Here is a 410,583-nt window from a genome sequence, read left to right as displayed (position 1 = left end):
CGCCGGGCGGGCTCTGCAGGTGCGACAGCGCGGCGGGCGGCACCTGCGGCTCCTCGGCGTCGCTGAAGTGCTTGACGCTGGCGAGGCTCAGCCCCAGCGAGTCGGCGAACTGCACCCGCTTCTTGCACTTGCCGCAACAATCTTCGCCCGCCGCCGCCTCCCCCTCCTCTTCCTCCTCCTCCCCCTCCTCCTGTCGCTCGCCGGGGCCGGGGGCGTCGTCGTTTTCGTCGTCCTCCTCCTCCTCCTCCTCCTCCTCCTCTTTTTCCCCCGCTGCCCCCCGCTACTGACGGCGCCGGGCGAGCGGAGCCGAGGGGAGCCGGCCCGGCTGGGGCAGGCGGCCGCAACCCCGCGCCCGGAGTGAGGCCCGGCTCGGGAGGGAGACAGCCAGCGCGCCGAGGGCCCCGTCCCGGAGACTGCCCCAAGTCTGGTGGTTTTTAAGCAGGAGCTTCAGTTTCTGCCAGTGAAAGATGGATGTGCGTAGGCTCGCATTGCTGTGGCTTGTGGAATTGTTCTCCTTTTTGGCTTTTCGTCCTTTTTTTCTTTTTTTTTTTTTTTTTTTTTTTTTTTTTTTTTTTTTTTTTTTTTGAGAGAGAGAAAGAGACAGCAAGGAGACTGAGTAGCGTGGGCTTTGCTTTTCCCCTCTTGAAGTGAATTTTTGAGGTCTTGATTTGGGCTTGACTCCACTTACCCGATTAGTCAAGAGCACTCGTGTGAAAACTTGGTGGCATGTTCGCTACAGATTTAACTTGGGATCCCAGTTGTCCTGTTCTCAGATCCATTTGAAAGACACAGTAATGCGACAGCAATGGTGTGCTTTGTCCTTTTTTTTGTTATTTTCTTTTAGCTCAATGGACTCTGTAACAATACGATTCACTGTTTGCGAGCACCTGTCAAACCCGTGACAGGCTTGCGTGCTCGTCCCACCTTTGCCATGGCTGCGGCAGCTTGAACAGCTTTGTTTTGGGGATGGATCTGAGGCTGGAATGGGAAGCCCTGGTTTTTGTCACTCAACACACTTTGATACCGCTCCCCAAGCTCGCATGTAGATCCCGTCTGGCTAATAGCAGCCAACAGGGACTTCTGCAGAAATGTTTTTGCTTAAAATAGACTGGTGACTTCTTTTCACACAACTGACAAGTCTAAAACCGGGACGAAGGAGGAGTTAAAATACTTGCTGATGCTGTGTTTATCAGGAGAACTTTGGTAACACCTTTGAGTCGTGCATTGTGAAGTGAAAGATGTTGTCCGTCTCGTACACGGTTCTGTATTTTCAGATTTGGGTCTGGTTTGGATGACCCTTCTCACTGAGGAGTGACCCTGTAAAACAGAGAGGGTGTCCTCAGTAACAAATGGAAATGAGTGCCTTAGTTCAGCTCTCCTTACATTACATTTTGCACCACATTTCTCAAGTATTTATAATTTATTCAGCTTTTTTGCTACATATTTTTTCTGTATTTGTATGTTGCTGGGAAAGGACTTTGTTGTGCACACAGCTGGACATTTTTGGCGCTGGACACTTGAATTGATTTTATAGTCTTCACTCTTGCACTGCAAGCCTAGAGGTTGACTACTTCTTGTGTCCCAACTCTTGAAATTAAGCAAAAACTACCAATGCAAATGGGTTTGTAAGAATAAAAAAAAGTTTCAAAAAAAAAGCCATAAAGCTGACCATTACACATATTTTCTTTTTTTTTTCTTTTTTTTCTTTTTTTTCTTTTTTTTTCTTTTTTTAGCAAAACGTACCTGGAAGCTTCTCCGGTTTGCAACCTGGTTGTGTCCCCACCCTGTCGTGTGCATGTCCTGACCTGGGACAATCCTGTCTGTAAGCAGCGTTTAGGGCTGTAGCTGAAAATGAGTGTTGTCCTGCCAGAGTCATGAGGCGAGTCACCCTCTAAGTCCCTGACAGCTCCTGTGACAGGGGTGTTGAGCAGAGCTGTGGTGTGAGGAAGCTTTGCTAGCATGGGTGGAAAGTAGACAGGTTTTGCTCAAGTTTTGTCCCGGCTCTTCTGCAACTTTGTCTCTTCTTGTTTTCTTTTGATACAGTATCTCAAAATATGGGTTATTTTTCATTGATGAAGAATAGATAAGACATTGCCAGAATGCAGAGAGTGCCCTGACATGGATGTATGGTCTTCAGTAAGACCATGGAATGTCATTTTCCTTTTTTGAAACAGAGCATACTGCAAGATTTCTCAGGTCCTCTTTCCTCTGGAGATGTAAAACATCTTAAAGGCTATTACGAGAATATATTAAAAAAATAGCTTTGTTATAAAATTCCCTATATTTGCGAATAACTTCAAGCCTGCAGGTAACCTGCCTTTTGAGATGGCTGGAACACACGAAGAGCTAAAAGCAGGGAGTCTCTTGGGGGAAAGATGCGAAACAGAGGGAGCTTCAGACCAAGGGTCCTGCAGTTCTGCTGTCATGTGCACTGCTGCTGAAACACAGCGTGTCCTCCCTCCTTCCAAGAAATCCTGCACGTACACCACAGTGCAAGAATACAGCGGGAGAGAAGGAGGTGTTTAATTCCTTCAGAAACCATTCTGCTGTTAGACTGTCTCAGTTGCTCTGACAAGGCACAGAGGGAAAGCTCTCTGCAGGCAAACAGAAATTTGTACTGTTGTCCTTCAAGTTACATGTCAGCTCTCACCAGAAAGGTTTTAGGGGAAAACAGTGAACTCTACTACTTCCCTACACAAGTTTGTTTTAAGTCTATCATGCACTACAGAATTACAGGATGTTATATGGAATAACCTGGTATGAATTAGCCTTTCTTCAGATCGCTGCATCAGTGAAATAGTGCACTCTTAAGCTGATGTGTAGTGCAGTGTTATGATTGATCCTTCATTTAAATACAATGCAATATTTGGGGTTTCTGGAACCCATTCCTCATTCTGTACTTTGTTTAGTAGTTGCTTCAGAGAAGAAGGAAACATTGCCAGAAAAAGGAGGGGAGGGATCACTCCTTAACAGAATTTAAAGGAGCAGCCAAATTCTGATGGCTGTGTCTGGGCAGTGGTACCATGAAGAATCGTGGATGGTTGTGTGTAGTGATAGAGGCCTGAAATGTTCTCTGGTCCACTGTAAACATCAACACCCAGAACATGTAACATTTCTGTGTGCTTTTCAGATGTGTGACCTGAAATTCGAAATGCAAGGAAGCACTTACTGAGGCTAGACAGAAAAGTCCCTGAGTGCTTCAGAAAATCAGTGCCCATTAAAAATCCTGCCAATTGTGTTAATTAAAGCACAACATTTTTGTGCTTTGATACTTGGTGAAGTGCTTTTATTTGTTATTAAGAATTACTTTTTGTGAAAGGAAGGAGAAAACCTCCAGATGGGAGTCAGACAAACTTTTTGATAGACAGTTCACTTCTGCACTCTTAAGATTTTACAGAAGCATAGATTTCCAAAGCAGAGTTCAAAGACAGCCTACTCACAGTTGTCTGTATTTTCACTGCTGAGGTTACTGAGGGCTATGGAAATGCAAGGCTTTATCACAGATTACACTGGGCAGCAGTTGTAAAAATCCAACTGGACCATGTGTGTACCAAAGGCTTTCAAGCCCACATCAGCAAAACCCAGCGCTCCGGCTCCTGGTCATAGGTTGAGACATGTGGCATAATTGCAACATTATTCTCAAAGGAATAGAATCAAAATGAAGCAGTTTTAATTCCATTAAAATCCTGGCCAGTAGAGTAAAATGTTAAGTGAAGCACTCTTTCTGTTTGGTTGGATTACTATTAATGTATTCCATAAGGATTCAAAGCATAACTTTTGGAGGATATTCTCATAAACATGCTCCCTCCCCTAACCTAAATAAGAAATTTAAGATTTATTCCACTTTTGGAAAAACTCCAGCTCCAAAAATTTTTATTTAATCCAGATTTCTGTTCCCCTACCATGGATTAAGAACTTAGGGTAGGAATAGCCACCAAATGGTTTTATAGGTGTATATAAATGAAGAAAGTTTAATATAGTTGAAATTCTGTAGGGGTAACTGTGAAGGACAGAAAAGTTAAATATTTCTTAAGCAATTTTTTGCCATGTACACTTATTTTTAAGTTCAGATTTAAATGATTCAGAAAAGGGCTGCAAAGCTAAATTTACTTTAGTGTCCTGAAGATCTGTAAGCTTGCATGAAACCTACTTCTGTTTTATTTAAAATTGGAGCTTTCAGTCAGTACTTGGAAAGTCTGGCTTCTACTCCCATTGGCTTCCCTGGGATTTGGATCGAGCCCAAAGTTCTGCAGGAAGGTAATGGAAAGGATCTAGGTTTAATTGTCCATTCTTTTCAGAGTCTTGTGTTACAGGGTTAGGATAACATGGCACTGTGATCAATGTTCATCTGTCAAGAGTTCAAAATCTGCTGTCTGCGCATGGCAGTAATTAAATCACCTTAATTGTTTTTTCATGATTCTTTCTGAGAGAGGGAAAATTACTTGCCTTGGATTAGCATATTGCCAAAGACTGTTATAAATATTTATGGGGTGTACTCTTTCAATAGAAAGCCTGTACATTCTTCACAGGTCTCCACAGTTCTTTTTCTTGAACACAGAAGAGTAGTTACTTCAACGCACTAATTACCATCATTTCCCCCTCTTGCAAAGCTTCAGTAGATACTGGTTTAACAGTGAAAAAGGTAAGTAGTTTAGAAAGAAGCATCTCTTACAAAACATATTTAATGACTTCTGTAAGCTGTAGAATCTTTTTGAAGGTGCATATGTTTGTGAAACAGGTTTGAGAGTTCCAAATTTTTTCCATTTACAGAAAATACACAGTTTTGGAAGAATTACTGGCTTCTCTCTTTGTTTTTCTTCCTGCTTTCACATTAAGGTCTCATGCACTATTCTTATATTCTAGACTAGTAAAAAAAGAAAAAGTAGGCACGTAAATGCTCAGTTAAAGAGCTACACAGCTTAGTTCTTTTTTTTATAAAGATCATCAGGCAAAATATTCCCAAGAGTATGAAATAATTATGCCTGTGTTAAGAATGGTGGAACAAAGCGAACAGTATAGCCCTGACTTGAATAATGCCAGGATTTCACTGTAGATCATTATGGAAAACTCAGGAAAACAGTCAGTGCACAGCTCTTTCATGGCTCTGTTTACGCGTATGTATGGTCTGTGCTGGGTATTGGGAGAGGTGCATTTATGTTGCATTACAGGAAGTAAAGTTGAGGGGCTGGTGCTTCTCCATAAAGTTATTCTGTCTGCTGGTGTTAGAAGGTAAAAGTTTTGCTTTTAATGCCTGGAAACTTGGAAGGTTTTGTTTTGTTTTTTTTAAATAGAAATACCTTCTGAGAAAAGTGAGTAGAAAGTTACACTCCTTCTTAGCCTATTTCAGCACTGTATGTTAAGTGCTCACATGCTCCTCGCTTGGGTTGCTCTTCTCCTGAAAATCTGTGCCTCTGATATATCTGGGTATTTTGAAGCCATGCTTTCAATTGCAGAAAAATTTCTCGAGAGGTTGTAACACACAACAGAAGTGCCTGTCTTTTGAACAGTTACTAGTATTAATCAAATGGTCCCTTTTTTTCTTTTCAGAGTGCTGTTTCCAAGGTTATCCTGTAAAAGTAAGGATGAATTTCAGTATAGGGAAACACTCAAATTTTGGTTCATACTGCTGAGGCCAGTAGTTTGCTAAAGTGTCAAGATCAGGAAAAAAACATTTTTAATATAATACAAAAGCAGAATTGTTTTGCTAAGACATTGCAGCTTTAGTAAAGATATTTATTGAGCTCTGTTCTAAGGAAAAAATAAATACTTTTTGTAATAGGGGACATTGTACATAAGTCATGGGATCATTCCTTTGTGTTTTAACTATTCCTGTTGTTTACAGTGCTTTGACAAAACGCAACAAAGCTTCTGACAGAGTGCCAAGAGAGATTTAATGAGTATTGCAACGTAAACGGAACTGGTGAAGCACAGAAGGTGCAGCTGTAAGAGCGCAGCAGCTCCGAGGCTGGACCACAGTGCCAGCCCCAGGCTGCTCTCTCCATTGGCAGTGATAAGCACATCCCTAGCCAAGAGTAAGGACAGGGCAAGTGGACACCAATACAACACTAAAGTCATCCCAGCCTACACCTGGGCTCCACTTCCTAAGCCAGGTGTGCTTAGCAAGTATTTTCCTTCCATAGCTTATAGAGTTTCAATGATAAAGCATTTGTCAAACTATGTTTTTATACAGAACTGGGTATGTTTTGGCAAAATGCCTTTGAATGGACATCGTGCAAGGAAAGAATATATTTGTAGGTATCTGTCAATCGCGTACATCCGATATGCACATAATTAACACTAAGTGACCATGCACTTAGATTATTTGTTACAAGCAAAAGAAACATGCAGGCCTGTCCAAAGCAGGGAACAGGCATCTAAAATGCTGTTGGGTTTGATGAGTAAGTGTTAATACCTTTGCTAGCTTTGCACTCCAGTTAAGAATCTAGATAGTGTTAACGCAGACTTTTGGACTGTAGCAGCAGAGGTGTTCTTACCTTGCTTCTAATAAGTAATGTATAAATACTGTATAAGTACAGTATAAATACTGCATGATAAGCTGATCATTAATTTCAAGTAAGAACTGATTTATCCTTTACTGAGAAGGTCAGCTGTCTTACCCTCTGCAGGATGGATTGGGGACAGAGAGAAATTACAGAACCCCATTACTTCCCCCCGCCCCCCCTTGGTCCTCTCTGTACCTGAAGGTTACTACTGTTCCCCTGAAGATAGAAATAAGTAAGGGAGAGAGAATCTGAGGGGTAGCCTTGAGAAAGAAGGTTGGAGCAGATGGCATGAACTGGGACTGCAGAAGTGTTCTACGTACCACAAAAACTTAAGAACAGAGTTTTTGGGCATTAATGGAGAAGTAATCTCCTTTATAATTTGGAGGGAATTAATAAGAAATTTCACGTTCCCATGACTGCCTGCCTGTATGACAGCACGTACCATCTACAGCTGTATTCTTTTTGGAAACAATACTAAAGAACTTCACTGGAAAGGTATTTTGGAAGAACTGATTATGCATTGAAAGAGTTCCCTTATTTTTTCATAAATCTGGTGAAAACAGATTTAACTAGTAAAAATGTTACCGATGGAGTTGTCCCTCTTTATAAATTAGGGCTATGCTATTTATAGATATGTTTATTTTGCTTCCTAGCATACATTCTCAGATCTTGAAATGGTATGCAGTGCTTGTTCCAGTAATTAAGCTATTTTAGACAGGGATTTTATGTGTACTGTTTTAGTGACCAAGTTTCTTATAGTATAAAACTGGCAGCGCTTACAAGCCTGTGTCATCCAAGAGTGTAAGATGTAACTGCATTTCTCTGAGCTTACTGGAAGCTTAAAGAGCAGTCAAACCCTTCTTCCCCTGCACTTTGACCATGAACTTAAGTTGTGAATGTGGAGATTTCAAATACAGGATCTAATGTATATTACCTATTAGAAGAATTAAATTTCATTTGAATAAAATGTTCACTAAAAGCAATTTACACTGCAATACTTATACACCTAATAAGGGGAGAATTATTACTGTATTTGCTTTTTATCTAAAATTGAGAAGGGGCTACATTTACAGTCTCAGGTACACGCTACTTTATTCTGTACACTGTATTGTCCATATAAAATCCATTACTATACATCTCAATCTAACGGTACAAAATAGTACAAAATGCACTTTAAGTGGCAGTGAGGAATGAGAGTTCGTTCTAAATTAGACACTTTAATTAGACACTCTGCTTTAATAAAATTTTCACAGAGCATGAACAACACAGAAGAACATAAAGATGAATTTTGGGAAGCAAGAAAAATAAGGGGTGGATTTCAAAGGCTACAGTACCATGGAACTAGTTTTGAGCTTTTGTCTCTCTACTTAAAAAACCCCACAATAATTCACTGAAATAAAAGGAAACTTTCCCCCCCCAACCCTGTATGCTAGCTTTGCACTGCTTAAATTTCTAATAGAAAACAAATTCAAGCACAGCAATGACTTGAGCAGAACCTGATCAAAATTTTTGCTTGCTTTATTATTAATCTGTGGTCTTAAAAGTGTTGAGCATTCTACGGATTTAAGAATAACCAATAAAATGCTATGCTTAGTGTTCCACTTTTTCTAGGCAAAGCTTGTTGCCACTTCATGACTTACAGCACTTGAGTTACTGTTCCAGTAAGGTTCTTTTTCTTCTGCCAAAATTCATGATGTTTGTGAAAAAGGGAAATCTTTCATAAAGTGATGTGGAGCTTTCTGCTAATAGCTGCACCTCAACAAATTAAAGGACCTGGTGGTGAAGAAACATTTGAAAGCTCCCAAGCCTCATAATTAAAGTCTTACATTCTGCTATTCTGATCAGTTAATTGTTAAAACTAGGACAGGACTGTTTATTAACTCTTGGAAACCAAAGAAAGAACTAGTGAAATTTTTATATCACTTCCTGAAATGCCAAGGGATGCTCTTCAAGGAAACCAAACAATGCAGCCTATGATACTTGTATGTAGCGAAGTCCAGGAGATGAAAATTCTGACCACCACTGGTTTTAAAACTTTAAATAAAACATGTACTTATTTAATTCAGATGCTGGATATATTTAAATGCAACAGGATCAATACAACTTACTAATTGGGTGAGGGGTTTTAAATCTTGAGGGGTTTTAAATCTAACATGTTTTTTGTGGTCAGTGAGAGACAAGGTCAGCATCAGAATAACGTGTTGAGTTAAAGGTAGTTTAATGAAGTTTTATTGTCAAAACTGGGCAGGAACTGTTCCATCACATGGGACATACAAGCAAACAGATTTCAAGACTACCTTACATACTATTAAAAATCATAGCCATTTATCTTAGAACACATAACCCATTAGAAAATAATACTTTGGTTGCAAAAAACTGAGTCTCTCAAGCATTTCTTCTGCTGAACAGACAAGCTCAGATATGTGCAGTGAGTTTATGCTTCTGTATGTGGCACTGTAGGATGCTGAAGATGGTCCAGTGTTGCTTCAGGATCAGAGACTTTTCTTGGCTATGTGTTTCCTGGACTCTCAATGACCAATTTTTCCGTGGAGTACAGCTGGTCAATGGTAACCTGAATACCAAAAGAGCAGAAAACAGGTTATGAGTTAGGCTGCACAAAACATCCCAAGAATTGAATAGTCCAGATAGTAAGCTTTTTCATAATTACATTTTTCTTTCTATAAACATTTCTTTTTGTAAACAATACATTTGTCTAGACCTTAAGAAAAATAACCAATACATAAAATACCTGCACATATACAATCTTGAAATAATGACATTGAGGAATACCATTTAAAGTCTCAAAAATTAACATTAAAAGTTACTACAGAGAAAAAGCAAGCAGGTTCTATGTTTAGAAAAATAAAAAAACTAATATAATGAAAAATATAAATATGGATGTAGTCAGCAGATATTTCTTATGCTTTTTGGGTGGAGAGCCTAGATATAAATTGCATGGCATGGTATTATTTTCCAATTCCTTTGGAATCCTAATTTAATTTGCCTTATGAATGGTGAAAGCTATTCAAGAGTTAGTTCAGCATTAGCATTTTACACACACTGGAACTACTACTTGTTCATGAGATGGTATTCAGAGCTCCTATATTTGTGCTTTCTAGTGCAATGAGGAAATGAAATATGACAAAAATGCAGCATTGCTGCTTTGACTCCTCTTGTTCTTTGGCACTTTCTAGTCTGCCCCATAACATCGGTAAATTGTGGTTGGGTGAGCAGCTGGCAGTTGTTACACACAGCTCTTGGCTTAGCAGATGAGATGGAGAAGGAAGAAGTTTCATGCAAGTAGGGTAATGAAAGCAGGAGACAGTATTTATTTTTAAAAGTATGGATTTTGGAGTCTACTATTTAATATCTTAAAGTTATGCCTTTTCTTGCCCCTTCTTTCTCCTTCAGGCTTGGGTACACAGTAGCTCTGTGTCCTTTTCACAAAAAAAAAAAAGGTTCATACATTTAAGGGTTGAATTAGGACAAAAAAGGCTAGATGCTGAATCACACCAAGCACAGTATATTTAGTAGAATTTAATACTTTGCAAATTAAGCCAAACAGCAAGTCAGGCTCTGAAAGTAGTAAAAAATCAGGGAAAGAATGTTTTTAGCATTTTCCGTTTACCATTTTTTTGTGGGGAAAAAGTTCTGGCCGCTCTTGAATTAAAATTTCTCATCTACGCTCATACTCAAATAAAATGTGAATAATATTGCCTTTTAGGAAATGAACTATATAATCTTGATAAACAGCCTTGTCTGAAACTTGTAACACATTGATTTTAACCTTGAAACATTTATTACAAGGGAGCATTTATGAAGGTGTTTGTAAAGGAACAGCTTCATAAGAAATTTTCCTTGCCAGCAAATATTTCCTTCTTTTGGCATTCTGAGCTAAGTTACTAACAGCATATGAACAACTCTGATTATTTTTGAAGTTACTTATGAAATATGTTGCATACAGAATATTTAAAACAAAGGCCATACACAACTGTGGCATGTGTTACCAACAGAAATTTTAAGCTGTCAACAAGTGTTACTTGTCAAAGAGAACTCGCTGCTCTGGGTTATGTGGCAGGCTATACACTCTAGTTGCTGCCTTACCACAAACCATGCTGAAGTACTTAATTTTTGTATACTGTGTTTTGGAGCCCAAAGAATCTTTAATCCTTTCCCACACAGTAGAGCAAATTTAATGGGAGGCTCAGAGGGATTACAAAAATGCTGAAACCTGAATTGCATTTTTTTTTCTCCCCCAACTGGGGAGATAGATGAGACTGAGTACGTGACTTCTCAGTCAATCATATTCAGCTGGGGCAGATGGCTTTGTAGGAGAAAGGTTCGAGCTGCTGTTTGCTGTCCCTGTGCCAACAGGTGATGTTATCTACTGCTGCGCCTCTTGACTCGAATGCAATAAAAGCACAGATTTACATGTGAGCTGCTTCCTTAGCAAACCACAGGCGTGCAGGCATTTCAGCAAGTGCAGAGCTGCCAGTGCTGAGCTGTCAGCCTTTGCTGGGCTGCTGCAGCTTGCCTGCCCTGCTGCCTCCCTTCCAGAACCTCTGCCATGGCACTGTAAGCTGAACTTTGAAACCTAAGGATTTTTTATTAAAGCTGTTAGCACTGAATTTTTAAAGTTATGATCAAGCCTTTCCCATGTGCCTTAGACAAAACAAACAAAACTTCCATTTATAGCTGCTGAAAAATTCCCATCTATAAACATCTCCTGCCTCAGCAGAAGGATTGCCCCAGTATTTACACACTGACACTTATTAACCCTCCGAACCACAACAGCCTTCTTACAGTTCCTCAGCACCCTGAGTCTGAAGAAAGCACTTCAGCAGCAGGCACTCACTGTGCATCATTCTCACAAATTAGAGACTTAAGTGGCTACCTATTTGTGCTCTTTTTTCATTGTGCATGTTTGTAGCTTGTACACTGCATTTACTTTTCTGGTACGTGGCTGGAAGCCGGTGCATAGGTCAGTGCCAGGGGAGTTTCATTGACCACGGGAAACTTTTGGGAAAAAGGCTCTATGATTTGCTCAGCAACTTGGTTACCCAAAAGTTTATTTATCTCTTTAGGTAACATATTACAATTAAATTCCCCAGGAGAAAATGTGCAATAAAGAACTACTTTGTCATCAGGAGAAGACAATAAATAGAAATATAAAAGTTGTTTCTCAGCTTCTTTTGAATTATTTGATGTTTAAATTCTGCCTGCAAAACTATGTACTTTGGTTCTGACAGATCCAGCCCTCAAAACCTGACGATTTGTCTTTGTTCAAAGATTTAGTACAAATCTATATGGCCAGCTGTTTCTTGTGAACAAGAAGACTTATTCTTGAAAACCTTACTATTGCCTTCTGTCTGAATCCAGGAGAAGGCTTAGGGCTTCAGAATGGGATTTATCAGCAGACATGAGACAACAACTGGGGAAAAAGAAATCACTGAAGAGTAAGCTCTAGCCCATCTTGTAAGCCAACCATCCTCTGGATATTAGGTATTTGTGTGTTCATATGGAAACAAGTACTAGTCCTTTGTCATAGCTGGCAGTAAGCAACCATGGGAATTAGCCACCTCATAGAATCTTTCATTGCTGTTGGGAAAAAAAAAGCATGTAAGAAGGGTTTTCCCTATATAACAGAGCATCAGAGATGTGTATGGCGAGGTACAATAAGAATTAAATTGTAGAATTAAGAAGAATTATAGAAGCAAAATCTGTATGTCTTGCAGACACTGAAAGAACATGATAATACCCTAAAAATCCAACAAATCCTGTCAAATTGACAACTCTGAACTCTGTCCCCTCCAAAGGTGTCTGGCTGCCAGTGTCTGTCTCTCAGGGACACCTGTGGTTGGTAAGCATGTTATGTGTGGTTTCCATGCCAAGCCACATGACAGATTTAATTGCAATGGGACGGTGCTGGCCTGGGAGGCAGCCTGAGTCCCAGGGGCCAACCTGAGTCCCAGGGGCTAACCCGAGTCCCAGGGGCTAACCTGAATTCTTAGGGGCTAACCTGAGTCCTAGGGGCTGCCTTCCCATCTTGACACAGCTGGTGGAGTAGATCCTGCAGACTCGTTGCTACTACTTGCAAAATACTACTAGATTATCATCTTCAGTTTCTGAAGGTTTGTGGCATGTCTTGTGCATTTTATCCACACGAAGATTTTACTTTGCAGCTCAGAGTTGAGGTAGAAGTGACTGCTCACATTTCTGCAGGGCTGAAAATAAGGTGACTGTGTTTTAAATTTTATTTTTTGAATGAGAGAGTGAACTCACTCAGAGTGCATTGTTCTGCTCTGAAAACGATGATGGCATCTTTCCTTGACAGCTCTGTATAAATGTCTGTCTACTTCAATAATCACCACATTTTTCCTCCTTCCTTAGGCTCTGCAGAACAAAGGTGGCCAGACATCTTTTTCCCACGTAGTTTACAGAACTGTAATTATGCGGTGTACAACCCATGAGATCTAACAAATCCTGCTGAGCCCTGATGAAGGTACTTTTTCTCACTGTCACTGAATTACTCATCCTTATCATCCTGCCAAACTTGCCAATCTCCAAACAACTAGCTACCTGCTTGTGTGAGGTCTCACTGATAAATTTCAGGGTGAGTGCCCTAAAATGACTCAGGTAAGTAGCTAGGCAGCAGCCTTTCTGCCCTCTAAAGCAAACTAACTTTTTTTTTTTGTCATGCCACTGTTTATTTTTGATGGCAAACAAAAGCAGGAGAAGCCTTACAGGAGAGGGTGCAACACTCTCACCTTATGTAGAATCAACTTCCTGGACAGTGCAAGGCCTAAACACATAAAAGTGCCACCACAGCACAGTAATATAAAAACACTGCAAGACAGCAATTTATTTAGGTGTCAGTTTTTATAAATTGATCTCCTAAGAGGGTCATCACAAAGTAACAATGGTTTCCTGTTTTTCTTGAAGAAATGGTGTTCATAAGTAAAGCTGATGTACAACAGTTAGGTTTACATATTAAACACATTTACATATCAAATAGATATATAGGTTGTTACATACATGCATAAAGATATGAAAAATACCAATCTCTAGGTGATAAACATAGCCATCTTCTCTCTTTTGTTACAAATTTACAGGCAAGAAATGGTTACCTTATTACAGCCAGAGATCCCATATAAACATATATATTTTCATGGTTCTTTATTATGGAGAAAAAGGAAAAAGTCCTGTGTATTCATATATTTATACTGTACACAAACACACACATATGTATGTATGTATGTATGTATGTATGTATGTATGTATAAAATCAGGGTTTTTTCCCTGTTGCACCTAGGAAATTGAGAGGTGTATCTCATGGGCACAATGCTGAATCTTAACAAGGAAGAAAAACCCCTGATGACACCACAGTCATACTGCATTTATGGCTGCTAATCTGGGCCTCTAACACTACATGAAGAAGTTCCACATTCATATTTTCTGGCATGGTGACTATAAAATGCATCTCAAGTGAATGCTGACAAGAACAGAAATGTACAAGTATAAAGGTTATTTTAAGAGCTGGCAACAGTCTTGTAAGTTGTTTACCTAGAGTCTTTCCTATTAGATGATGCCAACCAATTTGCAATCCTATGGCAAATTTAAGTGAAGTGGTTATTGTTCTTAAGAAGCATTACCTTTTCTCCCCCATGCCCAAATTGGATATGCTATACACAGCACACTTTATAATAAGGTCAATTTAATGGTTTTTTTGTTTATTTTTAAATGAATAATTTATTTAAATGAGCCGTTTTTTAAATTCTCTTTTACTGCAATAATAAACACACCAGTGTGATACACAGTAATTAATGCAACTCAAATGGAACCAAAACCTCCTCAGTAACTTTAGTTCCTTGCCACATCTTTGTGTTTGTATTAAATGCTGCAGCAGCAGCCTTATTTATTTTTACTCAGGAAAGAATGTTGAAAAAATGCATTTGTCTTCTTAAACACATAGGTTATTCCAGCACTTCCGAGCTGGAATCAATGTGGAAAAAAATTATTTTGGAGACATTTCCCTTATTTTAATTTATTGCATTTGTCTACACAGAATGGGAAAGGAAATGAAGGAAAGCACAGAGCTGAGAAGTTACAACTAATTGTGTATTTTACTTCTGTAAGCCTGTGCTTTGCAAATGCTGTTGTCTTTGTTTCTTTGTGCCATAACACATCCTACAACCACCGCTACATGAAGCTTTTGAAAAAGGCAGGAAATATTAATTTATTGCTACCATTTGTTTGGCTTTCACAAATGTGAAAATGTGAAGTAAAGTAAGACAGGTTACAGGTGAAAATGTATCTCAAAGTTACTTCTCTTAATAATGATAAATTATGTAATTTTGTTAGAACCATATGCACTTTATCTTGAACACCTTAATTTGGCCTATCAGAAACAGGATAATGTGTTTATTTATTCCCACCAATTTATTCTGTGGCCTCCCTGAAGAGATACTCTTCAGTGAAAAGAGCAGAGAATCTTATCTATTCCAGCAATGATTTACACATAAAATACTGTAAGCATATACATCAATGTGTGTTTTGTACATGGTGATCTAAAATAGGAAGGGATTTATTTCTCAGTCAAGAGAGCCCCTTTTTCTTAAAATTACACAAACATGTTACTGTCCTTATAGACAACATGGGCATGACAGACAAGGTCTTTGCTCCAAATAGCTACACTTGATGTAGCTTGAAGTAACAAGCACCCTCAACAGAGAAAGCAAAATGGGAATCTTTCAAGCCCCTTCCAGCCTGGGTTGTTCTATGATTCTATGAAAGCCAAGTGGACTTAGGTGGTCCTTCAGTAAACTCACAGTTTCACTTCTCTTGTTTCCTGCAATCCACCCAGCCTGCAGATAAAAAGGAGTGTGACAAGAAAAATGCCATCTCGAAAGCATGCAGGGCCCAACAGCAGATGGCAAAGGGGAAGAATCAACCCTCTGCTATTGCAAAGGTTACCTTACAAAGATGTCAGAGAGTGAGCCACAGGAAATCAAGCAATGACTGATTTTGGGCTTAAACAGCCAGGTGAAAGTTTGATACAACACACATCCAAGGAAGAAACAGACCTGCAGTTGTAATGCTCTGACTGAACGTGAGCTTTTCATGCTTTCAGCATCCTGGCAATCTCCAGGCTCCCACCTCTCCTCCCTCCCTATTTGTTACATGCTAATGTTATTTCAGCATCTTGCTTTTTCTCTCCCATTTGCATAGAAAGTCTCGACCTTCGCAGAGCAGCTCAAACTCTTCAAAAAGCCAAACACAGAAGAAGCAGGTCTTCTAAAGAGTCAGTCCCATTTGGGTAAAGGGGAAAAAGTTAATATAGCCTGATCTTTTCTCAATATAGCATGAAGATGAGAAAAATCACTCAGTTAAGATGCTGAGTGTGGCAAGGAACAGAATATAAAACATTAATACTTGAAAATACAGAGACAAAGACCTGGATAACATTGTGCTGAGTGTGGTATAACAGGTAGTCTAGTAATGCTGAGACATTTGGTATGTAAATACCCAGACCATTCACAGAGGACCCTATGTTTTGCAGCAACTACATAAGCAGAATTCATCAATGCCAATGTGAGTGCCTGCCTTACTTTTGTCAGTAGTATAATACAACAGCCACTGTCACAAAACACACATTCTGCACTAGGTCCACGAAAGTGCTGTAATGTTTCTGTATTGCAGATACACCAACTCCGCAATACATACAAAAACTAAATTGTCATTATTAAAGGAAAATATTTTACTCTTCAGTATTTTCTTGGATCACTGCTTCTAAGAGACTTTTAGAATGGAACAGTGAAGAAAAAGTAGTCTTTACAGACAGGTATAAGCAGATATTAAATATGCTTATGGCATAGTGTGATAAGTAACTCTGTAGCCCTAATAAACTTTCATACTGTGAACTACTGTGGTACTAAAATGAGCTGCCCACACACATTATGACAACAATCATAATTTCAATACCACCTTTTACAATATTTAATGTCAGATGCTAGAAATGCAATGTACTGAAAGAAACATATTTAGTCTTATTTCTCATGTAAACTGGGGAACTTGCCTGCTGGGGAGAGCTGCTAAACAGTTACACAAAGATGTATATGGCATGTTTTAGGTTAATGTCTTTCAGAAAATTACTTATCCACCTGTACCTCCCTGTCTTTTTAAAAAGTAATACTCATCACATTCTACATTTATTCTCCCATTTCCTGAAAATACATGATTTTGTGCCAAACCACTTAAAGAAAGCTCCAGAGCATCAAAAGGTACATGGACTTTTTCTGTTTTTAACCGAGATCTGCTTGTCTAAATGATAATTGCTTAAAGCCTTGAAAAGCTTTGTTCTCACCACATTTTAAAGTGAAAAGTATATAAAGTACATGCAAGGGTAAAAGTACATAAAGTATATTCCTTGGAAAATGCTGAACTTCAGGAGATAAGACATTTTAAGACAGCAGGTACCAAGATACCAAGGACTGAAAAGCAGGACTGGCTTGAAAAGCAGGATGTAGTTCTGGCAAGATGCATACAAGAAACATGGCAGAGAATACGTTGTAGCTCACAGAGATCAAAAGCAGCCCAGAAGTGAGCAAGCCCAGAGTGGTGGAATAGCTAAAGCCACTGTTCAGTGAAGAAAATGCTGTGGTACATGGCAATGCTGATGGCTCCAGAAAATGCATTTGGTTTGGTAGCATGGAAAACCTTGGTCACCCCTGCTTTTGAAGCCAGCCCCTGTTGTGATCCCTGGGCCGGTGCTCATGCCCATCCCTGTAGTATCTTACACAGCACAGCAGTCCCCCATACACATTTGCTGCACTTTCACTTTGATTTTTTCAAACAAGAACCTGTCTCAGTATCTGCAGTACCAAAGCATAAGGCTTCACGTGAACACCTGCAGTAATAACTCCATGAGACAAATGGATAACAAGTACACAACATGTATTATGCTTGAGGATTCTCCTGTGGGAGCTACCTCTCTCTGCAGCATCCTGCCCAATATTTTATAGAAAGTATATATAGATAGCAGAAGTACAGGTATGTATAATTACTCTCACAGCTCAGATCATTGATTACTCACTTAAACAAAAGAATTATCTGCAGCTAGCAGGAAAACTGCATCAATTAAGACATGTTGCCACTATCACCTATTACAGAAACATAAATCAAGTATTTTTCCTATAAAGTGTAATACACTGTGTACATTTGGTATGGGAATATCATATTAACTAAATGAACTTGGATTTGTTTATTTATTCTGATCTTATCCAAAACACCAAATGTATAGGGGGAAAGTTCAGGTGATTTAGAACTGTATTATTGTTTAACCTAGCAATTTAAATTTTCTGTTTTGTTAATGTCCTTTGAGCCAGAAGAATGTTTTAAAAATGCCTTTTAATCTGCAACTGAAGCTTTGGGGACGTGAAAGACATAGTGACTGCTGAATTTTGGATTTGAATGGATGTCAGCCATCGTTTAATTATTTGGTGGTGATGTGTCTTCCTCAGGATTCCAAAACATCCTTACCAAATTCCTGGTGCTGGTTACAGCATGGCACCAGGTACATTGCATTTTGTAAAACTGACAGGTGCTTTATTAGCATTTTGAAATAACAAGGCCTTTTGTGTTTCAGGAAAAAAAAAAGTCAATTCTGTAACATATACAATTTTGTGAGACATAAGAGACTGAGAAAATTCATTTTCCCCTGTCCTCCAAGAAGGTTATAACCAAGGATTAAACTTAATTTTATAGGAGGAACAATTTACTTTAAGGTTCCAATATGTCTCTTTCTCTGCACTTATGTTACCTTACATACACCTCAGATGTGATTACAGATTTTCTCTATGTCCATTCAAATTACAAAATTAAATTTGAAAGAGCAGAAATAACAAATTGCATTTCTTTTTAGAAAATACAGCTGTATTTACAAAGATAAATTTTGTATTGGATATTTTTGATTCAATCTGCATCTTTGCCCAGAAAGGAGCACCACATTGAGGCAAATACTTACATGTCAAGTCCCTACTGCAGTGTTTAGGAGATCTCTAAGTGTATCAGGACAGGAATAAATTTTTATTTTTCTGCATTAAAAAGACCTCCCTTTTTTGGCAAAATTCTTACCAATTACTAAACTACAGTCATCTGTTCTTGACAAAATCATAATTTCCTTATTTATCTTACTTTCTGCGATGGAAGATATCCAAGGATTTATTTTTTCTTGCTCAGACATCCTTCTTGCTTTACTATCTCCAAACCTCCAAGCTTCAAAGACCATTTTTCTTTTCCTCCCCTCTTTTGGAAGAGTTCCAGTGAAAGCCATGCAAAAAACCTCATTGCCTGGACTGTCTACACTCTTTAAAAACCTGAGTAGGAAGCCAATAAGAAGAAAGGACATGAATGTTTTAGGACTGAGGATGGATTTGTTGAATTTCAGTCAGTGTTTGGGCCTGCGAGTTCCCACTTGCTATCCATTGTGCTAGGGTCACCTTGAAATCACTTCTCAGATCCAGCTCAGTTTCTAAACCAACACCCCAGTCAAGAAACATGACTTCGATCTACTGGATTAAGCGACCTCTGCGGAGCCATAACCACAAACACAGTGAACCACTCTGCTCCTCTTGAAGTTACTCCAGGTGAGGGCAGGTAGGCTTCTGACTTCCTACAGCCTCTCCCCTGGGGCAGGATTTGCTCCCCTTGCCTGTCAATGCCACGGAAAACATCCCCTGCAGCACCACACCAAGCCAAAGCCAAGTCCTCGTGCTCCAACCTGGCCACGTTGAGGCGGGTGTCCGGCCATCACACTGCTCTTCAGGGGTACAGCGCACACTCGGCCAGTTCCAAACACAAATGGGTTACCTTCCCAGTGCTCCTCTGCCCAGCCCTTTTTACAAACAGTAAGAAGAATTAATGAGGGAGAAAGTAATTATTTGCAAACCCTGCAGCTTTTGAGCAGGAGATAGCTGTGTTTCTGTGGATATAGGGTATAGCTTACATTAACTTGTTTAATTGGACTAAACTAAGCAGCATTTTTTTCTTTTTTTTGGCAAAGATAAATTACTGGATTTAGCACAGCTGGTAAGAGCTAATTCTGTACAAAGAGTTCTTTTCAGTAGTGTGGGTGGCAAAATACTTTCAGCAACTGGACTAATTAGTCCTTCCTCCTTTGCAATAGCACAGGACAGTTCAAAGAAGAAAAAAAAAAGAGATTGTAATGGAAGATGTGGTATAAAATCACCCTATTTGCTCTTCTGGTTTTGCCAGTCCTTCCTTATTTAATGTCACAGTAAGCAGAGGCTTGCCCTAGTATTTTGCAGTACAGATAATAATTAGGAGTGGGAGGTTAGCACTTATTCCAAACACAGGCAGGGAGCAACGTCTGTTCCTCTGCACATGTCAGAGTAGAGCATTCCTCGCCCAAAACACGCCAGCCAAACCCAAGCAGCAGAGTGACGGATGCACCGCTGAGGGCTTTCTCCTCAGCAGAGTAGGATCATTTCAGCTTCACTGCTCTCGATGTAGAGCCCACCAGCTGCAGGGCAACAACCCACTGCCCCAAACAAGCACTGATTTGAGCATACAGACACCTTCCTTTCCGTAAGAGCTGGCCAAAAGTGCTCCAGCTCTTCCACCAGCACACACAATGATGTGCAAACGCTCTGCAGCTGTCAGCAAGACACAAATCCTACCAGATAAAAACTGGGCTTGGCAAGATCCACTTGACCTTCTGAATAGCAGTGAGATAAAGGGTAAAAGGCCAGGAAGGGCACAGATGTTTGAATTTACCTTCATTAGGCCATTTAGGAAACTGCTGGAAATTTTTTTTCTTGCTCTATTGTTTTGAAAAATGATTCTGGAGCTGTGCTTGAGTGTGTTACAAATCTACTGAAAACCAATTCAAATTGTTACAAGCCATTACCAATGTTTCTTTTTCTCTTAACTAGTCTGAATAAAGGCAGGGTTATGAAAAATGTCTGTTAGGAAAAACTGAATGTGAAGGGGAAAAACAAATTAAAAGTGAAGAGTATTTTATGAAAACAAACAAAATGACCAATTAATAAGGAAACTCTCCAGACAACTTAAAGAAAAACCCAGCAATGAAACTACAAAAGAACAGTGTTTACCTACCTGTACCTACAGTTCCTGTCTTGTTTTTTTTAAATTTTTTTTTTAATTTGCCCATTTGTTTCTGTTGGCAGCAAATAAATGGAAGACAGAAGGCTTCCTACAGGTAATATTAATCAGTCCGATGAAAAACAAGAATTAATAAAACTACTTAGAATTGCCTGCTGCTCATTTACAGTTTGAACAATCTGATAATGAGAATAATATTTTCCAATACACACTCCTCCATAGCAGTTGTTAGAAAGTCTATGGAATTTTTGGTCAATGGAAGGTTGTTGATTAATCTTAAAAATACTGTTTAAACACATGTTGGGGGGAAGACAGAGACAGGAGGTACTTCTGGGGAATAGACTGAATCTAGGAATTTGTCAGTGAGGAATCCTGTCTGAAATAATTTCTAATACAGCACTTTCCTATTTCTGTGGCTTGACACCTTAAGTATTTCTTAATTTTCTTTCCATTTTTCTGTATAAAAACATTGGGGAAAAAATGGAAAACTGACTCACTCTAAGCAGAAAACAGTGAAGCTGCTACACACCAGCTATTATGTAAAGCAGAGATCTGTCCTTTATCTTTCAGTATTAATCATCTAAGAGTTTTAACAAAAGGAGAGCAAGACTAACTGATAAGAGATTAAAAATTATTCTTTAATGTACATAATGTATTATGCCCTTTAACATATGCATCCAAAAATTATTTTGCTCATTCTATCTCAGCTTGTTTATTTTGCTATTCAAAAAGACTGTGTAAAAACCTTACATATAAGCCTGTGTACAAAAGAAACCCCCTTCTGGGAAAAAACACAGAAAAGTGAACCAGTAGATGGCATTGTGGCACTTCAAAAGACATTCCAGAAAATTCCACTTAAAAAACATGCAAGCCTAAGTGCTGTGTTTAACCACTTACTGCTTAACCAATGCAGTATTTTACTCCTGCTCAGTGCTCCTGAATGCACAACTGAATAAACAAAACTGCATGATGTAACTCTACTGTCACACTAGCCCTGAAACAAATCTTGTCTGCTCTGGTTCCCAAATCCAATTAGCTCCATATGCTAGATTTACAATCCCAGTCTTGAAAAGATGATCCTTATTTGATGATTAATGTCCCATGAGCCATGCCCATCATAGACATACAAGAATAGATGTGATAGTGGAAAAAATATTTACTAAAATGGAATCATATACAAGGATTTACAATCAATGCAGATAATACTATTTCCTGACATGCAGCAATTTCTGTGTATTAGATACCCATTAACAGTAAATTTCTTAAGTATTTTCTGAATATTCCCACTTTGTTTCAATTAAGCTGCTGATACGCCCTCACAGCTAGAGATGAGAAGACTGTAGCAACCCACCAGTTTCTTGTGCAACACAGCAGTTCTCTACTGCTCAAACCACACAAATTTGAAATAATTTTGCAGAACTCAACATACAGAAGACCTTGTGAGTTTAAGAATTATATTCCATACACAGGCATTATTATTTAAACTAATTTAACTTACTTAAACTAAAGCTAGACTTGCAATTATCAGTACTTTATCTGCAGGCTACTTTATAGATAAACCTTCTTTACCTTGATCATATCTGAACAGGGGGTTGGAGCAGAGATTTCTGGAGGTCTCTTCCAGTCTCAGGTATTCTGTGAGGCTTATATATCAATGCCCTTCATTAGATTAGTCTTTATGAAAAGGTCTAGTTTCACTATGGTATTCATTTACTCACTTTCTTTATTCAAGTTCTAAAACTCCTCATATTAGAAGGAAAAATTTTCAGGATAGTGTAAATCAATCTGACTACCTTAAGGACCCTAATTAAATTCAATAGCACACTCTAAGCGTCCAGTTGTATACAGTCCTTTTTTTTTTTTTTTTTTCATGCCACTTCTAGAGTAAACTAAAGCAGTTTAGTTTTCCTGACGGAAAAAAATTGAACTTTAGGTCTCCACTGCTTGATAGCATAGTACTTGGATTAAGAAACAAAGAAGCAACTAAAACTTCATCCACAAATTAATAGCTCAAATATTTTTGCAAATTTAATATCTACAAAATATTGTCCTCACTTGAGGAATGCTGGGGTTTATATGTGAAAATTCCCTTTTCCAATTATAAATTAAAAATAGAAGGATACAAGAAAAATGTTTCTTTTATCTCCTGTGAAGTTACAAGCATTACTGTGAATGTTTAGGTATTAAAAATGGATGTCTCTTTTTTGGTGGTCAGGTTGGGCTGGAGCACCCAGGAGAAGAGTGAAAACAGTTCCTTCCTCTTATTGTCACTTCTTTAAACATGATCCCATCCTTAGAGGTAGATGACAAGCGTCACAAGCCCAAAACCATTCCAAAGAGAATAGAATGGTGTAGCAGGGAGAACATAAGCACTGATAACTTAAGGATCAATTTAAGGATCCACCTTTTTGATTATTTTGCGCCCACCATAATCCAGAAGAAGTTCTTCAGGGAAAGGGAGCATGAATATGACACACATACATACATATATCTCTGCTGAAATGCCTCCTCTGCTTCCAGTGACAACAACTTTTTGGCAACTTCATGGCCATAACACCATTTTAACAGATGTGATTAATTTTGTCTAATCCCCATTTGAGCTCATTCACCTGCTGGCCTCCCCAGCATGCTGGGGCATGTGGAAATGAGCTCTGCTTTTCAACTCTCAAGCTTCATCGCTGATCATTTTGCTTTGACCTTCTAAAATGTTCAAAAGAGTAAAGAAAATGTCACTCCTATTTTCCTCAGAAATGTTTTTCTTCTGTGGGAGTTTTCAAGTGGTATATTCCTTATGCTAAGGTACCAGGAAGGAGGGTAACTCAGAGAAAGTACTCAGCCAGCTAACATCCATGTGGTCAGGAGCCGATGAAACAGGACAATAACAGAGATACCATTTCTGAACAGACTGGAAGCACACCATAACATCCTGCAATCCATTTGTCAGCAGAAGAAGAATAAGGAGACCTGACTGAAAGCTCCTACTACTGTTGAAGCAGAGTCATTCAGAGTGCCCAACTGACCACACTCTGGGTCACAAAGTCCACTATACTGGAGTGGACCATTGGAGTAAATACAGTGTAACCTTGTGTGGAGACCTCCAAAGTGTGGTGGCTTACAGGCAAAGAAAGGATCCTTCATCGTCTTATTTATGATGTGTATTTGGTCTTGTATCTTGTGAGCCTCAGTGGTGGGGACTGACACAGAACCAGGAAGAGGAGGATATGGGGTCATCCCATAGTTTTGCCTTCTGGGAAACCTACCTTCAACTTAAAATTGTTACAGGCCTCTCTTGTCTGCATTGAACTGTGATTTTCAGGGGACACCACTTACATGTCAGAGAGAAAAACAACTTGGTCATTTTCTTGTGTTCATCAGCTACCCTCTGCTATCATGAGAATCCCTGATGAGGAAAGCAGCCTGACCAAGGCTTCCACTTTTTGTGGAAAGATTTCCTTGTAGCTGAATGCACAGAATCCAGTTTCCTTCCAAACCCATCCAAGTGTTTGAACTTTTTGTCCTCTGACATAAATATTGGTTCCTCTCATGCAGCCAGTGCTTCAACATAATCAGAGCTGGAGAATTTATGCAAAAGGATTCATAATCTCATCATGCCAGGTGGTATTTTCTGAACCCATTCAGTGACTTCTGATGCTGTGCTCAGCCACATCTAAACAAATCATGCTGTATCCTGTACCTGTTTATTTTGGAGAATGGCAAATACAGCTAATCCCAAAAACAAGACATTTTTTGAAGATGACTGTTGTTTCAAAAGTCCACATTATAAACAAGTGGTACAAATTTTGAAGCTTTAAAATGAGCTTGGTGCTGATTCACCAGAGCAGAGGCCACTGTTTAACCCAGCAGGAGTTAATGGGAATTTTCTCAGATACTAAAGAAATAGTGACAACTGTGGTTGTGTCACAGGCTTTCATTGCTCTTCCAGACCAAAATTATAGTTAGAAAAAAACTCAAGCAAGCCTGCTCTTACTTGCATAAGGAAGATCTGTGCTAGACCTCCTGCTAACATAATCTCTGACGTGTTTCACTGCTTGTAGGACTGGTAACTATTTGTGAAAGAGCAACTTTCTAAACCATGCAAACACATACAGCCATGGAGCATCTGGACCAGGCAGGGAACTCAGGCTTACCATTCCCTCAGGCTGGAGGCATCCCAATTACAACATCTGTCCAGAAGGAGAAACAGATGGCCAACTTCTCCACACTTTTCTGCCTGCCTGACCTGATGTCCTTTATACCAGGCACTTGGGCAGATAAATAATAATAAATAAAACTAATAAGGCTAATTAAACCCCCTGGGTAAATTAAAGAGTTAATGATGTGACAGTACTTCTCAGTCCTAAATTTTGGGCTAAATCACTGGGGCTCTCTATGCATTCACTAAAAAAATCAGACTGACAGAAAAAGTATCATCCTCAAGATACTACATTTGCTAATTTGCTGTACAATTGCAGGGTTAATTGACAACGTCTTGCCATTTCCGAAACCAGTTTGACAGATTTTTCCAGGAACTCCAACACTGCCTACAGCAAGTCTATGTGATGTACATTAATACCTACTGCTCACAAGTAAAAGCAAAAGCTCTCAACTCAGCAAGAATTGTGTTTCGTAAAAAAAAAAAATTAAAACATCTTACTAACTGGTGCTTAGATTTTTCTGTACAAATCAGCATTTACAGACTAGTATTTCTCACTTTGTTTCAAGCTCACAATCCAATCAATAATTACATTAAAATACACCAGCAAGGAAAAAATACAAATTAGAGGTAGCCAATTAGAATTTCTTTAAGCTGCAAGCATGCGAATCATATTGAACTAATAAATTAAAATTTTAAATCTTGATTTTTGAGCTTTCTTCCCTCCATAAACTCAGTCTTTAACTGCACTGTTAGTTATAGAGAAATTCTTCTAACTGACATTTAAACCATTTTTCTAAACCTGGTAGGATTTTATGGTTATATTGTCTGCATTTGTGCTGGTAGTAACTCCAGAAGCTGCCACCTCACTTTTACAGCAGAATAAAGATATTATGTTCTCACAAGTTCCTACGGACACCTGGCAACCACGTACAAAGAAACACCCAATTAATGGCTTCTCTGGAAGAAAAGCTACAGCTTGAGTGCAAATCTTTCTGTTTACTCACCAGAGAATCAATTCAGGAGAGGGGAGTTGTAAATGTTTCAACTACAGGGTAAGCATACACAAGATATTTTAAGTGATGAGGGAACCACAGTGATCAAGCCATGGGGCTCAGCAATGTAGAAAAGGCAGTTTCCTAAATTCACATGTCCACAAACTGTCATTTCAAAGTTCAGACAGGACAGACCAGCAAGCTACCATGAAATAAGGAAAGGGATATTCAGTCTCTGACAACTCCCTGGTGCTCCTTGCCCTTGCTTTAGCTACAGACCTCACCACCCACCATTCTTTACTGGCCCTCACTTCCAGTCTCAGTTTAAACTACTTTTTAATGAACACAGAGAAGAAGTTACTCAACATGATGGCTGCAAACTGAGGTCACTTCTTCCCTGCAAACTCACACTGGAGCTTGCCCCAGGGAGAGACAGATACCTGCCCATCTCTCTCTAGTTTAGATACAAACCCTCTAGCACCTGCCACAGGAGCTTGTATCTCACACTGTTACTTTGTGCCAGTTGATGTTAAGGGACACAAATTCAATTTCTTTCAGTCACAGAGGGAAATGTTGAATTGTTAAACAATATTGTAAGGGAAGGACTAAAACTTGCCCTAATTACTACAGCCTGCTTGAGTCAATATACAAGCATTACAAAGCTTCCCATGCAAACTAAAGAAGTTAATTTTAGAAGTAAGAATGATATAAGCACTGTGCTTTCATAAAAAAAAAAACCCTTATCCTCTGAACTTTTAATTACACAAATGCTTATGTATTAAGCATTTTAGGGAGGAAGTTTCTCAGGGAATACAGTGATAACACATGTATAATTTTCTGTGGCTCAAATGATAACATAATTTCTTCTTAGGACCCTCCTTCCCTCCAGCCAGCTGAACTCTCATGCCTTAATTTCACAGTGATTCCAGGTTTCCTTTAATTTAGGAAGGTTATGAAGAACCACAGAATAACTCCTTAAGTTGTGATCTAGTTGAAATGAGCACAGAGAAGAGGTAAGCATAGTCAGGTCACTCTGAGTCAGACTGCAGACCTGAGGTTTTTGAGAATGTGCTTGTATGGTGAAAGTCAGTCAAATGCCACAGAATAAAATGATGTCACTCAACAGCATCCAGTGTCCCACTGGCAGCCACTAATTCTGGTAATGGAACTAGAGGAAGGGAAGCTATTTCCTGATGTGCCAGCAAATGCTCACTTACTGGTCTGTTCAGAAACATCCTCTGAGAAGACCAAATGCAAACATGAGTAAGGCCACACCTAATGTGAAGAAACAAATCAAAACCAAAACCAACACTAGCCAATGTCAGACAAGAAAAATACATCATTGGGAGGGTAAAAAGGTACAGGCAAAATTTTGCAATAATTAGAAATTATCCATTATGTTCATAAGAGGCATGAACATAGCTTTCCACCTTATTCCAAACACAGTAAAGCTCTTTGAAGGCAGACACCAATTACTGCTAAGTTAAATTATGGGAAAGAAAATACTACATGTGAGTGCCCAGAATTTTAACACATTGCTTTTACATCCAAAAAGGGCCACCTCTACACTATTAAATGCTGAGAACATCAATTTTTACTGAACGTGTTTTGCTTCTGCTTTAAAAATGTAAGAAAGAAAGAAATGCCTGGCATAGAGAATTGGTCTCCTTTTGCCAATAATGCTAGTCAATATTAGCATGTAAGTTTTTAATGATTCACTACACTGTTTGATTATCCACTCCCAAAACCCACCTTAATTAGCGGAAATATTGATTTTACAATGTTCGGTCCTACAAGCTTAAGAAATATGAGCTGATAAACCTAGTCCTGAATAACAAAAAATTAAACTGATAAAGTAATAAAATTGCAACAAAGGGAAAATGTCCTCCTGGACCTAAACTGAGTTACAGTAGATAACATTTTAAAATTTTAGTCTGAATACTACTGAGGCAATAATTTATGGAATGCTGCCTTGCCAAGATAGTCACCAAGAGCTCCTTGAGAGGATGTGATTGTACTGTTGCCACAACGCACTGTCTGGTTCAAAATATTCTCCCCAAAGTATAATAGAGTCATAGCACAAAGCAAATGGTGCCAAAGGTCTAGCTGACAAGTTTTCCTATCAAGGAGAAAAACAAGCTGGTCCAAATTTATTTTTTTTTAAAAGAATGGCAGAAAGTTAGTGATTTTTCATTCAGTGTACAAAAAAATGTTTCCAGACTTCTATCTCATAAAAATTAAAATTCTCCTTTTCTTTTGTAAGAATAGGAAATTCTGAGCATCTTTTCTGTCTTAGAAACCATAGTACAGCTACAGTCAATGGACATATGTTTAACATTAACAGATATGCTCTTAAGTCTGAAGGGACAAGCGTAATATGTCAACGTTACCGTCTGTTTTAAAGCAGACATAACATTGCCAGTAATACCTCAGATCAAGCTATAACTATTTAAGCTGTAGAGCCTTCACTTCTTTTAAATTCTGTATTTGCACAAGCCTTTTTGAAATAAAATGTTACCAGCCTTCTATGATAACAGACTAAGCATTCTCATTAAGTGCCCCAAATGATCACTTAGGGGAAGACCCTTTTCCCTGCTTAAGTTCTAGTAAAAAGAGGACACACATTCAACACTATCCCTTTTCCTCATTTCTAAAAAGGACCAGCCTACATCACCAGCACTCATAGAAAAGGAAAGAGCAAACAGTTTTAGGTAAAAAAAAATACATTTTAATCCATTTTTCTTTGAGAGCAAGTGTATCTTTCAGAAATGGTAAAAAGCATGTCTTAGCTGTAAGTCAGTCCTTATGTAAAGAACTAATGCAAATAACTAAATCCTGGCTAATATTTAACAGTTGCTGCCTTATGGAAACAGTGAGGTCTGCAAGGACGGTGGCAGAATGATTAAATGGTAAACCACTATGTCAGCTGTTGAAGAGATTAAAAACCAACAGCCTGTGTAACAGTAACAACAAAAAAGATCAACAGGACAACAGCAAGCGGTGGCATCAGCATTACCAGAAACGTGTGTAAAAGAGACTTCAGTTACTATTTCAGCATCAAAGCCAGTACCTTAAATTCTCAAGTGACTCAAGACATGGAAGGCAGTGAGACCTACTGAATTGCAGCCCATTTGACAAACCATTCTTGTCTAAACATCAGTTTGGGAACTATTTTTTCCCCCTCTTTTCCTTTCAGGGAGATTTCTGGAACTGCAGGCGTTAGCGGCTGAGGATTGCCAGAGCACAACCCCTCCCTGCTGCTGGAGAGGAGCAGCCCTGGGACCTGAGCACCTGCAGGGAGGGAGCCCTGCAGAGCAGCTCCACACCTGCTGCTCCTGAAAATAAGGGTTATCAGGTGGTGCTGCGGGGGCACTGACATGTCCATAAGGTTTGCTATGAGTCATATACACAGTGCAACACAGCCAGGGCTCTGAAATGCTACCTCAGGCAGAGCGAACACTGACACATTTCCTTCCCACTTGCAAGAACCAAGACTTCAGCCCATGATTCCTTCTCCAGAAAAATGCATCCTAAGCACTGTCAAAAAACAGACAGTGGGGCAAGCTGTGGAAAGAATTAAAACCCTCCTATAACGGTGTATATGCAAGAGATGGCCAAAGGAAGTTTTCCTGTGGCTGCCCACTCCCTTTCAGTTACATCAGAAAAACTGTTCCTAGTTCAATGCAAAAGGTAAACTGGGGGCACTGTCAATGTAAGCACAATCCTAAAAGACATTTAAAGTAGAGATGTATGGACTGTCAGCATCAGTAATGAGCTGACACATGGTGCCTCTCCCTGTTGTCAACAACAGACTAACTGTGAGAAAGGCAGCCGGAGGGCAGCCAGTTTTGGGAGCTTCTGAGTGATGGCTCTAGGCTGGACCAAGTACACAACTACAGTCACCGCCAGCTTCCAACAGTTGAGAAGTTTTCCTTCTGTTTTAGCTTTAGGTGTGCTTTTGTTTTCCTTACATTGATTTTATTGAGAAGATTACTGATGAAAACTAGATCTATCAGAACTTCCTTCTGCATATAAATGGTACCTTCAAAAGTCATCTAGGACCCAGCAAATGAGTCCTTAAGGCTCCTAATAAAAGTCATAAATGCAGCATGCTGCTTGTACTGATCTTTAGCTCCTTAACAGAAAAAACTTATGTTCCTTAATTAGTAGAATTTATTGAGAATTTAATGCACAGGACAGGCAGATGCATGGACTTAATTAATAAGCAACGCATGCAAACAGAAATAAAATATTATCTAATTAAAAATAATTAGGTAAATAGATTCCTATAGAGAAAGCAGTTTCCAGGTCATAATCCATACAATTGCAACAACTGAAATAGAACAGGTACTGATTTATACCTGTTACTACAGCTCTCAATTCTGACTTTTTTTTTAGTGTTTTGTACTAGACATTTAATAGTGTTTTCAGCACTGCAAACTTCTTTGTTAAATCAGTAATTTGGAAAACATACATTCAGTTCTGTGACACCACATTTCATCACAGGTAGTTCAAAACATTTTTCTGGATCTGTTTAACTTCACAAGTTTGATGTGATGCAATGCAACGAGACCAAATTTTTAAACCCCTATCTGGTTAAACTTTCTGGTAGAGGATTTGCGTACTTGCATGTAAACAAAAAACGGGCTTTCGGCCATTAGACCCACTTGGAATTGAGAAGAATGTTGTCAGCACTCACAAGGTACTTTTAGTTCTGGCCAGTAAGATCCATGCTGCTGTCTCTGAGTCAGGATATGCAAAGTAAACCCATAAAATTTTAGAAAGTAAATCAGAGGACCAAGCAGTGCATAAATGAAGGTGAAATGTTACTATTTTGTCTAAAATATTCTTCACCAATTATAACTTCTGTCTTTTTTTTCTGTTGACACAAGTTCCTGATCCAAAAAGAACAAGGTTGGTAATTGATTTTTGACTGAACAACTGAAGACTTCCCTAATTTTTAAAACTTCCAGTAATTGTAGAAGATGAGGTTGTGGATGAATAATGCCAGAGGCTGTGCCTGTGTGAGGTAACTATACACTTCACCAATTTCTCCAAATTGATGAAACTCTTAAGGATGATATATTGTGGAAAGGAAATAAGGAAATGACTGCATTTTTTCCTAGAAATCCATTGCCTCTCCAAGCAGGCATTGTTCCATATGGTATTATTAAAGGTGAGCAGGTAGGTATCTAATGACTAGATTTTCTTGCAAGCTTAAGGTCTTAAGCATGAGACTGACGGTTCCAAATCACAACTACAAACCAAGTGGAACTACTGCCATCATTTGTTATAAAAAAAAAAAAAAAAAAAAATTCTCTCAGTTGTAATGCACTTATACAAGCTTACAGCAGTTCCTCAGGTTACGTGAGACAAAAAAAGTGAATACATTTTCACAGTGTTACTTTTCCCACAGTCTTTGATACATGGATCCATGTCAGGAATGTAAGCAACAGGAGGCAGAAGAAACTGCTGCCTTGGCTAGTTCTTGTTCTTTTGCAGTGAGTGCCAATTCACTGCATGGCTCAAGCAGCTCAAATGGATTCCCTGTTGTTATTCTTTGTATGTCATGAAAAATATGCTAGAGGACAAGGATGTCTGAAGTGTTCTATTGCTCCTGGTCTACAAATTCACTTTATGCTTTGCTGTTATCCAGCACGAATTCAAATTACAATAAAGTAGACATAAGTTACTCATTCATAAAATTCAAAACTGACAAATTCAAACATTTATTAAAGGTGTGGAAATTAAAGAAAAAACACAGGTATACAAGAATCTCCATGGAGATATGTTACATCAAGGATACCTCACCTTCTCCTTTCCTGACAAGGCAGGTTTCCAGCTTTTGTCCATGTCCTCCCTTCCTGACAAACTACTTTAATTTTCACAGGTTCATGACTGGGAACACATCCACTCATTCCACCTCTGTGCAATGAATGGCATCCAATCTGTCTCTCTCCAGCAAAGCATAACTTAATATATTAACTTGTAACTTCTACATTGTGTGTCAAATGCATGATAAATTTTGGTGCCCTGAAACCTAGGAGTATTTTATTATGCAAAACTAAAAAAAAAATCGCCCAGTAAAATACTAGTGTCTCATGCCAAATACATTAAGAATAATGACATACTGATAAATATCAGTATGTCATTAAATATATAAATATAACTCATCTTTTCACCTTTGTAAAGGAAATGCAGGGGTTCTGACTCCAGGAGGTTCCCTCACCTTACTGACCTTCAATGGTCATGATGCTGTGGCAGTAGAGTGCAAATATTTGTACAGGCTCTTTTCTCCCCTCATTAACTAAGACACAAAGTACAATCACCAAACTATTTCTTGTATATGTTCATTAATTGAGTAACTTATACCAGGTTACATTTAATAGATGACTTTTAACACATAGCTCAATAAGTTGTTTTCCTGCTGTGTTTTCTGAGACAGCATAAAGTGGCCTTGAGATAAATAAAAAAAATCCCACCAACACAGCAAAGCAGTATGATACAGAGTCATGCAGCATATCTGATACAAAAATTCCATATGGAAGAAAGATCAAGGACAACCAAGCAACTTTATTTTATTATATAAAAATAAAATTCACAAGTTAGAGCAGAACTTGGGCAGTTCTAAATTGACGCTTTCTGCAGCAAAAACATTGCCTAAGCTTTTTTAGAACTTGCTTGCATGCCAGAGCAAATATTTGCATTCCACTGACCTTGCTAGGCAACTCCCCAACATTAAGTGTACGGTAAAACAACTCTACAGTAATATCAAGCCTGGAATATTTATTAAAAATATTTGCAACCCATGAAAACAAACTCTTAATTCCACACATATTCAAACCATGAACTCCATTCTGTGTATTAAACAGCACAACAGAATCTAATGTAAAACAGGTTTTCATGTAGGAGAAGAGGAGGTGGTGGTGAGTGGGTGATCTTCTCTACATTATTACTAAGCTTTGACCCTTTGAGCCATCACTGACTAAAATTAGCACACTTGATTTCCAACTTTTTGGATGCACACTGTACTATGTTTCACTGCTCTACAGTAGAATTAGCAACAGGATTTACAAGCATTGTAAAGTATTTTCTTATAAGGACAAAAAGGGCATATTAGGACATAAGTTGTAATTCTGTCTGTACTTTTCTCTCTGATATACCTAACACTGTGCAGGCCTAAATGACTGCATCTTTCCATGTGTACCATCTAAAATCAGGATATATGTCTACCTACCACTGTAGCCTCTAAATAATAGAAATGCTAGTGTGCTAGTGTGGAAGAAGATCTGTTGTTTTGGTCATATGCAGGACAGCTTATATAATAATACCTTTATATTCCCAGGTCTCACTACTTTGGAATAACTACTCAACAACAGCAAGTATCCTTGCCTAAGTTACAATTCTTTCAGATCCATGGAGAACACATCCCCTTCTTCTCTGACTCTCTGGCTGACCCTGTTCTGTTAAGTAAAAGGAATTGGGAACTTTTTGTATGACTGAATCAAGAATAATTATCATCCAGTTTCACAAGATAGATGAATATGCTAAATGGTATTTATTTAAGCAAGAAATACCTTTCTGAAATGAACTGCATTTATAATGACTGCTGTTGCCTTAGTTTTTTGGCAATGAATTTCACCCCTTCTAGAGAGGTATGTAGATGAAATAGGAGGATTTCTACCATATACAAACCTAGAAGCAACATTTATTAGCATGACAATGGAAGACAGAGTAAAGCATGTCCTTTTGGATGTCAATTTGTATGATTTTTGGTGCTGAGCCTTTCTTTCATACACAACATTAATAGCAAAATGGCTATTACTATCTTCAAGTTTAAAACCTGGTTCTTACAAACACAGGAAGTTTGTTTATGTGGATTGTTATTTACTGAGCTCTGATCCACAGTCTCAGTTGCCATCTCGGCAAAATTGCTGTGAATTTCATTCTTGTTCTTGAAAGAATCACACAAGAAACACATGCAGACAGACCAGCCTCTGAACACTTGATACCTCTGACCAAGAAGTATACATAATGTCTTAAAACTTCAAAAGAAGAAATGTTGAAGTCAGAAAGACCAAGTATTTACCCTTTAAAAAATGATCCAGTGGAGTTTGTAGTCACCTTATCGTTTGACAAGCTTTTCCAAAAACCTCTAAAACTACTAACCAAGCAACCAGTCCCCACAGATGCCCATTCCCTGCTTTGTTTTTCACCTTCTTTTATGACAGGATCCAACTATCAGTTCATAAATCCTGTAAATGCTTTTCATAGTGGTTTTTACTGCCCTTTGAACTGAAACTGTCTGGGAGGAGAAGGGAATTCACTACTGTACTTTCCTATCAGCCATTTTTTGCACACATCTGTATGTAAAGCACAGAGATATCTTGTCCATTTTTGTGTTTCACAGCAGAAATTAGAAACTGAGTAATAGCTTGGAATTGATCAGGTGAGCTTTGGAAAATGAGGACTCAGTGATACAGGTTGAATCAGATGTAGAATATGCAGACCTTCATATTAGATTGTATTCACAGCTGTAAGCTAGGAGAAGGTATTTAAAAAGATGAAATTAGAATAATGGGAGTAGAAAAATGTACTGATAAAATATCTTTATCATTACCAGAAGGAAATACTGTGAGCTGTGATATTGTATCTGGTCCATCTGATGATACTGACTACTTCATCTTTAAGAAGCAATTTTCTGGGGTGAATGGGGAAAGAAATAAGTTGGTTGGCTTTTTTTTTTCACCATTTCTATGTCACTTGAAATATTATGCAAATACTCACTGGAAATTTCCCCCTTAATTATGTAACTATCCACTTGTGAACTGTGAAAAATAAACATGCATAGAAAAACTGGAAAAGATGTTACTGAAAGTGGTACAGAGAATCACAGATTACCTAAAAGCAGGATGTTATCAGCTATCATTGCTTATGTTCTTGCTTATACATCTCTCCAGCTGTGATGAAGACACTAAGTTTTCTAGAATCCAACCAGCTTCAGAAAGCTAGATAATTGCTACAGGCATGGTAACCAGTGTGCTCAGTCCTTTAAAACTCCAGCTAAAGAGCTGATAGATGCATACACTACATACTGAACAGAGAGTGACATTCACAGAGCTGGGAGTTCAACCCTATCCCTGAAGAAGGTTCACAAGTCCTGGGAGTTTACTGACCCACTCAGCATCCTTAGTTTTGACAATATGTGCTGCTGAGTGTATGAGATGAGTCATGCCTGAACCCCTTGGAAGTGCTATGGACTTCAAAAAGATGAGTTCTCCAAATCTGCTCCTCCACAGCTTAGTCTAGAGTGTTTACAGTGGGAGTTGGGTGTAGAATTGGCTGCTTTTCTCATTTTGAGAAACCATAAAATGTATACACTACTAGAGAAAAGAAATTATAAACTATTGATTTACAAGTGGACCAACATCTAAAACTTTCACTTGTGAACAGTGAAAAGCAGATCCTGAGGAGGAGGTAGTAGAGAGGCAGATACTTGGCAAATTGACAACTGAATCAATATAAAAATACAAGTACCATTTTAAACTCTTCACTTACAATGTGAATCTCTTATCCACAACAAATCTAAGTGAAAAAGAGGTGCTTGGCAATAAAGCACAGAATTCTGCTGGAATTTGACATTCCCAGAACAGCAACATTGCAGATACGGATTGCCAGTGCATACCTGTAAAGCATCGGCTTTAATATTTCACAAAAGGCAGCAACTTAAACAAAACATTGAAGCATCTCTCATGGATCTGTTCTTCAAAAAGATTTTAAGCCACTGATTTGCAAAAGCAACACAGTTGTTTTAACTGTGAAGAAAGTTAAGTCTTGTTTGAAGTTTGTACTCATTAGCAAAGAGAAATCTAAACCCCCAGGATGATTAGAATATATATATTTTTTTCAAGGGCAGCATTAACTGTAGTTGAAAATTACTTCACCCCAGAGGATTAACATACACATTTCTGAAGAATGAGAAACTGTAAAGCAATCTTGTTTTAAGAAAGTGCACTTCTCAGCAGTGATACTGATGCTTTCCAAAGTGTGTGTAAGTCATCCAGGACAAAGCAGCGAGAATACTTTTCAAAACATCTAAAAATGTTAAGATTGCCACTTGCTGAGATAAATGACAATAACTGAAAGAAATTACATAGTTTCAAGGTAAAATAATTTTGAAATTCAGATGTTCTTCTATCAATACACTGCTTATTTAGAATTCCTAAGACTGAACATGTAAGTCCCTAGACCAATGCAAAAATTAAAAAAATTAATTTCAGGTGCAGTCTGTCTTTAATACTGTAAATACCACTCTGAAACTCCTGAGACTGCTCCAGAAAACCACCTACTCACATCTGCATCCATTAGAAACAGACTGAAAATTCACACCCAATCCAAGTGAGCCACTGACCGAAACTCAGGACCTCTGCACAGAGACACTAACATACAATCCTTCCAGGAGCTTGTTTTACTCAGCACACTCTTCATAAAACAAGAAACACACAATGCATTCATTCAAACTGGGCAAACCATGGCATTTCTGTCTTGGGAGGTACAAGGCACAGCATCAGCTCAGTCTGTTTCTAGTTACCAAAGCCTCATCACAGCCTTTGGCACTGAAACCTGCCAGATATAATATATAAATGGAGCTGCAGCTGCACGGCCAAACTTCCACCTCGCTCATCATGGGCAAAAGTAACACCAGTGCAGCAAAGCAGGAAAAGCACAAGGGGAGACAACATTTCATAGGACAAATAAGAAGTTAATGGTGGTGGTTTAGCCCTACAAAACTCTGAATTCATGATCAGTTTATTTGTTATTATAAAGGGTGTACTTTTTAGGAAAAGCCGCCTTCTACAGACTTAGTGGAGGAAATGGTGGAATCTAAATGTTGTTCTTGCTGAATCCATTTGCTTTAGGTGGGATAAAATGTTGTTTAGGAGATAATATTTTTAATTTGTTTTTATGACTTTTTAGTTAAACCTGAGACATTAAAGAATTTTAAAGCTGTTCTGTCTTAGATTTTCTAAAAACAGAGAGGCTGCTTCAGGCTCAAGACAAACTGGTTGCCTTAGTAAGCTCAAAAATATCCATGTATAGAAAAAATAAATTTGCTTGGAGAGAGTGAATTCTCTTGGAAAGATTCAGATTTATAAGATTACCTATTCACATCTGTTTATCTCTCTGCCACTGAAAAACGAGAAAATACACCTATAAACCAAACAGAAACTACCAAATTGTACCAATAAAGAAAGGTTTTAAGACCAAGATAGAGACTTGTAAAAGGTAGATGAATCAATAAAACTGTGGTTCCTTCATGGAGAATAAAGATCAATAAATGACCCTGTAATAGCCTAGTGATGCCTGTAAAGAATTCTGCTAGCATTCCAGAGCAAATGTGATTACAGTGCTGATTGGTGCTGTGGAACTTTGTCACACACCATGATAAAGCAGTGCTTTTTAAATCTGCAGCCAAAAAAAAAGTTGAGATTTTTGCCTCATTTCTTGCAGTAATGTGTGTTCAGCATCCATGATGAAACACTGGCTAATCACATGTACTGTGCTCTAAAGCACAGTCTTGATCAGAGTTGTACAGCTCAGTGCCCTCCTAAGCTCTGCAAAAAGTTTCAAAGGTTCACTTATTACAAAGTGCTGCATTTAAGCTGCTTGTGTGTTGCAATGTGTCATAGGTCATATTTTGATCTTCTGATTTACCATATAAAAATTTGTCATGTTTGTTTACTGCCAGCATGAAACCAACATTCTACATTTGTGATAACTCCCTAAAACTGATAAGGCTGAATTTTGGCAATGATGGACAGCAAACGACAGCCATACTGCTGTTTGCTTACTGTGCTGAGCTGGCAGAAGGGAAACAGAAGCCACTAAGAGAATCTACAGCTTTACTGTTGACAAATCCATTTCATGACTGCACAAAACTACATCTGCACTTGGCACAGGCTCCACTTAAAAACAGAAGAATCATTGTTTTAGTGGACATTACAGAAACACAACTCCCCAGCTGAATCTGATGCACTAGTAACAACCCTTTAACTGCTGTCTAATGATTTCTGCAGACATTAAATGGAGTATTTTGTTACTATTTTCAGCCATCTGTGCTGCTCTTCCTTTCAGCTCAGGTTTGCCAAAACTGTAATGCAAGTCCATATCCTTTACACCACCACATACTTCTTGGTATCAATACACCAATTAAACATATCACTGGTGTCACAGGTAGGAGCTGCTGAACTCTCACACTGGCAGAAGCACAACTCAGCGTGTATACAGCTAGAGCCTGATAATTATTAAGCCATCCTCCTGTTCTAATTGAAGGTTTCTCTTAGCCTTACAGAGGGAATCAAGAAGGAAGCTTGCCTGGAATCTGTAACATGCTGATAGGACTAGAAAGGCCATTGCTAAGCTGTTGTTTAACCACACACTTTTGTCACTATGGACAAGTCAAGCACCTACACTAAGGTTTTACTTTTTACATGGAATGCACTTGCAAAGCGAACTTCTTCACTCCCCATACTTCGTTTCACATCGTGGCCCAGCATCTTGGGGCACATGGGCTGGATTCTGCTCTAAGCTGCCTGGGAGACCTCCAGAACCATGCTGACTATGCTCAAGCAGTAACTGAGCATTAAGCCATCAAGACTAGACAAGAGGTAATCCTAATCCACAGTATAAAACCAAAACACAAAGCATATACAATGCAGACATCAGATTCTTGACACAAAGTATTTTGCTTTCCTGATATGTTTGTAGGGGTCTGCTCAATGATTAATGTGGACATTACTTCAACTTTTCCAGCTCCTGAGAAGGACTGTATCTTTTGGGGGTGGTGTTTGAGCGCACACCTATTTGGTGGTGCTCCTTGTACCAGCTCCAGCAGTTCTTTCTCTAATCACCTTTATTCCTTGATTATTACAGTGTATACATCCATTGCCATGAGGTGAGGAGGTGAAAGACACCTCTTATCTTCTGCAAGGATAAAATGTGGTAGCAGCTGGAGCAGCTTTGTTGATCTAGATCACTGTTTTGGCTTCACAAGTTGAGACAGTGTCACAAAAAAAAAGGGAGGAGATGCTTTTTTTGACTGAAAGCATCTTAACCAAACAACAACCTGAAACACACACATGAAAATGCCACAAAACCCTCCAGAATAAATAGGAAATTTACATTTATAATATTTACTATATTTAATCTATTCACAGTAGAGACTACTTTAATTACTAGGATAAAAAGCGAGGGCACAATATGCAATCTGCAAGTTCAGAATGGAGAGCAACAGTTCCACAGCAATGATTTTAAAAAGATTTGCAAAATCTTGCAGAGGTTTCTCTTTGGAATCTTGTGGTTGAAATTTATTTTTCTCTATTAATACATAACCTCCTGTCCACTCTTGTTTAACTTAGTGATATACTACTCTTTTCCCTCCTTTCACTGCATTCTTCCTCAGCTGAGCAAAATGAATAACACATAAAATAAATAAGGGAAAACTTAGAAAGCAAACATCTTTATGCAGATAAGGAGGATTACCCGAAGTAGTGAACACAGATTTATTTGCATACATCATTAGAGAAATGCTGCTGCAAACTGACAAGTCAAAAGAAGGCTAAAACTCCCAGGTAGAAGCAATGAGACTGACAAATCATTCACTGAAGTAGAGAAGGATTATGCAGAAGGAAAAGACTCATATATGTAAAATAAAGTGATTTGTTCCTCCCTTTTATGCTGTTCCTTTAAAGAATGGCAGCTAAAAACAAAACTAATATATATATTACACAAAGTTGAAGGGCAATTCTGAACCATGCAACCATCACACAGAAATGGTGTATTTCATTGCTTTAGTCGGGTTGCATTTGTGAGCTGCAGTGGTGTTGAACAAGCCTGCCGTTTTCCTCACTATCCCCTGCATAAGTCTATTTTTTTTCCCCTGTCTTATGACAATCAGTTTCACCACACAACCTTTGTCACTGAGGGCTTTTCCCAAAGCTAATTTACAATCTGCTTTTTCACACAGCCAATTTCAAGAACCGCTTCCAGCATGACACATGGCCTGACAACTGTAAGTACACGTCAAAGTGGCGTAAAAGTTCTAATCTTTCAGCTGACGTACAGCAACCAACTGCAGCTGCGCTCCCAGTCTACCATGATGCAAAATGAAGTAAGCTTACTTAGGAAGCTTACTTCATTTTAGCAGTTTTTATTTGCACTGCAGCAAGATGGTGATGTCCCTGCAGCTGGTTGATGCACCTCAGCCAAAGCAGCAGCAACTTTCCACCAGAAGGCTCTGTTTTATCAGTCTTAGCTCAGCAGCTCTCCTTGGCCTATGCTCCCAAAGCTCTATCCAGTCCCATCTTTGTATAGCAATGAAGTTTAAACAGAGTGAGTTCTGTAACTAATTAAGCAAATATGATCCAACAGGAAGTAATAAACAATTTATAGTAAGTGAAATGATGACACTGGAGAAGGAAGAAGGCTGGGGAGGAAGGTATGTGCCAAAAAGGAGGTAGACAACTGGGTTCAAAAATTTTCAAGTAAGTCAGGAAAGCATGTATGTCTATTAAGTGACATGGTCAAAATTTGTAGGGAAATCAAATATTACTCCAGGAAATCAAGATAAAGATCCATGCCTTGTAGAAATTTTTACTCAATATGAAAATGTCAGACTAAAGCAATAATTTTAGGTTCAAACAGACTGTGATCTACGTAACACTCAGCTGTCAGCTTGTAGGGGCACATTAAAAAGTAATTTCACACAGTATTCCAATACCTATGCTAGTATCATTGACAAAAAAGACATTTTGGGGCACCTAGCACGAAATAAATTGAAATGCCGACACATATTTAATAGCCAATGTCAACTCCTCTCAAGCTATGGTCCAGCTGAGACTGATCAGCATGGGAGGAAAATCTGAGTGCTGCAAAAAAGTTCTAATGATTTAATATGTGGCTTCACTTACTTCAAGTTAGCCCTGGCAGAATTCTTACTCAGAAGTACTGGGAACCACTTCCCTGCTGTTATCTTTATATCCTGAGAAGTCATGGCCCTGAGGATGTCCCCACCCATCTGCTCTGGCTGAGGTTTCTCTCCATAGCAGTGCAGCCAACCAGGGACTCTCCCTCTGCCATGAGCTCCTTGTAAAGGACTGCTCTTCTGGTCTGGGGGCTGCCTAGATGTCTACATTGGGAAACCAACCCCATGTTGGAACTGCTCTTTGGAAACCTTTGACTAAGGTTCAGTTGCATGTTTTAGAAGCTGAGGGATGATATTTCACAGCTTTAAAAATCAGCTGCTTTCATTTGATGCACATTTTATCCTGTTACTGACTATGCCTGTCATTCAAAAAAAGCAGTCATGCCTCTTCCTGCATTTTCTCTTCCCCTCTCTGCTCCTGCTGACATCAAAATCTCTACACCTTTTTGGTGAAGTAACTTGGAAAGTGGCCAAGCTTTGCACCATCACTCTGGTACCTGCCTGGAAAAAAACTGCTTCCTAGCCAGCCTGATTCCCTTTCCCAAGTACCACACCAATTACTTACACATACATAAGGGACCAGGCAGCACTGTCATTTCCTCGAGGCAGTGCCAACTTCAGTTTTTTCTTCAATGACAGACCGATGGTTGCAGTCTATACCCATTAAATTCTTCTTTGGCTTGAAACAGATATGCTGCATTTTCTCCCCTGAACCGTTGAGTGACTTGGCTTAATCCGACATCACAGGCGTGTCTCAGTGAGGCGCCTAATTGATGTCCCTGAAGTGCTTGAGTTTGTGCTCAAGAGCCAACAAAATTCTTCGTAATACCCCAGTATCAAACACACTAAACAAGATCTCAATTTTAATTGTGTTCAAACTGCAAGAAAAAAAGGAGTGTGCCAAAGTAACAGTTCTAAGCTATTGAGAAAGCAATTAAAGCAACAGGCACACTACAAAATAAGTTACTTCTACTACACCAAAGATGCTTCTCCAGGAAATGTTCAGCAGTTCTATACAAAGCATAACCAGCATGTTTTGCAAACCTCAGTAAAGAAATCAAAATTTGTGCCCCTGGTGACAGCTGTCTGTTCGACAGTGGCAAGAATCTTTCCATTTTCCAGTTTACTGGGTACATCTTTTCATGAAGTATATTTATTAGAACAGCAAGCGCTATCTTCTGTGTCTGCCTTACCTGAGGAACAGTACATGGAAAGCACTAGTGTACAACATTAGATCCTTGCTGTGCATTTTTGTAGGAGTTTCTTCAGATTGCTACAGGCCATTAACTTTTCACTTCAGGTAAGGAATGAACGACTTTTCCAACAAAGGAAATCAGCTGTGTTACCAGTGGCAACTCCACTTTTTAATACATGTACCAACCCCCTGTGCATGCACTTGTTATTTATTCTTTTTAAAAAATCAATTCTGGTATGAAATAAGAAAGGTTCCCTTTGGCTTCACCTTGAGCTGATAATGAACAAACCCTCAGTGAAGCCTGCTCCCAAGGAAGTCTTCCTTAATAGCACTGATTAAAAATAAAATGAAGTTTCTTCCTAGGAAGCAAGATGTATTGCTTCCTGCTTTCCTGTACCAGGGTATCTTGTAATTGGACTGGTGCTAATTGGACACTTCAGCCAAACAATTTAATTTATAAAAAAAAAGTAATTTCAATTTCCCTTGGTTTCTGAGAGAGCTACTGTCATTGACCAACACCAATATACGGAACTGTGAAAACAACACAAGACCTTAATTACACAAGGGGAAAAGCACACAAAAACCCTGGTGGAGTCTTTCTTTCTCATTTCATTTATGTACCAAATCAACATATATCTTTCAAGCAGAGACACAAAACTGATTCTAAAGAACCTGCTCTGATTTAACAAGTCTTGTCCAAATGGTAGGATGGGTAGAATAGGTACAACTACCACAGGTTGAAAACTGTCTCTGCAACACTGATGTGATTTTGTATCTATGTCAAATCATCAACTATAAAACTGGGTACATTTTTTTGCCTGACATCAGGGCATATAATTTACAAAGGAGATGGTAAAAGCTGACATTTTCAGTACAGGAGCCTAGAGGAAATAGAAACAGAATTAAAAAGTAGGTTACTTCTTAGGCAGGCACTAATTGGCAAAGACTTGCACCTCTCTGTTTTTTCTTTCTACATAATGTTGGTCAAATGCCCATAAATAATACCAGGGAGCTGAAAATCTTGAAAAATTGAGGGAATACCACAGCAACTATTTTTCCTTTCCCATCCTGCTTCATTCGATCCATTAATTCATCCTTTACCCTTGTGCCCTTAAGTCTTCCCTTCCTTTCATCATTTCTCCTATTAACAGAGCTTCCTTCTCTCCAAAAGCAGCAGCTGTGAACTACTTCCTTTTAATGTCTCATTTCCAAAATGAACTTCCTCCATGAAGCAGGCACATACCAGTCTGTCTCAGCAGAATATGTAAGAGCCTTGGAGAGGTGCTGGAGAACAAAGGAGAGCCAGGGGAGACTCTGCCTTGCATCTTCTAATGCCGCCTCTCCCTTTGTACTTTCTGTATGGCAAAATCACTAAAAAGGATACACTGAAAAACTGCATCCTACTACTTCCTTTCCTTAATTTCAGATATTGGCATTCATAATTATATTTGGTTTATGTATTTTAGGACAGATTTTATTTCATGTTAATAGGATGACAGCCTTTTATTTTCTACAAAATACTTCTAATATTTTTGCAGCAGCAATATATAGCTGCAGAATGCCTCAATGTATTTTACTAAACTTCATTCATACTTCCTTAATATTCTGCAGGCAGAAACTCAAATTCAGCAAACTGCTGATGGGTTGCATTTCTGAATTCTCTCTTGCCTCAAATACTAGCTCAGTAAACTTTAAAAAAATCGTAATTGGAAGCCCCAAGAGATCAGAGAGACCGCTATTCTAATCTGTTATGGAAGTCAGATTCAGGAGAGATTTCTAATTCTAGCAGTATATAATTCACAAGACCAGAAAGTGCCTCTTTTCTCCTTTTCCCCCTATAGAATAAAATACAGAACTGCTAACATTTTAAAGCAATGTTAAAAATGCAAAACCAAAGCCACAAAAGATGACTTGACATTGATATGCTGAATTACACAGGGTTTACAGCACATTTTGTATTTTTAGACTTTCTGTCATATAAATACAGTTTAGTTCCAATCAATCTTGTCTGTATAAATGTGAAAGAAGCAGTTCCCACAGTGAACCTCTGCATTCCACATTAATCATTGCTCTGACCCTTTAATTACAGCAAGAATGAAATATACCAGATTATTTCTCCAAAATTGTACTGCACTCTATGCAGGATTTTCTGCTATGTTCTGTCTTTGTATGAGACCCCTTGTTCCATTTAGGGAAGCTCTGCCAGCAAAACAAGATACAAATGCAGATTTCTGCTATTCATACTGGCTACATTCTATTCTCAACTCCATCAAAATGGTTTGCAGGAGAAAACGACAGAAATGTGATAATGTTCAAATATTTGCACAAGAAAGAATTTTAAGATTTCCTCCATTTTCCTTCCTCTGTATGTTCAATTCATTATCTTACAACCCAGGATGAAAAAGCCAACTGGGCTACCCTCAGCTATGACTGAAGCTTGAACACATCATAGTTTCCCCAAAAAGTTTAATCAGTGAGTGATACCAGACCTGCAGGCACTGCTGAAAAGTTTACACAACAATGGATCAAGGGAGAACTAGACACAAAGGACTAGCTTCAGCAATATACTTGGAGTGGAATAAAGGAAAATAATCCACTGCAACAGGTATATTAGTTATTTCTGTTGTTCACCTTTGTATTTGGAAAATACCTTGCCCAGCCTTTTTTTATTGCTTAATTAAAAAGAAAGCCATAAGTCATCTAAAAATATAGAAAGTATTAATTAGGGCAACTATGAACTTATACTTAATTAAATAATTTTGTAGTAACTTTACCATTATGAGTAATGTGTAGCACCAAACTTACAGGTGGTACCTCTTTTAATTCTAATATTCAAGCTATTATTTTTGCTAGCATAAATGTAACATCAACTACTACAAAAAATGTCATACTAAAACCAGAGTAAGTCAAGTTCTTATAAATCAACTGTTCTTTGAGTGAACTTTTCTCTAGCAGCAAACATACACTATCAAAGAAAGAAATATTTTTATACACTGGTCTTTTTAGGAAGAGAAATTGCTGTGCTTAGGAATTTTTTTGAAAGTACAGATAATTACTGAATACTGAATAGTTAGTATCGGTATAATCCCATTAAATGAAACTTTACTGGTTTCCCACTTTACCTAAACAGACATGTCCAATTAATTTGTTGTCATGCAGAAAACAAAACAAAAAAAAATCTGTATCAGGTTGAGTTTTACTTCACCCACATAGTCCAGTAAATGTCAGACTGAGTCTTCCTCTCATGCTCCTTCTCTGCCTAATACCTCAGTCCTCACAGATGCCTTTGTGGACTGAAATGTGAAGGAGTTATACAGCCCTGATTGGCAGCATGCTGTTAAACAAGCAGCTTCATTTGTTCAGAGCATTTGGGTTGGATTGCTCAGCTGTAATGATGCCCTTGATGTAACAATGTGGTTCTTAAAAATCACAATTCACTGCCAGAGCAGTTCTGCGATACCAACACAATGATGACTACTGTGAAGAGTTCTCCATCAATTTACAATCAGAAATGATCACAGGTTTCACTGTAGGCAACTTAAAATGCCACACCAGATCTCTGAACTTGTTTCCAGTTAATTCTGAAGCATATTTTGCTTCACATTATAGCTCTATTATTAGGAGTTTTCTCAGATATCAAGGGTTACTATAACTCTATTGCTGAAACAGCATGTGTGTATTAATTTGGCTATGATGCATTCTAATTTTATTCATCATAGTAAAAAGAATGGGGTAAACCAGATGGCTTCACTGAAAACTCCTGTTTATTTCTGGGCATACTCTACGTAGCAGAACACCACTGTTACTACCTGTAGAGCGAAACTGAGATCCAGACATAGTAGATATAGACCTAACAATCTATGAAGTGAAGCACAAAAGATCTTGCAGTAATCCAAAACCAAATGCACACACAAACAATAACCAACTGCAAAAGATTTAAGTATTTTTGTGGAGAAACTGACCCTCCTTCACTGGGCATATATGAGATGGTAGCAGGTAATGCAACATCAATATCTGTGGTGATATAACTGTAGGCGGCTTGAACACCTATTAAAAACCTATTAAAAACTTCACCAGCTACAGCTCAGTACTGGTAATGGTTTTGATGGATGCCAGATAACATCAAGGAACAAGAGGCTGGTGGAGGAAAACAGAGTTCTCCCCATTCTTCAATGCATTTGGCACCCAAAAAGTGATGCAGTGATGCAACAGTCTGGGCATCAACAGGAGTATCTGCCTGTGTGGATGTTACCTGTGTGACAGCACAGGAGACAATATATACAAAAAAAATCTCTTTTACATGCATTATCCCAAAGCCAGCAATCATTTGTCAGTATTCTCATAAAGAACTATATATAACTTGTGCCATCTTCCTTATTCTACATCAAAGCTTTCTGAAGAAGTAGCTAACCTTGTGTACTGGAACAAACAGTTATATATGAGGAACAATATTTTTCTTCATCCTAGACAGGCAAAAATAGACTGAAAAGGATCATTCAGGGAACTGCCTAATGTGGAAGAGGCACCCTTCAACCTTCACCATTTTTAGAAAACAAAAGCATTGCTGTGATTACTTTCCTCTCATGGTAAGAATGACACACACTTTTCTTCACTTTTCCCTCTATGTATTTATTTTGGAAGTTGACTTTTCATTCTCAGTTTAGCCTACAACTGCTTCCTAAGTGATAAATTATGTGCTACAGGGAAAGGAGCTTTATGTTAAGACCAAAATTCTCAGCCAGCTTTGCCCTTCCCTGCTGGGCTGTATTTACAGCCACACCTTACATTACTGAGTCTTGAGCAAGCACAAAGTGCTGATTCAGAGCTCCTCACCTGCAGTGAGACAGCCTGCTACACCCACGTTAAACAGGGGGAGGTGGCCATGTGAGATAGAGCAGGGTAGCAGCAAACCTCTGTTGCAATTCTTGTTATGGCTTCAGCAATTAACTTTTGCTTTAATTTAAAAGACGAGACATTAAAAAGCAGAAAGCTCTTCCCTAACCTGCAAGAAAAGACATTCAAATCATATGGAGTTTTATCACTCACTTGAATCAACCATAATGCTCCAACATGTCCTTCCCTAACTGAAATATCATTTATGCTACACACTTTATAACTAAGTGCTAACAATTATACAGCTTTAAGGAAAATGTAAGCAAGGTTAAAAAAGAAGAGATGAAATTCTGACACCACTTCCTGGTAATATTGATAAAATGCTGCAACTTCCAGGGACATCAGACTTCCATTTCAACACCAAATTGTAAAGGAATGACTGATGATTCCTGCTTCTTCATCAGCTTAAAAGATTCTGGAACATGCATGGAGGATGCAATCAGGGGTTTCTGTGATGGAGTAAGTGAAAATGACATAAAATGTTATAAGTCCCTCTGGAAAAAAGACAGGAAACAGCCACATGTATCCTCTGGAGGTAGGCATGGCAGTACAAGTGATATTGAAACAGATTTATTTTCTTAGTTGAGAGAACTATCTGAAATAACTGGAAAGTTTAGTCCTTTAAGAGACAACTTGTTTAAAGATGACTGAAATGTATGCTACAGATTCCCTAATGAATAGAGGAATGATGGTGGGCTATGGGTTTTTTAATGACTATCACATCTCTTTAAACATCAAAGACTGATAAATGATCTTTCTCTTTTAATAAATGATCTTTCTCTTTTAATACCTTGCCATACATGCATTTGCAGCGGGCAGCCTGAGGAAGGAGCTTATGTGGAGGGGGGATCTTGGAGCTTCCAGGCAATCAGCACCTCTAGAAGTTGGCTAAATATGGCATCACCCACAGACAGCTCTGTGAAGTGCTTTGATGCCCAGGATCTCTGGACAAGGAGCCAACATGTCCTGTGCATGCTTGGGATATTCCCAGCAGCAGCCAGGTGACCTTGCCTTTTGCAAGCAGCAGAGGAAAGACTCACACTGAGCCCCAGGGAGGAAGGGAAAAAGGGAAGAAGCCACTGTAGGCCACAAGTCACAACACCAAACAAGGAACATTTTTTGAGCATGGATAGAGAAGCAAAATGAAAAAAGAAAAAAAAGAGCAAACTGCTTCAGCAATTGAGCAGAGTCCAAATGTCAGACACTCAGCAGGAGTGAGCAGGAGAGAATTGTTCCTCAACTACAATAAATGGCTAAAACTGAATAAAAATGGAAATATCACAGGACAAAAATGAAAGCAGAATGAAAAGAGGAGCTCTCCTGTGCCTGAATCCTAGCTCCAGGTCAAGGCATGTAAGAGGAACTCTGATGCCCATCACAAAGGTTTTATTTTGTATAAACTAGAGCTATTTATTATTTTAGTTACCAACAGAACATTTTTGAGGAATATTTCCCACGGTTGATTGCACTTTTAATGTGCATATAAAAGCCTCTCTAGAATGCCAAGTTTTGCAATGACCAAACCAAACCTTTTATGTAAAAAAATAGTCATCTAAAATACTCACTGCTCTGCTAACATCCTCCTACGAATACCCACACGCCCCATACAACATATTGATGAAAAAGCCTCAAGTTTGGAATGAAACAACATTGATGGGAGAAGATAAATGGAGAAAGACGTCCTCTTCCTTTTTCCCTTCACCACTTTGAATGTACACACTTCAGCCTTTTGGCTTTGTTTTATTATATTGTGCAGGGGATTGGAATCCTTTAAGTATCTGTATGTGCATGTGAGAGTGTAAACTCACGATAAAATTTAGCAGCTACACAAAAAAGTTGATAGGAATTTTTTTAAACTACTGAACTATTCCTCAGCTTCTACTGTTTCCGTTTGTCATTCCTTAAAGTTCAATAAATCCAATAGCAAACCATTAAGCAATCCTGTATCGGCTTCAATAACCAACATTTGATTAATGATAAGAAGAATGACATGGGGTAGTATTACCAAGATGCATGCAGTGCGATGTATTTTCTTCATTGTACTGGAAAAAAATATTGCCTTACTGAGAGCAGTACTGTCTGGCAATGGCAGATCCTGCAGTGGAAATTCGAGAATGCCATAACTGCATTTGTGACCTGCATGAAGGCTGCTTGGATCTGCTGTTTTTTATCTCCCCCATGTGGTTAAGCAAGTTAGTAAGTCCACCTTACAGAAGCGGCTTCCTTCTTCTCCAGAACTTCTTCCAGTCAGCTGAAAAAGCCAGTGGTGGTCTATGAAAACTTGAAGGCTGAACAAAAATTCCTTATGGCAGTAGAAAGAACAGAAAATCCTCAGTCTCAACAGTAACTAGTTATTCCAAGTATTCCCATATAACCCCTAAATTTACCTCTTAACTCCCTTTCCAGTATACAAATGTCAGAGTTACAACTTGAAATAGTACCCGTGTTTGACAGTTTATAAGTTGGCTTAATCACCTCAGTACGGATTTACTAATAATTTATAATCCAATTTGTCTTTGAAATAACTAATATTTCAAGCACCTGACATCAGAGGTATCTCAATTAGTATAATCTCATTGCAATTAATAGCCTCAAACTATTCAATTGCCATCTATCACTACTTCTCAAACAGCACTGATTACAGACAGTTACCTTGCATTTTTCTTTAATGAGTCCTGTAAATAAGCAGATAGCCTTCACCCTTTTAGTTATATGTATTTTTAAATAGTGTTGGAAAAGGTATGGAAAAAGAGGAGGAAATCCTTACTGTTATTTTAGCTATGCTCTAAATCCGTTATAAACATTAATGTGGCTGTAGAGCAGTTTAGACAGGGTATAAATGACTGTCCTCCACTTTGCTCTTTTCTTCAATCATTAAAGTTTACTTAATATTCATGAAAAACACTTTGTATCCCTGGAAGCTAAAAGCTTCTCTTTATTCACAGAACAATTACACCTCTGGCTGTATCATAAATTACCTACATTGTCAGGACAACATACTTATAACCTTATCTGGAGGACCAATCCTAGATATGAGAAAAAAGATTTGTTTTCAAGCCTAATAATTAATAAAAATGCTGTGCTGTTTATTTAAGTCATAAAGAGTGCTCTTTATTTATGGCTGTTAAATATTACCATGATGACTAGAAAATCTTTCAAAGTCAGTGAAAAATTTGAAATAGGGAATTCTCACTGATGTTTGTGCTTACTGCTCACACACACTGAATTTCCCAAGAGATATATATGCAATTTGGTGATTGATCTTCCCAAAGAAAGGTCTAGCTGGAGGCAGCTGGCTTGAGCTGGGAAAAAGCAGTCACCAAACAGGCATCTTTCTCATTATGACAGGCAAGGGTGGCATTGAAGGTAATATTAAAACACTTTTCTTGCTTTGTCAAAGCTTCTCTGCAACTGCGATGAAACATGCACAGCTTTCCACAAACTGAAGTTCAAGAGAACACCTTAACTTCTACTTCCATTGCGGGGGGGAATAAAAAAAAAAAAAAAGAAAAAAAAAAGGCAGAATTTTTTAGACACAACTTAGGAACTACAACCTCTGCCTCTGGTGCAACCTTATGGATACACTGCTGTTTTATGCCCACAATTTTATTTTTCATTTCTTATAGCAAGTGATGATGCTACAACAGCTAAGACTAAGGAGTTGTTTTAGTCAAATTTCTGTTCTTACTCTGCAAAGGTTTTCAGTAAAAATCATGATGTTGGGATGTTGATTGAAATGCTAGTGTTTATCTGTTCACAAAGCTGTAATTTCTCCCATGAAGCATGTGAAAGATTCTTCCTATATCCAGTAGGGCATACAGTGGACACCCATAAATTAAAACACCTTTCATTTTAAAAAAAGATTTGAAATAAAAACAAAATGCTTAAAACAAATTTCTTAAATTAGATTAATTTTAATATAAATTCTATTAGTTTAAAATTTTAATTTTCTTAAAAACTAATGCTAGAACAAATACACCTAACATCTGAAAGCTGCTAGGGATAGAAATCTATCCTAAGTTCTAGTTATATGTCACTGTCTTCATGAAAAATAAACTGTAGCATATATACCACAGAGCAGTCACATGATTACTTTAAAAACAGAAGAAATGAAATTACAGGTTTGACATACGCTGATCAAATTAAACACTGCTTTTCTGCATCATTTACAGACACAGAATCTGCTTTTTAAACAATACTGATATTTAGGAATTGCTTATAGAACAATAAAACTATGTAACATTATTTCTGCTGCAGCTCCCTAGCTCCATGTGTAGCTATATAATTATGTTATCCTTCGTTTGTCGCAGCCCTTGTAAAGTTTCTTTGTTACTGGAACACAGGTATAGAACAAAACCAAAAATAAAGTCCTGAAGATACCACTGTTAAGAGCAGCTTTTAGTTCTGTAAGCTGAATGAGTCAGTGATGATGCTTGTTGATACGGTAGTGGAAAGGGGCACTGGCACTAGCAAACCAGGATAGCTTTGCAGTGATTTCCAGCCTATGTCACCGGGTCTTCAGCCTTAAGGAAACCTGAGTTTGAACATCAGTGGTCAAGCAGCACCAAAGCAAACAACCTCAGGAGTGCTCTCAGTGCTCAGAAGCTGAGTTACAGCTGCCCTTTTGTTTGTCCTTCTGTGCCTCAGATACACACAGGAAAGACTGACCCAGTTCTCAACCAGATGTGTGTCCCACTTGTCCTGGTTTAGGGGACTTTTTCTTTCCTCCCTTCATTTTCAAAACCAGTTTTAAAGGTGCAGAACTTAATATCCAGCACAAACAGAAGAGATGATTTGGGATACAAGCATAAAGTTACACTAGGACACCACTGAACTTGGGCTTCATGTCCCCTACACCATGCATGGAATGTGCCATGCACAAACAGGGAGGTGGGTAAGTCGCTTTTTAATATTATTATATTGTGCTTTTCTCCTACATAAGTTTTACAGTTTATCTCTAGAGCTAGAGCTAGAGTTTTAAGTGCATAACTTAAAAGCTGTGCAATATAATAAAAATGCCACTTACCTGACTTTCCATAATTGGGTCTACAAGAATTCAGAGTCTGACTAGTATGCTAAATATCAGGATGACATAGGACAGCAAAGAGTCAGTCTTTACAAAACAAAGAATGTCATGTGGCCTAAAAAAGATTACTGAAGGTTTTTGCTTCTCTAAAGGAAAAAAACCAGACTATAATAATTTTTCTGTTAAGCCGATCATTTAGGTTTGCGTTCCAATGAAACAGAAAATGTTACTGCCACTTTCTGTCACCCTATATACTATTTCTATATTCCTTCTAAAAAGATCGACTAATTTTCCTAAATGCTTTTTTCAAAATGTGATTTCTCTGTTGATAAATAAAAATACCTCCAATACATGCACCACTTTGTAAATCTATTTAAACCATGTTAGGGGCAGAAACTTGGAGGAATTTCATAGCCAGATACAGAAAATTACTGTAAACAACCAAACAAATTTTTTCTAAAACTACAGAAAATTTGCTGCAGCTTTAAAACACCATTTAAGTGTCCAACGAAGCTCAAATAACAAGAAAAAACAGCCCCTGGATTTAAAGAATTCTCCAGTCCTGAATGTGCCTTGACACAGCATGGTAAGTAAAATTAATGAGAGCCTGACTTATAAAGGGCAGCACAGAATGAAACCCCCAAAAACCTAAACTACAACAAAACCCACAAATAACCCAACTCTAGCAAAAGCAGAAAAACCAGAAAAAATCTGTCAAATTCCAGAAGAATTAGTTGCAATGTGCCAAATTTAAACATAAAATTTTGTTTACAAAGTATCACTTGCCCCTTACTTACACACAGTACAAAGAGATATACTGACAAATTGATATATGAAATAACAGCACACACTTTAAGATCCTCTCAGTGCAATGAAAGCTAAACTGGTGGGGAAAAAAGGTAGGTTCAATTTTCTGCAGAGGCATAATATACTTGCAATAATCAGTCTAGACAGATACCTAATGCTCAATCATACATCCTTTGATATGGAATACAGAAACCTCAGGGACAGAACATTGTATGGAGGCAAAATTCAGGCCCCTTTTGACTAAGGTCAACCGAAAACCATCTTTACATGTGAGATCAATTGGAGAATGAATAACATTTCCAGCCTGACACTATCTGTGCAGTGGTAATTGTAAGATACTGTTCATTCATTCATTCTTCTAACAGTACGGTTTACAGTGCTTTAATTTCCTTATTCACTATATCTCAAATGAACTTTGAGTCCAAATGACTGGAAACTCTCTAATGCAAAGCTGAAAATCTAAAAGGCATTTCCTAACTGAAAAATATATTCATGGCGCCCCACACCAAAAAGCATTTTCATATTAAGTGAGCAGTAAATAAATTTTGTTATATGTACAACTAAAGAATTACCCATTTAAAGAAAAGGGAGAATCCAAGACAACAGGTAAAGACAAAAAGCAAAAATTATATTCAACATGACTGAAGGATGTTGCAGAACCAGAGTCAAGAGGCCATTTTCCAAAATTTTTCTCTAGACTATCTTATAACCTTTGCAAGTTTCTTGGATATCCAAAACAGAATAAGCATAAATACACACTGCTTTCTCAGTTACAGGGCAAAGGGACTGCCCTATTTTACCCTTGCTGAGTTTCTTTAGTGCTACTAAAATGTTTTCTTCAATCTCAGGACAGACTTTTTTTCTGGTGTCATGTTCTTCTAGCCATAACATTTCTCTCCATGCCTCCTCTTTTTTCACTAAATGGTGACTACCATTTAGTGTAAGTTACTGCAAAAATACAGTAAAAATACCTCCTGATACACATACAGATCAACCTATAGTTGATCTGAAGCTGTGCCATAGAAGCACTGTCCTTACATGTGGGTTTCAATCTTCCAAATGAAAAGACTATGCCAACAAGTATTTGTACTACAGGTAAAAAAATCCTCACATTGGTTATTAAGAAGAATGTTACAATAACACCTCTTTGTGCCTTCTAGTTAAGAGATCAAAGACAGCTTTGAAAGAAATTTGTTCCCATGAGAAAGGCTAACGCAGCAAACATGTAACTCTCTCTTAAAATGCTTTTGAAAATTCTGGGGAGAAGAATGCATGACATGCCTTAGCCAATGTCTTCTAAAAGACTTCTGATGAAAAGAAAGTCTGAGTTTAGCTGATGGTTAATGCAATCAAATAGTAGCACTAATAATTCGTAAAGATACCAAGCCCACAAAATACTGAAAACAATCAAAACTCCCTAATACATGTTTTAGATAGAAAAAACACCTGAATCTTCCATAGCATCCCTAAATATATATAAATAAATCATGAAATCACTAAGCACAGTAGGATTATTACACAGTTTGGACTTGTGGTTCTAGGTCTCAAGGAGGCTGCAAGAAAGAACTGCCATGAGGGGGAATTTCATTTATTCCTCTGGGGTGGTCCCTGTGGGAACAAGTTCATCACACAGGGAGTCAAGAAACGGCACTGCACATGCAAAATACAATGTGGTTCTCTTCATCCTTCCCACCTGTGCATGGTACAGGTCCTCAGCATCCCATGCCTGAGCCTTGGGATACAGAGACACTCATTGGCTCTTACTATGGAGTAACAACTTGCTCCCTATTCCCTCAGGTGAAGTGCTGGAGAGAGCAGGAGTGGGACCACGTGAGGAATGCAACCTTCTGCAGGGTGGGGAAGCAGGAAAACTGTCAAGGTGGGGGGAGCAGTCCCCTGAATCGTGTAGTCACTGCTTTGTACTTTTGGTATCATTCACTGTCACATGCAGTTGGAATTCCTTTGCTGCCTATCTTGTGCCTCCTGATACATAACTGGAAGTGTCTAGCATTTTATTTCAGTTAGTAACAAATGCTAGAAACCAGCCAAAATACATGTGTTGATATCTACAGCATGAGAGGACAGTCTGCTAACAAGCACAGACTAAATATTCCTAGAAACCACAAGTTTAGAGGAAATGCTTATTCTAAACATATAGTATCACAATCCAAACAAATCTTTGAAAAGTGGTATTTCCATTCCTGCCTCCCAATATTTCCTGTTGCTTCCACAATCAGATGAACAACAATAGTGACTTTTAAAACACGCTAATAGCTCAAAAGTCTGAATCACACATAAAGCTCATCTAAAAATAAAAAACCCCCATGTTTCTACAAGTGGCCTAGTATATCAACACAGTACAGCACAGATTCTTATTAAGGTGTGATTTTTATCTCAATGGGATATTGGAAGCAGCATTTCAACATCATTTGAGTCACAGTGCCCTGATTGTGATAACAGAGAGCAGGAAAACGAATGCAAGAAATGTCATCAGCTCCTTCTCTTCTTCTTGGGTTTTTTGGCTCTTGTTATGTTACTTGATCCAAAACCAATACAAATGTGACCCAGAGACATAGACTGGCAGAACAACTACTTGGATGAGAGCAGACGTGGTTTCCTATTTCAGAACTTAAAGTCCTGCCTCTTACAGAAATTTCCTTTTGACCCTAAGTTGCTCTTCTGGCTTTTTTTTTTTTTTTTAACACTTCTTCTATTAAAACATAGATTCAAGAAACATTAAGGTTCAAAATTAAGATTTAAAATCATCTGGAAGTGGATGAGCACATACAGAGAGCACCTAAAAGAAATGAGAGCACAGCACCCAAATAAGGACAGACTACTCATTGCAAGAGCAACTCCAGTGGAAATAAAATCTCTGTATGCAGTCTTCTTCATTATGAGGATTGAGTACGCAAAAAATATGTGAATGTTTACAGCTTTATTTGCTTTTCACCTTCCATTGATCACAGGATTAACAGTCATGCCATGAAACCAAATGCAAAAGTCTGGTGGACCGTATGCTGCAGTACTTGATAGCTTGCCTTGTCTGTTCAAACCCATAGCATCTCCAAATCAGAAATACATGCAATTGATTCTTTTAATATAGAAATATTTCCAGAAAAGATACTGCTTAAATGGACCTCAGTAACACAGAATTTCCATTTCCCCCCTCAACATAATTTCTCCCACTTGCCTTGCTTATCCAACACTACAAAAAAAAGAAAACAAATAGAAATCTGAAATGCCCCTATTTTTAATTCAATCAAATGGCACTGAAAGATTCATTGTGTTGAATAATGATATAAAGTTGTCAATTCTTTGAAAAATTTTAGATAGAACTGGGAAGTATTTAATGGTTTTTACTACAAAAGTCTTCTGACCTAATGGGTTCACATTAGTAAGCTGTGAACACTACTCTTTAGAGACTGAGAGTAGTAAAGAGAGGAACATTTATCAATAATGTAATAATATCACAGGTTAAAATTCAGGACAAAATATCACAGTCAGATTTACACAAGTCTTACTTTCTGTGCCAGGGAGATGAAACTTTCTATTATTTACCACAATAAGGAACATTCTGCCTAGAAATTTTTAAAAACACTGACTTAAAAAATCACAGATGTTGGCTGCAGTGAGTTTTCTTTACCATGGAATTCATATCCTGCACTGGGATATCCCATATCCACACTGTGCAGTTTGAGGTATGACTGTAATACCAGGGTAAAATTGGTATATGGAATTGGAATTTTTTGCAGGCGTGGCAGGATTTTAAAATGTTGTATCTAGGCTAATAAAATAAATACATGCCATTTGACATCTGAAAGCAGGCTCATTCACAAATGCTATTACAATTCATACAGCACTTCAGAAGTCCTGGGGCAATGGCAACTCATATATGTAAATTGCCAAGAATTGGGAAGGATGATAGGTTTTACTTTTGCTGCTTTATCAAAGTCTTTCAAAGAAACTTACCACTTCTTCAGACTTAACATCTATGGGAAAACTAAGGGAAAGTCTCTCTTAACCACAGGAGCTTTTATCTAAATAACTCAAGCCTGATTATTAATTTAGTTGAAAAAAATCATGCTACCCAAAGGGATATTTGATTATTCTCTCCTGTTGCTACAGTTAATACAAGTATTATAAATCAAACCTGGACTTTGGAAGACTTCATGTCTCTGTGACTAAAAGTCAAGTTTGCAAAACAAATTCCAGATCCTACCATCATGTGATGTAGACTCTGATCTTTTCAAAGCACAGTCTAACTACCAATTACAGTAGAAACTCTCGCACATAAACGCTTCATTATTTAATTTACAAAGCAACAGTCTGATCATGTCTCACAATGATTCACAGCAGTGTTAACCTGTCTCAGAAACTGCAAGCTCAAACCACAGCAGGCTTCAGAATCAAGCTTTTTGAAGTATTTCAGGTCACTAACATCATTCCACCTCAGGACCATTCTGCTTTAAAGTAGCTGTGTTGCATCTCTGGTGCTGGAAATTAGTCTCCTCTGGCAGCAGCAGGATATATAAATTAAAATGTGTTTGTCTTAAGTAAAAAGCAATGGGAAGTTATTGATCAGGAATGATCTCCTATCACATGCTTGCAGGTAAGAAACTCCACACACTTCAGAAGTGGTGTGATGTGATGTCTTTTCTCAATTAAGTTCATCTAACAGAAGTGATGGCTTTTCTCAATTAAGTTCATCTAACATACTGGCACTGTGGTATACACCATACCAGCACCCTACAATCCATGGCTGAGAGCAGACATCGAGAGCATTAAAAAAAAAAGTAGAAACTATGGGCAATAACCAAGCAGGTGAAATGTTATAGCTGAAGATCATCATCTGTTGTTTTTAATTACTGAAGCAGACTCAGCACAGGTATGCAGCATTATGTAATATCAAAACTATCCACACATTGTGATCAATTCTGCTTGCCAAGGGGTTTGAAGGTCAGCAGAATACAGCCACATGCATTTCAGAGCTAGAACTAGTTTTGTAAAACATCTTTTGCTGCTCCTAATTGCCAATCAATCACATGTGGGCAAGAGGACATATCCCACTGAACACATGTTAGCTGACTATGCTCATAAGCAGTGGAATATCAATGCCAGTAATTTTGTTCTCAACTGAGACTGGTTTCTTTAGCAGCAATGAATGCCACGGGCACTGAACAGGAAATGCCTGCATGTACCTGGAGACATGCACACATGTCTGTGCATGACACTTTAGGTAAGAAATTCTGGGCCTCAGAGGAAGACAGTGCAAGAAGAAGATGGACCAGGAGGGTGGAGATGAGGAACTCTGAAGTCAGTTAAGGTGTTGGAAACCAAACAAGAATGCTTGGTCCAGGTTGGGCCTTTGAAACAGCAAAGGTCTGAGCTACCAGTTATGCCAAGCAACATTAACTATTTGTCAACAGTCAAGAAAAGCATATCTAGCCCCACACCTAAAAGACTGACCCAACATGGCCCCATCATGTGATCCAGTTACTGAGTTTTAAGATACCTCTTCATTTGTTAAAAAAGGAGTAGCTACAGACAGAAAGCTGACATTTTAGACAGACTGTCTGATTTTGAAAAGGAGGATGTTGTATCTGGAAACTCATGCAGAATTGCCCTGAGTCTCTCACAGTCACATTTCAGGGAGAACCATGATCACAGCACTCTGCAGGGCATTACTTACCTCCAATACAGCAGTAAGAGATCTACCATGCGAAGCATACGTTTGCACACATAGAAGATACATAAACAACACGCTTCTGAAAGCTGCAAAAGATGTGGTCTAGGACCCAAACTACAACTGCTTCACTGTGGTGAGCTGTGATTTGTCATTTTTAAACAAAATACAGTACTGAGGGTATTCAGTGTTTCTCCCTATATGTCTAAGAAAACCCATTTAGCTGTACATCTATTCCACCACCCTAAAACCACTAAGCTAAAATGAACTAAGCATTGCATGTTTAAAACCACCAGTTTTTAAGAAGTGAAGAGGCTAATTTAAAGTATGTTTGGATGAAAATTAAGGAAAGGAAATACAAGCCTCTAATAATTCTGCAGTAAGACAGGTTATAATTTTATTCCCTTCATTGAAGAGACTCAGGAAAGCATCACTATAAAATGTGTTAAAATGAGAAGGAAATGGCATTTCAAAGAGTTTCCCTTCCTACTTAGGGCAGACCTGAGAGCACGAGGAGCAAGCATGAAGGAAGGAGAGTGCTTGAAGAATAAAAGCACAGTAGCTGGTACTTCTCTGCTGTAACATTATCAGCCTGCTGAGAGCAATTACAATAGCACAGACAGCACTTGCTTTATTGTGACCTTACTGAATTAAATCTGAGGAAAAAAACCTCTGAGATTCAGCAGGGAATTTATTAGAAAATTTTAATGCCAACTTAAATTTGATCCTAAGGCCTCAATATTAAAGGTCATATCCATTACTATACTGTGGGAAACCTTGGATCTCTCTGTTCCTATGTTCCACCCTTTCTCAATTTTGTTTTCTTTCATTAAGAGTAGGTCAGGCTCTCCTCTCAGCTTCACAGCACTCTGTATAGAGGTACAAGACTGCTATTTACATTTTTAAAAGCCTTAGCCAGCAAGTCAAATAAAGAACTTTTTTTTTTTCAAAAAAAGGTTAAAAAACCCAAAACAAAACAAAAAACAAAATCAAGCAGCACTGATGAAACTAATGCAGCTGGATTCAATTTCCTTACATGGATATAAAAAATATGTGACCTGATCTAGACCAAATTATCTGTTGCTACTTCCAGATCAACTGTCCTGTCAGAGAACCAGGTATGAACTGACTACTGACTTGCACACAATAGCATAAGCTGTATCGTGTTTTTAAAAAATAAATTGTTTACTGTACACAGTTACAAATATGTGAAATTAAAAGTACCATCACTGAATTCTGATCAGCTGAGCTTCACTGCTCTAGTCGAAGGTGTCCCTGACCATGGCAGGGGGCTTGGATTAGAACTAGATGGTCTTTAAGGTTCCTTCAAACCCAAACCATTCTGTTGTTCTATGAAAGGCTCCTTGTGTGTCTGTGGTGATGGTTGCTGGGTGCTTCTTAAGCCCCATCACTGCTCTACCCAAAGCTTTCAGCTTTACCACAGGAGGCACATACGCTAAGCACCTGTGAAAAATATAAAGTGCACTGTGAAGCTCCACAATGCTCTTCCACTTCCCTGAAGGAAGTATTCTCCAGATTTGCAGCATAAAGTTACTCTCCTTTTAGTTGGAGATGTAGGAAAGAATAGAATCACAGGTGGCCTGTACCATCTTTACCAAAAGATTGAAAACACCACAAATTCTACTTTTACACTGTATTGATCTTATTAAAATATGAAACTGTAGTAGAGGGAAAAAGCTCCTTAAATAATTTTGTAGCTTACATTCTTGTGACTTCCAGAGTATCTTGGAGTATCTCAAGCACCCATATTAGTCAGCATAAATGTGTGAACACAAGTCCAGATACTTGCTTTTAATCTGCTCAGCTACTCTCTGAACAAAAGAGTCATCTTCTCTTTTCGGCCTATGAGAATATACATTATGGATATTAATTACACTCCTTACGTTCTCAGTAGTCCCAGTATGCACTCAATGTAGGATGTCTGAGAAATGGAAGAAGGTTAAAACACAAGTTTCCTGTACCAGGATGTGTTTATATTTGAAAACACATCCCACCTGATGACCTGGCAGCAGCTATTTCAGTCTTCCTCCAAAGCACCAGAAAACCTGACAACTGAACCAGTTTTACTCACACTTCAGGCTGTGATGGCATTAAATATATTTGTGGAGAACAGTGAATAAAAACCTTTTTTTTCTGAACTCAATTCATACAAGATTTTATGTTCTTCATGCTAACAGCCTGTGGCAAGGTTTTGGTAGAGGAGAGACTACAGAAGTAGCTTCTTTAAGAAGGTGCCAGAAGCTTTCTGAAGTGTCTGAGGGAGCCAATGCCAGCTGGCTCCAAGAAAGACCTACCACTGGTCAAGGTCAGCAGCAGTGGTAGTGCCTCTGGGATATTTAAGCAAGAGGAGAAAAAAAAAGAAAACCTTCACAATTACATCCAGGAGAGAGGAATGAGAGTATGTGAGATGAACAGCTCTGCAGACACCCAGGTCAGTGTAGAAGGAGGGACAGGAGGTGCTACAGGCACCATAGCTGAGACTCCCTTGCAGCCTGGGGTGCAGACCATGGTGATGCAGCTGTGCCCCTGCAGCCCAAGGAGGTCCATGGTGGAGCAGAGATCCACCAACAGCCTGTGGAGGACCCCACACTGGTGCAGGTGGATACCCGAAGGAGCCTGGGACCTCATGGGAAGCAGGCTCCGGTCAGGACCTCTGGAGCAGTGGAGAGGAGCAGGTTTGCTGGCAGGATCTGTCACCTTGTGAGGAACACAAGCTGGAGCAGTCTGTTCCTGATGGACTGCACCCCACAGGAATGACTCACACTAGAGAAGTTCAGACAAAGACAGTCTCCTGCAGGAGGGACCTCATGGTGAAGGGGAAGAGTGTGAGGAGTCATCTTGGAGGAGAAGGGAGCAGCAGAGATGATGTATGATGGACTGACCACAGCCTGCATTTCCCAGCCTCTGCACAGAGAAGGTAGAGAAAATTGGGAGTAATTTTAACCCTGGGAAGAAGGGAGGAGTGGAAGTAATCTGTTTTTAAGATTTAATTTTATTTTTCATTACCCTTCTCTGATTTGATTGGCAATAAACTATACTAATTTCTCCAATATGGGTTTGGTTTGCCCATGAGGGTAATTGGCGAGTGATCTCTCCCTAACTTATGTTAACCCATGAGCCTTGCATTGTGAGGAGGTAACAGCAGCTTTGGTGAGCACCTGGTGTCCAGTCAGGGTCAACCAACCAAACAGCCACACTAAATTTACTTTCATACACATCTCAAGTACCTTAGTAGGTCTGAAACCAAAAGAACAAATAAAATTTGAATGCTGCTGAAAGGTCACCACTACTTAAAGACTTGTGTTCATTCATGCATTTATATGCTGACCTAAATTCACCTTTCTAGACATGGATGTGAATGACCTATAGCTCAGAACCTGTGCAGCAGTGTCTGGGCTGATGTGGCAGACCAGCTGCACTCCAGATGTCTGCTCTGGAACCTAAATATCACTTATTCACACAAGCAACCTACTGCAAAGCCCTCTACATACAACACGAAGGTGTTTAATCTGCCAAGCTAAAGAAAGTGCCAATGGATTTGTCTCGTGAATTGCTTTACCCTTCAAAAGAGATTGATTACACACACTTGCTTTAAATGCAATTGGATTTGGTAACTACTGTAATTTTGTTTAATATCTGTTTTTTGTCAGTCTTGTCTCATTCAAAAAAGGAGGGAGAGGTTTAAGTTATGATTTAGGACATTTACAAGAAGTCAACAAAATGGCTGCTAGACTAAACTGGAATATTTAATATTTAAGTCTTTTCAAGTAAAAACCAGCCTTGATGTTCCTGGTGTTCACACTGGTTTTCACTTACCTAGAAAACAGCATCATCTTCTAAGTCATTCTTCACTGCTCATTAGGCATGGTTTTTAGTTCTTATACTTTTAGTTCTTTGATGTAGCCTATAAAACTATACAGTAAGACTGACACAATGTGGTCAGCATCCTGCCAACTTCTGTCTGTGCAGATTTCCTTCTTCAGAATACTGCTCCTTGGGTTTAAAGGAGACAGAGAAGAGAGCAAGGTGGATGATGAAAGTATACCCTCTGAGGTAGACAGTATTGTAAGACTTGGACTATCATGCCTTAATTCCTGCTGTAAGCATATTTTGTGAACTTGGGCAAATAACTTGCTTCCCTGTGCACCCAAGTCTTTAAATATATGCTTATATTTAAACAGAGGTAGCCTCCTTCCACCTCATTATCTTAAGGACATTGGTGAAATGCACCATCAAAATCAGGATGCCTTGAAGTCCCCACAGCTCACTGCTATTTCTGCAGAGGAGCAGTAGAACTGGTAATTCGCTCTGTCCTCTGTCTTGCCTCTACAGCTGAGAGAATGGAAGAAGTCCCAGCCTTAAAAATTCCCTGGAGATGACACAACAAATGAGTACTGTCATAGTCACAAAATTATTAGTAATAAAACAAGCAGTTTGAAAAGACTTACTCCACTTTTTTTTCCCCATAAAGCATATTCTACATGTGGTAAAGGTATGTTACTGTCAATGGGCCAGTTCAGTATTATTTGACAGCATGACTTTGCATACCAATTTTTTTCTCCTCTTCCCTCAAGAGTATACATACATCATTTTAAAAGCAATTTACAACATGTCAAAGTGCTTAAGGAGACTCTTAAAAAAATCTAATGTATGAAGTTAACTATTGGCGTGATTTATTATTGAAGTTCCACAGTTATAATTTGACAATTAAGAAATATTGATAAATGTAAACACATTATTGATGTCAATTAAAAAGCACAAGATTGATTAACCTCCCAGAGGTATACTGGCACGAGCAGTTAGAGAGTAATCACTCCCACTAAGTATTCACTACTGACAAATGTGCATAAAAATTAGACTTCTGTGAGACAAGAAATATTTTCATTTAAAATTAAGATAATTTGAACACAGAACCAAAGTACTGGGTCAACAACAAAATCAAGACAATTGTAAACAAGATCTGTATTAATGTGAAAGGCTAAGTGATTAGGTCACATAATGCTCTCATTAACCACACACTTGGGTGAAAATATGGTTAAGAATTATCAAACCAACTGTTCAGCCAGTCTCTTATGCTCACAGAAGAAAAACCATGAACGTTGCACTACACTGCAATATTCATAACAGCCTTGATGAGGGACAGGACCTTATTTTTAGAGCATAAACAGCAGATCTTTGTTTTAAACAATGCATTTATGCATTTTCTACTGGTGACAAAATTATAAAGGTGAGTTCAAAACTCTGCTTAGTAATGCTTCACTTCATGCCAAGCAAACAGCCAAGGAAGGACATTCATGGTAGCACGTATCTCAGAGGGGAAACATGTATCTGACATACCCCAGAAAGCGTAACAGGAATCAGTCAAATTGTGATTTAAATGCGACTGGAAGAGTTTGGGATCCTTCTTTCTGCTTCTTTTTAGTTGCTTTCAGAATTAATGTACTGGCATAATGCCTGTCACAAAGATGAAGGGCACTGCAGCTGTAGCTCTCATAATGGCCAAAAAAAACCCAGGCTCACCTCAGAAAGCACAAAGCTAAAGACAGCAGCAATGCACCAAGCACCAAGGAGACTGCGTAAACACTAATTAAACTTCACTCTACACTTTTGTCTAGAAAACAGCTTTCCCTGCCTAAACTTCCGAGGGCCTGATCAGACATGCTGCTATTAGAGTCTAGCAACTTTCTTCCCTAAGCCTGGCCTTCATCACAACTTCATGGAGCAAACACATTTCCCTCAAATACAAGCAACTTACTACAGAGACACTAGATAGAATCTGAATTACTGCAAAAAATATAAAATTGTAAAATAACACATCAATGATAAAGCTTCCTTGCTTGAAAGAGCTTTTATGTGAAGGCCACATATATATTTATTGTCAAAATAAAAGAAGGTCACTGTGAATTTTTACTTGGTTGCAAATGCAGTCAAATGGTATTAGTGACAGAGACCATGTCTGGTGCTGTGATAACCCACAGAGGTATTCAGTGGATGCCCAGAAGATTACAATATATGCAAACATACTAGACACAAAGAACATGAAGAGGGTTGTTTCTTTTCTAAGTAACTGTTTTTTTCAGAGTTTTGTAAAATGCCAGTTAATGTTGGTGGACTGTATAAACAGCTTCATTCTGACAAGCAATTTTAAAATAAGAAAGCAAGTGTCACCTTTGAAACTGGAAAAATTGAAAAGTTTTAGTGACGACCAAGAAGCATGAAGATAATAAGATGGGCAAATATGAAGCAGCCATGAAACCAGATTCTTGGAGCAAATAAGGCAAATGGAGGTTTTTGCAGACTGCCCTTGAGAATGAAGAAAACAGTAAATTCTTTAGACTTGAAAGACCATCTGTGGAAGAAAGAAAAAAAAAAGCATCTGATTTAGAGTGGCAAGGGAAAATTTTAAATCATATCTTCAGTGTGCTGTGGGGAGAAGTGATGTTCATCTGAAAGGCCAGAAAACAATGCAAGTAGCTTCATGAGGAGCTAAAATGTCTCCTCTTCCCTCTGTTAGCTGTAAATGGAAAAACTGAAATTGTAATACGCTGAGAGATTGATGATTGAGCATGGTGTTGGGGGGGAAATGTCATTAGAAAAACCCACTTTGCCACCAGCTACAGGACCAGGTGACTTGTCAGACAGTGAGAGTGCCAACACCAACCTTGTCATCCTGAATTACAGACTGCAGTTCAAGGGCAACAGAACACAGTCCTGGGGATCAGAGACACCAGACAAATGTGCCAAAGCTCCTCCTGGAGGGAAGCGTGCCTGTTCAGTTGCAGTGGCAATGAATCTGACAGTGTCTCCTTCCAATGAACAATACAGAATCAGGATGGAAAGTTTTGACACGAAGAAAAAAAGAAATAAAACTACAACAGATTAAAAAGCAACCAACAAACAATGAGAGATCAAGAGATCACTGTTTCAATAACACCACTTTTGTCTCCCTCCCTTTTTTAGAAGTCCTCAAAACAGCAATTCCTCTAACTTCCTCAAGGTCTAGCTGTACTTAGAACTGGTCTAGCCAAGAGAAGGGACTCTCACGAGAGATCAATATTCTAATATGAATGTAAGTCACAATACATACACAAGGCTTTTACAAGGTTATACGTTTCATAAATAACACAAAGGTTGCCATACTTCTTCTTTTCTTATTCAGTAAAAAAGAGAACCTCTACAAATGTTCTCTGCAGCAGACAGCACACAGCAAGAAAGACAAGAAGTTGCTCAAAGGTTAATACACTTTAATGCGAGAAACTCAATCTTCAAACCCTCCCTCAATGGGCACCACTGCAAACCAGACTGACAGGCATCAAAGCAAGATCACACAGTTGGATTAGAAATACAGTAGAAGTCATTTGCTCTGTGATCAAAACTACAGCACTTATTTCTACTTTCTCTCTCTTGACAGTACTTTTTATCTGTACTAAGACACACACACACTTGCTGTTACCTCATTTGGAAAAGCCTCCTTGAAGTTTTGCTGCAACAGCCACCCCTAAGAGCCACATTCATTTACACCCTGGGCTGAAACCTTTGGGACACCAAACACAGCAAAGCAGAAAGCACAAAGGGACAAATGGCAGAGGTACACATCTGCCTGAAAATGTGATCTTCCCTTGCTTCTTGAGCTTTCTTCAGCACAGAATGGTTAATGCTCCTAAGTGTTTCAAGGAGCTACTGACCATCCAGGCTGATAAAACTTAGGCTTTTCCACATGGAAGTTTACACCCAGCATTTACTTTATTGGATGTGACACACTGCCACGCCAAGTTGCTCACTAGAAAGTAAGTCCTTCTCCTGTCCTTCAGACAGCCCTCATCTGTGCAGAACCTCAGATGCTCACAGCTCTGGATGTATTACATAATTACTGTTACTATTTATGATATGGCTCCAACCTCACTGGATTAGTCATTAAATACATGCAACAAAAATAATGACAGTTCTTTATGACAGATAATTACAGTATTTAAAATGCATTGACCAACACTCAGCAGTCTTTATTTTTAGGAAAGGTTACTGCATGCATCAAATGCTGCGTTTTACCCTAAGCTCTTACATCAGAAAGACAAAGCCTCATTCCACCTCTGAATCGCCGCTGCTGGTAGCCTAAAGCTTATTTTCAATGTACAGTCTAGTTTGGAATTTAATACTGCACACAGAACCTGCCACTTGTAGTTTAGTCAGTGGAATGAATAGCAGCAAATCACTTGTGAAAATACAATCTTGCTCTCCATCAGGAGAGTTAAATGAAAGCCTAAGGAGTAACACTGCTCTGGAGACTCACACAGGTGTAACCTGGAGAGCCACGCCACCTGAAGATGACTAAAATGTCTATTACACTTCCTGTACCCTCAGGCACCAGAAATTAAGCTGATATGACAGCTCTGGGCTTTTGGCATCTGTTCCAGTGTTGCACATCTCCAAAGCTAGTCTACATGCCAAGATGAAAAAGGTATCTGGAAAATTTGGAAAATCAGACCTCACTGATAACAAGTTCTGTGAAAGGGCAAGTTCTGATTCAGCTGGGTTTCTGTTTAAATTTACCAAAACTTTTTCAAAGTCACTCCTACGACACCTTTTGCTTTGTTCCTCCTCCTTTTCAACCCCCAAAACCTTAAGGATATTTACTGTACATAAAATAGATTTACTCTCCTAACTGAAATACAAAACTATATAACTCTGAATTTACTGTTTCCCAATTTCCATTTGAAAATTTCTTTTGTTTACTGAAAGACAAGTTTTATCCATCCTGCTTTGCATTCCTTCCCCTGCATCTGTGTCTCTTTCTAAGTCAGGAGCTCTGAATTTTAATATATGTTAAGGATTTCCATTGCTTTCTTAATCATATTCTTCCTGGTAGATTACTGTTATTAAGTATTGGAAGTTTTCAAAACACATGTTAAGTAAATGCAACATGAACATAACAAAAGGATTTAAACTACCTCAAGGAAAAGAAAATACATAAAAATATCACCCCAAAGAGCTTTGAAATTTTAAAAAAATTAAAATTAAAACCACCAACAAACGCAGGAAAATGCCCCCAGTGGCTTCTAAACACTAAGTCAGCTGATTTGAATTTAGTTTGTGGCTTTGCCACAGGCTTCTGAATTATTTTGATAATTGCACGTAAGGAACCAAACAAGTGAGAACTCATGATGTGGTAAAGCAATTAAAAACTGACTACCAGTACTGCAATAGTCTAGAAGCAAGAGAAATGCAAGAAAATGCCAAACATTTTCTATATTCTAGCTGCCAATCCAAGGATTTGGAAGTGTGTAGGTAGCTAATGGATACCGTGCAGCTACTTGATAAAACTGTTTCTTCAGGATATTCATCCATTGTTTGATTATGCCACTCACTCCTGCTCTTCTACTGTGAATGAAGCATTTTAAAACTTTACTGTGTCTACACTTGCTTTAAGTACAGCTTAACGGCCAGAGAGATAAGAAAAATTCTCTGGGTGTAATGTCAGCTCAATCCCAGCTGGAAAATGATGTCCAACCGTAATAAATAAAAATACACTGCACAAATAAAAGCCAAAACTCCTAAGGCAAATCCTCTTATCCAAGAACTGTAAGTTTACAATTTTGTGATAGAAAAATATGCATTTTTGTAGAGAAATGGGTATTTGCCATTGTGAAACTGGAAAAAAAAAAAAGAGATAAAAGTCAAAGAGCTTCTCAGGAAAAGCAGTAAAATAATCTGTGATTTTAAAGCTTCCTTGCATGTGACAAGCTTGATAAGAATAAGCCATATTAGAACTCCAACAGAATTGTCTGCCAGCAGGAAGACATGACTTGCCAACACCACACACATTCCTGAGCAGTAGCGTGGTGCTGCCCCTTGTGTTCTAAGAACTTTCACAGCTATTCTTTTCTCTTGGTCTCAAAACTGCTGCCAACATAATGAAATACATTACCTATTTTGCAACTTTCTTACATATTCATAAAAATTAGACATAAATATGACCTGTAGCCTGAAACTAATACTAATGAGTTTTCAAAATTAATCTTCTCTTGCAAAGGGCATCCAGCCTACAATGCTCTGCGCTATAAACACAACTTGTTCGGATACCCAGAACATTTCTTAAAGTTTGGTAAGTTCTTTCTAACAGTAAATTCCAATGTAACAAACAACTGTGTAAATTGGTACCAGTCCTCCAAATACTCAACAAAAATGCTTTCAGTCCAGAAGTACATACACCGTGACAATTACTAATATAGGAATATTTGCTGCTCAAAGGATGAGCAGTCAATTCAAACCAGGTGAAGTAAAATAGGGTTGTATTTCTACCTTTCATTTTTTATAGCAACTATAATTGAAGTTGCTTGTCTTGCTAATATTTATTAAACATGCTTTAATATTTATGTTATTTTGACTAAGAAAAAGTTTCCTCATGGCTATATTGTCATCAATTCATAATAATAAGAGTGTTGTATTAGTACATTGACTCAGTTTAATTTCCACTTCCATTCAAGTGTTACTCAAATTTACAATATTGCCAAGATAAGATACTGCTAATGAGTGCCTCAGGAGGGCACAATACTTGGCCTCACACAGCTGCACTGGCAACTTGGCTTGCTGAAAAATAAAAGATCCAGAAAAATTGTTCTTATTTTGCACAGGTTTCAGCACAAGACCATACTAATAATTTTGACTATGAAGAAACGTAAGAATATGTGATCAAAATCTCACACTAAGTATGATGTGGGCTTTTATCAAGGTGTAGTCATGAAGTATTTCATTAAGAGAAATGGAGCTAAAGTTACTACAAGCAATGGATATTTCCAGGATTAGAATGTACTTTACAACATGCTGCAAACATGAAAAATGCTGCAAGTACTCAGAACTTATCATAACAATGGAACCTTTCTAACCAAGGTTTCATGCTTCAACACCACATTCTTTCATTCTACACATCTGAAGGGAACAGTAAGAGAGGTTAAGCCTAAGGAAAAACAACGCAGACTAAAAAGAAAAGTTTATCTGTTCTCAGCTGTAAAGGAGGTAGATCCACAAGTCCTGACTGTCTGAGTGCTCACAGTGCATCTTTTGTCTCCTTGACCAAGGTTTGTGCAAACCAGGATTCTCATCAGTTTGGACTTCTTAAAGAGACAAACAAAAGCTGTGAAATATTAAAACCCTTTTATTGAAGAGTACTGTAGTTGTGTGATGTTAAAACCAGTAAAATTGATCACAGAGGCTCAGAGCTGCCAAGAAAAACAAAATAATCCTTAGCTGGACAACAAGATGACTGGCAGTTTCTAACTACAATATAAAACTGAGGAGAAAGCACTGCAGAGGAATATGGGAGAATGAGACATCCTATAAATGAAAACAAGGCTTTAATCAGAGCACACAGGTCTACTAGAGCTTTTGAACTTCACTGTTATGTTTTCAGTTCAAAACCCGAGAGACAGAATATCATAAAGAAAACTTCAAAACACTCAATATTAGCCAGTCTTCAAAGTGGCTTTTATAAATCTCAAATTTCAGCAGCAGCAATGCAAATTCAGTGCTAATTCTCCTACCACTAACAAACTAACATTACTAATGTTAGTTACTAATAGAAACTCACAAATGAAATCGTGTTAGCACAGGTGGGAAATGGCTGTTATGACAATTGTCAAACAACTTCAAGACTTCACCTCAAATTTAAAATTTTCTATTTCACACTTATTTGTAACACTGTATTTCCCCCAACACCCTTCTCCACAGGAAAGACATCACAAAATTTTGTAGTTTACACAGTAAACACATACGCACAAAAGTCTTTGCCAACAGTGTTGGCAAAGGAACATGAGTTGTTCCTTCCTTATAGCCAGGCTATTATTAAATTGAAACCAATAATAAGCAGAGGAGGACTAAGCTAGAGATTAATGTTCTTCCATGCTTTTCAGCATTATAAAGCTACTTTTATAACACTCAAGCAAATTGTACAGTGACTGACATGAACAAAATGACAGTAATCTGTCACTACTTCACATTTCCCACTAGGCTGATTCAAATAGTTATTTATGAACCTTACACTTCAGTGGTCACTTTGATGACTAAACCATAAATTAGAATGTAAAGTGAATATAAATTTGATTTCAGAGTAACAACAAATTGTCAGCAAGGAGGGAAATTATTTAATTTCTACTGACATACTAGAAAAAGTCAGCAATACCAAGATGAACCACATCATAATAAGCCCCAAACTTAGCAAAAAAATGTATGCTACATCTCATGTTTGCTTCAGTGCTTCTGCATTTAAAAATAAAAGCACTTTATATTATGCTTGGTTAGTTTTAAATATAAAGTTTTAATAATGTCAGATGACTTCATTACTTAGATCTTCAATTAAACAGTGAGGAAGAATGAACTTTTTCTACAGAGCATGATGAAATTTGACAGCAAGTAAATATTAATATGAACTTAGATGCTCAGGTTTTTAATACTCTCAATGAAAATATTTTAATTTTTACAACATTTATCTCTTGCTTTACAGATGGGAGTGAGACGACACCGAAACATAACGGAAGTTCTGCAAAGCATAACAGTTTGTAATTTTTTAGGGAAAAAAAAAAATTAACCAAATAATCAACTTTTGCAGGGATGCATGTCAAAAAATTATCTTGATAAAATAATTTTCTTCTGATTATTTTCTGTTAAAAAGTTCCATTGCCTATTATATTGCTGTATAATAACATTTATTATCAATAACTCTTGAAAACATGTAAGATAAACTCTTCCAAAGGTGAATGAAGCGTGATTGTACTTTGGAAAATGTCTAGAAGTGCAACATTAAAGAGATACTTCAACCTAAGTTTCACTGTGTTAGCAGTGTTAAAAATGGGAAGTTGTGTCAGTGGCTTTAATATTCCTTGATTTTCAAGTATATTTTCCCTGAAATTCTTACATGGAATGATAGTGATCCAATTTAAAACCAACTTTAGCAATGTGGTTTTTCATGTTGGAGAAACACTTTAAATAGCAGATGTTTGAAACAAACATGCAAAACCCTGCAGGCTTAGCAATAACTGAGGCCATTCTGAATTATTCTGGTATGTCCCAGTGACACAGTAACAAATGCATAACAGAAGGATGCTGACTGATGCTGAGGGACAATCTTTATGCTAAAGGAGAACTTCAAAAAAGGTGCAAGGCAAGACCTCCACCCTAGACAAGAGTCTAGCCTGTCAAGAGTCTCTTTAAGAGAAATAATATATTTATCTAAGGTCTACAGAAACAAGGTAATCTGGGTTTACACAGGACTTAGAGAGGAAAGAGGAGTTTTATTTTGAAATCTGTCCCAGATGTATTAGAACTCAGATCAGTAGAATCATGTTTTGCTGAGAAAAAGAGTTGGAAAGTTTTTATTTAGCAAGACTTTACCTTAAGCAAGAATTAGAAGAGCTGAAAATGTCAATTATCACCTACAGATCTGAGAAAAAACACGCCAGCATTCAAATATAACTGCATTGGAAAAATCCAATCCAAATTGCTTCTTTGAGAAACACTTAAATTAAAAAAAAATAAAAAATAGCAGTGTTTGGGTTAAACAAAAAGATATCTAAACTATGGTAGCACAAAACAACACCCGATCCTGGGAGAAGAAAATAAAAAAAAAAATTAACTTGCACCTAAGTATCCATACTTAATTGTCAAATCAAAGGGCCCAGCTCCCTACTAAAATAAGAATCCATCTAACTGACCTGCTGGTTGTTTAAAGAGCCTTATTAAACCATTGAGGAGCAGGTGCACATAGTCGTTCAGTGTTTAATAAAAGTACTACTGAGCTCTGACTGGTGTCAGCAAGTGCAGATTTTGCAAGGAGGAGCAGCTTAAGCACTGCAAGTGCCCATAGAGAGTTCAGGCATAGAAACCTACTTTTTTCCAGTCTTTTCCAAACTTTAAATCTACAGCGGCTATAAATGAGAAATTAAAAAGTATCTCAAGTTCAACCAAGTCTACTTCATTTCTTAGTAACATGGTACCTCTTGGAAGGAACAGAGATGCTATAAATGCTACTTAGACAAGGTTGAAGAAAAATATTGCCAGTGATGTAAATTTTCCAAAGAAAAACCTATTGCCATTTAGCCAGCATTTACTTAATTCACTTCAGGATTTTTTTGTTCTGTTACTATTCCAACACTGTGTCTGGAGATGGGAAAAATGAACACTGAAGAAAGTGAGGCTATTTGGAGTGAGTGTCAGTGTCACCCTTCTGAACCTATGATGGAAGGACAAATAAAGTCAGACAAAAACTGATATTCACCTAGAGATGTTTTAAGCAAGGGTCTCTTTTATTTCCATCTCTAGTGGCATAAAATACTTAAATAAGCAATGGACAACTCTGATAAAAATGAGAAAAACATACCTGCCGTTGAATAATCTCGAGGTTTGCTTTGGCTTTATTCAGTAGTTCTTCTATTTTTTCAGAATCCGCAATGTTCTTGTTTTCTCTAAAGGCATCTCTTATCCTTCTGATGGCGTATGTTCTAAATGCAAACAATAAGAGGACATATATTCATGGATGTGCCATGATTTATGTCATTTCAACATTCTTTAAAACATACTGATATAAAAAATAAAATGCACACTCCCCATATATATGTATTTTTTCTCAGTTTTAGACATATAACTCTTTATTCAGGGTTTTCTCTTGCCCAAGTTGAAGTAGTGACCAGATCCTGAAATTTAAAAAAAAAAGTGGTTCTATTGGAGGTTACTGTAGAAAAATGTCATATTTCAAGTATCAATCTAATTGATAACAATCAAGTATCAATCTAACTCCTTGTTTGTGCTGAAGCCATACTACTGGATGCCCAGCATGGAATACCACAAAACTCAAGAACATTACAAAAAGGCTAAGGACCTTATGTCATTAATGTCAGAAAATCATTCCCCAGCCTATTTTGAAGCAGTATGACTGTTCTTAACCTGCATATTCAAAAGGTCATTGAGCTAGACACTAAATACAATATGCACTTCTGCTAGATGCAATGTTGTAATCTCGCAGTCAACAAAAGTAGATTGATGGACCAATTAACAAAAAAAGGGCTCTTTCCTTGTCACCCTCTTCCTCTCTTGACAGAGTGAATTTCACCCCTCAGTCCAACACCTCCTCATCCATATCCCCATTAAGAAGCAGTAACAGGACATGAATTTTGCAAGCTGGAAGAGGTTATGATCTCTGCTTCCAGAGAGGAAGGTCCAAAACTGCAGCTTTCCCCAAATCCTGCCCTTTTTTCCAAAACGGTTAATTACTTTTACATACTCTATAGTGTACTGTCATCCTCCCTTCCCTCCCCTGCCAAATAGGGCCAATTTACATATGACAATAAAATTTTCAAACAGAGCAGTGGATACTTCCATTACATGGATCCTTGGGAGGGACTGGAGAAATGCTGTAAACTGATCTTGCTCATCTATCTTCCTTGTGTTCCAATTCTGTACCAACACATCACATCAGTACCACTTTTGCTAAAGAAAGTAAAACGCTATGTGTGTCACTGGAAGGAAACAAAAGGCTAGAAAATACCCCACAATTAGTTTAATATTTCAACAACCCTTTCCAATTTTGTATAAAAATGGAACACCAGAGATAGAATTGCCTGAAACTCTGTCACAGAATATCCAAGCACAAGACTGAAAATTATTGGGGGAGGAGACTGAGAAGAGAGGAAGAGGAAAGATGAATAGCCAGTGGCACTCCATTCCATTAGATGGTGCTATCCAGCTCCTAATGCAGCTTTCACCAGCCAAGCAGCGTATTTTGTCTTTGAGCTCATAAATAATACATTTCAATCACAGGAATCAGGATGGTTGTGGAGTGCCACTCTGACGCGGCGCTCCGGCAGATGGTGTGTGCTTTTAATTAGGGCCTGTTCACCTATAATGTGACACTGGGGTGCGTGAGGGAGTGAGCGAGTGTGTGTTTGGATGTGTGAAGTTAATAGAATGTATTAAATATGGAAGCTCAATCTCATCTGCAGCTGTTGTCCTAGCAAGACATGAAGGGGAAGCTGATTATTTCTTCTAGAAAAGAAACAACCCCACATCATTAATATATAGTGTAATTCTGTTGCTTGATAATGGTGAGATTTCAAATCACCCCATAGACATATGTAAGGTTAAACTGTGCAAAACATATAATATTTTCTGGAAGAAAGGACAGGTTTCCAAGAGATACAACAACAAACATATACATATCTTTAACCTAAAAGAAAAAACAACAACAGCAAGTATTTATTAGTGGGTACAAGTCTTTCAAAATGCAATACAAATGAGTAAGTGCTATCTACATAAAAAAGATAGATGGGACAAACCAAATTCTTGTTCAGTATAACACCTACAGACTGGATTTTTTTTTGTTTTGTTTTGTACATATGGTGTGTTAATTGTTCCATTTTCTCTCTCTTCCTCTAATTACACTCAACAATTGTTGAGAAAGAAATGTACATGGAAAACAGACCAATTTTTATCTAAAATCACAAAGTTGCACTGTTTTTACTTCTATTTTTTATCTTTAATTTTTTAAACCTTTATGAGTTTTAACACCCAAAGGAAGTTATTTTATATAGGCTTTAACACAATCTTAATTCTATGGCTAAATCCATGTATCTCTAAACACACTTCAAAGACTAACTCTGTAGACTGGCACTACTCTTTACAAGTTACACTGAGTTTTAATGTGTCACTTAAAATAAGGATGAGCTCAATTCAAAGCTCAAACCCAAAACTACAGTGACTGTAAAAAATCCTTTCTTCACCATTCAGGGGAGCCAGGGAAATATTTTACCGACATTCAAATTCTCTAAAATTATGTAAAAAGTGTTAAGTCAAGATATAAACAAACTGGAAGGCTTTATTTTTTTTTTTTTTTTGTGTGTGTGTATGTGTGGTTTTTTTCTTTTAAACAACAGCTTTTTATATACAACAGCAGTTGTGAGCAGCTTCAATTCAGCACCTTGACACTCTATATTTCAACAGTTTCTGAACGAAGAATGCATTAGAAGCTAGAACTACCATAAGAAATGCAATATTGCTCCAAGTCAATGAAAAACAAAGCCCTTCTGAAAGCACAGTAGTGTGTGTAAGCAACACGTAGTAAAGACACACATGTATAAGAATAACCTATTCATTCAGATATGTATCTGTTGGGCTATTTTTTTACAGAGCACACTGCTCCAGAGATCTCCTGGCTGATGAACAGACTGGTCTGTTGGAGAGCTGCTCTAATGGAGTGTATTTTCAGTTCAGTGAGCATAACACACCAAACCCAAACCTGTGACATTTGAAGGCACACCTAGAAAGTATGTGAATACATGGTTGTCTTCATAAAACTTTACGTTATCCTAAAAGAAACACTATCTGAAGACAGTGTGAGAGCTGAAAAGAAGACTGGCAAGTGAGGTGATGGCTGTACCTTACAGATGATTATTTACCCAAAGGGGTGCAAAGGAACTGCAACAAGTTTAAGCCAATGTGAAGAGGAGCAATTGCAATTTTGCCACCCTGGCAAGCACAAACCCTCCCCCTGCCTCCTTTAGACCAGCACAGTCAGTCTGATATTTGGCCTCAGCTGAGCCAGTCCAACCTGGGAAATTGATAGATGACCAACCTATTACAAGATGTAATAACTTCACTTTTTGTTGTTTTGGGATTTTTTTACAGATTAGTGGGCTTTATCAGCTCTCCATGGAACTGGATGAGCAACATCACTGAGAAGGAGGGAATACAGGAGTACTGATTTTGATGGATAGAGCTTGCAATTGATCCCATTAAAAAGGCCAAGAAAGTCACACAAACAATGGGGACCTTTCAGTGAGAAAGGACCAAACTAACTCTCCAGAGAAACAGAATAGGAAAGCAATTTTGGATGCAGTACATTCAAAGAGCTCCTACAGACCTGTGGGAAAAGCCTAGTTCCTAATGCATTCAATTTCCTAATGTATTCATTAGGAAATATCATTTAAATTAAGTCTTAAACTACATTTCTACATTTCACAATTCATTATTTTTCCCACCTATTTGAAAACAGGTACTGCAAAATGTCTGAAAGATGCAAGAAGGTATTTTGCAAGTGCATTGAAATTTGAATAGAGAACACCTTTGATTTTATCTTTTGCAAAGACTTCTCCAGTGACCTAATGACAGCAGGACCCAAGCAAGAGTGTACAGTTGAATATATTCACTCAGTGCTCTCATACATATGCACACGCAAAACACCTCTTGTGATCCCTACTCATGTGCATCTGTCACACAATTAATTCCCAATTAAATCAAAATAAGGCCCTTGATGGGCAGTAGACTCGGTGTGAAGGCTTCAGAGCAAAGCCAGCGCAGGTGGATGGCTACACAAGGCAACAGATGCCCATCAGCAGAAAGCAGGACTGGCTGGGGGTTAATACGAGAACAAGCGCAGGGCCAAAACATTACCACAGACTCTCTGGCAATGGGGACTGCCTGCTAATGTTATGAGACTACAGTGCTGCCAAATAACTGTAAAAACTAAAGAGAAAGCAGTCTTTGGTCCAATACTCTACCTTCAAAGAGCTCCTCTCTTTTCTTCCCTGAAGCACAATCAAAAGCCTAATGTGTCCCCATAAAAATGAAGTCTACAAGAAGCAAAGTCTGAAACAACGACGATAAATGAAAAATGAAATCACAATCCAGGTACTTCAGAAAATAATAACTGCTGGGGGACTTATATATTTTATTTCAAAATATTTACTTATATCATGCCTGACCAAAAAAAAATAAAAATCTTTGTGCTCTGCTAAATGAAAAGAAGCTAAAACATCACACTTGCCTAAGTACAGAGTTCCAAACTTTCAAAATAAACCTGGCCAAGCAATGTTTTTCTCAACACCACTTTGCATTCACCAGTATTACAACATGCTAAAGGTTTAAGTCATCTTTCCAAGACATCTTTACAAACATGTTGACATCTTGGCTTTGTGCCTGTCAACAAATGCAACATACCAGTAGGTTATATCAGAGTCACAGGCATCACACTGCGGAACACAATGGCTATTACAAGTTGTTGGCCATTGAGCACGCACATCAAGATAGAAGAGGACAGTTGTGGTACACAATCTGTGCAAGCAAAACAGATCACAAGGGAAGGGGCCACCAGGTTAGAATATTCATATTCAAGATGACTGAAAAAGGTCTAGAGTAAAATGAATTTCTCCCTGAGTTGTATTCAATAAATTAATGCAAGCGAGCAGTAGCCAAGCTCTAGGAAGCTCACTGGAGTTAACACCTCTGGAAAGAAGTATATGATGTTTTTATTTAAAGACAACAATGTGTAAAACTGAGATACTCGTTTACAATAGAGTAGCATTACATCAAGTGAGGGACCCCTTTCATAAAAGGTCAGTTTGCTTTTACTAAACTATATTTTCCTATCACTGCTGCCTTCCAACTAACATCTATTAACTTATGGTCCAACAGGATGAATTTTCAGAATTTCCCATTATTACTAGCAAAATGAGCACTAGATAAAATTTGCCCAACTAAATTTCCAGAATTATGTATCATTTAAAAAGGTAAAGCTTTTATAACAAAAAACCACCTGCAGAAAATTAGTTTTAGCTCACAGTAAAGTTTTATTAGCATTAGTGAAGATGTCTTCATGTACAGAATTGCTTCTGAGAGAATGCTTATTTAGATGCATATATGAGTACACGTCTATTTCCATATATATGTGTATGTATGTATTACAATATTTTTTCCTATATTAGAAGACACCAATTAAGGTGAGGCAAAAGCTGCATGTAATTACCATCTAATACTAAAAAAAGAAACACTTGACAACAGATGTGTGTTTGAGACTCAGAGGCAAGTATCTCACGGGGAAGTAGTTGTGACTGGTCTAATTAAACCCAAGCCCAACAGAGGAGTGTGGACACAACACTTCAGCAACAAGTTGCTCCTCAAACTCCATCACTAGACACACTTTCAGCACTGCCACCTCAAGTTACAGCACAACAACAACCTACATGTGCCTGCTTTCTGAAAATCAAAGCAAAGACTGTTCTTGCAACCAGGATTTCTTTGGGGGAGTCAGGGTGGTGGCTGGATCCTGGGAAAGGAGGAAAGAAGAATAAAGAAGAAGGAAGTTTAGACTGCTGGTAAACTCAGCATTATTTCCTTGAATTTTTTAACAAAGCAGTCACTAGACAGTCTTCACAAAAAGCCTACAGAAAGAAACCAACCAGCCACTACTTGGTTTCTGTGCTAACATACAAAACATGAATTCCAATGCAATTGCTAAGAAATATGTCTGGAATTGAACTGCATTGGGGATAACTTATGAGAAAGGATTAATCCAAAAGAGCAGAGAATAGGAATAAAGATTGATGAACATTAGAAAATATGTTTGAGAGAGGGTGACTGTAACTCAGTGCATATAATACATGCTGCATGATCAGATACAAGGATCTGTTGCTTACTTCTAAAGCAAATATTGCTATTTTGCATCCCAGATCTCAAAACATCTAACAAAAACTTGAACCCTTTCCGTAAGTTTCCTTTCATTTTCTTTTTTCATTCTAAACCAAATAAAGCATCCCTAGATTTTTAGAGAGCAAGATTTGTGGATGGTTTTAGAAAAGGAGAACTTCTTTTTTCTGGCTATATATTTTCATCAGTTTGTGTCTGTACCCATTTCAAAGCAGAGAGCATGGATGACCACCTGATCAACAGGAACACAGAATTATTCACATTGGAAATGTATCTAGGAGGTCTGTAGTCCCACCTCCTGCTGAAAGCCATCAGTGATGGCATCAGATCAGATTAATCACAGCTTTGTCCAGCCAAGTCTTGAAAAACAGGATGTTGACCCAGACCACTTTGCTTGGAAAACAAGCTCAATTGCTTGTCTGCCCTTGTGGACAAAAAGCTTTTCCTTAAAGCCAGTCTGAAAAGCCTCTCTTCCTGCACTTTACATCTGCTGTCATTTTTTCTCCTATCAGTCCCCTCTGGATACTTTGAGGTACTGGCTGCTTTCAGGTTCCCTCAATGTTGCTTCTTCTGAAGGCTGAACCAGCTCCCTCAGCCTTTGCTCACATGACAAGTGCTTCAGCTCCCTTGGTAGCTCCTGCAGAGCTGCTTACAGGTTGTCTGAGCCTTTCCTGATGGGGGGCTGTGGAGGACAAGACTGGATGCAGAACGCCAGATGTGATCTTCCTCCCATCAATCTGCTGGCTGAGCAACTCTTGATACATCTCAGGATGCTCTTGGCCTTCCTTGCTGCCAGGGCACACAGTTCAGTTCCCAGAGACTTTCTTCTTCCCAGAATACTATCGGTCCTATTCTTAGTTAACTATGATTATTTTTGCAATTCATTGAAACATAAATTTTTGTTGCTGTATTTCTAAAACAAAAACAGTTATTGGCTTAATTCTAAGTGTAAGGAATCTTTGCAGAAAGGAGTGCTTTTCAGGAGGTCAGGGTTAAGAGAAAAAAGTAAAGATGTCCAAATGAAAGCATTCTTTTAATCTTAATTGGAGTTGCAATTTCAATGTTATTTTGCAGAAGAGGCTAAAAAAGAGCATTATCAGTGAAGGACCCAACTGCACAAGTTGTTCAGTTAACGAGGCACCAGGCAAGGATGTGCTGCAGGAACTGTAACCTGAATTTGCTACAGATGAAAAGTGTCCTGATGGCCTGAAATAAGTAATAGCTCTCTGCTGAGTTTTCACTGCCAAGCCCCTGCCAACTGCTCTACAACCAGGACACTGGGGTAGCTTAGTAGGCCAATTACCAGGCAGGGAACGCCTTGAAATGACACGTTCAAAACCTGACAAGGCTGATTTCTCTCTTCTCCCTTTTGAGACAGATATATACCACTCCATTTGCTGTGCTGCTGTTTCTGAACAGTTCATAAAAAAGGCCTGGCCTGCTGTGTATAGCCACTACAATATTGTTCTGGAAAGATTCGTTTTAGTCCAGCGCTGTGGCCAACATTTCTCTTTTCAGCTTGGCTAGAGGTGCTCCCTGTGCTGGTATGGCCTCACCTTGAATACTGCGTGCAGTTTTAGTCACAAGATAAGAAAGATATTAAGCTATTAGAGAGATCAAAAGGAGGCCAATAAAGATGGTGAAGGGCCTTGAGGGGAAGCCCTATGAGGAGTCAGAGGTTACTTGGTCTGTTCAGGCTGGAAAAGAGGAGACTGAGGAGACCTCATTGCAGTTACAACTTCCTTGTGAGGGGAAGAGGAGGGGCAGACACTGAAATCTTCCCTTTGGTGACCAGTGATAGGTCCCAAGTGCGTGGACTGGAGTTGTCAGGGAAGAATTAGGTTGGATATCAGAAAAACGTTTTTCACCCAGAGGGTGGTTGGGCACTAGAACACGTTCCCCAGGGACATGGTCACAAAACCAAGCCTGCCAGAGTTCAGGAAGTGTTTGGACAATGCTCTTCAGCACATGGTGTGACTCATGGGAACAGTCCTGTGCAGAGCCAGAAGATGGACTCAATAATCCTTGTGGGTCCATGCCAACTCTCCAGACTCTGTGATTCTGTGGTTTGGGTACCCTGAAGAGGCCTAAAGATATTGCACCTCTTGGTGATTTCATTTGGGGAAGCACTGGGTGCTAATCAGCCTTTCTGGATGCAAGTATTTCACACTTGACAGTGGAAAATTATTTGCCTTTGATGAAGCAATACTTGTTAAGGTTATTTTAATTAAGCAGCAGGACATAAAATGTTGAGATATTCTAACTTCTTGGGCTGCAGTATTGTTGGTCTGGATGATGATAAGATTTCCACAGGATATTTCTAAAATGCAGTGTTACTTCTGAAAGTAAAGATACAGTAAATATCTACTTACAGGACATAGATTCTTATTTTAATATAGAAATTATGCCAGTTCCTTAGAAGAGAAAAGGGATCAAGTATCAGAAATATGTTAACAGTATATAGTTTTAAAATAAATGAGATATTTTGACTACCAAAAGACTTAGAGAAAACAGTTCTCTGACAGTCATCTGACGTGAAGCTTTGTTGGCCATCTTGACAGACTAGTAATTTTCAGTATACTAAACAGACTCCTAACAAAGTTTTACCTTGCAAAAATGATCCTTGGATTCTAGCAATAGAGAGAGTTAATTCTGCCCTTTGATTTTTGCTCAAGTAGACCTGAGATTTCTGAGACAGAAGGATGTAAACATCATAGGTCCAAATGGAAGAAATTGCATTAAAACTAGATAAGGCCCAGTTGTCTAATGACAAAGGCAACAATAAATACAACCAAAAATACAATTTATTAAACAACCCACATGAAGCAACATGCCACCTGCTCTGTTTATATGTAGCATACTAGAAGTTACAGGATTTAAATTGTTGAAATTACTATCCAAAATGTATTCTCTCATCCATTACTATCAGTTTTACAGCTTATCCAAAAATTCTTATACCTCAGTCAGTAATGACAAATATCCGCACCGGACTTCCTACCACCATTTGGCTCAATGACCTTCCCACATTTATAGCAAAGCACCGCATGTTTAGTTTAGCAAATTTACAGCATCAATTTTGACAACAATGATGGATATTTGAAATTACTTAGCAGCACATAAAATTCCAATATATGTAATGTCTATTAGTCAAATCTAGAGTCCAAAAAAAAAAATTTGAAATTTGTAATAAAATCAGCATCCTACTTTGTGCATATAACAGAGTGCTGAATATTCTTTTCAGACATTTGAAATTGTAAATATATGGCTTTGGACAATGCATGTAGTGTTTTAGGAAGCTCAGACCCAGACTACTCTAATTATTACCAAAGGCTCAGAAAAAAATAAATGCGGGTTATTTTGTACACTGTGAACACTACTTAAGGCAGAGAGCAAGTGAACTGGATATTTCCTTCTGTATTCTTTCTATTTAATTAGTTACAGGATATGGAAGTCTTCACAGACTTTAGAGATGATTACACCAGGACTAAAGAAAAAGAGGCTAAAATTCCCATCCTGAGGTGAACAGTAACCCAGAAATGCAAAGGGTACAAACTCTGGGTGTCACTTCATCCCCCACAAGAAATTAGATGCAGCCCCTTACATGAAGAAACAGCAGGAGGACCCATGGTGAACAGAGGCAAGGACTGATGGAAAAAGAATATTGTGCTCAGTAAAGCTGCTGATGCACCATGCAGTGAGGCAGACTTGAGGTTTTCAGATAGGCACAGCTGATCTTCATCCCCATAAATAATGCAGCACCTCTGTGCACCAGCTATAATGTGCCAGAACTGCCCACCCCAACTTTCCGCACTCCACAGCTCTCACATCCCAGATGCTGCCAGCACAAGCAAGCACTTAAAAAAGTCAAACCCTTTGCAGGCAAGTTATGGAACAATATATCCCCAGCTTTTTATCTTTGGGGCATGATGGTGACCAGCTAAGCTATACCCAAGACCTCCACTAGCTCCAGTAAAATAAATTCAGCTTCTCAGGACCTATAAATCTTATGCATTTCTCTGAAGTTCTGAAGTAAAACAAGGAACCAAAGCAAAACTAAAACCTAAGTGAAGTAACACAACACAACATTCTTCAAAGCTACTTCACATTAAAGAAAGAAAAAAACCCAACTTTTTCCTACTATTTTTCCTACAGTTATTTTAAAAAAAGAAGTAGAATATATTATCTATCTGTCAAACATGAAGCAAAGAGCAACTACTAGCCAAAATGTTTCTTTGGGGCCATGTATGAGCTCCACCTCTAAAATTGTGGTGCATAAGCTCCTACTCTCCAAACTGTAAATCCCAGCATACAATGCAATCCTTTGATCTTTGATTATATACTTTAATATCAGACAGGAAAATGAGATTAAACTTAAAACTCAAGGTATTCTAGTCCAATGAATAGAAGTCATTCAATAAACCTGCTGATAGCTCTTCTGTGCAGAAGAAGAAGTACAGCTCTTCTGTAGCTCTTTTAAGAAAAGGTGATCAGAAATATTCAGGAAGACAAAGAGAGCAGTCAATTTTCCTTTTTAAAGAAGAGAAGCATTGACAAACATCTTTTAATCTATGCAAGCTCAAGTACATTAAATATGGATCTTAAAATTTAGATGTGAATCTACACTAAGGTCAGTAATTTTTAAAGAGTCTTCCAGTCTTAACACTCTCTCAAGAGTCTTACACTATGAATGAAAAAAGATCACCATATTATATATCTCTGTACATTCTATTTAATAAGGCTAGGTTCAGATTGGTACATCTATATATAAAAAAAGATTCTGCACTTCAAGCCAAAAATGGGCTACAAAACCCTCCAGATAATACTTAATAGCTAATTAAAAGTTACAGAAAAGTAGCCACTCACATGAGTGACGGTAGCACTTTCTGTCCTTTGTCTTCAAGCAAGGAAAAAGAAAACAGACTGTAAACACCAGCTCCATTTCCTCCCACAAGCTCATGGCTGCTAGCTGCAAGAATTTCTTCTCAGATAACATTTACTCTAAATGTAGAATTAACATCTGACTTAAAACTCAGTAACTCAGACAAGTACTGGCTGAGGTTACTGCAAGAGAGATTAGGAGAGGAAAAGCGGTATTAGGAGAGATCTACTTATCCTAAGGCTTTCAGCATAACATTTTATGACTGGTCCAGATTACCTTCCTTTTCACATGAGACCTGACCTTCCACTCCCTGGAGTAGCAGAAAAAGTTTCCAATTTAGGAACAAATTACCAATACAAGCTGCAGAAGTGGGAGGCTCCAGCAAATGGCAGCAATACCTTGCACTGATAGAGAACTTCTCCTTCAAGAGTTTCAACAAATTGTTGAATTGTTTTATTTGTTGGGAAATAAAAGCCCAGGACTAAGCCTCAGTCCATGCAGATTAGTAAGCATTGCCACTAGTTCACAGAACAAGAAGTTTTGTATAGATATATGTACAGTATGCTTTTTTTGTCCAACCCTGTACTGCTGCAGCTCATAGGACTACATTCATGCCATGCTGCCTTTGCTTTTGGAAGCAACTGTGATAGTTCCACCAGCAGCTTAATAAATATTCATATTTCCATGCAAAATCTGCAAATAATGGGCAGCAATTTTGGGTATAAATTATGAACTGAAAATAATAAATTAAATTTAGTAAAAAATGTGCTCAGTAGCTCTGAAAATCAAGAAACCTATTTAGTGTTCTACATGAAATGCATTGCTTATTATTGTTGTGTAAACAAAACACTTGAACATTTATTTTCATACTGTAAATTAGTCAGATCAGGGAAAAAACATGATGAGTGAGACATCTAATTTATTTTGGCCAGTGATAAAACTACTTAGATCAATCAATCAATGTTCCTCCCTTCAAAACTAGTTTACATGCGAAGACCATTAATTTGAAAACCTATTTGCTAACATTGTACTAGAAAAATGCTGTCATATTTTAGATGAGCCAAAGATGTTTTCTGGAACTTAGCAGCAGGTTAGTTTCATGGCAACACAATACAGTTCAATTTGACATTGTCAGTATAATTCAAGCTATGAGCTTCAAGGACTGTCTTACACATTTATTTGAGCTGCATTGATTTTAAAACATTTTTCTGAGAAGGAGGCAGTCTGATGTTATTTAAATAAATAAAACACTGAATATATTTGGATGGATGGATGGATGGATGGATTATTGTTTCACAAAGAATTCTATTAGTGATTCAATCCAAAACTTTATGAGATGTGATGGTTTGTACCTGGCCCCTTCCACTTATAGTTGCCTTTTTTTAACTGTGACTAGCAATGCAAATGAATAATGACTCTGAACCACACCCCCAAACAACCACCTGGGGCCACATTTGGCTCTTTCATTGCTATTCTAACATAGTCTGCAGAAATTTAACATTCACACAATGTGTAACCCACACTAGATAAACCAATTTTTTCCAACACCAAGGCTCTGTGGAAATCTGCACATACATTCCCCCCTCCTGCTTAGGCAAACAATAAATGGACATTTGCATCTGCGTGTGACTGAAACTGAGTACTGTGGTAATCTGCATGTTTGTTGGGGAAATATATAATGCCTGTAAATAAACACTACCAAGCAACAATACTGTGTGCATCCTGCAAGCAAATCCTAGTTAGCAGAAATTACACCCAATGCAAGACAGAGATGGAGACAACTCTGTAAAGACTGAACTTCCAGGACACAATGAATTATTTTCATAGGAACCTAAAATCACAGAAGTTTAATTATAAAAGCTTCGATATCATAGAGGATTAGTGATTATTAACAATACACTACTAAAATGAATTATAGTCTCAGGGAAATATTTTAACTTTTTTTTTTTCAGACATACACTTTCTCAGGCAGTAAAAACAAGACAACATTACTTTTAAACAAGCTAATTATTTAGAAACAGGTCTTTAATGGTTCCAGCCCAGGATAGGCCAGACAAGCAGACTTGGAAAGATTGTCAAGACCTGATGATGGACATTATTTTCTAATCAAATTAATACATCTATCATACGCTCTCTAGTCTCCACAGTGGATTCACAGCTTGCTTTAAACAGGGATTTTGTGAAATGGTTACTGGGAATGAGCAGAAGTGAATTCTAAATTTCTTGATACCAATACATTCATACATGAATAAACACACATAACATTTACTTTGTGCATGTACTTATTTAGAAACTATAATGAGATTTAACCTATTCCTATTTATTTAAAGAGTTAAAAAAATAAAAAAAGTAGTGCCTAAGAACAGCTTTTCCCAAGACTTTGTAACAAACACGATGCTGAAGAAAGTGTAGTTCTATGTACTGGACTGAATCCTGTGTCTCTGAATACTATTCCCAGCACAGGACCTTTACATTTTCCAGAATAATTTTTAAGGACTTTGTTTCAGACATATTCTGTTCAGGAAGAAAGCATCTGAACTCAACTGAATTCTTCTATCATATTAAATATTCAGTTGTATTGTATCCTAAGAAGAATGTTAGAATTTTATATGGAGAGTAGGTAAAAAGGAATAAACTAGAATAGAACAGAATGTAGGAAAAAATGTAAGGGAAAAAGGCCATAGTCCATAATGCCACCCTAGCCAGAATGCTGTGTGGATGATTAGTGGCATCTTCATTCTTGAGAAAAAATGTATCAAGAATCCCCAGAGAATATTTCCCACTAAGGACACTTTGGTACTGAGTTCTGTGCAAAACAGTCTTGGAAGAGCTGGCTCAAGTATTCACAAACACAAGAAAACACCCAAGAAAATCGCCTTTGATCCACACTTTTTTTTTTTTTTTTTTGAAAAGCAGAGAGTTATGTATAATCTAGGACTATTTTATTGGTCAGTGAACCCAAAAACACATGGAAAGAGCTTTATTGAAGAGGTAGTTCAGAGAGCACCCTTGCCATCCATTACTGCAGCAAGTGGTTTTAACATTGCCTCGTCAACTGCGGCTTCCTTTTTTCTTTTTTAAATTACTAAGATTTTTTTTTAAATCCAGAATGCTAATCTGCTAAAGAACACTTGAAATTATAATAGCCTGTGTCTACTGCATCTTGAATCACCTGGATGTTAGGAGGTCAGCATCTTTTCATCATGGGCAGCATAGAGATGAAGACAGAGGTACTAAGTGTTAAAGCCACATCCAAGAGTAAGGAAAGGAGGAGGTTAGCTGGAACAGCATTTTAATCCATTTTAATGCTACAGCTACATTACCAAGTGCTTTTCATTTACAAGAAATCATAAGCATATGTGTATGGGTATGAGTCACTGCCAGAGGCAGTATTTTTTCAATTACTCTCATTAGTTCTCAAACACTCACTACTGGTAATTAAATCTTACGTAAAAAGAAATATGTTCCTGGTTTTCTGTGCTATACAAAGAATAACAAACATTTACATTTATGAGATTTACTCATTTTATATGCCTTTACTATAATAAAATCAGTAGGTCACTCTTTTGAGGAAGCTCCCATCCATTTGTCATCCAAATATTAAATTCCCATTTTTCAAGACTTCTGTATGTTCTGTTTGTGCTCCAAACTCTCCCTTCAAGATACTACTATTTAAAATTCTCCTCTGCAAAAATAAAAAAAGAAACCAAGAAAATGACATCAGACCTGATGCACAGATATCACTAATTGTTTAGGAAGAATGTAACTTCACAAGGGTAAAGTGAATGTATTTGGAAAATGACAAACACTACTGAACCTTTAAACCAAAGATAACTCCTAATGAACAAGATCAACAGAATTTTGATGCGAAGATTTTTTTTGGGTAATGTCATTAATAAGAAATCAAAGTATTTGATAAAAATGTTTTCATTCATTTTAAAATTTCAGAGAAATATGTTCTGAGGGTAACTAATGGTTGTTCTGACATTTTTGAAATAGAGTGCTTTGGTTGTCTTTCCAAAATATTTTATACATATACAATACTGAAGTCAGATGGAAATACTTCAATACCAGAAAACCACATTCCAAAACCATGTTCTTATACCTCTATATTTTCCAAAAAAACTGCATATATTTCCATAAAAATACTCATACTCTTAAAATACTCTTAAAATACTGACACCTCTATTCAAGTATACATAATTCTGGCAGAATAAGGCAATATATATAAAAAAGCTTAAAATAATGGCAAAATGGTATGTGGTCAGTAAAATAGCCAAAATTTAACTCACCCCAAAAAGATGTATTAGTAAGGTCAACCACAAATCTGTGTGACTGTTCCTCAAACTGATCTGAAAAGGTGCAGTGGCTGTTTGCCTGTGACTCTGGGCTGTGCAGCTCCAGGCCAAAACAAGTGTCTGCACCAGTCTATGATGGAAACCACCCTGGACTCTGGAATACCACAGCTGCTGGCAGCCCTGACTTCTTTATACTTTTCAAGTAGATGACAGAGAACACCACACACTCAGTAAAAGGGAAATTAACTGAAAAAATCCTTAAGTTTATTATCACTCAGCATATGGTCAGGAATGACATACAGAGAAGAAAAAATAAGTTATCTGCCTTCTTTGCACAGCTGAGGAAAAACAGATACTGTAAACTGTAATTCTGTCACCATACACCTACAAATAAGTAAGACATCTCTCCTGGACAGAACTTACGATTTTATTTTTTTCTTGCATTTCTTATCTCACCTGCATACTACCACTTTGCTCTGAAAATCATGCCTTTCTTTTCTTGTTATTGTCTTGAATTTTTGTTTAATCACCATTTAGACTTTTACTCCTCCCTAACACAAAGAAACAAACAATCTGCTGGCAGACCTTGTCAATCACAAACTTCATTAGGATATCCAGTGAGAAAAAGGCTTATTCAGCTTGGATAACTGTCACATATAAAATTTTAACACAGCTGTTTACCTAAGTGATGAAAGTGCAAAAAGGAACACTGACAGGATTCTATAAACCAGGGACTAAAAGCAAAGTAAGATTTTTCCATTAAAGTGACCAAATAAGTTATGCTGGGAGTAAGAGAAAGAAATTAATTTTTATAAAAGAGTGGTTTTAAAAAAAATTTTACTTGGTGTGAATTATGCTCTCAAAAGAGTTCTTAGCAGAATCTTAACAGCTTTATGTCCCTTTGAAGAATAGATTATCATGCAAGTACAGGTCAGCTTAACCTATACTTAAGAAAAATACAGGTGCTCTCATGAAAGGAACTGGGTACAGAAAACTTTCTACTCTGGAACAGGGTATCCAGAGAAGTCTCACTATTAAGATTGAGGCAAAAGGAGTAGTAAGTACCTTGGCCTTTCCCTCATCTTTTGTTACTATGTTTACTTCGGCAACCAACAAAGGATGAAGATTCTCCTTAGCCCTTCCTCTGTTACTGATGTATATATAGCAACATTTTTTATATAGCAACATTTTTCTTTTATGACAGTAGCCAGATAAAGTTCCAGCTAGGGGTTTGGCTCTTCTAATTTTCTCTCTGCCTAACCTCACGACATCCACTGAGGTCTCTGGTGTAGTCTGCCCTTTCCTCTACAGGTCAAAAACACTGTAAACTGCCTTTTTTTTTTTTATTTTTTTTTAATCTTTTCCTCCTGAGTTCCCTCCAAAGCTCTCTGTTCAGCCAGGCTGGTTTTCTTCCCTGCTGGCTTATCTTCCAGCACATGAGGACAGCCTGCTCCTGTGCCTTGAAGATTTCTGTTTTGAAGAATGTCCAGCCTTTCTGGACACCACTGTCCTCCAGGACTGTCTCCCAAGTGACTCTCTCAATAGGTCTCCTAAACAGGCCCAAATCTGCCCTCTGGAAGTCCAAGGTGGCAGTTCTGCTGATTCCCCTCTTTACTTCTGTGAGATTTGATAACTCTTATCATTTCAAGATTGCTGTGCCCAAGGTGTCCTCCAATCTTCCCATCCCACAACAGTCCTTTTCTCTTGGCAAACAACAGGTCCAGTGGGGCGCCTTCTCTATTTGGTTCCCTCACCAGCTGCATTAGAAATTTATCTTCCACACACTCTGGGAACCTCCTGGACTCCTTCCTCTCTGTGATATTATATTTCCAGCAGACATCTGGTAAATTGAAGTCCCCACAAGAAAAAGGGGTAGCAATCTTGAGACTGTTTTATGGCTCTGTGTTCCATGGCTCCCTAAAATCAGATCAACAACTGTGTCAGTCAAAGTGGGAAAGAGCAACTGGCACTGAAAAAAACAGTGCAAATTATTTTGCTCTGTTTTGTTGCTAGGTTAGCAGTCATTTGCAAAAATCAGATTTACTGGTTTTAAAATATTGAAGGAGATGTCTCAGATGAAACTGCATGCATTGAATTAATGTGTTTCCAATGCAAAACTTGTTTTGATGAATTTTCTTCCCTGAGTCTTCTATATTCTGGGTAGCTTTATTAGTCAAATAATATTGCACATTCTAAAAGAAAAATCAAATTCCATTAAAATGCAACTTAGACAAGAAAAAAATTATTTAAAAATAAAAGAACAACTTCTACCAGTTAAAAGAGAACATAATGGATAACTGAAATAAATTTGCAATAAATCAAGAAAGACCTTAAAAAACATAAAAAAATTATTTGCAGAAAAATTCCATCCGAGGGGCTCAAAGCTTCTGACATTGCTCATGACTACAAGAAATTAAAGAAATAGAAAGCAGATGAGCTGGAAGCATGTCATATGATGTCACCCTGAACTTACTACCCATTGTTAGTATCTTTATAGGGCCAGAAAGACTAGGGATCTAAAAATTATAGTAAGCTGGTTAGCTAGACTCTCTGGAGCTTTTCCAGGTCAATGTCACACTTGAAATAGGCCTGCATGCAACAAGGTGAGGTGAGCCATGGTGCTCTTTGGCTAAACCTATTATGAAAACCCTCAAAAACAGAGATGACAAACTCTCTCAGGGAAGACCTGCTCCAGTCCTGCACTACCCTGAAGAGAACTCCCTCCCACTAGATTCCCATCTGTTAAGATCACTGATCTTCAGTCACATTAAACAATCAATAAATTTTAAAGTTTTGTTTATCTTCATTTACAACCAGATGTATTTTAATGGCTTTCATGAAGTTTATAAATTCTTTTGTTTTCTGTACCCAAACCACTCACATCATGCCATTATTTAAATCACTAATGATATTTAGAAATATCCCTTAAATGCATTTAGTTGAGACTATAATCCAACATATTATAAACCATCAGTGGTTCTACTTTTTGTCAACCAAGCAGAAGAAAATAGAACACTTGTTAAAAACCACCTTTTTGACTCAAAACCTAACATCTTGACTCTCTGCATATTGATTTTCCTCTAGTACAAATCACTCTCCCACACTCAGACTGTCTGCTTGGTAATAGGGCAGAAGGGCAGACATGATATTACTTACAGTCTACTAAATTCCCTCTCCTGCTGTTAAAACCTGGCCTAAACTTCTGGGTCTTCAAACACTCTGACATTTACTTCAGGACACTGGAGATGCTCCTGTGTTATTCTGAAGGCTGCCAGTGGTGACCTCAGGTACTTTAAGACATGAATGATACTCTTTACAGTTACCACACAAATTCTGCTGGGTGGCAGAAGAAAATCTGGGGCTACAAGATGACATACAGAATATATTTACTCAGAGAGACATAAAACAAAACAGGTGAATTTTCCACCACAGTCTAAATGTACATGTGTCCTAATTTTGTCTGGAAAGTCAAATTAAAGTTAATTTTCTTTGTAACAGACAGTACAGTGCTGTGTTTTGGATTTAGGATGAGAGTGATGCTGACAATATGCTGATCTCTTAGCTCTTGGCAAACAGGGCTTACACAAAGTCAGGAAGTTCTCAGCTTCTCCCACCAACCCTACTTGCAGGTGCAAGTAGGCTGGGGGGCACAGGAAGCTGGCAGGATGATCCAAATTGGCTAAAGGGATATTCCATACCATGTGGTGTCATGCTCAGTACATACACTCAGGAGAAAGCGGGTTGGGGGCTGCTGCTCAGGAACTGGCTGGGTGTCAGTTGGCAGCAACTGTACTGTGCACCACTTCTTTTGCAAATTCTAATTATTATTATTCTAATTGTTATTATTATTATCCATTCCTTTTCTGTTCTACTAAAAAGTCGTAATCTCAACCCACAAATTTTACTTTTTTTTCTCCCTAATTCTCTTCCCCATCCCTTTGGGTGGGGGGAGCAAGCGAGCACTTGTGTGGTGTTCAGCTGCCTGCTAAATTAAACCAGACCAACCAAATTAGGAGAAAAAGCACAGTAAGCAAATAAAGAGACAATAAGTAGCTAATCATACTCCAGACGTGCTCTTACGAACATGCAATTTGCAGTAATAAAGTATTCTGTCTGGCTGAAGTCATGAATCAATAATATTGATCTGTAATACCTTCTACTTTGCTGCAAGTCGGCTCTTTACACAAAGTCCTTGGGTTAGTACCCGTGCACTGCCATATCACATTACAGCAGCCCTGAGGACACAGCAGGGCTGTTTATCTTGGAATGCAAGAAGCCAGTGGGGTGTCCCTTTTACCCATGGGTGCGGTGTAAACACCGAGGCAGAACTGTTGTTGTGGTCACAGCAGACCTCTGAGTGTAACAGCTGCTGACCATTTCTTGCTGGAAACTGCTATGGCTTTTCGTGCTTACAAATATGTATACGCCACAAGGTTTTAGACGGTTTCTGATTTTATAATGCCTAAGGACAGGTCCATCAAAACCAGAGATCTTTCCTTTAAGTAAAGGCACAACCTGCACTGTGATATGGTGTCAAAAAATCAGATCTGCATGGATCTGCATCTCCATTACGTACAATCCTGTCTTTGTTAGCCAGAACAAGGGTAACCAGGGACACTCAGAACAGCAAAGAGCAGGAGAAAGCCTTGATAGCAACAGAATGTGATGCAAACACATATTGCTGCGTGGAATCAGCAATGAAGGTTAACTAGTGCCAGTTCATTTTCAGCCCCACAGTCCTTCTTCATGGGGCATTCCCTCACACCTGAGGTTTGTGGAATACTTGTGCCTTGCAGAGCACAGAGCTCTCCACAATTATGCAAGTTTAAAGGCTTCTGTTTTCAGTTCTTGCCTGAGAGATGATTCACAGCACAGGTAGCTCACATGTCTCTTCCTGTGGTCCAACTGAGTGGTAAAGTAAATGTACTACTGGGCAATGCAATTTTGCCAGCGTGGGTGAGCAGCACCCCCAGTGAACACTGCAGATAGCTAAAGGAGACCAGGCCTACACCTAACTTTTGCCCAAAAAACAGTGTGTGCCTTTCACCGACAGGCAGAGAAGACAGGCAGCCTAGTACCCTGTGTGGCAGGAAGAGTGAATCCGGATGCCTCATTGCACCCTGAGCGTGGACACAGCACATGGTGCCAGGCTTTGCCTGCAGCCTGACCCCAGCTCTCCTCTGCCAGGAAACAGGCAGCACACAGACCAGACATGAGCTGTATCAGTTTCAAAAAATCATTAGGGCTGGAACGGATCTCTGGAGATCATCTAATCCAACCCCCTGACAAGGGAGGGTCACCTTGAGCAGGTGACACAGGAACACATCCAGTGGGTTTTCAATGTCTCCAGGGAGGGAGACTCCACGACCTCCATGGGCAACCTGTTCCAGTACTCTGCCATCCACATGGTAAAGGAGTTCTTCACATGTTGAAGTGAGGCTTCCTTTGCTATGGCCTTTGCTTCTCATCCTCTTGTCGGGCACCACCCTATTGACACCCACTCCCTAGATATTTATCTGCATGAATGAGCTCCCCTCTTAGTCTTCCCTTCTCCTGACTAAACAGGCCAAGCTCCCACAGTCTCTCCTCAGGAGAGAGATGCTCCAGACCCTTCCTTATCTTTGTAGCCTCTCCATCAGGTCCCTGTCCTTGTACTGAGCAGCCCAGACCCACCACAAGTACTTCAGACTTCAGGTTGGGACAATCTCTGTCCTGTCCCTTCTTCCTAATAGCCCATACCCTGGTGTTTTTGCGGCAGTGCGGGGCCCAGCGAAGGGTCCGGAGGCTGCGCATTCCCTGCGCTCCGAGCCGGGCCCAGGCACGGTGCCCGTCCCGCTGTCGCTCCAGGGCACGGCTCGGCTCCTCCCGAGGCCGCAGCTCCCCCGCGCCCCTGCCCCAAGCACCGCCGGGACCCCAGGCCAAGGCGGGGAGCCCCGCGTCCGCCGCCCCCCGGAGCCGCTCCCCGCACCTGTAGTTGTAGCCGCTGAAGCGCTGGCTCTCCCGCAGCAGGGCGCGGTACAGCCGCAGCACCTGGGCACGGCTGGACGCTGCCATGTTGCCGACACCGAGCGGCTCCTCCCGCGGCGAGGCCCCTTTTCCCCGCCCTCCCTCCGTCCGCCGGGCGCAGCCGCGGCGGAGCGGAGCCGCAGGGCCGGCGGTGAGTGGCGGCGCGGAGCGGCAGCGGCCACGGCAACGGCTCGGCCCGGGCCCAGCGCAAGGCGCGGGCGGGGCGGGGAAAAGCGGGTCCCCGGCCGGGGCAGCCCCGGGCGCGGTGGGCTCGGGGGACTCGGGGTCGGTTCTCGGGTCCCGCCGGGTCGGGCCTGCCCGGCAGCTCCGGCGGGAATCCCAAGGCACGACTGCCCCTGGGTGCCTGTCGGTCTCGGCTGTGCGGCTGTGAAGGGCAGGGAGGGAAGGCCTGAGCGACAGGGAAAGCGAAACCTCTGCTCGGCGAGGGTAGCAGCGCCGTTCTTGGTGTGCCCCACGGGGAGGTGGATCCTGGCGGGGGGAGATGGATATCGGGGCTGGAAAGGAGCAACAGCGTGTGCAAGGGGTTGTCTCGGAATCGCTGTGTACATTTGAAGTCAGTTCATGTACTGGAGAGGATCTAGCAGAGGCCACAAGATAGTTTGGAGTCTGGAGCATCTGGCTTCATGAGGATGCTGGGCCTGTTTAGTCTGGAGAACAGAGGACTGAGAGGGGATCTCATTAATGCATATAAGTATGTCGGAGGTGGATTGCAAGATGGGTGATGGCTCTTCAGTGATGCCCAGCAAAAGAATGAGGAGCAGTGGCCACAAACTAGAACTCAAAAGTTTCACCTCAATGTGAGAATCAACTTTGCATTAAGGATAGCAGAACATGCTCAGGGAAACGTGCTGTGCTGGGAGCTTGTGGAGTCTGACTCTCTGGAGACATTAAAAACCCTCCTGGATACATTCCTGTGTCACCTGCTCAAGGTGACCATCACTCATCAGGGGGGTTCTACTAGATGATCTTCAGAGGTCCCTTCCAACCCCAACATTCTGTGATTCTCTGGAATCACTATAGACAGTTGAAGTCATTGTACATCTGTACCAGGACCTGTTGTGTTACAGTGATGTTTGAGTTGTTCCTCTCTCAAATCTGTTTTTAAGATGAATTCTACTATTTAAATCATACATCCTCCTTTGCTGAAAGTTTTGCCACTGCAGAATAAACTTAACTTTGTAACCTACAAGTGTTATGCTGCAGCTGTATTTAATACTGATTTTTATCAGCAATACAATTTATTTAGAGTCATAGAATCCTCAAGTTTGGAAGAGACCTTTAGTCTCCAGTGCAATTGTCCATCCAGCACTGCTACTGTAACCTGTAAACTACATCACCCAGCATCACATCCAGGAGTCTCCTGCACACCTCCAGGGATGGTAACTCCACCATCTCTCTGGGTAACCTTTTCCAGTGCTTCACCACCTGAACAATGTGGTTTTTTTCCGTAATACCTAATCTGAATCTTCCCTGTCTCAGTTTAAGACCATTTCCTCTGGTCCTCTCACTGCAAGCACAGCAGAAGAAATCGGTCCCCACTTCACTAGAACCTTCTTTCAGGTACCATGACAGGGTTCCTACTTCCTTCAGTTTGCTATTTATATAGGAGATATTTAAAACAACTACCATGTAGATACTCCACATTTCTCTGGCAAAAGTGCTTCAACTGCTGCTTCCAATTTAACTTGTGTTTTATTGCATATGCATTTGAGTGTTACTGTCAGTTGTACATCTGATGGAATTTACAGTTTGTTGCAAAGAACTAAAATAGTTCTGTGCTTTTGGATTTAATTAGTATAGACACATGAATTTATTTCAAATTTACCTTTACAGGTATGCTGTGTTTTAGCAGCCCTTTTAGGTTTCTGGAAATGGAGATTTTCTGCCCAAGCTAGAAATATTACAGTAAATGCAGAAAAATATGTGCAGCTGCAGTACTGGGAAAAGCCTTCCCTCTTTGTAAGTTACAAACCAATTTGTTATGGGTTAGGTGTTGGCAGTCAGGACACGAAATACTAATCAAAAAAATACTAATCAAGCATGACCTTCATTTGCCAGTGGGACCAACCAAACTCTCCTTGTAGCCCAAGCCATGTTGTTGGTACAGATTGTCATGCAAGAAGCAGAGCCCATCTGGGGTGCTGGTACTCCCCATCTTTGCAGCTGTTGGTGGCTGCTTAATACATGTTATAGCAGAACTCTGGCTTTGTGTCTACAGACTTATCATCTTCCCTGAAAGCAGCAGTGGCCACCCTGCCCTTTGTTATCGAGGGTGGGCTTCAGACAGCTTAACAAGATGCAGTTCTGTCACATACAGAGCCAAACTTAAGTTTGAGAGTTTAGCAAAGTTATGTGATACCATTCTGTGGATGTGTGGATGTAATTTTACAACAGCCCTCAGGTATTGCTGGAAATAAAATTTTTGTGGTACAGTCCTCAGCTCTAAAAGATGAAGGACTAAGTGGGATGAAAGCATTCACCAAACTTTGTTTACAAGAGCAGTATTAATTTAATATTTGAAAAGTAATTATTTTTAGTTTGCCTCAGATGCTAATCCTGTTTCTGAAACTTCCTGACAGTTTTTGTGTTTTATTTTTTAAATTTTTTTAGGTAACCATGTTTTTCTCTTGAAAAAGCCTAGAAACTACCCTTGAATAAGCACTAAGCACATACAATGCATGATCAGATGCAAAATAAATCTATCAAAGAAAAAAAGTCCTGTCTCCCTTTTCTAGCTTTACTCAAGGAGGGAAAGTCAATTTTTGGCAGAAACTAGTCACCTTTGTGCAGCTGGGTTGGCACTGTTAGCAGGAAAAATTAATTATTTTCTTATTCATTTGTCATTGTGTTTTCTTGGAAGTGATGGGTTATGGTCCCAGAAGTTGTCACATTCTGCAGGAAGTGGTCATTGCTCTGACTGGGATACTTGTGTTTCTCCTGGCCTTTCTTTATGTGCGCCATTGCAAGCCTGGAGGGAATTCAAAGGACAGACAGCCCAAATGACCACTGTGTGTCCTCTGACACTGGAGCCTGTGTATGGGGAAGCAGAAATAACCACTTCATTAACTTCCTTCTCATTCCTAAGGGGAAAACTACACCTGAATTTAGGGTTGGTGGGTGTTCATTTGTACAGAGGTCTTTGCTTTCAGCCTTTGGTCTGGGAAGGAAGGTGACATGTGCCTTGCCTCTCTGTGTCTCTCAGCATAAACAAGCACTTTGAGAGGTTATAATGGTATCAGTACCTGGAATATTTAAGTTTGTAGTTGCTAAAAGAGGGGAGGGAAGGGAAGGAATTTGGATGAAGTACATGCAGCGGCTGTGATCTGGAGTGGAAAGAAACAGCTGTTCTATTCTCTGGGACATATTTGATGTCGTCTGTTGCTGAATTGTTCCTTGTGGTGCACTATTTCAGCTTTATGACATGGCACTGAACACTTTCATAGAGTGTGTGCTTTCCTGGTATACTGCTGTTGGTTTTCACTATTTTTCTTTGGCGGTCAGAATGATAATTGATTGTTGAAATATTACACTCTTTTTCAGTTTGTGAAAACATGCAAATTTTTCTGTGCTGGTGTGGTGTCTCCTTTCTTTGTCTTAGTTCTTGATTGATAGGGTCATGCACAGTGAGATCCTACGCAGTGTACAGTAGGACCTTTAAAAGAAGGATCATAAATCACAAGAATTTCAGGTTTTTAGTGGCAAATGTAACAAACTATAATTTAACTGTCTGTATGGTGAATTAAGATTTCCACAGTATCAACAGGAGGCCTTGACTGACTCTGCTATTTAAAAAACATAGTATTTAGTTGATTGCCCTGTAGAAAAGCACATTTTTATTTAGGAGGAGAAACATCCAGATTTCAAATTCAGCTATAATCCTGATTTCTTTGTGCATTTAAAAAAAACTACGTGGAAGATCAGCGGGAAGAATAAAATGGTAACAAAGCTCTTCTCTTGGTCAGCTTTTTGTGAGTTACCCCATCTCTTTCTAAATTGAATTGCAGACTGTTGTGTATTGTTTAAAGTAAGATTGTAAGAACAGTAATAATAGGAAAACCAAAATGCAACCAGTAGTGCATTTCCTGTTGTAATACTTGGTCTTTTAAGGGAACACTGGTTTTACCACTGCTCCTAAACCTGTCCTGGTTCATGATCTCTTGTGCTGCAGGCATCAGACTAAAAGAATGAATTTTGTTTTCCTTTTTGGCAGTAGTTTTAACTAATTTCCTGTGGCTTAAGTCCTCCAGAGGACATGGGCATTGTGTTACCTGACAATTAAGGAACTGGACAGTCACAGGATGACTTCTGGATCAATGAAAGGCAGTGTTCTACACTGTATTGATTTTGAAAGATGTTCTTAGTAGACATATGTTGGTGAAGTCCTGTGAAATGCTTGAAGTAAAATACTATAAAAGTCCAGAATTAAAAGGATAATTTTGAATTATAGGCAAAAGAATAACTAATAGGGGATTAAAATTACCAGTAATGCTTAAATAGTTCAGCATGTAATGGTTGCATCAAATGCAAATGACACTTCTAAACACTTCTAACCTTAATGCTGATGAAGACAAGAACCTAACAAAAAATTTACGTATTTTTGCTGTGTGGTTTTTTATTATACTGAAATCTTGCTCAGAAATCTAATCTTAAGAAGCATAAAGGACAGGATTAATGAAGTGTTCTCTTCCATGCCCTCATCAATTTCTTTGCAGTGCTTTCCAGTGTTTTATCAAATTTAGCCTCAAATGACTTCCCTTTCTGTGAGAAAACATATTCTATTTTATAATGTATTGCTGTTAAGAAATGTTTTCTCATGCTCATCCAATGCCACCCTCTTCCCTGAGTTCATCCCACTTTTTCATTTATGCCCCTTTAGATTCATGCTGTGTAATTCCTCTCTCTCCTCTGTGATTTACACCATCATTGTATTTCTCAGTAGCTGTCAGCCAGACAGGCTAAATTATGTATTTATTTTGATATTTTTTCTGCCCTCTTTCAGAGTATATTGAAAATTTTAGCTTAGGAAGCAAACTTAGCTGTAAAACAAGGACTCATACTTTTTTAAGAGCAACTAAAATTCTCTTTGTAGCCGCCCCTGTACATTTTTTGCTGACTTGTGATTTCCAGTTTAGGAAGTTAGTTACAAATGGTACTGCCAATCTATTGAGTTAAAGATCATGATTGCACCTAAGATATTTTGCTGGAGCTAAATTCTTTCTTCTCTTGAGTTTATTTTTTGTCATATATATATGTGTATGTGAGTGTGCAGAAAAACGTGTAAATATGTATTCAGGCATGCACATGGTCATTCTGTGATGGTAAAGGTCATGGCCTTCATCTCTAATTCTCCATGTTTCAGCCTTCAGGATCGGTGCACAGCTAACACAGTGCTGTGGGGTTTTTTATTTCTTACCTAGTCCCATGTCTCAAGTGTGTGAAACCAAAGACATCCTGCTGCTTGCGTGCATCCCAGTTCTGCTGCTGCTTGGATTGTGGACATGGCCTTTCTTGTCAGAAGCTAGCTCCACTCAAGGACTACTGCTTAAGTCCTTCTCTGAAAATCCACTTCAAGTAGCCATTTTCTTAAAAATCCTTCTTTTCTGATTATTTGTTGGAAACAATTCCTAGATCAAAGTATCAATAGGTGTAGAAGTATCATGTTGCTATAAGGTAGTGTGGATCTGATGTAAGAAAGCATGTTATCCAAGGTAAAGTAAAGGTTGAAAGTTCTTCTATAATGTGTTGGAAAGGTGTGATCTCTGATAATGGGACATGTGTAAGGAGCTAATATTATTTTTTTTTTTTAATGAAAGAAAAGTTAAGCAAAATTGTTGTTTACAGTGGATGGGTAAATCATCAAGGATTGAATGGATTGTAAGCAGGCTGTTTAGTTTTCTGACTGTGGGATGAGGGGAGGAGGAATATGATTTTCCACTTGTAACACATTTTCATTTTATATGGTGCTGTGCATCCATGTATGACTTTTTGTTCTAGTAGCTTGGACTTTTGATCCAGGAAAAAAAAGTCAACGGTTTGAATAGGATGCTGAAGCAAATTGTTTCTGAAGATGGAAGAAGACTATGGAGCAGTGCTTTAATTGAAATGAGGAAAACAATATAGCCATTTTAGTCATTGTAATGGTATAGTTTAAGATACTTTTGCATGATCCTTGACAGTCTTTCATCTTGTGTCACTATTGGTTTTATATCTTCAGAGCTCTGACAATGAGTGACAATGCATTAGGGACATGTTCCTGTGTATGTCATGCTTCTGATGCATTTGTAAGACCAGCTGAATTGTCAGTACTTCCTTACATTCCTTCACAGTTCTGGATAGAACTCTTATTATTTTATTTCTTTTTCTGTTTTTTATATCTGGAATGACTGTCAAAATTTTCCTTTCAGCCTGAGAAGGAACAAGGCACTGACTAAAGGCAAAAGAAGCAGAGCTGAAGAAAGATTATCTCTGCTTGCAGGTAAATAATTAAAAATAAATTTAGCTCTCTGAATCTTTGACACCAGCACTGCCAGCCTTTTTAGTTAGTAACCAGTTTTCAGTCCCTCTCCATTTTAATCAATAATAAAATTTTAATTTATTTAGTAATTAAAAAATCTTCATCTTCACCAACTGCTAAGGACATCTATGATAACTAAATTTGCTTTCCCTATAGAATTCATGCATTTCCTGACTCCTAATACAAAGAAAATGATGAGATTTGAGACATAAAGATAGGTGTGCAACAATAAGAGAAAGAGGGAGAGGTAGAAGATAATAATCTTCTGAAGAAGAAATTCAGAAGGACAAATTTTATCATCTTTGTATTGGAGTATGTCCAGATCCTTCAATAATCCCTTTGAAATCTGCCTGACCACCTAGGCGGTAAGTTGCTGTACAGTGCGAGAAGAGGTTCTCATTTTACACCCCAGTTATAATGGAGGTGGGATAGGACAGGATAGGACAGGATGTGATGCTCTCATGAATGGAGAATGAACTCAGAGCTACAGAGAGGCAATAGTTAGGACTTTACAAACCCCACCATTAACCTTCCAGTCTCTTACTTACGTGAGCCCATGGCAGCATCAGCGAAAGGCAGTGGGTGTCAGTGGGCTCCTAGTAAGGTTTGTGCCTTCCCTGCAACTGGGAGTGAGTGTTGATGGAGATGGGGTGCATACCTGTGAAGTGGGGTTGCCAGCTTCCCTATAGGGATGGGCTTATTCTGCTGAGAGGTAGGAAAGAGGAATTGGGGAAGAAATAGTTTGAAGTGTTGTTCTGGGAACATTAGTGAGTGTTCATCTATCTGGAGACCCAAATTAAGTATCTCCTTGTTCTGCAATTTCTGTTCTGTGATTAGATTTTCAGGTATGTTTTGTAGCCTAGTATTGGTTTTGACCAAGGTCAGGTTCTGGGGATTTTTGTTGTTGTTGTTGCTGTTGTTTTATTTAGTTTGTTTGCGTGTTTGTTTTAGCCTGGCAGTACATGTGCTTTGTTTCCTTTAATTCATATTTATGCACTTGATTTTCATTATTGTTTACCTTTTTCCTTTTTTGGAAATGATTCATGGTGAAGTAGATGTGCTGCATCTAAAACAGAGGAAACAGATAAACAGAGCATATTATCAGAGTCTTACACAGATTTAATAGTACTTTTATTTTTTTGTGTGTATGTAGGATTTCAAAATTGGTTTGACTTTCAAGAAAGTTTTCAAGACCTTCATTGAAAATGTTCTTTCGAAAGAATTTGCATAATTTTTAAAATTGCTTTCTTACCTACCTTGCTTTCTTATTTTTAACTAGGAACATAGCTTTTTTTTCAACATTTGTTTTAACTTTGATTTTATTATACTGATTACTTGCAGTGTGAAAATTGCATAGTGCATCACAGCAGCTCCTCCCATGGGAAGGTAATATTGTAAAATGGACAGATACAGTATTGTACATGTAAAATTATCACATACTGAAGAGATAATTAAATATTGGCTCTATATAGGTTTGTTTAACTTAGACTAGCTGGTTGCTTTTTATATTGGCACACTAACTTTGTCAAGTTTTATGAAAGAATGATTTTATTCTAAGCAGATAGATATTGCTTGATAGAGGTTAAGTTTTTCTGTTTCACTTCTGTCCCTCTTCCTTCCTGAACAGATTGTGGTTCTTATTCCACCCTCCACTTCCACTCACCATGTATCTTATTTTTATGCTGCCATTATATCGCTGTTCTGTTGTGGTAGGTTATATTCTTAATATAGCATTCATTCTACAAACAGAAACTCTGTGGAATAGACTTGACCTAAGTACGTGGGAACACCATGTTTATTCTAGTTACTTTGTCAGACTTCCTGAGTTGTTATTTAAATGATTCCTTTTAAAATGAACTAAGTTTAAGAGATACTGCAGATTCTATGAAATCCTATTTTGTCACCTGATATTTGGAGTTCGTTTGACCTCACTGTCCCCTGGGGTCTCAGTCCTCACCCTGAATGGCAGACCCTGCTGGGCCTGTGTGGAACACAGTCTTTCAGCATGTGACAAATTGCAATTCTACAGATGGTTTTAAAGAAAACAAACCAAAACCATTATTAAGTTTTAATTTTGATTCTCTCGGTATGTAACAGACGTGGCATTAACTGAAGATTGTTTTGTTGTATGTGACCTTGAGCTATAATAACATCTTATTCTTCATTAATAATAAAAACTTGATTCTTTCATGTTGTTACTTACTTTACTTCCCTGACTTTCATATCTTCTTTCATCTAGTCAATGTGTATGTCTTGGCTCAGAATGCAAGATGAGAGGATGTTGCCTTTGGTATCTGAAGACTGGATGGAGAAACACTTCTATGTTATAGTCTTAAATATATATATATGTGTATACACACTTGTGTGCCATAGTCTGACGTGTGCATTCTGAGTTCTGTCTCCGGTTTTCTTCCACTGAGGTTTGTTCTGGAGGGAAGTGCAACTTGCAAGTGTCTGGTGTCACAGAAGGGTTCTCTGACATAATTAAAATATGTGGCTTTCTCAAGGGCTTTCAAACAAAGATTTTCTTTTGTTATTTGAGCTGGGCTTTGTCTAGAGTAACTATATCAACATAGTAAGCCTCACAGGAGATGTTGCCCTAGAACATTACAGATGCTAAAACATGAAGCTGCTTGGGAGCCCATTATCCTAGGGAGCTGTGAGTCATGGACTTAAGTTTTTCCTATTTTCTAGCATTAATGACAAAAAAAAGAAGTTAGCAATACTAGTTTTGTACTTTTTAGTGTGATATTTTAAAACCTTTTTTTTTATCTGGTGGTAGTGGGACTGCATGAAGACACCATTTAAATCTGTGTTTTAAGTCATACTTGCCTTGCTTTGCTTGCTACAGAATATTTTGGAAGTAGTTCTTTAACAAGTTATTGGAGATGTCAGCTGATGATCTCTGAAATGCTGTAAAGGCAGTTGTGTTCAGATGTAATCAAATACCGTGTTACAAGGTAGGTCTGCCTGAATACATTCAAATTGCTGTAAGCTTCTAACAAAAGTTGTGTCAGGAAATTATAACAGAATTGAGCAAATAAATTTTAAAATTTGACTTATATTTATTTGAATAGGCAGAATTTTAAATTGAGGTGCCTTATATTTATCATGAATATTTATCAGCTGCATTGTTTATGCTACAGTGTCAGTTGTTGGAGTTGAAGTATTTGTGAGGAAAAGACTTGTTTTTTTACCCTTAGGCTTTAAACATAATTAATCTATTTATTTAGCTGTAGTTACAGAAAATGTTTCATAATATAAATAGGATTTTACAAATCAGGTTTTCTGCCTTTTGGTAACCCATATACATTCATAACCGTAGAATATGCAAGTTAAAATTTTTAGGCTGGTTGATGGAGGTTGGCTAGGTACTTAGTTCTTGAGCATCTTCTTGGGTGTACTTGTCCTTAAAAGAGTAAAATAAGTCTTCCATCTTGTAGCTGAGCAGTGTATAGGGAGACTGAAGAGGCAGTACACAGGCTTGATAGTCATGGGGGATTTAGGAGAGGTACATTATCCATTCACCTGTGGCAAATTTTAGTGCTGGAATCAAGGAAATATAACAGCAAAATAGTTAAAAAATACGTAAACAGAGTAAATAAGTTTGCTAAAAAGAGCAGGGCAAAGGAGAGCAAACTGAAAATGTTTAGCAGTGCAGTCTTACTTCGTTTTTGTTTTACCTTCTGAAATTCATATTGCTGCAAGACCAGCTGTATTGAGACAGATACTGTGATTGTGTGAGACTTGCTGGCAGAGCTGTCTGTATTGTTTTCAAATTTTGCTGTTCATGAGAGTCCAGCATTTTGTGTAGGTTAAATGGGTTGGAATGAACTATGTCACTTAGAAACTGATGAGGTGAGTTCTGTTTTTTTTTCCTTTTACAACATGCAAGTCAATACTGCACTCTGTGTAAGCTAGCTGCTTTTCCCTATACTTTTGTTTTATTTATTTTTTCCATGCTTTGTTCGTGTTTGCAGCCCATTTGATTTGGGATCAAATGCAAATGATGAGAGTTTCTGAACAAATTTTGTTTGCTGTAACATAGTATATATTTGTAATTCTAGCTTAAGACTTTAGGTTAATAGTTCTTGAGAGATGAAGGGGTCTTCTGCTTCTAGACTACAGTAACAGTAAAGGAAAACAAGAGCCTAAGTCACTAGCACATAAATGGGAAAATAAAAAAAATCTGGTTGTTGATTCGTTTCATCACTCAACAGAAAAGAGCTTCAGTGATTGGGAATTCTACAAAAACAGTAAAGGTTTTCACATTATCTAAGAAAAAGTGTTGTAGTAAATAGAATTTACTTCTTAGTAGGTCCCATTTAACATTTCAAAGATAGTGGGTTTATATTAAGGAAAATAAGCTGATGTTTTAAAGTATAAGAAAGTATCTTTTTCCCTCAAGAGCAGTATTAGCACGTGGGTAAATTTATAGGATTCAATTTTTACGCATTGTACCTTAAACTATACATCTGTTATCCTGTAACTATGCTGTACTGAGGCAAGGGCTGAGTTTAAGAACCATTTCTTACATGTCTGGACCCAGTAAAAAAGCCCTGCTAACGTTGTTTTTAATTGGAGGCCTAAAGTGACTCTGCAGAAAACTTCCCTGTCAAAGTGAAACAGAAGAAAGATGGCAGGGATTTCAGTCATCATTTGCTGACATCTCTCTCTTTACATCTCTTTCATCTCACACAGTAGTTGAGAGAGAAGAGGCAATGCTGGGAGATCATTTCCCATTCAGATTCAGGATTTTAGGGCTCCATGAGAGATCATTTTGTGTTCCACGGGAATAAAATCCTGCAGCTCTGACTTCCTGGTCATGAAGTTCCCAGTGGCACAGCAGAATTGTCCAGGGATTCTGAGTAGGCACAGCAAAGGAGACATGAGGTGCAGTAATAAAAGTTGTCATAGCACCATTCCCTTCCTATTGCTTTTTGTGTGTTTCTCCAACATGAAGTAGAAGGAGCTGATGAGTAAAAAAAAAGCCTTTTCCAACAGGAAATGCTTGAAATCTGTCTTAGAATAGGAAAGATGTGAGGTGGACATCTTTCAGCGTTGCATACATAAATGTTATTGAAACTGTGTCAAAACACCATTTTTCTTTTAAGCTTGTGTCCCTGTATAGATGGAAGGTGAAGTTTCAGGCATAGACACTGTTCTTCCTGCTGAAAGCTGACAATTTCAGTTTTCATTTAACTGACTGTTGATTCTTGAAAAGGAATGATTATTTTTTAAAATTTAATTTCCTGTGTGATACTTACTGCATTTGAGACATTATGCAGTGGCTATTAAAAGTGATTCATATATTGAATTCCCAAATAAAGATTTTAGAGCAACTCCTGCCCAGCTCTGTTTTAAAGAAATGAGAGCCTTAAGGCTGATCTGAAAGGACATTTGTTGAAACCATGGCTACAAAGCACCTGGACAGCACTAGGAGATGAGTTTTGAGATGCTAATATTAAATTATAATTTTTAATACAAATATTTAGTGAAAAAGAGAATGTGAAAAAAACATCGTTAATAAGAATTGAAGCAAAAGCTATTCAGATAAGTTTCATAAATGTTATTTCCAGTTTACTGAAGTTGTTTGGCAGTTGTGACATTGCATTTCAGATGTAACTAGAAATAGCTATTTGATCTGAGCACTAATTCTTTTTTATTTTCTTTAGATGACACTAATTTGTCTTTCTGTTAATCTTAGAAAGCCTTATAAATTTAGTGCCCTATTTCCATTACATTGGGCTGACATTTTACATGCTCAGGTATGGCAATATAGTTACAGAGGTGAACAGTGGGACACATAAATAAATTTATAATTAACATATGTATAAGAAAGACACAGTTGAAATCTTTTAAAGCTATTGATGTAACAGTAATATTAGTAGTCAGTTTTCCTTCCAAACCTGGAGTAACCTCTAATCCACCTTCATGGAAAAGATTACTTAATTTTATGCAATGTAGTCAACTAATTTAAAATTCAGATCTGAGGGGAAATACAAAATCACAAAATCTGTAGACTCATATGGAGTCCTCTTCACTTTCACACTGTTGGAGTGCTTTTTGATAAAGAAGAAAGAGGACGGAGTAGCAGCTAGATGTCTGGAACTGCTCCACAGTTCATTGAATTAAATTGAAATTTTTTTCCATTAACTTTGATCATCCTTGGATTGAACTGGTATGCATATGATTTAATTAGTAGCAAGCTTGGGAAATGCTGGGATGTTGGCTTTTCTAGTTTCTTACCTACTGAGGTGGTAATTACGTAAACCAATATGTTTGTGTGTCTATGATATGGCAAGTGCAGAAGTACTCTAAACTGGCTTTCCTAATGGTGGACCTCCATTTTAAAGAGACATTTTATACTAAACCTCCTTTTCTTTCTTTCTAATGATGAGATCAAATCTGTTCATCCTTCATTCATTACACATAAAACAGATCTATTTTTATGTTGTTGAAAATATTTTTATGCTGAAAAAGGGAGCAAAGTGTAGCTTTATTCTTTGTCTACCCCTTCTCTCCCCCAGATGTTATACTTAACATTAAGGGTTAAAAATGCAGTTTTGATATGTTCTTTTTGCCTCAGAGCAATGAGATTCTCTAATATCAAATGTTTAATTATCCAATAGAGCATTTTTTTTCATGGATCACGTTGAAGGTATCTCTATTAATGCTGTCATGTTTTTATCTTTTTTAAATTATGTAATACAGTTCAGCTTCACGTTGGGATCTCTTTATGTTTATGCAAGTTTGAGAAGCAGCCAGAGAAAACTCCTCTGCTAAGGGCAAGTTTGTAGGCAAAGCTGTTTGACAGTAATAGTTCAGAATGGCTGAATTTTTTATCTGAAGCATTTGAAATGTTTTTACCCTGAAACAGATTTCTATCACCTAGTTCCTTCCTGTATTGCTCATTCTTAGGTGAACTGCCCCAGTGCCTTACCTGGGGCAGTTAGTGAAGCTAAGGTCCTGCTTGGGGCAAGGGAGGAAGGATGGTGAGAGCTGGCTGTGGGTGGGTATTGACACTGGACACAGAGATTCCATGTGGATGTGTCATGCTTGCTTTGGCAGACGCTGCTGTGAGTCTGAATGATTTGCAGTCTAAAAGTTTATGAATGCTACCAGGCTTCTTATGGATTAGTAACATAAATAGGAGTAGTAGGTATAAGAATCAAGGGAGAAAGGCTTGTAAGCTACCACCACGCTTTCTCAGTTTAGCAGTTGTGTAACTAGCCATAAATCTGTCACTTGGGTTTGCTTATGCTTTTGGTAGTTTGCACTCAGTTTTTAGCAGAATAAATAAGAATTCTCTAAGGTGTCAGTTACATACCTGTCAATAAAAACTAACTTGAAAAAATTAGGTCTGTGTCAAAAAATATTTATATATATATATATATTTATATATATATATATATATACAAAAAGAGCCTTGATTTTTTGTTTTTCCTCAAAGTAATTTACTGAAGCAACATTAAATATTATACCAACAAGACACTAAGGTTTTAGGTGGTATTTTCTCTACTGCTTTACAGGAAAACATTTTGTAGCAACTGCAGCATAACACAGATCATAGATTTTGAGTCTGACATTACCTTCTCATACAAGCATGACATATGCTTAGGCCATGCTGATGTGTTATTGTTTATAATCTACAATGATTTTGAAGTGTATGACAAAATTATTTGTATGCTTGAGGGAGTGATCCAGAACACAGAAAAATAATTAAGTAGGTGATCTAAGTATTTATTTGTTTTATATGTTTCTAGCTGCTGATTGATGAGCTTATATTGCTACTTTTGCATTTGCAGTTAACAGGAATGTCAGTAAGCAAATGTTTTTTCTCATTTGCCTTTGTTTCACTAGAAGTTAGTAACTTCATTTAGAAGGAGAGCAATATTTTTAAGGTACAAATCTGAGAAACAGGCAAATAAAAGTGTATACACAGTCTACATCTTGGTGTCAGAATTAAAAGCAGAAAATTACTGTTTAATGTATTACTTAATGTACTACTTAATGTATTGTGAAGCTAGATACCCTATCTTGCTTGTTATATGTTTTGAGACAGCATAGTTAAAAAATCAGGGTATTATTGTACAAGTTGGGAAAAATTTTCTTACTTTGTCACAAACCTTCTGTTTGATGACTGCCACAAGAATTTCTAGGATATAATTGAAAAATAGTTGTCTGACCTCTACTGATTAGGAGTTGAGATTTGGTTTCTTATGCTTGAATGTGTCAGTTCATCAACTTCTCTGGGTCTGAAATAGTTTATTGTTTCTGTGTATTTTTCTGTGTGTCTCTACTGTTTCAAAAAAAGTCGTCATTGCTGTCATACCTCCCAATACTTTTGAAAAAGCAAACCCTTAAAAAGCAATGACTCCTTGTCATCTGCCGAGGATCACCCATATTGAAATGTGCAGTTTGTGTTGCACAGCGCTCCTGTGCACGTATGGTTTGACTCTACAAAGTGTCTCCAGCAATTCCTGCTCATCTACAGTGAAATGCAGTGGCAGCTTGTTTCAGATTTCTGGTTGTTAATCAATCTGTTCACACTTAAATGTGTTGCAGCCTCGTGAAAGCAGGGAATGTCCTGGATGAATGATAGGAAAGAAGTGGATGTATGTAAGTGTAATCTGCCCCCAGAGTGGCAGATTGCTTTAGCTATGACCTTTATCCGTGAGAATAGACTGACGTTGTATCATTTTGAGAACCAGAGTGCTACTTCCACTTAAGTTGTTGCTGGGTGAGATGTTTTACCATCACTTTTTGAAGACACTGTTAGGTTGAGTTTAATACTTTTCTTAAAAATCCCAGGTTTTAAGCATAAAGGCCTAAAGAAATTATGTCTGCAAAATGGTATTTGTTCCTCTTCTGTCAGCCCTCTTCCTTCCACTTCAGTTAAATTTCACACAGAATGTCTGGGTCCCAGATTCAGCAAGGCACAAGTGGTGTGTGAGAATAAAGGATTGAATGAATGTGAGAATGAAGGAGATAAACCCTATAAACTGCACAGCCAAAGCAGAGGTAGCAGGATGATTTTGTCCATTACCACTGAATCTGCAATCTAACTTTGCCTCCAAACACAGAGGAAATAAACTTTTGCTGGTTCTGCTGCTTGCAAAAGAAAGCTTACTGTAAACCTGAGAATGAATTATGTTCTGTTGGCTGACACATCTTACAAAAGAGGAAAATAGAAGAGTGCTGTCTGAAGTATTTTTAAAGAACTGAGAATGGATGCTGTAAGAGAAAACATTGCATGTATTGTCTTTCAGACTTAGAATACTGTGTCTAGAGAAGAGAGCTTGAGACAAATGATGCTATTTTTCACAGTCTCTGAGATGATTAGCAAATATTGGAACATAATAGAAGTTATAATCAACTGTAAATGTAAACTGTTAGATTGCTGCATTGGGAGGAGGCTGCTTAGACAATAAAACTCACAGTAACACAGTAACAGTTCTTTAAAGCTGTCAGCATGTTGCCATCATCTGGAAAAGTATACACAATAGCTCTCCATAAACCTATACATTTTCTTGCATTAATTAACATCTCCATTTGTGATATGTGGCATCTGAAATGAATTATTTTAAAATGAAAAATCTCACAATTTTGTGGTATAACACCCTCTTTTCCACAACTAAATTCTGAATTACAGATATTCCAGATGTTTGGAATGTAAATCCATAACTGTGAAAAATAATTTAAAAGAAGAGTTTAAAAAATGAGTTAGTATTTAACTTTTGAAGTGTTGGTAGCCAAATACAAAAAGAAAAGGTAGGACATTTATGGTGCATCATGTACTAAAGGTCAGGCATAGACAAAGTAGATAGAAGTAAATAGTAAATGCAGTTTCTAAGACTTGAGAAGTGGATGTACAAGTGTGAGATTTCTTTTTGTGTGACTTAGGAACCTTTAATCTTTCCCAAGTTTTGCACATATGTTATCTGCCCTTTTTCCCTTTCTGAGAACATCAGTTAGGCCAACTCTAGGTTTGCTTTTCTGTGTTTGCAAGCAGTTGTTTTATGTGGATCTCTCTGCATGAAGAGCTCATGGTGGGGAGAGCACTAAATCCAAATGAGCCATAATTAGGTTGCCCAGAGAAGTTGTGGAAACTCTTGTGCTGGAGGCTTTCAAACCCAAACTCAGGCAAGTCTCTGAGTGACCTGCTTTGGACAGGGTTTTGAACTAGGCCACCTCTAGTGGTCTCTTTGAACCATAGGAAATTATTCTATGATCCTGTAGTTCTGTGAAGTACAGAAGTAAAGCTTGAATTAATTTCTAAAGGAGATTGTTCTGGGGGTTATCTTCAAAAGTCATCCCTAAGCTTATTTCTGGGACTGTCCATTTCTTACTGTCATTATGCTTTCCTTGTGGGCAGTTTTGCTCCTTAGTACATTGTGTTTGCCATGGTAAGTTAGAAAATGGGCCATAGACCTTCACCATAACTGATGCATTAATTCTTTGCAGGACTTGTAACTGAGATTTTAGGCAAGGTTGTGTATGTGGGTGTCTTTGATGGGGAAGAGAATTCTAGTTGTTAAGCCACTGAGTTCTTTGTATCAGGATCGTACTTCTTTCTGAGATGACTAAGTTGGAATTTCTGAACCAAAAGAGAGCACTTATACGTTCTGAAAGCAGGGTTCATCATAAACTCTTTTCCTTGTACTGTTCATTTGTTTAGCCTTGCAATTTTGCAAGGGTGTTTAAAATTCAATTTCTCTAATCTTCCATTAGTACTGATAAAGTTGCTCCTTTGTGGTAACTGTCACCAGCAAGAGGTAAGCAGTAATTAATTAACCAGTTTGAGAATCAGGTATCTGCTTTTCCCATTTCAGGGGAAATTTCTGCAGTTCCAAAGTGTGCTGGAGAAATGTAGCTCTCACTATATTTTCTGTATCTGTCAAAGTTTCTTTGAGCTGTGGAAATATTCCAATCTATGCTTCAAAAATTAGTAGAGTGGGCCATCTGATGCAGATTTGATTGCTTGAGCATTGCAGCACATGGAAAAATGCTTTATGCAACTTGAAGTGGTTTCACAGAGTAGGATATATTTCTGCAGTCCATATTCCCCATGTGCACACCTGCAGAAAACACACAAACACACACAAACACATGGCCTCCCCACCCCACCAGTGCTGCCAAACCATCTGCCTTTTGGAGTTCCTGCCTCAGGTGTGGATGGTCAAGCCAGAATATGCACTTAGATGAGCTTACTCTGTTCCTGAAAGTATTCAAAGTACTTTGATTTTAAAAAGAACGCTCATGATTTCATATTGAATTGTTTTCCATTCCTTGAAATATGAGGTGCTGTATGAAAAATAAAATAAAAAGCTAGTAGAATTTTTTGAGGTAAAACATATAGGCAATATATTTACATTGTGAAACTGTCTTACTATCCATCACTCTTAAAATATAGTATCGCTAGAACCAAAGATATGCATCAGTCAAACTGTACCCGTTCAGAGCATCACTGATGATACTATATAAAGATGTCATCACCAGATGTAAATACAAAATTTTTAGCAAACTGTGGTTATACTTCCTACTGATGGTTGCTATTAGAGGTTCCCTTCTGATGACACATCTAGCACCTTCTGATATTTACAATCTGTGACTTGCATTTGGAACTAAGCTTTTACCCTCATAGCAGGACAGAGCATATGTGAAGCAGCGTTCCTGTTGAAATTTTTGTGGTAATTCTTGAGAGTTCTCTGATGATCCCAAAAGAAATTCCTAGATACAAATATACCACAGCCTGGGGGATGAATGTGCAGCAGGCATTGATGACTGCTGTGTAACTCAAGTAGCCTTGTGTCTTACAGTCATCATAATCCCTTCTTATATAAGGTAATAAATAAACATAAGTACTTTAAAAAAGGTGATTCTTGAATATTCAGGGCTAAAGGGTCTTGGCTGACCAAGGATCTGCTGCTTCTTGCAATAAGAGAGCTCTCTGCCATAGCTTAGTAGAAACAGAGTATCCTACAAGTAGCATGAAAAGCTCCTATTATTGCCTTCTCTAGGTGCTACAGAAAAATATGCTGTTGGGTTCTCTTTATGACTTCACATTCTTTTTACTAGTTGCAAGAAAAAAATGCTCTATTTATATTGTCAATGAATCACCAAGTGCTCTGTTGAGATTACCTCAACAGAGGAATGCACAACCTTTACTACAACAAACAGCTTTACCCAGATGACTTATTTGCTGAAAATAATTAAAGATGTTTAGGTAGCTGAAAAGTCTCATCTACTGTGCACTAAGAGCATCTGGATTGCTTTGTGCATTTGTTTGCTTTGCTCACACAAGTTTCTTAATTTTCCAAGCCAGTCAGGAAAACAAGCAGAATTCTTTAAGCAAAACTCCCCCTAGCATACTACAATAAGGCCAAATAATTAGATTCACACACTTAGAGTAGACACAACTTTGATTCAGTTGACACAAGCTGATTTCTGGTATGACAAAGAACAATCTGGTTTGCCTGTCTGATAGCAGGCTGATTGGATTTTGCCAGCATTAGGACTGTTGTCTTAGAAAAACTGATGTTCCTGACCTAGAGTGGGAGCTGAAGTAACCTCGTGCCAGCATCCACAAGGATTTCATGCATTTAATTTGTTCTTCCAGTGTGGCTAAAATAATTCCACTTCATAGGTCCACTTCCTTAGGGAGGAATCTTTTTAAACAGTTAGGTATCATACTTTTACAGCCATTTTTCCCCAAATACCTGTATTTGTCAGTGGAAAGAAGCCAAGATGAGTTTATTAAAAAGATTTAGTGGTACATGACAAAACTGAGATTTTATACTTACTGTGTTGTTTATTACCCATGATTGTTCTGTTTCTATGAAATTAAGACCATTTTCTAACTACTGACCCTTCAGGCTCTGATTCAGGTATTTAAATTGGAATGTATCTGTCTGCTGCTTGTAAATTGCAGTTTCCAGAAGTGTCATTTTTATGGGTGGGCAAGTTAGCGAGTTTTATTTTCGGTGACCATTACTCATTCTGGTAACCTGGGTGGAGAGGCAAGGGAAGAAAAACTCTGCTTTAGCAACGCAATGAGCAGATACCAAGTAATTCTGGATATGTTCAAGAAAAGAAGGTTGGTTAAACAAAGCTGGAACTATTTAAGGTCCCATGTGTGATAAAACTTCATGTTGAGGAGGAGTCATAAAAAAGCTGAACCTGCTTCCTCTGAGACAAATAGAAATGTTTGTTCCTAGGGAGATTTTTGAGCCTAAAATCCACAATCCTGAAATATTTTCAAGTGTGGTTAGAATTATCCTTACTAACTAGCCAGTTTAAAAGAAAATTATTAAACTTTGTGTTTTGTTTATTATTTTTTTTTGGTTGGTTTGTTTGTTTTTTTAATGCAGGGTTTTAACAAAGTTAAAGTTTTCAAAGGTTAAAGTTTAGGAATATGTCTGGTTAGGTGATGACAATTTCTTCTAAAGTCTATTTCAGTGTTGTACATGCTAGAGGCAGGATGCCCTGCTCTGGTAGGTCCACAGAAGACCATTATAAAAAGGATATGGAATGGTGTCAGTGGAGTGATAACTCTTACGGGCATGCTTTTTTCTTATCCCAATGAGAACAGTTTGATGCTTGATAAAATGAGAATATATGTTGTATGTGTAAAGAATTTTTTTTGGTACCATTCTCGAAGATGTCAGGAGAAGGCTGTGGCACCAGCTGCTGCTGTTCATTCCTGTAGCATGGGCAAAATCTGGCAGCAATGGCAATGGACCTTACTTGTATTGAAACACAGATATTTAAATTTAAGATGTAAATAATAATGACAAATATAAAGATGTAAATAAGATGCAGTCAACAGAAGAAAGGAATAGAAGGAATATTTTGCTACTAATATTGAATGATTAACATTATAAAAGCTTTAAGTTTTATCCTGACTAATTTTTATAACAGAAATTAAAAGTTAAGGATGTTCATTTTGCACTTTCAGTGATGCAGGCTTTGCTGCAAGTGTTTCATAAAAATACTTATTTAAAAAACCCAAACCAGCTGTTTTAGTTGGACTAGAAAAGGAATGTCATGTGGAAATGCTACAGTTAAAACCTTGTAACTTGACCTTGAAAGTTTGTTTTCTTTGGTGGAAGTTTTTGTTTGTTTGTATTTAAAGTGAGCCTTCTGTTTGGTTTTGTATCAGACAATTCCTGCTCTTATTTCAAAAAGTGTGGGCCAGTTCACAGGTGAAAAAAATCACATTGATGGGTTTTTATTACTTTACTGTGTGTTCATGGTAAGGCAGGGAATACAAAGCAGCAGAAATTATGTACATGGTTACGTATGTAATGTTGTGTTTTGTGATTCAGCTGTAAGAGCCAGCTGGTATTTGGTAAAGGCTCTCGAGTCTGTAGGAACCAGTTCAGTATCTGCTGGCTTTGTTTTAGTGAAGTGCTGTTTGGGAGTTTTTAAAAATCTGTTGGAGGAACTATGAAGGGGGTTTGACCCCATGTCTGTGTCCAGACATTTGCAGAACTGTAGTCTCTGTGGATAAATGTTTGCTCACATTTTGTGCTTTCTGTCTCCTCAGAAGTGCTTTCTGTTGTGTTCTTCTTTCCCTTTATACATGTTTGTATATGCATATTTTAAATTTAATTCTGTCATATTTTTGACATATGAAAGCCAAAATTTAATGCAAAAACATTTATGCAAAACATTTGCAAAGATGGGGTAGCTGTATACAGGCTGTGTACAGTGGCCTGTCCTGTTCTGGGTAATTCTGTGTGAATCCAGACTTACATTGCTTATATGGAGGTGGTAGAATTTAGGGTATTAAACAGACCAGGGTATTTTCCAGCTGTTTATGTCACCTAAGAAAAATAAATACACCACTGAATCAAAAGTCCAGCTTGCAAGAGTCTCAGTTTCAGCAAGTTCGAATTTCTGTTCCATACTCCTACGCCTTCATTACATAAGCAGTGGTTGGAGTTGATAAAGGTTAGTGCTGAAGAAGAGGCATTTTACTTTCAAACTCATGAAGGTAGACCCATCTGCCTGCTTTAGTCTTCTCTTCCATGCCATTTCTTTTTGTAACAGTACTCCAGGAGACCTGAGCGTTTCTCATTTTACCTCTAGCCACATCTGACCTCCTTTCTCAAGGCACACTTAGAATCAGCAGAAAGGTTACTTTTTGCCATTTGGGGCAGACAGTAGATGAGGTAAACTGGTCTTGTACCATGGTTCTTGAAGTTCTTTTTGAATAAAGATACTTTCTGCTGCTGTTACCTCCAGGGAAGTACTAACTTTCCAGACTCTGAAGTGCCTCTCATTCATGTTTTTTTTATCAGTCCATTCAGTTGGTCAGAAATATCTTTCTAAAGACATTTTGAAAGCAGTGGTAATCGCAGAGCTTTTGCTTGTTTAAAATGGAGTTATTGTAACTTTCTGTTTTCATGAATTCTTAAAGCTACTGACTTGCTCCATGCTTCCAAGAGTCATCTTAAAGCATTATTGTGTTCTCAGCAAACAGTTGTTAAGCCATGTAAGACCCACATAAATATTTTAAACAAACACATCTGCCAAGGGAATTATATTCTTTTGTATTTTTTCTAGTAAGGGTTATTTATTAGGGTTAGCAGATGGGTACTACTCATTTTTGGCATTCATTGATAAGCCTGCTACCTATCCAGGTGGCTCTACAAAAATGATAACACTGTGGCACTGCTCCCATTTTATTTTTATTTCTCTCAGGCTAGTCAGTCACCTGTCACTGTTCTCCTCATTTAGAGCCATCTGCTGGCTTTTTTTGATTCTGTTTTTTTGATTGTTCTCTATTCTAAAGTCACCAAAGGATCTCCAGTAGGGGCTGATGCAAAGTCTTTGTATGCTTGCTGAGTGTTGGACTCACAGATATCTTCTTTTTGTCATCTTCTCTGTAGCCAGCTTGCAAGTTTTATTTCCCTTATCAACAAGATGAAGTAATCCATACAACACTGAGTTATTACTGGACTGCTTTACCCCTTTGATGATTAATATAGGGGTTCTCTTACTTTTTTCTGTTTAAATATTAAAAGAATGACTAACTATTGCAAATCTGTCCTCTGTTGCATTTGTTATCATGAAAGAGCACAAGAATGTAAATCTGGCACACAGAAGTTGGACTAAATGGTCCTGATGGGTCCCCTCAAACTCAGCTGACTCTGATTTGAAATTATTAAAACAAAAGCTTTATCATCATAAAACTACATTTAAAAAAGTTTAATCAAGAATTTATTTCCTTTCTGAAGAGGCAAGATAGGGAATGTGCTTCTAAAATAGAAAACCTTTATTTGTGAGTATGGCAGGTAGTCTAGACTGTGTTTGGATCTAACTGTGTGGGACTAACCCACACCTATCATCAGCATGTGTTTAAAATGTATCACCTGGCTGGATTTGAGAATGGATGAACAAAAGCCTGTGCTTGATACCACATGAAACATGTGTGGCTGAAGGGCCAGGTCACAGTTTCACAGCTCTGTTTTCCTGTGCTTTCCTACTCTTCTTTCCATCTTCCTTGCAACCTCATCCTTACTTCCAAGAGATCTCAGCTTTCCCATCCCTTTGGAGAGCCAGTGCCATGCTATTGGACTGTGTTGTTACCAGGTTTCTAGTTGTGGTCATGAATTTTATTGTCTAATATTAAAATATTAGATATTAAAAGTGATCCAGGCACTACTGGAAGAAGGATGAACACAGATGAACATATACCTAAGCCTTAAATGTTTAAGCACATATTGTTTCTGGCCACAGATACAGGAAAAGCTGAGAAATGTGATCATCTTGAACTCAGAATGACTTATTTGTTACTTGCTAATTATTAAGATTATTGTGTTACGTTGCTCTTAAATTGCACCAATATAGTAGTATATATACTATATGTTATTTAGTGTATAGATTTGAGTTTCAGTTCCAATTCTGCTTTCTTGAATATTTTTACTAGAAAACAATAGAAATGCTTTTCCTTGCAGGCATCTGGGATGCCCTCCTCTTTTCCCCTCCAGGTATTGTACTGCAAGCACATCCTTTTGCAGCTCTTGCTCTCAGCTGAATGTTATACTGAATGTTGAATTTTATATTGAATATTGAATTTTACACTGAATGCTATCAGATCTTTCCCTTCACTTGCCTCTACTCTTTATCCTCCTCCTATTAGTTGTAATGCAGTTTGTTCTGTGTAGCTGTTGAAAGAGTTTATTTTGCCACCAGCCATTTAATTAAGGAAATACTTGAACACCCCATTATCCTCATTATGGTTACTTCATTCTTTTTCATTACCTATCCTTATATCCATTCTTGCTCTCCTGTTTTAAAAAATAACCATTGTCACTCATATAGAAAGAACAGAGCTAAATGACAGATGATAGATTTGAGGAGCTAAAGAGCTAAGTTCTACATATTAGTTTCTTTGGTGTTGGTGGTGATGGTGTGAAGTTTTATAGTTTATTTTTTCTGAGTGGTAGTGTAATATCTATTCTGGGCTTTATTCTAGTAATAGATTATAGTAATCTGTTCAATCAGCAGTGATTTGAGGTCCCTGAGAACAGATGTAATCCACAGGGATAAAGCTTCTGGATACTCAAGAGTGAAATATATAATATTTAGGTAATATTTTTATAGAGTATTACTGGGTTTTTGCAACTTTTCTGCATCCCACTTTGCCTCTGGGGAATTGCATATTTTGTCCATGGCTTTGAACTGTTGGTAACTGTCCTTTTTCTGTACATGATTATTCTGGTTGATGACTTGGCAGTTCTGTAATATTGAGCTTTAAACTACAGTAAACAGACTTGAGGTGATGATAGCAGTAGTTTGTCATTTGGGATGGAGAACCATGTCAGCATAATTGAATTTAGTGTGACCTCAGTGATTTCCCTCCCCACTTTAAATGTCAGTCCAAAAAAATTATGTTTTCAGGAAGAATTTCTGTACACAAGGGAATCATCCCAAGTTTGTGGATTTTGGCACTGATGATCTGGACCAGTGAACAGAGATATGTATTCCACTTGTGTCAGCCAGATGTGCTTGAGGAGGAATTTATATATATTTTCATCACATACTGGTTTTATTTCAGTGTAAGTCACCCGCCACAATTTTGAGGTATGATATGGAAAGGTTTGGAGCCACTTTCTGTGGCTCTCCACTAGCCTCTGAACTGAGTCCCAGAGTGTCTTGGTAATGAACAATTTGGTTTTAATGCAAAAAACCTCTAAATGAATGTGACAACTGAGGACCTCGTGTCTTTCTTTCCACTTTATCTCTCTCAATTCTTTTGCTATTCCAATTTTACAGAAACCTGTCTGGTGGGTATAAAAAGGCCATATTTTGGAAGAAGATCAAAGGTGTAAACCACAAAGCAATCATTGGTAACAAGTATGGCCCTTCCACTTTAAATCACAGTACAAATGGGATGTTATCTAAAGCAAGGTGTATATAATGAATTACTTCCCTGAATCAAGCTGACATATGTAGCTAATTACACTGAGGCATTCCTACATTTGTTTATTTAATAGTGTAAAAATAAAATGTTTTAAGACAGTAATAAAAAGATATAGTCAAAGTGAAGATATTGACCCAGTGCACATTTTAAATAGCTTTTGTGATGAAACTTGCTCGTGTGCCTTGTTTGAGGCAAAGGACCTTGTCAAATTGAGGAAAACTTGAGAGATTGTCTGTTGTAGATTTCCCTCACTGATAATGCATCTCTTTATTTATGTATAAAGTATTCTCCTTTACTGCAGATCTTGTACTTTGTGCTTTTTTAAGCATCTTACTGTTAGTTAGACCAGTGCAGCTACATGGAGCTTCTGACCCACTGGTCACTGCTCTGTCTCACAAAGAACTCAGATACCATCATCTCATGAAGAACTTCAGCGTGGTGGAGGGGGGATGGCATGCTAGCATACAAAATCTTTGCATCAGACTCACGTCTTTTTGAAAAGGAAAGATGAAAACATTAAATAAATAAACAAATATATAACTACTAAATATTTTAGAACTTCACCCTGCTTGGGGCTTCACCTTGAAGAAGGTCATTTAGAGATGAGGTAAGTAGAGGGAAAATGTATGTAAACCTTTAGTTCTACAGGTCCTTAAAATACATGTTTTTCTTCTCCTTATTGTTTTTAATGTGAAATAACAAAGTTCAACTGTTACTGATGGGAAAGTAGGAGGGAGCTTTATATTATCTAGATTGACAGAGTGAGTGGGATGATCAGAGGGATTTCATCTATTCTTTCCAGTAACTTCTGTCTAGGGCAGGACATGACTTGCAGAGATGTGTTCAGTCTGTGTGTAAATACTTCAATTGGTGGAAATCATATCATATGTGCTTGCAGGTAATTTTACAGAAAAAGAGAGATTGGAGAGTAGTGTTCCTCAGCTAGAGAAAAGCATAAATAAGCAACAGCTTGTAATCAAATATATATACATATATATGTATTTTTCAGTGTGTGTGTGTGCACATGTGTACATATATGTAAATAGCATGACATGAATGATTATGAGGTGCAGAAAATGTGTTACCAGCGTCAAGGCCTGTTGATAGGGGAAAAATTCTATTTCAACCCTATTTTCTACCCCAACTTCACCCAAATAAGTGATTTTCTTTTCCAGACATGTACCTTTCCACTGTAGGTGTGCTTTGGGTTTTTCTCCCCTTCTTTCCTCACAGATGTTGAAAGGGATCAGAGTGTTCTCATATATTCAAACCAAGATTACAAACTATATATTCTTTATTTGCAAGAAACAAACAGAATTCAATTGTTTTTCCTATTGTCAGAGCTTGCTCTTTAATTCCTGTGTGGTAAAGCCAATAAAATGATTTATTTTTCTATGTGTTTATAAACAAAGTGTTTTTGTTGGTGGCTGTATTTGCCAGCCACCATTGTTGTTCTACGCTTGAAAAATTATGAAATCACATTTCTAAGCTTAATTCCATATGGAATGTATGTTTATAAAATGAAAGCTTGGTTTCTGCTGTAATCTCCTATTCCAGAAGTTGGAGGTGTTAAGTACAATACCCAGTGATATGAGATGCTCTATAAAAATGTGATAATTGAAGGACAAGCATAGATGGAGAGCTTTGCTTTATTTTTTGACTTTGTTTCCAGAATTGGGAAGAGGGCCTTTAGAGCTGAGCAGTTTTACTATATGTGCTTCACTAAAATAGTGTCAAATAACAGGAAAAGACAAACTTAGTTTTACATGCCTGTTTTCTAACCATTTTTGGGGTTTTAGGGGTGACCAGAAAAAAAAATCTCTGATGAAGAAAATGTGATTTTTTTTTCTCCTCCAAATATCCCAAACAAGTAACCTTCCTTCCCCAAGTGTGAAAAAACAAATCAAGAGCAAAAATTTTGCTGAGTTTCTCTCTCTCCTGTCTTTTTTATCTCTACAATTATTCCAGTTTATGATAGTGCATTACCAGTGTTTGTTCCTTCTAAAAATTTTAGACTCTTTGAAGTAATCAGTATGAGATTAGGGGTCACATGCATAGCCACTAAAACCTGTGTATTATGATGGGAGAAATGTCTATTAAACTTTACGGTGGGTAGATGAAGGCTTGTAAGATTTTTCAATTAACCTGAAGGATTAAAGCATTACAGCTATTGTTCCTGCTTTGTGAAAGGTGAAGATATGGTAAACTGTTCATTAGATATGGGTAGTGTTTAAGCAGGAAAATAATTCTGTTTTCTCACTACTTTGGGAATGAAATTACTAGTTACCTGTGAGGTTTTGATAGACTCCAAAATAAAGGAAAGAACGATACTTAGCCGGGACCTGCATGAAGGCTATTGGAATGAATAAATCTAATGACAATGGAAATGAGATGTACCAAAATAATATTTATTCTGGTTGACCATGCATGTGGTATGCATAACAGGTTAATCTGAGGCAAAAACCCAGAAGGATTGAAAATTTTTTTGCTATGGGGATGACAGGGCAAGAACAGCCCTGTGGTTTTGTTCTGGAAGCTTCTGTAGGAAGTGATTCAGAGGTCATGCCACAAAGTAAAAAAAATAAGTCTTCTCATCAGTTGATAGAAGGAAAACTTTGGTTCTTCAGGACACCCTGAGTGTTTTGTTCCAATCTGCTAAAGCCATTAAGGAGACATTTAAAGTATTACAAAGATATTGCACAGTATAAATGCTGTGCTGGGTTGATGTCAGGTCACACAGCAACTTCAGTGGGAAACTAGGACTAGAGGAAAATTAGAGGATTGAAAAATATTTATTGTAAATAAATGATGAAAGGCTGTGGCCAGAGATGCTTATAAACAGTAGAAAGATGTGGTTATGTAGGAGAGTGTGCTCACTCATTCCTATGCTGGTGTATGAGTTTCTTGTATTGGGAGAGAAGAAAATATAATATAAAGCATAACTCAACTAGATTAGAAAATTGAAAAGAAATAACACACGAGAACAGTGTGTCATTAATGCTATTGTGTTTTTTAATATTGGCAAAATGCTCTAGGGGAGAATAATATGAAAACCAAACAGAGTTAAATAGGGCATTGATGATGTATAATAAATATATAAGGGAGATGGAGTGGGTTAGAAAGAAGGTAAACCAGAAATTGTTTTATATTATTCTATGAATTCTGGAAGGAGGAAGTGAATCTCATTTTCAAATGATTTTGTCTCTGTCCCTTCCTATTTGCACCTCACTGCGCTGTCTGATAACACCCTCTAGATGGTGATGGGGGATTCCAGCATGTTGAATTTCTCCTGACTCTGTGACTTAGAATAGATGTCTGGTGTGGGTTTGGGTTTGTTGGTTTTTTTTAAAAATATATATAAAGTTATTTTTGACAAAGTGTTGGCATCATTGTAGGTGGTGTTTGAGCCACCTCAATCTACAGTGTAGATTTAAACACTTAGATGATAAAATCAAATGCAGTCATGAAAAAAATGGCCTGTTACCCTTTACTTAAAACACTGCATGGATACTGTAGCCTTTATTTCATAAGGAGTTATGAGCATACAGCAGAATATTTCTGGGGAACTCATTTCTGGTAGGGATTATATAAGTTTTGACTTGGCTTTTCTTTGGGTTGCATGCCTGTGTTTTTCAACAGCAGGACATTGCTTCAGAGCTTTGCAGTTTCCTTTTCTTAGCACAGCTAAGAGCTACTACTTGAGCTCTCTGGTAAAGTGAAAAAAATGCAGTCCTGACACCAGAGAGTGTTAGAATTTCTTTGATTTCCAAGTAGTTGCAGCTGCTCTGTTTGGAAAAAACTAAACAACCCCCACATACCTGCTAGAAAAAATAGATTGCCGTTTTAAGAGTATTTTTGGCTTGTCATATGTAAGAATGGAAGTCATCATCTTACTGTTTGCTTGGGTGTTTGTTTGTTTTTTTTCCTTTTTGAAAACTGAAATCTTGATTATTTTTAAAAATACTGAAAGAAGTTGAGTAGTCATCCTTCCTCTTGAAAATACCAAGGTATTTTAAAACATTCTGCTGGACACCAAGCATACAGGATATCTCTTTAATCTTTTTTTTTTTTTTTTTTTTTTGTGGTGGGGACATGTTGCTTTGCTTTTTGCAGAGTATGTTCAAGATGGTATTGTTGCTCAGGCTTAATGGAAAGAGTGGCCAATGAAAAGAGATGGAAACCTGATTAGTGCATTATTATTCCAGTGTTTTCCTGATGCTATGATCCCTTTACATCTCTGTGGCCCTTCCCTGGGCTTCGGTGGGAAGCCCAAAGCTGGAGACAGCAATCCAGGTGTGGCCTTACTGGAACTGAGCAGAGGGGAAGGACCAGCTTCCTTGGCCTTCTGGCAGCAGTCTTCCTAATGCAGCTCAGGTTGCTCTAGGCCTTTCTTTGTGTGACTGGCTCACAGTCAGCTTGTTATCCATCTGAACCTTCAGGTCTTTTCCTGCAAAACTGCTGCCCTGCTAGCCAGACCCCAGCATATAAGTGCTTGAGGTTAACCCTCCACAGGAGCAGGATTTTGCTCCTCTTTTTGGTGAACTTGCTGATGTTCCTGTTGGCCCATTTTCTCAGTCTGTAGTGGTCCCTCTGAATGGCACCACGTTCATCTGGTTTATCAACAGTGCTTCCCAATTTTGTATCATCTGTAGATTTCTCCTCGGTCACTCACCAGAATGGAGGTATTAAAGTGGTATTAGGGCCCATATGGCCCCTGGGGCACATTGCTGGTGATCAGCCTCTAGATGGACTGTTTGCAGCTGATAACCATTTCCCAAGGCTGGCAGTTCAGTCTACCTCACCACTCAGTGCCCACTTTTCTGGTCTGTACTTTGTGAGTTTCTTTATGAATATGTCCTGGGAGACACTGTAAAAGCCTTACTAAGGTCAGGACCAACATGTCCACTTCTCTCATTTGCCAAGACAAAAATCTCTTTATGGAAAGCTAGCAGGTATATCAGACATGATTTCCCCTTCATAAATTCAGGCTGAAGGCTCCTGATCACCTTCACGTGTTTTGGAAGTTATTTCCAAGATTAGTTGCTCAGACACCTTCTCAGGGATTGAGGTGAGCCTGACTTGTTCCCCAGGTCCTTCTTGATCTTCTTGAAAATGGGACTGACATGTTTTCTCCCATCTCTGTTTTCAGCTAACCTTACTTAGGGAAGACCTTTAGAGCGCAGTTTTCTTTTTATGATGTACCTTGCTCGTTTTTTGTAAAAACACTTAATTTAGACACTGCAAATAAAATAATATTTTTTGCTGATTTTTATTACATGTTGATCAAATCTTCATTTTAGAACTTAAAGGAGCTCTAAATATAAATAAGGCAATATGCTAAAAGTAGTGTACTATATCTTGTTAATTTTTTCCTCACTTCCACTTCATTAGCTGAAAGCAGCCCAGGTTAATTGAGACTGGGAACTCTATTCCAGACTACCATCTTTAGAGAGTAATCAGTTTTCCTGAGAGAATCACTTGAAGATTGTTAGGGAGTACCCTTGCAAAGGCCTTCCTTTGATGCATGCTAGAAATGATTTATGCGAGCTAGCAGCTCCCTACTACCCATCTGTATGAAACTCAGCAGCCTTCATTCTGGTCATGGGAGGGGGATCTTGAAGATTGGTGTGAGCAAACCAGGACATCAGTCCAGCTGAATTGATTTAAATCATAATAAAAAATGAATTCTTTAAAGGAATAGAGAAGCTTTTGTGCATTATGTGTTGTTTTCCTTGAAAATACTTGGTTTTCGCCTGCTGGAAAAAAGTGAAATTAATTGCTTGGTAAGTAATGTTAGAACTTTATGCTAAAGTAAGCACTTTTATTTTTCACTTTTAAGCAATTATACAATCTAACAGAAATATAGCTGGTTACTTAATATCTACACATTCTAATTTTGTAAGATAAGGACTGATGCATTTCCTGCTTACCAGCAAATAATTAATCTTAATTTGGGATATTTTGATGGAAATTTCAATTAATTTAAAAACACAGAAACTAAACAGTATACACTTTTTCCCCAAACCTAATTCACATGGAAAACTAGTGAACAGGCTGAGCAAAGATGGTATCTTTATTGAATGAAGCAGAATGTTTCTGGGTATTGTGTTCTAGTTTTTATAATTAATGGATATAATCTTGAACAGGAAAGGTGCAGGTGTTTTCAGTCTTACAAGACAGTTATGTTTTTTCTTCTGGAAAAGTTATGCATAAAATATGAACTACGAAGTGGCAAAAAGGTGTTTTTGTTATCGTTCATGTTTTTTAAAGTCACTTTGATCTATGGTTTATTGCAATCATCAGGTATTTCCAGATACAAGCAGGTGCTTATTTTACTATGCAGGAAATTAGTGTCCCCCAGCTTTGTTCTTTATACACCTCTGTTTTATTGATGGATTTAAGTATTGAGGATATAATTATTTCTTTTTTTAAATCTAACTTATTTTGACAAAAGAAAAAATTCAAAGAAACTTCATAAGGACTGTATTGGTGTTGCTTCTTTTTTGGGGGGTGTAGAAGGACTGTTGTGTGTATGTGCAGAACTTAGAATATAGTTCAGATTTCAACACAGAATTTGATTTGGGCTTCCTTCATTCCAGTAATAATAATAATTTGCTCTAAGTGAAGGGAGGAACAGATTCTTAGCCTGCCTCAGGCAGATACAGACAATTTTTTATATAAGTTCCACCTTGTCTGCTGTTTGCAAGAAAGGAGACACCTTTTCATTGTTTGGGTCTCTGATGCCTGGGCCAGCAGGTCTGTCCTTTCACATCTGAGGTGCCCATGCCCCAACCTACCTGGACAGATGGCAGGAAAGAGGCTGCAGATCATCTCTTTTAATTACATCCGGAGAAAACACAGGCTACCTCAGACTTCATGCCATCTGAAATTCAGACCAGTGCAGTAGATCTGTTTCCTGGGACACACTGTGTGCAGTCAAACCTCAAGATGATCCAGCTGTCAGGAGGAATCAATAATGACTGAAGCAATTGGTTGCTATGACTGTGGTAATATGATTGCTTTCAGTGCTGTTTTACTGCCTTACTCTGATGATGAATTAGGCCTAAGATGCTTAGGGGTAGATAAAGAATAGTGGAGTAAAGTATAAATGTGTGGTTCTGTAAATCTACCTCAGAATGTGCAGTGTCTGAAAGGTTAATATAATATGTAATAGTTGATGGAAGTGCTGACAACTCACACAGTAAAATAGCTTCTAAGAGCTATCTGCAAACTTACTTATGTTGCAAACCAATTTCTTTATTTTCATGAATATAATGTGCAATTAAAATAATATTATTTGAAGAGTAAGATCTGTGATATTTGGGGTTTGTTATGGAAGCCCTGTAACCTTTAAATCAATTTAATAGTGATATCCAGTATTGTTTGCTAAAGCAGGTATATTGCATGTTTAGGTTTAGGGAGTCTGATTCATGAGGGATACCTTATATCACAGGGTTTCCCTTTTTTTTTTTTTTTTTTTTTTAAGTCTTTTGCCATGGTGGTAGTACCTTCAGCATCTTCCAACTATTGGCAAAGCTTTTATACATGTGCAGGTGGAATGTTTTTGTTACCTTGGCAGTATTTCTTGTCTGCTTTGAAGTAATTTGCTGTAGTTTTAAAATCGGGTAATATGTGCTCTGAACATTTCAACTTCAATGTTAGAAGAAAAAAAACATGTTTTGCACCTTTGATATTTAATACTTTTATTCACAGTGAAATGAAACAGCCAGTGTGGGTTTAGTTTCTAGAGAAGGCAAGATGATTTTGCAGTCACTAAGTTTTCTACTTCTGTCTGAAGACACATCCTTTACCCAAAGCTGTGAAGCCTGTAATTTTCTTTGAACTGTAGTTTTTTGTTAAAGTTTTTTTTTGACAGAACAAACATAAATTGTTATTCTGCAAACCAGTAACATGGTTATCCTTTCAAGATGACTTCTGAATGACTCTGCCAAAATATGTGTTCCAATACACACATTCATGCCTTCATGCATTTCAATGATGGAGATACTGAAGGGGGCATAAGGACTTAATTTGAGAAGTGATTCATAGAAATTTCTGGACACGTGGCTTACAGCTTTATGTAGGACCTGATTATCTAGGTTCCTCTACAAACAGAAGGCCTTTGGCTTTGCTGACTACTTCTAATAAGCCATTAACTGATATGCTTTTAAACAGATACATTTTTTACAAATGTGTTCAATACTGATGCAGCCAAATCTGACATGCAGGAAGAAGCTGATTAAATTAACAGATGCTATTCAGATGGTGAAAGACTGTTCTAAACTCTTCTCTGGCACTTTTCAACAAGTGCATGATAAAAGAAATGAACATTTTTATTGAACAAGTAGATCCTCAGCTTTTAATGTAAATTGTTTTTATTGTGCAATGCTAATGCTGCTTCATCATCTGTCAGTAGGTCTTCTGGGGGCTAGACCTCTTCAAAAGCAGTAGTTCTGCTAAAATCAGGGTGGCTGCTCTGTGCAGTTCATTCACACAAATAAATGAGAAGATGCAAGAGGGGGAGAAGGTGTCTATGACAGTTTAGTAAAATGAAGGCAGATCCCCTTCCTTTATTTCTCTCCAGATTCTTGTCCTTACTATACTAAAATTTACTTAAGGAATTGGCAAAAGAAGGTTTTGCATAAAACTTTGAACTGTTGAATCGTTATGTAATTTTTACATGAATCCACCAGGCAGAGACCAAAAAAATCTGAAATTATCTGTACATCACTTAAGGCAAAAAGTTGTAGGAAGATTTCTCCTTTCAAAAGAGAAGATCTCTGTGCAATAGTAGAATCATTCCATGAAGTGGCAGGTTTCATCTGGGAGTATCCATTGTTCCATGGAGTCCACCATTGAAAGGGAAAATGCAGTAGGAGATCTGTTAAAAGTCTTTTTCAGTTTATATTACTGTATTCATGGACTGGTATTCAAAGTGGAAAAAACCTTTCCCATTTTCTGCAAACTCTACTGTAGGTGCTTCAAGCAGGGACAATTATTTTGCAAGCTGATGTCATCTTAACATGCAGAGGAAATGGTTTCAGTTATATTTAAAATTGTAAGAAAAAAAAAATCTATTTTAGGTTAAAATCTGTGGATTGTTCCCCCTCACCTTTTGCTATTGACATGAAACTCTTCCTTTGCAAATCATATGATTTAAGTTGTGCACCATAGAATATAAGGATCTGAGATCTTACTAACTTTTTTCCTGGGTTATGCACATGCCTACAGCACCAGAAAAGGGCATGATGAAGTGTGGTGGATCAAACAGCACTTGGCCAGTTTGAGTATTGTCCTTGAGCTTGTATTCCAGTAGAATCAAGCATGAGTCTAATTGAAACTCCAGTAATTTCAATACCGTCAAAAGATTGATACGACAAGACTTTAGGGTGAAAAGTTCTTAAGTTCTTTGGGGTTTCAGAAGGTTTACAAATTGTATTGTTCAGAGTTTCATTTTTCTTGAGCATAAAATCAGCTTCATTTTTACCCTATGTTGGTAGCCCCTGGAAGCCTTGTGTATTGGCATACTGAACAGACCTGAGAAGGTTATGAATTTAATGGAAAGAGTGAAAAACAAGCAGAGTCCAGGCAGATGCCAAGACAGAAGAAGAAGTGGATTCTTCCCCTTGGCAGGGGAAGAAGCGAATGGTTGATTATCAAATGGAATTTCAGGGAGATGTGAGACCCTGCATAACCTGTGAACAAGTGCCTCCAGCATAGCACACATAATTAAGATTTTAGTCAGCAGAGTGGTGATGGCTTATGTCACAAAGTCTGAAAGTTTTACTGTCACTTCTGTACAGTCCTTTGTATGGTGACTGTTGTTGCTTGTGAGTCATAAGTAGTAATCCTAAGATTATATCAGTAAAGTTTTATGCTGTACACTCACCATTGAGTTTGATATATAGTACACCAAAAATGTTCTACAGAAAAGTTTATTTACTAACAGTTCAGAGGTTTTACATTTTTATTGTGGGTAGTTTTCATTTTCTGCATCTGTAAATCTACTCTTTAGTTACTTCATTGCTGTATATAGTCAAGAAAGGAAGATATTTTAATACACATATAAAAAGCCTCTGAGAATTACTTGTAGGAAAATTCAGTATCTAAAAAAAGTGCACCTAAGATTTAGTGCCTTGAAACTTTACAGTTTATAGGAAACTTTACAGGAAATAAAAAATGAGCTCTGCAGTGGATGAAAGCTGATAATCCAACTTTTCCCATATGAAAAATATGGGATTTTAAAAACAGATTCATGATTTAAAACATTGTAAGTGTGATTATAATGTTATGTTGCTTGTCCTGCTCCAAAAGTTTGAATAATTCTGGAAGAGGAAAGCATTAACCTTAGTGGTTATAAATAATAATAATAAAAAAAACCAAACCCAAAACATTCCTGGAGTTTGCTTCAGCAGTCAAGAAATACCAAAACGCTTGCCAAGTGACTGCTTTTCTATCACTGGTATTTGCAATTTAAAAGAGGACTATTCTACTTCATAGAACTGATAGAGTGGAGGAGAGAAAGGGATTGCTTTCTCTTCTGGATATGTTTGCGATGGATACCCTTTATGTTCGGTTTGTGTTTCTGATAGAAAGATCTACCTGGAGAAGAGACAAAAACGTGTTGGAGAGCATATTGGAAATGCTTTTGATGCTGTTGATTGCATTTAGTTTGCACTCAAGGAAGGGTTATGTTTGCTAACATACATATTTTGTCATTAAGTCTGTTGTGGACCTCTCTGTCCTGCAAAATGCATTAAATAGTTGTGTGGGATTTTTCATGCTTGGTGTTTTAAAAACTTTTTCTGTACCTGGTTTCTTTACTAAAAAAAAGGAAAGTTGATTCCAAGCTGCTTTATAAGAGGGCCTATTGTCCTATTCTTGATCCTGCCTTGACCTTCTTTACTGTTACTGGTAAGATGCTGTATTATTAGTAATTCTGCTCCTAGTGTAGTAGATTCTGTGATTGTATCAAAGTGTACCCTGAAATGTCTTCCTCACTGGGAGGAGCAGCCTGTGACGTGCAGTGCAGTAAGAATTCCACCTTAGGAACTGCATTTTTAGATTTTTCAGTTGTTCCTAAAATTTGTCTTCAGATGACTTTATAGGTACTTGAAACACATGAAAATACTAAAAGCATTGCCTATACCATGTATCTGACATCTTGCATGACTTTTCCATGGTTTTGAGCATGTTTAAATATGAAATAGCTGCTCCTCAAGTGACATATTGTTAAAAAAAGGTTTTTGCCTAATGACACAGAATACATAAAGGAAAAGCAACTTTTTTTTCTCAGCTTCTGCCAGTGTTTACCTTCTTTTTTTGCCCTGAAATAAAATGGTATTGACCATTAGTGAAGCATAATTTCTGAATCGCTTGGGCATGAACATCAGCTGTAGTTAGGAGACATTGCTGTTCATATCATATAGTGATGGACAAAAGTGAAAGCATTGTGAGTAAAATTCAGATATGTTCCTTGCACTTTTATGTAAATCTTCTTAGAGGTGTTAGAGTAACAAATTGCAGATTAAAAAACTTGTTGCTTTAAGAAAAGGAGAAATTTTTTATTTTCACGTCCTTCAAGCAGTAAAGTCACAGGCATCATACAGATTTGTGTTGTGCTTAATGTTTAATCTCACTGTAGTGAGGAGTGCAGCCAAGATGAAACCTAAATAAAGAAAAGCACTGGGATAGGAGGAGGAGATGACCTTCCCAAAGTTATTTTATGTTTCAGTAATATCAGTTGAAATATTGACTCTTGAGTATTGTATTCAGTTTCTCTCTGAAACAAGATTGAAGATAAATTAATAGAAGTTTTTCAAGAACCCAGGTAGTGGAAATTATGACTTCTGTATGAAGGAATACTAAAAAAGGAAGTTAAAATACCACAATACGTATGACTGCAGTTTGAAAAATGGAGTAAAAATAGTATCTTGTTAGCTCAGTAAGATTTCCAGAGATGTTTCTGGTGTAATCCATTAATTTCAGTGGAAGATTTTACCTAGACCACCTAGAAATCCTACAAGAGTAGCATGAAATTATGAATGGAAAAGCCTAATCCATATAGATTTTCCTGCCTATCCAAAACAAGATGAACGGACTAATACTGCTATAATACATTTTAAGTAAAACAGGCAGAATTGTTCCAACACACTATTAGCAGGAGTGTCCAAATGGCCCCTGCAGTTTGTCCACCATCATATTTCCATCCATTCAAAGAACTGCTGAGAAATTTGCTGAGAATTTTGTTGTAATAGTGAAGGAACAGTGTTGTGTTGTGCTTTGTTTACTGATAGTACACAGCTAACTGTGGTGTTAGTGAGCATTCAGACTTCCTCTTTTAAAATTGCTGTATTTGTATTTTTGCCAGTTAATCTGAGGGTAGGAATGCCAATGAGGGGAATAAAATATGGAAAATAATGCTGTGTTTTATATAGCACTGCCATACACTAGAATGTTAAAGCAGTTACTAAATAGATGCTGAGATGGATAAAATATGACAGTGCCTATAAGCAAATACATCACCTGCTAAGTTTTCAGCAATATAACTGGCATAAAGCCATGAGCACCATTAACACTGCCACTGAAAGAAAGACTTGGATAGACCTCTGAGGAATAATTGCTTAATATGTGTTTCATTAAAAAAAAAATTGTGATAATGATCACAGAAATAACAAACCTCAGTAAGACTGGAAAGACCTTGAGATACTGACTAGTCTGGCCCCCAAAGCAGGTTGAATTTTACACCTGTTCCTTTTTAGCACAGCTGTTTAGAAATCTGCATGAAATAATAAAACTACAATAGGGTCTGTGCAAGCCCTCTCTTACAACATGTCACTATATTTGTAGAAAGATTTCTCCTTATAACTTCAACAAATTTTTATAACTTTGGTGTTGGTAGGTGAATTGCTGCATATCCTAGCCAGGGTGCAGTGGAGACAAGGTTATTCCAAAGAGTATGCTATTTCTTTCAGATCTGATGATGATGGTGAAAGTGCCTTTAATTTGTTTCCTCTCTGGCTATATAGTCCTAGTATATTCAGTCTTTCTACATTCTGCTACATTTCTGCTACTGTCTTTGGACAGTTCAAATTGTTTTGAATTATTTTATAAAAGTTATGCCAAAAATTTGACTTATTTATTCCTTCCTGCTAAAGAGGACAGGAATGCTTCCTATTTTATGAGATATATATTCCTGTTTATATACCCATATGATGGCTCTTTCTTTTTTTTTAAATCCCATTTCGAACTTTTATTGAGCTCATGGTCTATTACAAGCCCTGATTCCCCTCTGGGGAAGTTGTTGTCTAGAAGTTTATTCACTCTGCTGCTGGCATGCATCTGGATTTGACAAAGTACAGAACGTTGCAGTTGTCCCTGAAAAATTGTTATTTTTCTGACCACTTCCCTAGTTTGACAGAATGGTTTTGGGTTCCAGCCCTGTTATCCAGTATACCTGCAGTGTTGGCTCTTGATCATCATCTTGATTATTTAAGGGTGTCCTCTGTTCAATTCTGTAGGTTGCTAATGGAAACGCTCCCTGAAACTGGACCAAGTTCAGATCCTTATAAAAACCCACTCAGCAAACCATCTTGTGTTTGACAGAGAGCTAGTAATAATTTCTTTGGGTCATAAAATCAGCAAATTTTGCCTTCATTCACTAGTAGTTTCCTGTAGAAAACACCTGCTTATGAGAAAGCACATGTGAGGGATTCAGCTGCCTTTTCTTTGGTAATACAAGCTGGAAAGCATAGAAGGGAAGTTAGGAATCTTGTGGTTTCTGGGTACCTTTTCCCCACTGTTTCTCAGTGGGATAGAATAAAAGCTGAAATTTTTAATGATCTGATGATGCATAAGGAACCAATAGGAGTAGTTATTTGTAAAGGCAAAATAGAACTTAATTTTTGCTAAATGATCTCATAGCACAAAAAGAAAAAAAAAAATTGGAGGTCCTTATTTGCACGTTAGTAGCTACATATTTGCCAATAGTTGGATGGTCAGATAAGTGACTGTGACTGTTTTAGTGGCTTTAATAGTCAGGCTTCTGTTGGACTGCTGTAGTTTCTGGAAGTTTATAACAGTGCAGATCACAGTTGCTATAGAAGAGACAAATATGAAAGTATCCTTTCAAATATCGAAGAATATTCTTTTGTTTCAGATTACTTCCTCACTGGTGGTGTGTATTTTGTGTCATTTGTATCTGTAGGAAGAAGTATGTCATGAGCTAAATTGCCTGTTATGAAGACATTATGTTACACAGAAAAATACACAGGATTCAATGTAAAATTGCTTTTTCTTCTTTTATTTTTTTTTTTTTGCCAGACAGAGGGCCAAACACAGCAGCATGACTACAGCTAGATATAAAGTCATTTGTACTCTCAATGCAGTGTTTTACTGATGATTTCTTGTTTCCCCGTGGAATTGAAACAAACAGTAATTAAGATAAATCCAAGTCTGCTGATATTTATACTAATTGTCCACAGACTGCTAATAATAAACTTGTGATTTTTGACTGAAATAATAGAAGTTAGCATGACAGTTGTACTGACTGCACTAAATTTGATGCACTTAAGCTGAATAAAGTGTGGATACCTCCAGGATGGAGAGATTTGAACAGTTGAATGCAGGACCTTTTTACGGAAATGTAATTTTACTTACACAAGATATGTTTGACTATACCTGGTATGTCAAAAGGCTGTGTTCTGAAGTTCTCAGTAAACAGATTTGAGTTCAGGCTTCAAGCTGCAAATTCCTCCTGTGTGAGATACATCTAGTGCAGGATTCAGGCATCAGAACTGTGCATGACTTTGTAGTTACCTTTATAAGGCCTAACCTGGCAATGAGTTGTGTGCAAAGTGGTGAATTTCAGCATTAAGTGTGAATATATGTCATCACTGGACACACCAGAAGATATATTTCTATTATTTATTTTGAAATTTACAACAGACTTGTAAAAAGTGCTACAAAAAGCACATCAGGTTAAATGACCACTGAAAGTTACCTCTTCTTTTTCTGATGAAACATTATGCTTTACCCACTTTATATGATATGCAATTAATCATAATAGCAGAGAAGTAATTTGAAAGTATAAAAGAGACATTAGGAGAGCTTTCCCTAGTTTGCTACTCTGCTGTGAGAAGAATATGGCTTTAAGAGTTTAAGGAAAAAAAGTCTTATTGAGTGCTTTATAGTTATTTTATCTTAAATTCATGTAGTGCTAAAGAAGACTGAATGCCTACAACAGGTCTGTGACAGCAATGATAATGCAGGAAACTACCTTTCCTCTATTTCTACCTTAATTAAATAGCATCATCATGGAAGCAAGAGGTTGTATGCTTTTTAATTATTTTTTTTCTGCCTGCCTATACACAGTATTTGATCTCCTCCTGTAATTATGAACAGAGGCATTGATTGTAATGGTGTATTTTATGTAAGATTTTGCAACAGTTTGTAATTGAAGATCTCTCCACTGGATGTAATTCTTCTTTAACTGATGTTGAAATGTTAACATCATGCCTTGATTGCTTTCCGTTCCTTTGAGCTGTGTTTCTAGTAAGAAGTAAATAAGAACTGAAAAGACTGACTTCAATTTCATTTTGTTTAAATTCTAGTCTTCACAGCTCTTTGGTAAACTTTGCTATGCAGTAAACTCACTCAACTTTTTTTCCCCAAATAACTTGCCTTAAAAAAAACCTTCATTTTTTTGTGGCATTGCTCTTCAGCTTTGAGGAAAATGAAAACATTCCTATCCAGTCTATTGATCCTTATTTATCACAGCTCCTCTCTGTGGTGTCAAGAAGTGAACCACACACTGAAAGCAATCAGAACTGCTTGAGTCAATCTAATTATTCTGCTCTGTTTTCCAGTAGATGACAGCGAGAAGAAGTGGAAAAGGAGAGTTTCTAGCCCAGGTGCCAATGAGTGCATTGGAATGGCAGAAAATTAAATGCCACAAAGGTCCAGGATAGCAGCTTTTACTTTCAGAATTAAAAAAAAAACCTTAATCCTGAGACTTTTCATCCTTGGCTGGTGGGGTAGGAACACGTAAACAACTGGAAGTGTTTAGTTGTAATTTACAAATATGAAAGTGCCACATGCAAATTTAGTTCAGAGGCACTGAAGTTAGGTATTTGTGCAACTATGCATAGAAATCTTTGCAGTTTTGCTTACATGTTTTTGAATAAATTGCAAGTTCACACTTGGGCATTCAGTAGATTTGTAAATGAATCAGGTTCATCAGATGTGATGAATATGATCTTGTCTACTCAGGCTTAAAAGCAGTGTTGAATATTCATATTTTAATATTGCAAAGAAAATGAGATGGTGTGCTATGCTAGGCCAGATTTCGTTATAGCATACTGTAAGCTGGACAAACTTCCTGTAAATCTTTTGATTCTTTAAGTATACATAGAGTAGTAGTATGAAAATGACATTAATATTTTTTTCAGACCAAATTAAATAATAGCTACAGAGAAAAAAATTTCCCAAAATAAAACCGAAGTCAATCCCTATGTTGCTTACATGATAGCCTGTACTTGAGAAATTGTACCTTTGAACTAGCAGGTACAGAGAATAAACCAATTCTGAACCATCATTTTTTAGTTAATAGCTCTGGGCAGTGGTCCCTGGAATTCCAGGATTGTAATATAAAAGTTTTGTAGTGAAAAAATACTGGCACACGTCATAAATCTGTGGCCGAGTTAGGTGTTGTGTAGATGCTAGTTTTGTTTTTCTTTGCTAAATGAGACTGATTTTCTTTACCTGCAGCTTATTGTAGCAGTAGTCTTTTGGTTTTTATGTATGTGGGGGAGAGGGGTTGTGGCCATACCTTTTTGCCATAAAGCTAATTCATGGGGCCTTCTCAGGTCCCGTGTAGTTGATTCTGGTCTCAGCAAGTCACTGTTTCCTACTTTACTACACTTTGAGACCTCTGTCTGTTCAATAGTGATTTGGTTTCTAAGCATGTTATAATGCTTTGAAATTACACTGTGGATTTGCTTTTTCTCTACCCACTAGTCATCTAGTAAAGATTATAAAATAGAATTATTTAGTACTAATATGTGGTGTCTGTCACTACTGACCTCACATTTCTCTTTGATTGCCTGTGCTGGCACCACTGGGCATGGCAATTTTCTTTTCATGTGCTGTATGTTCATATTTAGTCATTAGTCTTCCTGGATTCAAGGGCTACTATAGTGGTAACAATGTGTGGTGTAGTAGACATCCTCTTGCTGTTTTGTGACATTGGTGAGATTTGATCTCTTTTTTCTTTACTCTGAATTATGGGCTTTGTGTGAGCTCTGCTGAGCCAGTTCTGCAAAACTCTTCAGCAAATGCTGGCTGTTGTGCCAGGCCATCACCGAGTGTTTTGGCCCCTGCAGAACCAAATCATAAGGCTGATGGTTTGGCTTTGGCCAGGTTTTCACTGGTAAATATGACTAAAAGACTCTTAATTGCTTACCTTGGATCTTGTTATATGTTGTGTTTGAATCTTAGATGACTGTTAGTTCTCACAACTGATACAAGAGAGACAGCCCCTCATGTAATTAATATTCTTTTCCCTGGCTGCACTGGGAGACTGACATGATTCATTACTCCGCAAAATCTGAGGCAGGAGCAGCAGCAGGGTTAGGTACAGTGTGAAACTTCCTCAAAAGAGGTCACCAACAAACAGAGTTTGGTAGATGACAAGTTGACCATGAGGCAACAGTGCCCTTACAGCCAGGAGGGGCAATGGCATCCTGGGATGCACTGGGAAAAATGTAGCCAGCAGGTGGAGGGAGGTGATCCTGCCCCTCTGTTTGGCCCTGGTGGGGCCACATCCCGAGTGCTGTGTCCACTTCTGGGCTCCTCAGTACAAGAAAGACAAGGAGCTCCTGGGGAGGTTCCAGTGGAGTGCCACAAAGATGATTTGGGGTCTGGAGCACCTCTTAGGAGGAAAGACTGCAGGAGCTAGGCCTGTTCAGTCTTGAGAAGACTGAGAGGGAATCTCATTAATGCATATAAATATCAAAAAGGCAAGTGCCAAGAGGATGGTGCCAGACTCTTTACAGTGTTGCCCAATGACAGGATGAGGAGCAGTGGCCATAAAATAAAATACAAGACATTCCATCTCAACATGAGGAAGAACTTTACATTTTGGGTGGCAGAGCACTGGAACAGGCTGCCAACCTTAACAATTCTGTGTTTCTGTGATATAATTTCCTCATTGAAGTAAATGATGTCCTTTGTTTTGGTAAAAATGGTGAGCAGAGATGAAATCCTGTCTAGAAGATGACAATTTGTGAATGCCATGCTTGGTTTCAGGCCAATCATGCAAGGGAACAGGTACAGCAGCAATGGTCAGTCCACCCAGTTTTGCATTTCCCTATTTGCCTCAATAAAGCTTCATTTATGTACCTTCCCATCTTCCCTAAAAAACTTCTTCTTCTAATCTCTCCTGATCAGATAAATACATAATTGTAATTACAATGACATTGAAGTTTGAGCTACAATGCAAGCAGAGCAATGGCTCTATAATTCTTGCTCAAGGAATGTAGGTTTGAGCCTTAAAAATCTGCATGTTGAATGAGAAGATTGTTTCAATGGGAATATCTTAGTATTTCTGAACTGTTCAGTGTGGTTCCTAATGGGCAGTTCTGGCAAGCTGCTTTCAAAACATTTTGATTCTGTTCACAGTAGCAGTTATACTTGTTAAACTGTTGATAAAATGATATTGCAAACAACAAAAAAATTCTGAACACGGAGAAAAATGGCAATACAGTCAAAACAATTTGGAAAAAAAAGGTGAAAGCCAAGATGTTGAAATACAGTGCTTTTGACTTGGGAGCTGCTGCACTAATGGGTATAAATAATGCAGTACTTTTCCCATGGGCATATTGTAGAGCTTAACTGGTTAACAGCTGAAAAGCAGTTTGAGATTGTATGTAGAGATATGCTTTGGAAAAGCAGAGTGCTGCTTAATGAAAGTCTGAATGCTGCTGCATCACTCTGGGTATGTCAATGAGTCCAATTGATATCAAAAGTGATTAAATCTATAGATCACATTGTTGGACATGTTTAACATTTGGCAAGGGGACTATGGCTATGTTTTGGTAAACCAAAATAAAGTATTAAATTGCTTTATTTGACAATCATCTTATTTAATGCAAATTTTAGATTACTTTTTAATGTACCATGATGCTTTGGATGCTTTTCAGGTTTGCTTACAGTAAAAATAGCATTGTCTACTTAAAAACTAGGCTTCAAATTTATTATATAAAGAGTACTATATAAAATAATAGTATGCCTGGCCCTGAAACAAACTTACATTATAATTATATAAGAATTAAAAAGAAATATAAAACATGGAGTCTGACTGAAGTGTTGTAAATCTTTTTCTTTTGCAAGTTCCTCTTAAGGAGAAATGACACTTGGAAACTCCTAGAAGTGATTTAGATCTTCAGTCTGTTTAGAGAGTATAGATTTTAACATCTCATTTGACAGAGTGGTTGCAATTTTGTCTTTGCTTTTCTTCCCTATGATTTGTGAGGAACCTCAAGAAGAGTGTCCTTTTTTTGTTTTTTGTATCTTTCCCTTGTGGGAATTGCTTTTTCCCATTTACTTATGTGAATTTTCAATAATTAAGTGTCTTGTGTCATGACAATTCCTTTTAGCTCACATGCTACCTGGTAAGTTTATTTGCAAAGAATGTCACTAGGAGAAATGTCTTGAAGGAATCAATATGTGAAAATATGAATTCTAGACCGAGACCCTTTTAGAAGTTAGTACCTGTTATTACTGAGTGTGATGTTTTACTCATTAATTTACTGTTTTCTTCCAAAGCCTATGAATGTGGACAGGCAAATTAAAGTGATTTAAAAGTTTTTTTCCTTCCTGTTTTCTCTTTCAAGTGCTTAGTGTGCACTGCCCTAGCTTGGTATCTTATTGCTAACCCCTTTGTATGGCTGCCAAATTTTCTTGCATAATTTTCTTGACAAATGGCTTACTCATTAATATTTCAGGCCTATTCCTACCAACCTCAGACAAGTGGTATGCCCCAGGCACGGAAATGTAGTTTCTTCCTTAGGAGCCTCCTATTCTTTTACTTAAATGCTTTGTCAGAGCCCATGACAGATAAACGAGGATGATGCAGTTCAAACTAGAGATGACTTGTTTGTACGCATGTGACCACACATTTTCCAACTGGGAGGTGTTGTACTGCAGTGGAGTTTCCACTGCAAACATCCACATGTTCTCTTCTTTATCCATCCTGAAGTCTGTGAGACTTATTGATTCTGAAGGAAAATCCGTAGAGATATTTTGTCTCTTTCTTTTTTTGATTGGCTGTTGAAATATACATAATCCTGATAAAAGCTCTGTCTGTTCACACTTTCATTATTTCTACAACAGAGACAGACCAAGGAATGATACCACAGCTGAGTTAGAGCTTCAGTTGAGATTTCGTCTCTCATAGTTCATATCACAGCTAGGTCTGGGGTGTGGATCTCTGGTGATACTTTGGCTTAAGATGAAAGCAGATTTGTGAAACTGATCTCTTTAAAGCTTGATGTGACAGAAAATTGATATGACACAAACCTTGCAATATTCCTGCTGCTATTTAGGGTTGAAACATCCTAAGAAAGGCTTATTTGATTTAAATAGAGTTGATTTCATACATATTACAACCATGAAATAACTCCTGGGTCTAAAATACTAATTATGTTTGTTATTTTATAATAATACTTAAATTATTCTAACCTACACCATGTTGGCTAGAGTATTACTAAGGAGGGCATCTGGAGATCTATGGTAAATCATAGATTTCCCCACTACTCCTGAAGAATGGAATCAGTACTGTGGGGATGCAGCAGATAAAGCTGAAGACTTTCTCGCTGGTAGATGAACTTAGTGATTCATGTTAGCTGCCCTCTCTGGCATGTCCCATCTAAATCATTTAGTTTCCCCTGCTGTCTTTTACACTTGTTACCAAGTCTGCATATGTCCCATTCTTGGTATTTAATAACTTTTGAAAAAAAGGTATTACTCCTGTAACTTTTCTCTAAAAAACCCTTTTTTTCCTTTCTCTGATTCTGCTGCATTTCTTCTGTATTTTTCTTTGTCGTCTTGGATTTCTCAGCTACTTTTGGACTGAATTCTTTTGGGATTCTCCCTCATGGGGAGCTCTGCTTATCTCACTTTTTATGATTTGAAGAAAACTCCAAGCTTGTTAGAATCTTGTTTCTCATGTTTATTAGAAGGTCATCACAAAACTTGACAGGTCTCTCCAGACTGACTGCACAGGTCCAGATCACTGCAATCTGGTACATTCCTTTCTTCTGATGGTACAACAAGGCCTTGTGGCTCACTTCGTGTCTGATGCAGAAAACGGCACTAAACTATGCAGTTCTTTTATCTTTATACCTATTTTTACCCAATTAACAATAGACACGTATATTATTTTTCTTAATGACTTAATGACTCTTCACCTATGTGCTGCACTGCGGCATTCTCTGTTCAATCACTTACTATTACCTAAAAACTTCTAGGAGAAGAACATGAAGAAGGAAGACAAGAGACAACACCCTAAATCTTGCATCTTGTCTCCTGTTCTCTAAACCAACTTTTTCACCCAGTGATTTAAGAAAACTTTCTAATTTACACACACTTTTAGCTTTTTCTATCTAACTTTAACAGTTGTTTTCATGTATCACCATGAAAACATGCTCATGAATTTCATATTATATGAAATTCAGTGTTTTTCTGGATCTTAAAACTAAGTATCAGAAAGAACAGCACACACCTCTGTATCCCAGACTCCAACAACTTCCTCTTCCTGTTAAGGCAGGATGAGGTCTCTGAAGTTTTATTATGCTCAAATGGTGTAGCTAATTGGTGAGAACTAGGAAAGTCCCCCACTACACAAAAATACTGCTAATATTTAATTTCTTAACAAGTTTATTTTTACTCATATGAAACTCTATAGGAATAAAATTCTTGGTGGTGTATGCCCCTCTAAAAAGATAGATAATGAGTTGCAGATATTGAAGGAAAAAAGAAGACAGAAGAGATAATGGTAATCGTAACTGCAGTGAGAATTTTATAGGTATTTAAGTGTCTCTGTCCCTTTCATCTGACAGTTATTTACAAATGCAGAAAGCTGTTTGGCAATATTTTCAAGGCATTGGAAAAAGAATATTCCCTCAGCAGCCAAAGGTAGTGTTTTTTCAGATTGCATTCCTTGAGAAATGGATATTTTAAAAGCAGTAGACACATTTGAGAATATTTAGGAATAATTTCTGCATTGCCTTTTCACAGTATGTAATTTGTAATGTAATGTATTCAAAATATGTTTGTGTAATGAGGATTTTCCCTTAAAATATGGAATTGACTGTTAGCTGTTTTGTCTCATTGTGTAGGTAAGGAAAAACACAGGAATGTCGACAGGAGATCAGCATACAGCTGTCTAATTTTTAGTAGTTCTGTGTGCCTTAGTCATCATGCACTATTGAATGTTATCACTAAAGGGTCTTATTGACATTTCTTCAGTAAATAACAAACTGTTTTAATTTGTGAAAAAAACCCAAAAAATAATTAATGTATAAATGAAAGAAAAACAGATATTGTTTCTGAGCAGGAGTGATTTTTCTTAGTTTACTCTTCTGTCATGCGTATATATAATTTCTTTTTCCAACAATATTTTCTTTTTCTGAATGTGCTTATTTTGTTTTTCTTCATCTATTTTTTTAAGTCCAAAAAAAAAAATAGTGTGGTCAGGCTTTTCATCTTATACTTCTGAATTTTACATGTTAGAGAGTTTGGTGCCTTTCCAGCCACCCAGAAGTCTGAATTTGTTTGCCTTTTGTCTTTAACTCCTAATGTCATTTATGCTGTATACATTTATGTTTTGAAAAATTAAATACTGCCTCAATAATTCAGCAGTTTGATGCACTTGATTAGCTTGCTGATCACAAATTCCAGTGCATGGATAGTCTACTTCTGAATTGCTTAAAACAAATTCACTACAACTTGTCTTGAAATCTGATTGTATCAGTTTTTGAAATGGTCTCATACCAGTTGACAACACAGCTAGAGTTTGCAAATGTTTTGGTACTGAAATGCATTTTACTTGCATTGAATCATATGTCTGGAAGCATTATCCTTTTAGTAAGTGGGAAACTTACAGATAAACCTGAACAATCCTGGAATGATAGTGTTTAGCAGGGAAACCAGAGCCTGCAGCAGCCTTTGGAAGTCTGCATTGGGAACAGAAATGTGTTGCAGTGGGATGGCATTTTGTCATAATTTGCACTATCCAGCCTGCAGCTGAATGGTGAGTGGACTCAAGAGGTGATGCAAGACGTTTTGAATTGGTTGCTTGCCCAGAGGTATGTTCCCTTCTCCAAAGACTTGCTGTTAATTATGGTTATCTTGGTCCATCTTGCAGTCCTGAAGGAGTGGTGCAGGTGTTTGAAGGTGCCTCGGCAATGAGGACCATATTTTCTGTGCTTGCCTCCAGGTGCTCATGTGTGTAAGACAGACCATGTGATGCTGGCCTTTGTTTAGACAATCAGCATCTTCTGCATTAGTGGAAAAGGAGCATGGTTGTTAATACCTTTCATATTTAAAAAGGTATTATATGTAGCACTGAGAGAAAGCAGGATCATGCCTTGTGCCAGAACAGTTTTTTAGTTTTCTTTCTCAATCTTGCAAGCCTCAGAATGTTGCTGAAGGTGGCATCATGATTAATGTATCACTATTACAGAGCAGCCAGCCAGCCAGCTTATGACATATTTTTGCTTCAGTCAAGAAAAATAACAAAATAATAATAAAAAGTTATTCTCTGTGTTTCTGGAACTCACTGACAGATTATTAACTAGATGAACTCCAAGTACATGAAAAAATTAAGAGCCAAATATTTGAAAGCTGTATTGTCTTGCCAGTGCCTTGTTGTTCATGAAGTACTTTAATGGTGTCTAGGCATCATCAGGGATATCTGATAATATTATCCCCTTGCAAGGTCAGGTTCTAAAATGGATCCATTCTGAGTTATCTGTACGGCTATTTGAGAAGCCTGTGTGTGTTATATAAATTCAGCATGCTGGGTAGAAGTATGTTCTGGTGTGCAACAATGTATCATCATTTTAAAATGAGCACTAAAAATCCGAGCTTGGTATTAGTTTTGCATGCAAAATAATTTATGTTATATCCTATGCAATGCAGATATGGTCATGGCAATACAATGATATTTGCTGCTGTATGCCCACATAGTTTTCAAAACTAAAATTCAATGCTTAGCTAAATTGCTAAGCAGACTGGTAAATGTCCAATTTTAGCAGCCTAACATATGTTTATAATTTTTGTTTTAACATATGCTATGTTGGTTGAACTCCCCTCCCCACACATACGGTAGATAAAAGCTGTCACATCACAAAATGGTGGCAGCCCAACTTTTCTAACATTTTCCATGGCACTTCAGAGTCTTGCATTAATTAACTATTCTTGGATAGGAGACAGACTCTCATCTTTGTAGAATTTTGGTTTCAAACCCGTCATGTACTCGGGTTTATGTATGCAGTAGCCCATCTGTGTTTCTGCAGCCATAAGCTGCAAAAAGCACAGGGCAGAGAGAAAAGCGGTCAGCAGGAGTGAGGGTGCCCTTGGCTCACAGATGGAAATACTGACCAAATGGCCCCAAAAGTTGGCCTGTTTGGGTTCTAGTTTTCTCTAACAGGAACATTCTCCCTCTTCCACTTTTACAGGAGAGGGGAGTGAATAGAGCAAAGTTGGTGCACAGCACTGTTTCTTTTCATTGAGAGCTGCTAAACTACCCCTCTTTTCTCCTCCTGTTTCAAAGCAGGTGTAAGGAGGAATTTCACTGAGTCTACAATTCTTTCCAAACCTCAGCTGGGTAGTGGAGAATTATGACAAATACCACTGCAGCTGTGGTAATGCTGTCTTAATCCTTGCTGCACTATGACATGGAAACTTGGATTTAGACATGAAAGGACATTCCTTAACAGTACAGCAGTGTGATCCCTCATCAAATCAAACTCCCTTTTGCATGTGCTCCAAAACCATGGTATTTTTTGTCTGATGTATTCTGTCTGCTGTTTCCCTGTTGTCAGGCTTCTGACTGTGGTGTACTTCAGCACGTGTAAAGTCTGCTGGGCTGCATGGAGAATAGTTGGTTTTCCATGGGGGTGGAAGGAGCCTTGCCCATCAATTGAAACTGCTGTAGAAACGTCACAGGGTCTGTGGTACAGGACTGATGTTGGCAAGTGCGGTCCTATCAGCGCCTGGTCTGTGCACAGCACAGACAGGGTTGTTCTTAAGCCTTCACCCCTGGCTGGCATGGATGCCACCTCCTGCCCTCTGATCTGTCCTGGAACTGCTCAAAAGCTCATGTCTAGATGCAAGCATAGTTCCAAGCATATTGGCACAACATAATGTATGATGTCATTCCTATCCAAGACTAAAGTAGTAGACATCTCAAGATGGAGATTGAGGTGCAGCAACCTGAGGTGCAGCAGCCTGAGCCCATAGAGCTTCAGGAGAGCTGCTGATGTCCCCTGGAATGTGTCAGTGGTGGTGTCTGGCTGAGGACATGTGTTGTAGGTGGTGTTGGGCCTGGTGCTTGCATGTCCACCTGCAGAGCTTTGAGAACCCCCATGGAGAGCTGCCAGCAGAACAGCCTGCTTCCAAAGCCTTGTGTCTGCATCCGGAGCCGGCTGTGTGCCACAGCCACTGTGAAACACAGAGTGCAGGACTCGCTGGTGATGCTGGTGGAGGGATTTGTCATCTTTGGATCGTAGATGCCAGTGGTGGTTGTTCAATGTCTATTTCCCGTTTGTGTATTTGTTTTCAGCTACAGGACCTGCAGCTGCTGTTTGGCTCACAGTTCTTGTTAGCTGGCTGGCAGGCCTTGCTGTGGGATTCAGGTTTTTTCAGTGTGCACAGAAAGCAGTTTTGTTTCCCTGCCAAATGAAAAGTATGGTGGAAATAAAGGAGGAAAATGATAAACTGCTTTTCCAGACACTTAGATAAACACAGACAGAAATAAATAGATATAAATGCATAAATGTCTGTTTATTATAAGTGAACATAAGTAATTAGTGTATTCTTAACACCAGGTATTTATTGGTAGAGGAAAGATAAAGAGATGTCTTTATTTTCTAGTGTTGCTCTCTGCCTTGGTAAACATTACTTTGATTTGAAGATTTTGTGTACAGTTTACACAGTGTAAACATATTTTACTTTCTTTCTTCTCTGTGGTTTCTCTACCCAAATGTAACTTATCACCAGTTGAGTTGAACTAAGTCCAATACCATTTTTCTGTAACGATTCTGAAAGAGAAGTACGTGATTCTGTGGTGAGAGAGAGAAGCAACAGAGTGTTGGTGAAGGACTTCAGTGTTTCTGGAACTTTGTATGATACCATGTTAGGGACACATTTAGTGCTTGCTTGCTGTTGTTTGCAGTTCTTGGACATTGAATAACTCATAAAAAAACCTATAACTCTTCTTACTGCTCACATTACTTACTGCTCAGATTTTGCTTTGGATTAAAATAATAATGCAGGTAATAATGCTCTTCAACTATTTAAGACACAGGCATAATATTAGGATGAAAACTCTGATACAAGTTCATCTGTAGGTTTTTGTCCTGTACAAGTTTTTAAGGAGTATATATCGCTTGCTCAGAAAAAATATTATTTCATTACAAATAATGAAATCAGTTATGCCCTTGAAGATCTATATACTAGAGTCTCCCTTAAAAATAATGAGTCTTAAACAAACAAACGGGAGTGCCCCCCAATACTCGTGGTGTATGTTCTTATTTCTTTTTCCATAAATTTATAATCATCGAAACTGTTTATGTGGAAGCTAAGCTTCTCATATGGTTGTCTGATTCTCAGAGGAATGATATTCAAGAAAGCAGCCAACATCACAAGAATCATGATAAAGTTATGAGAGTTTTTTGGTACATTACAGTTATGTGTAAGTTTTGAATTGAAGTTTTTAGAAAAATAAATGTATGGGCAGATGGTGATATTTACTTAAGGGAAGCTGAATTCATTATCTGACTAGGACTGGGTATTTGAAGCAGCTGTTTGAAAATGAGAACTCACTTTCCATGAAGGAGAACGTATGTTTCAGGAAAATAGAGTCCCTGTTCAGAATGTAAGACTGTCCCTTGCTTAGCCTCTATCAGAGTGGTTTCTGGTGTGTGTATGAATTCATTTATTGAAGAACATTCTCAGTAACGATCAAGAGCTAATTTGGTGAAATAGTTTTGTAAACTCCTTGCTGCTCCCCTGCCAAAGGCAGTCATTCTTAAAAGTTTCAAAACTAGATAAAATTTGTAGCTGTTCTTTATTTCTAAAGATATTCTACAAGAAAAAAATATTAAACCTAATATTCAATCTTACACTTCTCACCAGGTTTAATTTCTGTCTACCCAACTTGACTGTATTTTGATTTATTGAGATACAATTACTTGAGGAAATAGACCTATGGAAAACTTCTAGGTATAAGCCGGAAGAAAGCAAGCCAAATGTGACCATACACTTCACCTTTTGCAGATTTGTTTTTTTCTGGAACTCTCTATTCTAGTATGCATGTTCTATTTGCATACATATTTTTGAACCATGAGAGTATGAAAAATATTCTCACCTTGTTTATTTTGTTACTTACACTTCTTGTCCTTATGTTCCTGTAGAAAGCTAGACAGATACTGTAATCCTAAAGATTGAAAGGTATCCCTTGAAGACTGTGGTGCATTTGTTATTGCTTATGTCCTTCTTTCCCCCAGCTCTTTAAGATGACTTTCACAGAAAATTCTTTCACTCAGAAAAACTGTGGCCCTGTAGTTTTTGGTTCACAGAAAAATACAAGCCAGTTTGTTTGTAGTAGATGCCTTTCCCTGGTCACTTAACTTCTGATGCCTCTGTTTTCCCATTTCATAATAAGCAAATTTTAATACTTAATTATTTTAGTGGAATCTTTGCTAATATTTCTGAAGCCAAACTATAGATTTTCAGATATTTTTTCATCTCAGAGTGGGCTTATGCATATGGAGTGACTGAAAGGTTCATCACTCTCAAATCTCTTTGGTTTTGGAATTATCTTTAAACTCCACAGAGAATACAGCTGTGTACACATGAAGCACAAAGCCTGTCTGTGAACAGGGAGGATGTGTAAAGATGGCCCTTTGATGGGAAATGAGTTCTTCACTTTAGACTACTTGAAGAATCTCATCACTTTGCTTACCTGGTATCTGACAAGCCTGCCTCCCCTGTACAGCAGTGGAAGCTGTGGAAATAACCATCCTGGGGAACATATGATAAAAGGGGTTTTGTGCTCACTGCAGAATCCTAACATTGGTTCTGACTATATGAAGGCTTTATTGTGAATCTTGTGCAATACTCATATTTGAATTTAATAAGCTGTTTGTATATAAATATATGACTTGTCTGGCCATCTGTTTTTTCACAGTGGTTCAGTAGTTTGAAAGGTTAAACTGGTTTTGTCTGGCATTAAGTAAGAGTTAGTAATATTGCACAGTGTGTGCCACATGCATCAGGTAGATGTGGAACATGTTCTGCAGCTTCTGCTAATGGGAGAGATGATATAGCAATAAGTTAATTGCTTATTATAAGCAAGTTCTGGCTGCTGAAGGGCACTGTTAAATTTCCAAGTTTCTCTTAAGTATTATTTGGTTATTGCTGCATGTTTTAATTAGATGAAAAATATTGTTCCACATAAGGCCTGATATTTATTCATCTTTAAAGAGCATCATCTGGAATGAGGTTCAGGCTAGGTCTAGAGTCATTAATACTGGTACAGCCATGCAGAAGCCTGATAACTGAATAAAATATCCTAGCTGAAATTTGACCACAAAGGTATATTCTGTCCTCTGGAGTCAAAAGAGTGGTTTATAATGGAACTTTGTCATACTAATCAAGCAGACATTTGGATTTATTTATCCCTAACATAATAGTAATTCCTGCAGCAATATTGCAGATCCTAACTTAAATATTTTAAATTCCTTTTCTTTCTCTAGATCATAAAAAAGTTTACAATGGCAATGCTCTGGAAATTCATGAGAGTAGCTAAGTACTCTAAAACAGCTTTATCACCAAAAGTAAAGGTAAGAGGAATTCCCACCCATTCAAGGCATTCTTCATCCAAGTCTGCACCTTCAGATTTTGCTGCCAGTGCACCCTGCTCAAATACTGTGGAACTGCTCGGTAAATCTTATCCTCAAGATGACTACAGCAACGTCACAGAGAAGATTCTTTCCAAGGTGGGGAAGAACTTGCACAACAGAAAGCATCACCCTTTGTGGCTAATCAAGGAGCAGGTGAAGGAGCACTTCTACAAACACTATCTAGGACGCCGTGGGACTCCGCTCTTTTCTGTGTATGACGGTCTTTCTCCAGTGGTTACAGTCCAGCAGAATTTTGATAGTTTACTTATTCCACAAAACCATGCCAGCAGAAGGAAAGAGGATAACTATTACTTGAATCGTGACCACATGCTAAGAGCTCATACATCAGCTCATCAGTGGGACTTGATACACTCTGGCCTAGACGCCTTTCTGGCAGTGGGAGATGTCTACCGCCGAGACACGATTGATAACACCCACTACCCAGTCTTCCATCAGATGGAGGGAGTGCGCCTCTTCTCCTGCCACGAGGTATGAATTCTCTAGTTGGGGTGAAGGACATTTTGGGTAAGTTGCTTGGTCTTGCATTTGCTGCAAGCAGACTTCATTCACATACAGAAGGTTCATGCATGTAAGCATGTTACAGCAACAGTGTTATGCTGCACATTGATAAAGATCAAATGGTTTATCATGAAGCAGTATTTTTAATTTGCAAAAAAACATGTAGATGGAAAGTGTTGAATTTGAAAACAACTATAAAATTCCCTAGGAAAATGTGAAAAAATGGAAAGACAATATTATTGAAAATAGCAAAGTGCAACATAATCTGAAATGAAACAACTTGTTCAGTTAATGATCAGTTGCACAACTCAATTCTATTTCTGTCACAACTCTCTTCTGGTGAGATCACTTTACCAAAAACTCTATCAGATTATTTCTTGAAGGACTCGTTGGATGGGAGTTGTTGCAGCTACTTCCAAAGCACAGTTTTCACTGTCATCTTTTTTTTTTTTCTTTTAATAGTGCCAGCCTGCTGTAAATTAATGTCATTTTCCAGGGAATTGTTGCATTCTTCATCTCATCCTAAAGCTGCATTGAGGGATTCATCTGTTGCAGCGAATAGTTGTGTGTGTTATATGTGTGCATACACAGTAAACCCATCAGAGTTCCAGAGGCGTTAGCTAAAGAGCTCTAGGTTGATGTCCCAGGCTCTTAAGCTTATATGTTTTGTTGGCACAGCTTGCATGTTCTGCAAATGCCTGGGTGTCATTAAGTACTCTGCTGCATCATTGATCAGTGGTAAATATAAGCCAGTTTGTTTTCCAAATAGTAATTGATTTGTATAATTTGTGTATGCTTGTAGCAGTACTGCCAAATTCACAGTTCTATAACTAAAACTAGCTTATTCTAATAATACTGAGATGTAGACCGTTCTTAATGTGCTTGCCAACGGGTGACAGGAGCTTGGCAGAGAAGCTTGATGCCTTTGGATGCCTGAGGGAAAAACGAAGGTAATCATAGAGCACTGCTTTTCCCCATGATGGAAGGGGCTCATGCTGCCTGTGCTGCACTTTCCTACCCTGTGTGGCTGCTGCTTGTTCCACTGCGAGCACACACCTGCCTCTGCAGGTGTCCTGAGAGCTGTGAGGTGTTGAGTCCAACCTGCTGCTGCTTCTTTGGTTGCCACAAAATGGAAATATTGGAGACTTAGCCAGCTTCATTGTTTACTGTTCTTTTCACATAGGCCTATTTATTAATACAATCAGGGTATATGGTATACAGAACTATATTAAGAAAATACCATTTCTGAACTGTTTTTGTTCATCACAACTTCTTTTTTTTTTTTTTTTTACTTCAGTCATTTGGATGGAAATATTTTATCTGCCACAAAATTATAACATCAATATTCTTTCATGGAGAAATTTCTGCAACGTCGGGTGTGATTGATCTAATCATTGAAATACTTGTTAATGAATATACCCTTCAAGAAATGTTGGTCCTAATGATAGACTATTTCTTTCTAGCCTACAAATTTAATAATGGGAATAACAGGATTTGAATAACTGAGAACAGAGTTACAGGAATATTTTCACTGACATGTTCTATCCAGAAATATACAATTCTTAGCAATCTAATTCATTGCATTGGGGATTGTTTTTTTTTTTTTCTTTATTTTTCCCCAAGAAAATAATTGAGATGTTATTGGGGAGCTTTCTATACCGATGAAGAAAGAATAGTGGTGTGGTGTACCATGTATAAAGTGTTGTTTATTGGACAATATGCAAAAATTATAAACCTGAGCATGATCTGATGCATCCTTTTTTGCTTCAGTTCATGTTTCAATACATATCGCTTTTTACAGTCATAATCACAAGAGCCTTGTGGAAAAAATGAATGTGTAGTTCTGAAATTTCACTGGGAACTGTTTCTGTGTTTTGTATTCTGGTTGCCTGTTCAGAATAATCCACATTTAAATAATTCCAGAAGGAACTGTCTGAGTGGAACAAAGACTAAATAGAGGTAATACTACATGAGAGAAATACTCTGATATTCATTTATTTATACTCAAGTTTAAGCTGTAACCCACTGAGCAGAAACGTGTGACTGTCAGGGCCTGTTACCCTTGTCTCAGACTTTTCCTTCCTACCCAGGCTACAGTCTCCGGTGAAAGGAAATTTGCACAAGTACCAAGGATCAGAATCTTTGGAACCAAGGGAAAAACTATTAGCTCTTAGCTACAAGCCCTGAGTACATTTAATTTTATGGCAAATACAGTAATTTTCCATGCTGTTGTCACTTTGCTGCTCTAATTTGTTCTTTTGATTTTTACATTCGTCATTCACTGTCTTCTCAGTGTAAGTGACCACAAACCTAAGAAGATGTAAGAAGAAAAACAAAAGCTTAGAGTGATTTTATAAGAACTTGAATTTCGAGGAATTTCATGTTTGATCTCAGTTTAGGAGGTGTGGGGGAAAAGTCAGTTTATCCTCAGCTGAAATTTTAGGTGGGATACAAAAGATGTAGATGTAGAAGAGCATGTCTCCTTTACAATTACCAAATTCTGTAGTCATGACTAGGTTAAAACTCCTGCCTCATGATGGAAAACTTCAGCATAATTCCTTATATCAAAGTTAAAATTAGTACATTCAAGTAAGAGCTGGAAAAACAAACCAAGTTTGGCAATTTTACAGTATTTATTTTGAGATAATTGTAAGCTATTTGCTTTTTTGGCTCTATGTTTTTTTGTGATGGTTGGTTGATTACATTTTAGAGAGAAGTAATCTATAGATCAAAGATGGGCAGGTAACTGATCCATTTCTGCAGCTTTGATTGAGTGTAAATACTGAAGTACTAAAGAAATTCTCAAACTAACTCATTGGTAAAAATTAGAATAATTTGTGCTTAAATTTCTCATAAACTTGTAAAAAATGTCCTTGGACTGCTATCAAAGAACATCTGAAAATACACTTAGACATGTTTTCAATATATTTTAAAGTATCTTAGGTGATTATTATCTGAGTGTAATACGTAGAACAGTTAGCAATTGACTAGTATAAATAGTTAAAACCAGAAACAAAAAGAGTTTCCCAAACCTACTTCCAGATTGTGAACATAAAATGAACTGCTCTTCTTAAACAGTACCCCCAAATGATATCCTTTTCTATTCACTTCCTCCTACATTCCTGTTTTTCTTCCAATTGGTGTTTGAATTTTTTTCTTTCCTTCTATGGTGTATGGCTTTTTTTCTTTTGATTTGTGCTTTGGATTGGCAGTTTTTCATACTGCTGTAGTCAGATTTGAACTGGCCAGTTTTCCTGGGTGGATTATAAGAGAAATTATTTCCATGCTATGTGGTTGCCTTTGGTGCAGTTCCATAATTTATGGAAAACAGAAAAAAAATCTCAACTCAATTGCACTTTGTACATGTCAGCCAGAAGAGGGAGCCAGTATAAACCCAATGGCAGCTTTCAGTTGATAACAAAAAAACAACAAAAAAACTTTTGAAGGAGACTTCATACAGTGTTTTATAGTCTGTACTGAATTGTACATAAATTTTAAGGGGAACCGACACTAAAACATATGAATTGCCCCTCTAATATAGTAACCTTGTTCTAGTGGAGGCAAATACAAGATTGTTTAGATGAAAAAATAATGCTCTCATCAGGCTTGTTTGTGCTAGAAGTAGTAGGGATACATCTTTATTCTCCATGGAAATGCTTATGGTAGAAATGGAAACTTTTTTGTTAGGATGCAGTAGAAAAAGGGTAATTATTCTAGTTACGAATAAAGGATTGCTCCTCCAAAGCACTATTTATAATTTAAAAAATAAGTCAATATTGTAGCTTCTAGTGTTTATATCCTGAAATGTAAAGACTCTTGTTCTAGGTAATAGAAGATTAGTAGATTTTTCTCTTTTTCATCTAAATACACACTCCTTTCCTCATCCTCCCATACTTGAGTACCTTGGCAATATACCTGGTGTATTGTTAAAAAAAAAAAAGATGTTGTTTTTATCCTTTTCCTTGTGGTTTGGGATGATCTGAACTCCTGATTGACCACTCATCTGCAGTTTTGGGGTTTTTTTTGAAACAAGTACCGTGCTGGTTTTCCCCTTGGAAAACTGGCGGCTTTAGGTTTGACTTCTCCAAAATCCTATATGTTACTGCAGCTTTGGATACTGTGCTTTTGCTCTGATACCGTATCACAGAAAAGCTCCTTCCTGTCTTCTGTCCCTTTTTTAAAAAATTCTCATATGTAAAGGTATTTAAATCAGTTTATAGTGTTCCAGGGATCAACCTATTTTATGGGGTGGTTTGGAGCTTTTACAGTATGTCTGAGAGTGTTTGTGAGTGGGAGTGGGAGTCATAATAGCATTGCTTAGCTGGGCACCAGGGAACAAATATTTTAAAAGACTTAAATGACCAAGGAGAGGTACCCTTCTTAACCCTCTAGAAATTAGGAATGGGATTGTGAGCAAAGCATCGGTCCCAAGGAGCCTGGGAGAGAGCTCTCCTTCTCACAGGGAGCAGCAAGGGTGGTAAAGGAGCAGAGACACTTGAACTAGATACACCTTGGTAACAAAAAGGAGCAGCAGCATTGCTTTGCTAGAATATTCTGAGGTGAATTTATTCCTGAGGCTGCAGTTGAACTGAGTGGTCGCAATGAAGAGCCTGGCTAGTTTATATGGAACTGATTTCACTTTCTCAGTTTTAATTCAAATTGTGAACATTGTATTATTCAGTTTTCCAAGTTGTGGCATATAAATCATGCTGTAATAAATAGATCTTCACTGATCCGAGGATCCAAATTATATTCTTTGTTGTTTTTAGTCAAAAAATTGACAGCGAAGGGCATCTGAAGGTCTGTTAGATTCTCATAGTGATCCATTGTGTAGAAAGTTTGAAAACTGATGGTGCATCTTTTACTGCAAAGGCTTCATTGCAAATCCTTATTGATATGCAATGAAGAGCCTTCTGTCATGTGGATCATGGGCTGTGTATCTCTTTGGTACCTGAAGCTGGCTGCATCAGGGTGTATGCTTACACCTTAGAGCCTCACTGAGACTGAAATTAGATTTTCTCTTTGAGTCATCTATTGGTGGCATCATCTTCATCATTCTCAATCCTTTGGTTGAGTCTTGAGTTTTTCATAGCACATTTGAAATGTGGGAAGGGTTTGCTATTTTTAAGTGGATTCAGATTGCAGCTGTTGGTTCATTTTTTGAGATATTTATTAGGGCCAGTGAGACAAAATGTATTTGTTGTAGCAAGGTTGGGTGTAGTCACATGCAGATCTTCATATAGAGATAATCTTAAATGCTGGTTTCCCTTTGAGTGTAAGAACATGAGCATGATTTATTCATTATCTTAATCGCTGGTGTATGCATGAGTGGCAGGAGGAATACACAACTGCATTGTGGAAAGACAGGATACAGTTACAGATCTCTCTGGTCTGAAACCTACTGTGAATGCCATCCTGCAAAGAGGCACTTAATTTTGAATACTAAACATATGGATTCTGAAGGGATGTGAGACTAAAAAGTCTGTCAAGTGACTGAGGAAGTTTTGGGGTCTTTGTTTAAATCACAAATGTGACTTCTGCCCTTCATGCCAGGCTGAGAAGTACTGGAATGTGCTTTTGAAGGACTATTGCTCTATTTGTACATGTCCAGTTAAAACTCTATGTCTTCTTGCCATTACATGTTATCAAATTTCAATTTATTTTTGTTATGAGCTAAACTGTGAGTAAACATCATGTCACATGGTTAGGTCACTTCAATTCCTTTCTGCTTTCTCCTTTGTAATGCAGCATCAGTCAGATATGATGATAAATTCTGGTAAGTGTTAATTTTTTTGACTCTTCATGGTGATACAATATTCAATGTTTTGCACACCTTCACTCAAAGAAAAATCTTCTTGTCCTTACACTAGACAGACACATAGGTACTTGATTTATGGCTACAGGAAATTTCTTTCCTGCTTGTAGTAGTGACTGATTGTATTCAATACAATAAGATAGTGCATGCTGTTTTAGTCTGCTCTGAAGGAATGAATGTAAGTAAAAATGTCGTCTTGGATGTGTCAGCATTTTATGCAAGACATTAGGTATTTTTTTTCTCCGTTTGCTCAGATATGTGCTTGAGAAAAATTGACATCAAAAAGGAGCGACTGTCGGTGATTCTTCATTTTATTCAAGCTTTGACTTTCCTGGCTTTATGTATACAGAAATGTTGAAGTGTTTCTAATCCAAGACATGTACTTAGCACAGTTCAATCGTTGTAATAGTGATATTGGTGTATCTGTTTAGAGCTGCTCATATTGACATAGCAATGTCAGTGAATGGAAAGTCAGGAATAAATATTAATACAACTGTAAGGTACCTCTTTTATTTTCTCAGTATAATCCCATCTGCAGCTGATGGAGACTCTATGGAGAATCCAAAGTACCTCTTGATGCCTGACTGTGAAGGGGGGCTGTTGTCTTGCCTATTCCAGGGACTTCTCTATGGCTGTGTTTTCATAGCCTGTCTGAACTGGACTAGAGTCACACCTGTGCCCAAAGTGACCCAGCCCTGTTCCATGTGCCAGCTCATCTCTTGATGCTGCTAGCACGCTGGTATTTGATTACTAAGCTGAATTTGACTGTTTTCACATCCCTCAGTTTTTTCCCTTCTCCTGGGTTACTGCCCATGCAGCTCAGTACACTACTGCATGGACACTTGTCCTGGCTTGGAGAAGGAGATGGTGCATATGTCTGGTTTAGGGCTTAGGCAGGTGACAGGGCTGTATTATGATTCAGTGTCTTTAATGTTCTTGCATGTATTTTGTTTCCATATCTGATATAAACCATTGAAATAGAATTTTGCTTAAGACTGTCTTAAGATACCAACATTTCAGAAGTAATACAACAGTAAGGAAAACTATTTCTATGTACTTTTTGATACATCTGTGTCTTAAATGCTAGTGTCCAGACTGTCTGTTCTTTGCAGAGGTCTGAGGAGTCAGTCCTAAGCTGAAGGGAGGAGTGAAAGGGAAAAGGAGGAAGAGAGTTTCATATCCTAAAATGCTGCTTATAGGTAAAATAACATACATACCTTCTAATGTGAAAATACAGCGTTCTGGTCCAAAGAGGGAACACCTCTGTTGCCTAAAGGTGTTTCTGGCTTAGTGAGTGAGTCAGTCACTAGAAAAAATAGCTACCTGTATAGGGTAGCTCAGAGCAGGAACCTAATTTAGCCACTCTGTGTTGCTCTGTGAGGGAGCGTGTGTCTATCCACTGGCTACCTGGTGAGTGAGTAAGACAATTTTCCTCCCTAGGCTAATGCTGGCCTCTCTGAATTCCCCCTGGTTTTCAAAACCACGTGCTGGATGACCAATTTGCCCTGCTGACAGCAAATTAGTTGTAGGGAGGGTATTATCTGCTTTTTCCAGTCAAGGTAGGAATAACATTAGTAAGAAAAAAGGGGCTTAATCTTTCAGATGAGCACTTGAATAAAGAATCTGTTATTTAAAAGTGTGATACTTCGTTTGTCAAGCTGCTGCCTTTTGGTTAGTGAAGGTATTTTTGTTAGACTGGTGGAGAATCATTTTGTTTGGTATTTATACTTTACCTTTTTAATTTAGTATTTTCTGCAGCACACTTAAGAGCTCAACTGAAGTGTTTTCTCAATCTGCCAGCAATCTCCTTGTGGCTAGCAATAAAAAGTTAAATGCTACTGATTTTTTTTTTTTTGTATTCCTTCAATCCACTGTGGTGCAAGTCTGCCAGCTATTTAAACTCAGACTCTTCATTCATTGTGTCTGTAGGAAAAGTGCTAGAAACTAGTCCTAATTAATTGTATCTAGCATTTGTGGACTACCAGAGAACTGAACTTTTTGTTTAGAGCATTTAGTGCTCTGAAGGCGTCAAACTGCAGTTAAAACAACTTCTGTGGGCATCCATGAGTTGTTAAGGTTACACGCTATTCGTGGCATCTCTTGAGTAAGAGCTAATTATGCTGGGAGACTTAATGGGAAGAAAATCTCAGTGCCTGTTTATTTCCCTCTGTGTGTGCTTGATTGACTAGGGGAAGGTAGAGGAGGAGATGTAGGAAAGGGCACTAGAAACACTTTCACAACTGGCTCTGCCTACCCTCCAGACTTCACCCCAGATATGGGGGTTTTGTACAGCTGTAAGGATTTCCAACAAAATTACTCTTTAAAGTGTAAAACTGCCTGCTTGTCTCCTTAAGACACAAACACTCCAACAATGTTGTTTAATGAATGTGTTTTATTGGTCTCTCTGAGAGGATATAGATTTGCTGGTACGTATCTGGCCAGGATCACCTGGCCAGAAACATATGGGGATATGCAGAAAAAAGAACTCTTCAACTTGAAGCTGATGTGCAGTGTCTGAATGAAGAGCAAGTCTGCCACACCCCAAAAGAGCTGTCCTTGTGCTTCGTAACTTATCTCATGAATCCTTGAATTCCCCATAGACAAAACTCCTGTTCACAAAAAGTATGTTCGGTGTGGGAATATACAGGAAAATGGTAGTCCTTAAATGAATATAAACTGTACACAGGATGAATCAACTGTAAGCATCTTAAGTCTCATTAAACTGCCAGGGTTTGTTTTGGGGTTTTTTTTTTGTTTGTTGGTTTGGGGGAATTTTTGGTTTATTTATGTTTTCTGTTTGGGGTTGGTTTGGTTGGTTGGTTAGGTGTTTTGTTGGGTTGTTTTGTTTCGATTTGTTTTTTTTTTTTTTTAAATTTGGTTTTTGTTTGGTTTTGTAAGTTTTTTGTTTGGTTTTTTTTTATTGTTCTGGTATTTCTTTTACATCATTCAGGTACTAAAGGAGTTGAAGTTCTGATAAATGCCATTGTGTTCATTGTATTTTGTAATTTTTTGGGGTGTAATTTACATACGCTGTACAGATTATTTGTCCTACATGATAATTTTCAAAGTAACTGAGTCAGAAAATGAGAAATGCTTATTTTGTAAATTATTTTTTTCCTGTAGCTAATCATATTATTTAATGATATAGTACAGAAAGAAACCATATTTAATTATTTGAGTGTTTTTGTTCTTACAATGATTCATCTCTGCATTTAGTGAACAGAATTTGTGTAAAGTCACAGCTTTTATGTTTGTTTTTCACAGTTCAGACTTAGCAGGTAAGATTCCCACTTAAATCAATGAAACCTCATTCTTTATTTTCATTCAGGAGGTCACTGATGCAAAACACGGTGTTTTTGTGGTTTTGTTCTAGCTGTTCTCCAGCATTAAAGATGGTGAAGGTTTACAGCTGTTTGAGCAAGGCCATCGCACTGCACACAAGCAGGAGTGTCACACCATGGAAGCAGTGAGGCTGGTGGAGTTCAACCTGAAGCAGGTGCTCACGAAGCTCATGACTCACATCTTTGGTGATGGTAGGTTCTTGCACCTTTTCTCCCAGATTGCTCATGGCTGTAGTCATTTGTCTTGTTGAGAAACATTTTGCTGTGTAACACAGACAGGAAGCTTAGGGTTGTTGAAGCTGTGTTGGCAGCTGGTAGTACAGAAACAGCCAGGTGGGTTTTTCCAAGAGTGCGCACATTCCTCTGTGGGTTTTCCTAAATACTGGTGCACACAATACTGTGCCGACTCAGCAGGTTTTTGTGACAAAGTTTTGGTGTGCAGCATGTCAGAATAACGTAGTGGGCATGACTACAGTGGGAACATGTGGATACCCAACTGCAAGCCGTGGTCTGGCAGAAGCTGTGTGCTAAAGGGCTGCACTGTGAGCCCTGCAAGGAGAGGCAGCTCCAGCTCCAGCACAGAGCTGTGCAGGACCCCCTCTGCTTCATTCTCATGGGCCTCCCGTGTCCCTGGAGGGATGGAGCATGGGGGCAGCATCGCATCTGGGGTGCATTAGAGCTTGGGTGCAGCTCGGCAGCGTTCAGATCCCACACCAGCAGCATGGGGATGGGCGGGAGCAGGGAAAGGGTGCGAGTGTCCATGTGCTGCTCCGCTACGTGCGCACACGAAGCGCCGTGAGCGGTTCCCTTGTGCACATAAATTAAACCTTCCAGCTGAGGGCAGACCGTGTTTGCTAAGTTCACATCAAGCTGAAAAGTAATTGTTTTTTGGTACTTACAGTAGAATGAAGAAGGGTAATGAATGTGTATATGAATGAAGTATTCTCTCCTTAGAAATACCTGCTTTCAGTTTCAGGAGCTGAATTTATAAATGACCCGAGTCAAAATTGCTGCATTAATGCTATTTCCTGGCAAGGATGCTGCTCTTCTGAGTTGATTCATTTTTCTGTTGAGGAAATACTGGATGGTATTAGAATGCATGAGGTGTCTTTCTTACTTTCTAAGGTCTTTTAAGATGTCTACTGCACTTAGAGCAGTAGTTCCAAAAATGGATTGATAATGATACCAAGTTCTATATATGACTGCTTGAATATTTTTCTGAATTTCTAAAGTTGATTTATAGCATGCAAAACTTTTACCAGTTATTGTTGTAAACCACCTGGACAAAAATTTTTAAGTTCCTCAGCTCAGAGTTTCTTGTAGGTGTATTTTACTTAATAGTGATCTTTTGAAACATACAAAATTGGGATGAAAGTGAATAACAGTAAGAATGATACATTTAGGTCAACCTCAGATGCTGAGGATGTCTAAAGTGAGCAATTTCTTGGAGTTATTAGTGGTATCTCAGACTGCAGTGACATCCTTCTCTAACTGCTGACAGATGCTGCACTTTAAGCCTCAGCATGTTGGCTATTACTAGTTCTTATACAGTCCACACAGTAGCTAAGAAGACATTAAATATATTCATAAATTATTTTAAATATGCAAACTAAAAGTAGATGCCACCTTCTTACTGTTGGGATTTTCTATTTCTATACCCCCAATATTTTTCCTGGAATACAAACACAAGATATAGTTATTGAACTAATTTTAATTATACATATGCATGTGTGTATATATGTGTATTTCCCCCCCTGCCTCATTCATGTAAATACTGGAATTCAAAGCATTCAAGTTCATGTTAGGCACAAGGTATATGGGATTGGTGCACTGGAACTGTCTTGGGGCACATGTAAATAAATTTGTATTTTGATAGCTGTCATCTTTTAACTAGAATTTTATGCTTTACTTTACACAATACTCTTGATTACTTTTTACGTCTGTAAATTTTAGCTTAAAATTTAAAATATGTTTAAATGTGTTGCTCTTGGAAAATTTTTATGTTTTTCCCATACGTGGATATTTCATAAGGCCTCATGTTCTGTTAAAAGCAAAAATTTCATTCCTTTGTACTTGACATCAGTTGTATTCTTTATAACCTGTGCTGTCAGCAGAATATAGTAGTGAAGTTGCACATCTTTTCTAGCAGGATAGCATGACCATAGCTGTAGTGAGTGACTGAAATGTTGCATTGTTGTACAGCCAACTGTTTTTTATAGGCACATTTTTTGGATTGTAGATTAAGTCTGATGTACATGTTAGTTTTGCATAAACTAGATTGTACCTGAAGTCCTGGACTTGGAAGCTGTGCTTCTGCAGTGCTTCTCTGGGAATTTACTAGCTCAGGTTGATGATAGATTAAGGATCTCTGCAGGATCTCTGCAGAAAGGTCATATCACTGACTTCCCTTTTCTTCCCATTTTTTTTTCTTTTTTTCATTGTTCTAGGTTAGTTTTCATAATATTTGATGAGACAATTGGGCTCTACCTGATTCCTATCGCACTGTTTGGACAATCCAGTGTTGACAAAACAAAGTTGCTGAAATAGGTGCTTAAATAGTTGCAAAGTTTCTGTGTTGTCCTGAGGAAGGTCAAAGAGTTCATAGAATCTGCACTTACCCTTATTACAAAAGTCATAGTTTTGTAATAAGTATTTTTTTTTTCTTTTTTCTTTTTATGTCTTTTTGGCCTTGCCAACAGCAAAGGAATGACATTAGAGTAAGGAGAAAGTTCTGGAACATCCAATCAGTTGTCTTAAAAACTTGACAGTGTAAAGTAGTTCTTTTTAGGGCGTTTTCTGGTGGTATGATATACCTGATTTTGCCTTCTACAAGTATATGTCTTTCAGTTTCTTCCCTTTTTTCTGTCTGGAAGCTATTTCAAATACTACACCTAGACATCACCTTTCTTAGTTTTCCTCTGTTACCTCCATAAGGTGCACACTTAAAATCATCTAATTTGAGTTACACCTCCATCTCTCCATATAGTTCTGCCAGTGTAGGTAGTCTGATAGTTCTCATTTTAGTTACCTAGAAACAAGGCTGTTCAAGATTTTCCCCTAAAGTTAGCCAGTCTTTCTCAACTATGGTTCTTTCTCTAACCCCTCTTTAGTTTGCCAAAAGCTTTCTGCACCCTGAGAGATTCAGAAGTAATCTTACTATAGCCAATAGAAAATAATGACTGTGTCCTGGTTCTGTGATTTGTTGCTTTACATGAAATGGCTCAAAATTCACTGCTGTCCCTTATTTATCTACCTACCTCCTAGGCACTGGTAAGGGAAAAGCAGGAGAGTGAGTAATGTAGTGCTTTGACTGATGGCTTTGCTACTGCTGGTTCTCACTGAACCACCACTGGATATCTTTTAAATCAAACACTTTCTGCTCATTCTGCTTCTTAATCTGTGGTACTGATACCTTCTTTGAGTGCATGGAGATCTATGAGTGTAACAAGTTAAAAAAAAAAAAAAATCATTTATCAAGGACACAATGGTCTGGCTAATAACTTCTAAAAAACATGAGCTAATGCAGGTTTATGTGGGCAGCCAGCTCCTGCCTGCTGCAAGTATGATGAAATATCTGAAACAATGAGGTGCAGAGTGCTTAAAAATTGACACACACCTTAAGAGGGCACAGTTCAATACCTTCCGTGCTTCCCAGCACGCTCCCTGCACCCCTCTCCTTTTTCTTCCACAACCTCATCTCTAAAAATAATCCTCACAGCAACAAAGAGAATTTCTGGTCAGTGAAGACCATCTGGGTCTCAGGCTTTGTTGCTTCTGTGCTGTAGTGTAGCAATAGGCTGCTTTAATGTGTTTGGCTTGTTCTTTTTTGCCTTTTCTTTCTTTTTCAGTGTTTTTGGTCAAGCCTATTCCATTATGAGACTCAATTAGGCTGGCACTTGTTTAGCTTAATATCTGATAGTGCATTACTTTTGAGTGCAATCTACGATCAATTCCTTACCTGGATTCAGTGTTCAGAAATAACAGTGATTATTCACTTATTTCCATACTGATCTGACATATAAGTTACTGTATTGGGTTTGCGTGGCAAGGTTTTGATAGCAGGGAGATGGCAGGGGTGGCTTCTGTGAGGAGCTGCCAGATGTTTGCTCCATGTCTGACAGAGCCAGTGCCAGCCAGCTCCAAGATGGACCCACTGCTGGCCAAAGCTGAGCCCATCAGTGATGGTAGCACCTCTGGGACAGTGCACTGTAAAAGGGAGAAAAAAACATCCTGCACAATTTGCAGCCAGGAAGAGGAATGAGAAGATGTGTGAGAAGCAGCCCTTCAGATACCTTTGTTGAGACACAAGGTCAGTGGAGAAGGAGGGAGAGGAGGTGCTCCAGGTGCCTGAGGTGAGATTCCCCAGAAGCCCAGGATGCAGACCATGGTAAAGCAGCTGTGCCCCTCCAGCCCATGGAGGTCCCTGGGGATACAGAGATCCACCTGCAGCCTATGGAGGACCCCATGCTGGAGCAGGTGAACTCCCAAAGAAGGGTGGGACCCTGTTGGAAACTTGTGCTGCAGCAGGCTTCTGGCAGGCCCTGTGGAGAGACCCATGCTGGAGCAGGTTCCTGAAGAGCTGCATGCTATTGAAGAGGCTCATGCTGGTGCAATTAATGAAGGACTTTCTTTGGTCGGCATGACTCCACCCTGGAGCAGGGGAAGACTCCCAGAGAAAATGAGGGATGAACTGTCCATAGCCCCTGTTTCCCATCCCCACTGCTGGTGAGGAGGAGGTAGAGATTTTGGGAGTGGAGTTGAGCCTGGAAGAAGGGAGGGATGGGGGAAGTTGTTTTCAAGAGTTAGTTTTTACTTCCCATTATCCAATATTATTATTATTCTATTTGACTGGTAATAAATACAACGAATTTTCCCAAGTCAAGTCTGTTTTGCCCATGACTGTAATTGGTGAGTGATCTCTTCCTGCCCTTATCTCGACCCATGTGCCTTTCATTGTACTTCCTATCCCTGGTCCAGTTGAGTAGGGGAGTGGTAGAGCAGCTTTGCTGGGAACATGGTGTTCAGCCAGAATCAGCACAATTATGAATGGACCTCTACCCACTGGAAGGACTCCCATGAACACTGTGAGGCTCTGAGCAGGTGTGTTTGTGTCTGTTAACACAAATAATTTCTCTGAATTGGAAAAGTTACGGAGTTTGTGTCTAGTGTTCTGGCCTCAATTAGATTCAGCATTGTGGTCTTGTAAGTGCCTGTTTTAAGACAAATATATGTCTCTTGGCCTCCTAAAATTTCTAGAAAAGATAAATTTTGCCAGTATTTCATAGGCTGTATGTGAAAAAATAAATTAAGCCAAATCAGGAAAATTACATAGTACTAGAGGAAGCCTAATCATCATAATCCTAAGTCCTGAGTGGTTTAATTTGCTGAGCGTAAGCAATGCTCTTTACTCCTTGGGAATATATTGAGCACAAAGACAATATTTTGTATCTAAATAATAAATGTACCCATTTATTCTGTGACACTCTATAGAAATACAGTTAATGTTGCCAAAGGCTGAGCACCCTCTGCTTTTCAGTAAAGTCTTCTAGAGCCAAAAGTCTGAAAGAACACTTGAATATAAACTACAGAGATATTCCCAAATGGCCTGGATACTGTATGAATAAAATTATTGTGGTATGTGGGATTAACTATTAATTTAGAGAACAGAATGAAGGTGAGAGTTGTTTTTTCATTGTGAATTTGTTTTGGTTCAGAATATTGTTTGTTTGCTTATTTGCATTTGAAACAGAAGTCTCTTAAGTACTGGTATGCATTAAAATGCAAAAATAAAAAGAGCTTTAAATTATTTTTTTTACCTCTTAAAATTTATTTTAATTAAGAACAAACAGCTGAGGAATCTTTTTTTTTCCCCAGAGCTTCACTTTTAAGTAATCAGAGGATTAATAAGAAATCATTATCTGAATGTTGTTACTGAACACAAGCTAGTTGAACAGTCAGTGTAGTTGCTACAGTTGCAAATTTTGCTAGCTAAATGAGAATATTTTATATGTGCATAGCCCAAGGATTAAAATGCCAAGATCAGGAAATTAAAAAAATGTTTTCTGCACACCATACTATTGTACACATGACTCTTTTCATCTCTGTATTTTTTATTGTCATGCAGACAAAAGAGAGTAATAAAGTAATTGCTGTAAGTCACCATACAATTGTGAATGAAACTATTGCAAATACCTCCAGTTTTCTGAGTTCCGTATATGCAATTAACAAAAGGCTTTTTCATTTCTCATATACTTTCCTGAGGTTGGTTTTTAGGAAAACAGACAAAATCTAGAAGTACCAGTCTGTTTGTTTTGAAACCTGCCTTGCCATTTGAAATTTCATAGCATCTAGAAAAGTTCCCTCTAACTATTACAAGGTATTTAATGTTTTGGCCATGCATGTACACCTTTCTTGTAATTTATTGTTTCAGTTTCTGTAGCCACATTTCATGTTTCAGAAGTAATCAATGAAGATCTAATTCTTGAGGCTACATAAAATATTTTTATTAGAAAAATTTCTAGTATGAATCATGCAATTTAATGTTTTACATTCCTTTTATGAAACAACCCCAAAAAAACTTGAAGATCAAACCAGGAATGCTAACAGTTACTGTCACCCACACTACCTTTGTAGTGATCCTTATTTTTGAAGCTGGACCCGTCTGGTTCTTAATGATCCTAACTCTGATTAGCATTTGGCTTAACTGAAGAGATGTATTTGGGGTTAAGGCATTAGCTTAGCTTACAGAATTTGCATTTCGCTTTTTAGTTTTTACTGTTCATGTTTCTGAGACTTCTTTCCTGACACCTGATGGTTAGGAAAAATTGTTTAGTGAAACAAAGCATCTGTAAATCATTAGAAGAACTAAAACTCATCAAATATAATGAGGGCTTTGACAGCAACTCTGCTTTTGGTAGCACTGACAACCTTGCCCTGTTCTGGCTGCGCTGCTCTGAGATACCCAGACTTCCCTTGCTCTGCACAATGGTATCTGCAGAGGTCCTGAGCTGGGGAGGATGGTGGGAATTACCAAGTGGGGCTTTTCCCTTACACATATCTACCGGGTCCAGAATGCTCTGTGTGTGTGTTGCATATCTTAATAATGTGCAATTCTGCGAAAATATATTTCTATTTGTGTATATTAATCTCTATTTTTAACTTTCATTTTTAAACATATACAGAGAGACTAGCTCTGTATTTTAATTAAGTTTTGATGAAAAAAAATTACTTGCCTAGACTATCTATAAAATACTAAGTAAAAATTAAAGACTTTGCTAGCTTTTCCTGTGAGAAGCAGTTAGTCATTTCCTGGTGCAAAGAATAACGAAATTACTGACTTTCCCATTATCTTGGCTCATTTTTGTTCGATGCCAGGTGGTTGCTAGAGTTTGACAAATGATTGATTTGGTTTCAAAGGGTGCTTGAATTGCACAAAGCATTTTTCATATTAGAAAAGACATGGCCATTTTTTTCCACAGGTTTTTAGATTTATCACCTCGCACAAGTGTTGTAAATTAGTTTGTTTGCTATTTATTTTCCTGGATTGCTGTAATTCATGTCATTAGTTGAAGGGCAAGTTTTACAGATGGTTGGAGGGATGGCCTTCTACGCATACACCCTTTCATATTTATTTGTTTTTTAAACACTACTACAGGACTGCAAGTCAGATGGGTAGATTGCTACTTCCCATTTACTCACCCTTCCTTTGAGATGGAGATCAACTTCCAAGGAGAATGGATGGAGGTCCTGGGCTGCGGGGTGATGGAGCAGCAGCTTGTTAACTCAGGTACTGAAACTCCTTTACTTCATTGACATCTCTGTTAGCGAACACTTCCAGCGCAATCAGCTTCACAGCCTGGAATGCCCCCTTCTACCCTGGTGAGCACAGACATCCCTGCGTGGCAGCTGCCACAAATACTCCTCAGGTGGAATGCAGCCCTTGCATGCTGTGATTTGAGAGTAGCAACTGAGCAAGTGACCTGAAGCCTGCAAACAGAAGGCTTGCCTTTTATTTTGTGCAGTAAGGAGACAGACAGATGTCAGCTTTAAAAGAAAGCCTGCAAGTTAAGGTGTGCGTTGTTTTTTTTTCTTTCCCAAGAGATGTCAAGTGCATTCTTAGTAAGGACTTAAAAGTATCAATAGCAAATAACATCCCTTGATATTTGGAATATCAAAATACTCCTCTGTATCTAAAGCATGGAAAGAGGCATGTGATATCTTTCATATTGCAATTCGGTTGCTGGGCAAATGGTGGGTAGCTTTTTTTCTTTTGTTTTGTCTCTTTTCTCCTCAGGCTGGTTATTTATGAGGCTGTAAATTGCATTAAAAGCAACATCATTTACTTTAATTGAAATTATTACAGAGCAATGTCACCTGACCATTTTGCTTTCTAAAACTGACACAGAAGTATTAAAGAAGGAGAGGAGAATTTGTTGGATTTTTTTCTAATTATTTTTTATATGGAGAATTTTGCATGCTTGCTTTTTCATTTATTGAGGATAGGCAATTTTTAGTAAGCACAGGAAGGTCTACATGTGCTCAGTCTTGTGTTGTTCAGTGTCTTCCTAATACTGTTTATTAAGTACATGAGCCTTTTGGAATACGATCTGTTTAATTCCAGCAAGTGGGCTTTCAGATAGCCAATGTAACAGTTTATTTTTTCCCATTGGTTTGCTAAGCTGTTGTTGTATTTTCATGTGCTCTGAAATCTTCCTCTTGAAGACCAAGTATGATAACTACAAATTACTTAATTTTGGCACCATTTACTTGGCACAGCTTGTTTTCCTTAAAGTTTGCTTGCATTTTAATGTGATAATTTTCCTTTTGGAAAGATATCCTCTTCCAGAGTTTCCCCCACAATGAATTAATGATTTATGCTAATGTTCTCTCAGGTTATTATCTTCATAGTGTGGTAAATACAATACAGCTTCTAATCAGTTTCGGAAGTGAAAGACTGCTGTGTAATATTGTTTCCATTAGATATAACACATCAGTGTCCAGGCTTTATGCTTCAAAAGCTTTTATGTTGCTCAGCTCTTATGATTAGGATCCTCTAATGGGTGTGAAAAGAGCTAAACTGTGTCTCAGAACAATTACTGTATACATTTTTGAGTGTGTGAATGGAGGTACATGAAACACCAGAGGTTTCTACAGCACTTTTTGGTTTTTTTAGCTTTCTCATGCGTGGGCTTCCATAGCACTTTCTCACCCTTGAAATTTCACATTTTTTAAATGTTAGACCAGATCAGGATTTTCCAAGGGAGAACAACCAGCCATATTCTTAGTCATTCTCTGGGTAATGGATCCAGTCTTCTGGACCATTCAGATTTTCCATGTTAGCAGCAAGCAAGGTTTCTGTTGTCTTGGTGTGTAGGTAAGCAAGTATAATTCAGTAAAGTCTGCAAGTACCTTCTTCATTAAATCAAATCTAGCTATTGTTTATTTTTTAAGAGTTGTTTGCATTCAGGAAAATCTAGAACAACAAAAAAAGAAAAATATGGTGTTATTTACAATTTTCTAACAGTGATAGTATTTCTAACTGATATTATTTTAAAAGAAAAACAAAAATCCCATTACGGTGCTTTTATGTAATCATTAAAAAAAATATGCAGAACTCCAAAGATGCAATGAATTGTAAGGGATGATGTTACATGTTCCCCTAAGGCTGATGGTGTTTAACTTCCTGGTTTTGTGTGCTATCTTTTTCATCTTTATACCTAAATATATAACTTTAATAGGAGTGCTGTGTATGAATTTCAATAGAAAGAAAAGGGGTTTTGTTCTGGTTAATCCTGGGAAAAATACAGAAACTCTGCAATATATTAGAAAGTACTCTCAGTTTCAGGTTCATGATGAGTATACAAGGAAATTTTGTGGTTCAGTAGAGCTAATTTCAATTAACAGCAGCCATGGTATGTATTTCTGTACTTCAAGAGTTTGTTATCAAAGACTTGCAAAGCTGGTGTTCATTGGTAGGTGCCCAAGTTCCAAGTCTTTATGGAGTTGTACAATTCAAACCTTTGAATACAGGACGTTGCTTGCTCAGAGGCTGTGATCACTTAGTGTTGCTTAGTAACTGTGAAATTGGAAGCAGTTAGGGTGTGATCCTTTGCTGATGGAAATCAATGGCAATGTTCTCAGTGCTCACTGTTGCAGAATATGTTAACTGAGGACGGAAGCAAGTATATTGAACTAAAGTTTACCTCAAAACCATGAGGTTATAAGCCAAATAATTTAAAAATAAAATCAAACCCAAACACTTTCCTCCCTACCCCAAAACAAGCCCAAACCCATAAACAAACAACAAAAAGAAGATAATTCCGTAATTTTTTGGTAAGACTTCTCATGGTATACGATATAACTCTCCTGAGGTATGCAATAAAATTATGTAAGGGTGACACACCATATCCAACCTCAAATCCAAGGCAATTGCTATATCATGGTGACTTCCCAAGCCAGTGCCTACAGGTAAGTAGAACAGACATGGTTATACTGATCCTTCCCTGATACGCTCCCGCAGCTGTGTGTTTCCTGAGCTGAAAACGGTACATTTGCTTTCAGTAGTCACTATGGAATTTTCTTCCATTCATTTGTTGAAATATTTGAGACCAGTACTCTCTGTAATGTCTTAAATTGACCAACTTGAATGAGGAATCACTGCTTTCTTGTTCGGACCAACAACTTAGAGATACAGTTAGAGCTCTTCTGTCATGCCAGAAGAGTTAGTGAGTGTCTCTTTCTTCTTCCTTGTTTAAGCCACTCAGTATTTGTTTAGATTTCAGTTGTGGGTCTTGTCACTGACTTTTTTCCAAGCCAAAGATTACTGGTCAGACAGTCCCTCCCTACATGAGAACCTTGAATCATGATCACTCCTGTGTGCATCTTCTCCAGGCTTCTTTTTTTCCTTTTCTTATAATTCTTAATATTAATTTTGCTGTGTTGACCTTTAATGAGCCTTGAGTTGAAAAAGAAGGGGAGGTTTTGGGATGATGACTGCTGCAGATGATGGCTTTTGATTGTTCACTGATGGTTGAAGCATCCTGGCATACAGCCAGACATTTAGCTCTGGGGAGCAGCTCAGGTTTAGGTCTCATTTCCTAAAATCATGAATTATGAAGGCTGTATTTAGGGTACCAGTAAGAGGAATTGGTAGAACTTGGCTGCTGTATGCAGATTTTTCTACCTTTTACCTCAGAAATTAACAGTGATACTTACAGGCTTACAAAACTGATTTTATTTATTTATGGGTTTTTAAAAATGTTATTTTTTATTGTAAGCTTAAAATGAGTAGGGAATGGTGTAGGGGTTTGGAAGAGGAGATGTCAGCTGAATTTTTAGCAAGGGTAGTTGTCCTAGTTTCTTGTTAATTTTGTGAGTATTTCTAATAGAGGAAATATTGCTAACCCTGTCTAAACATCTTCATGAATACTTTTGAACATGACAAAAGGAGTTTGTCATAAGTTCTTCAAATCATTGGTTTTGTTTTAAAAGGTGGAAGGTTGTTTGCCACGTAACCTGATTCTTGAAGTGTAAGTCTTTGCCATTTGGAAACCCTTTTACTGATCAATTGCAGGATTTATTCCCAAAATTCAAATAGTACTAGGCCCAGGGCTGCCACCTTCAGCCAAATGCAAATCTTAACATGTAGAACTTCTTTGACTTCAATACTGCAGTAAATAAATCTTTCTATTTCTTTATTCATCTATTGAAGTTCATCAAAATTGCTCTTTGAGTGGAAGTAACAACTTTAAAGTTCTTAACTAGTCCACTTTTTTGTTGTGGCAATAGGATTATCAGTCTGGACAGTTCTCAATGGGTAGCAGGTTAAAAGAAGAATTATGTCAATGTTACCTTCCATGTAGGCACAGGACTTTTTTAAAATTTTTGAATATGTTCTTAAATGAAATATTAGTTATGTGTGAGTTAGGTTCATATATCAAGCAGCAGGAGGTATTTTGGAGAAGGGAAAATCTAATCTCTTTCTTCTATCAGTTTTTTTTTTCCTGCTCAGCTCTTGTCTGGTAAATTACATTAAAATGTTTGAGCAGATGGTGCATGTGGCTTCAGTCGTGTGCTGGCCCATGTTCTGTCTTTGCTAACAGCTCTCCATGGGGACCTTGAAATAGTTAATGCTGTATGTGTTTGTATGGATGTAGTGTAGAAGGGTAAATATAATACATTTAAAATTCATGCCTGAAACCCTTCAAGGTGAAATTAAAGTTACAGAGGTATTGGTGTATCGAGCATCTGGAGCCTCCCAAGGACATGAGGTAAAACTGTTGGATGGACTGGTTCTTCCCACAGGAGCATCCAAAAGTGATTTTAATCTGCTGCATAAGCTTCCCAGCTCCTCATCCCAAATCTCTCAGATCACTGTCTGTCTCCTGTACAACCACACTACTGCAGTATCTTGGCTCTCCCAACCCTTCTTCCTGTGCTAGCTCCCCTGAGAGCACTCTGAGATTGCGGTGTCGTCATTCCTCGCTTTGGGCTGGAACTGAAGCACACCAGAGACTGACATGCATGCACACTGCAGACAAAGAGTGCAGCTGCCTTAGTTAAAGTGAGCTTTCCTACTGTCCTTATAAACACAATAGAGAATGAGAGTCTTCCAGTCAGATGGAAGCTTCCTTTTGAATGTGTGGAGCTTTTTGGATCAATTTGCTGGGTGGCCTCTTTCTATGTCTGACTTCAGGGGAAGCAGAGTCTCCCAATTTAGGCAGGTACCTGAAGGTAAAGTGAGTATCTCATGAAGATACAGTGTCTTAGATGAAATAAAATTAATGGGAAATTAGGAAGCATTTGAGTTTTATTGACTTCAAAAGGGTTGTCTGTTGAAGAAAGTGAGATTGAATCCAAGTTTTGTATCTCAGCTCCTGGGTCAACTTTGTCTCCCTCAATCCTAGTGATTTACATTTGCACATATATACGTTCATATATGTGTGAATATGTATAAAAGCAAATAAATACAGAATGAGACAAATCAAATTGATGACTAATTGAACACAGAGTGGGGCACATTTGGCCTGTTTTAATTTTGGTGTGTGGTTTTCTACACACGCACAGACGCACACACAGTGTAAATCAGAAAAACTGATTGTCACATCTGACTAAGTTGAGAGACCTTCCACTGAGCTGGCAGCCACTGAAATTTTGCGTTGCTCAAACACGGTGCTGGTGTGGAGTTGTGGGCTTTTAGAGAAAAATGTGATTGAATTTTTATCTCTGTTCTTCAGATGTCACACAGACACCCACAAATGTATGGATGTGGCACATCCAGAGATGCGTGTACCTAAGACTCTGCTGATCAGTTTATAAGGGAATAAGTAATAGAGCAGAAGACCTGATTTTCTCTGAAAATCTATGGTGTTCCACCCTGTCTGTGTGAGGAGAGAAGCTGTGATTGTAGTCACCTGGCTGACTACCCACAAAACATGTACTTGACTTTTAAATATTTTGTATACAAAGACCCAGTCATGTAAGTTGAGGAGCGTGGAGTGGCAATTAGGTGTTCTTAGTTGACTACCACATCTCTTGACTGTAAAGGAGTCATCTATAGCAAGTGACAGCAGAATTATTGGCCACTTCCTTAGCAACTTCAGATTAACAATTAGTGCCTCCCTCCTTTGTGACTGCAAACGTAACTGGTGGTTCGCTAAGCATCCCTGTCCTGCAAAGGGGGTGGATACAGTGCTACTACATATTTACACATAAGCTGAGCTGTAGCTTGGGATTTAAATTCTGGCAGGATTAGATCTGGACTCTTAGGACTTTAGAGATTCAAGTTTCTAAATAGCATGTATTTTAAGATTGGGATGGCACTTATATAGAAAAGTTATTTCTAGTAACTTCTTTCTACTCAAAGAAGAAAGTGATGGAGAGTTTATTTCTTGTGTTAGTATGGAGATTGCTTTTTGGGGTTGAGTTTATTTAGGTTTCTTTTGAACTGACTGGAAGGAAGTCCAAGTCTTGCCTCGATAAGTAATCCAAAACACAGAAATGAGTTATACAGAGGTGATGCTCATGTCAATCAAAGGGTGCATTATTTTATTTGTTATTTGTTTCCCTGGTTCTGTTATCTCTTGACTACACCATCAGGTCTGATGTGTGTATTGTGTTATAAAGTTAAATCTTGCCTCTGCCCTTCCCTTTTCCTTGTCGAGATAATTTGCCTGTTGTCTTCTGCTTCATTTACATCTCTATTTTTAAAGCTGTTTTTTCATCAAGTTTTTCATACAGAAGGAATACATAAAATTTTTGAAATGTTGCTTTCTCTGATTTTATTACCTTTGACAGATTCATTATCTGTGTTAAAGCTGGGATTCTTCAAAAGAATTAATGTAAGCTTGCTTCCAATCTGTAGTGTTTGTGTATATTGAAGAAATACAGTATTCCATTTTATGACAATTCTATTATACCTATTCCTGGGAAATGTGTTATTTGTTTACAGGGATATCTCGTGGAAGAAAAAGTATAGGATTGATTCTTGGAAGTAAGTAGTTATTATAAAACTTGGATGGCCATTTGAGTTTGTGGTTTTATATGATTTTACTATCTTAGTGTTAAGAGTAGTAATGCCAGTAGATTCAGAGGGTAATTTCCCTTTTGAGGTGCAAGATTACATTTTTAGTTGGAATAGAAGTTCCTTATCTTCATAATTTAATAAACTATGTTGTCTTAATGCTTCATTTTCTCCTGCACACAAATGCGTGTGACAAAGGGTTAACTCAGTCTAACACAAACTTTGAAATCAACAGGAATGTTTATTTGACTGAGCGGCACATCTTTCCATTAAGTGGATAAGAGTTCCCCTCAACATATGTGAGGCCTGTTTTAGTGCATCTGAAATCTAGGAAAGAAAAAAAGAGATAAAAGCAGTTGCACCTTCCAAAGTTTCTGTTGCCTTTGAAGCAGTTTGCCCATGTGTATGTATTGCTTCTCCTTCCCTTAAGTTTTTTAATCAAAGGTAAATTAAAGGTTTAGTAATTCACCCTGATTTGTCTCCTTGGGATTCTGCAGGAGGACTAGAGCACCACACACAAGAGAAGGCTAAATAATGATGAATATAGTTTATTAAACAGTTCCCAAGTACAAGAAAGTGGTACTCTGAGAAACCTTGAAGAGCAACAATTTATGGCACAGAAATGGTGTTTCTCTTGATTTTATTTATGCAAATGAAAATACATCTAAATAGTAGTATTGAATTACTACGCTGTTATATGGTGAATGCTGAATGTTTTTAATCAGACAGGAGTTGGTTCAGTGAGCCTAATATAATTCCTCATCAGGCTAGGATACCCTCTGGGTGTTTTTGTTGCATTGCAATATTCATTTCTGCTGTTCCCAGGACATTTCCCAGGACTACCCAGAGAAGGCTGGAGAAGAGATTTTACAGGCATGTTTCTAACAGTTTCTGACTCTGATGAAGCTCAGTTGAGAAAGATTCAGTTCGGCTGATATTAGATCAAGCATTTTAGGAAGTATTTTTCTTCTCTAGATTGCAATTTCAATCTTGATTTCTCCTTTTTGGAGGGAGGAGCTTTTGTTAGGATACTTCTGTTGTGTCTCATTTCTTGTCTTCGAGGTTGGTAGTTGATGAAAGGAATGAGTGAACACCGGTCTCCTGCTGAAGCTGAACATACACCTCTTCCCCCTCTCTGCTCTGCAGGTGTACTAAGAGTATAGCAAACCAGTGGCAATGTGTGTGGGTGGTCAGCCTTTGGAATTCCATGCCATTTAGCAGAGAGATGAGTGAGGCTCATGTCTTTAGAGGACAAGGGGCGGAGAAGGGAAAACCCAAGCATGTCATGTAGTTGAGAGAGAGAGAGTGGCTGCTTTCTAATGCTGGCAGCCTGGCGGTGGCAGCAGTCCAGGCTGAGCCAGTGGTACCAGCCTCTCATGGCTCATTCCGGCTGGAGTCTGAGAAGATTGGATTGCCCAGCTGTCCATGTGCCAGTGCATACTGATCCACTGCTGACCACGTGGGTGAGCCTTGGCTGGGGACCACTGTTTGAATTGCATGTGAGCAAACAGAACAGCTCAAGAGCCAGGGTTGAGCCACTGCTCCTCTGCCATAACTGCCTGCCAACAGAAGAACCTTGCGTGGTGTTATAAACTCTAGCTTTGTAGAAATACATGTCAGCACCACTGGTGCCATTTCTGCTTGTATTACAAAGACTACCTTAGCTTCAGTTTTTCTTGGGCTTCATGTTCAGACACCCAGATTTACTTTCCTGGTCAGCATTCATAAACAGGAAGTGTCTACAAGCAGTTGAGAGGATAAAATCTACAACACATGAATAAAAAGGTGTTCAGAAAGTGATAATGCTGTGATGGATAAACATTTTTCCAGAAGGAAGAAAAGAATCTAGATGAGATTTGACACTTCCATGCTGCTGGAAGGCAACTGCAGCACAGCTACAGAGAGGAGACAGCCCATTCCAGGCAGTACATCAGCTAATTTGGGGCGGGATTTGCTGATGTACCTGAAACAAATCAGGTAAAAATGTCAGCCTTTATTAACACTTTTCCCCCATGTAAATAACTTCACAGATTTCTAATAGATATTAAAGCAATATCTTTTCCCAGAGCAGAATGGATGTCATAAATTATGTATTCTGATTACTATGAAATGAGCATGAGTAATAAGTTTGATCCTAAATACCACAGCAGAGTTTGAGGAAACTTTTGTATGTAGCAACAAATGGAATTTAATAGGTAATCATGGAAGTCACCTTGTGCCTATTTTCTTTTTTGGCCAGATGGAGAGTGGAGGGAGGAAAGTGCTTGTTTATTTCCTTGCTTTTGAGATCATTTGGATTAGTTAAAAACTTTATCTGAATATTTTAAAATCTAGGCAACTTCTGTATTCTCTGGGTGAAAATGTTTGCTTTGTAAAAAAAGAGTAGGAAAAAAAAAAATCCTGATAAAAAGCCCATAAACTGGTGGCTGCAGTTTTATAGCTGTTCAACTCCTCACCCTGAAATGCCTTTTATTTCTACTTGATCTTAAAATTGTGGAGAGACAGAGAAAAGTAACAAAACAATGTTTTCCAGTCCTGAAGTTGCTCATTCAAAAGTTCTTCTTTATTCTAATGACAGAGATTCTCACCAACATAGTAATTCAGAGCTTTTTCTGGGTTTTTTTGGTTTTTTGGGGTTTTTTTTGGTTTTTTTAATAAAAGTAGATTTACTGGGTTTCTTTTAGAGCAGTGATTGATGTGAAATAGCAAGTGGGGATTATAAGAGAAGAAATGTTAGTAGGATCTGTTTAAATAAAGCAAGAGACTCCAGCTAGGGCTTTCACTGTACTGGCTGAAAAGTATTTAGATAATGAATTATTCCAAAAGAAGAAGTACAATGAGGAGAATCCTTTTCTCATATTAGTTCAGACTTGCTTAGCATGTTTCAAAAGTGATGGTCAAAGATAAACTCCTGACTGGGACTCCTTTTTTCATCTAGGGGAAATATAGTCTTAATGCAATACTATTGCATTGTGCACAGCAAAAACTGTAATTTCCAGGATATCTCTGCTATTGTATTTGAACTCATCATATGACAAGAAAGACAGGAGCAGAATTACTCACTTTTCCAAGTTCTAATTTGCTTTATAGTCTTATTGAATAAAAGCTGGTGATCTTACAAAGAAAACTGTACATTACCTGTATTGCCACTTGCTGCTGCTATCTTTATTCATAAGTGGTGACAGTTCATGTTATACAGGAGAGTTCATTTTCTTTAGGGTTCTTTGTTTGCAAGATTGTTCTGTGCCTCTCTCATAGTTATTTATTTGTCTGGTTCCTCATGCAGTATGAAGTTCTGGCCATGTTCAGAGGAGGTATAATAACTGAATTGCAGGTTTTGCATATCATGGGCACATGAGCAATAGGAACAAAGAAAATGAAAATTTGCTAGAGCCACTCCAGAGCAGGAAGCTGGAGCTCACTTAAGCCATATGAAGATACACTTGTGCACTAGTTTTAAACAAAAGGTGCTGTGGCTACATTACTCTCAGCTTTCACACATCACTAGTGAAGTGGAGCAGACTGTGCATAAGTAGTTGCTATATTCTGCATATGGCTGATTGGAGGAGCTGTTAGCAAACATTAGAAAAATGTTGTAGCATCCTAAGTGGATACCCAAGGTTGTTCTGTGCCATATATGTGGTTTTATAATCGTACCCAGGTGATGAGAGTGATGCCCTGTTGACAATCTGCATTGCTTTAAATGTGACCCTATGAGCCGCTGTCCTAGTGGGACAAGGAGCAAACTGCTTTTTTGTTTTGGCAGCATGTGATGCTGAGCAGACTGGTTTCTAGCTCAAAAAAAGTATAATTTGTGCTGTTTCTGTTTCTATGCAGTTAGTCAATACAAAATGATCTCAGTAGATGGAAGCCTGTATATCCTGGGGTGGAGCGAAAGAAGCACTCGATATGTGTGACTGTAATTCAGTGAACAGAAAATACAGTGAGTTTTGTGGTGCCCCGTCAGTAGTTCTGTATGTCATCTTTGTGGCTGTCACAGGAACACTAAGTCTTAAAAACAGGAGAGGGGAGAGTAGGAAAGTGTGCAAGATCATCAGTGGGCATTAACATGACTGATGGCTGATTTTATTTTTTTTTTAGTAATTGTTATGTTATACAACTTTCATAAACACTTGTGCTGCCCTGGAATTTTGACCATATACTTTGAAGGAAATGTTATTTAAAAACAAGAGGGAGTGCAATTAGAAGATGAGATATATAGAAATTTGGGTCCTCTTACACCAAGCATAAGAGCACTTGCAATAGTAGTACAACCAGTCATTTCCTCTGTGGCTGCTTTGATGTTGAACAGAAAATGTTCTCCCGTTCTTTCCTCTTCTTCATGGATCAATAATTAAATTAAAAAAATTTTAACAACCCTCAGAGCCCTGTCTCATTCTGGTGTTCTTCATTAAATTGACCATTGGGTTTTTCAGAGGAAGGGAAAGAACAGCAGCCACTTAGAGCAGGCATTCCCAGAGCTTGAGATCATGATGGCTTTGTTTTTGTAGATTAAATTAATATGACAATTCTTAGAGGTAGAAACTCAGTTGCAATAATAAAAAAAATGTGCACCCTTCACTTATTTTCAACAGACAGTCTCCTGTCGTCTTTCTATGATACCTGCAGGTGTGATACTCAGCAGTAAGAGAAGATCATTAATTCTTTCCTTGAAAGGCTCAATTTTAAAAAAGCTAGTGTCCCCCTACAATGACCTTCTTGCTGCCTTATGATACTCTGCAGGAAGAGAAAATCAGCAACTTTTTCCTTGAAAGGCTCAATTTGAAAAGCTAGAGTTCTCCTACAGCGACCTTTTTGCTGCTTTACTCCCATCTCCCTTTCATTATTTCTGTTCTCCTGGGGCTTGAAGAAAAATGCATACACCTTAAGTTAGGGAAAAGCTCTGTGATGGTATAGTTCACAGGTGGAGTTTAAGGAAGGTGAACTAAGGGACACTGAATCTGTAATTTCTTTTATGCGTTCCACACATTTGTGCAATACAGAGCTGGAAGGGCCTTCCCAGGCTCCCTGGAGACACCCAAAAGGCTTCATAGCAGAAGAGAGTAATTGCAGCAAGTATGCTGCCATCTGAAGGACAGCCCCAAGAAGATCTTCAAACCACAGCTGAGGAAACTGTGTCAAGGAAGTTTGACAGCAGGGAAGATGCCTGCATGAGCTCATCAGCTCTCTTCTCCAGTCCTTGTGGAAGTCTTGTGCAAGACAGTGAGTTTTGAGGGCTAGGATTTGTTTCAGGCATTGCTTTACTTCTGGTTCTGGCCTTATGGCTTGAACCTTAAAGGTGTTTGACAGGTGATTGAAGGCCTCTGTTGACAATCTGTGGCCTGATCCACTGACTTTGATTTTCTTGCTCAACTGTTCTTGTAGAATGACAGTTTTGTTTTGGGTAATCCAGTGTATAGACATGCTTTCCATGTCTGCAGAGGTGTGAGATGATGCTGAGGCCTTGCTATAGGACAGGCAAAAAGCATGAGGAAGAGTCAGTCTGAGGGTAAGGGTGGGATTAGAGTAAAATGCTATGTTAGGAATAAGTATGAGAAACAGCACTGGTGAAAATGGGTAATAAGAAAGATGCAGTAGCTGTTTCTTGGCAGCTGAAGTTTAAGACACAGTAGCAACCAGAACTGAGAAAATGTTTGAGGAATCACAGTCTCTCTGTTTGGGTGGTTTTTTTCTAAATGAAATTTTGGGGGTTTTGGTTTTGTTCTGATACAGATGTCATCTGAAAAACCTCAAGCTAAAGCTGTAAAGTTTAATGGCTTAGAAGGGATATATTTTCCCAAGACCTTGCATGCCTCTTCCACAACCCTTTAATTTTATTAGACTGCAGTCTTCCTGCAGTGGAGTCCTACCTTATTGAAAACTTCTCAAACCTACTGTTGGTCATCATGCAAATCCCCTTACAACACGATACTTCAGACCCAAGCCAGATTTGGAATACCTGTAGGTGCCATAGATTTGAGAAAGCAGTAACATATAGACCTGCTAGCAGTGTGTCTTCCTCAGCTGCTGAAGTGCATCCATCTGAAACCTCTGTTTGATGAACTGATTGGAGTTTTCTTTGGTTGGGTGTTTTGTTGGGGTTTTGTTTGCTTTTTAAGGCATGTGGGGAAAACATAATGGAGAGGAACACCGCTTCTGACTATTCTCAGTGACAGAGATGTGGCCAGTCTTTGTTCTCCTGCTTAGATGCCCTCTGTTGGACAATAATAAAATTGGTGCTCCTGTGTAGCAATTCTCAGCAGCATGCCTTTTTATAAAAGCTATATTATCAGGCACATTTTACAGAAAGTGAAATTGTGACGCTACTCAATTTAGTGACTTGTCCCAGGTCACCTTGCAACACACTCAGAGAGAGGCTGGCCCTCCTCAGTTGTTGTCGTCAGTAAGGGCAACATTACTGCTACCTTGTCATGTTCCACTTGAAAGGTAACTCTGCATCATGTTTGTTTGGGTTTTTTTGGTGCTTTTTCATTACAGCTTCCTTTTCTGAACATTTCAATTAATTCTGAACATTTATTTCTGGATCAGAAAGTTTGCTAGTGCTTGGTTTTTTCTTTGGGGGGAGTTTTTTTTTTTTTTTTACTTGAGAAGCTGTGAGCTGGGGGAAGCAAAACAAACATCAGTAAAGTATGTCTCAATGTAATGTGAAAGCTCCCTGAGATTCATAAGACTTTTTTTTTAATATGGCAACATATAGGGCTTGTTTTCCTTTATTGTAGCCTGTGACTGGCTTGGTGCACTTGCACTGATGCATTAGGAAAGGTTTGGAAAATCCTCCAAAATTGTATGTTAACAATTTATCTGGAATTCAGTGGCAGTCAATTTCCATGTGTTACATTATAGTTCATATGATTAAGTGCTGTCAAACTAGAGAAGATTAAGATCTACATGGGGTATCATTCCTTGTTCATCGAGATGATCATTGACTCGATATACCTGAATTATAGCTGCTGAATCACCTATTGTGATATTACTGCATAATTACAGCTTCTGGTCTCAGTGGCTGGCAAAATGACTAAACCACCAGATCCTTAGGTCTCTTCCTGTTGTAGAAAGTTGTAATTACCTTTTGATTATCTGATTTAATTCTAAAATTACAAGGTTTTCAGATCGATTCTCACGCATTCTAAATATATTTGTAGTCTTGGTTCCATCTGCAGAATGGTATGCAATTTCATATAGTGATGTACAATTTGTCTCTGTTCTGGTGATTAGTAATCATGTACATGAAGTATGTAGTACTTTTTCTGCACTGAATAAGATTAGATCCCAGGCATGCTTACAGCTGAAAATTGATTTATTTGATTTGGTGTTTGCTTTCTTTACAAAACTTGCATAGTTTACTGCATGGAAGGCATAATATCTGTGTTAAAACTATTCAGTAGCATTTTCTTGAACTTAACATCTCTGTTGCAGTCACGGTCTTTTTCAATTTACTTGTGTATGAAATGGAGATAATAACCTATTGACTTTTCACTGTTGCTTCAGGCTTGGTCAGGAGTTGCAAAATGCTGTCATACCTAGGAATGGAAGTCAGTCAGCAATTGCAAAGTAGCCTGGGAAGTCAGCAAGTGTATTCAGTAAATCTCTAGCTGATAGAAGTAGAATGGCCCAGCCTCGGATTTTAGTGAGGAGTGGGAAACCCATAGCATGGACTAGCTTGTAAGCAGGTGCTGAATGGTGTGCTGTAGTCCTGGCACAATGTTGGAAACACAGGCTTTGGAAAGTAGACATAGCCTCTGGCTCCTGGGAAATGCAAAACTGAGCACATCATAGGAAGAACTGTCTGATGTGGAAGCAAGATGTTGATGTAAGTTTTACTTGCCAGCATCTTGTCTCTTTGCAAAGGACCATCATCCAGCCTCTTCTGAATCCCTACCAGCATGCCCAGTTTGGGATGGAAAAATACAGGCTGGTATGCTGCCCTTCTTAAGTGGATAACCTTGCTTAGTCCAGGTATCAATGATGGCTGGTAGAGCTTTTCCTCCAGCAAAAAGGGTTACTTAGATGCTATTCTTCCAGAGGCAGAGCACCTGTGCTGTGGGGCTGGAGGGTTTTTTTAATGCTATTAATTGTATCAGGGCAAGGAGCCCCCCAAAGGGATTACTGTTCCAGAGCATGCGCACTGAGCATGCAAGTAAAAAGTACAGAAAGAATCCCCACTGCAGAGCTCACAAAAGCTAGTACTGATCTGGCAGCTAATGAGCAAACAAACTAAAAAATGTTAGGAAAACTAATGTAAGTTGTCACCTTGGGTTTTTAAGGTAGTAGCCTTCTGAGTGTTACTGCTCACAGTGCTGCCAGTCAGACTGCTCAGAATAATGTCCCTGCTTCAGTGTTATCCAAGGTCTGCACTGCAGCCATACAGAGGAGACCTTTACTGGGCATTATTTTATTAGAACATTTTTATATTATTCCTTTTACTGACTTGAAGATAAAGATATATGCTGACTAGGCTCATACTGAAGGGCTCTGCATTAGCTTTCTGATCAAAATTTAGTACCACTGTCTACCGTAAAAATTCATTTTGAGCGGTATCCAACTTGAACAGTTCCAGAATACATTTGTCATTGTAGCTTAGAAGCAAGCATTCGATGTTTTTGATACATTTTCAATCACTGTTTACTGTTTTCACAGCACTTGGCTTGGTGGCTGTGGTCCTTTGCTGCATAGGTGGGTATTTTGTGGTTTTGGTGTTTTGTTGTTTTGTTGGTTTTTTTTACTCTGCCTAAAACACTCTGCTTTGCAGCAGCTGTGACTTGATCTCATCAAGGTAAAAAGACAGCATTTTTACTGCTGCTGCAAATCTTCCTGCACTGGGTACTTATAAGTGCCTAGCAATACAGCAGCCTCAAACCCAGCAAGAATGGTTGCAAAGACTCTGTGGGGGCAAAGTGAGACTAATGCCTATTTCCATCCCCTCTGGTGAGAACTGCTAGGAGCAGAGAAAACCCCCTCTGTCCTCCCCAGCACGTCAAAATCCGTCAGCTAGCTGCTAATTGCCTGTGCAGTGATTCACATGCCATCTGCCATTGCTGGGATCTTTTGTCATCTCTGGTAGGCTATAGGCGGTTCCATAAACTTCATGTGGTTCTTCTGTCAGTGACACCGACTCAATGCAGTGTGGCAATAGCAGCAACACTGCTACGTGCAGAAATTAATTAAGAAACTATTAGCATGTTGTCACCCTTTCCTTTGGTTTGAGAGGGCAGTATTCTTTGGGATAACGAGAGGGGAGAAAAAAAGCAAGAAAGGTTATTCCAGTTGTATGCCACTAAGTGCTCCCCCACTCTTGGAGAAAGCAACTCATGGATGGTGGGAGAAAGATGTCAAAAAGCATAAAAAGTGTAGAGGATTAATCTGTATTTGTGTATCACGCCGCATCTGCGGCCCCGGGGCGAGCAGAGCAGAGCGTGATGCAGTGGTGGGGAGGCGGGGGTACCCTGCCTGCCCTGCGCCTGGGCAGGGAGTGGGGAAGGCGCCGGTCCTGTCACAACTTATGTAACGATTGCATAAGAGTGCCAGTGCTGTGACTGCCAGAAACTTGTGGGAAGGACGGGATTTTTCCCTCCCTTCTTTATGGCTTGAATCAGAAGCCAGGTCTAGGATGATGTTGTTTACTCCCCTGTGTAGCTGGGGATTCTCTCTCCCCCACTCCGAGGGAGCAAAGAGGGTCCTGCCTTTGTTTAACCCTGCCTTGTTTTGCTCTTAATTCCTATTTTTCTCCTTTTTCTTTTTTTTTTTTTCTTTTTTTTTTCTTTTTTTAATTTTCTCCTTTGTCTGCATTTATATTTCGTTAGTCACTATTGCTGCTACCACAGCTTTCAATAATTAAATGTTCTGTCAGCGTTTTCTAAAGCCACCTGGCTGATTGCTGAAATGCCACCTTGTTTTAAAGTGGTCTCTTCAAGCCAGAGGTGCTGCAGTATCTCATCTGATTTTTTTTCCTTCCCCCATTCAAGCCTTCTTTGAGGCTGCTGATATGCATCATCTGTAAGTGTGATGTCCCAGGCGCATGAAACAGCTTAATATGTTAATGCGTTTGGAAACGGGGTGGTGAGCGAGAGGAGAACATGACATTGTCCAATCGGTCCATTCCAGCCGCAAACCCAATACTGGTTTTTGCAGGGACCCAGGCGTGCACCATTGGAGGGTTTCGTCCACCTCCGTCAGTGAATAAATTGCTCCGGGAACAAGAAGTCAGAAGGTGACTGGGAATGCCGTCTGCCTCACTCCCCAGACGAGCTCTTTGCCAGCTGAGCTGGGGTCATTTGGTTCACGTAGTTTGGACAGGCAGTGGCGCTTACACAGGGAATGGAAGTTACATTCTCTGCCTCCGACGCGCCGTGGCACTGATCCTTCCCGCTGCTGCAGGGCTGCTGGTGCAGCGATTTGTTACGTTCTGGTTCTTACTTGGCTTTGAAGCAGGAGAGGAGTTTTTGGCTCGCCTTTTTGTGCTTTATGAAACGCGTGTAATTACCGCAGAGGGGAAAGGCGAGTGGCTTCGCCGGGCTGACAAGGTGATTAGAGCCGTGCCTCCATCCGCCCGAGGGCTCCCCCGGGGCCGCTCCCGTCCCACGGGCTCTCCGGAGGAGCGGGGCGGCAGCTGCGGGCGCGGGGCGGACAGCGAGAGAACCCGACAGCCCTCCCAGATGGAGTTTTAATGTCCTTCCTCGGCCCTCCACCCCTCCCCTCCCTCCCTCCTTTTGGCAGCGCTGCCTCCTTAAAGGCAGCAGTACCAGCGCCGAGCTCGCCCCCGAGGGCGGGATGCAGCCGGCCATGGGCGGGGGGGCGGCGGCCGGGACTCGGGGCTTTGATGGAGGCGTGTGCGCCGCTGGCCGCCGGGGCTTTAGTGGGTGCCGTGGGATTTGTCCGCAACATATGCGGTGCTGTTAATGATTGAAAAATTACCACAACAATTAGTCATGGATCGCTGAAGGCAAGGCCCCCAAACAGTGTGGACAATGTGATTAAATCCATGTATGTGACAATTAACTCTCCTGCAGGTTTATCCACCAAGGAAATGGGAAGAAGATGGACATAAAAAAAAATGACAGGCGAGAATAATGTGGCAGAATGGACCCGATACAGCTGGCACTATCAATTTTAATCTGACACTGAATTAATCACACTTGGATTAATCCTGTTCTTATTGCACCATTCTGGTTGCCTGTTTATTTATATTCTTCCACCATTGTGTGCTACACAGAGGCATGACGGATTTAATTCCTGTCCATTCCATGTTCTTAAATTTAAAAGGCAAATCCTTCAGTCATGCCGTGTTTGAGGTAGTCCGTGGTGCAATTATCTCATAAAAAATGAGCAGAGTCCAGATGCACCATGCCATGAATCCCCTTCTGTATCACAGCTGAGTAATTCTCAATAAATATTTGTTCACCCAGTATTCTCACTGGGTAGATCTGATCCTGCTTGTCTGTCCAGCCAGCCAGACATGCAGACACACAAGTAATGTTTTGCTTGTGTCTTTATGTTGCCAATAGGTAAAATTTGGTGCACATTCATTGTGGTCATGATTTTATTTTGAGGCAGCAAAAGCAATGCTTTTGTAGTGTTTCAGTGTTATGTTACTTTCTGGACTGGAAATGGAAGAAGACCTGGTACACAAACCAGAGAGGGCAGCTATAGAAGATCTGGCATAGAATTTTTGAAAGATCTAGGCTTCTAAAGAAAAAGAAGAACCAGTGTTTGCCATACACTGCTGAAGCCTTGAAGGAGAAACAGTGTGTATCAGTAGACAGTCTGGAGATTAGCCACCTGTGTGCCCCTCCTAGCACAGGAAAGGTAGTTTGCTGACCGCACTGTAGCTTCCTCACAAGTCTCTTGTTCACAAAATGGCAAATGTCACTCAATGGATTGAACTAGCCACACCTTAATATTGCCTATGGCTGCTGCAGACCTCTCTTCTTTCTTCTCTTATCATCAGTCATTTCTTGCTTTTATTTTGTAATCTCTAAAGAATTCATTGTAACTTCGAATTCAAGTTGACTGGCGATGTATCTAGTCATGCTGTAAAGATTCATTTTCACTGCCAAGCATTGATACTGTGGTCTGCAACGCTTAACATTATTTTAAGCATTCAGATTGCTACTCTTAAGTGTTGGACCTTTCCTGACTTTTAAAATCCTAGTGAAAATATGGCATACATAACTGTATTCTTAAACACAGTTAAAAGGCGACTTAAAGGCATAAGTGTTTCCATTGAAAATAAATAAAATCCCTGCTCGTTTATACTGTCAAGGTTTTTATCCAGACTCCTCTATTATCAGTAGCAGGAAAACACAAAATAAAGTATAGCTGAACCATCTTTTAGAGTAATGGTTCTTATCCTGTTGTCGCCACAGAACACAACCTGTACTCCTGTTCTGACCTGTGGGCTTAGCCACAAAGAAACAAGCAGGTCCAGTGAAGTCAGTGGGCAGTAAAGGTATTGGTAGCCTTGATACGTAATTCACTGCCCTGGGGAGCCTTGTATTTCTGCTGACAATGTAGCTTTCAAAAGATTGTTCAGGGGTAGGTGCATGAAACTGTTGGATGTGAATTTTGCTTCCTGCATCTGTTTCTGTGCAAAGGTAGTGCTGTGTCCACTGTGATGTGGGCAGAATAGATGTCCTATTCACTGATAGAAACATATTAAATGAAGGTCAGAAGAGACTAGGTATTGTACCTCTAGCACACCAGCAGATTTGCAGTACATTCTAGTCAGAGTCCTAGCCTCATCCTCAGTAGTAGTATTGGAAATCATAGCTGAAATAAAGCCAAATATGATATTTCAGTCAGAACTGCTTCTTTCTGTGTGTCTTTCAGTCTTCCAGTCATTTCTTCCACTTTATATCCTTCTGCATATGGGGTCTGTGTCTGGATTTGGTTGCAGTTACTTTTTTTTTTGGTCATCTGTTTAAAATTTCCTGGGAAATAACAACCAAAAGTATTTTGAATAGGGAGGGTTTGAAATAATTTATCACCAAATGCTGGTGCTGGAAAGATGTGTAGTAAGTAGTGGACATTAGGTCTTGTCTGGCAATAGTTTTATTGTCCAAAACAATGGGGAAAGGGTTTCTGTCAGGGTTTGTTTTAGTGATGGTGATATGGGGTTTTTTAAATTTATTTTGTCACGTGGTAAGATCAGTTTTAGGTTCTGATCTGCTCATATCTTCTGGCATCTCAGAGATGGAGCTAAGTGTATTACAAACTTGTAGCAGGGGATTGCTCTGCTACAGCTCTGCTGGACAGCAGAAATAAAACTGACTTTACATCAATATCAAAATACTGTCTGTACAGGTGACATGAAATGTTAACAATATTAATTTAATTTCTTCTCTTGTCTTCTCCCTGCTCCCCCATTCCCCTGGTACAGTCTGGTGTTTTGCAGTTGAATTTGCTGCTGCTGTTTGATGGATAGCAAATACTTGGTGATTATGTAACTAACTGACAACTATGGAAGTTATTTCTTTATTAAGCAATTTATCAAGTGATTAGAAGACCATTTATGTAGACTCTATTAACATAACAGCAATAGTTGAGTACATTGGTAGGAGGAAAGTATGAGGTGATTTGAGTGCACTTTTGAAGCAAACTTTGTTTTGTTTACTCTAAGACTTCAAGTCATAGGGGTATGATTCATAAAAACATTACTGCTTCAGGCTTCTTACACTAGGTGGTCCATTGGCCAAATGCACATTGCATTTTACATCAATCAAAATTTATTTAAATTTAATTAAGATTCATCAGACTGATTTGCTGCTCCTGCTTTATTAATAGAGTGAGACTGGCTTAAGTTTAGTTAACAAGAATTGAGCTGCCTTGTGCAGTTACATCCTCAGTAAGTGCTGTTGGCACACTTGAAGTCATGAGTGAACACTCCACAAGTGGCAGTGCTTGTGATCCATGTCAGAGGCCTGGGCGAGAGCATCGTTAAGCATTTTGTGCATGTGGGTGTGGGGTCAAGGAGCGTGGTGGGGTGTGTGCATGTGGTGATTGCTTGGATCAATGTACAAATCAAACCCATGTTTGCTCAGTGGCAGAAGAGATGAGTTTGGAATGGAAATGAGGATATGAGGCTTGCCAAAAGAAGAGAGTGTTCTGAGTGCATGGAACTAGAGGGTGAGATGGTGAACTCCCTGGCACCCAAACCTGAAGCATTGTGAGGATTTTTCTGACCTTTTCAATGAGAGTATTTCCTCCCTAGGTGCTTTTCAAGTCATTCTCTGCAAAGAGGAATTTATTTTTTTTTTCATCATCTTCCCCTCCCTCCCCAATGTGTGTTTTTCCTTTTCCTTTGCATACATGAGACTGGATAGGAACAGTGCGATACCCCAAGTACTGAAAAGTATCTCATTGTAGTTGTGAGAATACAATTACTTAAGGTCATTCAGTGTCAAAAAATATAATAATCCAAGCATCCTTCTGAGTCAGCTCAAAGGGAAGCAGTGCATGAGGAAAAGGCCCCAAAACTTAGGAATTAAAACAGCTGATAAAGTGTTCACATTCTTCTTTCCCCTCTCCTCTCCTAATTGAACCAATTTTTTTTTTTTTAATTTTTTTATTTTTGAGTTTTGCAAAATGCTTTTTGGGTCCTCACCTGAATGTTACATATTCTTCTCAGAGGGAAAAACGACAGTAAAGTGACAAGAATAAGTGTTGGATTGAATGTGTGGAGAAAACACCATGCTTCTGTGGGTACGGTGTTACTAGTTCTTTCATGAAATATATGCATGCGGATTCCAAAGGCTTGTGGCATTGTTAATGTACCTGTAGCTTGGCCATCTTATGAAGAGCAGTGGAGAGGAGAATATTTGTTGAATCAAATATGAGTGTCTGTATTTAACTGTGGTGTGCTACCTTAGGCTGTGCACTCATGCGTAGTTGCAAGCCAGCTCCAGTCTGTAAGCCAATAAAGACATAACAGCATTGGCCAGTGCCTTTGCCAGTAAGTTCTGTCTTTCTGGACTTCGGGTTGCTGGACTATTACTATTAATTCAAGGAGAACTTGAGCTGGGTAGGAAGTAAGGAGACATAGAGTCACAGAATCAAAAAATGGTCTGGGTTAGAAGAGACCTTAAAGATCATCCAGTTCCAACCCTCCTGCCATGGGCAGGGACACCTTCCACTAGACCAGGTTGCTCAAAAAGCCCCATTCAGCCTGGCTGTAAACACTTCCAGAAATAGGGCTTCCACAGCTTCTCTGATCAACCTGTTCCAGTGTCTCTCCACCCTCACAGTAAAGATTTTCTTCTTTATAGCTAATCTAAACCTACTCTCTTTTAGTTTGAATCCACTCCCCCTTGTTCTGTCACTATAGCTCCTTGTAAAAAGCCTCTCTCCATCTTTCCTGTAGGCTCCCTTCATGGACTGGAAGGCTGCAATTAGGTCACCCCAAAGCCTACTCCTTCCCAGGCTGAACAATCCAAATTCTCTCAGCCTTTCCTCATAGTAGAGGTGCTCTATCCCTCTAATCATATTTGTGGCCTCCTCTGGATTCGCCTCAACAGGTCCATGTCCTTCCTGTGATGGGCACCCCATAGTGGGATACAACACTCCAGGTGGGATCTCACTGGAGCAGAGTAGAGGGGCAGGATCACTTCTCTCAATCTGCCACCTTGAGGTTTCTCTATTTGGAGAAAATGGTTTTCTTATCTTCATTTGGGCATCAAGTTGATGGTAATTAAAGCAATTTTTTGTCATGTGAAACAAAGGCTAAAGGACGACACAGCTATTCCATGTGGTAGTGAAGAACAGTTCCATGTGGTCCATTAAACAGTTATACTTGTAAGAGTTTAGATTATCCCTTGAATAGATTTCATTATCTACAAGTATAGAATATGATCTACAAGGGTGGAAATGGGGTGAATGAAAAGGCAGAGATCATATTTTAGTCAAGGGTTGGATGGTGCACTTATGATACTTTTGGGATATAGTAAGCCAGTGTAAAGACCAGGTTCCCAGCTATTGACTTTCATAAAGTTCTCTTTTTCTTTAGCCAACAGAGAAAGAGAGCAGATTGTAGACAAAACAGCCAGAATCTGGTCTTTTTTCGGTAATGTTTCTATTCTAAGGGAAACTGAGAACAAAGTTATCATTTTTATTTGAAACAAAAAACCAGACAATATATAGAAAATATGTCAATATATGTTTACATGTCTATATGTGTTTATATATTTAAGTGCATGCACACACAAATTCTTCCTATTTTTTTTTTAAGTGCCAAAAATGTTTTCTACAGATAACTTCCAACTAAAGACTGTGGGTGTTAGTATTAGCCTTTCTTAAAATGTGTATGTACGATTGGATGACTAAAGAAGTGGAAAGATAAATGACTTGTTGTAAGCTGTCTATTTGTTTTTGCTTATGTTAATGGGCATAACTAATTCATGTATTTGACTGAAAAGCCTGGCTTATTCATATCTGGTTTTGTTACAGAAAAACTGCTGCTATTAAACTTGCAAGGACTTTTTAATATAAAAGTCAGTATATACTTTCGATTCTCAAGATACATATGATACAACTTTCTGAAGACATTGATAAGTAGGATGCAGATTTTCAGGTGATACTCTCTTTGATAGACACCCTCTTTGTGCATTCTGTCACACCATGACAAGCTAGTCAGTTTTGCATGGGTATGAATTCGTTATTACAGGCAAATAAAGCATTTATCTTGTACTTGTTCATATAGTGCCTAGCAGGAATCTTAGAAGAAACAGATCTGCCTGTACAGATTTTCCTGGTAGCAGCAGTATCATGTGGTACTAGTGAACACTAGGCAATTCACTTGCATGCTTTTGTTTTAGCTGTACACTTCCATAGTTACTCCAAGAAGAAAGAACCCAAACACTACAGCCTTGGAAAAGGTTTTTGGCATGTATATTTGAAAGACAAAGAATTGCAGTTGCTAATGCAGTTAAGGGGCTTGTATAGACCAATGCTTATATACCTGGTCCCTGTATAGCTTGATACACAGAGTGCCTTCAGTACCTTCGATATTTTAATATTCCCTCACAGTGCATTGTGCTGGGCATGGAATTGTTTAGCTCTCAGGAAATGCAAGTATATTAAAAATACTTTTAACATTTGCCCTTTGCTACTCATAGCTGCCTTACAAATATCCACCCTTCCTAAGCAGAAGTAAATTCTTTGTCTGGCTGATTAACTAGGAAAAAAATATCTCTTGGAGACCTTTGCGAGGTCATTAGTGAAGCTTTCTCTTCAGAACATGAATAAGCCACCTGCCTTTCATAGCCCAAGGGAGCCTAAAGGCAGTGTGTGTCTTGGAGCACACAACAGAACAGCATCTGCATACTGCCAGACTGATCTGCTAATAGCCAAGGGAGAGAGAGAATTGATGCCAGGGGTGAAGAGAAATGCTGAAACCTTGCAAAGTGTTAAGCAGTGCTCACCTATTTATTAGACAGCTAATGCTGCCTGTAGCGTTACCAGTGGAGGATAAAAGAAGTGGGGCATGTTGCAGATTGTTAATTGGTCTTGGAGCTGCATGTTGTAATTACTAGCTTACTTTTTTCTCTACAAAGGAAAAAAATATCCCAGAAGGGACCAAAGCAGAGGCTGTTTTTATCTGCTAAAAAATCATGTTATGTTTTAAATATTTCTATTACTTTTTGTTTAAGAAAGAGAAAAATAATTTCATTGTCAGACTGATAACCTGCAAGAAAGCCCCTATCTGATTTTGACACTTTTAATGGTCAAATGTTTGTCAGGAAACACAAGTTCTTTGTAAGTAACATGTTAGTGTTTTAAAAATATTTCCACAACAAAGTTCTTTAAAGTCAACTTCCTGGAAATACTCAAGGTAATTAGTGTTTGTGACTTTTATTGAGGATGGGTAATTTTCAGTTGACTGGTAATTGACTTCTATAATCTTAATCTTATTAAACTCTTTCTTTTTTCTCTGAGAGCTTCCATTTTAGCATTATGGTCTTGCAGTTTGGTCCTCTCCAGTTATCCAGCTTTTTCAAACTCTGGATTTTTTGTCCAGACACTTTCTCAGTTGTGCTCCCATTTTCTCTGTGCCTTACAGATTAAGGGTGAAGACAACATTAAACAGGAGATTAAATTGATAACTTTTTTATTTGACCACTTATTCTTTGAAAATGTCCTCTCAAATAAATCAGTTCAGAATAGTAAGGTCAGTGTCTGGTGTTTCTTCTATCCAACAGTCAATGCAATTTTTTACCAGGAATTATTCAGGTAAAGATTCTGCTCTTAATTTAAATGAGTATGTAGTTTATTTCCTTTCCAGTCCTGTCTGCTTGTGCAGTTTGGTTGTAATGGGTTAGCAAACAGTTGCTCTTTTAAAACTAGAATCCTTGTTGCTGATGGACAGACTCACGGGTAGCTGGGGGAGATAAGAAGGGGATGAATATCTCATCCTCATTACTACCAGTAAGTGCAGTATGTGCTCTGATCACATGCAGGGAGTTTGCAGCCCTCTCTCCTCATCACGATTGTTTTCTCCGGTCCTGATTTGTGCATTCAACATAGGAAAGAGAAATCTAGCCTTCACTTCAGCTTTTCCCCTTCTATCCCTCCATGCTCCTCAGCAGGCACAAGGACCTCCTCTACCAGCCTCAGCTCTGCTTTCCCCCTGCTGCTGCAGCAGATTCACCTCCCACACAAGCAGCAACTTTGGCTTCCCCTCCAGCTTTGTTGGCATTTCGGGTAGAGACAGGTAGAACATATTGAAATAAACTTTTGGCTCAGTTTAGTGGTAATGTCACACTACAGCCCCTGTATCATATGGCCTAAGAGCTGCTTCAGGTGGAAGACATTCTTTCCATTATGCATTTTTTCGGTTTCTTTTCATATCTAGAAATAAATGAAGCTTTATGTTGGCGTGAGTTCTTCCTTCATAAGAAGGCTTGTCTGTAGCTAAGGACTCACTGCATAAATACTTCTTCCTTGCTTAAAATAAAGACAGTGCCTTGAAAATAATTTATTTGGAATTTCCTTCCTAGCTTATCTGACAACTTTGCATGGTAGTGTTTGGTTGCTAGAGATCACGCTTTGCTAGGAGACAGGACAAGCTTCCAACTGTGTATGCAGAAAGCATTTGAATTTGAATTTCAATTAATTCACGTACAGCATGAAATAAAAATGTCATGTTTGGAGGATGGGTATTGTTTATACAGTTTTGCCAGAAGACTCATAGAATAAATGTTTGGCTTGTGCTACAGTGTGTCATGAGTGGCCTGGATGCTTTCGTTTGTTCCCATGTAAAACTGCTTTGAAGATTACAGGTCTGTCTGTTATGTCTCTCATCCTTTTTAACATCATATTCTGGTAGCTGTTACAACATTACTTGCCCTGTGATAATTCATTGAGCTATCAGCTATAAATATTTGTTCATCCTAAGGAGTCCAGGCAGGTGTAAGAGCAAAAAGTTCGGATCATGAGGGAGAATATTCTGCACCCTGAGTTCTTGAGTAAATTAGTATTTTACTTTTGTTTATAAAGGAATTACAGTCAGAACTGTATTGATTAGTCTGTGTCTGTGTGCATGTGCTCTTGATTGCTTGGCAGCCAGGCTTGGCTTGGATTTTTGGATTGACAGATGTAATGATGCTGGAAGGCCCACAGACAGGAGAATAAGTGGCCCCCAAAGGGCTTTGCTGCTACAAAACATAGAAACACCTATGCATCCAAACATGCAGAGCTTCCACTAGGTGCAAACACTAGTTGTCAGGGAAAGGGTTAGGACTGCTAATGGATTTTCTCATTAAAATGTTGTTTTGAGCTGAAAATGTTATTTTTATTCAAAATTTAACCTCTAATAGAACCATATTCTAGAGAATATGGTTGATTTGTGAGAAAATTTTTGTGTTAACACAGATATTTCTGAATTATTGAATCACTTGTTGTTATTAAATGTTTTGACTTTTTTTTTTTATTGTAAGCCATAATGAAAGTTGAAAGATCACATTTTCTGAATGTTTTTTTCTAAAACATCCTGGAGAAAAGAAAGCTTTTAAAAACTCACTTTATTAAGGACAGATTTTATGCCACTGCTTGGTGGATCAGCCCAAGAGAAACAGGAGTATGCAAATGCTCACGTGGTTGTATTAGATGACATCTTAAGGTTCTGTCCATCCAGAATGATTTTATCATCCTGTGTGACAGAATGTGAAGAGACAACTTCTTGTCCACTCCTGTGTTCTTTTCTCAAGGACAGTCTCAAGGAGATGCTGTAAGATACCATGATCTGACCCAGAGTACTGTAACATCATACCAAAGCATTTTACTTCAATGTAAAAAAAAAAAAAAAGGCACCAAAAAGAGCTGGGCAGTAAAAAGGAGAATTCTGTCAAACTTGAATGAGAAGGGGAGGTGTCATGGGGTGGCTTTACCTTTAAGGTGGTTTTAGGAGCTGAGGAAGTTGAAGGTGCTGATGGCTGATGGGAGTCTTTCCTCCTGACCAATTATCAGTCATTTCTAAGAATTGACAGCAGTTTTGACCATTAAAAAGTGAATTCAACCTGTGAACACCTCCTTAAGATGTAAAGTCAGAGCACTCTTGTCCTCTTTGTGTTTCCGGCTACTGACAAGGTAACAGGCTCTGTCCTCCTCCTCCTCCCCCCCCTCCAGGCCGGACAAGGCCGCAGAGGATGGGGGGGGGAAGAAAAGCAGAGCCAGCTGGCCTGGTTTAGTTTTCAGTCTCTGCTGCTAGACTGAAACCTGACACTGTGAACTCTTGAAGTTTTTCTAAGACTTTTTAATTCTTTTACTCCCTGGATAAAATATACAGATTACTCCTTTTTCCCAGAGAGGCAGAGAAAGAAAGAGACAATCAACATAAAGAAGACATCATAGAACCACCAAAAACAGTGAGAAAAGAGTTAAGTTTTAGATGGGGGAGAGAATAAGGAGATGCTTTATAAGCTGAAAATATCTTTCTGTTAAAGCTATGGAGATGGACAATAGTAGCTGGAAAAGACTCGTTTAATTCATGACAGAGTATATTGAGAGGAATGGAGTGTTCAAAGTATGGATTTTGAGCAAAAGAGAGAGTATTGTGTATTGTGATACAGTGAGGTGCTGGAACAGAGTTGAGCGAAGATTTGAAGCCTTGGGGGCAGTGAGAAAACTGTTTTCCAGGAAAGCTCACAGAGACAGATGAAGAAGACTTTTGCCTTTGAACAACTCATCCTTAAAATGCCATCCCTAGACTCATGGCCCATACACACCTCAGAGTGATGTGAAATGGGAGGAGTGAACTGATAACAGATTTCTGGGCAGCTGACATCAGAAAAATAGAAAACTATAACAGAAATAGTTTTCTCATGAGAAACTCCATAGATTAGCAGAAGAAGACTTCTGGTTCTCTACGAAGACTGATGAAAAGACTGTAGCAGAAATTAAGACTGTTTTAACCACCAAAGTTCTAAAGTTTTTGTCTCTATGTTGTCACGTGTACAAAGGAATGGTCAAGTAGTAGAGGATAAAAGAGTATTCTGGAAGTTTATTCTGGTGTTTTTATTCTAGTAGTTTTGTTAATAAACTTTCTTTATTCCTTTTAAGTTTTAAGCCTGTTTTGCTCTTGTTCTAATCCATATCTCACAGCAAGAAATAAGTAATTCTTTAGTTACTGTTTTAAAACCACGACAGGAGGGTTTGAGACTTCAGGTGGATTGTGTATACATGACTTTAGGAATATTCACATCCATCAGCTTGGAGGTTGAAGTTGCTAGACAAAAGAGTCCAGGTATTGGAGAAGATGAAGCTCTGCAGCTGAGCCTTTTGTAAGATGTGGATGAAACAAAAGAGCTGCATTTAATCTCTTTCAAGATGGAAAAGAATAGTAATTTTAGTAAAAATGAAGTATAGAGTTGAAGTTACCATTTGCAGATCAGTTAATTGATAGATAGTAGCATTCAGGTTTTGCCTCAATCGCATACTTTTTTGATATGACTGAATTGCCCTTACTTATAAAATACAGCAGTGCTGTCCCATATTCTGAGTGGCTTTGTCATTGGCTACAACATAGAATCATATTTACAGGAATTGCCCAAGGGTCTTCCCCTCCTTGCTGTACCAGCACACTGAAAATAATGTTTAGTCTTGCTTTTTACCTGAGTTTTGAAAAGTTCATTTGAGGCTTTTACTTTCACTGACACTTGTAATATAAAATCCCTCAGGCTCCAAACTAATAGGAGTTTGAGGCTGTTGGGCTCTTAAGGAGCACAAAATCCTGTACTTTTTGTATTGATATGATAGTATTAGTGAAAAATACCCAGAGATCAGCCCTAGCATGTACACTGTGTTGTAAACCACTTGTAACTCTTCCTACCTTTGGGTTAAGTGATTTCTATATTTTGTTATAGAAATGTATGTTTTGTTTGGGGGGTTTTATTGATCACTCATTCATTTAGGTGATCTGCAAGGATACTGCATTGGCAGTCTGTTTGCTCCTGTAGACCAAAAATATTTGTAGAAGCTGCATTTAACAGGGGGAAGGTGGGAAAAATCTTATTTGTTTGTTTGTTTGTTTTCTCCTGCCAAAAAAATGTGTGAAGCTTATCTCCAGAGGTTTCAATCAAAAGAAAATTGGTATAGCCTTTCTAGGTTCATCCTTGAGATGTCCTTTTAAGAGGAGGGGAGGTTCTAAAATCCATTGATACTTCTGGCAGCTGAAAACTTAATAAAAAAAAAGATGTAGTGATTTTTGATTGAACTAAATGCATTGTCCTACACTGTCCTTCTTTATTGTTCAAATAAAGAAGTTATTTGAACTTCCAGAAGCTAGGGCAATAAACAATGGTGCGTTAATACATTCGTGGTGCAGCTTCTCCTTGCTAGGTGCTTACCACAGTCTCAAGTGACAGTTAGATTCTCTGAGGATCTTGCTGTAAAATAGATGTATAAATAACCTGCTAACAGTACGTCATCCTCTAAAAAACCCAGAAAACTGGCTCATAGTGGCTTACAGTCATATTTATATGTGTTGACAGTGCATCTTTGGTAGTTTTTGAAAATAAGGTATTTAAGCCATCATTATGAGGAAACAAGCAAGAAGGATATGAGCAGTAAATTGACATATAACAAGCTGGCCATAATAAAGCCTGTCCAAACTAGTCTTTCCATATCTATATTTTACTTTAGGCTTTTCTTCTGGCATTCAGCATCACTAAAAAATAGTCTTTGGTCACATTAATCTTTCAAACCTTTTAGTTGTTTTGGCAAGTTCAGGAATGGGGAGAAAATCTTCAAAAGCTTGGGTAAAAGCAGTACTGTAGGAGTTTGTCTTAAATCTGTTGCCTTTGATTCTTAATTTATCCATGAGCTTTTCCTTTAATAGAGAACATTTCTACAGAGGATGTTTTCTGTGGCAGCAGTAGTTAGCTGGGCTGGAGGCTCAGGCTACAGGGGACAAGAGGAATTCAAGATAGGAAGTACTGGGGGATTTTGGCAATTATTGTAGTATAGGAACACCATTTTTTCTAATTTAGCAAAGTTACCTGCAAGTGCCTCAATTTGAATTTTCACACAGTATAATATTAAACATGTGCTATTTTAAGCATGATTTAAAACTGTTCATCAAAGTGGGGGAAAAAAATAGCTGAAAATGTGGATTTATAATATTGGCATACAGACCATGCATTCTGTAAGAGGCAAGGAATATGTGCTTTCAAGAGCAGCAGCACTGAAAATATTGGGTAAGGATTAAAATATATCTTTCTGATCTTCTGTTATGTTGCCTGAATAAGTTCATATTCCTTTGAGGCAGCGTGCTGTAATTCCAGTAAATACTGTGTAATCTTTGGGTAGTGTCTTAGTGATTTCTTTCCCCTAAAACCTGTTGATACTCTTAATGAAAAGAGAGGTGGGACAGGGATTTTCTTCTGTTGCTGAAAGATCCCTCATGCCATCTTGGAATAGGACCAAGGTGGTTCCTGCCCTGAGAGTTTCAGGGACATTTCAGCTGAGGGCTCCAGTGGCATAGCCAAGTTCTGCTGGTTGGAAAGATCTCTGACCTCAGCTGTTTGTTTCCTGTCCATGACAGGTTTTTCCTTTCCTTCAGGCTGGGAGGACCTCCTCCTGTGAGGACCTGGGAGGCAGTAGGTGAACATTTAGTTAATGGGACCAGGCTGGTGGAGCCTGGTTAATGGCCAGTCACCCACAAAAGCTGTGTTGGCAGACCCAGGGGGAAAATCAGGAGGCACCCTGTGCTTGAGGCACCTGCAGCGGAGAGGCAGGGATGGGTGACTGAGGAGCAGTGACCTTCTGCCCCAGCCAGAGAGCAGAAGGGACACTCAGTCCCTGAGCCTGAGGCTCCCTGCCCAGCAGCCACACTGAGGGGATGGAGGCTTGAGTGTGTATGGGCTTCTTTGGCGCTTCCTTGGGCCAGGGTGGTAGCTGAGGAGGGTCTGGATGAGGTGCATGAGGTGGGAATGGCTCCTGCACCCCTGGGGAGCTTGCTCTAACTTCTGAGGCTAAAGGTTTGTATTCATGAGCTTAAATGTTCTTGACTTTTAAATTTATTTATTTTTCTTTTTTTAGGTTGTATGATTCTCCTGACCTTTCCTCTCTGTACTGCCACATAATACTATGACGTGACAGATAGCCAGCCTGGTTTCTAGAATTACTTGCTAGAGCTTCTGCCAGTGGTTTATTTGTGCACATTGCTAAATGTTCTGCTTTTGCATCTTGGGCTCTCTGCAGTCTTGCTTTAACCTTCATTTTGAGGAGGGGGATTTAAAAGTAGTGGTTGTAATGTCAGTATTTGTAATAACAGTTAGACTGTCTTTTAAGAAAGCTTCCACACTTGTATGTACAGCTTTTGTGCATCTCCACTACCACGCCCTCCTCTTCAGAACTGGCCTGTGACTTTGTTTCTCTGTCCTTGAAGTTTTTTCCTCTCCCTTTTTTCTGATGGCAGTTGTTCCTGATTTTTCTGTGCCAGAAAGCTGAGAAGAATCATCTTCTGCAGCACTATACTGCTTGTCAGCTCTTTCCAATCCTGAGTTTTAATGAACAGTTTAGTTCTTTGCCTTTGTGCTTCTAGCTCTGCGGTTTTGCTGCTGTGCTGGATCTTTCCCTAGGTGAGCAAGGGAGTACTTGGCAGAAAGACAGGAGCTCTGTCTTTCCTGCCTAAATAATTCCCTCAGACTGCATTTATCCAACCCTCTCTTTCTCATCCTTTCTTTACCCTCCTAAGAAAGCTAAAGAGGAATGTTACATCCCTAGGCCCCTTTATACTCGTTTGTGTATCTGTATTATAACAGCAGTGCTTAGCACTTGCATAATCTTGTTCCTCTGCATAATCACTGTAATCATTTATGCATCTGTTTTGTAACATGAGCGGGTCAGATTCTGAGATGGAACAGGGCAGTTCTGTCTCTCCACTGCATTTACTGGTTCTGTTAGCACTCATCATCACGCCTCAGTGTTTATTGTATGTAGCGTTTTATGTGTTAAAACACAGGAGCCAAAGTCTTGAGCACTGCTGTTCATTCCTTTGATTTTTGTGGAGCTGTTTTCACACAAAATGTTGCCCAGATTTGGGAAGGGGTGACAGAGTAGGGGTGACACAGCTGGATTCAGGTTTGTTCTCTCTAATCATTTTAGGCAAGGTGAGCAGGTGGTGTTTATACTTGTGGTGAGGAAAGCTGAAATTACCTCCTGAGCCACAGATCATGGGATGCCTCGAGAGCCTGACTGTCCTCTGCTCGCCTCTTCAGACTCCTACTGCACTGCAGATAAGCCTGTGAGGCTTAAAGGCCCTCTTTCATAATCTGAGGGTTGATAAACTACTGATAGAGGGAGCATTTCCTCACAGGTTTCTATATTAAGGAACCATTTCGATGCTGTCTGCAGCAAGCAGAGATTCTACGGAGACAGTGTGAGCAATGTGTGTGTTAAAGAGGTCAAAGAGCTGCATCATCTGTAGTCATTACTGCACAGCGCTGGGCGGGGAGCGCAGTGCCAGAGCTGGCACCCTGGAGGAGCAGCTCTGGGTGGAGCTCTTTTCCTCCTCCATCACTCTTTTCTTTTCTCAGTGTTGACCTAGTTTATTAATGTTAATTTTATTAGTGCATCTGCTTCATTTTTGTGATTATTAAATGCTTTTGGGGCTTCATAATTTGATTATTTCAGTGCCTTTCTTGATATAATTGAAGCTCGAATGAATGTAGCCTGAAAACATACTTTATTTTAACTTGATAAATCTTGTAGAGCTAAACCAATTTGTGTTAATCCTTTTTTCCTTTTTGCAACCTTGCGCTTATGTAATTTGTTTAGTGGTGAAATATTTTTTTTCTTTTTTTTTTTTACCCAGACTGCCTGAAACTGTGGTGTATCTCTCTCATAGTCTCTTTCTGTCTGAAAGTTTTAAACAGTTTATGTTTAGGGTCTTATGTAGTGTATCTCATCTCTGCCATAGGAGGCTAGTAATCTTATTGGACTGACCCCATCCATTCGTTTGCATCAACACCTGCTGCTGTGCTAGATTCTCTTATAGTATCTTTTATCTTTGTCCTTTCCCATTACAGCTCATCATTTCATCTCAGGTGCTGTGATGATTTCCTCATTCCCTGTTTGTGCCACAACTTTCATATCCTTTTGTTTTCTGCCGCATTTCTTTTTCTCCTCATCTTTCATTGCTGCTGTGAAACAGAATTGTTTTCCCATGGTACTGGGGGAAGGTTTCTAGTGGCAGAAAGGACAGCTTCAGATGCACCTCTCCATAAAGAAAGAAAGGATTGGAACTTCTGATGCTCCTCCTGGGTGGCTCACTTTGGTGCCTTGCTCAGCTTGCTTGCTCTGAGCAGCATAGCAAGGTCTTTCTCTTTGGCCTTATGTGAGTCACACTTGCTCTCTGAGCAGGAAACAAGAGGACTAATGCATAGCTTCCCTCCTTCGGGGTGCTGGTGGTGTGCCAGCAGTGCCCACGTCTTCTCCAGAGCATAGTGGGAGGGAAATGAAATGGAGATTGGTGAGTGCTTCCCCAAGGAGGTCCAAGGGCCTTCCCAGCACCCAGGAGCCCCAGGGGATCAATACCTCTTGGGTTAAAAGGCCTGAAACTGATGCTGGCTCACCGTGAGGCAACTTAAGATGTTCTTTCAACTCTTGAGCAAACTCTTGCTGTCCTAAGGTTTAGTCCTAAAAAGGTAATGGCTCGTTTTAATATGCCTGTCATTGTTTCAGCATCTCTAATAATGGCTTTGTAATAGTGTAACTGTCTTGTTTGTGGTATATACCTCTTCATAAATAATTGGAATAATTATATTGCAGCTAGAAAGGATTTAAATCACAGGTCAGCTCAGTGTCATTTTGATATCGTCAATAGTACCTTTCAGAGTTTTATAGACCTATGACTTGGTGGAATAATGTAGATTACTCTAAAATATGCTGTAGACCTTTTTCCACTGGGTAACTGAGAAAAGCTGATTTCTGGCTAGACAAGGATAGGCAGTAGAAGTGAAGGACTTGAAGGAATGCCAAGTATGTTCTGATGCCGTGGAGAATTTCCATTACTACTTTAGAACCAGTGCAGTGTGTCTGTGCAAGGCACAAAGCTCTAGTGTCCAGTCACCTGTGCCTTGGCATTTGTCTTTTTCGTTGTCTGTGTAATCAAAACTTGATGGTGTTTGTTTACTTTCCTCAGTGCAAATTCAAGCACTAGAGGAGTAACAGTTTGTTATGGTGTAAAAAGGACTTGTAACCCTGCCAGAGATTTTCTGTAATTAAAAATTAAATTTGAAATATCAACACCTTTCCTGTTTGTTATACTGATTCCTCTCAATTTTCTGATAAATAGCAGGGTTTTGACAAATAAGGAGCCAGGGGAGTCAGTGGTTCAGGGGATTAATAATTCAGTCCAGAGCCTTTCACCCACAGGTTGCCAGTCTGCACCTGGCCCAGATAGGTAGTGACCAAAAATCGCTGTATGGATGCTCTTTAGTGACCTGTGTGAAATGCGTTTATATTTGCAGACTGGTCATATATCACCAGTCCCCTGGGAACAGTTGGCAGTGATTGATATACCCTTTGTGTTTTCCTCAGGGAGGCTAAAACCAAATTAAGCTTTTTCTTGCCCCAAAACCAGAGGGATGCTGGAAGCTGTCCTCATGCCCATCTCGGATGTATGGACTCTTGACAATATGCAGGGGGTCCTGGTAAAGGGAGTTTGTTGGCCAAGTACCTTTAATTGATAATATTGGTACATATCAAATATGTTCAGAAACAATCTCTGATGCAGAACAATTAGAAAACATTCTACATTAAGCTTTATCAGGTAGAGAACTTCCATCATGACCTTACTTACTTTGGTAAATATGCTCTAAAATTTAGTGGAAATAATGTGAAAATGCTTTAAGCTAGTATTAAACAAGTAGAATGTACAGGTGGGTAGTGTATACAAATGTCTAATGCTCAAACATTTTACATCTTCCTGGACTGATGCTTTTCATTTTAAGATACAGCTACTGAAATGCCAGTTACAATAAACTCATGTTAGTTCTCTCTCGAAATACTTCCCAAAAATCTTTGTGAAATTAAGTGATTGCATTTCGAGGACAAAGAAATATTTTTCTTTTTCAGTTTAAGAGGAAACATTTGGCATAAATGCTGCTAAGCATTCCCTACATGGTATGTGTGGTGTGTGGCACCTAGGAAGCAAATAGGGGAAAATGCTATTTTTGATTACCCCAAGAAAGGATTTTTTTTCCCATAAAAAAGCAGTTTTTGTGGTGGTTTCTGTACAGTGGTTTCTCTTCATGGCAGAGATATTTTAGACAGTTGGCGGAGGTGATAGGCTGTCCATGGTAAAATGGACCATTCAGTCTGTGTTGGTGAAGTAGATGGTGATAGTGTCTTACAGAGATGCTACTTGTGCTTTCATATTCTGCAACAAGATTTGTAAAACAGTAAGAGCAAGTCACACAGGAAAAGTGGGAGACTCAATCCAGCCATGTTACATAAATCAGAATTTCAGTGATAGGTGGACTTTTTGCTTGGCAAGAATTGAACACTTAAATCCTAGTGGAGAGGGATAGACTTGATATTTTGTACAGCTTGAACTTCCTGTATGGCCCATAACAGCGTTATTTGGTATTTGTGTGTTCTGTGGAAAACCAGACAGAAAAGGCTACACTGGATTGTAAATTTGCAAAGATAACAGTCAGATTGCACCTGTTGCAGTGCCCGAGTAGATTTTGAATCCTAACAAATGGGATTGGAATTTTCCTGTGTAGGTAGAAAGAGGAGAGAAAATATCTCTTAATTATCTCTCTAAAATAACGATTAAAAATATTAGAATGATGAGGGCAAGGAACTGTGGGTTTTTTTCTTCATAATCTTAATATGCCATATTGCAGTGTAATTCTACTTCTGCCAGTTAAAAGCTTATTAAGCTGCTATCATTGTAAATAGGTTATTAACATTGAAAATGAATGTCATCAGCATCATTGAAAATTCTTTCAATTCCCCTAATATCTCTTAAATGCTCAGTATAATGTCCCAATCTGTCTGTTTTGATCTGAGAAATTATATGTCCTTAAAAAAAATTCAGAAAACTCTTTTTTATAATTTACATTTTTCATTTCCCAAGAATAGAGAATTTGAGTATTTGAATGGAGTATTTAGAAATCTGTCTACCCTATAATTTGTTTGACATTGCTTCATTTGGAATCAAATTTCTTTTCTTCTTTCTATTTCCCGATATCTTGCTGAAGTTGACTCTAGTTTAGAAATAATATGCCTAATTACTGTAGATTCATTTTCAAAAACCAAATTTGCTATTTTTCTGATATTTTTAATGGGGTTGTAAGAAGTTAAAACTACTGTCAGGATAGGGTCCAGAAATTCATGTGCTCTTGATGAAGAAGACAGTCATACTTAGGAGCAGAGGGATCAAAGATGATCTTGGATGCAGCTATTTAATTTGCATGCTTGAAAATGAAGAGTAATTCTCCTGAAATTTATGGATTTTAATCCTCAGCAGAAGCAGTTCCAAAGCAACAAGCTGAATGTAAATCATTGAATGCTTAGCTTTTTAATTTGACTTGTTTTTGAAATATTTATTTTAGAATTTTTTTCTACCTTTCCAGGCGGACAAATCATCAAAGCTACAGAAACAAGCAAAGAGGTTGTTTGTATAATCCTTTCAGATCTTTTAACTCTCTAAGTAAAAGTTTTGTTTGTTTTTGTTGTAGATTGCTGATTGTGGCTATGTTTTAGCAGCGTTGAAACTTTTGAAAAGAATATGTCAATTGCATGGGGAAAAATGCAAAATGGCAAAAGAATAAAGTAGAAGATAATGCTGCAAAAATGACATTTTCTTCGTACTATACTGACCTTTTTTGAAATGCACTATCTTTAAAAGACACAAATAGTACTTTGATTTGCAGCTCACCTAAGTGATGGCAGCTTCCATATCCTCTGTCCTCTCACAACTTACTCAGTAATTTTTAGCTTATGCACAAGAGTTAACTTTCACAAGAGTGAAAATCATTATTCATGAAATAGCACAAAAACCATAACAGTGCTGTGGGTGAAGACTCAGAAAGTCTGTAGCTTTTTAATGTGATTTTAGGTCATTTAGGGCAAATTGTCCTGAGGTATTAGAGTGTCATGATGCTCTGTGTCAAATGGAAGTTGGTTCCCTGGCGCTGCAGGAGCTGTTGTGCCCCTGTAAAGGGAGGGAAATTTGCTTCCTAGGCACTTCTAAAAAGTGAAAGATGATGGAGCACCAAGAGATGAATGGCCCTTGGTGGACTGTCAAGTAGCACATAGAAGGGCCTCACCACCCTTATGGAGCACGTGTTATATTACTTTATGACTCAATTCTTCATCTGTAAAATGGGATTAAGAATGCTTCTTTCCTCTCATCTATTTAGGCTCTAACCTCCTTGGAGTGCTTGGAGTTTGTTATTGGAGTACTCGGGAAGATGGGCCTCCAGTCCCATATGAGACATCCTTTTCCACCAGGCCATTGCAGTAATAAAGACAATCAGAAGCACCTGCAGTATCTGGATTTTCTTGAACAGTTTTTAGCAAAGCATATGTTACATTTGCTTTATATGGTCTGAGTGTTGGTGCAGCAGAGAATGCAATTTCTGGACTCACTTGAGAGCCATTTAACATTCTTTTAAAAGCTTCCTCAAGCAACTAACTTGCACTGTCCCACATGTGTGTTTAAAGTCTCTTTTCTTGGGAAAGTATTCCAGAGACAGGCCTTTGGAAAGAGGGAAGAGGCTATTGTTTCAGCCACTGCATTGAAATCCTGTCTGTGATGTGATCTGGAGTAGCTTCAGTTCTTGTTGTGTTTTTGTGTTATGCTTTTTGCTCTCCTCTCCACTTGCCAGGTGTGCAATTTAGCCAGCTCTGTTTTCAGAACCTCAATTCAGTGCAGAAAACTGTGGTGCTGCTGGTTCCTTATTTCAAAAGCTAAATACCTGAGTTTGTATTTAATACTATATTTCATATAGATTTCATGTTGTTCCTTTTTAATATATGTCAGTTTTTCAGAATTTGCTCACTACTGCAGCCTGGTACTAAAAACTTTTGGTTTGAATTTTTAGTGTTTGGAGGAAACCAGTCAATTCAAGCTTACTGCATGGGTCAGACAGCTGCTTCCAGCTCTACTTGCCTCTCTTGAAGCATTGCATGTTGTAGTCAAAGACATCACAGATGATGCCAATTTAATAACATGCTTTAAAATGTTAGGCGTGGGTTAGTTTTCTTTGGTTCTGTTTCTAAGCCATATCTTCAGACTGTGACAAGAGTTAAACATCACTTTTTAAGCCTCTGAAAGCTGTAGATTCTCTTGTCAGAATCTGGGAGAAAAAAACCAAGCCAGCTAAATATGGAATGACTTGGTGAAACTAAGTGAGCTGGCATCATGGAAAGACATTTTCTGTATTTCTGGTTTAGAAATTTGAAACAACTTAATACTTAACCTCCTGAAGTGTTGTTAGATCTGGGATCTATTCGTCCTAGACCCTTTACTTCTTGAAAGTAAAATTTGAGCTCTGAAATAAAAATTATGAAGGAGTAAAACTAGAGGTGTATACACGAAACTGCCTGTACATGCTTCAAGATGTGTTTTAGCATGAGTCCTGCATTCAGAATTGTCATACTGGGCTATGGTTATAGTAATAAAAGGAGAATAAATATATTGTTTAGGAGGATTTATGAAGCAGGCTTCCTTGAGCTTCCAGGGAAAAATGAAAGCATTTGGGACTGACCCTGTGCACTTCACTCCTGTTTTTGTAATTAATGGGATTTCACTACCATTACACAACTCCAATAAAAATGAGACAGTGTAGTAAGTGCAAGTTTCAGTTTTCCAGATGGTGTGTTTTATAAAGTGTTACCACAGGCTAAAGAAGTTACCTTTGTAATGCCAAAGAACTGGAGTTCTTTGCCCCTACTGAAGAGAGCCCACATATAGTATTTATAAATCATAACTAAATTCAGGAAATGGTGAAAAGGGAAACTGGATTCTAATGGCCATGGCTAATTTTTGAAAGGTTTTTGTTAATAAAATAATCAGAACATATAAAGCAGATTGTCCCAGAAGGTCCTCCTGAATGTGAACCAGAGTGATACAACTTAGTGTTTCCTAGCTGCTTTTCAGTCAGCTTCATGAGGAATGGTAAATGAACAGAAAACAATGCTGGAGGAATTAGCACTTCAGGGTCTCCTTTCATTCATCAAAGAGATGTATTTTCAAGCTTAGTATAGTTTCACACATGCTACCATCAGCAAAATCATTACTTTAAGAGGTTTCTAAGTTAGTAGGGAATTAAGAGGGCATGATCTGAAACTCCAAAGACAATCATAAAAGACGTTGAATATTTCCTTTGATCTCCTGTTTGTTTTCCATAGGTCCTTCAGTAAAGGTATGAATTGTTGACTATGACCTAAACAAGGCATAGTTTTCTGAAGTTCCTTGTAAGAACAAGTAAGTTCCTTGTCAGAACAAACCATCAGCTTTAGGAGTATGGGAGAAATCTTGTTCTGACACCAAAAAATGAAGTAGAGTTGTCAGCCAGAATTGAGTTTGCTTTATTGTTTCACTTATTTACAGTTCTGCTTCTTGCTATTCCAGTTTCTATGTTTACCTAACAAGAATAGATTGTTCTCTTTATTGATCCTTGTATTTTTATCTCTCCTGATTGCTGCATGAATTGATAAAGTAACAGTTCCAAGCAGCTTATTCTTCAGAGTGGGCTAGCATGCTTTTGGGGCATTGCCTTGGTCCAACTCAAGTTGTGGTTATTTCATGACTTGATAGACTTGGTCTCACTGCTGGGGCTAATTCAGGATATTAATACATGATGCAACATTTGTGGAGAAAAAGCTCCAGCTTTCTCTTTGGAGATATTAAAAGCCCAACTGTATGACATCGTTCTGAGTAACCTGCTCTAAACCCTGACCCTGGTTTGAGCAGGAAGGGTTTAACCAGACAATCTCCAGAGGTCTCTTCCCACTGTAGTCATTCTGTGAAGGAGATGGTATCAGGTAATAAAGGATACCTAATAGTTTTCACTCAGGAATGTGTGAAATAAGAAGGAATCTGCAAGTCCTGCATGTATGATTTGTCTGCTCACAGGGGTGCTCTTGCACTCTGACATTTTTTGCATTCTGAGTCTGACTGAATCTTAGATTGAGTCTTAGTTTCAGACTTGGAAGTGGACTGACTGTAAGGTGTTTGACCACCATTCTCAATTGTGTAAGACATATTTCTGGAGATAAAGATAGGTGATACTAGCAGGAGAAAAGTTGGTAATGTCAAGGAGGGGAAAAAAAGGACAAGAAAAATGAAGGATGACCTACTTCTCTACCAATCCTTGAAAGGACCTTAGTGGAATGATGGCCCCCATTGTGGCATTTAATTTGTAGTAACTATTAAGGGTTAAAATTTTAATAGGGATAACAGATAGTTGTTCAAAGTAAGCAATCACTCCAGCACAGTTTTATCTACATAAGTAAAAATTAAAATCATCCATTACAACAAATAGAATAAATTCTGAGGGTTAGCAGTTCTTTTGCTCCAAAATTATAGTTCCTGGCATCAGGAAGATGTTTTTTCTGTATGTACTGAGGAATACTTAGGAAAACCTGTTGTAGTATTAGTACATAGCTGTCAGAGGGAGTGCAAGTGGATTTGGACCTTCAAATGATAGGTTTCATCATTTCTATCCAGTCAATAAGTAATTTAAACGTCACTTTATCAGGGCTAGAAATACAGCAGGCAAGTCAGTTAAGACAGCATGAAAATGTTTTGGAAAAATTGTTCTTAACTCTTGGAGAAGGCAACACATTATGGATATTTGGTGGGAAAGAGTCACTGATGCTAGGTAGTTAATTCTTTTTTCCCCTTATCTTCCTATTCCATAGCTTGCCATACCTCAGTATTCAGCGCTCTTAGTTACATATGCTTAATTAAAAAAACAGTTTCTGATTAATTCTGAAATTAATGTTGCTCATCAGGCAGTTTGCTTCAGAGATTGTTGATGGATCAGCTATACTGTTTCTCAGTCAATGCCCAAAATTTACAGAGCTGTTTCTTTTGCATTTTTAATTTTTTTTTTATTCCAGTTATATAATGCTAATTAAGGCTGTTTTTAGTAACTATGTTCCAAAAATGGAACAGACTGCACGAAGTGGGACAAGAGTATTTGGGAATTTAGAACACTTTTAGAAGTTCAAAAGTAAGACTGTATTAGGAAAGTCAGGTTGAAACAACAAATTACTGGCTGTGCTCTCGGTGCTTAAGAGCAGCTTTGTTGAGTAAAGCTAAGAGGCAAAATGTATATTTAAAGAAAGTATGCTTTTGTACTTTTTTCCTACTGAAAAAAAGGCTTTGTATTCTCAACAAAGGATTTTATTTTGCAGGCTACACTCTTTAACAGTCTCTGTTCTCTGCTGCTTGAAGTTTCAGATTATCTTAAGAGCTGGCTATCTTTGAAATCTGACCTGGCTAACCTTTTTCTGTAAAATGCAGTAGTACTAACCAATCAGAAAAAAAAAAAAGAAAAAAAAAAAAGAGATGCTTTCAAAATTTGGCACCATTGATTGACAGTACTGATGTTGTGTGACAGTTTTGTAAGGATGGTGGAATAGTGAAATTATTTCTTGAATCCTAACAAGATGGCATTTTTTCATTTTTAATGTAAATATTGAGCAAAAGGTTTATGATAGATTAGCTACATTGCAGCCTCAGAGGCAAAAAAGAAAAAGCCCTGAGGGTTTCAGAAATATTTTGGTCCTTTTCTTAACCATTTTCTATATACAAAACTTGTGGTGAATGTTCTTACTAAATGCATTCTGCTGAACATGCTCAAATTATTGGATCAATGAATGTATGAATGACCACTGATCCTGGATGCTGTTCAGTTGCTGCTTTTATTACATGATAATGCTTCAAACCCAGCATAATCCTGAATAACAGGTTAACAAAAACACCAAAATGTACTGAACTGTGTAGGTTGGGCACATCAGTTCTAGTTTCTTTGTAATGTGCACAGCTTCTGTGTGAGCAGAAGAGCACAGGTACTTTCTATTATACTATTAAGAGCATTTTTAATTAAAGTGAAATATATAATTACTTTTACTTAGTTGTATAATACTTTTCAGTGTAGCATACTTCTTTTACAGATGAATCAGAATTTGATATAATGGTTTCCTTAGGTGTTTGCCAAATACTCTGTTCTGTTCTTGTGTTCTTCATTCTTTAGTCACACTGTTTCAGAAGCATAACTGCATGCAGTCAAACATTCAATAGCATTGCACCATAAGTTTTGCTCACAGATATTCCCAGTTAAATAAAAGAAGGGGAAATTTGGTGATTGTTTACCTTTGATGATTTTTTTCTCTTACAAGTTTATTCTTAAGCAAAACAATATAGCATTTGAAACATCAGTGTATCTCTTCTAGAATACCTGGGGAGAGCAGACCTTTAAATGTGTAATCTTTGGGATCTGTTTGCAAATACAGCACTGCCTGACAGCTGTGTCCTCCTCTGTGGCCACTGTCCTAAGTGGAGCTCAGGGAAAAGAGAAGGTTTATGTCACAGAAGAATAGAGCAAGTAAGGTGTTTATGAGAGTGTAGCTCTTCTTTACCTATGGTATTTGGTCACAAGAGTGAAATCAAGGTAGAATGTGACAGCCTTGCTTTACTGTCTTCTCTGCGTTATTGTTTTATAGGTGGGTTATCCCCCACCGCTCTTTTGGTTTGGATTGTTGCACACTTGATCCTATTAGAAATGGTTATATTTAGTCATGTCATCAAATTTTGCACCAGAAGCTGATTAAAGCATGAGGGAGCCTTGAGGCTGTCATGCTCTTGTAGCTACTTCCCAAATGAGAATCAGGATAGGAAACATGAACAGAACCATACATGCTTCCTTCTTTTCCAACAGAAGAAACTCATGCAAGAAAATCTTGCATTTTGTGTCTGTTATGTGGTGATAAACCTGAGTAGTGAAACTGAGTAATGAGTAACTGTTTGAGTGATCATGGCAGTACGATTGCATTGGACATTACTGGACACATGTAATTGGAATCCTGCAGTACCATCTCATTCTTACGTGCTCTTGATTTTTTAACTATTAGTACTTAAAAGAGGTAGAGGTCAGAAGACCATACTTTTTAATCTTTGATTCCTACTACTGGTGCCCATAATGAAAAGATTCTTCTTTCTAAAGGCCAAAATCCAAATCTTCCTTTGAAAATAATGCCAACAAGAGGTGATTTGTCTTTCTTTTGAAATATGGTCTTATATCTAGATTTTGTATTACATTTTAAAGAGTGTACTGCTAAACTGTGTGTGTGTTTAAAGTTCTTACATGTTTGAAAATCTGGGGTGTCTTGGTAGCGGTTGTGTTACCCAATTTCATTATTGTACCTCTTTGTCAAGGAGTAGATGGATCCAGCAAAATGAAGTGTTAATATACAGTTAACTACTGTCTGTGCTTTCAGCTTGTACCACCACCTCTCTGCAGACAGTAGTCTGGGTTTAGGTGAGAAGCTGTATCATGAGAGAGAAAGTGCAGGAGTCAGGAGCAGGGCAGGTGAAACAACTTCAAGGTGGAAGGATGGTCAGGGCATAGAATCTTATTGTGTAGGAAGATTTTTCTCTGTGAACAAGAGTTGTAGTGGTGAAGGAGCTTTTCAGCTGTGTGTGGCCAAGACAGAAAATTTAATCTTCTTGAGGAAATACAGGCTGAGAGGAGTTTCTGTGGTATCTGCAACTGTAGCAGATGTTGGGGGTCTTTGATACTGGTCCTGAGTGTTGTAGGAGCATATGCCCCTGCAGCTCTGAGGGAGAAATGCACTACTTTCTTGGTCTGTAGTAGCCTCAATTCAACCTTGAAGGCCTGGGGCATGGGTTGATGTTTAGTGTTATTTTAGGCCATCAGGAGAGGAGTATTGTCTGTCCTTGGCATTATTCTTCGGGCTTCTCCTTCCAGCTATTGTACTGTATGGTGATTTTCTAAAGCACCCCTCCTAAGCCTTGATTCCAAGTGTGTTTCATCAGCATGCTTATTTTTATCAGCCATTTTGGCTGAAAAATATTTTCCTTTAAAACTCAAAAAATGCTAGTTGAGAAAGATTGTGTGTCTGTGTGGTGTGTAGACGTCTATCTGTCTATCTGTAAATATGTACTGTTGTGTATGTGATCACACAGCTCCACAAAGCATAGCAGAGATATTTTTTTATTATTTTTATAGTTAAAAGGACCGAATTTTGGAAAAACATGTTTCTGGGTACAGATTTGTTCAGTCCTCATTTTTCTGATGAACATTCCTTGACTTTTCATTGCTGATGCCAGATTTGACATTGTAATGTCAATATAAAGTACCCCTAACTATAAATATGCATTTGTTAATATGGCATAAATTATTTATAGAATCATAGAATATACTCAGTTGGAAAGGATTCATGTGGGTCATTGAGTCCAACTGCTGGCACAGGATACACCATGAACCACACCATGTGTCTCAGAGCATTGTCCAAGTGCTTCTAGAGCTCAGACAGGTTTGGTCCTGTGACTGCTTCCCTGGGGAGCCTGTTCCAGTGCCCAACCACCCTGTGGGTGAAAAACCTTTTCCTGATATCCAAGCTAAATCTCCCCTAGTTCAGGTTCAGGCCATTCCCTCAAGTTCTGTTACTGGTCACAAGAATGAAGAGATCAGCATCTGCCCCTCCTCTTCCCCTCATGAAGAAATAGTAACTGCAGTGAGATCTCCCCTCAGTCTCCTCCTCTTCAGGCTGAACAGACCAAGTGACCTCATCTGCTCCTTGTACAGCTCCCCCTCCAGACCCTTCAGCATCCCTTGGCTCTCCTTTGGACACTCTCTAGTAGCTCAATGTCTTTTTTATACTGTGGTGCCCAAAACTTCCCCGAGCACTGAAGGTGATGCCACCCCAGCTCAGAGCAGAGCAGGACAATCCCCTCCCTTGCCCAGCTGGCCATGCTGTGCCTGATGTCCCCCAGGACAGGGCTGCCCCTCCTGGCTGACAGGGCACTGCTGGCTCGTCTTCAATTTTCCAGTGATAAGGCCTCCAAGATCTCTTTCCACAGCTCTGCTCTCCAGCCTCTCATTCCCCAGCCTGTACACAGAACCAGGGTTGCCCCATCCCAGATGCAGAATCTGGCACTTCCCCTTGTTAATCTTGAATGGTTGGTGATTGCCCATCTCTGTGGTTTGTTAAGGAGGTTTCTCCGAAGGGCCTCTCTGCCCACAAGGGAATTGACAGCTCCTCCCAATTTAGTATTGTCAGCAAACTTTCTTCATATTCCTTTAGTCTTGCATCCAGGACTGGGCCAAGGATGGAACCGTGTGGAACCCCAGTATTATTAACAGTATTACGTTAGTAAGTGTCCTAAGATGTGGCAAAGAACAACCTGACTTTTGTGCAGATGTCCTTAGAAATGCAAGTGGCAATCACTAAGACCCATCTACTTAAGTATGACTGTTTACACCACAAAAAGAAATTCACTCCTATAATTATATTCAGAATTATAGAAAGCTGTTGCTGCTGTAGATTATTTGATCTCTCTGGGGAAACTTCCATCAAACATAACAGCCTACATTTTTACTTTGTTAATTATAAAGCTGTGAACAAGAAAATGCAAGACAATCTCGACTATTCTTAGTGTAATAGTAGCTTCCTAAAATATTACTGCCTTTATGAGTCCCAGTGGAGGATCTTTCTTTGCACAGAAAAAACCCAATACCATCCTCTTGCATAAATGAGGAAATACATTCTAGATGTATTAAGAAAATAATCAGCACACATTTATCATGGTGTCTTACAAATCTATGGACCTAGGTTATCCCCAGGTTTGCTCTTGTTTCTTTCTCTGTCTACCCCATCCAAATTAGATGTTGTTTATTCTTTTGAAACTTGAGTTTGTGCCTATTTTGTGAGGATGGATGGATTAAAAATATTTTTGTCTCTTTGTGATGATATGGAAGAGAAACTGAGAGTTGTGTAGAGTAATACTTTGCTTTTGACTTCTCTTGAGGTTTCTTTCATAAAGATACCCATAAATGCCATAAAAATACCCATAAAAAGAGGGCAGGCAGCTCTGGGTGGCTAAGCTTGAACCAGAGCCATTGAACTAGATAAGCTCAAGAGGTATTTCAGAAAATTCTTTCCTTTGGTGTTTTGATACTTGTATGTTCCACTGTGATCAGCTCTGCTGTTGAGTGTGATAATTATAAATCATCATGGTCCTACTTCTGCAAGGTCTCCGCAGTAATACCCCTCTCAGAACATCATCAGTTTCAGTGATGCCCAGTTGCTGGGAACTTCTAGTTGCAGGACTGAAGCTTAGCTAAAGTCCAAAGGGAAGCATTTGCTGAATTTTGAAACCATCTGGGAGCTTCTATGATGTCCAGATGCTTTTTGTTCAGTTTGTGCTCCCCCAAAAGCACACCTGGTGGAAGACACTTTATTGAACAGTAAAATCAAATCTCACAAAATTAGAACTAAGGTAGTGGGTGCAGAGTGTGTACTGTTTGCTTCAGAAGTACCCCTGGCATAATTTTGCTCTGAATTCACCCACAAACCCTTGATGTCACTCAGCTGAGCTTTAAGGTTAGAAGGCCAAAGAGAACTTCTTGCAAAATAAAAATTGATTAGTAATGATTTTGTGTATATATCTGGAGGATGTGCAGTAGTAACTCAGTCCTTTGAAGCTTGTAAGTGATTTTTGGATGGTCATTGAGCAGCAGATGGATTTGGCTGCTACTGTTGAAATAATCAGACCTGGCTTTTTTTTGACAAGCACCATTTAACAATGTGAGTGATGGCCTTGTGCCTTTATTTCAGCAGTGAAACCTACACTTATGCTACCTTAAGAGACCAGTGTAAGCTTTTGGGATATTTTTAAATCTTTATTGATGATTTACACTTGTCTTGCGTTTTATTATCGAATCAAATTTATAGAGGTATTAAAAAACAAGTGTATCAACCATGGCAAATACATAGAAGAGCCCCATAGTGGTATTAGGGACCCAAGTGTATGTTTCTTGGCTCAGTCAAAGACTATCAAGGTTGATATTATCAGCAGTCTTCCTGTGGCTTAATGCTTTTTTTTCCTCTGATCAGTTCCCGGTACTGTGTTCCTCTTTTTCACATGTGGACAAACCAGAGCAACTTTACAATGCAGGTGAAAACATCTGTTCTTTTCAGTGGTGGCTGTGAGGAGTGGGAGATTTTTGCATGTAGGTTTTTGTCCACGTTTTACTCTGGCGGTCTTCATGAACATAAAATGCAGACCAATTTAAGGGCTTTGTAACTATTTGTGTGCATTGCTTGAAGTGCAGTTTTGCAAATTCACCTTTCTTTCTTACCTTAACTATGTGGATTCAAAGGGAGGAGAGATTGACAAAGGCAGACTCTGCAGTTTTTCTATCATAGTGTGTCTGTGACTGTGAATTTTGAGGTCAAAAATTTGTGAGAATCAGTACACAATTGACTCTGTGATAATAGTTGGCAGGTTTGCCAGTTTAAGCTGGTTCAATAAGGCTGGTGTAGTGAAGTTTATCTTCATATTAATGGTAGGAGCAGAAGACTGGGGAATAGCACACCAGGTTTTGGGTCTCTGGAAGAGGCAGGTGTGTTCTGAAGTCTTGGGAGATGAATATATCCTCCAGGATTTGTTGGCCACAGACTAGCTGCAGGAGAGCTGGCTAGTTTACCTCAGCAATAAGTGGGGATAAATTGTTCTTTCTGGAGCTTCCTGTTGATCTTACTAGGAAGCAGAATTAGCCTGGTTCAGGAGGCTGGATACCTTTAACTTGTTCAGGAAGCTGGGTACCTTTAGCCTTTGTACACCACAGAGAGAACCTTGCAGTCTCTATCAGCAAGGCAGGGAGAGTAAAGGGCAAGATTGTTCATCTGAAAGGATTGTCTGAATGTACTGTAAATTTCAGCTAAAGCTAAAACAAGGCATGAACAACAGAACCAGTGATTTTACTGAGTTCAGCTTCCTTTTTGTGCTGTGACTAGGTTAATGTCAGCTGTGCAGAACTACATCATGGCTGGACTCTGTCAAGAAGTTGGAGAGGAACAAAGTGCAGATGCTGGTACAAACTTTCTTTCATCTCTTCATATTGGGGAAGGCATTGATACTGGCCTGGTTTTGCACTTCTTGGTTTCCTCTATTGTTTACAATCTTCAATTTTTTTTGATTTCTTTAAGAGTGAAATTTTCCAAAGTCATAGGCTTCTAATAAAAATTGCAGCTCTTTTTCTCTCCTGACTTTCTGGTGTTTTTTGTGAATCTGAAATAAGGTGAATTTCATCTGATCTGAGGTGTTGTTACAGGATGGTGTTGGATACCTTAACTTGTTGTGCAGTCAGTAGATGTTTATATGCAGACCTGTGAAAATGCAGTATTTCTGATTCTTCTCCTACTTATGCTGCAGGAAACTAGGAACAGGAGCAGTGAAGCCAGTGGTATATTTTGAAATAAATAAGAACTGGGCTGATTTTTTTTTTCCTTTTGCCATTTGGCTAGTGACAGCTTAGATCTCATCTGGTCTGAATTGGCACAGTTTCATTGATGCTGGAGAAGCTTTTATACTGATTCACACCAGCTGAGCTTGTTATGCAGTCCAGTCTGTGCAAATGTGGGGTGGTGTTTTTTCTCCTTTTTACCTCTCCTTCTGCTTTTCATCTTACACTCTTGTGCCTGGGAATCTTTTGTTCTGCCCTTCATGCTTGTTCCAGCTCTGGCCAAATGCACATAAACTGCAAGACTGTTTCAGAGAAGAACTTCTTTATATTAATCCAAAAGCTTATTAATTTTGATTCTAGGCAGCATAGATATATAGAGAATTAATTTTAAATCCAAAATTAGGATTTATATTTTTCTAGATTTTCTTTTTACATATGAAAAACAGATACTAGTTTTAATATCTGAATGCATTTCTGCATAGGTAAGCCCTATTTATTTAATTTGATTTTTGACAAGTCAAAATGAATATGTTCCAAAATCTGCTGCTAGTGGTGACTCTTTCCTGGAGTTTGGCAGAAGAGCTTATGTTTCTATTGTGACAACAAAAAGTAGGAAGGATTTATATTCATCTGAGGGTTGCTACATCTTAGAGCTTATCCCATCTTATCTGACTTGGGGGAATTACATATATTTTGTAGAATGAAAGCTTATGCTATCATATATGCAAACTTCATGTGATAATTATCCAAGGACACTTTTATTAATCTGGTTATATTCTAAAGTCTGGTGACATTTTAAATTGTTCAGGAAAGCAGGCAGTCATCATGAAAACTGCTCAGAAGCTAAAAGCCTCTTACAATTATCTTCAACTTGTGTGCAATACATTTTAAACACTGACAAGTAAAATGAAATTGTGATCATCCTGTTGTGTTTATAATAATTTAATCTTAAGTCATACCTGTGCAACTCTAAGAATTTTGTAGGATTTTGTGGTCTAGATTCTTAGAGGTATGCGTATTTTAAAAGTATGTTAATGAAAAAGAGATGATGAAGGTTATCAAGTTCTGTGCTCCAGCTTGATCTCACTGTACTGTCTCATGGCCAGTAACATTTGCATCAGAGAAAAACAAGGGGAAAACCTACAGCAGAGAAATGTGGTAACCAAATATTCCATATCTTTCTTTCTAGCTGGGAATGCTTCACAGTTTGCTGATAAGGCAAAACCTGATGATGCTTATTGTCCCACTCAGTTTACTGCACACTTGCAATCATAAATTTTATTAAACATAGCTTTCAATATATGTCTAATCTGGAGATTAGTAAGGAAGCTTATAGTCTCTTCTAATGAAATGGACTGTTTAAGAATTTCAAATGCAAATCCCGGATTCTTGATTGTTTTCAGCTTGTCATAGCAAATTCCTCAAAAAGAGTATTAGTAGATTATTGATTAGATGAAGTAATTTAAAACTGTATAATTAAGATTCTTTTAACACAGCATCATCTTGTGGAATTTAGTACACCTGGAAGTTCAAAAGCTTCACAAAGCTGGGGGGGAGTACAGAAACTTCTGTTGAAGTGTATTTTTGTGATTCTGACATCAATTCTAGAAATTAATAATTCTGAAATGTGTTGTTCACTTAGTGAATTGGTCACTTGGTTTCTTTCAGCAAATCACTAGTATACTTCAAATTTCATCACTTATAAGACAAGGTTAATTGTAGCACTTCCCTAAGGCTTGATGTTTGCTAGAAGACATAAAGAACTGTGTTATAAAAATGCTTCATAAACATCATCTCTCAGCTGTGCCTGGTTCTTGTCCCCCACTCTGCACTGCTCCATCACTGCTGGAAAATTATTGTCTTTTATTGTTTAATTCCCTTTGGATTTGAGATAAGCCAGATGGTGAGGTTGCCTTCCAGGGGAGTTTTCTGCTTTGCATTATCAATTTTCCAATCCCTTACTAGTCATGGAGGAGTTGCAGCATGTAATTCCCTTTGGTCTAGATGGTTTTACGTACCTGTGTATTGATTTGATAATTCCTATTATTTAGTATATTTAATTTCAATTAAGTTTTTGTTTGTTTTCATCATGATCTAGTTGATTTGAGTGATTTATATGAGCATTATGGTAGGAAGGATTGTATTCTTGGTAAAGGTTTCCACTTCCCAAAATATTAAAGTAAAATCTAAAGAATTATTTCTAAAGATCTAAGGAAAGAAGGCAAAAAATACTTTTAAACATTGTTTTCGGGAACTGCACAGATTTCACAGTGTGTGAAACTCAGCAGTTTGCCATATTAGCTGATCCTTTGCAGAATTCAGTGTCTTGTGTAATTTGACATATGGTATCTTTAGTAACTTGTGGGAACCCCTAAAATCTTGTTGACTGTAAAGATCCCACTGCAATATTCTACAAAAAAAGGAGTGTGTGAGTCCATGTGTGGAGTTTTGTTTTAATTTAAAGACAAAAACCAAACTATTAAGTAGTGGGTTCTAACTCTAGGAGTTCTTTGAATGTATCGTAAATTATTATACAGTTTGCATAACCTATATGGCAGGAACTTGTTAGTTCTCACAATCCCCAGAAGCCCAGGAATGGGTACCCCAGATCAGCTTTTCTTACAAAAAAAGGAGATTTTGCAGCCCTTCTCTCATCTGTGAAATGGTGCCATCATTCCAAGAGCTTTGTTAAATATTAACTTGTTTGTCCACTTTGCCTTGAAATGATGAAGTGCCCCATAAATAACAAGTGACGTTTATAGAAGTTCTTCTGATTGTGGTTTCATGAAGAAGGTAAACCAAAGGTGCTGCTTGAAGGATGTTGCCATCTAAAAAACCAAATGATATGCTTAACCATTCACTGCAGAAAGAATTGTCAGGGAGTTTGCATATAAATGACCTCAAGGTGTGTTAGTTTAAAATGTAATCTATTGAGAAAGAAAAACACACTACCATCTTTAGCCTCTTTTTATTTTTTTTTATTTTAATTTTTTTTTTTTGGCAATGTTATGATACAGTCTTGCAGGCTCCTTTTATTTTGAAGCCCACAGAAATCGTGTGTAATTTCTATGTAAGAAGTTTCCTGTAGAGGTTAGTATTTTTGGCTTTCTCCCACCTGAAAATTCCTCCTAAGCAAAGACTGAGCATGATTTTCCTATGAAGAATTATGAGCACACACACAAAGAATCTTGTGTGTCTGAGGGGAACTCCTGAGCTCTGTGGTCCAACCCCCTGCTCAGCACAAGTCCAGACACAACAGTTTGCCCTGGGCTTTGTTCAGTCGTGTTTTAAATTGCTCCCAGCAGAGCCTGTACCCATCTATCGCTGCAGTGAAGTGAGCTGTCCCATCATGTCGGTAATCCTGGGGAGGTCATGGCATGGAACTGCACTCAGACTTTCAATTCCTCCTGTTTGCTTCCCATGCTGCGTGCATGTGCATCTAATTTTGCTTTCAGGAGAGAGGCAGAGGATTCCTAGAGCTGGTCATGCCACTTTTTAAAGCAGCTGTGGGTTTCCATTGCTTTTAATATTAGCAAGATCCCTTGCCCAGCAGAGGGAAGGGTTCAGAGCCCGTGGTGGTAGAGTACAGAGTGAGTAATAGGATTTGAGCTGATTCAGTCTTTATCCACAGCTGTGCTGATACAACTTCTATTTAGAAATTGCTGTTATTCAGTAAGCTTCAGTGGGTACATGTAGATAAACTACTTATGTGTTTAGGTGTTTCTTTACAATATATACAGATATGCATCAGCTGTTGAAAGGTGACCCCTCTGTGCTTTTATTTTGTTGCTTTTTCTTTTTCTGTTTCCTGAACAAGGGAGAGAATGAGGAGTGAAGTGATATATAAGACTGCTTTTTGCTGGAAAACTTGATATTATTTGCTGTAAATATGGTAAGTGTGATAAAAAAAATTTAGAAAACCTTCATTAAAGTGAGAGGCAAAATACAGGGGGGGAAAAAAAGAACAAAACTTCCTAGCATATTCTTTCTACCTTAAAAAAATTAAAACAAAAAAAGAAAAATAAAAAGAAACTATGTGTTTTTGTAAAGAGATAAAGAAGCTCCAGATGGCTGTTAAAAAAAATAAATTAAAATGGGGGTGGAGAAAGTCAAGAAGAAACAGTTTCTATTGACTTGTTCTTTCTTTTTTGGAAAGGTCACTGAAAATTTACACAGTGACAAAATAACTACCCAATTAGTCGCTGTCCTGTAAAACTAAATGTTAATTTATTTCAGATTCTCCTCTATTGACAAGTGGGACTGATATTCAAGATGGGCTTCTCTACATGAGTGCAGGGCAAAAATTACCAGACCGGTTATGAGTTTCTATAGCAATTGCTGTCAATTTTCAAACTGCAAAGCAAAAAGATATCATTAAATACTATCTGTATGTTTATTTTGTAGAAAGATTATTCTTTTAATTATATTTCTGATAGCTATAAAAGACTCAATTTGGTAATGTGAGTTAATCTTAAAAGCACAGCATCCCCTTTATCTAGTGCTTATAAAAAGATTCTAGTAGAAAATAATATTTCATTAATTGTTATTGCATAGGAATTACAGACCTATAACATTTCCTTTATCATTCATTTCTTTAGGTGTCAGTGGCACACTACCTTTACAAAATTAACTTCTGTGCATAACAAGAGATTAATTACCAAGTGTGAAAAAAGAATATTATCTACAGAACTAGTGACTTTTTTAGAGAAAGAAATCTCTTTTAATAAGAGGCCTTAAATTTCAGTTCTTCAAATGAGGAAGAGAAATTATTCTCCTTATATTCCAGAAAAAAAGCAGATAAATAGCTTTCTCTGATAATTCATTTAAATATTTTAGCAGTGAATTAAAATACCATCTAATCAAAGCAGTATCCTTTTATTTATGTTCTATGCTTATCAGAATATTTCCATTCATATAGTCTCCACAAGGAAGACACAGAACCTACTGAGTGAAGGTCTGATCTTTCCCATTGAGATGTTGTGATAGTGACACAGAGAGAAAACACAGGTGGGTACATCCCTCCATCCCTGCTGAGACACTGGGATAGAGACAGTGGTGTGTCCTCCATGCCCCTGCTCTGTGCGTGGAATGAGGTGATGTTCGGTGAGGCAGGAACTGTACTGAGGTCTGCATGTTTGGGGTTTTTTCTGCTGACTTCAGTTGGCTTTAGATAACATACTGCTGTAGTTTTGAGTCACTTTCTAGTCAAGTCTAGTTATATCTTTAGCCCATCTTATTTGCAGGTTTGTGTGCTCATTGATGGAGACTGTTGTTTTGGGGGGAGACAAAAAGGCATACAAGAAGCGTGTGTCTGTGTTGTGTAAATAGTACAGTGTTTCTGAGAGGCTGGGCCTCTGGGTAAAGCAGAGCACTGCTGGGGTGGAAGGTTCAGACTTGTTCATCCCCAGAGTCTGCTTAGCTCTGCACACTTGCAGTGTGGGCTCTCTGGTACATGACTTGCTGTCAGCTGAACCCATCCAGTGTTCACCATGGGATGGACATGGCTGAGTCAGGCTCTCCACAATCCAGTCCAGGGCTGGAGTCATCCATTGGCACTTTCCCAAGACATAGGAGACTTGCTCCCTTGGTACTGTAGTGCTGTGTCCCAATGAGACAGAGAAAGCAACCTTCATCATTCTAAAGCATCCTGGGCAGAACAGGGCAAGGGGAGGTTAGGAGTGTTTAGAAAGCAAAGGACATTGCTGGATTTACTTCTTCTCCTATGAAGATCATTGTCTTAGTTTCCAGGACAATCATTCCTCTGTGGATGAATTTGAACTGCTTTGGTGGAGGATACCACTCTTACAAGTGTCTTCCTCACTAAGGCAGTAGTTGGAAAGCATGAAATGGGTGTCTTTAATGACAGCAGGAAAGAGCAGTGTGTGCCCTTGAATGCTGCTCTGCCATCTCTTCCTTCCTGAGGAAAAAAGTTCCTAGTAGAGTGTAGCAATATCTTTGAACTTCAGACTTTTGCAGTGGCCACTCACTGTGTGCTTTTTGTTGTCCCAGTGCCTGACTTGAGACCATGAGGTCTGATTTGCAGAAGTGTCAAGTGCTCACAACAGCTGCTGTTTTAATAGGGAGCTGTTCTTTGAACACATAAACCCCATGACATCCTTGGTGCTCAGAAACATCAGACCCTGGGTATGTCAGATTGGGAGCAAAATTAATAGATTCTTTTGATCTTAAAGTTCCAAAGTGCCCAAGTTCCAGCTTCAATACAGGAGGCACCAATACTTGCCCAACTTACAAAGACATGCAAAAGAAGAAGAAAAAAAAGAGAAGTCTAATATTTGCAAACATTTAAGTATTGTGGAACCAAATGCTTCATTGGGAAGCTCATAAAAGAAAGAATGTGCCTTCAGAGCTCAGCTTGAGTATTGCTCAGTGTGAGAAGCACTTGGGGTACGTGTTCAGCAATGCAAGGAATGCAAGTAGGGACCATTAACCATTGTCTCTTCTCTGTGCTGAACAGAGTAAACTCTTGTGGAAAGATTGATACTTCTTTGTCTTGCTGCAGACAGCATAATAATGTATTGCTAAGATGAGAGCATTTTAGTGTTCCTCAGGCAACCTTAATTCTACTTTTTCAGAATATCTGAATGTTTCATTGAAACACCAAGTGTTGTGTTAAGGCTCACTTTTGTGGACCATTTTCTGGATGTTTTAAATTGAAAACTGAAAAATGGAAGTATTCTGTTGTATATCATCACATTCTTATGAGTCATCAGTGTAATATAATTACAAGAATTGTAGAGTAATTCTGTGTGTACATACCTCTGTCATATATACAAAATATTAGACAAAATTGAGAATTTATATGAACGTAGTGGGAGAAACATGGGTTGTTTATTTTTTTTTCAAATAGCTGTGAAAGATTGAATGCTTTATGTGGCAGTCTTTGTCTTCTTTGAATCTTTTCTGAGGAAAATCCTTCCTCGTTCACAAGTAAATAAAGCTGGTCTGTTTTGTGCTGTTGGCCCCTGTGTAATGGTGTAAACTGCTCTATAGAGTGCATATACCTAGGCACAGGGTAGTTGCAGGGTCATCCTGCAACCCATCCCTCACTTGTGCATCTGTTTCCATCATCTTTTACATGCCTTGTCAATTGCATGGCCAGAGTAAGCAAGAAGCCTCTGCAAAAAACAGCTAATGTGCTTCCACAGATTACTTCAAGGACTTCAAGCAAAACCTTTTCTTCTTTCTTTTCCTGAGATTTTATAATATAGTTTAGGTGAGACTTTCTAATATTATATTTCTTTCATTTACAATAGCTAGTAATATTGTATTGTGTGAAGCTCCTTCAACCACTTTATGCCAAATTTTAATACAATTTATGTCACTTTTTAAAAAAATCATTGTACTTCAGAGAAAAAAGAAGTACTGCTGCCAGAACTTGTGAATTTTGTGCAAATCAGAAAGTAAATGAAGAAGAGTTACTTTGAACTTTAAGGAACAATTACTTAAACATTTTTTTCACCTTCTTCTTATGGAGATGGTGGCTTAATTTTAAAGATAATCACTAACTTAAATGTTCTACTCATAAGCAAGAAAAGCATGGAGATCTGGCTGTGGTCCTGTAGTATTACTGATGAATAAGATGATTTGAAATAAATTATGTATGTTACAATTTTTGGGGTTGTTTAATTTTTTGGGGGGCTGTAGACATTTTGTGCAGAGGAGGAAGAGGGAAATAAGAACAGGGGAGTACTTGAAACAATTTCCATTGCATTTGTATCATATGAGTCCCAAAATCATGAAAGAAGTTGCTAGAAATGAGGAAACTAATTAAAAGAAATCTGAGAGAGAAATCTAAAAGAGATATTAACACAAAGTGATTGCTCTGAGATGAAAGATTTTTGTTCCTGTAATTATACAGTGATGCTTGTTTCATAGTAAAACTTGAAGTTAAAATGGATACATAGGGTCAAATTCATTTAGTCTGATTTGCATGTCTAAAAGTTAAGAGTTTATCTCTACATTTCTTATGATAGAGTGAATAATTATTTGTGGTGTTCTCTCCCTATTTACAGTAGAACTGAAGGATTTGGTTTAGATCAGATACTTTGCAATGTGTAATGGCTGAGTAGGCACCAGTGTTGGCCAGAATTATGCTGCTTCTCAGCATCTTCATGCAGATACCTCTGCATCTGCTTGGAGGCCTCCCCAGATCCCAAGAGAATATATTAATAGCCATCAAATTGTAAATGACCAGGTACAACTTAAAAACATGAACTGAGTAGGAAGGAGAACTCTTTTGCCTTGAGTGGAGCCCTTCACTTTCTGCCCTAGAAGAGCTCTGGACATGGCAGCGCCATTCCACGGTGCCACTGAGCAGGTGTGGGATTAGGCACAGCTCAAGGCCTTTATCTGGTGATGCATTTCAAAGAGCTGTCGCTTCACAGAGATCAAGCAGTGCACTACAAGCTAAAGAAACTAATTTGTAAGTTCAGGTTTTGCTCCATCTGAGTGTTCCTGGGAACATGAAGATGGGAGAGGAAACAGGAGATTTTAGGCCCAGGAGAAGGAGCAGCTCATGGCTCACTATGTCTTTTCCTGAGGCATAGAATTGAGTCTCTGGAGGCGTCTGAATATGCTACAGCTATGTACTCTCCCTTTTATGCCTGTTTGTGTATAAAATGCACCAGAAGACAATTTAAGCATCCACAGCTGTGTTACAGGTGCAGATAAAGGTATTTGCAGGTGTTCAGGTTTGACACATCCCAGCTGGAAACACTGAACTCAAGAGCAACATCGAGAAAAATGCAAGAGGGTCTTTTGTGACATTGTCTTCAAATCTCATTTGCTAATGTCTGTAATTACATGCTTAAATCACATCTATGTCTTTAATAACATGACACCTATTGATAGAAAATATTTTGTCCAGGAACATGCAATGGTCAAATTTTTTAAGATGGGGGATCTGAGTAGGCGGGGGTTGGGAAGCCACTCTTTGAAGACTCCTTTATGAGCAAAAGTAAGAAGTGTCCTTCAAGCTGTTATAGCACAGAACTGATGGAGTAGTTCTCTAATAAGAAGAAAAGGAAACTGGGAATAATGCTTCTGAACAAATTTTTTTTTGATCCTGTGCTATGTGACAATACATTTAAATACACCTTTTATGTTGTGCTTTTTTAAAAATAAATAAATTGTGTGTACCCTGAACTTTGTCAGAGCTGATACAAAATGTAGTGGAATGTGCTGGAGTTCATTGAAGTTGGACTATAAATGCTGTATTTCAGTATGAAATATTTAAATTTTACCATCAGAATACTGAAGAACTATTGACAGAAATATTTTGAAATTCAGTGTTTGACATTTATTATGCGTCTTACCTAAATCATTCTAGAAAGGAAGGACTATTACCCCAACTCCAGTTATAAGGCAAGTGATGCCTAAGTGATTATAAGGCCTTTCATGACTTTCCAAGAATGAGTTTGTGGCAGAGGAGCTATATCATAAACCTTATCTGTCTATTATTTTTATATATTGCAAAGCCAAGGAATGCTAGTCATAAGCTCAAGGCTTCTTTATGGTACATGCTGTAGAAAAACAAAATTTGGTATCAGTCCCTGCCTGTGGAAGTTGAATTTATTGTGCAGGCATTCGGAGTAATCATGAGAGTATGCTGCTGTCAGCTGAACATACTTTTTAACCTTTTTATATACTTACAGGTGTCCTGGCTGTTCTGATTCTTGAACAGGAAGATCAAACATGCACAGTGTCCTGTGGTTTGACAGATAAACTCCTACCTCTTTTGAGGACGTCTTAATCTTGTGAAGAGTGTCCAACATTGTGATGGTCTTTGTGTTCTTGTTCCTTACTCTGTCTGTTATTCTGGAAGAAAAGGCCATTTTCTAAGACACTTTGGTGAAATTTTACCAAGAAAGTTGCATCTAGGGGCGATGAATGTATGTGAAGGGAATTTGTCCAGCTGTACTTACACCCTGAAAAAATGAGATTCATTATTGAGTTTCCAAACTGTAACTTGTTGGCTTGGTCTTTCTCTCAAGTGGGAGTCCCTCATGTATTTCTTTATAGCATTTATTTTTTTTTTCAAATCTCCATGGCCCCAGTGTCTAGGGAGATTTAACAGTATTAGAAGATATTAAAAGGCCCCGACCCTCAAAATCCAGATTTTCCTGAATGAACAGAGCATACAGAAAGGAATTAGAGTTTGCTTTTACATACAAAGAACAAAAAGAGCCATACTGTAGCCTGCAGGCAGAGCTAGGGGAAAAAGACCGAATGAGTCCATTAATTTTTAGGACAGCAAATTGCACTGTCACCCATGGAAAATGTTCAGCCTTGAGACAAGGATAAGGAAAAAACCTCAAAAACTAAGCAAGCCATTTGTTCAGCTATGCAGACTGAAATATAGAGAAAAAGAAAACCATATACCATTAGAGTACTTATAATTAATGACTAATGTCTTGTACTGCTCTTGTGAGTTAAGTGGATACTTTATTGTATATAATTTGAAAGGTAGAATGCTATTGCAGTATATGGTTATGAACTCTGAAAAAATATCCTAGGGTTTAAGTAAGATTCTGTTCAGTGGTGGATTTGTCATTGATTTTGTTGGGAATGCTTAGGAGGGCTTGCAGGAATCAGAGAGATGGACTTGGGCAAAAGTAGGAATATGGAAAGGAGCAAGGAAGGAGGACTGAGAAATTAATAACTTCAGAAGCAGAAAGATATAACAATTTGAAATTAAAAATATCAGTTGGAGGTGGGAAAAAATAGGGAAAGCTCCTCCTTGTTATTGCTTTGGTTCACTCTTTCCTCTTGCTAATCTAGTTTTCCTGTCCTCTTCTGCTCTGGTCATCTGTTTCTCCCTCTCAGAAATGTTTTTCTTCCCAGCTACTAGACCTGTTGAAATATTGGTAAAATGGTTGAATGAATGTTAATTACATTTTAGAAGAAAGTAGAGTCTGGTGGATGGCTTCCCTGGGTCAACTTTTTAAGCAAGCTATTCTTTTAGTATATACATTGCTCTTTTGGTTATAGAACAAAAATAAACATACTTAGTAGAAAAGTTTTTATTCAAAGCCTTTAAAGTTCTTTTTGCTTAGTTTTCAAATGGAGAGAACAGAACAGATCAGTCTGACCCAGGAGACATAGCTGTGTCTCAAAGTGACTATTATTATTAGATAATTATTCCACACATGAGATTTAGAAAGATAAGTTCTCTTTCCATAGAATGGGCATAATTAAATGTTTACTTCTTTTCTTGAGCTCTTGAAGAGTGGGTTTCTTAGCATGCATAGTCTGAATGCCAAGTCTTCATTTTAGGATGTAATTAAAACTGAGTTGCACAGAGGAGCCTGAATACATCAGTTTAAGTGAGTTACAGGAGAACACTGTGCTGGTTTTGATTTTTGCTTTCACTGGAGAGGAGTTCAGAGAAAACTTCAGTAAGCTTTTTGGCCTCAGTTGCTCAACGACCTAGCCACACGACCTTGCAGTTTCAGAAGCTCTTCTCTATTAGACTGATGCCTTTTTTTTTTACCTTCTTCCATGTAAAACTTTTGACTCCCAACATATCGGAGTTTTATCTCAACAGATTATCTGAAATAATTTATGGAAATAATAAGGAAATAATTTAAAATTGCTTGTTTTTAACACAAGAAAACATGTTTGCCTCATTGCTGTGGTAGTTATGTAGATTATGCATTAATAGTCTCTAGAAGTAAGTAAATATTTATTATGCAGAACCTGTTTTTCAAAGCCTGATTTGTAAGCTGTCCATTAATCACATAGAACTCAAATCTGGGCCTTGGCATTTGTTTCCAGAACCCGTGGTGTTTTGTGTCAAGTTGCATGTTCATTATGTCTATAACTTACTTTTTAAACAGCTTAAAGTTGATTTGTTTTGTAAAACATGATGTGTAATCCATGTGCCCTTGAGAATCTGTTCACCCCTCTTCCCACCATTTTAGTTTTAGAACTGGCTCCATTAACAGTCATAGTTTGGACTGAAGGAAGGAGATCATATTCAGGTCTTTGCTTCTGGAACTCATCCCAGATTTCAGCTACTCATACTTTGGGTGTATTAATTTTTGTGCATTTTGTGAAGAATACCTTGTATTCGGGCCATTGTGTATTCATGATTTTGCCTCAATCCAAGATCAGAGTTTAATTCCTTTCACTTCTCAGTAACTGCTGAGTATGACAATGTGAAGACCCAATTTAGACTCTATTGAAAGAAAGATTTCTTTATTGGCAGTTTTACAGAAGTAGCAAATACTCTTAAATAAAAGCCGGTATAGATATAAAAATAAGTATGACTGGAATGTAAACCAAAAAGGCTTTGTCAACCCGTTACTAATACTGTGCTGCAAATTATGTGTTTAAATTGTTATACAGAGCAGAATGTCTTGCCTCACACTCCTTGAGAGGGTGAGTGTTTCTGTCTGTGTTTTTTTCTGAGGATTCAGGGCAATATAATCCATTAATTCTGCCAAATCATTATTTTTGCTTTAGTGAATAATTGGGAAGATTTGCATCCTGACTGAGCGAATTTAACTTTCATTTAACATTGCTTTATGGAGAATGACTTGCTTGGTCTACATTACACATGAACTGATTCACCTGGGCTCAAAGCTGAAGTCCAGGACAAATAGATATGACTTATCAAGGAAGATAAGCTACCTTGGGCTTCTCTGTAAGACAGAGATGCAATCTGCAATGATGCAACCTTTTGACATCAGATTTGGGCTGTACTAGCCCTCAGTGTGGGAAGCCACTCAAACTGTTCTATCCTTTCCTTCTCCATCTTTGGCTACCTGACAAGCAAAGCTTCCAGCAATTTTCTTCTGGTGGGGAGTCAAATTTTTCATGTGAGGCAGCAGGAACCTGGCAGTGTAAAAACCTTTGATGGCCAGTTGGGGAAAGCTCATATGTCAGGAAAGCTTTATCTGTGGGGCTATGTTATTTCAAGCAGTGCTGCTATGATTGCCCCACCAGGTCCCTGGAATCTGCTTCTCTGGCCAGGTCTCCTCATCAGAACCTCAACTTTCTTCTTGCCACATTTAATGCTGTCCTGTGTTCACTCCTCCTGTCTTGTTAACTCACATTCCCTTGACTTCTTTGCATAATACTTGCCAAAATTTGGTGCATTTACACATGTATTTGTGTTGGGAAAGATATGGGTTGCTTCCTCACTCAACAGGATGATTACTGGCTCATTTAATTTCCAAGTCACCTGATCATTTCCAGTCAGAAATATGTTTAGAAGCGTGCATTAATCTTGTTAAATCCCCCAAGGTAGTTGTTCAAATGACTTTAATCAATGCTGCATTGACTTGGAGCTTTACAAATAGAAAGTTGGAGAAGAGGTCAGAGACAAAATAACTGAAGATTCAGAGTGCAGAGATTGGCTAGTGCTGATTAGAGGAGGAATATTAATAATCTGAATTTTCATTTTTCTCTTATTTTTTTTTTGTCTGAGTTGAGGTAATTCTTCACTGACACAGCTTTCACTGGGGACATTTAAGAAGTTTGTGGTTTGAAGGCTGATAATTGTACAAGGATCATCCAAAAGACAAGTTCAATTTGGTGTATAGGTGTTTAATCATAGCACAGATGACATTGCTCTGAGCTGCTAGGCAGAAAGCAGAATTTCTTTGTCTGCTACAAAGTGAAAAAAATCTGTGATGTGCCCCAGTCCTTCTAAAAAAATCCCCAACAAATCAAGCAAGAAAACCAGAACAGGAAAGATGTTGCTGATATAAAACCAAGATATTCATTGCAGAGTTCAAGTTTGTTTCCTTTTAAGAAAATAAGGAAAAAAATGTTACAGTGGAAACCATTCTCATATCAAAATATTAAAAAAGCCCAAGTGTTAAATGCAAAGCTCTGCTAATCAGAATATACACCTGTTCTTATCTTCTGTCATATCTTTATTTTTCCTGTCTGATCTACCAGTAATCATCACTAATATCGGGAAGGAGGATCATTACCCCCATCATGTAAAATATTCATAGGTTTCAGGTTTAATGCCTCTGATGAGATTAAGCAGTGACCATTCAGAACCCTCATGGATACTGCTCCTGGTGCTTTGCTTTACCTCTGGGGGAGGGGATTGGTCTGCAGAAATGTCCATCTGTCTGTGAAAATCTGATACTTCTGAAATGAACAGCAGTTCTGTCACTGAGGCAGGAGTTACTGATCTAGGAGAGACAGGGTGGAAGTCTGAAGAAGCACCACCATTGCAATGAATTATCTTCCCTTCTTCACAGCCATACAAAGGTAATCACTTTAATATATGGGTGTATAGAGAGAGGCATGGAAGAGAAACAATTTATGGTTTATGCTTAAAGTCAAAACTCAAAATCCCACCCAAATACAAATTTTGATACATTCTTTGTAGTCACACTGCTTTCTCTAAAAATCAACAGAAGCAAGTTGTATAATTCTTCATGTAATGCAGTGTGCATTGTAGGTTTTCAGAGTCAGATTAGCTCATAGTCTGCTGGTTGGTCTAAGCACTGTTTGGAGCAGCTCTGCCATGAGGTACCTTTTGAGTTCACACCCAGTCCTCTATTTCTTAGTACTTCCATGGTTCATTTGATGAATTGTCTGCTTTCAAATGTCAGGAAGTTCAAAATCTTGCCTTTGAACACATGAGATGGGACAGGCAGAACATCCTGACTTGTCCATTAAATACTCTGATGAGTTGATGTAACTCCTGTGGTGGTGTGATACTGCTGACACAGCAGCTGAGACACAGAGAGGTTCTGCTGAGGACCTGTTATTCCAGAAAAATAGTCAGGTTCAAGTGAATTAATGGAATTGAGGTCGTGAGTGTGTCTCTTTTCCCAAGCTTGGTATGCCTCCCTCTATCTGAACAGAACTCAGGCCTGTTTAGTCTCAGTGTTGGACGCAACAGGATAACTCAGGATATCTGTCATCAGTGCCCAAATAATGGGAGCTGTTTCCTTTCTGATGGCAGAGGCAAGGGTCAGAAAGAAGACATGTGCTTCCAGCTTTATTCATGAAGATGGGGAAGCTGCTGAGTTCAAAGTTCCCAAAATATTAGTTTCAGTTGATAATGGCAAGGCTGCTGTGGCCCTGGTGCGTAGCTGTGAGATGTGCAATGATGTTGTGTGACTCAAGAGCACACCGCAAGTGCTGATGGTGTGGAGTCAAGTCTGTCACACATGCGCATGTCCTTTCAGCATATCTATTTAGTTAGGCATTTGTTTAAGTTTTTAAAAGCTCTGAGCCTTTGCCAGGGCTGCTGGGCCCTCAGCTTATTTAAAAATCAGTTGAACGATGGCTAAACATAGACGTAGTTTCTTGTGTTGAAAAGATCCCTGTTTGAATGAATCAGTGCTCCTGCCCTATAAAGGAAGGTATTAATATTTACTTTCCTGACAGAAATGTTGCATCATTAATATCTGTACAGCTTTTCTTTATTAAATATTCTTGTCCTTTTATATTTAGTGCTGCATGAAAGAGACTTGTTTATGTGAGAGCAGTGGCTTTTCCCAGGAGCAGCAGCTCAGGATTTCCCTGGTTGGAGGTGTGATGTTAATGCAACGGTGCCTCACATCCCATTGCTCTGTTTCTTCCAGAAGCCTCAAAAGAGGCAATTATGGTCTTTTGAAATGTTGGTAATGATGTTAATGCTCTATAGGCTTGACTTGGTCTGTCAGACCAAGGAAAATACTCTGAACAGGGAATTCATGTTTATGTGTCTTATAAAACATAGCAGAGTCAAGTGAGGAAATGCTCAGATCTAAGCATAGTAAAGGGTCGTGATGGATAGCATTACTGAACATTTCTCAAGCCTGTCTGAAACTTTGGACACAAATTGTCAAGGCTGTGGCTTTGTTTTATTGCCATTTTTGGTTGCTGATTCGGTGATGTGCTCAGTCTTGCTGCAGTTTTTAATTTAAGAAGGATCTGTCCTATAGACTTTAGATCATTCATTTTGCAGTTACTTGTAAGATTTTCTGGTTTGCCATTTCACCTTTTTCTTTATTTCCTCTTAATAAATAGGTGAACATTTTATCAGTAATCTTCCATGCTGTGAACTTAAGCTCTGAATTTTTATCTCGTTTGTGTGTTGCAGCTGGTGCTCAGGATAAAATTGGCTGGGCATTTGGCTTGGGTTTGGAGAGGCTGGCCATGATCCTGTACGATATCCCTGACATCCGACTGTTCTGGAGTGAAGATGAACGCTTCTTGAAACAATTTATTGGGCCTCACATTTGGCAAAAAATAAAGTTTCAGGTAAAATAACATATATATATATATATATATAAGAATAATTTACTGTGATGTATGTACATCCCTAGCGAATATCCCATAAATAAAATACTGTGTCATTAAAAGATTAGGTTTTAAAGCAACAGCTTTACAGCTATCATGATTCTTTGATGTACTGCAGTAAAATCCAACTTCTGATAATGACATTTTTTTTCAACCAGATAATGTTGTAAGCTCCTGCTGATACCCAGTCAATATCCCTGTTCTGAGTAATGCTTAAGCACATATTTAGCTTTTTAAAATATAACCAGAATTGGGATTGATTTAGGCCTGTGATTTGGTCATGTTATGGTTTTGTTATGTCCTTGAGTTGTGTTTGAGATTCAGTTATAAATATATGTTTGATGCAAAGCATTCAAAGATAATAACACATTCTCATGTGTTTTTCCCATTGTTTTCATTCCACAATCATTGATGTCAATGTGAGTGGCAGTGTTAAGCTTTGGCAAATTCTTTGTGGATGTGCCTTGCCATCTTCAATGTCAGCTCTTTTCTCCTGGCTATTGCAGGGGAGAGTGCAGGCTCTGCTTGTATTTGTTTTGTAACTCCTCTGCTGAGGCGATTTTTGTAGTTAGCAACCTCGTCTTGCTTTTTGTACTTACAAAGCAATCAGGCATGACTGGATTGAGTGGAAATGCTACTTCCATAACACTTTTCAGCAGGAGCATGGGGAGGTTCAAGTCAGGTGGTGTCAGCTGGTCTTTGGTGGAGTTGAGCTGACATAGATGCTTGATGAAGTCTGAAGTGCTAAAGCAGTAAAATATTTTTTGCAGCTGCCCTTGACCATTTTGTTTTGTTGGTTTCCTTGTGTACAGTTTGATTATGTTTTTTTAAGAATTAGAATTATTAAAGGGGAAGTGAGCAGTGATAAATGGTATTCGAGTAGTCTCCACATCAGTAGCAGCATCCATCAATTTGTTTTTAATTCATGGTAATTCTCACATATCTTGTTTGTTAGCATCAAAATATTGTTTGATATAAGTTTGGGGGATAGTTTTGGCTTTTTTGGTTTGGGTAGCTGTTTGGGGATTTTTTTTTTTTTGGTTGGTTGGGTTTTTTAATTTGTTTGTTCACTGATAACTGGCATTAGTGCATTCAGCTTGTAGTTCATTATCTTACAGAAAGACAGATTTTTGCCACTGTTCCTGAAGGTGTATCTGCTTGTAGGTTTCCTTGATCTCCTACAGATTGTTTGTTGTTCTTTCTGATGAAAAATGCTCAAGTCTCCTTTTCAGCCCTTATCTTTTTGATTGCCTTTGTTCCTGAGCCTGTGGCTTGGTTTATAGATTGCAATCTGATGGAGCTAACATGAGATTTCTTGCTTGCTTTGAAACTGTGGATCCAATCTTCAAATTGATATTAGCAGTAGATTGGGCTTTTGAGGAAAGGCCCAGATTGTTGGAATGGTATGTACTGATGTTGAAGGTGAGTCAAAGAGAGGGCTGGGTGTCTAGCTTCTCTAAGTTGCATGTAGCTTTCATGTTCAGTTTTAGGTAAGTCAGGTGTAGTGAAGCAATCTTAAAGATGTCAAAGGCACAGGTTACTGTGGATAAGCCCAGAGGAAAGTACATGGTTTCAAGGAAGCTAAAATTGATTTTTAATTTTTTTTTTCTTAATTAGTGTTGTTTGGTAGCCTTATTTTTGGTCCTTTCTCTCCTAAAAAAAAGGTATGTTTTAGAAACAGATTTTTTTCCTCTGGTGTCAAGAACTGCTCAGGGACTTTTTAATTATTTCTCTCTTTTTTTATTTTTTTCCCTTTTTTTTTTTTTTTTCATTTTTCTGCCTTTCCCTTTTAATACACATGCACACCTACTTGACTTGGATGTTTCATCTTCAGTTTTGGTAATTCTCCCCAACTCTTAGCTTACATTTTTCAATTCTGTATCTGAATATGAGAGAATAGAGGGTTCTCTATTCTCTAGGGTTTCTCAAAAGCTTGGGTTTTTGTTTGAAAGCAAGTCTATATCCAGCTTTCATCTGGTATCTTACAATGAGCTTTTTCAAGCTTTGTGCTGTACATACTTCTAGTACATACTGACATTGCTTTTAAAGGGTTAATGAACCTTCAAATGTAAACACTATAAAATACTCCTTGGTGTTATCATAAGATCTCCATTTTTTTTCTTCTGTTCTTTTTTATATTTCAGGTATGCTATAAAACCAAGTTAGGAGACCTTCTGTTCCTGTCTACTTGCAAAAGAGTCTTAAGTAGTGAATCACATGGTTTATTCATATGATATTTGAAAGAAAACTTTTAGCCTGTCTTCCAGTGTTGATGTTGTAAGAAATCTTAAAAGTGTCAGATTTTCTGCATGCAAGGCCATGCAATACTTTTCAGCCTGACTGAACTGAACAAAGACTGACCAAGTGTTTTGAGAGTCTTTCACGACAGAAATTGAATCCTTTGGCTCAGAAGGTCCAGGTAAATGCCCATCCTTTATGTGCTTAACTGAGAGAGACCTCTCAACTTTTGGGTACTCCCCCACATCCTTTCTTATAATCTGAATATGATTCACCAACATAAATATTTTTCTTTCTCTTCATTAAAATGTTCTTGAAATACATGAAGTCCATACTGCACAGCGGTAACCTTTAGCTGGGCTAAATATACTCTTGCACAAAAACTGCTTTTATTTGGAGCATTTTCTTGGGATTTAGAGTATATGCCTTATGCCTTTTAACAGCCTGAATGTGTCAGACTTTTCCCTGTGTCATCGGTTGCTCAGTACATGTGTGCAGGTTTTAGTAGGTCAAAAAGCTGCTGGGAAAAGCTGACAATGCTTGTACCACTGTGGCCACTCAGCACAGCAGTGTTAGAGTGCTTCTCCCCACAGATCAGATTATTGCCTGGATTTGGATTAGCAAATCACTCCAGCTATAATTTGACACAAGTCACAGCAGTGTGGGAATCAGGGTCTTGGTAACTTGCTGTCAATTGTTTGCATTGGCTTTTGCTCAGGCTGTGGAATGAAAGGCTGAGGATGGACAGGGCAGAAAGGACCCAGAACCTGCAAGGCACAATGTAATAAAACAAATGACTCAGTTCCAATCTAGTCTGCTGTGTTATATCTCTGTTTGTCAGGGCCCTGAGCACAGTTCCATGTAATCGCTTTCTGGGTTATGCTGAGCCAGCATTCTTACAAAAAAAAAAGTCTATGGGCTGTCAACTCTCTAGGAAAGGTACAAAAATGAAATGACATTTGGAGAGGGAAGGCGCTCACAGTTCAGATGTAGCATGGTGTGCCCAGAGGTGTTGATTAAGAAGAAAGATCTCTGGCAGCAGGACGGATCCTGGAGCCTCCATCATTTTGCTGCCAAGGTAAGCAAGTGGCACATCATGTTGAGTGACTTTTGATGTGTTCTCCCTTCACAAAGTCACTTTCATTTGATGCTGCCAGTGTCTCTGGCTGCTGTTGTTTTAAATAGTTTTTTTTTTTTTTGATTGCTGAGGAGCCTTGTGGCCTCCAGTGAGGTCAAGCAGAAGCATGATTATGGCTGTTCTGGCACTGGTACAAAGGGATTCTGGATCAGATTTCTAGCAAAACTACGGACTCCCTGTGAGAGTATGGGAACTGCTGTCTTCTTGATTTCTTCATTTCTGCATTATCTGTGATATTCTGCAATATCTGTAATAAGTCTAGCACCACCTATTTTTTATCACACCCTTCCATCATCTCCAGGGGCTGCTCTGTCCTATTGTCTGCTGGCACACTCAGTCCCTCAAAATCCAATTCCTTCATAATTACCTGGTAGCTTCAAAACTCAAAATCATGGACTTTCTAAACGGGATCATTTTAATGGCTCCAGAAGAGACAAAGCTCCTGGAGCAGCTCTGCTGTAGGGAGACCTGAGGGGATACTAGCCTTTGGTAGTGGATTGAGGAGACAAACAACTTGAATTGACACTGTTCACCTCCTGCACAGCTGTAGCCAGAATGGTGTTTGTGGCCCTAGTCCAGGATGCTCTTTCTCCTTTGGGAAGTGAACAGTTGAGAATAGCAATGAGGAAAAATGTAGCATGATCAAAAGGATGTAGTTATGTGGAAAGAAGCAATTCATTATACTGGAAAGGAAATCAAAGCAGGCTCCTCTTCCTCCTGTGCAGGATAGCAAAGACTGGGCCTGCTTGCTGCCATTTGCCTTTTGCTCAGTGTGCCACAGGAATTAAGCTCCTGTTCTAATGACAAAGGATTTATGCAGTAGCCCAGTTTGCTCTGGTTGCTGTGTATGTGAGCCCTCTTGTTCACACCATTAGACAGTCCAACTTTTCTACCTTACTGTGCACTTTTTGCACTAAGGGACAGTAATCATCCCTGTGCACCTTTCCTGTCCGCAAGCCTGATTGTTACTGAGAGACACAGAGTTTGTCCTGAAGCTTTAGAAGATGCTGAAAGTAAAATGCACTGTCAAGTGTAAGGGAAAACTTCAGCAAATTAAACCATCCTAGTCTATATACTTTATTCCATGCTTGAGAAGGAGAGCATCTACAGTGTATATACCATCCATTTCAACCAGTTTGATCTTACTGCATTCACTGCACAGGGTGGGTCTGTCTGATCCATCATTAGCATGCTACTCTATATAATTTATATTTATCTCCTCAGTCTGTGATTAGTGTTATTTTCAAATAAAAATTAAGTAGATTCCCTGGTTGCTGCATTTTCAGATATTTTTCATCAAGATTAGGTAACTCCATGCTAAAATGGTTATTCATTTATTATGTTTATTTTCTAGTAGTGCATCTATTACAGCCAAATATGCAACCATTAGTATGTAAATTTAACTTGGATGTTAGAACAAATAAGGTATAGCTTCAACTGTGACTTATTGTCTGATTGGTTTAAATGTAATTGAAGATATATAATGTGTATGTCTGCATTTGGAGGTACAATAGAGAATAGATTGCTGATATTTTAGCATAAACATTTTATTGGTATGACTTTGTGAAGGTTGAATATCTAAGAGTGACTTACATAGATTATCTTAAGTGAACTTCAATAAAACCTTACAGTGCTGTATGTCATCTCAGGTTTGTCTGTATGCTCTGCAGAACACCGCAAAACTCCCTTTTTTGGTGTTGGATACACATGGAAAAGAGAAAAAATACCTTCTACATTACAGAGATGCTGCACTAAGCTGCATGATTGGGTTAGAAATCACTTGATCATCAGGTCTTCTCATCAGGATGTTCTATCTTGTATCATTTGTAGGTAGTGCTGGTATTGAAGCTCTGGGAACCTGAGCCCTCTGGCCCCAGCCAGGCAAAGTACTGAAGTGCATGCTGAGCTTTAAACTTGTGAGCAGTCCCATTTAAATCAATGGGATAGTTTCTGTGCTCAGTCAAACATAACCCAAATGCCTAAATAGCTTCAGGTCAGAGATCTCCACATTTCCTGGGATCCAACTGAGAGTGATCAGCACCTTGCAGGGCTGAAGCAGTGAAAACTTTCAAAATTACTATTATAAGCAAGAAGAGTTTAATCTGACAAACCACAAAATCAACTTGCAAAATCTTTATTCTAAGCCAGTTTTTCTGATCAACACTTGGGTAAAAAAGTAAAGAAGCAAAATTCTGGAGAGTAAACAGCACTTGAATTCCCATTCTCAACTAAAGGAAATTGACTGAAAACACAGTAAGGAAAGAAGAAGGTAGGGGCTCAAAATGAGGAAATGGGATGGACAGTGACATGGGACTGAATACAAGAAGCCCAAAGCACTGATACACTCATATAAGACGAAGTGAAAGGAATATAGAAATGCTGTACTTTGAACATTGAGGAAATATGAAAAAGTCTGGTTTAAAGTTAAGTTTAAGCAGATTGGGGGGAAATAGGATGAAAAGGGAAGAAGGACACAGGAAAGGAGAATTGGTTTATGGCAAAAACTGTTGAGACCGATGCAGAAGTCTTTTTCTTGGTAATCAGTAAGTTTTCCAGGGTTTTGTACTATACACATCTACTCTTGATCTCCTTTTGAAAGCTCAACAAGTATGAGGGACCACAAACACTATGACCACTAGCCATCAAAGCAAGTCTTTAAAGTACTATCATCAATTTTGAGATGGGTGTATGGGACTTCCAGTTTTGCTTCTGGATTTGTGAAACAGTGTGTCATAACCCAGGCCTCTGACAATGTCTGTACTGAGATGATATTCACAGAATAACAAAATATCCTGAGCTGGGAGGGACCCACGAGAACCATCAAAGTCCAGCTCCTGGCCCTGCACAGGGCCACCCAAGAATTACACCATGTGCCTGAGAGCATATTACTGAAACTCTTGGTAAAAATAAGTGCTGACAAGGGATGTGGTTCCAAACAATCTAGCTGCTGGCCTCTGAGCTAATACCAGTGATGCAGATTTTCTTGCATACCCTGTTTCCATCCCTGCACACACCCACTGCAATCTAGTCTCAGTGACAGCCTCTGTTGAACCCGAACAAATCAGCAGTAGTTTAATTCCTTTCTGCCTGCACTTTTCTCAGTAAATAAAATGAATAAATAAAAAATGTCAATGGCCCTTTCTGCCTAGATTAGTTAGTGATATTTATCTTATGTACTATGTTGTCTGCTGAAGTACCAAAGGGCAAAGTAAATCCATTTCATCCATTTAGCAGCCACCTTGATAACAGTTGGATGTACAGACAAGCCTATGACATTCATTAGCAAAAAACCCACTCTTCCTCTCTTTCACCTATGTTCCTTTAAAATAATTAAAGTATTTCTATGTTGTTTTCACAGTCTTAGAATAGCTGAAAACTCTCTTGTTCACCTCTGTTAACTTGTCTCATCCCAATAGCACATTTAGTTTAGATTTAACTGGTGGTGACTCAAAACAAAATAGCTGATTTGAGCTGTTCTTTTTTGGATGTTAAGGAGTTTTCTGCTTTGTACACAACTGTCACAGCTGGAATTTGTTTAGAGCAGATGAACTGTGTGTGTATATGTATATATATATTTAGAGAGCAAAAATATTTCATCCTTACTTTCAGTTGTCTATGCTAATACACACTTAAATCACCAGTTAAATTTTTTTTGTCATTGGAGGTAATTCTAAAACCTGGATGTAATTATGTGTTTCCTATAGATTTTCAGTTATGTGAGAGGTCCAGGATTTTACTAACAAATCTAGCAAGTGCCACAGGGGATTTTGGAAGCTAGCTATGTGACATACCAGTGTATCCCACCTGGCAAATATCCTCTCTTGACTGCAGGTCCAGAGACAGCAGTTGAGACTTCTCTTCATTTGAAGGGTTTTGGTGGGTTTGGGCTGTTCATTACCACTCTTTCCCAGACCTTTGTTTCTCACAATGTTAGGATGAGAAGCCTTATAAGGGTTTTTTTTTGTTCTTTCATGAGTTCCCTTGTCGTGCTTTGCTGTTCCACAGAACAGCAGGAGCCACTTTTTTGGCTACACTGTGAGATGAATCAGGGAGCTTTTTCCTCTGCAGTTCTTTAAAGCTGTATCAGTTCCCTGATCCACTTCTCAGTGTTGCTTCATGCCATCAGCACAACTGATGAGACGGCACTTTGGATTTTGGAGGCAGTATAGAACGTAAGAGGTGAATATACCCAGCAGGTGTGTCCTCAGTACTAGTGAAAGACATTCCCAGCAACTGAGAACAGACCACCACGGGCTTCCTTCCAATCTGTTTTTAAACAAAAAGAAGCTCCTGTAGTCTTGACTGCATTTTGACTGCATCTCTTCTATGTGATGTAGATAAAAAATGATTTTGCAGTTATGAATGCTGCTGCACTGTACAGTTACTGTCATTAGAACTACTTTACTGCTGATGCATATTTTTCCCTAGGCAGAAGCCAATGCACCCTAGTAAAAGTACACCTGATACTATCTAAATTATTACTTAGCAAAAACTGCAATAAGCTTCAAAAAGCATATATTACAGCGGTTTTCTCTGATCTCTAAACCTCATATATTTGCACTTTGACTGGCTGAGGCTCTTTGAAACAAATAGCTCACAAATGAGTAATTTTGCTGCTGAATATATCAACCGATCTTTATTGCATCCCACATGATGAAGTATAATGGTTATACAAAGTGCTTCAATAAGCCATGGAGCCATTTCCAGCAGTGATATATTTGCTGAAACCCATATTAAAGTAATATTAGATGAAGGAGTAAACCTGGAAATCTAAAATAACAATAGATTTCACGTAGTTTCTGTGAAACCAGCTATTAGTGATTTTGACAGGAGTCCACATATGTTTGGAGCTTTCATCTTATTGTCTACAAAAGTATGTAGCTAGTAAGGAGGGTATCCCTTACACATTTCCAATGGTTTTTCAATATTGGTTTGATTACACTGTGAGTAATAGAATGCTGGTTAGGAGGATGTTACAGGAAATATCTTGACTTTGGTCTTTGGCCCTGACCTGAGTAGCGACTCAGTAATTCTGTTTCCCATGCTGTTTACAATTGTAGTTGTCTTGTATCTCCTGCCTTGGCATCTCTTCTCCAAACTACCTTAGGATGGAAAGTTCTTCAGGACACAAATTAGAATTTTGTGCTCTGTCTACCTAATAGGACCCTTGTTTCTGGCTGGCAGTCCTAGGTAACTAACAGGATCTGAATATGTGCATGCCTGTAGCAGGGTTAAATACAACTTTGTGAGTACACATTATGCATTTGATGTTAGAATAAACTTCTATTTAAATTGTGTCCAAGCACACACTGTGTGACTATGTGTCTTCAGGGATACAGGTATGTGCTGGTGTGCATACACAACAACAGAAGTATAAAGGGAAAAGAAAAAAAATCTCAAAACTAGTAGGAAATAAGCTCTTATTCATTTTTCCAGAGTTAGCTATAAAGATGGAGGGTTTCATACATGAGTTTATTTGATAGTTCTTTTAACACTGGTGCCAATGTTTTACATATAAAAGATACATCTTGCAGAGAGCTTTTGATAAAGTGATCTTTAAAATCATGCCTAAGCCTCTATGGTCATCATCTGTAGCATGATTAGACATTGCAGCTGAGCTGTGGAGTGTCCCTAGGAAATGAGGGCTGGGAAGAACAATCTCTGTATGTGTGTGTGCATGAACAGAAGCACCTTTTGAAGTACATGGTGTTAATAAAAAATCCTGATTCTCTGATCAGAATATGAATTAGTCTGCAGAGAATAGCCAAACAACAGAAGGCACAGTTGGGAAGAACTGTATTATTCTTATCAATCCTCAATTTCCTTCATCTTGCTAGTGTGAGAGACACATGAACTACTGCAGTGACAGCCTAAAACAAAAGGTGACAAGTGATGCTTTGGGGTGCATGTGCTGCAGAGGATTTGGCTTTGCAGTTTTAGAAAAATTAATAATGGGAAGAATTCCCTTTTTTGAGGATTAATTACATCCTTCTGCCTGTGCACAAGTTTTAAATCCAATTTGCATAATTATTCCCACATGTAACCTGTTCTCCTAAATCAGCAAGAGTGAACCCATTTTCTGATTCTTGTAAAATAAGGAAAGGCATTAAAGAAATACCTGTTCTGCACCAAGATTCTGCTTGTAGAGATTTAAATGTTCTTTACATTTTGTCATTGCATACTGAAATGCTTAGTGCACTTTTTGTGCCTTTTTGTGCTTGGTCTGTTCTCAGCTTAGGGCTTCTCTGTAGTTATCCCTTTATAACTTGTTACTCTTTAACAAGGGTATAGCTTTAGGATCGCTGAGGGTCTGTCTGAGGGAAAAACATTAAAGGCTTTTGTTGCTCTTCTGAGTGTTGGACAAGTAAATAGAGCCTTTTATTTCTGTTTCACTCTAGCTTACCTACTGTACTTTAAAGTTTTAGCTTGCTGTACTACCTTGGTGTTTTATTTCGAGTTTTGAACTTTAGAGGTTGTAATTTGTATGAATTTAGTACTTAAGTGGGGGGTTGTTTGGCAGAAGTGAAGTTGGCTACTCTGGAAACTAAAAATACTGGATTTTGGCAAGAGTCATAGAATCTTATAATCCTTAGGGTTGGAAAAGACTTCTTAGATCACCAAGTCCACTGTTATGCTGTCACCACCATATTCACCTCTAAGCCATGTCCCCAAGTGTCATATACACTCACCTTTTGAATTGTCACTTCCAGGGACAGTGACTTCACCACTTCCCTGGGTAGCCTCTTCCACTGCCACTTGGGCAGTTTTCCCTGGACAGGAAGGAAACCTAGCTGTATCAGTGGTACTGGAAGTCTTAAGAATATTTCCAAACCACCAGTAACCTTCCTAGGTAAATTTGTCTACATGGTGAGATGATACAGATTAGCTCTAGGAAGTGTAGAAAAATAATTCCTTGGTAGCACAGCAATGTCCAGGGCATTATCTGAAGATATAGCCAAGAAATATGAAGTGTCATTGCTGTTGTATTCGAAATCTCTATGTTTTTTAGGAAGGAGAGAGAAAAAAGAAGTATTGGTTGTTAGGTGGGAAGAAGAACTTTTTCAGGTGTTGCATGTAAGATTCACAATGCCAGCTTATTTTGGTGTAAGTCACATTCAAATGTTCTGGAGATTCTGCAATTTAAACAGTAACTCTCTAGAATGGTACATTTAATGAGCAGAAAAGGAAATACAGTCAACAGTGTTTTATATGAGGTTTTTCATCTAAGCCAAAATAAAATATTGGGTGCACTTTGCTTCCATTATTATGCTATGTATTTGGAAGAAATACATCTTCATATTGCTGCAGACTCTTTCCAAATACTTGCATTGTTTATTTAGATATAACTCTTTTATATGAATTGTTGATGGGTACAGTATTTTACTCCGCTGAGCTATTTATCTCAGCATTATTATTAAGCATAATGAGAAAAAAAAACACAAACCAAACCATCAGAAAGGAGGAACCCTGACTTCTGAGTATGGCAAACACCGAATGCCTACAGCAACCAAAGCCTTCTGCAAGAATTTCTGGTGCTCAGCACTGCTGAAGAGAAAATTCTTAGTATCTTCTGGGAAGCTGGGTTTTGCTGACTTATACCAGCTAATACCTGTTCCTTGCAGGCATTTTTAGAGAAGTGCAGGACACATATGATTTTTTTTATTCATTGACAGTTTGTTTTCTGAGGTTTGTGTCTTTTCTTCTTTTTACCCTTGCCTGTGATTTTGTCTGTGGCATGGGATATTTGGGTAGGAAGGACAGACAGAATATGGATAGCGTATGCAAAAGGCAGTCATAAGTGTGAATTACTAGGTTTGGTGTGAGAATCCACCTTACTATTTTGGTCATTCCAAATCACTGGATTCCTTTCCCAGGATGGAAGCTTGCTTGTTTTCTATTGAAGACATCGCAGCATTGTAAGGATTGTCCCATCAGTTCCACTTGGTGTACATCAGGTCTGTGGTAGCAACTGTTCAAATGGAAAAGCAATAACAGAAAAAGCATTTCTTGGTTTTTAGTTGTTTTGCAATGATATATCTGTGATTGAAATGGGGAAGATAAGCACCATGAAACCAACTAGCTCAGCAGGCTGTCAGCTAGGAGGCTGGGAAAGAAGCATAAGGAAAATGCATTTTTTCCCACAGTGGACATAGAACTGCTGAAGGAAAATGTCAGGCAAATTGCTTCTTCACCCTGATGCTTCAAAAAGGGTTTGTAAGGAGCTCTGATATGGGAGTGAGTAGTAGAGAGCCATCCTTTTTGGTGATTCTTCCTGTGAGTCCTACTTTGTTCTGTGGAAATGAGAAGTAATTTTTGCCTCATTAAATACAGGGCATGGAGTCCATCACTGGTATTTTGGAATAATTTATACTTATCCTTTGGTGGTTTTTATAATCAGATCACAAGAAGCAAGGCATATCCAAATGCCCAAGGGAACAGGTACCTGGGAATATCTTTGCTGTGTACACTGTAACATCCTTGCTGTTAATAGGATTAGGTAAACACTTTCATCTTCTTTATGTCTTTCCTGACTTTTTTTTCAATTCCTTACTAATCATTTAGAATCATAACCCTCTCAGTGGCAATACAAGTGCTCTTTTGTGTCTGGAAATCTTCTCAAAAGCCATGCCTTATTTCTCAGCTTTCTGTCCACAGGTCAGCTTAAAATGTATATTTGTACTCAGAGAAGTATATTGTGACTTTAAACTTCACTCATTTTTCATTACAAATTTAAACAGGCGTGACTTTAAAATAAAGTTACTCCATTTTGATTAAATGTTGTAAGAACACTGTGTGCCTTTACAGTGGGGCCACAGAGGTTTAGTAATCAGCATTACTTTTGGGTGAATGTGTGTAAAGGCAAGCATTCCACTCACTCATTCTGCCACAGCACCAGTCCTCTTGTGTATTCTTCCTGCTGCTTGGAAGAGGTGGGGCTTATCAACGAAGTTTAATTGAGTTAAGTTTCAGCTTTCATGTTTTCCAGATTCTGTACTGCATTAGTATGTAACTCTGAACTTCACACAAAGTGTTAGCAAGTTCTCCTCACAGTTTAGTTAGACAAAACAATCCTTTGCCAGATGGAGAACCAAGGACACCATTGCAGCTTCAGGCCCCAAAAACTATAAACAGCAATGAATTGAGGAGAATAGTCTGAGAGGATGGGACTTCATAACCTGAAGCTGCAATTGGACAATAACCCCAATATGTAAATGGACCAAAACCTATAAAAGTGTGAAAACTCTTGATTGGTTGTCCATCTTGGGTAGAGCCACGGTCGGGCTCTTGTACTGCCCAAGGTGTATCCTTTGAAGGCCTTGCAATAAATACCTACTTTATTCTAGCCTTTATTTCAGGTAGCCTCCCTAGGCATCATAATCTCCTCACTGGCTGTTACACATTCTAATTCTTTCAGTGTCATATTAGACACTGACATTCCTTTGTCAGGCAAGTTCCTCTTTATGACCTTTATGAACTTCTAGCGTGCAAGAGACATTGCACTTGTTCCTGTGCATGTGCACATGTATGTGCATTTATTTTGTGTCTTAAGGGGGTTTACCTGATCAAAGGTGCCTGATGAGCATTGAAAAAGGTGACTAAGTGGGATGACACGGAGAGCTACCTGGTGACTGCTTAGGCAGAATATAAGCAATGAAGCTCTTTTATGCTTTGCACCTTCAGGTAACCTGGAATGGGGCTCAAGAAAGAAATTATTATCTCCAACAAGACCCCATAGGGTATAGTTTAGGTGGAAAGGGGACAGAGCTCTCTTGGCAACATGCGCTGCACAGCAGAGAGGGCCCTGGTCCATGGGTTTGTGTCATCTCACATAGAAGTCTGGGACTTAGCTAGGAGGACAAGTCTGTGTTCCCAGGGCACTTCCCTGTTCAACCTGGGTGTAGAATGTCAGAACCACAGGATGTGTCAGGTTGGAAGGCACCACAGCAGGTTGTCAGGTCTAACTTCCCTGCTCAAGCCGTGTCATCCCACTGAACATGGGACAGGACTGCATCCAGATTGTTCTTAAATATCTCCATGTACAAAGAAAACCTTCTCCACTCAGAATGGTCCGTGTACAGAGTGCCTGAAATCCATGGAGCACTTGGTGTTCCCATGAGCATATGGTGTTCCCTGTACCTGTATGTGAGGTTTTCAAAGTTAAGAACTCTGTTGTGATGAGCAGATTGGTGTCTAAAAAGGGCTGATCATACTTCTGTGTTCATTCACCAAAAAGCTCAGAGCACCAGTGGAGGTTAATGTTCTTCTTCCACTCCCTGCAGGAGGACAGAGCAGTGCATTGATCCCATGACTAGTCCATTTGCTTTGGTTTTAAGAGCTTAATTCCAGAAAATATTTTATATCTGCTTATCAGACTTTATGGTAGTTGTCTGTTGGAAAAAAATTTACATTTCCTCTTTTGAAGATGTGTGTGTGTTTACACATAAAAATGTATATGTGTGCATATGTGTATGTGTTTGCATGTATGAATATTATAGAACTTACTATACAAAAATAAGGAAAAGATCAATTTGGTAAGGAGGGCAGAAAACTTTTAATAATGGGGAACATTGTGACTGAATTTTAAGCCATGGCAGCCAAGAAATTCAAAGTTATATTCCCTGCAGCAACTGTAATTTGTGTACACTGGTCATAAATACAGAAGTGTAAATCTAGAAACATACACACTAATACAGGAAACTTCATTACGTGCATGGGGGTTAGGTTACTGCTGTAAATTTGGAAATTTGAATTTCATGCCTGTTATGTGTTTAAATTTCCTATGATAACACTGAATTAATGTAGTTTCACCATAGAATATATTAAGAAAGGCTCAGTTATTACAGGACTGTAGTTTTCATTTTGATAAGAATATGATGTTGCATTAAAACCATACAGTTCATGTAGATATTTCTCCAAAACATGGGCAGTGCAGGACTGTTAAAGCTTAACAACCACAATGCTGCTAAGTCTCATATTTTTCTGACTTAGACTGGTGATGGCAGTAAAGCATGGCTGACTTTTTAATAGCTTGGCTGCTGTGGAATTCCTAACCCAGTTTCTGGTACGTGTCATCGTTAACCTTGCATTTGTGTCACCACTGTCAAAATACAAGTACAGCTCTTCCCTCTGCTGTATTTGTCACACATTTGTTTTGTCCCATCTGCAGCTGGTGGCAGGCAGGGAATGAACAGCCACAGCACAAAACTTCTGCTGTCCCCTTGCCATGTTGCACCCAACTGCATGTGGGGAAAAGTGGCTTTTTTTCCTAATAACAAACATTTATGGAAAGTGCTGGTGTCCATCCTGTTTTCTGGGACTCCGGGCTAAAGATGCTTCATGGCCTTGTGTGGGTTATTCACTGGCACTGGCTGTGCATTATCACCAGTTGTTTTTGCTATGGCTTGGGAGGTTCTGCCCTCAGAGGAGACTTCTCTCCTTTATAGCTGTGAGGTATCTGGATCCATCCTAGCTGGTGATCCTTTGCCACGTGTGGATGAACAGATACCACTCTTATGGTGACCACTTGATTCCTGCTGCCAAAGCATCCAGAGTAGTTCCCTGGTGTGTCAACATACAGAGACCAAGTATTTGCTATTTAATGCTGACAAATGAGTTTTGGTGGATCTTGTTGCTGCTTAAGACAGCTGTCCCCCAATGAGCTGAGCTGCTGCAACTCTTCATCCAGCACATATTAACATAAACCAATGAGGGGGCAATTTTCAGCTGGCAACAGCAGGCTGTGAGCTGCGGTGGTAAAGGAACAGGCAAAGAACTTTGACTAATGACTAGTAAACATTTATCATTGAAGGTGGATCACCATAAACTTCCATTTAATTATTTAAAAAAATTATAGTAATTCAGCATTCCTAAATGCTTTTACTTTGGGCGATTGAAAAATGTGATGTCATTATTTGCAATATTTCCCTGCAAGATGGGTTCAGTGGATATAGATAGTGTAATTTCTGGGAAAGCATTCGTTTTCTGAGGCTGTTGAAAAATGTCAATGTAAGTGTTTGAAATTGAAAGTAAAAAGAACATTCAAAGTAGCACTGTGGTGGCAAAGCTCTGATGGAATCAAAAGGATGTCTGTGCATCAGTAGTGCTTACTGACACACTTGGCCAGTGCCCTGCAGCAGCACTCTGCTGGTAGGATCAGTTCTACCTTTTCCTAAACCTCTTTTCAGTTCCTCAAAAACTGAAGGAGGTGATCAGGAATGGAAGCAGGAGCAGAAGGGCTTCCAGGCTTGGGTAGTGTTCTAGGGTTCAACCAACGCACAGCCTGCAGAAGCAGATGTGTCCTAGTGTCTTCTCTAAGCATTGTGCTGGAGGGCTCCTAAGCCATGAAGAGAATGTAGCTGGAAGTGGTGGCTGTAGGCGACCACAGAGTAGCAGATACAGTGGGAAGAGCACATTTCTCTCAAGGGGAGCCTTTGAAGTGTCTGTAAATTCATAAGGAAATGGTCTCCAATGTTGGCATTTGCCTTGAACTTGAAAAAGGATCAAAGCCAGTGGACTCTAGGCAAGTCTGCTGTTAAAGAGCAGGAGAGTTTAGAAAGGATCAGAGAATGGAGAAGTGGTCTGGTGGACCACAGTATGTATTTGCTGGAGTGCCTGAATACAAATTTAGGAACTTCATTTTGGCTTGCCAATGGGAGAGTCTTTAGTAGCCTATTCGCATTTTAGGTGTAGCTAATAAACTATTATGTGACTCATGTAGCTCTACAACAAACAGATCGATACGTTTGAGAACTAGAAATTTTATCCTTATACCAACTTTAGTGTTGATATAAGACTTACTGCAATGATATCGACTGCAGCCAGGTGGTGAAGGGACAATATAATGTGGGATTATTGCCTTGCCTTTTCCCATAAAGGATTTTTCTGTATTACAAGGCTCTGAGAAAAGGCTAGTAGCTAATAATAAAACGTTATGCTTATGTTATGTTTTAAGCATTTATCCTTCCAGATTTTGTAACACACGCAAGCATACACACACAAAATTACAATTCTGTATCCACAATAGTGACACTGGAGAGAAAAAGCTGAACACACAAGATATTAATTCCCTGCTTCCCATGAGCAGGCCAGCTCCAGGGGAAGCAGGGCCCCATCACATGTAATGGCTACCTGGGAAAACAAACACCATCACTCCACATATCCCTCCCTTTCCTCTTCTTCCCACTTTATATACTGAGCAGGATGTCATATGGTCTGGAATATCTCTTTGGTCACTTGGAGTCACCTGTCTCATCTGTGTCTCCTCCCAAATTCCCCAGCTTTCTTGCCAGTGTGGCAGTGCAGAAAGCAGAAAAAGCTTTGGCTCTGTGCAAATACCACCCAGCAATAACAAAACCATCTCCATGTTACCAACCCCGTGTTCAGCACAAATCCAAAACCTGGTCCCATGCTAGCCCCTGTGAATTCTTGCCAAAACCAGCTCAGAACATTTCTGAACATGTAATTATTTTTCTGAACATTAATTATTTTTAACAATACCTGAACATTTGTCTTTATTGTCCTTGTACCTGTGTGAATGCAAGTAGGTGCCTCATTATGCTAAGGCTCATGAGCCACATTTTCTGTTTGAATGATTAAATGTCTTGAACTACGAGTTGAGTGAGTTTTGTATTAGTCCCGCCAAACTTTGAAGGGTGTTCAGTTTATTCCTGAGCTATAGCAGTAGTAAATAAAGTGTTAGATAGGAATGAGGTGAGAATATAGGGGTCCACTGCAGGATTATAACTTTATTTACACTAACATGTGTATCAGGTTGTTGTCCAAGGAGCATATCCAGCATTTGCAGCTGCGACTTTTGTGTACCAGAGACATTTGTGTTTCATTCATTAGTATTTTATCAAAAGCTCTTTTGAAATGGATTTGCTGGGCAAGTTTCCTTTTTTTAATTTGATGTACAGGATATGAATTCATTTGACAAGTTTATTCCTTTAACAAGTTCAATAATCATTTGTGATTCACAATTTTATTTGCTGGGGGGGTAATTAATTTAAAACTTACACTGTATTCCTTATCAGATATTTATTGACTAGTTTACAGTCTACAGAACAGTATTAGAGTAAATCAGAATGCTGTAAACTTGCCTTATTAACGAGTTCATTGCTTCAGCAGGTACTCACTTAAGTTTCCACTGCTCCATCATAAAACATTCCCAGCCATGGAATACATTTTTCAGTGAGATATTATACTGTATAGACCAAGGTGTACACATGGGATCTTTTGTACATATAAACAAAATAATAAAACAGATGTTTTCTCCTACAAACTCCAACAATCTTGTACAAAAGTACTTTTTACAACTGCAGGTAATTAATGAAAGGCAGAAGTAAGTTACTGTATAACCTAGAGGACATGAAAGGAGAATGTTACCATTTTCTGTTCTTCAAAGAGAGAAACATCTCACCAAGGTGGGATCTGAAACCCACAAAGTCCTGTGAAGTTTCATCAGAACTGAAAACTTAATTGGTTTCATTTCTCTTTCTCCTCCTGTTTTTACAAATAACAAGTTACACTGTCTGTCCACTTCATGCAGGATTTTTTGCAGCAGTGTATCCACTTCATGCAGCAAAGATACCCCTTTGTGTTTAAAAGCCTGTTGTGGTACTTGTGGAATGAATAATTATGTTAACAGCCATACCTTTTTTTGTTTGAGTGTCTATGAAAACCACTGGAAAGTGAACTGATCCTGCTTTTCAAGCCAAAATGTATTTCTTACTATAACATTTTATCAAGAAGGTGCCTGTTTATAAGACTTTGTTAAAACTTCGACAAATAAAAAATAGTAAATATGTTGTGTAATATAAGAATCCTATAAAATGCATATAGGTTTTATACCTGAATGTGATAAGAAGTTTTGAATCTGCAAAAAGTCTGAAAAAAGCTTTCAAAAAGTGCAATTCTACCCAGTGAAAAACCACCTTACATTATCTCTTTCTTCTAAACAGCTCTGTTTCAAAAGTGTGTTCAGGGTCATAAACACTGATTTTAGTAAACAAAACAAGTTTTTTCTTCTGAATGAATATATCAAAGTTGTTACAAGGGGATCTTTAAAAGACATTTCCTAGTATAAAATCTTCCGTCTCAGTTGTTTATGAGGTCAGTTTGCACTTCAAAGAGCATTTTAAAAAGCCTCTAAACTGTGTACTTTGTGTGTTATGTAAGTTCAGAACAGTTGTAGATATAGTTATCAAGTGCAACCATGTATAAAGGTATGTTTTTTTAATTTCTTTTAGCCACTCAGCAGATACCCACCTTTGATCAATGACATCTCCTTTTGGCTGCCTTCTGAGACATACTCTCAGAATGATTTCTATGATTTGGTTCGAACCATTGGTGGAGACTTGATAGAAAAGGTTGTTCTACTGGATGAATTTGCACATCCAAAGTAAGTAAAAATTTTAACACCTTTTTCCTGTGGTCACTGTATAAATGTTTTCGAATATTTTAGTTCTGTATACCACTAAGTTCTCAATACACATTTCATTTTTCAGCTCCAGAGCTTTCCTACAGCAGAAAAAAATAGACTTTTTACTTAAAAGAAATACTATCTGTTTTTCAGTTTTCCACTAGTACTGAGCTTCTGGTATTCACACTACCCCAAAGCTTTGTGCTGAGGTTTTGACAGCAACAGTGAACAACTGCCTTCCTCAATACATCTGGCAGTGCGTGACACTACTGTCCATAGTGTGTCTGACATTCTAGTCCTGCTCTTTGCTAAGTGACTGATGTTTGTCTCCTTGTTCTCTTCCTTTCTTCTTCTAGTCCTGACACACTAGTAGAGCTTTACTATAACATCAGTGCTAATAATGGTTTGTTGCAAAATGCTATTGTTGGTGTTCAATTGGGAGAAAAAAAAATACCTTGTTCATTTCTCTCTGACATGTATTTATATGCTGTTGAACAATCTCTCAGGTTTCAGAACACCCATATGTGTTTAGCAGCACTGACATGACCAGGGAGCACAGGGTATTTGTCCAACTGGTAATAACAATTGCCTTATAACCAGACAAGTATCAGCTGCTACATATGTACTGTTTTTCAATTTGCTGCTTCCAAATCAAGTAGAAAAGCTGCTGGCTATCTAGCTTACTAAATCTGAGGTTTAAAATAATTTGTCTTGAGACTTTTTTAAGTGCTCTAGGAAGGTAGATAATAAACCTTTTCTGAAGGTGACAGGAAAATGCTTCATGTTATTCTCCAACACCTATAGATTTTTTATTTTCTTCTTTCTACATCCAGGTATCTAACCCTGTTGATCTTTTGAATTTTATATGCGATGCAGGCCAGATTGTTCTGTGGCCTAGTTTTCATGGTGTTTCAGTGAATTTTTATTTTTTGATGAATTTTTTTCTTTTTACCCTTTTTGTGTAGTGTTATATGAGTTTGTTTGTGCTGTTTGAAGAAACAGAAATGGAAATGAAGTTTGTGTGGGCTTCTTAAAGCTTTGAGTCAGTAATTCTTGAGTCTTTCTCACATGCAAATCATGTGAAAGGATCTTAACCCTTTGCTCAAGATGGTGTGTGCAGAAGAGGAATACAGGTTAGGATCAGTTAATGAGTACTTTTCATTGTAAAGACCAGACTGTATCTTTCAGCGAAATCAAGAAGCAAGTTTATTGCAGATATGGATAACTTCTTATTGTCACCTGGAGTGCACCGTAGTATCAATCAGCACAAGTACCTAGACATTGAAGGATCTGTACACAGATCCTGTTGTCTTCTGTCATGATGGTTCTGATACAGTAACACTTTTTTGTGAAAACTGTGTTGTTGAACCCCTTTCTTGAACTGGTCCTTCCATTTATTCATGCTGAAAGTTTATTGTATGTGTAACACCTCTGTGCTCGTTGCCACTTTTTGTCTACATTCTCCTCAGTGATACCAAACCAGCAATTATCTTCATTGTTACATCATCTCTTATGGGCAATCCTATGTGTGGTGCAAATAGCTCTTCCAAGTCTGAAAGTTTGGAGAAATCTTGTTCCCTGCTTCCTCAAACAGTGGCAGTATTACTCTGTGATTACTCTCAGCATCTTACTGGAGAAATCCACATATGCTGTGACAGCCTGCCAGCAGCACTGCCTCAGTCATGGCTCAACTCACAGGTCATGTTTCTCTTCTTTGCTCAGAATAGTGTCTTCCATACCAGTAGAGTGGTGAGGTAGAGGCAGGATTCACTACTCTGGGTTTCTACTGTGTGTTTTCTCCTTTGATATGCTTTGACGCATGCAGAACATATTCCAGGGATGACAGTTGTTCCTCCTCAAGGAATACACCTCTAGTTCCCTCTGTGGCTTCTGCAAATAGATGGGGAGGTTGATTGCTCACAGAGAATTGTCACACAGATTTAGGATCTTTACTAGTTTTGTTCTCTAAAACCATTTAAACCTCACTCAGCAGACATCCAAATATGTTTTGACACTATAAGGAGAAAAAAATCCTCACCTTTATATCTGAAGAATCTGAGAGGTGACACTAATGGATTGTTGGTAAGTGATGTTGTGGTCCTCTTGGATTTTTCACCTGCAACAGCAGTAAAAGAAATATTTTCAAATGTCCCATTAAAAATCAGTAATTTCAAGGAGATTATGTACTGCATTAACAAGGAATCATAAATGAAGACTAAACCATAACAGTTACTTTGCCCTTTTTCCTTAGAACAGGATGTGTGAACTTAGGTAACTTTTGAGAACTGATGATGTTAGCCACATAAGTAATTTTGTTTGATTTTTAAAGGCCTTGGAAGACTGACGTTTTGAAAAGAGTTTTTTTCTTTGTCTTAATTCCTAGCTAATCATCTTGTTATGGGAATGATACTGGCTTCTTTAATTCAGTGTTGCAGAAAAGCCTCTGGGCACAGAAATTAACATAAGAGATCCTCAGCGTTGCTATGGATCTGTATGTTACAGATCTAGGTACTTGTAATCATTATCTTGAATTTTTTGTGAATCTGCTGTGGAGGATGAGAGAAAAGTGTCTTGGATTGGAAAAACTGTAGTGCCCCTGTTTAGAATGTTAGTTGCATACAAACAGTATAATAAGTTCATGCTTGTAGTTAGTCACTTCTAAAATTTAAAATTCAGATTTTTTTAATCCTTTAAAACACCAGTTTCGTGAGGAATTAGGACATTTGGTAGTCTTATTTTCCTTCTTAAACTACTTTGCTTAATTATAGGACTATAAGGATCTGAGCATAGAAAATGTTATACAAATGAAACTAATTTATAGCACAAAAAAACCTCTTTAAATTAAGATCCTTTATAGAGGCTGTGTAATACTGCATAGTTGCCTTTACTATGGTTCAGAAACCTTTCAAGATATCACTGGGCTTTGGACTGATACCCATTCTCTAGGACATTGCAGTTATGGTGTGTATTAGCAGTGAAAATGTGTTTCTCTACAGGGAAAAGGAAAGTGGGGGCAGGAAAAAGCATGGCACAAGTAATTGTTTCAGCAAGGAGGAGATGCCTGAAACCAAGTAAATCTCGATTATCTGATTTGTAAGGTAATAATATTGAGGAAACTTTTAAGAGCAGGCAATTTAAAAATACAGCAGAAAGGAGTCTCATTGCTGAAAAGCACAAATTTAGAAGAATGCCAAGTTTCTGTGCCGAGGTAGTTAAAACTGTTCCAGGCTAAACGCATCTTAGGTTAACTTAACTGAGCAAAAGCAAAACACAACATTGAGGTAAACTGAGTAATGTGTGATGTGTCACACAGTCAGGGTTTAACTTCATCCAAGATGAATAATGCAAAATATGGCTGTAACACACCTGTTACTCAGGTATATAAAGAATCAGCCAGCATATGTGAGGGAAAAGTTGTGACTTTTCTAAGTGCCAAGGAAACGGAGTGAAACTCTGGTGGTTTTGGCAAGAACAGGAGCAGGCCATCTGTAAGAGAAGCAAAGAAGAAGTGTCTCTTTGCAGTGAGTAAAACGTTTTCCACAGTCCATCCTGTGTATTGCAGCTATTTTTGCTTGATGCATTAACATCAAACAGTTAAACTTTCATACATTTGGATGGTGGAATAAATTTCTCCATGCATGGTGTGTGAAGTGAGTTCACTGTGACTTGCCTGGAGTTGTCAGGTGTCGCATGAGCCGTGTAACCAGACACTGGAAGGCAATGGCACTGTTTTTTGTGACCTGTCTGAATTATTTCTTTCAAATCCTTGGAGATCTTTAAGGACCTTTAAGCACTGCTGTGCAAATATATGATGAGTGAGGATTTGTAGCTGACATTTTCCCCCTTGGAACATTTTAGTGAACAAACATTTGCAAAAAAAAAGAAAAAAAAGAGAGAATGTTTTGGACTATATTGATACTAAAGGAAGAAAAGAAAGGGATGTTTCCCTTACTTTTTGCAATGGCTGTTTTATCCTTCATATCTTTTAGGTTTAGGTCTTTTACTACTCAATTTGTCTAAGCTGTCTAATCAATATGAATGACCTACAGAAATTAAATCAGAAAGTAATCTCTTTTTCAGTGGTCAAGACTTCACGAGATTTGGATAGTAAACAGATTACACAAGAAAAAGGAAAGGGTGGCTGAGTGGCATTCAAAAGGTAGAAAGGTCTCTGCCCACTGTGAATAAGCAAATGAAAACTGCTGCCATGCAGAGAATCCCAGGAAGAGGGATTTACGTTCCTTCATTCATATAGTCTTATATTTTGGTGACATTCAGATAAGTACTGTGGCTGCACACATTTTTTCAAGGAAAGTAGAATTTCAGGGATGGTAATTAAAGCATATCTGGACAAAGTAAGAGAGGAAATACTGGTTCATCACACATGGTGGAATATGTAATAGAAATGGCACAAGACATTTGTGACCCACGTTGTCCCCGATGAAGAGGACAGAGAGAGATAAGAGTCCAGGGGTGAGTACCTCTCCCCTACAATACAGAATACAGAAATGCTGAGGTTTTTCATCTTTGCTTTGGGCAAGACCTGCAAGTGTATTTCTTATCTTAGCATGCCATGTTTCTCTTCTGTAAGGTATCTTGTTTAATCCCATCACATGTGATGGCCTCACATGTTCATTCTGAAAATGTATTTTCTGCATTTTGCTGGGAGACTATTTTCCTATCATCTTTCAAAGTTAGTTTCTAATATTTCTGTTTTGTTAGAAAGATAAGGGAAGTAAAGAAAGAAAGGAAGATACATAGGTAGGCTGAAAAAGTTATACAGAATCGTAATCAAGACATGCACTGTGTCCTCAGTGGTACTTTAGAGGTAAATTTTTAATCAGAGCAACTAAAAATATTCTGAAAAGGCAGAGTGGAGACAGTAAGGGGGAAAAATTGATTTGCTGCATTTTGACGGCTACGCTATTAAAAATATAAGTGGGGAATAGGTAAGAAAGGATTTTTTCTTGCCTTTGAGTCAATTACTTGTACACTTCTGGGGTGAGATCTGCACATTTGTCAAAGTCTGTTAAACGAAGTGCTAGGAAATGTATTGGCTGCTGTGAAGAAGGAAGGTAGGTGCACTGTGGCACCATCTTTAGAGACTTTGGGAGTACTCAGATGACCTGTGTCTCTTCTTTTCCAAACAGTAAAAGCAACAGATCTGACAGCAAAGAGTCAGATCCTATTGACTGCTGTGTTATGTCAATGCATGCCCCTAGCTCCTTGTTAGTATATAGAAAATAAAACGTAGGAATATCAGTTTCCAGATGCCAGATTTTACATTTTTCCTTATCTACATGGGGATAAAATCAAATACTTTTAGGTCTGGTTTATTCATTAAAGCTGGCTTGGTTTTGTCTTGCTTCTGGAATAGGTGACTTAAGCAGAATAATTCTTAAGTGCTGCTTGCTGCTGATATTACGCAAATTAAAACAATCAAGTCAGTCCCCAAACACCTTGTTGTTCTTCAGCCTGAGCACTTTGCAATTTGCTGAGGGATTCTTTGAGATTACCTTTAACTGCTGAACTGGCAAAGTCCCAGCAGCAGCTTCTCTGCAGAAAAAAAAAAAAAGCAGAAGCTGCTTTTGACAGCAGCTAGCAGAGGATTGATTTTCAATTAATGAACAATGTTCTCCAGCTCTGGATTTTTTTTCCCCTTTGTTTGGTCACATGAATGTAAGACTATAATATTTTTGAAATAGATTAACTGTTCATGGGAGGCTCTGTCAGAGGATTCTTGTTCACTTCTGAGCCTTTCTTCAGCTGTTACAGTAGAACATAACCACATAGTGGCTAGTTAAAGCACTACAGTAGTACCCCCAGTCCATCTTATCTCTTTTCTCTCTCTTGTCCTGACCAGGATCAATGCCCCCTGGTTTTCTTGAGAATAAGAACCCTTTTTGTCCTTCCTGCTGCAGTCATGTTGATGGCAAGGTTGTCTTCATGTGTCAGAGCAATGGCAAGCACAAATACAGGCTGGGCAGAGAATGGCTTGAGAGCAGCCCTGCGGAGAAAGATTTTGGGTGTTGATTGATGAGAAGCTCCACATGACATGGCATCATGCACCTGCAGCCCAGAAAGCCAATTGTATCCTGAGCTGCATACAAAGCACATGGGAGACCAGCAGGGAGGGCCATGCCCCTCTATTCTGCCCATGTGAGACCCCACCTGGAGTGCTGTATGCAGCTCTGGGTCCCAACATAAGAAAGACATGGATCTGTTGAAGCAAGTCCAGAGAAGGCCACAAAGATGCTCAGAGGGCTGGAGCATCTCTCCTACAAAGACAGGCTGAGAGAGCTGAGGTTGTTCAGCCTGGAGAAGGCTCCAGGGAGATCTTAGAGCAACTTTCAATACCCAAAGGGGGCCTGCAGGAGAGCTGGAGAGGGACTTCTTACAAGGGTGTGTAGTGACAGGACAAGGGGGAATGGCTTTAAACTGAGAGATGCTGGGTTTAGATTAGAAAGAAATTCTTTGCTGTGAGGGTGGTGAGGTACTGGAAGTTTGCCCAGAGAAGTTGTGGATGCCCTATTCTGAGAGACTGGACTGTTAGTGGTTAATGACTCAATCGGCCATTTGCCCAGTGCAGTGGGGTTGTGTATACCTGTCACTGGAGGCTACAGATGGGTGTTGAACAAGGTAAAGGAAAGGCTGATAAAAGGCATTTTAAAATCATTGGAAGTGGGATAGTGCTTTCTATCATGCCAAAGTTCTTACACAAGTGGGCTCAGCTGTGGAAAATCCCTTCTGGAGTAGAATCAGGACATTCACAGGTAGCTTGAAGGTATCCATCCCTGCTGATGTGCCATAATTATAAAATGGCACATTATATAATATATAAACCATCAAGCACTCCTGAAGTGTCCCCTGATCCAAAGTATTGTATCATCCAGTGTAAAACTCCCCACTCCAGGGGAGGTACCTGGGTGTTCCTACCTGAATCTGAGTGAATATCAAACTACTGGACTCTGTTCTGTGGGCTTCCCCACCTCTGGTGGAGGTGACCATCCCCACTGAGAAGATCAGAAGAGGACCAGTGGGATGCCATCAGCATCCACAGTGGTGATATTTTTTTGACTGTTACTCTTTCTCCCCCTCTCCCCCCCTTTCCTATTTATTTGTCTTTCCCTCACATTTACTGTTAAATAAAAATCTGTACTATTGACTATAGCATATGGTGTTGTTTGCTCCTTAATTCAGGTAGGAGCATCTCTCTAATAATTTTAATAACCATATCTTAACACCATTCCTGGAAATATTCAAGCCCAGGTTGTATGGGGCTTTGAGTAACCTGGTCTGGTGGAAGGTGTCCCTGCCCATGGTAGGTGCTTGGGAACTAGATAATATTTAAGGTTCCTTCCAACCCAAACCATTCAATGATGGTTTTATGATTCTTTTGCTTTGTGGGCTTCAGCTTAGGAGACGTGTGTGTAATGGAGTTTTGGCACATTTCACTCCTGGTGTATGTCATTCCCTGTGCCCCAGACCAACCCAACAGCCAGTGCTGTTTGCATGATTCACAGACAGAGTAGCCCCAGACACTCTTCAGGCTCTTCCTCTTTGCTGCCTTTTTTTCCTTAGAAAAGCAACGGTGTAGAAATAGCAGCTCCATTCTCATGGCAGCCCCTGCTTGGAGGTGATCATGGACTTTCTGGACAAATTAATTCAGGGTAAACACTGGGCTGCTCAGAGATGTTTTATGAAGATATATGGGTTCTGTTCATGTCCCAGCAGAGCTGTGGTAAGCTCTCAGCTGATAAGGTTTTCATCCTGACTGCCTAAAGGAAATTTAAAAGAACCAGGAGTTGCGCTCCATGGCAGTAACTCAAGGTAACTCTGTCAGGCTGATTGATACATGGCTTCAGCAGATCTTACACTCCCTGCTTTACAGTAGTCATGATGCCCTACTGTTCCCCACCAGGACAGAGACTGCTGGAGTTTGGCTTTCCCAGATATCCTGCACAGTGACAAGGACATTCATGGAGCCCAGAGTACCCATCTGCTAGGGTTTGTTGTTTTTGGTATTTTTTTTTTTTGCAAAACTAAACTGAAAAGCTTTTCATTCTTCCTTTTCCTCCCCAGCAAAAACATTCCCAATTGAAATGAATATAGATAATTAATTAAGTGCATATGCACATGTATTTGTTTAGAAAAGTCTTTCAGATATTTTAGAAATTCTGAATTCCAAACACCCTTGTTCCAGCTTTTTTGTAGTACAAAATAGGGTGAGGTCAGAGACAACAAAAATGAGCATGCACATCCATAGCACAAGCTAAAAAAGTATTGTTTGATATGGAAGCAGACCTTTTCAGTGTTGCATTTGTTATCTGTCTATGTGTAGACTTGGAATCTGTCTGCATATGTTCACTAAGCACCCTTTTCAAAGGTTTCTAACTGCTTGGCCTGCAGCTTCTGAATTCCCATGTGGATTCAGATACTTAATTCCTTTGTGTTGCTTTATGAGTTAACCAGATAGCAAGTCCAAATCTAGGTGTCATGAAGAACTCTGAGAGGAATGAGAAGAGGAGCAGGGAAGTCTTTCTTGTAGAAAAATCAAGCACTTGAACAGTTCCACAAAAAAAAAAAAAAGAAAGAAGAAAAATACCCCAAAATTTCATGCTTTAATACAAAAATCAAGTGAGTTCTGTGACTTATGTTTTTTTACATAGCTTGTGACTGCTTGTTTAGATCTCTGATACCAATGTTTATTTAACGATCACATTATTCAGGAAGAAAAAAATTAAACAATCAGCTGACCATGATAGATTCTACTTTCTTTGCTGTCTTCACTGTTCAGACAGGCACCGTGCAAATAGCTGTTCTTAATGGGTTCCTACTGAAGTGTGAGGTTTCCTTCAAACCACTCTTTTCAAATCAATTGTGGGGCAGACAGTGTTCTGCTGTACCATCCCTGGCTCTCCAGCGTCTTCACCGAGACAATTGTCCTTACTAACTGAAAATAATTTACTATTAATGAGCATCAGTAGGAGTCCCATTATTCTTTGGTGGGAGGCTGGTGCCTAACAGACAGGCTTGTAGGAGGATTGGTATTCAAGAAAGGAAAAGGATGAAGTAAGCACAGGTTCCCATTAGATGGTGGGGGGAAATGCAACCCTGAAGTGTGATGTATCACTGGTGATATTCCATAGGAAATGTAATCACCCTTCACAGGTAATGAGAAGAGAGGAAAACTGAAGTATGTGAGCAACACAGAAGACAAGCGTCAAGTCCCTTACGTGTTCAGACAGATGCAGAGGATTGACTGTATAGAAAAGGGAGAGCTGGAGTCACAGTGAATCATTTCTAAGAGGCTGCTCAGCTGAAGAGCTTAACCTTTCTTCATCATGTCAACCTGAAGGCAGCCATTCACCACCAGTTCTCAGATGCAGCCCAGAAATCTTTGCCACAATTCCCAGAGCACTTCACAGCAGGTGTCACAGGAATTAGCACAGTGATCTATTGACAAGCAGTGGGACTGTGAAAAATGGCTAAAGGAGTCAGCTGCCACAGGATGCACAAGGGATAGCAATAGGCTCATGAGTGCTTCTGAGTTCAGAGAAATCCTAGTGAATTGCTGACCTTGTAGAGCAGAGGTGGAGGCTACTTCTGTGCAGAGCTGTTTTTCCTAGTCTGCAATTGTGAGCATCCTAGAGTTTGAGGAGCACTGGGATGGATGTGAGTATGTCAGAGGGGGAAAGCTTTTTTAAGCAAATTTGTTAGATGGTGAGTATTGTCCCTCTCTACTCATTGAAGTTGTTTTCTCTGCATGTGCCAGTGCTCTGACCGTCTGCTGCTGCCTGGGATGCTCAAGGCTCTGCTCTGCTGTCTGTCTGAGGGTGGGATTCCATACCCTTCCCCTCTTGTCTTGGTCTCTATCCCTGCCCTGTTCATTCTCCCACAATAACAGTACAGTCTAGGAAGTCAAGGTGGAGCAGTCCTGTCAAGGCCACCAGTGATGGATGACAGCACTGCAAGCTGAGAATCCCTGCAAAGGAATATGGGTGAGAGACAGAAATGTGTTCTGGCTGGGTGTCAGGTCTGTACCTGAACGTAGTTTTTCTTTAATACAATAGATGTATCCTTCATGTAACTTTTGTCCCTCTCCTCCTAGATCAGCTTGCAAATTAGTGTACAATTTGGCATGCTTGTTTTCTGCAGTGTCCGAGCAGTGTGGAGAAACAACACATTTGTAGCACATCTTGAGCTCTCTCAGATTCTCTTGAATTCTTGACTAGAGATCTGCATGGGAAGGTAGAGAGTGCTGTTTGCTCATGGCTTCCAACAGTCTTTGTTGCCACAGAAAACAGGCATAGTATCGAGGCAGCCACAGCACGCTTTCCTTGGGGTAATGAAGGGCATCGCTGTCCTCCGTGTGTTGGGAATTGAATGTGTGTGATGTCTGCACATATTTGCACTCACCACAAGGCCTTTCTCAGAACTGTAGAGTGGGATAACAAGGTGGCCTGGCCCCTAATTCTTAAGACTAGATTCAGCTAAACATACATTCTATAAAGCTGCCAGGATAGAAGATGGGAGGAAAAGGTCCTTATATGCTTCCTGGTACTGTAGGGAAGAGCGGTGGATATAGCACTAAATAATTAATCCTAGCTTTTATATTTTATGGATCCAGAATATATTTTTTTGTAGGGATAAATAAAGCCCTATAGCTAGGAAGAATTTCTTAAGCTGAATCAAAGCATTATGTAGCTCAAAGGTTGCTTATCTCCATACTGGGAAATGTCAACATTTAGGCTGAGGAAACAAGGTTTTCTTTAATTTCAGAACAAAAAAAATGTCAGTATTCCTGAAGCAAATCACAGTATCTTCCCATTGTTTTTGTGCTTAATGGATTTTTTATTTTAACCATGCAGTTAATTTTAAATAATTAATTTTTAAAAATTGCAGCCAGCATCCTTGTCTCTGGGTAAACTGAAGAGAAAGTGATGGTTCTGTACACCCCATAAGGTCTATATATTATGGAGGTGGACCTGAGCTGAAAAAAATACGGATGGTGACTGCTGCCATACCAAATTCTTCTAGAATTTGGGTTTCTGCCCCACTTCTCTCAAAAGCTGTCTGATAACATAAATATTAAAACTAACACCATGCAACTGATCTATTATTTATCAGACATCACACAGAAATGCAAGGGAAGGGTGCCTTTTAAAAATCATTCTGAGGATGAAGAGCTTTATATTTTGTATTTTCATGCCTATTAGTACACGTGTAGGACAGATGAATAGTAAGGAAATGAATTACTCTTCTGTTCTTTGTGAATGAACACCAGAAAAGAGATAGATGATTTAATGTATTTTTTATGGGGTTTTTTTGTCACTTGAGTGTATGAAGGACTCATGGTTCTCAGCTGAGATACTGCCACCCTCATCCTGTGGGCCAGTGACACGTAGACAGAAGTATTAAGTGACACCTCTGACAAGCCACAATGGAATTTTAACAGTTTAGATCAGAACATTGCTTTCAGTTGTTTTGGGGAGATGGGATGTGAGGAGATTGGGAAAGTGAAGCTCAAGGATGGTGCCTGAGATACAAGTTTTTCTTGAGGTTGGTGGCTAGGCTCAATTACACAAAGCCAAGTGCTTAATTGTGTCACATAGGGAGACATTTTTCTTAGTGTCTGCTAATGCCAATATTCCTGAGTTTGTCTTTATAAAATGAGTCCTTATTTTCAGGGCTTCTAAGTGTTAGCAGCTCCCACAGAAATCACTGGGTGCTGTGGGAACTAATTTTCATTGTAATTAGGAATAAAAAGAAGTATCCACAGGGAAATAATGTATGTGCACACATTGTGTGATACCCAAGTAGCCAAAGGTGCTGCAAGTTTGATGGGCAAGAGCTAAAATTTGTGAATGGTCAGACTATCAAATGGAGGAAATGCTGTGCTTGGTCTTGAAGAGCACTTGTTTGTTGACCCCAACTGTGTTTCCATAGTGTACAGCCAACAGAGAACAGCAGCAGCACCTTAGAGACATGCTGCAATTATGGTTATTAATTTTAATTGAAGAATTGTGTCCTTAACTCAAGGCTTACAAGTAATTTATTAAGGTCATTAAAGAAGGCGTACACTGAGCTAATGTCTTAGAGTCCACAACAGTAGAAAGAAAAATACCATACAGGGGGAAAATGCTATGTATTTTAAGCTCTATGTTACAGATTGTAAATGAAAAAGCCCCATACAACATGTCATCCATGGTAAATGACTATTTCAGTGTATTAGTTTGTTCCAACACATTCCACCAGTTCCACATGAACAGACCATTTTGGTGCTGGAAAACACGTTTACTAAAAAAAGTAGACTTGAAAATAAAATATGCTGTCAGCAAGCCACCTGTAAGTGATATTGGGAATGATCATAATACATTTGGAGCACTTAACTTTCTTCACAGTCAGGTTGGCACAAGATGAGCCTCTTGAGTGTCATCCCAAAGAATTCTTTTTTTTTGAAAATGAAATCTGAAATCCACAGCAATTTGTTATTCTTTTTCTTGCTTATAATAGGGAATTTTCCATACTGGGGAAAGGGATAATATTAGTTCTTGAAGAACCTTTTTCTTCTTTGAGTGACACTGAAACTCCCTGTGGCTTTCAGTGAAACTGGCAGTGTGACAAATGCAAAATCAGGACCTCAGATCTCCATCCAAAGCCCACTGAAGTCAGTAGAAGCCATCCCACTGACTTACATGGGGTTAGGATCAGGCCCTTTGTGGCTTCCTTGCTCATTAAAACCCAGTCTGTCTACAGAGAGCACGGAGTAATTTTTCTTCCGGGAACCTGGACTTTATTGCCAGTGAATTTGGTTCTCCATTAAGAAATACGATGACTGTTGTTAGAAATGCTCTTGTTATTCAGGAGGGAGATGTTGATATTTACTCAGTAAAGTGGTAGTTAATATTGAGATTTGCATTACAGTTGCATTCAGAAGTCCTTCCAGTTTTCTGGTATTTTGGAACTATGGGAGGCACCTAGATGTTGTAGGAACACACTTATTGTGCTTAGCCACGTTTTTATGGATTGTGAAAACTGCTCAGCTCTGACTGAAACATCAATCATCCCCAGCTTTATTAAGGACAAATGAAAATACAGATCTATTATGAAATATTCTCATACTGCAGCACCAGACCAATCAAGCATAGAACATGAAAGAGCAGCTGAAGCTGGAACTAAGAATGTGGGGGTTTTCTTTACATATGGCAATGTCAACGTTTGGAAGCATGGGGCTAGGAAGGAAGGGATAGAAGAGGTAACCAGCCACTGCTGACCTTGCCTTTGCCAAGCTGGACTTAGACTTTGTATTACAAGCACACCTTGTTTGTCTGGCTAGGAGGTATTCCTTCATCATGTTGTTTGGGTTGCTGTTCGCCATGGACAGGCATTTGGGGTGCTGGGAGGACTACCTGCTTTTCCATTACTGAAGGACAAAGAATGCCCTCTTCACAAAGAATCATGCTACGTTGTGTCTTAAAAAGAAACATATTTGCTTCGGAAGAGGCTCTTTGAGATTCCTTGAGTAGTGTCAGAAATATGCAATCAGGGTGTTCTTGGGTTTGCTATTACCTGTAGTTTGTTCCTTTGTCTCAAAAATAAACAAATTCTAAGATTAATAACTTTTACATTAAACTAAAAGATGTAGTGACAGAATGGCAAATAAACTCAGATGACTAAAAAGACTAAAAAGTGAAGGCCAGTTTGCCTAAGCATTATTAAACACTGCAACTGAGATTACAAAAGATTTGCCTTCACTGCAGAAGTTTGACTGCTCTAATCCAGGCTGCTTCATAACAGGCATGCCTTAAAGGATACACACTTTCCAGGTGGAAGATCTGCCATGAAGCTCACAGCTTTTGACACCAGAGAGTTCTGGTAAGAGAACATGGAGTGCTGGAGAGATCTGATGAGTGTCCCTCTAGCTGAGTGTGATGTAGCCAGCAGTAGCATGATCAGGATGCTACAGAAGGTGGTGTATGAAATCCTTCCCTAAACTGTTACAGAAGGTTTCCCTAATCCCCATCTGTTCGTAATTGCTTATAGTGGGATGGCAGGGACTGTTCATACAAGTATCCCATTGCAGTTTAATACTCTTGGTTCTTGTCATCACTACTGTTTTGTGGCATTGAGTCCTAAAAACTTATCCACCTGTTCTTTTTAAAGTATCAATTTGAAAAGTGATTTAATTGTGTTTGACTTTGTAGTAGGAGGGCAAGGAGAAAAATACATATTAATTAACTTTCATCATACTGTGTATATTTATTTAGTCCTGTTGTTCTTTCAGATAAACAGCCCTGATCTTTTCAGTCCTTCCTAATTCAGTCATCTTTCTTGACTAATAACTTTTGCTGTCGACTCAAGGACCCTTTATTGTCTCCATATATTTTTTAGATGTGGAGTGAGCTAGTATACATGGCATTGATTTTTATGCTGGCTTTTATGCTTTTATGTTATAATATTTAAAGTGTTTTGTTTTTCTTGTTCCTTTGGGAAGATTCTAGCTTTTGTTTACTGTATTTGTGCTGAGCAAAATTCTTGATCTGTTGGGAGATGGTGTGACAGGCTTTCCTGTAGTGAACTCTCTTATTATGTTGCTGGATTTTATTTCTATTTTTTTTTCTTTGACAATAAGTTTTGTAATATGGTTTTTTACACTTCTATTGGTTTTGCATGGCCTATTTTTTTTTTGGGGGGGCGGGGGGTGGGTTGGCAGTGGCACTTCTGTGAGAGGCTGCCAGAAACTTCCACCATGTCCAGCAGAGCCGATCCCTGATGGCTCCAAAGATGAACTAACTCTGCTGGCTGAGAGGCTGGGCCAATTAGAGATGATGGTAACACCTCCATGATAACATATTTAAGAAGAAAATCAAAACAAAGATGCGGCACAGTTTTGATTGTGGCTACACAAGAGTGCCATGAAAACACATGAGAAGAGCAACATGCAGACACCAAGGTCAGTGCAGAAGAAGGGCCAGGAGGTGCTCCAGGTGTCAGAGCTGAGATTCCTCTGCAGCCTGTGGTGAAGCAGCTGTGCCCCTGCAGCCCATGAGGATCCACAGAGATCCACTCATAGCCCATGGAGGAGTCCATGCTGGGGCAGGTGGATGCCTGGAGGAGGCTGTGATCCTGTGGGAGACCCAGTGGAGAGAGAGAGGGCTCTGCTTCCAGGCTGGAGCAGCCTGTCCCTGGAGGACTGCACCCCATAGAAAGAGTAAGCCAGGCTGAAGCAGTTTTGGGATGGACTCAGACTGCAGCAGTTTGCAGGGAGCTGTTGCTGGTGAGATGGAGACACATCAGAGAAGTTCACAGAGAACTGTCTCCCGTGGGAGGGACCCCAAAGTGCAGAAAGGGAAGGACTCTTCTCCCTGAGCAGTGGTAGAAGCCTTGGGTGATGAACTGACCATAACCCCCCATTCCATGTTTCCTTGTGCTGCTTGGGGAAGAGGGAGGGGTGGGGGAAAGGTGTTTTTTAAGTGCTTATTTTATTTCTCATAATCCTGCTCTGATTTTTTTTTTGTGAAAAATTCACTTTATATCTCCAGCTGAGCCTGATTTTCCCATGGTGGTGTTTAGTGAGCAGTCTCACCTGGTCCTTATCTCAACTCATGAGCCCTTTGTTAAATTTTCTCTCTGTCCTGCTGCAGAGGAGAGTGAGTGAGCAGCTCCTGTGGTGCTTGGCATCCAGCCAGCATCAACCCTCAAAAACAATGTGTTTTTTACCAGTGTTTCTAGTCTGGACTGGATGTTGGGATGAAGAGATAGGAGTAAAAAAAAAGCCTCAAGTATCTGGGATTTTTTCATTTATTTTTTTCATTTATTGTCAACAAATATTTGTCCTGTACTTGGAATGCTCTGTTGTGAGGTAATTTTTATTTCAAACTTTGTTTCTATGTGTGTAGAAGTAAGAACATGTTTTTTTTTTCTCCAATCATTTCAGTGGTTTGTTGGCAACAGACTGAGAAGCATAATCTAAATCATAAATGGAACTGGTAGCAAATAATAAAATTTGCTAACCTAACACTTTTCAGAAAAATTCCTGCCACTTCCTTAAGACACCCAGTGCTTCCTGAGTTCAGGCTGACTCCTCAGTTGCAGTAGTACCTATTCAGGTGCCTTTTCCCCTGAAATTCCATTGAATTTCTGCTTCAGTGCAATGTTTTAATGCCCCAAAGTAGCTGCTAATGATAAGAGCTCAGTAAAAACAATGTTTAACATACAAAAGCAGTTTTTCTTCTGGCCTGGAGGCATTGAAGAGAATTCAGTTCTTTATGACCACCTCAGATCATCCCTTTGTCCCAGTATGGAGTCTGTATTTTCCTACACAGTTTCCAGCAGCTGATCCTCCAATGCTGCTCTCCAGGCTGTGGCTGCAGATCCCATCAAGGAGCAATCTCTAGCAAACACTTTTTTGTTAGGTTTAGTACAGTATCAACATAGCAGATGTTGTCAGAGTAAATAACCTCATTAAATTGGCTGCAAAGCCCAGCCTGTTCCGCACAAGTTGTGTTACTTTTTCTACAATTCCAGTCTCTCTGAAGCTCTGTGGCTTTTCCCTGTGAGTGGCACGAACACCTGAGCAGCCAAAGTTGCAAAAGTGACTTAATAGTTCCTTTTAATTTTTAAGCAATTAGCTCTGTGAACTAAATGCTGTTCTTTTAATAAGAGTTAGAAAATATGATACTGATTTTGCTCCTGCTTTCCAGGGGGCTTCAGTTTAAACCACACTGTTGTTTGAGCTCTGACGTTCTGAAAACGTGTGGCCACTTTCTGAGTATGTGAAGAGGCTCATCTGAGCTGCAGCTGAATCTAAAATCTTCTACTGGCTTTCACAATTCCTAGCAGTGCTGAGATAAGCCCATTTTGGGATGCTTCTTTGCACTGTTTTTTAAAATGAGAGTGTACTCCCTACTTACTGAGAATGTTTTTGTGGATTTTAGGGTTTTCTTTCTCAGCATTGGCATTTGCCTGTTTGTCTGTCTATTCCCCTCCCCTTCCTCTCCCCCCAGTTTTCATTTTCAATTATTTTTGTTTATGTTGAACTTCTGCCTGCTCAGCTGCAGCAGAGCTTGGTTTTGGCAGCCCGCCTTGTGGTGTACAATCCTACAACTTCTGCTGCTGAGCAGCATGTTGGAAATTGCTTTGAAATAAATCCATGTTGGACCAAAAGCAGCATCTTTGTTGTTACCCCCTCAGAATAATTTGGTGCTATAATTGGAATTCTCATCTGAAGTAAATAAACATGATGTCAGATCTATAGACAGATCTGGATGCACAGTCAGTGAGAGAGGGATGTGTGCATACAGCCCTCTCCCTGGAAGACAGATGCATTTACAAAGCTTGCATGGCACTTCTGATGCCTTAGGGCAAGTTAGTGCTGGAGGAGAGGATGGGCTGGAGAGTAGCCCCAAAATCCCATTGGGCCACCTTGAGATTTGTCAAAGGAAATGTTTGCTCCAGTGCTGCTCTTGACATGAATGTAGCCATAACTCTTGTGTCATTTCTATTCTCATCTTTGGAAAGCTAATATTCAGGGGCAAAAATAGGAATCTGTGGATCCACCATGCTACCAATGCTTTACCAGTCCTTGGATGGCATGTGGGAAGGGAGATGAGGCTGTGGGCTTTCATGATTCCTTCTTGTGTGTAGGCTGATCACGGTGCATAGTCTAGGATTTCCATTTCAGCAAGGATATGGAGGAAATTCAGAGAAAATTTACAGGAATAGTCAGAGCAAGGGAATAACTGAGAAAACCAATTCTGGTAGAGACAGTTTGGTAGGTAAATAGAGATTTAAAAAATCGTGGGTTGGTTAGAGAGGATGGGTAGAGAGGGATGGTTTCATGGCTTAAAGTACAGAAGGCAGCGTGCTTCAAGTGAAAGTGCCAGGAAGCAGCTCCACAGCAAGGAGGAAACCTTTGCAGGAGGGTGGCAGAAATGCCAAAGGCTTATGTGGGGAGACTGAGTTAGTGCAGAGGAATACACTGGCACATGAAAGACACACAGGAGCATCTCAGGAATGGTTTGTGTTGAAAATGGATCGGAGCCCAGAGAGGCTCGTGCTAACACATGCACATTGATTTGGTTTGTAGCTTCAGATATCCAGTCCTCAAGACTGTTTAAAAGGGCATGGTTGATGGGGTGTCATGATTTGGCACTGGCCAAGCACCCACTAAAGCTGCTCACTCATCCTCCCCTGCTACAGCTGGACGGGGGAGAGAAGATTTAACAAAGGATTCTTGAGTTGAGATAAGGACTGGGAGAAAACACTCCAAGGGTTCAAACTAGAGACATAAAGTGAATTTATTACTGACAGAATCAGAGCAGGATAATGAAAAGTAAAATACACCCTTGAAACCCCCACCTTTTTCCTCCCCAAACCGTTCCTCCTTCCCACTGTCAGTGCAGGGGGACAGGAGCATGGGGGTTTTGGTCAGTTTATCACCCGTGATTTCTCTTGCTGCTCAGGGAGAGAAGTCCTTCCTCTACTGCACTGTGGGGTCTCTCCTTCAGGAGACAGCTCTCCGTGAACTTCTCTGTCATGGCTCCATCTCATGAGCAACAGTCCTCCCAAAACTGCTGCAGCATGTGTCCCTCTTCCACGGGGTGCAGTCCTCAAAGGACAGCCTGCTGGCATTTTTTGTTGCAGACAGGACAGAGCTATGAAGACTTTGGTCTGGTCCAAAAGAGCTGTTCATATCCTCTTGTGTGGTGTGATTCAGTAACTTGGAATTATTTTTTTCCAAGGCCTTCAAATCTGGGTGTTTTTGCTGCAGGCTGCTGCCCATTTTCCCTTGAAACTTCATATTGGTTTTTGATTTAAAAAAGAAAAATCTCAAGAAATGTGGTTGCATTAAAGCAACTCATGTGTAAAAGCAGTGTTGAAATCTACCTTGTGCTCCTTTGCTTCTTTAATTGAGAAATGCCTAGGACACAGAGACTTGAAATTGTTTTTTCAAGCCAAGCACATGGTTGCTGTTTGTCTGTCACACCAGCAATGGTTCCAAGTGTTTTTGTGAATTCAATCAAATACAGTCTAGTGCAAGCCAGAAAAGCAAGGGATGAGAAGGTACTGGTGAGATAAATGTGAGGTGGGGAAGACCTGCAGCACAGTTGATTGGCAATTAACATTAGTCTCACTTCCCTGTTGTCTGCCTGTCCTGCAATTCCAAAGGAGGCAGAAAGACTTTGGTTTGAAAGGATGCTAAAGATGGCTGTAGAAAGCTGTCAGGGCTACAAACAGAGACATGTCTGTGGTGGTGGCAGAGGAGGAGCAGGTTGTGCCCTGCAAGCTTCTGAGGAAGGAGTCATTTAGCTCAGCTTGATGGGAATGGGGTAATGGCAGTGTTTGAGATTAAATGGGGAAGTAAATGTGGCCCAAAAAATACTGTATACAGCTATCATGGCTGTGTCCTCAGGATCAACAGCTGTTGTAACTGTGTGTAGTTATCCCTACACTGTTCCCTTTTCCTCCACAGCACTTAACTGCCCATTGCACTCCTGTTGCTCAGTGATGCAGTAGCACCTATGAAAAATGATTAAATGGCAGAGATTGCATTTAAAACATAACTGGAAAGCCTTTTGAGTTTTTGCTGTGTTTTATTTAGTGGGGTTTTTTTTCAGAATCACTTTTCATTTCAGTTTCTCTCTAAACATTCAAATGGGCTTGTGCATTTCTTGAAAATAATAACATTACTGAATCAGTGAGGTTTTTTCCCTCCTTCTTTATTTGACAAAATTCCTTCTTCTCCTTTAAAGTATTAGTGATTCATATCCAAACATTCCTGAGGAACTAGGAATATTGGTACCATCATTGGAAAAAAATGAACTCCAAGAAGAGACTGGCTTCAAACATTGAATAAACCCACAGCTTTCACAATTTATAAGATGAGCTATTTAGAATTGGGCCACTTTCTGTATTGCCTCTTTTTGGTCTGAAAGAGGGGGACTTTGGGGACCTTGTTGAGTTGTTTGTCCTAGAAAGATGCTGCAGGATTCGTGCCAGACTGTTTTTTCCCTGCAGCAGTCTGCAGAATTCAGTGTCTGCGAGCACAGTAGGGGTGGATACAGAGATAGTTTCTTTGCTTGTGATTTCTGGACCTCTCTCCCTGGTGGGACCTGTGTTGCCCTGACTGTTGTCCATCTGGTCACTCAACTCCTTATTCATTATCGTTTCTCAAAAGCTGCTGGCCTTTTGATAACATTTCTTATACAAGATCCAAAGATCTGCAACCCCTCCCCCCTGATAGAATCAACCCAAAAGGAGGCACTTAGTCTATGGCTTGACTTCACTTTGGTCTATGGCTTGACTTCACTTTGTGCTCCACTTTGAGCAGTATCCTCTTACTGTTTTAACCACTGCTTCACAGAAGAGTGTTCCACTGCTTGGCGCTCTCACTCTGAAGGAAATCTGTTTCTGACATCACCTTAGCTGCAGTCCAGGTATGAGGATGCTGTTTTATAACTTCCAGTGCAACACTGCTTCACAGTAAACTACAGAGCCACCTCTGATGCCTGGAAGCTTGGGCGGGTGTGTTTTTGAAACAGACTTTCTGAGTGAAAGTCATGGAACTGGGATAAAACAAGGCTGAAGAGGTTTTTTTCTGTAACATTCCCATAAAACTGTCTAGACAAAATAATTTTTACAGGTAGAACTCACACAGCAAAAAAAAACCAAAAAAAACTCCTCAGATTTATACACCATGAATTTAAATTTTACAGTAAACTTCTGTATTACATTTTTTATTAAATTATGGACTCTTTAAAGTGATTATCTTTGAACATTGATACTTTTCTATAATTTGATTATTTTTATACCTAATAAAATTCTGAAGAATTTTATATTATTTCTTAGTGCTTAGAATTGTAGTGCCTAGTATTGCCATTAAAGTAAGTTGTTTAAACTATTCAAATTGTTTATGCAATTTTTTCTCTTCATGGTCCTTCAAACCTAGATAAAAGCTGTCTTTCCAGAAAACCTTTTGCTGCAGAAGGCACATACTTCTGCCCCTGTCTGACTCATTTGCCAGCCATTCCCCTATACAGAGGCCACAGACCTGCTCCTCATTTAGGTTCTGTTGTCCAAAGTTCTCCTAAAAGGAGAGTTGACACTGATTTCAGGCTTGGTCTCTCAGGGTTTTATCCAGTCTGCTCTTGGAAACCAGAGGATTGAGATCATACAGCCTCTATGGGCAAACTGCTCCAGTGCTTGCCAGTCCTCGTGGTGAAAAAGTCTTTCCAGATATCTGATCTGAACCTCAGTTAATTTAATCCAGCCTTCATCTTCCTTGAATTCTCCATCACTACACAGTTTGTTTCTATATTAATTTATTTGCCTTTCATGCTGATCTCTGTCTCAGTTATCTGTGCAATTTTCTCTGCAGTCGCTATTTTTAATCAATTGGATCAGTCCATCATTACAGTGCAGCACCTTAAAACTAGAGAGAGCTGAGTGGGAATTGAAATGCCTATTAGTTTAATGAGATGTAAATAAAATACTTGACCAGAGTGTCCTTTCTTTGGAAGAGTTTGTTTTGTTTGGGCATATGGGATCATCTGTGTCCTAGTTTCACTGTAGGTGGAGAAGATGATGGTGATGAAAATGAAACAGGAGCCCAACTGGTATAAAAACATGGGGTATTAGAGCCAAAGGCACATGTGTTTAATTTCTCCATAAGGCTGCAGTTTTATTCAAGGGCTAGAAGGATGCATAGTACAAATTCTCTACCATCCTGAACAGGGTGACAATAAACAGGGTGACAGTACCAGTTTGGTCTTTTGGAGAGAATAGCTTAGCATTTCAAATAATTTAATTGTCTTTAATTGTGCAATCAAAGTGTATCAATCAAGTGTGAAAAAGAGCTTAATTTAATCACAAAACATTAAATTATGGAAGTATGATAGGTTTAATTTTGTCTTCTATTTCTTGTGACGACACAGAGAAATCTATTGATTATGATGCTCAGGTAATTGCCTATCAAAATGATTGTTTTAATGGCACATGATGTATTGTGTTTTCTACTTGAAAAATATGTTACATGTGAGAGAAAAAACAACTTTCACTATTTTGTAGTTTTTTATTAGCAATCTATTTTTAAATGGAATCAAGAGACACTCTTGTAAAGCTGGCCTCTTATAATATCCAGGGTCAGATTTCTTGGTCATTTTAAGCCCAGTTGAGAATAAACCAGCAACAACATTGTCTCTACTGTCACTTTATTTCAGCTTGTCTAAGTATAAATGTGTAGAAGTGTTTTAATGGGAGAACTTGTTTGTGGTGTTTTGTCCTCAGATTTTTGTTCCTCAAGGGAAGGCTGTTAGTCTTTCAAAATGACATTACAAGTTTGCTCAATAACCAGCTTGGGAGTTGGCAGAAGTCTGTGAGGAATGCTGGAAAGAGAAGAGACCTTTTGAGTAGCAATTTACTAGCTGTTTGTGAAATGCTGAGTTAATATAAAACTGTATTACTCTTCTATCAGTGCTAATAATGCATAACATTATTCTTCTGTATTGCATTTTTAGAATAATGCATGTGAACATATCAGTCTTCACAACATCCTGTGAGAGAGATAACTATTAACATTATTCTAATTCTAATTCTGTATTAAATGAGAATAACAACTGTTCTAAATGGAGACTTCAACATGAGAAAAACCAGCATGTTTCCTGCTAAAAGTCCTGTAGCAGGTTGTGTTGATCATCCCATACATCTTTCTCAAGCTAGTTATTACACTTTACCTTTGCAAAAACACATCATCATTTTAATTTGCAAATTTCCTATTTTACTTAAAATTACAGAACAGCCCATGTTAGGTCCAAACCATTTGTGGAAAAGGGAGCCTAGATGAGGGTATCTAGCACACTGTCCGATCATGTCTTGGAAACCGACAGTGATGAGACCTTTACCATGCCTCTGGGGAAGTTATTCCAGTAAATGGTTGTTCTCAATGTGAAAAAAAATTCTTTCTCATATCAAAATGAATGATCTTGATAGAAAATCAAAATGTACTTCAGAATGGCCCATAAATGGTTATGCAATAGATTGCTACATAAAAGAGATGCAAGTATATGAGTCCATCTGTCTTCCCATGTGAGGAAGTGAGACAGAAACTGCTGTAATGCAGAAGTCCACAAGCTTTCTGGGTTGCAGAAAACTTTGGATTTTGGTTGTTCTCTCCTTTCAGGCTTCCGACCATACCCAGCCCTATTCCTGAACTTGAATCTCAAACTTAGGAAAAGCTATTGCATTTTTGTCAAGTTCTTGATTTTATTTAGCACTTGTCCACATGATCAAATGGAGGTATGGTTATGTAGGCAATTTTGTTAAGCAGAAGATGAAAATATACTTAATGCTCTGCTAAGAAGAATGACTGTTGTGTTAGTACTATTATAGATACCTTATTGACAATGGTCTTGGTCTTGCAAGAAATTCAGCTGGACTTCTGCAGAAGCTCTGTGCAAAATCCTTTTGTGACATGGGGAAGAAAGAAGCTTACAGTACCTTTAAAGTGATTAAATGTTAATTGGTGACTCACAATGCTGAGATTTCTCTGGTGCTTTTTTGTATTCTGCATCTGCCTAGGTATGTTTGTTTCTGTGAACCATGTAAACTCTTCATTTCATGCGTAAAAGCTTTGATTGAAAGGGCTCAATTAATTAATGGCTATATTGCCTACGCAACAACCTATCAAGCTGTTGAAATGCACTCTTTTCCATTATATATTACCTTACTTTAATCACTTTCTAGCAAGCACACCTAACTTGTATACGATGAATCAGATTCTCTTCAAAATTCTTTATGCATTTTTCTCTCTGTCTTGCTGACCTAGCATGCCCCTTCTCCACTACCAGCTCATACTTTCATTTCTCTTCTTGCTCCCCCTTCCTCACTGCAACAGTGGGTTTGTTTACTTAGGCTCTTCAGCTATCAAAAATTCTCTCTTATGGCTTCTTCCCCCTCACAGCCTTTGAATAATACTTCATCTCCAGATTTACCTTAAAACTCCTGTTTTCTTCAGTTACAATGATGCTTTTAATTGTAAATTGTGGTATTTAATAAAGATTACTGCTAAATGAAAAAATAATAATTTTATTTATTAAATTGGGCACAAATTGGACTCCCAGGTGTGATTCTATGATTACTGTTATTACTTTGAGTGGGACTTTGGTTTTGTGTTTAATTTTTTTAAGAAACATGCTTCTCACTTATGTTCTTTTAATAGTTGAATAATGATGCAATGAGATTAATTAATATTAATCCACTCTGTCCAAGTCAGATCACAAATTTGGAAACTGTTTTACTGCAGGACATGCACTGCTGGGGATTGTCTGAACTGCAGACTTCCAGGGATGGGATTGCTAGTGCTCTACCTGCAAAGCCTCCTTTTTCTGGGGAGATGGCCAAGGCAGCAGTAGATTATTTCCCCATGTTTCCTATGCAGTGAATCTCCCTGTTTCAGAAGAAAAGAAAAAAATTGGTTTATACACTTCATAGTCTTCTGCTGTGGTTTGTGCCTGTAGGACTTTTTTCAGTACTGTGGATGGCATCAATGTCTGTTTCTTGAATCTTTTTTTGGACATGTATTTCCAGTTCTTGGCCTAAGACAGATCATAGTTACTTAGGCAGAAAGACTCAGTCCTGACAAGCTGTTTAAATCCATAGTACTGTATGATTTTCAAAACAGTTTTGGTCTGCCTCAGTTGCTAATTTCATGTATAGTTAATTAAAAAAAAATAAAATAGACAAAAGGCAGAAGTCTTGGTGCTCCTTCACCTTTTACTTAATTTTCTGCTCTTTTCACTTCTACATATATGTCCTAAAATAAGATTCTGTTCCCTGCTGCTCATCTATGAGGCACTGGTGAGCTTCTGACTTTGAAATTTCACTTTCCTTTGTTCTGTAGACAGTGGTAGGCATTAGACTAAATCAAAGTATGTTCAAAGCAGGTTGTGTCTTTACTCTCAAAGTTTAATCTCCATTTTCAGAGGAGATTTCCTATGTAGCATGATTTGCCAGCCAGTTTTATCAACAGATTTTTTTTTACCAGAACTCTTTTACCACGGCCCTCCAAACTTAGCATGTGTTTTTTGAGAGTCTTGACAACTTTAAAATTTCCAAGTGTGAAAGTACAGATTCAATTTTCTAGAATCTTGGCTTGCTGTTTGTCTGACTTGTGTTCCTTAAAAATAACTGAATATGAAGCTTTTTTTTTTTTTTTCTTGAGGTGTTAGACTGCCAGTATTTTCTTCAGGACTTAGAGAGGGTCTTTGATGATAAAGACATAATCAAAATTTGGTTAATACTGCCACATGCTTACCAGTTCTGCAAAAAGAGAGCTTATTATGCTACAGCTGCTTAAGTTCCTTCACCAACTGTTAAAAGCACTCCTTTCTTTGTCATTTCAAACTTCAACCATCTTTCATTATGGCAAATTTAAACTTCCAATTAGAAATTATAGCAATGACTTTCATGAGTGTCTTAATAAAAATTGCAGTAGACAATCTAGTAAGAATTACGCGTGCCTTCATTTGAAGAACTGTATAATATGCTTTTCATTTTATATCTTCTTCTAACTTGAAAACGCCTCATCGGATCATTTCAATCTGTTTTCTCCTCCAAATCACCAATTAAGAATTTTAGATAACATAGGATTTGAGGAGACAAAACCCCAAACCACAACATGTCAGGGTGTCATCGTCTGTTATTTTCCATCTTACCGAAACTTGACTCTCCTACTCCCGAGCTGAGATTTATACACGCAGCCCTTGCTTGGCAGTCAGTCTCTGAAGGACCCTGAGGGGAGCTCCAGTGAAGCCTTGCCAGGGGCTGCAGAGGCTCCTTCCCAGCTGCCAGCTCTGGATCCCAGGGGGGTGAGGAGTGATGCCTGAATGCAGCAGAGTTCTGCTAGTATCAGACTTGCTTCATGCAAAAGCTGTGGGCTCACGCAGTACAAATCCATGCCGTGGCTCCAATCCGCAGACCTCTGTACGCGTTACCTTTAGTGGCACACGTGATCCTTGGGGCAACTCACAGGCATTCTCTTAAGCTGGTGTAAATGTTGATACACAGGTTTCACCTTTGTGTCCAGTCCTCCAAAAATTGTGTGTGCAGGCGGCATTCGTGAGTAGTTTCACATAGTTCAGTATTCTTAAGTTCCTTTAATTTTGGAAATCTATAAATAAGGCAGCTCAAGGGTAGGTAGTTGGTAATATCAGGCTGCCTGCACAGGCCTGTGTGGCAGAACAACCTGTATGTTGTGAGCCTTATTACCATTAGAAGATTTACTGCCTAACTTTACAGGAAACATTTTAGGACATACAGACATATTCTAGCTGGAATTTCACTTCTGATTATGATCTTATTCTAAGATTTAATCTGATTTAGTCTGCACACATAGTCTTCAGGGACAGCTGTTTGGGAAACTGTTACTAACCCAGAGATCCCTTTTAAAATTACATATTCCAGCTGGCTTGCAGGGACCACACCAAACAATTGGGGACCTTGCACAAAAACATGCATTTTGAGATAACCAGTTCAGATCCAGTGCTAGCCTAGAGCTCTGTGGGGATGAGGAGGTGCAATTTTCTTTGTCCATTCAAAAGCAGTCAAATTTTGAAAACATTTCCTCTGTTTTGAAGCTGCATCATTAAAAATTGGTGCTCAAAATGGAAATCCTTGTTGCTTCATCACGTGGACCTTGTAATGCAAAATAGGTGGTGGCCAGTTGAAGTAATAGGGGCAACTGAAGGTTAGACACTGATGCCTTAACTTTCCCCACTGAATGGATGAGCACTGATGGGTAAAGAAATACTCCATGAGGAAGAGCATCAGAATGCATCTCTATAAGGGCTTGGCTTTGAGAAGATGGTCCTGAAATATTAGCAAAAAGAGTAATCTAGAATAAGTTTGCAGTGCTTTGAGAATCTAAAATGTAAGCTTCCAAGGGGAAGAGAGTTCCAGATACACAACCTTGATGAGAAATACCATGTGATACAAGGAGAATTGTAGTTGTCCAGTTAAAATAAGTCAAGACATGTCTGTAAAAATGCCATGGTAAATTCTCTCTCAATGGCTTGCATACCAAATTTCCTCACTTTAAAGGAAGAGACAATTTCTAACATCCTGCGCGACACCACCTGTGGTCTAAAATCAACATATGTGCTTCTTTCTCCTTTTTGACCTTCACTATCAGCAAATATATTTAACTCAGAACTTTGCAAGCAGTTTTTTGACTGATGCATAAAAGTGGATGAAAATACAATTATAATGCTGTACGGCTGATTAGTGCTGCCTTTGTAGCAGAAGTAACTTAGCTTTCTTGACCCAGTAAATAGATTTGATCAGCAGTTTTATATTACACAGCAAAGTACTCTCTGTGTTGAGCAAAATTATATTTTGTTGGCTATAAAGAAATTATAAACAAGAGAGGTTGGAGGCTTAAAGTGTTCAGTACTTTTGGTGTGCCACTATGAATATACAAGAATCAAATAACAAATGTTATGGCATTGTCAGCTCCTAGGAAGTTGCTCCATTGAATTACTGTCTGCAACTTCCCTGATAGAGAGCCTCTGTCATCATGTCTGGGACACAATCCTCTTTCTGTGGCCTTTATTAATAGGATGACTAAGGGAGAGAGAGCACAGCATAGGTTTCCCTAGTTCTGCTGATTCCTGCTTGCTGGTGCAAGTCAGAGCAGTATCCATGGTACTTCAGCATATGTTGGGAGACTGCATCCAGGCACAGTCAGGCCATTACTGGATGGGTGCCCAGGTGGCCAAGGGCCAACATTGGTCCCTCACCCCTTGACAGAGTGACTCTGAGTCACTTTGCAGTAATTACAGCAGAGGACCTATATCTGTGGTACTGGAGTCGAAGTGATGGTTTCGATACTTTTGTGAATCTGAGTGCACAGACACCTCTGCTGGATAGTGATACAATTAATAAGCGTTATGGCTCTGCTCCAAGTAGCTAGATACTGAAATACTTCACCTCTTTTGATTGCTGAAAGGGAAGGTAGAGCTGAGGATTGTGAAAATCTAGAAAAGAGGAGAAAGGTGACAGCTCCCAGTGGAGAGAGAAAATTCTTCATGCTTGTGTCTCTGTGTGTTAATTGGCTGTTTGTACATATACAGATGCCAGTGAAGTGATGCATGCTTAAACACTATCATGTCAGCCACAGTTTTATGGGAAGTAATGCCTTTGTTATGAGTGAGGTGAATTTTGAGGCTAGCAGTAGTACATGGATGTGAAGTCCAATGCATTACCTCAGAATAAAGAGAGAGGAGACCACTGTATGTACAATTCAGATGGTTGATGCAATTGGAAGTAAACACGAAATGTGTGTCTTTATTTTGAGTATAGGCATGGAAAATACTACAGAAGTGGAAAGTGGGTGGTCAGAAATTAACTGGATCAATTTTATAGGGAAAAGAGTTTGTCCTTCTCATTTCACTGTGGGTAGAAAAAATGTAACATTGGAAGGGAATGTAGTTTGGTGTCATCTTAGAAATAAGCATCTGCCTGTCCACTGTGGGATGTTTGTGTTTAAGAAACCTATTGTTTCCTGGAACTGATGCTTCTATAAAGAAGTTTCTCTTGGTGCTAACCTCAAAGTGTCACAAAGATGTTTTAAAACACTGTTATTCTTCATTCTCTCTTTACTGGCCTCACTAGCAGTAGTCTCAGCACTTCCATAAAGATGTGCTACAGGATGGCTATAATAAAATGAGCTTTTTTACACTTTCATTTGCTTTTATATGAGAATGAAGTAGACAGAAGCTGGTGTCAGCACTTAAAATCTAGTGCAGAAGTCTTCTTTTGTCTAAAACAGTCATGTGAACAAATGTTGGATGTTATTTCCCCCATAGAAGATATAGAAGTACCAGTGTAGCATTTGTAAACCTGCTTTCAAGATAATCTAAAGACATTATTTTCTATTTTACTCTAATGTTGTAATAGCTGGGTGATTTATGGAGAAAATATCATTTGGCTTTTATGTTGTGAGCAAAAGAAGAATGATTGCTTCCAAAGTGTTGCTGTTTAGTGAGACATTAATGGAGAGATAATCCATTTACATTTTTACAGCGGAAGTTTTGTAATGCTTTTGGGATTCATTTAATCTTTGCATTTGTGAAATAGCCTCTACTGAAATATAGCTGAAGTAATTTGCTGTGGAAGAATAAAGTAGTTTGTCAAAAAGAAAAAAAAAAAAAGGCTCCATACAAAATCTTAATGTTAAAATAATCATCTCATTTTTTACATACTTTTAAAATATTTTTTCAGAAGCTTTTTGTAAAGACCAGAATTGTAAGTTCCACATGCTGTATTTTTAGTAAGGACTGTGAATGCCTTTATGGGTTTTGTTGATCTGCAGCAGATAGTGAGATGAATAAATATGGGTGACATGTTAGTTTGTATTAAGCTTCTCAGCATCAGTTGTTTGCTTGTTCTGCCCTATTCCATTGAAATTCACTTCTAGGTTATCAGTTTTTTGATCTGCTTGTGTCACAGAGTCCAGCTGGGAAAAGCACCAAGACTGCCATTATTCTGTTCTATAAGGGCTGTATAATTGCAGTACAGAGCAATTTTCATTTACTAATGAGTATTATGTTACTCTACTGTCTCGGCATTGCAGGAACTAGACAGTGATTATTTGAACTGCAGACAGTGCCCTGCTTATATGTTTTCTGCTGCTTAGGTAACCTTTGCAGAAGAATTGGAGCAGGGAACAAGGGAATAAAGATGGACTGACAATGCACATGTGGTCAAGCAGCTTATTGGTAGTTGGCGAAGTTGTACTTTGGAAAAAAACCCACACATGCAATCAAAAAATATAATACAGCTGACCAATTGCTTGGATGCTTCAGCATTAATAAGGAAAGAACCTGAGGCAGGAAAGAAAAGCTGCCTGCACAAGGGAACTTACCCCTTAGTAAAGCCTTGCTGCATTCTGTTTCTTATCTTTTGAGGATGGAAACATTTTAAATTACAGTAACTTGCACTTAGCATTGCTCTATGTTGTATTTACTTAATTGGCTGTTGGCTTTTATACCCTGTTTGCATGTACACTGATGTCTGTGTAAATTGCAAAGAAAAGCAGGTGATTCCTTGACTTCCTTTTTAGTATTCTGCACCAGTACCTGTAAGAATTGGACAAATGGCATGATGTTCTCTGGCATAATGCATGATGTAGCTGTGTGTGAACACCCAGCCCCACAGCTCAGGGAGCTTTCATGGCCTCTTGTTATGTGATCAGTTAGTGAACAGAGGACACATGCTAGAATTACCCTTTGCACACAACTCTGGATTCTGGACAGCTCCTCAAACAGCACATATTTCTGAAAATGTAGCAAAGGTGGAAAAAAAAATGCTACTCAAGTTTGCTTATTTTTCTTGTGCAGAATCTGTGAAGAGCTGGGGTAGCACACCTCTCTGTAAGAAAAGATTACTCAAAGCCAAAGGAGGCCTACAGGTTTTCTTTCTTTTTTAATAAAAACAGATCTTGTATGGCCCTTTTTTCTTAAATGCTGTTACAGGCAGTGGTAAATCACTGAAGTTCCTGCATCCTATATCAGGTGGCTGGGTGAGGAAAAAGGAAAGGGGCAACTGTGTATTTTTCAAAAAGCTTAATGGAGGGAAAATATCTCTTACCCAAATTTGAATATTGTCTGAAAGATGTTTTGGTATAACCCCCCGTTAAGTCAGTGGTTTCAAATCAAGTCCCCATTGGGTGAATTTTGTTGTCTGGGCTGTGGGTGGTGATCAGACAAGGATCAGAAGATGGTGGGTTAGGACGTAAGACATGAAATACACTCTTCTGAGCAACTGTGTGCAAGATGGACAGTGCTCTTTAGCCTCCTGGCCCAACCCAAAAAGCTTTTCTAGCGAGGAACATAGCTGGCAACATGTGACTGAATTCCTTGGTTTGCTCTGCTTGTTGCATGTGGCTTTTGCTTTATCTGTTAAACTGTCTTTATATCAACCTGTGAGTTTTCTTGCTTTTACCCTTCTGATTCCTTCCCCCATTCTGTCAGGGGAGTGAGGGAGTGGCTGTGTGGAGCTTAGTTGCTGGCTGGGGTTAAACCACAACTTGCAATCTTCAGATATAAAGTCCCCTGGCTAATTTCAGGGTGAATTATAGACGGGAGATGATATGTCCCTGAAATACATCATTCATTTTCACGTTTAATACTTGTTCAGAATTGGAACTAAAACTATTATCCTCAGTGCTTAAACAAATCTTGTGAATTGCGAAAAGATTCCTACACAAATGGGTTATGGTAAAACGATACTGAGTTAGAGATCAGTCTTCAGAAGTTACTTTGTTTTCTGTGGGGAAATTTACTGGCTATTTACACTTTCATGAGTGACTTTTTAAATAGAAGTTTTCTTAATTTGAAGATCAGATTTCAAGTCTAGGTCATTTTACTAAAAAGCAATTTTTAGATGGAGAAATAGTATATTATAGAAAAAAATTAGAAAGCGATTCATAAAACAAATGAGGCTTAGTTGAGGTTACTCTTGCAACTATAGATTGCACAATTCAAGATTGTCCTTTTCAGAAAAGCAATTACCCTGTCATTAAGACAACCTATTCTGAATCCAAAACTTTGCTCTTTTCATCTTGAATTTCTCTGTCAAGCCCCTGTTCAAAGAGAGCCTTCAAACACGAGCTGTATTTAAGTAAGTGTAACCAGTAAAGTGAGTTAACCTGAAATGACTCCAGAGGGAATGGTAAAAGCAATTGTAGCAGTCTCTCTATAAAATAAACCAGAAAGAAGAAAAAGAAAGAACTTTCTACAGGGAGATCAATAATGAGCAGGACTTATGTTTTCTAAAGACCTTGGGAACCAGCCCATAACTTAACTTGTTAAATGTTGCTGACACTGAAAAGACTGATTTCTTTTTTCCCCAGAAGGCTGAAGGGCAGCAGACCTCTGACAATTAAGACCTTTAAAAAAAATGTCAGTTTTGACATCCAAACCAAAGACATGCAGGGAAACTGTTAGTTAGTCTTGAAAATCCTGTGATGAAATCCATCACTTCTGGGTCTTGATGTTAGAGACGTTTCAGTCTATGCCTTTGGTTAACTGAAGAGGATACATTTCCCCTTCTCTTAAACTCCCTTTGAGCACATGTGATTTATTTTTCTGTGCTCTGAGTGCCCCATGCAATATTGTTCTGTGGAAAAAGCCTGTGAGGAAAAAAAGACTGTGAAGATGTAGTGTCCAGAAGATGGGAACTGTGGTCAATTCCTGATCTTTAACTGACATTTGATGTACAGCAACAAAAATAAAATGTTTGGTAGAGTGTTTTCATTGAAGACCGTTTGCTGGATCAATCTGTGATGGCAAACAGCTGAAGCTGCTGACCAAAAGGAAACTAACATCTATCCAGGTCTTTTTAGTCCTTCATAGATTTGCTACAGATAGTAACTTTTCTCACCTCATTAGTGCTGCACATCAGATCTGGAGGGTAAAAGTGCTTTTTGGTTTGTTTGGTCCCTTTTTTTCCTCAAAATGTTTACTGGTAACTGGAGCACAACATAACCTTAAACTGAGATGCTTGCTTTCTCTTTTAAACTGTGCATTTCTCCCATTGTGCTTTGGGTTTGGTGAAGATTTCTCTTCTCCTCTCTTCTCCTCTCTTCTTCTCTCTTCTCCTCTCTTCTTCTCTCTTCTCCTGTCTTCTCCTCTCTTCTCCTCTCTTCTCCTCTCTTCTCCTCTCTTCTCTCTTCTCCTCTCTTCTCCCCTTCCCCAGCTAGCACAGCAGAAACTAGTGACTGGAGGAAAACTGTAGTGTTACAGCCAGGCTTTTCTTACAATCTGTACTTACATACCCCTGGAAGATTAGGAAACAGTTTGACTATATTTGATGTCAAGACCTTTTTTGAAAGAAGTGATTTCACAAGCCATTGAAGAAAACTTGGGTTTGCTGATGATCATTAGAAATGTTTACTAGCCTTAAAACTGCACGAGCTTGTAGGGAATTGTGGTGTGTTCTGATGAGTGTATTTTATTAACAAGATGCTTCATATTTTAATGGGCTGTTTCTCTCAGGCATTTGAGGTGCTATTATGCTAGTTACTCAATTTTATGAAGTTAAACAATAAACATTAAAAGTAAAACCTCAGGAAAATTGCCAGAGTATAAAATAGATATGTCCCTTGGTAGTTTTAATTTACTTTCATTTTCAAAATGTTTTTCTTTTGGTTTTCTAACATGTATTCTAGTATTTTGATCAAGGAAAGACAGGCTTTAATCTAGGCTTCTAGGTCTGAAGACACAGAAGGGAGTGATATATTTTCTCCAGAGAATGGTAAGCTTGTTTTCAGTTAACCAAAGCATTTTGCCTCCAGTATGAGGCCTGTCAATGCTTCTGCACTTGAAATCTTTCTGATTAAACCATAGTGAAGTTGAACTTCGAAGTCAGGTCAGTAAGAAACCCTGAATGGTTAAATTAGAATAAATAGATAATTGGCATATGTTTATCTTTAATGTTTTCTACATTATAGTACTGGTGCCTTTTTGTGTTTATGAAAAAATAAAGTTGCTTAGCTTTCACATGCATGAATCTGACAGATTCAGTGTTTTGTTTGGGCAGAGATGTGAGAGTAAATACACAGCCTAAGGGACAAATAATGCCCATTTTCACCTGGTCAATGAACATGTAATCAAGTTTCACGTGTTGCCATCAGAAAACCCTGTGCTGCCTGATAAATGTGTCTATCAAGGGTGTAGGAAGGTGCAGTTATTTCTCAGGGAGGAACAAGACCTCCCTTCTCCAAGGTGCATTTTAAGTCGTGTGGGCAATGAGAGAAGGCAGGCTCCATATTAATATAAGCCCAAAATTTCTAATCAGGAGTCTTTCCTCCTCTGCAGAACCATTACTTACTACTCAAGTTATTAGCCCCAGCCACAAAAGGCTCAGTTTCATGGCACAGATGGCTTTTCATCTGCCCAGACAGCTGGGCTGATTTCACCTTTGGACCTGTTCTACAGGAGGCCTTCAAAAAGCATTAAGAGCAGTAGGGTTTTGGTTCTGCTGTTGAATAAATGCACTCCTCTCAGTTCATAGTTTGCCGAAGAAACAGTGCAAGTGTGTTTGTCACTTTGGTGCTTTCAAAGTAAAGAGTATGCTTGTCATCATGTCTTGACTGTTTGTAAAAGTTATATTGCTATGTATACTTTTAATTTTAAAATGGTGTTTTAAAAATATTGAAAGAACCTTGAAGAAAAGGTTATTGGAGGAACAGTAATCTTCCCTGTGGTCAGCAGCATTTCTGTTCCCCAGTCAAGCTGTTTAGAAGTGGGAGCAATGCAATGAACTGAGTGTACATCCAGCTCTCTGACTTGTGGCTCTGGAGACAGAAGCACCTCAAACAGTGGCCAATTTCTGATCACCCTCTGGGTGATTGGGGCTAATGCAAGTACTTGCCAAGGACTGCTGTGCAAAGCAGAGACAGCTCAGGTCTCCAAGGGCTTGTTAACACCCAGCACCACCTGGGACAGATGAGTTGGCCCTGGAAGCAGGGAAGTTGCATTCAGCAGTATTGTTTCTGAGTGAATAAATCCATCTGGGCCTGAAAAGCTGACATGGGGCCAGCTCTGATGTCTCTCCATCTGTGGCACAGTTTCTTGCAGCCCCACTTCTTGGGATCCCTTGATTTCAACTGTACCATCTGCCTCCTCAGTTTTGGGACTGAGCAAATTGATAATGGCTGTGTCTGCTTTTGTAGCCCAGTTCAGACATCTCTGCAGCCCAGATTAGTTGATCTCATGAGTCATGATCTTGTTTAATGCACAAATGTCCTGTATTTGTTTGTGCCTTCTGGTTCTGACTTATTTGACACATTTAGGAGAGATGGTTTTTATTTTCTGTGGGAGAACAGCAGCATCCCGCTATCTCTAGGCCCTCAACCCACAAACTAAACTTTGTTAAGTAGGGTATGGTTGAGGAGAAGGAACCTGACTGAGTGGAAGGGGAAAACCCAGCATCAGAAAATGGAAAGGGGTAGGGACAATTCCTCTGATCTATAGCTGAGATGATTATCAGGAAAAACTACAAGCCAGCATTTCAGAACAGTTTAAAGCAGTAATGAGAAAAGCTGCATTAGAGTTAAATCCTTCAATACATTTTCTGCAAGGTTTTTCATCATCATATGAAAAAAAGATGTAATTTAATGAGTTCTGAGTAAAGCAATCTTAGATGTGACCAAAAAACCCCCAAAACAAATACAATCATGCCTAGTAGAAGGTATAGGCTTCACAAGGTAGTGGAGCTTATGAACACTTCACAATTCTTTGGACTTGTTCTTGGGTTGGTGGGGTTTTTTTTCTTTTTTTTTGTTTTCCTACTCCCCTGCATCAGGCAGTGCTTGGGATCATCACCTTGTTGTCACATTTGCTTGGGGAAACAAATCTGTCACAGCAGTTTCCTGTCAATACCCTGTCTTGAGTTAGCAGCATGTGTCTAGCTCCAGCACTGTAGGATGATGTTGTTTTTGCTGATAGAAACCCACTCTTTTCATTATCTATTGAAGAGTGAACCAAATGCTGGCATTACCCAGATTTGGAAACCAAGTGTGCTGTCAAAAACAGAATGTGTAGCAATTCTTTGAAGTCACAGTTTCAGTCTGTGTATAGTGTTTATAACTTCAGATTTCTGTGGAGCATAAAATTATTCACATTCAGAATGAATTTTCTGATATTTTGTGGGTTTTCAATCCCACTTTTTATTTTTTTGCATTTATATATAAAACAACTTACACAGCATTAGTATTTCCAGCGTAGTGCCATTCCTATATGTACAAGGATCCAAACAAAGAGCTGTCAGTATCTTTACTTTACTTTTCTGTCATCTGTTTCTTCATTCTCATTGAGAGTTTGCATTGCCTGGTATCTTACTGATGTCAGAGAGGCCAGTGGTCTCAGGAGACTGATTACGTAAGAACTGTTGAGTGGCTATTGGTACCAGTTTGCAGAGATGTATTCCTGTAACAGGAATTTAAAATAGTGTTGAATCAATCTACAAGGTGAGATGGTAGCGTTGTTTGTAAGGTAATGTGTCCTAAAAACAGATACTTAAATGGCAATGACAAGTCATTTGACTAAGCAAATGAACATGTTTGTCTAATCAGTTAATAAAAATCACTGCACAGCTATAGTGTGAAAATGGTGAATACCTTGGGAATAGCTTCCCTAAGAGTTGTATCAGAGGTTAAAAATTATAGCTCTTCTTTCATCAAGATATGGAAAGCAGAGATTCAGTAAATCCCAGAGTAAATAGGGCCTGTGAGAGCACAGAAGCCAAAGAGGATAATGCACATTCATCTGCCTATGTGGATCCACATAAATCTTGCTGGTTGTTTTTATGACACCAAGATGGGCAGGAGTACTGATCTTCTGGAGGGTAAGAAGGCTCTGCAGAGGGACCTGGACAGACTGGATTGATGGGCCAAGGCCAAGAGTATGAAGTTGAACAAGGCCAGCTCAGAGCAGAGCAGGACAATCCCCTCCTGTGCCCAGCTGGCCATGCTGTGCCTGATGTCCCCCAGGATAGGGCTGTCCCTCCTGGCTGCCAGTTGTGGTGAATTTAGTTGGAATGTGGTGAGTGCTGTAGAGGTGGCACAGCTGTGGGAAGGTGAGCTGTAGTCTGTGTTGTGCAGTCAGCGGTACCATCCTCTAGTAGCAGGATTGTTGGGAAAGATTCCTGAAAAGATAACACAAATGTTGAAGAGGCTCCAGGAGGAGACTGGCATTTAGCAAAATGTCTTTCTTTGAAGGCTGACAAATTAATAAATTATGGAATCAAAACTGGAGCCCTGCAGTGTAACTTCAGAGTTGGTGGCAGGAGCAGAGCAGCACTTTAACACTTCGCCTGAAGCGAGTGAAAAAAACCTGTTGTGACTTGAAATGAGAAATGTTCAGGCCATAATTGCCTGGTGCAAATTTCTTATTTCCAGTAAACTGTAATCAGCCTTCAGACATCAGTGGCCCAGTGTTCAATACTGCTAAAAGTACCAAAAGTTGTGTGGGTCAAGTTGTGTTGAGAATGTAATCTGAAACAAAGTAGCAGGACAGATGTCATGAGAGTGAATGTACAAAAAGAACAGTCCTCTCTCTTCGAAAGCCCACTCAGAAATATTTAGAGCTGCTTTTGAAGCAAAATATCAGATAATTTTATTACATGCAAAATGAGAGCATTTGGTTTTGAAGCCTTTAAGACACAGCCAGAGGGGCCCAGGATGCCATTTGTGGCGCTGAAGTAGCCCTGAATTTTAATGTCAGCTTGTCTGTCTCAGTATGATATCACTGACCTGTCCCATCTTGTGAGATGTAATTACTTAGTTTGCACTGCCAGTTTGGAGGCATAAAGCACATCTCATGTCAAGTAAGGCATTAAATGCATTAAATGTTTGAAGAAACATCTAAGCACTTGTTTGAGTTTATTTTCTTTTAAGTTGTCTTGCAGCGCCTTTAAAATCTAGCAGGGTCTAATAGGACAAGTTTGTTTCAGGCTGAAAGGAGAAACAAGCTGTTTAGAGATGTTTTTAGTTCACTCAAGCCATTTTAGTTTCCTATGACTTTAAGTCATAAATTGATTTAGGATATGTTAAGAATTGGTGAAGTCTGTGAATAGACGTTTGAAATGCTCTTTGAGTGACTGTGTCCTTAATGCCATAAGCTCCTCAAGAAAAGCTTATCTTAACATGCAAACTTCAAACCTTTATACTTTTTTTGCATTTCATTGTTTGGTAGAAAAACCAAACTATTTCTCCCAGCATTTTGAGGACCAGTCACCTTTCAGCTGATTATCTGGGATCTGATATTGGCTTCAAGGGTCAGAGAACAATCAAAGCAAATAGCTAAACAAGGCCCCTGAATGTTACTGGGGCTATAGGATCTGTCTTAAAGATTAACATGAACCAAACTCTAGGAAAAAAGAAAAATAGGAGTGCATATTCCTAAGTTTGCAGAAGAGTAAAAGAATTAAAAGAATTACTGGACTGGCCTGACACTTAATGATCAGCTCCTGCTCCTCTGAATTGGCCCAATCTCTTTGTGAAATTACAAAAACCCACATTGGACAAGCAAAGCATCTCCCTAAACCTTGCTGACAGTAACTCATGTAGCTGAATACTAGCAGTACACTGAGAGATTGCCTTTGTTTCTTTATTGAGACAATTGACTTAAGGTCAGTGGGTAAGTTCTTTTCAGCAGACAGTCATGTGAGTGGTGGTCTGGTCTCCTAGGTTTGAGTGGAGCATTTTTTTTCCAGATCAGAGCGCTTCCAGTAAATGAGATATTTTGAGGTAAGCTCTTTCCTGTGGGGATAGTTGATCCAATTTGTTCTTTTTTCCATCTCTTGGCTAGTCCCAGCCGTTTATACTTGTTCACTTTGGGCTCTGATGAAGTAAATTCTCTCTGCAGTGACCTTTGCTTCAAGTGTGCAGGAAGTGGCCCAGTCTGATCATCTTCCCCTCCATGCATGAGACAACTTTTCTGTTCTGTCTGTTTCATAGTGAGAAAGACTAGAAGGGTATTTCTTAATACATATAGTAAATGAAGATTTCAGACTACACCTAAGCTCCTACTTCAGATTTTTAAGACACTCAGAAAGTAACAGTGGTGTCTGCTCTAGGCTAATGTATGTATATCTGGGTGTATGAAGTTTATCAACAGATGTTCCACTGGCATATTTGTAATGTTTTTCTCCATTTAGAATCATTCCAGTGAAAGTCTGTGACCGAATGTGTGTCAAATTGATCTTGTCAAATACATATGGTTCTTTATCAGTGTCAGCAGCCAAACCTAAAGAGAGGAGAGGTCAGGTAGAAGTAAGCTTAGGTTTCATTTACAGTGGTATTTTATCCCTGTTGCTTGTGCAAAAACTCCATTCCTCTCTCCACAAGTTCTTTCAACTCTCTAAATAATCACCTTGCCTATCTAAAGCAGAGGTATTTCAAATGAAAGAAGATTTTGGATCTCCTTTTACCATTTTTTCCCTTGGGGCATAGGTAAAGCCCAAGTCTGATGTTACTACCATTAAAATGTCGCAAAACCAGGTGACCTGGGATATGAGTAGAGGAAAATTTAGGCAAAACAAGTTTTTTAGTGTTTCTGTGCTCTTAGAAGTCGCCTTTGATGCTCTAGTGTACAACACACACTTTCCCTGTATCCAGTACAACAGTTAGGAGAAGTGTTGCTGTAACACAAAACAATAAATTTTAGGAGGGGAAAATAGAAAAAAAACAAAATTGAGGACCATATTGTCATTTCTTCTTTGCTCTTCTGAATGATGGTACTGAGGATAGTACTGTGCTTACCTGATTACCCACCTCTGGTACAGCCAGCAGGCAAGACCATTTTGTGAAGTGCAGATATTTAGGTTGTATTTGTCTATGTTGTGCTTGTTCACAAACCCTGTTCTTTGCGGGTTTTTTACTTCTGCTTTCTGAGTGACACTTCTGTCACATTCTTGGACTAGTATAATAGTGGTTGACATTTTTATATCCTGAAGGCCTGCAGAGAATTCTAGTACCTGTATGAAAAGTTTCAGTTCTACAAATGTATATTTAGGTGGGAGTAAGTCATTCGACATCACCCCTGATTTAAGTGTTTTGAATGCCAGTTAGAAAGACCCCCCTTTTCCCTTAGGATGTAGCTTCCCCTCGGCAACTGTTCTAGCATAATAGAAAATACCTTTGCTAAGAGGAATCCTCTCTTCTCCTTTCCACTGAATTGATGTGACATGATATTCAGTCAAAATAAATGTCAATGGCAAAATAAATCTTTCAGGAAAAACTGAAGCACCTTCATGAATCCAGAAAGTGTGGCTCCACAGTGGTTGGGTGGAAGACTGGCAGAGCAGCTGTCATTGTTTTAAACAGGGTGTTCAGTGGGAGAGCCAAGCAGTGAGAGGCGAATGTGTGTAAGTGCCACCAGTGATGCTGGACATGGCCCACAGTTGCATCTGATGAGAGGAAGGTGTGAAGGATATGGGTTGCTTCTTCCCTGGGAATCATTCCTTTTTACTTGTCTTTGTGACTGCCCAGATTTCTACTGGCTGGAGGAGGTCAGGAGACCTTTTCCTCTGTTCAGGTTCATTTTGCAGACTAAGCTAGAGGGCTACAGTGTCTGGCATGGGTTTGTGCAGCAGAAATAGGCCCCTCGGTCAGACTCTGTGTGTGTTTATTAATTATGCTTTGAGGGAACATGGAAATGCTAACAGACAGATGCACAGATCTCTAGATTTTATGCTGTGGTAGCAGTGATGGAGTCTTGCATAGTAATTGGCCAGAAGCAATGGCAGAATCTCTGTAGCCCCAAACTGGCTGCTGATTGCTACTCTTTCCCCTCAGCTCTCTGTGCTACTTTGGGTGACATCACATCTGCTAAGCTTGAGTTAACTCATCTGTGAAATCAGGATAATCAGATTTTCCTACCTTATGGAGATTAATTTATTAAGTTTATATTGCAAAGTGGTGTGAAGGCATAAAATGTTATGGAAATGTTGAGTGGTAGCCATGTTATATTAATTTTGTTTATTGAGTTCCATCACACATAATGTCAATGAGCTTCTGCAAATTATGGCAGCACAAGCTAAACAAAATGTAGGCTGTTCTAATGCTGTTTTTATTTTCCAGTACTCTTGCTAGTTTTCCAAATCAATATGAGTTGGGTAAATAAATAAATGGCCTGTCTTTTGTTTAGTAGCAGCACAGGCCATTTCAAAATGTGCTCTGGAATATGGCTGGGAGCTTTTCTCTTTTCTGCTTTCTGTATTCTGACCATCTCAGTTTTACCTCCTCTGTCTTACTTTTCCTGTGCTTTTTTTAAAAAGTGATTCTGCTGCACTTAAATCTCCTTGACCCTTGATTTTGAATTGCTGGGTCTAATGCTATCACTTTCATTGATTTTGATTTGAATTTCATTGCATCTTACCATCCTGGTAGGTATGAGCTCAGTACTAAATGCTTGCATGTGTAAACCCATGGGGAAAAAAAGAAGCCCTTCTGGTTCATCTAGCAGGGGATAGAGTGATTGAGTGTACAGTACTGAAAGTTTTGCTCTGCCTTTTCCTGTTTTGAACAAATGTGTTTTCTCAAAACCACAGCTAGGAAAGGAGGCAATACTTGGCAAAGAAGCTTCCATTAAAAGCACTTGCTGGAAATGTCGGCACAGTGTTCCTGAAAAATATGTTTCAGGACTCTGCACTGTTCAATTTGCATTCTTTAAAATGTACAAAGAACTTTGTCAGGGGACTTACATGTCTTGTTCTGGAAGCTGTTGTAAGACAAAGATGTCCATCATAGCCAGAGCCACTCCAAAGCCAAAGCAAATCCCTAGGTGATCCTTGAATCCTAGAAGCAGGTTGTTCAAGAGAGAAAGGCATTAGCAGTGACACAGAGGGCATGAAGTCTGCTACACAGAGAGCTCATCTTATTCCTCACTGTAGTGGCAGAATGAAATTAGGTGTTCCTGTAATCAGACTATTTTCAAGCAGAACTGTCTAGAGGTGAATGAAAAAGTAGAGGTTGAAGAAGTAAGTAGAGTGCCTAGATGTAAATGGCACATTCTCCCTGAAAACAGTAGCTGGAGAAATGCACCATGTAAGTGTAGGTGTTTCCATTATATTCCTACAGAAAAGCTGTCTTTGAAGGCGTGGGCTTGACTTCTGTGTACATCTGCCATTGCCTACATACCAAGCAGCGTGCCAGGGACCAGACAGTACACGATGCACTTGGCATCATCATCTTGTTCAGCCCCAAGATGTTTTGTGTCTCCCAGGGCTGACATGCAGCAGAAACCACAAGGGGATCGGCCTCACCAAGCAGGAAGTTATTCCTAAGTCAGACACGTTGATCTGGCTCTTGAGCTGCTTAACTTTATTAAGGACCAGATTTTGATGTTAGTGAGCTCAGTTTAAATCTAGAAGAACTGAAAGATTACTTTTCTGAAGTAATCAGTTAATTACTTCAAGGGGTGTTGGTCCAAGTCTGGCACTTTCCCCTCGAGGCAGAGTGGATTCTTTCAGTAGTGGTGTATCAGCCTTCCTGTAGTAGAAACTTCCCTGTGGCCCATAAACACATTCTCCTAATTCAAGGAGGTCCTGAAACGTTGGAACTTAGTGTATTTTCCATATAAAGAAGCAATTTCAAATTCATTTTATTAGGCCTCAGTGGTTTTCTCTTGGGACTTGTGCAGTTAAATTCTTAATAACTCATTTGTTGAGCTATTCGTTCTCAGGGATTTGAATGTTCTCCCTGTGTTCCTGTGGGAAAACGCCAGACTCAGTCTCTGTGTATCAACCCCACGTGGACTAAGACTTGATATCACACCATCCGTTGTCACATATTGATTCTGCACTGCTTTTACTGAGTGTTTGCTCTTCTGTGGGGAAGGCTTTGATCAGTCTAAGGATGGCAGCTCATTTGAAGGATGATCCCTCCCTCCATCAAAAACTCCACAAAGGGAGATTTTGTTTCTCTTGTCCAGGCTGTGTAGATAAACAGTGTTGTATAACTTCCACAGATAGTGTTGGAGAGCAGGTATTCATTGGGAGATAAATTGTACAAATAAATGGACAGAGGTTACATGGACAAAAAGGGGTAGAGAAGATGAAAGATGAGGAAATTCTGGTTTTAGGTAATAATATACAGAGGGTAAACAGACTGGAATTACTACAGTCACAGAACCACAAAATCACAGAATTGTTAAGGTTGCAAGGGACCCACTTTTGTACCAGCAGCAAACCTGCTGAGGGGGCACTCCATTCCTTCATCCAAGTCATTGATTGATAAGTTTAACAGTACTGTTCCTTTGAGGGGCACCACTAATTACAGGCCTCCAGATAGCTCTGTGCCACTGATCACAACCCTCTAAGAGCTGCCATTCAGCCAGTTCTCAGAGCCTTGTCACCATTGACTCATCCAGCCCACACTCCTTGGGTTTGCCTAGGAGGGTCCTGTGGGAGACAGTGTCAAAACTGTTTCTTTGCTGAAGTACAGGTAGACAACATCTTTTGCTCTTTCCTCATCTACCCAGCCAGCTGTCCCATCGTGGAAGGCAATCAGGTTGGTTAAGCATGATTTCTCTTTCACAAATCGATGCTGACTACTCTTGCTCACCCTCTTGTCTTTCACATATCTTGAGATGGCCTCCAGAATGAGCTGTACCATCAGCATTCCTATCAGTGAGAGAAAAAAACGAGGCTGGATAAATGTGGACCTATGGAGTATTAAGGGCCTGGCTACCAGGGGCTCAGCATAATTAATGATCTTTGTTTCTTTCACATTTGCAACATATGGTATCAAAAGCCTTGGAAATGCCAGATTTCCCAGCCTGGAAACTGCAGTTAGTGTTTTCAATGCCCGCAGCTTTGGTCTTGCTCATTTTCCTCATATGTTAATTAAAATGCTCCTGTCAATGAGTAAATGAGCAAAAGTTGAGCCAAAGAAGTGCACTTAAAGTAACTGAGGGTAAGATTTTATTTGGCAAACCAGTGTTACCACCTGTACAAGTGTCTGCCATGGCAGCCTCCTGATGCAGAAATTGGCTGTGCAGCTGTAGGCAGCTGGTTCGGATACAAACTGAGGTGTAACATCTACAGTATGAGAAGCAGGAACCTAATAATGAGGAGGTCATGGAGGTACTCACAAGGACAAAGCCAGAGTAGCTTGGTGCATCCCTGAGAAAAGGAGCAGACAGCAGATGTTAAAATTAATAAACAAAATTAACCGTGTATGAGGCAGGAGTGGTTTGGTTTTCTACAACATACAGAGATGCTGCTTTATCTTACTACGAGAGCTGCTGCATCAGAATATCGGTCTCTCTGTTTTCAACATTATCTTTCAAAATGTCCTTCTCATAGATGCTGGCTGAACTGTGATCCTTCAGGTCATGCAGAGGAAAAGCCACTGTATTTGGCTGTGTTTCCCTTCTGAATGCCTATAGCTTTCCACTAAATGCTTTCTTTCATATGCTTGTATGGTAAACTACCTTCAACCAATAACTCTTTACACAGACCTGTAAAATTAAAATAAAGCATGTTGGTAGCTAGTGCAAATTAAATTCACAGATGGAACTGGCAACGATGAAGAGGAAAACTCATTGTCTATGTGGGAAACTCAAAGAATATAAAGTAGTGCATTTTTGAGACAGAATGTTGTCATCAGTTAGAGAAAAGTGATGTGATTTCCTAAAATCCTTGTAGTATTGTAAATATGTCTGCTAGGCAAAACATTAATATTACCAGTATTTATTGCTCTGAATAAAATATGGTGGTTTTGGATAATAGAGAGTCAGGTGAAGCTTATTCCCATTTGCATGGGTCCACATCTCCTGAGTCCTGTGCAAAGAGAAAGAAACCCAAAAAAGCTTAGAGCAAATTTCAGTTGAAACTTCAGCATTAAGGTTTTATTTATTTATTTATCTATTTATTTATGATCTCTAAATATTATTTGTTGATTTAAGTGAAATTTATTTATAAGTCAAAGCTTTATTTATCTTTTGGTTTTTATGATTCCCATATGATTATAACACCACATTTCATCATAAAGTTATTTAAATATATGAAAAAGTTCCAAAAACTTTTTTTTTTTTTTTTTTTTACAGCAGAGTACATGAAGCTATTGCATTAGTAATAGCATCTAAGCAAAGGGATTTTTCTGTTTGATGTGTTGGTTTTGAACAATTTCACTGTGGATAGCTGAACTGTGTATTTTGTTCGCTTGGAAGCAAGTGATGTTGTAAAGGAATAATTATGTTTGATATATTGAGTAAGGGTTTCTAAAGTGACTTTACCATCAGCTTAGGTCAGTGTTCCTTCTTCTGAAATCATCTGGATGTATGCATTTGTATCTTCTTGTGCATCTGGGCCTCGGACTCTTTGGAAGCAGAACTGGTGTTTATATGCCCTCAAAGGGCCTTCTGAAAATGTACACATTTTCAGCAACTCCAGAGTCAAGCCCTAATATATATATATTTCCTGTCAAACTTGTCATGTTCCATGTTGTATATAATGAAACTTGGATGCCTTGCAGAACAGGTAATGCCAAAAGGATCAGAGTTTGCAGCTCTCTGTGTTCACTGATCTCTCCCCTGCACTATTAGTTTTGAGGTGTGGACACTCAAGCTAAAACGTCAGACTGTGGAAGAAAGACTGACTTATTGAAATCTACTGTTGCTGTTGGCAAAAGAATTTGAGGCTATTGCATAAAGGAAATACAAAGTGTGAATGAATCTCTCATTGTGCTAAGTGGCATGAAGTAGGTCAGTGTGTGTGCAGCAGATTGTAACAGCTGCTAACTTTCGCTTGAATTATGAAGAATGCCCCATCATGAGTGTAGTTGTATTTTTATAGAAGACACCTTTTCTGAAAGAAACCAAAGTTAATGCTTAGACAAGATGGGAAAAATCACAGTTCCACCTATTTTTATTTCAATAACATTAGAGAGCAATGGAGGGGAAAGAAATCTACTTCTGTTCTGAGAGAGTAGCTTTGACTGATGACTAAGTGCCAGCCTGGGGAATTACAGTAGCTGTGTGTGAGGCATGCTTTAGTTTTTTCTGGATTTTGAAGGAACTGCAGAGTTTGACCTGTAGGTGCCAGCTTGGTCTATTTTTAGAATTTACCTGAAAAGGACACTTAAGAAGAGGCAGCATGTGTTCTCTTCAAAAGCACCGTCTGTCTTGCTCGTACAGAATAGGCTGAGCCAAGCTGGCTACTACAAATAGCAATAAAAATTTCCTGGATAAAATTCCTGCGGGGCCAAGGGAAACCAAGGCTTCTGCATTAATGAGCATCAACCCCATGACTCTCTCTTGCATGTTACGCTCTCTGAGCTTGCTGGGCAAGGGTCTGTAGAGCTGGCTTGTTCCTCCAAGGCAACCCAGCTGCAGCTGCAGCCGTGCTGCTGAGGGCACGGGGCTGCAGAAGCAACACTGTTTGTTTCCAGTTTTACCTCTGGTATCAGTCTGTCACAAGGAATTGGAGGTCTCTTGGATGCCTTAAATTTCAAACCTGCTTCAACCTTGTGCCTTCATTTCCCCAGTTAGTCTCTGGGGTGAGAACTGTGAGAGCTGGTACAGTCATGAGAGTGAATATGATTCAGACATGAACATTTTCTGACCTTATGGGATGAAATGTGGGCCCCAGAGAAGTCAGCAGGATCTCACTCTTGACTTTGCCAAGATTGACGTTTCACCTGTGATGTCTGCTGACAGCAGAGAGCGCGTGGGCCTCTGAAGGGGGAGCATCTGAATATGTACATGCAGTGTTAGTAAGACTGATGAAAATACAAAATGCCGCTGAAATTCTGTAAGCCATCAAAGCAGGGACACATTAAGGATAAGGCCTGGGATATTTCAGAACACCCAACTGATTTGCTCATGGGAGATCTGTTTCAATTGGCTTCTGAGTCACTAGAGCACCTCAGCCAGGTTTGTCACCCCATCGCTGGCCACAGAAGACCATGCACGTGTAAGTTCATCTACCTGTGAAGAAGCAGAGTGAACTGCCCTGTGCCAGGCACTGTCCTGTTGCAGCTGGATTATGTCTGCTCCAAACCTAGGACTGATACTGCAATCTTGGGCACCTCTGCAATGGTCTGTACTGCGGGTGTGCCATCTATCAGAAAGATACCTGCAAACAGCAGCCCTGGGAGGGGTAATAAAACTTAAACATATTGGAGAAAGAAGAAGGTTGAACCTGTAAATTGCAGCAAGATGCCGGGATTTTTGAAGGAATCTCAGACTGAATAAAGTGACTGTGCTGATAACGAAAATATATAATCCCTTGTGAAATTCAGCTCCTGTGCAACCTACAAGCCCTTAAACCTTATTTTAGAACAAGCTAAACTCATTGCAGGAAAGAAGAGCAATGACAGCAATAAAATCTATTGGGGAACATGGCTTAAGAGGGATAAATGCCTAGCAGGAAAGGAATATTTTGTAGATGTCAATGAATTTTAAATACACTTTAGGAACAAATTGTTGTTGATGGCCTAGGAGGTAGGACTGCTGTAATTTATGACTGACATGAAGAAGGATGCTACATAACACAGTAAATGCTTGTATGTGTAGGTAGTTCTGCTGGTGTAGGAGTTGTCTTTTCATCTCACTGTCAGTCCTTAAGGAGAGCTATTTCTTTGCTGAAGTCACATGTCCTGCACTTGGATTTAATTTCCAATCTGTTTGGTTATTCCCACATGGTTACCTGTTCTGTAACTATTATGGTTCTATTTTATAAGTTGTGGTCATGTTCCCCGTATGAGAAACTGTTTTTATAGCTGGTCCTTGCATCTTAGTGAACATCAGGAAAAAACATCCAAGCAGCAGCAGTTGTCAGAGATGTGAAAATGCATGAGACATGAGGATGAATGAAATGTTTTAGAACTGCTCAGGTAGGGGAGGAAGCAGACAACAGGTGACATGATAGCAGAATGTAAAAATAATGAATAGTGCAGAGAAGGCTTGTTGCATTCTTGTACTTACTGATTTGCACATATAATGCATCCAATGCAATTAGAAGGCACCACATTCAAAGCATTTAAAAGGAAATCTTTTATGACAGAAGTTCATAAATAATCACTGACACAATAATCTCTTGAGCAAAAGAGTTCCAGTGGGTTTGTAAGCAGTTTAGACTAATGTATGAATGAAATCTTTCTGCTTTGGTACATAAGCCCAGTCATTAATGGATAGGAAAAATCTTCCACCATTGGCTTGCTATTAGGGAAATATTCTTTACTTGGAACAATCTTCTCAATGAACCAATATTTGATCCTTGAAAGGACCAGGGGGCTCTTTACCCATTTTACAGCACTAAGCCATCTGTTCCTATAAGTTGCTTAAAGCTCTGTCCCCACATTTCACCACCTGATATTTGAGAGTTGTTTTCTGTGTCCTTGCAAAGCATTAATTTTTAAACTCATCTGCAGATTTCACTCACCTGACTACTTCACCATTAAAGAAATATGTGGTTCTTTTTTGAAATTCAGCTCAGAGAGCTGGATTAATCTTAGGGTAACTTTTCAGTAATCAATGCCATTACTAGAATCACTAGCTAGGTTGAGGATTTCAGGAAGAAGCTATTTTTGTAATAGATTAAAATCTGTTGGTTGAATGGCAATTGCTGAAGTAGCAAATTAAAGTGTTGGCATTTTGTTGCATAGTTGATATGGAACCACAGATTAATGTGATGTGAAAGTACTGGACAGTGCAGACTGAAGGAAACATGGTTGCAGCTTCCGCATTATTCTGAATTTAGAGCCAGAGCCTAAAGGCATCTCACTGCAGCAGGAGAGAATGGAATCCCTCAGAAAGGGCAAATAGGCCTTTCAAATACCAAAGCATCTGCTGTATGGAAACAAATAAAATCTGGGGTTTCTTTCCAGCTCAAAAAACACCTTTTCACAGAAAGTTTGACTCATTCAAATACTTTGATTTTTAGCAATACAAGGAAGACATTAACAAAACAAGTCCCACAAGAGGACACTGAGGTGATTAAGGGTCTCAAGCAAACCACTCATCAGCAGCTGGGGTGGTTCAGGCAGAGGAAGAGAGCTGGCATGAACCAGAATGGCCTCAAGAGGGTTTTAAAGCAGGAGTTCTCAGCATCACTGCTGCAGCTGTCTCTTCTCCAGTGTTACCTTCTCTCCTCTGGCACTGCTGTGGGATTAGAGAGGCTGACAGAGATAGCTGCACTGAGAAAGGGTGTTTGCTCCAGCCACCACTGGGCTCTGTGAAGGCCATTAATACAGCAGAGATTGCCTGTGCCTTTTAACCCCTGGCATGTTCTGTCCCAGAGTTCTGACTGCAGGGTGCTTCCCGGTGAAAGGATTCTCCACAATTAGGTCCATTTATGAAAGCATGTGTCCAGCTATTATGTCTAAAGGAGGAAATATGGATCTGTATTTTTAGACTTTAGCACAGAAAATCCTGTGCTGTCCCTTCCCTTAGAGAACAGTATGCCATCAGGAACATCATAGGATGAGCTTTCCTTTTTTCCCTGAATAGACTGACAGTGAAGCTGGAGCACGTGATCCCCAGTGCAACAGTGAAAGAGAAGTTTTGAAACATCTTATACAACTTTTTATCCTCACTTCAGGAGCACAGAGACATTAAGAGATCACAGAATAATTTTCCTCATCTAATTGCAAAGATAAAGTTTCTAGGTGACTTTTTTCTCTCTTTTACTTCTTCTTTAAATATGAAAAAGTCTCCTGTTGGGGAGTTCCCTTAGCCTAAAAGGGAAAGGGATTGGCCATTTTTTCTGGCTTTGGTGACAAAGAGAGTCTTATGAAAATAGCTCTGGTATTTTGAACAGATTTTTTTCATGGTTTGGTTGGTTTTTTTCTCTTCCATTTATTTATTTATTTAATTAATTATCTAAATTTATTTTTCTTTCCTTTGTTCATTAACTTATTTGTTTGGGTTTTTTTTTACAGTGTCATGGAAGTGTTGAAAAGACGCTTACCCAGAGAGTAGATGTCACCAATACAGTTTAGCTTTGACTAGCATGTAAATGGGACTCCAGAGTTTTCATAAATGCCAACATCATTAAAAGGACATTCTTAATATCAGTAACTGCAACAGCTGAGCATTTAAAATGCAACCTGAATCCTGATCTATTTTCCTTCCTTAGCCCTTTGCTCCTTGTTGGGTTCATATAAAAGCAAACTGACTAATCAGAGGTAATCTGTGATTGAGTCCAACAAATCCACTTGAATTGGTACCACTGCAAACAAAATTCTCCCCTGGTATACCTCCCTGAGTGGTATTTTTGTTTTACAAAGAAAATATTAAGAACTAATTAACAGTTTTTCATGTCCAGCTCCAGGTCTGATCCTGTGAGCTGATACATGCATTCAGTTCTTGGGGAACCTAGAGGGAGGGAGAGGAAGATGATGGTAAGCTGCAGATCAGATTCTTATGCAGAGTGTGCACAATGAAAGTAAATTCCACATTCACACAAAGTAAATTCTTCCTGAATATGAACAGGAATACAATTACATTTCTTCACCGAAGTATTTAACAAAGATGATTTTTAACAGCATGGAATATGTTAGATAAACTTTAAGTGCTAATAAAAGAATGCCTCCATTGTGCAGAAGGTAAGTCCAACATATGACATAGTAAGAGTCCTGAAAAATAGATATTGCTTTATTGGTTAGGTTTTCAGTTTTATTTGTAACTCAAAAAAATACATTTTAAAAACAGTAATGAATCATTTAACAGCTTCATTTGTAACATGCTTAATATACTACTTTTTCTGCTTTCCCATTGAATTTGTATGTAGGGTGATTTAGTGATTTTTGTTTGGACCTAGCCAATGTCCGCTCCAATTTACATCAAGACAGTCATAAAATTAAAACAATAAATAATTTGTGTGACAGATTCTTTCAATATTACCTCAATTCTTGCTCTGGCTTATCAAGGGTGATATTTATTATAAGCCTAAAGGGCATGGAATTAAAACCCATATGAATTAGCAGAAGAATCCAAACCAGCAGTGGAAGTCGATTTCATAGCATGTGTGCCTCCTTGCATAGCTAAGTAGGAAGGTTCTGTCATTAGAGCCAATAAAACAGCTTTGGGATAGATGGCAGGCAGCAAGAAAAGCGTGCTGAACATCCCTGTAAAATATATTCTTACACCTAGGAGCTGAAGTACAGGAAGCAGCCTCCACAACTTTGTGTTTAGACTTTATATCCCATTACACACACACTAAACGCATCCAAACAGCAAATGATATTCCCACATTAACTGTCCATTTTCCCTCTATCTCCACAATAAACTCTGGAAAAATCTTTCTGGTGGTCTTCTAAAAGAAAAAATTGCTGTCTTGACAAAGAAAGCAATTTAAGTCAGGAGCCTGATACAGAGTTACTTGCAGGAGGGAAGCAAGCACTTGTGAAAGGGCTCTTGCTGCCAGCACAGTAATGGGGGTGGCTATTGCCTGAGTGAATTTCATGTGAAGAGGGAATGACTGGAGGTTGGTTTTTCTCACATTTTGAGATGAGGGTTCCCTAGATACCATGTGGGTGCAGGACTCTGAGCTTGGCCTTCCACAAAGGCCAGTTTTTAAACCCTGGGCTGGGATTTTGAGAGTTTCACGGGTGGAAGGAAGATGATTTATGCCTCTCTTTGGAGTTGGAGAACTGGCTAAATCACCATGCTTTTCTCCCTGTCTTTTCTCAACAGGTCTATTTGATTTGATTTTGTGCTTTCACGCCTTGTTCTGTGAGAACCGAGAGTAGAGACAAAATTCACATTGCAGGAATTTAAATTCAGCTCTTTTTGTATGGTTTTTGCCTTTGTAAAGGGGTGCACAGGCTTTGAAATGCCTCTCTCTCTCTGCCTTTCTTGCTGCCATAGTCTAAACTGTGTCCTGTGTGACATTAAAATGTGCATTCAGTGCTTGTATTTCTCTAGTAGAGGTAGCAACCTTTGCAGAAGAGTTTTTTTGTACAGCCTCCTCCTCTGGAAAACCAATACAGAAAATCTCCAGGGCAGTTCATCAAAATAAATGTATGAAATCTTCAGGCTCTTTTCCCAAAATAGGCCCTCCTCTATGTGCACACAGACATGTTCCTGTAAGGAAACTTTCCAGAGACATATCTGACAAGCTTTTCCTTCTGTGCTCCATGTAATGAAAATCTTCCACTTCGTTGATTTGGGATCAACAGTTCTTGCTTTAAACATGAGCTTGGACTTGTATTCCACTAACAGAATATTTTCATTCTGGGTTTTGGGAAGCACCTTATGCAGGCAGGAAATCTTAAAAAGTCCTGCAACACCCACATTTGACAAGTCTGCCTGGAGTCATTCAGATGTTCAGAAGTGAATTTTGTTTCTTTTGCACCTGGATATAGGATCATAGCTTCACAAGGCTCCTGCTAAAGGAAAGTACTGAAGTTAAAATTTTATTTGCTGTCTTTAAGCTCCTGATCCTGTAGTAGTTGTGTGCCTTTTGAAGGAGTACATGTGTAATTCCCCCTCACAAAAATACATTCTGCAGCTGTGTCCCTGCAAAGGAGCAGGAGGAAAGCCACATGGCCACCCACTCTCTTGGTGTACCAGAAAGAAAGAGAAGCTCATGGAAGGACCAAAGCCTGGTGGTGAGCTAATCTCAGTATCATCTGATTTCCTCTGTTGAAGAGAGGAGGAGCCCAGTGCAGTCCTTCAACCATATCCCTCTTGAATTTGCTCCCATTTTAAGACTTTATGGTTACTAGCATCAGGGAGTTCTTCAAGTGATCCTCAATACCATCACTCATCTCCCTTATCAGTTTACCTTCAGTTTACCTACTTTCACCTGCAAACTTTGTGATGTTACTCCTCTTTCAAGTGCAGTCAGTGAGTGTGCCCTCCTACTTAGCCCTTGTCTGATTTTCCTGTGACCTTACAATGGTTTATGTCATGGAATACATGGATATAACACTTAGGTCTGCTGTTTGCTCCATAATTCTGCATGTTCAGCTTTAGGGTTGGGTTCTGCTTGTCATGGTGGTACTGGGCATCTCATTGACTTCAACAAAACCATGCTAGTAGTGAGGTGATGCTCACTATATATATATACTATATTTGTGTATGTATATGTGGGGCTTTTTTTGCTTCCCACCTACCTTTCTTTTGCACACTCCCTTCCTAAGGGAATTTCATAAATAAATTACTGATGATCTAGGCATAGAGAAGCAGACTGAGGAGTAGGATTTAAAAATAGCTTGATGCCTGTAAAATGGATCATTTTCGCAGTTAAACTATTTTTGCTCTTGTCTCAGAGGAATGTTGAAAGTGGAAGGAAAATGTTTTTGCAACAGAAATTATTGGCAATTTTCAACAAACACAAAAGTATTGGAAGTACTTGGGTTTTTTTTCTTTCTGAATTCTACCAATGTGAAAGTTAAACCAAGATGTATAGTTGTTTCCTCAAAATTCAGTTTCAATATTTATATGTGTTCTTTGGGCTCTGTTATTTATTTGGAAAATCACAATTGTCTCTTTAAAAATGTAAATGCAAATGGAAGATCTAAATAAAAGGCTTGCCTTGCCTGTTGAAAGCCTGTTCATGAGCTGGTTTGAGAACAGGGAGCAGTCTAACACAGCAGTACAGAACCTGGCACAGGCTGCAAACTTTCCCAGGAAGCAGCAGGGCACATTTACTGTGTGTGGGCATCCCCACGCTCGCCTGTGCTCAGTTGTTTAATCATGACACTGTTTTGTGATTGCTTAATGGCTGTTGCATTTTGGAAAGAAAGCACAAATGAATCAGATTCTCTCATGCTTCCAGCCAGACAAACATCCCAAATCCCACAAACTTCTACTTGGTCTCCCATGAGTCTCTGTAACTATGAGGAGCAGAAAAAGAATTGCTTACAAAATAAATGTATTGCAAAGTGAACCCAGCTCAGTGTTCTCTCGGCTTTCTTATGGGTTACAGGCTAGCAGTATCATTCACATTGCAGTAACTCACACGGAAGTTTTCAGTCAAGCTTAAGAAAGGTCAGGTTAAGACGTTCAAGCATCAGTCCCAGGTGGCACACACTGAAGACATCACATCTTGTGTTAGAAGTTGCTTTGGAGAGCCCAAGGCAGGCAGGAGCTGAGCTGGCAGATTCTCTGCAATTGGCCCTGGAACTGTGGTCTTAGACTATGCCAAAAACTTGTGGATTTGTGTTTTGATTAACTGTCCCCAGTCTTCACTCCATCCTTCATGCCATCCACTGTGTTACAGCATCCAAATCAGGGGATTAATTTAGCTGAGAACCTGTCCTCCAACAAAACTGTAGGGTGGGAGGGTTGTGCTTCAACTGAGTGGGGATCATTTGCCTGCACAGCCAGCTGTGTGGCCACAAAGCAGGTGTGGTGCTGCCACAGGAGTGAGCAGGGCAAGGGCTGCTGCTCTTGCAGAGCTTGCTACCTGTTATTTCCAGTTGAAAGGGCTGTGGTATTTGCTGTGGGAAGAAGAATAGTCCATGGCTTTGGAGGATGTCTGCAGGAAAGTCACACAGATACCCTTTATCTTCTCTTGGAGATTGTCCTTTTCGTGCAAAAACAATTGGCTGCTGCCTTTCAGTTTTGCAGGTAACCTTCACAGGCATTGCTATATCAAAGATTGCAGTTTAGATTAATCATATCTGTGTTTAGACCTACCACTCCTTACACCATGATGGATGAGGGAAGACAGACTTTTTTTTACCTGTTGAGATTGAGGGTGACATATCAGATCAACTGCTAGTCACTGTTCTCAAGTCTGATAAACCACCCATCCAGTCTGCCCTGTTGTTTCACAATAGACTGCTTTTTTCTGTATTGAAATATCTGAGAAGAGAAAATTTAAGCACACAATATATTACTTCAATAAATATATTGAAAAGCATTTATGCACAGGTTTACCCTCTTAATTTTCTGAGGTTCATAGCTGGAATTTTGTCTCGGTCTGTGTTGCCACGCATGCCAGATTACCTTTCAGAAGCCACATTGCCTAACATATAAGAGTTGAGTGGTCCTGCAGCAGGACTACATGTATTGACAGAGATGGTCCTGCACATGGAATCTAGGTATGTCAAATACCTGCATTTCATTCTTCAGGGATTTCAGAGCCTTTTATTTGTATGGAAGCTTCTATTGAATTGAGCTTCTTAGGAAGGCCAGGTGAAGTTTCTGCATTTCTCTTCACATGCAAAGAGGTTAAATGATTAATTAAATTACATTCAGCAAGTCCTTGTCACTCACTGTCCTACTCAGCTCCACTTCCCCTTCTGATACCCTGCCATGGTCAGAGATGTCTGATGTTTATCAGAGATGAATATGTTAGTTTAGGCAGGCGATGCTGCTATAAATAAGGTATGAACTTGTAATTGAAATTGATCCCATTTTTGTGGCTGAATGAATGGCCAGCTCTCTGCTCATCTGCATAGCCTGGAAGTTTTCAAATTCTTAAATATTTTTTACAGGATCCACTTCATGCTAATGTATAATGTATTTTATTGTATTGGGGGAATGAGTAGAAACATGAACATAAGTTGCTTTCAGCAGTTCAGCTGACGAATGGTAACTCAATATTTCTCTGTAGCTCAAGCATCACAAAATGTGAATACACTTAAATGAATCAAATTCATCTAGATTGACTTGCTCTTTTGTGGTATTCTGTTTGAAATATGTAATGGTGGAGACTCTTCCATTTATCAGAGGTCATTAAATGGGTTGAAAAGTAAAAAAAAAATAAAAATGGGATGTCAAAGGTCCTTTGTAACAAAGGTCCATAGTAACATGAAGCTGGAAGAGAGTGCCAAACACAAACTCTCTAAAAGAGATGGAGTTGTGAATCCTCTCCAAGCTTCTGTGCTTCTTGGTTTGTGTTATGTTTCCAGGGGGTTACAAGTGAGGGTGACCATGACATTATTACCTCTGTGCTGAAAGTACTTCTTGGTTAGTTTTACATTTCATTTCCTTTGAATTTCCCACAAACCTTTAGTTGGCTCCAGGTACAGGCTTCACAGCTAAATGCCAGCAAATGGCAAGCCAGAATGAAAGTAGAAGGGGAAAAAAAAGTGAAAAGCCAGAAAAAGAAGACTGAGAGTAGTTGTCACTTAAAAGAAAAAAAATCCAAACCCCAAGCTAAACCAAACCACAAAACCCGTAAGGGCTGTAGGGTGTCCATGTGTAATGGTCATCAATGTTGCACTGCTCAAGACAGCACTGCAGTTGGGAGTAACACTGTGGATCTTTTGGTGGTGAGGGTGCACAGACATCTTCAGAAGAAACTCAATTTATATGTAATATTGTCAATGTGACCTTTGAGGAAAATCTCTGAAGACGTGTATTTGTTAGCAAATGTTCCTCCTCCATCCAGTTTGACCATGTTTGTCCCCTTCCTCCATGCTGCAGAGCAGCTGCAGAGACCAGCTCTCCCCTTTCACAGCAGAGGGGGTGAGGAAGGTGAGTTCCCCCTTGCTCCATGTCCTGCTGCTCTGTGCTGCACCACAGGCTGATGCTCCATGGGGCAGGCTCTGTGCAGGGAGCCTTCATCTCCGAGAGCCCTGGCACTGCATCCCTGAGGTCCAACAGAGAGCAGTTCTGCCCTGCTGCCTGGGAGATGCCAACTGCTGAGACACTGAATATTTAAGCTGAACCCGTGGCTTAATACAAGGGTGAGAAATCATAAAAAGGAGTGCTCTTTGCTATAGCTGCCTCTTTCTCATGCAGTATTTTTTAAATGGCTGAATTCTGCCAAAAGATACAAGTTGCCTTTGAAACAATTTTTAAGTGTAAATGTGACATTTCCTCCACTAATCACACTTTCTTCAGATGAAAGATAATAGAGTTGTCTGAGTAGCTCAGCCCTGGGTCTTTGCTGGAGGAGTTACTCCAAAATGAATTAGATCTATAGTGGTGTTTTTAGAAATACATTTCTTTTTCTTTTCTTTCTGTTAAGTTCTAAGCTGATTTAGCATCTCAGTTTGAGTGTGAAAATATTCTACAAGGTGGAAGATCAGTGATTTATATGTAGTACCCAGCATCCTTCTGCCCAGTCCTTATTTTATTTTGAGTTGATGTCATAGAAGATACTTAAGTGCAGAGAATGTACTGTATTTTTTTCTCAGAACATTAAAAATCCATGCCAATTTCATTCCTGCTAATTCTCAGACTCAGGACAGCTTTAATTAAAATATAAATGACACGGTATTTTTAGTGTGGATAGTGTAATTGTAGCTAACTTTTTTATTTTTTTATTATTATTAATCTTTTATTCATGAAAATTCATGTGCAAGTGTGCTCATTTCCATCTTCTCTAACCAAAAGCAAACTACTCAATGCCTTTAGCCAGATGGATTTCAGAGCAGCCCAGTCTTATATGGTAATGACTCAACAACTTACTAAACCCAGTTAGCAGATTTATAGATCATGACTCAAAGTATCTCATAGTTAAATTTCGTAACAGTCCCACTTAGATTATCTCACATCCTCCATGTAACTGTTCATTAAAGGCAGTCATGCCTTCTCTCAGCAAAGGAGTGATTCACCATTAATATTTCTAAGTCTTGATCCCCACACCCTGCTTTTTTCCAGCCTTGCTTTTCAGTGTCCAAAAGCTACCAGTCAGCTTGGGCCGATGTCCCACCATACAGGGGAAAAGTTAAAGGCAATGATTTTGAACAGATTAGTCTTCTAATCAGTAACTTCTTGAGCATTTTTGCTATATTTGATGAAATACTGAGAATGAACTTACAAACACCATCCTCCTTTCTGAGGATGCGCATTATGTTTTTCAGAAGGGACAATTTCACTCACACAGAATGAAATCTGTGCTAGAACAGAGGCCTTGTGAAGGACCCTACATACCTAAGATTGGCTCAGACTACTGAACTCAGGCTTATCTGATGGCAGAAGACTTTGCAGTGTTGCAAAGTTCAATTGTCATAGCAGTTTTTGCTTACCTCTCCTCATGCTGTCCTGAACACATTCATTCATTTCCTAGCTAAACTGGTGTATCATCATTTTCAAGAAGAGGACCTGACTGGCTGCTTCTGCTCATCAGTTTTAAAAGCATTGCTACCGAGGGACCTGTCCCTCTTGTTTTGTGAAACGTCAGCTGAATCCTCAGTTGCCAGAAAGAGATGTCATCCCATTGCCTTCAGTGGGAATAGGTCAGGAGCTTTGACTCAGCAACTTTTGGGGACATCCAGACAGTTTTTTCCTTCTCCCTTATATCTGAGTCTCATTCTGATGTATAGCACAGTTTTACATGAACTTGGGGAAAAAAAAGGAGGATGTGCATTACTGTTTATGTGGATTCAGTGAATTACCAGCTTGTGATTTTAGCCCATTTCCACATGTTTTTCCTGGCAGCAAAAGTCTTGCTTTGTGCTGTTCTCACCCCTGCACTGTGCTGGCAGTGTCTGGGGAGGTCACTCAGTGACTCAGATTGGAAATTCGGTCATTTTTCACCCCCATCAGCTTGCTCTTGTGGTTCATCACATGTGCAGCCACTGATGTGGATGTGCTGGTTTAGGTGCAGTAGGGAAAATCTGAGAAGCACCTGGAGACAGGAATGGAGAAGGATTTGTGCAAACAGCTGTGCTGCTCAGTTTTATTGCCTCACCCAGGTATTACTGAAATGCTTATCCAGTTTGTGGAAAAGAAAGAAGATGCAGACTCAACCTTTAAAAAACAAAAACAATAACAACAAAACTGAAAGATTGATCCAACACAGTATGGATCTAACCATGGGCTTTGTAGGTGGATGCTGAGCCTCATCCAGATTCTTTCCATGCTTCCCTGTGGAGTTTCTGTGATGTGTTGTGAGATATACAGAATCACAACTAAGATCAGTTGAGATACAGGAGACAAACTTAGTCATCTGCCAGTGCAGATGTGCCAATAATATAAGAAAGTTTTCACCCAGCTTAGGAGTGCTTATAAATGTTTTGACTATCCAAGCCCATGCAACCTGTGCTTTGGACAGGTGCTTCAACTTCTGTGATGGGTTTATTACAGTCAGGGGTGGGATCCTTTTAACTTTTTCCCAAGTGGATGCTAAAGTAAAATCACAATAGTGTCAAGTATCTTGATATACTGTGGATGAAAAGTGTGTGGGTTTCAGGAACAAGTTCTGCAGATGTCTCTTTCTCTCTTTCTCTACTTCATGCTGCTCAGCAATCTGATTTTACTGAGTTGTCCAAACTGTCTTTGTGTCTTCACCTCTTGGTAGAGACTACAGTGCAAAATGTCACGGGGTTATTCTAGTCTCCATCTTCTTCTCAATAAGGTCTACAGCATAATTTCTGACGCCTCTTCCATTTTAGGGAAGTATATTCTCTCACTGAATGAACACACATGGCACCTGTGTTGGTTCAGCTGTCTCTGCAAAGAGAAGGTGTCACTGGCTGGGGAGTTTGTCCATGTGAGTGCAGTGGAGAAACACAGTGGATGCAGAAGGGAACAGGAATAGCTCTGCAACCCTCTCAGCACTGAATGTCCAATAATTTTCATATTCTTTGGTACTATGTTTTTAAGTATGTTAGAACACCAGCCATCCTGGCTAGGTGTGTCAAATTAGGCAAAGTAAAGAACAAACTCTGCTGATCTTAATGGAGTGAATCTCCCTGAGACACTTGGCAAGGCAACAGTTCAGGTATAAATCCCTGTAATCTCAAAAGAAATGTCTCCTTCCTTGTATGTTACTGTAGTTCAAATGAAGAAGGTCTACAAGCAGAGATGATGTTTAAGATCATGCCACCAAATTGTTGCATCTAATGTATAATACCAGACATGTCATCTTTAACTCTAAAGTCAGTAATGTAAGAATCATTTCAGTTTGCAATCTGAGTTAATGGTTGCTCTGTGTGACCTACATTGAATTCCCTACAAGTAAGGCAGATTTGTGGGACTGTGGTGCAGGAACCTGTGGCATGTGAGTCTTTCTGCTGTGATTCAGACTGGCATGTCAAGAATGAGATCTCCTTTTGAGGGGAAAGGAGTGTATACATCTTAAACTTGGTTAAGAGACTCTCCAGTTCAGGGAATAGCAGACTGCAGTGCATTCAAAAGTAGTATGTGCCCCCATTAAGCCATTCTTTGTTACAGTACAGGATAAGTCATAAATAGTGTATTTGTTCCTTGGCAACTTCATATTTCATGTAAGAACAGAAGAACACATATGCAGTGGCACTTTTATGAGACCAACATTTAATCCTTGAAAATGATTTAGTAAACATCAAGGATTCCCAAAAACTAGCGGTCTTACCAGTCCAAGCAAACTTGTGGAGGTTAACAAAAACCCTAGCTTTTCTAGCAATGGCTAGGAATGTATCACAAAATCACAAAGTCTTCTGAGTTGGATATACATGCTTACATGTTACTTGTTACACAAGTAGATGGCATTTTTACAGTGGTTTATTGTTCTGTGCCATGGAAGGCAGTGTAGGTGGGTAAAATGAGAGGTGGCTCCTTCCTCACAGCTATTGTCTACATGAGGAACAGGCTCAGTAAATGAATACAAAACAGCGAGTGAGTGAAAATAGGAAAGCCAGGATAACATATAGGATATGAGGGAAACCTGGCTACTTATTCAGAGCACTGTGTTAGAGCTCCACAAGTTGAGATTTCTATGTGTTTCTATTATGAGATGAACTGATCTGCAGTATATCGTAGGACATACCATTTCCTCTGTATTTTTTCAGTCCCACCACCTGCAACAGGGCATGAAGTTGATCAGCTTCTATGTCAGAAGGTCACAGTCCCCAGAGTGGGGCCAACCAGGCAATCTTGATTTAATGATTGATGTCTCAGATGTCTCCTAGTCCCTGGACTTCACAAAATTGCTTTGGGCTGAAGAGTCTCAAACAGGCTTGTTTGCAACATTGTTTTGTTAGAAGACTTTGCCTTTATTGTAAGATTGTCTATGGTTTAATGTGAACTTGGAAAGTTGAAAGCAAAGGGTTAACCTCTTGATATAAACTTAGAATTGTTTAAAAGAAACAATGCAGTTCAGCCTATCAAAGGTATGCAGCATCTTCTGTGGCTGTTCCTTAGAGCTTTCCTAAGGCATCTCTCATCCCTGAAGCAAATGGGGCAAGCAGTTGAGTGACATTCTCCCTTTGGGATGCTGTCTTTTAGAGTGGACTTTTCTGGGTTGTTTGCTTGCTTGTTTGTTTGTTTTGTTGACTTAGGCAGTGAAAGGTAACTGAGCAGCACTTTGCTTTCCTGTGTGCTCTATTTCAACATTAGCCTGTAAGGCTAATGATAGGGTTGCTGGTCTAAGGAGGTTACATCACTTTCAGGGGATAAACAAATACAGGGCATGTGTTAAGTCGGAGCTATAGGGAGCTATCTTTGCTACTCAAGTAACTTTCTGCATTTTAAAGACTGTTACATTATGTTATGCTAAAGAGTTGAAGAGTACTGCCACCTAGTTCATCCTCCTACTCCAAAACAGGATCAGCTCTACTTATAGAATTCCTGACAGACACTTGTATAACCAGTCCTTTAAGATTTCCAGCAAAGGGGACTCCAGCCGCCTTTCCAAGTGAATTTTCAAGCTGAACATTTCTGCAATATGAGCTCATTACTTTTGTCTCCAGCTGCTTGTGAATAACTCTGTGCAGCAGCATTTTAGGTATTTAAAGCATGATCTCATGCTTTGTGTTCTTTAGGCTGAGCCACCTATATTCTCTCAGTCTTGCCTTGTAACTTGTGTTGTCCATCAACATCACAGGTTCACCTTCACCTCATGGTTCTGTGTGGTCCGTAGATGCTTTGTGCAGTGCTGCTTTTCGCCCAGCTTTCACTTGGTCTGGTTGAACTGTGTCCTCCAGCTTTTGCAGTTTGTCAGGATTATTCTAACCTTGTCTTCAGTTATACTTAGTATTTACCCAGCTTACCCTAACATGCCAGTTAACAAACACTTCTGCTGCATCACCTCTTCCATTAGTGAAAGTACTCCATCATCCAGGAGCCAGGTTGAAGAACCCTACAAGAATGATCCTTCAGATTTGGCTGAACTGGAGACAACTGCTCCCAGAAACAACAAATTATTGACAAATACTACAGCTACTTGCAAGAGCACCTTTTCGTAGTAATCATCAGTATTGATCACCAGTTTTCTCATCCATCTATATGCAGTTCCCTCTCCGGCAAAACGTTTAGGAAGACAGATTTTCAATATCTAATTTTATGAACTGGATTTAGTATTTTTCTTGGTTTTTTCACTTTTCATTATAATGCTTAAATTTTTTTCCTAAAATGTTGTGGCTTTGTCTGAAACTACTTGCAGTTGCCAGTGGAACATATTTTGTGACATATTGATCTTAGACCATTTTTTTCTTAGCCGGTTTAACTCGTGTGAAGATGCACATGCCTACACATGCACCTACTTTCCATACTACTTCCTGCAATTTATCATTTCACTTTTTGATTATTGATTTATAAGTGTGTTGTCCCTTTATAGTGGAAATTAGGTTGTTTTGGCTAGATTTAATCAGTACATCTATGTTTTCTACTTTTTTACCTTTTTTTTTTAAATTTCCATTGTGTTTTTACAAATAATTTCACAAATTCACAGAATAATCTGAGTTGGAAGGGACCCACAAGGAGCATCAAGCTCAACTTTTAAGTGAATGGCCCATACAGGGATCAAACCCACAAACTTGGCATTATTAACACCATGCTCCAACTACCTGAGCTAATTAGCTACATCAGAGTTTTACTGGGGAATTAAAGTGAAAGCAAATGGTTCAGAGTTTCTATGGATTCCTAGCTTTGGGGGATTTTCTCCATTTCCAAAAATAAGCACTCCAACTTTTTTGAAACATTTGGTACCTTACATGTCCTCTGTGAACTCTCAAAGAAAGCTGATAACAGCCTTGAGATTTCTTCTGCTCATTCCTGAAGTGCTTTAGGGCAAAGTTCATGTCTTGGACAATTTGAGAACATTTGGTTTACTCTGCTGCTCCCTGTGAATTCCCTATTCTGGGCTGAGATCTTATTCCTTCTTTGTTGATACTAATTCCTGCTAGTGGGAGGATTGCTTGGCCTTTTTTAGTAAAGTCATAGCAAAAATGGTATTTTGATCTTCCTAGTGTAATGCCTCAATAGCTTGCTTTCCTTCCTTGGGTGGCAGACCAATAGTTTTGTTTTACTCACAGAATGATGCATTTCATTTTGTGCCCTGACCTTTTAATCTTCATGCCCACAGGGTGTTTTATTGCATGATGCTCATATTATCTCACTGTAGGAGGTGTGCGCTATGCATACTTCCTATCACATACACATTTTTTATTTTCATAAAGAGCAACCATAATATTAAGGGGGCAGCATGCCAAGCATGACAGCTAGAGTTTTCCAAATGAATGCTCATTTTGACAGCTGTAAAAGTTCTGGCCAGTGCACCTCATTGGCATATGTTGTCATCTTTTGGTTAGTTTCAATAGTGCTGCAATATTTCCCCCATTGTTCCAATCAAAATAACCAGGAAAACCTCACCTACAAGATCCAGACTCTTTGTGTCTCATCTTGCTCCAAATGTATTACCTGTACAAATGGGATCTGGCAAGAGAAAAGTTTAACAGCCTGACAGTTTTCCAGTGTGTTAACAGTAGTTTAATCTGCTGGCCAGTAGCTCTCCTTACTCTGAGCACCTCCTCTGAGTTGTCTTTCCAAGGCAGCAGCTGTCAGAAAAACGATGAGAACAGGTTTCTTGTGGCTGTCTGTGTGGAACCACTCTGTCCTCAGGGAGGGAAAGTGGTGGATTTCTGCATCTCCAAAACAAATCCTGTTAGCCAGATTAAGGCTCGTAAAACCTGACAATTCTAAGAGGAAAAATAACTTATGAACTGGAAGGACACAGCAAGCAGCACTTGTTGCAAGTGACTGCAGGGTTTTCACTAGCTTTGACAGATGATGTAAGCAGCCCCATTGAGAAACCCCCTCTACTTGCACACAGATAGTTACAAATGTTTTTAAGTTGCCTTCTGGTGCGGCAGGCTGACCAGTGAGGCAAGTGCTTTTAATGTATTGCTTGTCCTCAAAAAAAAAATAGGGGCAAGTGATTTCTTTTAACCTTTGCTTTCTGTTATAAAGTCCTTCTTGTCTTCTAGTCTCAGCTCTTCCTTCTGACTTCTTGTCCCTATCCTGTTTTCTCCTGGTATGGTCTTAGTTTATCAGTTAAGAAACAGCATATCTGGTAATCCTGATGTTGTCTCTCCACTCTTCCCTGCCCTGTCCACTCTGTATTGGATGAATTGCTTTTTCCTTCCATAGCCTGTCTTTTTTTCCAGGATGGCTGTAGGATTTGCAGTAAAGAAGGGTGACTGGAAGTGTGGGTGAATGGGAAGGGTAACTTGAAAGGTTAACTCAAAGGGTCTGTGCCTGCACTTGTCCAAGACCCCTCTCTCTCATCAATTTTCTATGGGACTTTGGACAAGTCATTTAGGTTCTTATCTGAGTCCAGAGCCACGTCTTCCTTTACTTTAACTCACAACAAGTGTAAAAGGACCTTAAACACCAACCTCCTGGGCCTGGTGAGGACAAAACCACTAATCTCAGTGATGAAATCTATACAAGAGTCTAAAACAGCATTCAGGCCTTCCCATGTATTTGTCTGTCATCTAGACCCTGATTTCTGCTAGTGCTCAGTGGAGATATATCCAAACCAGCTGTCACTACCATCCATCTTCATTTCTTAGGAGAATGAATTGTTTTAAATTCTCATTTAAATTCCCTTTCTACTTGATTTTGAAATATGTTTTAATTTGACAGCAATGTTATTTTTAGGAATACTTTTTGTAGCCTTTAGTATTAACATCTAGTTGGCAGAAAAAAACTGCTAAATATTTATACTTCTCATCTTTGATCTTTCACTTAGAAGAACTGAAAAGGTATCACACTTAACATTTTTATTATAAATATTTTAGAAAGCATTTTAAAGAGTCCAAATTCACCTCTCATGTTGGATTTGTTCGGAATGTTGGGATGGGTTGTCACTCTTAAGTACAGGTAGTTGCCAATGGTTTGAAAGTTTAGAGTGATCCTGCTGTGGCTAAGGACCAGGAATGGAATTATTGACATCACTGTTTGACAGGAGGAGGACCAAAGCTTCTTGCATCCTCTTACTCACATGCTGTGGCTCAAAGGGAGATGAATACAATGTCTTTGCACAAGAAGCATGACTCTACAAAGTGTGTCTTCCAGAGCTGCTCCTTGCAAACAGGTTGTGTCCCTCTTCCTCTCCAGTACAGCCAATTGTCCTGGAAGGGCACAACACGGTTGTGAATGAGATATCCAAGTCACAAAGTTCTGCCAGAACCACAGAGCCTGTTGCTGCCAGAGATACATTTTTCCACCACTAAATTACCAGGGATTTAAGAGGTCAAGAAAAATGTGGAGAAAGCATGAGAGCCAGCAGTGGCAGAAAATATGATTTATTATGATTTTACTCACTGAAAATATAATTTTTTTCTTAGAATGTCCTGGTTGGTAGCCAAAATGCTTCAGCTGCCAGCGCTACCAGGGCTTCCAGGTAATGTGTGCTTCTGTTCTCCTCAGAATGTCAGTATCAGCTACATCAGCCAAGTTTCTCTTCCAGAGAGAGGGGGTGATCCGTCATAGGAACTTTTTGCCTTGGCCTCTCAAGGGAAATGTAGTCCTGCATTTGTTTCTGGACTAAACTGGGAAGAAGAAAGTCAAGAAGCTTAGATGGCAATTCCCCTGAGACACAAAATCCAAATTGAGTTATTTTGTTCTTCTGTTTGCTCTGTTAGAGAGTGTTTAAGTCTCCAGTGGTCAATTTTTAAGCAAATAATAAAAAATATTACTCCTTGGATTTTATTTTGGTGAACACAAGATTAGACTTTGAAAAGCCTTTGACATTAACCTTTTTCAGTCAAAAGTAGGGAAAGTGAAGCAAAACAACAGCAAAACCCTGTGCTGTTCACAGAGCAGGTATTTTGTCCTGTCTCATGCTGAGACTATGTTTTTTCCTCATTTTCAGCATCCAATTATTTTTCTATGTTTAGTACATAAAAATATGTCTCAAGTACTTTACCAATAAACCTTCTCTTATTTGCCACCACAGTGGGTAGAAGTTATTTCACTAGACTTTGCATGTATGTATCAGAATGTTTTCTTTCTCCCTTCTTTATTTCACCTGTGCAGTCCTGTCATGGTGATAACCCTGAATTAAAAATAAGGGTTTGTACCATATTCTGAGTCTCACAGGTTTGCACATGTTTTGATCTTTTTGTGCATGGCTTTCTTTCCTTGCTCAAAGTCTCAGCCTTGGGGAGTTGAGAGACTCATTCCATGTGTGGTATTGAATTTATGTGGCATGGTGAGTGCTCTGCAGTTACTCTGCTCAAAGTTAGGCAAGTCTTGAAGATATTCAGTCTCTAGCCTACTCTTGAATCTTCCTGGATTCAGAGCAGGATTTTGAACTGAATCACCCAATGGACTGGTGAGTCCCTAAAAACAGAAGAGGCCCAGTGTGAAGTGAATGCACAAAGTTCACCTTGCAAGAGGGCAACTCTCAGTCACATCCAGCTCTAAATCCACATGAAATTGATTCATCAGTATTGGTATTGATCAAATATGATGGGAATTCTGTCCTCTGAGTTTGATAGATGATTTTCCCAAAGAGATAGAGATTGGAGGACAAGGAGTCATCACCAATGCTGGAATCCATCCCCTTGAGAAATGGTTTCATACCTGCTTCACAACCATTGATCATTGCCTTCTTCAAGGAATCAGTGAGTCACTGTCTTTAAAGTGAAAAGAAAAAACATAATCCCAAATCCCAAGGCTTTGTAGGTTTTTTCTGCCCTTTGATGGCAACAAAAGTCTGTGTCACAGTTAGCTTATTATCCTATGGGTACTCTAGATTTTTTATCTTTTTTTTTTTTAGTATAATGGAGAATGGTACTTTTCTTCTTCACCCTGGCGATATTTCATTGCTGCCTGCATGTAATGGATTCCATTACTTCTGATGCTGTGAGACTTAAGAGCTTTTTAAAGGAAGTGCTTGGATTTGAGATGGGTTATCTATATCCTTGGCTGGTTACTGAGAGGACTGTAACAGTGCACAAGGGAAATTCTCTGTTTCTTCTATAGCTCAGTCTGTTTACAGGAGTTCCCTCTGCTTGGGAGCTGACAGAAGAGAGCCCTGCACTGCTCACAGTAGTTCTTTTGTTGGCCTCTGTCAACAAAACAAGGTGATCTGTTGAAATAAGAAAAGGTCTTTATGGGCCAAAGTGCTCAGCCAAAGCACAACTAATTGCTTTAACCGTTCCATTAAACATTTAGTGAGTACCTTAACAGCCAGGAAACTTTCAAGTGGAGCCTGTGAAAGATGTTTTTCAGTACTTATCTATTTGTATCTGTTCCTCCATACAAGAAATTAGTTGATAGATTTAGGCAGAAAAGGAAAATAATGGTCGAAGCTTTTGAATTAATGCAACGTTTTTCAATACTGGACAATGAATTAGATTGTACTTATGGCTATCTAATAGTGTCCAGTGACTGGAAAGCTGAAAGTGCTTTCATTTTTCATCCACTTTTCACTGTCTTAACTAGGAGGTGATATTTATGTCCTTTGCCATTGTATCCCGTACTGTGTTCTTTATCTCTCAATAATCTGGCTATTAACAGAATTTTGACTTCTTTTTTTTTTTTTCTACATGAAGAGAGAAGCTTAAAATGGAATTAATACTAAAGAAAGAATGAAAAGGTCAAGCAGGTTTCAGGTTGGTATTCAGATACAGATTTCACCAAGTCCAATTAGAAAAGAGCAAAAAGTCCATTACTGTCTCAGTTTTGTGGAAAAGAAGAACAATATTTCAGTCCAATCATTGGTCAGTGAGTACGCATCTCTTTTGAAATGAACTACCAAAAAATCCAATAAAGTTGACACTCTAAACATGCACATCTTGGTCTGAACTCTTTTTGAAGCTGAACACACCAGGTGTCAGCTGGAAAAGGTAGGCAAGAGAAATGACCATTTCCTGCTTTCTGCGGGTTCTTTCATCTGGAGGCAATCTGATGCCTTTCAGTGGCATCAAAATCACCTTAAACAAAAACATGTCCCTTTTTAAGAATATGCTGTGTGTACAATGTACTCTTCCAGAGAGATGAAGTATTAGCATTTGAAAGGACAGATGAGAAGGCATATTTTGGAAAGACCTCTGTTCAGAGAATTTCTGCAGTATTCTATGTGCATATCACCATGGTAATTGAAATACTTGCCATTGATGAGAAGGTATACAGCACAAGCCTTTTGCCATTTTCCATGATGTGGTTTCTAGCAAAGAGTGCTATTTGTCAATTTAAAATTTATGATAGGATATTTAGCAGTTGTGCCTACTATCATAGAGATGGATGTGGTTTGAAAGCATGAAACAAAAAAGAAAAGGTAATTACATCTTCTTCTTCTTCTTGCAGTTTAATATTCTTTCCCATTTCCACTTAAAATGTGAACCATAGTGGAACTGCTGGAGCCACAAAGCAAAACCAAAGCTGTGCTTTCTGTATGGCTTTGTCAATTAGGATGCCGGTGACATGAAATAGTTTATTCATTTCTTCCCATCATCACAGCTTTTGGGACATTGTTGCAAACAAAATGAGCCTTCTCTTCTCTGAGGTCACTCCATGCATATGATCTCTGTGAAGGGTGTAGCAGCCCCTGAGTACTTTGTGAAGGTTTATGTAAGGGAATTACATGATGAATCTTTTGAGGGCATATAGGATGCACACTTCCATGGCAGGGATACCCTCAAGGAACCTTGTGACTCACTTAACAGAGAGAAAAAAATCTCAAATATTTGCACACTACCATGTGTGTAGATCTTTTATTTTAAATAGCATTCTTTTGGAAAAGGTGAAGTATAGATACCATGTGAATTGTGAATTGTACTGCATAGTGAACTGCTTGGGATACAAAAGGGATGGTACTCTTTTGCTCTTTCATGCTGTGCCTGATTGTCATCTCTAGTTTTCTGTTCCTCAAAGTAAATCCAGCTCTCTAGAAAAATGTCTGGTTCTGTGTTGTCCTCACCACTTAAGAGCAGGGGTAACCTCCATACAGATCTCTCTGTGCCTCTGTGCTTTAAGGCAGATGGAAAGTAGAACACAGTTAAAAGGTAAGGGGTTTCCACTCAGTTCTGCCCCTTTTATCTCCCTCTTCAGTACAGGATGGAGAAATTTTCATTCTTGTTATGGTATTGCATGTGGAAGAGATAAGTGCCAATGCCAAGCATTTATTCTTTATGCAACATTTGGGTTACCAAATGACCCTGTGATTAGTCTTATGTAATGCCTGAGACAGGTTCCCTAGAACACTGAAGCGTTTTGCTGTTGGTAGCTTCTGGGATTAGCTTTCCAGCCAAGTTGCATTTAAAGCATCCTTCAGTGGTTTTCCATGCAGGGAAAGCTAACACACAAGTATTAATTTTGTTTTATGAAACACACCCTTTCATTCTAGCCCAGGTACCAGGGTGAGGTTGCTTTCATACTGATTTTATTATGCTAGTGGCAGACTAAGACCCCTTCATTTCTGTTGTGCTTAGGTATGAGGCTGAAACATACACAAACACAAACATATATACTGACCTTCAGATGGACCCCACACAGTGACTCTGGCCTGGCAAGGGACCAGCTCCCTAGCACATGAAGGCCACTGAGTGCCAATTCCTGAAAATCATGAGGCAAAACTCTTTCCTCCAAAAATCATACGAGGGAGCATTGGACATTATTTCGCTCCAGTGTTTGTCCACAGTCCTGTTTCCTCCTGTGGCATCAGAAGAAATCCCTGTCTTCCTTCTCCCTTTGAGTGGTGCTTCGCTGTATTCACTGTGCTTCATTACCTGAGAGCCGCAGGCTGGTGCAGAGGAGACTTGTGACACTAAGATCAGCTGAAGCCTAATGGGAGAGGAGTCCGCGTGACTGCAACCACACGGACTTCTCTGACGGTACACTATAGGTAAATAAAGCCTGGTGTGCTCACTGTTAAGCTTCTACTTTCTTTTTTCCTTTATTTCTTTCTTTTTCTTTTTTTTCTTTTCTTTTCTTTTTTTTTTTTTTTTACCCTATGAAGCTGCTGTTGCAGCTTCAATTTTTGGCCTAAATTTTTTTTTTTCTCAGGATAGAGAGCCACTGCTTCTGTATCATCAGGCTGCAGCATGACATGCAGCAGAGACTTCATTATGCATAAGCAGAGCTGTCTCTAAGGTAGGCAAACACTCTGTGGCTCTGCAGAACAAAAGGGAAGTGAGAAACTGAATGAGCAAAGGTATTATTTGCTGACAATAATTATTTCCAGTTGCTGCTGATGGCAGGGATTAATCACAGTTTCTTAATACTTTATTTGGGAGCACGGGAAATATTAGGGGAGGGAAGAGATGAGAAGTGTTCTTCCAAATATCCCTTGAAAAGTGAGTAATAGTACTCTGGAAACAAAATGCTTAAGGTTTTGAAACTTGCAGTGTGTCTTTTATTGAAATAGCTTTAAACCCCTATATTATGTCTTCCTAATTAGTAACAGAGATGCAAATAAACCTAGCTAAATGTGAGAGAAAAATGTAGCATACAATGTACCATCCATGTTATGTGGCATTATGTATATTAGTACAGCTTCCTTTTTTGCCTATAATTAACTCTAGATTAATTATATTTAATGCAATCCTCATATTATCTCACACCAGTGCTTAACTTCAGCTGCACCTAGCAGAACTCTAGTCCAGTGCTCTCCTCTACAACCTCTACCCTTTCATGATTTAAATACCTCCTAAAACTACTGTTTTTCCACAACACCCACAAGAAACTAATTTGTCCTAGTCTGCCATATATAATTTGGTATGAAATGTACCACTCTCTGCCATGGAGGGAGAGGGACTCGGAAACACCTAAGTCAGGAGTAATTGTCACTTTCATTTAACAAAGGCCAGTGAAGAAGCAGTGCTGTAGCTACTCCTACCACAGCTTACACCTATATTAAGCAAACTTGTGTTTATATCACATTAAATAATGATAATGAATTTTCGTTATCATGGGATATATTCCCAATATTTGCAAAACTTCAAGATTAAACCTGTGACTGTACACCTTCTAAATAAATTTTCAGCCAAAGCAATTTTCAAATGTTTTTGATCAGGGTTATTCCTGTAGCACCTTTAAAAACTGACATACTACCAGCTTTAAGGATATTTGACAGCCTGGTTTTGAAAATAACTTCTGTTGAGCTCCAATGCATTATCCCTCTCTCTTACTCAAATTTCTCACTGGCAATGTAGCATCTGACCAAATCCTTGTTATTCCATTTACTTGCTTCCCCCAGGTTTGTCCTCTTGGCTGCTTTGAAGAGGTGGAGCACAGCAGAGCAAGACCTTCCCCACAGTTACACTTCCCCCTCTTTTCTCAAAAATCACTTTTCTGCAGCATTTAACCTGCACACAGGGAAAGCTCTTGGCTGGCTTTTAGCAGTTAACTGCAGTCAGCTTAACACTTTATGAAATGCAGTTTGCCCTTTCCAGTCCTAGCCAGATTTAACTTGCTTTATCTTCAGAGCACACAAAAAAAGGAGGAATGCTTTAATTAGAATTAGCTTTTTTTGTTGTAAACTTCTGGTGGGAGCAGGGCAAGCTTCCCACCCTTGTTGGGTGGGACAAAATTGATATCAAACAACAGTTCTGAGGTAAAAATTGCCTGTGCCTGTTTCTAGTAGGATTTGAGGTTGAAGTGAGTATCTTGAGAGTTGTCTTTGTGGATGAGCACATCTAACCTTAGATTTAATCAAATAGTCAAAAGCATAAATGTGGTTCTAACATGAAGCAATTTTCAGGAGAGAGATGATCCAAAGCTTGCTGACTGCCTTTGTGTGCCATTAAATGCAGAGTTCTGCAGTCTGGAAGCTTCTTCTGCCTGGTACTGTCTGGTTTCCCATTATTTTTCCCCTCAGATTTTCTCTCTGTCATTGAAGTGAGTGTTCACCTTTGAAAGAAGAAGCTGTGTGGGCTCCATTTGAAACTAAAAAGGATGCCAAAACTGCCATTTAAATTCAGTAACACAGACACTGCAATTACAGAGATGCCCTTGCAAAACTAGGTGCTCCTGCCTGCTTTTGATGGAGAGCAAGATTTTTTCACTCTTACTGAATGGTTTGTCCTGATTTTTCATTAACTTGTCTTTGTCTAGCCAGCAACTCTTAAATACTTCTCTTTTCCCCATCATTCCCTTTTCTCTATTCCTGTTCCCTGTTCTCCTTTGTCCCTTACTTTCCATAGCACAGGGTAAGAAGTCCTCCTCCTGGGGTTGTTTGTTAAGAAGCTACCACATCATGGTACAAGTTGAGGTACAAGGTGGACTTCAGCAAAGTCCTCTGCCAAAATTAAAATTCAGCTCAGTCCCGCCTCTCCGAACTGTGTATCTTAGCATTAAGGTGATTTTCAAGAAACAGGAGCAAAATTAGACCGCAAATAAAAATGATCCAGAGGGTAAGTGTTCGGCCTCACGTATTTACATTTGCAGGCACGTCTATTTATGAGTCCTCTTTTGGTTTGTGTTTTGTAGGACAAAGAAGGTCAGCCACTGCTACCGTATCGTTTACCGGCACCCGGAGAGGACGCTAACGCAGGACGAGGTGCATCGCATCCATCAAGCTATTGAGGAGTCAGCAGTTCGGGAGCTTGGGGTGGAGGGCAGGTTCTAGCAATGCTGCTCTGGAGCCCCAAGGACAGTTGCTTTTTTCTTTTTTTTTTTTCTTTTTTTTTTTTTTTTCTTTTTTTTAGTTATTTTTTTCTTCATTTTTTGGGGGTGGTTTTAGGTCACAGGTATAGAGGGTGTTTTTTTGACTGAACACAAAAAGGGATTGATAAATGGGCAGTGATAAAACTGGCAGGTAATAAACATTACTACTGAGAAATCATTGATGAAGCACTGGTGCTTTATTTTAAGAAATGGGGGAACAGCAGTAATGTAAGATTGTAAGATTTCCCTCCTGTTACACTGCCTGGTGGTTTTCTGTGTTGTTAATTGGTCCCTGGGTTCCATTAAACTCTAAATACTTGGCATTATTATTTTCTGTGTTGACAGGATCTTCTGTCCATGTAACAAGTGAAGCAAATCAGAGACACAGATTAGTTCAGGGAAGAAAAACCCATCCCACCCCATCCCACCCCACACCACCCCAACCCCATCTCCAGCTTTTTTTATTTTTATTTTTTTTTAAATAAGAGATGTCAGATTTTGCTTTAAGAAACCTTCCAAGAAGTAGTGCTTGTGAAGTTTGGCTCTCTTACATTCAGAGTCCATGGGTGTTGATTTCATCAGCTACAGAGAAGGAGCCAGTGTGGTTTGGGCCAGGCTTGGCTGTCTACAAATGCTGGGTCATTGGCAAGTTTTTCCTGTTAGATCCTCTTTCTCCCTGAGAGCTGAGCAGAGCTTAGTGAGGTGCTCCAAGCTGTGCTGCCTTCACCAGGAACGAAGCTCCCTTGTCTCACTTCTCTTTGCATAGACACCTGGGCAAGATAAGTCTCCTCCCCTGACACCATCAAAGTATTGATATCACCTATCAGCATCTTCCCTACAATGTCCTGAGAATCAGCTGCCTTGATCTCTCACAGTATCTTGCTTTCTAGCAGCAGTTACTGCTCAGAAATTCGACCTTTAAGGCAGGAAACCAAACTAAAATGGGATTTTCTGCTGTTTGAGGCGCCAGTTGCTTTACAGGATGCTTGTGTTTTTCATTGCAGGTTACAATAAGTAAATTCTGGTGGTGGTATGATGCTAGGGCCTGTAGAAATGTTCAAATGATCTGATAAATACTTGATGAGCCATTGCAGATGCTGATTTGGAATATGGGACCCGTTTTGGTTTGTGATGGTATTTCATAGAGTCTTGCAGGTCACATCTGGTTGCTGTACAGGCAACATTCCCTCCTTCAGGGAAGAAGGCAGTAAAAATGCTGCAATAAACAGCATCTAACACTGATTTATACCTTATCAAGAAACATCTGTGCAGCAGACTTGTACTCAACCATAAGAAGCCAGTTACTATTGCAGATGTGACAGAGGCAGTAAGCTCATTTTAATTTCATTACTCAACATATTTAGCTGTGTAAACAAATCCTAATCTAAATCGCTGCTGTGTTATCCAAATAACTTGATTATGAAAACAATATGCTAGACTTTCTACAAGGCAAAAAATGGATGCCATTTAGGCACCAGAAAAACCTACATGGTTATTTTTAAGCCATCATCTACTAAGATCCATAAATACAGCCTAGCCCATCTGATGTTTCTGCGTCTCCTTCATCCTTCACCTTTTCAGAATTCTCAGTGATGACATGAGGAGGAAGAGGAGGACATCCTTGAACTGGACTGAGCAGTACTTGTTCCAAGACAGGGCCTGATTGATGTTGTCACACAGGTCAGCGGATAATGTGGATCTTAATTGATGAAATTGCCTGTGGAGAGAATACCATAACCTGTGTGCTGTATGAAAGAACTGAGTCTTTTGGGGAAACAGGAGAACATCTGTGGTGAAGGAGGTTACAAGATTTCCCTTTTAATTTATTAATTAGTGAAAAGGTTCCCCTTTTCTACTCCCCAAATCTTTCAGTTCTTTGAGTCTAATCAATCAGTTTTGAGGGCATAGAAATCTGGGGAAAACAAGGAGGAGAAAACTGGACATTGAGTCTTTTTCACTGCAGCCACAGGACATTATGTCTGCCTTTGCAAGGCCAAGCAAGGCAGTTTGGGTGTTCTAGGATCAGCCCATATGCAGTCACTAACATCAGCTGTGTTTGACTCAATGATTTTAGAGTTCTTTTCCAAGCTAAACAATTCTGTGATTCTCTGTGTCTGCATTGCACTCCAGTGAGCACAGGCTTCCTGCAAGAGCCAGGTCTTGGTGGAGTAGTGTTTTCCTTTGAAACCTGAAAGGTTAATCTCACAAGCTTATAGGATAAGGGGGAAATGGAAAGCTTTCCCTGAAGGTGAGCTGACACCACGGGATCATCTTCTGGAGTACATGTTTTCATAGGAGCAACTTTCAGGCAAAAACATGAACCAATGACTTTAAAAACCAAACAGCCTCTTCAGGAGCAAGTGTGATTCAATCACATGAAGGCCTGTAAAATCATATGGTCTGGCTGTGAGCATAATATAAATAATTGGGTATGTTTAACTTAGGTAAGCTTTTGTCATATATGCTCTAGGATTTATCTATTCTGAAGACCTATTGTTCTGGCATGGATTCATCACAAGTAGTAAAGCAGACCTCAGCAAAAGGCATCGGTGTTGCACTTTTGTTCTCCTGTCCTCTGGAAAATATGATTTTTCCCTTCAAATCTTTACAATTTTACTGGGAAATTTGCTGGATAGTAGTAAACTCTCAAACCATGTGATCCCTTGTGGGTGCCGACAGAGAGCCCATAAAAATCCCAAGCCATGATTTATTTTACTGCTGGTCAGACAGAGGATACCAGCAGGACCTCAGAGACTGGACAGATCCTGGTGGGAGTATGACTGAGGAAAGTCCCTGGGACAGTCACTGGCCAACTCTGTCAAAGAAAGGGCTGTCCCTCTGCTGTCACTTGGCTTTTCTCAGGACACATTTAGCACAAAGCGGGGGGTGAACTGGCTTGAAGACCAAGAGCAACATTGCTGCCAAGGATGCCTTGCTGGTCTCTGCTATCCTATAATCTCTCTCATGAATATCCCCCAACCTTGGATGAGCTACAGGTCTAGTTAAGGGAGGTGAGTTCCCAAATATCATAGTGATACCATGTTATGTGGAAATATTAAAGGGAGCAGCATTTGAGTAATTAATGGGCATGCTGGCTGACTAGTGACAGGCACAAAACACCTCATGTTTTTATCAGCTCCTTGTGTATGTTTCTTTGTGCCTCTGGGTTTTTATCAGCATCCTTTAATAAAAGAGGAAAAAGTCAATTGTACCAAAAGAAGCTACAGCAGTGCTGGCTGGGGATCTGTGTGACTGAGCAGTATGTATTGTTTGAATGTTTTAGGTGCTGGTTTTGTTCCTAGTTGCCATTGGTTTTCAAGCTGTGATTCTTGAAAGACTAAAGATTCCATTTTAACACCCAGTTTGGTATCTTCCCAGTAAATGGCAGCAGTTTTACGGTGCACTCAATCTTACCTGGTTCTGATATTCTTGTTAAAGGTGCTGCAATGGAAAGGTGGTGTGACCTAGATAGGCAGGAAATGTCTCAGTGTTTTTACCCTTGAGACTGCAGTCACCTCTGCCATGGTATTGCCAGGCATGATCAAACAGTTGCACAAATTCTGAAATCTAGTTTTCAAACTATATTAGTAAACCACTGGTGGTCATTATTGCCCTTCCACTGAGAGTGTTACTGCTGTCCCTTCTGTAGCTGGTGGCTGTACTGCAGCACTGAATTTACTGTCTTCTTACTCTGCACCTGTATTGAGTTTCTCAAGTATTGGTTTCAGCCCTTGAATAATTTCATACAGGGATTAGCTTAAAAAAAAAAATTGTGGGGTTTTTTTGTGTTTGGTAGTGATTGGTGCATTTCAACTATCCCAGGAAAACTCACAGTCAAGACAGGACTCTTTGGTGGTGCATTGAAGTGAACACAGGGAGTCTTGCCCTGAAAAGCAGAATTATGCCCATCTTTCTGAGACCCTATTTGGGCACAACTAAAGAACCTTGTCTTCATTGTGGGTTGACTGAAGGTTGACTGGTCCTCATTAGTTAAACCAGTGTCTGAAAGCACTCTGTGTTGCCACCACCACCCCAAACACACACAGAAGCAGTTTTATGCACAAGGACATTCCATCAGATTCAGTGTGAGCATATAAAATGATTATAAAATGAATGTGCTGGGTATTGCAGGCTTGTTAGTTGGTGAACTATCTCCATCCAAATGGTTATAATCTGAGAGAGAAAGTGGGTTTGTACTCCACCTGTGAAATACGTAGCCGTATTTTAAAGCTCAGAGCTCTCTTCAGCTACTGTCTGCTGTGTGCCTTTGCTCAGAGATGACTGTTTCTGTAAAACAGATTTGCTTCCTGCAGAACATGCCATACTGACTAATTACACACATCCTGATCAAATTTTAAGATATGTGAGCATTGTCTCTGAAGTGCCACCATAACTCAAGCAGTCTTGTGATGACCTTGAACAAATTTTTAGGGGACACAAGAAACCAGTCATTGGTACTTAACTACCTGCTTCTAAATGTTGGTACAATCACATCAGAATTTTAAGCTGAGTATCTCAGAGGAGACAACTGCTGTTCAACACAGGGCATGGACATATGCTGGATGAAGGCACTGACTTCTCCAGAATCTGTTGTATAAGGTTTGATCATCATTAACATCTGATACACTCAAATGTTTGGCACTTTCCATGCTTTTGTGCTTTTGTCAGATGGCCTCTGTTATTCTATTTATGCCCACTGTTAACTAAGTAGAGTCTGGTTTAGTCTGCCTTTTTTGACTTGGACTTCTGACACAACCATGCTTTCTCATGTCAGTTTTGCTTACTTTCTCATACAGTTCTTGCTGTTGAAATTTGGTATAACTTCGGTGGTGAAACAGTGCCAGGCTGCAGGCAGGGAGATTTATTGTGCCACAGCCTAAAGCCTGTGCTCCTGCACCACATTACTGCAGGGTTTCTCTGTGCTCACCCTCTGGATGCAGGTAATTAACACGTGGTCCAGGGAATTGCGCCTCTGCCTGCTCAGTAATTTGCTGGGCAGCGCTGCAGTCATCCGGAGCAGCTGCCACTTAAATGGGCAGTAGATTGTTCTCTTTTTATTTTAGTGCCTGCAGCTTCACCGTGTGCCACAGCCAGACGTGCTGTGCTGGTGTTTGCTGCAGCAATGCATCAATTAGCTGCATCTCGCAATGTGCTGCCTGTGCAGCCAATTTTTCAGCAATTTTCAGAATCCCTGACTGCATGTAAGTGGTTGTTCCCATCTCCATCCACAGATGAGCGTGTTGAGGCCTGGGGTCAGGACTAAAAACTTACTAGACCCCAACAGGTACAATTAACTGCTTGTGGGATTTCAACAATGTCTGTACAGGATGGAAAGTCCAAGCTTGAGGTATCTGTCCAAATGTTTAGTCACTTGAAAGATTTTGTAACCCAGCACTCAGTGGCCGTGGTGACACCAGTTCCATTCTGGGGGAGGAGAGCAGGTCTAGGGAGTGATCACAGCGTAGCTGAGAAGCAAGGCACTCATGTCCTGGGCTCAAAGTGCTGAGCTATCCTCCCCACCACCATGCTCCAGGGAGGCATGGTTGTGATTTTGGCTGCCTGCCTTTGCATAGGCACATAGTAAATAATTAACACGCACAGCCAGGCTTTTTGGTCATCAGTTATTGCTGTAACTGATGATTAATTCAAGGAATTATTGATTCTCATGCCAAATCTTTACTCATGGGTGGTAGAGAAACTAATAATCATTCACAGGGTCATTATTGACAGATCTTAGTACAGGAAGTGATTAAAACGTGTAGGCTTGTTTGTGTCTTCCAGATCATGAGGGGAGCGATTGACAAACTCAAGTCAAAAGTCTAACTTGTACCCACTCCAAGGCCCCTCCTGTTGGGTGTTCACATATTTGGTGGTGCTTTCAGGAGGAGCAGGGCCATCTGGGATCACCAAACAGCTCTCCAGAGATGTCTGCTCAATGTCCACAGGAAGCTCTTGCCTGGACACTGGAGACTCTGAGCACACATTGTGCCTTGCACAGCAACACAGTTGGAGCCTGATTGCCTTAAACTCCTGTCCTGTGCTCACAGTACACATAAGTTTACCTCCCTGGGCCCTCCTCTGAAGCACTTCCTTTTTTTGGCAATCTCCTAAATTCTAGTTAATCTCCCTCCCATGACTCCAGACCTCAGCTCTTCTCCCCTTTCTACCACAATGCCCCAGTCAGTGCCTGCTGCCTTGCCAGAAGGTTTTCACGCTGGATCCAAGAAAAACAGATTGATGCTCCCCAACTATGTGTGTTAATGTTTGGGTGTCTCCTCTCAGCTGCTGTTTTTCCCAAAGTTTGCCAGAGCATCATGCCTCAGGGACCCTCACTTGAAGTCCAGCATGGATTCAAAAGTCAGTGAAGGTCACTGGCAGTGGAAACCTGACCACCCATCTCCATTGCACAGAGCCTTGTTTCCTTAAGCAAGGAGACAGAGAAACAGGAGGCCTGCAAGGAAGGCATAGTTTAGTATATCCTGACTGAAAGCTCAGGTGTATTAGTAAGAACATGATGCCCAGCATGGTCCCTTGAATGTACTTCCAGAAAATGATTACAAATATATTTTGATAAATAATAACAGCAGCCTTCTCTGTGTGTTTACAAGCTGCTGTTATTGTACTGCATAGCCTGCGTCATTTTCCTTTCTGCTTGTTAGAAACAGAAAAATTTGAATTTGATTAAGAATTAAGTTATTTTCTGATGTTCCCGGTCTTGCAGGATTACTTCTTATGTTTGAACAAGGAGGTCAGCCCAGCTTTGCTAAGATTTTCAGTACCTTACCAAATTATGTTATTTGTATGTCATGCACCTATGAAATCAGAGCGGGTTATGTGAGTCTCATTTCTGTGCTGTGGACACACAAGCAGGGTCCTTGTTCCCCATAGTCGGTCTGATTAGAGGTTTTTCTCTCAGCTGCTTTGCCCTGATACACAGAAATCACCTTTTTCTTAGAAAATTCAATACTTGCTGGTGCCTCCTGCTGTCAGAGAGCCAAGACTCTTCTGAGCTCTCTCTCCCTTCAAAGATCAATCAAATTTTGGGCAGAGAGCTCCCTTTCCCACTTGAGACTTTTTTTTTTCAGCCTGAAAGACTTTCTGGCATCTGTTTTAGGCTCCTGTGCAACACCTGCTGCTGGTGACAATGCAGATCTTTTTCCGCCTCCAGAGAAGAAAGGTGACTTAATAGAAAGGCCAACTTTATAAAAGACATTTGAATTACTTAAATGCCCTGCCATAATGACCAAAAAAAAATATAAAAAGTATAGCCTCTTAGAATTTATGCACAGAAGTCAGTTTTGGTATTTACTAGAGAGCAGGTTTGTGCAGTGGTAGCATTTCCACATCAGTACAGCTTGTGAGGCTCCAGCAGAGGATAGCTTTTCCACTGACGGCTCTTTCACTCATGTTTGGGAAATTTCTTGGTAGTTTTATGGCTTTCTTTCTGTTTGGTCACACGTCTGGGATCATTGGCTGTTCCTTCTCTGCTTGTTCCCTACCACCTTCTGTCTCTGGTGCTTAGGCTCTGCATAGGATGGAACAAAGTCCGTGGGGGAAAGTGGCTGTTAAATTACAGGGTCTGTTAATTGCTATCATTTTCTCTGGGCTTTGAAAGAAGTAAGCTGGAAGAGTCCTTCTCCTAGCACTGATGTTCCAGTGGAGACATGGTTAACAGGAAGAAAAGCAGTGACATTTCCCAGAGGAAAGTAGATGTGAGATGATCCATGTGGGACAGTTGGCCTTGCATTCAGACAGAACAGCTGTTCTCTGCTGCCAGGGAAAGGGTCCTTTTTTCAGTGTAGATGCACGTGGAATCATACATGGCCACCTCCACCTGGAAACCAGCTCTACAGTCCAAATGCTGAGCTAAACACTAGGATCACCATGGTAGGCCACGGTGATCCCAGCTGCTTTCCTACATGGCCATGGAGTTACTCTGTGTGTAAAACCAGAGCATCATGTATGGGACTCCAGAAAGCTCTCTGGAAAAGCACACCCTGTAAATGGGATAGAGTAGGCTTGTTATTAAACCCTCCCACTCAGTGGCAGACCTAAAAAGGAGGGACAAATCTCTCCATAAACGGGGGATTTTTTCTTAATAGTGTCTGTAACCCTGCGCTTTCCTACAAGATCTTATGGATCTTGAAACATTTTTTCAATGAAGACCGAACAATACACCTTTATCAGACACATGAACTGAAGGCTGGAGAAGCTGAAGGGTTTGCCTTGTCTCACAGGTTTCTGATGCAGTACCTGAGTCCCATTCTGTAGGTGGCATGTGCCCTCAGGAATGAGGGAAGGGAGGACCTCAATGCTTTGCCTGATCCTTACAGCACTGGATTTGGCACTTAACCCTCTTCTCTGCTTCTCTTGATTGCAGTGGCATTTAATGCATTACACTGGAAGCTTTCTCCAGCAAAATCCAACCAGAAGTGTTAAAGTGTCTGAGAGACAAAGGATCAAAGAAGGAAACTGTGAGGGGAGGGTCACCAGGCATCCAATTTTCCCAATACTTCCACTCCTTTTCCTTTCAAAGTACGTGTTGAGTAAGTCTGAGGAACCAATTGGCAGCACATTCACAGCACCTTGGTCCTCTGTGTATGTGTCTTCTGTGAGGATCTCAGTCTGGTGTGTGTACTGGAGTTGTGTCAGGAGCTACACAGTTTCTGCTTGGGGCTTTAGTGTGCCTGGTCTGCCAGAAGATTTAATTTTCCCTATCAAGAGCACTTGGGCACTTTGGATCTGCTGTAAGGAAGTGGATGAAATGCTTAGTAGTAAGGCTTTGCCCTGTGGGGCATTTCTCTGTACATGAGAACACAGAGAACAGCAGTGCTCCTGCTTCCTCTGGTCCTTGCCTGGACCAAGGCCAGTGCAGACCCCCAGTGCTCACATCAGGGTGCCTCGAGGGCTGGGATTCATGTGCTGGTGTATGAAACACATTTCCTCTTATGAAAGGCTGGCAAGTGTACATGAAAGCATTTCATCAAGTTATCAAATAACATTTTGTTCTTGTCTCCATATGATGAGCATAGTTTAGCAGTCCAGGCTCTTACATACGAGATTATAGATGCAGGAGCTCTCAAAGCATCATTTTTCTTGCATTAACTTATTCTGTTTCCCCTTGCGCCCAAGTGAACTTCTGTCACTCATGTCCTGTGGTAAGAAGTTGAGTTTAGCTAAGCTATGTTCAAAAGAATGTATGCTTTGGGTCAGTTTGAACCTGCCATCTAGCTCTGCCTGATGTCCCACATGCCAAAATATCCAGCACAGTCAACGCCAGGCCCCTGGTAACCGGAAAGGTGCTGACAAATCTGGGAAGTTTTTGGAGGAGATGACAGAGTTGATCAGGAGAGCTGGAAGCACAGGTAGATGAGTTCAGATAAAAATGATGCAGAGCCCAGCTCAGGAATGACTAACAAATGTGTGGTTTGTGAGACATGTAGCGCTCTGATGAGCACGAACACCCTCCCACTCTCCCGAGCGTGAGAGCAGAATTCTTGGTGTGACACGCAGGGATATAACAAGGGCTAATAGTGTGACAGTCAGACTGAAAGTAAGGTAAAATTTCCTGACAGTGAGATGTGTTTTGCTGTGAAGCAGCCTCCCAAGGGAAAGGGCAGGAGCCCAACTGCTTTGTCTTTTTAAAATCCAAACTGGACGAAGCATTAGTAAAGGTAATTCGGGGAGCAAATGTAAATTGGCTGGAGGACAGAGTAGTGATCTAATAGATCCTTTCCATTTCTAGCTCTTAGGGTAGAATGCTCTCTGTAACAAATTTTTGACTGGTTTTAAACTTACAGGGTAACAGGGAGATAAAACTAAGAAAAGAAATTAACAATAAGGACAAAAAAACCCTGTAGAGTTTGTCTAATAGTCATGGAAAGTGCCAGATTGGGAGTTCCTTAGGCCAATGGCACTATTCAAAACTGGCATTGCAAATGGGAAAGTGAAAATTGTTACATGGGTAATGATTATGGTAATGACATATTTTTGATAGAATTCTGGTAGTCCCAAGTATCCAAGAGCACATTTCAGATTTGGGGCTGATTCATGTAATGGGGAATTGCTGTAGCTGCAACTGAAATGCAGCAACCACTCCACTGAAACAACCTGATTTGATGGCAGCAGTTTAAGATGGGGTATAAAGTATAATTTCTGTAACTGAAACTGTAGAAGAATTGTCTTGGTTTGGCAGAATTTCGTTAACTGATTAATTATCTAGGCAGGAGTTTTTTTTGCATCTGACTTTCCCCATGTCTTTGCTTTTAAAGCAGCAGGATCTGGAAATACTGACCAGGCTTCCCTGGTTCCTTTTGTGTGGGCAGGGAGAAGTCTGCTGAGCTAGTATGACCCTGAGCTGAGACACATTGGACTGGCCTCCTTGTGTAGTTTTTATCTCCCTCTTGAGAGTCCTGACTTCAGCCTCTGAATTCCTGTAGAACAAGGGCAATCTCGTTTTTCTTTAGCAAAGACAAGAAGTGAGACCTTTTGGAAAAATATGAAAATGTGAAATAGTATGGTTTGTGTGTGGAACCAGAACAGGCAGATTGAAAAAAGATGAATATATATTATTAATTAGTTTTAATATTGTTATTTTAAACTGAAATGTGTTGGTTGTCATTCACCTAGAGAACAACTATTTTGCTTTTTGCTTTTTTTTCTTTTATAACAAGCAGTCACAAATCTGAAAGAAAGTGGCCAAAATACAGATATTCTGCATTGTTAATCATTCATGAAATTAGACTTTCTTAGACAACAGCCTTGAGGAGTCATCTCAGTTGAAAGAGGAAGGAAATGAGCCAGGCAAGAGCTTGCATGTTGAACATGTCATCCTTCTGGAGCCACATGCTCACCATGGAACTGACTCACATGGCATTAAAAATTGTTTGTTCTCATTTACACAATCTGCAAGACTGTGTTTAATGTAATATTTGTTAGCTGCACAATTAATCAAATGCTATCCATTTGTTAATGAAGGTGGAAAACATTCCTGTATAAAATACCATTGACTACTGAGTAGCTCAGGTACTGTATAGTTTGGCTACCTCTATATTTTAGACAGATTTACCAATATTTGAGATTTGTATTCAATACTCACTACAGATTTAGATCTTCTGGCTGTTAGCTAGTCACGCAAGAATCAGTAAAAAATTTCCTTTTAATGTTTATATTATTCATAGGGGTTATTTGGAGCTAGAGTTCTCACTTTATCCATCAGAAATCATGGTGTTTTATCAAAAAAAACCCATAAATTCAGGCCTGAGACAAAATTCTGCCACTCTCCTGCTTCCAAAATAACAGAGCCAAAAAAATATTTATTTATAAACAACTGATGTGACAGTCTTCAACTTTACAGCTACTATAAACCTTCATGATCTGGGTTTCCCAGGGTTTGCAGGTTCTTAGTGTTATGGCAGCTGAAAAAATGATTACACCAGCAGCTTCCAGCATTTGAGCTGCCAGAATTTCAACATTCCTCTGAAGTGGCTCAGTTTTTGGGGTTTTTTTTCTGAACCTTCTTATGTAAATTTTTTCTGTCTAAAGCTTTTCAACTAGTCCCAGGTCTTAGCCTGTGGATTAGTATTTGACTTTCAGTAGGGCATTTGTTTTTCGACTTATTTTATGAAAGAATGACTGCTAGTCCTTTTCCATTTAGGCAACTCAGAAATCCTACCTTTCTTAGTAATGCCATAGAAAATCTCTCAGACTGTGGGTGGTTCAGCTGCTGTTACCTGATGCAACCCTCAGTCTGGGTACACTATATTGCTTTAGGAAAAGGTGGCTTCTGGCAAGGGGCTGTCGATCCTGTGCCTCTGTTTGCTTGTTGGCTGCTGGTATGAGGAGGCTGGAAAAGGATGGAAAGGGATGTCATCTGGAATCTTGTAGGAAAACGATGGCATGAATGAATCAGAGAATATTGCTTCCTACCTAAATGATAAATTCCTATTAGATACAGAAGGGATATAATTCCAAAATCCAGGCACAGAACAGAGCACAGATGTTGACTGGTCAGGAAGGTATAAGTACCATAATAAATTGTGTGATTGACTAAAAAGGGAGTTGGGAATCTCCTTTTTATTTCCTGCAGTGGCACTGACCAGAGAGACCATGAAGAATTCACATCCCCTCAGTTCTCCAGCCTAGGTAAAGTGGGAATGATAATGCCAGTTTTCCTTTGCCACGTGTTTTGAGACTTCCAGAGGTAACACTGCACAGTCCACTTCATTAGCATGGATATTTAACTAGACAATGCTTGTGCTGACATCACTGCACATCCCAGTCATGCAGGGACCATCCACAGCACCTGATGTGGTGTGGTGAGAAGGGCCACTCCAAAACCATCCCTGAACTTCGGCTGGTTGCCATGGTGACAGAAACCGCTTAGCGCGGCTAGGCAAGGGGAGAGTGATATATTCTGTTAAGGATAACTTACAGCATCAAGGCTGCACTTGGAAACATCTCTGGTTTTCTGGGTCTGGGCTTGCAGGAGACATTGCTGTGCTCTGGGATTTCCTCTTCTCCAGCTCACCTACAGTGAACAATATGGACCAAAGCATGGAGAACCACGGTGGAGAGCTTCAGGGTAGCTTTCCCTTGGCCTTTTGGTGACAGGGTGGGTGAGAGAGGGATCAGCATCTCTGAAGTTCTTCTGCAAGGACTTGGTTTTGAAAACTGGTAAATAGCATCTGCTGGCCTGCTTTCTACTCATCATTTCATTGTGCTGCTACCAGGTGCTCCTTTAGTCCCTGGGTCAGCGACACTCCTTGCACATGCACTTTTCCTCCAGCCAGCCCCAGAGGCACCAGTCACCCTCAGAGCCTAGAGCAGGAGCAGGGAAGGATACTCTCATCTTTCAGGCTGTGTGACTGGGATCTTGAGTGCAATGAATGGTCTGCTGGAACTGAGAGAGCTGGTGGGAGGCAGGTGCTAGAAATTGCTTCAAGGGAAATTGGAAGGTGTCAGAAAGGTCATTTTGGAAATGGGGAAAGACCAAGGGGTTAGAGGGTGACATGATAAGTGATGTGAACTTACTTGCTCTCTGCTGCTAGTATTTTAGAGTTTGGAGGAAAAACTGGCAAGACTTTCCTGCTGATGGAACAACATACAAATGGGCATGGTTGCAGGGTAGGGATCATAGATTTTGTAAAGGAAATAATGAAAAGTACCTTGTGAGCCAGACTTACTGGTCAAAATATGACTGAGTTTCTGAAGATGAGAGGAAGCAGACAGGGGCCTAAGAAATATCTCTAAAAGCTAGGGAAAGCATAGGGAAACTTAAAAGAAAAACAAGATAAAATGGCAATTGAATATAAGCCCACGCAGGCACTTACTCTCTTGCTTTCTCTCTTACACCCACGCACTCAAGCACGTCTTTCTGTCCGAAATAGTAGGGAAAAGATATCGTAGCCTTTATTGCCAAGAGTAATTTCTCTTCACGTGTCACTAACAACAAATTCTCAGAGTAAGGAGATAGATACTTCACAAAACTCATCTGCCTGCTTTTTTTCCTTTCTAAACCTGAGAAAAACAAGGAAGAAAGCCCCTGTGAACCGTGGAGTTGAAGAGCTACATGTTGACAGCTCTTGGATGGCTGAAGGCCAAACACAAGAATTTGTATGCCAGTAATACCACGGGAGGCAGCCAGGTGATTGCGTGGGGAACCAGGGCTCACTTTTCATCACAGGAATGGCTTTGCATTTGGGGTTGACAGGGAACATGGCTGCAGCTCCTCTAAGCTTTCACTCCCAAAATGCTTGGCAAACTGGTGGGTTTCCTACCCCTCATGTCCAGCTTTGCTGAAAAATCACCAGCTGGATGCTCTCACTTGGGAGCAGGATGCCCCTCAAGATGAAGCCTTTTGGTTGTACAGGCTGCACAGGGATTTTGCACTGCAGGATGAAGATGGGTGGCTGCCAGCTGGGTTTAAACTCATGCCACCTCTCTAGGCTGCTCAGGAGGGCTGAGCTCTGGGTGTCTCTGGGGAAACAGGGGCATCATGTCCTCAGACAAGGTCAGCATCCTCTGCCTGGGTTACAGGAACAAAAGCTTGAGCACACCCTAAGTGTGCTCAGACTCTCCCTGTCCAGGGATGATCTTTTAACAGGGATTTACACAGAGGAGGCATTTGGAGATTCACACAGAGGACTGAAAGCAATTTGGGTCTTTGTCCTGTATTTAACTGATACTGTAAACTTCCCTTCTGAGCATCGGCTCAGCCCCTCTTGGCTTTGACTGGTGTTTGTCTGACTCCATGAAACTCTCCATCCCAGCACACACTGAATGAAAGACTCCACCAGCTCATTTAGAAATCAAGTCTGTTCATCAGAGTCATGTCCCATGCAGAGAGGAAAAAAGTCCCTGGGCTGATGTGGATTCCTCTATTCCATATATTCATTCATGGTTGATGGTTGGAAATTATATTACAGAAGAGATTATGGTTCCTGACAAGGAATGGAATTTGTAAAAGCAGATTTAATAATTTAGCATTTTTAAAAGTTTTTTGGGAGGTTTTTAATTGTTCTATTTTATTTTAATTTTATTTTATTTTATTTTGCAAAAGGTAAATAATACCCAAGAATCCCTCAATCCACCTCCAGTGTTCTCTTCTCACTACATGAAACTGCCAAATCTGAATTGGAAATATGCAAAAAAAAAAAAATGTAGGGCTTTTTTATGATGCTAGGAAGAAAATGGATTTGCAGAGCTTCTCTCTTTAAATGTGTCAACATAAATGACATCCTAGCAGGTCTTGCAGATTGCATGGCATAGGCAAATAACTGCTATTTATTGCATGGGCTGTGCAATTTTTTACCTAGCTATTTCTGCCACATGCAGAATAGATGAAACAAATTTTCCTCGCACATTTATATATACATTTATACATTTATATGGTGCCTGTCAAGAGTTGCATGCCGTGGTCTCCACTAATGCTCATTTGTGCCATGATTCCTTATCCAGGATTTAACCCCTCCCAGAGGAAAACTCCATCCCATCTGTGATACCTATTACAAAACAAGCCAGATTCTGTGCAGTGTTCTGTCTAACAGGTTACAAATGGCATTTTCCTTCCCTTTGGCCTCCCTTGTCTCCTTTGGAAAGGCAATCTAAGGCAAGTCTATCACAGAGTTACAGGAGAGACACCTTGCAATTGACTCTTTCTGGTCTCTCAGTCTTTCACCACCAGCTTGTTTCAAAGGGATAGCAACATAAAAGAGAAAAGCATTTAAAAAGAGAAGACAAATAAGTCAAGTGAGGCTCAGCAATGAAAATCCGGTTCCTTCTGCATGGATATCAGTAAAAGCTATGTATGTAAATTGTTAGAGGCTTTTGATAGTAAGGAAAAAAAAATTAAACTATTTCTCTATTACTTCATTCTTGCTATGTGTATTATCGACCTGTTTGCCCCACTGGCTTTGGATGTTCTTTACTAGTATGTTAGTTATTAAATGAATTCTGCTCCAACAGGTCCTCTGGATGGGAATATCACCTCTGTTCCTCACAGCTGTCATCAGAGGGACAATGCATGTGCCTGAAGGTACCCCTGGAATTTGCTGAATCAGATTCCAAGTTTCCTGCTGCAGGAAACCTTTTACAATTCTCCTCTCTCTTGCTGACCTAAATATCCCCCTTTTCTGAAATACACGAGTTACATCTGTGATGCAAACGTTGCGCCTGCGTGTGTCTGTACGCGATTTACTCAGGCAGAGCTTTTACCGCTCGTTTATTTTTCAGAGTAAGAAAAATAAAGGTCTCTGTACTTAGCCTACGATGACAGTTTTGCAGCAGGAGAACACTGAACAAGAAAAATGAAGACTGCAGAAGTGGAAGGAGGAAATGAAAGTTGCTCTACCGGCAGGGTGACATGAATTCAGCAATGGGTGGATTAGTCTGAGTGTTATCAGTGATGATGAAACACAGCAGACTGTGGTAATGAAATATTTATGAATGGGGAAATGATACTGCATTCTGCAGTGCAGCACAGGGGAAAGTGAAATTTCAAGAATACTGTAATAGCAAAGCCCTCCATTAATTATCGAAAGCAAGCTGTAATGCCAGTTACTATGACAACAGGGTCCCCTATGTATTTTGCACTATTGGGCAGGCGGGGGGGGAGAGGTGGGAGAAAGAGGGGCTGCTTCTATTTACTGGAGTGCATTGTATTTCTTTTTCTGTTGTTGTTGTTTTTAATTAGGACTAGCCCAGCCTGTGACTGTGCAGTTAATTTCAATGATAAAATTATAAAGTGACTGTTGGCTAAAATACAGGGAAAGTCTTTAATAAGCAGTACTGGTCTTTTTACTTTTTCCATATTAAGGGGCATACTATCGTAATTATTAATATTCTTATATAATATTAATGCATGATAATGTAATAATAAAAAGCTAAATGATCCTAGAAGTATGATTATTAATAATAATTTTGGCTGTGTTAGGCTTCCACTCAGAGAGCATTTTAGAAGCAGTGATTAATTAAAGTGTCAATATTGGCGTAGTAAATCCACCACTGCATTTCCAGATGGGGCAAGGGAATGTATGACCTCTGCCCACTTATTTTTAATTGCTACTTATTTGATTTCTTAAACCCATGGCTGTCTTTGAGATTTCCGCTTATCCGCGGCACAGACAAGGGTTTTTCCTTCCCCTATGTCTACAGGGTAGGAGGAAAGCAAGATAAAGACCGTGATGAGGAAGGACGTCGGCTGAAACACATCTGAGGTCCCTGTCAACGTATCCCGTTAGAGCAGCACATTTGTGAGCAATATATCTATGATCAGTTACTAAATGGAATAGGCAGAGGAGCACCCTCCAACACCTCAGCTCTGCCGACTGTGTGTGCTGGGGATGGATGGGAATAAGGGGCCACAGATGGTGGCCAGGCTGGCTGGCTCTCACTAGGCAGCACTTGCTGCTGTGGCTGTAAGAGGCAGAGCACTCCTGCATGCAGCAGTCAGACATTGCTTGCATTTTCCTCTTCTCGTTTTAGGATTTGCAGTGCATTTCATCAATGTTGTCAAAGGCCTCTACAGATGATCTTAGTGTAGCTCCTTTCCTGTGGGCAAAGAGTGCTTCAGATCCATTGAATGCCTGACCCAAAGTGATTTAGGTTACCAGGAGCAGAGGGAAGAACACAAGCCAAATCTCTTATTTTCAGCTTCAGGACCTTCCACAGCATGGAAGAAACTCCTGACATTCATCTCTTCTGGGAGGGAAAGTGTTGCAAAGGCAGGAAAGGAAAATGGTTGGAAACTTGCAGTGTGAGTGCTCTCTTGCAGGTAGCTAGGTGCAGTATTACCTGATGCACATTTCCTGGTGCACATTTCCTAATCTTACATGACGAAGCTAGCCGGAGGCAGGCGTCTTAGCCCTGTGCACCTGATGGGGTGAAAACGTGACTGGGCGAGCGGCAAGTCAAACGTGGTCCCAGCAAGAGGATTTCTGTATCACCACTTATCAGAAAGTGCCATGAGGGTTGTAATTTCTTATGTGTGGGTGTATGTATGTGCACATATGTGTGCATGCTTTCATGCATCCATAAACAGAGGTTTTATACGCGTAGAATGCAATGGATTGCAATATTTCACTGTGTGAAATATTGGCTCAGAGAGGAAGGATTTTGCCTGATTTTGTTCATGTTGAGCTTGTTGTATGAATATGGAGGAGAAATCCATTTATTATTTGTTTATTACTGCAGACATTCCTGTCTTCCCCTCCTTGCAGTTCAGAGCTCTCAGCTGCTCTTTGGCTGGGTGCTTTATTGCCACCTCGATTTCTGCTTGCAGAAGTCACCTGCCTTGACGTGGCTCAAGACATGAGCTGGGAATACTCCATGCCCTTTACTAGCCTGTATTCCCTTTTTTTAAAAAAAAACCCAAACCAAACCCAGAAACCAAAACACAGCACTGTGAGAATGATGTGCACACTGTGAGCCATAAACAATGGAGTAACGTAATCCAGGCGATGAACGGCTTCGGGAAGCCAGCAGGGACAGCAAGGGCTCCGTTTTCACTGTGATGAGAACTGCCCCAGAGGACCAATATGGATGTGAGCTTTCCTCTCCCTGGCTCCAAGGCTAGAGGAATCCAATAAATAGCTCAGACTACAACTCACTTACTTACAAACAATGTGGGGAAGGACAAGCCTGTTAGGTGTGGGAAAGGAAAGCAGGTCATATTGGTTTAACAGTTTCAGAAACTTGACAGATAAGAAAAGGTTCTGGTAACTCTTTGCTTAGTGTGGAAAAGGCAACAAGTAGCCGTGGGCATGGGAAATGTAATAATATTCCTCAAACACAATATCTGCCAGAGACAGATCTGATGTATTAATCCTGCCCCAGCACATAGGAATGGCGGGGCATTCCCTGTAGCTCTCCCCCACATCCTGAGCTCTGTGTTTGGGTTCATTGCAGAGGGATGACAGCTGGAAGGGGACATGGATGGGCATCAGAGACACCCAGTGCCAGCATTTAGAGCTGTATCTTTTGGGACAGAGGATGGGGAGGGCCTTGTGTGCTGCAGGAAAATCATCAGTCCCAGGACTAATTTTAGTGTAGAGGAAATAGTGCCACAAATAATTCCCACTGCTACCTAGGGAGCTTTGCCTCCAGATTTGTACATTTGCTGATGTCTGTGGGGCCACAGTGGAAAAAGGCTGAGCTGAGATGTTCCCTTTTCCTCTTCTAAATGGTTATGGGTTGTCAATCTTGAGGCTGTGCACATGCATGTGTGTGTGCTTGCATGCGTGTGTTGACTTTATTTCATTAATTGTCACATGTACCTCAGGTCATCAGGTCACCAGGGTGTTTGCAGGAGTAATCTGGTGGCCACATAAACTCTGTCTTCTCTGGGTTGGAAGGTATCATTAGCAGATCTGTACATCTCTGTGTGGAAAAGACAAACTCTGTCCCTAAGATGCATCAGCCATCTGAGGTAAACCTGGCCCTCTGGGTTTGCTTTATCCAGCTGCTGCCAGCTACAGTATAAATCACCCCATCTACACAAGGATTAACCCATGAGCCAATCCGTGTCAAAAGGCATCCTTGTTGTCTCAAAGAGGACAGAGTTGAAAGCTACCATGCTACAAAGATTTGCACTAAACCTTGGGGTCAGTCTAAAATAAATGTCAAATGTCTATAACACAAACATTTAGAAAGAGCACAGACTGGTGTTTATGGTCATTTTATCCTGTTGAAGTGAGAGCCCTGTCACCAAGCTTGTGAAGGCAACCTCTGAACAGCAGAAGGAAAAGCAGGATACGAGCCTCACTCAGCAAGTGAAGGAACTGTGCCTGCGCCTGCCCAGTGTGTAGGAGGAGGGAGGGGAATCAGAAGGGGGATTAGTTTATGGCTGCTTCTGCTTCTGACAGCCCCTGAGGTGCCAGGGAGAAAAAAAATAATCCTTGCATTAGACATGTTTGCATCACTCCATAAATAATGAATATCAGCAGTCAGAGAGAGCAGGGGCTTCTCTCAGAGGCGTGAAAGCCATAAGGAAGGAATTCCAGAGTGGGATGCCCTAAGCTGCCTTGGTGGCCTTTCTCCCCCAAACGCCAGGTCCGTGTTGCAATTCAGCACGTGCAGGGAGCCAGCCCTGCCCAAGCCTGCAGCAGGAGCCTGGTTTGTACCAAACCAGCCAGAGGAGAAGCCCCCTTCATCACCTGATGGAATTTATATTCCAGCTTTGGCTGTTTATTCTTTCCTGTGCTATTCTGTTTCGTCGCTGCAGGGATTGCTAAGAGACACAGGGGAACAGAGAGCACTTAGTCAAGGGCAGAAATATTTGGATGCAGTCAACAATAAAAGGAATCCCTGAAAATTATAGACATTTTCCAGAGCAGCTGTTTTCTCTGCCTGCAATGTTTCATTTCTTCCATTCTGAATTACCCTGAAGTGCAATTAAAATACTTTAATGTTTGAAATCTGGAAATCCTCAGTCCCACAGTCTTAATATCATTCCTGGCTGTGAAAGAGGAGGGGAGCAGGGAAGGATTTATTCTCACCAGGCTGCAGGGGGATTTACACTGACGGTTTGCATCCACTTTGTTGCAAATCCTTTCTGCTAAGTCCTTCCCACCCAGTGCCTGTGGGTGAGAAGAGGGCAGAGGTGCTGGTGGTACCAGCATTTCTCCTGCTTCCAAATGAGCAGGGCAGCTGTGGCACCCTGTCTCTGCAGCCCCAAGCCAGCCAGGCACTCTGTGCCCTGCTTTCAGCAAACCTGGAATAATTTTATATCATCTCCTGTGGGAGGAGATATAAAGCTAAGGCTGCAGTTCTGCCTCTGAAAGTTCACTTTTTTCCTTCTTCCAGAATAGTAAGACCTGACATTTGAATGCAAAGTGAGGATGGAGCCACAGCATGGGTTTTGGTGTAGTTCCGCAAGTGACAACCAGAGGTAATAGAGAGTACTGTACCACTCTGTCAAAAAATACTGTAAAGCTACAATGCATGAGGTGGCTTTGACCATTAAGGAAGGAAGGAAAGACAGTTTGTTTTTCCCTTGGCTCATCCTTGGCCCTCTTGCACTTTTGCTGCTCCCTACAGCTGCCAGTGGAGTGTGTTCTTGTGGATGAACATTTCAGAGAGAGAAGCACTTGCTAAGCCGAGAGGACTCTGAATTGCTAAGCAAACATTTAGATGAGTGATATCAGAGTTTTCTTAAAGAGCATGAGCTTAATTTAAGACTCAGCATCCAGGCTGAGCCAATTCACACGTGCTGAGAGAAGTCTGCTTGGATGAGTGATGGGAGCTGCTGGTACCTGGAGCGTAGCCTGCTAAGTGAGAGAGGCTACAAGTCATCATCTGAGTACTTTGGAGCAATGTCCTTTATGAGCCTCTGATTCATGTGCAAGGAGCATCACATAACTCAGGGACACTTACAAAGCCCTGTGGTGCCATCCTTCAAAGTTTCACTACAGCAACTTCAGGACTGACTCCAGGCACCTCTCTAACTCGGGGCCCAGCCGAACAAGGGCTTGACTCAGCTCTTTACACTTCTAATTTGTTAACACACTGCTACAAGACAAAGAGGAGCTGCAGAGGGGTTTTCCTGCCTAGGAAAATTCATGGTGACAGAAGTGTAATCAACACTGAGCAGCAAAGAAGAGAAGGAAGAGGAAGATCCTTATGTTGGGTGGCTTTGCCTCTAAAGCTACTGACAGTTTTCTACTGCTGCTGCTGATTTTTTCCTGGTGTAAGGGTTCTGCCAAATCCTTACCTACCCGCTGCTCTTGGCTGTCAGATGCAGGTGAGGTAAGGTGAGTGAGGGTGGCCTATTCTGTGTCTGGTAATTAGAGGAGGATCAGATAAAACCCACTGTAAATACTGTCAAGTCAGCTGGAAAAGCCCAAACCTTGGGGCTATTTCACTGCAGACATGGGTTGGGTGTTCCAGAGACAGTGGTTGAGGGCTGTAGCACCCCGTACCAGTGTCTGCATGCACCCAGATAGACCTTAAACCAGCAGTTCCAGTCCAGTAGCAAGCAGACTGTCAGCACTCTTAGTGTGCCAGCAGTCTTGTGAGATGTGTCTGATGGTGATTTAAAAAAACTGAAAGGTTTGATACAAAAGCGGGCAAGAAGTTATCTTTCAGCAGCAGAGTTGAAAGTGAGCTGCAGAGCCTGGAGGGTTAAAAAAATAGTAGGGACTTTATTGAACTATCAGATACCATTAGCTCTGCACATGCTGGTTTGTGGGTATCTTATCAGTTAGAAAGTTTTGTAATTTCAATCCTTTCTTCCTTTTCTATGCCCTGGAAGAAGTCACTCATGCTTAATGGTGTATCTTTCAGGGAAAGATTAGCCAGACCAACTACACTGGGGGGCAGCAGAGTTTGGTGCTGCTAGTACATCATCCCTTCAATCCACTGATAAAACAGTCTTTACCCTGAGTATGCGCTGAGATGTTAGGCATTTTCTTCAAAGAGCTATTTATTAAGCACAGAGAGCCTCGAGACAGAAGCAAGTGCCTAGCTTTTCTGTGAGGAAAAATAAAAATCTCTTTTGGTTAAAATTAACTTTGAGGTTACAGGATGGAAACCACGCGAGGTTGGAGCCTTGCTGCTCTTCAGTAGGCAAATGAGATGTTTCACGAGGAATTTCCTTTGCGTGACTATGAAAGGAGTGCATCTTCCAGCAGCACCTTCTGCAGCATCAGGTGTTTCTCTCCACAGCAGGAACAAAGCAGGGAGACAGGTGAGGTTGCTGGGCAGACAATGGATTGCCTCTGCTCTGTGGGATGCTTCACAATGGAGTGGGTATTGCCATTTATTGCAAGTTCCCTGTCATTAACTGTTCATTATAATGTATTAAACAGAGGGATCTCCACAGGGCTCTCATGCCCTCCCTCAGAAGTGTGCCCTGGCTTCTCTGAAGCATTGTTTGAGCAGAGCCTGACACCACTTGTCAATGGAGCACTTGTGGTGACATGTTTGAGAGTCCTAATGCACTTTTTAATTCTCCTCCATCACTCTCCTGCACGTTCTTTCAAATTCAGATGTGGATTTTTTTCCCCCTTATCCATCCCAGAGGATGAAGGCTGTATTTGCCATGGTCTTTGTTCTGTTCTTGCCTTCAGTTTGAGCTTGTCTCTGACTGTACACCAGTCCTTTATCAGAGTGTGTCCTAGCTCATTTTCCTCTTCATTTTCCTTCCCAGAGGACATGTCCTGGCTCTAGACACTGAGAACAAATGACAAGGAAGATCAGAGGTATGAACCAGCTTTCTCAATATGAGGAAATAAATAGATTGGTGGCCCTCAGCCTCCGAGGCTGGAAGGGGATGGAGGTTTGTTAGAGCCTGAATGGAGGAAAAAGTTAATTTCAGACAGTTCCCCACTCGTTCCTTTATACCACAGACAGTAGACATAAGCCAGCACATGGCAGGCTTCTAGCCCACATGGAATCAGGCTGAGGGAAATCCTTGCCACAGGAAGGTAGAAGTGCTGAAAGTTTCTGTGGGATCAAGGGACCATAGAACATGTTCAGAGAAGATAAATCCCTCCATAGTTATTGCATACAAAGGCTTTGCCTCGGGTTCAGGTGCTCCCTGAGCTGCAAGTGGGCTGCAAGCTGCTCCTCTGGACCAACTCCAGCATGCTGATGGCCCCTGTGCTGGGGACCCCAGAGCTGATGCAGCACTGCAGGTGGGGTCTCAGCAGAGCAGAGCAGAGGGGCAGAATCCACTCCCTCACCCTGCTGACCACACCTCTTTGGATCCAGCCCAGGACACGTTTGGCTCTCTGGGCTGGCAGAGCCCATGGCTGGGTCATGTCCAGCCCCTCATCCACCAACACTCCTGAGTCCTTCTCATCAGGGCTGCTCTGATCTGCTCATTCTCCAGCCTATGTTGATACCAGGTTTGCCCTGACCCAGGTGCAGCACCTTGCACCTGGCCTTGTTAAACCACATGGAGTTCCCATGGTCCCACTTTTTGAGCTTGTCTGGCTCCCAGCTTCTTCTGGATGGCATCTCATGCTTCAGGTGTGTCAACCATACTCAGCTTGGTGTCATCTGCAAACTTGCTGAAGGGGCACTCAGTGCCTTCATCTATGTCTTTAATGAAGGTATTAAATAACACTGGTCCCAGTACAGACCCCTGAGTGACACAGCTTGTCATTGATGTCCATTGGGACTCTGAGCTGTTGATCACTCCCCTGTGGATGAGACCATCTAACTACTTCCTTATCCTCCTAACAGTCCATCCATTGAATCCATCTCTCCCCAATTCAGAGAGAAGGATGTTGTGGGGGACTGTGTCACAGGCCTTACAGAAGTCAAGATAAATGACATCTGTATCTCTTCCCTTGTCCACTGATGTAGTTACCTCATCATAGGAGCCCAAAGGTTGGCCAAGGAGAACCTGCCCTTGGTGAGGCCATGCTGGCTATCCTGAATCACATCCTGTCCTCCCTGTGCCTTAGCAGAGCTTCTAGGAGGATCTGTTCCATTATTATATTGCCATTAAGCTTTAGTTATAACAATATTTATATCATTTCTTGCTTAAGTCTTGGTTTTCTGTGATGCTCAATGACTTTTGTTGTGCTGAGTTTGACTGATATCCATCAATAAAGTTACAGCACAGTTCAATACCTCAAAACCTCATAGGATAGGCTACCTTCCTGGGCTGGACAAGAATGAATGAGTGAATATCCAGGTGTCAGTGACAACAGGATGTGGTACCAAGTCCTGCCCAACCCCCAGAGTGCCTCAGTCCTTCTGGGATTTCACTGATCCCTGAAAGACTTGAAATGTGATGGGGGCAAGAGACACAGCTAATGAGGGAACCTCTCTGTGGCACCAGCTTCATCGTCATGAGCGCTATCTCTGAAAGCACTGATTTATTTTCTGTGCTGGGTATGATGCATGAAGCAGGGGGCTGAAAATCTATTTTAATGGCAGTGAGTGGTGTCAGGTGAATACAAGCTGACACAGGAAACCAGAAAATTAGAGCAGTTTCCCTCGACCCAATATTAACAAAGGGCTTTCTGCAAGCTGTGATAGATGTAGATCCTCAACCATTGATTTCTTTTGGTACCTGTCCACGAATATTATGATAAAGTGTTGGTTTTGTGAGGTTGTTTTTTTTTTAAAGAGAGTTGAGTTGCTGCAGCACTGTGAAATAATGGTGATGTAGCTATCTATGAGATACCTAAGTACCATGACACACAGAGCATTAGAATTCATCATGCTTGTTATTGTCCTTTAACAAATGACTTTATGCCAGCCAGTCAAAACATGGGACTACAAATGCAGCTGCACAGAGGTAGGCACACACCATCATCTGTGCAAAGGATCTGATTTGATCATAAAAGAGGTACAGGGACCATGCAAATGAAGTTGTTCATGAGGCAGATGGGGGATGTGGACTAAATGCTGAATTCAGGAGAGGATTGCAAATACAAATGTGGCAGGAGATTAAGGGAAAACACTTGTCAGTGAAATGTAATAAATGTGTGTCCAGAACAGGACACCCAGCTAGGGAAAGCAGAGAGATGGATTTTTGTTTAAGAGGACTCCCTGGTGCCTTCATGACACCCCTTCTAAGCTTGACTGAGCTATAGGACTCATGAATTCTGTGCAAAATGTTCACTTGCACCTGAAGTCCTCTGTTTTCCTCTGACAGCAACACCTTTTCAAAAGATTCAATTGGATGACTTACAGATATTTTTTCCATTATTTCTGCCCTGATCATCAATTCTGTTCCCTGGGGTAAATGATCCTGGATGTACCCTTTTTCTTCTCCCATCCATCTCTTTTGTCTGCTCAGGAATTCTTTCAAGTTTCAGCTTCATTTTCCTCTCTCACACCTGGACGACTTAATCATTGAAACATCCATATAAATACATGGTGTCCCTAGAATTGTCAGTGTCTCCCTACACAGACAATAAAATCCCCAGAGTCAGCAGAGTGAGGAGGGAAACCCCTCAAGGTGCCCCCAAGAACTAAAATTTTGTGTTTGTGGGAGCCAAGGCCAACCTAGCTCATCTGAAAGGCAAGTCTTACCAGCTGAGGCTTGGGGTTGAGGCTGGCTCCAAAGGACGTTGGTAAAGGAATCTCTGGAATCTCTCCTTACTGCATAAATGAAGAGGCTAAAATGTTCAGATTTTCTGCATTGAAGTATACAGGGTGAAAATCTTTGGTTCATAGCATGAAGCTGTGTCAGAGGAGGATTAGGTTGGGTTCTAGAAGTTTCTTCCCCCTAAGGACGCTGGAACAGGCTTCCCAGGGAAGTGGTCACAGCACTAAGCCTGACAGAGTTCAAGAAGGGTTTGTACATTGTTCTCAGGTACGTGGTGTGAGTCTTGGGGATGGTGCTGTGCAGAGCCAGGAGTTAGACTTGATGATTTTTGTGGATCACTTCCAGCTCAGGGTGCTCTCAGGATGGTCTTTCAGCAATGCAATTAGAATTTGGTCATCCCTGTAAAACTAACTGTGGTGGTACAGCCATATGTGCCTACGTTCATCGTGGTGAAGTTTATTTTTTTTTATATCCATGAGGGACTTAAAACAACTTAAAACTGTGCACTTCAAGTGGACAGTATATTACAGCTGGTGGGCAGGAGATTGCCGAAGAGTTTTGTTGAGTCCTTATTCCAGCAGTGCTGGCCTGAGGAAGGAGAAATTTTATTGGAGAAAAAATTTAGTCTCCCAGGAGTGAAGTAGGTACTGTGCCTAAACCTATTAGTTGAACTACATTTTTTTTTTAACTGCAGATAAACTAGGATGTATTTTAAGTCTTATCTTACCCCAGTTGTTCTCCTCCAGCAAAAAGGACTTTTTCAACCAGTCCCACTTTGTCAGACTCTTTTCTTATGAGATACCCCTCCTGTGTTTCACTCAAGATGTTTTTCTGCTTTTCAGGGCAAAATCTTTTTCTGCTTTCTGTAAAGCAGTGAAAACCACTCTCCATGCTTGTTTCCTGATCTAGCCTTGCTGCTACTTTCTCATTCATCATACAATCAGTGGGGAATATTTATCAAGGCCTGTAATCATTTGGATTGCAGGTGGTGAAATGCATTGTCTTTAAGTCTTCTAAAATATGTCCATAAGCAGCAGATCCAATGAGATGTGGTTTCCTAAGGACCTGTCTAGAGATTGAACTCTGCTGTTTAGTAAAGACTGTATTGGCACTGCTGTTGTTCCACAGTGAGGTGATCAATAATGCTTGTTTTCATTACTCAGTGACTTTCATATAGTTAATTATACAGGAACTTCAGATTTTCCAAATCTTTCTCACTCTTACAACTGGACATCAGCCTCAAGTGTGATTGTTGAAGTGACTGGCTGTGGAAGAAACACAGACATACTATCAGAAAGCTTAGCAAACCTAGTTTCCTGAGGAAGTAAGTCTAAAAATTTGCAGTAAAATTGCGCTTTTTTGGCTTGCTCGAACAGGGTAGGTGGCAGGACACACAAGGTGCTAATTATTACTGCACTGAGTAACAGTTTATACTCTTGTCTCATACTGGCTTGAAAAACAAACCTGCAGCTTTTCCTGGTGATAAATCTACTGAAGAAGAGCAAAGTGGACCAGATCTTGGTTTCTTCCATCCCACCTTGGTCTCCCAATAAAATAAAAAAATAAAAAAAAAAGGGACTGTAACACATTTTGCAGAATCCTTTTGAACTATAACATCTTATATAACATATTTACAACATTTGCAAAATATCTTAAATGCCTGTGCCCAAGAGGCTATCTGGCATGTTCCAATCCCAAAGAGGTTTTGGTGAAAAATTTGGACCACTTGCATTGCAGACATTTCTGGGCAAGCTCCTGTATTTCCACAGGTGTCACTTTCACAGAGCAGAACTGCAAAGCAAGCTCTTGAGTGCCTGGTGATGTACATAATCACATTGCTGGTAGTGTGATCTGCCAGGAGAATCAGTGCCAGCCCCAACAACAGGACTTTGTCTCTTGGTGGTTTAGTTTGCAAGAAGAAATTGCTGTTTGGATCCTCTTATCATGGTAAGCACCATAGACTTGGATGAGCTGAGAATGCTTTTTTTATTTTTTTTTTAATGTTCACTGGATGTATCCACATTAAGAACAAAAACTATTGCCTTCCAGGATTAAAAGAAAGGTACATCTAGTCTGATATCCCATTCCTGAGAGGGCCTAAAGAAGATAATGTGAAAATAGTGGATGAACAGGGAAAATGTACAGGGGTGCAACAAAAAATTGCAGGTCAGATGTTTCCTAGCTCAGATGTGTTGTCTGTATATTTACATATATTTATTATTTATCCATGTAAAAATTAACATCCTTGGGCATGGTGGTGGTGGTGGTGAAAACTATTTCCACGTGTTTGTTTTGAACCTGCAAGCTTTGCTTTATGTCCTTTGTTTCTTAACCTGGGAGGAACTAATCAACCCCTACTCCTTACAAAGGCATTTGTTCCATTGTTGGTCTTCCAGGTTTTTCTGTTTTCTTACCAATCTCCTTCTATTCAGCATTGCTGATTTTAGAATTAAAGACAACGAGTCATCACAAGATAACTTGCCCTTTATCATGGATTCCCAAACAGCAGAGCATGATCCTCCAAATCCAGGTGTGCCCAGCAATGATACTTCTCTCATGTATCTTCTCAGCAGAAGGAGCTCTGCAAATTGGAGTTGCTCAGCGCTTGGACTAAGACAACCCTCGCTAAAAGATTGCTGTGGCACTTTGCAGAGGTGGTTCTAAATGCATCACTCTCTGCCTTGCATGGTGTCTGTGTGATTTCCAGGGATATGAGGGGAAGTAATTTATACTGAGACTCTTCAATCAGCAATAAAAAGCTATTATACAGCTGGAATACTTGGCTGGTGTTCCTGGTGCAGACGACAAGTTATGAACATCTGTGTTGCAACACAAGAGATATAATCAGACTGTCTGGTGAGGATGGTTGAGGGGCAGTCCTTTGCAGAAAGTAGGACAGCCTGGTTTGCACAGGAGGCTGCTTGCTGCTTTGCATACCTCAGGATGCCAAGGAAAAGTCGTTGCTTCACGGAAGCGCTGAACCAGGGAGCAGCATCACTAGGCCCTCTGAAAGGGCACCAGACTCATGATGCTGTGACTTTGATTTAGCGAATTCCTAATTGTGTAGAAGAGCAGATTTGTTTTTACACAGAAGCTGCTAAGCTGTGAAACTGTTTTCCATTGCTTGTCTGAATAAAAAAATAGGAAGGACCAGCAAGTGGGTGTAACAGCTGGGTACCTGGACTTTGGAAGTACTGTAAAAAACTGCCTGCTGCTTCCTTCTCTGACTGTTGCTGCACAGATTGAATCTGAAGTCAGAATTTAAACAGTGAAATCCCTAGCTGGTGTCAAGTCTGACAGCCTGCTGCACACTGTCTTGCTCTGATACATCTGAACTCCTCTCACTACCAGCTCCAGAGGCAGAAGAGCAGCCCTTGGGATGCCTCTTCTCTGTAATTCAGGGTGTGGCCTGGTAGTGGGAACGCTGCTCACCCTCTGCATTTATCAGGGTGCGGGCAGTGGAGAGGCGTCCGTGGGCGGTGGAGCAGGGCTCCTGCTCGGAAGCTCCCCATGTGACTGCGGCACAGACTGGCAGGAGCTGAGGAAAAGCTGGATGCTTTTTCTGTTTTATCTCCTTAGAGTGAGGTGTGTATTTAACAGCTTTTCAGCAGTCAGAGCTCACATCCAGAGCCAGAGCAGGGATGTCAGATGGATAGCAATTTTCCCCACCAGCATCTTGCGGTCTCAGCCTGGACAGGACTGGGTTTTGATCCCCCTGTTGAATCCCACTTCTGCTGTCTGGGCATTCCCTTAAGGGGCAGCCACCTGGGGAGGCAGATTTTGTGAACAAGTGCCAGGTGTGTATTTCTCAAAGAACAGACCTGTAGTTGCTCCTGGTCTCTGGGATGTGAACGAGTCGCACAGATGTACAAAGTGCCTGCGCTACCCATCCCATAAACCTCTGCTCCCTCAGCCTTAGAGAGATGGGTGTCTTTTCCGTTTGTTTTGGTCAAGCCATTGTGTAAATGAAGCTACATCTCGTGGGTCATACAACTAAAAGAAGAGATTGGAAACTCCTCAGGGCAGAGTCTGTCTGTATTGGTGCCTATTATAGCTCACACACACCCCTGAGAGACTATGCCTCATAATTAATCGCTAAATAATTAATAAGAAGAAGAAGCAGCTACTACTCAGGAAGTAATTAACCTCCTTATGCTTACAGGGAAGTCCTATGGAAGGGAAGAGTAATTAAAGGCTTTTTAAATGACACAGAAAAATCCCCACTGACCTCAGCCAGGACGGGTTTAGGAAGTGGGTCCAGTAGGATTTCCTTAGTTACCATATTAAAATAACTTTGTTCCTGTATGTAAAATTTCCTAATCTGGTGATTTTTGTTCATCCATCTGTACCAGTGTGCAGCCTGGATGAATAATTTTATTTTAATTTAATTTAATTTTTGACAGTACGGAATGGTTAGTTATAAGGTATGCTGGAATTTTCCTTGGAAAGCAAGCAGGTTTCTAACTCACATTGGAACAGGGGTTTTCACTATTTCATTCAGGCAGTATCATACAATGCACAAAAGTAAGACCTGGATGGCAAAATTAGTTTGCAAGAGGTACCTTTAGGTACCATGGTCCATCCACAAAGGCACAGAGAGAATGTGGCATCTATTTTTGTTCATAGCTGAAAGAGACTTTTGCAGTCATTGCCATGCTCCTTCAGATGAATTCACACAGTCCTGCAGAGATGTGAATTTTCTGGGACTTTGGAGATGTCACAGCCGAGAGCTGAAAGCATCAGCTGATTGTATCAGAACACACAACTACTCGGTATCACTTCATCAAGGTAAGCCTTGTGACTTTTCATTCATAACTTCATTGGTCTCTTCTTGCAAATCAAAACAAAATAGAAGACACAACCTTCTCAAACCCTTGCAAGGTATTTTTAAATTGGGGCAAGTTGGAGCTCTGAATTTCATCATTCCCAACAGTGTTCATAATGGGCTCTTCCAAGGAAGTGCATCTCCAGAGTATCTTGATGCTCTGATAGTGAACACCTCCTGGCTTTCAGGATTCACCAAGTCCTTCAATTATTTTTTAATCTTCTCATTATGCAGGCCATTCCTCTCTCCTGATAGATGGTAAAGGGGGTTACATTATGCTGCTTTTTTCAAACGCATAACGGAGACTATAAGAAAATGTCCGTCATTTTGGTTCTGTCTTTGGGGCTCTGAGGATGTTCTGTCTCTCAAGAAATTTCCTGTTTAGTTAGCTCAGATTTCTTTGACAAACTTAAAGCTTAATAGTCTGTAGTTCAGTGGAAAATGAATCTACCTTTTATTCTCCTGAAGCCACTTTTAAGGGGATATTCTGCATGCCATGACTTTATCAGTTCAGATAATCCACTTTACCTGTATTTCTGTCCTGGTACTTGGCCCCAGATAAGTCATGCTAGATGTCCTTGAGAAGGTGGGTGGCCCAGGGCTATGCTGTATTCCTGGGGCAATTCTGGGGAAGCCTGTTTGGTCCCTGTGCTCCCCATCCCCCTTCACCGGTGCAGCTTAGCCAGCAGCTCGAGGCTTAGTCCTGACGGAACCCCTGGTCCCAGCCCAGTGCACTTAACCCCTAACCTGTCACAGGAAATCTCAGCCAGGCATTTTTTCTTCACATCTAGGTAACCAAGAAGTTTTCCCAGCCCTGGCTTTCCTTCTACCTCACTGCCTTCTTCTTTGAAGACCAGACACATGAAACTTCAGCGGCTGTGACGGCATAGCAGAAACTCCCAGGAGAATCAGGATCTCCTGTTTGCTGGCATCCCTAATCTGGCCAAGTGGCTCACTGCTGTGGAAAGGACAGCTGTATCCTGCTCCTTCCCCTTGGGCCCACTGCTGCTTTTCTGCCAGCTCCCTTGCATTGATTGCTCCACGATGCAATGAGATGGAGTGACTGCAAACACACCCCTGTGCCCCCAACAAGATTCATTTTCCAGTGGTGTTATCCCCATGCAATTGCAAGTCTCTGGGTCCAGTGCAAGTAGATGGAAGAAACACAAGCAAGAGAATGGGACTCTAGAACAGCCCACTGTGGGCTGCTGGTCCTATTGAACACCAGTTGGACATTTGCTCTCCTCTGCTTTACGCACTGAGGAAAGTCCTCATCTGGAGCCAGCTTTCCTCAGGGTCATCTCAGAAAGGAAGGAGCTTCCCAGAGGAGTTGTGTTAGCTGATCTAGGAGCTGCTCTTCACTGTTGTGGCTGGGAGCAGGGAAAAACCAATGCAGTACAGGAGGGAGCACTTACAGCTAGAGGATCTCCCACAGAAATGCTGTTCTCTGCCTAGACATCCCTCTTGTTTCCATCCCAAGGACCACAGGCTAGTTAGTAAGGTACATCTACTGGCAGTACGGTGTAACTCAGCCAGTGTGACAAGTATAGAGCTACTGTGTACTAAATACTAAAACTACATGTGGATTTGACCCATCTGGGTGGGTTAGGAGTCATTAAATTCCAAAAGAAGTCACTGGAATGTCCCTTGTCACTGGATGGTATCCAAAGAGCTTAAAGAAGAGGCAGAAGAAGGTAAGATAAGGAAAAATAGCCTCCAGTGGAGGAGGTGAGAGCTCAGGTGGCAGTGGCAAGATAGATTTTCCCTTGGGGAAAAGCTGTTCAGGATATTTCCTTCCTGCTGACACCTGCCCTGCAGTTCTCAGTGCCCCAGCACTTCTTTCCAGCCAGACTGGAAACCCAGCCACTGAATGATCTGCATGACAAGAAAACACAAAAGTCTACAAACCTGCAATGCTACAGACACTGTTGCACAGCAGCTGAGAGTCCTTGGAGTGCTAACAAACATCCATGGGCCACTAACATCTCATGCCACCACATCCCTGAGTCCAGAGCCTGGGCTTAGGTCAGTTGATTGGAGCATGATGCTGGTTGTGGGTTTGATCCCTGCACGGGCCACTCACCGAGCAGTTGGACTTGATGATCCTTGTGGGTCCCTTCCATCTCTATTCTGTGAGTCACCTGGTGCCTTCTGCTGAGTTTGGTGAACCCAAAGCTACTTGTGTGTGCAAAGAATTTTCAGTTTGAATTCAGGTGTTGGATAGAGGGATCAACATTGTAAAATTTTGGCCTATATCTCTATGAAATCTCTTCAAAATTATCTTTCACCTGCAAGGCATTGATGCTCCAGTCCCTTGATGCTGAGGCCTGCCTGTTTTGGGATGTCAGGGACCAGTGTTTCCCCAGGCACACACCTGGTGTCAGCAGCAGCACTATAAGTGATAGGAGAAAAACTTGGTTTGAGCCTCCAGTTCCCACCCCAAATGTACATTTTAATGTTTTGTTCTGACTTAAGACTTTATTGCATAAATGCTCTACCACTGCCCTAAGGGGATGTTTTAGAGTGTTTTGATTTTTCATGTTTTCTTTTTATTCTGTATGTCAAACTGAGCAGATGAGAGCCTAATGTAGACGCTAGGAAGATGGAATGGTCCCAGCATCACCATGACACAACTCTCCCTGCAGCAGCAGGTGGCTGAGAAGGTGAATTTTGTGTGGAGAAAAGCAGGAGTATTCTATATTTTCAGCAAGAAATCTCAGGCAAGGCTGCACTGACAAGGGCCTGATGCATACAGCAAAAATATCAGTGGTAAATCTCACTGAAAACAGGCACCAGCCCCATGCTTTACTCAGGGAGTAATTTTCCAGCCCCATTTGGAGTAAATTTTTCCCTTTTCTCAACCCCTCAACAATTATGCTAACCCTATTCTGGGTCTCCCAGTAATCAACTCAACCTCTCAACAATAAAAGGCTCTCTATGCATGACTATTTTTGTCACCTTCAGGATCCTGGATCAGTCCCTGTCCATCCCCACACCAAAGCTAGCTCTGGTCTTTTTCCTTCTCTCCCTCAACCCTAATCACTGATTTCTCAATCCTGGCCAGTGACTTACAGCGTCCCCACTGCCCACATACTCAGTATTCCTCAGAGATGGGTCCTGCTATTAGCTTCAGTTTCTTTGGGCAGTTTCTTTCAGGCCCATTGGCACATGTCCAGTAGACTGGAGGTTTCAGCTTTTCCTTTACATCAGCCCTCACCCTAGTTTGACCCCCTAAAATCATCCAGCCCTCCCACAGACTAAGCATTCCCCATCAGAAGGTGATTTTTGCAGCTTCCATTCTCGTAGTGTGCTTCTCCCAGCCCCCATCTAACCATAGCTCTTGGCTTTCCCTTCTCCCATCCTTTAGGGAACATCCCTGCATTCCTGGAAACAGGATTCCAGGTGTGGCCTCATCAGTGCTCAGCAAAGAAGAGTCATGTCCCTTGACCTGATGGAAACACTCCTCCGAACGCAGCCCTGCCCACTGTTAGTTGAAGCTTCTGCCTTTCCTTTGGCAGATCCTTTTCAGCTCCTCTTCCAGCTGTGGCTCTGAGAGGATGGGATTTATTCAGCCTTATTCAGAAAAGGCAGAAGGAGAACTTCATTGCTGTCTGCAGCTACCTGATGAGAGGGTGTAGAGAAGACAGAGCCAGGCTCTTCCCAGAGGCACAAAGTGACAGGAGAAGAGGCCACAAGATGCTATCTGGGACTTGGAAAACTCCAGATTGATCTTAAGGGAGCAGACCTCACACCAAGGTTGGTCAAACACTGGGACAAGTGGCTGCAGGCTCTCCATCCTCAAAGATGTTAAAAATTCAGCTTGCTGAAGCTCTGAGAATCCTGACCTGACTTTAAAGCTATCTGAGCTGTGAGCAGGGAGGCTGGGCCAGAGGACAACCAGAGATCCCTTTCTACCTGAATTACCAAACAAGTCTGCTGCTATGAGCCTCAACTTTGTAAATTTGGAGCCTAACCCAATTACCTTGATGAGAGGAAGGTGTTATGTCTTTAGCAGCAGATTTAGCTTTTGTAAAGCCTACTCTGCTTTGAGCAATGGTTTCATGGGACCAGTATCTAAACAGCTGCTGGCCCACAAACACACAGCTTCCCAGCACTTATTGACAGTAGGAAATAACTGTAGCTGACCCAAAATTTTCTTCACATAGATTTTCAGGATTAGGACAGGTGTCCAAATCTATGCCTTGCCTATCCTGTGCAGTTTAAAGGAATTTGGGAACTCAGGCTCTTTAGAAAATCTCTGAAATGGTAATGGCAAGGGGAAAGAATTTACACACCTGGAGATGAAAGTTGGGAAAGTCCCAAATAATTCAGTTTCTTCTGCCCTTTCCACTGAGTGATGCAAAAGCCCTTTCTGCCTTCACCTCCTCTCACCCATAAGCAAATTAAAATCTCCTCAATATTTTCCCATTTTGACTGAAAGCATTGGAGAGATGTAACCTCAGTTTTTTTCTGCCTCGACTTGACATCATCACTGGCATTTTACCCCTTTTACACAAGGGCCTCCAGAGTCCCTCAGCACTGGGAGTTTTTCCTCCTTTTCTCCCCTTTCTTTCTCTTCCTCTTCCCTGCCTAAACACCTGTTGGAAAGAAAAGGAGGCATTAAAAAGAGACATCCTTACTGTGGGAGCAGGGAGGGGCTGCTGCCCCTGACTCAGTGCAGTGTTAGATTAGGGCAGATTTGTTCTGGTATCGTGGTGTGTTCCAACAGCTCACTCAGCTATTTCCCCAGAGGGGAAAGCCTTTGCTTTCCCTCTGATTTCATCCATCACCAGGCAGAGCACACTCATCAAAAATGTGGATTCTGGCATCACTGCAGGATCATTATAAGGGTTTAAAGGAGAACATTTCACCACCCTATATATCTTGTCAGACAACACCTGACAGGTCAGCTGGGGAGTGACTGCAGTTCCCAGCTGAAGCTCTGGCTTGGGAAAGTGTCATCTACAGGCACAGGTTAGCTCAATCCAATCCCCCTAAGCTGGGAAGCCCAGAAACTCAGAGCTAACATAGCATTTACAGCATCTGCCCAACTTTTTGTATTTTATGTCTCTCTCATAACAGAGTGGTGACGCTGTTTCATGTGTTTTCATGTGATTTTGTCTAGTCCTTATCTCAGTCTGCTTATCATGATGGCACTAAAGGCAGTGAGATCCACAGGTGAAATCCCATAAAAATGGATATTTAATATTAATAAAAATCAAAAGATGTGTCCAGAACTGATCAAGATACTGAGATTGAGATGTTTAGTTAAGGCAAGGAAAATTCTGTCTACTCTCATTTTGTTTTGCAAAATAATAATAATATAAAAAAATACTAATGAAAAAAAAAAAAGTGTACTGAAATACAAATGCTAAAAAGTCAGGAATGTCTCCTTTTCAGCAATAAAGCCCTGGAGAGTTAGTGTTATCAAGCAAACTGGAAGTAAAACCAAACTCCACATTACTTATAATGTACTGTTTCTATCAATACACAGCTGAGATTAATTCAGTGCCTGGTTTCAGTGTAGCCTGTACTTTGCTCTGCTGTCAGTACTCACTCAAAGTACCAGGCTGAAGTTACAAAATCAGATTACAGGCTGTTTGAGTCAAGTGTCTGTTGAAGCTAATTTATCACAGTAAAAAAAATGGTTATGAGATATTAGCAGCTACTGTGACTTCACTCACTTTCCCTTTCTTCTTTTTATTGCCTGCATAAAGAAGACCAATTGCTGTTTGTCAATAGGCAAAGGAAAAAAAAAATATTTTTTTCAATGACATTAAGCAAATTTTCTCACTACCCCAGCATATAAATGCCTTGAAGGTGAGAGAGGGTGAAAAAGGAAAAGAAAAAGAAGAAAAAGAAGAAAAAGAAGAAAGGGGGAAAAAAAGTAACAAAGAAGGAAAGAAAGCTATAGGAAAGGTTTTACAGGGAAAGTGAAACCACTGACAGAAAAGAGAGGTGTGAAGGCTGGTGAGAAAGGCTGTTCCTGAGCCAGTGTCCCAGGCCCAGCACCCATACACTGACCTGGACACCTGCCCACACCCAAGGTGGCACCACAGGTTCCTTTAGCCATGAGTGGTGTCACTCTCCTTTGCCTCAAGAACAACAGAGGGACATGGTATTGTGCTGTTTTGTCATGAATTTCATTTCCAGCAGCAGCAAGAAAATTCATTCACAGGGATGGGGTGGAGCCAAAGTAGACATCAAAAACTGTCTTGTCTCTTAAGCTTTCAGAGTAGAGGCTGGAACCCTATCTGGCAATAGAGAAACATCCTTTTTACTCCCCATGTCTTTAAAAGTAAAAAGGAATGGTCTTGTTGAGGATTTTGTTATAGGGCACATGGTGGAGAGGGGGAGAGAGAAGGATGTAGGAATTTTTGGAAGAAGCAAAGGATGAATATGCAAAGAATTTTGGAACTTCCTGTCCAAAACAGATTTAGAGTTGTTATTTCATCACTTTGAAAATTAGCAGTATTAGGCATGATGCATCTTCTGGAAGCAATTGTCATTGGGATATCCCCCAGAACGCAGATAACACAATAGGACTGAAGCACTCTATGCATTTGAGTACAAGGGCCTATGCATTTATATACATGGTGCCACAGAAACTAATTATACCCAGTATTCATAAAATGATGAGAAATGGTAGAAGTATAATTATCAGTTTTCCAGCATGACTGCTGTATGCAGTAAATATAGTAGAGTTGACATCTTAGTGGAGGCAAATGAGTAAACCAGCTTTTTATTTCACCAGTACAATTTTTAAACTCTTATTTGTGCTTGAAATCCTGGTGTTCTCAGCAGAAGTGATGGCCTGGAAAATTTTATTCTGCCTCATTTTTCCCCTAATCATCTATGGACAATTAATTGCCACCTATTAACATCCTAGCCCTTGTTAAAATAGGCCCTTCTATTTTTATTTTTTTCCAGAGTTACAGAAAAAGATCATTTCAGCACAGTGCAGTGGACTTGTCATAAACGTTTAAGATGTGCCAAAGTGTCATATTTTCTAGGCAGTATAATAGCTTTGCATTTATTGTTTCCCAAGGACTAAACTTGGAAATTAATGGCTTTATGAAGAAGCTAGTCTTATAGTGAAGTTGCTTGATTCCTTTCTTCTACCATCAGGCTCCTCAGCAAAATAATTTCCCTTTAATTAAGCTATATGATGTAAATTTCATGGTAATAGATTTAATAAAAATATATGATGCAAAATAACATGGGGAAAAACACCTGAAAGAAAAGCAGAAGGATTCCCTGAATGAAGCTGGTAATGGGAAAACTATTGGAGATGAGATTAGAAAAACAATAAAAGGGAAGCATTTATAGATTTTTTTTTCAGCATTTCCTTTTTTGTTACATTTAGATGGATTTATCGCTTGCTACCTTCCTCATTTTCTACTGTAAAAGATATTTGAGAAGCTGTCATTTTTTTCTCTCTTCTACCCAATTATTAATCTATTTTTTAATTAATAATACAATCAGTTCTGATGTTAGTGCATTCTGGAGTAAATATACATTCTTTTCTGACTTCCTTTTGGACCTATGTATGTTTTTTGTCTTTCAAGTGCGAGATGTTTTCTGTTTCTTGTCCAAATCATCGTGCTAGTATTCTTGTACCCTGTTGCACGAGTGCAAAGGTGTATTTTCTAGAAAACCTGTGTGACAATGTAAAGGCAAAATCCTCTGCCTGCACTGACTTCAAATACTGTTTGTTTACAACATGGAGGTGGTAGAGACATCCAGTTGTGAAGATTCATAACACAGTATGTGGTAATTTTGGGGACATCCTTAGGAAAATGTATCTGTCTGTAGCACATCCTTTCTCTCTGTCCCAGCCTCCTCAGGAGCCATGTAAAGGCATAAAGGCAGCCTCCTCTCTGTCATTTGCCATCATCCCTCCCTTTATGGTGCAGATGATCCCTAGAAGTGGCTGTTGAGGAAAGCAGGATTTCCATCCATGCTGATCTCTGCCAGGGGATGCTCACAGGAGGAAAAGCTATAAGGTAGTCCACATGGACAAGCTGGACAGAGGAAATGGAGTCACAGCAAAAGGATGAACTCCTGGAAATTACTGAAAGGTTGCAAGAACAGAGCAAGACTGCAATGACAGGGGAAGGTACCCAGAGAGTGCTGTGAAAAGGCTGAGGGGAACAAACCTTGGGCAAACTTCAGCAGCTCAGATGCAGAAAAATGTGTGATTTTTACATGGGTGCTTGACTCTTCTTGAGAACACTGCTAGCTGGATAAAAGCCCTTATGGTTTCAAGGACTCAACATGTGTCTCAGGTAGCATCAGGCAGTCTGATTTTAGTGTTATTAGTTGCAGCTTCCATGTCTGCAAAATTAGCCCAACAGCCTCATAAGAACAATTGTTTTGGAAAGAAATAGGATTTTTTTCCCAAGTTTTCTTTAAGGCAAAAATCGTTGACAGTCATTCTGTGGATATTGCTTGTTTTGACCTCAGCCAGCATCAGAAAAAAAATAAGCTCAAATACAAAATATTTTCTTTTGGTTTTAGGATTAAATTAAGTTTTTTTTAGGACTCCTTTAGAAACAGAAATACATCTCGACTCAGGCTGGGGCCAGAGCTTCAGATTCAGATCTTATTTTAGTTTAATTTTCTTTACTGAACCAAACCATCAGTCTTTCCTGGCAGGCAGTCTACCCCAACTAGAATATTTTCTATAGTGAGCTTCAGATAGCCAGCATACTAATGCATGCCTTTAAAGAAAGAAGAAATAACCCAGAGTCCTGATGCAATTCAATCAAAACAGAAAGCAGTGATTTCCAACCAGCCTTTTCCACAACAGACTAAAGCAAGGGGAGAAGTAATCATTGCTTTCTGAAATCAGCCATGTCAGCCCTTGACACAAAGGAGGTTGGTGAAGGAAGGTTAGCTCTGGTGTCATCGTGCCATTAGGTCTGAACGCCTCTGAGAGATCTCTAGTACAGCCTGCCATTCACAGACCCCCAAGGATTTCTTTTTTAAATGAAAGGTTGCAAAAATCTCATTCCCTATTCCAGCACTGCGCACACAACATGTTCCCCTTCCCCCCATCCATCACAAGAAGTTAATGGGAAACAGGTCCTTAATGGAGGACAATGGCAATTCTGCACAGGTGGGAAGGCATGAAACATTTTCCAGCCAATGACTGTGGTCAATCAAATATTAATACATGACCTTCATAATTTTCCCTTTCAATTAAAAACCTCAGGACACTGGAACTAAAGTGTTTAAAAACACTTCTGCTTCCAGATAAGCAGTGTCTAAAAGATAAATAAAAAAATATCTCTGTGCTCCTTGACTTTGTGATCAGAAAACTTTCTCCAGATTGACTCCAGCCTTAGATACCACTGTTCTTTTTAAAGGATTTTGAATGCAACTGAATGTGAGAGTTACATAACTGCATAGCCAACCCACACTTGCCCCTGAAGATGAAGAGATAAAAGGTTCTTGCTTCAACCACACTTGCTGGATTTTTACACTGAACCCTCCTGCCCAACAGTATTCAAGAAATCTGTGTATGGTCTAAAAGACCAAAAGACAAATGTCTAAAAGACAAAGGCTGTTTGACTGAAAAACTGAGCAAATATTCTGTCTTTTCCTGAATGTTGGTTTATGTCGCAGGGTGGAAAGATGGCTGGTTTAGCAGGAATGTTGATCTATTTTGTAGGGTGGAAAGATAGCTCTTTTAATCAGGAATGCAAGCTTTTTCTCTTCCTCAACTGATGCTCACAAGCAAGCATATTTGTATGCACAAAGCTACCTTAGTGTTCAAAGACAACTTCTCTACCAGTGTCACCAATGCCACAGATGACTGGACTGGCTTACAACCAGAATAAATCTTACCTCATGCATTCTTTTTCCATGTGGATGAAGACAGCTATCTAGAAGCAAAAGGAAATACAGCTTGGGATCTAGAAGCACTAAACACACATTCCAGAGGTGTATTTCCAGTTGAGCCACAAGCTTCCTTCATGAGCTTTGATAAATAGCCTTATTTCATAGTCTAAACAGGCCCTAAACTCCTCTGTATCTGCTGAACTCAGAATTGCTTATTGGATCATGGCTTTGTGTCTGTGGTATGTGGCAAAATCCTGAAGCAGCTACTGTTAGTAGGAAATTCTGACCCATGGCTGGAATTTTACCCCAAGTCATCTTTACTTTCTCAGTCATGTATTTCCAAAGAGTTAGAAGACATTGCTCACCTAAGGAAAAGCATAAAAATGCCTGACTATAGTAGTATTAGTAGTCATGCAGTGTTAAGAGGTGAAGTGCTGTTAAGAGTTGATATTTGCTTCATATGTGTTAAGCCTGCATAAGACTTGAGGCAGAAAATTACCAAAAATGGAGATTTTTTTTTCTTTCAGTGCACAGAAATGGTTTGGGTTGTTTTAATCTGAAATTGATTACAATTATAAAGTCACAATTTTAATCACTTCATTTTCCTTCTTTTTGTTTGGGATAATAATATTATTACCCTCTTTTCTGAACCAAGTTATCCTGCTATTACATAGATTGCCCTATGGTTCTGTGTCACTGTAGCACTGTAGCAAAAACAACCATGGACCAGAAAATAAAATCAGAAGTGTGTGAAGGAAGGAAGTGTTGTGGGAAGAAAGAGATCTGTAACACCTGACTGAGCATCAAATGTCATCTCAGTGGTCGATGCAAGGAGGAAGATCTCGGGAGCTTCTTTTCCAAGCAGCTCAAATTCCTTTCTCACTGCTGTCTCTGCACGGTGCACAGGATAGATGTGTCACTGCTTGGTACAACACAGCTCATGCCTGCAGTGCTCATGGACTGGCCAGGACACTTCTAGGCCAAAGTCTTCTCATTAGGCAACCCCAGTGACTCTGAGACAAAAAGATCACTATTATGTGTGGGGATGGTGTTTAATCCAAAGTGCTTTAAGTGCCAGAGGTGGTTGTGTCTCAGATACATCTCAGTGCTGCCTGTGTGATGGACGTGAGATTGGTCCCTCAGGACAAGGCAGGAGGCTTCAGGGCCTGCTAAGGACATTGCATGGCTTGTCCCAGAGAGAAGAGCTGAATATGATGACATCTGTGGCCACAAAGTCTGTCTGTGCTGTTCCCCCATCACTTGTGCTCAGATTTCCTCTGGGAGGGAGATGATTGATTTACTCCGGAAGGAATGTACTACCACACAGGTGCTGCAGAAAGCAAGGGAAACAAACTGAGGAGAGAGTAAAGATAATCCCAGCTCAAATCTTTACTTTAATTGTATCCTGGGCAGCAATCCCCACAATAAAACAGAGCATTGTTCTCTACACATACTCTGACTCTGGACACACAGACAGCTCTTAAAAATATAAATTGTCTCCTCTGATTGCTATCCCAAGTGATGGGTCCCTGCAGGAGAGAGCCAAGCCTAAGGGCCTCGTCCAGTCATGCCAATACCAGAGTGTTTATTTCCCTCATCTCACCACAAGTGGGAACAGGCTTGTCTGATGCTTTAGGCCTTAGATTTTTTCCTACTCTGAAATGGTATGGATCATGGCAGAAACCTGCTGCATTCTGCCTCTGGACTGTGGGGGATGGGGCATGGGGGCTGACCCTATCCCTACAGCAAAGACTGATACCAGGGCACTAATCCTTGCAGTAAAAGAGCATGTAAAGGAGGAAGGGCCCTTGCCAACCTTTGTCTTCTCTGTAGCTGTATAACTGCTGTAACATTCAGCAGAATGCTGGGCTCATGAGGTTTCCCAGACCTTCAAACCCTGAGCGCAGCTGTAAGTCAGGGAACCAATCTGTGCTGGAAAAGAGCTCTAAGAGAATTTTCTCTTCTCAACACAAATCCTCTCACTATGTCTTTAGGCCTTGCATATTGCAAGAAGGAATTGTGCTCCTGGTATTTTATATTCTCTCAACTGCAGCTATTATCCCAACACAAACCCTAATGTTATTCACATGGAGGAGGTAACCTCCCTCCCCAAAGGAGCACGTAATTTTAATTTTACCTCTGCTAACACCAGCTGCCCTTACATTATTGAAAGCCCTACAGTGATGAATGCCTCATTAAAGTAAACTACAGATGCCGAGCCCACCCCATCCTCTATGCCTGCCCACAGCCAAGGCATCATTCCCTATGGGAAAAGAGAACCTATGGCCTTGATCACAGCACCACCAGTTCTTTTCCTGAGATTTTGTGTCCTCTAGAATTGAACTGGCCCTCTGAAAGTGTCACTGGCCTCACCCTAATTCCAATCCCAACTGGCAAGAGTATCACAATAAAAATGAAAATAAGGAATTGGTCCCTGATACCACCTCTCTTCCTGCTTTTAGGGGCCCTGTAGAATCCTGAAGGAAGTTGAGCATTAGAATATGTCTTCACCATAAACACAAATCCTACCGCTGCCCCTCCTTGTACCTCAAGAGCTAATGACCTCAGTGAAAGAGGATGTGACACCTACAAACATCATCCTCCTTCCTAAAGCTGTGGATTCTGATGTTCTCCACAGTAAATTGGCCTCTTAAACCTGTTGCTAGGTATGCTGTCTTTGTGGATGGCACCAGGGAGAGATCCTGGGGTAAGCACATAATTCCTGATCCCTCAAACCTATCAAGCTCTAGATCGACCCCAGAATCCCTTCATAGCAGCTGCAACATTAAAAAGAAAGATGCTCTCACAAATGTACATATCCATGGTGTTTTCTCTGTTCAAAATGCATTTATTAATGACACAGCTTTTTTCCCAGCCTTCAGAGAAGTGGTTTGGGTTATTTTTGTGAAAGAAAAAGAAAGGGTGTGCCACTCCCTGTACCTAAAAAGAAAGGTTTAGAGAGCCAGATCTGCTGAGTTAGAGTTGAAGGAGTGTCTCTTTTGGAAGCAGCAAAACTTCTTTCTTTCCAAATGCCCTCTCTTTGCAGACCGAGGAGATGCTGTTCCCTCGAGGAGCCTGAGTTTCCTCCAGGATGTTCATTCCCAAAGGGAGCTAACATGAATACAGGATATGTAATCACTGGAGCTGGGTAAAAGCAGGAGTGACCCGATTTGCTGGTGCAGACACATTAGGCAGCTCCTGCCTTAATTACCTGCTGGGTGTCTCAGGTTAGATGATGTGACAATTTCCCAGTGATAACAATTATCCTTCTGGACTGTGATTCACTTTTTGGTGGGTTTGTCAAGGCCTCTTGGATAAAATATGCATGAGCACATACTGCCCATTCTCCACACCCAAGTCTCTACCACAGGTTAGCAGGCATCCTGGCACAGCTGGCAGCACTGGAAATGTTTTCCATCCCTGCTGCAGCAACATAATGGTGGAGAGCTTACTTGTACGAGTCCATTAGGCTTGCTCCTGGTACCATTTTCTTCATCTAATTTCATCCATATTTTACTGGAAAATGGTACAAAACAAACACAGGGCTAAAGCACCACCTTTTAAAAAATGAAGAGATGCAGACAGACAAAATTATGAATGCTGGGTTTTTTGCTGTTTTTTTTTTTTTTTCTTTGTCTCATTTCTGAAACTGCCTTCAGCAATTTCTGTAAGAAAACATTTATTAGTTTTAGTAGTATTACAGTAGCATTCAGCTAATGATTTTTAGGAAATAGTTACAGAGACACCTATTTGTCTGTTTATATGAATGTGAAAGAGAAATATGCCATTTATATAAAACATTCCATCCTTACCTGTATCCAGTTAGTGTGAGAAGACTGTTTGGACTATTTCTAAACTTACTTGTACTCGGTGCTAGCATTGATTCCTTGCCTGAATTATTTAGCAAGAGGAGAAGCCCACTAATTGTGTACCTAAATAAAATTAAATTTTAACAAATTGAATCACTTTTATTTTACCTTGGATGATAATTTATTGACACAAATAGAACTCCTTAATTAAATTTGGCATAGCCAGGTCTGCCGAGGACACATTAAACCCTTTTGCCATGTGATTTTAGTGTTTTGTTGTGTTTTTTTTTTAATATATTTTAGACTGTCCTGATGTTCCTAGATTAAATTGTGTTTATTACAGCCATACAGACAGTCAATTATTTTCACTATGCAGTCCTTAAGGATCCTGCACAGTTTTAGCATAGATCTTCCATGAGGAAGGCCTATTAATTTATAATTTCTCATTAAATACATCAGAGATTGAAATCCACTGTTGCTCTTCTGGAAATAGATATCCTTATTCAGGAGGATAAAGCCTGCAATTTGTAAAAATGGAAAGAAAGCAAGGAGGACAGACTTAACATTTATCACCGTCTCTCAAGGGTTCAGATCTCAGTAAATCTTGGAAAGTTAAGTAGGGGGGAAAGAAAAAAAAAAAAAGTGCAGCATCCCAGTGAGCATTCCCAGTGGTCTTTGGGAGGTGAAGACTTGAGGTGTCACCTACACCTCTGCAGAGAGCATCTTACCCAGAGGAGAAGCCAAGGAGGTCCTGTCTTCTGCAGCAGGCAGAGCAGAGTGATAATCCTTGTTTTTCCCTGTGATGTGCTTCGTGGTGGAGTTTCGATGGAAGCTTGAACCAGAAAGTAAAGAAAGGTCCATAAGTTTACACATCCAAGAATGAGGCTGGCACAACTGATGGTCTGCTCTGTAGGGCAAAACTCAAGTCCCCAGAAGCACCTCAGATCCCCACTGAGTGTTGCCAACCCACCATAACACTTTCAGTTCTGTCACTGTCACCAAACAAGCAGACAAAGAGCTAAAAGCCCTTCTACTGAAAGATTAGCAGATGTCTTCTTGCTAGCTAACAGGCTGCAAGATCAGGGGTGGGAAAGAAAAAGTTTTGAAACTGACTCCTTCATTCCACATTTGAAAGAAGAGGAGAGGGTTTAAATTCTGAATTTGTTATTGTGCTTCACTCAAAATAATGACACATCTTTTAGCTGATTCCTACATCTACATTATGTTTAGGTCTTATGTTCTTGCATGATACAAGTACACATTGGTGTTACACCAAGATATTTACATCCAGAATATGCACACAGAGAAAAATTGGAGCTAAGACCAGCCAAGAAAAAAGATACTATATCAGAGTAGACATATCACATTTTAGTTAAGGTTTCTTCCTTTCTAATTTTGCAAACATATTGCTAAGTCATTTCCAAAATATAATATACCTGATTTTGTCTATTTGGCTGGTGTTAGGGGGGAGAGATAAGGAGGGAGGGAAAAGGAAACAACAAGAAAACTGCAAATGAACAATCAACAAAAAAAATTCCCCCCAAAACTAAAGAATTAACTTTGGTGCATCTTGGCTCAGGGAATGGCTTCTTTGGTTTGAAGGGATATTGCTCAAGCAGGTTAGAAAGTCTGAAAACCTCCTCTGGGTTAAAACGGGCGGTATGATTTGGAACTACTGAAATGTAGAGATTTATTCACAAGTAAATACCTTAGAGTCATTGGGGGTCACTGGTTACTGTCATCTTGTGCCAGGAGCAATCACTCTTGTTTTCACCCAGCTCATTACATCGTTTAGAAGCACTTCTTGTGCTGTTCACTGGCCTTCCTTTAGTAATACAGCAAGTAGAAAGCATCAAGCAGCTCAAAACAACCTCCTTAGGTTTTCAGAATGCAGCTATTAGAGAAGGAAAAGGAGTAACTCCCCTCCTTTACCCATCTGGTGCCTGCTCTGCAGGGGTGACAACTGTCAGTGCATAGGCTGACAGGGTACTAAGAGGGTGGCCTTCTTTATGAGGGTGGAATTCATATTTGAATGACTTCAAGAATTTTTATTCCCTTGGTTTCCACTGTATATTGAAAAGGGCTATGTACCTGCATTTGGCAACAGAGGTGAGGGAGGAGGCAGGGTGAGGAATGGAGCCATAAACAAGCCAGCCCAAAACAACCCCTTGTTGTGAGCCTTCCTACTTTGACACATGCTCATATATTTTAGAGTACAGCACATTGAAGTTGATAGTTTTGGCTGCTCTTGCTCCTGGTTCTTGGCTCCTGGAGTACTGGGAAGAGTCCACCTCCTGCCAAGCTCACAGGCACAGTGCAGTGGAGCTCACCAGCGTCCTCTGCATTCTGAAAATCTAGTCCTCTGCCAGGTACACAGGGGAAGTTAGGTCCCAGGTGAGGTGGGAGGGCTTCAACTCCCACAGAGTTGGGGGTCAAGGGAGAGGATGGCAAAAAGTGGATTTGGAGAACAAGGCTGATGCCAAATCTATTGTTTTTTTTTTAAAAAGGTACAATTTAAGAACTTAATGTTAAGGGGGAGAAGAGGCATGTAAGCCAAGCCAAATACATTCTTTCCCAAACAGGTGTAGCATAAAGTTGTGGAAAATTTCTGAAGATATCTCATCTATGACACCTAGAACAGAAATTTTTCTACTGTGCACTGGCACTCAGTGGGTGCCTAACAGCTCTTGTTTGCTTGCTGGCTTTTCTTTCCTTTTCTCTCTTCCAGATACGTCTTCTCACCTGGTTCTCCCTGTGGCCTGTTAATTCCAAAACTTGCTGCTGTCATTCAGAGTCAGCTACTGTGCTGCATCCTGTGCAGAACACTGAGCACAGACAGACTGAAGAAGGTCCAGAAGCCTGCAAAGAGATAACACTTATGGAGAAATATTAAGCTAACTTGATATAAGGGGAGCACATGAAAATTACCTTTAAGAATGTAAAAAGAGAGAGGAAGGAAATATAGTCACAGAACCACAGAATTGATGAAATTGGCAGGAGTCTCTGGAGATCATCTAATCCAAGCACCTGTTGTGAGTACAGTCAGCTAAAGCAGGTTGTTCAGGGACATGTACTGGATATTGTGTTTTGGATATCTCCAAGGACAGAGATAGCACAACCTCTCAGGGAAACCTGTACCAGTCTTCAATCCCCCTTGGAAAAGTTTTGTTCTTATATTTAAATGGAATTTCTTGTCTCTCAGTTTGTTCATATTTCTTGTCCTATCACTGTGCATGACAGAGAAGAGTCTGGTTCTGTCTTCCCAATTCTCTCCCAAGCATAAATAACAATCAGGTGTTTATGCACATGGAGAAGATTCCTCTGAGCTTTTGCCTCTCCAGGATGAATAGTTTGGTTTCACTCAGCCTGTCCTCATATGTCAGATGCTCCCATCTCTTGATCATCTTTGTGGCCCATTCCTGGACTTACTCCAGGACGTGCACATCTCTTTTTACTTATTGGGAAACCCAGATGTAGATGGAGTACTCCAGATATGACTCACCAGGTCTGGCCAAAGGGGAAAGATCACCTCCCTCAACCAGCTGCCATTGTTTTTCTGAATGCAGACCACAAGGCTTGTAGAAGTTTCCCTTATACAACATTACATTGCTGCCCCAAGGTCAAACTGGTATCCACCAGAACTCCCAGAACTTTCCTGCAAAGTGATTTTCCACACAGAAATCCCCCAGCCTCTACTGAGGCATGGGGTTATTGCTTCCCAGCAGCAGGATTTTGCTCTTCCTTTTGCTAAACTCCATGAGATTCTCACAAGCCAATTTCTCCAGAGTGTCAAAGTCCCTCTGGGTGCCTGCACAACTCTCTGGTGCATCAGCTGCTTTCTTAAGTTCTGTGTCACCTGCAGGCTTGCTGAGGGTACTCTCTGTCCTAGCCTGGAGGTGATTAATGAAGATGTTAAACAGTACAGAACCTGGCACCACCCCTGAGGCTCACCCCTGCTGACCAGTTTGCACTCTGTGACACAGACTGCAATGCTTTCTGCCCGGCAGTTCAGCCAGTTCTCAGTTCATTTCACTGTCCACTTCTCTAGCCTGTACTTTACTGTTGTTCTTCATATAATCTGTCAGCTCTGCAGTGGATAGGAAAAGAAACCAAATTGCAGCAAGAGACATTGATATCAGACAAAATAAAAGAGTTTTTAAAAAGTTTTACCAAGGACTGGGTTAGGTTTTGTGAAGATATTGTAGCCCATTAAGGTCATATTCAGACTTTTTTCTTTCACCCTAAACAACATTTTCAGAAATATCAAGTATGTGTATTTCTCCCTCAGAATGAGCAAAAGTGAAACTTGATTAGCTGAGCGCTCCCAGGAACTCCCCAGGAAATGGGAGAGGGGTAAAGAAATGGAAGGACAATGTGGGTTCAGTGCAGATGAACACCCTGAGATGGGAATTACCTCCGTCCACACTGGCATCACTTGGGTGTCTGGAGATTGGGCTTAGACCCCTTGCTCTACAGGAAATTTTTTTGTTGTTGTTCAGACATGAGATATTCCCATATGCTTTAAGCAGCTCGATTAGCTACTAGAGCATTTCAGCATATCAGTCGTTGTTTATTTTCTAGATTACCTTAGTTTAAAAGAAAGGAACATAGAAATAACCATTGTGCTTATCCCCCTGTGCGGGGGATAGAGGCTGGGGCTTGGAAGCAATATCCCTTTCTTTTTTCCCTTGCATGGACACAGGAGTTCCCATGTCTCTGGTCCAGGTGGAGAACTGACTGTCAGCAGCAAGAGAAGCTGGAATGTTCAGACTGCCCTGCAGTCAAGGGAGGTACTGCTGTGCCTATAAATAGAAAACCTGCCTCTCTGGGAGCACTGCTGCAGATGAGGAGGTGGATATAAACATAGATGGAGCACAAGGATGCAGCAGTATGGGATGAAAACAAACACATCCTTACTCCAGTGCAAGTTCTGCAGACTTCCATCTCCACCTTCATACCAATCATTTGCCTCCTCCCCACACTTGTAAGGCAGGGGTCCTTTCTTCAGACTTAATGTGTTTCTCAGACTGAGACTATGGCATGGCTTCTGCACCAGCCCACTGGGAGATGGCTCCACACAGCCATCTCTGCCTACTTTGCAATGGTTTTGCTTGAGCTGCACGTTCCACACCACCCCTGCAGGTTCACCCTCTTGTTCCTTTAAACCTTTGTCTGGATCCAGAAATAGGACAAACAAAGAAAGTGCAGATCTTCCTTCCCCCTCTGATTCCTGTCTGAGGTAAATGGGCGTCTGGGCAGTATCTCAGACCAATAGGTTGTGAAAATAGGCAGTAGGAGACACTGCCCAATTAAAAACTGTAGTTAAAGACATTGTCCAGTTTGCTTTGCAACTTCTTTTCAGAAGTGAAAACACAGATGTGCTGATTTGATACTGGTGAGGTGGTTGGTGCAGGAGCAGATCTCACAGGATAAGATTTGCTTGGCTCTGATTCATTGTTGGTACAAGTTGGGACTTCTATGTTCAGAGCTTTGGTTTTGCATGTGAGAGAAAGGGATGACAGACTTCATCAAGGGAGTCTGAATCAGAAGTGATTCATAGCTTGTGAAGTGCTCAGATACTTCATGTGAGTGCCATAAAATGACTTGAAAAGAAACAAATGTGGAATGTGAGACTGGATGAAAGGGAAAGGACAACATAGTGCTCTACCCACTTTTGAAGAGACCATTATGGCAGTTCAGAAAGATTTTGCCCATAGCACAGACCTCAGGACTTTACTGAACTAAATTCCTACTTCAGTGTAAGAACTGTTATTGAACTAGAGCACATATTTTGAATGAAACTGACCAACTTGATCTTGGAGACGAGAATAAGAGAATAAGAGAGAATAAGAGAATCCACCACTGCCCTTGGTAAGTTGTTCCTTCTCTATTAAATATACACTACTTCCTCTTATTTATTTCTATGTCTGATTACAGTCTGTCTTATTTCAGGCTGGTGTGCTGGCTAGAGGGACACACTCTTTTCCTAACTCTGCTGCCAGGTCATGGGACTCTGAGCATCACTAAAGGCCCTGCACTTATTTTTCATTTATGAATCTGACTCACTCTCTTGAGCCCTAAGGCCATGGGTTAGCCAGGAGACCCATGAGCACTCTCTGACTGCAGAGTCTGGGTGAGAGCCTGGGCTGTGACCTGTTTTCACATGGAGGTGCACACTGCCTGCACCCTGCCACCTCTCTTTGTGCTCTGCTTCTGCACCAGAAAAGCCCAGGTGAACTGGCTAGAAAGCCTCTCCATCTGTCTTCCCTGAGAAGATGGGGAGGAGACAAGGACCCTGTGATGTACTGCAGGATGTGTACCTGGGGCAGCTGGGTGGATGCACAGAATGTTCCACCCTAACAAATGCTCAGAGACCAGTGAACACTTTTTTTCAGGCTCACCACTGAACCCACTCTTGGATTTCAGCCTTCCCCTGTGAACCCCATCTTCAAGTGCACTGTCCCAAGGCTGGCCATGCTGGTGCTGAGCACAGCAGTAATGAAGCTTTCTGAGGTGAAACGACAAGGAAATGTTCTGCAGTTTTCTCTCCAGATTTGACTTTGATTTCATTTGAATGGTTCTATTCCTAATTGCTTGCCTATAGCGAAAACTTAATGTGTTGATTTTCCAAGGGCTACAGAGCAGCACTTGGAGAACAATCAGTCAGATGTTTTGTCACATCCCAGGCAGCCTTAACAGCATTTGCCTGAAATGAAATGTAACATCTCTACACTGCAGGCAATATTTTTGCTGATAACGTTTCTGCATATCTTGCTAAATAAATATAGATCCCTCCTTTTTTTGATGTTGTTGGTTTTTTGGTTTTTTTTTATTTTTGTTTAGACATCACTTAAAAGCAAACCCAAAACCCCACTTGCATTAAGATGACACAGTACCAAACTGGAAGATGAAGTGGTCCTCCATATTTGACTGCAGTCACATCAGGTCCCTGACTTGATCCTGAGCCATCTCTTAATTGCTGTGGTTTTGCAATCAAATATTGCAAAGCTAATTTAGTTTGGAAGAAGCTGTTGGAACATGGATTCATCCTTGGAAGTCACATAGCATCTCTGCTAATGGGTACTGCAGACTGCTAAGCTGCTCCAGCCTGCTTTGCCACTGGATAAACCAGGATAGAGTCCTGTCTTTTAAAGACTTCTGGAACCCTGGTGTTAAGCAGCTTTGCAGGATGCTGCAAGCTAAGGAAAACTCTGAGGCCATCTGTCCTTAATACTGGACTCAAGGGCTGTAGCGAGGCTGAACCTGCAGGCTTGATGGTTGAGTGCCCCAAAGCACCTGGGGATCCCACATCAGAGCACTCCAGCATGTGGGAACTGCTATGTGGGGCAGAAGGTACAGGGGATACAGGGCAGGCCACGCTCTGGGGTGCTCTGTTGGCTTCTCTATATCTTGCAGTCACCAAAGCCCAAAATGCAGCCCTGCTCTGCACCCTGTGCCACTGCCAAACACACAAAGAAAAGGCAGAAACTAAACACAGAGTGCATTCAGGACAAAGTGGGATGCTTGGATTACTGAAATCCCCTTTGAATGCAGCAGCAGCAATTGCACAAAATATTCCTGGACCTTCTGTACAAACCTCCTTGGATCCTTTGTCCTAGACATTGATCTCTCACGGGTATTAGAAACATCAGACTTAAAAAAATGTGATGGAAGGCCAGGCACTGATGTGTCATCATCTTCTGCTGTCATAACCAGTGCTTTTATGATCTCCATTACTCTGATGTCCCATTTGAGTCAGTCTTTTAAGGTACTTGTCCTCACAACACCCCAGTGAGGAACAGGAAATGCTGCAGATGAGCACAGACCATGTCTGTGTTAATAATAGTAACAAACATTTCCAGAGCTGTCTGGTGCCCCCCAGGCCAGAAGTACTGTGTGGTACTGTGCTGTGGTGGCCTACAGGGTCACTGTTGAATGGGACCACAATTTAGCAGGCACAGCCTGTGGCATGAACAGTGCTGGGGAGGCCACATGCCTCTTGCACATCCTGCAGTCCCCTCTGCCCTGTCCCACACTTGAGATGTCCAGGCCTGCTGAGGCTCTGAAAGGGGACCTGCAGGCTCCACCCCCAAGTTTGTGGCTTCTGGATATGTGGATGCTGCTCCTGCTCTTGCAGTCTGTAAAATATGATGTCTTTGATGTTTTTGCTGTTTCCCCAGGCTCAGGGAGAAGGGGACAGCTGCCTCCTTTGTGTTGGAGCCAGCAGAAGCACGGCTGGCCGTGTCAGATTAATCCTATCCCAACAGAGAAGAGACTAGCAGTCTCTGACCCAGGTCATTTACAAGCAGCATGGGATCAGCAGGTAGCTTGGAGTGGGGTGGGGATTTAAGGCCCTTGGAAAAACTGTAGTTGTCTTCTCAAGTAAAAAAATGGCAAAAAGCAGCTCCTAGTAGTGAAGAGTTGTTTAACTGGATGATGCTGAATTCAGGCTGATTTGAGGACTAGTGTGAGAGCAAGAAGGCTGCATGAGGAGAAATTCTGCTGGAGGACAGTGCAGGAGGACCTTCCAAAGTGACACTGTATCACCTCCTAGGTTGCCTGGCTCATGTCACGTTCAGGCAGTTCTTAGGATTTTCTTGATTGAGTGCTACCTGCCACAAGCCAAAAGCACGGTGGGTGTAGTTCAGCAGTGGAGAAAAATGCGCTCCAGATTCTAGGCACGTGCCCTCATCACATTTAGGTTTCTTGGGCAGAGGTATAACCAGAGAAGCTAAGTCTCATTTTCCAAGATGAGTTGCTCTCCTGCCCACTGATCTCAGATTTATCCAGACACTTCAGGTAATCACTCAAATATTTTTGTGGACCTTGTCTCAAACATGTGGCCCACCGTAGTTTGGGAACTCTATGGCAGAAGAGGAGTCAGTCTAGCTGCTGAACTTGGGCTGCTCACACGGGCAAGGTGAGGTATCAGAAATAAGGTGGGAACTGTGCTCTTCATGCGGCCCCCTCAGGGCAGAGATCTGTCTTTTCTTCATTTGTCTGCAAAGCACATAGCTGTGGCCTGGTGTAAATAATGCATAACATGCACAGTCATATTTTCTACGCGTCCCTACCCGCACAGATGGCTTCAATGGGAAAATGTCATTGCTGATCATTAAAAGGCAACAAACTCCTCAACTATCAAAATAAATAAGTGGTATATTGTTAGCTTTTACAGTCAGTAGGATCCTACAAAAAGGGATTTCCCCCCATGTATGCACCTTCAGCAAATTGATTTGATAAGACCCAGTTGCAGACATCACCTTATTTCAAGTTCAGTTACCTAGGAAACTGCAGTGTACTGCTGGGACGAGCTGCCCGCTCCTGCTTCTGTTGGAGCTATTACACACATCAGCTCTTCCTTCAGGAAGAGCAGAGTGCTGCCGATACCAGCTTCCAGCCTTCTCACGCAGCTCTGGGCTGTGCATGCGTGCGAAGGGAGGCACGCAGTCACCAGTGCCTGTGGGAGGGAGACACGCACACTACCCACACCCACGTCTGAGTACTGGAAGTTGTTCTTTTAGCTGTGAGGAGACGTGGAGATGTGGTAGCTACCTATAGCACGTGAGTGTGGGGATGACACGGGAACCAGCACTAGCTCTGTGTGTGAGCACACAGTCCTACGCAGAGTGGCTGCTGTGCCTGTGTGTGCTCACACACGTAGGTGCTGCTTCTCGTGAAATGACTCAAGTTATCAGGGCTTCTACAAAATGGTAATTGAATCTGAGCATCTGAGATAACATGGTCTGCTTGGGGTTTTCTTCAGGGAACTCCTTCTTTGAAAACAAGTTCACCTTCTTTGGGACAACAAAGCCTTTGCACTCTCTACTCTGCAATTTCTGAGAAATGCAGAGGAGCCTTTGAAGAGCATCTCTAGCACACTGCAGTGGTGGTTGACAAAGAGCTGGTAGTAAGGAGCCCAAGAACCACAGTTACTTTTTGAAACACTTGATTTTTACCAGATTACCATAACGTGTCCATAGCGGCAGCTTGTCTCTCAGGTGTGAGATATTCAGCTGCACATGGCCTCAGGACACAGGAGGCTCAGGTGCTGGGCTGAGGGTGGAAGGGTGTAAGAAAACAGCTGGAGTGGGGAATCCCGTTGCCTTACTTGCACCAGGCCCCAGGAGCTGCACCACAGGGATGCAGACACATGCATAGTCAACTCTTGTTTAGCACAGGTAAGCTGAATGGAGATAGGTTCTTTTTAGTAGACAGCACTGTCAGGGAGAAACACCCCATTCCCCATGCTATCATGCAGCAATTTTCCAGAGACAGCAAATCGTTTTAATGTTTTCTTTTACAGGAATGTGGAGCCCAATATGCATCTCACAAATGGGAAAATAAAATCTGTTCTGCACATCTCTCTGATCAGTTTGTTCTGTGCCATAACTCATGTAGCCATCTGCAGGTGTCAGCAGCCCTTGACACCGTCTTTCACCAGCTACAAATATTGTGGCTGTTCTGGTAGAAAGGAAAAATATCTAGAGGAAGTGGGAATGATCAGAGGGGCTGCCCTGAGGTGCATTGGTAGGAGATCTGCTGTCCGAGATACAGCCTATGCTGATAGACTTTGAGGCACTGTACACACCTTGCATTATTGCAGAAGATCACCATTTTCCCTTTTGCTATCCTCTGTGGGAACCCAATGAATAACAGGGATAACATACTCAGAAGAACAGGAGGTGCAATCCTTCTGTCCACCCCCCACACCTCCATAACCTGCTTCTCTGGGGTTAGGACTAGCAGAATAACTACTGTGTGGGCTAGAGCAGTGGCCTACCAACATCCACCTGCAGGGAGCAGGGCTGTGTCTGGCCTTTCCTCCAAGCCTCTACCTCACCTCCTGACCTGTCTGGCTAGAGACTCAGCTCACCATTAGAGATGTCAATGTAGCAAGCATCAAAACTCTTGAACAATGCTATACTGCTAGACAAAATATTACCAGTGAGGTCTAACTGTCCAGAAGGAAGAACACAAACATTATGAGTCATGCCCTGTGGAATACTTACATTAGATACATACATATGAGCACTTTTTCTGATCCACTGCAGTGTGTTCTCACCAACTGGCTACAAAACACCTGGTTTCCATCAGTAACTATCCTGATAGGCACTTGTCTGGTGTATGCTTGACACATCAAAGATATTAGAGTTTGCAACAAACTTGTTGACCTGTTTAATTTTTGTATATCTAGATAGACATCTTGACGTGCAGTCAGGTACCTTGAAAGACCTTGAAAGTCCAGCTCAGTGGCAGAAAAACCTTTATTTTCATCAACCTGCCAGCACTGTCATTACTGACATTTACTTGGCATTACCCAGTCTCTATAAAGAGTCCTGTAGTTCACAGAATCATATCATCAAAGTCATAGAATGGTTTGGGTTGGAAGGGACCTTAAAGACCATCCAGTTCCAACCTCCCTGCCATGGGCAGGGACACCTTCCATTAGACCTGGTTGCTCAAAGCCCCATCCAACCTGAACTTGAACAGCTCCAGGGATGTGGCATCTGGAGCTTCATCTGCATCTGCAGAGTGTCTCAGGACTCTCTTTAATTGTTGCATATAATTACTATTAATACATATTAAAACTTGTCCCATGTCTACAACACACGCTATGTATATTTATGTGTGTATGCATACAAAGACCTGTATATACATTTATATATGTATACACCCATACACATACACTCAGAAGAACCTCTGTATGTGTTTCAAACTTATAAACAACTAATGTGTAATGGATAGGCAGAGATTTTCTTTCATTCACTTCCTCCAGGATACAGTAGGGCATTTTTAACAGCTCTGAATGAAACCGAGGGAGTGAGCAACAGCCTATCCAGATCAAAACCTCTGCAATGCATCTTTCACTTCCTGGGGCAATGATTCTTGCAGCTGGGGACCTACTTTTATGAATAGGTGTTCAGAGAAGGGATTTGGCTGTAGCAATTCTATCTATGCCTGGGACTCTTTCCTGCAAACATTTATATGTGTCAGACATTTCAACTGAGTTTTATGTGTTGTTCTGCATAACAGCGTCTCCAGAAAGGTTTGCTTTCCTGGCTGCTTATAAGTCACTGATCTTTGATTGTTGTGTACCTGTAGCCTGGAGGACATTATGTTTGTTTGTATGCATTTCTCATTTGAAATACCGTAAATGATAGATAGAGAAGCTTTGGCAACAGCCAATTTTGTGATAATTATCTGAGCTGAAAAAGCTTCTGGGGCCTCACAGAGATAGTGGCAGCAGGTGCATCTGTGCCTGTGTTAACCTGCTTTCCCAACATCCCCAAAGCTTGACTGCCTTTTTCCACAACATTACAAAAGCAATGTAGAAAGGGAAAGAAACACGGTTAGAGGGAATAAAGCACTTACATACTTTGAGAACTGACTCAAGATATGGATGGCGCTAAAAAACCAGAAGGTTGACCAAATGGCTGTAATGCCTAAGAACACTTTTTTCTCTCAAGATTTATTTTACATGTTCTGTGCCATCTATGTCATCCTGCACATCTCCTCTGTCAGGAAACCTATGCAGGTAGCAGAAAAAGAGCCAAAAATGCATCCCTCACCCCAGACCCACTGACTTTACCCAGAATAACCAAGATCGTAAAGTGGAGATTTCCTCCCCTTCCGTCAGCTAGGTCAGAGTTGATTCCTTGAGCTAATGGATGCCTCTGTGAACCTACAAACAATGGCTCAGACTCACCACAAGCAGAGTCTCAGGCTCTATCCTTGGTCTGGAACTGCTGGTGTTACCTCTGAAATTGGTATCTTAACCTGCCTGACCCCTTTCCATGCTAAACTTCTGTTTTAATTTCTTTATAACCTAGCCTGAGCATAATACCTTTTTTTGGAAAGATGACCGTATGATGGGCTTAGGTCCAGTCCTGAATTCCTCATTTTAAGAACAATGTACTTCAGCTGGAAGAGGAGCAGGGCAGGGATACAGAGAAAGATGACTGTCTGTCTTCTGAGAGAAGGCTGAATTTTTCTTGTTTAGCCTAGCAACAAAAGAAAAGCTGACAAAACGTAGAATTGTCATCTGAAAATATCCCAGAGAGGAAGAAGGGTTGCTTTAAAAAGTCATTTTAGCATGATAGCAAATGGTTTTAAAAGGTCTGGGAGTCAGGCTAGACTGGAAATGAGAAGCTCCTTCTGCTGTCAGTGATGGGGTCCTTGCAGAGGCTTCCATGGGATGCTGTGAAACCAAAACAACCCAATTAGCTTTGAGGTGAAACTCAAGCAGCTGATGAAAGGGGACCCTACAAAGCCATAGCCTGCCAGTGCAGGACCCTGGTTTGCACCTTCTAGGACATCCCTTCCAGGATTGTGTTCCTGAGATGGGAGCTACAATTTGAATGCAATTATGTGAATACTGAAGTTGTAGATAGTGTGTTTGAGATCACTTAATTCACAAGCAGGACTTTACTGCCTCTACCACTTTTCCCTCAGTGCTGTGGAAATCAGTGTATCATTGCCTTATCTCTGCTCAAGTATTAAAGTCAGAATGAGTTTGAAATATCCAGGAGAAAATTAAATAAGATTCCATTTGGTGTTTTGTAATGTGTGCTGAACATTTTATTTTCTGTCAAAGAAATATTGAATAATGGTGTATTTGGACAACACTTTTTTTGAAAATACAGCATGCCATTGCATAAATGAAGCATATTTGTTAACATATAGATACAGTTTCTAAGTTTTCCCCAACTTTTCAAACTTTTGAGTGCTTGGATATTAAATTTTGTCATTCTTTTAATTTAGAGAGGTATTTGACTGTAGTAATGCTGAGGTGGCTACAAGAATGGTCAGTTGAAACAGATTTTCATCAGTGGTGCTATGCTATTAAGATAATAGGAAGCTTGTATAGTGGTAGATAATAGAAGCTGGCAATGAAAACAAGTCAAATTACAATTGAAATATTTTTAACTGTTTTTTACTAAATCCACTTGCAAGAGTAGGATCTGTAAAAGAATTTTCTGTCTTGTAGGGAATATTTTCTAGAGAATGTCTTCTCTAAAAGAAGGGAGAAAATTTCAGCACTGATGACTTTCTTATTCCTAAAACCAATTATTTTCAAACATGTCATCTACACTAGCTCTCAGTGAGGATTAACTACCTGACAGGCTTGAACTTTTAAAAGCAAGTGAGTTTTAAATTATGAAAGAGCAGGGGGAAAAGGTGAGACTAATTTTTACTGTACAGAAACATGTAAAGTTTTTCAGTGCATCATCATTCATAGTCTTCTTGCCATAATTATAATGAAAATTATTCCCTTTCTCTTCTTTTTTTGACTCCCTAACAAGAAATGCTTTGTGATTGGATGATGTAGACTAATTTTTAATGAATCATTTATCATATGAATAGCTTATTGCAAATTAAACTCTCCCATCTAACCCAGGAGTATTTTTTCTTAACTGCCTTACAAGCATTAAAGAATATTTCCAGTTCAAACTGCCTGGACCAACACTATTGAATGCTAAATTTGTGTTGTCTGACTCCATGGGATCAGCACCAGGAGTTGGGTGTCTTGGCTCTTTGTGGCAGTCAATTCAAAATCCAATTTCAGCAAATATTCATGGACATTATGTGAAAATATGCTTCATTGTACTCTTCCAGAAGGACATTTCTGTGTATTTTCAGAGAACGAATCCTGTAATGCTCACACTCCCTAAACCCTCCTAGGTTAAGAGGCATACTGCTATTGCACTGCAGAGAGGCTTTCATCCTCAGAGCTGGCAAAAAATGAACACTGACAATGGATATTTGTGGGAATATTCCCATAGTTTTCTAACTACGTGTGGGTTTGCACTGAGTGTGAAATGTTTTGTCCCTAAAACAAATACTTACAGATGTGGGAAGCTGGTTGCTATTCAGGATTTGACTTGCTACAGTGAGTTCTTCCCCAGCAAAATTTCCACTGATGGGATCTGTGTTATCAGGACATCAATTTACCCCCACAGGCCACCAAAATGATAGATCTTCAAAGTTAAGATAATCAAAGGGGTCAATAAATGTCTTCACCCAAGGTAGATAGGAAATCATCAGGGTTTCAGTGTGACCCAGGCTGGCTGAGTTTCTGTTCATAAGTGTTAATCAGCTTTTTTTAGTTTGTTTTTTTGGTCTAAACTCTTGAGCTGAGACTTCAATAAACCCTTGAGAAGCCCGTGGAAAACCAGCAGTGCCCAAACAGTAGCTAAGCTGGTGGAGAAGGACAAACAATCCACATTTCTCAGTGGTGTCACATATATATTCTCCTCTGGTTGGAGGTTTTAATGAGGAGATGTTTCCAGGATGAAAAAGAATAACGGGACTAAGAAAATTCAATCCTGAAAAATGAAAGAGGAAGACTGAAAAGAAGATAATCACAAGTTTCAGGATTTAAACTCCAGTACATGGGATGTGGTCTGTAGGAGAGGCAGTCTCTGTCGTGCCTAAGGTTTTTTTTTTTCCTTTTTCTACAGAGGGGCCAGATAATGTTGGACAATTACACAGGCAACACACTGGCTTCAGTGCAGCAGCTGGGGCTGCTTCCCCAGGGCTTGAGGGCTCAGACACGGCATCCGATGGCAGCAACTTAATTCCTATTACCAGGCATGAGGTGAGCAACGGGAGCTGATCCTATGCGTTAATCCACAGCAACTGTGAGATAAATTACATTACTCTAAATGCCACTGAAGGAAATTTGGCTGACGTATGCAAACTCGTTAAGCTGCTTTAATTGCAGCGCTCTGGGAGAAGGTGGTGATTTCAGCAGACCGAAATAGGATGGGGAGTCCTCACTGTGTCAGACAGGAGAGAGAGCACCAAACACAGCTACTCAGGCCAAAAGAAAAAAGGGAAATCCTGTCTTTCAGGTGGGAAAACAAACTAGGCAGCCTTTCCCTTTCCAGAGCACCAGCTCTTAGCCAAATCAATAAACAACAGATTGAGACCTGAGGGACTAGAATGGCACAGGCAAAAAGACTAAGCTGGCACACTTCATCCCCCAGCTTCATTCCTCACAGGAAAAGGCATTTTCAGGTAGATTTGGCTGAAATAACTTCAGTCAAAAAAGGAGCAGGTGGGAGATGGTTTTTTGTTCATTAAAAACAGTCACAGAACCATTTTTGTAGGTCTTTGTTAAAGAAAATCAGAAACCTCCCACAAAGAGATTTTTTTTTTTTTGCTGAAATCACGCCTAGCTTTTTTGTTTGCTTGGTTTTGTAAATGAGGTAGTGGATTTTGCATTGAGAGTAATACATTTTTTCATGAGAAAATATAGAAGAAAAAGTTTCTCTTCCTTGAAAAACTGATTTTTTGCTTAATTCAACCATAGACATGGATTAATTATTAAAAATAGAAAGATTTTGATCCTGCCAATGGTCAAGCATGCTGCCAGCAAAAGCATTTGAGATTTATTCTTGATTTTTATAATACAAGAACTTTCCTAACCTTGTAGAGATGGCCTGAATGCTCAAGTTAAGTATATGCTCACCATCCATTTGGTAGTGAGCCCAGGTTTTCAGGGCTGTAGAAGTGAACTGACAGTTCAGAAAATAAAGCCTTTCTTCCCTGATTTCTTTTTCTTTTTAACTGACAAGTGTACTGATGGCCAGTTTAATTTGATTTGACACAGATGGTCATTTCAGTTGGCAATCATCCACCAAAATACATGTCACCCTTGGCTAATGACCTACCCTCATCGATAATCTTGTGACATCTTTTCCACATTGTAGATGACATGTGCCTGTGAACTTCCTGCAATAACCCCTTCATGTTTTCAAATCTCAGCCTGCCAAATGCCTGGCTCCAAAATGTCATTTTTCCCTCACAAGTACACACCAGCTGCTGAGGGAGCTCCCTATGAGGCTCCCTCCATTTTAGCTTTAGGGCCTGGTGGGAAGGAACACGGGAAATAGCATGGAAGGACACTTCTGCCCTTGGCTTCCATCTGTCTCACCATGCCAGGCCACAGCCTGTAGGGGTGGAACCAGGGCCCTGTCATTCCCTAGATCTGAAATGAATTGGTGTTGCATTGTAGTAGTGTAGATCGGGGAATGAGGCCTTTCTTACACCTGTATCTTGTAAGGCATCTAGATAATAAGCATTAATGACCCATAAGAATTCTAGATTCTTATTTTCTCTGCATCTATAATGATTAGAAATGCATAATTTTGTCCTCTGAGCTGCCTAGTCACTTCAAAGGAGAAACTTTAGCCTTTTGCATGCACTTGAAGCCTGATCAAGAGTCCCCTGTAATCCATGGCTACCCAGTCAAACTCAGGGTTATGTGACAAGTGGGATGCCATCAGCTATTACAGAAGTAAGTGGTAAACAATATGTTTGTAAAATGAAGTCTTGCATCTCCACAAGACATTTTCCAGCTCCTGTTTGAAAAACATTTTCCAGTCTGATCTTTCACTGGAATACTTCTACTGAGTTTACATTTGTTTCTGTCACAGGGATATTTGTCCAATAAATTAAACAGTCAATAAATGAAGGGGCCATAAATCTTCTCTATCACTAATTACCTTAAAAACGAGGAGACTGCTGTTCTGCCTCCTTTATTTCATTTGATAGTTGCAGCAGCAACAGCTGATCTGTCTAATAATCCCAGTAGCCTGCCTTCAACTCGGGACCATTGCAGGACCATGGGGAGGACAAATATGAAAATCAGGCATGGGCAGAGTAATTTTTCTCATGAGAAAACACATTAATATGAAACAATGAGAAGCCATGGGACTTCCTAATCTGGATGTAACATACTTTTACCTTGGGTGAGGCTGTTCTGCCATTGTGAGGAAATGTCCTCTGGGAGCTGCCGCTGTGTGACTGCTAACACTTGGCAGTCATTCCTCTGCGTGAGCTGTGGGGAATCTCCATCACTGTGCAGCCATCTGAACCTTGTTTCTGTGAGGTCCCAAAGGCCTTTGCAAGGTTTGTTTATTATTAGCCTCATTTATCACTCTCATGACTGATTTTGAATATAAGGAAAGTGGATCCTATTAAAAAATTCATGCGTGACTATCTAGGACACAGAGTGTGGACTAACCCACATTTCATCATCCTGCTATTAAATAACATGTACTAATTTACTTTTAGTTTGCCTGTTCTTAGCTAATTGGTGAAATTTCCACATGTGGCAGAGAGCTAACTGCTGCTAGATTACAAATGTCATATGTGGATCCAGGATATTTTATGAAAAAGATCAGCGAATTGTTTCTCACATCATAAATTTCCTTGATGTTCTGCTAGGAAACATTTCCAATTTGTGGTGCCCTCTCTGATCTCTTGGCTCTAACAGTGCAGCCCAGAGCAGGTGGATGCAGATGACCCAGAAGTCTTGCCAACATTTCTGTGGTGTGTATGCCTGTGTGGGAGGCAGCAGCATTTGGAAAAGAAAGAAGATAATATCAAAGAGTATTTAGGGAATGAAACTGTGGGCTCAGCTGTAAGCAAAGCCCCTGTGGTTAAAGCTGTGCCTGTTGAGATGTCTCATGTGACAGTACCAAACCCATTTCCATGCTTTGCTATTCGAGTCCACCTCCTTGTTGAGCTGAAAAACTGTTTGTTACACAGTGCTGTGATGTAAATCAAGGTGGTGACATCACCCCTGCTAAGTCTGATCAGCCTAAAGGTCCTGTGCACTCACCTCAGCACACAGGAGGCAGTGGGAATGGACACCAGGATCTGGAAAGGTGTGATGCAGGTCACCCTGACTATCCCCTTTGTCTCACTCCCCACCATGCCCACCATGCCCTGTTTTGCAGTGACCACTTCCACTGACTTTCTGGAATACAAAAGTGAACAGTGGCAGAGCTTCTCAGCCCCCTGTGCACTCAGGTTTTTTAAAGAGAATCACTACAAAAACAAATGTCATTTAAGAACACACACACACACAGAAATCCCATTTTAGATTTTAAAAGTGCAGTGGAGTTTGACCTTTGCTGTGTCTTCTTCCGTGCCTCCCCTCTAGAGGTTTGTATGGTGTTCGTGTCATGCTGCTTTATTATTCCCATGGCTCTGTTTCTTCCTTCTAGGCATTAAATAAAGCAAAGCAAAGAACCACAAATTTTACTTAAAACAGGTTGGCCTCTCCTTGGAAAACAGCAAGTGCATTCTTAGGTAATTCACAGACAGGAAAATGAGACAAGGTCAATGATCAACTCATTTCTTGTGGCTTGACCCATCTTACTGAGCCTGTGGTTTGCTCCTGAGCTCTCAGGGCCACAGCCCTTTTGTACCCCAGTGTTTGGGCATTGCAGACTGAGCACAGATCAAGGTCCTTTCCTTACAGGACCTTCCAGACTCACCATGCAGACTGGCAGGCTGATTTTCAGGGGATCAATGAATGAGTTAGGACACTGGGTTTCGCTCTGAGCACAAAGAGCAGAACTCTTCATTCAAGTTTTCAGCAGTACAGAGATATCCAGAAGAGAAATCTGCTGCAACACAAGGCCTTTGGGGGCAAGTGGGGAGAAGCCCTCAGCCACAAGAGCAGAAGTACATGTGGACATTAGTTGTATAGGACCATGAGGGGTCCTCACGTGGTCAGAAAACAGTCCAGAGATGTGAATCAACTCTAAGAAACCAGTCCAACCATAAAAATGGACATTCATGGCTCAAAAAAAGCAAGAGAGGCAAATAATTCACCTTAACTACCACAGGGTTCCCTGTTTCCTTTTGCAAACAAAACAAAGCACAAAGGGAATAACGCCTGAAAAATGCCAGTGATTTTGTACTGTTCACCCAGCTCTGGTGCACTGAAGGGCAGGAGACCTTCCCTAGCCCACACAACTCATGGTTTTTGTCCATCTGCACAAAGGATCTCATTTCTGCAGCACTGCAGCCCTGGCAGGAACACCACAGGCTTCTCTGGCCTACCTCCATGGGGAAAAGATGAGAAACAAACACCAGGCGATGCTGCCCAATGCCTATAAAGGTACAAGGATAATCAGTGTGGCTTATTTAGTTGGGAAAGGGAGGCCTGGCTCCTGTAGATCTTCTCAAGGACTCAAGTCACATGCATACACACCAGATAAAGACCTGCTTCTTTTCTCTTCCCAGAAATGCCGTTTTCCTCTGGGTGCTTATCAGTTAGTGAGCATATGAAAGATCTGATCCAAGAGATCTTACTTCTCATGAGTGAATATCTCGTGAATATCTAACTGCCCATCTTCGGTCTGACTTATGAGAGCTCAGGTAACTCAGCAAGCTTCCTCCTCAGCAAGCTTCCTCCTCCTACATCTGAGGGATGGCTGCTATCCATCAGTGCTCCTGCCACAGATATGGATGCCACCAAAACAGATAGCCCTCTGCAGTGAGAAACATCTGTGGAAGACAATCTATATGAGACTGAAATAGTGTTTTTCCCTATTTATTCTGCAAGAACAATGCAAACAGGGTATCTCATCGAAATGCTGGTTTGGTTTCCTTTGGTTTCTTTCCTTTGTTTTTACTGATCAAATGAAGAAAACAACCCCATTTCTCTTTCCCAAAATCTCCAAGGTAAAATTCATTTCAGATCCCCTTCATGAAATGACTGGATAGAAGATTGTCCCTTGGGTCACTCAGCATACTCATTACATTGCTCTCACTCATCAGAGATAATGAATCATGTATCCCAGGACTTGTCCACACTCGCAAGTTATCACTGATTAAGGTAAGGTGCAAATATAAAGCGCCATTGCATTTCTAAAGAGCAGCTCGAGGGTTGAGTTAAGCAGGAACAATGCACTGATTTCTCAAAAACAGCTTCCTCACAGGGTGTTAATCAGGAAGAGGTGACTGGAAACAACTCAGCCCTGAGATATGACACAGCTGAATCAGCCACACTTGCTCGAACCTCTCCCAGAGGACTCTGGCTGCCCTTGCCAGCAGTAGGAGAGTGTTTCGGGAAGTGCTGCTGAAGATCCTATGGATGATTTCAATTCATGCTGTGCATGTTAAGGTCTGTACCATGGTTTGCCATAGGGAAGCAGCATTAAAACATTAGTGCTGCTTGGATTATCTGCTTATGGTTAAGAATACTGGCTGGTGTGTGTACCTGTTGAGCAGCCAAGCAAATGAAAAGGCATTTGACAGAATGTTCCAGCTGCAAATAAAAGCCCAGATCTAGATGACACTTTTCCACAGGAGCCTGTGACAGGTCATGGTATTGCTGCTCAGCCAAGTTGTCAGGCAGAAAAGCTATGAAGAAACATTTAGTGGGTTGCAAATGCTCTCTTCTCATCTTTCAGTTTTGCAAATTTTATTGAGTGATGCTGCCATTATTCTGTATTTGTCCCTTCTCAGTAGAAGTACTTGACAAGTCATCTGGGAACATCCATCATTGCATAACCTCATACTCAACAGACAAAGCTGTTCAGCTCCCTTTGCCCCCTTTATGCAGCCAAGGGCTCCAGGCATTTCTCAGGCATCCTTCAGCAATGTATTTCTGCAGAAATAAAAAGCCACAAAACTCAAAATTTGGCTTTCCTCTATATTTTTATTCTCTTAGCCTAACCCAAAGCACTTTAAAATAAATAATTGCTATAATCTTAGGGAAAGTTGTGAAGTAATTAGGTCTCTGGTCTCTAATTTATAAGCAGAAGTGGAAAAACACCCTACCCTTGACAGGATTAAAGTACCTGTGGGTACTCTTCGTGCTTTCAGATCATCTCTGGCCGCTTTGTTCCTTTTAGGCCACTGCAGGTATGCACGGAGATGATTAGAGAGACTTCCTGGTCGATGCTCAGAGGAAAGCAGGTGCTTCCAGAAGGCAATGCCAGGCTGGGTTCCAGGAGCAGGAAGGCTTGTCCCACCCAGACCTGTGTCAGCTGGACATGGGTCTGGGATTGTTCCCATGCTGGCTCCTGCCCCACAGCGCCGGTGACTCTATTCCCATGTGCTGTGGGTGGGAATCCAGCCCAGGAGCTGCTGGCAGGGGACAGCTGGCCAAAGGGAAGTGTGTGAGGATCATTCCCACCCTGCAGCCCACAGGATGCTCCACTGCATCTGTCTCCTGGGCTCAGCCTGTCCTGTGGGTCTGAATGTGCAAAAGAGGACATGGAAATGGGGCTTCAAGGGCAGGCTGGCAGAACAGTTCTGGCATGTGGAGTGACAAGTGCAGGGAGAATACAAACTTCTTGAGGACTAATTTGCAACTCTACATGTGAAACTTACTTGGGGACTTGCATTATCTAACATTGCTCCATCAGCTGATCTCAGGGGAGGTTCAGGACGAGCCTCTCCACCTGCTGAGGAGCTGTGTCAGAGTTGGCCTGGAAATACAAGTGCATAAACATTACCCAAGGGAGTCTGGCTAAGCCTGTGGACAAAAACTAGCTTCAGACGATACCAGTGCACACAACCAAGCCTCTCTTTGAGAGGGGACAGGTATAGGTGGTGGGATACAGCACAAAACACACTAAAAATATATTCACACTTTTCTACACAACCATTAGGGTTTTTTTATTCTTCCAAAAGTGGACTTCCTATCAATCCAGCTCTGAGGCAGATAACACATGGAACTCAAAGCTACAGCTAATTCATATCTGTACACCAGCTTAAGAATAAAATGTTTCCTTATCATGTTGAAATCTCTAATACATGCTGAGCTTAAACTTGAAGCAGCCACAGTTCCAGTTGTAATAACCCTGGGAACTGAGAGGATCTGAAACTTCTGAAAATCAAGTCCAGAAGCAGTCAGGATTTCCACCAGTGCCACAAACCCAAGGAAACTTTCTGATGGTTTCATTTCTATTTGGAGTTTCACTGACCTAGAAAATAATACATTAAATATATTCTATTCCTCAGGCAGGTTCCACATTACCAAGTGCAATACTCCCAGCTGCAGACAGTGTATTCTTTTGCTCTAAATTCGTTTTCCAGAGTTATATTTCTCAAAAAATATGAGACTTGAAGCTCCACTTTTTATGATCATAAAAGGTTTTGTTTCTGCTATCCTATTTAACAGGTGCATCCAGAGTCTAAGCCCATTTTAGGAATACGTCAGAGGAAAAAAAAAGCTAAAATGAGTTGCCAGAGCTGCTGTCTGACCTTTAAATACATATTTAAAGCTCTATCTCAGGGCTCCACAACCCCAAAGGAGTTTCTTTTCTCGGTGCCAAATGCAGAGTTCATGCAGCCCCAGCTCCTCCAAACAAGGTGCTAAGTTCACATGTGAAAGCCAGGTGCTGTTTATACAGAAAAGTGGGGCAAACATCTGCATGTCACCATGCATCTTTCCTGTACACTGAATATAAATATCCAGGGTAAACCTTTACCTCTTGACTGTGTTTCCTCCTACACCTTTATCCTCTGAGGCAGCTTATGTAAGTAACCTGAGATAAAAAATCTCCCTTGTCATGGTGTAAAAATACTAAAGCTCCACTGCCTTATAATCTGCTCCCTTTGCTGGGTGTCCATCAGGTCTTCAGGATGTGATGCCAAGAAACATTATCCCTATTAGAGGGTTTGACATCTGAAGGTCTCATTTATGGTTGGTGATGGGGAATATAGTTCATAAAGCTGCCGAGGAAAGGTGTGCTGTAGAAAAGCCCTGGAAGAGAACATAGCAGCCCATGTGCAGATGTCCAACACAGCTTCATGTCTTGGAACTTCTTCTCCCACTCTGATCCCAAAGCAACATAAGCTGACTTTCCAGTGCCAGAGCAACCTGATGTATTTGTTAGCAAGTCTTGGCCCCAGTAAGTCTTCAGAAAGAATGTCAGCAAACATTTTCATTAATTCAGTAGTGCTAGTGACTGATGACCAAATAATATTGTTTATTTAACCAAAATAGGTTCTGCAAAGAGCAAATATTTCAAAATAATGAGTATTTCCTGATGACATTCATTTATCACACTGGAATTTTAGAAAGCTGTGAAAAAGGCTTGGAGAGACCCACAAGAGATCACGACATCCATGTGTGATCCATGTAATTTCTGATGATGAGCATCATCAGGAAGTACTTGTTACCCACAAGGTTTTGTTCAGATATACTTGTTTTAGGGTCTGTAGGTCCTCCTTTAAGTGACTCACCTTATTGTTAAGGTTGAGTTCTCCAGATACTTCAGCATAAATTACCTTTTAATGTTGTTTTAGGCATTTTTTTCCTAGGGAGCACCTCTGCAGACCTCTTGGTCTTTGCTCCAAAGAATCTGAAACATAAAAGTTTATTCAAAAACCTGTACAAGCAGCAGTTTGCATAACACATGTCTGCTGTCATGGTACCTCATTGCCCACGGGGTGCCCAGCTCAGACCCTACTGTTCTGATATGATCTGTAGAGTACATACATTTGTAACAAGTGGTACAAATTTGGTCACTCAGTCAAAAGGCTGGTTTTTGAAGATGAGTTAAACTAGAAAAACTGAGCAAAGTCAGTGCTCATTACCACATGGACACCCAAGCCCAAATGCAGCCTTGGCTGTGTCATAGGATGTGAAATCTTGCAGCACCACACACTTCTAGCAGCAGAGAGAAGCATAGCAGCTGTCTGGGAGGTAACCGTTCCCTTCAGGTTAAATTAAATTTATGTTGGTTTAATTTAAGACAGTTGGGAACAGTTTTCAAGCTAGAATAATAAAAGCCACTCCTAAAGTGAAATAATGGATAGTAATAATACTGACATGTGGCAATAATAATAAAGATGTACTGCCCACTAAAGGTTTCGGGGGTTTTTTAATGAAATAGAACCAAAAGAAGTTTCTGTGTGGACTATAACCCAGAGGCCAATGAGTCTTAGGCATCTTTCAGAAGAGGGAACACTATCCTCAAACTCTCTGCTGGGACAGAGCAGGAATTCTGAAGCCCAGATTATTTTTTTGCCTTGCACTTTAACACAGAGAAAGCTGAGGCAGGTTGGCAGACACAAAGCACACGCTTTATTCACTGATTTTGCAGCTGGTGGCATACACTGAGTTAAAGCTTAAAAGGAAAATTGTAGGATGCAGTTTGGAGTCCTCAGGTGGCCATCCTCTCCTGGTGTCTGCTCCAGTGCAGGAAGGGATTGCTGTCCTATCAACAACCACCCCCCAGTAAAATTATACTTTTTAGTAAAGCCTGCTCAAGTTGCCTTCCAGAGATCTTTTTCTGATGGCAATACTGGCACTGGCTGGATTATGCTCGATTAAGTACAAATGTTGCATGCTAATTGGCTGATACGCTTTGTATACATTTTTAATCAGGTATTACTTATCCTGTATTAAAATTACTGCTGTATAGTCTTTAATATGCACTCATGGGTCTAGAAGGCACCAAGTGGAAAGAGTGTGGGAACTTGAGTGTTGAATTATATGAATTATAGCTTGACAGGAACATGATGGAAGGGTAGAGGAGAAGAGCACAGGAGGATGGCTGAGGTATAGGAAGCCTTTTTCCAGGGAATATGGCATAAAAAATTCACTCCTGGAAATCTGTGAGGAAAAGAGCGCTGGTGAAAGGGCCAAGTGAAAGGGGCTGTCACAGCAACCCTGCAGTAATTTTAAGTGAAAGACTACAGGCAAAAAAATACCCTAAAAAATTAGAAAACCTTTAATACTAGGCCTGTACAAATAATTTCACTGTGCAATATTTGGATAACAAGACCCACTCTAGGTCTCATAAAAGTTACATAAAAATCGTCAGTGGGATTTTGGGCATATCCTGCACCCAGTGTACACTCAGATTTCCAGACTATCCCATTCATCTGGCACAGAAATTAATGGGAAGATCTGAGCTTTTATTTCCAAGTTTCATTGTTTGTATGATCTACCATAGGCAGGAAGATTAAAGAGTAAAGGAACACCTAAATCTAGAAAGAACAAAGAAGAGATCAATAGATGAACGTGAGTAATTGCATCAGGTGCAAAAACACAATTAGTGACATTATAATTACTGAAATTAAATATCAATTTGTGTGAGTATGCACTACAATACTTTTGACAGACTCAAGCATTTTGTGACAGCAAATAAAAGTGGGATGACAGCTCCCTAATTTGTAAAGAAGTAGAACCATAGAACCATTAAAGCTCACTTAAAGAATTTTATTCCTTAAGATACAAGGACAGGAAAGGTTTCAGTGCAAAGAGGGTAAGTGATAATAAATGCCCAGTAAAACCATGCATGCATCTGCAGCTATTAAGACACACAGCAGCTTTTCTAAAATACAAATGTAGTACATGAAGTAACAAACCCTGCAGCAGCACCATGGAAAACTTTGGTCTGAAGGAGAGGGCGGGAAGATCATTCCCTTTGGGATAGGACACACCTCGCTTTAGATACTGCAGGCGTACAGGTTGCATGCTAATTGTGTCTGTGTCTTCCTCTAGTGCACAGGGAGAAACGGGTGTCACCGGAGACGATCCTTACCATAGAGATATCCATTTAGCATGCCAGGTGGTGAGATGAATCCAGGTCATTTCTCTCCCTTACCAATTTTCATTGAGAGAACTTTCCATCTCCCGGAGAATATTTTCTCCAGCACGTCTCTCCAAGGCTGGCCCTTTAAGTGTGTGAAAGCCCTGCAGCCACAAAGCAGTGATTTTTTTTCCCTTCAAAACAGCTTCACTTTCCTCTCCCACCTCCCCTCTTTCCTCCTGGTGTTTAGGTCCTTTTTGCTAGCAGGATGGTTTTTTTTTTCACCCCGTTGCTAGGTTGGTAGCCTAGTTTCCCAAGGAAAGGAAGCTTATGAGATCACACTGTCTGTGCAAGTGCCAGTCGGTCCCTCCTAAATAATTTTTGAGCCTGTGAACTGAGCTTGATCAAACTTGACAGGGGATAGAAGTCTCAAAGATTTGAGCTGCCTACAAGTGCTGTGGAAGTAGGCAGGCAGAGGAGAAAAAAATGCCGGGAGTGCATCCACTGCAGAAATATAACTGTGTTATTAGACACCAGAGAGTCCACATCGAAGACAGTCATTACCACTGAACTCCATGGGAGATACAATTTCACAGATTCAGCAGCTCACAAGATGACTTGATTAATATGAGCATGAGCAAAAATGTTCTTCTCCCCTTCTTCCAGAGCGCGAGGCTTCCAGTTGCAGAGCAGCAGGGGAGAGCTCAGAAATGACAGGCTGGTAGAGTGAATTTAGAGCTAATTGCTGCTCCTTCTCATGCCACTACTCGCGTGGAACTCGACTTCCCTGTGACTCCGGTGCCCCCATTTGCATGATCTGGTTCACACAAAGGATGAAATTGCACGGACTGAAGTGATCAGAGCAAGTCCTAAATTGCCGTGAGCTGGCGCAGCTCTGCTGAGGAGGGTGAAGCTGCCCTGCAAGGGCCAACCTTTCCTAAGGGCAGCTCCATGATGAAGCATCCAGCTCCTCCGGATCTGCCCTCCTGGCGCTGGTCTGCGCTGCAGCTGCTAGCGGTGGTTCATTTACCGTGAGTGTGAGCTGGAACATAAGCTGAGGACCAGCAAAAGCTGTGCCTGGTGCGTAGGCTGGCTCTCGTTTGTTCCTGCTGTGGCTTTTCCTAGAAGTCAGCCACCCCAGGACTGCCTGACTACTGAGCCTGAACAAAATCCTCGCAGATCCTTGTTAACACTTGCTAGGGAGAAAAACAAGCTGTTTGCACAGGTGGGATTCGAAAAAGAAGTGGAAATCACTCATCTTACAGAAAAAAGGAAAAATGATGAACTAACCACAGCTGACATTACAATGAAGACTGGGGAGTTGTGCAACTTTTAGTGTTCAGTGAAATACTGATGTTTTCTTCTTCTCCTAAGCCTTCTAAGTATTGATGTGCCAGATATCAGATTCAGGTTGAGAGAGTGCAAATCACCAACACCTAAAGAAAATGGAGGGAAGATAATTAAATGAACTTTTGATGCACAGCGAAACAGGGGGCTTGTGAGCAGTGGGTGACACAGCTGAAAATGGACTGGGATTTTGCAGGAGGGACAGGTATTGCAGCCTGCCCTCAACATTCCAGCCGAGGGCACGGGCTGAAATTCACAGTCTGAAATGTCTGCAGCGCAGCATCTGCATGAGGCTGGGCTGCTACAAGCTTCTTTAAGATGGGATTTCTTCAGAGAGGGACGTGACCCACAATTCTCCTGCACCCAGGGCTGAATGTTTTCTGTTACATAACAGATCTGTGAGGCAACAGGGGAGCATCATTTACCTATTATTTGTGGTTGTCATTTCAATCCGGGCATTTCTCTTCTGATGAAAGCTAAAAGATAAAATAAATTTTTTCTAATTAATAAAGCCTATCTCCTCGTGTAGCATTTTTCACAAGTCTCAAAGATCTTAAAGTGCTACTTCCATTTAACAGGAGCAAGGGTGAAGGAGATCAAGTGTAATGCCTTGGCAACAGAAGAAAAACAAGTCTTGCATCATGGGTCTAGTAAAAGGGACAAGGGCACCTATTAAGCCTCAATAAAAAGCAAAGCTTAGGACAATTTTCTGACATATTGGATCCTTCAATGAGGCGTTGCGAAACTAATGTGACCAATGTTCCATGCTAACAAAATATGTTCTGGATTTTTCATCTGACAACATAATTTAAGGATTTCTTAGAATATGAGAAACAAAATGAGGCAGTGCCTTTACAGGAATCATTCCTTTGCAAAAGGCAGCTTGTGCCAGAAGACTGGAAAATTGAAAGTGTCCCAGGGGAGCACAGGAATGGATAAAACCTCTTACACTACCCAGTCAAAATAAAACGCATTAAAAGAAGCATAAATACCAAACTGACCATATACTGCAAAACTTCTTGTACTTAAGGTACTTCTATTGTCAGAAGTACTACTATTAGAAGTCCTGACAAAGAGAGACTGTGCTAGACACATGGTTTGACTCTTGAAGAGGCGCATTTGGCAGAATTAGACCATGTACACAGCTGTAGATGAAGGAAACTTACTGACAGTGTCTGCAGAAAAATAGGTGGTTTAAGGAAGGATAAATCTGATTAAAACAACTCCTATTACTGTCAGTGATTGTTTCTTTGTTATGGTTACTAATGGCTTTTTGGTTGGTTACTCATTTTTTTTATTTTGGTTGACTGAGATTTTGAGATTGTTGTTTGCTGCCTTGGGAAGCATCAGTTTGAACATCCCCTAGTTTCCAAAGTGTTAAAGAAATTGGTGGTATTAAAGTGGTATTAAAGGATGCAATGCCCATCCACTCTTGAGGCTGCTTCATGGCAAAAAATAAAGGTGCCCTGCAGCTTTGATCTTTGATGCTTGAGAGATCTAGTAAGTTTTTCACAGTCCTTAATAAATTGATATAGTGGGCAAGAAATCTGGAGGTGAAAAGCACAATGCACACACAGAGCTCTTTGTATTTTGGTGGTATGAACCTGGAGTTCATATTGGGATAACATTCCTGTCTGAGGTAAAACTGAGCATTCAAAATCCTTACCTAGGCAGAATGCACATTGACTTCAGGGGAAACTTTTCCCAGAGAATGGCTGTGTAAAGAAGGTCAGGACTAGTTGTTTGTCCCCTGCAGCAATGTTGTTTCTCTGAAGAGACTTCCAGCACCTGTGAGCAGGGATTTATTACTGCTGGTGAATACCAGCACGCAGGTGTTGGTCAGTCTCACCTTGACCTTCAGGAGGCAGTTTCCATCTTTTCTTCATATCAGCTTTGGAGATAAGCAAACAAAGAAACAAAATAAAACAAACAATACAGCCTAAAAAGCTAAGGTACAAGCCACAGGCAGGGTTTCTGACAATTTTATCCATTTAAACCTATTTCTTCAGTACCTCCTGAAAGGCAGAGTCTGTTCCAGCACAGTCTGCCCATTTGTTAGCAAACACATAGTTCAGGAGTATGGGGCTTTGAGCAAAATCTTCAAACACAGACCCACCGTGGGGATTTGAGGGGAAAGGAACAGCCAGTAACTCACCAGTAATAAGGCTGATGTGACTCTCCCACATCATCTCCAGTTTCTCTTCTCACTGGTGGAACTGGGCAGCAGAAAGTCCTTAGCCCAAAGCAAATGAAAGCCCCTTCCCGTACTACCATTGCAATGGGCCCTGGGATGAAACTGTCCCTCAAGAGAGGCATGAGCCAGCTGGTGCACATTTGCCAACAGTGCAATTGATCTTCAGCTGCCTTTAGCCTAAAGAAACTCTTTCAGACATCTAAAATTGCATCTGATTTCATAACAGACTCCTCTGCAATCCCCACCACTTTGCCTGCTCTCAACCCTGCCCAAAAAAACCCAAAACCTAAACCAAAAAAAGCCCACCCAAACCCACTCATGATGAAGAATGAAGTGGCTCAGAAGAATAAGCCAATTTGACACCTCCTCCTGCAAGTCCTGCCAGCCAACTCCTGCAACAGTCTTGGTCTGCAGCACCCTGTATGCAGGATCTGCAACTAGGGCAGGGGAGAGGGAAAAGGTGGAGGAGGGAGGGGGAAGACACAGAGGCTGCTCACACAGAAAGCCAGGGCTATTCCTGCTGCCCACCCTGGAGGCACCACCTCTGCATCAGGCAGGAGTATCAGAGGGAGAATCTGGCTTTCTGGATTTAACAAGCTCACTTTTCCTTTAATTGGGGCCCTCAGGCACTACTGTAGTCCACCTAATGGCACTAATCATTAATGAATCAGCTTGATGAATAGAAAGGCTGAACTGTTCTCTCTCTCCTTAGGTTGTCAGGCCTTCACAGAACTTACTGGGTTTCACTGGGCAGGACAACAACTGCACAGATTTTAAAAGGATCCTGGAGAGGAAGAAGGCTGGAAGAGCCACCAATCCATTCATGAGATGTACATCAAGAGATGTAGATATAGCCAACAAAAAGTCGCGTCACAAATGGATACTGCACCTTACTTTCATACCGTGCCTCCCTAAGCACCAACCAATTTGCTCTCACTACCACTCAGACAGATTTTCCCTCAGTTTTGTGTGTCCTGGCTCAAGCTTTTGCTCCCAGCACAGGCCCACTCCATCTCCCTGTTACAGCCTTTGAACAGATGGCAAAAAGGCCTTTCTTTTTTTTTCTTCTTAAAGCAAAAATAATCGACTGCCACCAGCTCAGCCCGACCCGGGGCAAGGTGCAGTCCTCCCTGCAGGGCTCAGCCAGGCTGCTAAAAGGGGGAGGGAGGCAGCAGGAGAGCAGCCGCAGGCCAGGCACGGGTGCATCCAGCGCTGCCGGGGAAGAAGGAGCCAGCGCTCTGCAGCCCTCCGGGGACTGCGGGGCTGCGGTTGCTCAGTTGGAGCTGGGGATAGGAATTAGGGCAGGCAGAGCCGCAATGGCTGCAACCCTTCCTGATTATCCAGCCAGCTAGAAATGCATTGGCTTGTCTTTTGTTTCAGCTGCGGGTTTTTCCCCTGTTGATCTGCATTTATGTTTTTTGTTGTTTAGGGTTTTTTCTTTCGTTTTTTTTTTTTTTTTTTTTTTTTTTTTTTTTTTTGGTTTTTTTTTTTTTTTTCTTCTTTTTCCCCCTCCTTTATGCGTGCGTGTGTGCGCATTTTCTTTTAAGCAGGGGATAATTTTACTGTGGTCACTGTCGAGGTTTGAAAGCTTTTCTGTTGCGTTTTTCCCCTCTGCAATTCACCAGCTCACGTTTGCCCCGGAGTTAAGAAGGGATGTTAGAGGCTTGAGCATCTTCCAGCTCTTTCTGCAGCAGCCGCTGCCTGGGGCAGTGGGACCAGCCTGGCAAGAGACAGCCCAGCCTTTCCCGCAGCCTCTACAAACCCCACAGGTGCAAGGCGGCAGGAGGCAAGCCCAGTACACTCAGTCCCTTTCTGGGACTTGGCGGAGGGCTCGTGTTTCCTTGGCCACACAACATGGCAAGGCAGAGCAAGCATCCATCCCTGTGGTCCAGAAAATTAAATACGTAAAATCGACCAGTGCACTCAGGCTTCAGAAACGGCCCCTGAAAAGAGCAGAAAAGGGAACAACCAATGCCCTGCGCATTGAGGGGCTCTTAAGAAATGAACGAGAGGAAAGGAAGGGTGAGTTTTTTGGTTGTTCGTGCCCCCCGAAAAAAGCACGGAGCTGCCGGCGGGAAGAGCCTCGCTCGCCAGTTTGTCCGGGGGGAGCTGAGCCGGCGGGACCGGGGTTTGCTGCCGTCCCTGCGGGAAATCCCGGGGTGCAATGCAGGTTAGTGCATCCCGGCCAGCCCGGCAGCCCCAGCCTGTGCCCCGGGGGTGAGCGCCCGACAATTATTAGTCCCAAACAGGAGATGCAGGGGGAGACAGTGGGGAGGAAAGGGGCCCGGGAACGACCACCGGGCACCCTCCCCACCCGCTCGGCTGTTTTTCACTGGTTTGCCACCGTTTATTATTCTCCTCAGCGGAGGGTTAATTGGGGGATGTGCTAATTACGGAGAGATTATTCATTAGTAATTGAACTTCACACGAAGATAACTCGAGTCCGCTAATGAGCTGGAAACCACCCCATTATTAGGACGTTTTATCTTTCTTCTGTGGGGTGAGAGAAAGCTGGTAGGCCCCCTTCCATCGTCCTCCCACGGACGGGAACCGTCCAGCCTCCGGGAAGGCGGGGGCTGCGGCGGGAGCACACCCGACACCGAGCCGGGGGATGCCGGCAGCGGGCGGGACCGGCGCCCGGATACCCCGGGGCGGAGCGGGGCACCTTGCCGGCCTACGGCGGGGGTTCCCCGGGGCCCAGCCGGCTCAGACAGCAGGCTGCGGAGCCCCTCGCACCCCAGCAAGGGCTCCCTCTCCCCTCTCTCCTCGGCATCTGGCATTTCGCGCTACGGGAAACCATAACAGCAGCGCCTGACCTCATGAATACAGAGATGTGCACGCAAAAATCAATTTAGGTCTAAATCCTCTGTGGGGAGGGAAAATAACCCAAATAATTTAAACAAAGCTCTGCTCTCCAGGGTTTTCCTTTTTCTTTGGTGATGGTGGGGATTGAGTCTAGAGGGAGGCCAAAGTAAAACGAAATTCAAGCAGACCTGTATCTGCCAAAGCGAGGCTGAGCTCTCTCTGCAAAGCTCCCCCCAACACACGCATAATGTATTTTATCATTAAAAAATCAACATTGCTTCCAGTGGTAAAGGCGCCTGGCTCCAGTTCCTGAGCACATTCGTTGCTGGGATTCAATCCGTTTGGGAAATGCAGATTGGCTTGCGACCCACTGTTTGATTTATGAACTGTTACATTTGCTATTGCTTACACATTACATTGCGGACCTTGGGAAAGGAGGGAGCAGGGAGAGGGGGCGAAGGAGAGACTCTGCCACCCTACACATTGGCAAAGGAGAGCTATCTCACAGGCAGCGGCTCCCCAGCGGAATAAATCACCTCGCACCAATTCGTGGTCCTTACCTCCCCATCACCCACTCACCCACCCACCCACCCCCGACCGCCAGCTGGGCTCTCCTCTTATAAGTAAAAAGGACGTCTTTACTCTTTGATGTGTATTTCTTTATAAAGGCATCAGGCGTCTATAAATAGCCGAGGTTAGAGCAGCTTCTGCTGCGAAATCAATACCCCGTCCCCCCTTCCCCTTGCTCCTTCGGCTGAGCTGCCTTATTAATTATGAAAGGGCTCCTCTGCGCCCCGGCTCCGGCTCCGCAGCCTCCTCCTTAATGGTGGTTGCTGCCTTCCCTCCGCCGGGGCTGGGCCCCGCTCCGCGCCCGCGGGAGCACCGCGCCGCCCGCCCCCGCCGCTCTTCCCGGGCGGCCGGGAAACGGGGGTGCTGCGCTTCGCGGCTTCGGGGGGAGGAGGAGGAGGAGGTGGGAGGATTTACAGCATATTTTTAAGGAGAAAAAAAAAACCAAAACAAAAATAAAAATAAAAAAAAGAGAGAGAGAGAAAGGCTTCGACTAAGCCATTCAAGGCCCTGTCCTTGTTTGAACTGAAATTGCCGTGTTCGTCAAGGGATGGGTTCAAGATTTAGACTTCCTTGCCTTAAAAGCCCTGTCCTTTCCAAGATACTTTAGGCATATTTTATAAAAAGGACGACACCTTCATTTCAAACAATAATTTTTATTTTATACTTCTGTCTATACTTTGTAGCAAATCTTTTTTTTGTTATTTTTTGCTGAATTGACTTTATAATAAACTTTTGTTTAAATTACATTTCTTCTCTTTTAAAATCAAGGCTCTTTTTTTTTTTTTTCAAAATCATATTTCTGTTGTTATTTTTTTTTCCTTTAGGTTTACATTTAAGCCCCCTTTTTGTGATCTCTACGGTTGGATATTTAGGTATTTTACTGTTATGTGTAACATCTAAAACAAAGAGGAGGAAAAAATTAAAGGCAGTGAATTCGGAAAGATGCCTTCGAACAGCAAGTAAAGGTAAACTCTCAGAGATGTTAGCAGCATTCCTTCATTCCTCCAGGCATTTAGATACGTCTTTCTCTCTCTTGATCCTTCCTTCCTTAGCTGTTCGTTTCCCTCTCTTTCTCTCCCTCTCTCGCTCTCTTTTCCCCTTGAGGAAAAAATGTTTTTTATTTATTTTTACTTTTTTTTTCCCAGTGGAATGACCAAAAAAAAACAACAAGCGACTGTGGAGGAAAGATGAGAGATTGTGAATTATTCACCATATGCTTCACACGTGGACATCTACCTTGGATTTCTCGCCAGTGCCTTTTCCTGTCTGCGGTTTTTGTTCTCGCCTCGCACACTGCCACATTTTTAGCGGAGCCCGTGGCTCACCGGGAAGTACCCGGCCGGTTACAGCCTTAGCAGTAGGTGGCCCAGAGCCGTTCCTGAGATTGCGTTTGCACAACGAGGGCTCGAGTTTTTTTCCTTTATATTTTTTTTTCTATTTTTGATTCGAAGCGATAGTAAAGCTGAGGTCCGATTTGGGCTGCGCGCCGCTGCCTGTTTGGTAAGATTTGGCAAATAAAACACAAAAAAAAAAAAAAAAAAAAGAAAAAAAATAAAAAAAGAAAAAAGAAAAAAAAAAAAGGAAAAACGCTTCCACAGTCCTACATGGGTGTTTCACCATCATCAGCCACCACCACCACCATCATCATCATCATCAACCACAGAAAAGCACAACGTCCCCAAAGCAACGGATGGACACTTCCTCTATAGATCCAGCACATGGAGAGGGTGTGGGTGTGAGTGTGCTCGCCCCCCTAGAAAGGCAGCCAGGTCACTAGGGCGGCCCACAGAGCCGCCAGGAGCAGGGGCAAGGCCGGCGGGAGGAGGGACGGTGCCGCGCCGCTGCCGCCTCCGCACAGTTCAAATAAGCTGCCTTGGAAATCGAGGTTTTTGGATTCCCGTCTCAATTTCTCCCAGAGGTCTGTCGCTCCTTCCTGGCAATCGGTGAGCGCTGTGAGGGTGCAGGCGTGGAAATCATCCCAGTACCTGCAGGAGGGGAGAGCAGCCGGCGTCAAAACAGGCAGGCACCCACCTTCCCGGGGAGGGAGCCCGCCCCTCGGGCCCGCCGCCCCCTCCTCCCGCCGCGGAGCCCAGCCGGGCATGCCTAAAAAGGAGGCTGGGCTGGCGGGGAGGAGCCGCTGGCTGAGGTTTCGGGGGTCCCCCCCATCCCCACCCCCGCCTTCGGCACCAGCCCGGTCAGGGCGCTGTAAAAATGGCTCTGCTGGGTCTCTGGCGGAGGGGTGTTTGCCTGACCGGAGGAGGGGACGTGCTCCCCTCGGGTCTCAGAAGTCAGCCCAGGAGCCCGCGGGCTCGTCCCGAGGGTTTCTCGTCACCCGTGGGAGCGGGCAGGCGGGGGTGGGAAAGGCACCCTTTCGGGGGTATAGAAACCCTCGGGGGGGATTCCCCGGGGAGAGAAAAGGCCCTTACTGCAGGAGAAGGGCAAGAAGGAAGAGTAGGAGAAGAAGGAAGGGTAGAAGGAAGAAGGAAGATCTTCCGCTTCTGGGTGTCTCGCACCCACCCGCAGCAGGGCAGCGGGAGGGACCCCTGATCCGTGGCTAGATTCGCTTTCCTAGGATAATTTCCAGCTATTCGCACAAATTGCCCGGTGGTTTGTTTGGGTTTTTTTCAATTCCTTTCTTCACGGGGACTGGACCTGCGTTTATCGCCGAGGGGAGGCACCTGTCATCCCATGGATCGCATAGGGACGGTACTGGAGGATCTTGCCTCTCCATGTCCGGGTTATCGAAAATGAATCTGCCCTCTGCCTTCTATTTTCCCCACGGCTCAAGGCAGACGTGTGCGAAGCTGGGTTTTGATTTTCTTTCTTTTCTTTTCCTTTTTTCTTTTTTTTTTTCTTTTTTTTTTCTTTTCCAAAGTAGTCCTACTGCCTCTAATTTATGAGCACTCTAAGCTGGTTGTAGACTCCCAATGTTTGCTACATTTGTAATAAATAATGAGATACTGAGAAGCCAGAGTCTGAGAGTGTGCCTCTCCTGCAGTATTTCTGCTGTAATTGCATCTCCCAAAGGAAAATTAAATCTTTCACCATCTTCTTTCAATACACATCCCGGCACAGGGTAAGGGCAATCGGATGGTGAGAGGTGGTCGGGAAAAGGACTACATTTAGAGATCAGGATCACAGCTGGTCTGGCATTCGAGGGCAAAAGATATTATATCAGGATATTATATCAGATAATAAAAGATACTATATCAGGTGCCCCTGGGTATTTATTTCTGTTGCAGGACACAAAGTAAACTACAGCCCAGCATTTAGAGCGATGTGCCAGCCTTTTTGGGTGTTTGACTCCTACTCTAGGTAGGAAGAGAGGATTGTTAGAGTCTCTCCACACTTCTCCCTTTCTTTTTCTTCTCCATTTCCCTTTCCTTTCCTTTCCTTTCCTTTCCTTTCCTTTCCTTTCCTTTCCTTTCCTTTCCTTTCCTTTCCTTTCCTTTCCTTTCCTTTCCTTTCTCCTCTCAACTTTCCATTTCATGTATTTTGTTTCCTGATTTTTTGTGGAGCAAAATAAAAACCCCAAAACTATCCGAAACTTATTTATGTCTAAAGATATTATCTCGTTTCTAAACATGATTTTTTTGGGGCAGGGGTTTAAACGGGTGGGTTTTGCACCAAAAACAGGTAAAACTCCCTATGCCGCAACTGCTCTTTTGTTTTTGTTTTTATTTTCGGTTTTTTTGGTTTTGTTTGGGTTTTTGGTTTTTTTTTTTTGTGTGTGTGTGTGTGTATGTATGTGGTTTGATTTTGGGGTTTTGTTGTTCTGTGGCGGTTTGTTGTTTTCTATTTTTATCCTCCCAGACATATCGAAAATGCTCGTCTCTTTCTCCCTGTGCGGGACACGATTTTGCAAGGCTAGCGCTTTTTCTCCGTTTAATATTTATTTTGCCGCTGTTGTTGTTGTTATTATTATTATTATTACTATTATTACTATTATTACTATTATTATTCGCCTTTATCGTTGCTCTTTCCTTCTTGTCCCCTCTGTGCCAGGAGCGGGGCGAAACTGGGGGCAAATGGGCTTTCCCGGGGCCATGGAGGTGGCAGAAGAGAGCTGGCGCTGGGACGACCGCCTCTGTCGCTGAGCGATTCATATCATGACTGGGCTCTTTCTTTTTTAATTACGTTTTGTTTTCCGAGGAGGCGCCGCCCCAGCTCCGGCTGTGCCCTGCCCGGGTGGGCAGGCTCCCCCCGGCCTCTGCCTGCGGAGCTCGGGGAGAGCCCGGAGCCTGCGTCTGTCCCGCAGGCAGCAACAGGGAAAGGGATGGCCATCCCCGTGTGCAGCTAATGTCAGCACCCCAGTGCAGACCGGGGCAAGGGAAAGAATACGAAAGAGGAGCTAAGTAGGGAAGGGAAAGAAAAAAAACACCAAACAACAAAAAAAAAGAAAAACAAATAAAACGAACAAGCAAAAAAAAAAAACCCCAAAAACCAAAAAACAATACCACGCCAGATTCACGGAGGCAAAAGAAAAAAGAAATAAAAAGACGTTGTAAAAATTCCCTCCAGACTTCGCTGTTCCCCAAGCCCGGCCTGTCCCCGTGGCAATAAGCTTGGAGGGACCCTGGAGCGGAGAATCCGACCCCCAAAGAGTAACCCCCGCGTTTCTTGTGTTCCTTCCCTCCTTCCCGCCACCATCCAGCCTCGCCCCCCGCCTCGCCCAGCCCCGGGTGACCCCCATTCTTCCCCCCGCGACCCCGAAGGAGAGAGGAAAGACCTACGCGCAGATCGTTTGGAGATTTCTCTTGTCGTCCAGGTCCTGCGGGTAGTTGGCCATGTTATCGCCCAGCCGCAGCAAACAATCCGAGAAGCCCCTAAAGACCGCATCGCACCGCCCCGCCGCTCTCACCGCCTGCACCAGGTACGCTGCGGGGGCAGGGGCACAGGTCAGCACCGCCGGCCCCCGCCCCCCGGCCCCGACTCGCCTCTTCCCTTCTCCTCCCCACTCCCGCCCCCAGCCCTTGCTAAAGGCGCGACCTGGGGCAGGAGAGGGGAGGTGGGACCGCGCCAGGCTCGCCATCGGCCACTCGAGGAGGTGAGCCAGGGGCTTTTCGCCCTTTCCTCTTTCAGTACCGGAGGGTTCTGTGTCTGTGGATTAGCGGCGTTAATTTCATTAAATATTTTTCTCTTCCCCCCCCCCCCCCCCCCCCTTTTTTTTTTTCTTTGACGATAGAGGAGGAGGGGAGGTGAAGATGCGCTGCCTGCTTCTCCCTGGACTTCATCCTTTGTTAGAAAATTCCGCCTCGAAGCAGCAGGAGCGTTTCTCCGTACGAACGCAGGCGCACGCACACGCACACACTCCCTATTGCCCAGGTCGCTGGGCAAACACTGTGCAAGGCGCAGCGCGAAAAAAAATTAAATTAAAAAAAAAAAAATACTACAAAGACCTGCTATAGAGACATGCAAAGAAGGGACCGGGGACGCCTGCCATGCCGTGCCTGTGCTCCGGGCGGCGGGGCAGGATAGGGCCGGGGTGAGCCCCGCTCCCCCAGACCCGCTGCTCAGGCATCCTTCGGGATGTCCCGAGTCAAGGGCATTCGGTTCAGTACAACGGGAACCAGCACAAGAGCAACCACCTGCAAACGGGGGAAGAAAATGAGTTACGGGCTCCTCCTGCGTGCCCCGGGAGGGCACGGGACGGGACGGGACGGGACGGGACGGGACGGGACGGGACGGGACGGGACGGGACGGGACCCGCGGCAGGGCCTGTGCCGCCGCACGACATCTCGCACATGGCCGCAGCCGCCCGGCGGGAGGGGGTACCTGGGCACGGCCAGGGGCTGGCTCCCAGCCGCTCCCCTGCCCGTGACGAGAGCTGGGGACGCCGCGGTGTCCCTAGGCCTGGGGGATGTCGCTGCGACCAGCGGGGGCGGGAAGGGGCTTCCCCCCTCCCTTGAGGAGGAGCCCCTTGCCGCCCACACCGGGGTCCCCTCCCGCGCCGTGTCCCCGGGGAATGGCTGTGACAGGGTGTGTGTGTGTGTCTGTTTGCCAGGTACAGCTTACAAGCTAAATGACTGACTCCAAAAGAGACTGTTTCAACCCAAATCCTCCTCTCGCCGTTTGATTCATCGCTAACATGACTTCGTGGCCACTCCCCTCTACACACACACGCAAACACACACACACACACACACACACACACACACCCCAGCACCAGCCGTCACATCAAACCCTCAGCAGTCTCCAGACATTGGCTACGATAGGAAAAATAAAGCCAGGCAAACACAAATAGAGAAGAACTGAAGACCATCCCGAGGGTAAAAACGCGTCCTATAAAACCCGCTCCATCCCTCTCCAGCAGCTACAGCGGAGGGGGAGTTGCCACGAATTTCTGCAAAAAAAGTGTAGGGCTGTGCTGAAATTCCGGGGTTCCGAGAGGAGCTCTACCCCAGGCTGGGGCCGGGGTGTTTGTATGTGGCCGGGGGGGGCGGTCACATTTGGGACCAGTGGTGAACCGAGCATCCCTCGCCCCCGAGGGGCAGCCTGGCCCTGTCCGCCCGCGCCGCTGCCTCCGCACAGGGTATCCCCGGTCCAAAGCTGCCCCAAACCCCGCCAATGAATTAAAAAATATTTTTTTTAAAAAACGGAAGGATAAAAAAAAATAAATAAAAATAAAAGCGGATAGACACGGTTCTTGTCTGGTTCAAAGACAACGGGATTTCTCGTGAACTAGGTCGCTTGTGCCTTGCCGTTGCCACGACCTTCCACAGCCCACACCCCCCATTCCAAGATAACAGTGAGCAGCAATGTGCAATGCAGCAGGACCGCAGGAGCCCTCCGTGAGCGACCGGGTCCCCTCCCGAAACCCATTCCTCTTTCTCCCAGTCCTGAGACTGGTGCATCCCTCCTGTCCCTTCAGCGGAGACGTAGCCCACCCCACCCCCCACCTCGGTCACCTCCCAAAATGTCAGGGATTTCGGACAGCTCCAATCTCTTTTGCCTAAATAAATAAATAAATCCCCCCCGCCCTTTTTTTTTTTTTTTTTAAGTCCCGGTGCATAGACATTTTGGGAACGAGCCGAGCATCCATTTCACACGAGCCTTTACCGGGGACCGGGCAAAGCCAGGGGCCTTTGCAAAACCCCACACCGACGACCAGAAGCTGATTCCGGGGGTGGGGAGGTGTGGAGGAGGTGGGGGGAAGGTTACCCGAAATACCGAAGGAGGAGCAGAGAGGAGAAAAACCTCCGCGAGCTTCAAAGCCGTCCCCTTCCAGGGCACCGCAAAGCCACCGCACCGCCACCATCCCCGCGGTGTGCAGCAGTATTTGGGGGTAACTTTCCAAATGACTGCTCATGCTCACGCCAGCCCGGGAACGGCATTTCCCAGAGACTCTAGCTGCCTTTTGAAATTTCAATAAAATCCGTCCTCGGCTGAACCAAATAAACACAAAAGAAAGAAAATCTTCCTCCTCCTCCTCCAAAAGAATGAACGAACATACAAACAAAAATTACAAGGATTGAAATTAAGGATAAGATCCAAATAAAGGCTTCCCCTTCCTTTCTCTGACAGTACAAAAACTGGCCTTCTGAAGAGTTCAACCTTATTTAAAATGGAATTATAATACAGATATAGGGGTGTGCATCATTTAACCACATTTCCCAGAGGTCAACATTTCGTTGCACTATTTCTTTCCTTTCCCCCCCTCCACCTTTATTTTTTTTAGATGAGGAAATGTTCAAGGCATTTTCCCTCCCTTTCTAGTTCTCCCCTCCTTTTTAAAAAAATATTTATTTTTTTCCCCCCTCTTCTTTCTTTGGTACCCATAAAACGCTGCAGAGGTTTTCTGGAGAAGAGTGTGACCGAGCAAAAGGATCTCTAAATAGCAATGTAGAGCTGCAATTTTTTTTTTTTTTTTTTTTTTTTAATTGTATCAGAATTCCTTTGCAGGAAAATATTTTCAAAGGTCTCTTCACACCTGACAGTCGAGATAATAAAATATGTACTTTAATCCCCTTTTCCTTAAAACACAGTTTTGGATCATGCTCGGGAATCTACATATCCAGTAGATAATCTTTAAAATTTGCCTATATAGGACCGAACTGGTCAATAACTTGGAGATTGTTTAAATGTCCGTAACTAAAAAAAAAAATCAGGAAAGAATACCACCGAAAATCCCAAGATACTGAACAAAATCAGCAATAAGCACACAAAATACACACCGGCATGGAAAGAAACCTGTTCTATTTTAAGTAACTGCATATAGAGAATTTTTTGGACCTGCTCGGTTTTTGACAGGTCTTCTTCAGGCACAAAATTAACGATTGGGCGGTGGGACTCCGCGATTTTTTAAAGTAATTTTTATTTGTTTAATCGTCGCATTCGAGTTGTTTGTTTCTTTTAATTTAGTGATGGATTTTCTTTGGTTTTAGGCTGCCCTGCAAAAAGAGGAAAACGTTCTGGTTCCCAGAGGGAGACCTTCGCTTGTCCCTCTGATTTTCTGCAAAAAAACTTTCCAGCTAGATCTCTCGCAAGACATTTTGTGCCTGTTCTTATTTCTCTGTCCCTCGGGGAGAGGAGGAGAATTTCTTAGCACTGGAGCCACGAAATTGTAAGTGGAAATGACTGAAGGGGATATCCGAAAACCAGATACAAACGCAACCTTTCGTGGGGACTGAGAGAAAAGGAGGGAAAAGAAGGAAGAAGAGGCGGAGGGGAAAATAAAAAGCGAAGTATGAGCGAGCATGCAACCGCTTTTGGAAAACGAAAACCAAAAGTGGTTTACGAGAAATCAGAAACCGGCTCCCTTTCCTGCGGACTCCCCTGCCTTGACAGCGTGCCGAACCGCGAAGCAGCCGCCGCGAAGGGAAGGCGGGGAGCGGGGTCCCGCCGCCGCCGCCCCGCACCGCGGCTCCCCGAGCGGCTTATCCCGGCCTGCCGCTCCCGCATGCATCAGCCGGGCTGGGGTGCGCACAACTTGACACGGAATTTGGCAGTCCACTTACCTATCTGTACAGCAAGGATCAGAGAAATATAACTGCCGTTCAACTTAAGTCCCATCCTACATTTAGTAAAACCATTTGCGGCTGCAGATCTTTAAATAGTTACTTTGGAGAACGTGGGGGAAAGCTGAAAAATAGACATTGCCAACAAGTTCCGAGCAGCGGAGGACTTTGCAGACAAGGGGGGGAGACAAGAGGAGAAGGAGAGGAAGAGGGAGGCAGCGGGAGAGGGCGAGGAAGGCTGGCTGGGAATGGTTCGCTCCATTAGGAGGGGGCGGAGGAAGTACAGCCTCACGCCCACCACCGGCCCTGACGTGGGGGGATGACACCGACCGGGTTTTTTCCCCCCCTTNCCGGCCCTGACGTGGGGGGATGACACCGACCGGGTTTTTTCCCCCCCTTCTTATTTTTTTTTTTAAATTTTTTTTTTTTTTTTATAAATGTGCACCTTGGAAGAGGAGCGCCATTTATAGGCATCACAGGCTGGATTTACCCGCTCTCCCCGTGTCCCCCCGCCCCATAAATCGCCCAGAAACTCCCCCCCCTCCCGCTCCCCCCGTTCCCCGTGCGGTGGCGATGGGGGCGGCAGCCGGGACCGTCCCCCCGGGGCGGGAGCGCTGCGGGGGCGGGAGGGGACACACAGACACAGACACACAGACACACACACGCACACACACACACAGAGACACGCACACAGAGGAGCCGCCCCCCGGGGGTGGGGATAGCACGGCAGAACCCCCCCCGCCCCCGGGGCCGCCCCGTCGGGGCTGGCCGGCCCGGCCCCCGCGCTGCGCAGCGTGCGGTGGGACAGGGACGTGCGGGGGTCCCCTCCCCCTGCCCGCCCCTCCCCCACCATGACGTCACCCTCGGGCTGAGGTTTGGGGGGAGCGGGGAAGGAGGGGGGGGCTGGTCTCTCCCGGCCTTTTTGCTGGTGCTCAGTCGCGGCGGCAGCAGCCCGGCGGTGGCACCGCGGAGGGTGGCGTGGCGAAAGGGACCGCGCGTGGGACAGCCCTGGGGAGTTGCGGTGGGGCTGCCCTGCGGCTCGGACCGCGGCACCCAGCCATCGCACCCCGTCCTCCGGGACTGGCTACAGGTGCGGTGGGGCTGGGCGAAGGGCATGGGGCCGTCCGAGGCTCCGATGAGACCTGCCGGGGATAAGGCTTGTTCTGGGGTACTCCATCACCCAGGCAGCCTCCCGGGACCGTCCTCAGGGCCATCTTCTCCAGCAGCACGAGAGAGACCTCAGGGCGCCGGCATGGGCTTCTCCCAGCACAAAGTAATCAGACAAAACCCCTACAGCCTTCTCCCCATTGCTCTTTCACTGCACAGTTTCCCCCCTGCACAGCTCAGCCCTGACCTTCATCACCCATCTGCAGCATCTCCCGGAGCTAAGGGGGGGTCTCGTCAGAGTGAAAATTACTGTTGGCTTCCATTCCTTCCCGTTCCCCCCAGCCTGCAGTCCCACTGTGCTGGCTGTGCTGCAGGGTCCCGAGCCAGCTACCTGTCCCTCTCTTTTACAAACCACTCGTGTCAATATTCGGACCTGATCAACAGAGAGACAGCAGCTGCCAGGCAGGGTACCCGTGACTCCCATGGGCTGCAAACTCCTGAAGCCCACCTGGCAAGGAGAGGAGTTGCAGGGGGGTTGAGTGACAGTGCAACTCGAGTAAAGAAATTGGAGAGCAAGAGGGAAAGCTTCCTTGATGAGAGCTCCATTCACAAAATAGTGCTGGTGAATGCCACTGCCTCTTTAGGTCTACCTAATATGTGCAGTGGTAGCCTGCATGTATGTCCCCTCAAAGCCATCATGAACTCCCAAGCTCTGTTTCTCAAAGGCAAGGGTAATTTTGGGTAACTACACCAGCCATCAGCTGGGCTCTGTGGATGAAAAACACTGGCTTGCCACCTCTGTGCCTTTCCGTAATTTCTTTTTGTTCCACCTTTTCTTCCTATTTATAGATTCCACTGTGGACAAAAAGAAGAATTAGAGGACAGAGCTGGCTGAAAACTAATCTGAGGAATTTAAAAAAAAAAAACAAGTGTTCATTTCCAGCCAGCTCTCAGAGCTAGCTCAGCACGTGAGCACACAGTAGTGAATGAAGTGCAAGGCACAGGCCATGGGGCTGTGTGCCCTGGCAGCTTGCCCTTCCATTCACTCCACCATAAAGCTGCAGCCCAGAGCAGGGTTGTCTTTTACACCCTTCTGAAGACACTGGCAGTGTCAAGGAGGTGAAGGCTAAGCTTTGCACTGTGCACAAAGTTCTTCAAAGTAGCAAAAGTTTTAAGATGAAGCTAAGGCAAAGCACTTTTACCCGGCTCTTTGCTGCTGAGGTGATGTGGGATTTTATAACATATAAGAGAGATTGAATCAGCTATCAAAATGTGGAGCCATGTCCAGAGGGATGGGTTAGATAGCCCAAAAGACCTTTTCTATCTCACAGTTGGTGGACTGTCAGCACAAAAAAGGAAGAGGATGAAAGGAGTGTGGGTTGAGGTACAAGGGTATAAACATTGGACTTACCAGCTCTGTACAGCCTGGCCATTTGTGGCCGTGTTTGCTGTTAAGAAGGACAAGACACCTTTGCAGGAGCACCAGATTGTGGAGGCTGCAGCAAGAGGAATTTTTAGTTTCCCTTCTCTACCCTACTGATAACTGTATTGGTTTATTGGTCTATTATTTCTTATTGATTTGTTTACATATCTGCTATAGTTTTGTCTGCTCTTTTTTTTTTTTTTT

General features: G+C 40.1%; 3 protein-coding genes across 16 annotated transcripts; 1 reads left to right on the top strand and 2 right to left on the bottom strand.

Annotated features, from left to right (window-relative positions):
* Window positions 1-8,702: 8,702 nt before the first annotated feature.
* On the bottom strand, window positions 8,703-94,156 carry LYRM4 (LYR motif containing 4). 4 transcript variants are annotated; one of them, XM_015617660.3, is made up of 4 exons: window positions 94,010-94,156; window positions 72,770-72,890; window positions 19,282-19,395; window positions 8,703-9,075 (listed from the first exon to the last, which is right to left on the bottom strand). In XM_015617660.3, exons 1-4 carry the CDS (start codon window positions 94,093-94,095, stop codon window positions 9,013-9,015), a joined length of 384 nt encoding a protein of 127 aa, XP_015473146.1. In that variant the 5' UTR covers window positions 94,096-94,156; the 3' UTR covers window positions 8,703-9,012. The 4 variants fall into 4 exon arrangements, with proteins under 4 accessions (XP_015473146.1, XP_015473147.1, XP_033367985.1 ...); XM_015617661.2 differs by lacking the exon at window positions 19,282-19,395 and having other exon boundaries at window positions 94,010-94,142; XM_033512094.1 differs by lacking the exons at window positions 8,703-9,075; window positions 19,282-19,395 and adding an exon at window positions 64,238-64,753 and having other exon boundaries at window positions 94,010-94,153.
* FARS2 (phenylalanyl-tRNA synthetase 2, mitochondrial) lies at window positions 94,126-322,015 on the top strand. 7 transcript variants are annotated; one of them, XM_015617659.2, is made up of 9 exons: window positions 94,126-94,198; window positions 100,473-100,543; window positions 101,924-101,968; window positions 148,061-148,696; window positions 157,915-158,074; window positions 165,537-165,668; window positions 230,454-230,614; window positions 249,278-249,429; window positions 321,510-322,015. In XM_015617659.2, exons 4-9 carry the CDS (start codon window positions 148,079-148,081, stop codon window positions 321,646-321,648), a joined length of 1,362 nt encoding a protein of 453 aa, XP_015473145.1. In that variant the 5' UTR covers window positions 94,126-94,198; window positions 100,473-100,543; window positions 101,924-101,968; window positions 148,061-148,078; the 3' UTR covers window positions 321,649-322,015. The 7 variants fall into 7 exon arrangements, with proteins under 7 accessions (XP_015473145.1, XP_033367981.1, XP_015473144.1 ...); XM_033512090.1 differs by lacking the exon at window positions 101,924-101,968 and adding an exon at window positions 319,086-319,172 and having other exon boundaries at window positions 321,510-321,593; XM_015617658.2 differs by lacking the exon at window positions 101,924-101,968.
* Window positions 322,016-391,642: 69,627 nt separating this feature from the next.
* NRN1 (neuritin 1) lies at window positions 391,643-408,186 on the bottom strand. Of its 5 annotated transcripts, XR_001519829.3 has the most exons (7): window positions 407,850-408,186; window positions 403,626-403,770; window positions 400,129-400,877; window positions 394,990-395,214; window positions 393,749-393,799; window positions 393,267-393,412; window positions 391,643-393,172 (listed from the first exon to the last, which is right to left on the bottom strand). XR_001519829.3 is itself a non-coding variant. In XM_015619981.3 (3 exons), exons 1-3 carry the CDS (start codon window positions 407,902-407,904, stop codon window positions 400,646-400,648), a joined length of 432 nt encoding a protein of 143 aa, XP_015475467.1. In that variant the 5' UTR covers window positions 407,905-408,186; the 3' UTR covers window positions 399,530-400,645. The 5 variants fall into 5 exon arrangements, 1 of the variants encoding a protein (XP_015475467.1); XR_001519828.3 differs by having other exon boundaries at window positions 391,643-393,412; XR_001519830.3 differs by having other exon boundaries at window positions 391,643-393,412; window positions 394,990-395,111.
* Between the last annotated feature and the right edge of the window lie 2,397 nt (window positions 408,187-410,583).

This window comes from Parus major, chromosome 2 (genome assembly GCF_001522545.3).
Source record: "Parus major isolate Abel chromosome 2, Parus_major1.1, whole genome shotgun sequence".
In the NCBI taxonomy this organism is placed as follows: domain Eukaryota; kingdom Metazoa; phylum Chordata; class Aves; order Passeriformes; family Paridae; genus Parus; species Parus major.
The sequence above is the reverse complement of the archived record's forward strand: the minus strand, read 5'-3'. Positions and strand labels throughout refer to the sequence as shown.

Bases quoted from the DNA above. Each gene is read 5' to 3' on its own strand.
- LYRM4 (XM_015617660.3), bottom strand. From the start codon at position 94,095: ATGGCAGCGTCCAGCCGTGCCCAGGTGCTGCGGCTGTACCGCGCCCTG. The intron at 72,891-94,009 runs GTGCGGGGAGCG...GTTTGCATTTAG, and splicing joins TTCAGCGGCTACAACTACAG to AACATACGCCATCAGAAGGA. The intron at 19,396-72,769 runs GTATGTTTTTCT...GTTTGTAAAAAG, and splicing joins TCGAGATTATTCAACGGCAG to GGCTGGGCAGAGGAGCACTG.
- FARS2 (XM_015617658.2), top strand. From the start codon at position 148,079: ATGGCAATGCTCTGGAAATTCATGAGAGTAGCTAAGTACTCTAAAACA. The intron at 158,075-165,536 runs GTAGGTTCTTGC...ACACTACTACAG, and splicing joins GACTCACATCTTTGGTGATG to GACTGCAAGTCAGATGGGTA. The intron at 165,669-230,453 runs GTACTGAAACTC...TGTGTGTTGCAG, and splicing joins GCAGCAGCTTGTTAACTCAG to CTGGTGCTCAGGATAAAATT.
- NRN1 (XM_015619981.3), bottom strand. From the start codon at position 407,904: ATGGGACTTAAGTTGAACGGCAGTTATATTTCTCTGATCCTTGCTGTA. The intron at 403,771-407,849 runs GTAAGTGGACTG...CTGCCCCCGCAG, and splicing joins GATCCTTGCTGTACAGATAG to CGTACCTGGTGCAGGCGGTG. The intron at 400,878-403,625 runs GTAGGTCTTTCC...CCCCTCCTGCAG, and splicing joins AATCTCCAAACGATCTGCGC to GTACTGGGATGATTTCCACG.